Source organism: Thermobia domestica, chromosome 11 (genome assembly GCF_964235325.1).
Source record: "Thermobia domestica chromosome 11, izTheDome1.hap1.1, whole genome shotgun sequence".
NCBI classification, from domain to species: domain Eukaryota; kingdom Metazoa; phylum Arthropoda; class Insecta; order Zygentoma; family Lepismatidae; genus Thermobia; species Thermobia domestica.
This window is the reverse complement of record NC_137464.1, coordinates 30,531,241-31,040,348: the sequence shown is the minus strand read 5'-3', so window position 1 is coordinate 31,040,348 and position 509,108 is coordinate 30,531,241. Positions and strand designations below refer to the sequence as shown.

At 36.0% G+C, this 509,108-nt stretch overlaps 6 protein-coding genes and 1 long non-coding RNA gene across 17 annotated transcripts; 2 read left to right on the top strand and 5 right to left on the bottom strand.

Moving 5' to 3' along the window:
• Window positions 1-10,372: 10,372 nt before the first annotated feature.
• Window positions 10,373-56,808, bottom strand: LOC145664002 (uridine diphosphate glucose pyrophosphatase NUDT14-like). 2 transcript variants are annotated; one of them, XR_014127311.1, is made up of 8 exons: window positions 56,650-56,808; window positions 51,528-51,610; window positions 51,010-51,053; window positions 44,468-44,532; window positions 42,126-42,336; window positions 40,350-40,426; window positions 24,138-24,360; window positions 10,373-15,432 (listed from the first exon to the last, which is right to left on the bottom strand). XR_014127311.1 is itself a non-coding variant. In XM_081730291.1 (7 exons), the coding sequence occupies exons 1-7, from the start codon at window positions 56,657-56,659 to the stop codon at window positions 24,209-24,211; spliced, it is 642 nt and encodes a 213-aa protein (XP_081586417.1). In that variant the 5' UTR covers window positions 56,660-56,808; the 3' UTR covers window positions 10,373-24,208. The 2 variants fall into 2 exon arrangements, 1 of the variants encoding a protein (XP_081586417.1); XM_081730291.1 differs by having other exon boundaries at window positions 10,373-24,360.
• A 735-nt stretch (window positions 56,809-57,543) lies between these two features.
• Window positions 57,544-101,279, top strand: Atg6 (Beclin-1-like Atg6). 2 transcript variants are annotated; one of them, XM_081730289.1, is made up of 9 exons: window positions 57,544-57,685; window positions 62,293-62,449; window positions 71,734-71,888; window positions 77,739-77,890; window positions 82,271-82,328; window positions 88,595-88,782; window positions 93,579-93,852; window positions 97,553-97,767; window positions 100,948-101,279. In XM_081730289.1, exons 2-9 carry the CDS (start codon window positions 62,338-62,340, stop codon window positions 101,072-101,074), a joined length of 1,281 nt encoding a protein of 426 aa, XP_081586415.1. In that variant the 5' UTR covers window positions 57,544-57,685; window positions 62,293-62,337; the 3' UTR covers window positions 101,075-101,279. The 2 variants fall into 2 exon arrangements, with proteins under 2 accessions (XP_081586415.1, XP_081586416.1); XM_081730290.1 differs by lacking the exon at window positions 57,544-57,685 and adding an exon at window positions 57,934-57,957.
• Window positions 101,280-108,972: 7,693 nt separating this feature from the next.
• Window positions 108,973-220,723, bottom strand: LOC145663999 (uncharacterized). Its single transcript, XR_014127310.1, has 2 exons — window positions 220,183-220,723; window positions 108,973-113,002 (listed from the first exon to the last, which is right to left on the bottom strand). It is a non-coding gene; the product is annotated as an uncharacterized LOC145663999 (long non-coding RNA).
• Window positions 196,721-364,502, top strand: LOC145663998 (uncharacterized). 6 transcript variants are annotated; one of them, XM_081730283.1, is made up of 6 exons: window positions 196,721-197,537; window positions 283,599-283,695; window positions 334,425-334,595; window positions 354,161-354,209; window positions 361,705-361,803; window positions 364,147-364,502. In XM_081730283.1, exons 4-6 carry the CDS (start codon window positions 354,183-354,185, stop codon window positions 364,420-364,422), a joined length of 402 nt encoding a protein of 133 aa, XP_081586409.1. In that variant the 5' UTR covers window positions 196,721-197,537; window positions 283,599-283,695; window positions 334,425-334,595; window positions 354,161-354,182; the 3' UTR covers window positions 364,423-364,502. The 6 variants fall into 6 exon arrangements, with proteins under 6 accessions (XP_081586409.1, XP_081586412.1, XP_081586414.1 ...); XM_081730286.1 differs by lacking the exon at window positions 196,721-197,537 and adding an exon at window positions 206,425-206,539; XM_081730288.1 differs by lacking the exon at window positions 196,721-197,537 and adding an exon at window positions 213,996-214,048.
• On the bottom strand, window positions 261,511-351,335 carry LOC145663997 (uncharacterized). Of its 2 annotated transcripts, none has more exons than XM_081730281.1 (3): window positions 351,153-351,335; window positions 285,908-286,762; window positions 261,511-261,770 (listed from the first exon to the last, which is right to left on the bottom strand). In XM_081730281.1, the coding sequence occupies exons 1-2, from the start codon at window positions 351,255-351,257 to the stop codon at window positions 286,451-286,453; spliced, it is 417 nt and encodes a 138-aa protein (XP_081586407.1). In that variant the 5' UTR covers window positions 351,258-351,335; the 3' UTR covers window positions 261,511-261,770; window positions 285,908-286,450. The 2 variants fall into 2 exon arrangements, with proteins under 2 accessions (XP_081586407.1, XP_081586408.1); XM_081730282.1 differs by lacking the exon at window positions 351,153-351,335 and adding an exon at window positions 314,912-315,068.
• A 6,471-nt stretch (window positions 364,503-370,973) lies between the features above and the next one.
• Window positions 370,974-372,374, bottom strand: LOC145665100 (uncharacterized). The gene has a single exon (XM_081732373.1). The coding sequence runs from the start codon at window positions 372,372-372,374 to the stop codon at window positions 370,974-370,976; it is 1,401 nt and encodes a 466-aa protein (XP_081588499.1).
• A 67,652-nt stretch (window positions 372,375-440,026) lies between these two features.
• Window positions 440,027-471,926, bottom strand: LOC145663996 (acylphosphatase-1-like). 3 transcript variants are annotated; one of them, XM_081730279.1, is made up of 4 exons: window positions 471,780-471,926; window positions 448,517-448,533; window positions 443,629-443,738; window positions 440,027-440,682 (listed from the first exon to the last, which is right to left on the bottom strand). In XM_081730279.1, the coding sequence occupies exons 1-4, from the start codon at window positions 471,859-471,861 to the stop codon at window positions 440,568-440,570; spliced, it is 324 nt and encodes a 107-aa protein (XP_081586405.1). In that variant the 5' UTR covers window positions 471,862-471,926; the 3' UTR covers window positions 440,027-440,567. The 3 variants fall into 3 exon arrangements, with proteins under 3 accessions (XP_081586405.1, XP_081586403.1, XP_081586404.1); XM_081730277.1 differs by lacking the exon at window positions 471,780-471,926 and adding an exon at window positions 455,428-455,720; XM_081730278.1 differs by lacking the exon at window positions 471,780-471,926 and adding an exon at window positions 454,802-455,027.
• Between the last annotated feature and the right edge of the window lie 37,182 nt (window positions 471,927-509,108).

Here is a 509,108-nt window from a genome sequence, read left to right as displayed (position 1 = left end):
ACTTTGTGGCATTCTCTTAGGGCATCATCAGTTACATACTCTTGCAAAACACGCAAAGGCTCCAAAGTAACAATACTGTCTTCATACAGCAAACGCTGACTAACAAAGTTAATTATAGAACCCAGGACTTCGTAGCGTACTACAGTAAAATCTCTTTTCCCACTGACACATTTGTTATGTGATTTATTGCGACGTGTGTTACGATGAAGTTGAATACCATGTAATGAGTACTGTATTTCTCGGTTAACGTTCTCTTGCACACGTTCGTTTAAAAAGTTTTTTTTTTTTTCCACCCGCCTAACAGAGGTTTCTCTTTCATACTCTCCAATTGTTATAGTTCTATTTTTATTTGTTATTATGTCCAAAAGAAACATTTCATCACTCTCAAACTTCTGCTGGCAGTTCTTGAAAATATATAGAGCGTGTGTCACAAGACACAGAAGATGAAGGCGATCTACTTCTATCCATTTACGCAGATGACCATTGGCTTCATTACATACATGGCTTTCCGCTTACAAGTAAAGGCAGCTTGGATACCAATTTTTTAGGAGAGTAGTGAGCATACTGAATGAAAATTTTGTCCACCTGACGTCAAAATATTCTGAGTAGTGCAAAACTTCTGTTATTTTCTGAAGCTACCATCGTTAAACTTTTCGTTCGCTGCCCTGAAGAGTGATAGAAAGCACACAGTCCAGATGCTGCTTATATGAGAGATGAAACTTCTTGGACATTCTTGGTGACATCTTTCCATGCTAAATTAATGCGATGGGCAGCACACCAAATTTTCAACAGAGGTAACGTTTCACCTGAAGCAACTCTTTCATCAGTTAACAATTTCCACATTCCTTTGTGTTCTCCTGTATTCATGTTTTCACTATCAGTAACTATCGAAGTCACTCTGGGAAACATTACTCTTTCTACTGATTTTCGTAACGCTGTGCTTCGGCTAAATTTTTGGCGGTTATTGGTGTATGTTATCTCTGGTACTACATATTTCTATAACGGGTTGTAAGGATCGTGTAATTTTTATCTACAAAACAACACATTTCATTATATCGGGAAAGTGTAATGTTCTATTGAAACAACAGATAAACGTGCAGTTAGTTGCATATTTTAAAACTATATAAATGCAACCCGAAAACGTTTGAAAACTAAATATAGTTAAAAAAAAAAAGTTCCTTCACGTCAAAATTGGCAGGTTTTCCCTGCCATCTAGGAGACACCTATACGTATTAACTCTCGCTTAATGTCATATATTGGCAGTTATATGGAATTTAGTACCCCCCCCATTGCATAATGAATGTATTGAATCAGTAAGACTTAGTTTGACACACTAAACACGTTTAAATGCGTAACCCGAGAAAAATAAGGTACTCACATTAATACCACTCCACACTTTAAGAATTATAGTTCCACATTCCTTTTCTACAGTTCCACAAAGTGTGGAGTACTCCACTCAATTTTAGGCCCTGAGCTAAACAGAAGAATTTATTACCATTTACATCAGTTTTCAGAAAGTTCACTATACTCTGAAATGGGAAGAAATCAAACTTGGAAACATTTTACTAGAGAGACTTCGACAGAAAGTGCAACATGTAAATATTGCAAGATTAAAATAAAATAAAGAACAAAGGTAGCACAAACATGTTATGAAAACATTTAAAAGTACAGCAACCTACTACTGTATATCAGTGAATCTGAAAAAAGTTTTAACGAATTTTAGATATTCAATTTTATCATCACAATTTCAGATGTAGGTTTGGATGCGAATCAAGATCTGAGATTCGAATTTCGGATCCAGATCCGAGATCCGGACCCAGTTCCGAGATCCGAATTTCGGATCCGGATCCGAAATTCGGATCTCACTGGATCCGGGATATCCGGATCCGAAAATTTTTGGCCATCCCTATTATAGAGCAACATTTTGACTCCCTTATACAGGGATTACTGCAAAATACCGTCAATGACGCTCTAATAAAGCCAGATCTCGCCCAAAAAATGATTGATAATAGTCAAAATCTACGGGGCTCACTAGTAGCACGCGACCTAGGTCTGTTCTATCAATGTTCAAAGGCTTATCTTATCGCATTTAACTCTCATTGGCAAATTTGGATATCATTATCCAGGTTCCTATTATACATAATAAGGATCATTATATGCTCTATAAAATTTACAAAAATGGATTTTTAACCACCTTGAATTGCCATATCCACCTTAAATTGCCAAGTCACGCTATATGGACTACCGAATGAATCTACGAATTAGATCTCGCTATATGCCAACCTCACCCGATGTACTCTATCTGCAAGACACAGTCTCAAGCCCGTTTTCAGGGAACTGATTGCCTCTACAAGTTAGTAGCCTATTCCGAAATTCGACAGCTAATTGCCACTTGATTCCTACTCTTTCCAAAAGTGAGGAATTCTACTTATAATCACCTATGGGTCTCCATCTGACGACTAGGAAATCTGTAAAAGTTACCAGGCATAGGAACCATATAATCGCTGCACTGCCGTGTCGTGACAAAACGCTGTAACTTTGGCGAAGAAGTTTTGCGAAAATGAGCCTTAAAGTTTTCATCCGAAAATGTGATCTGTATCGTGTAGAACCAGTGTAACTAGGCAATAATGGTCAACCAATCACTTTTCACCAAATTTAATCACACAACATGCATTTACATAACATTACATGTAACCACGTGTTTCCAAAGTCAAGATACACTATTTCTACACGATACAGATCACATTTTCGGATGAAAACTTTAAGGCTCATTTTCGCAAAACTTCTTCGCCAAAGTTACAGCGTTTTGTCACGACACGGCAGTGCAGATGGCGTTAATACATCTTCTACGTACTTCTTTCAATATGAGGATTTCGAAAGAGTACTTACTGACACCCTGAATTTGCCTTCACGTCATACGGCCAATTTTACAATTGAATTTCGGCACCTGCCTGCTCAGAACGATATCAATTTTACCCTGAATCTTCAAAATTTCCAACGAACCATAACATCTATGCATTCCCTCTTACAACATGAAAAGAACTTTCTCCCAGACCATTTCTCGGATTTTCATCTTGCGCCAACTTTCCCCTGGACACTAATTATCATCGCGGCCTTTTTTATTACTGATTGGAATTGGATGTTTTCTTTATTATTTATACAAGCGTGTGGCTACGAATGATCGCTAATCTCACACAACCCTCTTCTTTTGCAGTATGTATCATCTTCTTCCAATCGTTATCACGGCCGCCATAGTTCTTCTATTTTTCGCCTTCCTATATATTCTATACCGCCGCCTCAGGATTCGGCCAGCCCTAACATCCCCCCCTCGCATCGAGATCTCACACCCACTACCGATGGCCTCGTCCCAGTCGGTGCCAGAGACAGTGTTACCATCACTACAATTTGCTACGGCCCTCACTATAAGCGACCTAGTATATATATATATATACTAATTGTAATCACCAGAGCTTCGACAGCCTCTCCTTTGAGGGAGATGACGTACTATACTGATCCTGCTTAGATTAAGAGGACGAACTGTCAGTGCTCCAACTTCAACTTTCATTTTGAACTTTACTTATGTGATAGTGTCTCAAACAGTGATATCAGTGACCAGTGCTTTTCACTTTGATTTTGTGTTTCAGTGTTATAGTGATTTCCAGTGTATACTGTGCCCAATATGCAGATTCCACATGCTGGCACAAACAAAAAATAATAATCCAGTGGCTTATTTTTTTTTACGCCCCGAGGGTGTAAGGACCCCCACGTAGCCGTACCATGCAATAGTCATGCGTACTACACGTGTTGATAATAAACACAACACAAACAAGCAGACGACGATCCCGAAGAGGAGTCGCTCACCATAGCCAACAATCGGAAGGACGAGAATCAACGAAGGAAGCCGACAATACAGGATAAAAGGGAACTGCATTCCCCGATCAACATCAATCTTCCAGGATTGATCGAAACACCTAAAACCCCTCTCACGACGCTCGGTCACCGAGAGGTCCCCATCCTTATACCCACGACGCTTGGTCACCGGGTTCATTTCCTCTTTCTCACGACGCACGGTCACCGAAAGATACCTCATACCAACCCCTCTCACGACGCACGGTCACCGAGAGTACCTCACCTCAAAGCCCACGACGCTTGGTCACCTGGCTCCTATCTTAATCTTACCTAAGTAGATATTAGAGAAATACTTATTATAATTCGTGTATATAAGGAGATTTTTTATAATAAAAAGGCGAAGGGAAAGTCCAAATCCCGAGTACATTTTATTGCTCTACCCAAGATATTTTACGATATTGATCATGAATAAATGACCTGCACGAAGGGAGACTTCCTGGCATACAGGGTTGGCAAAAACCATGGTTTTTATTGAAAAAACCTTTTTGGGGGGTTTAAACCTGTTTTTTTTTTAAATAATTTGCTGTTTTTTAAACCATTTCGCGAAAACTAAAGCCTCTCTCAGACGGGCCTGAAGTAAGGATGCGAATCACAATCTTGAACTCACGACCTTATTTAACGATCGTGTGAGAGGTTACTCGTCCTTACTCCAGGTAGAAATTTTCTGCTATCCTTATTTGGATCCTGACTTCGAAGAAACAGAAACAGTTTCTATTTTCTCCTGGAGTTGCATATAAGTACCAATCAGAAAAGAATAGCGCCTGACAACATTCAACTTTATTTCTCGCTGTCATTTCAAAACATGGCTACCTGGACAAGGAAAGCATCAATCGTATTAATCGAGTCACACGAAAAATAACGTGAAGCACGATCTATACCGGTATTATAAAAAACTGCAAGAATAGAGGTCTTAGAACAGGTATGCAGTGAAGTAAGGAGTGCCCGCCCGAACACTACAGATATGAACAAATGTAATTACATCTTTTAAAAGATTAAAAATAGGTAATTTAAGTAAATTGCGCAATTTGTATACCAAACGATAATGTAATATGTTTAAAAAAGAAATAATGAAAGTTAATTGTCATCAGTGTTGTGTGGCCTTTGTGCAATTTTAGAGAACTGTTCTAGAATGCTTGCACAGCACAAAAAGTCCGGGTGTAGTGCATGAGAGGGGCTCCCGGTACGGCATAAGTTTACTTTATGGGCAGTGGCGTAACTAAAAGCTTGGGGGCTTCCCCGCAGTCAGCGTGGAGTGGGGGCCCTTCTCTACGTCCCACTTCATGATTTGGGGGACACTGATGGCTTGGGGCCTCCCTGCAATGCGGGGTCTGCGGGGCCCTTATTTACGCCCCTGTTTATGAGTATGTAGGTAAAGAGGTGAGCGGATACCCTCAGTACCTAAACTAGAAAATTGCCATTCCTCCTTTATTTTAGCTTTCCGAGCCTGATAACTGCTCTCATTTACATATTTGGTCATTTGATTTTCAGTTCTACGAGTATACTCTGGTTAATGCAAGGATCTACAAACTTTTTTTTCAGTTAATACAGACTCCCTCACGTTCGTATTTTGCTTCCGAATTTTCGGAGTTACTAATACCAGTAGCGTATGGAACTCTGAATAGTCCATTCTGTAGATTATTTTGTAGGAACGAGGATCTTCTGCAAGTAGTTCATATCCACCATTGAAAATACGGTGCTTTACTGTGCATTATTGCAGCGAAGAAAACCACTTTCTGGCCCAGTATCTCTTCTTTTTTTAGGGGGCGGGGGGAGCTTTTGTGCAAACAGAGTAGATATCGTTGCTATGACTATTTCATCTTTCCGGATGAATTCATTGCGAAATAGAAAAACAATAATATTACGATTACGACAGCTGATTGTCCTGTACGTAACACATTCTTCAAGTGTTTTTCGTCTGTTTAAGGCAGCAGCCACGAGAAGCGCTGTTGGTAAAATCTACCTAGTTTTAAGGATCGTCTGGAGTTCAACAGTGACTGTGCTAGTGAGTGCCTCGTGGTGCTCCGTGAGGAAGGAGATTAAGTGGGCCCAGTGATACACCTACACTACACTTTCTGTTGCATTTACACGTACATACATTCCCTTCATTTTTCTACACTTTCTATTTCTCCTTTCTCTTTTCCTTTTATACTTCCCACTTTCCTCTACTTTTTTGCCCTGTTCTCCTTGGCTTTTCGCCCTCTTTCCCTGTCTGAACTCCTTTCCCGACTTTGACTTTTTTCCCGACTTGTGTCCTTTTCCCGATTGTGTCCTATATTTTATTCTATTTTGCTTTTGAATCATAAATCCTCTGTTTGAGGTACACATTTGAACATTTTTGCATTAGTAGCACATATGACTAGTGAACCGGTGCACCTACCTATTTGACCGATAATGGTCTAAGACAAGACAAGACAAGGATCGTCTGAGACCGTCACATCCCCTCAGGATAAAAAGAGATTGCATGGAAGTTTGAGTTAAGCAACACTGTCAAGTTCTAACTTGGATTGAGGTCTCAGTAAGCAAAGTAGGCAAGATAAGACTTTTCTGTAGCTGTATAACGATTACAATAAAGAACGGTGCTGCAAACTGAATATTTCCAATAAGAAAATTCTTTCACATTATTTATTTATTTATTTTTTTTTTTTTTAAATGGTTATCATTCTTGATGCTCTGCAAAAAGGCTCTGCCACCCCTAGGCATGTGATAATCCTAGGGATCCAAAGAAAATTTTACTCTCGAAATCAAACTTAAACCATCACTTTTATTCTATAAGATCGACAAGCACAGACTTTCATACAACACTCTTTTATATAGCAACTTTTTTTTCTTAATGCGCTAAAGAAAAAATTAGTAGTACCTCGAAACCGTTCGCAACGGTTTTAAAATGCTTTAACGTATATTTTCAACGAACTTAAAAAGTTCGTTACTGAATTCTCTGTGTCTGTTATTTGCATTTTTTTTTTTTTCAATTTTGAACCCTGCATTCGATAGAGCATCAAAAACTAAGAGAAAGTGATTAAATTTTTCGCGTCACTCTTACCGTTCCCGAGATATTGCCCAAAAAATGGCCAACTTTCAGAGATTTAAGGAGTCATATCTCGGGAACCATAAGTCAATAGAGAAATCATATTGGTGTTGATCAATATCTAAAAGGATGGTAAATATTTTGGTACCAACTAGTAACCGTTGGCACTGTCCAACGTCACTGGTTTGGCCAATGGCTACCAATTATTATCGGTACCAAAATGTTTATCATACTCTTAGGTATTGATCTCTCTATGACTTACCGTTCCCGTGATATTGGCCAAAAGATAGTTCCGATTTCTGGAAATTTAAGGAGTCAAATCTCAGGAACCGTAAGTCACACAGAAATCATATTGGTGTTTATCACTACCTAAGAGGATGGTGAACATTTTGGTACCAAGTAGTAACCGGTGACCACTGATTGTCTACTGGCCAAGTAGCCACCGGTCCCGATATTGGCCAAAAAGGTTCGAATTTCTAGATATGTAAGCAGATATATCTCGAGAACTGTAAGTCATAGAGATATAATATTGTAAAAGAAAAGGGACATAATGTAAACTGGAAAGAAGTTATTGTGCTGCAACGTGAAAAAAGATTGTGGCCGAGAAAGTGGAAAGAGGCCTGGTGGATAGAAAAGGAAGAGGATGTAAACTTAATGAATTGGACCAAAGGTATCAGCATTAATAAAGAATGGAGAAATATTATTGATAAATACAGAAAAATGTATATGAATTAATGTATTCAATGGTTGCTTGCTCCTTGTTTCTTTCTGGTAGAATGTTATATTGTTCCATTGGTCAGTTCAGATAGATTTCCACGCTTCTGATTGGCTGTTTGAACGGGCCAATGAGAGAGCAGATAGGGAGATGAATTGTGTATATATACTTGAGTAGTTTTTTGTATCACTCAGTGTACGTCTGATGAGGATCTTGGCTAGAAGATCGAAACGTCACGTGTAAATGTGTTTTTTATATTAAATAAGTGCAGTCTTGTTCAGCAGTGTGTTTATTTTTCTGATTTTATTTGCAAGACGTTGACTATGATTGTGTGTCAGACATAATATTTTGCTAATTTTTGCGAGAAAGAGAAGAAGGTGCGGATAAAAAGATTTACTTTTACATCTAGGAACAATGACAGTTATCCTTCCTGCTCCATATCTCCATTCTTTTAATGTTGGTTCTGGTAGTGCTCTTGAAGCATTCTCAACTGGTTTTATTTACTTTTAAAAGATATGTTCCGTCATTTCAGTTAGTACTTACCAGATATCAGGGGCGCATCCAGGACGGACTTCTGGGGGGGGGGGGCGGTGGGTTATAATACTAATACTTAGAGCTACTTGTAAGAGCGTCAAACTCGGGGATGGGTTTTATTTATATATAAAATAAAAAAAGTTTCCTCTTCTGGGGGGGGCGATCGCCCCCCCCTGGATCCGCCCCTGCCAGATATAAGCTTTTATAGAATGGAAAAGAAATATTAATTTCTTCTTTTGTCTTACCTCGAACTGAAACTAAACGAAATAATTAGTGAATCATACAAAATTTAATCCTTTATTTATTTATTTACACAAAATTAAAAATAATACCACTCAATTATTTTGTACAATTATGTATTTTATATACAATATGTGTCTCACACAATATATAAAGAATTCTTAAAAATCAAATATTTATCTATCTATCTATATATATATATATATATATATATATATATATATATATATATATATATATATATATATATATATATAATATCCAGGTTTAAAAACAACGAACATCTTATACTTTTCTGAAAAAGAAACTGGTATACAGAATCTTTGGAGTCTCAATGTCATATCTATTTATTATCAGTGATTACAGAGTTCCTGACTATTACATACAAAAGACTTAACACTCAAATATGTTTATGTAATGAAACTATAAATCAGAGCTTGGACAAAAAAGCTGAAAAATAACCTATATTTAAAGGAAGAAAATCCTTGAGTTTTACGTCCCACGCTTATGCCGGTTAGGCTAAAGGAGACGGTGATGATGAAAGATGAGTGAAATGGTGGAATGAAGAAAGTGGGAGGAAACGGGAGAACCCCGAGAAAACCCACGAGCACGGTGTTTGTCCACCACAAAGTTCACTTGGCGGGGGCTGGGATCGAACCCGGGACCCCAAGCACCAGAGGTGAACGCTCTACCACGGAGCCACCGCGCCCCCCTATTTAAAGGAAGAGAATTGGTATATACAACAACTCAACGTACAAGGCTAGCATAAATAATTAATTCATTTTGAAAATGCTATATTTTCAAAAGTATTACACATGCACACATGAAAGATATATGAAAAGAACCACAAGCTCACAAAGTTTATACACCCTGTACAAATGTTCAATATGTGCCCCTTTGGTAACACGACACATGTCCAGACGATACTCCAGTTCATTATAGTATAGTCTTGTCAATTGTCTGCACTGCAGCACTGATGCGTTCTTTGAGCTCGACTAAGGATTGCGGTTATGGGGATATGTAAACAAGGTTCTTTCGTACCCTTACAGGAAGACGTCGCAGGGCGTTAAATCAGGCGATCTGGGAGGCCACGGCAACAAAGCTAGATCATTCTCACCAATACACCCAATCCAGCGATGCAGAAGTTAATCGTTCACGTAGTCACGAACTAGGATGTGCCAATGAGGTGGTACCAAACTCTACACAATACATATTTGGAAATTTTGTGTTCTTTCCATATATTTTTCATGTGTGTACATGTAATACTTTTGAAAACATAGCCTTTTCAAAACGAATAAATCATTTATGCTAACCCTGTATTATTACATTACCACAATATTAATACAAAATTCACCAAGGAAGACACTATATCCTTTTTCCCTTCATTACACATCGCGTTTTATTAAAATAAGCACTACTAATCAGTTTTAATCATGTAAATGATACATAGCTGCTATTTTCAGAGTCTTTACAATTGTTCAAAAAGCTACCAAAGATACACCCATTTTGTTTTTGCTAGCCAACAGTTAATGTAAACAAAATACAGAGGGTTTACACAATACAAGAAGCAAGTATCTTTTGTAATATAAGCAGACCTGTCTACCACTGTTAGATAAAAGTCATCTAGTTGTTTGATATACAGACTTCCACTATAAAAATTAATGTAACATTCATGTTATACAAGTACTTAAACATATCAAGGGAATATGGTAGCTCAGTGGTAGAGCGCTCAACTTTTGCGCGAAGGGTTCCTGGTTTGATCTCAGATCATATGAGTTTATGGTGGACATAGTTTTCTTTCACAATCTCATTCCCTCTTTAATTAAGCATCCATCTCCTTTAGCATACAGGACATAATTGTGAGACGTAGAACTTAAAAAAAAAAACATCAAGACCCATATAGTTATCAAAATAGTTACTTGTTATCGACATAGGATTCCCATATTGGTTTTGCTCTTTTTTAGGTTTCGATTATTATCTTTAAGCTTTTCTAGAGGAAGTTTTAATGAGTCAGAGTTAAAACGGTGGGAATGTATACATAAAACTGTTACCAATTTAATGTAATGTCTGTAATGTACTATGAATTTTAGAAAAATAATAATGAAATATGAGTACACGTTTAACAAGTGTGACAAAATAGGAGATTAAAGTATTCATTGGTAATCATTTAAGTTTTCTTTCAAAATTGTTTTGATAGATTAATGTTATCTTTCAGAATACACACAACAATCGGTGAAACAATAGTTGAGTTGATTTTAAGTTTAACGTCCCTTTCAGCAGCGAGGCTATATGAGACGGGACCTACTGAGTAACGTGGAATACGAACCACATGAGCTCCCGCCGGGAATCGAACCCGGGTTTCCCACGCCACAGGCGCGTACGCTAATCGCTTAGCCACGAAGGAGCTCTTACTACTAGTTGATTGGTGAAGTACTTCTGTAGAGAGACCTTCAACAACTCTCAAAATGATCCAGAAAGAATGAACGTTAGTAAAAGTGCCGAAAACTAGAAAGTACTCCGAAAGACGTTAACACTTGCTCTTTTACTACACACTGTTCTCTTAAAATGAACAGTGCACGTTACTTCATATTGCCGAGTATTCGTATACATATAAAAAATAGACCTATTTATTGGAATACTTTTTTTTTTAATGTAGGACTAACTTCTAGACAAATGACAAAAATACCGGTCGACTCCTTTCAATTATTGTTGTCCTTGACGTTGTTCTATTGTTGTTGATTTTAGCTTATTTCTTCATTTTAACGATAAATGTAATGTGGCACGTAAATTCAGGAATATTTTTCGGAAGTGAGAGGTATTACTGGAAACTCTATCCGGAAAGAAGCTTTTAAGAAGTCACTTGATTTGTAGCCAATGAAGAGCCGTTGGATTGTATGAATTTTCTGTAGTGATCTTACAGAACATCCTTGTATCCCCATAACAAACGGACTCTCAAACCAACAAAAGTTATTTAGGGGCAATGGCGCTTATATTAGAATAAATACTATATCTATAACGTTCCATGGTTATGGCCTGTAGGTTAAATGAAACGAATACAAATGCAAGTGAATGGTGATAGATGATGATCAATAAAAAATAACGGTACATAAACGAAGATATGTAGATCGGCTGTTCGCGTGCAGATACTCCATATACAAAACAATCATGCAATGATGGTAACCAAGAAATAGAATCAATAATGTTAGTTCAGACTAGTACGTCTTTTTCCCTAATACCCAGGTCCACACAATCTGGGTAGTTATGTAGTTACTCATTTAATTGTTTTAACAAAGAAAAGAAGAAATTGGAAAACTAGACAAAGGCACAAGCTCATATTGACTAAGATCTAGGGATGCGCACGAGTCGAGACATGTCTTGAATTTCCACTCGACTTGAATTAGAGTCGAGACACATTTTATAAAATTCGAAATGAGTTGAGACAAACGTATTTCTCGACTCAAAGAGTCGAGACTGCACGTAAAAATCTCGACTCGACTCGAATGTCTCGAAAATCTTTCTATAATTTTTAATATTATTTTGAAGAAAGTATTCACTCAGAACCAGCCTTGAAACCAATTCCAGCATTTATTACTTTGGAAACCTACAGAACACATTAACTTCGAGATCAAGATTTAATTTTTAGCTATGACGGCCGAGACGTATCGCACACTGGTTGCAGACTACGTAAACCCCTTCATGACGACCTTGTTTCCCAAAGGTAGTGGCATTTTTCGACAAGATAATGCACCATGTCACAAGGCCAGGAGTGTGATGGAGTGGTTCGAGGAACACAGGGGCGAGTTCCAAATGATGTGCTGGCCCCCCAACTCGCCGGATCCGAAGCCAATCGAACACATCTGGGATGTGATTGAACGTGACATCAGACCGCATCGCTCCCCTCCCCGAATTTACGGGAATTAGATGACCTGTGTGTGCACATGTGGTGCCAACTCTCTCCAGCTACCTACCAAGGATCATTGTGTCCATGCCAAGATGCATCGCTGTTGTTATCCGTGCCAAAGGTGGACATAATGACAATTAAGTAGGTAGTCATAATGGTCTGGCTGATGTGTGCATATATTTTATCTCGACTCGAATTTCGACACGTCTCGTCTCGAATTCGAAAAAATGAAATAAATCTTTGAGTTTTACGTCCCACGGTTATGCCGGTTAGGCTAAAGGAGACGGTGATGATGAGTAATGAATGAAATGGTGGAATGAAGAAAGTGGGAGGAAACGGGAGAACCCCGAGGAAACCTACGCACACGTGTTTGTCCACCACAAACTTCACTTGGCCGGTGCTGGGATCGAACCCGGGACCCCAAGCACCAGAGGTGAACGCTCTACCACTGAGCCACCGCGGCCCCCGTCTCGAATTCGAGTCAAGTTGAGACAGAAACTGTCCGAGTCGAGACAGGCTTAAATCTCGACACGACTCGACTCGTGCGCATCCCTACTACGATCGATCAAGAATTCTTTAGCAATCAAGATGAGCAGGCACTCTATCGCTTAACAACCATGCCATTCACTAAAAAAAATATATTTACATTAACGATATTAAAAGCTGCTAAGACAATCCCCTATGCCTTGCGGCCATGTATCACTTCATCAAACATCACGAAAACGGAATGGAAGTGTAGCAAACCACTACACTACTGACATTGTTTTCAGTGTCAGAATGCGCTCGTTTTCATTCGACATTCCCTGAAGGCACAACATGCAACTGCGATAGCATAAACAAGCAAACACCCCACGTGTTACTGCGACAATATTTTATCGCTCCCTCTCTCTGTGCCCTCCGTATTCAATCCGTGCAATTTAATTAGATATTCCTGTATTATGTATCAACCTTTTTCTCTACATACCAAATTTTGTGCCTATATGTCCAGCGACTCTAAAAGAGACTTGCAATAATAGAAAAAAAATCTTTTCACTTCTCTCCTCTTCAGAGATGGATTTCCAAACATTTTTAAAAAATGAAAATATATCCCAAGTTATGAAATACAACCTTAAAAAATAATATTCATTTTATTCCACAAAGTAGTTTTCGGTTAACAATGATTAATAAACTTTAATGTATTAAAAAAAATGTTATTATAATAGATTCTTTTCAACTTTCACTTATTGATTTTTTTGCTTACATGACCCAGGATTCAGATAAAGGAATGCGGTTCAAAATGTTGGTCAATAGGCAGTGAACGTTTATCATACAAATGACAGATAATTTTAGTCTTCTCTCATTTACGTTGTTTAAAAGTGATATCACACACTGACACAAGTGAACATATAAATTTACAAACAAAACTACTGAATTGTATACCGTTTTCGATGTTAACTTCACTTTTAATCAAGCTAATTTCATGTAAATTTATCTTTTGATTCAGTCATAAGAGTTTACCTCTCTGTATGCGAAAATTTTTGTAATAATAATAATAATAATAATAATAATAATAATAATAATAATAATAATAATAATAATAATAATAATAATAATGAAGAATAAGAAGAAAAAGAGGGGTAGCTCCTATATTTACCGGGAGAGATTATGGGATCTGTAAAAAATTGGATGAAGGATAACTACTTTGAGAAGAACACAAAATCCATTGTACTCAGGCCCGTATCCACGGGGGTCTAGGGGAGCCGCCCTCTAAATTTTTACTGGCCCCTTCTAAAATTTTCATGGTAGGCTTGCAAATGAATGGATATGGAATGAATATGGTTGTATCCCGCCCCTAACTTCTACCTCCCCCCTCACACACACACACATTTTTGGACTGGCTACGGGCCTGATTGTACTTTACGGTTGATCTGAAAGTTCAAGCGGCTTAATCCAAAGAATTTTCTCATATTCATTTTACAAACTATCAAATCTTTTCTCCTTTATTTTAATACACTCACTTCTGAATTGACTATAATTCTGACTATACCAAATCACCACTCCTCATGAAAGCTACTCCAAATCCACCAAACTCTTGTTTAAACCAAACTTACTCCTCTCTAAAAACACAATACATCGAATAAAAGGACAGAATAAATTATTAGCACACAGGACACTGTACATACACGATTTTTTTACAGTATATTTTCAATGCTTAGACCAAATGGAATACACAGTAAGCATCCTCAAAAATATATCCTGGTGATCATTTCTATTAAAACATATACGTAACTCAAACAATCGGATTTGTAGAGTGTTTATTGTACTTGTACTAAGTGATTCTTGTATTACTGAACTCCGCTAGAACGATACTGTTTATTTACATGGAAAAGAAACTGCTTAGAACACTACCGGAGAAACAATTATTACCGAGAGAAATGATCAACGTGTGGTGGAAGAGAAAACAAACAGGAAGAAGATGATTATATTGATGTAGAACATTAAATCATTAGAAGATATTTCAACTGCTGTATTGACTAACGTTACGCTGGGAGGTCAAATTCTTCCTCAAGACCTACCAAAACTGTTAAGATATTCCGTGAAACAACAAGGTAATATGACACTCTTTTAAAATCTCACTAGCACCTGAGGCTACAAAAACCAACATTCCTCATTCTTTGACAAATTCTGTGTGGGATCAGATTTGCACTACCATAGCTGTTACACATTACAGGCGATTATTTTTATTTTACGACGAAGACCGTAATATTGGAGGTAGTGTTGGCAGAATACCTTCCATAATATTTTACAAGGATGACACACTATTATTGTAATTATTGTGAGAAAACTTCTAGCACTTCAGATAATTGACCATCTTATACCTTAAGTACTATAAACAACAATCACAAATATCTAACCAAGACAAGTTCCAATAAAACAATATGTTAAAAAAATTGTGGATTTCTTATATAGACTTGCACTCATGAATGCCAGTCCTTCAAATACCTACATACATGTCTGTATATGTATTTCTGCAATAATCTATATATTTGCTCAATGTATACATTAGCATGTAGATCACAGCCATACAATATTTTTTAGAGTGACTCCACCACTAAACAATTCAAAAACCTGAAAGAAAACAGCCACAATTTAATAAAGAAATAAATTTTATCTATCTATCTATCTATATCTATATCTATCTATATATATATATATATATAACGAGCTGAAATAACGTAATACAGAATGCACTCTTTAATCCGGCATTCTACTGTTTGGTATATTCTATAATCCGGTTAGCGTTTCTCTCAGGTAAATTCTGGTATTTGTTGACCATGACCGCCAGGTCGCGTCACTAAACTTCCAGGGTTCTTAGTTTGTTCAATATTTATGATGACTATCTACAAGTAAATAGCACAATGAGAGGAATCACTTCACTTTCTGGAGTGGCACTGAACAAAATATTTAGTAAGGTTCTCTGATGTGAATCTTTTTCTATCGTCTGTCAAAATTCCTATAAATGCCAAAAAACTGCGTAACACAACATGTAACAGATGTATTTGTACTGGCTATTTCCTATGGGTTCTGCAGAACTGTTTTTCCGAACATTGTCTCCACGAAGAACTTGATCCTTTAGATCTAACTGCGCGAAATAAGATGTCCTTATTCACCTCAACCCACAACAAACTACAGAGAAACATGTCACGTAGAGGAAGTCTTGTTATTGTATTGTTGAAAACTTGTTGATTGTCGAAAACGATTGATATTTCGTGCGTTATATATATATATATATATATATATATATATATATATATCAAGGTAATTTAGTTTATTTTAGGTCCTAACCCTCAAATTAGAACATTTTGGGTTCTAGAAAATTATTATATTTTTCTTCATAACAACTTAAAATGTAAAGGAAACAAGAAATTGCGCCATTAACTAAAAATTTCGCCATTCCAGAAATAAAATAGGATCCAACCTACAATCTGAAGCCTACATATTACGTTTGCACAATATTACAACTGTGTTCATATAGTATACTGTACTGTAAAATATTTTCGAAGCCCTCACGAGTATGACTCTCATTATACATCAAAAACTACCTCGACAATTTGATATAATAAATGAAGAAATGTTTGTGAAGAAGAGGGACATTTATATTCTCCACGGTGCCTTCCATTTCAACTCAGGTAATAATAATAATAATAATAATAAAGTATCATCACCATCTCAGATATTGTTGAAACTCTTTTTATAGCAACTAGACATGTTTTTAAGACACCCATATTTTTGTTTTGTCGAAATAAATTTTCCCGCCAAGTAATGGGCCATCAAAGACGGGGAGTACAATTTATGAATTGTAGAAGACATGGAAAATGGTCAACTTCGGAGCCTCACCATTCGGCTATGGAGACAGGTAGAGTTATAATTCTTGTTGTGGTATGTACATAGGAATATAAATAAACTATTTTTTATTATAGTTTGGTTTGCGCATGCGTATCTTTTTGTACATCAATTAACAAATGAACGTCAATTTATCTGAAAAGTCAAAGTTTGCGGATTTTTTCGAGCACTTCCGGTTCGAATTTTAAAATTCTGTTTTCACGGTTGGTAAGACCTAGTTACCCGCTTTCCAAAATTGTATCGCTTCTGTGTGCAACCGTTTTGTCGCAAAAAATTCGAGAAATTTAAAATTTTCAAAAATCGCCATTTTTGGGCGCCATTGTCTCGAAAACACCATTTTTTTAAAATTCTGAAATTTTGTCAGATGGTTCAACTTTACATGAATAATAAACACACCAAATACCTTTCTCGACCAATGCTTCATGAATTAACTGCAGCCTTTTAAAGTTAGCAAAGTTTTGTTAACTTTGATGTCACAGTTAACAACACTGGGAACAATAAAAGTGCAATGATTTGATGATGTTTGTGGTTCACATTCATTAAATGAAGAATAAAAGGTTTTCTTGACTGTTTTATTTATTTATTTATTATTATTATTATTATTATTATTATTATTATTATTATTTATTTTTTTATTTTTTATTTTTTTTTTTATCAAAAAGGCTCTCAGAAATAGTAAAATAAGGCTCCCACTACTACTCCGTTTTCTTAAACCGAAATAATCTGAGGTGGAAATTACGATTACGAAAAACACAGATTTCAAGTTCACTTACTTAAAATGGTCTTCGGAAACAAAATTTCACTGATTTTTTTTTTAATTACATGGACCAATCATTTGCTTGGTTGGTGTCTTCTTCGCTAATGGCATGTAACCGTGCAGGTGCTCCAATAGGTGTTGGTTCACTTACAACTCATCCAGGAGTGGATCTAGGGGGACGATTCCCCCCCTAGAAGAAGAAACTTTCTTATTTTATACATAAATAAAACCCATCCCAGAGTTTGGAGCTCTTAAAAGTAGCTCTAAGTAGCAGTATTACAACCCACCCCCCCAGAAGTCCGTCCTGGATCCACTCCTGCGTAGCACATTGTCGATAGTCACAAAACACTTGTTTTCACTTCTTTCATGCTCTTCTGGAAACCTGTATCTTGCTGAAGGTCCATGTGGAAGCATAAACAACACTTCAAATAATTCGTGATTTATTCATATTTCTGCTACGCACCACTGGTTACCATAGATATATGTATGTAACAAAAGATCCTTTTGCAGATTTCTTAAATCTACACTTTGAATTGCAGAAGTTCGATTTTGGGGGAAGCATGAAGTTAGTTCATGGTGACCCGTTACTGCCATAAAAACTTCGCAATTTTCCGAAAGCCAAAGATGACTTCGTTGAATACCAGTTACCGGTCGCATACTTTCCCTTTTTTTCTTCCGGAAGTCGTCGAATTCAGTTCCAGGCAACAAAACGAGAGTAATACCCGGAGTTTGTACTTGCACTATACTCACGAATTCTTCTGCGGTTTTAGTGGGGACGCGGTGAGTCAGTGGTAGAGCGTTCACTTCCGGTGCTTGGGGTCCCTGGTTCGATCCCAGCTCGCGCCGTGAGTTTTATGGTGGACAAACACCGTGCTCGTAGGTTTTCTCGGGGTTATCCCGTTTCCTCCCACTTTCTGCATTCCACCATTTCATTCATTTCTAATAATCACCGTCTCCTTTATCCTAACCGGCATAAACATGGGACGTAAAACTTAAAGATTTCATTTCATTTTTTCTTCTGCGGTTTTAATACTGTGAATCTGTTTTAGCCTAAGGTTATGCCGCGTTGCCACATTCTTTACACCACCTCCGCCCAATACCGTCGCAGAGACCCTTGCATGGCCGGTTTCACTCCAAAAACACTGCTTTATCGGACCTGTCTGCATCTCGAACATCTGAAAGCGATTTTTAAAGTGGGATGCAGCACCATCAGAAATCACTGACACGGTTTGGGAAATTGTAGACACCTATTTTCACGTATTCAAACCTTTTTCTGTAAAATATATTTTCGCTTTTCTTCGAGTATTTTTAGAATCTTGTCTATGACTATGAGTACATGAGCCGAATCGTGTGTTTTATCGTCGTTTATTACAACAAAACTGTCAGTTGTTTCATATTTCGGTGATAACTCTGAATTTCACTTTGCAGAATAACAGTCCAGTTTTCAACGAAGTCCACATGAAGTAAAATAGAATTTGTATCTTGAAATTTTATACGGTGCTTTTCGGTAGCAATTAATTCTCTTTGGATTTTCTTGATGTAGTCATGAATTACAATTCTTACAGTTAAACCAGCAATGTACGATACGAAAACAGAAAGTGGCACAGTTTTTAACGAGATCATTATTCTCCCATATGGCATACGTAACACTCATCTTCATCAGGATCAATAATTAAAGACTCCACACTTATTCCTTCCACTCCAGAACATTCACCACATTCTTGAAGAAGACAGTAGTCATTTTCTACGGATCATACTACTAAAGGAAATAGGTCACTCATGACAGCTTCAATACAGGCTGCACCTTTGATTTGTAGCAACGCAGTAGCAGCTAACTTAAAATTTGCACAATACACACACACACACACACACTTCCCTCGCAGGCTGCGGACTGACACACTTAGTCGAATATTATAAAATTCCGAGTGACCCTTTCTTACGCTGGGATTATTCTGTTCAAAAAGTCAGTAAATTTCTTTGAAGCGCGTAAGAAAACGTTTCGATTTTTTTAACTTTCGTATTTTTTTTTTTTTTTTTTCAATTACTGTAATGACATCGCACTTAATTGAGACTTTGTCTGGAGCATTCCAAATCATACTGAGGTAATAGTTCAGGTTTTTTATAGATCATCAGAATTTATTGGATGGCCATTTCAAGTAAACTTAAAATTTGTGTGTTTCGTAATCGTAATTTCCACCTCAGATTACTTCGGTTTAAGAAACGGAGGAGTAGTGGGAGGCTCATTTTACTATTTTTGAGAGCCTTTTTGATATAAATAAATAAAACAGTCAAGAAAACCTTTTATTCTTCATTTAATGAATGTGAACCACAAACATCATTAAATCATTGCACTTTTATTGTTCCCAGTGTTGTTAACTGTGACATCAAAGTTAACGAAACTTCGCTAACTTTAAAAGGCTGCAGTTAATTCATGAAGCATTGGTCGAGAAAGGTATTTGGTGTGTTTATTATTCATGTAAAGTTGAACCATCTGACAAAATTTCAGAATTTTAAAAAATGGTGTTTTCGAGAAAATGGCGCCCAAAAATGGCGATTTTTGAAAATTTTAAATTTCTCGAATTTTTTGCGACAAAACGGTTGCACACAGAAGCGATACAATTTTGGAAAGCGGGTAACTAGGTCTTACCAACCGTGAAAACAGAATTTTAAAATTCGAACCGGAAGTGCTCGAAAAAATTCGCAAACTTTGACTTTTCAGATAAATTGACGTTCATTTGTTAATTGATGTACAAAAAGGTACGCATGCGCAAACCAAACTATAATAAAAAATAGTTTATTTATATTCCTATGTACATACCACAACAAGAATTATAACTCTACCTGTCTCCATAGCCGAATGGTGAGGCTCCGAAGTTGACCATTTTCCATGTCTTCTACAATTCATAAATTGTACTCCCCGTCTTTGATGGCCCATTACTTGGCGGGAAAATTTTTTTCGACAAAACAAAAAAATATGGGTCTCTTAAAAACATGTCTAGTTGCTATAAAAAAAAGTTTCAACAATATCTGAGAGGTGATGGTACATGCTCTGCCTGAATTGAAATGGAAGGCACCCTACATATGTTGCAATGAGTGTTCTCTATACATAGACAATGTGTGTAAACATACAAAATAATGTTCTAATCGTTTGCACTTTTACCCAGAGTGATTTATCTTTGGTTTTTCCGTTAAAATTACAGTATATTGACGTTAGATAATCCAGCAAAATTGGTAATCTGACAAGCCTGTGGTGTGGAACTTGCCGGATTAAAGATCGCCTACTGTATAGTTGTGATAACACGTACAATCACTATAAAATTATACATCTGAACTAAATTCTGGGGCATAACAAATTATTTTTTTAAATCCTTTTTTGGAAGGGGTGATATGTGATTATTATTGAGTCCCACATTTCTGTTATTTCTGGGTTTCTAGACCACAGATCGCTACCTCTTAATTTAATTATTCTGTACTTCTCAATCCAAAATTCCTTTTTAAAAAAAACAAAGGATTACAAAACAATACATCTAAAGCACGTATTGAGGAGTATATTTTCAGAACTTACTATAAAACTCTACTAAGAATCAATCAAACAAGACCTCCCTTAGTCTTCCTCACCGGAAGAGTCCACTAGATCTCCAAATATTCTAAAGCTACAGCGGTAGAAAGAAAGAGTGTACACTTAGAACTTAATGAAAGCTTGTCATTCTATTCAGTAAAGAAAAACTTCACATTATATGCAGCGAAAACAAAATGTCTCCATATTTTTGGGCATCAAGTTGAAGGAGGAGGGGGACTTTCTTGCATTCACAAATATACGATAGTTCACTTATTACATCACGGTTTTGAATCAATACCGAAAATCGTACACCAAATTGAGAATCGTATCCAAACGCGCATCATCATGTCTTTTGCTTTTAGTTAACACATAGTTAAGTACGTCCTGTTACAATACGCCTACAGCAACTATTTAGTTTCTTTCATAAGCAACAAAATCATTCTTTGTTTTGAGAATCTAGTAAGATTGTTACTAAATAGTCATCATTCACTGCTTTTTAATTGAGAGTTTTCAGCTGATGGTCCCTTAACTTTTTCTCTGTCCAACTACGCAAATAGTAGGGCACTTAAGTTTCACGTCTCACTGTTATGCCGTTGAATTCTTTATTTTTACGTCCTACAGTTATGCCCTGTAAGCTAAAGTGAACGGTTGATTAATGAATACGAATAATGACTATGAAAGAACCTGTATTAAGTGAATTTGGGAGGAACGGGAAAACACCGAGAAACCACACTGACATCATGTTGTCTGCAACAAAGTCGTACTGCCAGGACTTGAACGACGGACCCTTCGTACCAGGGGGTGAACGCTTTACCACTGAGCCATCGTACCTTCCGCAACTTAGGATTTTATCTTTAGATGCATCTATACTAACTTTACGTATCCCTGCCATTTCCGTAGGCTAATATATAATTTAACTTTCTGTTTTCAACATTTTGTACCTTTTTTTTCCTCTGTAGAGAAACAATATTTGGTTAGTAGCTGTAACTTTATTCAATAACACTCATAATTTATAAGATGTCCAGGATGCCTCATTCCGCTCTATCACATACATGTATAGAAAAAATGCTTCTAAGACAAAGAAAATTGATTTTTTTTAACACAAAGTACAAAAAGCATTCTCGAGGATTCACGATAGGCGGAAGGACAAGTTAAGCGTTTGATGTCATATGACAAGTATAGAATAATAGTGAAGTGACATTTACATATCTGCAGCTGTTAAATGTTATCAACAACGTAACACCCGTTAACACAGTATGCTTGAGTGCAATATTATTAAAGTTGTTTCCTAAATACCGAAATAATAGGGCATCAACCACTAATCATATCTGCTGTACACGGTACCATCTCCTTATAAGGTAGAGGGTTTACTTGGTAAAGACGTTCGGAAGGCTAGAACCACTTTCTGCGAATCGATACACGGAAGCACACGGCGTAACGAGAAGAGCAAGCGTATGACTGAAGACAAGTTCCAGATGTGACTTCGTGCAACATTTCGGGAGCTGCACAAGTACACATTACCTGGTTGATACCCCGAGTACAGCTCTTTGCATCACAACTCCTTCAACTCCTATTATAAGTTTGGCTACTGTTAGTTCACACGTGAATACTAAATACAGGCGATACAGACCAAATTCTGAGCCGACTTCGTTTGTAAAGAATGTTGAATTTTCCATTTGAAACCTAGGGGCCGCGGTGGCTCAGTGGTAGAGGGGTGTTTGGGGTCCCGGGTTCGATCCCAGACCCCGCCAAGTGAACTTTGTGGTGCACAAACACCGTGTGCGTGGGTTTTCTCGGGGTTCTCCCGTTTCCTCCCACTTTCTTCATTCCACCATTTCATTCATTACGGCGTTTAATTAAGTTTGCACCAACCTGATACAAACCGATATATATCATTTCTAGGCTATGTAGACTTTAAGAAGCAAGATATTAAATGACAAAGTGCATAAATTAATGCTCCCAACCTTTTCTCAAAGCATTCATAATCTCATAAACAACAGTCGCCCAAAAACATTCTCTTATTCACAGTATGTGCACAATTCAAAACCTTCTTGTCCCTAAGGGATTTCGGCTTGGATTTCTATTTCCTCATAATCTCCCATACAGCAGTGATAGCAAACCGAAGAAATGGGCATCTTAATTTTTATTTCTATTTATTTTATTTTATTTTTTTTAAATCACGGATCTACGGCACCAACTCACTGGTCACCATGTATGATACTTGCCCCTGATCGAATTGTAAGTACATCAATTTTGTTTCATGTTCACATGACGATAAATAATCAAAATATTACCATTTTCATGAAACTGAAACTCGGCCAAATTTCCCTGTGTATTTGATTTACGGAAAGATCACGTACACAGTGGCGCTGGAACAAGATTCATGGGTACATTGCGCACCTTAACTTCGATGAAGGGGTATTGACTCCTTGATCCTGTCTAAGCTGTCATGATTAATGTATAACTTAGGATTGACTTTTCGTTCAACAACCCTTGCACCTAGACAAACAAAACTAATGACTTCATACTGAATATTTAAAACAATTTCTATGACAGAGTACAACAATTATAAGACAACAATTTTGAAAAAAAAAAATGAAATCTTTGAGTTTTTCGTCCCACGGTTATGCCGGTGAGGCTAAAGGAGACGGTTATGATGAGTAATGAATAAAATGATGTAATGAAGAAAGTGGGAGGAAACGGGAAAACCCCGAGGAAACCCACACACACGGTATTTGTCCACCACAAAGTTCACTTGGCGGGGGTTGAGATCGAACCCGGGACCCCAAGCACCAATTGTGGAAAAGTATATCATCATTAAGAAGAATATGTATAATTGTTTGAACAGACGTCTTATCCTGTATATCATCAGTAATTCTATATATATATATATTTCACTTGTTGTTACAACTGCTTACAGTTCTCTTTGTAGCCCCCCCCCCCCCTTCAATTAGCATTTCTGCGCCTCCGGCTGTGGATGTAAAGGCTAACCATATGAGACGTGATCAACTTCTTTCCAAACTTTATCTCTACCCTTTATTATTATGTCCTGTTTAAAGCAGCACTAGTAGCTGTATCTAATTCATTCTTAGTAATAAATATAATAAACTATACCTCTTATATATATATATATATATATATATATATATATATATATATATATATATATATAAATAAAAGAGTTCTCATGAATTAGCTTTATTTAGGAAAAACCACGACAGGCCAAAGAGAAGGCCTGCTGGGCTGCAAACGTCCTTTTTCTTCAAATAATCCCGCGCATCTTCTAAAGTCCATTCCACAACTTCAATATTCTCGCCTTCTTCAGGGTTTCCACCTCCTGAAATAAACAATATCAATTATATCAAATTGTACAATAAAGCCATGAACATGTTCACAGAGAAACTGTTAACAGTTATGGAAATATTTACTTGTTTTTGAATTTCTATAACTATTTGTTCTTTAAGAGAGTTCTAGTTTATTTTATTCATTTCAATTATATGAAACTATATACCTATATCATTAAGCTATGAATGTACGTACAGATGGAAATTAGGAGCAACATAGGAAACAGTGCACTGAAACCTATCATTTAACGTCTCATGGTTATATTTATTAAGCTAAAGGAGACAAAATGATTAATGGAAGTGAGTGATTACACAGCCGCACACACAAACAATAAAAGTTCTGTGTAGCGTACCCCAGGGTAAGGGTTCGATGTATTTTGTTACACAGAATCCACATTTCGAAGCCCCAGGACGATTGACTGTGTCATCTTTTTTATGGACGAAAAACTAGCGATTTTAGATAGGGAGAATACACGTAACACAACCATACAGAAAAAAGAAGTTCTGTGTAGCGTACCACAGGGTATGGATTCGATGTATTTTGTTACACAGAAACCAAATTTCGAAACCCCAGGGCGACTGAGCGTGTCACTTTTCTTTATAGGCGAAAAACTTGAGCGATTCTGAATAGGGAAAATACACGTAACACAGCCATACAAAAAAAAAAAAAAAAAAAGATCTGTGTAGCGTACTCCAGGGTATAGATTCGATGTATTTTGTTACACAGAATTCACATTTCGAAGCCCCAGGACGATTGATTGTGTCATCTTTTTTATGGGCGAAAAACTAGCGATTTTAGATAGGGAGAATACACGTAACACAACCATACAGAAAAAAAAAGTTCTGTGTAGCGTACCCCAGGGTATGGATTCGATGTATTTTGTTACACAGAATTCACATTTCGAAGCCCCAGGACGATTGATTGTGTCATCTTTTTTATGGGCGAAAAACTAGCGATTTTAGATAGGGAGAATACACGTAACACAACCATACAGAAAAAAAAAAGTTCTGTGTAGCGTACCCCAGGGTATGGATTCGATGTATTTTGTTACACAGAAACCAAATTTCGAAGCCCCAGGACGATTGACCGGGTCAGTTTTCTTTATAGGCGAAAAACTTGAGCGATTTTGAATAGGGAAGATACAGGTAACACAGCCATACAAGAAAAAAGTTCTGTGTAGCGTACCCCAGGGAATAGATTCGATGTATTTTGTTACACAGAATTCACATTTCGAAGCCCCAGGACGATTGATTGTGTCTTAGATAGGGAGAATACACGTAACACAACCATACAGAAAAAAAAAAGTTCTGTGTAGCGTACCCCAGGGTATGGATTCGATGTATTTTGTTACACAGAATTCACATTTCGAAGCCCCAGGACGATCGATCGTGTCAACTTTTTTATGGGCGAAAAACTAGCGATTTTAGATAGGGAGAATACACGTAACACAACCATACAAAAAAAAAAGTTCTGTGTAGCGTATCCCAGGTTATGGATTCGATGTATTTTGTTACACAGAAACCAAATTTCGAAACCCCAGGGCGATTGACCGTGTCACTTTTCTTTATAGGCGAAAAACTTGAGCGATTTTGAATAGGGAAGATACACGTAACACAGCCATACAGAAAAAAAAAGTTCTGTGTAGCGTACCCCAGGGTATAGATACGATGTATTTTGTTACACAGAATTCACATTTCAAAGCCCCAGGACGATTGATTGTTTCATCTTTTTTATGGGCGAAAAACTAGCGATTTTAGATAGGGAGAATACACGTAACACAACCATACAGAAAAAAAAGTTGTGTGTAGCGTACCCCAGGGTATGGATTCGATGTATTTTGTTACACAGAAACCAAATTTCGAAACCCCAGGGCGATTGACCGTGTCACTTTTCTTTATAGGCGAAAAACTTGAGCGATTTTGAATAGGGAAAATACACGTAACACAACCATACAAAAAAAAAAAAAAAAGATCTGTGTAGCGTACTCCAGGGTATAGATTCGATGTATTTTGTTACACAGAATTCACATTTCGAAGCCCCAGGACGATTGATTGTGTCATCTTTTTTATGGGCGAAAAACTAGCGATTTTAGATAGGGAGAATACACGTAACACAACCATACAGAAAAAAAAGTTCTGTGTAGCGTACCCCAGGGTATGGATTCGATGTATTTTGTTACACAGAATTCACATTTCGAAGCCCCAGGACGATTGACTGTGTCATCTTTTTTATGGGCGAAAAACTAGCGATTTTAGATAGGGAGAATACACGTAACACAACCATACAGAAAAAAAAAGTTCTGTGTAGCGTACCCCAGGGTATAGATTCGATGTATTTTGTTACACAGAAACCAAATTTCGAAACCCCAGGGCGATTGACCGTGTCACTCTTCTTTATAGGCGAAAAACTTGAGCGATTTTGAATAGGGAAGATACAGGTAACACAGCCATACAAGAAAAAAGTTGTGTGTAGCGTACCCCAGGGTATGGATTCGATGTATTTTGTTACACAGAAACCAAATTTCGAAACCCCAGGGCGACTGACCGTGTCACTTTTCTTTATAGGCGAAAAACTTCAGCGATTTTGAATAGGGAAAATACACGTAACACAGCCATACAAAAAAAAAAAAAAAAAAAAAAGATCTGTGTAGCGTACTCCAGAGTATAGATTCGATGTATTTTGTTACACAGAATTCACATTTCGAAGCCCCAGGAGGATTGATTGTGTCATCTTTTTTATGGGCGAAAAACTAGCGATTTTAGATAGGGAGAATACACGTAACACAACCATACAGAAAAAAAAAGTTCTGTGTAGCGTACCCCAGGGTATGGATTCGATGTATTTTGTTACACAGAAACCAAATTTCGAAGCCCCAGGGCGATTGACCGGGTCACTTTTCTTTATAGGCGAAAAACTTGAACAATTTTGAATAGGGAAGATACACGTAACACAGCCATACAAGAAAAAAGTTCTGTGTAGCGTACCCCAGGGTATAGATTCGATGTATTTTGTTACACAGAATTCACATTTCGAAGCCCCAGGACGATTGATTGTGTCATCTTTTTTATGCGCGAAAAACTAGCGATTTTAGATAGGGAGAATACACGTAACACAACCATACAGAAAAAAAAAGTTCTGTGTAGCGTACCCCAGGGTATGGATTCGATGTATTTTGTTACACAGAATTCACATTTCGAAGCCCCAGGACGATCGATCGTGTCAAATTTTTTATGGGCGAAAAACTAGCGATTTTAGATAGGGAGAATACACGTAACACGACCATACAAAAAAAAAGTTCTGTGTAGCGTATCCCAGGGTATGGATTCGATGTATTTTGTTACACAGAAACCAAATTTCGAAACCCCAGGGCGATTGACCGTGTCACTTTTCTTTATAGGCGAAAAACTTGAGCGATTTTGAATAGGGAAGATACACGTAACACAGCCATACAGAAAAAAAAAGTTATGTGTAGCGTACCCCAGGGTATAGATTCGATGTATTTTGTTACACAGAATTCACATTTCGAAGCCCCAGGACGATTGATTGTGTCATCTTTTTTACGGGCGAAAAACTAGCGATTTTAGATAGGGAGAATACACGTAACACAACCATACAGAAAAAAAAGTTGTGTGTAGCGTACCCCAGGGTATGGATTCGATGTAATTTGTTACACAGAAACCAAATTTCGAAACCCCAGGGCGACTGACCGTGTCACTTTTCTTTATAGGCGAAAAACTTCAGCGATTTTGAATAGGGAAAATACACGTAACACAGCCATACAAAAAAAAAAAGATCTGTGTAGCGTACTCCAGGGTATAGATTCGATGTATTTTGTTACACAGAATTCACATTTCGAAGCCCCAGGACGATTGATTGTGTGATCTTTTTTATGGGCGAAAAACTAGCGATTTTAGATAGGGAGAATACACGTAACACAACCATACAGAAAAAAAAGTTCTGTGTAGCGTACCCCAGGGTATGGATTCGATGTATTTTGTTACACAGAAACCAAATTTCGAAGCCCCAGGGCGATTGACCGGGTCACTTTTCTTTATAGGCGAAAAACTTGAGCGATTTTGAATAGGGAAGATACACGTACCACAGCCATACAAGAAAAAAGTTCTGTGTAGCGTACCCCAGGCCATGGATTCGATGTATTTTGTTACACAGAATTCACATTTCGAAGCCCCAGGACGATTGATTGTGTCATCTTTTTTATGGGCGAAAAACTAGCGATTTTAGATAGGGAGAATACACGTAACACAACCATACAGAAAAAAAAAGTTCTGTGTAGCGTACCCCAGGGTATGGATTCGATGTATTTTGTTACACAGAAACCAAATTTCGAAACCCCAGGGCGATTGACCGTGTCACTTTTCTTTATAGGCGAAAAACTTGAGCGATTTTGAATAGGGAAGATACAGGTAACACCGCCATACAAGAAAAAAGTTCTGTGTAGCGTACCCCAGGCCATGGATTCGATGTATTTTGTTACACAGAATTCACATTTCGAAGCCCCAGGACGATTGATTGTGTCATCTTTTTTATGCGCGAAAAACTAGCGATTTTAGATAGGGAGAATAGACGCGACACAACCATACAAAAAAAAAAAAAAAAATCTGTGTAGCGTACCCCAGGGTATGGATTCGATGTATTTTGTTACACAGAAACCAAATTTCGAAGCCCCAGGGCGATTGACCGGGTCACTTTTCTTTATAGGCGAAAAACTTGAACAATTTTGAATAGGGAAGATACACGTAACACAGCCATACAAGAAAAAAGTTCTGTGTAGCGTACCCCAGGGTATAGATTCGATGTATTTTGTTACACAGAATTCACATTTCGAAGCCCCAGGACGATTGATTGTGTGATCTTTTTTATGGGCGAAAAACTAGCGATTTTAGATAGGGAGAATACACGTAACACAACCATACAGAAAAAAAAGTTCTGTGTAGCGTACCCCAGGGTATGGATTCGATGTATTTTGTTACACAGAAACCAAATTTCGAAGCCCCAGGGCGATTGACCGGGTCACTTTTCTTTATAGGCGAAAAACTTGAGCGATTTTGAATAGGGAAGATACACGTACCACAGCCATACAAGAAAAAAGTTCTGTGTAGCGTACCCCAGGCCATGGATTCGATGTATTTTGTTACACAGAATTCACATTTCGAAGCCCCAGGACGATTGATTGTGTCATCTTTTTTATGGGCGAAAAACTAGCGATTTTAGATAGGGAGAATACACGTAACACAACCATACAGAAAAAAAAAGTTCTGTGTAGCGTACCCCAGGGTATGGATTCGATGTATTTTGTTACACAGAAACCAAATTTCGAAACCCCAGGGCGATTGACCGTGTCACTTTTCTTTATAGGCGAAAAACTTGAGCGATTTTGAATAGGGAAGATACAGGTAACACCGCCATACAAGAAAAAAGTTCTGTGTAGCGTACCCCAGGCCATGGATTCGATGTATTTTGTTACACAGAATTCACATTTCGAAGCCCCAGGACGATTGATTGTGTCATCTTTTTTATGCGCGAAAAACTAGCGATTTTAGATAGGGAGAATAGACGCGACACAACCATACAAAAAAAAAAAAATCTGTGTAGCGTACCCCAGGGTATGGATTCGATGTATTTTGTTACACAGAAACCAAATTTCGAAACCCCAGGGCGATTGACCGTGTCACTTTTCTTTATAGGTGAAAAACTTGAGCGATTTTGAATAGGGAAGATACAGGTAACACAGCCATACAAGAAAAAAGTTCTGTGTAGCGTACCCCAGGGTATAGATTCGATGTATTTTGTTACACAGAAACCAAATTTCGAAACCCCAGGGCGATTGACCGTGTCACTTTTCTTTATAGGCGAAAAACTTGAGCGATTTTGAATAGGGAAGATACAGGTAACACAGCCATACAAGAAAAAAGTTGTGTGTAGCGTACCCCAGGGTATGGATTCGATGTATTTTGTTACACAGAAACCAAATTTCGAAACCCCAGGGCGACTGACCGTGTCACTTTTCTTTATAGGCGAAAAACTTTAGCGATTTTGAATAGGGAAAATACACGTAACACAGCCATACAAAAAAAAAAAGATCTGTGTAGCGTACTCCAGAGTATAGATTTGATGTATTTTGTTACACAGAATTCACATTTCGAAGCCCCAGGACGATTGATTGTGTCATCTTTTTTATGGGCGAAAAACTAGCGATTTTAGATAGGGAGAATACACGTAACACAACCATACAGAAAAAAAAAGTTCTGTGTAGCGTACCCCAGGGTATGGATTCGATGTATTTTGTTACACAGAAACCAAATTTCGAAGCCCCAGGGCGATTGACCGGGTCACTTTTCTTTATAGGCGAAAAACTTGAGCGATTTTGAATAGGGAAGATACACGTACCACAGCCATACAAGAAAAAAGTTCTGTGTAGCGTACCCCAGGCCATGGATTCGATGTATTTTGTTACACAGAATTCACATTTCGAAGCCCCAGGACGATTGATTGTGTCATCTTTTTTATGGGCGAAAAACTAGCGATTTTATATAGGGAGAATACACGTAACACAACCATACAGAAAAAAAAAGTTCTGTGTAGCGTACCCCAGGGTATGGATTCGATGTATTTTGTTACACAGAAACCAAATTTCGAAACCCCAGGGCGATTGACCGTGTCACTTTTCTTTATAGGCGAAAAACTTGAGCGATTTTGAATAGGGAAGATACAGGTAACACAGCCATACAAGAAAAAAGTTCTGTGTAGCGTACTCCAGGCCATGGATTCGATGTATTTTGTTACACAGAATTCACATTTCGAAGCCCCAGGACGATTGATTGTGTCATCTTTTTTATGCGCGAAAAACTAGCGATTTTAGATAGGGAGAATACACGTAACACAACCATACAGAAAAAAAAAGTTCTGTGTAGCGTACCCCAGGGTATGGATTCGATGTATTTTGTTACACAGAATTCACATTTCGAAGCCCCAGGACGATTGACTGTGTCATCTTTTTTATGGGCGAAAAACTAGCGATTTTAGATAGGGAGAATACACGTAACACAACCATACAGAAAAAAAAAGTTCTGTGTAGCGTACCCCAGGGTATGGATTCGATGTATTTTGTTACACAGAAACCAAATTTCGAAGCCCCAGGGCGATTGAACGGGTCACTTTTCTTTATAGGCGAAAAACTTGAGCGATTTTGAATAGGGAAGATACACGTAACACAGCCATACAAGAAAAAAGTTCTGTGTAGCGTACCCCAGGGTATAGATTCGATGTATTTTGTTACACAGAATTCACATTTCGAAGCCCCAGGACGATTGATTGTGTCATCTTTTTTATGGGCGAAAAACTAGCGATTTTAGACAGGGAGAATACACGTAACACAACCATACAGAAAAAAAAGTTCTGTGTAGCGTACCCCAGGGTATGGATTCGATGTATTTTGTTACACAGAATTCACATTTCGAAGCCCCAGGACGATCGATCGTGTCAATTTTTTTATGGGCGAAAAACTAGCGATTTTAGATAGGGAGAATACACGTAACACGACCATACAAAAAAAAAGTTCTGTGTAGCGTATCCCAGGGTATGGATTCGATGTATTTTGTTACACAGAAACCAAATTTCGAAACCCCAGGGCGATTGACCGTGTCACTTTTCTTTATAGGCGAAAAACTTGAGCGATTTTGAATAGGGAAGATACACGTAACACAGCCATACAGAAAAAAAAAGTTCTGTGTAGCGTACCCCAGGGTATAGATTCGATGTATTTTGCTACACAGAATTCACATTTCGAAGCCCCAGGACGATTGATTGTGTCATCTATTTTATGGGCGAAAAACTAGCGATTTTAGATAGGGAGAATACACGTAACACAACTATACAGAAAAAAAAGTTCTGTGTAGCGTACCCCAGGGTATGGATTCGATGTATTTTGTTACACAGAATTCACATTTCGAAGCCCAAGGACGATTGACTGTGTCATCTTTTTTATGGGCGAAAAACTAGCGATTTTAGATAGGGAGAATACACGTAACACAACCATACAGAAAAAAAAAGTTCTGTGTAGCGTACCCCAGGGTATAGATTCGATGTATTTTGTTACACAGAAACCAAATTTCGAAGCCCCAGGGCGATTGAACGGGTCACTTTTCTTTATAGGCGAAAAACTTGAGCGATTTTGAATAGGGAAGATACACGTAACACAGCCATACAAGAAAAAAGTTCTGTGTAGCGTACTCCAGGGTATAGATTCGATGTATTTTGTTACACAGAATTCACATTTCGAAGCCCCAGGACGATTGATTGTGTCATCTTTTTTATGGGCGAAAAACTAGCGATTTTAGACAGGGAGAATACACGTAACACAACCATACAGAAAAAAAAGTTCTGTGTAGCGTACCCCAGGGTATGGATTCGATGTATTTTGTTACACAGAATTCACATTTCGAAGCCCCAGGACGATCGATCGTGTCAATTTTTTTATGGGCGAAAAACTAGCGATTTTAGATAGGGAGAATACACGTAACACGACCATACAAAAAAAAAGTTCTGTGTAGCGTATCCCAGGGTATGGATTCGATGTATTTTGTTACACAGAAACCAAATTTCGAAACCCCAGGGCGATTGACCGTGTCACTTTTCTTTATAGGCGAAAAACTTGAGCAATTTTGAATAGGGAAGATACACGTAACACAGCCATACAGAAAAAAAAAAGTTCTGTGTAGCGTACCCCAGGGTATAGATTCGATGTATTTTGTTACACAGAATTCACATTTCGAAGCCCCAGGACGATTGATTGTGTCATCTATTTTATGGGCGAAAAACTAGCGATTTTAGATAGGGAGAATACACGTAACACAACCATACAGAAAAAAAAAGTTGTGTGTAGCGTACCCCAGGGTATGGATTCGATGTATTTTGTTACACAGAATTCACATTTCGAAGCCCCAGGACGATTGACTGTGTCATCTTTTTTATGGGCGAAAAACTAGCGATTTTAGATAGGGAGAATACACGTAACACAACCATACAGAAAAAAAAGTTCTGTGTAGCGTACCCCAGGGTATGGATTCGATGTATTTTGTTACACAGAATTCACATTTCGAAGCCCCAGGACGATTGACTGTGTCATCTTTTTTATGGGCGAAAAACTAGCGATTTTAGATAGGGAGAATACACGTAACACAACCATACAGAAAAAAAAAGTTCTGTGTAGCGTACCCCAGGGTATAGATTCGATGTATTTTGTTACACAGAAACCAAATTTCGAAACCCCAGGGCGATTGACCGTGTCACTTTTCTTTATAGGCGAAAAACTTGAGCGATTTTGAATAGGGAAGATACAGGTAACACAGCCATACAAGAAAAAAGTTGTGTGTAGCGTACCCCAGGGTATGGATTCGATGTATTTTGTTACACAGAAACCAAATTTCGAAACCCCAGGGCGACTGACCGTGTCACTTTTCTTTATAGGCGAAAAACTTCAGCGATTTTGAATAGGGAAAATACACGTAACACAGCCATACAAAAAAAAAAAAAAAAGATCTGTGTAGCGTACTCCAGAGTATAGATTCGATGTATTTTGTTACACAGAATTCACATTTCGAAGCCCCAGGAGGATTGATTGTGTCATCTTTTTTATGGGCGAAAAACTAGCGATTTTAGATAGGGAGAATACACGTAACACAACCATACAGAAAAAAAAAGTTCTGTGTAGCGTACCCCAGGGTATGGATTCGATGTATTTTGTTACACAGAAACCAAATTTCGAAGCCCCAGGGCGATTGACCGGGTCACTTTTCTTTATAGGCGAAAAACTTGAACAATTTTGAATAGGGAAGATACACGTAATACAGCCATACAAGAAAAAAGTTCTGTGTAGCGTACCCCAGGGTATAGATTCGATGTATTTTGTTACACAGAATTCACATTTCGAAGCCCCAGGACGATTGATTGTGTCATCTTTTTTATGCGCGAAAAACTAGCGATTTTAGATAGGGAGAATACACGTAACACAACCATACAGAAAAAAAAGTTCTGTGTAGCGTACCCCAGGGTATGGATTCGATGTATTTTGTTACACAGAATTCACATTTCGAAGCCCCAGGACGATCGATCGTGTCAAATTTTTTATGGGCGAAAAACTAGCGATTTTAGATAGGGAGAATACACGTAACACGACCATACAAAAAAAAAAGTTCTGTGTAGCGTATCCCAGGGTATGGATTCGATGTATGTTGTTACACAGAAACCAAATTTCGAAACCCCAGGGCGATTGACCGTGTCACTTTTCTTTATAGGCGAAAAACTTGAGCGATTTTGAATAGGGAAGATACACGTAACACAGCCATACAGAAAAAAAAAAGTTCTGTGTAGCGTACCCCAGGGTATAGATTCGATGTATTTTGTTACACAGAATTCACATTTCGAAGCCCCAGGACGATTGATTGTGTGATCTTTTTTATGGGAGAAAAACTAGCGATTTTATATAGGGAGAATACACGTAACACAACCATACAGAAAAAAAAGTTGTGTGTAGCGTACCCCAGGGTATGGATTCGATGTATTTTGTTACACAGAAACCAAATTTCGAAGCCCCAGGGCGATTGACCGGGTCACTTTTCTTTATAGGCGAAAAACTTGAGCGATTTTGAATAGGGAAGATACACGTACCACAGCCATACAAGAAAAAAGTTCTGTGTAGCGTACCCCAGGCCATGGATTCGATGTATTTTGTTACACAGAATTCACATTTCGAAGCCCCAGGACGATTGATCGTGTCATCTTTTTTATGGGCGAAAAACTAGCGATTTTAGATAGGGAGAATACACGTAACACAACCATACAGAAAAAAAAAGTTCTGTGTAGCGTACCCCAGGGTATGGATTCGATGTATTTTGTTACACAGAAACCAAATTTCGAAACCCCAGGGCGATTGACCGTGTCACTTTTCTTTATAGGCGAAAAACTTGAGCGATTTTGAATAGGGAAGATACAGGTAACACAGCCATACAAGAAAAAAGTTCTGTGTAGCGTACCCCAGGCCATGGATTCGATGTATTTTGTTACACAGAATTCACATTTCGAAGCCCCAGGACGATTGATTGTGTCATCTTTTTTATGGGAGAAAAACTAGCGATTTTAGATAGGGAGAATACACGTAACACAACCATACAGAAAAAAAAGTTGTGTGTAGCGTACCCCAGGGTATGGATTCGAATGTATTTTGTTACACAGAAACCAAATTTCGAAGCCCCAGGGCGATTGACCGGGTCACTTTTCTTTATAGGCGAAAAACTTGAGCGATTTTGAATAGGGAAGATACAGGTAACACAGCCATACAAGAAAAAAGTTCTGTGTAGCGTACCCCAGGCCATGGATTCGATGTATTTTGTTACACAGAATTCACATTTCGAAGCCCCAGGACGATTGATTGTGTCATCTTTTTTATGGGCGAAAAACTAGCGACTTTAGATAGGGAGAATACACGTAACACAACCATACAGAAAAAAAAAGTTCTGTGTAGCGTACCCCAGGGTATGGATTCGATGTATTTTGTTACACAGAAACCAAATTTCGAAACCCCAGGGCGATTGACCGTGTCACTTTTCTTTATAGGCGAAAAACTTGAGCGATTTTGAATAGGGAAGATAGAGGTAACACAGCCATACAAGAAAAAAGTTCTGTGTAGCGTACCCCAGGCCATGGATTCGAGGTATTTTGTTACACAGAATTCACATTTCGAAGCCCCAGGACTATTGATTGTGTCATCTTTTTTATGCGCGAAAAACTAGCGATTTTAGATAGGGAGAATACACGTAACACAACCATACAGAAAAAAAAAGTTCTGTGTAGCGTACCCCAGGGTATGGATTCGATGTATTTTGTTACACAGAATTCACATTTCGAAGCCCCAGGACGATTGACTGTGTCATCTTTTTTATGGGCGAAAAACTAGCGATTTTAGATAGGGAGAATACACGTAACACAACCATACAGAAAAAAAAAGTTCTGTGTAGCGTACCCCAGGGTATGGATTCGATGTATTTTGTTACACAGAAACCAAATTTCGAAGCCCCAGGGCGATTGAACGGGTCACTTTTCTTTATAGGCGAAAAACTTGAGCGATTTTGAATAGGGAAGATACACGTAACACAGCCATACAAGAAAAAAGTTCTGTGTAGCGTACCCCAGGGTATAGATTCGATGTATTTTGTTACACAGAATTCACATTTCGAAGCCCCAGGACGATTGATTGTGTCATCTTTTTTATGGGCGAAAAACTAGCGATTTTAGACAGGGAGAATACACGTAACACAACCATACAGAAAAAAAAGTTCTGTGTAGCGTACCCCAGGGTATGGATTCGATGTATTTTGTTACACAGAATTCACATTTCGAAGCCCCAGGACGATCGATCGTGTCAATTTTTTTATGGGCGAAAAACTAGCGATTTTAGATAGGGAGAATACACGTAACACGACCATACAAAAAAAAAAGTTCTGTGTAGCGTATCCCAGGGTATGGATTCGATGTATTTTGTTACACAGAAACCAAATTTCGAAACCCCAGGGCGATTGACCGTGTCACTTTTCTTTATAGGCGAAAAACTTGAGCGATTTTGAATAGGGAAGATACACGTAACACAGCCATACAGAAAAAAAAAGTTCTGTGTAGCGTACCCCAGGGTATAGATTCGATGCATTTTGTTACACAGAATTCACATTTCGAAGCCCCAGGACGATTGATTGTGTCATCTATTTTATGGGCGAAAAACTAGCGATTTTAGATAGGGAGAATACACGTAACACAACCATACAGAAAAAAAAGTTGTGTGTAGCGTACCCCAGGGTATGGATTCGATGTAATTTGTTACACAGAAACCAAATTTCGAAACCCCAGGGCGACTGACCGTGTCACTTTTCTTTATAGGCGAAAAACTTCAGCGATTTTGAATAGGGAAAATACACGTAACACAGCCATACAAAAAAAAAAGATCTGTGTAGCGTACTCCAGGGTATAGATTCGATGTATTTTGTTACACAGAATTCACATTTCGAAGCCCCAGGACGATTGATTGTGTCATCTTTTTTATGGGCGAAAAACTAGCGATTTTAGATAGGGAGAATACACGTAACAGAACCATACAGAAAAAAAAAGTTCTGTGTAGCGTACCCCAGGCCATGGATTCGATGTATTTTGTTACACAGAATTCACATTTCGAAGCCCCAGGACGATTGACTGTGTCATCTTTTTTATGGGCGAAAAACTAGCGATTTTAGATAGGGAGAATACACGTAACACAACCGTACAGAAAAAAAAGTTCTGTGTAGCGTACCCCAGGCCATGGATTCGATGTATTTTGTTACACAGAATTCACATTTCGAAGCCCCAGGACGATTGATTGTGTCATCTTTTTTATGGGCGAAAAACTAGCGATTTTAGATAGGGAGAATACACGTAACACAACCATACAGAAAAAAAAAGTTCTGTGTAGCGTACCCCAGGGTATGGATTCGATGTATTTTGTTACACAGAAACCAAATTTCGAAACCCCAGGGCGATTGACCGTGTCACTTTTCTTTATAGGCGAAAAACTTGAGCGAATTTGAATAGGGAAGATACAGGTAACACAGCCATACAAGAAAAAAGTTCTGTGTAGCGTACCCCAGGCCATGGATTCGATGTATTTTGTTACACAGAATTCACATTTCGAAGCCCCAGGACGATTGATTGTGTCATCTTTTTTATGGGCGAAAAACTAGCGATTTTAGATAGGGAGAATACACGTAACACAACCATACAGAAAAAAAAAAGTTCTGTGTAGCGTACCCCAGGCCATGGATTCGATGTATTTTGTTACACAGAATTCACATTTCGAAGCCCCAGGACGATTGACTGTGTCATCTTTTTTATGGGCGAAAAACTAGCGATTTTAGATAGGGAGAATACACGTAACACAACCATACAGAAAAAAAAAGTTCTGTGTAGCGTACCCCAGGCCATGGATTCGATGTATTTTGTTACACAGAATTCACATTTCGAAGCCCCAGGACGATTGACTGTGTCATCTTTTTTATGGGCGAAAAACTAGCGATTTTAGATAGGGAGAATACACGTAACACAACCATACAGAAAAAAAAAGTTCTGTGTAGCGTACCCCAGGCCATGGATTCGATGTATTTTGTTACACAGAATTCACATTTCGAAGCCCCAGGACGATTGATTGTGTCATCTTTTTTATGGGCGAAAAATTAGCGATTTTAGATAGGGAGAATACACGTAACACAACAATACAGAAAAAAAAAAGTTCTGTGTAGCGTATCCCAGGGTATGGATTCGATGTATTTTGTTACACAGAAACCAAATTTCGAAACCCCAGGGCGATTGACCGTGTCACTTTTCTTTATAGACGAAAAACTTGAGCGATTTTGAATAGAGAAGATACACGTAACACAGCCATACAGAAAAAAAAAGTTCTGTGTAGCGTACCCCAGGCCATGGATTCGATGTATTTTGTTACACAGAATTCACATTTCGAAGCCCCAGGACGATTGATTGTGTCATCTTTTTTATGGGCGAAAAACTAGTGATTTTAGATAGGGAGAATAGACGCGACACAACCATACAAAAAAAAAAAAAAAAATCTGTGTAGCGTACCCCAGGGTATGGATTTCGATGTATTTTGTTACACAGAAACCAAATTTCAAAACCTCAGGACGATTGACCGTGTCACTTTTCTTTATAGGCGAAAAACTTGAGCGATTTTGAATAGGGAAGATATACGTAACACAGTCATACAAAAAACTTTGCAGAGGACTCTAAGGGTATGTACTCAAATGTATTTTGTTACAAAGAATCCGAATTTCAAACCCTAGGGCGACCGTGTCAATTTTTTATAGCGTAAAACGTGTGTCCTCTCTATTCAGAATCGCTCAAGTTTATTTGTCCATAAAAAAAAAAACTGACATGGTTAATCGTCCGGAGTTTCAAAATTTGGATTCTGTGTAACATAATACATCGAATCCATACTCTGGGATCCACTGCACAGAACTTTATTTTATTTTATTTATTTATTTTTATATGGCTATGTTACGTGTATCTTTCTTATCCAAAATCGGTCAAGTTTTTCGCCCATTAAAAATTGACAGAGTCAATCATTCTGGGCTTCGAAATTTGGATTTTGTGTAACATAATACATCGAATCCATACCCTGGGATCCGATTTACAGAACATTTATTTATTTGTGTATATGTGTGTGTGTGTGGGGGGGGGGGGGCTGTGTTATGAAAAAAATGCTGGGATATTGTGAAAGGAAACGGGAGAAGACTTAGAAAGCCCACGGGCATGATGTTGTCCACCACAAACTCATATGGACTGACATCCAACCAGGAAACCCCTAGTACCCGGGGTGACCGTACTACCATTCAAACACCGTGGCCCCTTTTCCCCAGGAGTGACCTGGAGTACTGAAGTTCTAAGAGTCAAATTTAAAGATAAGGATAAAAAATTTTCATCGTCTGTAAGTAAAAGCTGACCTTTTATTTTCGCCATCTGTAATATCGGAAAATGAAATGAAATGAAATGAAATTTTTAGTTTTACGTCCCACGGTTATGCCGGTTAGGCTAAAGGAGACGGTGATGATGAGTAATGAATGAAATGGTGGAATGAAGAAAGTGGGAGGAAACGGGAGAACCCCGAGAAAACCCACGCACACGGTGTTTGTCCACCACAAAGTTCACTTGGCGGGAGCAGGGTGTAATATCGGAAAGAGGAAAGAATTAACCTATCCTTTTTAAATGGCAGCAAAGTTAAAAAAAAAAAGCCTTGAATTTCTCAGAAAAGATTATGATGACATAGAAGATTTATTTTCTTCTCAAAGAACTGCGAATCTAAAAAAGGTTGGAATCCCTGATATAAACAGACCAATTTAGTTCTCTTGTTCAATGAAAACAAAAATAAAATACCTTTAGTTTTTTTCATGCAATCTTCCACTTCTACATAGTACAAAGTGCTTTTGTGTCCCATGATGCCAACACCTGATCTGAAAGAAAAAAATCAAAGGTTCCAATAAATTTACGGAAAGTCATACTGAGAAAAGGATTAAATTTTTTCTTCGAAAATACGATTCACACGAGACCTTCACAGAAAATACTTTTTGATCCTTCAGGTAAAAGAGCTTCGTCGTCGCCAAATGCCTTTTATTTGGAAACCCCAATTTGATTCTCGGAGCAAATTTACGCAATTCGAATCCAATTAAACAAACCAATTACAAATTAGCCTTTACTTTATAATAATAATAATAATAATAATAATAATAATAATAATAATAATAATAATAATAATAATAATAATAACGGAAGTTAGCAGAACTTTAGATAACGAAGCAATCCCTCAAACAAAACAGAAATTACACTATTCAGATAAAAATTTTACTCTTATATTAAATAGCTCCGATGATTCTGAACAATGAATAGATAATTTTCTGCCAATTAACCAAGATTTAGTACATTACTAGAATATACATTAATACAGAAAAACTTATAGTGCCGCTAATAGCTTAATTATACAGCATCCGTCCAGCGAACTAATAAATTCCCTGCTAATCCAAATATCAAATTTTTCTTATCACTGTATTGCGAGCGGTGATAATTAGAAAAATGTAAATAAAAGGCTAATAGTCACTACAAGAAACAAACCACATCACTAAGAAGTACTTTCGAAGAACATCGTCTTCATCTTCAGGCTGGGCACACTTCGAAAAGGATTTAAACCATAGAAAAGAAAATATGGATAGATAAAAATGGTTAAAAGGAATTTTAAAAATGTGCAAAGCAAAAGTTTTCTTGTCACTAGAAAGAGACATATGTTAATAATGTCGTCAGCCACCATCAGCCTACAACAAACGCCGAGATTGACAAATGGATTGGTGTCCCTCTGGTTCCACGTATTTCGTCAAAAATTAAGAATGCATTGCATAAATATAACATCAAGGTCTCCGAAGTTCCTTCTAAATCTATCAAAAAATATATAAATTTTAAATATTTTTTTACTGATCCCCAACAAAGTAGCGGCGTCTATCGGGTTAAATGTCAATGTGACCAAATATATATATAGGCCAAACAAAAAGGAGTATTTGTACCAGAATCACTGAACACATTCACACATCCAAATCTTGTAGCTTATAACAATTATCTGGATTGGTATCGCATCTCAAAGACAATAACCACAACACTGCTAATTCATGCTTGATCAAAAAAGCAAAAACAGCAACCGAACGGAAAATTAAAGAGCCTTATTACATTCATAAGGAGAAACCGACACTCAATTTAGATAAAGGTGATATAAATGGCATTTGGAGCAGTGATTTTACTACTCATTTCCGCAGTCTGGAAGGAAATGAATGAATGAAAAAAAAAAAAAAAAAAAGAAAAAGAAAGAAAAGAAAAGAAAAAAAGCAGTGAATAGTGACAAGTGAATTAAAACTAACATATGCCTATTTCTAGTAACAAGAACCTTTTTGCTTTGCATATTTTTAAAATTCCTTTTAACCATTTTTACCAATCCTATTTTCTTTTCTATGGTTTAAATCCTTTTCGAAGTGTGCCTAGGGCTGAAGATGAAGACAATGTTCTTCGAAAGTACTTCCTAGTTATTTTTTTTTCAGTGACTATTAGCTTTTTACTTACATTTTATCTATCAATTTCTTCTATTGATAATTCTGCTTGATAGTTTCAGCTTACCGGTAGGAGATTATCTCTTCGAAGTTTTGAATGGGAACATCATATCCACATTCTTCCATTACTTCATCCCTTGCAATTTCGATCCAAGGTTTATCCTTGTCCACAATTCCGGCACACCATTCGAATGTTATTCCATTCTCTGGAGGATACTGTTTTGTGTCTATCTGCTGTCCTTCTACGAGCTTTTCTTGAACGGAGTTCACGAACACAGCTGCAACAGTAAGAAAACTTGAATAAGCAAAGATTTAGTGAAAACTAAAACATATCAGTGTTGCTTTTTTTTTTCACACACACATCCCAAACACCACAAAAGTACCTCAATGACTATGTCTCTCAGTTCAGCATGAATTGAGTTGAGTTGAGTTGATTATGAGTTTAAAGTCCCGTTCAGCAGCGAGACTATATGAGACGTGGACCTACTGATTAACGTGGAATTAGAACCACATGAGCTCCCTCCGGGAATCGAACCCGGGTCTCCAGCATGAATTGAAAGGGATAGCTTGTGCTAAGCGTCACCTCAATATATACGCTCTAAAACAATCTTTTTCTGAAATTGTGAACCGATTCTCCCTTCAAATGGTGCGTAATTTCATAGACATGTGGCCTGACTGTTTGGTACTTTTCTCTTTTTTAACAAAATAAATATTTCTACAGTTATCTGTAACAGAAAATAAGAAATATAGCTAATACTGCCATAAATCTTGTCACACCCATATAGATACTCCAAAACATTTCTAAATGTAGCAATTAATATAATTCTCTTTTAGTACTTTTCTAAACCTACAAATTTATTACAATTTAAAATTATTCGACATTCAACTAAAATAACAACAGGCATAAATGAGGAATGGAACAATAATTGCTAACAGAATAACAGAAAAATATAATAATTTGAATAAAATTGTAACAATTCCATTAAATAAATTTACGAAACAATTAAGAAAAATAAATAAGTACAAAAAATAATTTGAGTACTTATATTCAACTTTACTTTGCAAGTGGAAAAGACTCAATTGCGTCAATAAATAAAATGGACTAGAGACAAAACAAAAACACACAACAATTATCGGTTTGTACAAAGCTGGCTATGATGTACCAACGTTCCTCTGAAAAAGCATGGACTTAACAAACAAAACAAAGAAACAAAAAAACGTCCACAGGACTACTGCAATTCAATTAAGTCAACACAATCCAAGCCAAGGTCTGATACACCACGCACTGTGCGAATTTCATAGACCATTTAAGTCTTCAAGGTCAGAATCTCTCGAAATCCTGTACGAAATAAAAATTCATGACCTAAGAAAGGAAAATATGCCCCAAATCAATGTCATATTCTATTCGTGAATATATGTAAATGCGTGCCTATCACTGTATAACAGGAATTCTTCTAACTTCCCCTTCGAGGCTCACGAGAGAGACAGAGAAAGACAGACAGAATCAAATGCCTTGCTGGTGAGGTACGCTGCGAACCCCATTGTCAGATTCTGTTTACGGACGAAAAGTTATTCTAAATACACGAAACTTACAAGAGCCAAATTCATAGAATTTTTGCGCGAAACTCGAAAGAAGGTTCTGAAGCTGCCATTCGATTCTGAAGGACTTGAAGAGGCCATTATGAGGTTTCAATAGTGGTGCGATAGATAGTAAGTTATGAAAGAGTTACAGATCTTCATTTTTGTAAACAAGGGACAAAAACATCGGCAAATGATACTAGCAAGATGTGTTGCACAGTGTACTGAAACCACTTAACAACACTCTTTAAAAACAAACATTAAGCTTTTCAATGCTCTGTTTCTCTGTACAAGGTGAAAACATCATAAAAGTAACTCGCAAACTGTCTCTCACTTTCCAGCAGCTGTGTGGATTGGTCGGCTGGGAGTCCAAACTTTTGTCCGCTGGACTATAGCTTGTAGCATGAATTGGAGAGGATGGCCTGTGCTAAACGTCACCCCAATGTGTAAGCTCTAAAACAATCTCTTACCAAAAATTGTGAAGCGATTCTCCCTTCAAATGGTGCGTGATTTCATAGACACGTGGGCCGTATCATTATGCCAGTATCATTAATTTTGATATTCATAAATTTACAATGGAATTCTTTTATTCTACTAATAAAATATACGCATCCATAACTTACTTAGATTTACGTCACAGTCTGTGCATTTATCCATTAGATTAATGGGAGTTTGTCAGAAATACAAACAAATTATTATATCTGAGTAAATTGATTGTGAAATAACATGGCAAAAACTGAACAAGAATAGAGAAATCCACGGTTTATACTAAGTTAAACACACACAAATATGCTCCTTACAGTTTTTAAAATAATAAATCGTAGTACTCACCTGGACGGAACTGTTTCACCAGGACCAGTACTTTTCGTGTTTTGTTGTAAATTACGATAGCTACACTAAAAAGAAAGAAGTCATCAGAACTTACGCAAAACAGGTTTATTTCTTTACTGACTATTTAATCTCATATGATTAGTTACAGTCTATAAATAAATACATTAGCATCAAAAGGGTTTCTAAAGAATCACCTTTGTAGAAGACAAAATTTGTTCTTTGCGAAACAATTATATAGACATAAGATATTTTATATTCTGAAATAGTATTTTCAAAACCTTTGAGTTTCGGTTTCAACGGGCTCGAAAGTCCAAAACTTAAGCTTGACTTGAGCTTTGTCCAGCGTTGTTAGCTTGACAACAATAATTACACACTCTAGTTTGTTTTTCTATATTTTCGCTTGTCCGACAAGGAAAACCATCCACCAGTAACAAACGAGAGATGTAGACATTATGAATTATCAAATTGTTGTCATGCGTAACAGTATGCATAGATGACTTACTGGAAGTCAGTCTTCTATCATCATTTTAAAGATATATAAGTTCAATATGTAAAAGTGAATTGAAATATGAGTGCATGAAAAGCAACTGTGACGAATGAATTGCAGAGTTCAAGGATTCGAACAAGGAGTTCCGGCTATTCCAGAAGCGAAGCGAGACATTGACACATAAACCAACACTTGTAGGATATGCAGCAGCTCCTTAGCGTTTGCTTCCTTTAATGGAGAGCAAAACTTTTTTTTTTTTTTTTTTTTTTTTTTTCATTGAAGGGACTGAAACTAGCAGTGCAATTTAGCAGATATAGACTTCCAAAAATGATAGTGTTATACTGGACTATCTAAACGCTCTAATGTGGCATGGCATCGAATATCAGACGTTAAAGACCGAATAGTGTAACTGTGTCCATTTACTATGTGTGCAATTAATTAGTATGAAGATCCTCGCACAGTATGCGAGATATAAAAAACTAAAACATCCCTATGTTCTCAGAACATCTACGCCACACACGGGGAATGAATTGTGTGTACCTATATGCTGCAATCCAACTAAGTGTTATCTGGAAAATTTACAACACTACATACTCACACAATAAATATTTTTAATCAGTGCATCTTTATTGTTATTTTTTAATATATGAGTAGTACTTTAATCTTGAAAGTGAAACTTTTAAGTATAATAAATGGTAAAGCGATTCATCGTACCACAGATAAGTTGAACTATATCAATAACCAAATTGGTACAATAGAGAAGGATACATCTTAAGAAAAGAAATTTCAATTTTCTGTATTATTTAGTCAGACACGAGAGTGATTCATCCACTGGCATTGTGCATGGCAGATTCCTCTTTAACTAATCTCTACTCTGACGAATGTTCAAATAATCCCTGATATTGATACTTCTGGTAATATTTCTTGAATCACACTTGGAACTGGTTTAAAACACCATGAGTTTCTATACTATCCTTAATATCGTTGATTGGTCCTGTTCACTTGAGTCGGCCTCAGTTAAAATAGTTAGAGCACCATTGCATTCTTGCTCACAATTATAACTAACAGTCGTCGAAAAGATAGACAAACTGATGAGAATGAACAAGTAATCTCTTTGTTTGTCAGCCACTCGTTCACATATACTCGCTGATATTGTCACTCCTCGCAAGAGTATAATTTCCGTAATGTTTCACAATGTTTATTTCAGCTGATGTTCGGGTGAATGACGTTGCATATATGTTGCAAAATATGTCGAACATTCGAAATTTAGAATGACGTTTTCAGTAAGAAACTTGTTGAATAAGAGAAGCCTTGTTAACGCGGATTATTTCCATTACATAAGGCTTTCCGATTCAGTACATGTAACAACTGTATGTCACGCGTTACATATATGTTATACATTTTATTACAGATTCTTTTCCACCTTCTTTATAAAATCTATAACTAACTAACTAACTAACTAACTCTATGGCCTATGGAACCCGGAGGTTCATTGCCGCGTTCACAAAAGCTCTCCACTGACTTCTATCCTTAGCTAATTGCATCCAGTTTCTACTTTGTATTCCTATCTCTGCGAGATCCATCTTAATATTATCCTCCCATCTGCGCCTAGGTCTTCCTAATGGTCGTTTTCCTATGGGTCTACCAGTTAAGACTTTGAAAGCGTTTCTACTTTCTTCCATTCTAGCTACATGACCTGCCCACCTAAGCCTCCTAGACTTGACGACCCTAACAATGTTGGGTAAACCGTATAAACTATGTAGTTCCTCGTTATGAAGCTTCCGCCATTCCCCATTCTCGTTCCTCTTGGGTCCGAATATTCTTCTCAGGATCCTGTTCTCAAATACTTTCAGTCTATGTTCTTCCCTCAGAGTAAGCGACCATGTTTCGCAACCATACAGAACAACAGGCATGATTATCGTTTTATATATTTTAAGCTTCAAATTCCTCGACAGAATTCGCGACGACAAGAGATTTTGAACCGAGTAGTAACACGAGTTCCCTGCTTTTAGTCGACATTTAATTTCTTCGTGAATATGATTTTCGTCTGTTAATATTGATCCTAAATATTTGAAAGTATCCACTTTATCAAAAGTATTATTTAATATTTTAACGCCTCCACAATTTGCCGTATTACGGTCCCGACGCACTTCCATGTATTTAGTTTTCTCTGCATTTACTTCTAAACCCATGTCCCTGCAAGCGTTTAATAAGATCTCTGCATTTATTTCTACTGTTCTTCTATCATCCCCTATTAAATTTACATCATCAGCATATGCCATAACCTGGTGAATACCGTTCAACTCTAGGCCCTGGTTGCTATCTTTGATTTTCCTTATGGCGTATTCCAGCACGAAGTTAAATAATAATGGCGACAACGCATCTCCTTGTTTCAGGCCATTTTCGACGTGAAAGCTCGTGGACAAAAATTTTCCTACCCGGACTTTACTTTGGGATTCACTTAAACATATCTTAATTAATCTAATTAACTTACTCGGTATTCCAAGTTCTGTAAGAACGTTGTATAATGTTTCTCTCCTAACCGAGTCGTAAGCCTTTCTAAAATCAATAAATAGTTGATGTACCGGGGTATTGTATTCCCACTTCTTTTCGAGTATTTGGCGAATGGTAAATATTTGGTCGATAGTTGATCGATTTCGTCTAAATCCGCACTGATAATCTCCAATAATTTCATCTGCGTATGGGGTCAATCTTGCTAACAGAATATTTGAAAGGATTTTATAGGATGTTGACAGAAGAGAAATGCCTCGATAATTATTACAGTCAGTTTTGTCACCTTTCTTGTGAATTGGAACAATGATTGACTCTTTCCACTCTTGTGGCAATTCTTCCTTGTTCCAGATAAGGAGAATGAGTTTGTGTATCTTGTTCCACAATTTTTCGCCTCCAGCTAAAATTAACTCAGCCGGAATTTCATCTACACCCGGAGATTTGTGTTTCTTTAATTTCTTTATAGCGGCTTCCACTTCTATTCGATTAGGTTCTGGAATATACGGTTCTGCGGTGTGTATCTCCTTTTCTCCACGCACATTAGTTTTTGGCTGCGTGTTCAGCAAATCGTTAAAGAAATCTTTCCATCTATTTAAGAGGCTATCCGTATCAGTGAGAACTGTTCCGTCAGATTTCTTTAATATATAAGCACGAGGTTGATAGCCTTTCTTAAATTCGCTGATCCCCTTATACATGTCCCGAATATTTTTATTTTTACTATTATCTTCAAGTTCCTTAATTTTAGCTTTCAAAAAATCCCGTTTCTTTGTTCTAAAAGTTTTGGAAGTTTCCCGCCTGATATCTGCGAAATTTTGTGTAGTTATTTCATTCGGATTTTGTAGCCACCGTAATTTTGCCTGTTTTCTCTTCTCTGCTAGTTTAATGCATTCTTGGTCGAACCATGGTTTGTTCCTACGTATTTCCGCGTGTCCCAATTTTTCTATTGCTGAACTTTTAATGCTATCTCTAATTTCAATCCAAGCATCCTCGACACTAGTGCACTCCGAGTCTTCTAAGACCGAGAATCTATTCGAAACCTCAATTTGGTATTCCTCTCTTACCTGGCTCTCTTCTAATTTCTTTAAATTAAATCTCTCCGTTTTCGGACATTGAATATTACCTTTATTCAACGATAATCTCTCCCGTATTATCGCTACTACCAGGTAGTGATCAGTGTCACAATCAGCCCCTCTAAACGACCGGACATCAATTATGCTAGATTGTCTTCTTCTATCTACTAAAACGTGATCAATTTGATTATGTGTTTTTCCGTCTGGTGATGTCCAAGTGTATTTATGAACGTCGCGATGTGGGAATTTTGTACTCTTCACGATTAGGTTTTTGGATGTTGCAAAGTTCACGAGTCTAACACCGTTGTCATTACTTTCCTTATGTAAACTTTCGTTCCCTATAATCGGTTTGAAAATATCCTCTCGTCCTACCTTCGCATTGAAATCCCCTAATAGAATCTTCATATGGTATCGCGGGAGTTGGTCAAATATCCGTTCCACTTCTTCGTAAAAACTATCTTTTATATCGTCACCCTTATCTTCAGTTGGAGCATGTACATTTAAAACAATAATATCACACCACCGTCCCTTAAGAGTAATAAAAGAAAGTCTGTCAGTAACAAATTCAACCCGTTTAATTGCTGGTAATATTCGTTTGTGAACGAAAAACCCTGTTCCTAACTGGTGATTTTTATTTCCTTCCCCGTAAAAGAACGTAAAATTTCCGGAATTCTCAGATCCATTTCCTTCCCACCTAACTTCCTGAACTCCTACTAAGTCCATCCTGTATTTCTCTAACTCACTCGTTACCGATTTTAACGCGCCTGCCCTATAGAGACTTCTAATATTCCATGTTCCAAATCTCATGTCCATTTTCTTTTGCTGATGTCGTGCCAAGTTATCAGTCCTTGTCCGAGGCTTTTGTGAATGTTTCTGAACAAGTACCTTTTTTTACAGGATGAGGGTGTTAGCCTTACCCAAACCCCCAAGCTGGAGGACCACTCCTAGTCGTCTGTCCGCGACTGCATAAAATCTATAACAAAGTAACGAATCAATTGATTTTTCCCAATTCCAATTATTATTGATCTATATCCTACCACAATATGAAAACTGAGAAATAAAATACTAAACTTTTAAATCGAAAATATTTATATAGCTTCACTTTGATATTTAAAAACGAAAACAAAGACAAATTAGCAGGGTTGGCTGGTTTAAACCAAGGTGGTTTAAACCAGCTGTTTAAAAAAAAAAAAAAAAAAGGTTTAAATCAAAAAACAAAAAATGTTCGTAAAAGTGTAGGTGTTTGTAAAATCTCGATGAACACACATTTGTGGGTTATCACGTTTTACTCCCTATATTATTCGTATTATATTCAAACCTAAATTCCTCATTCATTACTCAAAAAGATTATACTACAAAAGCATTTTTTTTTATAAGTTTATAAATGTTTATTTTGTGATTTTTTGTAGTAGTTGTTATTGTTATGTAATTGCAATCGAAGAAAAATTCTAAATATTGTTTCGTTTCAATGTTTACTATTGATAAAATACATCGAAAATGCCGTACTTTTTGTGTGTAGGTTTGTCATACAGACCCCACGAGAGGCATTTAGTGAAATGAGAAGTATCTTTGGTATCTATTTATGTATAAATGAGTCTGAGCCAAAGTGGACTCAAATAATTCGTATCTTTATTCACTTTTCTTATTGATATGCAAATTAAGTCGGAGTATTTCTTTAATTTGGACCAATAAAAGTCATTGTTAACTAACTTGAAATAATTGATTCTTCTGTACTCCGTAGTACTTTGAAATTGTTCATATGTAATTCTGTATAATGGTTTCATTTGTGCAACTGTTTATCTTTTTGTCCTTCTGAAATGACTCTTGACAGTTATATTAAGAAGCATGTAAAGATCAGTATAACGTATTTTTATCAGGAGTCCTTCGTGAGTGAGTCGGCAGACGAATCGCATTTGTGGCCAATTAGTCCTGGTTCCCAGTTTAAATGGAGAACAATTTCTCTCGGATGTTACTCGAGAAGCGGTTTTTATTCCGTTTTAAGCTTATGTGACCCCTTCCAGCATAACCCCGTTGTTGCATAATAACATCAAGGCGAAACAAACTTATTTCTGTCCATATATGATATGAATATATAGAGCAAATTATTTAAACCAAAAAAACCTGGTTTAAACGAACAAAACGGTTTTTTGGTTTTTTCAATAAAAACCATGGTTTTTGCCAACCCTGCAAATTAGTCATTAGGGCAAGACTTTACACTTTATTATTATTATTATTATTATTATTATTATTATTATTATTATTATTATTATTATTATACGATTTTCAGTATAATGGAAATCTAATCTATTGTATAATTTTAGCCATTAATAAATATGTTATTATTACACAAAGGAATGGATAACTGAAACATTGCTTATCTCCAAGGAACTCGAATGCAATTTGCATTAAATTATCAATATTCTGATGAAAAATATATTATTATTCCACGGTCACAAATAAATGTGGACACTTACCTCTGGTGACAATGAAGCAAATCCCATATCCTCTCTCTTCCATTCTGAAATAAGAAGGAATGTCAATAAATTTAATAAGCCACATCTAACAATAATTTCAACAGTGTCAGCATGAGAAATAGTTATATATATAAATCTTCAGATCCATTACTTAAATTAGTTATTTCAAGAATCTTGTCAATTGGGTGGTATAAGTTTTACGTTCCACAATTAAGTCGTGGGAAATAAACTTTGATGGAATGGATAGTAAAGTGACTATAACTCGTCTGATTTACCTGTACGTATGGTGAAGTTACAAATTAATTTACATGTTTACAAGTGACGGTATAGTTTATTAACGCCCTGTTTAATTATGATATGGATTAAAAAAAAAAAAAAAAGTTGATAGAAGTTCACTTTTATTCTTGTACTCCTGCAACACTGCTTTTCATGGACTTCCCTTCTCCAGTAAACTTCAAACAAAGAAAAATTACACATATTTATAGTTTATACAGGTACCTAAAACTCAAATCACATACCTCTTTGTATCTCATACGCCATGGCTTCATATACTGTGACTCCTCTAGCTTCTCTATTCGTACGTCTGCTACATCAAGATGATCTGAAAAAGAAGATAAAAGATAGACTGGTCTTCAAATCTCCCGCATTAAGAATAGATTAACAATGGTTAAACTCAAGCTGGAAATTATTGGTATCACATAAAACATTACACATGTGCCTAACTTCCAAAGTAATAATACCATATGCTTACATGTACAGTCATGTTCAACAAAAAATCTGCAAACCCACCTCACTTTCAACAATTTTACATTTGTCTTCTAGATAATGTTCTAGCAACCAGATGTTTGGAGTGATTTTATAGGGTTCAGATTTTAACGTTAAACTGGAGGTCCACGATTCATATAACCTCGATGCTGAAAGCAAGGTTAAACTCACCCACAAACTAATCAATTTTTTGATGTTCGTTTTCATGTTGATAGGAAATTACTCTTTGGAGTTCAGAGTTCCTTTTCAGCATGAGACGATATTAGACGTGGACCTAAAGTTGAAGGTGGAATCGAATGAGTTCAAATTTTAATGCTCTTCCACCAGGAAGCGAACCTAAGACTACGTGCACCAAAGATACACGCGCTTGGTTCTAGACCAACGAAGAGGGCCGATAGAAAGTTAGTGTTTTGCTCATGTAACTTGGGAGCACTTGTATCGTTATATTTGAAAATGCATAACAATGTTGTATTATTGATAATTTCTAAGCATGAATAAATAAATGTACCTGAGCTACAAAAGCACCAACGTAATTTAGTGACTAAAAACAAAACATCAAGTCAAAAGAAACATGTGCTAATGGTTGTTGAAATGATTGACTCATGAAGTTTAATGGGGTCGTCAGCATTGATGGTATTTGTTTCTATCACGATCAACATGACTGCCATAAATTTAAAAAAAAAATCAAAATATAGCAAAAATATTGCTGAAAAAGAGAAGTAAAACACTAAAACAACAGATAAAATAATAAATATATGAGAATAACAAATATATAACAATAACAAGAAACGGTAAATATATAACAACAATAAATAGTGACCTAGAACAATAGCAATAAATAGTAAAAATAGAACAAAAACAATAAATACTAATAATGGTCACGATAGAGAAATATATTGAAATAACTAGTGAAAAAACAATAAAAAGTCGCAATGAATGATAAAAGTGCAGCAACAATAGATACACGAGAAAGGGTAGAAGAACTCAGAAAACGTGAGAAAACGGACACGCTCAACAATAGCAATATCATTGCCCAATACAGATCAAGTGTGAGTGACAGTCTGTGAGGCTCTCTGATTTTTGAGTATTCAGGACACTCAACAAAAATGAACCGAATACTCAGTAGGACAATACAATCCTCACAACACGGATGGTTCAAACCACGTAACAAATAATTATGCGTCAGATGAGAGTGTGTGATACGTAAACGCATTAGGAGCATATCATCTCGACGACGAGAGCAAGTGGATGTGTGCCATTCTCCAAAGCGTGGCTTACCTGCGTGAAGTCCTGGTCCCAGTCTACCTGCCAATGACAGCGCATCAAGGCATGGAAATTGCTATAGAGATCGGAGCGAGGAAGACTATGCTCGAATTTAACCCCGGCCAAGGTGGCATGCTTAGCAGCTGTGTCAGCACGTATGTTTCTCCTTGTTACATTATACCTTGGTACAATGTATCATAGTCCAAGATCTTTTGGACATCCTATATATTTACATTTTGTTACGAATAGTAGAAATTTTGAAATATGTAGAAATTTATTGTTGTACCGAAGAATTTAATCACTAAATTTTAAATATAAACTAATTATTTGCTCAGCAAAACTATATATTTTCATTAAAATTCAACACGTGTTATAGTTTCGCCAACTAACTCTTTGGCTTCATCAGACACTATGTGATACAGGATAACTGTACAATCGTATATACATACAGCAGCTAAGATATCTTTCTTCTCTATATCAGAAGAAATATATAGTTTTGCTCAGCAAATAATTAGTTTATATTTAATTATAACAAAGCAAAGCTTCTACTTATGGAAAATATCACACTAAATTTTAATTGTCAAAAGAGTAATATTTAAAATGAAATGAAATTTTGAGTTTTACGTCCCACGGTTATGCCGGTTAGGCTAAAGGAGACGGTGATGATGAGTAATGAATGAAATGGTGGAATGAAGAAAGTGGGAGGAAATGGGAGAACCCCGAGAAAACCCACGCACACGGTGTTTGTCCACCACAAAGTTTACTTGGCGGGAGCAGGGTTTAAGAGTAATATTTAAGTAAATACATGTATAAATATTATTTTTTTAGAATTTTGCTTAATTAATCATTAACATTGAATTATTTTGGGTAGTAAGAGTATATTTTTACAGTTTTCAGTGGTTTTTAGTTTAAGGGAATTTTGATGCAGGAAATCTTCTTAAGGAAACTTCAAAATTTTATTTCGTAATTTCTTCGACAATTTTGAATTTAGAAATTCAGCCATAATGTCTTCTCGGCGCGTTCCTTTATTTAGGTGAAAACTGTTTGTTATTGGATCATATAAATCTCAGTTAAGGTGGAGACTTAGCGGTTCTTTTGATCTTAAGAGATTAAAAACTTTCATTCTTTTGTTGTCAGCAATCAGCCAATTAGTCACTTTCTTTTTCTTATCCTTTGTCTTTACCAGAAAATAGTGTCGGGAGCCAGACACAAAATTTCTTTCGTCATAAAATTTGTAAAAGTGGAGAAAATAGTGTGATTTTCAGTAAACTAAAATGAAAAAATAGTGATTAATGGTTTATCCTTTCTGTGAATGAGAAAGTTGAATCTTGCGGTGTGCTGTTTAGCGGACAGAAAAGTTGAGTGCTAAAATCAGCATCTAAAAGCTGTGGACTGAGTTTAGTACCAGCCATCTTAGATAGAGGACGCAAGAATGTCACAATGTTGAAGGAATATGTTTTTGCAAGTGCTTTGAGGGAATTCCTAAATCCCAGCACATACTATCTTCTCAAATTGACGATGAAGAGGAACTACTAAATTCCAAAGTGAATTTCAGGTAAGCGGAGGAATCTATACGGAAAATAAGATAAGTCCATTCTTTCGGATGCATAATTGGATAGTTGACCTTCAAATTAACTTTGATTAGTATAATGGTTTCCTTGTTGGTGTTTAGTGTTACCATGAAGTGCTAAGTCGTTTTAGTTTTCCCAGGAATTGCGTATATATACAGCTGCAATGTGAGTATTGTAAATACTCAGTAGGGGGTGTTTTAGTCATTTCGGTTGTCGTAATAATAACAAACGTATGCACTCCACGTACGTACAGTAGTTTTCCCCCAAAATTTTGAACATTGTTTTCAGGCCATGTAACCTAGTAGAAATTAGTATTGTTTAGGGTAAAAGGTATTGCTCTCTTTCTTTGCTTAAATTCTAAAAACTCGCATTTTGAAGTATACTTTGGAATAGCTAGCAAATGAAATCTACGTGTATTCCCATTGTACAAATTTTCCTACAGCACGGCGCAAGTGAATTTTATATGTGCATTTCAATGTACTGGTAAAATGAGATTCTCGATGATAGTTCGTTTCTCAACCACAGTATTCTGATAACGTCAATCGTATCTTATGGCTGTGGTAATTAAATGATTCCTGATTCATATTAGTAAAATAATTTGGAATGTTTACATAAGATTAATTTTCATACAAGAAAACAGCTTATCTGATCACAGATACGTCTTTGAGAACAGTGTGGTGGTTAGAAATGTCAATTTTTAAAAATAGAAATTTTCAATAAAATGTCCATGTGTGTGTTATTTTATTAGGTTACGTTAGTTTAGTTTAGCTTAGCTGGTTAGAAAATGAAATGAAATGAAATCTTTGAGTTTTACGTCCCACGGTTATGCCGGCTAGGTTAAAGGAGACAGTGATGATGAGAAATGAATGAAATGATGGAATGAAGTAAGTGGGAGGAAACGGAAAACCCCGATGAAACCCAGGCACACGGTGTTTGTCTACTACAAATTCCACTTGGTGGGAGCCGGGATCCTCTGGGAAAACCTTCTTTGGGCTAAATTTAAGTTCCATTTTCCGGGAACAACTGGCCTGGTGAATGGATTAGTGATTGTTAGTGGCTTACCTGCACGGGACCCAATAGGTGTCGCGACCACCAGCCAGTGATACATATGCACAGTCTATAGTCCTAAGGAAAATAAACACCATAGACTAATACAAACATTGATATACACATACCAGTACATTGCATTCAATTTATTTTATTTTTTATTTTATTATTATTATTTTTATTTATTTATTTATTTTTTGTAAAATCCCAATGCCGACATGACCCGGAAGACGACACAACCCTGTTGCTGTAGCTGATAGCATCTCACAAGAATGTCTTGAACGAGTGCGTGCTTACTGAATACTTCTAGACTCATAACTACCCTCCGAGAATCCATGCAAACCAGCACACGACGTAACGAAAGCGTAAGCGAATGGTCGAGGGTAAGTTTAATAGCAGTTAATTCTGCAGTATATATTGAAAACAGGCGATGCAGACTCAATTCTGAGCTGCCCTCAGCGGTGACAAAGGCACAGCCAACAGAATTCCCATCCTTAGAACCGCCTGTATAAAACACATTAAAATCGGAATACTGCTGCAAACTCCTGGGAACTGGTATGCTGTTTCGAATGTAAAGATAAACGTTTGGTGTACAAAGCCGCCATGTGGATACAACACAAAACCGAAGCAACGAGAGAGGGGGTCACACAAATTCGTCGAGTACTAAAAAAAGGCTAGATGTCCAATGAAATAGTCCTTTGTTCCCGTATCTCGGAATACTGTCCTTTGCGTCTCGCCACAGCTGCTCGTATGAGCGCCAGTAACAGTATCTACGAAATTCAGCCTATGATTCACTGAGAAATGCTGAAGCCTCACCTCAGTCGAAAATATTTCAACCTTATAAACTAGACTTCCTGGCAGGATATAAATTTCTATAATAAATATAGTCAACGGAAGAACTACACGCATTTTCGAGAATACACACAGGTCTGAAAGAATAAAATACTTATTCAAGCATAAATGAAATGAAAAAGAAGATTTTATGAATACTAACAGCTCGTCATTTCTATGGATTCTGAAATGCTACAACACTCGTATTTAGTCACTAGAGTCTAATTTCAGTTTCTACACTGCAGTAATTGAAGTCCATTCCATATACCGCAGACGATACTTTTCACGCATTTCAAATCTTCATTTTTCTTCATCAAGATTGCCATGTTTACATGCACAAATTCCACTGAGTCGGAAACTAAAAAAAAAAAAAAATCGTTGGAAACCAAAATTGTCCAAAAGACGTATTTCGTGCAAAATAAGATGAGTTCATTTTGAAAAACCTTGTCTCTTAATGCCTTAAATAGACTTACTCTAATAGTGGTTTTCCAGTTTGCGAGTATGTTTAAACGAAGACATTTGTTTTGAAATCCAATGGGAAGTGTAGGAATCTTAGAGAACATAAGGAAGTGAGTAGCGTAAAGAGTTTGGCCGCCGAAGATGCGAAACAATGCGGTTTAAAATATCTTAATTAAGCATACATAAAATAATGATTTCTGTGTAGTATGTTTAGTGTTTCTCATTCAGATGTTTACATATCATGTTATCAATGTTATATCAATCGTTCGGCACGAAATATATAGTTATACGATATTACTACAATTATACTGTGTTTTCCTTTTGCATTCATGATGGTGCATATTATAAATCTGATTACATTTCAAATATTCTAATTTAGGAACATGAAAGATGAAGTCGATGGGTTTGTCTAAAAATAGCTCGTAAAACTGCGCCCAAGCGTTGTATTTACAGTCATTGTATACTGTCACTCAGATTATTATTCTTCATATAAGAGAATTTCTACTATTCTTGTAAAATTAGTTTTACTTGTAAGGTTTCAACTTTGTGATGGACTCTGCACATTGTCTATTCCGTAGGAAGCTCAAACAAATACACTCTATTTTCTTCTCAATGCCGTTGGGCATTGGTAATAATAGATAAAAGAGTATTATTATCAAATACCTGCTACCATTGATAGAATGTATAGTGTATGACAACTGCCGATCGAAGTGGCGTGTTGAGTGAACGAAATTTACTGGGTAAGTACGTTAAAAAGGAAGGTTTTGCGTAGTTACGTTCAACAAGGATATAATTTGTCATGAAATCAAGCTATATTTTGTTATTATGAGATAAGGATATCATATAAATATTCGATGATCAATTAACCGAAATTTTCTTTTTTAATATAAACTTTGTCAGACATGGATATAATAGTCCAGCAACAGTTGTGCCACTTTTGATAAATTTCGAACCAGAAAAAGAGTAAACAGAAATTTTACCTTGTGTTGTGTAGACATATTTCTTCGTAGTGGTAATTTAAATTTATTATATTAAACTTTCTCTTGGTCATTGGTTTATGACTCTAGATTGAACATATAGGGGCTGCTCTTCCTGTATATTTTGTATGTTCAATATACATCTGCAAAAAGAGTTGAAGCCTTTTAAATGGAATTATCAAAAATAAAGGATAAGTCCTAATTACAGGGACCAGCATTTTTCTTAAAAATTGATACTTTGTATAACTATAGCCTATTTTGGTTAGGTTAGGCTACATTAAACTACTTACTTTCATGGTTTGTATAGAATGGTTTTCAAAAAGGTGTGTACTATATCTTGTTTTACTGGCGTTTCTCCATTGCACACACACTATGTTTCTGTTCCATTTTCTTCAAATATCTTTCATATAATTACGTTTTACTACCAACAACTCATTTCTCCTGTAAAATTTCTGTATATATATATATAATAACTTTTGGACCCTCACAATTAAAATTAACCTATGATAAATAATATATTATGCGTGCAGGTCAAGTTGAAATAATTGTTGAAAAAGTGTAATTTCATCAATTCCTTCATATTGTTCTCTAAAATATTTGTGCTGGGCGACATGACATTACCCCATTTAGCATAAATAAAATTCAACGGGGTCACTTACAATTCTTTTACAATTTTCGTATATACCATATAAAAATGCAGGGATTGAGTATAGCCCGCATCCCCCCAGTGATTTTTAACGAATCATAGTGATTCTAACGATTCATACTAGTTCATAATGAATCGGAATCGCATGTTATAAAGATTTAAGATGTAAATCTTGTGGTAAGGAAGCTTTAGTATAAGTAGTAGTAGTAGCGGTAGTAGTAGTAGCAGCAGCAGCAGTAGTAGTAGCAGTAGTAGTAGGAACGGGTTAGAAGCTCCGCAGGGGTTGGTTGGGTTCTGTTCTCGATATAAATAGTAGTAGTAATAGCAGTAGTAGTAGTAGTTACTCTTCCAGTTCCCGTGACAAAGAACTGGGGGGAGCGGGCTATACACAAGCCAAATGCAGTGCAAAAACAAACCAGTCTGTGCTAGGTGACCACTAACAAGTACGAATGCTATCTAAGGGAGTCAGGGTAGGGCAAAGATGGAATGCCCGCTCGTCAGCGACTGTGGGGTACGCGTATGCGAGGGTAGTGTTAACAAGTGGGTATTGACAATGATACGAGTTTCAATAGCAGTTATCCTTGTTTCATACTACTAACGCTGTACTTGTGAACATAAAATACAGCTTCTGTATACTGTGCAGAAATACACCGCCGGTGGATAGTAGGGTTCTGGTTTACTTTTGGAACAGCAGATTTTGGAAAATTAATGGGTAAAATTCAATACTTTGCATGAAAAGATTTACATATAAGGAATAAGTTTCTGCAGGCTACACAACACAAAGTAATACAGCTTAGGTTTACAAGTGTAGTGTGACTAGTGTAAAATCATTACAAGTCCTTTGCGGCGGGTAAAATAAGTGAGTGCATATGAAAGATGAGTGTATTAGATACTGTTTTCGCGGAGGTTTACTTCTGGCACACCACTCGAAATAATTGTTGAAATATTATAATTTTTCACTAATTTCCGTCTTATTGTCCATTAAAAGATTTGCACCAAAGAAATTTAATGTTGATATAAAGTGTGAGCAATCGAATTCATTTTGAACCAATTTTTGGAGGAATATTATACGAACAATGTTCTACGAGCAATGTACGCCTTTGTTCTATGAGTAAATATTAAAATTGTCCACCAGTGTGGTATAGTTTCCAAGTGAGGAATAAATTCCAGTTACTTTGTATACCAAGTTCCTAAAAAAAAATAAAATAAATAAATAATAATAATAATAATAATAATAAATAAATAAATAAATAAAAACACTGTGATTGAACTTTTTCAATTTGTTTGCAATGCTTTTGTTACGAGGGGTTCCAAATTACAACAGCATATTCCAGTTTGGAGCGTACCACGAATAATACACTTTTATGAGTATTCCAATATTTCTGAAGTCCTTTACACTTTTAAAAGCATGATGAGTAACATTTTCGATGTGATTATTGAACGTTAATTTCGGATTAAATGTAACATGTAGATCTTTAACTGTGTTAGGTCTGGTTATAGAAGTATTACTAAAGTTATATTTTTGTTTCTGCTGAATGATAATACATTACATTTGTTTATGTTCACTTCAAGTTTATTGACTGAACATCAGTTTGCATTACTCTGTACGTCATGTTGTAAATAAAGATAACCATGGACGGATTTTGCCTTAGCGTTCAATGAACAATAATTTTTCACTATTGGGTGTGTGATCCTGAAAATCGCTGATAAATAATAGAAATAGTAGGGGGCCTAGGTTGGAGCTGTGCGGAGCTATTGATAGCTCAAAATACTCGTCTGGTTTAATTTATTTATAGACAGTTGTATGCTTACGTTCACTTAGATATGATGAAAAGAATTTGGAGAGGGGTGAAGAAAAATTACAATGATTTAGTTTGTTTAATATGATAGTGTTCATGACTTACTCTATCAAAGGCTATTTCAATATATATTGTAAAACTCTCTCCCATGTAGAATGTAGGTAGAGCGAGGTAATAAAAAGAGTGTCCGGAATCGACTCCCACTACCGGCTTTTTATTATAAAAATTCCACTAATTAACAGTATTTTACAAAAATACTACAGAGATATTTTCTCTATACTTGTAAAGTTAGAAACTAGTAGTCTTTGACCGAGAGGTCGCAGACAGGATCTCCACAAAGCCCCGTTGCAGTCTAGGCAGAGTGGCGAAGGATTCCCCAAAGCTCCGTAGCAAGCAATGAGGGGGTTAGTGATTACAGACCCCGAAGCAGGCTAAGCCAGGTGAAAGAAAAAGCCTAGAGTCCCGAAGCAGACTAGAGGCTTGGAGTTAGGTTTCTCCTAATGTTCCGTTGGAAACAGTAGGAGGGACACCAGTAAACTGGTACTGATCCGCTGTCGGCCGCCGAATTTATAGATCCCCAGACGGCGGTGGCGCTGCTGCTTCGATGTCGTCGTCTGCTTCGTGGGAGAAGCCAGAAGTCCGTCGTCTGTTGGTTGTAGTGGATTCATGTGGTGTATCGTATCTTTACATAAAACCATGTGGTGGTGTTTATAAACATAAGCGTAAAATGTTGTTTCTACACAATACCACGTGGGATATTACAATATATTACATCATCTTGCCATCTGTCATCTATCAAATTAGCTATTAAGTCGGCGACTGTTGCTGAATTAGTTGTTAATTTACGAGTAAGAAACCCATGTTGGTAGGTTGAAATTACTGGTTTAATATGATTAATAAACCATATTAAACCTTCGGTGAGAGCGGTCCCGGTTTCGATTCCCGGTGCGGGCACTCGGTCGAAAAAGTGTAAAACGCTTTTTCAGGCCAGCCACCTTGAATGAGGTTTTCCTGGGTTTTCTTCATTCACACCAGGCAAATGCCGGAATTGGTACCTAAGTTATAGGTCCCAGGCCGCTTCCTTCCTTCCCCAATCCTTTCTTCTTCCCTTTCCCCGGATAGTGTGCTTGCCGAGGGACGTCATCCCTCAAAACGTGACGGGCTAAATGGCCTTAGATGCCGAGAGCCCAGAAATCTAAAATCCTAGTACGTTTATTCAAGATCTATTCAAATACTTTCGCAAAAGAACATAAAATTGATATAGGTTTAAAATTATTAATTTCATATTTATTGTTAAATTTAAGTATTAGGCAGATTAACGAGGATTTCCGTTTATCAGAAAAGGTGCATGTTTTAATGGAGAGGTTGAAAGTAATCCATAAAGGGTATTTAAATATGTTTATACAGCCTTACAGCTGTTCTGAACTAAGCTTTTTATTGTCATTTCAATTTCGTGTGAATGAATTTCATTAACACACAGCGTTCCTATGATTTCATTCCTATCACTTAAAAATATGTTTATTATAATCACACTCGGATCTGATGAAAAGGACATAAATACGGAGGCGAAATATTGAGCGAAGGAATTAGCTATTTCGTCATTATAATGGAGGTCTCACCCATTAATTTAAATGTGCTCCCAGGGAGATGTTTAGTCCTATTTTTTAAGTAGTTCCAAAATGTTTTAGGAGTATTTTTAATATTTTCTTCCGAATTCTGGATAAATGAATTATATATGCTGTCTTGAGGTGTCTTAATTTTCTTATGCGATTCTCTTTTTTACATATATATGTGCATATATGAAAGTTTATTGAGCTGTAAGTTTATACTTACTATAATAGGTTACTTCGCTCTTGTTTGGATTCCTTTGTACACAACATTGATGTTGAAATCTCTAATTCATTCTTGTAATATCTCTATCACAGGTCTTGTGAGTAACAAGAATTAGCACCTAAACATGTTGTAACAAAATGGCCGATGCAAAGACAAGTGTAAACTTCGTTTGCCAAAGATGTCTTCAGCCATTGAAGTTAGATCCAGGATTTGGAAGTTTGAATGAGTATGCTTTAGCTGAACTGTCCTGTAAGTTGATTTATTTTTATTTACTGTTTTCTGTCTTCTCTCTTTTCGTAGGACTAAACAGTATTTTCAATTTTCAGGTACCATTTGACACTTGAATGAGCTGTATTTTTATTTGTTTATGAATATTGTTATGTAGTATCTGTTAAAAAGTGAAACTATTTTTTCTAAATTTAACATCCCACAGTTATGCCCTTTAGGCTTCGCGCTAGCCACAAGACCAGCAGGAAGGAGTTGGAGTATCTATGGGTATGTTATTTTACAAGAAAGGAGTTTCAGCATGGTTAACAATTCTATAAGCTTGAAATGACTTAATGAACTGATACGATGCGAGTACTCCTCAGTTCCTTTATTTAATTAGAGTGAACGTTGGGAAAATATATTCTTAAAAGCTTTCAGTTCTATTTTGGTAGCAAAACATGGATACAGCAAAAATAACATTCTGCTGTACATAACATTCTACAAAACGACAAATATCGAAGGTTAAAAATAAAACGTGGGTTTCTTTACTGTTGTGACTTGGGATTTCGTACAAACTTCAAAAAATTGCAAACTAAGCAGAGATAAAATTCGTTTTTAAAACTGGAAAAATTTTGATCAGGCTTTAGGGAAGTGCTTAGGGGAGTTCAATCTTTTTAAGATGTATTAGTTTTGAAAATAAACCACTGTATTCACACTTGTTTAAACAAGATTGGAACTTCTAACTTACGGTGTTGATACGTTATTATTTTCCTCGGATATATATTTGTGGTAGACAAAAGAATAGGTGGGGGAAAGAAGGAGGTCGCAGGCGAAAGTTTGTAATCAATCGTAATATAAATATGTTGTAAAAATAACATAGAAATTAAAATGACGTAGATATCTGAATTCATTTTAGTTTAACATATACAATCTGGCTCATTTTGTTAATGAACGTTTATCTATTATGTACCCCAGGAATATGATTCCGGCAACCAATCCTGTTGTCTTTGATAGCTAGACACTTAGAGAAGAATTTGGCTTCTCAAGCATTTCAAATTTTGTAGAAGAAGAAGAAAACCACTAAAGTGAAATGAAATATTTTGAATTGTATGAAAAGTGTATAACGAAGTTACTTTCATATTCGTATGGCTTTCGTATTATTTTTATATTGGTATCACTAATAAATTATTATTTTTAGTGTTCCTGTGAAAAAAAAATGACTAAGGTGGACAAAATATAAAATATTTGTAGAGCCAAAGCTCTTCATTAGTGTCTAGCTTTCAAAGATTTAAGGATTGGTTATGATTAGGATTTCCAGGGCACATAATGAATGATTGTTATTGAATCTTAAATTCGTGCTTCAAACCCATTAGGATACATACACTCGAGCTTCGTTACGTATAGCCACACATTTGCCCGCTTCAAATCTTTCGGAGTTTGAATTCTTGGATAAGAGAGACTTGTTTGAGTTCAGTATCACGGTTTTTCTCTGTTGCCGCGTTTTTTCACTTCTAAAATGGAAGAATCATTATAAAAATTACAACAATTTCGTAGACGCAGTACTGATGGTTTAGTAGGATGAAACTGTGTGTGAGCAGATCGTTTGTGTTCATTGGCATATGCAGTTGAAGTGGTCGGAATAGTTTGATTAAAATGAAGATGAACTGAAGAGCGAAATACTAAATCATGCAGAAGTTCTTGATTTAAAAGGTGTGTATTATACAGTAACTATGCTTTTTTTTTTTTTGTTTTTGTTTTGGTTTGGTTTGTTTTGTTTCGTTTCGTTTCGGAAATGCAGTTAAAACTAATGTTGTACCATCTGATTTTTGCGTTTCAGCGAATAACATCAGCTTTCTTATAATTTTATGTTGCTATAATATATAAGAAATTTTGCATAATAAGTTTCACTTTAATACAAACACGATCTACCACATTTATTAAAGTTATTACGTGCTCTGTAAATCCTAATCTGATTGTTGTATTCCTGGTATTTAGACAACCAATCCTGTTTCCTTCGACTGTCAAGACACTAATCAAGACCTTGGGTTTCACAAATCTGTTTACGTTTTGTTCTAATTAATGCTTTTTCTCACAGACAATACTAAAACTCAGCTATAAGATTTTGAAATACCGATAATTACTACTGATATGCCTTGATGGCACTGTTATGGGGATGTAAGTAGAGCGTAAATACTACAATATTCAGTGCGGTTAAAGACACACGTACTTTATTGGTAATCTTAGTAATCTCGTATTGGTAATCTTAGTCTTTTCATAGAAATTAATTACTTGACACAGTAGTACGTTTTATATTTGAGTTTAATAGTCTTTCATTGAACATGTAGAAAATGTAGAATATTTAATGTAGTGTAATGAATTTGTGTATGCAAGGGAAAAAAATTCTCTCTCACTAACCTGTTGACAATAATGTAGATGGCTTCCGTCTTATAAACTAGGAAACGGCTTGTCCTTGTAGATCGATGAATAGGCACGAAGTCCACTAGACTCACTACTTACTCAGTGCAACAGAGAAATAGGATAGATGGTAATTGAGTATGTTGCGTCTCATAGGATAGAATGAGTTCAGAGTTAACATTGCGGACTCGGCTATTTTTCTCTGAATGGTTAAAAATTTTGCTCTGCCAGTTACGGGTAACTATACTAGAGACCGAATTGAATGAAACTAGGACGTCCTCAGTTCAAATACCACAGAAGAGATAATATTGAAACGTGGAAAAGTAGTACCTGTTGTGTCTCAAATCCCGAAATCTCGACGTGTGCAGAAAAATGTTAGTTTGAGAGAAATATATTCATCAGCATAAGTAACTAGGAAGTTTTTACAGTTTGTTACAATTTGTTGCGTGCACGGGTTTATATGATACGGAAGTTAAATAATGAAGACAAACAACATAATTCACATATGTAGACATAGCGCTATTCTTTTCCGGCTTGTTTGGACAACTTAGCAAGCGGATGGAAAAACAAAATTAAGAAATCCACGTGGGTGAAATAAGATTGCAATAAAATTAAAATGTTGATTTCCATTTTTACATTCTAGCCACACTACTCACAACCTCATACTGATATAAGAACAATCACGTTTCATACAATTAGGTGAAACATTGTAAATTGTATGAAACGTCTGTAAGTAGTAACATTGACATGCGCAAAGCGAGAGGGGGAAGTTCGAGATCTAATACCCAGTTGAGTAAGATATTATGAAAATAAACATTTACTATAGTAAAATATATATACAAAAACCACACTTGTCCTGAAAGAACATGCGATTCAATGCTTGACTCTCCCTTGACGAAATACTGCATACGCCACTGAATAGTAATAACTTCTGTTGTTTTTAAGAAGTTCTCCTTACCAAAACTCCTTTATATATTGGGCCGCGGTGGCTCAGTGGTAGAGCGTTCACCTCTGGTGATTGGGGTCCCGGGTTCGATCCCAGCTCCCGCCATTTTTCTCGGGGTTCTCCCGTTTCCTCCCACTTTCTTCATTCCACCATTTCATTCATTACTCATCATCACCGTCTCCTTTAGCCTCACCGGCATAACAGTGGAACGTAAAAGTCTCAAAGATTTCATTTCATTTTTTCCTTTATATATTTACTCTTTGTCCGGGAGAGACAAAATATGAGGAACTAGTTGATGGATTACCCACCATCAGTCTTGAGCACAATGTAGGGGGGGGGGTTAAAAGTTAGGAATTGAGTTCGCCGATGGGGGTAATTCACCCAGCTTATCTCAAGATATCGAAATCAAAAGTCGGGTCCTCGTGTATTTCTATGGGAGTAATTATACAAGGTGTTTCAAAACAACACCGACATCGTTTGGGAGATTATTCCTCACACCAAGATAAGACAAAGTATAGACCGATCTGGGTGCACAAATTTATTTCGAAGTGTTAGGCTGCCGAAAACATGAAAAAATGAACTTTAAGGGTCCATAGCTCCAATATTACGGGACCTACCGTAGTCGGGTAAAGACTTAGGAACTAGTATGTTCCCTATCCAAATAAATATCCATGTTTCAGAATCCCGTGGTATTTCCACAACAACTTTTTATAGAGGTAGTTGGTGAGTTCTTCAAATTATATGCCCGTAGCCAAACTCCCTCTATAAAAAGTTGTTTCTTGAGTACCTTAGGAAAACTAAATACATGGAAGTGCGTCGCGACCGTAATACGGCAAATTGTGGATGCGTTAAAATATTAAATAATACTTTTGATAAAGTGGATACTTTCAAATATTTAGGATCAATATTAATAGACGAAAATCATATTATCGAAGAAATTAAATCTCGACTAAAAGCAGGGAATTCGTGTTACTATTCGGTTCAAAATCTCTTGTCGCCGCGAATTCTGTCGAAGAATTTGAAGCTTAAAATATATAAAACTATAATTATGCATGTTGTTCTGTATGGTTGCGAAATATGGTCGCTTACTCTGAGGGAAGAACATAGACTGAAAGTATTTGAGAACAGGATCCTGAGAAGAGTATTCGGACCCAAAAGGAACGAGAATGGGGAATGGCGGAAACTTCATAACGAGGAACTACATAGTTTATACGGTTTACCCAACATTGTTAGGGTCGTCAAGTCTAGGAGGCTTAGGTGGGCAGGTCATGTAGCTAGAATGGAAGAAAGTAGAAACGCTTTCAAAGTCTTGACTCGAAGACCCATAGGAAAACGACCATTAGGAAGACCTAGGCGCAGATGGGAGGACAATATTAAGATGTATCTCGCAGAGATAGGAATACAAAGTAGAAACTGAATGCAATTAGCTAAGGATAGAAGTCAGTGGAGAGCTTTTGTGAACGCGGCACTGAACCTCCGGGTTCCATAGGCCATAGAGTTAGTTAGTTAGTTAGTTAGTACTTTAGGATTCAGAAACATGTATTTTTGGATAGCGTACGTATTATTTCCCAAGTGAAGTCTAGACCCGACTACGGTAGGTCCCATAGTTTTGGAGCTATGGACCTTTAAAAATCATGTTTTCGGCAGCCTATAACACCGAAAGGAAGCATTTGTGCACCCGAGTTGGTCTATACTTTTTGTCTTATCTTGGTGTCAGGAATCACCTCCCAAATGTTGTCGGTGTTGTTTTGAAACACCCTGTAGATATCATCCTTGCTTGGTAGACCACCTACAGTACTGTTAAAATTAGCGGGTTAATATAATGCTCAGGATGCAAAAAAAATACTAAATTGAGGTGAGTGTAACTTTCTGCTTGACAAATCTAAAGACTTAGGTATTTTCTGTTTCCGTATATTCAGTCATCTTAAAGTGCACTTCATTTAATTTTAGATAAAATACTATAGGCTTGTTAAAATTTATCTTGTTAAGGAGTTTGGTTCACCAAAGACCAAACCAAACTCCTCCTCGGTATGTACAATGTGATTGTTACTTGTTTATATTGGTACCACTAAATTGTGAGTTAGTATAGATAGTAATCACTATCATTTCAAAAACGTCTTGCTGGCTTTAGTGTTTTTTTCTTTTTTCTTTTGTGTGTGTGTGTGTGTGTGTGTGTGTGTGTGTGTGTGTGAGTGTGAGTGAGAGAGAGAGAGAGAGAGAGAGAGAGAGTGAGTGAGTGAGTGAGTGAGTGAGAGAGTGAGAAAAAGGACTAAGTTGAATAAAGTGTAAACAAGAATGTTAGGAATAATTATAAAAGTGCTTCAAAAGATTGGGATTTTGGCCAATAATTAGTTTTTGGATCAGGGAGCTACAAAATTTTTAAATGGCCCCTAAATCGAGTTTTCGTATTGTTACGGAAGAAGGACATCCCACTGAATTAAGTTATAGTTTGGGTTTGGCTACGCTATATGTAGCTCTCCAGATCTAAGGCCTACAAGAAAATTTTTGCCTGAAATGTATTGGATCCTTTGATCCAAAAAGGGTTTCTAAATCCGAAGCCCTTCATTAGTGTCTGGCACGTGAAGGCAGCAGGATTGGTTGTTGAAATCTAAACAGGAGTTAGGTGTACAAGAGTCCGATTAGGGTTTCCAGATGAATGTTATAATTGCTGATCGATGCTATAGAATACTTAATTAATTCAAAAATGAACAATCTTACCTTGTATTCCGAAATGGTATAATACAATTTTGATGTATACTGACATCTTTGTCGATGACTGTTGAGTATTGCTAAACTGGATTCATAAAAATGTGCAAGTTTTTGCCTTCCTGTAGAACTGATCTGAACCTTTCTAAAATAATTCTACTACTTCGTGATACAAGGGAAGGCTGTGTATATTTTAGGTGAGTGCTAGGTAGTCTGCATGATGCACCTTTTGCAAATATTGTAACACATCCTTAAATGAAACCGTATTCCGTATATGTAATTAACAAATTACAACACTGTAAGTACAAATTATTTGGGTTAGAAATTTCGGTTACTAAACGTGAGCAGGATTTTTTTCTTTTAATTTTTATTTAATATCTGTACTAGTGTAGTTTTTCTTTTCTTTTTATTTAATACACCTGTACTAGCGTAGTTATTTTCTTTAAATTCTTAATTATAATTAACCTCTTTTAAGATGTTCTGATATGTTGTTGGTGTACACAAATATTATTTAGATTCTCTAGTCCAGGGCGCAAAATTTCCGGTCGCCATTGGCGACCAGTGTTCAGTAGGGATGGTTTCTGCCTAAACTCACAGGGCTGCGGAGCTTCTGTTTCGCGCGGAAATAATTGTGACTGAGTGAGAGAAAACACGGAATGTGAAGTCTTCACAACGTTGTAATTCGTCTCTTTTTCCCACCCTTAATCGAAAACTTCATTACGAGATTCCCAAATTTGCTTCCAATTGTCACATTTTGTGCAGTTTTACCTGTGAGTACTGCTTCAAGTGAGAGAGGTTTCAGCGATCTCAACAGAGTTAAGACTGCCTACAGGAATTCACTGAAGACTGACACACTGGATGAATTGCTGACAATTTCCATCAATGGCCTTTCACTTAAGGACTTTAATCCGAAAACTGCAATCTAGAACTGGTACTTCAGTGCAGAGAGAGAGCGCCTTACACAAACGTGAAATCTTGAGGTAAGATATATTTTAACATGTATATGAATTGTCCAATTCAAAATTATCCTAAATCTGTCTGATTTTGAAATTTTATGCCGTGACGTAATCTCTTTCTTTGTCCAACCAAAAGCCGTGTGGGGGAAAGGGAAGGGATCTCTCATAATTTGTACGTGAGAGATACTGGCGACTATCATTTTTGGATTAGCGAGTGCGTCTGACTTTGAAATTTTGCGTCCTGCTCTAGTCATTTATGTATTGTTATGTAATGTACAGTCACCTTCAAAATAAGGAATGCTTATCTTTAAAGTTCCTAGTAGATCTCCTCCTACTACAACATCGCTACATCAGTTAGTTCAAGTACTGCAAATTTTGCAAAATGGTGTATATTTGGTTTTTAATATGTTAATGATGAAAAAATCAATAATAATAATAATAATAATATTTCATGAGTAATCTAAATATCAGTTCATAAAGAATAAAAGTAAATGTCAAAATGGGCATTCTAAAATAAATGTTATTTGGCTTGCGTTTGCCTGTGTATCTAATAATTTCTATGTTACTACTAAGTGTAGAACGTTTTATCGTCGCCAGTTGTACAACATTATTAGCGTTTAACGGGAATAAATGTCCAAAATTGAGACATCTACCGATCGATAGATCTCATCGAGCTAAACAAAATAATATGGATGAGTGTAAATCCTCATGCGTAGTTTTTGAGAAAATTTAGACTTTTTGTATTCATCTTCGTTCTCTTTCTCATCCTCTTTTTTTTTTTTTCTTAAGATATATATTCTTCACTGAATTTATTATATAACTAATTGAAATGCACTTCTCCATAGAAGATTAACGGGAAACATCTGAAACGTATTCAGTCCTGTCTGAGTTCTGGCTTGAGAAACTCATTCTCTCCGAAGTCGCACCTTAACACATTGGTTCACAAGAAGTCCGCTCCTGCGTTCGCCATACTGTATTCGCCTTATTGTGTTTTCACCAGTGAAATCTCTCGCATTCATATTCGTAAACTATATTCAGTATAAATCTAATTGAAAGAACTGCTTGAGAACTCCTCGTGGCAATATGGTTATCGTACAGAAGGCTATTCCGCGTATGTTTGACGAAGCTATATTTTCCCCCGCAGAATGAACTCGCCCGATCTTGGCCAAGCCCGATCTGTCAGTATAGTGTAGTGTTTCACCTTTGTGGGAGATTGTGTTTTCTCGCTAGGCCTAAAATTCCACCCAAACTAAGCAACTTTCAGTGTGTTTTCTCGCTAGGCCTAAAATTCCACCCAAACTGAGCAACTTTCCGAAGGAGTACATTGCATAACTTTTTAAAGTGTTCGTGTTTTTCCGAAGACTAAAAATGAGTCACATTCAGGAGGTTTATGTTGTATATCTTTATGACACAAAATTTAATGTTTTAATGGTTAGGAAGCAGTGTAAGAGCAAGAATTGACATTAGTGTGAGCAACAAATGTAAGGATTCTGTGGCTTCAGTGTTCGGTTTTCCAAAAAAGAGCCCCAAGAACACAACTATCCACATAACCCACTACTAGCATGCAGATGGAGAATCTTCTAAGTGTATCTTTGGAACTGCTGTCCACACTTTACAGTAACAACTGAATCTTGTAAAGTTATTAAAGGTTAGCGGTCATCACTTTACCAATCTCCCCCGACGAGAACACAAATGTAACGCTCGCAAGCTGTACGAGCAGGATCTCTAAGATGGGGCATACCAGTACACTGGATGAGACGTGGTTGTACCTTTTCGACTGCGGCAAATTAAGAGCCATCGTGTAGACCTACAGAGACAAAGGCACGAAGTGGTTCACAAATAGGACCCGAACATGAAAAGAGGATGTCGCGGAAGATAGTTGCCACTGCTGTAACTGAGGTAAACTGAAGTTTGGCAGAGTGAAAAGGAAGTCCAGAATACATAATGTATTTTGGATCTGGCAACAATGACGTAGCATAGACACCATGCTTCTTTCAAACTCAACTCTCGTTCTTCCATTGTGCTCTGCTCGTTCTTCTTAGGTTTTTTTTTATTTTTTTTTTAACGTTACATTCATTTGGTGGTAAGTATTCCTGTTCTCTTACCATATTTCTCTTATCCATTTTTATCCTTGTTACGTTACCACTGAAGACGAAACTAGCTTGTTGTTCCGATACGTCTGGGAATATTTAGTTTTCCCACAGGAGGATATATTGATAAGTAACTAAATTTTTGTTAATGACTGTACTTATTTCTAGAACTTCATAGAAAAAATATATAATTTGTATCTTTTAATTTTGTAGTACCAATTTACCCTGCATCTGAAGTGGACTTAGAAAGCCAAACGAATAGTTTGGACCAATATGTCCCACCGTTTAGATTGACGGATTCTGGAAATGGAGCAAATGGCTTCATGCTTGTTGGTGGGGAAGGAGAAAGTTTGAGTCACCATTTGAGAGTAAGTTCTTTTTTTTTTTTTTTTTTTTTTTAATTATATTTTTGTAATAACAAAATTAACCCTTTCATTTTAAATATTATTTAGTTATATGCAAATTTGAACAGGAGACAGATATTTCAATAAAAGTCGGTTAGTATAACTAGCCAGTAACAATTATTGTAATTTTTCTACTGCAAAATTCGTAGCGAAAGTTCGTTTTAATCCTGCCGAAATAAAATCGAACTTAGCTCTTTCGTGAGAGAGAACCAATTATTTCCTATATATTAGATAGACATGGAGAAGGATATAGGTTAAAGAAGGGATTTTGGAAAGAGATGAACCTTGTGTCATGAAGGAAGTAAGCCCAGTGTTATTTTAAATTGTGTTTTGTGTAATACTATACATTATTAAAACTAGTGCTAGTTTTTAGTTTAACGTTCCACAAATATGCACCGTGACTAAGGAAGACTATGATGATAAGATGGAAGATAATGGTGGAACGGTGAAAGGGGAAAGAAACGGGAGAACCCCGAGAAAACTCTCACATATTGTGTTTGTTCACCACAAAGCTGACTTGACGTCGGCTGGGATCGAACCAGGAAACCCATACACCTGAGGTGAACGCTCTACCACTGAGTCACCGCGACTTCAAACTGGACTAGTGTTGAATAATATTGGTTCATAAGATAACGACATGAGAGATACAAATGAAATTCGCTTTCAGATATATTAATATAATAGTTTAATTATTTTTGTTAAGCCAATTAACTTCATGTTTTTTATTGTTGTGTGTATGTACAGGGTGGCCCAAAAGTAGGTATACACCCCTGAATTCATCAAGTATAACATTCTAGTTTATAGGTATATTTGCTTCGGCTCTTCCGAGATTAAGATGTAAGTAAAAACACATTAAGAAAAAATAATAAAGAAACTAAGTGTACCTGATGGATAACAATAAGAAATGATATAAAATACAATGAGTTGATCAGTACGGTACTGTATACCTACCTTTCGGTCACCCTGTATTTTCATGTTAATTTGTTTGTGGCACCTACAAATGTTCTGAAATTATAAGTGGTTAAATACTACTTATTCTTCTATAATGTCCATAATGCAGGCATGTAGCCAATAGGCCCGCACTTTTGGTACCCCTCCAAAACCAGAAATGAAAAATATTAAGGAAGGACGAAACAAAAAGAAACTAGAAAAAGAAGAATCAGCGTTAAAAATAAAAAGAAAGCTAAAGCAAGCGGTTGGTTACTCTTTCTTATCAGTTGTCATAAATTTTCGTCATAGCTTCTCTGCAGTATCAAACATGTTATTTCAGAAACAGTTTTTTACTGGTCCTTTAATTTGTCATTTGGAACAGATAGTAGTTGATGGAACAATAATAAAAACAAAATAAATAAATAAAAATAAGTGGAAAGAAAGTTCTGTTAACATTTGATTCAATAGAGAAAGAAACGCAGATATTGTAAAATATTTTACAGACATTATTTGATAAGTACTTTTTATAATAGTTGATGTCATAATGAAAATAAAATTGTTATGTTTGAATAAACAGAGGAAGACATGTCGATATTGTAAAATCTTTTTCAGTACTTTTTTATATTCTTTTACTCGAGATTTCTTCATAGGTTGTGATTATAATACTAACATACCCTCATTTTATTGTCCTAACAAACCAGTATATGTTGCCAGTAAAATAGTTTAGAATGATCGAGCCCCTGGTGTGATAATCATAGTATTTCATATCATATCCCCCTTCCCCATTATGAAATCCTGGCTAAACGAACCAATATATGTTGCCAGTAAAATAGTTTAGAATGATCGAGCCCCTGGTGTGATAATCATAGTGTTTCATATCATACCCCCCCCCCCCCATTATGAAATCCTTGCTAAACGAACCAATTTATGTTGCCAGTAAAATAGTTTAGAATGATCGAACTCCTGGTGTGATAAGCATAGTATTTCATGTCACGGACCCCCCTCCCCCATCTCATTCCTAGTTACGTGCCTGCATATTGATTATATTCCAAACATTGTGAATCATATGCAGGGTTTGCCCAAGTGGGCCCAGCCCGAAAAAACCCACCTTAAAACCCACCTGGGTTTTTGAGCTTTTTGTTAATAGATTATTGATACAACCAAGGTGATCACATTTAAAGTATTTTTATGAAATTTTGGACTTTCCTTGGGCGAATTGAATGCTTTCCTGTTAAAGTATACAACATTCAACATAAAACCTTTATAAAGTTCTGAATGCACTGAATGAATAATAATAATAATAATAAACCTTTAATTAGCTTCAGATAATTAAGTAACAAATTAATGTATGGATTATGCTTATAGCCTATTTGAAGGGAAAAAATGCAATTTTATATTTTAGAAAATACTTTCCGTGAATCGTGTGCTCGCCAACTCGGCGACGCCGAGGGACGTTGTCCCTCATACGTTTGACGCGTTTAAAGCCATAGATGCCGGTACTACCAGTAAACATGTAGTGCATTAGTAAAACTATAAGTATTCTTTCTTACCTTTGATGGTAACACAAGTATTCTTCAGTAAAATTTAGTTTTCCAACAACAACAGTTTAGTGCAGTTATTTGTAGGTACTCTTCAAATAAGCATTCTGTAGAATCAACACCAAGAAAAGCGTAAAAATTCGTCAAATTTAAGAAACTCGATGCTCAGAGTTCCGAACTACGTACCGCTTACTATTTCAAGTGCTGGATTCGAACTTTCGTACTAGTGGAAGTTTCGATGTACAGTAAAGGGAGCTGCATTTTCGAGGGAGGAGAAAAAAAAACGCGTCCCAAAAGAAGTTCTCGGGAAATTTCCCCAATTGAACGCACAAAGCATCGGAACTGAATACTTCAACAATAAAACTATTTATTTTATGCTGGAAGATATTTAATTTCATTTAAGACAATCTGAAACATTCTAACTATGTATAAAACTACATGAGCTGACAAATTATTCAGCAGTTCCTGTAGGGCTACAATGATTAAATTTGGCATGATGGTAGCTTTCCGGGACTAACCGACAGAAAAATTGCCAAAAGTGAATATTTTTAATTGTTAGGGGGTCTAAAGAGGCGATGAAAAATCTTCCCATGTTATTTAAATGGGCCTTTTTTGGACCTATAATCTCGTTTTAGGTACTTAGAATTGGAATAAAAACTTGAAATTCGGTATGCTTGTACGTTTTCTTAGCAGTACCTAAGTAAATCAGTAAAAATTTAAAAATCCAACTTTAGAGTGGTTTTATAGGGAACTGGAAAATCATTCCCATGTTATTTATATGGAACACCTTTTACACCCCCAAATTATTGAGCACTTCCTGTAGGGCTACAATGGTTAAATTTCACATCATTGTAGCTTTTCGGGACAAACCCACAGGGAAATTGCCAAAAGTGAATATTTTTAATTTTGAGGGGATCTAAAGATTGGATGAAGAATTTCCCCATGCTATTTAAATGGGCCTTTTTTTTTAACTTATAATCTCATGTTTTAGGTACTTAGAATTGGAATAAAATCTTGAAATTCGGTATGCTTGTACGTTTTCGTAAGCGTTACCTAAGTGAAACATCAGAAATTAAAAATTTCCAACCGTAGAGTGGTTTTATGGAGAGCTGAAAAATCTTTCCCGTATTATTTTATGGGACGTCTTCTACACTGCCCTTCCGGCATGATTAGAATTATGAAATTTGGCATGATTATAGCATTCCAGGACTAACCGACAAGAACATAGCCAAAAGTGAATATTTTTAATATTTTTAGGGGTCTAAAGGTTGATGATGAAATTCCCTTGTTAATTAAATGGGAGCTTTCTTGGGATACAAAATCTTATCTTTTAAATAGTTGAAATAGGAAAAGAAATGATAGAATTGTGGGTTCAAGAAATGCGAGGCCGTAGGCCGAGCAAAGACAGTGCGTGGGGGGCGATGCCCCCGGGTGGGCAGATTCAGGAAATATGAAGAGCAAGTTCACGAAATTCATTGTGGATGCAAAGGGCGATAGATAAGAAATGCGAGGCCGAGCAAACTCGGGGGAATGGGGGCAGAGCCCCCAGCTAGCCAAAAGCTAGTTTATTTTATAAAATATGAATTATATCTTTCTTAATAGTCTTAAATTAATTTTCTGGAAAGATCCCTCTTGCAACAAGTGCTCGGAAAATTCCCGTAATTGAACGCACAAGGTATCGAAAGTGAACTTCAACAATAAAAACCATTTATTTTACACTGTTAAATTAATATATTTGGTGTTCATATTTTGCAAACGTCACTGAGGCTTCTGGGATGAATCAATCTGCATTTGTTCGTTCGTCTGCTTGTACCACACATACTACAGGGAATCACTTCCGGTCTTTTAAGTGTAAATTTTCAGAGTACAAGCAGAGACACACTAAATTTCCTGTATAGATTTTGGCGGCATACCAACGTAAAATTTCAAAATGATGACAATTTATTTTTTTCAAAATAGCGGGTATGCACACTACAAGCGTAATTTTCGGTCTTTTAAGTCGAAATTTTTAGAGTAGAAGCACGAGATACTCTAAATTAGCTGTATATATTTTGGCGATGATCCAGCGTAAAATTTCAAAATGGCGGACATTTTTTCAAAACAGCACTGAATAGAAAATCGTTACAAGTTGTGATAATGATAATCTTGAAATACAAATCACATTTTAACACTTTTACCCCTAAGACATTGAAATATTTTGATAAAACCCAATTAAACCCGAAAAAACCCGAAAATACCCGAAAAAACCCATATGGGCCCAGGTGGGTTGGGCTTTTTCAGAAAAACCCGGGTTTTTTCAAACCCTGATCATATGTTACAAACCTACCAGTATAGTGGACCTTATGACATTTTATGATATACCCTAACTCTTGTTCTCTATGACTCTTAGTTGTTAAAAGAAGATAGATCAATAAAATTATTGATATCAGTTGGAAAATAGCACTGTAATTAAAAACATATTATTGTCATTTATACAATGCGTACATCAGGTAATTTCTGCTTTAAAATCCTGAATCAGGTATTTGCTGTATTATAAACTAAGTATTCATTAATTTGTTTGTTATTGGAACTTATATATGGGAACATATGTCTTGCTAAAAATAAATTTTAGTCCCCATTTAGGTAAACTCCTTATGTGGAATCACGATACTTTCAAAAGAGGTAGGAAAAGAAAAGTTTCTGGCACGAAAAATATGTGATTACATTGTACGTAAGGGCAGACGTTTAAAGGCCTATTTGTGTGACACTAGCGTACGCTAGAAATAGCCAAGTTAGAATACGTGAACAGAAGGTAACATCAAGCATTGTCACTTGCCTCATGTTGCCATCGCTCTCTCATGAATATCAATGAGGGTTGCAAACTCCATATTAAAATAATGAAATTTTTTATTCCCTCTTTCCTCATTCGTATGTAGGAGTTAATGCTCAAAATTTTTAAAAATATTTTTCTTTATATTAATTGTAAAAGCACATGACTTTCTGACTACATTATAGGACTGACGTAAGAAATTTCCGATACGTACTAATTTTGCAACGTTGCCCTTGTAATAAGCTTTACGAAATACAAAGAGTTATATGCCCTATTTACAAAAGCATAGTATGTAATTGAGTTTTCGTATTGAAATATTATTAAATAATGTTTTTCATACGTGTTTACGACAAATCTTAAGATATGGTAAAAATTTGACTTACACAAAGAACCCTGGAACTATCTACTTATGTAATTCGAAGACTTGACTGTACATATTCTGATTTTTTTTTTTTTTTTTTTTTTTTTTTTACCTTTTCAAACTATTTTCTTTTTTTGCTCTTTAAAATTTTTCTAACTTTTTGCCCGTTATTTTAGGTGACAGCAGGATTATTCGATATCCTGTCAAGCAATTCTGAAATTGATCATCCATTATGTGAGGAATGTACCGATGCTCTTCTTGAAATGATGGACCAGCAGTTGAAGCTGACTGAAGATGAGTGCAATGATTACAGTGATTTCCTTAAAAGGTAGCTATTTTCATTTTTTTTTCTTTTTAAACAACTAGTGATTGTGAATTGACTGTGTGTGGTTTTGAGTTACACTTCGTAAATATTTATTTTTCAATTATTTAAATTATTTTATATGCACTAAAAACCAATAAGCACAAAACAACACAAATAAAGTAATATAGAATATTAACCACTGTACTGACGGGGATTCGAATCCGTATCTTTCGCTTGCTGGCAGTTGCTCTAACAACCATCTACCAAAGACACTACCAGTTGTATTGTCGTTAAGATCGACGTATTGGAAATTATGCCAAACGAAATTATGTTTCGTTATCAGTTTTGCTGTCTCTCTCCAAAAGTCAAATACTCTATTTCATTTCCTAATTATCGTCTGTTTATTCTGCTTCCAAAAACATAATTGGATAAATATGTAATTACTTTGTAGCACGTAAAATAATTATACACTTTAGTTTTCAATGTTTTCGCTGTTTTTTTTTTTTTTTTTTTTTTTTTCAATAAAGTGCGAATACTGAGCATTAAAGAAATATAATAATAAAAGAACTTTAAGAGTCGAAGTTACCAGTTAATTCTCAATGCTCTAGATCAGTAGTTCTCAAAGTGGGGTACGCGGACCCCTGGGGGTCCGTGGGACGTAGTCAGGGGGTCCGCGACGCCTAAAAATTGAAATGTGTTATAATAAAATGAAACTCTCAGCTGTTATACAAGAAGTATTTTTTCAGTTACTAAAACGAAAGCAATTAGAAATTATACTTACGTTTCTAAATTTAAATGTTTTCCTACTTTACTAAATTTCTGACCTGTGAGTGTGAAGAGTTGTCTAAAAAGGCATTGCAACATTTGATGTCTTTCCTTACCACTTACTTATGTGAACAGTCCTTTTCTGCTTTTTGTAGTATTAAAACCTGAATGCGAAATAGTCTTAATGTGGAATCGGACTTAAGATTAATGATGACAAAACTTATTCCGGATTTCAGTGCAATTATGGGAAAACAGAAAGGATTTCATTCCTCATATTACTGATCTCACATTTGAGAACATTGTTTACCAAGTGAATTTCCTTTTTAAAAAAGTTCATTAATTTTCAGTCTTGAAAGCTACTGTATTTTGAATTGAAATTTCGTTCACTAGGAAACAATCATGTATCTTTAGAATAAATTACGTACTGTAATATTTTTTCTTGATCTGTTTCTTGTCAGTGGTAATTCTAATCAGTATAGTTTTTAATACCATGTGAAATTTCAGATAGCATTGCAAAGGGGTCCGCGGATCACTCTCCGAATGCACAGGGGGTCCGCGTTATCGGGAAGTTTGAGAACCACTGTTCTAGATAAACGTTAAAGGGAAGTCATAGTCGTCCTCATTGGACATGTATAACGATATCGACGACAGATGCTGCTACTGCGTTCTTCTATAACAGGTGCTTACTGGAACGGATAACTTTGTCGCTGCTAACTCTGAAGCTCAAAATCCTAATTATTGCAATTTCTAATTCATGTTTAGTGTTCGTCGATATTCTTACTGCTACTATACTTATTCATGTATTTCAGAACTTAGTTATTTTCAAAAGAGGACTGTTAATGGACTTTCTGATTAATTATTCGTGTTTTATATGAGGTGTTCCGGGTAGTAAGAGCGAACTCAACAAAGGTTTCCTTCCTGAAATAATCAATCGTCCATTTATTTCGAAACTGTATTTTCTAAAGAAAAGAGGAACGTCTTCCACAAACTATAGGTATACAGGCACGAGAACTGACTGCCATAGAGCAGTTTAATGTTACTACGTGAACATCTTAAATGTAATTTTCAAGAGTTCAGATTGTGCAAAACTTTTGTTCAATTCTTCCTTACTATCCGGAACGCTTCATATAACATACCACAAAGGAATTTAAAGGGATGTAGTCTCTCTCAGATAGATATTACAATTGGATGAATGTAGTTTTCAAGTAATCAGTTTCTATTTCAAAATACATTTTTGTCATTTCTTTTCATACAGACTTAAAAATCCGTTTTACTCTTACGCGAAAAGTTGATAAATATTTTTATGCGTCGGAACATTAGCGCAGGAAGATTTGTAAGTTTATATCGTAAGAATTAATATTATTGCAGGGAAAGTCGTTTCAGCATCGTTGATAATGGCAGAGGTTATCGCCGAAACTGTACGTTTATTTATAAAATATATACGCTTACTAGATAAGTTTTTTATTAGTATTACTACTAAGTATAAATAAGTTATAAAATAATTTGTTACGATTTTCATATTGATTGTACACATTTATACTCTGCTGTGCAAAATATAAGGACGAAATGGATAAGGTAACGTAATATATTGCGCAGTCAGTAGAAATGAATGAAAGCAAGACGCTCAATGGCGTGGGTCAGCGTTAGCATAGCGCCGAATGGATCTGTTCTCCTAACACGAAGCAGTTGATTGAAAGAGATGAGACAATGTGTGTCAGTCAGAGAGCTGTTAAGGTGCATTCTGGTGGTATTACAACACCATGGCCCAGAGACAACATTTGAGTAACTTCAAACGAGGAAAAATGGTTGGGAAACTCGAAGGACAAAGTGTGACGTGTATGGTACAGGAGTTTGGTATTGCCCACTGCATTGTTTCACGTTGGGGGCCGCGGTGGTTCAGTGGTAGAGCGTTCATCTCTGGTGCTAGGGGTCCCGGGTTCGATCCCAGCCCCTGCCAGGTGAACTTTGTGGTGGACAAACACCGTGTGCGTGGGTTTTCTCGGGGTTCTCCCGTTTCCTTCCACTTTCTGCATTCCACCATTTCATTCATTACTCATCATTACCGTCTCCTTTATCCTAACCGGCATAACCGTGGGACGTAAAACTCAAAAGATTTTTTGTTTCACGTTCATGAGAAGTGTTCCGAATCACGAACAATGCTATGCAAAGGAGAGGTGGTGGTTGACCACGATTAATTACAGCAGCGGACGACCGTTACATTGTGCAACAGGCAATGAGGGACCGACGTCAAATAGCGGGTGTAGTTGCAAACACATTTAATAGGGCTGCAAGGCGCCCGATCTCACGCTTTGCACTGGCACTTGTACTGCATAAAGGTGATTTTGCCCGATGGCCATTTCGTTGTGTTCCGTTGATACCCACACATTCAGTGCATTGTTACTCCAAGAACATCAAGTCTGAATCGAGGAGGAAGGGCGTCGCATTCTCTTCTCCGATGAAAGCAGATTCAGTCTGACTCTTGAGTAGTGATTCTAGTGTACACTCATCTTTTGAGAGATGGGAACATATAATGAACCCAGGAACAATGTTGCATGGGCATACCGACTTCCAAATTTTTGGTCAACATTATTGCGACACTGTACTCCTTCCCCGTATGCGTCTTCTTAGAGGTGCAATTAGCCCCAACTTCATTTTTATGGATGATAATGTGCTACTGCATCGAACAGGTCTTGGAACTAGAGAGTATTCGGCGAATGGACTGGCCTGCGCTCCAATTTATATCCCATCGAACATGTGTGCGATGCTATACGTAAACGTCTTCTGATGCTGTTTCAATCTAAGTTCAGCCCTGATCGTTGGGGAGGGGGAGGGTAAACGTAGGAGTGGGGGATAAACATTTAAAAATGATCAAAAATGACTAATATTAGTGTAGAATCCATAGTTCTAGGGGTAGCTGAGATTAATAGTGACATTCTGATGCCGTGTGCAGCAGCATGGAGGAGGGGAGGGGAGCTATATATAATAATGATAATCGAAAATGACCAATATTAATCCATAGTTTTCGGGATCATTCAGATTAACAGTGACATTTCCCATCCGGTTTAAATCCGAAATCAGCCCCGCCACATGAGGGAGGGGGAAAAAGAGAGATATATATATAAAATGATCGAAAATGGCCAGTGTCGAATTTATAGTTTTCTGTTTCACTTAGATGAACAGTGATACTTTCGATCCCGTTTAAATTCAAATTCAACCCCGCAACTTGGGGAAGAAGGAGGTATTTAAAAATGGTCGAAAATGACCGATATTAGTGCTGAATCCACATTTTTTGGGGTGGCTGAGATAATGGTGACACTTCCGATGCCATGGCCCGCAACATGGGGGAGGGGTATATATATCGAAAATGGCCAATATTAGTGTCGAATCCATTGTTTTCGGGGTCGCCGAAATGAGCAATGATCTTTACGATGCTGCTTAAATCAATGCCATTATAAACGAAAGCAGCATATTTCACGGGTACTAAACACATGAGATACAGAGTTATGCATTTAAATTTTCATTTCAACCCAGCGAAGCGGGTAATATATGCTAGTAGTTTTATAAGTCACAGTTGTTTTATACGCACAAAAATAGTTATATTTTGATAGCTCGTAAAAATAATTGTATTTCGAATTTCAGATTGGAAGTGGAAGATGATGAAGAGGATCTTGAAGCTTTGCAAAAGGAACTGGAAGATGTATGTATTATTCAATAATGTAATATTTAAAAATTAATTTCTAAAATAAGTATAAGTAATTTCTTCGTGACAAATATTGAATAATATGAAGTCTTGTACAAGAAATACATTTTCAAATCTACTTTTGTTATTAACCTTTATGGTTGGTTAATTTGAAGTTTAGCATGTCTTTCAGCGCCGAAGCTATATGAGACGTGAATCTACAAGTTAATGACATGGAAACAAAACCACATGAGCTCCCACTCGAGTCTCCGATGCTGAAGGCCACTATTACTAAATTAAGGTTAGAAAGGTTGCCTGATGTAGTACTTCTTGAATAGAGCTTTCTGAAGTTTTGTGAAGCTTTCTTCCCATAACTTTTAACGGAAGTACTGATGTTACTTACCGTAGGTACAGTCCGCAGCAAAAACCTGTAACATGAGCATGTAAGTTTATTGTGAAACGACGAAGTCTTATGCTCTAAAATAAGTGTGCAGGGGAGGACGCCGATGTTTCTTCTGCCGTGATTCGTACCACTTAGACGTTATGTTAGGCGTAGTTTCACAATAAACTTAAATGCTCATGTTGCTTTTTTTTTTTTCTGCGGACTGTACCACTACTGTGAAAACGTTTATTTGCTAATATTTGGCGAGGCAGAAACGTTGCCTCAATTCCGGTAGAAACTAAAGCTTTACAGATATTCCGTATAGTGCCTCTACTGTCGGTAGTAAACATAAATAGTCCAGAGTTAGATTTCTCTATTCTTATAGAGGTATTGTTTTGTAATGTCGTAACAATAACGATATAGGTACGTACGTAGTAGCAGTAAGCAAAACACACTTGATGAAATGCAGCATTCTAGCGTCGCATTCTTTGAAGGATTGGATGTTTTATAGATTCGTAGACTTTCCTGATTTACTAAAAAATCACACCTTTAAGGACACATACTTTCTTACAACTCTGCTTCACAAAGGAAGCATATTTGAATATTTCCGCATCGACATAACAAGCCCAGAATTCAATATAAATAAAGGAAATTTGGATAAAGAATGGGACATCACAATAAGTAACTTTATTAACATAGGTTATAAAACTTCACAATTTTCACTTGCATGCAAATTTTACATCTGTGCCACTTTGTGTATCTGGTTGTATCAACAACGAAAACATATGAAGGCAATGGTTATCTCTTAAGTTTGTATTTGTATTTATCATCCTTATCGGTGTCCTAATCCAGATCACAGTACACTACCGTATAAGTAAGTTTACTATCGAAAGAGTACGTTTCAAATTTCGGAATACATAACAAAAAGATAAGTATAAAATTTTTGAATTACTAAATGCGTTCATATAAATTTAATATTACTTATATTTACTATTTAATATTAAATTCGTACTGTACAGTGTTAAAAAAAATAATATTAGTAGTATGTATTTAGTGATTTTTTTTACATAACAAGATACATGATTGTAGAGCTTATGAGTAGTTAAATTTGTCATCATTCGTGTCTTCAGTGCACTTGGTCTCAGATTCGATTCCCACGAGATACAATTTTCGGTATTGACTCGCTATCGTGAGACAATTGGAGAGTTACTTGAACTGAGATTTAACGGCTTATAGGGTAAGACAACTAGAATTATTCGGCATTGGAAGCCAATGCACTGAGCTCGTATTACTTAATTGAACATGGCATCACATGGAGACTTAATACCGGGTAAATGGATAAAGGGGCACCTATTATACAGTTTGATAGATAAATAAGAATAAAGTTTGATCCACGTAGTATCTGTTGGCAGGTTGAAATGTTCTAAAATTTTGAACATGCTTAATGTAATATTCGAGATTTTTAGGTTTAATTATATTCTATTTACAACTGTTTTGGATGTCTTTTTTTTTTCTGTTATTGTTTTTGTAATATTTACTCGGATTAATTAATTGTTGTAAAGCAACTGGAAGAAGTTTTTGTGGATATTAGTATGGTTTCAGAATTAATCAATTTATGTGTTAGTTATGTGCTAAAATGTTGCAATAAAAATAGCAGTCCATTTCAAATCGTCTAGCCAAAGCAAAATTGATGCTCATCATAGTCTCAGATTTCATTCATTTTTAAATATGGAATCTACATGATATATTACTAGACCCGTATTTTTTCTTTTTGCTATATTTTGCTGAAAAAGAATTTCTCCGATATACAGCCTTCCAAAATGACTGCCCTCCTCTCGGATTGCTCGAAAAACTGAAAAATATATAAAATTAAAAACTTTATTGTAGAGAAACGAGTGTACTTAGTAACATAATCGCAATAGTAGGAAGAATATAAAGTAGTGTGTTTCGGTGGAGGGACGAAATTCGTCTGTTGAACCAATATTCGCAATGTTGCTAACTTTGGTGAAAATTTTGCTAACTTCACATATTTGTTTCTGTACTCACTAGCTGTATCAACCATCTGCTGCTAGCATCGAAATCTACTCGATAAGTTCTCTTGAAAATGTAAAGCAATTAACGTTTTTGATTATTACTTCCCACGTTATACTATGATGAAAAGCTGAAAATTTCATTAAGACGCCATGTTTAGGTGCCATTTTCTCAAAAAACTCCACTATTTAAAAATCTGAATTTTTTACAATTATTAGAGAAGTACTTAAGTATTTAAAATCCGTTAACCGTTCATGCGGCTGCAGCCCCTAACGTTCGCAATTAATTACGGAAATTTCGATTTTTGTACTTGAAATGTAAATATTTTCTATGGGCATTTAGATCCTGTACACAAGGCGATTTGAAAGTCAGTATGAACATTTTGAGAGATGAACCCGACATCAAATCAAGTAAAAAAAGTTCCATAAACATGAGTCGAATTCCGCTTCGCTTTTTAGTTACAGGGCTTCCAAGTCGGGACCCAAAATCGGCTCGCGACAATGGAATATAAAATAAATATTTCGCGTTAAATCAGAAACTGTGCGTTAAAGTTATGATGAAATTCAGAAAGTTGATTTGTATCAATCTGATGATTTTTACGTGGGTAAGGGCGATGCAGTTCGGTTGGCAGCGTTGCCAACCTAGTAGAACTTTTTTTTTCAAATGTCACTACGTGATTTTTTATTTGATATTTGGTATTCATTAATGTAGTTTTCGAAAATTTACATGTATTTCATTGAAAGGTTTTATTTCGTGCGTTATTGATAGTTTGCAACATTGAGTGAGAATTTCACTTGATGTTTACCATCATTAGTAAGACCAAAATCTCAAATTAAATCTACGTCTGTGTAAGTTGTAATAATAATAAGAAGAAGAAGAAGAAGAAGAAGAAGAAGAAGAAAATTTCTTTGGTAGCACCTCTTGTAACTCTAGGAATCAAGTTCGAACTTGTTGAAGAAGCGAAGTGATATCTGCTTAGCAAGTTGAAACGTGTTCGAGAAGTTCTCTCGCAACCATAAATCAGTTTGTTACGTGATTCAGTGTTGTGATCATCATCCTAGTGTTCTGTGGCAGCATAATCACTGGTAACATGACATTGCAGTGCACTAATTACAGTGTTTGTGTGAATAACAACGGAGAAGTTTTATTACAGTAAGGACCGTATTAATTGTGCTTATTATGCTAAGAGACATAAAAGGATTGTGTACTGAAAGAATTCTCGACAAAAATTTTATTTTGCGGTAAAATACGTGGATTGCGTACAGCGTGTCTGCCCGAACGTAGTATTAGGGGAGGATGATCACTTGTGTAAAGGGTGCCTTGAATACTTTACCATGAAGAACGTGAATATGTGTGATATTGATGACTACGGAAGAAAGTGTAAAGAAGATGAAATTATGCACGAACAAGATGAATGAAGATTTGGAAACTCTTAACCAGACAGTTAACGTACTAAACATGAATGCGTTGCCATTAAAATAACCATCATCGGTGAAACTCAGACTATGGCAAAATTGTGCGTTAAGAAAGCGTCACATCACACTCAATGTTGAAACTATCAATAACGCACGAGATAAAACCTTTCAATGAAATACATATGAGCTTTCGAGAACTATGAAGATGTGAAAATTATGCTTCATGCGATGTTTACAATTATTAGTGAATACCCAATATCAAATAAAAATCATGTAGTGACATTTGGAAAGAAACAAAAGTTCTACCAAGTTGGCAACACTGCCAACCGAATTGCATCGCCCTTACCGACGTAAAAAATCATCAGATTGATACAAATCAACTTTCTGAATTTCATCATAACTTTAACGCATAGTTTCTGATTTAACGCGAAATATTTATTTTATATACCATTGTCGCGAGCCGATTTTGGGTCCCGACTTGGAAACCCTGTAACTAAAAAGCAAAGCGGAATTCGACCCATGTTTATGGAACTTTTTTACTTGATTTGATGTCCGGCTCATCTCTCAAAATGTTCATACTGACTTTCAAATCGCCTTGTGTACAGGACCTAAATGTCCATAGGAAATATTTACATTTTAAGTACAAAAATCGAAATTTCCGTAATTAATTGCGAACGTTAGGGGCTGCAGCCGCATGAGCGGTTAACAGATATTAAATACTTAGGTACTTCTCCAATAATTGTAAAAAAATTCAGAATTTTAAATAGTGGAGTTTTTGAGAAAATGGCACCTAAACATGTCGTCTTAATGAAATTTTCAGCTTTTCATCATAGTATAACGTGGGAAGTAATAATCAAAAACGTTAATTCCTTTGCATTTTCAAGAGAACTTATCGAGTAGATTTCGATGCTAGCAGGAGATGGTTGATACAGCTAGTGAGTACAGAAACAAATATGTGAAGTTAGCAAAATTTTCACCAAAGTTAGCAACATTGCGCGATTCCTATTGGTCCAACAGACGAATTTCGTTCCTCCACCGAAACACACTACTTTATATTCTTCCTACTACTGCGATTATGTTACTAAGTACACTCGTTTCTCTACAATAAAGTTTTTAATTTGATACATTTTTCAGTTTTTCGAGCAATCCGAGAGGAGGGCAGCCATTTTGAAAGGCTGTATATCGAAGGAGAATTTTTTTTTCAGCAAAAAGAAAAAAATATGGGTCTAATAATTTTGTATGTAGTTTCTCATTTTAAAAAATGAACTAAATCTGAGACAGTTGTGTGGACCATCCTGGACGATTTGAAATTGAATCACACAGTAGTAGAAATGGTCGATATTACACTTATTAAATTAGTAAACCATCGATTTAACAGACCGAATTTGACTAATGTAGCAAAAATAGTTGGAAGACTGTAGAGGCAAAAGCTACGACTGAATTTAAAAAAAAAAAAAAAAAAAAAAAAAAAAGCAGTTTCATTAAGAAATAACACTCAACTGGAAAACAACCAAATCTTGAAGCTTGTTTTTTTTTTTTTCCATTCCTCTAATACGAAGTTATTAGATTTTTAAAAAGAAATTATCATGAATGATATGAAAGTGTACATGTGTACATTAAATATTTTACCTTTGTTACACGGCATACTTTTAAGTTATATATATATATATATATATATATATATATATATATATATATATATATTGTACATAACAATTCGCAATTCAATGGACATTTGATTTTACGGATACTTTTTAGCTCCATCTATTCCATTAAATCGAAGATTTACTGAGATTGCAAAGATATTTTAATCAAATATGAACCATGAACAGATATAACGGGAAATTACTAAATTCAGGTAGCCTTTACGTTCTACATAATGATATCCAATTATCAAACCAGTATACCAGTATTCCCGATGGGAATTTGGTCGAAAGGCGTAACAGTTTTTGAGGTGTTTCCTGTGTTTTCCTTATTAATACCAGACAAATGCCGGGATGGTACCAAACATAGATGTGTCAGGCCGCTTCTTTCCTTCTCTTTTCCCCAGATATTGTGTTCGTCAGGGAATATCATCTCTCATATGTGACGGGCTTAAGGCCATTGATGCCTGTAATGCCAAAAAATGTGTATAAAAAATAAAGTCAGACCAATATTGTTAAACAAGTTTATTCCGATTAGTATATAGTTAACGCATTAACTAATTAACTCTAAAATTAATACGAGTTTTCACAAAAGCTTATTCCAGGTTGCTTCACAATACATGACTAGCCCGAATAATTATTTATAGGTTATCTAGTAACCACGACTATTACGTTAAGCAGTGTTCGATATTTTAGCCCATTTTAGCCTTCCAGTAAGTATTGGAATTAAATTAGAATGTCACATGTAATTCTAGTTTCAAAATTGATGGAGTGAAATGGTTAGTTAACATAGACGATTGTGTATGTGTGTAGTTACAGCAAGAAGAACAACGCTTACGTGAAGAGTTGGCCACCCTGCGAGAGGCGGAAGAAGATGTACGAAAGGCAGTGCAACGAGAGGAAGAAGACAAAGAGAGGTTGGAACAGGAAGAGGAGCATTATTGGCGCGAATATAGTCGTCATCGAAGGGATTTACTGCTCACTGAAGACGAATACAGAAGGTACTGTTTTTCAATTTTAAGAAATTAGGTGTTTGAAATAAAAATCCGAAATCGGACTAAAATTTTTACATTAGTAACTTGTTTTAGCAATATTTAGTTTCCTTCATCAGACATTGGCAGTAGTACTTACATACAGGGTGTCTCAAAAGTCCCCTGACATAGTGTAACTCTTTTATAAGATTTACAGCAAAATGTGAGAGGGTAAACCATCTCCAAATATCGTGTTTTCAATCTAAAGTGAAGAATTTTTCTAAATCAGATGAGTCGTTTAGGCTGTACACTCTCTATGCGCCCAGTGTTAAATGAAAATGCAACGTTGCCATTTACCTGGGCCCATAACATAAGTGAATGAAGTTACTGTTTGAAATGGGGGCTGGCCATCGACATGTTAACGCAAAAGACTGTATCTTCATTCACTTATGTTGTTGGTCCAGGTAAATGGCAACGTTGCATTTCTAACATTGGGCGCATAAAGAGTGTACAGCCCAAACGGCTCATCCGATTTAAAAAGAAAAATTCTTCACTTTACATTGAAAACATCATATTTAGAGACGGTTTCCCCTCTTACGTTTTGTTGTAACTTTGATAACAGAGTTATCCAATGTCAGGGGACTTTTGAGACACCCTGTATATTGCCGAAACTGAAACACAAGTTATTAACTTCAATATAAGTTACAACCAATCGGTCCTGTTATATAAATTTGTGGATTCAATCGGTTGCGGGCGATATATATATATATATATATATATATATATATATATATATATATTTGATCAGTATTATTAATTAAATCCAAACATTTTAGCATTTCGCCTTATCTCAGTAAACAATTTCCAAACTTGAACAAACGCTTACAAGCCATTGACAGCTATTATCATTTCATCTTGAACATATATAAACTATACAGTGTAATGATCAGCTTAATAGCAACCAGCTTTTCTCTTCTTTTTCTCTATTTTATAGGTTACCGTGTGCTGTTCTTTTACAGAAATATACTGTCCTCATTCTTATTTTGCTTTTCCATCCAATTAATATAAAAGTTTGTGTAATTCTACTTACAAATTCCTGTAATTCCTGAATTTTCTTTAAACTTTCGACTCTTCCCTGGAGTCTTAGTCACGAAGGTTAAAAACCGGGAGAAAAAGAATAGAAACATCAAGGAATAAAAATGGAACGGAATGGAACTGAGTTTGCATCATTATCGTGAGACCACTGACGTACTTGACAACTTGTTCCCGTGCAACACAGCTCTGCCCTTGGTAAATCCGTTCCATTTTTATTCCGTGATGTTTCTATTCTTTTTCTTTCTGTTTTTAACCTTCGTGATCAAGACTCCAGGAAAGAGTCGAAAGCTTGAAAGTTTAAAGAAAATTCAGGAATTACAGGAATCGGTAAGTAGAATGATAGAATTGCTGAACGTGGTTTTGCATTGTGTTAAGGGTTTTCTTTGGTTAGTTTCTGGACTCCTTTGTTAAAGTTATAAATTAGATGGAAAGCTGAACTGAACAAAGTACAAATTTACTTGTAATGTGTTGATCTAATCATTAAATTACAGTGCCTACAAAATTAATTGGTCTGTAAAATTGTATATTCTCAGTTTTATGCCATTACAGAAAAGAAATAACACATAATAATATAATGAAGCAGTAGAGTGTCAACTATTACGCTACGTTAAGTTGTAATTTTCTTGCCTGTCCATGACTACGATTGCAGCAGCAATGAAACTTCGTAGTTTTTTTGATTCTTACTTTCCTCAACATTTTGGGTTGTGAACCTTCTTTACGGCTGAGATGCAGTCACATGCAAATAATAATCGGCTTTGCATCCCAGCTCATAGATCGGCTTACTTTTTCGTTTTGTTCATTGCTTATAGGCCCTTGATCATAATTGTATTGCGTACGAATTTCGATACGGAAGTTAGTCCACCAGCTTCTTTCAAGATATAAATGGATACTGGTTGAGCAGACGTAAAAAGTACATGAAGAATCGCAAATTAAAAAGACGAAACTCGAATTATTTGTAGCTAAAAGCAGTTAACATGTATTTTTAGGAGCATGCATGTAACTCGTTGTTTATAGTAAGAAGATGCAATACGCGTTGTTTAATGAATGAAACAATAAGAAAATTGCATTACTGTTTATGTCAAATCACTATAGTAGTATATAAGAAATTTCCTTAGCTTTTCGTTGATTGTGTTCGATTTGGTTAATTTAGTTCAGTTATTTATGTGTATGGGTGTACAAAGTGAGAGAATATGTTGCGTTTAAATATATTGTATAATTTAGATGTGTATGGGTGTACAAAGTGAGAGAATATGTTGCGTTTAAATATATTGTATAATTTAGATTTTTTTCTAGTATTATTAACTTAATTAAGGAAAAAAATAAGTCGTAGTAGTATCATGCAAAATAAATCACATTAAATAGATAAATATTTCCACAGAACAACTGTAATTTTCGAACCTGCGGAAGATGCATTTTTACCTTTGAAATAGCGAGTGTAATTCCATTTGTAGTGGATTGGCTTGATTAATACAGAACAAATACATTTGTGTAAGCTTTCCAAGATTGTTTTGTCACACTTTATCCTTCCCTCAGCCCCATTACCAACCAAGGTTGAAACTAAGAATAACAAGCGAAACGTACCAGTATCGAAGGAATGAATTGTATATTGTTAACAGAATGGTAACTTTCGTTGTCATGGCAAGGATAGCAACAATACATTTCAACACCGCAATGCAATCAAAGTTATCAACAATGGAAATTGCCAGAAATTCCTATGCACATAATACTAGGATACGATGCACACAATAATAGGATACTCAGCGGTGAGCTTACCACATTTCAGCTACTCAAAATTTCCTTATCACAGACAGATGTGAATCAGTTGCAGCTCGTGGAGTTTCAAACAGGTAGGACACATCTACAATGGATAGTAGTAGAGATCATTTAGCAAAAATTGTTTATATATATATATATATATATATATATATATATATATATATATATATATATAGACTAGTCTTTTATTTTTGACCGTAAGAAATTCCTCTACCACATCCTTAATGAAATACTATCCTTTACTATAGTGGCAACATTGCCAGGGCACTTAGCTCTGTTCGTTGTGAAATTGAAGAACAATAAGCGTAGAGGAGGATAGTTCGGCTTTCTTAGTCCCCAATGAACAATTAACACCCCTCACACGCCATGAGAATGTTCAGAACATATTATCGCTGAAAAACTCTGTAAGGGGCGTTTTATTAGGGGCATAATTTTGTGACTGTACAATAATTCTAATCCAATTTGCAGTTTTGGATCGTTTATTCTCGTGTACATTTTCAATATTGTCTGTAATTCTCAGGAAATTCAAATATTCGTGAAACTTATAAATGAGAAACAGCTTTGACCTATGAGACACACAAATGACCTGAAAACTAAAACCTTTCATTAACGCTCTGATACCTACCTTTAATAATCGAATCACACATATGTTATTACACAACCTCTAGAGCTGCCAACCTATTGCTATTCCTATTTTCATGTTCAATGCAGGGATAAAAGTGGATCTGAAAAGGTCACGCCGTTCCCCCTGCCTATCTTTGCCCATTATATTTTTTTAGGAACTGGGTTGACGTCGTACATATTTTTTCGAGGTGGGGGGACGACGACGTCCCTCCGCGTTCCGCCGCTCTTTTACCCCTGGTTCAATGTATTGTATTTTCAGCAACGGCTTATTTCAAGAAAAAACATTTTCGTACAGTTGGCAACACTATCAACTAGTACCAGCAATGTCCTTGTTTTGAATAGAACCAAACAGGATATAAACATGCATCATATTGTAATAAAACCCAGCCAATCAATAAACTAAGGATCTTGCAATCTTAGCACAAATCCTGTTGCTCCAATACAGTGTTATTTTGATGTCTTCCATCGTATTTCAAATATTTAAGCAAATTATCTTTATGCTCAAAAACAGTATTAACTTTGCAAAGTTGGAAATGTAGAAGAAGTAGCTCATTTTTTAATTCACTCCCTAAAGACTAAAGAAATGAGTTATTTCTTCTCGGGTCAGCAGTCTCTCTATTGGTTTCACGCAGCTTTCGATTGTTATTGAGTCAGACTTTTCATGTCCATGCACCTTTTCTTCCATACGTCTTCTATTGGTTGGCATATTCCAGTCGTGGCCTTCTCTGAGTATATAATTTATTTATTTTCATTCCCTCTGTAGCTAATGGATCACTGTTCCATTTCTCATAATGTGTCAGTCGTCCTCTCTCTTCTTTTCGAAATTTTCAAAATACTCGTTTTCTTTCTACAATTTTCAACGTTCTTCTGCAATCCATGCCTCACATCCATACAAACGTTTTCATAACCTGATCAGAAGTTTGTTTTCTTTGAATTCCTACTTCTCCTGAGTTATGGATTTTACATCTTGTTTTTACATATTCGCTTGTTATCTTGTACGATAACAAGCGTATGTTATCGCTTGTTATTTTGCTTCGTAAGTAGAACTCCTGTACCTCTTCCACCAGGTGATCTCCGATTTTGATCTTCATTGTAGGTGTTTCTTTTCTGGCTAATCTCAGATTTTTTGTTTTGATCTTCATGTTGAATTTGCTTCTAAGCTCATGTTGCATTTAATTTAGGCCTAGTTCTGAATTTTTCTCACTGTCTGCCAACAGCGCGATATCATCCACAAATCTCAGCGTATGTATTTTCTGTTTATATAAAATATTATTTTGTAGTAGTGGTAAAAATATTTCGACTTTGTACAGCTTAAGATTTTCTGATTTCAGCTTGGAATGCCAGTTACACTACGCACAGGCTCAGTTGGACAAACTGAAGAAGACGAACGTGTTTAACGCTACATTCCACATTTGGCACAGTGGACATTTCGGAACTATCAACAACTTTCGACTCGGTCGCCTACCGAGTGCGCCTGTTGACTGGAGTGAAATCAATGCAGCATGGGGCCAAACTGCGTTACTGCTGGCAGCCTTAGCTCGAAAAATGAACCTCACGTTTCAGCGCTTTCGTCTTGTTCCGTATGGAAATCATTCTTACATTGAGGTAAATAATAATATGTTCGTGGTGGTTTGAGGGTAAGTTATAAAGTAATAATAATAAGAAGAAGAAATATAAATAGTTTTGTTATATTGCACGTTGAAAAATTCTTAACGGAGCTAGTCCATTGTGTTATCTTTTTTATAATTGTAATATACAATATAACAACGAAGTTCTATATATTTTATGCCCGTAGTGAAGACTGTGCCGTCTCATCTTGTAGTATATCCAGAATACACAGACTTCAGTGAACCGTTTAGTTCTGCCTCAAAATCTTAGTTTTCGGGGAATAACGCGGTCCACGGCGACCGTATTCTTGCTTTAGTTCGTGAGATGGGAAGAATTAACGTTCTCTTAGGTATTTCATTTTAGAATTTACCTGTAATGTGTTGCTATTATTAATATTTTTGAATTACGTTCGTGTTATATGTTTTGTATTTTGTTGCTCCTAGATTCACGACGTTTGATTTAATTTTTAAGCCCTATCTGTCCATATCTGTGTCCGTTCGGGAAAGGGCCTATCCGATTTGCCGTAAGCACCAGACTGTGTCACGTGATCAGGTCAAAAGTCACGTTGCGTGTTATGTCGAGTGTGGAGATCTCAAATCTAGATGTGAGATATTTTAGGCACGTAACCTCCGCGTGGAGCGTCCTGGGCAATTTGAAGAAAATGCGTATATTTTATCATTATCATTTATTTTACTCAAACAATGACTTTTGATAATGTTTTATTCATATTTACCTTACGTGCTATACATTGCTTTTAAGCTCTTCACTATGTTTTTGCAATAAGCTTTCAATTAGCCATCTCCGTATTATAGTTTTTCAGATATATGGACGACTTCATTTTTTTTCACTGATTTTCCGTTGATTTTTAATGTTCATGTTTCGGTTTTTATTATTATTATTTATTATTATTATTATTATTATTATTATTATTATTATTATTATTATTATTATTATTAGTAGTAGTAGTAGTAGTAGTAGTAGTAGTAGTAGTAGTAGTAGTAGTAGTAGTAGTAGTAGTAGTAGTAGTAGTAGTAGTAGTAGTAGTAGTAGTAGTAGTAGTAGTAGTAGTAGTAGTAGTAGTAGTAGTAGTAGTAGTAGTAGTAGTAGTAGTAGTAGTAGTAGTAGTAGTAGTAGTAGTAGTAGTAGTAGTAGTAGTAGTAGTAGTAGTAGTAGTAGTAGTAGTAGTAGTAGTAGTAGTATTATTATTATTATTATTATTATTATTATTATTATTATTATTATTATTATTATTATTATTATTATTATTATTATTATTATTATTATTATTATTATTATTATGTTCCATCCATTTTAGGACAATTTGTTTTTTGAATATAGAATTTACGTAGTGTCTTCTACATTTGAGCTGCTGTCATCTACCTCAAAGTCTGATCACATCATTGCAACCCACATCATTGCAACCGGATAGACCCTTTCAAGAATTACTTGATAAATCAGCAACAGTTTTGGCCAGAGTGTAGAAAGTCAGAAGTTAGGAATCCGAGTTCGTTGATAAAAGTGTTATTCAAACCAGAAATGGTAGAAATCAACCATTTCCGGGTTTAATGTTAATCACTATAGAGCAAAAACGGTAATACATAGCAAGAATTTCTTTCCTGCAATCGGTTAAATGTCCCAAGAACACATTAAATCTCCATCCTTAACTCTCTACTAAAACCATAAGTGATATAAATCCAGTACAACTTCTTGTTTCAATATTGATCTACATACAGCAAAAACGATAACAGATAGCGAGAAGGCCTTTTTGAAATCGTTTCAGTGTTCTAAGAATAGACACCATCTTTTCTCTTAACCCGCTTGCCAATCAGAAATCAACCACTTCCGGTTTTAATATATATAAGATCGCTATAGAGTAAAAATGAAGCTTTTGCTCGGAAGAATGAAAGAGATGTCAGACATATTTCGGAATAAAATAGAACCACCACACTGATTCTCTCATTGAATTTATTAAATGTATAGTTACAAAAGCCAAGAGCCTTCATCTTCATAACACTAATAACTTGCTTCCGCCATGTCCTTATTTTCAGATACGACAATGTCTGTTTTATTACTTCTCTTTCGTAGAGCAGAGGATTGATTTTTGGTATAGAAATTAAATGGAACACCGTCCTATGACCTATGATGAGGTAACTGAAAGGAAACGCATGGCGGAAGAATATTGATGGCATGCACTAGACGGTCTGTATGGATTTTTTTCAAACAAATTCAATGGCTAAGTTCTTGATTATGAGTCAAGGTACGAAATTAACGTATTCTGTTAAGTAAAAGATGCTTACCTATTGCTTCGTGGTTTTGTTAAGTGCCAAACTGTTTCAGTGAATGCTGTCATCTCTTTCAGTTGTCATACTTTCGTGCAAAAGGCTTCTCACATCGCAGATTCGTATGTCAGTATCCTCATTTCAGTTACGGATTATGCTCATTGATCTCCTGAATGTGTAAAACCTGTTCACCAGAGTTGAAGTTGGGTATACTGTATCCTTCTTTCCAATGCACCAACTAAATATCTCACTTGACTTTAGATTACAATGAATTTTCAGTGAAGTATTGTATAGAAAACAGTGCGAGAAACATGTTTCACATTTCAATTTCCATTCAACTCTAGAGGAATTTCACAAACGCAGTGGTAAGTATTTGCAAATTTCAAGTACTATTTATAATGTACACTCATGTCCAAAATTATTGTCGCATATCTATAATTGTCTTCTTGTAAGAATATAATTTGATAATGATTTTGCTGGGTACTTTTAATACTGATACTATGTGTATAATCGGGAAATGTATATTTGAGGTAAATTTCATAGGAAAAGAATTATAAATACGAAAATTATAATGAATAAAATAAAATGTTGCCAAATGGCCAAGAAAGTTTTATTTTCGTTTTATTCTTATTGACTACTCTTTTGACATGAAATTTGCCACATACATGTCTTTGCCGATTATACACATACTAACATTATAAGAAATACCGGGCGAATTCGTTATCAAATTATATTTCTAGAACAACATATTTATAGACATGCGACAATAATTTTGGACATGAGTGTACATTACGCAAAAATGATGAAAACAACTGGAAGCTTTCGAAATGTGGGTGTGGAGAAGAATGGAAGGAATTAGCTGGGTGGAGCTGAAAACGAATGAGAATGTGTTAGAAATGGTAGGGGAGAAAATAACAATTAGATATTATTAGGAAGAGGAAGAGAAACTCTTTGGGACATTGGGTAAGAAGGAACTATATCATGAGAGTGCTAGAGAGTAGGGTAGAAGGGAAGAGAGAGAGGGGGCGAAGGAGACTACAATTAATGGACGATATCAAAATAGATATATCGTACGTGAAGACGAAGAAGTTAGGGGAGGACTGTGAAACATGGAAGCTTCTCAGTTGCAGGAAGTGACCTGCCAATAATGGCAGAATACCTATGATGATAATGATTTATAACATCACAACTAGAAGACATCAGACACAGAGAGAATTCGAAATTTGTATCCAAATATCTTAATATTTAATAGTCCACGAAAATTTATATCCGTGTATTATTCACAGACATTTATTTTGGACAGTAGTTTCTTATGCATTGTATATATTCGGTTCATATTTATATATTTTAGACAAAAAAGATATATTTGTTCTTGCTCTTTTATTGAAATAATTACATAGTATTGTGTTTGTTTATAGGTGTTGGCAGAGCATAAAGAGCTCCCTCTGTATGGCTCTGGAGGCTTCCGTTATCTGTGGGATACAAAGTTCGATGCTGCTATGATAGCGTTCTTGGATTGCCTTCAGCAGTTTAAAGAAGAAGTCGAGAAAGGAGATTCGGGTTTCTGTTTGCCTTACAAAATGGAGAAAGGCAAAATAGAGGATTCTGCGACCGGAACATCCTACTCTATTAAGTAAGATATATAGTATTACGTACTTATAACATTTTTCTTATCTCTTGTGTTTTGCCATAAAGCTAAATAAAAGGTGCATACTTATTATTAGAAGAAAAAGAACCAGGTTTTCACTACATCTTTTACGTGAAAACAGACGGAAGTAGAATGAAAGAATTCATTAGATCATGCTTCGAATCAGTAAGCCATGAAAGTCCATTTAATTATGGGGAGCTCCTCGTGGCTAAGCGGTTAGCATACGCGCCTTTGGCGTGGGAGACCCGGGTTCGATTCCCGGTGGGAGCTCATGTGGTTCGGATTCCACGTTAATCAGTAGGTCCACGTCTCATATAGCCTCGCTGCTGAACAGGGCGCTAAACTAAAATCAACTCAACTCCATTTAATTATGACTTTGTACTGCCTAATAAATTAGTATGTATTATAGTATAGTGCTGAAATAGTTATGATGTTTAAAGTGGTATAAATAGCAAAAACATGTGAAAAATATAAACAGGAGTTAAATATTTCAAAAGTACATATGCATTGCGTAATTATGACTAAATAGATCTATGTTTTTCAACGTAATTAACAACCATTTTATCTTCAAAACAGAGGTATGTCTCAGACGATAAGCAACGTGCGTGTGTTGTTGAATTTCTCTGTGATTGCTTGCTTCAAACTGTTGATTCTTCAAACGTTCTGGGTATAGGTTTTATTACTTAGCTATTCGCGAAGTAAGAAATCCGCTGGTATCAGATCAAGGAGACGATCGACGTATTCCAATAGTATGCGTCTTTTGAATCTGCGATCTTTAAAAGTCTCATCTGAGCACTCATAAACACAAAGCGCATTAATGGACAGGGAACCTGTGTTTTTGTCACATGTCCTGGATTTGATTTCTTTCTAAATGTTTTTGTGTGTCGTAGGCCGGCCCATTTTTGTAGGAAGTAAGTGTTTCTTACCTTTAGTTTAAGTTGGTAATTTAACGCGTTGCTGAGGCAACAAAAAATTGGGCAAACTAAACCAACTTAAAACAAAAACAAGAATTTTAGGAATGATAAAAAAAAATGCGTCCAAAGATTGCGATCTTGGCCAATAATTAGTTTTTGGATCAGGGGCCACAAATTTTTTGAACATTTTTGTTCGAGTTTTCGTACTTTCTACGGAATAAGTACATCATACTGAGTTGAGTGATAGTTTGGGTTTGGCTACATTATATGTAGTTCTCGAGATATAAGGCGTACAAGAAATTTTTTGATTGAAACATATTGAATCTGATTGTAACAAACTTCAAAAGAAGCACTAAAATGCAGAAAATAAGTAATTACTACCATCTCAATGAAAAAAAAAAAAAAAATCAGTCTGCCAAACCAAACAAATTAATGCCTTATAAAATTACTATTGGAACTATATAATTACATACTGGACATTAATTTGTTTGACTTGGAACAAACTTCAAAAACTTTTTTAGATAGTAATGAGATGCTTTTAGCGCTCTTTTTTTTATTATTATTTTCCTTTTTTTCCCACTGTTCGGCTATTCATATAATGCATTATGGGATGTAAATTTAGATACAGTCTAAAGGCCTACTGATCATCGAAACATTTTGCAGTTGTTTATTATTTTGGTTTATTGAAGCGAGATAAGTTACCATAGATAACGATGAAAATAGAAGGTGAAAGAATATGAAACTAATCATAATATGTTTTATTGCAAATTAATATCTATAGATTGATTCACATTTTGACTTTCTGATTAATACCAGACGAACTAGAAACATAAATGTTTTAAAGTGAGATCTATGGCCTATTTCATAAAGTCACAACTTAACGAAGTCGGGGCTAGAAGCATGGTCCTGTGACCCAGATCTTTTGGAGGGGAGATAATTTGGTGGGGAACGGCAGTGGTTCAGAGTCCACGTTAATAGTAGATTGGTATTGCATAAAAACCTAAAACACTCACACTCTTAAATTTACAAATTACTTTTACAGGTCTCCGTAAATTATCAACCACCACCATCTGGTTTAACACTGAAATTCAATTGTGAATATGAAAATTGTTTTAAAAAATCAATTATATAGCTGCAAAGTTATGTTTTTTTGTCCCGTTCTAAATTAGTTTTATTATTCCGGCCAAGTAAGTTTGTGGTGGACAGCATCGTGCTCGTGGGTTTTCTCGGGGTACTTACGTTTCTTCCCACTTTCTCATTCTACCAGTTCTTCCATCATCATTCACTTGCTTTAATCATCGTCTCTCTTAGCCGAAAGGACTTAATCGTGGGACGTTAAACCGAAAGATATATTAGTATTACAAAATGTTCGTATCACCGTGCTAGCTGGATCGAAAATCTATTCACTCACTATGGAGGTTGAAACAAAACATGCTGCAGTTTGCATTGTCGTAGATGTAAAATGTATGAAGTTATTGGCAATATATAAAGCATGGGACTAACTTGATGGCGTGTTGTGTAAGCGAATGAAACAAAGGCTGTGAGGCGACATTGCCATGTGATGAAGGGGTGTTGCTAAGCAGACGCACTATAGCGCATTTACTAACATCGTTTATAGGTAATTCGGAGTGTCATAAGTGCTGTCCTTTAGCATAAATGTATTCAGTCCTGATCCCTCTTCAGCAGCAGGTGACAGACGGAGCTTCTTTTGTGCATAAACTTACACGTAAATGTGTACACAGACATGGCAACATCGCAGCCCTCTCATTAACTAACACTGTTTAAAGAGAACTTGGACAGCCACCTTCAAATATCATAAACGCAGTCCTTTAGCATAGATGTATTCAATCCTGCTCCCTCTTCAGCAGCAGGTGATATACAGAGCTTCTTCTGTGCATAAACTTACACGTAAATGTGTACACAGACATGGCAACATCGCAGCCCTCTCATTTACTAACAGAATTTAAAGGGAACTTTGAATATTACCACCAAACGCTATCAGGTTTGATTCACGCTTTAATTGTAAACGAAAATTATTTTGTAGTAATTTGTAGCTTTGGATAGTAAATGTGAAAATGCGAATAAATAACACTAGTATTTGGTAATACAAAAGTCAAAAGTCAGAAATAAACTTTGACTTCTATAATGTAGTATTTAGTAATGTCCTGCTTATGTAGTGTATTATGCACTTTATGTATAAAGACAAGAATTAATGCCAAATAGTATTCATGTATTTATATCTGTGTTGCAGGATACAATTCAACTCAGAAGAGCAGTGGACAAAAGCTCTGAAGTTTCTGCTAACAAACTTAAGGTGGGGCTTAGCGTGGGTGTCTTCTCAGTTTACCAAAGATGATGCTGAAACATTATCTCATTAGTCATCCGTCGGATTCCAATGACATTTTTTTCTGTGTGATATGTATATTGTTCATCGATTGTAAGTATTTCAGCGCTTGAATCTATACATATACATATATATATTTTACTACTCGTGAATTTATATATGAAACTTACTGGTCTCGTTTCATTCTTGTCATTATCTGTATAAATGTGTGTAAATAAACATTGTTGTTTTGTTTATAATGTGGTTTTAATATGAAACCTTGAATATGTTTCTGAAACATGTTTTGGTGTTCGCCGCATTCGTACAGATCCGAGGGCAGTTCTAGATAGGCAAGATCTAATTTCAGATTCAAATAATCTGAGACCTAGAGAGTCTGCAACGGATAATTTTTCGACAGTGGTACTCTCTAGAAGAGCCAGAAGTTCTGTTAATAGCTCGTAAACGGCCAAAGATAGAATTTTATTTCAGATTCACGTAACCTACAGAAGTGTAAGCGGTGGAAGGGAAGACTATAGCTCCTTCTGTGATCAAAAATTACCAAAAGTTCACGTTTAAAAGCAAATAGCACGCAAATGGCTGAATTTGTACAACTGAATTCGAACTCAAGTAGCCCGAGATCTAGAAGACTGAAGTTTTTATTTTTCTTCCCTCTCTAAAGCCTCTCCCTTTCCAATAGACCCCACTTTTACGAAGACATTTACATGTGTGGGGAAGATTTCATACTAAGTGAAATTTCAAGCTTTAACAGTGGAACATTGTTACATAAAAACCACTGCCGCAGAATTAGTCGTGTCCTGGATGAAGGCAGAGTTTCTCCATTATCCAAGTTGAGAAAATCATAGTGATTGTTATTCCTAGACACGGTTAGAATGACTTTAACCCTAGATTGACGATCGCCATAGGTGTCCTACTATAACTGACATTATTTGCCACAAATTGAAATTTTTCTACACCATAGTCCGCAGCTAATTTTTTCGTCTTGTATACTTAATCGTCTTCAGATAAATGAAAGATAAGATATATATATATATACAGTGGTCTTTCGCAGGGTAAACTACAGTTCCGAAGGTAAACTGTCTTCCCCGTTCTGACCACCAGAATATCTTGAGAGGCTATTGAACGAACGAATAAAATAGTTGGAGGGAAAGAGAAAATCAAGAGCAAAATAATTAAGATCGGACTGTAATACCATGTTACAGCGAAGAAAATTAGAAAATTCCAAAGAAGAAATGAAGTAAAATAATCTGGATTTGATACGAATTTAGAAGTAAGATGAGAAGATAATGGGAACTAACTTAGCCAAGGTCATACGATGCTTTACTTACGTAATGAGAAAAGTGATCATAATGCTGTGGGAATGATTCTAAACAAGCAACTGAAGAGTAAGTACGTAATGTAGAGTAATAGTAGTGAAACAAAAGTAAACGATGGAGCTGAGGTTGATATGCACTAATAATTTCATATGTCGGTACAACGGACGAGAAAATAGAAAAAAAAGTCTTAGATAGGCACAAAGGAAGCGTATACGTAATTGCAATGGGCAATTGTGATGATATAGTGGGGAACAATAGCGAGGTAATATAGCAAATAAGTATGGTTATGGGGAAAGAAAGGAGAGTGTAACTTGCTACTGATGGGGAACACGTGGTTCAGGCAGCGCAAAAGATGAAATATCTTTAAGTTCCTATTCTATGAACATCGACTGCACGAAACTGAAATTGATGGTATCTCTTCAAGTTTGAATTTTAGATGAGAATATAAGTTAATAAAGTTAACTACTTGCATGTCAAGAAAATCATGAATCGGAACCACAAGTAACTGCAATCAAATACTGTAATAACAATAATAGAATGCCATTACCTAAATAAAGAGGAGAATAAAAATACTTTAAAAAAGAAATAGGGTTATGATTAATATAATTTCGAGTGTCATACTTTAAATAATCTGGTATTTTAAAATACATTTTTGTTAATGTTATGACGGCCAAATTTAAAGTATTTTAATTATATGCGTATATTAATGATATAGGTAGTTTTCGTACTTTTTAGATCAACAAAATCCGGGCCCGTGATTATCATAATAGCTACATCGTTTCCATAATCGAAATTAGGGCCTTACGCAGTCGTTCTGACGCGTGATTAGTGCCATACTAAAGAAAACGACTAACATGTTTCCTGCAGTAGTCAGGTCTTTAATATGACACTAATCATACGTCAAAACTACTCTGCGTAAGTTCCTAGAAGTTTATTCCACTTACCTTGTTTTATTGTGATATTTGGCGACTTTTAGTTGCTTTTTCCAAAATAAGTAACACTGAATAAGATTTACTTTCTAAACAAAGTGAAGTCTAAACTGTTACCATGCAATATAATGTATTGTTACATGGCTTAGTAATATACGCGTTTATTGCAGTATTGCAGTAATTAACATTATATATATTAGGGTATAATGTTGCTTGTTTCATAATAGGGGTAAGATTCCATTAATAGGGTTTAAAAAATAAAGTTTCCATTATTATCAAGTTACTGAACTTATTTTAAAAAAATAAAAACTTAAGTAACTTTTAATTTACAAGGTTCACTGGGAAACACTTCAGCTGTGGCCAATTTCTGGTGGACAACAATGTCCGTGGGTTTTCTTGAGGATCTACCGTTTCCTCCCACACTCTCGTTCCACCCATTTGTCCGCCTTCTTTAGCCTAAAGGGCATAACTGTTAGGTGTAAAACTAGAAATTTGATTTAATTTTATTTACGGCTTCATTGATGGTTGTACATGTTTGATATATATATATATAATGAATACTGTAAAAAATAAATCAGAAACTGTTTTAAATGCTTTCTTAGTGCACTTAGTAAATAAATAAATAAATAAATATTCCAAGTTCATATAGATATACGATCTGGAGTCTGCACCGAATAAAACATGTGAATTGTTTCGCATGTTTAATTATTGTAAACGAAGATTTAAATTTTGTGTTTGCATATAATATTTTGTTTACCTTTTTATATTTGAAGTGAAGTCTGATCTGACATGGGTCACATTTTTTTAGTGTTTCCGAACAAGCATATAATAGTAATACTTGGGCATCTTCAGTGATTATGATATTGCGTAATCATACTGCATTTTACTTATCTGCATGTTAGCAGAAATTTGTTAGAGTCCATAACAATAACGGAGACAGGTAGAAAAAGAAAAGAAAAAAACGAAACTTATTAGAGCAGCGATTAAGAAAAAAATCTTTTTAATGGATATTATAGAAGGCAAAATAAAGAGGAAGAATAATTCAATTGATGGGCGATATTAAAGTGGAGTAATTCTATCTTAAAGCGAAAGAGTTAGTTGAGGACCGGTGTATATGAAAGATGGTTAATTTGAGGTAAGTGGCATGTCATGGTGGACATGGCAAAGCATATTCAAGATGATGGACCTTGAAGCAGTAATGATTCTTATATACAAGAATCATTTTTATAAGTCATAGCAATTGTGTTACAACGAAAAAAATCCAGTAATGGAAATATAATGCACGCGTTTGAAGGCCGTAACAAGATGCTTTTCAATGCCACCAACATGTGGTACCTGTGTATAGTAGCTTTCGGCAAGTGGCAATCGAAAAATGTGTGTGTATGAATTCATTGCTCGATCAGACTTTAGTACAAATGAATATAAGAAAATATAGAGAAAAGTAAAGTACATTTTTAGCAAACTGCAAGAACCACCTGTCACATAGTCCCCCATGGCTTCCATATAAAAGGTTGTCAGATTTCTAAACACAAAAATATGGACACTTTCGATTTTTCTGAAAATTGTTGATTTTTTTAATTCAAGGAAAATTAGCTATTACAGTATATCTATACATAATGAGATTAACAGTTAAATTAAAACTCTACTGTAAAAAATTACTACTGAAAGTTAAACAGCTAGACTATCGATGTTATTTAAACACACATGACCCAGATATCCTTTTTTTCTTTTCTTTTCTTGTGTGAAATTAATGACACTTCATTCATTACCGTACATGGTATGTTTTTAAATGTGTGTTAAGCAATTGATTACTCATGGGAGCTAAAAGGCCTCAAGACTATATCTGTAATTAGGTTTTCAAGACAAGGCTATTCTTTTGGATAATGTATTTCCAGTTTCACCAAGAGACTTTCTCTTTACCTACAATTCTCTGTACCGCTCGTAACTTCACCCTATAGACTGCTGTGGTTCCTTCACAGATCAACCATACAGTTTATTTCCCGAATTGTTACGTACCTTTAAAGTGAAAGAGTACAAAACTCAGCTATTTTACTTGATGATGAGGGCGTAATCAGTAATTGATTAATCTATTTTCGGAGTCCAGATAAAAAAAAAAAAAAGGACATCTTTCACTTTTTAAAAGAGTACAATAGGGACACGGAAACAAATCTTAAAATACAAACTGTCCGTACAAAATATTGACGCGTGACAACCCTAATCTTTCTTCAACGATAGCAAAGGCGTTGACAGGTGATACACATTGACGGAATATACACAGTCTAAATATTCAGTACCTTTCCTGTTTAGCAAATGTGTGTGGACTATTTCAAGGGTATTTGTTACATACATAGTTTTTTCTTATCTGTGTGTGTGTGTCTGTGTCCTTTTGTATACATTTGTGCTACATTTCGTATGAATTCGCACGTATTTTCGTGATGGTATTAAAGAGCATGATTCTATTGTGTATGTGTATAGTTTGTCTAAGTAAGTGCACGGTTGCCATGACTTATCAATTGTCCCCTGCATGTATAATATATGTAAAATGTTAATAGTGGATATATACCAGGTATCTCACAAGTAAACCTTACGTTTGGGTGAATCGAGTTGCTGACTGAGACACAAATGAGAAAGTAGTACTAAATGAGGTCAGTATTTCAGTGAAGTTTTAGGTGCGAAGCTCCAGGGGTTTAGGAGATACAGCTACCAGAACATCACATAGAAGTACAGAATAGTCTTCATACAGTTGGAGGTAAACGCTCTGTAAGACCTCTTGTAACGACAAAAGGTGAATAACAAATATATGGGTACATATTAGGACTAGGGGGAAGTCATATAGTAACGGTATATCTGACGGCGGCCATCTTGAAATCCGCCATTTTGAATTAAAGTTAAGTTTTTAAAATAGGAATAGGGTCATGTGATACATGATTTAAGACGCAAATTTAACCAGAAGAACAATGGTGACGTTAATTTTTATTTACGCGCAATTGGTAAAAAGTTACAGGGAAATTAAATATTGTTGCAGCATATGTATTAGTCCTTTAACCCACCTTGTAAATTTTGTGTTAATTGAGCTGAGCGAAGCGAAGCTCTTATACTCGGGTTAGCCGTTTGGTTGTCCGCGAACTCCTCCTAGACCGTTTGGCCGAACTCAACCAAACTTAGCACGCTGATAGAGTATGTCGTGCTGAGTGACAACATAGGTCGAAATAAAAAATCCGATGTACCATCGAGGAATAATCACCGAAAAACGCTTCCTCCTAGACCGTTTGGCCGATCTCAACCAAACTTAGCACGCTGATAGAGTATGTCGTGCTAAGTGACAACATAGGTCGAAATCAAAAATCCGATGTACCATCGGGGAATAATCACCGAAAAACGCTTGCATAGACTTAACATGGGGAAAAAGTTTTCACGCTATTTTTTTGTCAATAATTAAAAATGGCATTTGTTATTGCATAATGGCCAGGAATGATTACGTAGTTTAAGCTCGCTCAGCTCATTTCATTGCAATCGGATACATCCATTGCATTCCTAGTTATAATAATTAAATAAAAAGCAGGTGGATAAATATTAGGTCTATGGTAAGAGTTGCCTTGATGGCGGCCAAGTACAAATCCGCCACTATGAATCAGACAAAAGTTTTAAACAAAACGCATAACAGTGACACCTTATTAATAGCAAATTTTACCATAAATCCAACGGTATAACCATTTTTGCTTTATCATTAACCAGCATTTGTTACGCTACCATTGTATTTCTGATTAACTTCTAGCCCAAGTCATCTATTGCATTACTCTATTCCCATTTAATTTTGTGCTGGTTAATGATGAAGCAAAAATGGTTATACAGTTGGATTTATGGTAAAATTTGCTATTAATAAGGTGTCACTGTTATGCGTTTTGTTTAAAACTTTTGTCTGATTCAAAATGGCGGATTTGAACATGGCCGCCGTCAAGGCAACTCTTACCATAGATCTAATATTTATCCACCTGCTTTTTATTTAATTATTATAATTAACACAAAATTTACAAGGTGGGGTAAAGGACTAATACATATGCTGCAACAATATTTAATTTCCCTGTAACTTTTTACCAATTGCGCGTAAATAAAAATTAACGTCACCATTGTTCTTCTGGTTAAATTTGCGCCTTAAATCATGTATCACATGACCCTATTCCTATTTTAAAAACTTAACCTTAATTCAAAATGGCGGATTTCAAGATGGCCGCCGTCAGGTATACCCTTACTATATGACTTCCCCCTAGTCCTAATATGTACCCATATATTTGTTATTCACCTTTTGTCGCTACAAGAGGTCTTACAGAGCTTTTACCTCCAACTGTATGAAGACTATTCTGTACTTCCATGTGATTTTCTGGTAGCTGTATCTCCTAAACCCCTGGAGCTTCGCACCTACAACTTCACTGAAATACTGACCACATTTAGTACTACTTTCTCATATGTGTCTCAGTCAGCAACTCGATTCACCCAAACGTAAGGTTTACTTGTCAGACCACCCCTCTGGGTCTGTCACTAAAATTTTAACAGTTAAAACGATTTTTGAAAATGATATTTCAGTACTTTCGTTGTGTTCTGTCGATTCATGCTATTTTCAGCTTCCGGTTTCCACAAAAAGTATTTTCTTTAAACTAGAAGTTGACTTTTTTCAAAAAAAAAAAAAAAAATTCTTATCATCGCGGTTTCGGATTCTATGTGAAAAAGGAAACTTTTGTTTGAAATATTTTGTTTTGTAATGCTTTTTATGATCTCTAAATGATCTTTGAAATGGGCGTGATATTCGTTTGCATAAATAAAGTTCTCTTCGCACGCGTATTAGGTAATTTTATGCTTTGCGGTTGCACATTAGGTTGGTTCCACCACTACCATGAGTAATAGATTAGGTTTGTTCGTACGCATGCGCAATAAGTGGAAACCGGGACTTGAAAACAGCACGATTCGATATAGCACAACAAAATTACTGAAATGCCGTTTTTAAAATTTGTTTTAATGTAAGTGGTAAGATTTCCAGAGAGGTGTACGGATGGTCTGTAACATCCGGTATAAATTGATACCATATATATGAAATGGAGGCAAAGTAGCAAATAAATTTTTGCGAAAGGCTGTGGTGCACACAATCTTTTATTACACACTTTACGTACATAAAAATCTTAATACGTTTTTTCACAAATATTCCTTAACGGTATAGTTACCTGTACGTTATATTCATTATATTTCAACTCAGATATCATAATAGCTCACATACAAGCTATGCTTATTGTATACTTTAATCCATAAGTCAAGATCTTTTATCATGTTTACATATTAATTGTAAGTGCAAAGCTTGTGAATTTGTTACATCTTCAGATTATATACAAAGACACAAGTGCAATAACTACGCAAAACATAGATTATTTGAGAATGAGATTCTTACAGGTCACATAGAAGTGTGAATTGTAAGAACTTCATACTGTTCTCAGAAAAATACACTACTTATAATAATAGTACAGGTATATATATAAAATAAATCATTACTCTGATATGATTTAAATTCTTTAAAAATAATAAAAAATTAACTTCTTTTTGAAAGCTCTATTCGCACACATAGGTAGCATGTTTATGTACAGCGGGGGACACTTCTAAATGGTACACCTTAGCCGTAAATCTCCATATGGCTGTACCATTTAGAAGTGTCCACCGCTGTACATGTATTTATGCGTATAATGAAATCTTCGGAGATATGAAGAGTATATCCATTGCTTGCTGCGGTTCTAGATGGTGCTGCCTTGAAACGTACGTTCATTTAATAAAAACACTTAGCATAAGTTCCAAAGAACGCCAGTATTGTCACCTTTAAAAAGTAAGCTCTGAAAGTCGAAACTATAGTCTTTTTACTTGCTTTCCTCACGTTCAAAACAAAACTAAAATCGAACTTTAAAGTAGTTATCAAATGTTTTCGTAGAGAGAAAGAATTGATTACTCATGTCTATGCTATGGAGAATTTGCTATCCTTAGTAGTCAATACAAAATGAACCCCGACCAGATTCAGTAAGAAAGTTATAAGCTGCGATTGTGAAGAAACTGTAATGAGGGGGAAAAAGAATGTTGAAAAGCAGTAAATCTACCTTCATTCTATGCCTATACACAAGACAGAAAGATGCTTTTCCGCACCAGTAAAAGAGCAGCTATGCTTTTACTCATTCAAAACAAGAAGAATTGTTTTTTGTATTTATCTTATTGTCCTAATATAAACTGAAATCAGACAGGATGACTGTTTTTCTTTTTTTTTACTTTACTTTTTGTCACACTGACTTTTCACCTTTGTTCTATTCTATAAACAACTACAAAAGATGTATTTATGTCGCAGATATAAAGCCATATTGACACCCAACGTTTTGAAATTGAATCTAATTGTACAAAAAAGTTTCAGTGGCTACAGTACAAACTGCAATCAAGATACCACTAACATAAGTTAGACATTGCCCTATCAAATTAGTATGTTCAAACAGTTGAAAAAAAAAAAAAAAAAACTTGAGATTGACGCCGAATTGTTTTACTTAGAAAGGATAGTATCAAAATACAAAATTCTAAAATAAATATGTTTTATAGTAGGAAACTTGTATTAAAGATGAGTGAAAGACTTTGCTGCTTAGTGGTCAGACATCTTTCTCGAATCCGACCCTCAAAGCAATTTGACATCTATCCTTTTATTTCTTTCAATCGTTACACTAATTGTATAACTATATGACTGCAGATATACGTACGCCCAAACAACCTGTATTAAAGTTGTATAAAATTGTTTAAAATGATCTAAATAGTTACACAGCATACTGCAATCAAAATGGCACGGACATGAGTCCGAAATTACCAGTATTGATGTGTTTAAGCTCTTGAATGGTTATAGAAAGATTCTGTTGTTGCTATATTTTATATTTTACTTAAACTACATACTATCGAAAATCGTATCAAAACATAAAACCTTCAAAGTAAATTTGGTTAAAAGTATAAAATTGTATTAAAAGATGAGTATAAAACTCTGCTACTTAGCTGTACTCCATATTCCCATGATCTCTATTACAATTTTACTCTTCCCCTTTTTTCAGAAACTGGACAGTAAAAGATAGAACATTGACTGCAGCGCTTCTCCGCTTTGTTGGACATCATCTTAACTGATGAGTAATTCTTACAGACAACGGTTTGAATACCTGCGCCATTTTTTAAAAAAAGTCCATTGATTTATATAGTGAATTATTTTACTGTTTCCTTGGAAATGAACTGGAATTTTAATGATAGTTTTACTTATTTCTTCAAGTCTAGTGAAATGCCCTTTACTTCCTGAAAATTAGAAATACATATTGTGCATATGTAATGCAAATTTCAAAATTTTAACCGGAAATCTAATCGGAAAAAGACCATTAGGAAGATCTAATTGCCGGTATGAGGACAATATTAAGATGTATCTCGCAGAGATACGAATACAACGTAGAAATTAAATATTCAGTTGGCTAAGGACAGAAGTTAATGGAGATCTTTTGTGAACGCGGCATTGAATCTTCGGGTTCCATAGAGTTAATTTATAATATGCAAATTCATTTTGGAAAATTAAAAAGACATGTAACTTAGACACTTGAAGAAGAAATCAGTTAAATTACATCTTTAAAGTTTAATTTCATTTCAAAGAAAACAAAAACAATTTTCCCTTTTAAACCAATAGGCTAAGTAACGTAGACGACGCATTTATTTAACACCGTTAAGCTCTAAAGAATATATCTTAAGGGTATGGAATAATAATAGTGCAGTGGTTCATTACTCATTTGCGGTATACTGTAAACCACGACAGACTGCAATTCTACCTATGAATACGAATACAGAACTTCTGAAATAGAAGCGAATTACATTCCTTTTTAAAATCGTAACTGTACTTCCACGTGTATTTCTTTTTAAGTGAATATAACTACACATACATTGTCTTTTCACAGATTATCTCATGGATAGAACTGGAGAAGGACATGGATATACTCATCATAGTTTTATTTTTACATATTTATAAAAAGAAAACAAAAATAGTGGGATCTTGAGTAACCAACTATCCCGGATTTAATTTCCAGTTCAGCACAGTCTCTCTTATTAACGTACAATAAGCCTGGGATATAAAGATTAAAAAAAATATTTTCCCAGTTACAACGAGTCACTCAGAGACAGTATAACTTAATCAAAGTAAACATTAATTTCTTTTGAGATAATTTGAAGGAATAATATCTTAATTGAACATATTTTTTTAGAACTCCTTTATCTAAAAGAGATATAATGATGTACTAGTAGGCTAAGATAGTTGTGTCACTTTGGTTCCGAACATTTTCACGAAGATTTAAGTTGATATACATCTTCCCATACCTCAATATTTTTGCATAAATATATACATTATACATATCTTTACTATAGTTTTAAATAATTTACGTAATGGTATGTATATGATACAGATCTAAATGTTCTTGAAGTGGGCATTTACGTACATACAATTATATAAATCATGTTATCAAAGTTCATTTACATTCTAAGCTTCAAGAAAATAAGTTATTCAAAATAAAAAGGAATACCTTTTTCATGAGCATTTTCTTTTAACAAACAACAAAGCCGGGAAATTGACTTAATCCTGGAGTATACATAGGCGAGAATTTGTTCCCTATTTGATCTGCAGGGAGAAAACAATGATTTACATCATATAGCAAAACAAAATAGCTTTAGAGGTGTTTGCATTCCTGTGATGTCCATAGTAAACATATCTATAAAGTATCCCTATAGTCATATGTTTTACGCTTCAGGAAAGTCTATTGTTGTCAAACCTTCTTCAACGTTGTGGAATATCATTAGTAAATACTCATCGAAAAACATTTATACACCTTTGGAAAAAAGCTGCAAATTATTCATAATAGTACACTTTTTAATGGAAGATATATATGCTATTTTAACTGAGTATCTTTTACCATATTTCACGCATATTTTTCGGTTGTTTGAATATTATTAGGAAATATTCTAGGGAAATATGTTGTTCGTTTTTAAATCGTAAACGAGAAAAATATACTGATTTTTCAAGTGGTAGTAATGTTCTTTGGTCAATATTCTAATATTTCCAAAAGGTTATCAGCGTATTCAGTACTTTTTCTATATGGGACTTTTTAATTGGTGGTAATAATTAATAATCCGTTTTCTCCCTTATTTCATGATAAAATACATAGTAATATATACAAGAGCCCACGTGAAAGGAACTGCTATAGAAAACCCCAAAAGGAACATCTTCAATTGGGGCCAATAGCGCCAACGTTGTGGCATGAACATTTGCCGATATCTCCTTTGTTTGCAGTGGCATGGGTGCCCTGCTTCAGTGCAAGGACACATGACTGTGTATTTACCGTGCATCGTGGTTTCGTCGAGACTTCCTGGAGATAAATTCAACACACATTCCGCGGACCCACAATCACTGTGACCTTGTAGATCTGCTCGACACCCATGTCCACACGTTGGAAGAGTTAGCTGGTTGGTGAGCGGCGATTCGGATTCTTTGAAAGTATTGTTCAGCATGTTGCTGCACTTTATGCAAGATTCAACGTGTTTGTAAGTCTTGTGTAATTTGCTGGCGTCAAGTGCTGCTGAGATGGGTCCACCTTCAGAAAGGTGGTCCGTAGTGAGCTGTGAGGCCGTCATGAAGAAAGTGGAAAAGACCTGAAAAGAGAGAAGTTCAGAATCGTTAATAAAATAAGTAAACATATCGGTGAAATTAACAGAAAAATAATAATCGATAAGAGCAAAAAAAAAAAAAAAAAAAATTCAAGATTGTTAATAAAATAAGTAAACATATAGGGAAAATCAATAGAGAAATTATAATCGATAAGAGCGAAATAAAAATCAAGATGGTTAATAAAATAAGTAAACGTATCGGGGAAATTAACAGAAAAAATATAATCGATAAGAGCAAAAAAATCAAGGTTGTTAATAAAGAGTAAATATATCGGGAAAATCAACAGAAAAATTATAATCGATAAGAGCAAAAAAGATTCAAGATTGTTAATAAAATAAGTAAACGTATCGGGGAAAGCAATGGAAACATTATAATCGATGAGAGCAAGACAATGAAGGTGAATAAATGCAACTAGCAACAAGTGTAGAGATAAGAAATGTCCATTGATTTTAACATATCGTTATTATAGGTTCATATTGCATTACTCTGATGCTTAACTTCAAATTAACGCTGAAGGTTCTAACGTTAAAACAAAGAAGAATGTCAAAAATTTAGAAAGTGTGCCTGATGGCATGCAAAATGCTACTACACGAACCAATAATTGTTTGTAAGACCTTGGATATAGTGTATAAATCGTGCCCAACATCATAAATTCTAATAATAAGAAAAGGCTTGGAAATAAGCATTTTCTAGATACTACCTGGCTCACTTGCTCCAATATTTATTTATATTCTTGTCTGCCTTTAAACTATTCATCAAAATTGAAAAAAAAAAAAAAAAGTGGGGAAGAGCTTAGCGCAAAAACTTAGCATGTTTCTTCTATTATTCCACGCTAATTCTTATTCTAAATACCTAATTTCATGGCCTTTTATAATGATTTTTTTCTTCAACAATTTAAGTCTAAATCTCCAACTTTGAAGGCCTATTATTCTGGGACCAAATATTTCACATTCGTACTAATCAAGTCAAAAGGGTCTATACTTCCATACGAGGCCGGACCCTTAGAGATCCTAAAGCCCTTATATATATATATATATATATATATATATATATATATATATATATGTGTGTGTGTGTGTGTGTGTGTGTGTAATTGTGTGTGTGTAATTCAAAATATAAAGAATAATAAATCATAAAATAATATTTTATTTGTCGAATTTAAACAAAAGTTATAGGAAGATGGAAAACTAATGTTTATTTTTGAATACTTCCACTTTATTTATATTTGATGATTTTTCCCACTTTTTTATTTTTAATTGCAGTCTTTGGTCAGATCCTCTATCATTACTGTATTTACTTCCGACAAGGAGATTATGTTTTTAATGGTGTGTGTGTGTGTGTGTGTCTGTATTTTTCCACTCATGTTATACAGAAAGTATACATATTTCACACACTACATAGAATGTTTTCTCTCCTTTTATTTACGTTATGTGGAATATTTCTTCATTTGATTTCATGGCCTTTAAGAGAGATCTCTGAGTGCTTTTATTATATATATATGTATATATAACATTTTCACTTAATATGGGGACCCCTTTTGCGGATTCTAGTATAATGGTATAACTATATCATTTGCAGTATTGCGGCATATAACCCATGGACCATAGTCAATTTGGTTATAGAAAATGTCGTTGCGATTATTTATTTAGAAAAATCAAACGAGTTACATTTATTAGTAGCAGTAAGAGATAAAGAATAAATCTGTATCGAAGGGACAGCGCAACATTCTGTGGAAAATGCTTAGAAACAAACTAGAAAATAATCTCTGGCCAGACGATCACACAAAAATTTTTGTTCGGAGGCGTTCCAATACTACTAGCCACTACGTTTATGTAGCTTTGAGCGAGTATTATTCTGTACCCGTAAAGACAATAAGTAATACTTGCAAAATACTTCCACCTGTATTTCCAGAAAAAAAATTAGAACTAGATTGTTGTTATAAGAGAAAGAGTACAGATGAAGTGTAAGATCAAATTTTCACTTTACATCAATCATTTCCCTGTTAAACAAGTATAGTTTTATTGAAAAAGTGCACAAATATATGTTAAGGTAGGGAGATTTTTTTTGGGGGGTAGGGGCTTGTGGGTGCGCCCTTGCCACACTCTGGTAGACAGTAAAAAGGACTACGTACCAGAAGTTTCAATTTCGTCCTGTAGATGTCAACTGCTGCCATCTAACTGCTATTTCAATAGTAGAAATTTCGATATCGATAACTACCGTTAAAGTCACCGTCACCCACTAAGATGTTTATTAACGAACTCGACTGATTGACTTTGTAAACGAATTCGGCAGAGATATAATCGTTATAGCTGTCTATTGAAAAAAAATAACTTCAAAAATTGCTTTCAGTGCAGAGTAATAGAAAGATGGACTTACTGGCATCATTCTCTTAATGTAAGCCCTACTGTATGATTCTAATAAATGAATTGGAACTGTGACGTTACATTCCATTCGTTTCTACGCTAATTGCATCATGGTAAGTTCTTATAACAGTTGATGAGAAATAAAGGAAGTTAATTTCTTTTCACATTGTAAAGATACGACGGACTTCCATACTATGTGTATCCAATATTGAAACCGGAAATGGAAGGTTATTACTTCCGGCTTCCACAGGAAGATAAGGCCCGAGATCGAACCGGCCGCTGAAAACATATTTTTAAAAATCTCGGTTTCTCTGATCGTTTAAGCTCTATCTAGTTTCTAGTTTCAGCAAAGGTGAAATCCGTTCTTGAGATTGCTGAATCCATATACTTTATACATGGATTGACTAATTTGACAATGCTGTTGTGTATTTGCGCCAGAAACATTGAATCGGTGTCATTATCAGTGTAATGTCTGAACGTTGCACCTGTCGGACTGTCGTGTTGGCGCTACTGAAATGCCGCTGAAAGTAATGTTATTGGGAAGGTTTAGATTATGCCTCTTTTCTAGATACATTTTTCGAACAACCAGATAGTGAAACAATATGAGAAAAAAATGAACTATCCGAGAGACAACAACTCAAGATAACGTGCCCAGGGAAACGTAATTAGAACATATGCAGAAACATTTAACAATAGAAGGAGCCCCTTTGAGACTACCAGCAAAAGTATCGCCTGAGGTGCTTTGCAGAATTCGTCGATTGGCAAACCAGGAGAATCCCCCAACCCAATATGACATGGCCCAGGGATTCCAGCCGGCGCAATTCACTTGCATCGATGTCATTTGTCGCTGTCTTAATCTACAGTACGTATATGAGAGCCGTGTTCACAGAAACCTCAGATGCCACACTGCTGAACGTAAAATTATCTGTCGCAAACTACAGGAAAGGCAATACAGTAAGGCGTCAGGCATAAGACTATTGTCACATTGAATTTGCCTCATGTAGAATTATAACATTCAGATAAATACACAGCAATGGCCATTGCGAGTTTTACCGTCAGAGCAGAGAGTTTCCTGCAGTGAATCACGATTGACGCCGGATAAGGATATTAGGGGAAGCTGGAGGTGCATTTGTGGACGAAACATATAGGTTAATACTGGCTGCTTCCAGTAATCCATCATGACTCGAATCTATTGGCTTCGATTGTACACAGCCAATGAGAGTCAGTGCGAATTCGCACAGACAGAACGTCCACTTATACACTGTGGTTTTATCATGACATGAAGCAAGAAATGGAAATCCGCGTTATTGCATGACATTCGTATCAAAAGCCCTGACACCAACCAAATAGATTTTCTCGCATTTGGACTGTTAAAGCGACGACTACAACATTGCCCTCACTGGCCTATGGAAAATTTGCAGGGAAGAAAAAGATGGAATTCGTTTGTCTGTGCTCCAATGTACTTTGTTACATGGAAAACTGCGATGTCGAGCAATAGTTCATTATACTGGTGATCCGGCTTGCTATAGAGTAAGTACACATTGACAAGGAACAGATATGTCCCGATCCATCTTCTGTATACAAAGAAATACATTTTCCCCCTGAATGTCAGAATTGTAGTGGATTTGAGTCAATTGCTAATTACTGGGAGTTTAGTAAGGTAGGACTTGCGGAACTTATACATGTTTTAGCTTCCTTGTGGGTATATACTTAGCAAGTGCGTCTTTGGCGTGTGTCGATTCCCGGTAGGAATCCATGGAATTCAGATCCCAGATTCAGCTGCATGTCCATGTCTGGGTGCTGAAAATGAACATAAAGGACCTTGTGCAGAGTCGTTCTGACGCGTGATTAAAGCCATACTAAAGAGTCTGACTTATATATGTTTCCTGCGGTAGTCAGGCCTTTAGTATGATGTTAATCATACGTCGAAACGGCTCTGCATAAGGCGGTATATGTTCAAAAGCCAACGAGTAAACTACCCCATGTATTTCCAAAATCCCTTTCTTGGGCAACTGCACAGAAGATCTGATTCCAATCATCAAATGCAATAAACTGATTGGGTAATTATCATGAGTTTTAAGTACTTTTCGACGCTTTTAATTGAAACAAAATCAGTCAGTATCCAGCTGAAGTTAAAATTACTGCTATCTATCGGTGGTAATTTCAAAATTCTCCCATCTCCCCTCTTCGAGAAAAGACTTGATACACGGGGAGTGAAAAGTAGTTTTGTGAAACTACTGGTAATCCACATTAAGCACGGTCCAAGATGTGTGTCTTACAATATTTTCGTTTTCTAAACATACCATGATTATGCACCGAGGCTAAGAGAGACGGTGATGATTATGAGAGATAATAATGGTGGGATAGTGAAAGTGGAAGGAAACTGGAGAATCCCGAGAAAATCCTTGCACACAATGTTTGTCCCCACAAGATCTACTTGGTGCGAGCTGTGATAGAACCGGCAACCCCGCGTGCCAGAGGGTGGAAGTTTTACCTCTGAGCCATCCTGACCCCCTTTCAAATTATACAAGCACTATGTGCTTATAAATATGTGTGTTAGTAGTTATGGAATTGAATGTTTTATATAGGATCGATTGAAAAGTTGAAACGCGAGGAAATAGGCTGAGCAATATCATCCACTAAATCTAGCAGTTTTACTTTTGAAGTAGCGTGAATTCTTCGTACCAGTGGCGGCACCGCGTTCTAGAAGTGGGAAGTTAAATCATCAGTGGCGGCGAAACAGGTTTTGGCCCTCCAGCATTTTTTTTTTAATTTGAATTTATTCTTTTAAATTCTGATACAAGGGTCAAATATTACATGTAAAAAGCTGCAAATTTGCTATTCCATAATCATATATCCAATATTTGTCTTATATACACAATTATTGAATTTAATTTTAATTACTTTGCATAAATAATTCAGACTTTCAAGAAGTAAAACTGTTGTCACTTTCCACAATGTTGCTAATACTGTTCAACCTATTTCTTCAATTTAAATATCTGAATCGATTGTGTAAAACCCATCAGTTTTGTTTCCAATTATTATTATTATTATTATTATTATTATTATTATTATTATTATTATTATTATTATTTATTTATTTATTTATTTATTTATTTATTTATTTTGCGTTCAAGAGACCAGAGTATTGTACATTTGTACATGCGGTATAGAACATGTCAAATTATATTATTGTCTATATAATAAACTACTACTATACTACCTTATACATCACATTAGTCTTACAACATGATACATATATGTACACTTGTGTCCAAAATTGTTGTCGCATGTCTTTAGAAATTACATAAATAGAAATAACTCTCTTTCTTGTGATAGAAAATGTCACATTTCTTCTTGGAAATAAGCAGAAAAACAAAACACATATTTCCAAAAAATATTTCAGTAAAAAATTAAGAAATAAGCAAGTTATAATTAAAAAAAGAAATCTCCGAAACTTTCATCGAAAAATTCTAAGTTCCATTTTCGTAAACGTGGCAAACGCGCAGCGAAATTTACAAAGAGGGAGGGAATTTTATGCTTTGTTAGAAATACAACGTAAATCTGTCATAAGGTTAGTTACTATACATGTGGCACAGCTCTAACAATCATTGCTATTAAGCATTTTACATGTAAACAAAGGACTAAATAGAAATAAGCTTCAAAATGTGCGAAGCGATCAGGCATTTTGTGTTAGTGGTTTCGTTACATGTATCTGCCAAGGTGCAGCCCTTGCCGTGCCTTCGTAGAGTAGTCGGTTAAAGCTTCTTCTTTACATACTTTATTTTTCCACGATCATCACTTCGAATCCCATACCCTATAGTAACTTTTTTTTTTTTTTTTTAAGAAAAGCTTGATTCTGTGAATTCCTTAAGGAACAATGTTTTGTTCTAATAATGCTCCTTAGTGTAGCCAAACCCAAACTATCACATAACTCAGTGTGATGTGCTTATTCCGTCGAAAATACGAACACTTGATTTAGGGACCATTCAAAAATTTTTTGCCCTTGATTCAGAAATTAATTCTTGGCCAAGATCGCAATCCTTTGATTCATTATTTGGATCATTCCTAAAATTCTTTTATTTTTACGTTTCGACGATATAGTCAAGGTTGATTTCACTTACGCAATATACCAGGGGCGGATCCAGGATCGACTTCTGGGAGGGGCGGTGGGTTGTCATACTGTTAATTTTTAGGGCTCCAAACTTTGGGATGGGTTTTATTTATATATATAAAATAGGAAAGTTTCCTCTTCTGGGGGGGGCGATCGCCCCGATCGCCCCCCTCTGGATCCGCCCCTGCAATATACTAGTTGAAATGCCGGTTCTTGTCACGGGAAGATTAGATGTATGGAACCTATTTGAAAGGTATATTTGGGGACTCTCTCCCTTTTAGGATGCCTCTATGAATTAAAGTGAGATGATAAAAACTCAGGTAGACGCAAGTCACAAATTCATTTTAAACGATGTAACCATTTTCACATTTTGGTTATTTTATGAACAGACTATGGGAAAGTAGAAAAATATGGAAATTGATACCCTCATACCCATAAATCGAAGTGTTCGAAAGCGCTGGGACTCATACTAGCTTAGATTTAATAAGGAACTTATATACTGAGTTTCATCTGTTGAACTTGAGTGATTTCCAAGATATATTTTTGGCATACATTTTGAATATCTCTAATCTTTTAGCAAACATATTTTAATGAAGGTAACATGATAATAGCTACGCATAGTTAGCACTGTCTTCCACCTCAATGTTTTATTCATTTATTTATTTATTTATTTATTTTATTTTAATAAGGACGGACACATATACTAAGGAGGGCAACATGATCCAAAGTATACATAAAAATAAAGTATCTTACGAGATCTTTAAGTTAAGAATATGAAAGTCACCGTATATATTCCTAATTTAAAATATATAGGCACTCGTTCTATTATTTTGAACAATTCCGTTTTCACGTAGGGAAGGAGCAATTTCTACCATGACTTTTTTCGCATTCGAATACAATACAGTCTCATCATGATAGGAAAATTTCTTAAGTGTTTAAATTGAAGTTATGAACAGTTAACTCGACATTGCTTTTGTCATGTCAATTTCATTAATATGCTCTAGGGGGATAGTCGGTTTAAAAATTATGCTATATATATATATAGTCGAGCGACGATATATATATATATATATATATATATATATATATATATATATATATATATATATATATATATATATATATATATATATATATATATATATATAGTCCATCGAGTTTTAACTCCTTGTTAAAACTCGATGGACACAAAAGCCAAAGTTTCCGAAAATTTCGCTTTTAGGAGGAAGCGCAATTATTCCTCTGTTTTCTCAATAAACAGTATAAAATTGCATCGATATTATCTGTTTCACCACGAAAAACGACTCAATCATTTGAAATGAATTTGTGCACATAGTAAGCACTTGAGTCGAGCTTAGTTTTCATCGGTTCACTTGAATTCAAATATGCATTCTGAGAGGAGGAAGAAGGTCCAAACAACCTTCAAAATATTTTTCAAATAAAACTACTTTTCCCGTACAATGAACGGACATCTTTGCTATTAAAGAAATAAATGTAGAAATTTTACGTTTTTCTTTGAAGCAATCAGATGCAGGTTAAAACGCAAGCACGAAATGCACCCTTGATAAATAGATTACAGCCTACTATTTCCTAGCGATGGCCAAAATTTTTCGCGATCCGGAATCCAGAAAATTTATTTTCCGGAATAGGTAAGTTTACTTTCCGGATTTCGGAAAAATTTCGATGTCTGAACAATTCCGGAATTTAGAAATATTCCGGACTTCGGAAAAAATACGAAACTTTTCCGACATCGAAATTTTACTGAAATCCGGAATTTTTCCAAATTCCGATTTTTTTCCAAAATCGGAATTTTCCGAAATCTAGAATGTTTCCGATTTTACTTTCCGGATTCCGGGAAGTAAAAATTCTGGAATTGGCCATTGCTATTTCCTATTTCAGTTGTACTTATTTTACCGGTAAGTTGTATACATACATTAAATAGGATTTATTGTTACGAAGAAAATTAAAAATGAATCAAATAGGGTCTATATGTGATTTAAAGTGGTTCAGGTATATATAATTTAAAGAAATGTTGCGTTCACTTACGGCTAAGGAGTATCCTTGTGAACGGAATGGGGGCTCTTTGGATTCGATTCAGGCCGGTAGCCAGCCCAAAAATGTAAAGGGGGTCCGGCTGAAGTTAGGGGAGGCCCGATCCAACCATATTATAGTTCATCACCATATTATAGTTCATTTGCAAGCCTACCGTGAAACTTTTAGTGGGCTGCTAAAATTTAGGGGGGGCGGCCCCCTAGACCCCCTGGATACGGGCCTGATTCGATTATCGGTGAATGTGCATTTGTTCAAATTAAACGCTAGTCTGTAAGTCTACGTCTTATATAACATCGGTGCTGTAAGAAGTATTCTAGATGTCATTGAATGAAACTGAGGGATATATATATATATACTGTTACTAGTTCTGAAGTTAAGTGTGTTTGGTTATTGAAACGCCTAGAGAATACAAGTTACATTATGCACATTCAAAGGTAAAGCTGAAAGAAAACGCCTCTGGCTGTGTTTCGTGTGATACTGTAGGGCTATTAAGTAAGGACTCAATTCACACTACCAAATATCTGATATTGACAACCAATCAAAATTCGATAAAAGGGAGTTCGTGTCTAGTAAATGCCACGTAATACATGGGATTTCTTTTAGATAGACATTCGCTTACATTTGAGTGGTAGGCGTCATGGAGGAAGCAAGAATTCGTTTCATAACGCTTCTTGACGAAGGTTACAGCGCTAAGCAAGCCGCGGAACATGTAGGCATTCACCCTAGAACAGGTCAGCGGTGGGCACACAGATATCATGTTACCGGGGAAACAATTCGTCGTCGTAGTAATGGGAGACGGCGAGTTACTACAAACGAGCAAGACCGTCGTCTGGTTGAACAAGCCAAGGAAACTTCCCATTCAAATTCGCGTCAACTGCGACAAGCCGCTGACTTTCCTGGATCACGTCAAACAGCTATTAGGCGACTCAGGGAGGCTAATCTCTTCGCTCGGCGTGCAGCCATTAAGGAATTTCTTTCTGCGGAACACATCAGACGACGATGTCAATTTGCAAAGGAAAATATGCATCGGAACTGGACAAGTGCCATTTTCAGCGATGAATGTATATTTTCTTCTGCAAATGATGGACCGGTCTGTGTCTTTCGTGAGAGAGGTTCCAGGTTCGATCCTCGATACATATGGCACAAGCGTTCCAGCGGACGCATATCAGTGGCTGTCTGGGGCTGGATCTCTGCAGATGGATTTGGATATCTTCACAGGATTGATGGGCGTCTTACAGGTGCGCAGTATAAGTTCATCTTGGAGAATATTATGCTGCCATCTGTTCGCGAACGTTATCCTGAGGGAGCAATCCACTTTCAACACGATCGGTCACCTGTCCATATGTCACGAGTTGTCCAAGAGTGGCTGGCAGAGCAAAATGATGTAGAGGTAATCAATCCACGCGGAGCCGATCTTAACCCAATAGAAAATGTCTGGGCAGAGGTAAAGAGGTGTTTAAGGGAGAAATAGGCTAATGAAGTTCCTAGAACTTCCAATGAGCTCTGGGATTCGGTCGTTAATGCTTGGGAAGATCTTGCTACCAATGGCACGGGCTATGTCCGTGGAATGATAGAAAGAATGCCTCGTCGAATGTTAGCGGTTGTTGAAGCAGGTGGTCACTGGACATCATATTAAGAACGTGTTTAGTTTCAAACAGCCCTTTTAAGGGCTACATTTCATCCATAAAATGTTATGTGAATATGTGATTAAGCATGCAGAAACAATTGTGATGCAATCATCGAAATATATTTTAAAAAATAAATTTTTCTTTGAGTGGGTTTCGATCTCGCAACCCTCAGTACGTAAAGCCGAAATGCTATCTCTGCTCTAGCCTCTCACTAGCGGTTACGTCTACCAATTCCTTGCACAATTGCTGCCAAGCCGCCAAAATTTCATACGTAACATTCCTTCGTAATTAAAAATTATATACAAGGGAGATACCTAATTACTACAATTGTTTGGCATTATTAAGAAGACGTCTCTTGCATTGAAAACATATGACTTCATTATTGACTGATAAAAAAGAAAATGCAATAGACGAAACTTGTATTTTCTTTGCAAGTGATTTAAAGCAAATTCGTATTCATAACCAAACTTGAAATGAAGTTGGGTTGAGTTGACTTTGAGTTTAACGTCCCGTTCAGCAGCGAGGCTATATTAGACGTGGACCTACTAACTCACGTGAAAAAAATGAAATCTTTGAGTTTTACGTCCCACGGTTACGCCGGTTAGGCTAAAGGAGACGGTGATGATGAGTAATGAATGAAATGGTGGAATGAAGAAAGTGGGAGAACCCCGAGAAAACCCACGCACACGTAACTCACGTGGAATCCGAACCACGTGAGCTCCCACCGGGAATCGAATCCGAGTTCTCTACGCCATTAAAATAAAGTGGATTCGTATCTCTAAATTGGGATAAATTTCTTAAAGTACTTTTGAAATTCTTAACTAGATTTTCGCGTGTTTCCAAAGCAAATTTGATAAACCTTACTGAATTTTGATTATTGTCTTTTTTATACTTCTGAACCATACCTATTATTTGGTATCAAATATACAGAATGTTTCAAAACAACACCGATAACGTTTGGGAGGTGATTCCTGAACCAAGACAAGACAAAAAATATGGACCAACCTGGATTCAGAAATGTTTCCTTTCAGAGTTATAGGCTGCCTTAAACATGACCCAAAAAAAAAAAAAAAAAAAAAATTAAAGGTCCATAGGTCCAAAACTATGGGACCTACCGTAGTCGCGTCAAGACTTCACTTAGAAACTAATATGTGCGTTATCCAAAAATGCGTGTTTCAGAATCTTAAGGTACTCACGCAACAATTTCTATAGAGGGAGTTTGGCTAAAGGCATTTAATTTGAAGTACTCACCAACTACCTCTATAAAAATTGTTGCGGAAGTACCGCAGGATTGTGAAAGTTGGATATTTGGAGAGAGCACATATAGTTCCTAAGTGAAGTCTTGACCCGACCACGGTAGGTGCCATAGGTTTGAACCTATGGACCTTTGAAGTTCATTTTTCATATTTTTGGCATACTATAACTCCGAAAGGGAGCATTTGTGCACCCAGACTGGTCTATACTTTTTGTACTACCTTGTTGTCATTAATCACATCCCAAATATTTTGTCGGTGTTGTTTTGAAACATCCTGTATAAAACCACTAACTAGAGGGATTGCACATGCTAGTATTCAATCTTATCTGAATAACTGAATCTCTGAAATTAGGGAAATTATTTGATTATCAGCATACATACAATATGGTATTCACATTTATTTTAAACGTTCATTTAGAATAAATAATTTATATTTACTGTCTTCATTGAGCTGTATAATGTTTTGTAAGAGTATGTTTTGACTTTACTTTTGTATTCAATGTGGGATCAAATTATGGTGATTGCGTTATGTGTTTTATTTATTTAAAAGATTTTAGATAAAGTTGATAGCCCAAAAGATCCAGGTGCACTGAAACATTAACAAAAAATGAACAGAATATTTATTAATTCAGCCATGGTCTATATATTAAAAATATGTATTCCTGGCTCCGCGTAATGGGATGGAGAATCTCTAGCCAAGAAGGCATATATTTAATTGAAACACGGAGATCCCTGATTTTGAAGCGCCAGTGCTAACTGCACACCTACATTCATTAGTTACCATTCATGTGATAAAGTTTTTCAAACAATTGTTTTTGTAAAATATTTATTATTTTCTGCGAGAGTTAATTTAATTATGTTCCCTCTTCAAAATAGTGTTAAGTAATAAATAATAATTTAACAATAGAACAATGCTTAATCCCACACCCCTTAGCAGTTAATACACTCTAGAGCAGCCTAATCATCAGATAGCTAAGGACTCTCTTCCTATAACTTTTACAGTATAAACTCTCAAGCTGATATAACATCTATAACAAGAGTTACACATCATATTAAATTAGAAATAAGTGTGGTTATAATAATTGCTTCTTACGTCAGAAAGAAGTTTCTTTGATTAATATCATAGGTATTAATCTATGTATTTTCGTGTACAGAAAAGAAATAAAGAATTACGCTAGGAAGCCAATTAACTCGTTAGACAAGAAACTCTGGTATTTTCGTTACTTAGAATATAGACGTCCTCAGATTTCTGAATTAAGAATTACAATTAGGAATCCATCAAAGTATTTTGAATGTGTTTAAAATTGTCTCAATGCTCAACGAATTATTTTTCAATTGAAAGTTTTGAATAAAAATCTAAAGATGACACTGCTTTTTTACTTTCTTGTGCACTCTCCTTACGAACAATTGTTCGGCATACCTTACATAGTACGGCAAAGTACTAGGTATACCCTGTAATCCATAATGTGTACGAAGTATAGATTTGAAGTCATCCTTTGCCTGAACGAAATTCTATTCAGAAATATTTCGCTAAAACGTAAATTATGATTACCACCTCAGCAGATATGTCTACAAGATTAGAAACAAAAATCAGTATTCGGTGAAAGCACTGTTTCTTTCAGAATTTATGTTCCGGTGGGGAGGCAAACTAACAAGGAGAAGGCACACTTTGGTAAGTGAACTTCGGGGCCACTTTTTGCGAGTTGTTAGTGCACATTTAAAGAATTAATATTGCAAACTGGGAGAGCGCAATGTCCAAAAATAACGGAGATAAACCGTCTTAAAGTTTTCTATTCTCGCTGCATATATTGTACGACACACACATTTACCAAGTGTCGGCGTGGCAAAGTGAAAAATTCTTTGACTCATGCGTAAAGGGTTCCGAATTCAATTCCTGTTCGAGTCATACATTTTTTTTTTTTTTTTTTGCTTCAACCAATAAAGTAGCCATTTGTAACTATAAGTAAAATATTACTTCATTATATGTTTATAATGAATACAACAATAGAAATTTTCAAATCACTTGTAAAATCTTTCAATGTTCCATTTTAACTACGGTAGAAACAAAATTTAATCTATTTCGTAAATATTATTGTTACCGCAGTCGTTGCGTAAAAAATGTTCTTGATGCTTCGTGTTTACATCTGTAGACAGTATGCGAATTACAAGGGGAATGAGGAGGAAATCTCCTTTGGTTATAGCAACATCCAGTATTAGCAAAGAGAATTTTCCCCTCAACTCCTTTGTAATTCGTACATTGTCAACAGATGTAGACACGAAGCGTCAAGAACATTTATTACACAACGATTGTCGTAACCAGTGGCGTATTTAAGGGGGCGCTTCCGGGCTTAAGCCCCCTGAAATGTTATTTACTATATTAAAGTAAATTAAATATCTTGAAGAATTTTCACATTTCCAGGACTAAAGTTGGCAAAGCCCCCCTCCTCCCCCCGAAATAAAATCGCAAATACGCCACTGGTCGTAACCATAATATAACTCGTGATATCAGCATATTTACGGAATAGATTAAATTTGGTTTGCCAGTTAACATCGAACATTGAAAGATTTTACAAGTGATTTGAAAATTTATATTGTTTTATTCATTATAAACTTACGATGAATTAATATTTTACTTATAGTTACAAATGCCTACTTTATTGGTTGAAGAAAAAAAAAGATGTGTGACTCGAACAGGAATCGAACCCGGGGCACTTTATACACGAGTTACAGATTTTACTCACTCTGCCACACCGCCAAGTGATAAACTCGTACGTCGCACGATATATGCGGCGAGTAGAAAACTTTAAGGCGGTTTTTCTCTGTTATGTTTGGCCATTGCGCTCTCCCAGTTTGTAATATTAACTCTTTAAATATTCACTACCACCTCCCAAAAAAAATGGCTCCGAAGTTCACTTACCAAACTCTGCCTTCTCCTTGTCAGTATTATGGAGGGGCGGAACTGTCAGAGCTTGTCCGGAAGAAGCACTGGGTGAAAGATAACGTGTTAAGTATGAAGCGTTTAAGATCAATCCTTCAAACACTACTGAAGGGGGATTTCTAACTTAATTTCATACATATACCTTAAAATAAAAGATTTCGACTAAAATTGCCACTTTAAAAACTTCATTTCAGAGAATGACTATGAGAAACAATAAGGTCACTGTAAAATACATTATGAAACACACACACTCAAGACTCTATCTACCTTCAAAATGACATTTCCAAAAGTTCGAACGCAACTAAATAGGTTTTTCAGACCTGAAAATGTTAACCATTCTGAAGTTCATGCAAATATTTAATCTTTCTTTCGAAATAAACTCTTTCAAGTCACCTCCGATTGGAATTTCTCCTTGAAGTGAAAACTGTTCCTTCGTGATTATAAGGTTCACGTACGCCTTTTCGATGCAAAAGATCCAGTTCGGATTCCCGGTGAGAGCGCATGTGTTTCGGAACCCACATTAAGCTGTAGATCTACGTCTCATATAGCCTCAGTGCTCAAAGAGACGACAAACTCAAGATCAGCCATCAAACCGAAAACTTATTTACGTCACCTTTTCACTCTCATCAAAGAGTAGTAAGCGCTTTCTTTTTTTAATATTACATTTACAATCAAAGAAATTAACTTGGAGTGCTATCTTTAAAAATATTTAATTTTAATTTCACATATATATTAGACAACTTCGCATAAAATGATACTTGTAGATCTTCATATTGACCAACACTTTTTTAAATCGCCAATTGATATATATTTTTTATATTATATTAATTATTTCAACTACATTTACATATAACTTGCAGTGCATATGTAGAGTAAACAAAAAAAGCAATCCTATTATGGTCATTTTTATGCAACAAAACATTGAATGATGATTTTAAAATATTCTGCATTGAATTAGAAGAAATTTTCGATAAAATAATTTTGATACTTTCATACTTCTTTATGTAGTAATGTAACGATTTATCACAGCATTGTGTACAAAAGGAATTAACAAATGTAGTTACTTTTTCTAGAATATTTAAATTAATTTGTATTGCAAAATTATACAACAAATATAGTTAGCACTACATGCTGCATAATAAATAGGAAAGTAATGTTTTATTAAAGTTGCGGGTATGTTGACTAAACTTTTATTAAAGTTTCATTTTCAGGTTGTGACAATCAAGTTCCTTCTTTTTATTGAAATCTTGATAATTGTAATATTTTATAAATATAGAAGTTTGAATTATACTTTATACATATATTCAAATTGAATAGCATTAAATTAGTAATATTGAGAAATATTTTTTGGATTAAAAGAGATTGTTGAGTTGAGTTTAACGTCCCGTTCAGCAGCGAGACCATATAAGACGTGGACCTACTGATTAACGTGAAATCCGAACCACATGAGCTCCCAAAGGGAATCGAACGCGGGCCTCCCACGCTGGATTAAAAGAAAGTTGTTTAACAAAATATCACTAACAAAATGTGAACATAATAATAAATAAAAAAAAAACTAGTATGCCGGATTTGAACTGCTGATCATCACCAAACGTGAACATTTAGGGAGAGCACACTAATTGATTGCTCCACGATTGCTAGTTTAGTAAATACATCTCGATAACACATATAAACAAATTATACGAAAAGAAGTGGTTGCTTCATTTTTTAGTTTATTTAAATGGTTTTCTGAACATAATTAGCACTGTCGTCTTGTCAATGTTTTGTTAAAATTTGCATCCTAGGGGGAAAATGGAATTTTAAAATTTAATTTATAAATAAAGTATCTCCAAAGTCCCTCATGTTATATAGATGAAGTTTGATATATAAACTCCTCACTAAAATAAATGGTTCGGTGTAATCGAGTTTTCGCATATTCAGCATCTACAGGAAAATGTATAAAGGTAATTTATATAATACTTTCTCAACATATAAATATGAATCGAAGTTTTCTTTCTCCTGATCACAGGTAAACGCTGAACTATGTAAAACGAATTTTTGAAAATCAGAATCACTTGGCTATAGTTGAGTTGATTTTGAGTTTAAAGTCCCTTTCAACAGCGAGGCTATATGAGACGCGATCTACTGATTAATGTGGAATCCGAACCACATGAGCTCCCTCCGGGAATCGAACCCAGGTCTCCCACGCCAAATCATTTGGCTAGAGTCGTGATTTCTCCACCTCACTGTCGCCAAAATATATATCCTAAAGCGAAAGGAGATTCACAATACATGATAAAATAGTGTATCCTGCAAGTCCGTCATTAGGGACTTGAATCTACTGATATAAATTTGTCAATGAAGTAAGTGAAGACTTATTCCAGCGTTTAGGATAGCTTGGCTTCTAAAAGGAGAAATGGCAATTTGTAAAAATTAAGTTGATGTTGATTGCCTCATTACCACGTACTGGTGATTTCAGGGGGTAGCACAGGGCCACATTTTCTCCTGGGACCAATAAAATTCTTACCACCCTTGTCCAAACTTCCGAAGAAACCAGTACTTTTGCAGTGCTACTTTTACCCTGTGTATTGAAATTCTCCCCCGGGAGAAATAGTTTGTACTCATCACTTTCATCACGGATAATGGCTTCGAAGATAGTCGAATCAGTTTTCTTTTTTATCATATTGCTTTCATTAGAATCGGCATCCTAAGGGAGAAATCGTCTCCAAATTTGTGATAAAAATATAGTATCTTCCGAAACTCTTAAAATAGGCAGATTAAATTTTGTTTATAAACTCCTTTTGAAAAGTAAGATGACACTTGTCCCAATAAAGGAGTATGACCCACATGCGAAATTCTTGGCCATCCTTTGTATAGCCATGGTTTAGCCCCTTCGTGATAAAAAAAACGAAAGTATTGTTTTATTAAAATTAATGATATGTTGATTAAGTTTTATTAAAGTTTCATTTTTGCGTTATGGCAACGAAGCTGCGACTTTTTGTAAAACTCTTGATAATTTTAACACGTTTAAAGGCAAAAATTTTAATTGTTTGCCCATATTTAAATTACTAACATAAGAATAATAATATCAAACGCCTTTTATTAATAGAAGAGAGCTGTATAACGAAATCTCGCGAACAAAATTTTAAAAATACTGTAGGTACGAAGCTGGAACTAATGATCATCGAAAAAAATGGGGGGCACTAAATCATGCTTTAACAAATCACCCTACTACTTGTTGGAAAACACTATAACGCATAGAGAGAACAAGTGTTTCTTTAAAAAAAAAAGAAAGAAAAAAAAAGACTGTAGGGTATGTGATTTGTACTGATGGTTATGGAAAAATAAAGTATAAAGAGCAAGCGCTAAATAACTATTCTACAAAGGTAAGCTAAGAGCGGACTACTTTGCAGACGCATATAAGAAAGCCACTAACACAAAATGCATGATCTTTTCGCATATTCTGTAGCTTATTTCTATTTATTCCTTTGTTTACGTGTAAAATTCTTAATATCATTATTAGAGCTATTCCATATGTATAGTAACTAACATTATTACAGACATACTTTGCATTTTTAACAATTTCTGAACATGAATCTTTGAACCTTATGCGCTCTGAAAGGAGATTCTAGTAGAGATCTTAAAGATAAAACATGTCTAAAATATCAAAAGTGAACTTGACTCCCTCGTGCACTGAGTGTGCCAGTTTTCAGTTAAAGATCAATTCACACAAAGTGTATCATGCCCATGTCATTCCCCTGCCATGATCCGTCCGTGTCACTGTCGTGATCAATCACACATATCATGCCGTTCTGTAGCGTGCCACTATTTCTTTCTACACCCTTTCCCTTGGTTCGGATCAACTTGGTGTCCCTTCGTGTGCTACGAAGAAAACCGAAGGATCGCGGCCGACACAGTTTCTCTTCAAGCTATCGAGTAAGAGTGGTTGAATTATATAATTGTATTTTATTTATTTATTTATTTACTAAACAAATTTTCGATATAGCAAAAATACCATTATTTTTGTAAAATGTTCATTATTTTCATGAAACAGAGAGAATTTTCTACTTGGCTTAAGAACTATCCCTACTAATTTTTAATCGACATCTAATAGTTTACGTTCATTATTTCTGTCTATTACCTGCATATTACTTGCAGAAACTATGCGGAGTAAATGTTTTATTTAATTACTGTTTTATGAAATTTTAGTCATATGTTAATTAAAATTCCACTATTTGTAAGTTTCTCATTTCGGTTATGAAAATGATTATAAATGAAGCTTCCACTTTTTATAAAATTCTTGACAGTTTTAATGTTTTTAAAGACATAATTTTAAATTATTTGGAAATATTCAAATAAACTAGAATGAAGAGAATAATACTAACGAGCATTATTAGAGCAAAACATTGTTCCTTAAGGAATTCACAGAATCAAGCTTTTCTTAAAAAAAAAAAAAAGTTACTATAGGGTATGGGATTCGAAGTGATGATCGTGGAAAAATAAAGTATGTAAAGAAGAAGCTTTAACCGACTACTCTACGAAGGCACGGTAAGGGTTGCACCTTGGCAGATACATGTAACGAAACCACTAACACAAAATGCCTGATCGCTTCGCACATTTTGAAGCTTATTTCTATTTAGTCCTTTGTTTAAATGTAAAATGCTTAATAGCAATGATTGTTAGAGCTGTGCCACATGTATAGTAACTAACCTTATGACAGATTTACGTTGTATTTCTAACAAAGCATAAAATTCCCTCCCTCTTTGTAAATTTCGCTGCGCGTTTGCCACGTTTACGAAAATGGAACTTAGAAATTTTCGATGAAAGTTTCGGAGATTTCTTTTTTTAATTATAACTTGCTTATTTCTTAATTTTTTACTGAAATATTTTTTGGAAATATGTGTTTTGTTTTTCTGCTTATTTCCAAGAAGAAATGTGACATTTTCTATCACAAGAAAGAGAGTTATTTCTATTTATGTAATTTCTAAAGACATGCGACAACAATTTTGGACATAAGTGTACATAGAAATACCATACCTTATCTATTCATCTACCTAATTTTATTCATAGTGCGAGAATCTGTAGTTTTTTCTTTACATTATGCTATCTTCATTTAGTATTTAGGAAACACGTATTCAAGTATTTGATTATAATAATATATAAATAAATATGAATACTCATGTAATAATAAAATAAAATACCTTACTATTGATTCATACAACTACAAGTTTCTAGCTTGAGCATGTTCATAAATTCCGAGACAGTATAAAAGCAGTGCTCTTGTAGGTACTTAGTTAGTCTTTGTTTAAAGAGGTGATCAGATTCTGAGTTTCTTATGTTGATGGGTAAGCTGTTATAAATTTGTATTCCTGTATATTTTGGACCTTTTTGGTAAAGTGCTGTATTATGAATGGGAATTGCAAAATCGCTTTTGTTTCTGGTGTTGTATGTATGAATGTCACTGTTGCATTTAAGAGACGGTTTCAGGTATTTTCTTATAAAGATTGACGTTCGTAATATATAAAGGCAAGGCAGTGGGAGAATTTTAAGCTCATGGAATATTCTTTTGCATGATACTCTTGATTTTGTACCTTTCATTGTTCTCAGTACTCTTTTTTGAATTTTAAAAATTGTCTTACTTTCTGCTGCGTTTCCCCAATGTACTATTCCATACGTAAGTAGACTCTCAAACTGACTATGATAAATTACTTTTAATGCTGACATGTTGAATGATGTCTTTACACTTTTTAAGGCATAGTGCACTTTACAAAGTTTCTTTTGGAGTACAGATACGTGCCTATCCCACGTTAGTGTATCACTTACCCAGAGTCCTAGAAATTTCGTTGCTTTTACGTTATCTATAAATTTATTTTTAATAGATATGATTGGATTATTTATATGTGTATTTCGAGAGTGATGAAAGTTTATTACTGTAGTTTTATCGGTATTTAATTTTAATTTATTATTTTCAAACCATGAGTTTAATTCTTCAATTGTTTGTTCGATACTAACTTTCATTTTACTGTCAGTGTATTCAGTAATGGCTAGACTTGTATCGTCAGCAAACATGGTTGGTTTGGCTGTTTTTATGTAAGCTGGAAGATCATTGATGAAAATTATAAAGAGGGTAGGGCCTAAAATAGAGCCTTGTGGCACCCCGCATTTTATTGGTTTGATGTCAGAGGTATATTTGAAACTTGTACCCCGCTGATCCGTGTAATCAATTTCTACGGCTTGATTTCTATCTTCTAAATAGCTTTGGAACCATTTATTTACAACTCCTCTTACACCGATATTGTTTAGTTTTTCGAGGAGTATTTGATGCGAAACAAGGTTGAATGCCTTAGTTAAGTCAAGAAAAATGCCAGTACATTTTTTCCTGTCGTCTAATGCATCCCGAATGTAATCGAGATAATTAAATATCGCCGTCTCAGTTGACTTTTTGCGTTGGAAACAATTTTGAGCAATGTCTATTATATTATATTTTTCCAAGAAGCTTACTATACGTTTTTGCATAGTTGATTCAATGATTTTTGAGAAGGGCGAAAGTAAGGCAATGGGTCTATAGTTTTCTACCTTATACCTATCATATTTTTTATGAATTGGTTTAATTCGTGCTAATTTTAATTTTTGAAGAAACTGTCCTGATGAAAAGAAAAGATTTATAAGGTATGTCAAAGGTTCCTCTATATAAGCGGAACTTTTCTTCACTATTGTCATTGGAATGTTATCAAAACCTACTGACCATTTGTCTTTTTGCTTTGAAATTATTTGAGCAACTTCGTTAGGTATCACTGGCTGAAGGAACATCGTTTTTTGTAGCCTATCTTCCGGAGATTTTTTTTTCGAATTTAGTACCCGTTACACTTTTATTTCCGATTTCAGTAAAATAGTTGTTCATAATATTAGCAACTAATACTGGGTCAGTTATTTTAGTATCTACATGATTCAATTCAATGTTTCCTATCTCCCTAGAAGATGTATTACTATTTGTTTCACTTTTTACTATTTTCCAAAGTGTTTTTGATTTATTTTTTGAACGCTCAATTTGTTTGTCATATTCCATTCTTTTAGCCATTTTTATTACACGTCTATATATGCGCTTGTAATTTGCGTAATATCTATTTAGCGTATTATTATTATTATTATTATTATTATTATTATTATTATTATTATTATTATTATTATTAGTCTATTATTATTCATACATTAAGGACAAGAATACGTATGATTTGGATACGTCATAAAGTTACTAACAATCTTAATCTCTACAACGTTGCCAAATTTTAAATTAGGTTACTACTTCTTTTTCTTGTTCACCTCAACCATAGGTTGGTGGGGAAATTTTAACTTTTCTCTCACTTGGAAGAACTGTTTTATACTTTGATAAGGCCTCTTCTTCGTAGCTGCATCTACATATTCTATCTTTAGTCTTCTCTTCCTGGTTTTCCTTCTGCCTTTCCCTCTATCAGCACAGTGATCCAATCGGAGCCCCTGGAATAAGAATAAGATGGCCAAGCATGCTGTTTCTTCTTTTTCCTTTCCTATTATCTTCATAATCTGTCGTCCTTCGTCCACGTCTGAGCATATTTTTCCTTCCGTAGAGAGAGATAATAACCTAAAATTTGGCAACTTTAAGTAGTTTAATTCGTTGTTATTGTCACCCAGTGTTCTGCTAAAGATAGAACATATGTCCCAATCAGCTTATTTTCAAGCAATGTTTCAAGCAATCATAGTAATTTTATTAGTATTCAATCCTTGAATATTTTGATGGAATATATTTAAACATATGTCATATTATGACCCTTTGGTCGACTGAAAGTCGAAGGTGACGTTTCGACTGGGAACATCGATCACCGAAGTGACGAGTCGACTATCAATTTCGATTAGCGAAGGCGACTACGTTGCGTAGTGGAAAGTAGAACGCGAGTCCTTTGGAAATAACCCGTTTTGGAACTAACGAGATTATATAGAGTTAAATAATAATAATAATAATAATAATAATAATAATAATAATAATAATAATAATAATAATAATAATAATAATAATAAGTGCGCCTAAATAAATGCTTCAAAGAAGTCTGGTGTAAGTGCGGTAACCGGTAAACATATACCGAAAAATATAGTTTGGTTCATAAAAGTGATTGTTGCTTACATTAAATTATACAAGGGAGAAATTCATAAACACTAAAACAATTTGTGCAGATCGATGACTTGTCGCTGGGAAAAAGAAAGTGATATGATAATGATAATTCTATTAGATAACTTATGGTTATACCCGTCATTGTAAGGTTAAAACATGCATGTAAATAGATTAATGAGATAGATGACCATATATTAATACACTCGCTATGTAGAGATTGTAGAGAAATAATGTAGAGATTGAGATCATCTTGCTGTACATAATGATAGAGTATTGGGGCGGTTGAAAGGGTGGTTCTACTTCAAGGCACTAGGCCTTAAAACATAATAGATTTTACATACAAGGTACGGTTGTATCTATATTGATATATGCTTTGCATGTTTGCTGCCTTCATAAGTTCCTTAAGCATTCCGCGCTGTTGCACAGTCACCACGTTTGCCCTGACCTGAACCGAAATAGAAGTAAATAGGATTATAGTAACCATTTAGCACAGGTTGATACGCGATTCTTGCACTAATTCTCAGGGCCGGCCTAAGGCATGTGCGACATGTGCGGTCCCACACATGCAATTTTGAGATGGACGCCGAAATTATAAAAATATAAAAAATAATATGGTAAAAATTAAAATTTTAATGTAATTTTGAATGCAAATTGAATACCGTATGTTAATAACATATCCGACGAGCACTTTGGGACGTGCACGAGGATGCATCATTTGAAGACAAGGATAGATTGAAGCAAATTCTTTGTCCGAAACAATTGAAGATTTGAGTTTCTGAGTGTCATTGACTGCATGGTATGATGTCCTACTTCGAATATACATTCATTACTAGTAAGATATTGCAATCAAAGATCGCCAACTTACCTCAAGCTGCAGCTATGTTGAAGTCCGTTGCGGACTTTCTCCAAAATGGATTTATTAGTTGTCAGTGAAAGTCAAAGAGTTGACTGAAGATTTACAAGTCGAAGGACAATTCAGAACACCGCGGTTTAGAAGGAAAGAGAATCAATTTGATTACGAGACAAATGATGTACTGTAGCACCGATTGGCCCTCAAGAGGGTTTTAGAATTGATTTTTTATACTATTTGTTGAAACTGTCCAAATTGCTGTGCAAGAGAGGTTCGAACAGCTTAAGACCAAAATGCTAAAAGTTGAGTTTCTTTTTAAACCTGATGAATTGCCCAACAGAGAGCAATTGTTTGTTAAATACAAACACCTAGAAGACCTCCTTTCAGACAAAGATGACAGCGACATCAAAGGAGCTGAGTTATGCGAGGAGCTGATCTCTATTAAGGACCTTATGCCAAATAAAGGTATGTTTTACTTTTATGTTTTAACTATTAAAAATTTATCATGTTGATTTATTATTTGGTCAGTTAATTCACAATTGTTTTAGGCTCCAACAAAATTATTTTTCAAAGTTTTTTTTTTTTTAATTTCAAAGTTAGAAAGCAGTCGTTTAATTACTTTTTGTTTAATTTTAGGCGGGAAAACACCTCGCTGAATTTTCTGTTGGAATCTGGATCTGTAGACGCTTACGTAAATGTGTGGGTTGCTTTGCAAATACTTCTGACAATACCAATGTCGGTATCGTCGGCGGAGCGAAGTTTTTCAAAATTAAAATTAATAAAAACCTACCTAAGATCTACTCTTTCGCAAGAAAGACTCAACAAACCTTGCAATTTTGTCCATTGAAAATATTAAATCGTCATTAGATTACATCATCTGAAATTTACAATGCTTTACAAGAGGTTTGTGGAAATAATGTAGCCCTAGTGGATTGTATCACGGTGGTCAGTTCATTTCTGTGAAGGTTGTGTATGCACTGCGAACAACTCAAGAAGTGGAAGACCATCAACTGCAACAGACGACACCTCTGAGATTATTGTGAATGATATTTTGAGAGAGAATTGACGAAAAACATGTGAGAAAATTGCATATGAGGCCAGAATGTCTGTCACTTCAGTTTACAGAATCATTACTGAAAAGTTGAAGATGAGAAAAATCACTGCCAGATGGGTTCCGCATGATCTGAGTGAAGACCGTATACTGCCCTACAAGTGGGGGAAACACTCGACAAGTATGGATGGGAAATACTTCCCCATCCACCATATAGCCCTGATTTAAGCCCACCAGACTGATTTGTTTCCGAAATTGAAGGAACCCTCCATGGAAAATGTTTCGATACAATTGACGAAGATTCCTGTGAGGTGACCCGAGTGATCACACAGTGAGGTGACCCGAGTGAGATGCCCTATCCAGAATAAAGAATTTACCAAAACGTTGGGAAGCTGTCATAAGCAAAAATGGATATTATATTGAAGGCCTGTAAAAGTATTTTGGGGGTCGTCCACATATTACGTAACGCGGCAAAGGGGTGATGGAGTTCGGTATTGTTACGAAGTGTGACAAGGGGGATGGAGGGAGTTTACGTCTTCTTTACGTAACGCATTTTTTTCTATAATTTTTATTTTTATTCTCAGGATTATATGCTATCTTTTAAACAAACATAGCAGGTTTATATGTTATCTAATTTTATTGTTCTTTTCTTGTTTATGAATAAATATTTCTATTGTTTTGGGAAATTGCGAGTATATCCTATATAGCTTGAATCATGCAGAAGGGATTCGAAGACACTACTAGAAGCCAGCATTGACTGGTGACGAACCCTGCGTGTATTACAGCATAATAAAAGTCCATTTTGGGGCTATCGCAGCATTGCATTTATGGCATACGCTTTTCTGGAGTTAGTTGTTAGTGATCCTAACCACCGCTTGAAAATGCCCTCGCCTTCCCACTCGTACTGCTATTTCTAAGAATATTCTTTAAAACTTTTGATTTGGATCATTATCCACACTATTCTTCTAAGGTGTTTCGCATGACACAGAAGAAACTCTTTTTCGTTAAATAATATATTCTGCGACGGAATGATCCACGATTTTCAGACCAAAATAAGATATTAAAAACCTGATTTGGCGGATGTTCATCTCGTACTGATTTCTTCATTATTATTATTATTATTATTGTATTTGAATATTTCTGGAGAAATCGAGGTTATTTGCATTTTGGCACTGATTTAGGACAAGCAGAATTTGAAAAGGGGCATACTGAAGGCCAAAGTGCAAAGAAGATGCTCGAAAGCTTGTTCAAAAACTAGATGTCCCTACTTCTTGACGTTGCAGCAACTTTGAATCTGTGGTCGACGAGGAAGAGAACTTTTTTTGCATCGTCGACACTGGCAAACTTCAAATACACGGAGCATCCTGGATCCCGGACAAAAAGGTCGGTGTCGGCTCTTTAGATTCTGTTTCACCTGCATCTTCCGGGAGTACTTTCTCCTCCCCACTCATCGGTGTCCTAAAAGGATGGGCGCGATCTCCTTGGGAAAACGACAGTATGCAATTTCGAAGAATTAAGACTGGTTAATTAAAAAACCTTATAGGGTTAAAATATTATTACAGTACTACCATTTTTTAATACTTTGATTTGTTGGCAAAAAAAGCACTACAAATATATTTCGAATACAAACATTTTGTAATAAAAAGTTTTACTATTAAAAGTAATAAGCAAAATTGGCGATAAAACTAAAATCAAAAAGTGTTACGTAACAAAGGAGGACAAGGAGGATGATGTGGACAAGGGGGATGGAGAGGGTAAAAGTTGGTCAAAAATAGCGTTACATAATATGTGGACGGGCCCTTGTAGAATAAATTATTTATTTCCATATCTTTTAGTGCGCAGAACCTTTGAAATGACCCTCGTACGATGCACTAATAAAAACATTTTCGGCTTCTACAACTAGGAAGATCCACAGCTAAGTGCATAATACAGACTATTTTAATAACTTTTCTGTAATATATTTTTTATTGATTTTATATTACTACTATCAATTTATAATTTTATTGATATAGGCCCTAGAAAAGTGAATACCAAAATTTATATCTTTGAACTACTTCGTACTTTTTCTAATATATTGGTGTATCTTTTTTTTTTATTAATATATTCAAACTGAAATGTATTTTTCATGAAAATTAAATAAAATAAAACTTTTGTTGTAGTAAAAAGAAATGTGTCTTATTTTCTACCTGACAAAACAATAAATTCCGTAAAAGAATTTATTAGTAGTTGCTCTCTACACATTACTACAATACGAGTCATTTATTAGATTACTACTTATTAGTTTTAATCTTTAAATTCTCAACTTCAGGTATTAAGTCCTGACAAATTTCAGTAATAGAGCACCCATACATGTTCATTTTCATTGTAAGAGGCGCCAAAACTTATTCTTGCACACACAGGCCGGCCCTACTAATTCTTATGACGTAGTTTTCAGACATATTCGATTCCCGGCGGGAGTTCATGTGGTTCGGATTCCACATTAATCAGTAGATCCATGTCTCATATAGACTTGCTGCTGAACGGACGTTAAAATCAACTCAAACTCCAGACATAGGCTATAATTCCGCACACAACTAACGACATGCATCAAGAAAAGGATTAAGTTCCAGAAAATAGGTCCAGAAATATGAAAAATACATAAAATTTACGAGAAAGAAGTGGTAAATCGGAGATTTTTCGTATAATTCATAGGCTAAACTAATCCAACCTAACACAGGAACATCGAACTCAGTAACAGAAGAAACAAAATTTAACGTTTTTAAACCTTAACATTTTGGACATACTCTGCAACACAAAGGTCCAAGAAAATAAAACTCCAGGAAACATTCGGGTATTAATTACAGCAAAAAAGTTGTGTAAAAATATTTTATCAAGTGATTCCCATTTTCTTCATCTGCACGTACTATAGTTACAGATTTGCTGCTTACATAGTTGTCTTCCCTTTCCTCATTGCCCTTTCTTCAAGAAACGATAGATTATACCCGTAAAATATTCATTTTAATGCTGGGCTGTTCTTAATTTGAATCCTATAGCATTTCCACGAAATGTTTCATATTTGGGAATGTAATAACTGGAAAGTGATATAGGAAGCACGGCAGGTGAATGATACATGGGGACAAATACAGGCTCGTGGCCAGTCCAAAAATGTAGAAGGGGAAGGGGGTAGAAGTTAGGAGGGCCCGATCCAACCATATTATAGATCATTATATTATTGTTCATTTGAAAGCCTACCGTGAAAATTTAGGGGGGGGGGGTCGGCAAATGCTGGATTACTGTACATAATGCCGAAACAGTGGTGATTTAAAAATATTTCCCCTACGGAACTTGCAATACTGGGGCGGGAAAACAGTATTGCGAAAATACTAGGAATCCATGTTGAGCACGATCGGAAATAAAGCCCCGTGGGGCTGGGGATTTCATAGCTTTGGGATTACCCTCGAGCCAATCCTGAAATCAACACTGGAGGGAATACTGCATTTATTTTTACCGTATACTTGTATAACATAGTAATAAAATATGGAAGTTGAAGAAAGAAAAAAAAACTTGCAAATAATGATAGCGGCAAAACAAAGTTTTATTATGACGGACAAAATCAAATTAGATTTTCGACGGACTTACGCTTATTTAAAAACGGAAAATGGTGCTCAATTCATATATGCTTATAACACAGTGGTGCCCCCCCTCATGTCCATGACGCACCCCCCCTCAAATGTCTATCCGTAGGTGTTCTTCCATGAAAAAAAATCTTTTCAATGAATTTTTACACCCCCTCAAACATATTTATATAGATTTTTAACCCCCCCAAATATTTCAATGATGCAGTTTGCGTCATAGCCCCCCCCCTTGTGGGCACCCCTGTATAACAACCTATATACAGTATTTGTTTTCGCTAATAATAGCCTGCTATATTTGTTTTCCCTACAATAATTATAGAGAAATAATTATGTTATCCAATTGATATGCATTCGTTAAATTGTGCCTAATATTTACTTTGAATAACGTCTAACAAGGATATTATATATAATTATATATTTCATTACTAATTAAAATTATTTTAAGAAAATTAAGATTATTTCATATGCCATACCTGAACAATGAATGTGATTGTTACGGTGATTATGTACGGTTACAGTATCTCCACTCTCTTCAAGCTTTACTTGGCAATAGTGTTCACGCCAAGTTTTAAGCGGAAAGAATGGAGAACACAAAGAAGCACAACACAAGATTTAATAATGTCTGTTCACTGGGCTGTAGTTAACATGGGAACAAAATTGACACACACAAGCACCTTACATCAACTCACTTGACTACGACGTTTGTTAAAAGTGAAGGTAAATGAATTAAAAAAAATTCCCTTGTAGAAAGCGAAAGCCAAGATTTTCACTTCCTTCCAGGAAATTCCAACTGCACACGGCGAAGCGTTTTTGAGGATCATCGTACCATATATCTGATCATTTGTAACAAATACATATCGTGCAGTAGAAATGTAATTACCCGTTAAAAAGAACATTGCTGAAAACAATTAAACTATACCTGTGGCCAATCACCTTGCCTTTGTTTTTGTAGTCTTTCATACAGTAATAGCATATCTTCCTAAACATAAAAGATATTTATTATGCTTACTTTTCTGTTTATTTAGGAAGAAAATATACAAAACCGGATGGCCGTAAATATGAATTGGTACTCAATTATTTTTCTGAATAATAACTACTCTTTTATGTAAAAAAAATAAAATAAAATAAAATAAAATAGATCAAGGCCAATGCTGTTCAAACTGTGTTTCGCGAACCCTTCAGTAAATTTCTATAGAATACTAGTGGCATGCCGAGAAGAATAAGATTTAGAGAATTTACAGGAGTTGGAAACGCTCACACTCCATTTTCTCTCTCAGTATCACATTTCATAAAGCTCTTACCATTCTAGGGGTTGGATTTCACAAAATTTCGTCTTACATACAGCTAAGAACAATATTTAAAGAGAACATAATATGGAAACTAAAATCAATTTTACAATGGAATTTTTTTTTTAGAAAATTTTACATCTATGTCCAGCCGCAACAAGAAGATATTGGCCCCAATGCAATTCAATGGATACTTCATTATCTATTATCTTAAAATGTGGATACTTGATCATCAAAGTGCAATGATAGCAACCCTGCTCTCGATCCAATTCTGTGTTTTAAAAAATCAAAAAGTTCGGCCATTTTGTTGTGAAAAGACGTTATCGGTAACATCGAGAAAATTGAGTACATTTGAGATAATAGTCCTGGAGGAAAATGTGTACATCTTCGAGGGAAAAAATGGTAAAGAATTTGTACTATATATATCTTTGGTATTTTCCCCTCGCGCTAGAGGAAAAGAATTACAAGATTGGTCAGTTAATTCTCAATAAGAATGGGACAACATACAGCTTCAAGAAAAGCTGAAGAAATAAGCCAGAAGCGGATTGTGAAGGAAATCACATCGACCGGAACTCGGCATATATGTGTACACTTTCGTAAGAAAATTCGGAGAAATATTTGATATAGACTAAAGATTTAACCTTACTTATCATCTGCACTATTTCTTTTCTGATTAATAATAATAATAATAATAATAATAATAATAATAATAATAATAATAATAATAATAATAATAATAATAATAATTTTATCATTTTCCATGAGAATATAAATGTCAGTACTTAAAAGTTCCTTATCGTTTTTCTCGGCCTTAGAGTAGCATCCGTTTCATACATAAACATAGTGTCCTGTATTATTGAACTACCCAAACCTTGTACCCCTCCCAACAAAAAGTTCTAGGTGTGCCCCTGGCGTGGAACGGTACTTTGATATGAATTCAGTGTCCCAAGAATAGGTTTACTCTCCTCACTTAACTTTTTTAATCAAAGTTAGCGTCCGTGGTTCGATCTCCGGATGTGGTAGAAGTCAATCATTTCTGGTTTCAACTGATCAACATACAGTAGAAACGGTAAGAGATACCTATTTTTTTTTTTTTTCAATGGGTTCATTGTCTTAATACGAGGTTCCATTGCTTACCTCGTGTTTCTACTAAAAACTAGAAGTGGTAGAAATTTACAGTTTTTGGTTTGAATATTTATATCCATCGAGCTAAAACGGCAACAGATACCGAGAAACTTTATTATTATGGATTCAATATTCCAAGAATACGTTCCATCTCCTTACTTTAGTCTCTATTCAAACAAGAAGTACAAATCAATCATTTGTGAACGTGGGTCTAATAGATAGCGAGAAGCGGTTTCTTTTAAAAATGCATCAAGTAGTGATGAGCAAATGCAAGACCAAGACCAAGACCCGGGTGGTCTTGGTCTTGGTCTTGGTCTTGCACATGCGGTCTTGGTCTTGGTCTTGCAGTGGCACCCTCGGTCTTGGTCTTGGTCTTGGTCTTGCACACCTAGTCTTGGTCTTGGTCTTGTTCTTGCACACCCAGTCTTGGTCTTGCTTGCAAGAGTCTTGCGAGTTTTGCTTTTAAGAAATCTATGATTTTCATAAGTAAATTTTACTCTGGATATAAGGGATAATAAATCCTACATTGCGTCAATAGTGAGGGAAATACAATGTATGTTTCTAAATGTAATATAGGACCTATTTTACCTTCGTGTAAGTGTGATGATACTGTACAACATAGGCGATGACCTTTACTTTTTTTTTCAATGGGTGATCACGCTTCACTACTTATAAGATAAATCACAACATTTCGTAATATTTTTATATGTTTTAACAGATCCAATACTCCACTGGTTCCCAAACTGGGGAGGCTATCCCTGACAGTGAGACGCATGAAAGAAAACCAAGACGGCACAGATTACTGAAATACCATAAATTGCAACATTATTTTTACACTCTAAAGGCGTCAGATTTTTTTCTTCCCTACCACGATTAGCTCATCTTTGTATTGAACAATCTCCCAATTAAATATTGAAATTTTGTTTTACTGATTCTAGTATGTACTGTATGGGGCAGAAATAAGAACATACGCAAAAAGGATGAAACAGTTAGACTTTCGAAATGTGGGCATGGAGAAAAAAGGAGAGAATCAGCTGGGTTGAACGGAAAACGAATGCGAAGGTTTTAGAAATAGTAGAAGTAGGGGAGAAAAGAATAATTTTAGATGTAATGAAGAGGAGGACATTGGTTGAGGAGGAACTGTATTATGAGGGACGTGCTAGAGGGAGGGGCGAAGGAGATCGTAGTTGAAGCAAGATATTAAGACAGAAAATTGCTACGTTAAGACGAAGAGACTAGCTGAGGACCACAGTCATCGAAGCTTCTCACCAGCAAGTGACCTGCCAATAATAGCAGAAAAGCTATTATTATGACGATGATGATATGTTTTGCAATACTGACCAAAAAAGAGAGAACAAATTAAAATAATAATTAAACCTCTTAATATTTTAGAATATGAAATGAAATTAAATTTGTGAGTTTTATGTCCTACGATTATGCCGGCTAGGCTAAAGGAGACAGTGATGATGAAAAATGAATGAAAATGGTGGAAAGAAGAAAGTGGGAGGAAACGGGAGAACCACGAGGAAACCCACGCACATGGTGTAGTCCACCACAAAGTTCACTTGGCGGGGGCTGGGATCGAACGCGGGACACCAAACACCAGAGCTGAACGCTCTACCACTGAGCCACCGCGGCCCCAATATTTTAGAATAATTTGAGTGAAAACTGAAAACGACTCAACTGTCTGTCTTTTTTATATATATATACTCAATTTATATAAATACTTTTGACCTACATTAGAAATACATAACAACGGCATCAAACTTCAAGTTATTTGAAATAAGTACGAAATCACTCTCAGTTTTGAATATAGATTATTTATTGTTGTATAATGTTATATCGTTGAATCCTAGATATGCCATATACCTAAGGGGGTTATAAGTTATATAGATAAACAATTATTCAACGTATAAGCATCCACCTATGAAATCAAACTTGCGGTCACATGCGCTAAGTTTTTGTCAATGTCATGAAAATGTTATTTCAATATTAATTTTATAAATACACATTAAAAATTTCCAACGGATGCTTGAACCTCAGAGCCAAGGCCATGTAGTCGGCACCTATGGTGTACGGAATTGCCGATGTTCAATGCTACATTTCCCGTTAGTTTTGGAAGAAGAACACCATTCATATGTTTTCGAAATGAAATTAAATATCTACTTTGACGTCCTACGATTATAACACTGAAGCTAAGGGAAACAGTGATGATGAGAAATGGTGGAATGAAGAAAGTACGAGGAAACGGGAAAACCCACGCACAGGGTGTTTGTTCACCAAAAAAGCTCACATAGCGCAAGCTGCGATCGAACCAGGGCCCCATGTACCAGAGGTGAACGCTCTGCCACTGAGCTACCGTGTCTATAGCAGCCCATACACGTAAACACATGCCTGAAGAAACAGCCCGACTTGTATGAAAAATGATAAAACCACAGGCAAGTTGATCGTGTATGGCCTCGTTCATTCATGTTAAAAGTTTTCAAAATCTTCTGAAAACATGTTTGATGTTTTTGCCGTTCTGCGTGCATGTTTACCGTGTATGGGCTCGTTCATGCAAGGTGGCTGTTTTATATTTAGGTCCGCCAATCACGACAGCGGAAGAAATCACGTGAGTCTCTCCTCCGTCGCATGCCAAGGTCGTGCAGTTGCAGAAAGAAAAAGCACGCGTTTCCCCGTCCTCCACATTTCTCAAACTACTTTCAGTATGTTGGACAGCACGTTGGTACGTGTGTGGGCAAAAAATTCTTTCAAGATGCATGATGAAAGAAACCTTTCATACATGTTGGTAATGCAAGTGCGTGCGTCTATGGCGCGCTTATAACATGCTCTAGTTTATTTTTGCTTATCCACTTCTTATGGACACAACTATTCTTCATATGATTTTCCAAAATCCAATCATGGGCCGTCGTGAATGATCAAATGATGACCAAAGTAAATCAGACTCTCAAGTTATTATAGCTTGTAACAATTCATAGAATTATGCTGTCGGACGTCTCGTGAACAACCGATTCAAAAAACGACATACTGTAGCTATATGTTACAGGAGCAGATCGACTCACATGGATTGCATACACTACTGAGAACACATTCACTCCGGCGGTATTTTTACTGGAGCCAAGAAGTTTACGTGAAAGATGTAATGATTTTTCCCCTTCCTTTTTACATTCTATAAAAAAATTCAAGTAGTGTTGGTACTTGTGCAAGACTCTTGCGCAAGAGTCTTGGTCTTGGTCTTGGTCTTGCAGGTATGGTCTTGGTCTTGGTCTTGGTCTTGCACCCCTTGGTCTTGGTCTTGGTCTTGCATCGGGATTCCTAGTCTTGGTCTTGGTCTTGGTCTTGGTCTTGCATGCAAGACTCTTGCAAAAACTGCAAGACCAAGACTCTTGCGCTCATCACTAGCATCAAGTGTCCAGAGTTGCGACTCTACTAAAACCAAACGTGATATGAACCTGCTATACGACTTCCAATTTCAATATTTATATCCACATAACAAAAACGGTTAGAGGTGGCAAGAAATGACTTTATGATATTGATTCACCGCTTCAAGAATAAGTTATCTTATTCAAACCGGAAGTGATTAAAATGCACAATTTCCATCTTCAAAACCGGTCGTTATCGAGGAAAAATTAACATATATAGATAAACTGGTTTCTGAATCTACAGAACAGGTTATATATTACCTCTTATATATCTCTATTAAGACCGGAAATGGTATAAATTTACTATACTTTGCTAATAATAGGCACGAACCTCATCTATGTTCAAAATTTGATAGAGATCGGTCGGTGCACAAATGCTTCCTTTCGGAATTATAGGCTGCCGAGAAATGAAATAATGAACTTTAAAAGTTTATAGCTCCAAAACTATGGGACCTACTGTAATCAGGTCAATACTTCACATTGAAACTAATATGTGTCCTATCCAAATATCCAATTTTCAGAATTCTAAAGTACTCACGAAGCATTTTTTTATGGAGGGAGTTTCGCTACAGGCATGTAATTTGAAGTAATCTCCAACTACCTCTATAAAAATTGTTGCGGAAGTACCGCAAGACTCTGAAACTTGGATATTTGAGTAGGACACATATTAGTTCCTAAGTGGAGTCTTGACCAGATAGATAGATAGATAGATAGATAGATAGATAGATAGATAGATAGATAGATAGATAGATAGATAGATAGATAGATAGATAGATAGATAGATAGATAGATAGATAGATAGATAGATAGATAGATAGATAGATAGATAGATAGATAGATAGATAGATAGATAGATAGATAGATAGATAGATAGATAGATAGATAGATAGATAGATAGATAGATAGATAGATAGATAGATAGATAGATAGATAGATAGATAGATAGATAGATAGATAGATAGATAGATAGATAGATAGATAGATAGATAGATAGATAGATAGATAGATAGATAGATAGATAGATAGATAGATAGATAGATAGATAGATAGATAGATAGATAGATAGATAGATAGATAGATAGATAGATAGATAGATAGATAGATAGATAGATAGATAGATAGATAGATAGATAGATAGATAGATAGATAGATAGATAGATAGATAGATAGATAGATAGATAGATAGATAGATAGATAGATAGATAGATAGATAGATAGATAGATAGATAGATAGATAGATAGATAGATAGATAGATAGATAGATAGATAGATAGATAGATAGATAGATAGATAGATAGATAGATAGATAGATAGATAGATAGATAGATAGATAGATAGATAGATAGATAGATAGATAGATAGATAGATAGATAGATAGATAGATAGATAGATAGATAGATAGATAGATAGATAGATAGATAGATAGATAGATAGATAGATAGATAGATAGATAGATAGATAGATAGATAGATAGATAGATAGATAGATAGATAGATAGATAGATAGATAGATAGATAGATAGATAGATAGATAGATAGATAGATAGATAGATAGATAGATAGATAGATAGATAGATAGATAGATAGATAGATAGATAGATAGATAGATAGATAGATAGATAGATAGATAGATAGATAGATAGATAGATAGATAGATAGATAGATAGATAGATAGATAGATAGATAGATAGATAGATAGATAGATAGATAGATAGATAGATAGATAGATAGATAGATAGATAGATAGATAGATAGATAGATAGATAGATAGATAGATAGATAGATAGATAGATAGATAGATAGATAGATAGATAGATAGATAGATAGATAGATAGATAGATAGATAGATAGATAGATAGATAGATAGATAGATAGATAGATAGATAGATAGATAGATAGATAGATAGATAGATAGATAGATAGATAGATAGATAGATAGATAGATAGATAGATAGATAGATAGATAGATAGATAGATAGATAGATAGATAGATAGATAGATAGATAGATAGATAGATAGATAGATAGATAGATAGATAGATAGATAGATAGATAGATAGATAGATAGATAGATAGATAGATATAGATATAGATATAGATATAGATATAATATCGCTGAAGTGATTCACTTTCTGACTTATCTTGAAAACCATGATCTCGTATAATCAGCCACTACAGTACTACTAAACACTTGTGATACGAATTGATTCTATGAATCACATAGGTAGCTGGGTAAAATACTAAATAATTTCTACTTTGTTTTCCTCTTCTTGTTATTAATAGACCCGATCAACAAGAAAATAAATATTTACATTAAAAAAAATCATTATTAGAATATATTCCTTGCTTTAATAGCATTCAGCTTCGTTGTTGAAATTTAACCATAAAAATATGTTTCTCTGTTATGATTGGTTTCTCAGGAATTCTTAAAACACACAATACTTCTCTCCCATTAAGTACCACTGCACGTGCTTCCGTTCTCAGTCACGGATGATAAAATATAAGCATATAAAAGAATTTTAATTATAGTTTACTTGCTGTTAAAGTAGGATAATCAACATGCTTGTCTTAAGTATAAGCTCCCTAGTGACTATATACGCACCGGTATAATAAGGACTCTGATCTGGTCATGACTGTTCAAGTTGCAGCGGTGCTTAAAATTATATAGTTACGAGGATTTGTTGTAATTACAACAACCACAAGCTACTGGTGTTAATGTTACAAAAGTTAGGGAAAACCACAATCATTTAAAATCTTCCCCACAAATACGTCAGTTTACACAGTACAGCAATCTCAATCGATGCTTTGTAAATCTCCGGAACGGTTTGAGACATGGCATTGCTGTAAACGGCATTTTTTTCTATCGGAAACTATATAATTCCTTAGGTATATACACTTATCTCGACATTTTATAAATAAAATCTTTCGAAAAAATCGAATTTTCAATACTTTTTAAACATTGTTCCAATTTATTCAAAATTCGCCATATTCTGAAAGTATCATGATTGTAATGTAAAATACAACTTTATGTTGAGTTGGAAACACTATTCATCCGCTGATACTATAGAGCGTCTCAAACGATTTCCCTTGTTGCTATTTACTTTGTACAACATTTCAGTGTTTTATGTAATTTTTTTTATTATTGTTAAGCAGCAGAAATGTCCGTAGTCCGCACGGGAAGCGTAAAGTTTAGGCAAAAATCTTTCAAACAAATGTATGGAACATATAAAGATGAATATATTGTGCCAAAGGTTACGCTTCTATCGATTCTCAGGCCAGCAACCTGGACCACAGGAAAAACGGTTGGGTTGCCTACATCACAAGCAAGATCTGTTGACCCTACTTCCCCCTTTTAAAAACTCGTTAACGAACTTTGGCTTACAGATGATATGGCTCACTATACACATATATACTTAAAATTTTGATCCTCCAGTCCCTACTCAAGTAGAAAATCGAAAAAAGGCTTCTTAGGCAACCCTCTCTCTCTCTCTCAGCCTTTCTTAGTTCATGTTGTTTAACACACTGAGAAAAAATGCTAACATACTATAGTCTATACTTATTTATAGACAATAGATCGATCAGCCTTGGTTCAGTTAGTAGTCTTTTAATGGGGTCAGTATAATTTAGGGGTACCAGATTTTCTTCGAACCACATTTGTATTCATGTCCGAGTAAACCAAAAAATTCAAAAAAAAAAAAAAAAAAAAAAATGATGTCCATGTCGGAAAGGTAGCTTTTCAAGATGGCGGCTTAATTGTTTCATAAAATCGGCAGTTTCTCAGCTCTTAGTTACCCAATCTTAATACTTCTTCTTAAAATGAAACTTATTGATATTTGTAATAAAATTTCCTTATTTTCGATGTATCTTTTAACAGTATGTGAAGAAGATAATAATTTAAAAAATGAATTTCGTAGTCTTTTCAGTTCCAATTAATCTATAATATCCACTGGCGTCTCTGGCATGTAAAATTTTGGGGGAACATCGAAGAAAGTTTATTGGTTATTCTGTCGTTAGTAAATAAATTAAATTAGAATGAAATATTGAATATTATGTACTTCAAAATATTGGGGGGGACGCGGCCCCCTCGTCTCCCCCGCCATAGACGCCTATGATAATATCCGTAAAAAGTACATTTAAAAAAGTGTTAGCTCAATTTTAAGTAAACTGAATGAACGTAGCTAACAGTCACTACGAACCAGTAAGCCTACTAATGAAATCAACACAGGAAATTCTTCTATCACGTTCTTCTCTATCTGTGCCCAACAGCACTCTCTCAACAGAATTCTTCAATTACACAGACATTATACATTTTCCTTACTAAATGTCTTCATAATGTCTATCTTCGTAAGGTCAACCTTAAACATTCACTTCACTTCACTTCACAAAAGACTCACGAAGAATCATATAACACTCAGGTCTCAACCATAGGGTCAAGTAGGCCAAATCACTAAAATTGTTTTATGTAAAAGTTGATTACGAATAGAAATTGATTAAGTATGTGCAGTAAACTGCAAAAGGTTGGCACGGACGAACCGAATTGCCTGATTCCGAATGAATAATTGTAATAATAAAATTGTCTTGTGTACACCCCACAAAGGAGGATTTTTGTAAGAAACGGGTAAAAGAAAAAGTCAAAACCAGGAAAAGGAATGTCAAAGTCGGGATTAGGTCAAAATCGGGAGAGAAGTTCAAACAATGTGAGGGCAGAAGGCCCAGGTAGACGTGGCAAAAGTAAGAGAAAAGTGGGAAGTGTAAAATGGAGGAAAATAAGATGTAAGAGAGAAGGAATGTATGTACGTGTAAAGGTAAAAAGAGTGTTAGTGTAGCGTAGGTGTAGAGAGAGAGGCCCACTAAACTCTCTTCCTCACAGAGCACAACAAAACACGATGTGCTCGCCGTAACGGCCACTGTTGATCTCCCCAGTGTTAGTCTTGTCATGTCAACTTCGTAGCTGCAAATCTCACCTTAAACATTCATATCATGAATATATTCTTTGCAGAATATTTTCACATACTATTTCAACTAACAACGTAACTGACATAAATTCGCAAGCACTTTCTGCCCTAACTCTATATCCTAGAGCAGTGGTTCTCAACTCAATGCCTATTACGACCCCCATTTTATCACATCCTCTTGCCAGCGAACCCTTTACAGTATAAGTTCTGGTTTGTAATAAGTTTGTGTGGGATTTTTAATATACCTATTGCGAAGAACTCACGAAATCCATCTATTTCTACTTATAGCTAAAAGCGAATGGATTAAAACCAAATTTTGTCAGTTCATTAATATTACAAATATCGAACCCAGTTTTTCATACTGTTTCAAAATGGAGGCCGCTTGAAAATTATAAAACTTCATCCTTAATTTTGTCATATGATAAAAAATAAATACATTTCTAATTTTGGTTTTAAAAAACTTGAACAGTTGTTTAAAAAAGTTATTGAGTATTTTAATTTTTGAAAGGTCGCAACTTTGAGTTATCTCATATTGTTGTGAATTTGGTGTATTGTTGTGTATGTGTTCAGTATTACCAAAACTATGAAAAACAACTTATTATATTTAAAATTTAGAAAACAAACAAACTCCTACTTTAAAAATCTACCTTCATTGTGCCCAGCTTGCTGTAAAAGGTACTATTCGTTCACACACATAAATGTGTACAATTTTGCGAAGAACTTCAAAGGATCCTAAACAAAAGGAATCCCTTTTATTGCCGACAGAATAATTTGTCCATTGTTGATTTATCAACCAACGTAACACGGGTATTGCGGATTAGGTGTTTTGGCTCTGTCCTAATTACCTGAACATCACAGCACTAAAAATATAATAAATTCTCACTGGTTTCATATCGTACTTCTTTCATTTAAATTGATTTTTAAACAACTCTGAAGCTGTTGAAAAAATTTAGTAGACCTATTTTTCGTTCTTCTTAACAGTATGTATAAAAATAACAATATGCCTATCAGAAACAAAATTCAAAATAATATTTGAAAATATTTTCTGGTATTATATTCTAATTAAATTCATTTCTTCCGCTTATCTTCGCGACCCCAAGGTTCAGAAATCCTGTCCTAGAGAAAGAAAGAAGCCTTCGAACAAAAATAAAAGAGAATTAATATGCTTTCGTTTGATGCACTTCTGGATATTTTATTTACCCTATAATCAGCTTTCTTTTCCTTTCTTGCAACGTAAAATCTGAAATGTCCGTTACCTTTACTTCATTTTAAACAAAAAGCAAATATTTTTCATCAGAAAAGAATATTATACAAATAGTATACGTAATTGCAAATAGATTCAGAATTATCTTTGCATTGGACTATTTTAAAACTTGATCAACCTAATGATGGAAAAATATGACGAATCACTTACCAAATAAACAATTAGTCTGATTATGTTCCTGCATTAAAGCCAAATAATTGTTTTGTGATACACAATAAAACAAAACCAAAGATTAAAAAAAACATACATAGAGTTAACTAAATTTCAAAACTAGACAACGTTGAAAAGCCTAGTAAACAAACAACTTTCTGTATAAATGCTTGATCATAAAATATTGCACCATAATCACACGGGGAATTTTATATATCGTGTGCAGAAGCTTCAAAGGAAGTTCCGCGTGAGTTGTCTTCTACTGTTATCTATGAATTTGTTCTATCCTATACCACAATGAAAAGGAAGTCCCTTCATAGATATATTCTTCATTGAATTTCAAAGACGGAAGTTTCGTAGTAACGAGGAAGACCAAAACAGTTCAAACTATGCACGTTTTTTTTGTGTGTGAGTAGTGCGTATATGAATTAAGGATGTACCAGTTCTCGCGCTGGTAAGTACTTTTATTTTTTAATGACACAAATACTGAAAGTGTCAGTTACTTTTATCTGAGTACTATAGCTATTAGACTATTGTGCTGCCAAAATGTCTTGAGCCGTGGCAAAAATGCGAACTAAAGCTCACACCCTCACACACCCTTGTGTTGAGCCAATAAGGGTTCGGCTGTTACTAAGCGAGAGAAAGTGAGTGGAGATCCTTCAGCCGATAGCAGCGCTTGAAACGGAAAACTAGGGATCAAGTCAATGTGGTATATGAATAGTTGTTTGGCTAACATTAGAAAAATGATTTTTTTTAGTTTAACATCTCACGATTATGTCTTTTAGGCTAAAGGAAATGCATGAGTAAGGCAAGTGAATGATTATGAAAGAATTGGTGGAATGAGAATGTGGAAGGAAGCGAGAGTACCCTCAGAAAACTCACGGGCATGATGTTGTCCGCCACAAAATTACTTGACCGGAGATCGAAAAAAATGAAATGAAATCTTTCAGTTTTACGTCCCACGGTTATGCCGGTTAGGCTAAAGGAGACGGTGATGATGAGAGATGAGTGAAATGGTGGAATGAAGAAAGTGGGAGGAAACGGGAGAAAACCCACGAGCACGGTGTTTGTTCACCACAAAGATCACTTGGCGGGGCCTGGGATCGAACCCGGGACCCCAAGCACCAGAGGTGAACGCTCTACCACTGAGCCACCGCGCCCCTCGGCCGGAGATCGAACCAGAGACTCTAGCACCAACAGTAAGCGTTTTGTCACTGCCCACCCCCGTTAGAAAAAGTAACCTCTACATGTAGGGATGCGCACGAGACAAGATTTGAGGCTGTTTCGTCTCGAAAATGTGCTGTAAAAGTGATGTCTCGACTCGAAAAACGTATACTTTTCTATTGGAAGAGCTGTGTCTCGACTCGAATTTTCTCAGGAAAATGCTGTCTCGACTCGACTCGTGCGCATCCCTATCTACATGTAAAAATAAGAAGGACATTGAAAGTATATTAGCACTGATTGTTAAAACGGCTACCCATTTGATAATGATATTTTTGAAGAAAGTAGGCCTATGACCTTGCATTGGCTTTTTATTATGCTGTTTCGTTTAAAATGCTACTGTAATCCCGGTGAGGAGGGAAAGGTTCAAAATGTATGCCAAAAGTAGGCTATGTCAGCAATCCCTCAAGTTATTGAGATTAATTCGGCATATATAAATTTCGCTAAGGAGAAAATGTGAATACTTTCTATAATGTTTCAGTTTTCGATTTGGTGTGAAGAAAAACAGTCTAACCGTTCGTAATAACTTTTTGAACATAGTTAACATCTGATTCGGAACGTGTTCCTATAATTTTATTTTGATTGAAATGCGTACCTAAAGAAGACAGAGAGAGAGCAAATTATTTGCCAATAAGAGAGTATTTCAGATGTCCTCAATTTAGGGAGATGACATTCTGCATATAAACTCTTAATTTAAAAATTAAATAATAATTGACCATGTGTCGCAGAATATTCGAAAATTCTGCTTCTAAAGGAAGGATGAAGTCAATTTCTGCAATATTTTAATTTCAAAATTTGTTTTCATAAAATGCGCAATGTAAGAAAACGTGTGAGCCGTATAAAGTGATTCTTTAAACACGTTGTATTGTCGCGGTGGTTTATATTATTTTAACTTGATTTAATAGGCTACATATCCTAATTGTAAGAGTGGAAAGGGGATTCTTAAACTTTATTCTTCCCGTTCGAAGAACGGACATTTCAGTAGCTTCTTCTAAAATAGTATGGCTATTTTTACTAAGTATTACCGTAAATTGGTTTTTCTCTGATATGTTGGAGATGGGCGTAACTTTTACTATTGTTTATTTTACGCTAAGGGAAGGGTCACTTACTAGTGTGGGTTCATTTTAAGCTCTTAATGTCTCAGTCAGATCCGAAACCAGCCACAGAAGTTTGGGGGGGAATGAATATGTCAGGGAGGCCAAGTCATTAAAAATTCTCTTACAAATATCTAAATTGTGTTTTTTGAATTAATAATAGCATTTTGTATTAAGGTCTGGAGGGGCAACGAAAAGTTTTTGGGTGGCAGGCCCCCTAGACCCCTCCTCTGGTTGCGGGCCTGGTCTCAGTTAAAGGGATTACATATTTTTAGTCTTCTTGTAAATAATGTTTGAGAAGCACATATTATTTTCTCCTTCAGACAATCTTTTCGTGTTTTGTTTCTTTCTCATTGTGCCTACAATTCACGCTTCAATTGGCAAATGGGACATAAAACATATTGCTGAAGTGATTTTATATATATATATATATCTGTGTTTGCTGCTTAAAAAGAGTCAAGTCCAAATATCATAAATCGTAGTCATTTGACAAATATTGGGATTCAAACTTTTCTGCTTGTATAAAGTTTAAGAAAAAAAAGTTTATTAAACGTTTTATGAAGTGCTGAGCGAAGTTTTGAGTGTTTTAAATCTCTGCATAAATTTTTCCCCATGAAGTATTATTTTTTAAAAAAAAGTTTTTAAGTTCAAACGTTTAAAACGTTTTGGACTTAACACCTTTTACGCTGCAAACACAGATATTTAGGGTTGCCGGATTTATGGATACAAAAAATACGAACACTTTCAATTTTACTGAAAATATTGACATTATTTAACGTTCAGTGTCAAAGTAATTCGGTTTTATTGTGCAGCAGAATTACTCATTACGGTACATAATAAGTTTAACACTGAAATTAAAACTATAGTGTCATAAAATTAGTATTTTGAAAGTTAAAATAGCTATAATAATTTGTTTATGCTATTTGAACGCTCAAAACACTGATTTCTTAAATAATAATAATAATAATAATAATGATAATAATAATAATAATAATAATAATAATAATAATAATAATAATAATAATAATAATAATAGTAATAATGACAATTGCTTCATTACATGTTATGCTTTTAAATGTGTCTTTGAGAGCTAAGAGATCCCATATGAAACTGTATAGCTAAGAGATATATATGAAACTGTAAATACGTTATTTTGATTCCTGGCAATGAGCCTCGACTTGAAAAGCCAATCGCGCATGTAGAGATCGGATGTTAGGCAAAATGCCTATTCTTTAATATTAACGATGTGATCAAAAACAACGTTTTAAAGTTTATATGGGGAGTTATAGTTTCGATTTAGGCCAATTTTATTTTGCCTGTTTCGACCTTTACTGCCTAAATAATTGCTTTAGTGTCTAATATTGCCTATTCTATGGATTTTCTTCAAAATAAGCCTTCATTGGGAAAATATATTTTATATAACATAATACACACATATTTATGTATGTTATGTTTTTGTAAATACAAGCACGTGGTACGTTACAATATATATACAGGATGAACTTCAAAGATGTACACATACTTCGGGAGGCGATTCGTGACATGAAAAAAAAAAAGACAAAAAGTCCTCTTGAATGTCACGAATCATCTCCTGAAGTATGTGCGCACCTTTATGTCCCGTTCCAATTGTCAGGATTCGATTTTCGATTCCAAGTTGGCACCCTTGTCACTCGAACACGATGCAGAATTCTACAACATGCAACAGAACTTTTTGTCTTCTTTTCATGTCACGAATCACCTCCCGCAGTATGTGCACATCTTTCAGGTTCACCCAGCATAACAAGCTTCGTTTTTGTATAGACAGTAAAAGAAGATATTCTTTAACAAACAAGTATGTTTCTATATTCTTTGAACATTATCTATTACTTGAATCTATTTTTTAATGGTATTGAGTATGTATCTTCATTATTTCGAGTTACATTTTAGTGCCTATTTTACTGCCTATTGTTTTTAAATTTTAAGTGCCTATTTGCCTGCCTATTTTCCAGGTTTTTAGAGCCTAAACATCCGGTCTCTACTTATTATATATATATATATATATATATATATATATATGCTGCGATTGGCTTTTCAAGTCGAGGCTCATTGCCCAGGGATCAAAATAACGTATTTACAGTTCCACTAAAATACTTTTTCTCTTCGCTCACAATTCTCTACACCATATGTAAACTCACCCTACAGGTCACTGCAGTTCCTTCACAGAGACCACCGTCCATTTCCTGATCTTTCATTTCATCTTTAAAACCAAAAAACACAAAAACTCCTTGATGAGTGTGTAGGAAATGGTCGAGTTGTAAAGGAAATAGTAACTAGTTAATCTATTTTACGAGTCCAAAACAAAAGTATGGGCATTTTATAACTTTTTTTAAAGAGTACGATACAGATACAAATCTCTTAAAATCGACAGGCTCTGGTGCAGCAACTTTTGGTCGCATATGAAGCTCTGGGATGTCGCATGTCTGTGAAAATCCACTTTCTGCACTCCCACCTCAACTTCTTTCCAGAAAATCTTGCAGATGTAAGCGACAAAATGAGATAACAGTTTCACAAGGATATAAGAACGATGGAAACTCGATATCAAGGACGTTGGGACCCTGCAATGATGGGTGACTATTGCTGGTCGGTGAAGAGAGAGGACCCAACATTTCATAAAAGAAAAAAATTAAAGCAGATGGTGTTATTTGAAGCTCTAAACATTAGACTTTATAAATTACTCTGTGTATGCAAAAGCTAATAAGCCTATACTAACAGAATATATATAGTTTTTTAGTGCTAATACACAAACAGAATATATAGTTTTTTTTTTAACTGGTTTGATTCAATAAATTAATTTTAAGAATTTTTAAAACTGAATGTCGTTCTTGACCAACTGTCCAAATGAAGTTGATTCCCTTTCGGCACGCAAGCAGCTCATTGGCCGGTACACTTTATGATAACTCATTTTCCCTATTATGGTAAATCTGTTAACTATGTGTTACACAAAAATGCGAGCTAATGTAGTAAAATGGATATCATATTCATATTCAGGGACCTAAAATTAGTCAGAATCAGTGAGTTTTGTTTCTGTAACTTTTCAAAAGTTTAAAAACGTCGGCCTTTATAGTGTGCACAATGTACAACCGTGAGCAAAACTCTATTTGTATTGAGTACTTAGGTTACAAATCCTTAATACCCATTTTCACCTAAATTTATAATCGTCCAGATGACAACTTTATATTTCGCGTAACTAAATGGTTCAAGTTGGGTCTCAAGAACTCAAAAAATATGGTGAAACAATTTGTCATAAGTGGCGTGTCAGTAACAACGGATTATTTAGAAATACATAGATGAAAGTGACTATTTTTGACTTTGCACCTTTTGAACCACCCGACAGATCTCGATGAAATTTTCAACATAGATGAGGTTCAGGCCTGGGATGATTTCACTTTGACGGTACAACGTAGGGAGAAGGATATATATATATATACAGGGTTGAAAAAAAACATGTTTTTTTTTAAAAAGAACATAAAAAACGTTTTTTATGTTTAAAACATGTTTTTTTTGTTTAAAACGTTTTTAACGTTTAAAACAAAGTACTTTGTTTTAAACAAAAAAAAAACATGTTTAAAACGTTTATTTTGTTTAAAACAATAATCTACATAAGCATATATATTACATTTTTACACTCTTACGTACTGCTTGCCATCTATATTCAACCGCTAGATCAAATTTCGGGAACTTCCTTAATCTCGATCCGCCCAAATGTTCAATTCCGGAGAAAAAAATCGGGATTTTCCCGATCTCCGTTCACAGAATATGTAGTTTAGTTTCTTTGTGTTACGTTCTACTGGTCGTCTGCATTCTTCATCTTTAAACTCCCATTGACGCAACTGCTGTGTCAGGGCTTTAAACCTCAATGGCTCAGTCTTAAACCTCAAATTAAGGCTGGAAGATGGTTTTGGTACCAATTTATTCCTGAAAGATGCAACTTTCCTGGTGTGCATTTTATGTATGTGGGAGGAGGGTAAATATCGTGTTTTTTTTTTTTTGTTTTGTTTTTTCAACAGTTTTTTGGGGGCCGTTCCCCCTCTTGGGGGATAGATTCATAAAAATTGTTACATGAAGCAATGAAGTAGGTTACTACATGGTAATATCGTGTATTTGTACCAGGGTTGGCTGGTTTAAACCAAAAAACGAAAAATATTCGTAAAAGTGTGTGTTTGTAAAATCTTGATGAACACACGTTTGTGGGTTATCACGTTTCACTCCCGTATATTATTCGTATTATATTCAGACCTAAATTCCCCATTCATTACTCAAAAAGATTATACTACAAAAGCAACTTTATATATATATGTTTGTTTATAAATGTTTGTTTTGTGATTTTTTTGTAATTATTATTGTTTTTATTTAATTGCAACCAAAGAAAAATTCTAAATATTGTTTCGTTTCAATGTTTACTATTGATAAAATACATCGAAATGCCGTACTTTCTGTATGTGTGTGGGGAGGGGGGGTCAGACCCCAAGAGAGACATTTAGTGAAATAAGAAGTCTCTTTGGTATTTATTTATGTATAAATGAGTCTGAGCCAAAGTGGACTCAAATAATTCGTATCTTTATTCACTTTTCTTACTAATATGCAAATTAAGTCGTTGTATTTCTTTAATTTGGACCAATAAAAGTCGCTATTAACTATCTCGAACTAAATTAGTTCTTCTGTACTCTGTAGTACTTTGAAATTGTCCATATGTAATTCTGTATAATGGTTTAACTTGTGCAACTGTTTATCTTTTTGTCCTTCTGAAATGACTCTTGACAGTTATATTAAGAAGCATGTAAAGATCAGTACAACGTATTTTTATCAGGATTCCATCGTGAGTTATTCGGCAGACGTATTGCATTTGTGGCCAATTAGTCCTGGTTCCGAGTTCAAATGGAGGACAATTTCTCTCGGATGTAACTCGAGAAACGGTTTTTATTCCGCTTTAAGCTTATGTGATCCCTTCCAGCATAACCTGGTAGTTGCATAATAACATCAAGGCGAAACAAACTTATTTCTGTCCATATATGATATGAATATATAGAGCAAATTATTTAAACCAAAAAAAAAAAAAAAACCTGGTTTAAACCAAAAAACCGGTTTTTTGTTTTTTCAATAAAAAACATGTTTTTTGCCAACCCTGATTTGTACTTCTTGCTTATTATGGGGAGCAGAGAGGGGGCAAAGTTAGCCAATTTTTGGAGTTTCAGTTTTTTGACGTAAATTACATTTATTTTTACAACAAACATCAAAAGCTCAGTCTTTAATTAAGCTAGAAAGGTGATTTGGTACCAAAGTATTTTTGAGAGATGAAGCTTTCCGTCAGTTGCATTTTATGTATATACGGGGTTCGTATGTACGGCCGAGAGAGGGAGGATGAAGTTTTTTTTTTTCATCAATTTTTTTTCATCAGGTTTTGGCGGGTATTCCTCCCCTCTGTGTGGTACATCCATAAAAATTGGTATGTGAAGCAATGAAGTAGTCCCCTACATGATAGTACCCTGTATGTGTACTTGTTGTTTATAGAAGAAGAGGGGGTCAAATTTGGTTAATTTACATTTATTTTCGGGACGGTCCCATATAACACAAGGTGTATTTCACTGAAGTGGTCTAGAAGCATAATTCTTGTTCGTATACATGATGTGTGCAGCAAAAATGATTTGCATATGGACATGGTACTACAGTGGGGGAGGGGAGAGAATGTCTAATTCAATGTATGTTTTTCTGCGCATATTTTTTTTTTAATATTTCCTACATAAAACGAATTCATTACGCAGTGGCAGCATTGGTTACCATTTCTTATATTATTGTCACAAGTATGTGGCCTACACATTAGCATCATTTTGTCAGCGCAGGTAACTGCAAGGGATGCCAGGGCCCCGCAAAGTCAATATTTTCATATTTTTAATGATTTTTTATGTCTGTTCTTTTTCTACGAATACGGCGGGATTTTCACGCATATTATCTCGTTGGAATTTGTGGTCTATAAGCTTTCCAATGGTGTATAACTCATGAAATGTTCAAATACTTCAATTTAATTTCTGTTGGTTTAGTTATAAGCACACTGATGTGCAGAATTTCGTTCAGTAATTGCTGTTATAATAAGAATATAACTCTGCTTGTAATTTACTCCATGCACAAACCCTGTGGAAGATGGGTTGTTTGTTAGAAAATTAAATTAGCTTCTTCAATCTGATATTTTTAGTTGTTTTAAACATGTCCAACCAGCATCGAAAAAAAACACGTTTAAAACAATTTGTTTAAAACGTTTAAAACAAACTGAATAAAACAACAGCCCTCGTTTTAAACATGTTTTAAACACTTGTTTTAAACATTTTGTTTTAAACATATCAACCCTGTATATATATATATATATATATATATATATATATATATATATATATATATATATATATATATTATTAACAACAACAATGAGACCAACCTCGATCAAATTTGCTACACAGATGAGGTTCGGGCCAGAGATGTTTTTTTATAATTTCACTTTGACGGTGCAACTTAGGGGATGGGAAGAAAGAGATATATATAAAATAATGACCTAAATTGACCGATATTAGTGTCGAATCCATAGTTTTCGGGGTCACTGAGATAAACGGTGACACTTCCGATGTCGTTTAAATCCAAATGCAGCCTACAATAAAATATTTAATTTTTACTGTCATTTTTACCGAACACGTGACATAAAGAGCTCCTTCGTGGCTAACGGTTAGCATAAGCGCCTTTGGCGTGGGAGATCCGGATTTGATTCCCGGTGGGAGCTTATGTGGTTTGGATTCCACGTTAAATCAGTAGGTCCCGTCTCATATAGCCTCGCTGCTGAAAGGGACGTTAAACTCAAAATCAATAACAACATAAAGAGTTGTGCATTTAAAGTTTTTATATCAATCCAGCGATACGGGTAGTCAACGTTAGTTAATAATAATAATAATAATATTAATAATAATAATAATAATAATAATAATAATAATAATAATAATAATAATAATAATAATAATAATAATAATAATTTTTGTAACTGCTGATTTTTTCTGTTCTTATTTTCGTTAAAATGTTAGAGATCTCGAAAGTGGAATAGAAGTACATGATCATATCAAAACTATTTACTTTCGTCGCGATGTGGTTTGTTCAAAAATAGACTTCCCATTTAAAATGAGACGTAATGACTTTCTGATGTAGCCAGCATTTTGCGTGACTACTAACAAGTCTCAAGGTCAACGTTATAATGAGTACCTTCGTATTCGTTGAAAGAGTCTTGTTATTTAGGGAATCATTTCCGCTTTATCCCCAACAGTGGTGGTCGTGACCACAGTTAGTATCAGAATTGTTACCATTGGTCAGGGTCTATCCTAAGCACAATAATAATGAGTACTTACAAAAAAAAGTGCGTAGTATCATCAGTGATACCAACCTGTGGGAATTTTAAAGAATAATGTTTCGTAAAGGGATAAAGGGAATTTTTCACCGACGAAACGTTCCAAGCGCACAAACATCCAACGAAATTTCTTTCATTGTGTTAATCTCGTGTTTCATGATTCGTTCACATGAAAACACAAGGTTCAAGGAAATGGATCATCAGTAAGCGTGAAGTTATTGATAACTCAATTCATTTCAATTTATTTTCATTAAATATTTTCTTTATTATTGGAAAAGTGCATGCTGATGCAGAAGTAATTGGTGAAATGACTGAATTATGTGTGATTTTCAAAAATCAAGCACGAAGAAAGGTAAATTTTGCTGTGATCAGGAAAAAGAAAGGAACAAAAGGGGGGAAAGAGGGGGGTAAATACCAAGCGAGAAACCGTCGCGTCACCTGAAATATATGAGTAAAGAATAATTAAGTTTTTGAATATCTTTACGTTCAGTAGAAGGTAATATACATTCAAAAAAGTGATAGATATATTTTCGTTTTTCATATGAATTACAAAATTATGTAATTGCGAGAAGGAGTCAAAAAGTTCCCGGAATTCTGTTGTAGCTCTTTATTATCATAGTGTAAGTACATATTTACTACAGCGAAATTAAACTACCGCTAATTTTAGAGTTTTTAGAGTAGACAATACGATTTTCCATGTTATACCGTTATCACAACTCATCTATCTACTTTCGATTTGCAACTGTAGATAGATTTAGCTTTTTTTTTTTTTTTTTTTGTCGGTTCTGCAAATAGCGGCATACCAAAAGCAGATAGATGAATTATGGTAAAGGTATCACATGCAAAATCGTATTGTCTAGTTCACTACGTTTCTGCTTTTTGAATATTTTAATTTGTTTTGAAGATACTATATAAAAACTCTAAAATTAGCGGTAGTTTAATTTCGCTGTAGTGAAGATCCTTAATAGCCTTCAAAAGGCACCTACGGAATACACACACTTCCTCCATTGTTTCTGCCATTGGTATAAACATCGACGAAAGGCTTCTTTCTGCATCTTTCAAAGTTCAGCTGTCGTGTTGATTTTGATCTCTTCTGCGTTGGCAAAACGGAAATGGCCCATTTTTAGTTTTGGGAAGAGCCAAATACCCAGCTAAACTAAACTGTGATGGTGCTAAACTGTTTCTAAGACCTTTAAAGACTCTGAAACAGATTCCCCCCCCCCTCCAATTTGCAAATGATGTATGCGCGTTGCTTGATCTGTGAAACTGCACCAACTGATCACCACACACTCTTTCGTTGAGCTACATTACTCGTACAGACGTGCCAATACTTGTCAAATTCATAATTAAGCAACTTAAAGACTGAACTGTACAAGATTCATTGTGATTGCATCTCAAATGCCAAAATTAGAACGTTCCGGGAAATTTTTGACCGACCCTTATAGTATAGCGTGGGAAATTACAGAGCAAAATGAGAATTTGTACCTTCCAAGATCCGGATACTCGTCGTAACCCGAATTGGGGTGTGGCATCGGCCAATAAGCTCGCAGTGCGCTGGTACTAAACCTTCAGGAAGGAAACTAATACGAACAAAATCAATCATGAATGATTAGATTCCCTCCTAAAAATTTAGTAATAACGTACTGTGAGCTTATTGGCTGATGCCACGCGCCAATTCGGATGATACAGACTATAGATTGGCATCACTGAATATGCAACAGTATTTTAAACATATTTCATTCAAACATTTGCTATTCTAATTGCTACTGCTAAGCCTTCGAAATGTGGGTGTGGAGAAGAATGGAAAGAGTTAGTTGGGTCGAGCGGAAAACGAATGAGAGAATGTTAGAAATGGTGGGTGAGAAAAGAACACTTTTAGATATTATTAGGAAGAGGAAGAGAAACTGGTTGGGACATTGCCTAAGAAGAGATTGTATCATGAGGGACGTCCTAGAGGGTATGGTGGCGGGAAAGAGAGGGAGGGGGCGAAGGAGACTACAATTAATGGATGATATTAAAACAGAAAGATCATACGCGAAGACGAAAAGGTTAGCGGAGGACCGTGGAGCATGGAAGCTTCTCAGCTGCGGCAAGTGACCTGCCAATAAAGGCAGAATACCTATGATGATGATGATGATGATAAATACGTATCCTAATCGTAAGATTGGAAAGGGGATTCTTAAATTTTATTCTTCCAGTTCGAAGAACGGACATTTCAGTAGCTTCTTCTAAAATAGTATGGCTATTTTTACTAAGTATTACCGTAAATTGGTTTTTCTCTGTTATGTTGGAGATGGGCGTAATTTTTACTATTATTTATTTTACGCTAAGGGAAGGGTCACTTACTAGTGTGGGTTCATTTTGAGCTCTTAATGTCTCAGTCAGATCCGAAACCAGCCACAGAAGTTTGGGGGGGGGGGAATGAATATGTCAGGGGGGCCAAGTCATTAAAAATTCTCCTACAAATATCTAAATTGTGTTTTTTGAATTAATAATAGCATTTTGTATTAAGGTCTGGAGGGGCAACGAAAAGTTTTTGGGTGGCAGGCCCCCCTAGACCCCCTCTCTGGTTGCGGGCCTGGTCTCAGTTAAAAGGATTACATATTTTTAGTCTTCTTGTAAATAATGTTTGAGAAGCACATATCATTTTCTCCTTCAGACAATCTTTTCGTGTTTTGTTTCTTTCTCATTGTGCCTACAATTCACGCTTCAATTGGCAAATGGGACATAAAACATATTGCTGAAGTGATTTTATATATATATCTGTGTTTGCTGCTTAAAAGGAGTCAAGTCCAAATATCATAAATCGTAGTCATTTGACAAAGATTCGGATTCAAACTTTTCTGCTTGTATAAAGTTAAAAAAAAAAAAAGTTTATTAAACGTTTTATGAAGTGCTGAGCGAAGTTTTGAGTGTTTTAAATCTCTGCATAAATTTTTCCCCATGAAGTATTATTTAAAAAAAAAAAAGTTTTAAAGTTCAAACGTTTAAAACGTTTTGGACTTAACACCTTTTACGCTGCAAACACAGATATTTAGGGTTGCCGGATTTATGGATACAAAAAATACGGACACTTTCAATTTTACTGAAAATATTGACATTATTTAACATTCAGTGCCAAAGTAATTCGCTTTTATTGTGCAGCAGAATTACTGACTACGCTACATAATAAATTTAACACTGAAATTAAAACTTTACTGTCATAAAATTAGTATTTTGAAAGTTAAAAATAGCTATAATAATCTGTTTATGTTATTTGAACGCTCAAGACACTGATTTCTTAAATAATAATAATAATAATAATAATAATAATAATAATAATAATAATAATAATAATAATGACAATTGCTTCATTACATGTTATGCTTTTAAATGTGCTTATGGGAGCTAAGAGATCCCATGTTATTTTGATCCCTGGGCAATGAGCCTCGACTTGAAAAGCCAATCGCGCATGTAGAGATCGGATGTTAGGCAAAATGCCTATGCTTTAATATTAACGATGTGATCAAAAACAACGTTTTAAAGTTTATATGGGGAGCTATAGTTTCGATTTAAGCCAATTTTATTTTGCCTATTTCGACCTTTACTGCCTAAATAATTGCTTTAGTGCCTAATATTGCCTATTCTATGGATTTTCTTCAAAATAAGCCTTCATTGGGAAAATATATTTTATATAACATAATACACACATATTTATGTATGTTATGTGTTTGTAAACACAAGCACGTGGTACGTTACAATATATATACAGGATGAACTTCAAAGACGTACACATACTTCGGGAGGCGATTCGTGACATGAAAAGAAGACAAAAAGTCCTCTTGAATGTCACGAATCATCTCCTGAAGTATGTGCGCACCTTTATGTCCCGTTCCAATTGTCAGGATTCGATTTTCGATTCCAAGTTGGCACCCTTGTCACTCGAACACGATGCAGAATTCGACAACATGCAACGGAGCTTTTTGTCTTCTTTTCATGTCACGAATGACCGCCTGAAGTATGTGTACATCTTTCAGGTTCACCCAGCATAACAAGCTTCGTTTATGTATATACAGTAAAAGAAGATATTCTTTAACAAACAAGTATGTTTCTATATTCTTTGAACATTATCTATGACTTGAATCTATTTTTTAATGGTATTGAGTATATATCTTAATTATTTCTAGTTAAATTTTAGTGCCTATTTTACTGCCTATTTTTTAAAAATTTTAAGTGCCTATTTGTCTGTCCAGTTTCCAGGTTTTTAGTGCCTAAACATCCGGTCTCTACTTATTATATATATATATATATGCTGCGATTGGCTTTTCAAGTCGAGGCTCATTGCCCAGGGATCAAAATAACGTATTTACAGTTCCAATAAAATACTTTTCCTCTTCGCTCACAATTCTCTACACCAAATGTAAACTCACCCTACAGGTCACTGCAGTTCCTTCACAGAGACCACCGTCCATTTCCTGATCTTTCATCTTTAAAACCAAAAAACGCAAAAACTCCTTGATGAGTGTGTAGGAAATGGTCAAGTTGTAAAGGAAATAGTAACTAATTAATCTATTTTACGAGTCCAAAACAAAAGTATGGGCAGGGCATTTTGTCACTTTTTTTAAGGAGTACGATACATATACAAAATCTTAAAATCGACAGGCTCTGGTGCAGCAACTTCTGGTCGCATATGAAGCTCTGGGATGTCGCATGTCTTTGAAAATCCACTTTCTGCACTCCCACCTCAACTTATTTCCAAAAAAACTTGCAGATGTTTGCGACGAAATGAGATAACAGTTTCAACAGGATATAAGAACGATGGAAACTCGATATCAAGGACGTTGGGACTCTGCAATGATGGGTGACTATTGCTGGTCGGTGAAGAGAGAGGACCCAACATTTCATAAAAGAAAAAAAGTAAAGCAGATGGTGTTATTTGCAGCTCTAAACGTTAGACTTTATAAATTACTCTGTGTATGTAAATGCTAATAGGCCTACACTAACAGAATATATGTAGTTTTTTAGTGCTAATACACAAACAGAATATATAGTTTTTTTTTAACTGGTTTGATTCAATAAATTAATTTTAAGAATTTTTAAAACTGAATGTCGTTCTTGACCAACTGTCCAAATGAAGTTGATTTCCTTTCGGCACGCAAACAGCTCATTGGCCGGTACACTTCATGATAACTCATTTTCCCTATTATAGAAAATCTGTCAACTATGCGTTACACAAAAATGCGAGCTAATGTAGTAAAATGGATATCATATTCATATTCAGGGACCTAAAATTAGTCAGAATCAGTGAGTTTTGTTTCTGTAACTTTTCAAAAGTTTAAAAACGTCGGCCTTTATAGTGTGCACAATGTACAACCGTGAGCAAAACTCTATTTGTATTGAGTACTTAGGTTACAAATCCTTAATACCCATTTTCACCTAAATTTATAATCGTCCAGATGACAACTTTATATTTCGCGTAACTAAATGGTTCAAGTTGGGTCTCAAGAACTCAAAAAATATGGTGAAACAATTTGTCATAAGTGGCGTGTCAGTAACAACGGATTATTTAGAAATACATAGATGAAAGTGACTATTTTTGACTTTGCACCTTTTGAACCACCCGACAGATCTCGATGAAATTTTCAACATAGATGAGGTTCAGGCCTGGGATGATTTCACTTTGACGGTACAACGTAGGGAGAAGGATATATATATATATATATATATATATATATATATATATATATATATATATATATATATATATATATATATTATTAACAACAACAATGAGACCAACCTCGATCAAATTTGCTACACAGATGAGGTTCGGGCCAGAGATGTTTTTTTATAATTTCACTTTGACGGTGCAACTTAGGGGATGGGAAGAAAGAGATATATATAAAATAATGACCTAAATTGACCGATATTAGTGTCGAATCCATAGTTTTCGGGGTCACTGAGATAAACGGTGACACTTCCGATGTCGTTTAAATCCAAATGCAGCCTACAATAAAATATTTAATTTTTACTGTCATTTTTACCGAACACGTGACATAAAGAGCTCCTTCGTGGCTAACGGTTAGCATAAGCGCCTTTGGCGTGGGAGATCCGGATTTGATTCCCGGTGGGAGCTTATGTGGTTTGGATTCCACGTTAAATCAGTAGGTCCCGTCTCATATAGCCTCGCTGCTGAAAGGGACGTTAAACTCAAAATCAATAACAACATAAAGAGTTGTGCATTTAAAGTTTTTATATCAATCCAGCGATACGGGTAATCAACGTTAGTTAATAATAATAATAATAATAATAATAATAATAATAATAATAATAATAATAATAATAATAATAATAATAATTTTTGTAACTGCTGATTTTTTCTGTTCTTATTTTCGTTAAAATGTTAGAGATCTCGAAAGTGGAATAGAAGTACATGATCATATCAAAACTATTTATTTTCGTCGCGATGTGGTTTGTTCAAAAATAGACTTCCCATTTAAAATGAGACGTAATGACTTTCTGATGTAGCCAGCATTTTGCGTGACTACTAACAAGTCTCAAGGTCAACGTTATAATGAGTACCTTCGTATTCGTTGAAAGAGTCTTATTATTTAGGGAATCATTTCCGCTTTATCCCCAACAGTGGTGGTCGTGACCACAGTTAGTATCAGAATTGTTACCATTGGTCAGGGTCTATCCTAAGCACAATAATAATGAGTACTTACAAAAAAAAGTGCGTAGTATCATCAGTGATACCAACCTGTGGGAATTTTAAAGAATAATGTTTCGTAAAGGGATAAAGGGAATTTTTCACCGACGAAACGTTCCAAGCGCACAAACATCCAACGAAATTTCTTTCATTGTGTTAATCTCGTGTTTCATGATTCGTTCACATGAAAACACAAGGTTCAAGGAAATGGATCATCAGTAAGCGTGAAGTTATTGATAACTCAATTCATTTCAATTTATTTTCATTAAATATTTTCTTTATTATTGGAAAAGTGCATGCTGATGCAGAAGTAATTGGTGAAATGACTGAATTATGTGTGATTTTCAAAAATCAAGCACGAAGAAAGGTAAATTTTGCTGTGATCAGGAAAAAGAAAGGAACAAAAGGGGGGAAAGAGGGGGGTAAATACCAAGCGAGAAACCGTCGCGTCACCTGAAATATATGAGTAAAGAATAATTAAGTTTTTGAATATCTTTACGTTCAGTAGAAGGTAATATACATTCAAAAAAGTGATAGATATATTTTCGTTTTTCATATGAATTACAAAATTATGTAATTGCGAGAAGGAGTCAAAAAGTTCCCGGAATTCTGTTGTAGCTCTTTATTATCATAGTGTAAGTACATATTTACTACAGCGAAATTAAACTACCGCTAATTTTAGAGTTTTTAGAGTAGACAATACGATTTTCCATGTTATACCGTTATCACAACTCATCTATCTACTTTCGATTTGCAACTGTAGATAGATTTAGCTTTTTTTTTTTTTTTTTTTTTTTTGTCGGTTCTGCAAATAGCGGCATACCAAAAGCAGATAGATGAATTATGGTAAAGGTATCACATGCAAAATCGTATTGTCTAGTTCACTACGTTTCTGCTTTTCGAATATTTTAATTTGTTTTGAAGATACTATATAAAAACTCTAAAATTAGCGGTAGTTTAATTTCGCTGTAGTGAAGATCCTTAATAGCCTTCAAAAGGCACCTACGGAATACACACACTTCCTCCATTGTTTCTGCCATTGGTATAAACATCGACGAAAGGCTTCTTTCTGCATCTTTCAAAGTTCAGCTGTCGTGTTGATTTTGATCTCTTCTGCGTTGGCAAAACGGAAATGGCCCATTTTTAGTTTTGGGAAGAGCCAAATACCCAGCTAAACTAAACTGTGATGGTGCTAAACTGTTTCTAAGACCTTTAAAGACTCTGAAACAGATTCCCCCCCCCCCTCCAATTTGCAAATGATGTATGCGCGTTGCTTGATCTGTGAAACTGCACCAACTGATCACCACACACTCTTTCGTTGAGCTACATTACTCGTACAGACGTGCCAATACTTGTCAAATTCATAATTAAGCAACTTAAAGACTGAACTGTACAAGATTCATTGTGATTGCATCTCAAATGCCAAAATTAGAACGTTCCGGGAAATTTTTGACCGACCCTTATAGTATAGCGTGGGAAATTACAGAGCAAAATGAGAATTTGTACCTTCCAAGATCCGGATACTCGTCGTAACCCGAATTGGGGTGTGGCATCGGCCAATAAGCTCGCAGTGCGCTGGTACTAAATCTTCAGGAAGGAAACTAATACGAACAAAATCAATCATGAATGATTAGATTCCCTCCTAAAAATTTAGTAATAACGTACTGTGAGCTTATTGGCTGATGCCACGCGCCAATTCGGATGATACAGACTATAGATTGGCATCACTGAATATGCAACAGTATTTTAAACATATTTCATTCAAACATTTGCTATTCTAATTGCTAAACGGCGTGACAAACATCTTGGCATTTGAAGGCGGCGCTCCAAGTTCCCTTTAAATGCTGCTAACAAATGAGAGGCAGCGGTATTGCCACGTTTATTTTGTACACATCCTCGTCTATCCCCTGCCACCTAATCGCGCTGTAGTTTGTCTGCTTAGCCATAGTCACACCCCTTCACCACTTGGCAACGTCGTGCCAGAGCTTGCGTTTTATTCGTTTAGCTGAAATGCCAAGATGTTTGTCACAGGTTTTAGTACTGAATGCATATTTACACTACGGAATTGGTTGCTTTGTATTCGTTGAGAGAATTAATTGTTTAGGGAATCGGTGCTTTATTGATCCAAACTATGATGGCTCGACGTATGATAGGGTCGGATGGAGAGGTTTCATTTCTGCTGCGATGAACCTTTAAGTTCCTTAAAACATCCAGTTAGAAAGTTATATAAATCGTTGTGGAAAATAATAAACCTTTGTGAATGTGAAATATAGCTATATGTTCAAGGGGAACAGTTTTTTTTTTCACGTCATAAAAAAAATTACATAATCTAATCATAGGTTGCGCTTACAACGTAATTTCCACATTGCGACATAACCAGGAACTGTGAATTTCCACTGCCGGTACTTTTATTTTCATTTTATTTATTTATTTTTTACCTTTTGTTATTGTTAGGAAGCTACCAGCCAAAATATACCGGTATTATTTATTCTTTTTTTCTGTTAAATGTCTTCACAGTTATTCATTGGGCTACCCCTAAAAAAAAAAAGACTGTTCTTTCCAGGCAGGTAGCCAGCCCAAAAATGTAGGGGGGGGGCGAACCAACCATATTATAGTTCATTTGCAAGCCTATCGTGAAAATTTTAGGGGAGCCTGGTCCCCCTAGACCCCCGTGGATACGGGCTTGGTTCTTCCTTTTTTTTCGTACTCTTCGTCATTATAAGTTTTTACGTACAACTGGCGGAATTTTTAATTTATATTTTCGATCATTTCAATTGAATATGTATGGAAATGATATTATATATATACAGTGGCGTATTTACGATTTTCTTTCGGGGGGGGGCTTTGCTAACTTTCGGGGAGGGCTTTGCCTGAAAATGTGAAAATTCTGCAAGATATTTCATATACTTTACTATAGTAAGTAAGATTTCGGGGGGGGGGCTTAAGCCCGGAAGCCCCCCCCCTAAATACGCCACTGTATATATATATATATATATATATATATATATATATATACTTAATGTTCTATTTAAGGGCTTATCCACGCAGGAGGTCCACCGGGTCCGGATTCCCCCCCTTCCCCAGAAAAATTCGTAATGCGACATACGCACATTTGTATACTTTGTTAAGGCGGCAGACTACTAAATATTTTTGAAAAGCTAATAATTTTTCTTTTGCCCGTTTTTCGTAAGTGGAAAGAGGTAATAAAATGTAACTTATCACAATAATAGATAATGTTTTTCTACACCCGAAAATACGAATCGGAAGAATTTTCAGTGTTGCCATCCATAGAAATTACAGTGTGACCATAATTTGAATTACTCAAAAATCTAGGTAAAGGCAGCGACTAGAAAAATGAACCCAACGGTAATTGATGACTTATCATGCTATCTAGGTTTCTTGTTTACTACTTTTTAAATAATATTTCTATTTATTTTATAAAATTTACATAAATTATTACAAAATAAATAAGTTATTACAAAATAAATAGAAACATTATTTGAAAAGTAATAAACAAGGAACATAGACAGCATGGTAAGACATCAATTACCGTTGAGTTCATTTTTCTAGTCGCTGCCTTTACCTAGATTTTTGAGTAATTCAAATTCTGGTCACACTGTAATTTCTATGGATGGCAACACTGAAAATTCCTCGATTCGTATTTTTGGGTGTAGAATAACATTATCTATTATTGTGATAAGTTACATTTTAATACCTCTTTCCACTTACGAAAAACGGGCAAAAGAAAAATTATTAGTTTTTCAAAAATATTTAGTAGTCTGCCCCCTTAATAAAACTAAACTTGTTTAGTAGCTGGATCCAATTAGCTAAGGATAGAAGTCAGTGGAGAGCTTTTGTGAACGCGGCATTGAACCTCCGGGTTCCATAGGCCTGTACTCTTTTGCTTCTCATAAAACCAATCTACGCTCACAAAACCAATATATATAGTGAGAATATATATGGCGGTACTTAATAATTACTTATAGTATTTTCAGGTGCGGAATAACACCTTTTCAATACTACAAAAACATAGTGACTTGTAGTGTTGAGCTGCTCCTCCCAACAAAAATTCCTGGGGTTGTTCTTGGTATCACACATTAAATGATAAAAGATTGGTAGGAGAAAAAGGAAGGGGGAATGGTAGATCTCCGCAAAAACAACGGATGCAATGTTATATCATATGTAGAAGTCGGTGCGGATATAAAAAAAAAATCGCATCTGCATCCGTAACATCTCGACCCACATCTGCAGATAATGAGGTATCAGATTTTTAAAATGTTTGTTCTATGACAGCATCCGCAACATGATTCATACCCACAGATTATGAAGTAAATACATCAAATTTTGTTTGTTCCATGACAGCATCCGCAACATCTCCATCCATATGTGCAGATAAAGAGGTAACAAATATATCAAATTTTGTTTGTTGTATGACAGTTACTATTTCAAAAGTAGTTTTTACTATAACAGTTGTAAATACCTCCTTTATAGTTTCGTGGTTCCTATGATACGAGTATAGTATCAATAAATGTAGCTAAATATTCTATACTATCTTTTCCTATTGTAAATCAACTACGCTAAATAAATACGCAAAAAGCTATAATGATGCGAGTACCCGAGGATACATCCGCGGATATCCGCGTCTATGCAGACCTCTATCCAGTGACGACGCTAGAGGGGGCAAATAGGCGGGCGCACCCCAGCAGCATCGTTCACCCCCCAGACATGTTGTATTGTAATGAATGTAAAGTAATATAAAAGTACTACATGCAGTATACAAAAAAAAGCTCTCTCTAAAAAATGTCTACCCCTTCGCTGCTCCTCGCTCCCCGAAAAAATTAAAGCTGTTTTGATCTCTTGTCCGTCAGCAAGAATTTTCCTCGTCTCTCTCTCTTTTTTAAAGACAATTACACTGCTTAGCATGGTTCGTCTTTGGCTTAGCATGAAAAAAAGTAAGGCACAAATCAGGCTGTTTTTCAAGTTAGATAAAATAACTCATAATCGCATATTTTAATTATCGCATGTCCTCATTTTACAGAGCCCGAAGGTAGCCGATTTCAAACCTGATGTGCTTCAGATGTTTTAACTAGCCTCTTCCGTTAAGTTCCTCTCAAGGCCACCTAATGAATATTTAAACAATACAGTTATAGTTCGAGGAACAGAGTATGCAAATTTACGAGTATTATTGTATAATGTGTGGACAAAATATTTTTGCCACGCTATTATAGTAGTTGCGATAAAATTTGTGAATATTTGTAGTTGTAAAATGACTCCCCCCCCCAAAAAAAAAGAAGTTATTTGAAGTTTTAATTCTTCATCAGATCCTACCTCTTTTAGATATAAATCAAGTCAAAATCAGTGATGCCAACTCGTGGGGAAAATCCCATATTGTGGGATTTTTTGACAATGATTTCTCGAAATGGGATAAAGGGAATTTTCCTCAAAATTGGCAGAAATTATGATATTTTTTTTATGTATCCATTCCATTGACGCCAACAGGATTTTCTATGGGCGAGTAAACAATTGAGGTCTTTAATAAATGTGAAATTAATGCTAATTGTCAAATGTTACTAAAAAATGCATGTTTGTGTTAAAAGTGATTTATGCTGTGACTTGTGAATCTCAAAAAAAAAAACAAGCACCAAGGAACGTTAATAGTATTCTGGAATTTAAAAAATGAAGTATAGAATTAAATGAAGAAGGTAAAAACGAGAAACGGCAACTTCCAAAACGTTCCATGTGAAATGATTGAAAAATGAAATTTATTTAGTTTTATTACGTTCAGTGGAAGATCATGGCACGAGAGCGTGATGGAAATATTAAACTAACAACAAAATGTACTTGTTTTAATCATCAATTTCAATCATATCTTTCAAATTAAGGAAAATACGTATTCATAAGATGTTTAATAAACGTTAACGATTGAATTTTTGAACAATTCACTCATATATTGACGAAAATAAGTTATATACACTAATTTCACTGTTCATGTTTTCTAAGTTTGAAAATTTTGTTATTAATATAGAGTGGGAAATTCAAGAGCAAAATGGGAATTTTTGCCTCTCGAGATGGAATTTTGAAACGTTTTAGGTTGTCATCACTCTTTTAGAACCTATAACGTCCTAAATGATTCTTTATAGTTATTTTTAACTTGAAAAATACTTTCAAACACGTAGTCAACCAGTTTTCAACAATGCAATAACAAGGTTTCCTTCACACAGCATGTTTCTTTGTAATTTGCGGCTGCGATTGTGAATAAGCGGGGCAGCAAGTTTATTTTTAGCACTACTATTACTACTACTACTACTACTACTACTACTACTACTAATACTAATACTACTATAGTACGACAGGCCATACATATGTTAAACTATATTTCAGCTATCAAAAAGAAGTCCAAGGTAAGAAGAGTTTTATTATTTTTATTATGCAGAAGACTGGTTAGCATAAAGCTTACTAAATTAAGGTTACCATTTAAGTATGAAATAGCTAACAAAGTGTTTAAAGTGCAGTAATATTCCGTTTTCAGTAATATAACGCTAAAAATCCTAAACGGTGTTTTTAAAAACCTATAAAATCCTAAAATGCACTTTTTAAAATCCTAATTTGAATTTTTTGGGACCTAAAAATCCGAAGCCTTGTAACCGACTAGAGGTCTGGGTCCATGTTCGGGCAGCTATTTATTTGTAACCGTCCTCAGTTCGTGGTCCATTTATTTGTAACCGGCGTGGTTCTGTTCGCTGTCCTTGGCTCGTGGTATTACCAATAAGTATACTCCTGATACTTTAACTTACCTGGACAGGACGACGAAGACCTCTCCAAAGAAGATTACAAACTGTTTCCCAAAAAGCTCGTCGGTCTCAATAATGAGATGAGCATTAGGCGCCGAGAGGTTCGGGTGTCTCGTCTCGAAAACCTCACGGACGATCAGACGGTCATCCAGACCATAACGCACACAGACATCACTCATACACACAACGAAAACACACTGGATTAATTGACACTATACTTATTTATTAGAACACTATTTTGAAAGAAAAAAAAAAATAACGAAGAGAAATGAATACAACACTGGACACTAATAAATTTTGCCGCTGAAATTACGTTTTGCCCTTTACGGGAAATATAGCCCTTTCTATATATATATGATTATAATTCAGGTATCACTAGAAACACTTTGCTCACACCATGAACACACTTGGGGGATTCGCACTGGGGAAAAGTTGTCTGGATCGTCCCACGATGAATCCAGTTGTTACGCTGAACAGTCCTGCAGCGTAAAAGTGAATCTTCAGCAAACACACAAAAGAAGATCTCCACAATGGAATACAGATATTGGAGGGCGCGTATATAACATTTTAAACGCACAAGGTCTGAGGACCTGGGATTTCACTGATTGGGGCTAGCCGTAAGAAATCGTCCTTCACCGGCTAAATAGCTTGTGCCCCTTAACACAACTTATGTTTGAAGTTCAACGCGAGATGCGTGGTTGCATCTTCCAGACCTGGAGTCAAACTCCTCGAGCGTCCAAGCTCAAGCTACGGGTTGCAATGGTCAACAGAAAAGTGTTGGCAGTTCATTTCAAAAATTACTCAGTTACTCACCTGTATGCACATACAAACAGAATACGGAAAACAATTTTTGTTAATTTTAGTCAACTGCCCATAATGCACTAGACACGGCGATAACACTGGCGTGAGAAAGTACAGATAACGGGCTACGAAACAACACAGTTGGTGCCACTTTGGTTACTCAAACATCTGGTCAGCCCGTATTTCTCCAATCTATTATAATGTTTCCATAAGTGATTAAGGAAAACACTTAATTCAGTTCCCATTAACTATAGAATATATACTGTGCATATAATGAGTCAGGGAGAAACACTGAAATGGTTAGTCACTAACTGAAATGTTCTCAGCAAAAGCAACGTTTTAAATATATATATGAAAAAACGATGAAAGACTTCTTTGTCCAATTGTGTGGGAAAGAAGCAATTCCCACCAAAGAAAGAACTTATGTGCGTTGCAGAATAAAGTATAAATCGAAAATAATGATCACAGTCTTTACGAAATATACAGAGTGTCCACAAAAAATCCTTCTATAACCTGGTGGCGGTTATAGATTTGGGGTCCGGAAGGGAACGACCTGTTAAGTGCACACGTAGACAGGTTGAGAACCCTTGGTCGTCTGACGAAGTATGAATAAAATTAGGTCTTTCACCTGAAAATTTAAAATAAGTTAGTTGGCAACACTGTCATATGGTGTGAGACTTACGTGCATAGACGATGAATGGTTTTTCACCTGAAAAGGGCTATTTAAAATAGTTAAAGAACTTGTTCACTCACTACAAAGTGATGAGGTTCCTGCATAAGCAATGTCCAATCCAAGTGTTCCATAAGGTAATAAGATCCTCTTGAACAGTTGGTGCAGTTGGGTTTCCTTATCTTCCGTTTCTTCACATGTTGAAACCATGCTGTCTTCCTGTGTTGAGTATCCTCCGCGATTCTCCAACGATGAGTTGATGAGGGGAGAAGGGGAGTTTTTTTTTTTTTTTTTTTTTTTTAACACTGGTGTGAGAAACGAGATATGGTTATAACACCTGTATGATAACTTTTTTTTTTTTTTTTTTAAGTTCGCAGAAAGCGTTTATAGGGCTATTAAAATTCTTACCTTTTTTTTTTTTTAAATACAAATACTTTTCGTAAAATGTTTAAGTGTTCCGTTTCGATCACTTTATTTGATATAATATGAAGTAAATACGTTATAGGGCTATTTAAATGTTTTTTTTTTTTTTTAAACACTAATAAATTCTTTTCATAAAATGTTTAAGTGTTCCGTTTCGATCACTTTGTTTGATATAATATGAAGTAAATACGTTATAGGGCTATTTAAATGCTTTTTTTTTTTTTAAACAGTAATAAATTCTTTTCATAAAATGTTTAAGTGTTCCGTTTCGATCACTTTATTTTGTGTAATATGCAATAAATATACACACACGATAACTATTCATGAAAACATCGACTTAAAGAATTATCAAATATCTCAATAAAAATTAGTAAATGTACTGATATGTGTATTTAAAATATCAAAATGTGAATGAATAAGCAAATAGCAAAACATGTTAAAGGTACTAAAATATTAAAATTATTGTTAAAGTTTCGATATCACTCTAATATATTTGAAAAATATGAAAATCATTGAAAAAGTAAAATGAATGGAAATGTAAACACATGATAAACTGACAATATGTAAACAAAATAAGATTTTCACCTGTATGTCCTTTTTTTTTTTTTTTTTTAACTGTGCCTCGTGTTGTTTGGCAGAAAAGAACGAAAAATCGTTTTTCAAAAATAAAAAAAATAAACTTAAGTGTCAAAATTGACGTTCATAGTAATTCCAAGAAATAAGCATGATTCTGCATATCAAAGAAAAGATCGTGATTTCGTTGACATGTATGAAGAAAATTTGGCACGCCATAAGATCAAATGCCATCTGCTCGTCGTGAAAATCGAGACTTTAGTTCGATAATGCTCAATACAACAAATGATTTTATTCTGAAACATGTTTATTATTAGCTTAGGCCTAGAATAATGGTTGTTGTACACTTCCAAAAACGTAAACATTGTAGGGTTACCAGAACATATGGGTATTATCTGCAAGAGAACTTATTAATGCAGCGTTGAAAACTATACGGTGTTGATCCAAGTTTCTCAAAGGTCTGAATCAAGGAAGTTGACTCGCTAGTCCAAACATTCCTGAAAATAAATGGTCATTATGCCATGAATTGACCAAAACCATAGGTGGGAAAATGTGTAATACTACACGTACTTACACACACAATATGCCATCGACACCTGCGAGGCAAAAAAAAACTAGAAACGAGGAAGGCCTGCAACCATAGGCATTTACAAAATGTTTCTATACATAACTGAAATATCAACACTAATATTCAGTAAAATACACGTATGTTCCCTGGAACATAACATACGTCTTCCACCTAGAAAAGATGTGTAAACACACAAAATACAAATGCTCTCGTAGCATCGTAAAATATGTCTCTAAAAGACAAAATACATGAGACCTACTAAAAGAAAAACATGGGATACAAACAAAAATATAGTCAACGACATTACAACTTTCTGGTCGGTCTGAAACATCAAGATTAAATTCCCTACAAAACAGCTGTAATAAGCTTCCTTAGGCATCTTCGCTACAAAATATTTAAACTGGTATTATTAACATATTAAAATTCAGTCATCGAGCATACGAAGTAATTGACAAAGTCAATTTTCATAAAACATTATGGCTTCATGCTGTTGGAAAAAAATAAGTTTATTATTCGGGATCTATATCGATATCTCAAAGACGGCTGAAACCTCATAAATAATGGGCCATGTCGATTTTTGAAGAAAATCATCCGTCATTGGCAGTATGGCTGAAACCTAAAGATTTATATTCCAAAACCTTTGGCCATGTTGATTTCTAAAATCCTCCATACTGTTTGTTATGGCTGAAACCTAAAGGTTTATATTCCAAAACCTTTGGCCATGTTGATTTCTGAAGGAAATCCTCCATAACAAAAACAATTTTACTAAAAAAAATTCCAAATAGTTTTGGGACATACTGTGACTAAAATATAACTTTCTCAAAATTAACATGAAAAATAAACATTACAACTCATTAGCATACAAGTACACAATATAGTTACGATTCATAAACGTTAAAATATTCGCTGAAATGTTACTAGACATCAAAATATACTCAAAAAATCTAACCTAAGAATACGCATGCTTAATTACGGGTTACTATCAAAATGAAAACGAAAATCTAAGATTAACACTGAAAAATAAATTTGAGATTGATTATGAATGTAGAATTTCATATTCTACGCATGAGATTACATACTAAGTTTCATTTACAAATACCGAAATATATATCTAACTAACAACTAAAAATTTTCTCATTCTAAGCATCTCGATAATTTTTTTTTTTTTTTATTATTATTCTGAAAAGAAAATCAAACATTAATTGTGAGTCATACGTATGATAACATGTTTAAGGATTTGGAAAGTGGGAAGGGATTCTAAAAATTTTTTTTTTAAAATTTGAAAACAATAAAAATATATATATTATAACGCCAAAATATCTTCCCACTAGCTGGGAATACGGAAATCGCGCCAAGATTTCAAATTGCTTTTAAAATGCAATTCCCCTACGTATGTGATACTTTAATTATTTACTAAAAAATCTAAATTCAAACATCTGAAATAAAACAAGAAAAAATTAATGACATTAAACTAATAGTAAGTCAGTGATAAGGTTTGCAACATTAGTATTCAATTGTGAGGCGCGACACGGAGTAAAGACCAAAAGCGGAAAAGAATCAGCTGTGTGTCGTTCGTCATACGTAACCATAAGCACAGGTGGTCGAGAATGCAGCGACTACCTTATCAAAATAAAGAAAGAAAAACGTGTTATCTGCTCATTGCCGAACAGTTAAAAGCTAGAAGCAAAAATAAGTTTGAGAAAAATGCGTAGTTCTTCTGTTCGTATCCAGGTGTTCTGTCAAAAACTAAAAGCAAAAAGGAAGAAAAATGAATACATGTTTATCGCTTAGAAATGCGTCGCTCTCCTAGGAGAAAAATTTGTATCAACACACAAAGTCTTGGTTACTTTTTTTTTTTTCTATGATTGCTGTTTCTGCTTTGATAATTACGGTTTGTTCGTCTATTTCTACGGTGGTTACCTCTCCGTACAAATCTATGCTTAATGTCACACAAATTGCGGTTCCTGTCTAGTATGTGATAACTCAGGCTACGTGGCCGTGATTTACGACTCCTTCTGTTTCTGTTACTACCTTTTCGAGTGCGGTCTTGGTTCTGATTCCCTTTAAATTTCGTATTGTTTACGCTCCAGTCTGCATATCTTTGCCTATTGCTATCACTGTAACCTCGTTTGCGCTTTTTCACTCTGTGGTTAGTGGTAGTTATTTTTGTGCGCTTACGACCTCTGTCGTCTACAATCATTTGTTCGTGGATTTCACTACTTCTACTACAAGCGACGTCACTAGTACTGCTACTAGGGATGTTATTAAATTCTGAATAGATAAAATCGTTATCAGATTTGTTACGAGGTTGGTTTAGACTACCTGTCTCTGGTTGGAGTTCAGATTCCTGCATTTCCTTTTCATTAGGAGTGTTAGTCTCTAGCTCAGGTTCCAATCCCAATGTTTTGTTTACACTAGGAATATCAGTCGCTAACTGAGGTTCAATTTCCGGTGTTTCGTATCCAGTAGGAACATCTGACTGTAACTCGGGTTCGCATTCCGGTGTTTTGTTTTCAGCATTTTCCGTTTGCTGACTATTTTCCCGAAACACATCCCATAAAGCGTCTACCTTCTGACCTAATCCACTCTTTAGTTCTTTTTCTAATCTATCAATATTCTCTTTATTTCTTTGTTCTAATCCATCTAGGTTTTCTTTATTTTCCTTTTTTAAATCTTCAATATTCTCTTTAAAAAGTAAGCTTATCTTAGTAAACAAATCTGCTTCGTTGTATGCCATCTTCAACATGAATAAAACAAAACGTACAATTAGGATAAAATAAACTATCACTAAAACATATTATTAAAATCACCTGAAAAAGAATATTTTTTCAAATTCCTGGTACTAAGCTGAAAGAGAAATGGTATATTAAAATATTAATCTTATAAGTATTCGAGCACCAACGGTCTCGATTCGGGTCGGTAGTTCGGGCGTCATTTATTTGTAACCAACTAAAGTTCGAGTCCCTGTTCGGGCGCCATTTATTTGTAACCGACTAGAGGTCTGGGTCCATGTTCGGGCAGCTATTTATTTGTAACCGTCCTCAGTTCGTGGTCCATTTATTTGTAACCGGCGTGGTTCTGTTCGCTGTCCTTGGCTCGTGGTATTACCAATAAGTATACTCCTGATACTTTAACTTACCTGGACAGGACGACGAAGACCTCTCCAAAGAAGATTACAAACTGTTTCCCAAAAAGCTCGTCGGTCTCAATAATGAGATGAGCATTAGGCGCCGAGAGGTTCGGGTGTCTCGTCTCGAAAACCTCACGGACGATCAGACGGTCATCCAGACCATAACGCACACAGACATCACTCATACACACAACGAAAACACACTGGATTAATTGACACTATACTTATTTATTAGAACACTATTTTGAAAGAAAAAAAAAAAATAACGAAGAGAAATGAATACAACACTGGACACTAATAAATTTTGCCGCTGAAATTACGTTTTGCCCTTTACGGGAAATATAGCCCTTTCTATATATATATGATTATAATTCAGGTATCACTAGAAACACTTTGCTCACACCATGAACACACTTGGGGGATTCGCACTGGGGAAAAGTTGTCTGGATCGTCCCACGATGAATCCAGTTGTTACGCTGAACAGTCCTGCAGCGTAAAAGTGAATCTTCAGCAAACACACAAAAGAAGATCTCCACAATGGAATACAGATATTGGAGGGCGCGTATATAACATTTTAAACGCACAAGGTCTGAGGACCTGGGATTTCACTGATTGGGGCTAGCCGTAAGAAATCGTCCTTCACCGGCTAAATAGCTTGTGCCCCTTAACACAACTTATGTTTGAAGTTCAACGCGAGATGCGTGGTTGCATCTTCCAGACCTGGAGTCAAACTCCTCGAGCGTCCAAGCTCAAGCTACGGGTTGCAATGGTCAACAGAAAAGTGTTGGCAGTTCATTTCAAAAATTACTCAGTTACTCACCTGTATGCACATACAAACAGAATACGGAAAACAATTTTTGTTAATTTTAGTCAACTGCCCATAATGCACTAGACACGGCGATAACACTGGCGTGAGAAAGTACAGATAACGGGCTACGAAACAACACAGTTGGTGCCACTTTGGTTACTCAAACATCTGGTCAGCCCGTATTTCTCCAATCTATTATAATGTTTCCATAAGTGATTAAGGAAAACACTTAATTCAGTTCCCATTAACTATAGAATATATACTGTGCATATAATGAGTCAGGGAGAAACACTGAAATGGTTAGTCACTAACTGAAATGTTCTCAGCAAAAGCAACGTTTTAAATATATATATGAAAAAACGATGAAAGACTTCTTTGTCCAATTGTGTGGGAAAGAAGCAATTCCCACCAAAGAAAGAACTTATGTGCGTTGCAGAATAAAGTATAAATCGAAAATAATGATCACAGTCTTTACGAAATATACAGAGTGTCCACAAAAAATCCTTCTATAACCTGGTGGCGGTTATAGCCTATTGATCACTATTGACCGAAAACTGTAATATATTAACGAAAAACGGTTTCCTGCAAATGATTAAACATCCCAATAATTAGGGATGCTATATGTCCGTACTTTGTACGGACTGTTTGTATTTTTGGGCCCGTGTCCGTGTCCGTACCATACAAAGCATGAAACAGGAAAATATCCGTATTTGATAGTTTGGACCGAAAATTTCCGAGTCTGAAATTGCTAAAATTTCAGGTGAAAAGAATTGTGTTTTCATCATAGGGCCTATAACTTATATTTTAGTTACTCCCTGTATTAATAAAGTAGGTTAGGTTTTTAAAAAGTGTCTCATTTTTCCATTCCAGGGTTTTTTTGGTTAGATTTAATATAGCTACGTAATGGAATGTCATGATTTATTATATTTGTGTTATTATATTATGAAAAAATTATAAAACATGTTAGTTTCCAGTAGTGTTTTATGTATTACAGTAAACAATTGTGTGATAACCTAAAAAGGTGATTTTTTAGGTAAGAAATTTCAAAATATTTCTTCTCTGGAGACCGTATCTTGATGGGTCGTCATTTTAAGGCTTGTCCGTACTTTGGATCAAAAAATTATGGCAACCCTACCAATAATACATTTTAACTCCATCCTTATCTCGCTACTAAAGCCAGAAGTGATAAAAAAAAATTCGCTACAACTTCCGGTTTCAACATTTATCTACCCAAACCAAAGGCTATAAGATATAGCGAGAAGAGTTTTCTGGCATGAAATTTGCGCTCTATGAATAGGTACCTTCTTTAACTCTTGAAACTGGAAGCGGCGGAAATAAACCACTCCCGGTTTTGATGGCTACAGAATAAAAAAAACGTAACTGAAAGCAAAAGGCAGTTTTCTGTAAAATCAAGTAAGCGTCTCTAGAATACATTCCATGTCCACTCTAATCTCTCTACTAAAACAGGAAGTAGTAAAAATCTACTAACACTTCCGGTTTCGATATTCGAGCGAAATTTCTTCACGTGATGTACACGATACACTGCTACTTGTTTTAAAATGAAATGAAATTTTTGAGTTTTACGTCCCACGATTATGACGACTAGGCTAAGGAGACGGTGATGATGAGAAATGAATGAAATGGTGAAATGAAGAGAGTGGGAGGAAACGGAGGAATCCCGAAGAAATTCATGCACACGGTGTTTGTCCACCACAAAGTCCGCTTGGTCCGAGCTGGAATCGAACCAGGGACCCTACGCACCAGAGGTGAGCGATCTACCACTGAACTACCGCGACCCCCTTGTTTTAAGATGGATGTTAGTAAGTAATGTCCTTTCAGTAGCAAGGCCATATGAGACGTTGACCTACATCTCAACGTGGGATCCAAACAATCTGAGTTCTTTTCGGTAATCAAGCCCGGATCTCTCACGCCAGATTTTAAATATCTGAGTCATTGATTTTAGTTTATTAAGCAATAGAGACCTAAATACTTAAAGCTATCCATTTCAACATAGTATATTTGGTTTGTCTGAGACGGTTATCATGTCGTGCCATTTTTGAACTGGAGAGTCTGTATTCGTATAATAACTATATCGACATTTGAAGATTCTTATATTGTTAAGACCAAAATGTAACACAAGCAAAGTTAGAAAGACACATTCAAAGACTTATGTATCACTATTAGAACATATGTGTCAGAGTTCCTAAAGTTGACAATACGTTAAGAAACTATAGAAATGAGAGCAGAAGTGGTTGTGGGTGTAAACAACTTAATTGTTTTGCAAATGTTAATGAGTCAAAACGTCGTAAATTGATAAAAATCCTTCAATGTGTTGAAAGACAGCAGTTTTCGGAACAAAACTCATTTTATGTGAATTATATTACAGTCATTTTTATTCAACGAAGGCGACCTAGAAAAGCCAAAGAAGAAGGTAGCTTTAATGACTTTTTGTATCAGAACAAGGTAAGAGTAGTTCGTCTGTAGCGAGTACAAAAAAATAAGTGCGCTTCAAGGCTTTCTTGACATTTTTGGTGTCACGAATCGACATTTGCCATAATAGACTAACTATTAAGAAAGCCCTGGTAATCACAGGGAAACTTCCCATTGATAAATGAGGAAATTATAGTAACCGTCTACAAACGATCTTAGAGGAGGCAGAAAATGCTATGATGGCTTTTTTTTTTCGTCTCTGAAGGACAGGGAGGCTCATTAGCCTTCAAGACTCGCAAAGAGTGAGCCTACCTCAACATCTTAATGTTGAATAAAAAAGTTACTGTCTTTATCATTTGAAAGATACAGTCATAGGAAATTTTAGATATTATACGAAGTGTTTCGCCAAACTTTTGTGAGCTACTTTAACATTGCCATTGACTACCCAGAAACTGCGCATTTAATGATGAAATGAATACCCAGAAAAAAAAAGTAGTTTTAAAAAAATGTATTAAAAGTACATCTTCCGTTAATGGAGTTTCATTATTAAACGAATTACAATTTTACGTACAGTGAGTAGAGATGTATTACAGTCATGAACGGGAAATAAAGAAAATCAGTAGGAAAAATGCAAATAGTGTAGGAATTGCCATGGACTTCTCACGAAACTTACAACTGTCTGATATATCAACAAGTGAAGTCTATTTCAGACGCCAATTGTCATTTTATTTGTTTAATGTGCATGTGTTAGCTACTGGAGAATCAAGTGTTCTACATGTATATTCTATCGGAAGGAAAGAAAAGGGCTTATTATCTCAATATATTATCAATCACTACATTGAAAACTATTTAGACGAGTTGGTGCAAAATTTGATTGAGTTTTGGGACTCGTATAGTGACGAATACAAAAACTTCACTGTGCTTAGATATTTTCGTTACATGACGGTTGTTAATAAACTATTCAAGGATGTTATAGTCGTATTTCCAATAAGAGGCCACTCCTATATGAAACCAGATCAGAATATGAGTCTAGTCTCAAGGAGGACATCGCAGCTGAAACTCCTGACGATTTATGTGACATTATGGGCTGTACAAGAGTTAAGCCGCAGTCTTTTGAAGTTGTACATTTTTAAAGGCAAAACTTCAAAAACTGTGGTGCAATTTTCTCTCTGGTAAATACTCCAGAAAGTTCAGTGCTGCGATTCGCACCATTCGGGAAGTTAAGATCTCTCAGTTAAAATCAAGAACAGTCGAACACTGGGAAAACTGCAACAGACCATTCACGTGTTCCGGTATGAGAGCATCTTAGAAACGGAAACACTGCTGAAACCAAAGATGAAAGACTGAGAGCTACAACCGTCGTAGTCAGAGCCGATTCCGCTTCCAAAGGCGAAGTCCGAGGACTTTCATATCCTGAAGAGTTTCTGTAGACCGAAACAGCAGAGTGCAGAGGACGAGAGAAAAATGGCCACAATAATAAACAACTAAATGGCACATTGTCTATAGCTGATCTTGAACTATATAATCAGAGATAACTAATATACCTGCATTATTTTTTAGGTCAGTAACAGAGCTACGATTTCTGAAAACAACAGCTCAATTACTGGTAATAATACTTTCTTGCTTAATTGTATTACTTCAACATTGTGTTAATATAGCAATCTTCTTACATTTCACTATTACTGTCAACAAATAATATGACAATAGTTACATAACCAATGTACGCAACGTAATGAACCTTTGTACAGTACTGTTATATTCAACATTGTTTATTTTCATTGTCACATTAAATTTTCCCTTGAATTGTAAAAATGAAATCTTTCAGTTTTACGTCCCACAATTCTGCCGGCTAGGCTAAAGGAGACGGTAGTGATGAGAAATAAATACAATGGTGGAATGAATAAAGTGGAAGTAAACAGTTTTTTTTTTTAAGTGACAAAGTTAGTTGAAACTATTATTTATATTTTTTGGAAAGTTTATAGTAAGCGTTGCTTCTTATTCTTTATTGGAAACTTTTTGAAACGTTAGATATAGATTCATTATAGTCTTTCTGTTATGCAATGTGTAAAACAATACTTAGGGTTCACAATGTCAACGTCCAATCTAGTTGTAATATCCTTCGGAAGAGAGTTAAGAGCCTGCCTTACTAAAAAAAATTTACAAAATTTACCATTTGTCTTTAGCTTGCTTATTCATAAGTGAGAGGAGATAATAAAATGCAACTTACCACAATCATAGATAATGTTATTCTACAACAGAAAATATGACCCTGAAGGATTTTTAGTGTTGCCATCCATACAAACTACAGTGTTGCCAGAATAACAATTCCCCTAAAAATCTAAGTTAAAACGGCGACTAGAGGAACGAATTCAATTGCATTTGATTACATATCGTGTTGTTTTGGTTTGCTGGGAACTACTTTTTAAATAACATTATTTAATTTTAATAACTATGTTAAAACTATTTTGTTTATTACAAACTAAATACAACTATTATTTAAAAAGTAGTTCACAGCAAACAAACAAAAAAAAAAAACATTATATATAATCAAATGCAGTGGAGTTCGTTCCCCTAGTCGCAGCCTTAACTTAGATTTTAGGGGAATTGTAATTCTGGCAATACTGTAATTTCTATGGATGGCAAGACTGAAAATTTTTCAGGTTCATATTTTCTGTTGTAGAATAACATTAACTACGATTGTGGTAAGTTGCATTTTATTATCTCCTTTCACTTATGAATAAATAAGCAAAAGAAAAATGGGAAATTTTGTATTATTTTTAGTAAGGCAGGCTCTTAAGTTGGAAGTTTCTGCAGGACCCGTGAAAAATTGTAAATTCATAATAGCATACTTGTCATAGTCCGGTTTCTCGCTGCATCCCTCCTCCAGTTTTACCTTTTAGATCCGCCACTGATTTTAGAGATTTTGTGTCTTCGAGATGGATACACAGACAGACAGAGTAAATATATAAAGGACCTTTTGGTAAACCAAACTCTTGAAGTTTAATAAAGCTTTGTGTCTAGGTTATTTTCGGTAGCTGCTAAACCTACCATTAAAAAATGTTTCCGCTGAAATCCAAACTTTAGGGAGATAAGTTTATCGAAATTACTTTTACAATCGTGAAAGACTATTTACAAGGAAACGGTAATTCGGTAAGCTTTTGTTAAACAGTTCTAAAAAGTAAATAGCAGTCAGAAGACTTGTCTTGAAATTCCAAACTGAAATCTGTATATTCCCTCAGTCTGTAGATCAAATCACTGTCGAATTCGGGACAATATTGGTGGTGGTGTATGAAGCCTTCGCTTGACTGACGATTCGTTTCAGTAATAATAATAATAATAATAATAATAATAATAATAATAGTGTACTTCAATAGTATGAAGAAGTTTAGCTGTAAATAAATATAAATTGGTGAGTATTACTATTACTGAAGACTTAACAAATCAATGCTGCATCTGAAATCGCGAAAGAGTTCAGATCAATGATCGGGAAGGAAGGAGGGCGCATGAAATATGTTGAGTTCTCGAAGGGGGCATGGAGTTGAGTTGAGCTGAATTTGAGTTTAACGTCCCTTTCAGCAGCGAGGCCATATGAGACGGAACCTACTGATTCACGTGGAATCCAAACATGAACTCCTGCCGGGAATCAAACCGGGTCTCCCACGCCAAAGGCGCATATGCTAACCGCTTAACCACGGAGGAGCTGGAAGAGGGCATGGAGTATTCAAGGCGAACGAGGGATGGCGCCAAGTAAACAACATTAGGAACCACCGCTTTATGGGTATTTTGGCAACATTATATTGTACCAATTATGATTTTGTTCATGATGTGAATGATAAATTCAGGTATTGCGTTTTGCTCAATGATGCCGGATATTTTTATCGTTAAAATCAAACAATCAGGACGGGCGATAAGGAGAGATGAACAGATAGGTTGTAAAAACAGAGTCTATACCGGTTCCTTAATATTTTCTTAAATTACATATAAAAGGATAGGTAATAAAAAAATATGAGAATCCTTTGATGGTGAATTTCTTTACTAAAATATTTTAGTGATTATTTACTATATTTGGTTGCATCAAATTGGTGGAATACATGTGGAATTAAAATCAATTATTTTTTGACTATGCAGATTCTTTTCAACCGAAGTGTCGCGCATCTGCAGTCCCATTGAGTGTGTCGCAGAATTTTAAAATTAAAAATATGCATGCTTCCAGAAGGCCTAGAAGTACAGATTTAGTAAGACATATTTTATTTTTACCATGAAGTTACACATATACTTGTGTATATAAATTACAAAATTACAATCAGTTTCGAGACAGACTGTCTAACCAGTTAACGCATGAAACTCAGCATCAATCTAACCAGACATAGCCTGTGTCGCGGGAATTCAGCCCAGTCAAAAAATTGATGCTATCCTATTTTACGAAATGATAGATTTGTTAGTTTTAGGGGGGAAAAATACGTAAAGTTCAAAACTGGAAAAGTAACCAAAATACATGATGATTTTACCTGTGACGCGCGTAATAATGTTTTAATATAATCCAAAGTGTATGTTTCAAACATGTAATAGCCCATAAGGAAGCCATGATGCATTGAATTTGCATGTAAATGCAGTAGTGTATTAATGAAATGAAAATGAAATCTTTAAGTTTTACGTCCCACGTTTATGCTGGCTAAGCTAAAGGAGACGGTGATACTGAGAAATAAATGAAATGGTGGAATGAAGAAAGTGGGAGGAAACGGGAGAACCCCGAAGAAACCCACGCACACGGTGTTTGTCCACCACAAAGTTTACTTAGCGAGAACTGGGATCGAACCAGTGACCCGAAGCACCAGAGGTGAACGCTCTAGCACTTTGCCACCGCAGCCCCATGCAGTGTATTGATCGGTAACGATGTTTCCATAGCATATATCTAGAAGCCGAATTTATGTCCATTACGGTTAAGCTCTCCTAAAGTAAATCTGCACCCAGAAATGCAACTCTTTCCATTAAGACACTAGGAGTCGATTTTCTGGAAATCAAGAATTCATGTATGATTCCACAAAATACAATAGCAATCCCCCCCCCAAAAAAAAAGGTTTGCGAAACACTAGATCATCATAATATATCCTCCATGAGATTATGGACAGGTTCTGCACCGTTGGTGTGTACGGGATGCCTATCAGTGTGGCCAATTTGGGGGGAAAATAGCTAAATCTAGGGGATTTGACTTCCAAGATACAGAGACAAAAGATCATTTCTCCGATTGGCGACTTTTTTGGTGATTTTGCAATGAAGATTTGGCGACTTCCTTACACATATACCGACTTCTGTGCTGCGAACAACTTGACCTTGTGTAATCAACCATTATTACGTAATTCTAAGTAATTTTGATGTTTCTTTTCGTTTGTTTTAATCAACGCAAATGACGATGAGTTGGGAGTGAACACTCCTCCATAGTTCCACTTCGTTTCCTGCTGACCTTTGTCCTCTAATAGAGAATAATTCCAACCTTCAAATTCCTTTAATTTACACAGCTTCCGAAGTAATGCAGCAGTTTAGCTATGGAAGAAGCGTAAAGTGAAATAGATAGATTTTTTTCTCTTTGTAGATCTTTAATGTTTGTGCGTTTTGAAATATCCTAAAAACATAAACTCTTTTCTAAAGCAAATACTTTATTTCTAATCTGTGTTACTCTTATTATTACTGTTCTAATATAGTAAAACTTGTTCAAAGCGGAACGTGGTTATGGCGGAAACTTGCCCATTGTGAACAAATTCTAAAGTCCCAGCCATTGGCGTCAGTAGCACATAAACTTTGGAGGGATAGACTACCGGGGGGAACTGGGGTGTATGGAATACATTCTGGTAAAGCAGGAGGTCCTCCCCGGAAAATTAAGTAAACTGCCTTCATACATTTTATAGCATTTTTTTTTTTACTTAAAAAGCAAACAAAAATTTAAAACATTTTGTACTTTATTTTTATCTTTGATAGTATAGTTTTTTGTAAAATATGATACTAAGACAAACAAACAAACAAACAAACAAACATAGATACATACATACATACATACATACATACATACATACATACATACATACATACATACATACATACATACATACATACATAGATTACATACATTACATACATACATACATACATACATACATACATTACATACAAACAAACAAACAAACAAACAAAAGCAAAATAATAATAGGTAGTGTGAAGTGAATACTCCTTAATAATAAAGTTTTGAAAACAGGTTTTTGGCATACAAGCATAGAACCAATGTAAATGAGACTTAACAATGTATAATTAAAAAATTAGTTAAAGATTATATTTTTTCTCTCTTTTTTTTTTTTTTTTTTTTTTTAGCTAAACTAAACTTGTTTTGCTGATTGCTACCTAAACAAAATTACCATGAAAAACACCACCATGTTAGTAACAACATGTGTGATACTTACATGTGCATCTTTACATTCATAGGACAAAAAAACTGCCTGCCTTTTTCCACAATTGGAAACAAACTTTTGTGCTACTTTTTCCATATCCACTTTTTCTTTTGTTTTGTGAACGTAGCAAACTGCTACATAATTGAGCCTCTTTTGGGTCATAATTGATTTAAGATACTTGAAATATTAGGAGGGACGAAAACCGTTTTACAAATATTCTTAGGAACACGTGAGATTGACGCCCGTGGTTCCAGCCAAGAAGATAGGTTATGCAATATTATTATTATGTTTGCATAATACGGAATCTATCCAGTTTGGAAATGGAAAGTAATAATTGAATAATTCACTAGAAACTACGTGTAATAATACGGAAATATCTTCAGAATGATCATGATATATACATTTATTTTTAAGTACATTCCAGTACCTTTGCAGCTTTCATCTTGTTCGCCTGCTCAGCACTACCAGTATTTATTTGACAGGATAGGAATAACGGTGCATCAACAGATAGTGAAGAGTTGAAAAGAATGTCCAAACATATTCCTATTCACTTCGTCTGTGCTAAGTGCGTTTGTGTATAATACTCCAAATCAACAGTTAAAGGGTAAGAGATGAAGGGAATGGGTTTTAATTCTTTGGAGAATATTCCTATTAGGCCTATTATGACTCTACAACACAATCCAGTCACATTTTTACGTCTTAGCGGATCAGTTTGTTACCAAGTATTTAACAATGAACATCATTGCTAAGTCCCATATCTCGTTGTCTCTTAATAATGAACTTAAAGTTGTCAAATCTAAAGAGGAAGATGAACTCTCTGCACGGGAAATAACGCAAATTTATGATGCGCTAAAACGTAAAATAAAATAATGAAAGATCACTTATACAAAGTCAAAGAATATGCGCATATCTGGACCAATGTATACAAAATGAAGCTCTTAAAAAATGTATTACAGTATAGTTTAATGTAGTATAGGAAAGCGTCATGCAGTGAAATCCAGTATGAAATTTAGTACGCACGAGTAATAAGTAGGGGCGTGAAGTTTTCGTTTTATTTTATCCCTGAAATCGGTGTTATTTTTGCCCAAAATCGGTGTTATTTTTCGCGATTTAATACAAGCAAATACGGGTTATTTGCTATATTCTGTAATGGTTTTGAGAAGCAAGTACATTGTAAACATAGAGAAAGTGGTCTGTGAAAGCTAATTAAAATAAAAATATAATTTGAAAATTAAACGAATAGTTTTAAATTTTGACATCTTAAATTTAAAAGAATAAATTATAATTTTGGACTTACCATCTGAGAAAAAAAAATAGCTCCTTGTCCCTCCTAAACTTGGATTTATTAAATGTATGATTTGAATACATATATCGACTAAAAACCACACTGCAGTGTTTCTTAACATTTTCTTTATTTTAAAAAAATCTCAATATACTTATTTAAAACGCAATTCATAGGGGAGGGGTGGACAATGGCGATCACCTAAAAAAAATGGGTTATTACGTAGTTTCATTTGCAAAATATATTGAAACAAATTTGTAAATACGTACTCCAATCCTTCTACAATAAGTGTGTAAAATAAAAAGAGGATCATTCTTTCAGTTCGGGAACACAATGGAAAAAACTCAAGTTGCTACTTTGATCGCCATTCCTATCACATGTTGGTAATGGCGGTCACAGTACAAGCTTAATAAACACACATAGTTTCATAGGCAGTTCAAGTTTTTTTTCCTACACTGCGCCTTCGAAAGACTGAGAAACGTCAACTGAATGTTTTATTGACGTTTTTCAAAAACACGTCACAGATATATCCATGTGGTGAGTACACAACAGTACAATCAGCATGCACCCACGATCCACAAAGGTTACACCGATACCAAAGTTTCGGTGTTTGACTCAAGTAGGCGTATTACCTATGTTGGGTCTAGCCTCTTTTATAATTTTTGGCTGGAGAAGTATCCCAAATGTTTGTTAGGAATGGCGATCACCATGGTGGTAAACCGATCACGTTGATCGGCATTCCCAACCTTGCGCCATTTTGAAAATTGAGCTGGTTATACTGTAAAACGTAGTTTATTTGAAATATAACTATGTGTCGTGCATTAGACGTAAATATAACTTTTTATGAATCTTAGTAACTTCAAGATCTTACAACTTAAAATTGTACATATCGTTAGTTGAAATATGCAGATCCTTATAAGAAAATCAACAAAAACAAGTTTCAGCACGCTGTAGACTTCAGTCTTCTCTGACAACTTCCTTGACAATACACAAGAAACCTTGCTACAAGAGGCAGATGGCAGCACTAGTTTGACTTCTCCTCGGGTCACGCAAAAGGGCAAACTGGGCTGATCGCCATTCCCAACTGATCGGCATTCCCTTCCTCTCCTCTATCATTATCAACACACATTTTCACTTAATGGAGAATTTATAGTTTCTTCAGTGTTTCTTATATTTCAAATGACAAAATTGTCAATATTTCCACATTTTCTTCTTTAAGGTTTTGCCTCCTTACCATAACTACGGAGTTGTATTCTGAAGAATATCTTTCAGAATCAACGTTGGAAGCTGGCAAAGCACAGGCAACAAAATCTCAGGGGCAAACTTTCAGTAACCAACGGGTCTAAAAATAACAGGAGTGATGGTCTTCTGTGAATCACATTTTGTTGCTAAAGAAACTTGTGTTATTTTATTAGTATTACCAACAAACATCTCGATTTCGCGAATCTATCGCTTTATGCAGTGCATTTCGTTGTTATTTTAAAAAAGAACCGAATTCGCGTTATTTCGCGATTTAAAAACACAAAAAACGGCCTTCTATCATATTTAGGTATTATATATATATAACCGTTACTTCTTTATTACATTTTTAGGGGTACATTGGAAGTGGAGAAATTTTAGAAAAAGTAAAGCATCATATTCCATGAATTATACATTCCAATACCACAGAGTTGTATATAGGGGTAGTATATCTTTCAGACGTTTGTTTTAAGGCTAAATGATAATGAAAAAGGAAGGATAACCATTTCTCCAGGCTAAGATGAATCTTTATTGTTTGGACTGTTTTCCTATTGAACACCCAGTGGCGTATTTACGATTTTGTTTCGGGAGGGGCTTTGCTAACTTTCGGGGGAGGCTTTGCCTGGAAATGTGAAAATTCTGCAAGATATTTCATTTACTTTACTATACTAAGTAAGATTTCGGGGGGGAAGCTTAAGCCCGGAAGCCACCCCCCTAAATACGCCACTGTGAACACCATATAAGTTATAACTGATATTATAATTAATTGTGATGTAATGTATTTGCTTATTACATACTGCATGCAAGAAGAAAGAAAACACTGATTATACACGAATTATGAACTCCAACCGGAAGTAGGTTCAATCTTGCAAACAATGCGAGTCATTGAAAAAATAATCAAAAAATTTCCCTTTTATGGTACCCCTTGCCGATTTTTATCAAGACGTCTTTCACTTGTGTCTGTAAAGGGACATGTACAAATGTTGTGAGGTATAAGAACAAGATTCATTTTCATATATGAATGATGCGCTGTGTAGAGAGCGGAGGTTCAGATAGTCTACTAGTAAAATTTGTATATTCGTATTGGTCGTAAATTAGTATAAAATTATTAAGATTTATAGTAATCTCTGTATGTTATTTTGTATAATGCGGAAACTTGTCCAATTTGAAAAAAAAAAAAAATCAGTTTCTTTCGATTCCGCTTTGAGCAAGTTGTACTGTATATTATTTCTATATCACAGACGTTATCTGATGTATTTGCCGAAACTGTAAGACGTATTAGGAATAATAAGTATTTGCTTGGCCACATTTTATTTTTAATTAGTTCCAAACATAGAAAAGAATTTTTTTTTCAAGAAATCGTGAAATGCTAGTTCTTTATAGTGTTAAGCATTTTCTCTGAAATATTATGGCTCTATTTTTTAAGGCGACTTTTCACCCTAAATTAGAGACATTTCATCTCATATTTAGCGACTTTTTTTGTCAGTGTTTCGGCAACACTGTACTGGAGTTAGATTCGCGATGGCAATTGACAATTGATGGTGTTGACTCGTCGTCATGAAGCAATTGTGAAGTCATTTAAATTGCAAGGATTCAAACTCTGGTCTAGGAAGCCAGAAATAATAGTCATGGGAATTGGTGTGCTGACCTTACATCAACCAATGAAAAGCTGCTTGGTTGCAAATAGCACTTTTTCGTCTACAATGGCAAGAACTCTTTTTTTTTTTTAAATAGTGCTATATTGTCGAATATTCATTATAAACTAGGAGAGTCCCTTCGTAGCTGAATATATAACAAGTTTCTGGTTCTATGCTTGATTAGGTTACTTCCCTTAAATATAAACCCGAGTAAACAGTAGATCCTGTCTTAGATAGCCTCGACTCTGGGAACTAATGTAAAATTGCAATAAATTAATGAATCATATGCGAATATTGTAACTCACCTGAATTCTGAACAGGCGAAGATATTCCAACGATAATAAGTCATTAATTTCCTTCTATATGTGAAACCTTAGTCCACATTTCTATTTTGTCTTCGTTTTAAGAAGCAATAAGATATATGTACACGATCACTTTCTATTCCACTGTAAGGTAAAAACACTCCACAAACACTGTACACTTCCAGTAGTTACATCACTTTTTTTTTCTTTTTAACGCGACCTTGGCCAATTCACATACTTAACACGCAATGTATTCATTTATTGGACACTGTCAATTAAAAGTAAATTAGCTGTCAGTAGAAATTGAAAAGAAAGAAAAAAAAACTTGAATCTATCAGCTTGCAAGCCGGTGTGAGGTAGGTAGATAAGCTTAAACGTTAACTAAACGAAAACCACAAAGGAGGAAACGGGGTCGTCTCTCATCTTGGGTCACGTGACATCCTTTCTCCAGTGTAATTTTTATTTTTTTTCAACGCGAGGCGGGCACAATGGAATACAGCGAAAGACTAACTGATCCTCTTGTTTTATTGTCATCTACGTCAACTTTCATAACAACATTTATAAAAGAATTGTTATTATTAATACTGTTTATATTGTTTCAGACTGCTGGAATTTGTCGTCACGACGTTCAATCAAGTGCTTTTAGTAATGTAAATTCAACTGCCACGGATATTCAGCCAAGCGGAGCGAAGGAAGAATGCGATACTTGAAGAAGTGATCAAATGAAGTGCAATGTGATTGACCTGCTACCAGATACATATAAAGTACACTTACAAATTTTACCAGTTTTTTCCCCCAAGTTTATTCCCTGGAAGTCACCAAGGGTGAGTGGCTAACTTTCTCTGCATCTCATCTGTTTTATATAGTGCAAACAGTTTATTACAAGAGATAAGGTCTTGGATAGTGTAAATTATCTTAGTATCTGCTTTTCCTACAGCTTCTCATGACAGATGTAATAGACAACAGCAAACTTTAAATTTTATAAGGTACGGTACACGCCAATTAGAGAATGGAAATACTTATCACGGTATCCGATACAGTTTTATCTTCTTTTACATGAAATATTTAATGTATTAAATTGTCATTTCCAAACATTTCATAAACTAAATGTTTTAGCAAACTTCTAAATGTATACAAACAAGTAACCTTAAAACGTTCACTAATACTTGTACAAATATTTTAACATTTTCTAAGAAAAATTTACGAAATTAAACATTTTGCTCACTATTTAACTAAACGTTTCCTAAATATTTAGCTAATTAAATGTTTATCAAACAAAACTTATAGCAAATTAAATGATTCTCAAAACGATTGCTAATTAAACGATCTAAAATGTTTTGCTATTCGTATTTAAAGATTTTATAAAATATTTAATTGATTATTTCTCAACGTTTTTTTTATCACGTCACTAAACGTTGGGTTAATTACATTTCTCAAAACATTGAGCTAAAAAAAAGTTTCTCAAAACATTTAACTTATTAAAAGTGTCATAAAATGTTTTACTAGTTAAGTTTCATAAAACGTTCTGCCAATTAAAGATTTTGTAAAAGATTTAACTAATTGTTTCTCAAAACGTTTCACTAATTAAACTCTTGTCAAAAATGTTTGCGACGAACAAATATTTAATAGTGGGGGAGTAATGGATAATACCTAGGTACAACGCTCAAAAAAAAAAGCAAGAAAGCAAAATAAAAGATATGAAGAGAAAATAGGAAGAAATTCAATGTGTAATATTTTAACTCCAACGCCTCTTACATTATCAGAAAATAATTTGGATGAACTTTACAATTTCCATTCCAGCTGCGCTTTTATGGGCCGCGGTGGCTCAGTGGTAGAACGTACATGTCTGGTGTACGGGATCCTTGTTCGATCCCAGTTCGCGCCAAGTGAGTTTTGTGATGGACAAACACCTTGTGCATGGGTTTTGTCGGGATTCTCCCGTTTCCTCCCATTTTCTTTATTCCACCTTTTCATTTATTTCTTGCACATGTGTCTCCTTTAGCCTAGCCGGACGTAAAACTTAAATATTTGATTTCACTTTATTTTTCCAGCTCCGCTTTGTGAAGTAGGACCACTTTAAGCAGGGTAGAGAAAAGTAAAGTCGAAAACAACAGAGAGGAAGGAGGATCCCTCTACTCTATTGGAGGAAATTTATTTAAAATGGCTTTTATTCAGATTAAAATTTACAACATTTTGGAGGACTCGTATGCCCTCTACCTTCCCTAAATAACTAACTAACTAACTCTATGGCCTATGGAACCCGGAGGTTCAATGCCGCGTTCACAAAAGCTCTCTGACTTCTATCCTTAGCCAATTGGATCCAGTGTCTACTTTATATTCCTATCTCTGCAAGATCCATCTTAATATTGTCCTCCCATCTGCGCCTAGGTCTTCCTAATGGTCGTTTTCCGATTGGTCTTCCAGTCAAAACTTTGAAAGCGTTTCTACATTCTTTCATTCTAGCTACATGACCCGCCCACCTAAGCCTCCTAGACTTGACGACCCTAACAATGTTGGGTAAACCGTATAAATTATGTAGTTCCTCGTTATGAAGTTTTCGCCATTCCCCATTCCCCATTCCCGTTCCTCTTGGGTCCGAATATTCGTCTCAGGATCTTGTTCTCAAATACTTTCAGTCTATGTTCTTCCCTCAGAGTAGGCGACCACGTTTCGCTACCATACAGAACAACAGGCACAATTATCGTTTTATATATTTTAAGCCTTCCCTAAATAAGGTATTATTTTTTTAACTGTCAGGTTACCTCATCATAGAAATTCTTAAACTGCTAACGCAATGATTCTATTTAAAAAGAAAGAAAACATTTAAATTCCTCAATCATGTCCCTGTAATCTAGTCAATTCCAATTCTATGCTCTGTAACCTCGTAGTTTGCTTCTCCATTCTTTGTAAAAATATACATATATTAGTCATTTTCAACTCCATGCTCTACGACATTATAGTTTGCTTTTCGTGTTCTCTGTAAAATCATTGATCAATCATTTTCAACTCGATGCTCAATGGCGTCATGATTTTGCTTTTCTCTTTTCAGTAAACCAACAGATAAATCATTTTGAACTGGATGATCAAAAGTCTCAAAAAAGAGAGAGAGAGAGAGAGAGAAATAAAATAATAATGATTATAATCAAACCTCTTAATATTTTAGAATAATTTGAGTGAAAACTGAAAACGACTCAACTGTCTGTGTCTTTTGTATAAACTGAATTCATACAGATACTTTGCCCTATATTAGAAATACAAAACAATGATATCAAACTCCAAGCTATTTGAAATAACTGTACAAAATCACCGTCACTTGTAAATGCGAATTATTTATTTGTATAATGTTATTTCGCTCAATCCTCGATGTGCCATATACCTAAAGAGGCTAAAAATCACATTGATAAACAATTATTCAACGTATAAACATCCGCCCATGAAATCAAACTTACGGTCACATGCACTAAGTTTCTGTCAAGGTCATGAAAATGTTATTTCGATATTAATTTTATGAGCACACATTAAAAATTTCCAACGGATGCTTGAGCCTCAGAGCTAAGGCCATACTCATGTAATCGACACCTATGGTGTACGGAATTATCGATGTTCAATACTACATTTATCTTTAGTTTTGGAAGAAGAACACCACTAATATGTTTGGAAATGAAATGAAATATCTAGTTTAACATCCCAGGGTTATGCACCGAGGCTAAGGGAGGCGGTGATGATGAGAAATAAATGAAATGGTGGAATGAAGAAAATAGGAGGAAACGGGAAAACCCCGAGAAAACCCACGCACACAGTGTTTGTCCACCAAAATATATCTCATGGCACAAGATGACACCTGTGTGGCTTGAAAACGAGTAATAACTACAGAAAACTACAGCGAACCGATACAGAAAATGACATACTGTAACTATATGCTACAGGGGCAGATCGACTCCCACGGATTGCGTAAACTACTGGGAACACATTCACCCCAGCGGCATTTTTATTGAAGCCAAGAAATTCAACTGAAAGATGTAATAATTTTTCCCCTTGCTTTTTACACTCTATAAAAACAATTCAAGTAGTACCGGTACTTTTGCAAGACTCTTGCGCAAGACTCTTGGTTTTGGTCTTGATTTTGCAGGTATGGTCTTGGTCTTGCACCTCTTGGTCTTGGTCTTGGTCTTGGTCTTGCATCGGGATTGCTAGTCTTGGTCTTGGTCTTGCATCGGGATTGCTAGTCTTGGTCTTGGTCTTGCATGCAAGACTCTTGCACTTTGTGCGCACCAAGATTCTTGCGCTCAGCACTTGTGCTGATCGTGACCTCTGCACTCATAACTGCTTTGTAACGATGAGCTTGCCTTAACATCCACAACAATGTAGATCCTCTTTCACCCAGTTAGTAATTACTTTCACTCTATAGGTTACTCATGTCCAAATTCGATCAGTGACGGCTCTTGAGGGAGGTCACGTCGGTAAAAAAAATCGAATTTTATCGTACCAAGCGAAGGAAAAAAAGCTTAACACAGCTTCAGAAATCGATATACAAGAATTGGTCCATTAGATAACTTTTGCTTCCTTCGATCGTAACGATAAAATTTAAATTTTTACCGACAAGAGCCACGGTGGATCAGTAGAAGAGTACTTACCTTTGGTGCGTGGAATTCCCGGTTCGATCCCCGGCCAAGTAAGGTTGTGGTGGACAGCATCGTGTCCGTGGGTTTTCTCGAGGTGCTCTCGTTTCCTCTCACAGTATCATTCCACCAATTCCTTCATCATCATTCACTTGCCTTAATCACTCGTCTCCCTTAGCCTAAAGGGCAGAATCGTTGGACGTTAAACTGAAAACTTTCATCTCATTTCAATTAATTCGAAGATCAAGTGCTTACTTCAGTCAGCAGATTTACTTCTTTGAAGATGTAATGTAGATAGCTTAGTATATGAACGCCCTAGCTGCACTGAAATACCACTTCTCGGAAAGTCAAGCTGTTCAGAGTCCAGTCAGAGGAAAGATGGGTGACCGTTCGTAAACACCAATGATACTCGAATTATCAGTGTCCACCCAGAGTAGTGAGGACAGTTGGGGAGCTACTTGATAAGAAGTATAGAACTCCAATCTAGAAAGCCAGCATTAATGGTGAGGGGAGCCAATGTGCTGAGCACGCATCAACACAAAGGCATAAGTCCCACAGAGCAGCTGGTAAGCCCTGGTCCCCATTGACTGTAGGCCAGGAGTTCGTCTATTTTTTTCTTTCTTAAGATAGACTAGTACTGAAGCAGATACAAAGTGTAGATATAAGGTATGACGATATTTATTCTGGGAGAAATATCAATAGCTTTACATGTTGGGTCTTTGTTGGAAGAAATAAATTTAATATATATATATATATATATATATATATATATATATATATATATATATATATATATATATATATATATATATATATATATATATATATATATATATATCAAGAAAATTCAGGCTCTAATCGAGATTGAGATTTTCGAATGTTTCATTTAACGAATACTACCAGAACAGGAAGATATAAGAAAGTTAAAATTGGTTGACATCAAATAATCATAACTGTATATTTTCCTCCCCTCGAACAATATCAAAATAATTTGTAAGTGTTTTTAAAAGTAATTTCACAGCTAGACCCATAAGCCAATCATTTCAAGTTAGCTTTTAAAATCCAAAATCCAGCGAGTTACATAGATGATCTCATATGAATAAACTAACTTCAAAAGAATTTTAAGCTATTGATACATAATATGTAGAATATTTACAGAATATTTCCTGGATATTGTGCCTATGTGATGTTATATATAAACTACTTTGTGAGCCCTGAAGAAAAATAGTAATTCTAGAAACAGAAATTTTTCTTTCATTTCCAAATTTGGGAAGTTGCCATGAGAACTTCTGACATGTTAGAAGTAGGATTTTTTGAAATTTTAACAGCTAGAATTTGAATATTTCAATACTTTCATGAATCAAAATTATTTTTTAAAAATATTTTTGCAAATTCAAAACTTCATAATTCATATTGAATTTCTAAAGATTTTCAGGATATGATTATTGAATGAAGTAGAGCTCCATTATTCCTGGAATATGTAACAAATTAGTTACGCTTCCTCTTTTGAACCGCTTGACATTCTTGACCAAATACTGTATGAATGTCAAGACAGTATTTGGTAGGTTTATAAAGAAAATGACAATAAAATCTGAAAAACGGACGATTAATCACCGAAACACTCTTCTAACATAGAATTAAACGGAATAAAACGAGGTCTAAATATATGCAACCATACATGCATTACATTTGTCAATGTTGCATACTTCGTGGCCCCATAGAGAAGCACAGAAGCCGAGAGAGCGATAGTGAGCAGAGACATGAGAGTAGAACAGAGGGTTAGGCCACCGAAGGTGTATGAGCTGGCGCTATTTCCAGTCACTGTCGGTTGAAATATCTTGGAAGAATGAGTTCCTATATCCGCTAATGTTGCCACTTAGGGCGGGGAGATTTGCTTAGTGGTTTTCAAATCCCCTGGGTTTTCTCATTTAGGTTTTTAAAGTTGGAGAGATTTGGCTTGTGTGTATCAAGAAAACCCGAGGTTTTTGCCTCCTTGGTTTTGGTAAAAAAACACCAGCAAAACACCAGTGGTTTTTCGTCTGGTGAGTTAAATATCTCTGGGTTTTTAAAAATGAAGATATTTGGTCTACAGTGAAAAAACCCCAGGTTTAAATACCTAGCACTTTACTGGAGGAAATTTATCCTACTGGTAGGAGTGTTTTTTCAGATGGAATAATTTCCTGTAATAAACATAGACGAAATAGACCATATCAATTACGTTGGTGATGTTATTGAGAACCATCCACATAAAAGAAATTATACAATATGTGGCAGAGTAGATCCTTTGGCAGTCTACAGTAATGAAGAATTTGGCGGTCGTTTTGGCTATACCAAAGAAACTTTCCGACCATTAATGCATTTGATTGAAGAAGATCTACACAAACCTGTACGTAAGCATGACTGCTCCGCAGATTTACAGGTATTGATTACATTACGCATTCTCCACACAGGCACTTTTCAACGAGTTGGTGGTGATTTGGTAAATGTGCATCTCTCAACTGCAATTTCACAGTGTAGTTGGAATTGTAGCTAGAAGAAGACCCTAGTTCATAAAAATGCCTGCTGGAACAGAAGTGCCTGCAGTGAAACTGAAGTTCTATGAGAACTCACAATTCCCTGGTGCATTTGGAGCAATTGATTGAACGCATATTCCAATTCTATCACCCTCTGGTCCAGCTGCAGAAGAAAGATATAACCGTGCTCACAGGAAAGCTAGAAACGTTCGCTGGGTTCTATTCGATTAGACAGACAGGGAAAATAATACTTTTCAGTCACATGTACAGCAAGTCGGTGGATTTCAAGAAAAACCCTGGGTATTTCACCCCACGGTTGATAATGAGCAAATCTCTTCACTGAAAAACCCCGGGTTTTCGCAAAAATACCTCGGGGGCAAATACCTAGTGTTTTACTAAAAACCAGAGGTTATTTTCCCCACAGCAAATCTCCCCGCCCTTAAAGTATGTTGGAGATTTACATAAGTGTGTATACTGTATGCAGTGCATCCCTTATAGAGACTTACATGGTAGTGAAACTTACAATATAGGAGAAAGTATTGGTGTACGCAAAGTTCGCCAAGGGAAGGGGATCAAGCTCCCAATTTCATGCAATTTTGGATGTTTGTATTACAATTTTAAAAAAATGAATGAGAAACGACCACAAATGGCAAATGGCAATTTCATCCCCCACATGGAGAATGCACCGTCACACCGAGCTAGTGTTGTGACATCATTCTTGGCTGACCACACCCATCCTACTCACCCAATTTTCCCCCGACTGAGTTATGATTGTTGCCAAACCTCACCTATTCGCTTGGTGGACCCTATTTTGCAATAGATCATCCCTAAGAACTTCTATTTTTCATCTGAAACATACCCCAGCTACACAAAATGGACGGAGCAATAGTAACTGTGTATCAATAAAGAGGAAGAGTTTGTTGAGAAATAGATGCAGGTTAGTTCCCTGTATTTCTTTATTCTTGGAAATTAGAACGAAACGGCAAGTACTTTTGGTATAAGACCAAGTATATAAACTTGTCTTGCTTACATTTAATCTCATGAGCTCCAGAGAGTTCAGTTTACAAAACTAACGCTATAAACGGCTAAATCTAGTTATGATGTTAGTTTAACTTATTTACAGAATTCCTCATTTCCTTACTGTAATATAGTGTCAGGATTTTTTTGAAGTAAGAAATTTGTGGATAGAGTTTTAAACGTTCTTTGCTCTGAATTTATGCAACCTCAATAAATGTTAACGAGGTTTTATTTTATTCATAAAATTTAAATAATATTGTTCCACAAAATCTATTACCTTCCAATTATTCGAATATTGGTTATGTCGAATATTTTTTTCTGTTGTCAATCAAATATTCGAATATTCGTTTTCAATATTCGAATAATTGTTCATATAATTGTCCGAACTAATGAATTTTATTTTGAATCTTCGAATAATGAATTATTGAAATTTTAACAGCACTAATCAGAATTATTGAACAGTGACTGTGTTAACTTCAATAAGAGAAAAATAAATAAACCAGATAGTTTCCAAGATTTTAAATATGACGTCACTTTGTAACTAATAAATACTTTTAAACAGCACTTTTTTCTTGCAAAAACACAACATGAAGGAAGTTTCTACAAAAAGCGAAATGACAGACTACACAGGGAAGCACGAAAATGAGCGATTCGTGCATAACGTATAGAGTGCATGTTATACACATTGACAATAGCGATCCAGGATGCAAGTCACAATACTCAATTGCTAGAATGACAAGCGTAAAGAACAGCTTGCAATCTAAGTGGGAAAGACTTCTTTGTCGGCTTGGCTAAATTGTAACAATATCTTTAAAAAGTTTACGTGAATGCAGATGAAGCAAATCTATAAAACGAGTTTCGTAATACAGGGTGGCATATAAATCAGTCCTTTGTTGATTGACGTTCAGCGTCTCTTTTCAGCACTGATACAAGTATGAGATCTATAGTTTGTGAAAATTGAACCATGGTGCATAACATTCGAATTTCAATGTTCCCTCGTCGGAAATCGAACTTGGGACCAAGTGCACCAAAAGGTGCGCTAGCCACTACACAAGCGAGTAGAGCAGTCACATTCATATTACTTGGATAAACTGACTTATGCGTCACCCTGTACTCTGTACTAAATGTTTCATTCCACTAACACGATATAAGCTTCATGACGGTATAATTCTTTAATATGGTCTAGTAAGTTCAGCCTTTTGAAGTTAAATTATTTCAGTTGTTGATACGTGGTACCAGTGATTTCAAGGAGTGGCGAGAGATTAAATCTTCCCCGGAGTCGAAATTCCCTTCTGGAACATATTGTGTTTAAAAAAAGGAAAAAATGGATATGCTAATTTGTTACAAAGTTTTGATGCTTAAGTGTAATTATTTTTTAAAAAATGCCTTAAAAGTGTAATCAAGAAAAACTATTAATATGTTTTTCCTTTTTTATAACAACTTGTCCTAAGGGACAAAGGTGAGATAACCTAATGGGACTTTTAATTGCACAAAAAAAAATCATAAGTTAAGCAACTAATTTCAAATTAATTACTAATAAACTGTACTATAATGGAAATTCAGACTGGAAAGAAAGTGAGTAAAAACGGAGGCAACAGAGACATCGAGAAACATCATTTTAGCTACGTGCGAAAAAGCTAACCTTGGACTTGGATTAAGAGGGTATCATTTACTTATGTAAGTCTAATTTGTTACCATATGTAAAATATGATTAAAAAGACAGTCTGAGCTTTTTAGTTTTGGTCTCCACGCGTAAATAGGTTGTGGCATGTAACTCAGAAAATAAGCACAAAGCATTATCAATATCCTCTTGTATAAGTTAGAATTCTCTTTATGTTAATAAAATTATAATTAATTTCGAAGTAAAACGGTTATTTTACTTAACTACTACAAAAATAAATAAAACCTACCTCTTATGCACAATTCTAACAGCTTGGAATACTGTTTGCCAGTAAAATAATATAATCTAAAAAAACAACTACCATACTACTCTAAATATTTTATTAATCATTTTTATTAATCAATATATCCTATCGGTGTGGAGTTTCCGTATTTTTGTCATATTATTTCTAACCTCTAGTGTATTGAATTTCCCCACCCTAGAAAATCTGAAATCATTCCTGCGTACATCTGATTTTCAATTTTGTTAACTAATTCCGTCACAAGAATGAATATAGAAGTTACATGTGTTTTACGTACCCATCATTGCCAAATGTTTGTCATTTACATCTTACCGTGTTGTGCAAAAATGACAGTTGGCCTAGTGTACAATGGACACGCGGTTCAACAAGTCTGGTGAACAATTTTTTCCCCTCAGGTTATGAATAATATTTCGGGGTACGAACAAACCCACACACTTACACATGCAAGCACACCACACACACAACTGTACCCACACCACAATTCCAGCGGCCAGTAGCCCTTTTGGCACATTTGCTGCAAACATTTTCTGTCAAAGTTATGGCTATATATGTCAGGATTAGTGCGGACCTACCTGCATTTTGTGGGTCAAAATTTCCGTCCACACACATTTTCCGAAATCCCTTAATTTGTCTGCATTTTCTAAACTCAGGTGCATTGTTGGTTTCAAGGATGCTATAAAATACGTATCTTTACGTAAAATACATAAGATACGATCTCCTCATACGTATCTTCATCATATGAACTCAATGAAGCCCCCCCCAAAAAAAAAAACAACAACAACAACCGAGCATCGTCTGAGCCGGCACATCTGATTGGCTACTCTCGTTTCCGCCATGATTCTTGGCTCGAAACATTGCGCGATCTTAGTGGCGCGGAGTGGGCAGAGTAAGTGTGGCGAAGCTGTGACGTATGGCTTCACGATTTTGTTGTATTGGGCAGATCCTCTATTTTATAACATCCTTGGTTAATTTAATGTTACATGTAAAATTGTTTGACTATTAGTATTCATCAAACTTGTAATTAATTCATTAAAAAGAATAACAATTAAATTAATCAATTTAAAATTTAATTAACTTTTAATTTGATCAATTAAAATTTCATGAAGTTAATTTTTAATTGTTAAAAATTCCTAAACGATTCAAACAATTAATTGTTATTCTTTCTGAGAAACACACAGAAAAAACATTTTGTAGAAACATTTTTATGACTCATGTCAAAAACTTCAAAAGTGTCTCCACAACAATAATTGCATAATTCCAGGAACAATAATGGCATATACGAGGGCTGTCCAGAACGTAACAGACGTTTTGAAATAAGAAAAGTAACAGAATGAACAGACCAAATTGTAACTATATACATTTGAAACGTACACTCTTAAGTTATTTTCCCACATAATCGTCATGCAAATTAATTCCCTTATCATACCGTGGCACAAGTTTTTCAATACTGCCGTCTGCTATTTCAACCGGCATCTAGTTTGGCGTCAGTATCAAAGTGTTGTGTAGCAAGCGTTGTCTTCATCGCTGGGTAGAGGTGGTAGTCAATGCCCTCAACTGGAAAAGTGATGGCTACAGTTTTCTGGGATTCGTAAGGGATAGTGATGGTGGATTATCTTCCAAGAGGTCGAAGAATGACTGGGGAGTACTATGCAGGTCTTGTACGACAACTGCGTGATAGTATTCGGCAGAAGCGTCGTCGGAAATTGACAGCAGGTGTGCTTCTCCATCAAGACAAATGCTCTCAGCCACAAGTCAGTCATCGCAATAGTAGCAATTCACGATTGCGGCGACTAATTTGCCTCCTTCTGACATCTCTTTCTCAAGCTCAAAAAGAAGTTGGAAGGTACTCATTTTGACACTGAAGATGACGTCATGCATGCCGTAGATCAAACGTTACACGCCTTTGTCAAATCATTTTTTACCAGCGGCATTAACACACTTGAACATTGTGAGTCAAAATGTGTTGATTTGTCAGGGGACTATGTTGAAAAGTAACACCACCCATAAACTCACAGAAGCTCCGTCCACAGGTAGGCTTAGAACTTCTGTAACAACCCTCGTATAACGAGTTAACCAGATGGTGTGTCCGCAGTTTAGCATTTCAGAATATGGTAAAGCTAGTCAGAGCGCTGAGTTCAATAATCTTTTTGTTCTTGTTTTGCATTTTCTTTTAGCCGTCACACTGTTTTGTTTAATTTAGTATTATTTTATTTGTCTTTAAAATGGATAATTATTATTTTCATTCTAGAATTTTCATCATAGCAAAAAGCAAAGATGTCCCTGTGACTAAAGCGGAATAATTGTACGTATTTACATTAATGCAAATGAGAAAAATAATTTCAATTCGTGAACAGCGTTACGGAACGGATTAAGTTCGTGAAACAAGAGAATTAATACACTGTATATATCAGACATTTCCACTTGGATACTCTGTGAAGTCTCAGTCGGATTCTTACAAGGAACGGACATGAACGTGTCATTCGAACATCCGAATCAAACCTAGTCCATTCCATAAACATAACAAAGATATGTTCACGCTAAAAAAAAAAAAATAGATCACATGGACAATGGAGCAAGTCCCTGAGGCCCATTAACCCTGTTAATATAAAGAAAATCGTAGACTCGTAGTGAAAGAGCTATTGCATCAACACTGTTCATTGGAAAGTCATGGCTTATAGTTCATTCTCTTCAGCATGAAATAAGCTTTCCCAGAAGTGTTATGTTTAGGCCCATAACGTAGTTGAACAGAGAAAATTGGGAAAATCGGGAAAATTCCCTCCAGAAATACCTCCCATCAACTTTGGACCCTTATGGCCCTGGGTAAAAACACACAATGCAAATATATCTCGAAAAATACTATTGGGGATAAGAAATAACTGTACCAAGTTTTGTATTGATAGACGGAATAGATATGAGGGAAAATCTTATATACCAATACGTGCTTTCCTCTCATACCTATTCTGTCTATCATAACAAATCTTGGTACACACATTTCTTATCCCCTATAGTATTTTTCGAGATACAGTTGAATTGTGTGCTTTTATCCAGGGCCACTCCAGAAGGGTCCAAAGTTGATGGGAGGGATTTCTGGAGGGAATTTTCCCGACATTCTCCCAATTTTCCCTGTTTAAGTACATTATGAGGCCCAATACATAGCACCTCTGGAAAGCTTGTTTCATGCTGAAGAGAATGAACTATAAACCTTGACTTTCCAATGAACAGTGTTGATGGAATAGCTATTTCACTGTGAGTGTACGATTTTCTTTATTCTAACAGGATTAATGGGTCCCAGGGACTTAATCCGTTGTCCATGGCAACTAATTTTTTGTGCATGAACATATCTTTGTTATGTGTATCGAATGGACTAGGTTTGATTCGGATGTCCGGATGACACGTTCATGTCCGTTCCTTGTTAGTAACCTCCCCCCCCCCTTACAGACACAGAGCGATCAAAGATAACGTTGACAGTAGACAGTGGTGGCAGACAAACCATGTGTACTCGATGGTTTTGTTTATATACTACTCGTGGATTATGACGGATCAAACATTGCCTACCTTGTTTTATTCCATTCTACTTTTTCCCCCTTTCTCCTTTCTTTGATCTTAAAAGTCAGCTTCTATGTTATAAGTTCGGGAGTTGGAAATTCTGATATATAAACAAAATAAGACCATTGATTTGTGGAATTTAAAACAAACATATACCAAATCATTGTATCAAAAATTTAGTGTGGTGGTTTAAACTTCCAGAAATGAGAGAACCGGGTTCACACCAGATGTTATGTTAAAACAGTTTGTTTTTCTCTTTAATCCATATTTCAATACACGCAAAATATAAGCTTTTGTTTCAATTTGTTCTAAAATGTTTCTTTTGACTCTAAAATGACGTTGAAGATGGAATGAAAAAGTAATCTTTATACATAAAGAGAACATTCTTCCACCTTATCTTAAGTTCAATAAGGTGAATATTGTCAAAATACCAAAAACTATTATAGCAAAACATTGAATGGTATGATAAATCGTCAAGTTTCGGATGTTAATAACAAATGTAAGACAATTTTTTTTAAATGTAATTTTACGGGTTTTGATAGTTATCATATCCTCTGACGTTAAAATGACTCGCTCCATTTCTATATCCTCTCGATGCCATTTGACGGACAAAGTGGATTTTCGGAAAAGTGTTTAAAACAAGAGGTTTTTTTTTTTTTTTTTTTAGTTAAATGTGAATCTAAATCCAATACAGCACATTATATTTTAAAAATTTCACTTTCGATCTAAACAGATGGGTTTGGTTGGGCGAAGTTTTGTCCGTCTACCAAATAGAATACTTCCAGCCTCGTGCGGAAGATGAAAAATTTCCATTTAATAAAGCATTCAGGGTTCAGTACCACTGTTTTGATAATATTCAATTTTCTCCAACTTCAGAGGCGAGAGAAATCTTTAGAGAGAAAAGAAGTTGATTTTCTGACTAGGACCTTCGCAACACTTCTTCACTTTTTTTTCAATTTTTAATTTTAATTTTTTTTTAATAACTTGCACGCAACGAAAGACTTCAAAAATTTTGAAAGTCAGTCAGTTAGTTTCTATAAAATGCTACTACATAAACTAATAATTTAACTGTTTCCAGACCGAATTCTTGTAAGCCAGAAATCCGAGTATGATGTTCATGATGTTATGATTGTTGCGCACTCAAATGTACATGCTTTACGAAAGACCTTCAAAATAATTATTATTTCATATAATAACGCGTTAAAAATATCATCTGGCTCACTTTCTAAGATTTTCATGTTCTTCAATGTCTTTAACTTACGCACTTTTTTTTTCTTTTTTTATTCATAATGGAGAAACTTTAGTGAAGGACTTTACCCATAAAACATATATTTCTCTTCTACCTGAACGTTTTCTTTGGCATTTCTATCGTATTATATTGTATTGTATGTTCATCTTTTTTCATATATTGAGTACAAGAATACGTACTGTACGTATGGTTCGGATACGTCATAAAGTTACATATTATCTTAACCTCTACATAGTGCATATCTACAACATTGCTACAAGTACAAATGATCAACAGTACTTCGTATACTACACAAATTAACAATCTCCTTCACATTACTCGTGTATAGTCAATACATTCTCTAATTGAGATACTCAGTTAGTGTTCGTATTAACGGGGGAAGGAATGGGGGAAATTCCTCTCTTGTCAAAATTTATCCCTGGCTCGTGTCATGAAACTAACATCTCTGCAAGGGATAATAAATTATTTCCCCGTCTCGTGAAGAACATTATCGCAATATTATTTTGTGAAATTTTAAATTAAATTTCGTGACAGTAAAAAAAAAAAAAAAAAAAAAGGAATATTTTTAGTAGTAAGCCTAAACAACACCACCAAACTCCGAGAGATGATTCTTTATATCAAATAAAAGTTAAAAAAAAAAAAAAAAAACTAATAAACATGGGACTAAAAATGCCTTCTTTTACTGACCAAAGCAGTATGGTCAGTTGGAGTTTTATTAGGAATCTTCGATTTCCCAAAGCTGCAATGAATAATTTACAAGCCTTCTTTCAGTTATAAAGCCACGTTTTAGAAAGGACGTTGAGTTGGGGAAACTTTTATTTGAATATGTTGTGTGTAGTTGCATAGAAAAAGTTATATATATATATATATATATATATATATATATATATATATATATATATATATATATATATATATATATATATATATATATATATATATATATGCGTGTGTGTGTGTGTGTGTGTCTGTGTACACAAGAACATTCATCCCCGCTCGTCTAGAAGTTTAATTCGAACACTGTATTCAGTTTCCGAATAAAAACAACTTGAAAACAGGAATTCTTTGATCATTTTTCTAAATTTTCTCATACTTTCTCCTGCTTTTATTTTGGTAGGGAATTTTTTATATACTCAAATTGCCATGTATCTCGAACCTTGCTCATATAAGGAAATATTATGAGGAAGCATATGCAGGCCTTTCTTGCTTCTGGTGTTATATAAATATTCATTTTCGTTTAACTCTGAAATACAGTTCTCTTTGACAAAGATTAAAATGTGGAGCGTTTTCATCTGTCCTTTATAGCCATTAGCTGCGACCAATCTACCAATGCGTCGTAAGGAAGGTCGCTTTTTAATGGTATTTCTACGTTACATGACTTAGACATATTTGGCACCTACATAAAGAAGTTGCTGAAATATTAGGCTACTCATCATTTATAGATTAATATTTTACCTCCAAATTTTTCAAAAATAGTGGACCCAATATTCTTAATCTGCGCCGAATTAAACGACTAACTTTAACACAATTATCAACAGTCTTCACGGTGATATTGATTCCTTCTGACATGGATTTTTTTTTTAACCAAAGGGTCTACATGGAAAAGTAACTCGTGAAATTTGTCTGCAGGACATTGTGCAAGGGGGCGCGGTGGCTCAGTGGTAGAGCGTTCACCTCCGGTGCCTGGGGTCCCTGGTTCGATCCCAACTCGCGCCGTGTGGACTTTTTGGTGGACAAACACCGTACTCGTGGGTTTTCTCGAGGTTCTCCCACTTTCTTTATTCCACCATTTCACTTATCTCTCACCATCACAGTCTCCTTTAGCCTACCCGGCATGGGACGTAAAACTTTAAAAAAAAAGACATTGTGCAATGCCAAGAATAAAAAAATGTCATTAGCTTATACTTTTTTTTTTTAATCATAGAAGAGATTTCCGTAATCACTGTGCTCTGGTCAAAGCTACAAGACAGGATAACCTTGCTATGTTTTCTAGCCTCCTTCCGGTGTTTTGAAATAACATGTTGCAGCAAATGAGAGTATAGCTCTTCGACATATATCCATGATTGTTTGTTAACAAAACGACACGAAATATATATTTTTTAATGCATACTCATCACACAATTCTAAGCAATTTGTCGCAATACATGGGCGCCTGATGAAAACAGGAAACATTGAGCACGAAACGTACGCTGCGTCCGTTCTAACGCATCAATTAAAAAAAAAAAAAAAAAAGTTATAGTGCATTTGGATAACATATTTCTATGTTGTACCATTCACAGCACGATACACGCCCACGCGATTAACGATTTCACACGAGAACCTGTCGAAACTGGTTGACGTAACAGTGCTAACTGATTCGTTGATTCTTGTTTTCAAGTGGTTCGCATTATCAATTTTTAACAAAGTATACAATAAAATTCCACAAGAAAAATCCAATGGTGTGAGGCCAGGATACACACAAAAATACGGGTATGTAAACGCATTTTAACATCTTTTGCTGCAGTATAATGGGTTCTGGTAGCACTGCATATATGTTTGTACTGAATCAACTATTTGAGCTGCCAAACAAAACGTATGTAATTCACACCAGATCAGTTGAGTGCCATCACTCCCATACTACAGCCCCACCAAACCCTATCACTTTTCCTCAAAGATTCTTTATTGAAGTATAATTAATGTAAGACAAGATTATGTTCACGACTATACCGTAGTAATTCTCTCCCCCCCCCCCATTCGATCCATTGGCGGAGCGTGATATTTTAAAAGATTTTGGATAGGGCGCCTTAATTAAATACCATATGCGATTGGAAAAATTCCACCACATTAGATAGAAAAACACCTAATTCTAACTTTTTTCCGCATCTTTACTCATAACGATGTTGGCCTTTGATCCCGAACTTTCGATACACCCAACATTTACATAAAATAATTTCTAAGTGATTGATCAACGCTTAGATCAAATCACTTAAGCTGGAAATGTGAAATTTGCATAGTGCATAGAGTTTGTGACTTAAGTTACCAATAAAGAAGGATTTTTGGAAATTCGACGAGGAAGAGGCTGACGTAGGGGTGACAAGTGTTATATTAAAATAACCATAGCTCTGAATCTCTGAAAGTTATAGACATGAAATTTGATGCATGAATTCATCATTTAAAATAATTAGGCATGTCCAAATTCAGATTTTTTATATTACCTAGAAAAGAAGATTTTGATTTGATTTTAGTTTAGCGTCTCTTTCAGCAGCGAGGCTACATGAGACGTGGACCTACAGGTTAACGTGGGATCCGAACCACATGAACTTCCGCCAGGAATCGAACCAAGATCTTCCACGCCATAAGCACATACGCTAACTGCTTAGCTACGAGGGAGCTCTAGAAGGGAAGAAAAGAGGTGGGGGTAAGATCTCCATATATCATTATCTTAAGATTAGAAACATGAAATTTAGTATTTGGTTTTCTCATTTAAAAATTAGACCCGTGGTTCAGTGATTTTAATGCTTGACCGAGAAGGAAAGAAACGAGGGTTAAAAAGAAGGGGGATTACAATACATACAGATGGTGATCAGAAAAATGGAAACACCTGAACGAAATTGCAACTTAGCAGATTAATATGGTGTCGGGCCACCTTTCCCCTTCAGAACAGCCTTGATGCGACGTGGGATGGAGGCATAGAGGTCGTGAATGGTAGCAAGTGGAATTTTACACCATTCCTCGTGCAGGGCATCAGCCAGTTCTGTGAGAGAGGATGGAGGTGGAAATCGTCGCCGGAGTCGTGTTTCCAAGACGGACCACAGATGTTCAATTATGTTGAGATCTGGGGATTGGGCAGGCCAGGGGAGGTGGTGAACTTCATCCCGATGTTCCTCAAACCACGCTGCAACAAGGCCAGCTGTGTGAATGGATGCATTATCATCCTGGAAGATGGCGTCATTGCCCGGGAACAACATCCGGACCATAGGATGCAAGTGGTCTCCTAAAATTGCGACATAATCGTTGGCAGTGATTCGTCCGCTAAGTGTGACCACAGGACCCAATTAAAACCATGATATGGCGGCCCACAGCATCACCGAGCCGCCGCCATGTTTCACAGTTGGGTGGAGACACTGCAGATCATAAGCTTCTTTAGGCGTTCTCCACACATAAACACGGCCCGTGGTTGGGAATAGGGTGAAGGATGACTCATCCGACCATATCACACGTTTCCAGTCCTCAACGGTCCAAGTTGCATGGTCGCGGCACCATTTGCGGCGTGCGAAAGCGTTATGGTCCCTGATGAGCGGTTTGGCCCGTGCAACACGACTCCGTAAGTTCATGTCATGTAATTCGCGGCGGACTGTGATTGTCGAAACAGGGTGGGGGAGGTGCTGATTGAGTTCCTCCGTCACTTGCTCCGCAGTGGCACGACGGTTCTGCGTGACAATGCGCGCTTTAATACCCGGCGTGACCTGTCACTCATGATTTTTTTCCGCCCACTGTTTCGCTTCCCCGATGTGGTTTTCCCGTGTGTTGTGTAGGCCGTCATCACCTTCGACACTGTCCCACGCGACACACGTAACACAGTAGCCACTGCCGTCACACTCACTCCACATAACCGCGCACCAACAATTTGCCCTCTTTGAAAATCTGAGAGATCTCCCATTTTACAGTACCTCCGTCTGCTCAACCCACTGGACACTGCTGTTCCACTGCGCCTGACGTAGTAGGCCTATGGAGACCGACCTAACACATCACCACCAGCGGTCCGGCGCTGCGGGCGCCACGACACCACTGCCAACCCATACATCTGACGTGTTGCCAACTACAGGTGTTTCCATATTTCTGATCACCATCTGTACATAAGTAGTAGTCCTGATTTACTGACTGAATAATCTACGCCCAGGCCAAACTTCTTAAGCTAGGAATTTGAAATTTGGATAGTACATAGAATTTGTCATATAAGGACTAATCTGCACAATCGCCTTTTTGTCTTCGTATGCTTGAGAAGCAAAATTAGATTGTCGAAGATAAGAAAAATATGTAGTCACATTACCTTTAGCTCCTAATTCTGTCTCCATTTCACAAGCTTCTTGCTTCCACTGCAATAATCAGTAACTACTATTGCATACCTTTCTCCCATACATTGCACAAGATTTAAGTATATCACTTCATTATTAAACAACTGAATATCACAGTAAAACAAATACAAGTCAATTCTACTTATAAATGATTTTCTGACTAGTTTTAGTACAAATTTTCTCCAACGATGGCAAGAGGATTTGACACTTTTTCACAGTTTTTCCGTTAGCTTTCAGCAGAGTAAGCAATACGATGACTTGCTTTCAGACCCACCAGCAGTACCAAAGAATGACGCTAGAAGACAGGCCTATTGCTATTATGCTGCTTTTTAGTGACAGTATGAGGAATTCGCAACAAGTATTCAGTTCTAATGTCATGAAAGAAAGCAAAAGAGGAATTTTGGAAATCTATTGGAATAAAAAAGAAATAATCATGTTATGTGTGGGTTTCATCTTTAGGTATGCGCTGTTTACCTTACATACATGAGATAACCGCCACTGTATAAGTGATTATTATTGGAAGTTTGAGAATGCAATGTTGCATCTGAAATCGCAGAAGAATGAGACAAAAAAAAAAAAAAAAAACTTATGACCAATGAGCGGCAAGGAGGGGGCGTGAAATATGCAGGGTTACGAAAGGGATCGCTAGGTAAACGAGGTTAGGAACCACTGATCTATTGAATGCTTCCAAGCTTTTTCTTATAAACCAGAAATTTAAGTGAGCAGTCTATCATGTAATTGTTGGGCACGCAAATCACTGGCGCAACTAACGGGCCCTCAGTGCCTGTAATGCGGGGGATTCCAGAGCAAAAAGGGGACATTTAAGTTTTGAAGATTAATTTTATATCAGGGTGTTAAGATTATACGAGGGCCACTATTTATATTTTGAGCCTTGGCAACTCTGATTGTAGTTCGACGCTATTTTTTGTTTGAGTCACTTTGTTAACTATTACGTACTTGAAATGATTTGTCAATGGTTTTATTTCGATTGTTTACGTTGACTTCAAGATGGAATTAACTCGTGAAAACTTTCGTGCGATTATTTATTACTATTTTCGACGTGGATTATCAAGACAAGAGTACATCGATCAACTTACTTCCACATTTGGGGATGAAGCCCCATCCTTTGCTACTGTGAAACGCTGGTATAACGATTTTACTCGTGGCCACCATTCGCTCACTGACGAAATTCGTGAAGGTCGTCCAAAATCAGTTGTTATTCAAGAAAACATTGATGCTGTGCAAAACCTAATACTGCAAGATCATCATGTGACATACTGTGAGATTGAGGCAACCCTAGGCATTAGTTCCACCAGCATACATAAAATATTACATGATCATTTAGCTGTGAGAAAGGTTTGTTCTTGTTGGATCCCACATAATTTGACAAAAACTCAAAAACAAGCTCGCGTCGATTGGTGCACACAAATAAATGCTCAATAAATACAATGACGGTGCTTCAAAAGACGTATATAAGATTGTAACAGGCGACGAATCATAGATATATATGCACATGACAGGGGTGCCCACAAGCGGGGGCTATAACGCAAACTGTGTCATTGAAATATTTGGGGGGTTAAAAATCTATATAAATATGTTTGAAGGGGTGTCAAAATTAATCGGAAAGATTTTTTTTTATGAAAGAACATCTACGGATAGACAATTGAGGGGGGTGCGTCATGGACATAAGGGAGGGTGGGCACCACTGCGTATGAGCCGGAGCCTAAACAGTGGTCGACGGTATGGGCGTTTCAAGATGAACCAAATCCAACAAAAGTTGTTCGCGCTCGAAGCACATCGAAACAAATGGTCGCCTGTTTTTATGGGGAAACTGGTCATGTGGTAACTGTGCCTTTAGAGGAACGTAAAACGGTCAAATCTGAATGGTACACAACAATTTGTTCGCCGGAGGTCTTCGGTCAAATACGGAAAACAAACAAACGCCGTTGGATCATTCTTCATCAAGACAACAAGAGCTTCCAGAGTAACAGCTGCTCGAGGCGTGTAGAGTAGGGTGACGACTGGCCAGTGGTGGTTCCATTTGATTTGGAGAACCTTCACATTTTCATCCATAAGCAAGTAGTATGTGTGGAGGGCTTCATGATAGCTCCTAGCTATCGGCAGGTCATTGCTGATCACTTACATCCATTAATATAGGACATACGTATTTCCAGCTGGGAATGGAATTTTTTAGCAGGACAACGCTCCATGTCACAAGGTCAATGTTATCGTGCAGTAGTTCGAGGAGCATAGTGATGAATTTCAATGGTTGCAATGGCACCCAAACTCAACCGACCTTAACCCAATTGAACACATTTGGAGTGTCATTGAACGGAAGTTCCAATTCATCAACTCTCTCTGCGGAATAAACAGTAACTAAGTGACTTGTGTGTGGAGATGTGGTACACAATGCATGCCTCCAGCCACCATGCCTTCCATACCAAACCGCATTGTTGCTGTCCTGTGAGCCATAGGTGGACATTCCAGATATTAAGTAGATAGTCATAATGTTCTGGCTGGTAACTATATATTAGTAGCATAGTGTCACAGATGGTTGAGCTTTTTCTTAATCTTGAGCATTGACAGTCAAGAAAGTCACCATACTACCACTGACTAGATAATCAATGAATTCCTACGCAAGGCAAGTTGTGAGGAGAATCCAGAAGTTTTGATACACCGTATTAGTTGTGAATATTTTGTGTTAATTTATTTAGGAAAAAGCTGTTTCTAATAAGATGTGTTTTTAGTTACATGCAATTGCTTAGTAATAATAAAATATACTTGTATTATGTGCAATTTTCTCGCATAATATGAGCAAGTAGTGATTGACTAGATGTAATATCCACTTAAAAATATATTCTCTATAAATTTTACGTGCCATCATGAAGGTGGAAACAGGGAACCCTTTTGACATTTTTTGCAGTGAGGTTCATGCGTCCTTAGATACGCTACTGATCCAAATTTATACACTATACAGGGGTGCACCCACGGAGGAACCACTGGGCCCACCACCCCAAAACTTCGTAACTCAACATACATTTCTACACTTTATCAATAAAACTATATTTGTTTTACAGGGAAATGATTAATGTAGCATGAAAATTTGATCTTACACTTCATCTCTTACACTGTACTCTTTCTCTTATTAAAATAATCGTTCTATTATTATTATTATTATTATTATTATTATTATTATTATTATTATTATTTGTTTTTGAAAATATAGTTGGAAGTATTTTACAATTAATTACTTATCGTCTTTTCGGGTACAGAATGATACCCGTTCAATACAACATATACCAAGTGGCTTGTAGTGTTAGACCCTCCCCCCAAGTTTGGACCCCTCCCCCTAAAAAATCAGGTATACGCCTGACACTATACGAAAGGTCTTGAAAACAATTATTACCGTATTACATCATGTAGAAGCGTTTTCCAAATGCTTAGAGTACGCATATGAAGTTTACAAGGTTCACAAATATCCCTTTAGAATATTATCTAATAAACCAATGAAACATGTAAAAGAAATTGATTAAATATTTTTAAACTTACCGTAATATTTCGCCATTTTGAGAACCCTTTTTGATTCCAAACGACCAGTAAAAAAGACTGAGCACGGAAACCGATATATTGCGACTTCGCTGCTACAGTACAATAGAAACGTGTTTAAAAACTACTTTTCCTGCCACCTCCTTGCACAGTCAACTACGGTGTAGTGTGTTTATAAAACAGTTTTAAAGCATTTCATTGGAGAGTGGAATAGGCCTAGCTAATCTGTTCCGTTCGATATGAGGCAATGGATCATTTAACAATAATTACATGTATTTTCTTTAAAAGATCTAACTGCAAAGAATACGTTATAATAAAACGGTACGTTTACATAGCTGGCTTCCACAATCAGCTCACACTTTAAGGTTACGCACGTACGTGTAAGATATGTATAAAATGGGAGGGGGGAAAGAAATGAACCTATTTTTGACTCATTAAAAAGTGAGACTTTGAGCAGACACTGATTCATTTACTACATTCTTTTCTTTAAAGTTAAAACTTAATGTTATTTGTTTACCCTATATTGAAAACAATAATAAGTGACTGATTGCAGATATTATGTTTCCACAATCAGTGTTATTTCCATTGAATAAAGTAATCTGCAGTTGCACCTGTGGTGGTAGTTTAAAAAGAAAGAGAAACCACATGCACTGTACGAAAAAAAAAAAAAAAAAAAAAACAGGAAAAAGAAAAGAAAATGAAAACTTGTTACTCGAGCAGTCACAACTCATTCAGAACGTGATAATGGTTGTTAACGGGAAAGGTGATTTCTAGTGACTTTACGTCAATGTTTTTAAATGGAAAACTATATTTTTCCCCTTCACGTAGCATGAAAGTAGAAGTAAGTTTCATGTTTTACGTTGTTAACTAACTTTAAAAAAAGAGTTTGTTTTAATATCTTCTTTTTTTTTTTTACCAATTTTGTAATTTAATAATTTATTTTAAGGTAAGGTAAATTTAAATAGTTTTTTTTTTAAATCGTTACATTATTTTATCAGTTGTGCTATTAAGATTTTAGGTATAACGTAAAGTAATATGCAGGGTATTTCAAAACCACCAACAACGTTTAGGAATTGGTACCTGACACCAAGATAAGATGAAAAGACGATAAGACCAACCTGGGGGCACAAATGCTTCCTTTCGAAATTATAGGCTGCCGAAAAAGCGAAAAAATAAACTTTAAAGGTCCATAGCTCCAAAACTTTGGGAGCTACCGTAGTCGCGTTAAGACTTCACTTAGGAACTAGTATGTGCCCTATCCAACCAAGTTTCAAAATCCTAAGGCACTCACGCAACAATTTTCATAAAGGGAGTTTGGCTATGGGCATATAATTTAAAGTACTTACCAACTACCTCTATAAAAAATGTTCTAGAAGTACCGCAGGATGAAGTGCTTTCTGGACTTAGTGGTCATCACGTTTTATGCACATGATTCCCCAGTTTGCTTCACGACACTAGTCGAGTGCACTGATCGGGAATCAAACCCGGGAAAGTGTTCGCTGAAAGTGCAATAAGTCTTAATATTTCTGAATCTTCGTTCTATTCTGCGAATCCTGACGCTTGTTCCATGAGTCTAGACCAATTGGGGACTGAGCTACGAGCATTTTAAACCAAATATATGAAATATGCATTCTACTAGAAGTTGGCCTTACCTTGCAGAATAGGTTAGTAACCAAAAGGTTAAAGAAAATATTTTCACAAATAAAAGTCAAGTCTCGATTCACACACTTTCTGTTACGCCTGGAGCAGGGTTTCTCAACCTTGGGGTCGCGAAAGGGTTTCATGTGGGTCGCGAGATAAGCGGAAGAGATAAATATAATTAGAATTAATACTAGAAAATATTTTGAATTTTGTTCTGATAGGCACATTTTTATTTTTATACATACTGTTAAGAACAACAAAAAATAGGTGTATTAAACATTTTTAATAGGTGCAGAGTTGTTCAAAAATCAATTTAAATGAAAGAGCTACGATATAAAACTAATGAGAACTGCATATTGAAATACCAGAAAAATACAAATGCAACAAAACCTGCGTATTGAAATACAATTAAAATTGAAAGCTAATGAGATACCTGAGCATGGTGTGATTTCACTAGTACAGCAATGTCCGGTTCAATCTTCGTGACGCATATTATCAAGTGATTTAAAATACTCAGTAACTTTTTAAACAACTATCCTAGTTTATTTTAAACCGAAATTAAAAATCACTTTATTTTTTCTTTTTTTTTATCATATGACCCAACATTAAGGAAGTTATGAAGTTTTAAAATTTTCAAACGGCCTTTATTTTGAAACAGTATGACGGATCGGATTCGATATTTGTTATATGAATAAACTGACCAAATTTGGTTTTAATCCATTCGCTTTTAGGGAAGTTACTGTATCCACTATATACAAGAAGTGGATTCTACTATTATAGAAATAGATGGATATCGTGAGATCTGTGCAATAGGTTATATTTAAAATCCCACACAAACTTATAACAAACCAGAAATTATAAGATGGTCGCTGGTAAGAGGCTGTGATAAAATGGCGGTCGTGATAGCAATCAGGTTGAGAACTACTGGCCTGGAGTATTCGCGGGCCGCCATTTGGCATGACTACTATAAAACGGTATAAGGATATGTGTAAACTAGAGACCTGTTCATATACTACTACTACTACCAATACTACATTGCAAATAATAATAATAATAATAATAATAATAATAATAATAATAATAATAATAATAATAATAATAATAAGAAGAAGAAGAAGAAGAAGAAGAAGACATGAGTTTCGATTCACAGTGTGAAACTATCGTAGACTTCCAAACTTGTGTGAATGCAATTCTCAAACTTGTAATAGTATATTTATAACTATTGGTTGCAACAGATTCATAAGATCAAAGAAAGATTCTGTTCCTCGGACGTAGAATCCATCAGAAAGCCATTACGGGCTATCCCTTACTGTTTTGGCTCTATATATCGTAATGTTAAAACCGGAAATGTTAATTGGTGTCTATCCCTTTCCTGTTGCAATAGAGGCAAAACATCATTTACGGTACTTTGTGGTGGTGGACAAACACCGTGTGCGTGGGTTTTCTCGGAGTTCTCCAGTTTTCCTCCCACTTTCTTCATTCCACCATTTCCTTCATTTCTCATAATCACCGTCTCGTTTAGCCTAACCGGCATAATCGTGGGACGTAAAACTCAAAGATTTCATTTTTTTCATCATTTGCGGCACTGAATCCATATCAACAAACTGCTTGTTGCTATCTATTTTCGATTCATTCATTATGCGATCAGTGTTGTAACAAAAAAAAATCTTACATTTTCACTACTTTCGGTTTCAACAGATAAATATAAGTCTAGACAAAACTCATTCTTGGGACGCTGAGTCTGTCAAAAAATAAAAACTTTTTTTTTTAATACCTTGCCGTTTTTGCTCTATGGAAATTAATATTGAGACCGAAAATACTAGTAACTTTCAACCACTTCTGGTTTCCGTAGAGTGTTGCGGATGGTGATGGTTTGCTCTCTTGAGGCGCTGAATCGATTGAAGAAAACAGCTTGCCACTATCAATTACCGTCTCTGATTTATAGGGATCAACGGTGAAACCGGAAGTGGTTGATTTCTAGCACTTATGGTTTGATTAGAATGCTACCGGAGAATATCGAACCTTCTCTTGGGACACTGAATCGATTGCAAAAAAAAAAAAAAAAAAAAAAAAAAAAAAATCCATATTTGCTTTATGGGAACCGGCGTTGAAACAGGAAAAATACTTAAGTTGTACCACTTCCGGTCTGAACAGAGCGTTAAAGGATAACGTAGAACATATTATTAAGACGCTGAGTCGATTACAATAAAAATCACTTCTCGATACCTATTACCTTAAGACTATCGATATTGAAACCGGGGATACTACAAAATTTCAACCACTTCCGATTTGCGTAGAGTGTTGCGAGTAGCAATGGTATGTTCTCTTGAAACAGTGAATCGATTGCAAGAATCAGGTTGTCGATATCTATTACCGTTTCGGTTCTATAGGAAGCAACGTTGAAACCGGAAGTGATTGATTTCTACCATTTCCGGTTTGAATAGAGAGTTAACGGAGGAAATGGATCTTATTCTTGGGACACTGAAACAATTGCAAGAAACAGCTTCTCGATATTTTTATTTACCGTTTTTTGTCCATGGAAATCAGTGTTGAAACCGCCGGTTTCAGTAGGAAGAGATAGTTAGATGATGTTAATATATTCTCTTGAGCCGCTGAATTGGTTGCAAAAAATACTTGTCGCTATGTATTATCGCTTTTGTTCTATGGTGATAAACATTGAAACAGGAAATTGGTAATTTCAACCACTTCCGGTTAGAACAGGGTTAACGGACGAGATGGAACCTAGTCTTGAGAGACTGAATCGATTGTAAAATACTGCGTCTCGATATTTCTTACACTTGTTGCTGATACCTGTCAACAGACAGACTGACGCATATAGCCAGGGGCGGATTAAGGCTTTTTGGGCCCTGGAGCCGACTATTTCAAGCAGGCACTATGTTACGAATTCCAGCGCATAAATTTTCTTTGCTGCCTTCTACAGCCTCATAGGATTATGGAAACACTGAAAACTTTGCTGTAATATCTTAATGTGCTCCAAGTTTACAATAATTAGTTTAATTACATTCATTATTAACAGTTAAATGCTCATATGCTGCAGTGTAACACACAAATGACAAATATAAGCCAAATGTTCAACAGTCTCCGCAAAAACACTAATAGAGTAAAGGAGATTTGGAAAAGCTCCTAGATTTGTTCTAAGTAATGACAGAGATATTTCAAAGGAATTGTCTCCACAAGCTAATACTTTTTTTTTTTTTTTTTTTTTTTTTAATAGAGGGCCAAAATAGCTCACTTCATCACAAAATAAGTATCGTGAAGACGCTGGTGGAGAAAGACTTAACTCTAATAATACCACGAGCGTAGCGAGCGGAAAAAATTAGCATGGGTCTGAAGTCTATAATATAATAAGTTGATTGCTATATTTTAGTATTAAATAGAGGGATTTTGGGGAGCCCCCTGAGCCTGGGGGCCCCGGAGCCTGGGCTCCGTTGGCTTTGCCCTTAATCCGCTCCTGGATATAGCCGTTCTATAAGATATGCGACACTTGTTGTTTTTGAGTTTAATAACCCGCTCAGCAGTGAGGCTATATGAGATATGGACCAGGACCTACTGATTAACGTGGAATTCTAGCCACATGAGCTCCTCCGGGAATCGAACTAGGGTTTCCCAACGCCAGTGGCGTGTCCGCTAACCGCTTAGCCACGAAGAATCTCATATGCGACACGTATGCTTAGCATAGTTCTCAGTCTAATAACGTTATCCCGAGTCTAGCCTAAATCCCACCTCTAGATTGAGGTCTCCAAGAAATTAAAGTACTAATGTAAAGTGAATAAATAATTTTACTTACTGTGAAAACCACAACTAAATATTATCAAGGTAACACATTTTAATATGAAAGACTCGTTGTTAATTTTTTGTCAGGCAGTTGACGTAATACAATATAAGGAAGGTTAAATTATGTAATTCTGTGAAAAGAAAAGGATTTTGTGAAAACTCGTTGAATTTTTCTTTGCTTAGTGAATCAAGATCTCTTTACATTTGTATTGTACTTGCACAACTTGTATTAAACGCAGTTCCAGTTATCATTCATGACGAAGTAATTAGATAAAAGTTAATAAGTACGGGTCTGGTGTCATCTGTTTCCTACTGTTTAGGTCAAGAACAACGAAGCAGCTAGCTAGCTTGTAAGTATTCATTTCCTTGTATTCATTAATAGTTATTTGACGTTTATAAATTCAATATTTGAACTCAGCCGTGTACACAGAAATGTCGATCAATTGGTTTCTCTTTTTTTCCTGTTAAAATACTTCTTTCAGAGGGACTCGGTGGTACAATGGTAGAGCGCTTATCTTTGGTCCCTGGTTCGATTCTTGACCAAGTAAATTTGTGGTAGGGACATGATGTCCGTGAGTTTTCTTGGGATACTCCCGTTTCCTCCCACATTCTCATGTCACCACTTGTTCCGTCATCATTCGCTTGCTTTCATCATCCGTCTCCCTCACCCTAAAGCGCATAATCGTGAGAAGTTTTTATATCGTACTGTAATATATCGTCGCAACAGAAGAAAAGAAGAAAATAATAAATGAAATGAAATCTTAAGAGTTTTACATCTTACGTACGGGCGATGATGACAAATGAATGAAATGCTGGGATGAAGAAAGTGGGAGGAAAACTGGAGAACTCCGAGAAAACTCACGCACGTGGTGTTTGTCCACCACAAAGCCCACTTGGTGCGAGTTGGGATCGAACTAAGGACCCCACGCTCTAGAGGTGAACGCTCTACCATTGAGCCACCACGGCCCCAAGAACAGTGCCGTAACTTAGATTTTTTTTCTGGGTGGGCAAGCATTAATACGCATATTTGGACTTCCTAGAAAAGTTCTTTTTTCTGATTTTTGGGCCTCTCTTTCCATCTTTCTCTTTATGGGTCCCCCGGAGCCTGTGGGCCCTCCCGCACGGCAAGGTCTGTAGGACCGTTAGTTACGCCTCTGGGCTCGTTCCATACATGACAAATTAATTTAGCGAACAATATTGACAAATCTCAAAGTCATACGAATACATATTCCTAAGGCCCCTAATAGTAGACATTTTCTGCTGAAATGGGCCTACGACTCATTTTTGTTTTATTTACCTTTTGTGTGCTGTTTTGTTTATGTAATGTAGTGAACCTGTTTGATGCTGCATTTATAATTTTGTGTTCGTATTGTATATGAAGTAAGAAAATTTTGTCTTAAAACGGCCCCCCCTAGAAAGGGTAGGGAGATTCCCTGGGGGGCAGTTACTCCCCTGCCCCCTATAAGTTATGGTCCTGCCCAAGAAGAAAATAAAAGGAAATGGAAGATAATTAGCCGGCGGAGAGTTTACTGTATACTCTCACCAAGCTTTCCATTATGACACTATAGCGAGAAGACAGTTCACACTGTGCTTAATGACATAAACACGAAAATTATGATTAATTAATCAACTTTAATTCTTGTTTAATTATAACATTATCCGTTGACAAGACATGTGAATCGATGGATCACAGTGAGTTGAAAATAGGGATGCATTCGAGTCGAGTCGAGTCGAGATTTAAGCCTGTCTCGACTCGTCTCGAGAAAATGTTGTCTCGACTCGTGTCTCGACTCGAAAATATGTTTCTGTCTCGACTCGTGTCTCGACTCGACAGTCTCTGTCTCGACTCGACTCGAATTCGAGTCGAGACAAAATATACGAGTTAAAATATACGCACACATCAGCCAGAATATTATGACTACCTACCTCATTGTCAGTGTGTCCAACTTTGGCACGGATAACAATGGCGACGCGTCTTGGCATGGACGCAATGATCCTTGAAAGGTCACTGGAGAGAGTTGATTGGTAGACATAGGCAAGGGCGCCGATTTTTCTGTAAATGTGGGGGGGCATTCAGATGCAGAAGGCATATGAGGATTTTAAGACAAATTGTATTCAAATTATGCCAAATATTGTATATTCATAAATAGAATGCGGGGGCTCACATGAGCTTTGGGGGTGCCCGGGCCCCCTCGGCAAAACAGGATCGGCGCCCTTGCACACAGATCATCTAATTCCCGTAAATTCCGGGAAGAGGGGCGATGCGCTCTGAAGTCATGTTCAATCACATCCCATTTGTGTTCGATTAGGTTCAGATCAGGCGAGTTGGGCGGCCAGCACATCACTTGGAACTTGTCCCTGTGTTCCTCGAACCACTCCATCACAATCCTGGCCTTGTGATATGGTGCATTATCTTTTCGAAAAATGCCACTACCGTTGGGAAACATGGTCGTAGTCTGCAAGAAGTGTGTGATACGCCTTGGCCGTCATGGTGCCTTGCTCGAGCTTCACTAGACACATAGATGCTCACGTGAATGTTTTCCGGAGCATAATTAAGCCACCGCCAGCTTGTCTCCGTCCCGCAGTACAGGTGTCAAAGAACTGTTCTCTTGAAACACGACGAATTCGCACCCTCCCATCGTCATGATGAAGAAGGTATCGGGATTCATCAGACAATGCAACGCTCTACCACTGTGCCAAGGTTTAATGACGATGGTCATGTGTTCATTTCAGTCGTAGTTGCCGATGTCGTGGTGTTAACATTTGCACATAGATGGGACATGGGCTTCGGAGACCCATCGTTAGGGGTGTTCGGTGCACTGTGTGTTCAAACGCACTTGTACTTTGCCCAGTAATAAAGTATGATGTTAGTTCTGCCACAGTTCGCTGCCTGTCTTGTTTCACCAGTCTGCCCAGCCTATGACGTCCGACATCTGTAATGAGGTGGGGGCGCCCAACCCCTCGACGTTTGGACGTCGTTTTCCCTTGGTTTCGCGACTTGTTGAAGACACTCACCACAGCACTCCTCGAACATCCGACAAGTCCTGCAGTTTCCGAAATTCTCCTGCCGAGTATGCGGGTCATTACAACCTGCCCTCAGTCAAACTCAGATCGCGGGCCTTCCCCATTCTACACACGACCAGCACTCTCACTGATACTACATGCACCGTACGCGTGACTGACTAGCAGGCATTCGTCGGCAGGTGACACAGATATCGCCTGGACGGAAATTATATCGATAGTAGGTTGGTAGTCATAATCTTCTGACTGATCAGTACATACTAAATAAATTTAAAATGTAGGAAATTTTCAACATTCTGATTAACTTGCAGGAAATTTCACAATGAAAAGAAGCAACTGACTTGGACAAGACAACGGTTAGTTGATGGGGCAATCTTTTTTTCTGATCTTTGAGTTGTGAGCTTTGACCATGCCTTGTGAAATTTTGATGTTTGGTGCTCATCAGTCGCGCTTCCATTTTTTTCTAATTGTTCCAGTTCATGATAATTAACAATACATTGCGCAGTTCGAATACATGTTCACGTTTTCATTCAATCCAACTCAAGCCGCTTCAGATACTATAGAGTTGTATTTGTTTACGAAGAATTAATTGCGTATTAGAAATACACCCCAACAAAACATTCTGCATGCTCATCTGCTCAGTATTCAAGGTTTTAATTACAACCTGAATTGTTAAAATGCGAACGTAAGTTGCATTAGATATCTAAGCAGTTCCTAGTCTATGGATAATTCAAGCAATGCTAATTAAGGTCTTTCTAGCAAGCACTTCTGCTGTTCATAAACCTTACGCATTGGAGTAGGAAAAAAAAGAAAAGAAAAGAAAAGAAAGAAAGAAAGAAAGAAAGAAGTAAAATTGGTAATTTTGCAACCGTGACTCACTCGGGCTCATGCTCTCTATCCTCAATGGAGCTCGCGTTCGCTAATCTCAATGAGGATCACACTAGTCAAGTTTCTCACTAATTCGAGCTTGAGCTTGATATTTACTGTGAAATTCTCTTCAGCTTGATCGCGTAATGCCACACGTCCTTTCTTGTTTTTACATTTGTCTCACCATTTTCGATTTATACGGGTGGCCGTGGACTTTTCAATTAAGTTTTTGTTTTCATTTTGACCCGCCGCCATTTTGCACAGGGTTGTCGTAGAGAGTCGAGACTTGCTCCATTTTCCTTCATTTTACAACAGATTTCAAACGATGTGCTACTTAACCCCCCTTGCCATTTGAAACTTTTTAGTTGGATCCCGTCTGGGGCCCTGCGGGGATCCCTGAGGCAAACTTTTTACCCCAAAAAGTGTGGCCTTGAAAATGATGGAATACATGTTCACCGAGTTTTCCATTTACCCAATCGTTTCCGAACAAATGACTCGGTTCAAACTATTCTAGCAGGTAATTTCCTAGCTATGGCTTTTTAAATATCTAGAAATTGGCCATGTTTTTGGCCAATATCACGGGAACGGTAAGCCATAGAGATATGATATTGGTGGTAATCAATCCCTAATAGAATGCTAAACATTTTTGTCCTGATATTAATTGGTGGCCACTGGCCAAACCACTGGCCAGTTGGACAGTGACTACCGGTTACTATTTGGTACCAAAATGTTTACCATCCTTTTAGATATTGATCAACACCAATATGATCTCTCTATGACTTACGGTTCCCGAGATATGGCTGCTTAAATTTCTGTAAATCGGTCATTTTTTGGCCACTATCTTGCGAACGGTTAGATTGACGCGAAAAATTTAATAATTTTGTCTAATAGTTTTTGATGCTCTATCTAATGCAGTGTACAAAATTGAAAAAATCGCAAATAACAGACAGACGGACAGATAGACACACAGAATAGAGAATTCAGTAATGAACTTTTTTAAGTTCGTTGAATATGTTGTAACTCACGATATCCCGCCCGGTGACACGTATAACTTCGGGATTCGTCTAGTTATAACATATCCAATGCGAACACAATTGTCTCGTTCGGATCTCACAAGGGAACCTTCCGAAAATGATAGCTGCAGTGAAAGGTGTGGCCTATGCCAATTGAAAGAGCTGTAACAGAGATGAGCATTCCCAAAAAATTAGCTGCCCATAGCAATAGGCTCAGGAAATATAAGGGGTGGAAGTTCGGGAAACAGCAAGGCTGGACAAGGGGGAAAAGTGCAAATTCCACAAAAAAAAAAGGGGGGCACGGTAAAATACATTGCTGACAAGTGATGTATAGAAAGAGATTTGCCACAATAGGGAACAAATGAAGGCCACCAGTGGGGTTAACAGTGTTGCCAACTGCAATGAAAAGTACATGTTTTGCAAAGAGCACTATATGAAGTGAGTGCAATATTCAGTGTCAACCTGTCATGTAGAACATAAGATATGGCGTGTCTAATCAGTAGTACAATCTAACAAAAGAAAATAGAAAAAACAGAAGTACGAAAAATACGGAAAAAACGGAGTTGGCCATAATGCGCCACATTTGATCAGGGGCTGTACATATTAGAATGAACAAAACAAGAAGCACCGAATATGCAGGAAACCGACGTACCTAGAGTCGAAAAGAAAAACGAGTTCCAAAGTTGGCAAGACCGGCCATGGACATCCAGACAAGTCTAATATAGTTAGGCCACTCGCTTCAGAAAAAGAAAATTCCGGCAACAGGCATCACTCGGAATGCATCAATGTTAGAGTGATTGAGGCAATGTCAAGTCGGGGAACATGAAATAGTTGGGTTGAGCCAACAACCGATAATAGAAGTAGTGAACATTATGTCATGGTTGGGTCGTATGTGGGAATATGCAGGGTGTCCCATCAAACTTTGTGACCTGAAAGATTTGCGAAACGAACAAAAATGTGACGGATCCAGTTGTCCAGAAATGTACCAATGTCAGGGGGTGATAAAAGTCTGTGAGAAGCAAGTGCCCCCAGGATCCCCAACATAGGACCCCAGGAGCCAACTTCAAATTTTCAAATGGAAACAGGGACCGAGTGTTACCTCTCTCGATTGATCATGGAATGTGCAACAACATATATAGGAAACATTTGCTATATGAAGCATGTTTTTCAAAATGGCCGCCACAAATATGTGTTGTCTTAACATGGCATCTAACAATGTGATCTCAAATTGCTGCGAAGCGAAAAGAGATGTTGCAAATCGAATTGCACAGGAATGTACTCATGTCGAGGGCCAAGAGAACTTTGTAAGAAGCAAGTCCCCAAGGGCCCCCATCATAAGGCTCAAGGGGGTCAACCGCAACATTTCAAATGGGAACAGGGGCGGATGATATTTCTCTGGATAGATACAACACCGTGTATAAAAAAAAAAAACATTTGCTATATGAATATGAAACAGATGTCAGGCAAGGACAACTAGCGGTGTTTCCCATATGATCAGACGATGACTTATTTATGGCACGAGCCATAGTAGAAGGCGGCTTAGTTGAAGAAACTACACCCTCTCAGTAACCTAAATTGCACGAAAATTTCCAAAGCAGGTTCATTGACCTGACTACCGCATGTTGCCCACTTTGTCCAAGAGCGGGATGGTTTGTTTCTAACTTTTCTACCGAAAAGCATTTGTCTGGAATGGTGTTTCGGAGACAATAAAATAAAGAAAATATACTAGGCAGAGAGAGAGAGCAGGGAGGAGGGAGTGTACCAATTATTCTTTCCTCTAAACCAGCGTTTCCCAACCTTTTTCAACTTGCAGCACACTATGGGTGTAACATGGATTCTCGCGGCACACTTATAGATATTATTATTTGTAAATATAAAACACACTGGTATTTTTTTTTCTTTGATTACTGATCTCCTTAGCACAGAAAAGAAAGCTCGATCACTGGGTTTTCCTCGTGGTAAATCACTATGCTTATTTTTCATTCTAATTTAAAAGGAGGAAACAACTGCAATGAAATGTTGGACTCAGGTTATTAAAAATACGCTTACTCTTTCGAAAATTGTATCCAACCTTTTACTAAGAATGAAGATCATTAAATAACGAACGAACAAATAAATCTATTTTACTTTTAAAACACAAATGTAAATAATTTATCGAAAGGATTGAATGATATTTTAAATTTTCAAGTTACGAAATAGTCTGTAACGATAAAGAAGCAATAATGGTCATAACAATAACAAATACTTTTTTCAACATTAGAAATGTACACGGCATGAAACTTAAAATTGTAGATTCATAGTAGAGGTTCATAGTAATGTGCAATACATATATTCATTTTTCCCTACGTTTTGCAATTTGATTGCTATAGAATTAATAATGTTGATTTGATATCCTCGCGGTACATCAGTGGCCCATTCACGACACACAAATGTCGCGGTATTTTCACTGCTAGCTTCTCATTTTAGACAGGTATATTTACAACAAAGGGGGGTAGCGTGCACCTTTGCACCCCCTTAAATCTGGCCCTGTCCAGAAGTTATGTAGCCCTATATCGTTCATGGAAATAAAAACACAATAGTTATAACTATGCTAAATTACTATAGACTGCCAATTGCTCATTCAGAGAATTTATGATGTTCACTTTATTGCAATGTTCTTATACAGACTAGATATAGGCTACGGATAATAGTTTTATACAAACTAGATAATCAATTATTATTATTATTATTATTATTATTATTATTATTATTATTATTATTATATTTGAAGTACAATCAAATATCACGACATTAATTACTAGTTTTAATTAACTGAATTGAGCTGAAAATTAGATCTTGATCTCGGAAGATTAACTATTAAATTTATACGTTCTGTACCTTTCTAAAGTAATAAATGCTGGAATCGGTTTCAAGGCTGTTCCTGAGTGAATAATTTCTTCATAATAATATTAAAAGTTTTAGAAAAATTTTCTAGACATTCGAGTCGAGTCGAGATTTTTATGAGCTGTCTCGACTCGACTCGTGTCTCGACTCGAAAATTCGAGTCGAGAAACACGTTTGTCTCGACTCGTCTCGAATTTTACAAAGTGTGTCTCGACTCGAATCTCGACTCGAATTCGAGTCGAGTCGAGTCGAGATTCGAGACATGTCTCGACTCGTGCGCATCCCTAGTTGAAAAGAAAAGGACATATTTGAGGGTAAATTCTCATGCGCAATTTTCGAGATAAATATTTTGTAACGTTAAAAATTATGTCGTTCGTTGCATACGTTAAAAAGTATGTGTTGTATATGACGTATTGATATTTATCACCTAACAGTGACACACCTAGTCCTAACGGTGACACACCTACTCCTAACTGTGACATACCTAGTCCTAACGGTGATACACATATATACTCCTAACGGTGCCACACCTACTCCTAACATTAACACACATACTCCTAACGGTGACTTACCTACCCCTAACGGTTACACGCCTACTTCTAACTGTGGCACACCTAGTCCTAACGGTGATATACCTACTTCTAACAGTGACACACCTACTCCTAACGGTGACACACCTATTACTGACAGTGACACATATACTCCTAACGGTGACACACCTACTCCTAACGGTGATATACCTACTTCTAACAGTGACACACGTACTTCTAACAGTGACACACCTATTTCTAACGGTGACACCCTACTCCCAACGGTGACACCCTACTCCTAACGGTGACACACCTACTTCTAACAATGACACACCTACTTCTAACGGTGACACCCTACTCCTAACAGTGACACCCTACTCCTAACGGTGACACCCTACTCCTAACGGTGACACACATACTTCTAACAATGACACACCTACATCTAACAGTGACACACCAACTCCTAATGGTGATACACCTACTTCTAACAGTGACACACCTACTTCTAACGGTGACACCCTACTCCTAATATTGACACACCTGCTTCTAACAGTGACACACCTACTCCTAACGGTGATACATCTACTTCTGACAGTTACACATGTACTCCTAACGGTGACACACCTACTTCTAACAATGACACACCTACTTCTAACAGTGACACACCTACTTCTAACGGTGACATTCTACTCCTAACGGTTACACACCTACTTTTGTAAGTTAATCAAGAAACTTCTGTCGCTTTTTCACCCACCACCTTCGAACATCGATATGTCACCTAAGACGTACTTGGAACAGGGGTAAAAGTGGATTTGAAATGATAGGGGGAAGCATGACGTCACGCCATTCCCGTGCCTGTCATTCCCATTGTAATTTTTTTTTTAGAAAGTGGGGAAGGCCACAGATAATTTCTGGAAGTGGAGGGACGACTTCCCCCCCGTTCCCCTTTACTTTTACTCCTGCCTAGAAGATCAAAAATAGTCCCCATCAGCGTGGACGACCTCCTGCCAACGTTCTGCAAGGCCATGGATTCCATCGCGGGACAACTTGGTGGGCCGTGAAGCGAAGAAGTTATCAAGTACATTTTGCACCTCTACTAGGGATTTGAACTAGCGTCCTCTAAGGTGACTGTCTAAGGAATGGAACAGGTGGTAATCGGACGCTGCGTTGTCCGGGGAATATGGTGGATGCAATAGTGTTTCCCATCCAAGGCGTAGAATGGTGTCCCGGGTCATCTTAACTACGTGGGGCTTTGCATTGTCCTGTAACAGGAGGATCCCTTTGCGATTCACAAGTGCTGGCTCCAGAGTTTTGAGTTTTTCTTGAACACGACTCAACTGCTGACAGTACCCAGCTGCATTGATGCTGTGACCAGCTGGTAGCAGTTCCCGATGCACGATGCCGCAAGCAGTCCTCCAAATACACAAGAGGACCTTCTTCTGGTGCAGTGCTGATGTCGGCTGTTTTGGAACCGGTTCATGGAATGCTAACCAAAGGTGACGGCGCCGTGGAGCTTTGTACAGGACCCACTTCTCATCACATGTGAACACCCTGTCCAGAAATGACTCTTTCCTCAGACGAGAGAGCAAAAAACACAGATGTGTACTCGCGTTGCCTTTTGGCCAGGAGACAAATCATGTGGGACCCATGGACCCAACTTGCATGCTTTCCAAATAGATGGAGGTGCTGCCGAATGGTTTCTCCACTCACACTGAATTGTAGTCCCAGTTCCTCATATGTCTAGTCACTGTTCGCCTCAATTGCTGCCTGAAAATCTTCGTTTTGTACACGTGTTGGTTTTTCGGCGCGTGGCGGGTCTTTGAGTGTTTCGTCACCGTCCTTAAACTTGTTAAACCACCGCTGCACTGTCTGCGTAGTTCTTACGCAAGTTCATGGTGTAACTGAACTGCCACAACCAGGTAATATGTTAGATGCAGTCACACAAACAATTGACCGCCTTATCTCCATTCGCATTCAACTCACGGTGTGAGGGCCAATGGGACACAGACCTCCACAAAAAAGCGACAGAACTTTCTTGGTTGCCTTCATAATAGTGATATATCTACTCCTAACGATGACACACCTACTTCTAAGAGTGATACACACCCATTCCTAACGGTGACACACCTATTCCTAACAGTGCCACAGCTACTCGTAACCGTGTCCCGTACACACTTAATAATAGGACACATAAAAAGTGACTAACATACTATTTGAAAATTTATGGCGTTAGAAAGACTAGCGTTAGCATAAGATCAAAGAAAAAAAAATCTCGAAGAGAATTCAAAAGCTTGAGTAGGTACTGTTAACTGTACGATACATAGAAGAACGTCAGAAGCAGTTGGTTAAGATGTGAAGAAACGTGTAATTTCCAAATATTAATAATAAACTTATTCATACACTTACCTGTGGTAACGTTCTGTTGTCTTCCAATTCACGGATATTGAAAATTCTAGTTGTGACGTTGAACTGCAACGTAGAAACGTTGAGAGCTTAGAACGCTCTGTGTTTTATAATAGAGAAAAGTTAAAGGCTCCTCACACGTTTTGAACTCTTTACTCTTTGTCGTACGAAAGATAAACTTTTTTTCTTGAATATCTTTTCCTCCTTCATTCGTTTTAACCTTCATGCAGATGCACGAATAAAAGACAAAGACCTACTGTATCTAGAGAATTATAAATCTTTCTTCCAGTAGGAAAAAGAAATAAGAAAATATTTTCCTAATCTTACTTCCCTTTCGTCTCTTGCTAAGAAACACTGAATTTAAGGGGAAAGAGGCGTCCCTTCTGTTCTGACCTCTCCTGACCTTCTTCACTACGATAGCCTGTAACCCTCAGCTGAGAAATAAGGGTGCGAGATCGGAGACAGACTGTTCGTATTTCCCACACGTTATTTCCTTTTGACACGGTTAGAAAAATTAAACATGTGCAATCAGGTTCCATTCTCCAACAACAAACAATATAAGATTTGTACTGATTTCTAAATTCGATTTTTTTTTGGGGGGAGGGGCACGATGACGTAGTGGTAGAGTGCTTACATCTGGTGTAAAGAGTCCGTGATTCGGATCCCAAGCCATACAAGTTTCCATGTCTATTGCATTCAATAATTCGATGGATTTACACTTTTCATAACCCATCGCGCCAAAAAGTGATTTTAAATGTCTGACTGTCCTTTAGTCCATCCCGCTGTATGTACACGCGCCTAATCGTACCTGTACCTTTTAGGGTTGCCCACGTTAAAGAGCTCTTTCAACAAAAACAGATATGCTATATTTTCCGAAACGAGACACAACCACTTTCACACTTTTTTAGACAAGCCTCAACTCTTGGCTCATAGACAACTCTTATACCGTTCAACATACTCAAACCAAATTTTGAACTTCAGTAGATTCTCCAGGAGGAAGAAGGTAAAATTTTCTTCATATCCTCAAAAATAAAAGTAGTTTGCTGGAGGGTGAAAATAAAAAGTATGAATATCCTCAAAAGCTGCTCTAACGATTTTGTTTGTATTTCTTACATCAATACGTCATTGGTAATGAAATTCCACAAGTCGTATTTCAACTATGTCCAGATGGGGTAATTACTCTTAGGGGCTTCCGTTTACTTAATTTTTCAGGCGATTTTGTTATTATTTCACACATCGTTCAGTAATAACTGCAGTATCATGGTGCGACATCCTAACAGTCGAAGGGAGATGGGAAGTGTTAAAAATATATATATAAAAACTTCGCACTGGAATGTTTCGACATAGTTACTATATTTGGATATTCATACTTATTAAACTACGTACAATTAGGAATAATGTTAACCATTTGCTCACCCATTAATTACATATGAAATACATGTTAATTACATATGTATTACTGTAGCTAATTTTGAGAACCGGCTCGTGAGGGAAGTTACAGTGGTAAAGAATTATAGTTGTACTGCTTGAAACTAAGGAAATGAAGGCTATCTAATCAAATAATTCTGTGGCTTGAGTTTAAAGGGGCCAATGTTACTTTTTTTGGCGAAGGAAAGCCAGTGTAATCTTTGGCCTTTTTAAACCACAGATTACTTCACCCTCAGCGAGGGTCTATAACATTATTTAAAAAAAAAAAATATTCTAAAACTATTCCATATTGACATTTGCCTTTCTTACGCAAGAAAATATCCATTTAGAGGCATTAAATTGCTGAAAATCTCATTTTCGCCAAAAAGTAACATTGGCCTTTTTTTAAAGACCCAAGCCACAGAATTGTTCAATACAATTAGTACTGTACATTAAGAAAGTTTTTTTTTCTTTTAGTATCAGCGAAAACAAAACTTAAATTTTCACCGGTGTAACACCTTACGAGCCGCTTCTGAAACTCTGCAAACTTTGACACTAATGTGATTTTATTCACTTTCTTGCAGGGAGTAATCTACACCCCCCCCAACACCCCCCTAACACCCCTCCAAATTTCTTTACACACACCCCTGGATGGAAAAGGAATACTCCCCCAAATTCAGTTGTATCAATGAGTATCATATAGGTTATTTATTACATCAAGTTAAAAAAGGTTTAGCGTTCAGGAAAGAAGACAATATTCTTATTTATTTATTTCACTTCAAAATACGAAGCGACCTCGTTCTCATGTACGGCTTCGAGAACTACATGACCTCATTGTTTCGGGCGGTGTTCGATCTAAACAATTGACAAAACAGACCGCTGATACCTACCCTCCTGGGCTCCGCGGTCGTTTCCGAGAAAAGAGATTGATGGACAGATGCAGATTACTGAAATTAGCAACGTCTTGAGCGGTCATTCACCTACCTACCTCCTCAATAAGGAAAAATGTGACAATATAGTAATAAGCCTATACCAGATTCAGTTCGTAATTGCTGCTCTGGAACAGGCTCGCAACCAGAAGGGGGCTAAGGAGGGCCTGGCACTCCTTAAATTTTTCATGTCCAGCCCAGATCTCAATACAAAATACACAATTTAGATATTTATAAGATAATTTTTAATGATTTGACCCCTCCTAACATATTAATGAACCCCAAAGCTCTGTGGCTGGTTTCGAGCCTGCTCTGCAAATGGTATATCAACGGACGGACGTTACAAGGGTGTAGTCAAGACGTTTTTAGAAATGAAGAGATCGATCGAAGTAAGAATTATATATTTTTTTATACTGAGTCTAGTGTTATGCAGGAACGCATTTGGCGCTAGCTTAATTTTTGTAAAGTATATTTTTATTCACGTAAATTCATTGAGCGGAGTAGGGCTCATAGCGAGTCACTTTTTTTAAACTAAAATTTACTTTTTTTTCAAGTTGATCACTAAAAGTTACTTTTTTTTTTCAAAAGTTACTTTTTTGAGAGGCAAAGTGACTTTTTCGTGCGATTTATGTTTTGCGTTGGCAGTTTTCTAAAGAAAAATATAAAAACAAATGGAAAAAGGCAGAAATTTGTTACTCATTACTCTTCTGAAAGCTTCAGTACTTGCAGCCACTGTGAAATAGTCAGTTTATTCTCACTTCAATTTTTATTCTTTCTAAAGCACAGTGAACGGTTGGTGGATGCTTAAGCTCTCAAGGTGGGGTTGAGAACCCTTCTGTGTCTATTCTTTCTTCTATTATAATAATCTTTTAGTTTTCTCTTGTAATAGTTATCGCTCCGTTCAACGTTGTGTGAGTGTGTTTGTGTGGTTCATCATGTTCGTCTTGTGTTATGCTTCTTGTATGTTCTTCTTAAGAGTAGGTGATGAATTTGAATATTTTACGTTTTTGAGAACTCTTATTGCTAAGTTAAATATAATGTCTGGGATGAAGAAATTCGGAAATAGACCAGAACTGGTTCCAATTACTCAGAAGCTTTTTACATCTGTTAAGTCTGCTTACCGTAACTACAAAGCATACTTTGAAAACCTAAGAAAAGAGGAAGCTCAAAAAGAAATAAAGAAGAAACAACTAAATCAATGAATAATTTTCTTATGAAAGATATTCAGAGCGAAGAACGTAGCCAGGAAGGGGCAGGAACGGAGATTAAGAGATCAAATAATATTAACAACAATTAACGTTAACAACAGGGTTAGAATATTAAATGAAATGAAATTGGAACTATGTACAGTATTAATTGCTAAACGAATGTGATTTCAGCATGGGACGAGGGAATTTTTTCCCAATTAATATTTTTTTTTTTTAAAAAAAATCACCCACTGAAACTTGCTGGGGTGAATAAATTGAAATAATAGAATTTTGCGAAATAATTAGACTACAATAATTCGTATGTAATCAATTCGCATGTAATTACTAGGTAAAATAGTGGAGGTCAATTCCTAATACAGTGAAACCTCTCTTAACGGGCATCTCTCAACAGTGGACATCTTCGTAAGAGGACAAACTTTCTTACTTTTCCATGCCATAAATATGTGTGATGTGGTGTTATGAGAGAGAACCCTTCCTTTTATGGACACCTCTCATTTATGGACAAATAATCGGTTCCACCGACGTCCGTTTTGAGAGGTTTCACTGTATTACTTAGTTTAATAATAATAATAATAAATGCTCAAATGTGTGAACTTACTTTATTGAACCTACCACTGCAAAGAGTTGATATTATTATTATTATTATTATTATTTGTAATAATAATAATAATAATAATAATAATAATAATAATAATAATAATAATAATAATAATAATAATAATATTGCAACAATTGCGTAACAAAATATACTGTTTTCTTGTTTGAGTTTGTTTAAAAATTATATCACTATTCTAAGAGCACCCCCCCTTTAATTTTGAACACCCCCCTAAGTAAAAATTTCTGGCGTACTTACTGCTTTCTTGCAAATTACAGTATTTGTGAGAGAATTCTCCTTCCCTAGGATTTCGCACGTTATGTGCAGCATATGATTTACTGCAGGGAAGTTCAGTGCGGTGGTCTCATACCTTTTACTACTATTGCCATTTTGGTTTCTACAATTTTCATATTTTTTAAGTAAGACTGAACTTCGAGAAAGTTTACTCATGAACTGTACATAAAAATAAATAAAACTTGTTGAATAAACTCGCTCATCTCAATTTACATCTGAAAGGCGATATTATTAAGTTATTTTTGATGCAGTAGTAGTACCAACCATTCGGAAGTGGGTAACGTCTGTAAGAGCTGTTCGACATTCCTCTTGCGATTTCGAAACAATTTTGCAGTATCTCAAATAAAACGGTACTTCATATCTTGCCTCCAAGGTGTGTAAGTTAGTTCCGAATACATTCAGCAGATGGCAGATCATACAACGCATTTCTCTGCCATCTAACGGCTAAACTAGAAATTATTTGAAGAACAACATATCATTCATCTACTGGCGACCGGTCACTATGCTACGTACCGTATGTAAGAACCGAATTTACTTCACAGTCAAGGCGCTCGTGGTACCGTCATTATAGTAACAACCGAAAGATTTCCAACGAAAAATTCGTTACTGAATTCTGTGTGTGTGTGTGTGTTTTTGTTTGTTTGTTTGTTTGTATGTGTGTGTGTTTGTTTGTTTGTTTGTTTGTGTTATTTGCGAATTTTTCCATTTTTGAGCCCTCCATTCGATAAAGCATCAAAAATTATCTCAAACAAGTGATGGAATGTTTCGCGTCAGTCTTACGGTTCCGCGACTAACATATAATTTCTAACATATAATTTTAAATAAATATTTGGGGGAGCCAAGGTTTGGGGAGGCCGGTGCCCCCCCAAGTCCCACCCTTAGCTAGGTCCCTGCTTTTAACCCTTTTAGGATTTCTACTTTTTGAGGTAAATTTTAGACTTTCACTCAAACAGCTACTGCTTCCTAACTATTTATCGTAGGATCATAGTTCATACCTCGTTTTTTTTTTTTTTTTTTTTTTTTTGATAGAGCGTACCACTTGCTTGCCCGTATTGTACACCTGAACCGGAAAATTTGGGAAAAACCAGGCACTTTTTTTTTTTTTGGAAAATCCCGCCAAAAACACTGCCCGTCGGACTCGAGCTTGAGTTCACGTAGGGATCTGAAGTTTGAAAAAATACGTTGTTATGTACATAATATGTGTGCAAAATTTCGATCTTATATCTTGAAAACAAAGGGCGGAATAAATGTTGAAAGTCTGAATTTAGGCCCTTCTATATACTTATACACAAATAAAAATTTACTGCATCATTACTATTTGGCCTAGAGTCATGGTTCAAACGTCATTTTCTTGAGTATAACGAGCCCGTTCCAACGATACCACTCGTATGTCCGTATCATATACCTGAATCAGAAAAATCGGGAAAAACCGGAAATTTTTCTGAAAAAATCACCGCCTCTGAACAATTGCGCTCCCCGGGCCCGGCCCCGGTTCCACGTAGGAATCTCAAAAAAAAAAAAAAAAAAAAAACCCTGAAAAATAACCAAAGGTATTCAATCCGTATGCAGTTTCAATCTGATATCTTGAAAACTAAACGCTTGATTTTAAAAAAATGCCTTAAGAAAAAAGAAAAAAGTCATGCCTCTCCGCCCCCACTTGGCGTCGCCAAGTTGGCCATCCGGTTCCAAAATGCATCTGGGATGTTCTTTGCTCCATCCTTGACTTGACCAATAATAGAAACCCGGCTTAAATACCTGTTATAGAACCTAAATAAGCGGTCAAAGACGATACTGCGCCATGGTAACAAAAGTTACCAAAAATTCTAAAAGGGCTAAGTTGGTTCTGGCAATGCTCTTAGAACATTCTCAACTGGTTTCTACTTAAGTTGTAGCTTTTTAATATCTTACTCTTTAAAAATTTCACCATCCTTGAGCGACCAAAGGAATTCACATATTTTTATTTTTAGTTAATCATTTATTTTTTACAGAAGACTGAAATATGTAAAGGTGCATTGACACCCTTTCTTCTTCTTGAATGGAAATGAGTTCTTTACTAGTTGGTTGGTTCATTGAAGTTTAGTGCCTCTTTTCAGCACTGAGGCTATTTGAGACGTGGAATTGGCGAATATGAATTATCGTATTGTATTCAAATGTCAAGGCTCTCCCCAGAAGTCAAACCCAGGACACTGTGTGCCAAAGGCACGCGCGTGCTAGCTACTAGTTCAGAAATGAGGCCGTGAAGTATTTACTTTCACGTTCTACAGATATATTCTGTAGCTAAAAGGAGAAGCACTCTGAACGGAAGTAGATGGTTATTAAAAAACAAAACTTAGTGCAATGGAAATGTAGGAGAAAACAGTAGAACACCAAGAAAAATAACTTACACAATGTTGTCCACTACAAACTTACATCGTCTGGGATTGAACCAGGATACCCTCGTGGTAAAGATGAAAGTTCTACCACCAACCACCGTTAACTTTATAATAATTCTAAACACTAATCCACCACCTTTACTCAACATTATGAAAATAAATACTTCCTATACAAACCTTATAGAAAAGAAAAGAAAAAAACTTCCAATTCTTATCCTACGTTGGAGAAAGTTTTTAGCCAGTCCAGATAAGGTCATACATAACTTGCCCTTTTGTTATTTCTGAGCTACAAGAAAAGTATGCCAAATAATTATTTCTTTATATTTCTTTTTATTTTTAAGATTCGGTATTTTTTTATTGTTTTGAGTAAAATAGACAAGACTAATGTAACGTGATGTGCTGGGAATGGCACTTCTTTTATATCTAGAAGAATCCAATTTGGTAAGTACAAACTACATCTACACTGACTATATAATAATAATAATAATAATAATAATAATAATAATAATAATAATAATAATAATAATAATAATAATAATAATAATAATAATAATCTATTAGTGTATAATGGAAGGGAAGAGGAAGTTAATGAAAAGTGGGATCACCCAAGATCAATTATATCTACTGCTCACCTATATGGAGCGGGGAAACATCTATCTGGCCACAGTACGTTTCCGTGTTCCCACTGTTCATTCTATGACGAAAGAAGATCTCCTGCATTATCTGAATATCCAAGACTCCGGATGCTCGCATAAATGTCACTCAACTAAAGTTTCTACGTAAGGTAGTCAAGAAGCCATACTTCAAGTATTAACCCTTCATATTGCTACCCGTGTAACACCAAATACACACTTTTTCCCCCCTTCCCGCCGTAGACTGTAGATTATGCAACGGTCATTCTTTCACAAAGCACCAAATTTAAATAATCAGATAACAACTGACGTGGACATTTTTTAAGTTACTCGGCTTTTGACAGTTCCGGCGGGAGCTCATGTGGTTCGGATTCCACGTTAATCAGTACGTCCCGTCTCATATAGCCTCGCTGTTGAAAGGGACGTTAAACTCAAAATCAACTCAACTCAGCTTTTGACAGAATAATTACACAAATTCAAAATAACTAAAATGAATTAAGAAACTTTATCTTTGCTTTGTCTTAATCATTTTTTGTTTTATATTTACAATGGACATTAACATGGTTTACATTACAAGAAATCTTTAATTTCCTGTTGCCCTGTGGTTATATTAGTAAAATTTCATTCCAAATGCTACAGTAATATTTTTTTTAATAATTGGCTTATAGATTACTTACTAATATCATAGAGAGAGGCATTGGAAGTAAATTTTATTTTATTTAATGCTTAAACAAATGGTAACAACGTGACGATGTGGTGAAAATGTCAGGGGTGACAAAGCTTCACTTTGGTTAGGTTTGAGGAAGAAGGAGATTGTGGGGACGCAAACATGTTTTCGCCTAGGGTATAAAATATCCTAGAGCCGCCCCTAGGATCTACGGAAGCTTGTGGCACGATACCAGAAGTGTCTGGATGTTCATTGTAACTATGTCGAAAAATAACCAAGCTATGCACTTGTATATCAATCATCATAAATTTCTTCTATCATTTTCTTTTCTTTCTTTTTTTTAAATATATCGGCCTTTTTCTTTTACATGCTTCTCGTATTATGAAAGAAAACTGTAGTTACGAAGAAATGAAGCAAAACTGTAGTATTTCAAAGGAAATCTTTAGTGTCACGAAGGAGAGCTTTATTATCACGATTGAGAGCTGTGTATTACAAAGGAAAACTATAATATTACAAAGGAATGTGCTGTATTATTACAAAGGAGGCTTTTAGCAACACGAAGGAGAGCTTTAGATTGCGGAAGAGAGCGGTACTGTTTCTTGTATAAAGGTAAAGGTAACATTAGCTTATAGGCCCGGACTTTTGATACACCCAATACCAATTTATACCGATACCGATTATATACACCGGTATGGATTCAGCTTTGTGCAAGTGTATCCCATCCCTGACCCTACCGGTACCTCTTTAGCACAACCGGAAGCAGTAGAAATTATTATAATATGGAAACAGGAAATGGTAGAAATCTATAGCAACTTTCGGTTTCAGCATAGGTTCTCATAGAACAAACTGTTAAAAGGTAGGGAGAAACGGCTTTCATATATGAATTTAGTGTGCCAAGAACAAGTTCCAACTCTGGACTTATTCCCAAGGACAAGTTCCAACTCTGTAACTTATTCCCTCTATTTAAACCGAAAGTTATAGTTATCTCATTTCCGGTTGCAATATTGGATCACCATAATAAAAGTTAACGGTAATTTGCCCATGTTAAACGGTATCCATTTGTTTTCCTCTAGATCAGCGTTTCCCAACCGGTGTGCCGTGAATGAGCCGCTGGTGTGCCGCGAGGAAATCGAAATAAATTATTAGACCTAATTCTATAGCAAGACGTAGGGAAAAAATGAATATTTGTATTTAACATTACTATGGATCTCTCCTACGAATCTACAATTTTAAGTTTCAGACCTTGTTACTTTTCTGTACAATTTTAATGTTGAAAAAAGTATTTGTTATCATTTTATGACCATTATTGCTTCTTTATTGTTGGAGACTATTTCGTAACTTGAAATTTTAAAATATCATTCAATCCTTTCGACAAACCAAACATGCATATAAATTACCTTCATTTGTGTTTTAAAAGAACAAGAGATTTGTTTGTTTGCTCGTTATTTAGTGATCTTCCTTCTTAGTGAAAGGTTGGATACAGTTTTTGAAAAAGAAAGCGTATGTTTAAAAACCTGAGTCCAACATTACATTGCAATTGTTTTCTATTCTTAAATTACAATAAAAGAAATAAGCATAATGATTTACCATGGGGGAAAACCAGTGATCGACCTTTTTCTCCATGAGATCAATAATCACAGAAAAAAATACCACGGTATTTTATAATTACAAATACGTAATAATATCTATGCGTGTGCCACGAGAATTCAAGTTATACCCATAGTGTGCCGCAAGTTGAAAAAGGTTGGGAAACGCTGCTCTAGATCCAGACATCCACGTGTAGGATCTAAAACGCAAGTACATTTCAGCAGGCAACAGAAATATTTTTAGTTTGATAGATGAGTTGATAATTTGCGGAACAGTTCTTTAATTGTAAGTGATAACTGATATCATACAATGTATTCTTTTTTTTTTTCTTTCTTATCAAGCAGTAAATAACAAAAGGATTTGCTGTGTTGATTGCACCGTACTGTAAACAACAGAATGCACTTAGAAGCATAAAAATTACATAACAACAGATTATAGTGTATTCCGTGACTGGACAATAAGATATAACTCAAAGTTGTCAGTGAACCTAACAGATATAGTTATTTACGTCATAATAAGGTGAAAATTGTCACTAAAGATGGTTTCATTATTAACATTTAAATTCATACATCGTCAAATACTACACATTTAGTCTCCTTATAAGAATAGCCCTTTTCAGTAACATTTGTTCCCATTAGTCGTAAGGAGAAGCCAGCAAGCCTAAGGATATTTATTAAAGGGATTCTACCAGACAACAGTAGAAGCTTGCCTTCTCCTCAGCCTAATGTGGGTTCAATTCCCAATGGAAGAATATTGAATGCATTATGGTGGTTCAAATTCCACCTGAAACTGTCATTCCGACTCTAAACTCATATAGCATTTATAACGATAACATTTATAAATATGTATATGTTGATATGGACAACAGTCCGTATCGCATGATATTTTTCTTTACGGCGACCTGAGCATCTAACTTTGTGGCCAGACATTCATAAACATATTTTCCTTCATAGTTCGAATATAATACGTTAAGAAGCCATTAATAGCGCATGTATTTTCAAATATAAAGAAGGCATTTTGTGAAAAATAAAATGTAAATGCAGAAAATATTCGGAAAATACGTCAGTTTAAATATATTTTATCTTGACTGTTATTATTGAAAATTTACGGCCTTATACAGAGTCGTTTTGACGCGTGATTAGTGCCATACTAAAGGATTCGACTAACACGTTTCCTGCAGTAGTCAGACTTTAGTATGACGCTAATCATATGTTAAAACGACTCAGCATAAAGTCTAATCTTATGTTGCTTACAGTAAATTCTACAAGAACTTAGTAGTTTCTTATGGTCCTAAGTATGTTGTGAGACGAAACTTGAAAAATTCTTTATTTCTGAATTACCGAGTTATTAATATTAAAAAATACACTTACCTTACAAATATCAAAACTTATATATGATAACTTTTAGATGATTCACACTAAACAACACAGAATGCTTATGAAAGCATGTGCGCTTTCACTGCTAAAATAAGCTATAATATTATTTATCAGCTGAACGTTGAATAGGCCATAATAGTTGTATATAATTCTGTCGCAAGATTGGGTTATCAGATTCAAGATAGTAGAATGTAACTCTTGATCATAGAATATTATCTTGTCGAACAATTATATACATTTATAGGGTTGGATGGAAATTTAGATGGACACTTCATCCATCTCCTGTAGCAACAGAGGAAAATGTAGGGTGTTGTGTAATAATAATAATAATAATAATAATAATAATAATAATAATAATAATAATAATAATAATAATAATAATAATAGGCGGCTCGTAAGGGAAATCGCACTTGTAAATATTAAAGATGTATCACTTGAAACTAAAGGGAAAAGATTATCTAATATATTGATTGTTTAAAATAACAACGAATTCATTAAGTAATTATTCTCTTAATTTGTAGCGAAGAACTTTAATTTTTACCTATGTGATTTCATTCACGAACCGCCTATAATAATAATAATAATAATAATAATAATAATAATAATAATAATAATAATAATAATAATAATAATAATAATAATAATAATAATAATAATACTTTATACACAGTGGTGCCCACCCCCCTTATGTCCATGACGCACCCCCCCGCAATTGTGTATCCATAGGTGTTCTTCCACAAAAAAAAACTTCTCGATTAATTTTACACCCCCTCGAACATATATAGATTTGTACCCCCCCCAAAATATTTCAATGACGCAGTTTGCGTTATAGCCCCCTCTTGTGGGCACCCCCTGGAAGTAAATGCCTATGACGAACCTGCCTTCTGTTGAAACGCTGGACGGAAAACAATACGATCCTTTGAATGAATACTTACATTATTTAGATAAAAGAGCTGGACCCCTTCTGCTAAACATAGGCCAACATTTGAGTTGAGTTGATTTTAGTTTTGCGTCCCTTTCAGCAGCGAGGCTATATGAGACGTGGACCTACTGATTAACGTGGAATCCGAACCAAATGAGCTCCCGCCGGTAATTAAACCCGGGTCTCCCACGCCAAAGGCGCGTACGCTAACTACTTAGCCACGAAGGAGCTCTAGGCCAACATTTGTTGCACATAGGAACATTAAGTGTAGTGTGGATGTATGAATGATTTTGGAATGTTTTGGGAATAAACAGATGTAATGTATTTTGTGATCTTTGTGTGTCTGAATTGTACTACTTGTGGATCGCGAACCTAGTTGAGATTAGAGCTATGGAATATTATATTGAAATATTTGTAGAGGAAAGTGGGTAAATACCGCGCAGGAGGGTAATACCGCGCATCAAAGTTTCTCTATGATATCGCAGAGCATGATATTTGTAATCGCAAGTGACAGGTAGCGAACATGGAGTGAAACAATACAACATATAACAGTTGACTGTGCGCACTATAATAACTGCGCAGTACATGTTGAAAGACAAAGTGGTAAGGTGCTTATAATTGAGTAGAGACATTAAAACGTGTGTTGGATGTGTTTTGAAGAAGAAAGAAATTATGTTGCTAACATAACGTAAGATACTATGTTCCTTTAAAAAATAAAACAACTACACGACAATATTAGCATATTCTATTTTCAATTTTTGTGTGTGTGTGTGTGAAGGTGCATATGGGGTAATGGCGCGCAATGTATTTCATTAGTGCGTGGTTTTCCCCCTCATTGTTTTTTAGGGGACAAAATATATTCAAAATTTTCTTCCCCTCTTATTTTCGCAGATGCCAAGATAGTACTTAAAGAAAACTAAACGCAAAAGCTGGGCAGAAGAAACATTGTGCAAGTAGACTGGACGATAGTTTGTTAATGTTTGCAGTAGACCCTATTTCAAGTTTTACTTCAAGTATTTCATTTCAAGAATGGTATTTCAAGTTTATTGTCTCTGTTTCCAGTATTTCAAGTTTGTGGTACGGAGTAGATTATTAAATACATAAACGCATGTTTGGTTTCTATGTTACATTGCATTATTTAATAGTAGAAAATTATCTGCGCGCTATTACCATACGGGGTGGTAAATACCGCGCATTTGCCTCACTCACTTTTTCGCTTGTTTATTCATGATGTAATGCAGTAATAGCTCATATACACGTTTAAAGTTAAAGGATGTGATTATATGTTCCTGAGTTCTTAGCCATTTTCATCTCAAAATGTCTGCGTAATTCGCGATTAAACCTTAAGTGCGCGGTATTCACCCACTTTTCTCTATATCTGCTTGATTTACTTTAGTGCGTCTAATAATAAATAAAGAATTGTGTGGGCTAACTTCTTTTTTGATTAGGTTTACGAAGTCCTGTGTGTATTACATGTAGTTATACAATCAAATGTGGATTCTTAATGTCAATTTACCCAAATGATATACGTACGAAAATAATTGTAACACAACTATCAAAATATTTTTCTAACGAATATATTTTATATTAGGTTACTTACGGGGTAAGTTAAGCATCGCAGTATTTCCAGGTGTCCAAAATAGAATTCTGAAAGGGTTCTTCATGTTCTATTTCTGGTATTTACTTTCTTTTTTTTTTTCCACAAGAAGGGTATCGCTACTTCATTAACAGTATCTATAGAAGAACAAGGACCAGAGGTGCTAAGTAACGAATCCATTACCGAAAATGTAATTTCCCTCGATTTGTTTTATTGTCCGCCATTTTAAATAAAACAAAGATGGTCTCTTCCCACTTCGCATATCCCTTAACATTTTATTAAGTGTTATTTATAGACAAAATTCAAATGTCTTTTTAGCATTCGCATTTTACTTAATTATTATTCAGCCGAACGATCTTATCAATGAGCAAATACCCTAGTAACAAGAAAACTTTCGGTCAGTTGGCGCGTGCTTGGCTTTGGCTTTCTACGTTTGAACTTTCAACGCGTGCTTTTATACAATCTGCCTTTTGTTGTATTTGCAAGCAATGCTTTAGATCCTTCGCAGAACGTCATAGCATCACTGGTCGTGCATTGGCAATTGACTTGACTTGTAAAACGCTTGCGTCAAGCTTGAATGAAACACTGAATGAAAGGTTGCCCACATGTGCCTTCGTTGTAGCATGCTTACACGTTTTCCAATCAAGCTAGATGCAAGCTTGACCGATTTGCAATTCAAGCTTACAGCAAGCGGTTTGCAAGTTGTCTCTACTACTAGCGTATGTATATAGAAGACCTTACAGTGTTTCAAACACTGAAATTTCAAACTTCAGCTCCATTCCCTGTTATGTTCAGCTCAGAAGTATATCATGTTAACATGGTCATTACGCTTTAACAGGGTCATGATATTTCTCAACTAAATATAATGTTCAAAACTCTTGTCATTCTTTATTTCATAGTTCTTATTCCGTTCTATGACGCTGTTTTCCAAATTGTAACATAGCATTTTGTATTACAGTTATTTGCTAATTACGTGTGTTTGTTTTTTCTGGATGCGTGGCAGATTGCATCATACATGGGTGTTCCAGGAATCATTAGACTTAATTACGTCCTTGTTTCGTTTTTTCTTCAGACTTATTATATTCGATGCTATATCATACTATGTGCACATGTCTGATTAAGAGGTATTTAGTACGTAGAAAGTGTATATTTTTAAACAAAATGGTAAACCTTTTCTTTGAGATGTCGCAGTGTGTTCTAGACAAATGTCTGTCTGTTGCTGAGGCACAGTGTGTTTAACATACAGTCATGCTGTTAACATACTCATTGTGAGAAACGACTTGGTTGTTCATTCTGGCAAGTAATTAATGTTTATAGTGATTTCTTTTGTATGTGTGTGCTTTCTTGTTTCTCTTAAATAATTTATGTTATAACTATTTGATATAAGCGTATGGGTATATGAAATGATTCATCGTAATTGGCATGTTTATTTTTGCCAGCAAGCCCTTCTCTCTATATATACCACTTATTTATGTATAAGTAAGAAATAATGAAATCAAATCTTTAAGTTTTACGTCTACGTCCCACACGATTATGCCGGCTAGGCTAAAGGAGAAGGTGATGATGCAAAATGAATGAAATGATAGAATGAAGAAAGTGGGAGGAAACGGGAGAATTCAGAGAAAACTCGCACGCGGTGTTTGTCCACTACAAAGATCACTTGGCGCGAGCTGGAATCAAATCAAGAACTCCATGCACCAGAAGTGAGCGCTCTACCACCGAGCTACCGCGACCCCGTATAAGTATATATATATGGAAGCATTGTCAGATTCTCAGATCTACTATATAGGTGGTCTTTTCTTCTTAATAAGATCGTTAGGCGGAAAGAAAGTGAGCTCAAATAATAATTCGCATTTCGCCTAAAATAGGAGATATGGTTTTTATCTATTAATATAAACTATCTGATACGCCCGTTTTTCGCACGGGAAGAATAGTTTTGTGAAAGGATACTTTCCGGTTAGGATACGCTATTTCAGTGAAAGTGTAATGATAAATATCCATGGCAAACATTTTGAACCTCCTGCCCGTTAGAATACGCCTTTAATCAACATAACACGATTAAAACCCAGCTTGAGATAGGTAGTAGGCTCCAAAATTCATTTCAAACGGATCAGGCGTTTTCCCGTGATGCGATCACAAACAACATACAACATAGATTACAAAGTAGCGAAAACAATTATAGAAATTTGTCCCCTTCGCCATTAAAACAGGAATTTGGAAACGCTGGGACACATCTACTTTCTTTCTTTTTAATGAGGAATTTATTTACCTAGTTTCATCGTCCTAATTTAAGGAGTTCGTGAGATACTTTATTTTCTGCTGAAATTTTGATTCCCCACTCCCCTTAGGATACGTCCAGGAATCAAAATGACATTATGAAAACAGTTTGTGGCAGATACTATCATTTCGAACTGTTCCGAGAGCGGTTTTTCCGTAATGTGATCACAAACAGACAACATAACTTTTCAGTTTGGGAAATATATATACAGTGTATTTCAAAACAACACCGACAACGTTTGGGAGGTGGTTCCTGACACCAAGATAGGACGAAAAATATAGACCAACCTTGGTGCACAAATGCTTTCTTTCAGAGTTATAGGCTGTAGAAAACATGAAAAAGTGAACTTTAAATCCATAGCTCCAATGCTATGGGACCTACCGTAGTCGGGTCAAGGCTTCACTTAGGAACTAATATGTGTTCTATACAAATTTCCATGTTTCACAATCCTGCGGTACTTCCGCAACAATTTTTATAAAGGTAGTTGGTGAATACTTCAAATTATATGAACCTAGCCAAACTGCCTCTATAAAATTTGTTGCGTGAGTACCTTAGAATTCTGAAACATGTATTTTTTGATAGCGCACGTATTAGTTCCTAAGTGAGGTCTTGACCTGACTACAGTAGGTCCCATAGTTTTGGAGCTATAGACATTTAAAATTCAGTTTTTCATGCAACCTATAACTCCGAAAGGAAGCATTTGTGCACCCAGGTTGGTCTATACTTTTCGTCTTATCTGGGTGTCAGGAATCACCTCTCAAACGTTGTCAGTGTTGTTTTGAAACACCCTGTCTATACTCAAAGTCGCTTTTCCCAATATGTGAAGAAATAAAATAAAAGAAGCTAAGTGACTTGACAATCTTTTGTTCTGCTTACAAATACTATTCAAACTGTCTCTCACCACAGTTTTGTGCATAAGGTCTGATTTGCAAATAGTATTGTACAACCGAGGATTGGCATCTAATCTATCGAATGATTGTTCGAATAGCTGTTTCAAGTGGTCCAAATCCGGCGATTGCTCGGAAAACACTCATCTTTGACAGTACCCCATATGGAGAAGTTGCATGTTGAGAAGCCACAAATTGGTGCAACAAAATAAAAACTATCAGTTATTATTGGCAAACGAATGATATATATTTTATTTTAGCACCGTAAGAATTAGTTTCTTTTCTTTTCTTTTTTAAACTACATATGAGAACTCACCCTTAAGAGTCTTCATCCTGGCGAAATTAACATACCGCTAATTTTACAGTAATTATGTGATATCTTCAAATAGATAAAAAGATAATTGAAATATGGAACAAGAGCGCCCTAGACAATATTATTTTGCGTGAGGTAGCGTTATCACAAGTCACCTAGTGGCTTTCCGTTTTCAGCTGTTTAGAAACGCGAAAATAAATGCCGAAATTCAAAATGGCTCGAAACCAAAAGCAGATAAGTGAGTCGTGATAACGGTTTCTCATGTAAAATGTTATTATCTAGGGCGCTCTTGTTCCACATTTCGATTATCTTTTATCTATTTGAAGATATCACATAATCACTGTAAAATTAGCGGTATTTTAATTTCGCCGGGATGAAGCCTCTTAAGCACCTAACTTTGTTCTCGTAATCTGTGGATTGATGTTGTGCCTTATATTCGGACAATGTTATAGGTAAACAGAAATTAAAGTGTATCACTTAATAATAATTTTGGGCTGTATTCCATTAACCATTTTGTGTATATTGTCGTTTTACTAGTGCCATAATGTAAAGTCTGATGAAAACATGCTTCAGGATAAGCTTCATCTTAATAGCCGACGTAGTTATCGCATGTCATCAATTTTAATGTTTACAATTTTTTCCTCGATTTTTTGGAAAACTACGACGAGAATTTAGACTCACATATCACTTTCTTCCGTTCGATGAAATCTATCGATTAATATACAGATAGTCATCAAAATAATTGAAAGAACTAAAATTGGGAAAATGTCCAAGTGCCTTGGTTTGCAATTATCAGTGGTGACCGTAGCGGACTGTTTCTGCTACTGTCTTGCGACAAACTCCGTACCGCATGAGGAATAGAACAACGTATCAGGCGAAGAACATAATGAGTGACTTCTCTGTTTTTCAAAGGCAAATTGTTTGCGCTCGATTATGTGATGTAAGCATGAGGAATAAGGCCAAGTATGTTTGGTATGTCGCGAAGGAAAGTGTTCAACATGATGATGTCCTACAAAACTCACGGCAGAACCACTTGGCGAAGAGGAAGAGCAATCGGAAGAAAACATTTAGTGTCAGGTTCGGCCAAGCATTAAACCAGATTGTTGCTCAGAATCGTTCTACAGCTGTAATGGGAGTGACAGAGGAACTCAAAAAGCACCTCCCATACCCTGTGTCGTCAATAATAATAGTCCGCCACAACTTACATATGAACATACAAACATACGAGGAAACCGTTGATAAAGGACGATGACACTTTAGCATGACGTTAATGGTGCCGCGAACATGCAACATGGACCGCTGATTGTTGGAAACGTGTAATATGGTTGAATGAGTGATCATTCTCCTTATTGCAAATCATGGGTCCGTGTGTGTGTGTGTGTGACGGACGCCGAAAGAATAGTCTAATCCGCAATGTCTCCGCCTAACTTTGAAACATTGCGGCAGCTCTGTGATGCTGTGGGCCGCAATAATATGATTTTCAGTGGGTCATATGGCGATGTTTACTGGTTGCGTCACCACTCGTAATTTTGCGCCATTTTAGGGAACCATATGCACGCCATGCTCCAGGCAATGACATCTTATTCCAGGATGAATGGGGCTAATGCCCGCATTCACACAGTTTGAGCAGTGGTTTGAGGAACATTGACATGAAGTTGAGTACCCCCTCTGGCCTGCAGACTCTCCGAACCTAAACATTTTGAACAATTTGGAGACACGAATCCGGCGTCAACATCCACCTCCATCCTGTCTCACGGAACTGCACGGGAGTATAATGTAGTATTTCACTTAGTAACATTCACGACTTCCATGACTCCATTCCGTATTGCATCAGAGCTGTTCGGAGGGTAAAAAGTGTTCAATATAATATTAAACTGGTAAACTTGCACTGTTTCCAGGTATTTATATTATTTTAATACTTATTAAAGCTGAGCCACATATATGGTTAATTCAAGATCTTTTCTCATATCTTAGAACTCCTATTAAATTTCTTCGCTATTAAAAAAGATATTCATAGCACGTATGAGTTCATTTGGCAATATGTAAACATTGACTAAAGTAAAACTAAACTTAATCCGCATTATGCAGAGTCGTTTTAACGTATGATAAGCGTCATACTAAAGGCCTGACTACTGCAGGGAGGAAACATGTTAGTCAATCTCTTTAGTATTGCACTAATCACTCGTCAGAACGACTCTGCATAAGGCCCCTTGATTCTACAACCTGCGGAGGATTATGGATTGATAAATGTCTTGCATTCAACTAAAAATAATTAGTGCATCGGCTACCAGTGTCTGTATGTGTACTTTTATAGATCAGAGAATATTGCCTCTTAATGCAGGTAGTTTTTGTTCAATTGCCGAATGATGTTAGCGCAACGCACAAAAACATAGTGCTCTACTGAGAATTGAACTCGAAACTATGTATAAGAGATGTGGATGTTAACTATCCGACACAATAGCAGCATATTCTTTTCCAGTTCTTAACGTTGTTCATTACAGTTTTTTTTCTTTCTTTTTATAATACTGTCCTTAGCCTATTTTTCTGTTTATCTGTTAGAGTCGAGCCGCCTTATGCAGAGTCGTTTTGACGTATAATTAACGTCATACTAAAGACCTGACTATTGCAGGAAACATGTAAAGTAGAACTCTTTAGTATGGGACTAATCACGCGTCAGAACGACTCTGCATAAGCCTGAGCAGTCTTGCGAAGTAAGTCCCACTGAGTTCCATACTAAATAGAGCTCTGAAATTTTGCACAAGTGCCTAAACTTGGTGATAATACAATATATATATCGTAATTAAATTGGTTCCATTTGAAAGAAAAACTCAAATGTTTTTGTGTATGTCAACAATGGACAACAATGTGAACAATTGAACAATGGACGGAATCAAACACAGAAAAAGTAAATTCACTCATGTTTGCTTTGTGTTCACTAAATGGTGAGCACACTTGTGTTCTCATGCTCACTAATTGGTTATTTCCACAATTGGAAGAAGAAGAAAACAATGACTTTATTTTCCAACAAGATGGAGCATCTCCTCATTGGCATTTACATGTTCGGGAACATATGAATGAGCGGCTTCTAGGAAGATGGATTGGACGTGTCGGAAATGATGATAATGTCAGTGGGAGGTCGCCTGACTTGCCATCTGTGACTTCTTTTTATGGGGTTAACTAAAAGATTGTGTGTATGTAACCCCATTGCCTCAAAACCTGCAAGAAATGCAAGTTCGTATTAGGGCTGCCATTCAGTCTACATCATCAAATATGTTAGAGCGTGTATGGCGTGAATGGGAATATCGTCTTGATATCTGTATCGCCACTCGTGGGGCCCAAATTCAATGTCTATGAGGTATGGTAAAAAAATATTTGAGATTTTCTTTCAAATGTGACCAAATTTATTTAAATACAATTATCCAAAGCGACGTAATACAACTTTAAAAGTATGATAGTATTTTAATGGACACGCTGTATAACGCAAATTCATTTTGAAAAAGCAAGGGATATTTAAATCGATTTAGAGAAATCAGAAAAGTCCCAGTTTATTTTAAAGGAAACTAAAAATAGTTTCCCATATAAATCAATAGGATAAGAGATCAAAGATGAAGCAATTGCTAAACACAGTTAAGTATACATAATGGTATGTATTTAAGTTTCTCTCCTATCGTAATGAATACAGGTATGCACGTATGTTAATTTATGCTCCTATGTAATAAGTATTTTTGGTATTCATATGTAGAGGAAACTGAGGCAAAGTGAAGGAAGGGGCACAATGAAACAAACTCAATATCCATCAGGAAGCAAACGTTTCAAAACTCTGATGGTAACAATACTACATCAGTAGTGAATCACACTACTTGTGATATCACATACTCTTTGCAAATGGACACCGACTATGGTTTCTGTGTTGCATACGATTAATGTGTTGTTTTATGAAAAGTACAACTTTGAGCAGGTTTTGAAGTTGACACTTTGAGTTACTTAAAGTGTAATTTTGTATTATTTAGCATAATTCGTTAATTCAAACATTATTCCTGGTTAGAGATACAAAATGAAACACTTTGCTTTGGAGTTGGATATTGTGCATGCATCTACTAATCTCAATCAAATCAAAATGACTCTTCCCAAACGTACTTCATGGAATGTTGTCAAAATATATTTGGTCTAGGAATTAATTCGTGCGGGTGGACAAGAGATGGCGCAACGAACGGAGCGTCCCACAGTTCCGTGTATCCACACATGTGTTGCAAACCCCTGTCATCGCGTATCGTTCGTAGTATAGGGCAGTGGATTAAAGCGTCAACAACACCAGTTTGTAGTTAAGTGAACATGGCGCAATTTGTGCCTGATAAAGTGTTTTTGCGGGGTGTCCTGCTGCATTACTTTAACATGCAGAAAAGTGCGACTGAAAGTCATCGTATTTTGGTGGAAGTGTATGGTGACTATGCTCTAGCTGAGCGAACGTGTCAGAAGTGGTTTGCACGGTTTAGAAGTGGTGATTTCGGCTTGGCAGACCAAGAGCGAGCTGGACAGCCAAAAAAATTTCAAGACGAAGAATTGACAGCATTGCTCGAGCAGGATTCGTGTCAAACGCAGGAACAACTTACAGCAGCATTAGGCGTTGATCAAACAACAGTCTCCAAACGCTTGAAAGTCATGGGAATGATTCAAAAGATGTCACATTGGGTTCCACATGAATTGAAAGACAGAGACGTTGAAAGACGAAAAACCGTTTGCGAATTGCTGCTTCAACGACAGAGCAGAAAGGGGTTTCTGCATCGAATTATTACGGGTGATGAGAAGTGGATCCATTACGAGAACCCTAAACGAAAAAAGGCCTGGGTGAAACCAGGTGAACCAGGTCCATCACAACCAAAACGAGATATTCACTGTGCAAAGGTTATGCTGTGCATATGGTGGAATATGAAAGGTGTGGTGTACTATGAGCTGCTGCAACCGGGTGAAACTATGAATGGAGAACGTTATCGACGACAATTAATGCGTTTGAAGCAAGCTCTGGCTAGAACACGACCAGAATGGGAGAACAGACATGATAAACTTATTGTTCAACATGATAACGCTCGCCCACATGTCGCAAAACCGGTCAAAACCTATTTAGAAAATGTCGGATGGGAAGTTTTACCCCACCCGCCGTATTCACCAGACGTTGCTCCTTCGGACTACTACTTGTTCGATTGCATGGACAACGATTTGATTGGACAGCGGTTTACTTCTTCAGAAGATATCGAAACATGGGTCTCTGACTGGATCGCTTCCAAGGATGAGGACTTCTTTCGCCACGGAATCCGTACATTGCCTGACAGATGGGCGAAAGTGGTGGCTAGCGATGGACAATATTTTTCTTAAGGTATTTATGTATTTTGTGTTTGTACTACAGCTTCAATGTGTGCGTACCAACCGCACGAATTAATTCCTAGACCAAATACATCAATATTTACTGCTTTAAAAAAAAATGCAAGTCAATTTTTTAAAATATAATACTCATACATATTAATATTTGTATTTCTTCATCTTCATTCCAATGTTAAATTAGAAGTTTCTGCAAAAAGCCTAACTATTAACATTGTACTTCGCTGTTGGGGTACAACGAAACAATACCAAATCTTTTCAAAATCCTTTATTTTAATTTTGTATTTTAAGTTGTATAGGGTGTTCCATAAATAATGCAACTTTTGAAGTGTCCGCCATTTCTGTTCTAGTAAGTTGGCAGCACTGAACGTTACACGATATTTATCGGTTGTCTTTGTGATTAGTAATCACGGAGCGCCGAATAGCACATGATCATCACCTGGTTTCTGTTCGGGTAGGAATAAAACGGTTCACATTTTCACTATGACAACATGCTGTTCCGTCGTGAAGCATTCCTACTCGTACAGAAACCAGGTGATGATCATGCGCTATTCGGCGCTCCGTGATTACTAATCACAAAGATAACCGATAAATATCGTGTAACGTTCAGTGCTGCCAACTTACTAGAACAGAAATGGCGTGGATTTGAAAAATTGCGTTGTTTATGGGACACCCTTTATCAACGATAATCTGCACAGCATACATACAGATTCCTCTTCCAAATCATTCTTTTGGTATGAACACAGTGCTGTAGTCCTAAAATTTTCAGAGGGTATACGCTGTTTTGTGATAATCTATAATTGTCATAAGACAAAGAAGACATTTTTTAATGAACAATGTAAAACGCATGTATTAATTCAATTAATATATAAAGGACACAGGCATTTTTAATGAACTATGTAAAACGCATGTATTAATTCAATTAAAATATAAAGGATAAATTATTGTTTTGGAGTCTAAAAGCATTTTATGCTATTTTCTTGATGACACTCCTTACTTAAATCACGTCATTAATAGCATAAATGGGGGTAGGTATGCAACAAAACCGGTTCCGATAAGAAAAAAAAAAAAAAAAATCGCTCCCAATATGTCAGAATTAAGGGGGCAGACTACTAAATATTTTTCAAAAGCTAACAATTTTTCTTTTGCCTGTTTTTCGTGAATGAAAAGAGATCATGAAATATAACTTACCACAATAATAGAGATAATGTTATTCTACACCCGAAAATACGAATCGGAAGAATAATCAGTGTTGCCATCCATAGAAATTACAGTGTGACCAAAATTTGAATTACCCAAAAATCTAGGTTAAGGCAGCGAGTAGAAAAATGAACTCAACGATAATTGATGACTTATCATGTTGTCTTGGTTTCTTGTTAACTACTTTTTAAATAATATTTGTATTTATTTTCTAATAACTTACATAAGTTTTTACAAAATAAATAAGATATTAGAAAATGAATACAAATATTATTTAAAAAGTAGTTAAAAAGAAACCAAGATAACATGATAAGTCATCAATTACCGTTGAGTTCATTTTTCTAGTCGCTGCCTTAACCTAGATTTTTGGGTAATTCAAATTTTGGTCACACTGTAATTTCTATGGATTGCAACACTGATTATTCTTCCGATTCGTATTTTCGGGGGTAGAATAACATTATCTATTATTGTGGTAAGTTACATTTCATTATCTCTTTTCATTTACGAAAAACAGGCAAAAGAAAAATTGTTAGCTTTTGAAAAACATTTAGTAGTCTGCCCGCTTAAGAACATTATGCCCAAATTTAACTCTATAAAATCATTAAGACGTGACTTTTCTCTTCCATTAATAACTTCTGTATTGCTCAAAGTTACGTATTAAGATTGACATGATATTGAGAATATTCATATCATAGTTTAAAAATATCAAGCAAATTTTGTTTCTTTTTAGTAGAGAACAAAGTTTTAAGGAATTAAAATATCAAAACCATCGACCTTCAAAACACTTAGGTATCCTCTCAGAACAAAAACGAGGCATTTTTGGATCGATCTATCCTCTCATCCTAAAACTAACAATTTTGTTTTGGTTTGTTTCTTCCTGTATAATAACACCCAAATAATAGTAACTAGTAACAACAGTAAAAATAAAAATAGTTTCTTTCTTGTGTGTGATTACAGGATAGTTAGAAAGAACTCCCCCCCCCCGACTCATATTTGAACACAAACTAAGTATAGGAAAAAATGTGATATAATCACTTTATCATTGGAGTCATGGTCCGATTAAATAAATAAATAAATATAAATGAAACGAAAGTAGAAAATACTATATGGTTGGAAGCAGAAGGTACACTCTAATGACTACGATTAAGCAGAGGGTATACGCCTTGTACCGGCATGTACCCTCGACTACAGCGCTGTATGAACATATCGTAAGAAATAAACCAGGTATTGTGAAAGATAAGTTTTTGGGAGGAGCTTCATTGTGCCGCACTTTCCCCTACCCCTTTTCAGAGCGAGTTCAGAGAATATATTATTAATGTTTTAACGGAATACCTACCTTAAAGATGGCGTAAAACAAATGCAGACATATTAAAAAGAAATCATGGAACATATTGGAAGAACATTAGGTTTATATTCTTTTGTATGGGAAGTGCAACTACTACATTTTTTATTAAAAAAGCCTTTTATTAGTAATTCACAATATTAAGAAAAAAAAACAGTACATAACGTATATACATATACACATGGCTGTCATAGGGGTACTATACATTATTTGTTGATAGGTGGCACATTCAATAGAGTTCACTTGTACTTAATTACTGGTCATTCACTTGATTGTCAGAGGAAAGTAGATGCAGGCCCACATAATGAACAGCATTAAGAGAACGTAGAATATAACAGTGCGTTTCTTGTCCCATCTTAATGACATCATTTCTTGTTTCACAATAGAATTACTTCTCTGGCTGGGATTCGGGCTTGAGCCGGGGCTGGGATTGCTGCGTCTCTCTACTTCTTCTGTTATCTATTGGAAGAAAAAAATATAGATTAGCATTAGGACAAGTCCATTGATCTTCAGGTCAAAAAGTCAACACTTTAAAAAGGAGGGGAAAAAGAGGATACATTACTAAACGGCGTGACAAACATCTTGGCATTTGAAGGCGGTGCTCCAAGTTTCCTTTAAATGCTGCTAGCAAATGAGAGGCCAGCGGTATTGCCACGTTTATTTCGTACAGATCTACGTCTATCCTCTGCCACCTGATCGCGCTGTAGTTCGTCTGCTTAGCCATAGCTACACCTCTTAGCACTCGGCAACGTCGCATCAGAGCTTGCGTTTTATTTGTTTAGCTGAAATGCCAAGATGTTTGTCACAGGCTTTACATAGTTTAGTGTTACTACTTATTTCAAGTAGTACAAGATACATATGTATCATTGTTAAAATTAAATTCATCACTGTTAGGAGTTTATATAACTTTATGTGTATGTGTCTTAGGATTACCTGTTTCCCGGTTAGGAGTATATGCGTCATTGTTAAGAGTATGTGGGTCAGTCAATAGTGTGTGTCACTACTAGGAGTATGTGGGCAGTGGCGGCGATTGGACGTTAAAAGTGGGGGAGAGGGAAACATGATCTCATATTTGCATATCAATGTTAGTTTTTCTGGTTGTTTCTAATACTTTGTTTAATGAAATGTTGTATAACTAATAGGATACTATCTTTTCAGTTAAAATACCGTATATCGTATTTCATATTTTATTAAGTAAATTGACAAGAGCAACGCAAGTAGGTACTACCTCTTTGTAAATCTTAAACAACGAAGATCTAAGAAGAGATTTGATTCTTTGCTCATGAATATCTTAAAATCCTGTCTGGAAAATTGTGATCAGATTATTTAATAACAAATTTGCAAAACAAATACATAGAAAGCATAATATTAATCATACCAATGAATAATGAGGCTTGTTCTGCAAAAGTTGCATTGAAACTAAGAATTAATGAACAACTTATATTTCTAATTCCACAGTGCTATTAAATGTATGTTTTTACTCTCAGAAAATAAGACAGTAAATACTATAAGCATATGCTACGACATTTAAAGAAATACTTTCGCAGCTTCCCGAAACATGTTCGTTGCCATTAGGTGCAGTTTTCACTTTTCCACGCTAAAGTTGTACAAAATACTCCTAAAACCTAGAATTATGTTGAATTCACTAAATTTAATTATATATATATATATATATACTCGTACACCCCTAAACACAACACTCCACTCGTATATTACACTATTAGATAATCACATTCTCGACCTATTTTGGAAACCTTGACATAGATTTCCGAAAAGTCTTTAGCATTAAATTTTCGTTATGAAAAGTACTAAAAATGTACTTTTAAAAAGTACTTAAAAAGTACTAGCAACTAAAACGCAATTCCTGTAGCTTTTTTAACTCCACAGGAAGATAAATAACCAATACGTACTCACGCAACGGCATATATTATATGGCACCATTTTTTTCTATGAAGCAGTGATACATACAAAAACTTTGCATTTCCATATGAAACTACATATATATTTGCCCCCTTTTGCCCTCCTTAATCACCGCCCTGTATGTGGGTCAGCGCTCTGAACGTTGCATACGATAAACGCAAGTTTCAGCAATTATTATAATAGAAAGTAATGGATATAAAATGCAAAGCACTATAGTTTTTGTTTCTCAATTTATTTTTCAACTAATATAGATTGTTTTCGATTATTTTTCTGTATCAACACACTACCAATTTCCCATATATATAGAAAGTGCCCCCCCCCCCACGCACCATTGAAAGAGAATTAAAAAAAAAAAAAACGCTCGGACACGTTCTCTTTATTTTTAGTAAAGAGTTAACATACTGAATTTCAGCTCCCTAAGTTGAAAGGCACTTGGATACTCATTTTTCGCAAAAATTCGGACCCCCCACTCCCCTCCTTAAGATATGTAGGCCTGTTATCATGAAAGCGATATGATAACAGTATATCTAACCAAGTGAAAAAAGAACTTCGGACACTTTTGGCTATTGCTATTTTTAATTGTAATAATAGCAATAAAACTTATACTACTACTTGGCTTTCGAGACCTGTGAGTTTTTAGAGGAGCTAACTACTGAAAAAAAATACATTTTTGAATCACTGTAATATATAAATTGTTGAAAAAATTGAATGTAACTGTGTGCGCCTGATCATCACGGTCAAATTGAAAAGTCAAATGAAATTACTTTTGGTATATAGCTAGGCTTTAATCAAAACTGGGATGTTATATTGTTTTCATTATAATGCATAATATCCAAAGGAGGTTGTGAGGATCCGAATTTTTGCGAAAAAAAGATGAATATCTCCCAAGCCGTCAAACTTACGGAGCTGAAATTCAGTGTATTAACTCTTTATTGAAAATAAACAGAATATATCCTACCATTTTTTTAAATTCTCCTTTATGGGGGGGTGGGGGCACTTTTTATATATGGAAAATTGGTAGTGAGTTGGTTTGTAAAAATGATCGAAAACGATCGATGTTATTTAAGAAAAAAAATCAGAAACAAAAAATACAGTGCTTGGCTTCATATACCGGTACCCATTGCTTTCTACTATAATAATTGCTGAAGCTTATATTTATTATATGGAGCGCTTACAGCACAGAGTAATCAACCCATAAAGTTGTGAGAAAAACAGGCATAAAATTTGTACTGTAAGCTTAATTACACGGAAATTTGAAGTTTGGATTGTACGCATAAGTATATGGAAAATTTTACACTTTTTTCCCTTTACGTTGGTCTACTTACCTTGATTTGGAACTTTCAAATTTCATCCCTTTTTCCACTGAAAAGTATCGATAATTCAACAAGGAAATAATTATACGAGTACTATGATAATTTAATTGAAATTCATCGTAATTTGGCACATGGCAAACAGCAGTGTGGTAATTGAAGGGGAAGGAGGGAAATTCCCATTCACCTCTGAACACTTTCCAGGAACCTCGTTCCCTTTCGCTTTCTAGATAGGGGAGGGAACTTGGTAATGGCATCAAACCTTCATGTGTAATTACAAAAATTAAATTTATAAACAAATAAAAAATCATCAGTTTATCAGGCTTTAATTCATAATTTATTCACAAGATTCCCAGCATAGTAGATGTAGTTTCTGTTCTCCATGAGTCGACATTGCCAACTGACATGGTCGATATGGAAAAGATGTTGTATGGTGATAGAGAGATGATACTTCTTGCTGAGTATTTCAAAACTGACCAAGAAAAATCGTTATCAGACTTAAGTCTAACAAGCAGATTGTCGACGAGGAGTTGGAGAAATCGGGTAGAAGTATTAATCAATTTCCACAACAGAGTGCGAACGGGGATTTTCCCTTATGAATTTACAGATGACTGATATTAGAAATAGACCAAGCGCTCAAACATTGTCTAACTTGTTGCTCATCAATGTTAATGGCCCACCGCTAGACAAGCTCAAAGTAGACGAGCTAGGCTGAAGGATGGACACCATTACGCTGCGGATGATTTACCACGAAAAAGTTACCAACAGGAAATAAACTCGATTTCAAATTTGTTTTAAGGTGGAAAATTATGAGTTGTGGAAAATGTATACTTGTATTACTAATGGCTTATATGTGTTATTCAACTTTATTCCTAATTTTTAGTAAGTCTCTTTTTTGCTTTATGTAAACTACTTTGAATAAATATTCATAATAATTGGAATTATGCATATTTGTAACTTAAATTTAATGTGGTGTTTTAGTGATTACACAAATTACAATTATGAGCATACTTTATGGAGATGCTCTCAGATAGGGTAGCCGAGTACGCTTATACACTATGAAAAACTGATTTTTCAAGTCTTTTGTGAGAAAAATACTGTGAACTGAGAAATCATAACCTTTTTCATATTGTACAGGGGTATTTTCCTGAGAATAGAAGTTTCTTTTGGAGTGCGTTCAGAAATTAACACTTGCAAGAATACTCTCTTAGTACAAGTATATTTTAGGCACACGCTAATTTCCCCCCACCTCGAACTGTTTCAATTTTCTCACTGACAAACACTTTACCATTTTATATCGTAAAGGTCAGATCCACCGTTATTGTAACAGAGTGGTGCTTGAGCGATTGTCTGTAGAAATTCAAACTCCGATTAGTGACAATTTCACAGTCAGTACAGAAGAGGCCGTGGATCGTGTTCAGAGTTGATGACGATGGATTTTGGTGAGTCAGAGTAGTTCACAGTGGATGAGAGTTTTTCATTGTGGGTGGTGGGTCAGAGTGGGTCACGGTGGGTGGTGGGTCAGAGTGGATCACGATGAGTGGTGGGTCACAGTGGATGGTGGGTCAGAGTTGGTCACGGTGGGTGGTGGGTCGTGGGTCAGAGTGGGTCATGGTGGTGGTGGGTCACGGTGGGTGGTGGGTCAGTGGTCGTGGATCAATTTTTCATTGACCCACGCCAACTCTGCCCATAACCCACTCCATCTCTGGTTTCTACTTCATACCGATTAACTAAAAAACTGGAAGTGATTTATTTCAGCCACTTCCGGTTTAAACAGATGGTTAAAAGAGAAGGCACTACTTGTTATTCGCTCAACTAGTTCTTGAGAGTTTTTGTCCCCCGGACGGACAGACAGGGTAAATGTAGCCTTTAAAGAAGTTTTTGGCAATCCAAACATCTTAAAATGGAGGAAAATTCTAAAGTATTTAGTAAATTTGCATGTAAAAATGTTATTTTCTTGAGTTGAGAATGAGTCGGAATGTTTTGCTCTGGTCAACATATTAGAAGTGTTTTTTTTTTTTTTTAACATTTAAAATTAGAAATAAGAAAAGTCAGAATCGAAAGATTACTAACATAATGAGTTAGAGGTTTTCCATTCATTCTACCGTACATCCCCCCACCTTCTGTGTTTCTCGTTCATTCCAAAAATAAATGAAGCGTTCAGAAGCCAAACCAATTAACTTCCTTTTTTTTTTTTTTTTAGTTCTATACATTTTTGATTTGGAAAAGATTCATTCTTTTCAGAGGCAAACTCGATTAACTTCATAGTGTAACAATTTGCTACCAGAGTGCGTAAACGTCCTGATCACTCTCATTTAAATACATTCCGCCTTATGCAGAGTCGTTTTGATGTATGATTAGCGACATACTAAAGGCCTGACTACTGCAGGAAACATGTTAGTCGAACTCTTTAGTATGGCACTAATCACGCATCAGAACGACTCTGTATAAGGCCCGTTGTATCCAAGTTACTAAAATGCCCTCTACTTAAAAATCTCGTTTGATGCAGTTAATCGGTTTGGCATCTAAACGGCTCATTAGATGCACAAACTTGTATATTTTGAGCCCAGAGCCCGAAGTATCCTACAACAACGAGCTAGCCCGTTCGCGCTCTCGCTATATAAATAATAGAGCGGAGGTGGGGATGCACTCCTATGTATCACTCTTCCTGAGAGTGCGTACAACAATGCATCAGTTGAAGATTACGGGTATTTCAAAGTGCAATTTCATTCTCATCTGAAGATGGGCGGGCCGCAGAAGGTAACGCTTTCTCTTGGGCCATGAATATTCATTTATTTGTAAAGCCTGTGACAAACATCTTGGCATTTTAGCTAAACGAATAAAACGCAAGCTCTGAAGCGACGTTGCCAAGTGAGAAAGGGGTGTGGCTATGGCTTGGCTAAGCAGAAGAACTACAGCGCAATCAGGTGACAGGGGGTGAGTGTATACAAAATAAACGTGGCAATATCGCAGTCCTCTCATTAGCTAGCAGCATTTAAAGGGAACTTGGAGCGCCGCCTTCAAATGCCAAGATGTTTGTCACGCCGTTTAGTTTCATTTGGAGATCACGATTTAATTATTTATTGATGTATTTGGCTGGGTACAATATAATATTACAAAATACAAAAATACAAAATAAAACAAGAAAAATGCATCTTGTAACAAGCAATGAAGGGCCGAAGTGCTGAAAAGGTTTCTTGACTTCATGGTTATAGTTCAGAGAAGAAATCCACGAGGATGGTGAATTTGCTGAGCAGATCTGAGGTGGCTATCAGCTTTGGCATGTAGGTTCGTAGGGTGTGCACTATGTTGGTCAGATTTAAATCCTTCAGAAATAGAAGAAGTTCTTTAATAGTTTGGATGATCACTTCAGAGGATGAGTTATCGTCAGGGGACGACTTCGGTGTTGAAACCGCGATAGTGCGTGATATTGCAGGCTCAGGTCTTGAAGTGGATGTAGTACTGGAGTCTGAAGAGGTTCTGAACGTGAGATTGTGCTTGCTGGTGTTGTTTTCCTTTTTGTTTGTAGAATTTGTTGTACTCGCGGATACCCGGAATAATTAGCAGAATGATCTTCTTTAAAGTTGACACATTTCGCTGGCATGTCTCTTGTCTCCTTTTCCCATTGGTACGTTCAATGAGATCCGACGCACTTAACGAATCGAAGTAGAGCTTGGCAACTTACTTGCGAATGCCTAAATCTTTAGCGTTTTGAAGCATTGCAAGTAATGTTTCTTTTGTAGTGGTTCTATGCAAACTTTCATGTGTAGCTATAAGTCTTCTTTGAAGATTCTGATAGCTTGTAGTCTTCTTCAATGTAATCAAGAGTAGTGGGAAAGGACTTTCCCGTTTTCACGATTCTGGGTTCGCATTTGTGAAACGGGGAATATTGGATAATCCTTCTCCTTGAGTGCTGTTGTGATGTCTTCAATGCTGGTATCAATTGGAAGGTAACGAATAACTGCTTTGATGGGTCTCAGTTTTCTTCTTGATTTCGGTAGCATAGATATTGTAGTTCGTTGTAGAACAAAAGTTTTACACGACTTCGTAATCTTCCTGAAGCTCGCACTTAATTTTTGTGTATTCTTTCATGAATAGAAAACTGACATTTTTGCTGCAATCTTTAGTTATTAATTGTTGTAATTTATAGCCCGGGGTAGGAGGGCAATCATATATATCCTTCCCAAGTTCAGTGTTCGGAGTAGAAGCTTTTTCTGTCATCGAATTTCTGTCTTGAGAGAAAGTCACAATTTTATAGTTACAGATGGATAAACTGTTGCTATTTTGAATTGAATACTGTATGTACCTACACGTCGAACACAATGTGATTTATCCATATCCATACAGTTATGCGTATCTCCAAGAACCAGACAAATAATTGGTATTCCCATGGATTCATGTAGAAGTGAACTAATGCTAATAGGGACTTCTGGCATCCTGAGATTTTTGGTGTACTTTGGACAGTTATTGACACCATATTTACTTTTTATATAGTACTAGCACTAATTACCAGCTTCGCTGGGTTAAATTTAAAAAAAATATATATTAATATGTTCCGTTAGTCAGTCACTTTTTACTATTACTAAAGCGCTCACTGATATTGGTCATTTTCTTTCATTATTATCTATCTCCCCGTCTCCCAAGTTACGGGGCTAAATTTGGATTTAAACGCCATCGAAAGTGTCACTGTTCATCTCAGCGACTCCGAAAACTATGCATTCGGCACTAATATCGGTCATTGCCAATTATATATATATATATACAGGGCCGGATCCAGGATTTTCTCAGCGGGTGCACCAAATAATTGCCAGTACATTTGAATTAAATTTGAGGTTTTTAAATGTCTTTAGGCATCTGTGGTGTGAATGAGGAATTGCCGTGGAAATGCTGAGTGTATGCTCTCGATGAATCCAGTTCCTTCAACCTTCAGAAAATTGACTGAAACTATTGATTTTGTAAAAGTCACTGCTAGCTTCTCACTTTAGGTAGTGTACATTTACAACGAAGGGGGGTGCACGCGCACCTTTGCACCTCCCCTAAATCCGGCCCTGTATATATATATATATACCTCTCCCCTTCCCTAGGTTGCATTGTGAAAGTGACACGATAAAAGCCATTCCAGGCCCGAACCTCATCTATGTTGAAAATTTGATCGAGATCAGTCGGTTGGTTCAAGAGTTATTAAGTCACAAACGTAGTCACTTCCATATATATATATATATATATATATATATATATATATATATATATATATATATATATATATATATATATATATATATATATATAAGATTATGCAGCCACTTTGAATGTAAAAGTGTATTATGATCACTAATAGACAATGGTTAATATGTAACCCTTTAGTATTTTATTTATTGGACAAAGTTTATCTTTGAATGCAAAGATTATGAAGATTAAAGTTTGAAGACCTGTATGAACTTGAACACTTGAATTGGTACTGTATCACAGACAGCATCTTTGCTCACTTGCTAGGTACGTGATTCATTTAATACAAAGATCTTTAGCTGTAAACAAACGTCCAAGCAGGGAACAATAAGGAAGCGTTAAAACACAAAGTACATAGAAGAAAAAAATAAACGAAACAAAAGGAAAATAAACATCCGTGCCTACAAATATGACTCACAACTTAAGTAGGTGTGGAATGGAATTTCGTTCAACACTTCCTCCGCCAGCTTACAATGGCGGTTACATAGTTATTTTTCTGAAAGATTCATTCACACCTATGTACAACTCACAGATGACGAGAAGAACCCTAAAACAGGGGAGCGGGGAAAGGTCAACGATACGGTCAAGTCCATTTTCGGTTTTTGAGGTGTGGTCTATATTTAGATATCGTCTGCTACTCCGGGTAGTTATCTATGTGCTATTCCGTGGTACCATTTGAAACCCCCGTGCGAAAAGTGGGCGAGGCCATACCTACGTCACACTGCTACTGCTAGGGTCCTTCTCGTCATCTGTGAGCTGTATGTTCACTGCAGAAATCTCCGAGGTTGCTACGTGTAGTTCGGAAAATGAAATGAAATATCTTTGGATTTAACGTCCCACAATTATGGCCTGTAAGGCTAAGGGAAAAAATAAATTTTTAAATCTTTAAGTTTTATGTCCCACGATTATGCCGGTTAGTCTAAAGGAGACGGTGATGATAAGAAATGAATGAAATGGTGGAATGAAGAAAGTGAGGGGAAACGGGAGAACCGCAAGAAAACCCACAAGCATGGTGTTTGTCCACCACAAAGTCCACACGGCGCGAGCTCGGATCGAACCAGGGACCCCAAGCACCGGATGTGAACGCTCTGCCACTGACGGATGATTAAGGCAACTGAATGATGATGAAAAAATTGATGGAATGAGAATGTGGTAGGGAAGGGAGTACCCGATAAAAGCCACGGACACAATGTTGTTCACCACAAACTTACTTGGTCGGGGATCGAACTAGGAACAGTATGCACCAGAGTTAAGCGCTCTACCACTGAACCCCCATGCCCCCCACATTATAGTTCGGAGATCAGTCTTGAAGTACCTTTTGTGAGCGAGTCACACGACTTTTGCTTTACGTCCTTATGCAATTACAACACAAGGGTGTGAAGAATAGGATCTATTTCCAGTGCCGTGCCGTGGAAAATCAACGCCCGGCGCAAGAGTATACGGCGGCGCCCCGTACATATGGGTGAGGTCGACAGACCAGCCGTGAAGCGCCACCATGGTTAGCGCCAAGCGTAAGAAAATTTTCAAAAAAATAAACCATGCTTTTCCTTGATTTTGAGCAGTTTTTATTACTTTATTCCTTCCATTTTATGTATGTTGCAGTTCCTAACATGAGTAACATTATATTACCACTTCTAAAGCAGGAGGAGTTTGTACTGATATGTTGACAAAACTAGTTAAATTAATATCTTTATGTGAGGCCACAAGTAAGTCCATTACTAATGCACTTGTCAAAATTTTTTCCTCTCTTTTTTCTTTCCTTCTTTTCTTTTCCTCCCAAATTTTGCACCCCTTTACTTCGGTGCCCGGGGGCTGCTGCCTCGCTCGCCCCCTTCCATGGCATGATACAGTCTATTTTTCAAGTTTATTCAAAAATGTGTCGAACTTGAATTGCTTCGAAACGAATATACTCTTCCTGATCACTGGTTCACATATTCTGAAGTTATTAACTCGATTATCATGGAATTTGGTTTACCAAAAACTTCTTTATACTTATTTACTCTGTCCCTGGGTTCGTTCAGGAGACATAAAATCTCAGGAACTACATGATGGATCAACAAATGTTAGTCAGGATGTAGGACGTCAGAAGTTAAATATCGATTTCGTTGATGGAAGTGAGCCATCAAGTTGATCTCAGGATGTGAACAATCAAAAATCGATTTACAATATATTCCTATGATACTAATTATGGATATCATCCTTGCTTTATAGTCTACCCGCAGTGTTGCTGGGTTTAGCGGGTTAGTATATTGTAATATCCCATGTGAAGTTGTTTGTAAACAAATACAAGCCTCAAGTGTTTATAAACACCACCACGTGTTTCATTAAGAGAAACTTCCACCAGGAGGACCTGCAATCACCTGCAGACGACGTTTAGTCCCTCCCACGGAGCAGAAGACAAAATCGAAGCAGAAGCGCCACCGCCACCCAAGGGACGCTATAAATTGGGCAGAAGAATCCAGCTCAGTACCAGTTTTCTGGTGACCCTCCTACTGTCTGCTTCGGGACTTTAGGAGTAACCTATCCCAGGGCCTCTAGTCTGCTACGGGACTACGCCTATCCTTTCTCCTGGCTTTGCCTGCTTCGGGGCTCTGTCTGGGAATCCAAATCTCAGCCACTTTGCCTGCTTCGGGGCTCTGTTGGCCATCTAACCTACCCACTGCTTGCTTCGGAGCTTTGGGAACCTAATTCCACTCCACTTTGCCTGCTTCGGGGCTCTGTTGGAGATCCTGTCTGCGACCTTACGGTCAAAGACTACCTTTCACTTACCTTTTTAAAGTAGAGAACAAATTGTATAGTATTTTGTACAAATACTCTTATAGTGGATTTTTATAATAAAAACTGGTAGTGGGAGTCGATTCCGGACACTCTTTTTATTAACTGCTCTACCTCTTCCTTGTATGAGACGAAATTACACAAAGTTTTACAATATTGTTCAGGATGATAGTAATCCATCCATGGGAAACAGCGCTAAAATGAGAGTAAATTACTTATCTAATTCATCTTAAAGTATACCTTTTAAAGTATATGAAGCCTATGCTTAGTTAAAATTAGATTCTTAAGGAGTTTAATTAACCAAAAAACAAACCAAATTCCTTCACGTGTTGCACACTGTGACGCTCCCACTTGTTTTATCTTTTAACTTGGAGTTCTGTTTAACTAGTGAGCATTCATCGTTTGCTGTGATGACCGAACAATATGAAGTGATGGGAATTGGAGACCTTGTTGAATTTGAAAAGTAAACAGGTCTAGAAAACAAGGATTAGTTGAGTTGAGTTGGTTCACATATTCTGAAGTTCTTAACTTGATTATTATGGAATTTGGTTTACCAATAACTTATTTACTCTGTTCCTGTGTTCGCCCAGGAGACATAAAATCCTTCCGTTCAGCAGCGATGCTATATGAGACGTGGGCCTACTGATTAACGTGGAATCCGAACCACATCAGCTCCCGCCGGGAACCGTACCCGGGTCTCCGACGCAAAAGACGCGTACACTAACCGCTTAGCCACGAAGGAGCTCGTAACAAGGATTACAATTAGGAATTAGATTTCTGGGCTTTCGGCATCTATGGCCATGTTAGCCCGTCATCTATAGGGGATGACGTGTCTCGGCGATCACATTAGCCGAGGAAAGGGAAGAAAGGAAACGACCTGAGACATGTACATTTGGTACCATCTCGGAATTTGCTTGGTGTGAATGAGGAAAACACAGGAAAACCTCACTCAGGATGACTGGCCTGGAAAGCTTTTACACTGTTTAGAACGAATGTCCTCACCAGGAATCGAAACCGGAAGCGCTCACACCAAAGACGTGAGAATTTGCAACTACACCTACACGAGGCCACGTAGAAAACAAGAAACAAACGTGTTGGGATTCGATAAGCTAAACACGGATCTCATAATAAATGTACGCAATTTAAGCGGCCATAGCTCTTAATAAAACTATAGAATCATGAAGTTTGTTTAAGTAACTACATAATACTTTTTAAAAAAAATCCTCCTTTAAGAAAACGAAAAAAGAAAGAAATAGTATTACTGTATAAAATAATACACGCGTTTCGCTAAGTATTAGCCATAGGTGAGAAATGTATTACCCATTAATTCTGAAGTCTTATTCTTTCACACTGACATAAATTTCATAGCAAGGTTAATATTGCGTCGTCTACAAAGGCCACAATTTTCATGACCATAAGTTTCGTTAGTTATTTATTACATAACAACTCCCTAACCGCACTGGAATGCAATGAAATGAATTTCCAGTTTTACATTCCACAGTTATGCACTGAAAGCTAAAGGAGACGGATGAGTAATGAAGACGAATGACAATGAAAGACTTGGAGGAATGAGAATGTGGGAGGAAATGAGAGAAATAAGTACGCGACATTTTTCACCAGAAGCTCACGTGCAGTCTGGGATCGAACCGGGGACTCCTAACACCAGAAGTGAGAACTCCACCACTGAGCCGCCGCACTGAAATATGGCTTTTGGAAGATCAGCAAATACAAGAAGTAGCGAATCATATCAGATGAAAGATGGGTACCAGCACTGCGCTCGTATTCGCCAGATTGTGCTGGCATTATGGTGTTGATCAGTGCATTGAAGACAATTGGGGAGCTATCTGAAAGAAAAAAGTAGCGTGCTCTGAACTGGAAACAATGAGGCGAGCTGATGTGCTGACTATACACCACCCTCAATAGGCATGAGTACCACAAGCCAGTGGCGGCGATTGGATGTTAAAAGTGGGGGGTCAAGACATGATCTGAATATTTGTATATCAATGTTAGTTTTCCTGGTTGTCTCTAACACTTTGTTTGACGAAAGGTTGTATAGCTAACAGGATACTATCTTTTTCAATTAAAATACCGTATATCGTATTTCATATTTTATTAAGTAAATTGAAAAGAGCAACGCAAGTAGGTACTAGCTCTTTGTACTCTTAAACAACGAAAGATAAGAAGAGATTTGATTCCTTGCTCAATGAACATCTTAAAATTCTGTCTGGAAAATTGTGTGATCAGATTATTTAATATCAAATTTACAAAACAAACAAATAGAAAGATAATATTAATCATAGTAATGGATAATGAGGATTGTTTTATAGAAGTTATATTGAAACTGGGGATTAATGAACAACTTATATTTTTAATTCCACACATGCCATTAAATGTATGTTATTACTATTAGGAAATGAAAGACAGCAAATTCTACAAGTACTGTATGTGCTACGACCTGTAAAGAAATACGCAATTGCTTATTAATTGCTTTGAATTGCAATTAAAACACAATTCCGGTAGCTTTCTTAACTCCACAGAAAGACAAATAACCAATACGTACTCACGCAACGGCAAATATTATATGGCACCATTATTTTCTATTATGAACCAGTAATACATACAAAAAATATATCAAAATGAAACTATATACTCTAAGGGATCACTTCAAAAAGTGGGGGGCAACTGGCCCCTCTTGCCCCCCTAATCGCCGCCCATGCCACAAGCCCGCTGAAAGGCCATGCCCTCCCCCCCCCAACGGCTGTTACTTTTAAATTAACTTTTTTATAACAAAAATTACAGGATTACTAGTGCCCTCTGGTCTACAAACACTCGTTACCTACAATATATCACTAAAATTCAAAAATAACTTTGGGGGCAGAGCATGGAGCCTCAGTGGTAGAGTGCTTATCTCTGGTGCATAGGGCCCCTGGTTCGATCCCGGCGGACAACATCGTGTCCGCGAGTTTTCTCGGCGTACTCTCGTTTCCACACACTTTCCCATTCCACCAAGTCTTCCATCATTAATTTGCCTTAATAATAGTTTCCCTTAGCCTAAAGTGCATAATCATCGTACGTTAAACTGAAATATTTCATTTCTAAAATAATTTTACGATTTTCTACTTAATGGAACGCAGAAAGTCTTGAGGAAAGAGATATGGTAAAAATAAAAGATGCTTTGGTTCACATGTCCTTGAGTAACACATTTAAGTCTGCACATAAAAGTGGCACGTGTCGTATAGTGGGTTAGCCAAGCATGATATTGTACAGGGTTTCTTTCTCGAAGGTGGCGAAATTGAACTTAGGACGATGCGCTGGGACATAATTTTCTGAAGGATGTTTCCTGCATAAAGAATGACATATAATTCTAGTTTAATTTGTTCGCTTGGAGGAAGGGAGGGTCTGGTCAACTCAGGGAGTCCCCGGGAAGTATGCCTCGAAGAAATACAGGGTGTGTATAAATACTATTGTTCCTATATGAGGGCCAATAACTTTGTGATCCACCAGTCTATAAAGTCGGACTCACTAGCAGTGGCGAATTGGGTACACCTAGTTCATCCCTGCAGATCCGTGACTCACGTAGAGGTCAAGTTATTTAGGTCTCTTAAGAGTCCTCATCCCGGCGAAATTAAAATACCTCTAATTATGCAGTAATTATGCGATATCTTCAAATAGATAAAAGATAATCGAAATGTGGAACAAGAGTGCCCTAGACAATATCATTTTACCTGAGATACCGTTACCACGACTGACTTATCTGCTTTCGATTTCCAGCCATTTTGAAAATCGGCATTTATTTTCGCGTTTCTAAACGGCTGAAAACGGGAAGCTACTAGGTGACTTGTAATAACGGTACCTCACGCAAAATAATATTGTCTAGGGCGCTCTTGTTCCACATTTCGATTACCTTTTATCTAATTGAAGATATCACATAATTACTGTAAAATAAGCGGTATTTTAATTTCGCCGGGATGAGGCCTCTTAAATCCGCAACTTGGATTGGCAAGCGATAACGTATACGAGTTCATGTTTATAAGAGAGCTGATTGAATAAGAAGGTGAGAAGAAACGGTCCAGAACACCCACAGATACAATGTTCTCCACCATGAACTTACAGGTGGGGGTTCGAACCAGGAATCCCTTACATCAGAGGTACCATTCTACCACTCAACTACCTTGTATCTCTTGCCATTGGCTTGGGATTAAAATTAGAAACAAAGGGGTGAATTCACTCTGCCTTGTGCAAACTATTTAACATTTACCCATCTTGAGAAAATAATATATAGAAATTATCAGATTATTATTATACAGTAAAGCATGTGTCTGTTTTCCCCGAAGTTTTCCCATGGAGCCTGTTGCTTCGATTGGCGTCAATTAGAGCAGATCCACTTGAGTGTCCCTCAATTATGCACCAATTGAGGGAAACGGTGATGATGATAATGAATTCAAATGGTGGAATGAAGAAAGTGGGAGGAAATGAGAGAACCCCAAGAAAACCCACTCACATGGTATTTATCCATCAAAAAGTCAGTCCACTTGGTGCGAGTTGGGATCGGACTAGGGACCTCACGCGCAAGAAGTGAACATTGAACATATAAAAGTTGTTTGGATCCCACGTTAAACTATAGGTCCACGTTTCATATAACCTCGGCATTCTAAAAGAGTAAACAAAGTCCAACGCAAATAAAGTAATGACATCTCTGTAAATTCAATTCTATTGGAGTATGCGTGGTCCCCGTAGCTTATTCGTTAACGCTTTCGCTTTTGGTGCGAGCGGACCCTGGTTTGATTCCCGATGGGGCTATTTGGTCTAAAGAATGTAAAAGCTTTTTCAGGCTAGCCAGTCTGAGTGAGGTTTTCCTCAGTCACACCAAGGAAATGCCGGGATGGTACCTGGCATACAAGTACCAGGTCGCTTCCTTCCTTCCCAATCCATTGTTTCTTCCCTTACCTTGGATAGTGTGATCGCCAAAGGACATCATCCCTCATACATAACGGACTAACATGGTCATAGGTGCAAAAGGCCAGAAATCTAAATCCTAATCCTAATCTATTGGAGTATGCAATACTGATAACATGTAAATTTCTTTAAATACTTAAACTAAAACACATAGTCAATATCACTTAAAGAAATATCAGTAAGTTTACCTCCTCTGAAAACACAGACATCTCCATTGTGGACAACGTGAACACAGTTTCAATACACTAATGATAGGTAAAGAACTTGTGAACACTTGATATGCACTCTTTGATTGTTCTTGGGTGACTAAAGACTGAATTACGTCTTTCTATAGGAGCATAAAGGGGCGTTTTACTTACTTCCTGAGGTGTTTTGCACTTTATCGAGTACGACCTCCCAGCTGCATACTTATGGAAAATAAACTAGCATTGTTCTATTCTTATGTTTATTCACCTTCAGGAATGTTAAATACGTTGTGATATAATTTACGTGATATCGAAATATAGAAGATAAGAACAATCGGTAATGTTTGCAATATGTCTGTAATTCTTAATCCGCTAATAATAATGAACATTGTATGATGTCTGTTTGATCGGAGTCTAAAAGCATGTTATAATGACAAAGTTTGATTAAACAGTATCTCTGAACGATAATAATACTAACAAATTATTAGCTGTTTATTCATATTCTTACTACACCAGACTTCTTAGTGCCTAAGTGGTTAGCGTATGTGCCTTAGGCGTGAAAGACTAGGGTTCGATTCCAGGTGGAGCTCATGTGGTTCAATCTTGTTAAGCTGTAGGTCCACATTTCATAGCCTCGCTGCTGAAAGGGACGCTAAACTCGAATCAGAATCTTACTACACCTCCATTTATATGGAGACTGTGCTCTATGTCCCGTGGGTGGGGTAAATGGGGTGGTTGCCCCAGGCCCTGCTGTTCAGGAAGAAAGAGTTAGGCTATTTCAAGAAAATGAAATGTTTAGTGTTTCTAATTAACTCTTGGGATTTCCATTTTGTAAGATACTTTAACAGCTGTATAATTAATGTCATGAAGTGTGAGATAGCCAAGGATGTTATAAAATAGAGGATCTGCCCATATGTATCTTCATCCTATTAAATCAATGAAGCCAAAAAAACAACCGAACATCGGCACGTTTGATTGGCTACTCTCGTTTCCGCCATCGTCTGATTGGTTATTTTCGTTTCCGCCATGATTGTTGGCTCAAAACATTGCGGTCCTATTGGGCGGAGTGGGCAGAGTAGGGGTGGCGAAACTGTGACGTATGGCTTCAAGATTTTGTTGTAAGGGCAGATCCTCTATTTTATAAGATCCTTGGAGATAACACTATCAATGATACTAAATTGGCCCAAAATAATTTATTTATGCTGGATATGGAATGCTCACTTATATCATTGACCCTATAATTTACTTTCGCTCCAGGGCCCGTTCTCCCCATCGACAGGACGATCTTACTTCGTGCATCCCACTAGCTAATGAAAAATGGGTCTCATGTTTGGGGGGAACTATTGCTAGTGATCCAAAAATGAAGATCATTTGAAAGATACCTGGATTAAAAGTATGTAATATCTGAGCAAAGCCAGAGGCATGTACGTGGCTAGAAAGTGCCTTTACACCTGGACTTATTTAATCCATTCACACTTATATGTCCAAAACGTCCGTATGAGCACCCCCATTATCCATGCGCAGCTTGACATGTATCTATGTCCTCTTACTTATTCGCTTTAACAGTTGCGGCGTCACAAGCTGGAAGGCTTCAATTCAAACACACTTGCCCACGTACCACTTCTTTCTAACATGTGATTTGATGATATCCTACAGGGCATTGTCCGGTGTCATAAGGTCCGGACTTCGAAGTAGACAAGGATAACGGGCTGGTGAACTTGGGGACCCAAGTCCTATCCGCCAACCAGGGAACAGTGCGTTCAGGCTTTCACGAACAGTAAATGCGAAGTGTGCGAGAGTTATACCGTGTTGTTGATGCCCATATTCTGCAGTTATCGAAAAAGCCAATCACTTAATATCTCCGGATACGTAACCTGGTCACGGAACCCTCAGAGAAGTACGAACCAAAGATGGCTTGTTCAGTCATTCCCGCTCAAAACATGACGTGCGGAGGATTGTTGATAAAATATGGGTTTTCCTTTGCCCATAGAAAGACGTTCCTATCACGCGAACTCCGATAAATAATGCATTCATCAGAGAAAAGAATGGAGTTCGGAGCAGGAATTGTGGAGAAGGCCTCCAAGAAAATCCTGGATGCTTCCTGCCGGCGGAGTTCATATATGACCATTGGCTGGAATGCGTGCAGGCCTAGACCATTTCTATGTGGAGTTGCATTGTGCTTTTCGTAATTCCAAGTTCTGCAGAATGTTTTCTGGTCGACTTGCAATGTGAAGGCATCACTGACGTACACGTTGCCTTTCGGAACAGAACGAGGGATATCCATAACACTTCCCAGGCGAAAAGCTTTTTTCTTCCACGTGATCAAATTCTGACGACTTGGTGGTTCTTTTTTTACCGAACAGTTCACAAAATCTATCCATCACCTGCAGTATATTTTCGTTATTGTGTTGCCTTCCATTCATGGACTCACGCACTTGCAAATAAGCGCTCCTCCAAAGCGAAGTCACTAGTATCTGCCATTGTTATTCACCAAAGACGAAAAGGCGAGACAATGAACTGGTCAATGTACACAATTAATTCTACTCACTCCGCGGGCAGTCACGTTGCGGTTACGCGGCAAGTCACGTGATGAGCACTGTTGCCATATCAATAATCAGATTGGAGGTTCTAATCTTAAATATCTTAACATCTTACATTGTCACACTCTTTTAGATCGGGCATAAAGCGACTTTCTGGTCATTCTGTACTATCTACAGAAGAGATGTCCAAACAGGCGAGAACGGCTTTCGGGTTCAAATGGTGTCTCAGTGAAAGTGACAAACAGCAACGTTTACAGTTTTGTGTGTTCTTTGTGAATAAAACGATGACTTGCTTCAGCTGCATTACATTTGGGGACGAATCAACCTTTCACATTAGTGGTGTCGAAACAAACATAGCGTGCATATATGGGGAGTGAAAAGCCTCACGAGATTGTGGAGCAGGTTAGGAACTCCCCAAAGGTTAACGTGTTTTGCACTGTATCACCCAAAAAGGTGTATGGACCGTTCTTTTCCCAAGAAGAAACTGTTACTGGAAGAACGTATCTGAACATGTTGCAACTTTGATTGATGCCACAGCTTGAAGAAGATAATGACAATTTCATATTTGTGCAGGATGGAGCCCCGATCTAAAGGGTTACCTTGACGAAGTTCTTTCTAGGCGGTGGATTGGCCATTCAACTGATAAAAACATGGCTATGACTCAATGGCCACCACGAAATCCAGACCTCACACCGTGTGATTACTTTCTGTGGGGTTTCATAAAAGATAAAGTGTATGTTCCCCCTTCCCTGAGAGTCTGATGCAACTGAAAGAACGAATCAGAGATGCTGTTGCATTGGTGGACAGATTTTGATGCGTGTTTGGAAAGAATTGGACTACAGACGAGATGTTTCCCGTGTAACCAAAGGATCACACACAGAACATCTGTAGTTGTACCACAGAAACTTCCAGATGTACCCTACAACTCATGTAAGTTATGTCACCATGTCATTAAAACTCTTCATTTGGGGGATCACTAAAGTTGTCTATTTCTTTTAGGCTAACCCTGTACTTTTGAGAAATGAGACTGAAAACATTCTGCTCTTGTGTTTTTTTTTTTTTTTTTTTAAGTTTATTAAGCGCCTTACATTGTTGGCAAAAATCTGAAGTTTTAAATTATTATGCATCAGTCTTCGCTACTACGTGTTATAAAAAGATTTAAACGTTTTATAGACATTTTTTTAAAAACTTCTTTGATTGGACTTAACATTTTTAAGCAGCAAATACAGAAATCTTACACATATGCGCGCCGATTACGTGGGTGCTCCGGGGCTCCGGCACCCACAAGATTTTTAGTTTGGACCCGGATTTGACCCCGTTTCTCTTGCGTTTAAGTCACCCGTGTTACCGACTGAGCTAGGGTAGACCCAACTTATCCTTATAGTACCGGCATATTTTACTTTGTCATAACACAGCCCTTTATGACAGTGTTCATAAAAGATTTTAACTAAAAATAAATCAATCAAATATCGAGACTTCCCTGTAAACATATAGGTTAACACGTCCCGCCATTGATATGCACCCACATAAAATTTGATAAATCGGCGCCGTTGCTTACACATTTAACAAAGATATACATCCACCTTAAAAGAAATATTGATTGTTATGGGGCTTTTATCAATCTTACCTATTCAACGAAAAAAAAAAAAATGAACTTATTAAATTTTCAGTCTTAAGTTTTAATAATCTTGAGGATTTAGCAAAAATACGTACATCCACTTAAAGGGGCTTCATAATAGGCCTAATACATTAAGCAGAGCGCAACATTTTCGGTCGCCATGTCGCCATTGGCGATTAGAAATTTAGTGCTGGCGACCAGTGTTCAGTAGGAATGGTTTCTGCCTAGGATCACAGGGCTACGCAGTTTCTATTTCACACGAAAATAATTGTCACTGAGTGGAAGAAAACATGGAATGCGAAGTCTGGAAAACGTGTTACACAAACATGAAGTCTTAAGGTATTTTATATTTAACATGATATTTTTTAACATGTAGATCAATAGTCCAATTCTAAATTGATTATCCTGAATCTAATTTCTGGTTTTGAAATTTTATGCCCTGATATAATTTCTTTCTTTGTCAAACCAAAGGGGACCTCTCATAATTTGTATGTGAGAGATACTGGCGACAACCGTTTTTGGATTCGTGAGTGCGTCTGACTTTGAAATTTTGCACCCTGCATTAAGGTTATTAGACGTCCCCGGCTTTTATCCAATTATCATTAATTGCATTTTATGCACTTCGTTAATATGTAGGATTACCATATTCTGAAATTCTAAAATGTGGACACAATTTCTTCTGGCTAACTCATTACATCAACTTAACTTCCAAACACAAGAATAGTGTTCTTTTATTTTCAAGTTTGGTTTTAAAACATATATTGAAAAATATATTGTAAAAATATATTAAAATATGTGAAAAAGAATTGGTTTTAAAACATATATTGAAAAATATATTGTAAAAATATATTAAAATATGTGAAAAAGAATTGAGTCCTCCACACTTCATTATATTGGCTTAGCCTATTCATATTTTTCGGCAGATCTCATTTTTGGTTTTTAACAATGCCTTCTTTGAATACAAATAGCCAAAAACATATCTTTGCATGTGAAATATCTGAATTTGAATTGACAATACACTTGAGCTTACGAAATGTGGACAATCAGGAAGTTTCGTAAAGTGTACGCGAATGGAAATTTTTAACTCTCAAAATCAGTGTTTCTCTCAGAAAAAAAGTTCCTGGAAGCACACTTAGTATTTCGGGGGAACTGCTGGTACTATTCTATTTATTATTATATTATAGACGTATTATTTTGGTCTCCTCTGGGGGGACACTGCCCCCCCAAAAAAAACATGTCTAGAAGAAACACTGCTCAAAATGCGGACATGTCCGCATAAGTGCTGACATTTGGTAACCCTATTAGACTCATATACATTAATGTAGGGTCTCCGGATTCATTGGAAAAAATCTGGTAACCTTACACAAAATAATATAAATTTGGTGACCTTATACTGAATAATGTAAATTTGGTAGCCTTGTACTAAATAATGTAGGCCTAAAACTGGTAACCTTATACTAAATGTAAATCTGGTGATCTTATACTGAATAATGTAAATTTGGTAGCCTGGTACTAAATAATGTAGGCCTAAAACTGGTAACCTTATAATAAATATAAATCTGGTAACCTCATACTAAATAATGTAAATCTGGTAACCTTTAGCAAATCTTGTAACCTTATACTAAATAATGTAAATCTGGTAACCTTACACTAAATAATGTACTAAATCTTGTAACCTTATACTAAATAATGTAAATCTGGTAACCTTACACTTATTTTTTTTCTAATAATGTAGATACGAACTTAATTCGTTCCAGAACCCTGATAGGAGTTTGAAGACAAGATTTCCTCATTAAGATAATTGAGGCTGGATTAATCCGTTCCTGGGTCTCACGAACTTGAATAACTTTAACAGTAAGTACATTGCATTTTAAGGTAAAATATTAATAAATAAAAGTGCAAGGATTAGTCATAAGTCTTGCAATATTCTGGTACACAATATATCTGTATTTGTTACAATACAATGAAGGCAGGTTACTATTGAAAGCATAGCCCCTCGAGTTGGACTAATTGCAGCCACCTCTTTGCCAGTTCCTCGATTCCACGTTTATACTACGTCTTGTCCTTAGAGGCAAAGAACTCAGTCACTGCTGTTTAGATCTCCTGCTTGTTGGTGAAGCATCGTGATTTCAGGGCATGGACCGAAACAAGTAGTAAATCTGGTAAGTTAGGACTATATGACGGGTATGGCATCAGTTCGGTACCGTCAAGTTCCTGAATTTTTTGTTGAACATTTTCGAGCAGAATGTGGTTTTACGTAATCAGAAACAGTTTGATATGCATTTGGTTCACTAATGCAGGTAATTTTTGGCCTAGTGCAGCATACAATCGCTCCAAGTATTCGTAATAAATTGTGCATTAATAGTACTATCATTAGAAACAAACTCGAAGTAAATTACCCCTTCGCAGCTTCGCCACAAATAGAGCATGCCTTTATGCTCGAAACGGTCGTTTAACGTTTTAGTTAGCCCTTGTTTTTGTATATTTGGATTTTGGGGAAAAAACACTTGTATTTCGTTGCATGTATTTCAAAAACTGCGCATCATGTGATTTTGCAGCAGTTGTCGGCACACATTCATTCTTCACTTGGCCAAGGTGACCAGACGTCCCGTTTTAGCCGGGACAGTCCCTTTTTCCAACCGTTGCCCCGTTTTATTCTGATTCTCGAACGGGACGCCTAAATGTCCCGTTTTTAAGTAAAAATGACCTAGGTGTCCCGTAATTATTATTTAAGATATAAATCGTCAATGCAAATTCTCTCTTCCGTACCAACACTCGTTGCCAAGGTTCAGCCGTGAACTTCTGAATTTTCAAATGGGAATTGAGTGTTCGTGGTTCAAGTGAGAATTGAGTGGGAATTCTGAGTGTTCAACTAGTTAAAAGGTAGAACTTGCAATCGAGAACCATTATTTGTCGTGTGGTACACGCAAAGTTACAAACGGTGTGTTATCACTCTTACTTGTGTATTTTGTAAATTGAGAACACTGCTGAGTCCTAAAATGCAATCTGGAAGTCAGATATCCCCCCCGTAGCCGATTCGTATGTGTCCCGTTTTCGCAAGTGAAAATTCTGGTCATCTTGCACTTGGCTTGAGCTGGAATTAACGTATGTAGCACAATGCCGCAGCTCCAAGTGGTTTTCTCGAGTTCGTGAAGGTGACGCACTACCATGGACTGCAACATGCGAGTTGTTTTGTCAATTGTCATGTGCTGGTGAATGGATTCTCCTCAATGGTGTCATATGACCTCAAAATCTGTTACCGTGGGGCGAACCGACCGTGCCTGATCTTGGACATTTTTATAACGTGCACCTGCACGAAATTTCTAGAACTAACGAGTTACTGTGCTATGCTATTCACTGCACCTTTTCCTTTCGCATGACATGTGTTTTAGGTTGCTGCTGCAGCGTTATTCTCGTGTTCGAACCTATTGTATAAAGTAACAGTTAATGTATCAGCCGTTGTTGAGCACTCATTGTCCCTTGCCACCGAAAATTGGCTGAAGGATACTGACGGAGTGGTGGCCTCCGTTTTAAGTAGTCCGCTTGCCACATTACCCCTTGCGCCAGTTTAATCTTGTATTTACAGTCAATCACGGCGTATACACGCACCTGCAGTTTGAGTTGTTGAAATATTGCAAAACTTATGCCTCTTCTTTGTAATACTTGAAAAAAAAATGAATTTTTGAGGACCATGGTGAATACATTACACAAGAAAATACCAAAAGATAATATTAGCACCGAGAATCACAGGAAATGCTTTCACTTCAGCTTCCGACAATGAATTGAAGGGGAAACGTATAAAAAACACACACACCCAAAATACACGCTGGGCGTTCGAATTCCAAAGCGCGTTAGCATTCCCAGGCAAAATTTTCTCGAAATTTTCGTTCGTATTCCAAGTTATCTGAGTAATGATTTATATTAATTTTGCATTCCACAAAGTCAAAATACGACTAACTTAAAATGACCAGTCTACAGGGCTAGCCAAATTTATGAGCTCACTAGTATATAAATAAAAAACTATTGTGTTTATGTTTAAGAAAATTAAGAAGTTAACACTCCTTACCATCATAGTAATGGCCCAGGTGAGTCTTCGATACTATCTCTTAATATTGCAGAAGAGATTACTGTAGAAACACTATACTCATGAGCCTGTCGATAAGAGTGAATGACAGCTGAATTAGCACCTATAACTATAGAGATTTTTAAAGTAATAAAAAGTGTTTGATAACACCTGCATTATTTCTCTCTTACGCACACACACGAAAACACACAATTCACATTACTCAGTGTAAAATATTGCAGAACAGCACTTTTTTCTTGATTATAGATTTATGAGTCTCGATTTCTTATCAGTTATCACTTTATGGATGCAATAAATCCTGTCACGTTTGCACCTCGTGCAATACCAAGCATTACTGTTACAGAAATTTATAAAAATATACGCTTTGTACACAGGTTCAGTTCCACTATATTATCCACAATGAGAATAATCATACAGCAACTGAGTGGACAACAATGTTAGTACAGTTCGTCCACGAAACAGATCTGTTTGTGTTGTTATAGCGGAGCTGTAACAAAAATCATCCATCACACCACTCATGTAACATCAGATAACTTCATACTGGTGCAGAAGAGTAAAAACGAGAATCCAAAGAGCGAGCAGAATCAAGATACCAATAAGAAACATAGATTTAAGTCGATTCCAAGGGCCTTCTGGAACAGCTCGTTTCTGAAGAGATGCTTGGCTACACGACGTTGTTGCTATTCCCTCGGTGCTGTTGACACAACTGCCATTTTTGATTGTTACGCTTGGTATCACCTCTCCCAACTCCACGTTGACATTGTGGTGGTGGTGACCGTTTCTGTGTGAAGACGAGCTATGGATATCCCTTTCAGTTTCAAAGCCATCATTGTCCATCTGCAAGCAAACAAAAAAAGAAAAAAAAATATCAGTAAGACTTCGAAAAATATCTTTTAAACAACAAATGTTCATACAATTATTTCACACTGACAAATTATTTCACAAAACTTTTAATCAATGTACAGCCATATTAAAAAAAAAACTTGGCCACACATATGTCCTTCACAAGTCGTGTACTCTTAACCACAGTTGGAATCAAATCAAACAAATGTGGATTTTATTTAGCCAAAGAAATTGTTATTTAGAGCCCAAGTATTAGTATCTATTACATACGGTTGCCAGAATATGTCCTAAAAAAGTGAATTAAAAAAATAAATAACCCATCATTTCTGGAGCACATGGTGACCGCCGACACAAGTATTTCTATATTTTCCAAAATGTTGCCAAAGAAAAGGTTAAAATTTTACTTATAATTTTTGTTTGTTTGAAATTTAACATCCTTCGTCAGTAATAAAGCTATACATTATTAGACATGAACCTGTAGTTTGAAGTCCTTCATTATGAACCCACACAATTACGTCGTCCCTCTCAAAACAAAGGGGCTTATCTCATTTTTTTCAACTTTTTCCAGGAGTCAAGTTTAAAGACTTTATCATAATTTATTCTATAGTGTTCTGTTAAAATTTCATTTGATTTCGTAAGTTATGTGCCTGAAACGAAACAAATCAAACCAAATTTTAAAAGACGATAGAATAAATTATGATATATTCTTTAAACTTGTTTCCTGGAAAATTTAAGAAAATAAAATACGCTCTTTTGTTTCGAAAGTAACGAACAGTCTTATTTTTTCTAATTTAAGTGAATTACATAAAAACAATGACGAATCAATAATTATTTCCAAGACCTTGCGCATTGCGTAAAAATTTTGAGTGCCTGACTATTAATAACATCTTAATCTGCGCACTCAGAATTTTTGGCCTATAAGATAAAGCACAAAAGCAACTACACCACTATTGGATTATTTAATAATATTAATTAATAAATTTAGATGATTTATGTTTAGTTTTGTAGATACTGTCTGGATCATTTGCTAAATTTTTGGTAAGTTTTATTGCATTTTAAATTAGTCAACAATTTTTCTTTAAAGTGTGGGAAATGTACTGACGAGTGTACCACGTGAGTTCTCATCGGAAAACGATCTCAGTTCTTCCACACTAAAAATGATAAATACTGATAACGCTTATTACTTAGCCATGAGGGAGTTCCTGGACAGTTTTGTTTTAATGACAAAAATACTATGGTGTAAAATAACCAATATTTAGGAGGTATCTCATTGTTGGATAACATGTCTGCAAGTCATTGTGAGAAAACATATTTAGATGTCGTGGTGCTCAAAACGGGCGTTATTGACAAAATGACTTGTTTTGCTAAGTACCACTTTGTAATAAAAAATGTTTTGTAAAATTTTAACTTTAAAAAATATTTGCAAAATTTTGGGTTAAAATATACTACGAAGCGCAATGAATATTTCTCTTGTAAAGAATGGAATTATTTGAAAATGGAGGTGAGCCCGCTAAATTATCTATAGAATAATCATTCTCATCGAATTTACCAAAAATCAAATACTCGATGCAACGCAATTTTTATCTCTGTTTGTAAAACTCAGTACTTTTAACCTTGTAATTAATCTGATTTTCTTAGTAACGTAAAAGAATGCGTTTGTCTGTTAACATACGTCAAAGCCACATATATATGAAAGTAACAAATACGTGAAATAATTAATTATTCCTAATAAATCGTTGAAATAAACAATCATTGATGAATTTTCATTATCAACTCTTGTACTGATAAATTGACACTTTTGCCATTTTGTGCTACTCCGTATGTTTATGTTAATACAGTTAAAATAATCCATACATCTAATTCTGAAACAAAACAAAACAAAAGACAACAAGAATAATAACAAAGAAATGTGTATATTTTTCCAATATGTGATTCATTGAATAGTAAACAAGTATTCGAAACGCGTGTTGTGTTTTACTATCTTTATAATAAGTATGTGTCAGTATTAAAAATGTGTGTCCCCGTTAGAAAAAGACAAATCAACAATAGACACAAGCTACAAGTTAAATGTTCTTTTAACAGACTTAAGTAAATAATAATAAAAACAGACTATTCCAGTAGTATAAAAACCAATTATTATTAGGAACTAGGGATTGCCTTTTTCCAAAAATTTTGTTTTTCAATTTTCGGAAATTTCATTTTTCGATTTATCGTTTTTTGTTTGTTCGAAAAAAAATGTTTTTTCGTTTTTCAAAAAAATTCGTTTTCGGAAAATGCATTTTTCGGAAAGGTATTTTTCCAAAAAAAAAAAAAAAAAAAGGCCATCCCTATTAGAAATAAACGACATAACATTTAGCGCCAAAAAAATCGTTTTTCTCTCAAATTACCCATGAGACTTACGGTTAAGAAGGTCACTTTAGAAAAGTGTACATGAAAATTTTTGATCGAAATATATTGGATCTTGGATCAGGGTCCGCAAAATTTTTGAATGGCCCCTAAAACGAGTTTTCGTATTTTCTACAGAATAAACACATCGTACTGAGTTAAGTGATAATTTGGGTTTGGTTACAATGTACGTAATTCTCCAGATATAAGGCTTACAAGAAAATTTTTGTTGTCCAATCATTAGTTTTTGAATCAGAGGCCACAAAATTTTTAAACGGCCCCTAAATCGAATTTTCGTGTTTTCAACGGAATAAGCACATCATAGTGAGTTAAGAGATAGTTTGGGTTTGGCTACACTATATGTAGTTCTCCAGATATTAAGGCGTACAAGAAAATTTTTGTTGATTGAAATATATTGGATCTTGGATGAGGGGCCACAAAATTTTAAAACGGCCCCTAAATCGAGTTTTCGTATTTTCTACGGAATATGCACATCATACTGTTCAGTGATAGTTTCGGTTTGGCTACACTATATGTAGTTCTCTAGATATAAGGCGTACAAAAAATTTTTGATTGAAATATATTGGATCTTTTGATAAAAAATGAATAAAATTATTTAAAAGCTTATAAAAATAACCCTGAGAATAAAAATATAAATTACAACAAAAACACGCGTTACGTAACGAAGGCGTAAACCTCCTCCTTTCCCCTTGTTACACTGCGTAACGCAAGGCCGAACCCCTCCCCGCCTTGGTGTGTTATGTAATATGTGGACGACCTCTTACCAAAAAATAGTTATTTTCTTGTTGTTGTTGTTTTTTTTTTTTTTCCAAAAGCTGAGTGAGAAGAGGATTTATACTAGCCCATGCGGTATTAAAGCTAATAGCTAATTCATACAAGACGAAAACTCAGGAGCGTACATTATAGAAGCACCTCAATTTGTAGTAATTAACCTGCCCGGAATGACACAAAACTTAACAATGGTGAATACATACAGTGATAACGGTGTACCATACAGTGCATTTTCTGATTTTGTTTCGTCAGATAATAGGTCTAACGTGTGAAACAAAAGACAGACAGAGAAACGAGTAAAGCATCTGATTCCATTATATATAACAGAAATCTAACATCTGCCAACTTCTCAAGGAAAACACAACCTATTTTAACATATTGCACAGACATTATCACTTTAAGGTGTCTTAACATCATTGGTGACAATTTCTTTTTCTTTTTTCTTTAAAAAAAAAAAAACAGTCCGTAAGTCATTATCAAAATATTTTATGTAAAAACAATATCGAAAGTAAAGAAGAATCAACGTAACTTCCTTTATGATCATATTAACATCAGTGAGTGTGCAGAAAGTGAATACGAATTCAAAATGTGCTCTCTATACCAAAGCTCTAAAGATTTTGTACATTAGCTATTAATGACAACATAAAATTAATGACAATAGAAAGAAGTGATTTGTTTTCAATAGGCATGAATGTGGAAAACTTAAATTATTAATGTGATGTAATGGTGTTCGTTATTTTCTTCAAATCAAGGGATTAACTTATTATCTGGTAAGGATACATTTATTTATTTATTTATTTATTTATTTATTTGCAAAGAAACATAATTGATATGAAATCATACCAAGAAATAATCGTAGAAAGGGTGCCTAAAAGTCAGTCACAAGAAAAATAATTTATACAACACTGCATGATTTTTAAAAAATAATATCTTCAGAACTTGCTTAAAGCAACATTTTTTTTACAATTTTGTGGATAATTTAAATGCTTAATATTTTATAGATATGCTTCACTCAAAAATTGCACAAATACAATAATAATAATAATAATAATAATAATAATAATAATAATAATAATAATAATAATAATAATAATAATAATAATAATAATCCTGTTGAACTAAAAAAATACAATGGACTCTTTTTTAAAATCAATTAGGCCTACTAACATCTTTAATATGCATGTAAAATTGTTTCTCTTGTGGCTCTAAAAACACAATTTTTATGTTTTTTTTTTTAAAAACACGACTATGTTATTTCAATTGTTTTTACTGTCTCATTACTGCAATCTTTCGTGGACAGGATTGTTGTTTTTGGAAGCAAATGTCAATTAAACATTTTATTTACAATGACTCGTTGTACCTTTCGCGAAGCCCTTCTAATCGGGTAGATCAATTGTTCAACAAGATGTTTGCGAGTTGAATATTTTTTTAACAAATAACGAGTAGAATAGAATCTTTAGAATGAATGATTGCGATTGGAGGTTTAAGGGCGGTCTGCGAATCAGAAATGGATTCTTCTTTATAAGACAAAGGAAAATTGCGTGATAACTTAGAAACCGTGTGAGAGAACGCATAAGACGATTTTTATAATTGTTTATAAAGATAGGGCTTCGTTTTACACACAGACACACACACACACACACATAAATAAGCATTTTTTTACTTTTGATGCCAATCTATCCCCGCAAAAAACGATAAAAATATCAGTGGAGCCAACTTGCAGTTACATTCACCAAACTGGATGAAAAAATGGAATGCTATAATAAAGTTTTTATTTTTTGTGAAGATGAGAACTTAAATGTCGATAGCAAAGTAAAATGTGTAAATGCAATTATATCACTTAGTAAATACAGAAGCAATTTAATGCAGTAACAATAATGCATCAGAAACTGCGAGGCTGAATTGGAATTTAAACGACATTGGAAATGCCATTACCTCAGCGACCCAGAAAACTGTGGATTCGACACTAATATCGATCATTTTCGATTATATATATATATATATATATATATATATATATATATATATATATATATATATATATATATATATATATATATATATATATATATATATATATATATATTGATTTTTATATATTTCCCCTCCTTACCTTTTCCTATGTTCTTCCGTCAAAGTGAAATGATAAAAACCATTCCAGACCCAAACCTCATCTACTTGGTGAATTTGATCGAGATCGGTCGCGTGGTTCAAGAGTTATGAAATCATAAACATAATCACTTTCATTTTTATATATACAGACTACTTTTCTACGATATGATTGATCAGTTTTTTTTTTATGTTTGTTTATTTTGGATATTTTTGTTGTGTATGTATGTATCTATTACAAGAGTTGTAGAGGTTTCGGTATTGTTTCCTGTGTTTGGATGTGATGCTTAATATGCAGGTTGGTATTTTTAAGGTGTTATTTGCTATTTTAATTTCCAAGGAAAGAAAAGAAAATAGTTCATCGCTGGTCGAGCATGCATAGGTACTTGTTTGGTTAAAATAAAAAAAGACATTTAAAAAAACATGCCTTACCCACTGTCTGATGTTTAAACGCAATATTTGTACAAGTTTCAAATATCCGGTGAAGAGCAAGGAAACATTTAATCTCCTTACCTCTTCCCTTAGTGAACGAATTTGCTAAAATCCAGCTTAGGGTGAATAACATACGATACTTTCAAAACTCTAGAAAATCAACTTTCTGAAAAATCTTACGCCTCAACTTCTTGCCTATTCAAGATTCACCTAATAACCTCAGGCAATGGAATTTACAGGTGTTAACTCAAGAGAAAGTGTAGGCGAACCTTGGATTCAAGATTCGCCTTTCAAGATTTGCCTACTTCTAAATTTAAGAAAAATATATTTAAAAAGTACATATTAAAACATTATAAATAGAATTACAGTATATATCCTAGGACTAGATGTTATATATTTGACATCGAGATACGAAAATGTTACATGAAGTTGCAAAATGTATTACGGAAAATATAAAAAATGATGTACGGTGACATACATAACTGCATAAATCAGAAAATAAAAGCACCAAGAATTAGTATAAAAACAATTACGTTGTGTGAATAGATACAAATCGCTTGACATCGAGCATCGACATTGCAAATGTTAATTTTCAATTAAGAGCAAACTTTTTAGTCCAGTATGTAGGTGTCTGAACCGGGAAAAAATTAATAACTTAATGAAAGTTGCAGGATAGGTTCTTTCTATCAAAAATAGGATTATCCTAAAAGTGTCCAGATATCCGCCTTAAGCTTCACCCAATCCGGCTCCCATATCTAAATTGGGCGCCGCCGTCTATAGAACAATCATAGTTTCCTTGATTTTTTTACTTTATGTTCAATTATACGGTCTTGGAACTTACAACAAAATATTTTGTAAATAAAATTTCCTTTCGTTTGATATATAATACATCTCTGTAGGTTAAGTAGATATAAAGTAACAAATGATAGAGTAGGCTTGTGTCGTTTAATCTTGTATATGTTTCAAGCGTATTTTTTCTGATTTTTAAACTCTTTCATAAAGAAGGCAGATTTCATCAACCAGACAAAATGTTTAAATACATGAAAATACAGGAGCAGGCATGGGTGATGTGATAATGTTCTTACACGATTTTTCAGGAAGTGACACGACTTTGTTCTAGAAAGGGAAGAATACTTGTTAGAAACTACTTGAGAGATAGAAAGCTAATTGCAACAGGTTGTTAGTATAATCAACAAATCTATATTAATTCTGAAGAACTAATACAAGTAGGATAACATTTCCAATTACACTTTTATGGATTGGATGATAGTGACGCACTGGCTTTCTGTCGATATTTCACATACATAAGACATTTCACACCAGTCACTCATCCCTAAGTTTTAACCATAAGAACAAGTGTGAGCAGATAACATGTATTAAGGTGTACTATATGGAGCAAATTTGGCTAGAGCAAGATATTTCAGCAATTAATTGCGAATCGGAGGAGAAAATGAAGAATGCTACCCAATTACTTGTTTGGACATACCAGCACTAAACTCGTTTCTGAAGCTGGTGTATTGTAAATGTAAAACTCTCATGTACTTAGTCCAGCTGTTCATGTTCGAGATTGTTTTACTCAGACATGTACATTAATTGTAGAGAAATCACATTTTGGGAATTTTTTAAGGGATAAAAGTGACATGTTGTCGTTATCTTAATGTTGAACTACCCTCGACTTATACGTTACTTTTATGAATTTTTCGAAGTTCCTTCTTCCTCTTCTTTTTAGTTTTTCAGTGTAACAGGTACCTCTCTTGTTCTTAAAAGAAACAGTTTATTATATATGAAACGTTCTCCTTGAATATAAACGTTCTCCTTAAAATTCGTTGTTTCATTTTTTTTTTTTTTTTTTATTATTTGAAGCAGCAGTGGGTCTGATCGTATCGTTTATGTGCAAACAGTACGCCGTGCCAGGAATGGGTTAATTTTTGTGTCTTCTACGTATTATAAATTATTTCTATGGTTTATAAAAATAAACTAAATTTTGCTTAAATAACGTTTTCTGTACGGACTATTTTGCTAAATAAGTTTACAGAAACTTCCGTATAATGCCCCAGTACTCTCAAATGTAACATATTTTGTATATATATCAATTGTAATTATGGCATGTTGACATATTTTCTTTTATTTTTTACTTATATAAATATTATATAAGGAAAGCAGAAAAATTCGCTTGAACGAAACACACGTAAAATAGTAAGCGACACAAGCTTACTTTATCATCTGTAACTTTATATCTACCTGACCTACAGATGAATTATATATAAGAGAAAGGAAATTTATTTACAAAATATTTTGTTATAAGTTCTAAGACCATATAATTGAACCTAAGGGAAAAAATCAAAGAAAACATGATTGTTTTATAGAAGATGGAAGCCAAATTGGATATGGTAATCATTTTGGATTAAGCTCCAGAGAGGTGTTCGGGGACTTCATTACTATATTTGATGAAAGGCAACTATCCTGCAAGTTTCTTAAGCTACTGACTTCAACTGGTTTCCTCTACATACTGGACTATTTAATAAGAGCGCAAAAGAGTTCCAAGGGGAAATGTGAACTATTCATGAGATGCAGAACTTCCAACGTATGCGATCTAAACTAAGTTTTTAAAACAATTCAACTTTCGCCTAATATGAAGATTAACTCTGTGTTATCGCTTTGATTGACGTTTGCATAGCCAGGAGGTATTAGGCGAATGTTGAATAGGCGAAACTTGAAGCCCCGGACAACGCCAGTTTTATTTTTGGGAAGGGCCAAGGAGAGGCAGAAACATTTTTGGGGGTATCGAAAAGGACTGTTTTATATTACTTGACTTACATTAAAATACATCCTATCTCGGGAAGGTGTAGGATTAGCTTCGGGGAACCTCCGCTCCCTTGCCCCCTTCTCACTGATGTTGATCCATATTTTTCTTTATTTTTGTATGTATGTTGCGTGGTATATATTGTTTGCACTATTGTGTATTCATCCCCTATATACTAAAGTGTTATTGATTGATTGATTGATTTTAGTTTAGCGTCCCTTTCAGCAGCGAGACTATATGAGACGTGGACCTACTGATTAACGTGGAATCCGACCAACATGAGCTCCCGCCGGGAATAGAACCTGGGTCTTCCACGCCTAAGGCGCATACGCTAACCGCTTAGCCACGAAGGAGCTCTATACTAAAGTGTTATATATTCAAAGTATGCCTTATGAAAATGTTAATAATATAAACGGATATACATGCCCGCCACTCTCATTAAAATTACAAACTAAACAAGAATATTTCAAAATAACTTACCAAGAACAAATTATATATCCGAGCTGAAAATCTAAAAAAATAACCAACACAGAATCCTGTTATCAAGGATCACGATACGCACATCAGCTCTGACTTAAACCACAAACAACACAGAAATGAAACAACGCATTTCACAAAGGTTTAACATTTAAGTTAGGCTGAGTAAATTACAAGATTGCTATGTAGAAAGAACGAAATAAAGAAACTATTACGACACAAAAGAATGTCTCTTTTTTTTAAAACCGTATTTTCTAGCAAATGATTAACACAGGAGACTCAGGTCTTGTCCGCTGTATATGCAGTAAAAATTTCGTGTCATGCCACTGAGCACGCGGGAAAATTATTGCTACACGACTTGACAAAAGATATCCAGAATGGCCTTGAGCCTGCATTTTTACAAGCGAATGATGATGAGCATGATAAGGAAAATATATAATAAAATAAGACAGTAATTGTGTAAAAATTGTACTAAGCTTCACACATTATATAAAGCAGGTAATGTGTTTTTGTTATGCTCAAGTTAAAAATAAAAAAACGTGTTTAAAAAATAAATTATAAATGTGAGAAAAACAATAGTTCTACTTGAACTATAGCAATGTAAACGAGATTATAAAGATGAAAAAATGAAGAAGAAGAAGAATTATGTGGTAACAAAACTGTATGCTAGACATTACTCTACTCCATAAATTAAAATAATATAGGCCTGTATTATATTTTATTTTCTTTTGTAGGCTTACTAGTTAGGTAATATTGATTTGGAGTTTAACGCACTTTTCCAGCATCAAGGCGATATGAGAAGTGGACCTACAGCTTATATGTGGGATCGAACCACACGAGCTCCCACCGAGAACCGACTTTCGCTTTCGCACGCACTCAATATAAATTATAGCTGTTCCAGGAAAAGGTGAATTTCCAACTACCAAACCAATGGACATTCAGTGATTGTAAACTTGCGTTAAAAATGAAAATTTTGCATTGTAAACACGTGATGTCTATATAGATGCATCAAACGAAGTTGTTTTGATGCACTAATAATATACATAATTAAGTTAATTCCTTTGTTAAGTTTTCAAATATGGCCACGAGACATAGGCGCAAACTACGTGGGTTCTCCGCGGGGACAAGCACCTATTGGAGATTTTTAATGACTGGTCAGCACCCATTCGACTCTTGCATTGGAATTAATATTGAAATTTGTTCTTCGTGCCATGAAAAAAAAAAAGTTCATCTAATGTGAGCTATAGTATTGCCAACTTTTGGAAATGGAAATACCGGTCACCCTCCTGGAGTATGTATACTATTTAACATTGTGACATCATCCCTCGTCAAAAATATAAGCAACCTGAAAGTGGTTATTTTACATAAAATTGAGTGATTCAGGGTTGAAATTTAATTACTTTAGTTACTTTTGAAGCATTTATTAAACTCACTTGTTCGAATTTTGGTTGAGTCGACACATGTAATTTTTGTAGTCTACAATTAATAATACATTATATTTAAAACAGAAAGGCAAATATAATTGACAATATAATTATGGTATGCACAAAATATTACTTGAAAAATAAGTCTTACCGGCTTGGCTCGGGCGCCTAAATATTTTTACTAGATCTGGATGCATGATTTAATTGGAAGATATAGCTGACACGGGAGGGTCCCCCAAGTTGTCGCTGAAATCTGACTGCCACATAGCACATCTGATACAGCATCATGAGAAATGAACATGAGTAAAATTTAAGGTGCTATGGACCAGAAGGATAGGAGCTACGGGGCTTCAAAATTTGAATAGCCAAAAAATAATGTCATGGAATTATGTACGTTTAAAGTAAATATCTTGAAAAGAATCAAAACAAAAGTTGCACAATATAATGAGAACAAAATGCCCTATCGAAAACCACAACGAGCTCAAAAACTGAACTTAGCAACGCTAGTGAGCTAACATCGTATAGGCCCTACCAATATTATAAACCATATTTACGTAATTTTGTATATTTCTTTCTTTAAATAATGGAATTTGATGACGTTATTTTGTTTTCTTTTTAAAAGTTAAAAAACTTTTATATAAATTGTGTTTATATAAATTAGAAATCAAGTTCAAAATCGCTTCCAGTTTTCATTCAAATTATTGTGAAATATTTTAGAAGTTTGATTGTAATCAATATTATTTTAATATTTTGCTCTTCCTTATCTTTGGCCAATATTGCTAAATACTTGAAATAGACATGCAGAATCTCAATGCTTAGTTTGAGTTTTGTCCAGTACAAACTGTAGGTAATCCTAATACTAATAATACTAACACTACTACTACTACTACTACTACTACTACTACTACTACTACTACTACTACTACTACTACTACTACTACTACTACTACTACTACTAATAATAATAATAATAATAATAATAATAATAATAATAATAATAATAATAAAGCTGACTATAGTTTAAAAACAATTTCACAGTTTATTTTATTTCAATAGCCTATGCTCCATCCATGGTTTTCCCACGTCTATCAAGGGGAAGTTGTAATTATTAAAATAAGATGGCCATATATCGAAATTTCTTACGGTTAAATACATGAAATTTGGTGTTTTGACTTTTCATTTAAAATAATTAAAAGTGTTTTATTTTTAAATTAAGATATTTCCCATATAAAGAAAGAAAAAAAACGGGAACAAAAAAAGGGGGGATATGGTTTGCAATTATTAAAATAAGATGGTCTTATCTCGAAATTCCTTATGGTTAGAGACATGAAATTTGGTTTTGAGGTTTTTTGTTTTAAATAATTGAAGATTTATTTGATAGTTTTCTGATGTTTTTCTTAGAAGGCAAGAAATAAGGTGGGAGGAATAAGAGTTGCAGTTGTTATACAGAGAAACCTCTACTAACGGCCACCTATATAAAGCGGACATCTCCCGTAAAGGATATATTTTGTAATCCCCAAACACTGTAATAGGAAAAAAACATATTGACAAACCTCTCTAAAGCGGACACTCTCTAGTACGGACACGGACAGTCTTTCCTGTCTCTTATAGATATTATTTACCTCCGTATTACGGACACTTTCTCTAGAAACAAGTTGAAAAGTGCAGTAAAAAATACATTTTTAGTAATTCATACATGTGTCATCAAGGAAGCATTGTGACAACATTTTGCCTCCTCAACTGGCTGCTCAGCAACCCAGACGAAGTCTCTGTTTAACAACACTCTCATGTCCTTTGCTTGTATCCCACACCCATTCAAGCTGTTTTAGACACAAAAGTGATTGACATTTACCCGCCGTTTGGAATGACACGTTATGGTACTGTCCCGCTGGAATCTGTAACCAAGCAGAAGACAATTTTGGTATTTTTGGCCTGCGGATACACATATTGTCTCAGAAAAGACACCATTGGACTGCAATTAACTCACAAATTAAAACAACATATCGAAAATGTAGTAAGTAGTAATAAGTTTAAAGAGCAGAGAACTATACCATCTTATTTCCATTTTGTGCCTTGAACATAGAGTATTGCGTGGAGGAAGACAATGCAGCCATTTTTGTAATATTCGTAAATACATGATTCATGCAAAAATATTTTTTCTAATTGCATATAACCTTGTTTACTAATTTACGTCATGAAATATTGAAACCTCTCTAAGGTGGACACCTTTCTATAGCGGACAATTTTTGATTCCCCATGGCTGTCCGCCTTAAAGAGGTTTCACTGTAATAAGATGGACATATCTCGAAAGTCTCTGAAATTATACACCGGTACATGTTAGGAATATAAAAATTGATATATAAACTCCATATTCAAACGAAGTTGGAATGTGTTACAGCATTTCCGGAAATTCATTTTTGAACGAGAGGGGGAAAAAAGGAGGGGAATTTCTATATTTTTTCTCAATATACGGAAATGATTTCAAGGTTATCAGTTTCCTCATCAAGGGAAAACGAGTAAACTACCTGACATGAATTTTTGAACACAGATAGCACTTGGGTTGAGATAGGCTTTTATTATTTCACTTGATCGAAATACGTATTCTGAGAGGAAAAAGGGTTTAAATTTTACGTAAAGAATAATGCCATAAATGTAAATTTGCTGTGCGAAACACGGAAGCAAAGGGTGAAATATGAAGTGCGAGGCCGTAGGCCGAGCAAATTTGGTGGCCTGAGGTCGAAGTTCCCAGCTAGCCGAATGTTAGTATACAATAAGAATCTCAACCTGTTTTCAATTTGAATACTGTATCTACAATGAATACAATATAGTTGGGTGTAAGATCCATATGTTTTTCAACAGTAACTAAATGTTTGTGCCAAAACACTTCCTCTTCCAGTGGTAAAGGGAGATAAAGTTTGTTGTGATATTTATTTGCTGACATTTTAGAAGAAGAATGCTAATAAATACTCACAAATAAAAAAAAATGAATAAATAATGCACTTAACCTTGCATCTCATAGAAATATAATCTAATTTCAAAGTCCATAATAAAATCTCGGCAGATATCCAAATGTATGATAAAGTGGATTATACGTGATATTATTTTCTTCCATATTATATGCTGATAAATTTAACAAAAGGTTTGTAATGCTGCTATTATGTCCGGGTAAAAGTAAACTATTGTTGCTTAAACTTATCATAACACTTCAGGTGTTTCCACTCAACTCAGAATGCAAAAGGTCTTTGGAAACAAAACTGAATTTGCTATCAAGAAAAGGTTGCATTGTATTCGGTATTTTCAGTAGAAAAAGTTAAAATCTCTACTTCATTAAAAAAAATGATCAAAATACATTTACTGATAAAAGAGATGCAGGAGCTCTGTTACTTAGGTAATAAAATAATAAGCGATAATAAGTGGAAAAATAAGATGTAACGTTCAGAATATCTCACGTAAGGAAGCCGTTAGAAGAAACACAAAAGCTTCTGATCGGAAATGTTGACTTAGAACTAAAGAAAAGAAAAGTTTTAAAAAAAATATGTATGAAGTGTTCTCTTGAAGAAGCTAAATGAAATTTTACAAGCGTGTTACTATTCGGTTCAAAATCTCTTATCGTCTGTCGAAGAATTTGAAGCTTAAAATATATAAAACGATAATCGTGCCTGTTGTTCTGTATGGTTGCCAAACATGGTCACTTACTCTGAGGGAAGAACATAGACTGAAAGTATTTGAGAACAAGATCCTGAGACGAATATTCGGACCCAAGAGGAACGGGAATGGAGAATGGCGGAAACTTCATAACGAGAAACTACATAATTTATTTATACGGTTTACCCAACATTGTTAGGGTCACCAAGTCTAGGAGGCTTAGCTGGCAAGTCATGTAGCTAGGATGGAAGAAAGCAGAAACACTTTCAAAGTCTTGACTGGAAGACCAATCGGAAAACGATAATTAGGAAGACCAAGGCGCAGATGTGAGGACAATATTAAGATGGATCTCGCAGACATAGGAATACAAAGTAGAAACTGGATCAAATTGGCTAAGGATAGAAGTCAGTGGAGAGCTTTTGTGAACGCGGCATTGAACCTCAGGGTTCCATAGGCCAAAGAGTTAATTAGTTAGTTATCTAATGCTAACCGTATTCTGAAATGGAAAAATTTGGACACGCCTCCATCTGGTTAACTCATTATGGAAAAATCAACTGCCAATATTTAAAATGTACTGTCCTCCTTTACTTGATGATATGGAAAATATACACATGAAATTAAATGAAATTAAATATTTCAGTTTAACATGCCACCATTATGGCATGTTAGGCTAAGGGAGACGGATGATTAAGACAAGTGAATGATGATGGAAGATTTGACAGAATGAGAATGCGGGAAGAAACGGGAGTACCCCGAGAAAACACACAAACACGATGTTGTCCACCACTAACTTACTTGACCGGGGATGAAACCAGGGACCCAACGCACCAGAGGAAAGCGCTCTGCCACTGAGCCATTGTGTGTCTGTTTTGAAATTCCTGGTGGGAACTCATGTCATTCGGATTCCATGTTAAGCTGCAAGTCCCTGTCTCATATAGCCTTGGTGCTGAAGGGACGCTAAACATCAAATTGACCAATCACTGAAAGGTATTTTCTTCCTAAATGATCTATCTATCTATATATTTATATCTCTCTATCTATCTACCTAAAAGTTCATATGGACCTATGGCGAAAAGTGCATAGTTTCAGAGCTACGGCTAGCCAAAATTGCTAAAAAGTTAAATTTCAACAGGCCCCATTTGGAATTTCAGTGGATGATGGTCCTTATCAGCGTAAAGGAAGCCACACACACACACAATCCAAAAGTACATATTTCATCAATTTTCAAGAAGTGTACAGGGCAGTGGCGTATTTAGGGAGGCTTCCGGGCTTAAGGCCCCCAGAAAACTTACTTACTACAGTAAAGTATATGAAATATCTTGCAGAGTTTTTCATATTTTCAGGCAAACTCCCCGAAAGTTAGCAAAGCCCCCTCGAAACAAAATCGTAAATACGCCATTGGTACAGGGTATTAACTACAGGGTGTAATTTTCAGATATGCTCTCAATGGACATTTCAGATATACCCTGATTTCAAGGAGGCCCAAAGTAGGTACGAGGTAAGACTTGAGAACAATGGACATCCAATGCTTCGGATGCACCCGATGCTTCATTTATAAGCAGGTGAAAGAAAACATTGCAGCATGTGTTTTCCCGAGTACGAGAGACCGTGTTGCTGACGATCCTTGACACTTCCTACATCACACCAAAGGATTCCATGTTCACTGCTATCAAGACTTATCGTTTACCTACTTTGGACCCATAAATTCAGAGTATATCTCAAAATTCGGTTGATGGTAAGTCTGGGAATTTCACCATGCACGGAGTACTCTGTACACCCATTGCACATTAATGCAATGTGCATTTTTGGAATGGGTATGCATGACTATCTTTACGCTGATAAGGACCACCATCCACAGTTTCCCGATTCGAAATAAGGACTCTTGAATTTTACTTTTTCGCGATTTTGGACAGCCCTAGCTCTGAAACTTTGCCCTTTTCCCCACAGGTCCATATGAATTTTTCTCTTATTTTGATGTGAGGAATCATCTCTTACAGTTTGTCGGTATAGTTCATTAACACCCTATATATATATATATATATATATATATATATATATATATATATATATATATATATATATATATATATATATATATATATATATATATATGTATATATATAAAATTCCTTCTATTAACATACATAACGCGTATTGTTATTAGTGTTAGTACTGTATTCGTCTGTTTTCTGCTAATGTTTTCTGTTATCAGATGACAAATTCATGATACAGAAACTGACCAAAAAATATTCTTTTCATGTAAATATGTGTGTATGGAGTACTGAACAAGTTTTAAGTAATCCTTCAAAATAAGTACCTGTACGATTGGTCACGCTAGATTATTATCTGGTGACATTAATTGCTTCCCGGATACAAACAGATCAAACATTAAAAACACGAAGTTTAAAAAAGAACAAATGCAAACAGTTCCGGGAAACAAGTAAAATCCTTTGGTTTTTCTAAGAAATAAGTTCAGCACTCGTGACGGTTGTACGAAGAAAATATCTAAAGAGATAAACAACTAAATGTTTGGCGTGCATCCTCTCAAGAACGTGAAGAGCATTAGTTGTCAAAACAAAATAATAAGAACCATTATTAGACTAAATATGTAAGTAATAACATGTTACTTAATAGAGATAATAATACTTAAAAAGAAATTTCTACACTCGAAGTCTTTGCTGTCCTTGGCTCTATACAACCTTATTTAGTAGCTTGAATCAACCTCGTTTATTTCAGTTTCTTATTATGATCGAATTTCGAGTTTTTGATTGATTATGATTATATTCTCAAGATTCACGGTTGGGATCAAAGTTTAAATTTCATCATTAATTTTGATCACAGTTATCATAATTATCATCACAGGTATTCTGCCAGTATTGGCAGGTCACTTGCCGCAACTGAGAAGCTTCCATGCTCTATTCACATACGATTTTTCTGTTTTGATACCATCGATCAATTTATAGTCTCTTTCGCTCTCTTCCTTTCTTTCCTGCCACCACATCCTCTAGCACGTCCGTCATTTGTAAATTGATTGAAATAAATAACTCTCGATTTCATGACTGAATCTAACATCATGTTTCGTGACTGGGATAACATTTCGGGTTTCTTGGTTAATTTTGATCAAACCTTTTAAAAAAATGAAGTCTTTGAGTTTTACGTCCCGCGGTTATGCCGGTTAGGCTAAAGGAGACGGTGATGATGAGTACTGAATGAAATGAAGAAAGTGGGAGGAAACAGGAGAACCCCGAGAAAACCCACGCACACGGTGTTTGTCCACTACAAAGTTCACTTGGTGAGGGCTGGGATCGAACCCGGGACCCCAAGCACCAGAGGTGAACGCTCTACCACTGAGCCACCGCGGCCCTTTGATCAAATCTTGAGTTTTATGATTGAGATAAACCCTCCAGTTTGATGACTGAAATCCAATCTTCTTTTATTGGCTGGAGTCAAATTCAAAACTTCGAGTTTCTTGATTATTTTTGACCAAACCTCAAGTTTCAAGATTAAAATAAATCTTCGAGTTTCATGACTGGAATCTAACCTCATGTTCCTTGATTGTTATCAAACCTTGAATTTCGTGAACAATTTAGATTAAGGTGACTAGATTCTGACAAGCGAAAAGTAGGACACAATGATATTTTACTGTGTCGGCAATACGCATCTCCTTATTTCATTTAACGTTAACCTCAAGTTAATCATTCGTTTTTGTTAAAAATAAAAGTACTGAGCAAAAGTATTCCAGGAATTCAACGCAACTCCAAATGTTTGATGAATGACAAAGTTTTTTTTTTTTTTATGAATGTAAAGTAAAACTTTGTTAGGCTAAAGGTTTTTTTTTTTTTTTTTTTGCCCATTTTGGGAGCGTGGTATTATTTTAAGGAATGAGAGAAAATTTAGATAGACAGGACGGAACTTCAACTTAACTTGGTTAGTATCACTGTCATAAGTTGAAAATGAAATTTTTCCTACTTTACCGATATTTCAGTAAAAACAATGTATTGTACAGTTAAACAATGGTTTGTTTTGATTATTCTCCATCCCTAATCATTTGAGGAGTGTTAAAAAACACAGCGATTCATCATTCAAGAAAAGAGTTCCTGTGATTCAAAATGTTGTGAATAAAAGAATGAAACATTAAGATATTGGAAATAAGTTAACTCAGAACATTTTAAAAACGAAGGGCATTTCTCGATTTTCTAGGTGTCTTCGAAACACGCAAGACAGCTCTTTGGAAAAAACAGTACTACTGCGAAAATCACTACGTGTGGTCACCCTAATTTAGATTAATCTTCGAGCCTTGTGACTGAAATTTAACACCTAGTTTCTTGACTGGAATTAAATGTTGAGTCTTTTTATTCGTTTTGATCAAACTTTGAGTTTTATGATTGAGACAAATCTGCGGAGTTTAATGATTAACTAAAATAAACCTCCTAGTTTCATGATTGGAGTCCAATGTTGTTTCTTGGCTGGAATCAAAACTTCGAGTTTCTTGATTACTTTTGCCCAAACTTAGAGTTTCTTGATTAAGATAAACCCTCGAGTTTCATGACTGGAAACTAATCTCATGTTTCTGGATTGTTATCAAACCTCGAGTTTCATGAATGATTCAGATAAATTTTCGAGTTACATGACTTAACTTAACCCTCAATTTCTAGATTGGAATCAAATTTTGAGTTTATTGATTCGTTTTGATCGAACCTAGAGTTTCATGATTGACTTAAGATAAGCTCTCGAGTTTCATGATTGGATTCAACTGTAAGTTTCTTGATCCTAATCAATCAATTGTCGAGTTTCGTGATTGAATAGCAAATATTGAATTTCTTAATTGTGAATTAGTAAAAAAGAAGAGTTTGAGAACACAATTATTTGACCAATTCCTTGTTCTTAGTATCCTCGTTTTTGTTAGGTAAAGTTTCTAATGTGTATGATAAAGCGTTGTAACCTAGTAAAATATAGGGAATTCTATATCTTTATTTCCGGGACTTGGGTTCGATTTCTTCTACTAGTATATGTAATGCGGAAGACCATTTTAGTAATTTAAAACATTGACAGAACTGTTTACCATTACTTAAAGCTGCGGGTAAATCCTTATTCACTACGGATCTTTTTACCATCTATAGTAAGTCACCTGTCGAGCATTGGGGTTTCCTTCAGGGTAAGCGAAAGAGTACAAACCACTCCCGCTAACCATTTCGACTTGATTTATTATTGTTTAAAAACCTGGAAGCTCATCTGTCCTTTCTTCTTTTCCTTCCACAACATCGTCTCTGAATTTCTTCTCCAAACAGTGTTCTAACCTGAGGTAGCTATTTTTGCAATCGGTGCTCATTAGGGTTTAGGCTCATTATTCTTATTAATCTCGGTGAGGTTCACAATCACTCAAGGCTGGGATCGCTATCAACAATTAGTCTCTCTTCCAGGATCTGCCCTGCTATCTTCTTATGGAACTGAGAGAGGGCAGGGTGAAGCTGGTGTATCCGCGTGGGGTCCATCCAAGGGAGTAAGAACGTCAGCGACAGGGGTATGCGCATAATATGTAAGATATTCGAAAGGAAGCACTTTACATATTTCTTCTATACATTTTTCAATAAGGTACTGTTGTAAATAAAAAAAAATGAACTGGTTTCGTTGGAGCATTGCTTTCACATAGAACTTTACTTCACCTTTGCTCCCTTATGGCGTAATGCCTGGTTAAAAGGATACTCTTTGCATTACATATTTGCACAATCCCTGTTTTGAAATAACATTAAGTATTTCTCTTCTAAATTTTACAAATCCATGGATCTATAAATTGCATTGGCACCCACTTTTCGTATCAGCGTAGAGTAGGGTAGATTAGGTTAGTGCTTGTATGTTGCATTTACAAGCATTTTAATGTGAGTTAAAAACCCTAGTAATTAAAAACACTATCTACATGAAATAAATTATGTAATGTGAAATACCGATAGCTATTGTTTACTTTTATACATGTAAATACCAATGTAAACATCGTTGGAGGAATAAAATAACTATACAGTTTCCTTCTTGTATTGTAAGTTTCCCTAGTTCTCCAGTAATTCTTTGCTTGTATGAAATCCTTATTAGGCTGCATCGGTATATAATATCTCACATCACAGGTAAGAAATCCATAATAGTCAAATATAAAGCTGTAAGGAATGCCAATCTATTAACAAATATCATAAACGCCAAAAATACTGGGAAAGCCACACAAATAGCATACTGTTCTATTAAATCCCAAACTGGGTATGGTTCCATCTATCTTAAATGTTATATGTAGTACAACTTAAGAAAATATAACTCCAAGACAAATTATCTTCTTTTATCAAAATTCTTTTCCCTATCTAAAGAAAGAATAAAGTTGGGTGAAGATATCACAATTCCCATGTGCTCCCGCTCCCATGAACCAAGATTATAAGATGAATCAAAAATATATTCTTCTTCCTTTGGTTGTATATCTTCGGGTGCAGACCTAGGTCCTAATTACCATCCTTATTTCTTTCGTTGTATATCTTTGGGTGTAGACTGAAGTCCCAATTACCTAATATCACTAAGTAATGTTTAATAATAATTTTGAATCGGAGTAAATTCAATGTCAAAATTGATAAAAAATGATGGGTGATGATCATCAATCACCACATATTACAGTGTTTTTCATTAAGAAGTTAATTCTTAACTACGCCAGAACACTTTTTGCTAGTGAAAAATTTTTGAAAATATTTTACGAAAACAAAGAGTAACAAGAGGAAATATTGACCAAGGGTATAAAACTTGAAAATAAGTTGAAAATGAGTCTAAATTAGGATGATAAGATCGAAGAGATAAATTTCAGTTAAATTGTGTTATTATTGTTAATAATAAGAACAAAAATAATAATATCATTTTGTGCAGATTGAGGATATCCCTGAATGCATATTACGGCTACAAATATTAGCTTCTTCCTAGCAAATATCAGTCGGAGTCGGAGGCAGGCGAGAATGAAATGACATAATGTTTATGCCCTTTACGCTAAGGAAGACAGATGTAAATGAAAATGAATGATTATAGAATAACTGGGAATGAGGCTCCGTTTGGAAACGGAAGCTCTCCGAGGAAATTCACGGACACGATATTGTCCACCACAAACTCGAGTGATGGAAAATCGAACCAGGGGACTATCGCACCAGAGGTGAGCGCTTTAACAAGTGAGAGGCACAGAGAATGATCGCTAGAAGTAGGAGTAAGCACTTTTCAAAATCACTGTCCCTTATAGAATAGATACAAAAAACTAGATTTGCTCGAGAATTTTATGTACTTTGCAATTAATTTATTACAACGAATAATTTAATAAGTTAATTCCCTTTACATTGTACAAGTGCTTTTTTTGTTAATATTTATACATTTACTTATTTGCAGTAAACTTCTGAGTACATATTGACTTTTTGTAAGTACATCTTTCTTCTGAGAAATTAAACTTCAAGATTGCCTGTATTTTCGTCTTCTTGCCATGGTATTCTCAATCCGCACTGACATACACCACTCGTAAATTGTACAAATACGAAAACTTCACCATAGACAGACCAGCGACTCTTGAACTTTATTTTTAAAAAATAAATAAAAATAAAAACTTAAAATTAAATATAATTGCTTAATATGTTCCATATTTTAAAATACAGAAACGATTCGCGAATTATGACATGTATGATATTACGGTAAACTTATTACACGTTGATCATCAAATTACATTAAGCTTTTAAGGTTGTGTCCGCAGTAGCGTAACTAGAATTAATTTTAGGGGGGGCATCAAAAATGAGGAAGTTATTCATGTTAAAGACACTTTTGCAAATAAAGTGATAAATAACTTGATACAAACAGTACACCACACACAACATAAAACATGCTGGTTCAGTTAGTACATCATTAGTTCAGCATTAGAAAGGTCCTAGGTTCGAAACCCGACCATCTTCCTGATTGACGTTTTTCCAGTGTTTTCAGATAAAGTAACAGAGTTCCATTATATATAAGTATAACCATTTTTAAATATAAAATCTGAAACGATCAATGCTTCTATTTCATTTAAAGAAAGAGAAAAATACTTTTGCACAATGATAAAAATATATAAATAAAATAACTTTTTAACGAACGTTTTATAATTATAGTCCAGGTTCATACTTTCTCTTTCTAGTGGTTGATACTTTTGAGATTATCTGTAGTTATGATTACGTTATGAAATAGTTTTTAGTGTTTGATAATACTTACTATTCATTAACCAATCTATCTACGTATTTAATATTTTAGTTAGTAGCAACATGGCCACTAATGAGAAAGGGGCCGAGATGTCGAGAGCTCCCCCAGGTTACCCTATATCAACGTCACTGGGCGTCCACCATTTGAAAATTACTTGTTATCATATATTCAATATTACTCCTGAGGTTATGATGACTGTATCGAAACCTGATTCATCAAATTATATGAAACCGTTTAGTTTCTACACAGTAAAACAAGTCCATTCAACACAATGGCTCTGTGTCAACTGAATTGAAAATGAAGTGAAATGAAATCTTTAAGTTTTACGTCTCACGGTTATGCCGGTTAGGCTAAAGGAGACGGTGATGATGAAAGATGAGTGAAATGGTGGAATGAAGAAAATGAGAGGAAACGGGAGAACCCCGAGAAAACCCATGAGCACGGTGTTTGTTCACCACAAAGTCCACACAGCGCGAGCTGGGATAGAACCAGGGACCCCAAGCACCGGAGGTGAACGCTCTACCAGTGAACCACCGCGCCCTCTCACCTAAATTGTATTAAATTTTGGCCCATGTCTGGTACTATTTCAACTCCAAAGCACTTTTGAGTAAAGTATTAAAATGGTAGTCGTTAAATCAATTATCTGACATGATAAGGAGTCATTTTAGTAGCAGAACAATTGATATTGTTTTATATACAGTTGCCTAACAAGTTGTTAGTAACAACCACTTTTAGAAAAAAATTCTTTTTATTAAATGGACATTATTCTGATGAGGGATAATAAAATGTGACACAAATTATTTATAAGTGGTTACAAGGAACAAATATACTTGGCGAACGTAGTGAATATAAGAACAACAGATGGCAGCACTTCTACTCATGTAAATATCGTCAGAAAATTTATACACTCATAAAACTATTTTCGTAAAAGATTACATTAAATGTAACACATTGTTCATACGTGATTCCTTTGCTGTCATTACTATGAGCAAATGGAAGGTTTCGCCAATCATTGACGAATAATACAGTTATTAATATTAGTATCTCAGGAACTTTGATTCACCATGATAGCTGGGGATTAACTAACAACAGATGGTGTACCTCGGACAATCACCTAAGCGCTGTTTCTATTTCCCCGTTCCTTTGCTCATTCACCTAATTCTGTAACCCCGTCGCCGTGTTATTTAGGGATAGCTCAACACCACTTCTGTGTCAAATCGGTTACATTAGGCCAATGCTAACCGGTACAGTGGTTACCCTTTGTGTTGAAATATCATGCTCAAGTGTTAGTAATGCTGGAAACACCGATCTGTGTTAAAATTTAGTTGCTTTAACAGCATAATTTTCTTCTGTGTAGATTTAATCGCACGTCAGTATACTACTTTGTATTTGAATGCCATGCTAATGTAATCTTAAGTCGTACTAGGAATCAAAGGCCTGTGTTAACCACAACACCGGACCCTTGGTTTTGAAATATCACGCTAAAGTGGCAGCAATGCTGGGAATCTTATTAAAATTGAATTGTTTTTAACACCATAATTTTCTTCTGTGTAGATATAATCGCACATCAGTATACTATTTTGTATTTGCATGCCATGCTAATGTAATCTTAAGCCTACTAGGAATCGAAGGCCTGTGTTAACCGAAACACCGGACCCTTGGTGTTGAAATAACATGCTTAAGTTGTAATAATGATGCGAACAGTAGTCTGTGTTAAAATCGAATTGTTTTAACACGATCATGTGTTACGGGTTATGTGGGAATAAAGGACTTTACAAACATACACACATGTGAAATATTATTCCATTTTACCTTCAGGCAATAGCAATCAATCCTAATTAAAATATAAACCGTATTCCATGTGTTAAACTGGCGTGTAATTGAACAAATGAACTTAAAAAACTTTAACCTATATATAACCCCCTACCTGTAAAACTTTGAAAGTTTTCTGTATTTCGCTTAAAAAATAGTTATGCTCTTGTCTGTGTGAGTTTATAAGTTCAATTTATTTAAAAGCCAAAGAATATCCTTAAAGTAAAGACAAGAGGATCAAGTCCAAGAAAAAAACGTTGTTTGACGAAGAGTTAAAGAACTTTGTCCCTTGAACTGTCGCTGTCTGGTTGTTTTTCAATCATTCTTTTCCCTTTCTTTCTTTTGTTTTTAAAATAAACTTTCACTGAAGGTTTATCAGTCAAAAACTTGCTGCATAGCAAGTTACATGCCTTTTTCTTCTTCTTCTTCTTCTTTTTTATCAAACTGTTGACTTGTACCAACGGATTATTTTGTAAGCTAACATAAAAAATTATTCTATGGTGATGCTTATCTCTCGCATTTGAAGTAGGTTGTTGATAGATAATATCGTCTAGAAGGCAATACACTTTGTTTCCTTCGATATTTGTTCAAAGATTACTTAAATGAACAATGAATGATAAGAGCAATTATATTCACTCACCTGTCAGACAAGGAAAGTAAAAGGAAAAAAAAAAAACATACAAAAGAAAGAACGTTTTTAAAAATTGACGTTTAAAACATCAAAATTTTATATGATTTTTTTTTCATATCCTGATATCAAATCAAAATTCCCGTGATATTTTTATACATAGGTAAATACAGTAGTGTTGATTACCGGTTTTGCTGGGTAGAAATAAAACTACATCGGAAGTGTCACTGTTCGTCTCAACGATCTCGAAAACTATGGATTCTACACTAATATAAGTCATTTTCAATCATGTTTATCACACACACACACATATATTCAATCATGTTTATATATATGATATATATAGGATGTCTCAAAAGTCCCCTGACATAGGGTAACTCTGTTATTATTAGAGTTACAAAAATTTTAGAGGGGAAACCGTCTCCAAATATGATGTTTTCAATCTAAAGTGATGAAACATTTTACATCGGACGAGCAGTTTGGGCTGTACACTCTTTGTACACTCAATGATAAATAAAAATACAACGTAGCCATTTACCTGGACCCACAACATAAATGAATGAAGTTACTATCTTTTTCGCTAACATGTTGATGATCAGTCCCCATTTAAAACAGTAACTTCATTCACCTGTGGAAAACAGCGTCTGCTATCGATCCGAGCCTACGACTGGACAGTCTGCCCATCAATTTTAGCGATCTTTAGTTCTTAGGCAATACGCTACTTGCCCACCGAATTTCGTTCAGATCCAGCCAATTAGTTACTGAGAAATGAAGTACCATATTCAAGATGAGCCGAGCCTGCCCCTAGCCGAGCCCGGTTACCAAAAGTAATTATCTCTATTCCTTAGACGATGAGGTACTTGCTTACCGAATTTCGCTCAGATTCGATGAGTAGTTAGCGAGAAATTAAGTACCACATGCAACGAAAGTCGTGTCGAGCCCACGAAAGGAAGGGTAAGGGGAAAAAACAAGGAATGTCCATGTGCGTGCTTTTCCGGGTGCTTTGTCGTATCTGTTGGTGACTCTTGGTACTATTTGACTGTGTATGCATGTGTAGATGTAGAAATATCCATGTAAAAAGGGGCAAAGAATTTGACTAACCCTAATCTTTTTACGCTGTTTTCAATATTAAAACGCCGTTTTCTCGAAAATGCAAGTGACAGTACTTTTTTCCCTTACCCTTCAAACATACGGTGTAGTATTTTTATTTACTTGGCCACTTATATTAACTTTTACTTACTAGTCCACCAAATTTGGTTCAGATCCGGAGAGCAATTCCCGAGATTAATTTACAAGTATACAAAACTGTATTTACGTTTTATACAAAAAAGATCTAGTTTTTTCTTTAACACTTGCATTTACATGTTAATTTATTTGTATTAGAATTTGAATTACATTGTGTTTTATAAGTTGATTGTGTTTCATGATAAGAATATGCATGTGTTCTTTGTTTAATGAGTTATCTGTTTATGTGTGATGTACTAACACTCACTACAGTGGTAAAATCTCAAGCTAAGTTAAGATTAATGAAAATGATCATATCTATAATTTTCAGGAAATGTATCATAGGACATGTTTTTCTTTTCTTTCTTGTTTTTTAAATGGAAATATTTTCACCCCTTATTGGTGACTAACTCACCTCTAAGCAACAGGGATAATTGAGAAGCCTTAAAGTCATTTTACTCAAATTAGCGTGGAAAATTATCTTGTTTTTATGTATAGTATATGCAGAAACTTAGAAATTAGGAGTGAATCTATCCTCTTTATTTTTGTCCGACTCCAGTCTCAAATAATGGGGATAATTTGGAAGCGTTAAAGAAAATATGCACTATATACGTATAATTAAAATCTGGTAATTTTTACGAGTCATGGAAAATCGTTCTGTTGTTATATTATGCATATATATGCGCCAACTTTCAATGAGCGATAGATTCATTTCCACTTTTTAATTCCCTTATTGTTGATGTATTTCAACTTTACGCTATAGATAGGCTTATTTCCTAAGCATAACAGAAATCAGGCATAGTTTCTTTACAATCACGGCTTGGTCACTGGACGTTTTGCCGTGAAATTTTAGAACTCGGTCGATTCAAAGAATAATAGAATTTCTCTTAAATATATAGTACTTATAAACTACTATTTGAAACCAGGAGCAAAATATATTGGGACAACATAGAGGTAATTATTGAAAAGTTGGCTTTCCATTGTATAGGGTAGCCAAAAATTTGCCTACATGAGCTCTTCAACTTTATCTGGAAATTAGATCCAATATTGCATGAATGTATTAAGGAGCTTTTTCTTATTATTTATATTGTATTTGCTTTTTGTTTTGTTTTTGTTTTTTGTTTTTTGTTTTTTTTAAAAAAAAAAAGAATCTACAAAATAAGGTTCCCAAATATAGGAGTTTTTACCATATATTTGGTATGGGTGCTCCCAGTTTGGATTTCCGGTATTAGTTATGTCCATTCGACTACATGATTAATTCTTTTTCTGCTACGTATTCCAACTAAGTTGCAGGTAATAGACAACTGCTCCCATTAGATTACAGGTTCACTCAAAAAAACTCAAGCAAGAAAGAAAGAAATTTAAATTTTAAAAATCAACTCAGAAACATACATAAACATAATTTCAATTTAAAAAGAACTTACTTGTATTTGTACCTTACAATTTGCTTTGTATTGCACATCTGATGTGGCAAAGTACGTACTAGATCAAACTAAACGCAAGTAAAACCGACATGCTCTGTACACAATGACAGGAAGCATTTACGATTATGGTAATTTATGTGATTCATAGTTTCTGAATGAGATCGATTTGGATGACAAGTTGTCGGAAATACTAATAGAGGCCCTACATTGCAATATTTACAGTACGTGAATAACAACATGTTATGTCAACAAGTATTTTTAAAAGATTCACTTCGAGGAATATGAATCATCCGTATCCTCTTTATTGATAACATTATGCTTTATATACTCTACTTGCTAACTCCCCCATCCTTCCAGGGTGAAGAGCCCCAGAGACATCCAATAGGTCCCTCCCGAGTTAAGCTAAAGTAAGCTGCAATTACAATCACTCTTCTGCAGGTATGTCCTTCACCAAATTTGTTCCCCAGTGCAGCCCTCTTTTGTTTTTGAGCCACCGCAAGAAAGTCTGGTTAATTTAATTTGATTCTTGGAAGCAACTGTGTTTGGAATATTTAACCAAACATATTATTTCAAATCAAACAATCAAGCTTTAAACAAAAGTCAACTTACGCGAACAGTTTGACAACACTTTTTTTTTTTTTTTTTTTTTTAAGTTAAGATATTTTGTATTCCTATGTAGCAAAAACTGAGATTCACGCTAGACTTTTCAATTCAACAGATGAATCACTGAACATAAATCACTGGAACACAAGAAAGGCTACATACCTTGTTGAGGTGGCATTTCGCGTGGTCCTCTCCAGCAGAACCAGAGGACATGTTTTCCACGTTCTATCACCGACTCAAGAAGACTGATTTCTGTTGTGCCTCGTTACCCAACGATAGCACAAGTGACCTTTTGCCACGACGGAGGGACGTTTACGGATGTGATAAGCTATGTCAGAGGGCAACTTTCGATAACGCAGATGCATTCAATTGAGCCAGCAACACTGTATATAAATCTACTCTGGAGAAGATTAGAGGAAGGGTCATATATTCCGTAAACTGTAACTAACTTTTTGTTTGAGGAACTTGCATTTAAAATGCTTTTGAATTAGTGGCGGATCCAGGGGTGGCATTTCCCCCCCCCCTAGAAGAGGAAACTTTCTTATTTTATATATATAAATAAAACCCTTCCCAGAGTTTGAAGCTGTTAAAAGTAGCTCTTAGCAGCAATATGACAACCCACCGTTCCCCCCAGAAGTCGGTCCTGGATCCGCCCCTGTTCTGAATTACATTCCATGATGAAATTCGATGCACGTCATTATCGCTGTAGCTCAGTACAAACGCACCTAAAGACGATGTCATGAGTAATTTTAAGACTCACGTTCTTAAAATTGTAATCGGAATATTAATTAGCTTAAGGAGCTAAATAATTAATAATTATTAATTTTCTGAAGAAATTAAATAATTATTAATTAGCTAAAGAGATTAACTAATTAATAACTATTGAGTAGCTGAAGAAATTAGCTAAATAATAATTATTAAGGGATTTAGGAATTAGATTTCTGGGCTTTCGGCATCTATAGGCATATGGTCATGTTAGCCCAACACGTATGAGGGATGACGCCCTCCGGCGATTACACTATCCGAGGAAAAGAAAGGCAGGAAGCGGCCTGGGACCTATATGTTAGGTACCATCTCGGCATTTGGTTGGTTGTGAATGAAGAAAACTCAGGAAAACCTCACTCGGGATGGCTCGCCTGATAAAGCTTTTACACTCTTTCGACCGAATGTTCCCACTGGGAATCGAACCCAGGACCGCTCGCATAGAAGACGAAAGCGTTAGTGACTACGCTACGCGGGGCCCAGAATTATTGTTAAGTATGTGAAACAAATTAAAGACTTAATTCGAAGTCGATTAAAACCTTTTGTTAATATGAGGCCGGTGATAAGAATACTGTACTAGAAAAGACTAGCATACACAGTTGCACGTAGAGTCAAATTACGGTTTTGCAATTGAGCGCTGACCTGTGGTGTAAGGTGATAGTACGATCTTAGATCCTTTGAATTTATGGTAGACAATGTTGTGTCTGTGGATTTTCTTATGGTTGTCCTCAGTAGCGTCATTTCAGATCTGGCTTGGGGGACGGGAGGCAAGACCCCTTGATATAAGTAAAATTTCGCGTTTTTCACTGACTTACTACTATTCTATTGATAAAATCTATATAAATCTCAAACTCAGGGGGAGAGGGCAAATGTCCCTCCCTGTCCCCCCTAAATGACGCCCCTGGTTGTCCTATTTCTTCCCACATCCTCATTCCACCAATTCTTCCATAAATATCACTTGTATTATTTGTCATCTGCTCCTTTCAATTATATTTTTTAACGTCACACGATTATGCCCTTCAGGCTAGAGGAGACGTATAGTTAGTGAGAATGAGTGATTGTGAAGTTAAATTCTTTGTGCAATCCTACCGGGAATCGAACCACTTGCACTAAACGCACACGCGCTAGTCACTAGACCAGTGGGGAAGACTTTTACAGTTACGACTTCAGGGTTGATCTGGGGGGGTCACTTTCTCGCCTAGTTAAGAGTCTTCATCCCGGCGAAATTAAAATGCCGCTAATTTTACAGTAATTATGTGATATCGTCAAATAGATAAAAGATAATTGAAATATGGAACAAGAGCGCCTTAGACAATATTATTTTGCGTGAGGTACCGTTATCACAAGTCACCTAGTGGCTTTCCGTTTTCAGCTGTTTAGAAACGCGAAAATAAATGCCGATTTTCAAAATGGCTCGAAATCGAAAGCAGATAAGTGAGTCGTGATAACGGTTTCTTATGTAAAATAATATTGTCTAGGACACTCTTGTTCCACATTTTGATTATCTTTTATCTATTTGAAGGTATCACATAATTACTGTAAAATTAGCGGTATTTTAATTTCGCCGGGATGAAGGCTCTTAAGGAATTCTTTTTCCCCGGAGCCATACCAGTGTTTTTACAGTGTTATTTCTCATTCCCGTTTATTGAAAGTGTTACGAGCGGGTGAGATAACCACAACTCACCAATGGTCTCTTTAGTCTCAAGACGCAGTTGGTGAGTCTTGGGGTTCGGTAGGGATGCGCACGAGACGAGTCGAGACAGGATTTTCCTGATAAAATTCGAGTAGAGACACGGTTCTTCCAATAGAGAAACATACATTTTTCGAATCGAGACATCACTTTTACAGCACATTTTCGAGATGAGACAGCCACAAATCTTGTCTCGTGCGCATCCGTAGGGTTTGGACACCACAACCCCGAAATCCCGAATTTTCTGTAAATTTAGTCTAATTTTAGGGCTGATTTTACAAATTTTAACAAAATTTATCCTCAGATATTAAATTTGGATCTCCCCAAAATAAATTCCTACGTACGTGCCTGTCAAGGGCATAGTCTCAGAAGTAAAGATTTCATTTCAAATTACATTACCCGGTTTCAGTGACAGTTATACTCAAATGTAAAGATATTTAAGGCTGGAAAGCACATAGTATGCCATCTATTTTTGAGTCGATTGCTCGGAACAGGTGTCAGACCTCGTTTTAGAAAAATAATACCGTAAAATTATCATAAGTAAATTTATCAAGTTCAACAAAAAATATAAGAAAAACATTACCTTGTATTACTGTTCACAGTCCCATAACAGAGAGAGAATTTCTTTACACTTGAATGCGTATGCGGTTGAATAATACCATATCTTTTCTATATTTTCCCCACTCTTCGGTTAAGTATAAACCACAACGAATGATTATTTTTTCTTTCTTTAATGTCGTACATGATTACAATAGACATCGAAAACTGCTGATGCTTTTGCATTGTTTCAAGAACGCGGATACTACAAAGTTAACAGTTGTGCTATATCCCATTTTAACAACATCAGCATTTCTCATGCTAAGAAAGAACTAAATGATGTGTCGCAAGGCTTATTTTTTTTTTACTGTACGTGACACTGCGGTTGGTTGTAGTTTACCGCTCTTTTTTTTTAGCACCGAGGCTATATGAGACGTGGACCTACAAGAATTCGTGTAAGGTAGAATTCGAACCTCCATAACGTCTTCAAATGTCAATTGAATCCGACCCACCAGGAATCGAATCGAAGACCTGTGCACCGAAGATGCACCAAAGGTGTATAGATTATTGGGGAGGGATTGGTTACTGAGTTCCGTGCGTAATTTAATTTGAAAAGTAACTTTAGTTACTATTCTCTTAAATTTATTTAGCAATTTTCGGTAATTGCCTTGTCCAAGGACTCCCAGAATATTTCTTCCGGGCAGGGAGACAAAAGACTAACATAAACCAAGTCTCGAATACATACATATACATTAATATACGGATGCACATACATGTTTAACAACAATTATTTATGCATTCACCTAACTATATTAACTACACTAAATACCCATAATATTCTGTAGTACTATAATACAAGAATGTACGAAATACAGCATAAATGTATTAAATACTACTAGTTGAACCTGCACTGTTTATTCCGTGCATCGTTCTGATGTGACCATGGTTCTCCTTCTGATGTTCTCGCTATATCTGTGCATGTCAGTTTACATACATAAGTGATGGACAGGACGACTCAGAAGCGGAGGGAATTGCAATAGACAAACATATAAATGCAGCTTTTAATGTAGATGTTGGTTTGAGTTTGTGGCAAACTTGGAGAAGTGACAGATGATGACGTCAAATGGATTTTTTCTCCCTTATAAATCCATATCCGTCCGAGTACGCCTCATAGCGATTCTTGAGACCTTTGAAGTTCCCAGCATGCAATAAGCTCTGCCATTCAGATTTATGCAAAGTGCTTGTAATATCCGTTAACTCGCTCTACGTAGCTCCTCTACTGGTTGCCAAACACAAGGATACGAACCTTACTTTCGGCCTAGCGACAATGTTAATCCTATGGTCTTAAAACGATCCATAAAATGTTGATTACAGCAAAAAGGGCACTTTAAAAAAATCAAATGAAAACTGGCAGGTCTGCACAAAGTCTGAAATAGACCAGTGAAACCAGCGCGTTTCTAGAGCTTGTGGTTTGCGAAGTCTCATTGTGAAAAGGAATTGGCCACAAACCTAGCTATATACAGGGTGTTTCAAAACAACACCGACAACGTTTGGGAGGTGATTCCTGACATCAAGACAAGACAACAAGTATAGACCAACCCGGGTGCACAAATGCTTCCTTTCAGAGTTATAGGCTGCCGAAAATATGAAAAAAATGAACTTTAAAGGTCCATAGTCCAAAACTATGGGACCTACCGTAGTCGGGTCAAGACTTCACTTAGGAATTAGTATGTTCCCTATCCAAATATCCATGCTTCAGAATCCTGCGGTACTTCCGCAACAATTTTTATAGAGGTAGTTCGTTAGTACTTCAAGTTATATGTTCGTAACCAAACTCCCCCTCCAAAAATTGCTTCGTGGGTACCTTAGGATTCTGAAACGCGCATTTTTGAATAGTGCACATATTAGTTTCTAAGTGAAGTCTTGATTCGACTACAGTATGTGTCATAATTTTGGACCTATGGACCTTTAAAGTTCAATTTTTCATGTTTTCGGCAGCCTATAACTCCGAAAGGAAGCATTTATTCACCCAGATTGGTATATACGTTTTGTCTTGTCTTGGTATCAGGATTCACCTCCCAAACGTTGTCGGTGTTGTTTTGAAACACTCTGTATATCCAGAAAGAATACATATAAGCAAGTGAGGTGGTAGTAAAAGTGTATTTGATTTGCTTCCTTTTATCACCACCTAACTTTCTTCCCATCTCTTTTGTTCCCGTATAAGCCAAATATGAGAAAACGTTCAAAAACGTATTTAATTATTTGAAATCAAAGTCCAAATTCCAGATTTTATATCTCTAACCTTAAGAGACTCCGAGATATGCACGGAGACACAGCGGCTCAGTCGTAGGGCGCTTACCTCTGGTGCATAAGGTTCCTGGTTCGATACCCGTACAAATAAGTTTATGGTGGACATCATCGTGTTCGTGGTTTTTCTCGGTGTACTCCCGTTTCCTCCCACATTATCATTTCCACAATTCTTCGATAATAATTCACTTGCTTAAATCATTCACCTCACTTAGCCTAACAGGCATAATCATAGGACTTTAAATTAAAAGATTTCATTTCATTGTTTCTGCGCATCTTATCATAATAACTTCTAAATAGGCCCCGTGGGAGATTATCGACAAAAGAAATAGTTGAAGGAAAATTGAATAGAAGACGATAGACATTTAGCGTCTCTACTTCTATTTCCTTCCTCCACAAAAAAAATGAAATAATCTTCCCTTAGTGGTACATTACTTCACAAGTTACATGTTCTGTCCAAATACCGAACGAAGTAGCTCAAGTGGTAGATTGTTGGCTTCGCATTCGGGAGGTCACGGGTTCGATTCCCGACCATCCTGACTGGGATTTTCCAGGGTTTCCCTCAGTCCTACCAGGCCGATGCAGGGATATTACCTACTAAACAGGCCCTAGCCGATACCTTCCCAAATCCTTTCCATTCTTATTGTTGTTGTTACATATCCAGTATAAAATGGCCTCTGAGCTGTATCTGGTGATTGTTAAATAAATAAATTTCTCAGGTAGTTTGACCTGAGCGTTGATCAATCACACAATCGTCAGGACTTCTTATTTTATATAGAGAAAATTATTTCTTTTTAAAAAATGAAAATTCATATTGAATGGGCAAAAATTACAAAAAATACATTTCAACCATATTTCATTGATTTGTCTTCTATTATTGTTAAAATTATTCGATTTTTTATTAATTTAAAACTGCTCGAATAATTACTGATATCCGACTAATGAACGTTGTTCGAATAAAGTTTTCGAAGAATCCGTTATAAAAATATTTCGATTAATTTAAAGCTGTTCGAATAATTACTGATATCCGACTAATGAACGGTATTCGAATAACGTATTCGAAGAATCCATTATTCAAATATCTGAGTAATGAATTGTTTGGATTTTAAGAACATTAATATTTATCACTGCAATTCTAAGAAAATTAAATATCTTCTGGATAGTTAACTGATTTTTATTTTCATATTTTCGTGGTGTAAACGAACGAATGTATCTTTCTTATTGGATCAAAAGATCTAATATATTTCAATCAAAAATTTTCTGGTAGACTTTATATCTGGAGAACTACATATAGTGTAGCAAAACCTAAACTATCACTTAACTCAGTATGATGTGCTTATTCCGTAAAAAATACGAAAACTCGTTTCAAAAATTTTGTGGCCCCTGATTCAAAATCTAATTATTGGCCAAGATTGCAATAGTTTGATCCATTTTTTGGATCACTGCTCACATTCTTGTTTTATACAGGAAAATTACATTCCTGATACTTTGTTTTCATAATGCGAATAACTTGCTGCAATAAATTAGTTCCGTAAATTATGGTTCAACTGTATATATATATATATATATAGATAGATAGATAGATAGATAGATAGATATAGATAGATAGATATAGATATATAGATATATATAGATATAGATATATATATATATAGACATACACGTAGATAGAAATGAGATTATAATGATGGCGTGCGGCTTAGTGTTTCTTTTAGGTATACTTTCTTCTTTAGCTCCCCGAAGCTAAGATAAAGTAAATTAGGTAGAATAAAGTAAGTAATTTTTGTAGAGCATGTACTTTGGCAAATATTGCTCCACTGCGTCCCCTCACATTCTCATTTCGCCCTCTTCAACGTTAAACAAGTTTTCCGAAAAAAAAAAAAAAAGCCTATTGGCTTATGGTCTTTATATCGAAACCAGTGACATTATGAATTGACAACAGGGCCATCCATGAGAGTTCCGGGGCTTACGGGGTTATGATTTTTTTTCTTTTAGTTTGCTTCATTCAACGTATTTTTTCTTCAATTTTGCAATTACTGACGATGATAAAAAATAATTGTAATTTTTTTGAGATTAAAATAAATAAAAATTAGATATTAAAAATATGATTTAGGCTACCTTCTGCACACCTTTTGGTGACAAGAATGAAGCTTAGTTCATCGATTACACAGGAATTGAGCATCTTTTGACTAATTACTTGGTTATTTTCATTTAAAAAATTGAGTTGACAACATTGCTGATGACTATTGGGGGTAGTAATGACTATTGGGTTCAGGGGGTGCCTCGAGGAAAATTTCTTCTTGAAGCTACGAAATTCTTCCCCGGAGTATATATTCAATCGTGTTTAATTTGGATTAATAGTGATTTCGTGGAATTAATGGGATTAACTTTACCTTCCCCATATATTTAAATTCCGTTGCCCTCAGGGGTGTTATTCTAATTTTTTAACAGCCAGTTCTATACAGGATGATAAAAAACTATTTGAACAAACTTCGGGAGCTGATCTCTGACAGCGAAACCAGCAAAAAAAAAAAAAAAAAAAAAAAAAAAATCCTCTGGAACTTTGGTCAGTGATGGATAGTTTCGGCGGTATAAGGTGCCGAAAGCGTGCGAAAATTAAATTCAGAGGGCTGTAATTCAAAAACAACGCAACGTAGAGAGTGCTGTTTAGAACATGACACTTGAAATCATACCTGCTCGATTGAAAAATGTATGGTTCAAACCTCCGCAAGATGTGTGCGAGGGATTCCAAAAAGGAACGTAGGGATTCCCTATAACCTGGCAGGTAATCCCTATGTTCCTTTGGGGAATCCTTCGTTGCGTTACTTTTGAATTACAGCCCTCTGAAGTTCATTTTCCCACGATTTCGGCACCTTATATTGCCAAAACTATCCCTCACTGACCAAAGTTCCAAGGGACTTTTTTCTTTGTTTCGGTGTCGGGAATCAGCTTCCGAAGTTTGTTCAAACAGTTTCTTACCATCCTGTATATATACTGTATGTATATGTAGAGAGAAAAAGAGACAGAGAGAGCGAGAGCGAGAGAGAGTGAGAGTGAGTAGATGGATAGATAGAAAAAAGCATTTTTTTCCCAAGGTACGACAGGTGACAAGTAGAGATCTACAGAGCATCCTAATACAAGGTGATGTGACGAAATTAGGTAGCAGTGCGAATATCTTGGAAACGAATTATCCACGATAGATGGTTGTCAAAAAGTATTGGAAAGACTCCATCAATGGATCGATAATTGTTGATAATGGTATGTATGTATTTCAGATATAACTAACCCTCACCACTACACTCATGTGATTCAGTTCTCATTGTTAATATTTGAGCATTTGAGATTAAGAAATAAACGCTTATACATTGTTCTGAGAAATCATATATTTAACTTTGTAACTGCAAGAATTTCTAAAAACAAAGATAAATTAAAATTTACTGTTCCTGGGTATAGCTGGGTAAAATTTACTGTTATGTCTGGGTATAACAAACGGTTCTGCGAACTCGAAATATTTTAACAACCGGTTCTAGCGAACCGGCTGAATAACAGCATTACTTGCTCCAGGAAAAATGTTTTGAAATCATTACTGGTTGTTGTGTGGGGCCCTTACAGAAAATTTGTGAGTACAATTGCTAACTGAGAGGTATTTTACCGGTTGACCGATATTTTTGTCACGAACTGTATATTTTACGGTTTAAATTACAATTATTCTTCACCTGTTTACAGAATTAGGAGCGGATGCCGATAATTTTACTTTTTAGAGTTCGCAACCTTAATCTGGGAATCTATGAAATCTGTGAGCGGCTCTGATTGCCAATAAATAAATAAATTAATAAATATTTTTATGTGTATATTACTTACATCTATTGACTGTTGAAATGCAGTTGTAATTAAACACTCTCTGCTGGAAGATAACAAATACACAGGCTCTTCAGGTAACTCAAGATGGGTCGTCGCATTCGACGCCACCGTCTGCGTAGACTTCAGCATTTCGAATTTCGGGTTCAAATTCGAACAAACACGAGGCATTGTTGTGTGCTCTCTTTTAAATTGTAAAATGCTATTGCGCAAATATTATGCGCACAAGATATCAAGAAAATCCTTTCCACTTTTGATATGTTTTCTATTTTTCCTTTATTTTTTCACATGCACAGAAAACACTTCACGGAATACACAATAAAAAATTTCTTTTTTAAAAAAGAAATGAACGCTAAAAGAAATCAAAGTCCATCTTTTGAAGAGGTTTCATAATGTGATCACTGTTACCAATCTCATTGTCTTTCAAATTTTGCCATCAAAAGAGTTTTCAATTATATTTATGAACTATGAGATTGCTTACGTCATCAACTTTTGCACACGGCACTTAATTTCTCGCCGAGTGCAAACATAATATCTTTTTTTTTTTTTTATCTATCTAACTATATCTATAAGTAAAATAAACGCGATAAAAAGCACTTTATACAGCTTTGCAAATTACAAGTATTAGGACAAGTAGACTATATAAAGTCGTTAGTGTAAATTCAAATAATGTTTACACCAAACAAGAACAAATTTGAAATTAATTCGTGTAGATTAATCCACGGTAAAACTTTGGGTTTTCTTTTAAAAGTACTAGTTGATCCCAGGGCTAACCCAAAGGTAATTTACCGGCCCATGTAATGACATCATTTGCCATCCCTACCCCCATTTCTCCAGAAAGAACAAATCTTAAAAGCCACGATTTTAAGTCAGGAGCGTCATTTCAGATTTTGCTTGAGGGGGGGAACCCCTTGATATAAGTACATTTTCGCGTATTTCACTGATTTACTACTATTTTATTGATAAAATCTATAGAAATCTCAAACTCAGAAGGGCAATTGCCCCTCCCTGCCCCCCCTAAATGACGCCCCTGTTTTAAGTATGCTACCTCATCGTGCCTAAGAAGGACGTATCATGAGGGACGTCCTAGAGGGTATGGTGCAGGAGCGGATCCAGGATGGACTTTTGGGGGGGCGGTGGGTTGTAATACTGCTACTTAGAGCTATTTTTAAGAGCTCCAAACTCTGGGATGGGTTTTATTTATATATAAATTTAAAAAAAAAAACGTTCCTCTTCTGGGGAGGGGGCGATCGTACCGATCGCCCCCCTGGATCCGCCACTGGTATGGTGGCGGGAAAGAGAGGGAGGGGGCGAAGGAGACTACAATTAATGGATGATATAAAAACAGAAAGATCATACTTGAAGACGAAGAGGTTAACGGAGGACCATGGAGCATAGAAGCTTCTCAGCTGCTGCAAGTGACCTGCCAGGAAGGGCAGAATACCTATGATGATGATCCCATCATGAACAATGAAGGAGAGGGAAAGTGCACTCGCACTCAGAAAGGCCTAAACACTACAAATACAATCTTGTTGTCTCTGTGTTATCTTTAAATAATAATCTATTATGTTAGTGAAGGATAAAGTAAGGGCTCCTTCATGGCTAAGCGGTTAGCGTACGCGCTTTTGGCGAGGGACACCCGTGATCGATTCCCGGCAGGAGGTCATGTGGTTCGGATTCCACGTTAATCAGTAGGTCCCGTCTCATATAGCCTTGCTGCTGAAAGGGACGTTAAACTCCAAATCAACTCAACTCAAGGATAAAGCAAACACACCTGCACAGGAAAGATAGTAATCCTTTTCATAGAATTCAATGTCGAGCTTCAATCTCAATATATTAGTTTGCAATTATAGTGCAACTAGCTCTTTTATCTTTATTTCTTGATTTTCCTTCTACATCTGGTAAAAAATTGAAAAAAAAAACTTGTTTCCATCTTGAATAAGGAACTTGTTTGTGGCAAAACAACATTAGTTTTCATATCAAAACTATGATAACTAACTAAATGGAACAGGTGTTCGCTACTGTTCGAGAATTGAGTTCTTGTATTTGACAACAATCAAGCAATTCTTGCTGGGTTTTGCTTGACCAATTGCTTTAGCACTGTCCATTTACCTTGAACTAATGCGACCTAAACGTGATTTATGAATGTAGTATTGAAATAGAAGGTCAGTTTAGTAAATTTATCTACTACTATGGCGAAGTCAGTTTCAAATAAGAAATATTTATTTTAAATAATATAGTTATGACAGATTTTGCCGCCCCTCGAAGCTTACCGCCCCGTGCAAATACACGTGTTGCACATATAGTAAGCCGGCCCTGCATCAAACAAGAATAAATTTGAAATTGATTCGAGTACATGAATCCAAAGTGAAATTTTGGTTTTTCCTTTAATAACTACTAGTTGATCCCCTTAAACCTTCGATTGGAATGTACGCTATAGGTTAAAATTTTGATTAATTAGAACTTTCAATTGTTTACATTTAATTTTTTTTCTGTTCTTTTTCTTTCTTTCCTTTTAGTTTGGCCAACTAACTTGCGGTTACACAAATATTAAAACTTAAATCAATCTGGTTACGATCTATCAATGATAGTATGCAACTTGGGTTCTCAATAAAGCTGGTTAAATATTCTAGTTCTAGTTATCTCCCTTTTGGGAGATTTATAAAATCCCAGCCTTATAGCCCAGTGGACTGGTTCACTAAATTTGTTTTAATTGTTTTTGAAAACGTAGATTTGTATAAAATGGCGCGTTCCAACATGGACGAATTCGCCTGTTCTAAGTAGATTTGTTTTCACACAATTTGTAAAATTACTTTGGGGTTAGAAGCTCAGGACATATAAAAAAGATGTAATAATAGGCATATATAAAATTATAAATAAAATCAATTTTGTCAAAATTTAAAATTATGTACAAATTTACAATTGCACAATTGCCGGAGCATGATACTCCAGGTGTAAAGATGTCCGTCGCCATCTTGTTCCCCCTCTGGTTAAATATTACAGTGTTCTTAAGATATACGGTAACAACTGCCTGTAGTTTATATATACTGTGTTCACGCTGCTTAGTTACAAAAATTATTTTGTGCTTGACATGGAATATTTGTTGATTTTATATAAGTAATTAAGATCTTATTTACATTTAATACGGACTTTGTCTTAATAAACAGGAAACTACATTCATGTTCAGCGTAATCCCTATCAAATTTTAAAAGAAGCCACACATTCAGGCAAGCAGCAAACAGGGAGGTACGCAGGAATTTATTTCGGGAGGGGTCCAAAGCTTTTCGGAGGGTCCAAACACAATTTAAGGCTAAATTATATTAAAAATTGTAAAATTGCCCCTAAAGTTAGACTAAATTTACAAAAAGTCCGGATTTTTTTGGAGGGTGGACCCCCAGGACCCACCCCCTGCGTACGTCTCTTGCAGCAGATGTGGTGGAGCGGTGATTCTTAGCTATTAGGAATTAGCGTTCCTCACACACTGAGATGATTTTGTATTATAAGTAGATTTGTACACCAATATTGAACATTTTTAGCTTAAAAATAAAAGATTTACTAAGTGAGACGATGATGATGATACTAATGAATGAAATGGTGGAATTAAGGATGTGAAAGGAAACGGAAGAACCCCGAGAAAAACTACGCAGACGGTATTCGTCCACCATAAGGTCCATTTGGCTCGAGATGGAATCGAACCAGGGACCCCAAGCACAGAGGTGAACATTCGCTCATTTTTATTTTATTTTCATCTTAAGCTTGGTGCATAATGATGGGATGTTAAACTAAAAAATAAGTCGCCGATTGTTCAAAATCATATGTTAGAGGATATGCGGGGTTTATAATGAATTCACGACCTTCATAAAGGCGTTTACCTATTCAAATACTGATAAACGTGTTGCACTCTGTTTTGCAAATATACTTGACAGTAGACAGAAAATTTCAGCTAATTATATATATATATATATATATATATATATATATATATATATATATATATATATATATATATATATATATATATATATATATATATATATATTCAGCAGAAAATTCATCACCACAAAATTACTGCACTGAAGTTAACTGGACTCCCGTCATCTTGAGTAACACAGATCATGAGAACAGTTGTTACTTGTAGTTTCCGCCACATACTATTATCTACTTTGAAATAGTTATTGAACTGAATAGCTTTCACAGAGCTCCCTCGTGGCTATGTGGATAGCGTATCTCGGTTCGATTTCCGGTAGGAGCTCATGTGGTTTGGATTCCACGTTAAGCTGTAGTTTTACGTCTCATATAGTCTCACTGCTCAAAGAAACGCTAAATTCAAATCAAACTAAACCATATCAATTCATGCTGCACATCCGGAAAAATCGAAATTTTTACTGGATACTACTTGTACACCTATTGTATATAATTATTAGAATTTTGTATAACTATTATATACAATTGTGTATATAATTGTGTATAACTATTAGAATTTTGGTGCATATATTATCCTTTCGTAAAAAAATTATTAAAATGAGTTATCTAATTTCGATCCTTGCAGAGGGGCTGTTGCCTTAATACAAACCCCCAAATCCCACTTCCAGCAATAGGTTCCGTATGATATAGCTTCGAAGCTGAAAACTAGCGTTGACCATGAACCAAGAAGAGAGAAAGCTCTTCCAAACCCTACGGAAAATGGACGTTAAACTCCGTTAATTTCAATCATCACCAGTAATAATAACATAAACCTTATTAATTTATTACATTTTATTATTTATTTATTTATTTATTTGAATTGACGCACAGTCGGACTAAGGAAAATAGTCATGGATTTTTTTTTCTTTTAATGAACTAAAAGCTGTCGTGTTATTTCATCCGTGCTATTTTAACATGTCAATCCTGTGACATATGTCATGTCTCGCTTCGGTGAATTTTCTGCAATTTTGTGTGTCGATTCTGCTGTGGTTTAAAAAGAATTACATAATAGAAATTTTTACAAGTGTCAATTTAGAACGATAGTAGCAAGAATATATTAATATATACACAATTGAACACAATTAATAAAGATAGCAGAACTATTTGCGGCCTTCAAATTCAAGTTAGAAACTTCCGTTTCTGAGTATTATAGGCGTATATGAGGTGACCATGGAAAAATTACTAACTTCACAGAACTTGAAATCACAGACTACCGACCTGTATCCTATATTCATCTAAACATTTCAAAGTATTTCTTGCACTAGGCCTATCTTTAAAGTGGTTATAGCAGTAATTTGTATAGAAAATTTCTCTATTGTAGCAGTGTATTTCGTTTACAAGCATACACGAGTGAGTTTGTGACGAAAACCTGTTATTACATCTTCTGCAAAGCACAACAATAATTTTTGCACAAGTAAAATTTTTCTTTAGGTCACGATAAGCTGTTTTAAAAAAATATTGAATCAGTAAAGTGCATTGGTGTTTGGAGGATTGTTAATTTTTCATAGCAGATTGAATATGTAAACCCACAATATGTCGGGGTAAAATTTCTTGAAATATATCTGCTCGAATTAAATTTTGTGTGTCGGAATTGTGGAAAACAGATGTAATATTGTTGGTGTGCGATCGGTAGTTGTTCCATGCACAGCAGAGGCCAACGAAGTTACTTGCTTCCTTTCTTTCTCTTCCTTTCTATCTATTTTTCTTTTTTTTTTAAATTGGTTTGAAGATTTGCCATCTCATCTTTGACCAACTTTTATTTGAACCATTATTTCCTATAAGTAATTCTTAAGTACGAAATGAAATACAAGTTTTATGCAATGACAATATAATGAATATATATAAACGTAAGTCATCCGGAAACATTTTTAAGAATAGGGTTCACTCCTTACCTCTAACTAGAACTACTCTCACCCCAACCCCAAGGAATAGGAAATAATTGTTAACTCCCAAATAAAACAGGCACTGTGTTTCGCGAAAATCAGAGGATATTTACAAAATTTATCTTGGAACATGTTTTTATTTTTAGTACCATAATTTATAGTCGCTAAAAAGAATAAATTGGAAAGAAAGGTAGTGGATAATCGATAAACAGTCCGTTTGATATTAACGCTTTAAAGAGGACTGAGATCCATTCGTCATTTTTCATTATTATCCATCATTTTTCATCTAATTTTACATTGAAACTAGCCTTTGGTTAGCTGGGGGCTCTGCCCCCAGACCACCACGCTTCCTCGGCCTACGGCCTCGTATCAGCCTTTGCATCAACAGTGAATTTTGTGCATTTTCTGTTCAATATTTTCTGAATTTGCCCAGCTGGGGGCTTCGCCCCCACGCCCCCACCTTTGCTAGGCCTATGGCCTCGGACCTCTTAGACTGATAATTCTACAGAATTTCAATTTATTTTTCTATTTCAACTACATAAAAGATAAGATTCTGTATCCAAAGAAAACGCCTATTTAAATACCATGGGAATTTCTTCATCCCCCTTTAGAATCCTTAAAAATTAAAAATATTCACTTTTGGCAATTTTCCTATCGGTTAGTCCCGGTAAACTACAATCACGCCGAATTTCAACTTTCCACGTCAACCAGAAGTACCCCCTTAATTTGTCAGTTCATGGTGGGACCTAGGTGGGATATAGTGGGACCTAGGTCTTCACCTAGAGATATAAAACCCCAATTGATGTTAAGAAAGAAAATAAAGAGATTTCACATTACATTATATTGCATTTCGTGTATCTTTCCTTCATGATTACATTCGTGGTTGATTGGTCAATGGTGTGAAACTGAAGAACAATCTAAATTTGTAGGCACTGGTATCATTTGATACTTTCAAAAGTAATTATTTGTAAACTAGAACTATAAATACAAACGTTGCTGTTCGCAGCCCGATTTTCGGAAGATTCGATTCGGTACTGGTCAAGTTCAGCCACACCACATTTTCCAAAATTTACAGGCAAAATTCAATACTATGCATGGGAAAAGATATTAATTTCTTTATGCTGCAGAATTACATAATAAGAAATATGCCGTACAGTTGTATTTTTATGTTTACAAGTTTAGAATTTCTTGTGTAAAATCATTACAAGTACTTTACAACAGTCAAAATAAGTGAATGCATATCAAAGATGACTATTAGATATTTTCCGCCGGTAGAATATTTCTGCATAGTGTACGAAAGCTGTATTTTATGTTTAGAAGCATAACGTTACTAACCCTTAAATACTACGCATGTTTTTTACAACATTAGTACTAAACGGAGTCTGTCAGACTCCGAACAATAGATTGCGGACAAACTAAAAACACGATGTTAATTTTCGCACACACACTAAATATAACCAAGAAATTAGAGGAAGCGACAATCGGGAGAGGCGGTAGAACGGTATGTTATGGCGGAAAGCGGAATCTGACAGACTTCACGTAGTACTTACGGGCTAATGTGAAACCATTACAAGTGCTATACGAACTCGTATCACTACGAGAACTCACGTGCTTCCACTACATTTGCTTACGAACATACAGTCGTTGACGCGCCTGCTCACTTCGAACCCTTCCTCGCACTACTGCACGGACCCACCAACCGCGCCCGCCCTGACTCGATTAGATAGCATTCGTTCTTTTCAGTAGCCACCTAGCACAGTCTGGTTTGCGTTTTTTGCACTCAAGTATTTACAGCAATATCCGGACATTATATTTATTGGGAAATCCGGAAAAATTGTAATTTCTTAACTGTTACTTAGGGTGGCCCGTTGAATTTCATCTATACTTTAGGCTCGAACGGATGAATACTCACAAGAAGGAAAACATGTGTAATGTTAGCACCCCGGAAACAAACAGTGATGTCTGTTTATCTGCAAGACTGTAAACATCCGCAAGAGCAGGGCAAAGTAGAGTACATGCCACAACTGTAGAGCGTCCATAAAGTCCGACCCAGGGCCATTTTTGCGGAAAAAGATTGGGTGCATGGAAAATTGACAAACACGTATCCCATTATTTTTAGGGAAACACATTTTGAACGAAAAAGTTGTGTCCCAGGGCCTCCCGGAGGGTCCCAGACAGGGTTCAACCAAAAGTTTCAAATGGTAAGAGGTGTCAAGTAGCACATCGTTCGAAAGGTATTATGAAAAAAAAAAAAAAAAAAAGAACAAGACGAAGCAAGTCCCGGGTTTCTATGCTCAGCCTGCACAAAATGGTAGGCAGTCAAAATGTCAGTACAGTTGACATTGAAGTCTGTGACCACCATTTTACATAGGGTGCGCATACAGACTCGGGACTTGTTGCAGCTTGTTTCTTTCACAATTCTTTACAAACGATATACTACTCGAGCCGCCCCCCCCCACCCGATAACTTTTGAAAATTATGATTTGGACCCTGGGGCAAAACTTTTTCATACAAAATATGCACCCCGAAAAATAATGGGATACATGTGTGCCGGTTTTTCCATACACGCAACCGTTTCCGAAAAAATGGCTCGGGGCCAGACTTTATAGACGCTCTGTAGTTATTGCACTTGCTCTACTTTGCCCTATTCTTGCGGACGTTTACAGCATCTTGCAGAAAAACGGACATCACTGTTTGCTTCCGGGGTGCTAACATTACATATGCGTTCGTTTTGTGCGTATCCACCCGTTCGAGCCCAAGTACTTTCCTTGTAAGTAGGATATTCTCATGTCACCCAGTGTAAATCTTTTTGGAGGACAATAAAAAGGAAATTAGTGAAAGAATTATAATTTTTCAACAAGTATTTCGAGTGGTGTGCCTAAACTTGAACTGTACGTTCGATTCTTCGAAGTACATATAAAAACCTATAAGATGTTCTTACTCATCGACTGCAGTAGTAGTTAATAAAGTTGTGCAATGTAAACAATAGCACCAGTCAATAAGTTTAAAGTTTTTGCCTGCCACATGGTCGAAAACAGTTCATCTTAACCAAATCGATCTTCCTCAACACAAAAATGACAATAATTAGTTCGTAATGCTTAAGATTTTCATGTGATAGAAGCGTCTTGGATTGTGGCAAAGATAACAAAATAGTACACTGACTTAGCAAAATTCATGGGATAGCCACCTAATATCTGGTTGGGCCGTTCTGGCCTTGCAGAGCGCAGTGACATGCGTGGAACTGAATCTGCAAGTCCCTGGCACACTTTTGGAGGCAGTTGACACTACGAAGCCTGCAAAGCGTCGGGCAGTTGCGACCTGCTCGTGGGTTGAGGATCAAATGCAGGGAATCTGAGTTTAACGGCATATGAGATATGCTCGATGGGGTTCTTATCATCGCTCCGGGGTGGCCAGTTTAGTCGTTGGACCTTCCCTACATGCTCTTCGAACCATTCATGGACGACATTTGAGTTATGTGGCGGTGCAATGTCGTTAGGATATTGAAGGACCATAAATCGGTGGAGACGATCTCCGATCAGCTGACGATCCATCAGACCAGTCAACGTGTCTTCCAGAACAACCAGAGGCCCATTCTATGCTAGGAAAGTGACTGATATCGCACCGCCATGAACCACGCCGTCCTGACACGTGAGATCCATTGTTTCTTGCGGTCCACGTCATACATATGGTGCCTCCCATCGGCGTGGTACCCTGGCTCGTCGGGCTATATGACGGTACGCCACTGTTGTAGTGTCCATCTACGGTGATGCACGCCGGAGTGTCCGACGCGAGGTTAACAGTGATACCCGTATACGGCTTCGACTCTCATGTCCGAGGGTGAGGGTATACGCATATTCCAACAGATTGTTCACTGGGAGACGTTTCTAGCGCGGCCAGTGTCGAATTGAACTGTGATTTGTTGTACTGTTGATCTCTGTTGATCATTTTTCCCAGGTGTCGCCGGTCTCGTCATTGAGTGCGGCGGGATGCCCAGTATGGTGTCTTGTAATTTGCGACGTCTTCATCCACCCACTCGCAGTACACGCTGTACACGGTTGCAGTGAGAAGCCGAATTCCTGCACTACCTCCGAAATCGAATATCCCATGCATCGGGCGCCGACCCTCATACCCCGTTAAACTGCTGTCAACTAACGAAGACGTTGCAATTCACATGAATCACCCACACAGTCGCTTCTCTGTACGTCTCACACACTATTGCAGAAGTTGCGTAGATCTGCAGGGGCATGGAACGTACGTGGCGAATCTGTGACTTGCTATCTCATGAGATTTGCTCAGTGTATATTTTGTTGACACATAATTTTATCAGAAAATGCAATGATTTACAACTAACGTAACCTAGAATATAATAAACTAATGCTACTTTCGTTAAATTAAATTTTGATTTAAATACTTTGCGATGAAATAGGCCTATATTCATTTTTGACAGTTTTGAAGCTTGATTTAGTTTACTAAACGAAAATTGATATCTTGATCTAAATTAAAATTTAGGACTTAATTTCAATTTTTATTTATCGCATTACATAACGTTTTAAAAGGAAACATAAGAAATATTTTTCATAATTATGAAATTTTCTCAGAATTAATGTTTTGCACTAAAATATGAAACTAATGGACAAAGTATTATGACACTAATGAATATTTCTAAAATTTACAGCTCTTTCCTTCTTTTGTGGTGCGTGCCACTTCCTCTGACTAAAAGCCAGCAATAGTCGTCTACCATATGAGGAACCTGTCTACCTTGATACCGCTGCTCAATTTTCTGAATATTCTGATAGAACTTTTCTCCTTGCTCGTCGCTCGCAGCTCCTAATTTCTCGGAGAAAAGGTAAGTCTTTCACGGTGTAGTGTGGGTTCAATTGCCCTACTGTCCCATACGCAAAGAAAACAACAGTATTTTGTAAATAACTCTACAGACTTAGTAATATCGCAATGATCTTTAAATTCTCATAAATTTGTCATCAGTAATTGTTATCATCAGTCATAACTAATGTCTACGGGATGTATTACTGATATTGATGATTTAGTGTTCCGGTTGTGTAACAATACGTCTTCAAGGCTTAGTTTTGAAGAGTCGATAAACAACCTCCATTTTTTGATGGGTGTGTTGAAAGCCAGTTCCTCCATCAAACCATTTATACCGATAAAAAAAAATACAGGGGGAATTTTCCATAACATAATAACCAGAAAATTGTTCACTACTACTCCTGAAAATTAAAATTCTGATGTTTGAACCCAGCAAATTTTATTGCTTCATTCTTGATCGAAGCAACCGAGCATAATACTTAGTGAGACTTACTAGTCAGATGCTCCATCAAGTCGTTCACTTTGGTTTGATTAATTAGGAAGAGTTTATTTTTAGGTTCTAGGTTATTCATCTATTTGTTCTGCTGGAGATGACTCTTCTAGTTTTGAAGATGGGTTAGGATTGGAAGTTCAGGTTCATGCAACAAGAGTTTTATAGCGGATGGAATATAAAGATACTCACAATTAAATTTAGTTCTTTTCGAATGCTCCTCATTTTTTTTTTTTTTTTTTTTTTTTTTTTTTTTTTTTTTTTTTTTTTTTTTTAGGCAGAAGTAACAGTCTTCTGCATGGTTGATGGTTCACGCCAGACTGTTGGTACTGTCAAGGCCATAGCTTGAATTTCATCCACTTAATAAAATAAGAATAACAAATTGTGCAGGACATATGAGGAGCCCACACTTTGTCTTCATCACCAACACGACATCCGAAATAGTTGTGATAAGCTTGTTTTAACGTTTCTCTTAAAGACCGACGCTGACTTTTCACAGGCCACACACGTAGTAAAAGTTGTTTGGCATTTTGCACAAGCGCGACGAAATCCTGTAGGATTTATCATTGAGGAATAATAACCGAAAAACGGGATGTCCATAAACTTAACCATGGAAAAGCATTTGGCACACGAATTCTCATTGTAAACAATGGAAAATAGAATTTTCTGCATTAGAAATAGGGTGAAGCCCTTTCCGTTTTGTTCTGCGAACACAATTTTTTAAAGCCATTATGCTTTCCATTGATATACCAAATTCAACTATTTGTATATTGTATTCGTTCACAAAAACAATTGATACACTAAAAAATTCTATGAATAATCAATAAGGGTCGATCACTTTGCTCCAAATTTGCAAATATTGCATACCTAGTCTTAAAATTTTACCATTGTATAGATTCACTTTTCTCAAAACTTTATTGTGCCATAACTTCATTACTTATGATCATTGACACCTACAATTTTGAAATGAAAAAATGTAATTTTTGAGTTTTACGTCCCACGCTTATGCCGGTTAGGCTAAAGGAGACGGTGATGATGAGTAATGAATAAAATAGTGGAATGAAGAAAGTGGAAGGAAACGGGAGAACCCCGGGAAAACCCACGCACACGGTGTTTGTCCACCACAAAGTTCACTTGGCGGGAGCAGAGTTTGAACCCGAGACCCCTAGCACCAGAGGTGAACGCTCTACCACTGAGCCACCGCGGCCCCTCCTACAATTTTGGAACACGGTACATCTTCAGAGGGCTATCTCAAATTGCTATCGGATTATGCAAAATCTACTTTACAGTTGGGAGACATTCCTCGTAGATACTAGTACTTCAGGATCTGCCAAGTCTCAGTGTGTAGTTTGTGTACCAAAAAGTGTATTTACAGAGGTAATGTTCTTTTGACAGTTTTACTGCTGATAAGAAAAGTTGGTTTAGTTTGTGATTCAACTATATTTTGTAAGAATTAAAAAGAAGTTCCATTTAATGGTTATCAACATAATCTACAAAAATCTTTTTATGCTAAAATGGTGTTTGCCAAGATTACATTATTTTTAAGCTGATATAATAAATGTATCTATTATCCTAATGTGTTGATGATAAATGTATCCATGTGTGTCAATTATCAGTTATGCAATATTATAAAAATAATTAAAATATTTTTTTAATTTACTATTTCCTTCCCAAGTTTATCGTCGATATAACACACTGGTATTTACAATATTATTTAACGTAAACCACTTACCTTGGTACAAAAAAAGTAATTACTAGTTAGTAATGATAGATAAAAGCAAAAACATATGTTATATGTGTGATCTTAGAGATATTTCAAGAAAGTATTGTTAAAAAAAAAAAAAAAAAAAAAAAAGAGTATTCCCGGACCTTCAATCAAATATGTCTTTTATGATGGACGGATGTATCTTTTTTATCAGTAAAAATGATTCATATCTGTGATTGTTGTAGACAATACTTGTGTCATGTCTGAAAACTCTCGGAGTACGTGCAAATGCATGTTGCTTAGAAGTAAATAAAATTCCCTGCAGTGACATTCATGAAGGTTATGGGCTCTTAACTTTTAACTCTTGTCAATAACGCGTTTTTTGTTCTTTTTTCAAATGTTCAAGAAATAATGACTTGAGAAATAAACTTTTATTAACTTTCCAACGCGTCATTTTCGTGGAATATAATATTGAGACATACGCACTGTACGTACATTGATATTATCTTCTATATTTGTATGATTGCTAAAAGAAGAGTTTTCCCAGAAACTGGAGTGTTTTCCTTTTATCAATTATAGCCTGTCAATTGAATAGTTGGCAACAAACACTAATATGGCAAATATTTTAGACTTTGAAACTGTATTCTAATTTCGCTTTATGTCACACTGTACTATATTCACGAAGAAATTAAATGTCGACTAAAAGTACAAAATTCGTGTTATTAGTTCAAAATCTTCTGTCGCCGGGAATTCTGGCGAGGAATTTGAAGCTTAAAATATATAAAACGATAATCATGCCTGTTGTCCTGTATGGTTGTGAAACATGGTCGCTTACTCTGAGGGAAGAACATAGACTGAAAGTATTTGAGAACAAGATCCTGAGACGAATATTCGGACCCAAGAGGAACGGGAATGCGGAATTGCGGAAACTTATAACGTGGAACTACATAATTTGTACGGTTTAACTAACATTGTTAGGGTCATCAAGTCTAGGAGGCTCAGGTGGGCAGGTCACATAGCTAGAATGAAAGAAAGTAGGAACGCTTTCAAAATTTTAACTGGAAATTCAATCGGAAAATGACCATTAGGAAGACCTAAGCGCAGAAGGGAGGACAATATTAGAATCGGCCTCACAAAATTACGAATACAAAGTAGAAACTATCCAGTTGACTAAGGATAGAAGTGAGTGGAGAGCTTTTGTAAACGCGCCATGGAACCTTCGGGTTCCATAGGCCATAGAGTTAGTTAGCTTTCAGTTACACTATACCTATATATGTATTTTAGTGGAATTTGGAAGCTTTATAGAACGGTCACGTCCATTCTATTATGTTTAGCAAAAATTAGTTGTGTCTCAGGTTTAATCTCAATATTTAAACCGGAAGTAGAAATCTGCTACCACTGTCGATTTCAATATTAATCCAAACGTCAAGAAAATACTTTTAAAATATATACATGAATTTAGTAACCGAGAGATATGTTCAACCTCAGCTCTCTTGCTTGTACTAAAATCGGAAGTAGATCAAATCTGCTAAAAATGGCTTCGTCAAGCATGACGTATTTCCGCCAGTACGTCCGGCACTATTTGTTTCCGGTGTGTTTCAAACATATGGGATACACATGGAAATTATGGGCATTGGCTACTACATAATGAAAGAGAGAATTGCAATTTTTGTTTAAATTTCCCAAAGAAGGAACTTTTTAAAGAGCAAATGGATCAAAGATAAAGTAGGTATAGAAACGTACTTACATGAAAATACAGTGGAATACACATCGGCCTGTGCTTTGTCTACCTAGCAGTCATTATTGTTTGGAACCCTCTACTTACGTTAACAGTAGCGACGCAATTAGACTAGTTTTCGCCCGGGGCAGGAACTCGCCTTAGCGCCCCCGCGCCTGACTAACCAAAGCAAAACGCTCCCCGACTACACTTGATATTGGCATCACACAGTAAATCTATTTTTTCTTCAAGTTATAAAGCTTGATTTCAAAATTGCAGTACATAATTTAATTTTTAGTACAAGATAAAATAACAAACTAATTAGTATTTGTTTGCCAAATAATCTAAAAGTAGTATGCCTGACATATTCTTATAGTCTTGTCTAACAACTGCAAATTACAATGTTTATTTTTATTTATTTATTTATTTTTCAAATATATCGGGATGTGCATAGTTGTAGAATCAGTGTTTGAAGTGAAAAAAAAAGCAGAGGCGATATGTTTTATTACGATTTTAACTCAACATACCGGCTATTTAAATATTGTCTTGATCACAGAAAAACCAGAGACGGTATGTCCTCATTACTGAAAAACCAGAGGTGGTTATGGTATACCACCGCATACCGTCTCACTTCGACCACTGTGTAGAATAAACCAACAGTCTGTTGCTTTATGACAAATAGTCAAGCTGTTGTCTCGAGTAGGACATTTTGCAATTTTTTAAAATCGATGTAAGTTAAATGAAAACACAAAAAGCTGGAACTAAAATTTAACTTTGCGGGCTCTTTTGGCTAAAACGGCTTTTACAATGTCCTCAAAACATAGCTTTGAAACTAACGTATGCTCTTTGGGGTCTAGGAAGATTCGGTGTAAGAAATTTCGGTGTAGGAAGATTCGGTGTAAGAAAACTCGGTGTGGGGAAAGTTCGGTGTAAGGTGGATTCGGTGCAATACATATTGTATTTTATCTCTTACGATAACTTACAAAACTTCATATTGTGCAAACGAAAACGCCATAAAATGCACCAAATAAAATGTTCTTACGTATTTCAAGAAAAGAAAATTTATTTTTTGCATTAGGTCCGATATCTTTTACACGTCTTTTATGGGGGATTACTATAATTTGTTTTCACCCAATCAATCCGACATTTTTGTCAGAAATAAAACAATCATTACCATAAATTCAGAGAATAGTTATAAAAACAGAATTTATCGAAACAACTATAAACACCTTCTATATAGTACACAATAGAGCACATATAAATATGCAAGATGCAAAAATATGTTAATCAAAAAAGGTTTAGTGGGATGAGCAATATGAAGTGGGATGGTTTTATCAGATAATAGTTGTAGCAATAGTATGACCAACGAGCGGGAAGGAAGGGAACTTGAATTATGCTGGGTTTACAAAACGGAGCGCCAGGTGAACGAGATTGGCAATCACTGACCTACAGTAATTCTAATGATATTGGCCAATTTGTGGAAAATCCGATCACTATCTGAAAGAATGCTCTCCTTGACCTTGAGCTAAAGAAATTGCAAAATTTTCGTAGATTTCTTTCAGATACAGAAATCATATTTTGCTTATTCTTACATGTCACATCCTCATCATGTGCATGATAATAGTATCAATAAGTTATATGAGTTAGTATTAATTAGTTTTATAAATGCGTAGGTATCAATAAAAATGAATAAGAACATGCCACTTCTGTTTTGGCAAATACTCATATAGCATTTTCTTGACCTATATTTCTAAAGTGCTGTTAACTAGGTAAGTATGAGGTTTTGATTGATCAAATCAAGTGAAATAGCTATCTCAAAAGTCCCCATTTTGAGAAAATGTCAAAATATGCTTATCAATAAGCCTACTTATAGCCTATCGCGATCTAATGATAATATATTCACCACTAAAACCTGATTTTTTAAAGATTATTATTATCATCTTTGCTAAGTCCTCGATTGTCAAAACAAAACAAAGGTTAAAAGTTGTATGGCGACTAGACATCATTCTCTATATGGCCACTTAAGATATTTTGTAGCCCTCCCTTGGAGACGCTAACGAAATGTGATTCTGGTTGCATACATAGTAAGCAGGATTATAACGCCAAATTTATCTTTATCGGAGCGATTGATGGAAGATAAGAGAAGCAAATCACAATTTAAGCTGTAACGTAAATGAAATTAAATTGTCAATGTTTTAATACTGTGTAGCGAAACAATACATAACAAAAACAGCCATAGCACTGGAGTATGTCTGTGTCAGGGGCGCACCCACAGGGAGATTCCACAGGAACTGGACTCTCCCCCCCAAAAAAATCCTAATTCAACATAACGTTACATTTGTACACTTTCTCAATAAAACAATACTTGTTTAACAGGGAAATAATTGATGTAGCATGAAAATTTGATCTTACACTTCATCTGTATTCTTTCCCTTATAAAAACAATCTAAAAATGAAATGAAATTAAATCTTTGAGTTTTACGTCCCACGATTATGCTGCTGATGAGAAGTGAATGAAATGGAGGAATAAAGAAAGTGGGAGGAAACAGAAGAACCCCGAGGAAACCCACGCACACGGTGTTTGTCCATCACAAAATTCACTTGGCGCGGGTTGGGATCAAATCAGGGACCCCATGCACCAGAGGTGAACGCTCGTACCACTGAGTCACTGCACCTCCCCCCAAAAAAATCTAGTTCTATAATTTTTTCTGCAAATATAGGTTACTTACCATCTTTTCGGGTGCGGAATAATACCCGCTCAATATTACATAGACATAATGACTTGTAGTATTGGGCTTCCCTCCCCCCTAAAAAGCTTGAATTCCTCCCAACAAAAATTTCTGGATACGCGGCTGCTCTGTGTATTAGTTATTTTTGGATCAAAAGATCCAATATGTTTCAGGCAAAATTTTTCTTGTAGCTGCCTTATATTTGCAGAACTACATATAGTATAGCCAAACCCAAAATATCAATTAACTTAGCATGATGAGCTTATTCCGTAAAAAAAAAAAAAAAAAAAAAAAAAAAAAAAAAAAAAAAAAAATACGAAAACTCGATTTAGGGACCGTTCAAAAATTTTGTGATCCGTGATCCAAAAATGCATCAAAAGATGAAATATATCTCAATCAAAAATTTTCTTGTAGACTTTATACCTGGAGAACTACATATATTGTAGCCAAACCCAAACTATCACTTAACTCATTATGATGTGCTTATTCCGTAAAAAATACGAAAACTCGATTTAGGTGCCGTTCAAAAATTTTGTGGCCCCTGATCCAAAAACTAATTCTTGACCAAGATCACAATCTTTTTCAATCCATTTTTTATCATTCCTAAAATTCTTGTTTCACTAAAGAAAACCCTTTCTTCTTTCCAGTAAGTAAAGGGGGTAAATGATTTAAGGAAATTTAAGGAGAATAGACAATTTGCTTAATAGATACGAACGAAATGAAGGCAACTACCCTAGTTAGTTATGTTTCTGTTTAGCTTTGAACAAACATTTAAAAACAACTTTGAACACTTCTGTTGTAAGTTAAAAGTACATTTTTTTAAAAAAATTTTTACTTCATCTTCCCTGAAATGGAAAGCAAATATTTTTTTTTGACTCTGTACCGATGCGGAGCGGCGCGATAATTCGAATTTGGAGCGTAATAATTCGAATTTTTGAATTAAATTATAAACAGCAATAAATCGAGGATCGCAATGTTTGAAGTATTCCTGTAATTTATAGAGCTTTACACATTAGCGTGTCCTGGTGAAACATGTAGGTACAGCTGAGCACAACTCTAATGCAGCGAAATAAGTGATGAAATTCTAATGATGAAACACAGACAACATTAGGCCTATTTGACATATTTGAAGCTTGGTAGATGCCATCACTGGCAGATTGGTAATTGCTAAAATTTAGTCTAATTTTTGAGGTGATTGTACACACTTTAATAAGATAACAGTAATTTATCTTTATTGAGTTTGGACATGCCGTAAAGCTTTACCCCCTCTCCGAAATAAATTTCTGAGTACGTGCCTGATATACGTTTTCAAGAAATCTTAGCTCTAAACGAAGTCTTCGTGAATCCACTATCACAAATTTGTTTGCCTTCACGTGAAGAATTATTTGTCTGTCATTTTAACCCTATGTGAAACAAATGTGACTTATTTCTGATGTTATAAGCAATTAGGAGTGGCGTTCTGTACATTCTAAGCGTAAAAGTGGTGCAACAATCGTAGGGCGACGAAACTCGGCAAAGCGATTACATCATCCTTCTTTACCACAAAACGGAAAGTAGATAGGGCTGTCGTTTATAGTTCAGCTTCGAAAAAGATGTGGCACGTTAATAACCCTCGATGTCTACGAGCGACCTGCAATGTCTACGATACTCAGCAAGCTGCTATTCAACAGAGCCGATGCCAACTTCTTTCACATCCACCCTATTCTCCAGACTTGGTCCAAGTGACATTTTCTTGTTTCAAAAAGTAAAGGAACACTTGCATGGTTCACTTTACAGCGACGATGATGACTTAACATTGATCGTTTGCATTGTCCAAGTCTGGTTTGACGTTTTTTTTTTTTTTTTTCTGATATTCGACGTCTTACTGATCGACGTACTAAGTGCATTGGACCAAAGGAAGTTACGTAGAAATATGAGTAAGTACACTTTCAAACATTCACTTACTCCTAATATGTTAGACTTATATCTTATTGAACGCCCCTGGTGAGTAAATTGGTATCAGAACCATCTTGGAATGTCCTCTACAAATATTCTCGTATTGTCAAAGTAGTAAATGTGTGGTTTGATGGGGAAATATTAATTTTCTCTCTTCATTTTTTAAGCATTCAGTTATGGCGGTCAAGATACTCACCAATGTCATAAACTGTGTTGTTCAAGTGCACTCAGCTCATAATTAAAAACAATAGTTTTCGAAGACAAGAAACACCAATTCTGAATGAGCTCGCGTTGATTGATGTAATTTTACAGAACAAAGGCGTGATAAACAATTCTTTATTCACCGTTATTTATTACATGCATTACAAATTGTGAACAGAATAGCAAATTCGGATCCCCAGCAAACGAGCAATCATTGTTTGCATCATAATTATATGTTGTGAAATGTTCTGAGTTGTAACTTGTCAGGCGTAACCTGATATGCATGAAAAATTGCGTTGTACCTAAACGTTACATATATTATGTGTACGGTTTGTGCTTTACCAATACAGACAGGTGATTTTTCACACCAATTCACATCAGAAAATAACATGACTACAATGGAATTATTTTAAAAAAAAAATCATTTACGCATTTATAAATTCCAACATCATATTTATTTTATGATTTTGCTTTTTTTTTTAATTTACTTATCTATTTCGTTTGAAATGGAAATTTAAAAGAGGCGGTTAGCAGTGATGATTTCATAGATCTAATTTTTCGCCCTAACGTATATTTGGATAAGCAGGGACTTAAGAAGTACTGTAAAAATACTGGTAGCCCAAGTTGTGCACAATCGAAGAAATGTCCCGCGGGAATTTAGTAGGCCTAGGGGGTGGAACTTGGGCTAGCCTCTAAAATCATTAGTGGGAATTATTGAGTTGATTTTGAGCAGCGAGGCTATATGAGATGGGATCTACTGATTAACGTGGAATCCGAACTACATGAGTTCCCGCCGGGAATCGAACCCAGGTCTCTCAGGCCAAGGCGCTTCCGCTAACCGGTTAGCCACGAAGGACCTCCAGTGGGAGTTGTCTTTAACTTTTTTTTTTTAAGTTGAGAATTATCTCACAGAGAAAAACCTGATCGCCTGTCGTAGGGTAGTGGTTGTAACTCTTGCTTCTGAATCGGAGGGTTCCGAGATCAAAGCTCGAGGCCAGTCATTCTGGTTTTGTTTTGCTTTCCTCAGATATTTTCCTCGGTTTCACAAGGCGAATGTCAGAATAGTATCTTTAAAAATATATTCTGGTTCACTTTCTTCCACTTGCTTTTTCGTTGTTGGTGCTCATTAGTGGTCTAGTGGCTAGTGCACATATCTTTGAAGAAGGAGGTTTAATTTGCGGTAGAAGAACATCGAACGCTCTACGGTGCTTTTGATTTTAAGTTTAGCGTCCCTTTTAGCAGCGAGGCTATATGAGACGTGGATCTACAGCTTACCATACGCTAACAGCTTAGCTACAGTGGTTTTGATTCCAGCGTACACTGTGGGTCTCGTTTTATATAACCTTGCTGCTTACAGAAGATATACGAGGGGAGTCAAAAAGAAAATGAACTGAAAGCGCGTGACTGTTCCTAGGCTAGTAGAGAGTTCTTCCGCTAGTAGACCTTCTCAAACCAGTTACCAAAGCGGCGTCTGCGTAGGAGGTTGATTTTTGTATTTTAGTGCTGTGTTTCTCAACTGTTCTCGTATGCCGTCTACAAAATCGTTATGAGAGATTTAAAGGAACAAAAACTATATTAGAAAATTTGCTTCTTGCTTGGAACGGAAGCTTACCAAATGCTTTAACAGGCCTTCAAGAAGGATGCTATGAGCGCACACAAGTTTTCGTGTGGTTTGAGTGTTGTTGAAGATCATGCTCGTTCTGGACGCTCTTCATCATCTCAAAACAACGTAAACATTTTAAAAATCCGCCAAAATATCAAGAAGGATCGTTGTTTCACGATCGACGAAATTTCAGAACAGACAGGAGTGAGTTGGAGCTCGTGTCAGCGGATTTTCAATGAGGATTTGCAAAAGTTACTCATTGCCGTTGTGTCCAAGAAATTAAAGTACTAATGTAAATTGAATAAATAATTTTACTTACTGTCAAAATCACAACTAACAAGTAAGTTTGTTCCTCGGCTGATCACACAGGATCTGGATATTGGGCTCTCACGAGTAAGTTATCGTTACCTATCCTCCGTATTTGACAAGCCTAGCCCCGTGAAACTTTTCTTTTCTATTCCCGAGAATGAAAAAATCTTAAAGGGAGGAGTTTTGATGATGTGGAGGGTGTAAAAAAGAGCTTAGCAGAGGGGCAATGGACGATACCAAAGTTGAAGAGTTCCTCCAGAAATGCTTCAAACAGTGAGAAAGAAGACCTGGAGAATTGCATCGCATCTAATGGAGATTACTTTGAAGGAGACTGAAAGTATTTTGTAGAAATAAATTTTAAAAAATAATAAATTATTTTTTTAGAACAAAAGTCCGTTTTTGAGGGGATCCCTCCTTGTAAATGCAAAACAATCAAAAGAAAGGAAACGAACAACTGCAAGTGGAAAATCTATATATGTAAAATTGAAAATCACTATGTTTGTGACTCTAAATCTCCTGAAGAGCTCGACCGATCTCGATCAAATTTGTACCATGGATGAGGTTCGAGGCTGGGCTGGTTTTAGGCTATTCACTTTGATGGTAGAACTGAGAGGAGGGGGGGGGGTAAAAATAAATAAAACTTAATAACTCCTGGGTTAAGTTTTGACCAATCTTGATCAAATTTTCAACATAGATGAGGTTCAGGCCTGGGATCGTTTTTATGATTAAAATTTGGTGGAGCAACGTGTCGGAGGAGGAGGAGGGGGAGATATATAAAAATAAATTTATATAAGACTGAAAGTGACTATTTTTGTAACTTAATAACTCTTGAACTATTCAATCAAATTTTCAAGATACATCAGATTCGGATCTGGAAACATTTTTGTAATTTCATTTTAACGGTAGATCCTAGGGGAAGGAGAGGGGAGGGGGACGTATAAATAAAAACTAACAAAACCTAATAACTTTTCAACCACCCAACCAATCTCGATCAAATTTTCAACATATATGAGGGTCGGGCCTTGGGTGTTTTTATCTTTTCACTTTGACGAGCCAATCTAGGGGAGGGGAGGGGGGATATATGTAAAAAAAAATACAATTAAAATGACTGCCTTTGTGACTTCATCATTCTTGAACCACCCTACCGATCTCAATCAAATTTTCAGCATACATGAGTTTAAGGAGAGGGATTACTTTAGGCTATTCACTTTGACGATACAACGTAGGGGGAAGGGGAGAGAAATTTAAAAACGATCACAAATGACCGATATTAGTGCTGAATTCATAGTTTTCGGGGTCGATGAGAGAAACAGTGACACTTCTTTTGCTGTTTCAATCCAAATTCAGCCCTGATGGTTGCGGAGGGTACAACGGATAAACATTTAAAAATGATCTAAAATGGCTAATATTAGTGTCGAATCTATAGTGTTAGGAGTGTCTGAGATTAACAGTGACAATTCTGATGCCGTGTACCGCAGCACGGAGGAGGGAGAGGGGGATCTCTCTATATATAATAATAATCGAAAATGACCAACATTAGTGTCCAATCCATAGTTTTCGGTATCATTCAGATGAACAGTGACATTTCCGATCCGGTTTAAATTCAAAATCAGCCCCGCCACTTGGAAGAAAGGGAGAAAGAGATATATAAAAATGATCGAAAGTAGTCACTATCAGTGTCGAATTTATAGTTTTCTGGGTCGCTTAGGTGAACAGTGATACTTTCGATCTCGTTTAAATTCAAATTCAACCCGTAACTTGGGGGAAAGGGAGAAAGGGATATTTAAAAACGATCGAAAATGACCGATATTAGTGCTAAATCGGTCGCTGAGATGAACGGTGCCACTTCCGATGCCATGGCCCGTAACATGGTGAGGGAAATATATGTATATGATCGAAAATGACCAATATTAGTGTCGAATCCATGGTTTTTCGGGGTCGCCGAGATGATCAATGATCTTTCTGATGCCGTTTAAATCGATGCCATTAAAAACGAAAACAGCATATTTGACGGGTACTAAACACATGAGATACGGAGTTGTGCACTTAAATTTTCATATCAACCCAGCGAAGTGGGTAATGTATGCTAGTATTGCTATAAAAAGGGAATCATTGCTGGGAGTACGTAATCGTAAGGTCATTAGAACCAAGAAGTGACATGGGAGACCCAGGTTCGATTCCCGGAGGAAGTTCATGTGGTTCAGATCCCAGATTAAACTGTAAGTCCACGTCTTATATAGCCTTGCTGATGAAAGGGACGCTAAACTAAACATCAAATCAAATCAAAAACCAAGAAGTTAGCTCGTCTCTTTACAATTGTAACAATCTTCTTGAGTTGTTGCGTTTGGTTGTTAATGGTTCCAGTGAGTAATTTATATGCGAGCATGTGAAAGCGAGTGTTTTATGCATGAAGAATGGTTTAGCTTATGTAATAAAAATGTATATTTCAATTTTAATTTCTAGCTTTTTTATTTTTACATGTTTTGATGACTCTTAAAACTTAAACTCGACATGAAAACCAAGTTGAAATAAATCAATAACACTGAACAGAATCGCTTTTACTGAAAATTTTAGTTTTATGTAATTTTACCTATAAAACTTCTCACATGAACCTTGAACTAGATGAAAGCTTATGATAGACTTAACCTCATTAAACTACGGAGCTCGTACTTGGGATTTCTTGATGAGAGAATGTAACAACAAAAGTACAAGGATTTCCCGCGACATATGCCTTGTAACAATTTTTCCTCTTCAATCATGATAAGCTACACGAGATTGATAAAAAAAAGACGTACTAACTTCTAAGTAAACATAGTTTTCTTTTGTCTTTTGATTACACAGGTGGAAATTCAGGTTATAACTGATGCTATGGCATTGTATCAAATGCGTTTTTAAGACTATGGATATGCAATACAGAGTGTTACAGAATATAAGCTATATTTTTCAGAGCTGAAGGTAGTTTCTCATCATTATCACTGACAGGTCACTAGACTCGAATAGAGATGCTCCCATGCAGTGATATGTTCAGGGAATGGCCTAGGGGGGGGGAGGAATTCATCTTCCTGGAGCTACAAAATTTTACTTCCCGGTACTTTCCGCGGCGAAACCGGTTCTAGCCGGCCCTCGGGCAAGACCCAACCTACTGAACCCTTTCATCTGGCCCTCCTGCCCCTATTGAAAATATACTTCTTACATAATCTTAAACTGAATTGAAAATATTGCCTGGCTAGCTGATGTCCACCTTGGAAAATATCATTCGTATTAGAACATACACTGTACCATGGAACATTGAGAAACTAGTTCAGAACATGAAGAGTGAAATTCCCCATTAAAATGATAAATAAATAGATTTGTCTGCTTTTCTTTAGTAAATAATAATTTTCGTTACCATTATAACAGTTTTTGTGTTCCCATGATGTTAGTGTTCTCCATTAAATTTGGCCATTCGATTATTATGAAAATGTTATGCATTGTCTCATACGGCCCTTGACGCCAGTGAGTGCTCTGTGATTGGCCCACCCCCTGTTCCATCTTGCACATAACTGATGTATTAGTTATTAAGGTATGACTCTTTTCCTGTGATAGGCGACAAAGGTTGTTTGGTTGTACAGTGGACAGAAATTGCTTCACTTCTGGATGACGCCCATGACTTCATAAACAGATACTATACTGTATTGTTTATAGTCTTGTAAGGATCTTCTGACTAATAGGATAGACCTTGATGGAGGTGCCTAGTCCAATCATATTATAGTTCATCACCATATTATAGTTAATTTGCTAGCCAACCGTGAAGATTTTAGGGGAGGCAGTAAAAATTTAGGGGAGCCTGCCCCATGCCCCGTAGATACGGACCTGTAGATGACCGTAAGATGACAGTAAGATATATATATATACAGGGTGTTTCAAAACAACACCGACAACGTTTGGGAGGTCATTCCTGACACCAAGATAAGACAAAAAGTATAGACCAACCTGGGTGCACAAATGTTTCCTTTCGGAGTTACAGGCTGCCGAAAACGTAAAAACATTGAACTTTAAAGGTCAATAGATCCAATACTATGGGACCTACCGTAGTCGGGTCAAGACTTCACTTAGGAATTAGTATGTGCCCTATCCAAATATCCATGCTTCAGAATCCTGCGGTACTTCCGTAACAATGTTTATAGAGGTAGTTGGTGAGTACTTCAAGTTATATGCCCTTAGCCGAATTCCCTCTATAAAAATTGCTGCGTGAGTACCTTAGGATTCTGAAACAGGTATTTTTGGATGGGGCACATGGCAGGATTATAATAATAATAATAATAATAATAATAATAATAATAATAATAATAATAATAATAATAATAATAATAATAAATATTATAAAACTGAAATCTATTAGTTTTTATAATGACTATTTAGCACTGAGCATTATTGCTACCGCTGGAGGTGTTGACTGGTACAGCGTCTGGATTTTAACTAATTATTATTAAATTCTTCATGATTTTTAAATTCTAAAATTTCGCGACACACCTTAGGGTACTGCGTGACATACGAGTGTGTCATGACACATCAATTGAGAACCACTGATATAGGACGTTAGTCTTCTGCAAATCAGGCGCATCTGATTCCTACTCATTCCATCCGCGAAGGGTGGTTGTGGAATCGTAAGTTACAAGATATTTACCATAGTAAAGCGTGATTCAATCTCGTCCATATAATCTTAACTTGCTCTCCATCTGAAATTCGCACTCGGTTTTTGGTGGGACGGGTGGCTTAATGGTAGAGCGTTCATCTTTGGTGCATGGGGTCCCTGGCTGGATCCCAGCTTGAGCCAAGTAAACTTTACGATGGACAAATAGCGTGTGCGTGGGTTTTGTCGGGGGTTCTCCCATTTCCTTCCACTTTATTCATTCCACGATTTCATTCATTTCTCGTCATAACCGTCTCCTTTAGCCTAGCCGGCATAACTATGGGACGTAAAATTTACAGCTTAGATTTAACTTCATTTTCCGGTTCTTGGTGCGAATCCAGGTCATTTGAGTTTCTGGTATGCAATATTGTGTTTGTGGGTTCTCCTAATTTCTTCCCACATTGTCATTTCACCATTGTTTCAGACATTTGCCTTCTGCACTGGTTTAGTGAGCAGCATACGTGCTTTTCGTCCATGTGTTCCTGGATTCGATTACCGGTGGAGAGCATTTAATGTGTTACACTTATTCAGATTCCACTTTAAACTGTAGGTCTACGTCTTATATAGCCATGGATGTAAAAACGGTTGTTAAATTTTAAGAAATAAACAATTCATTTAAGTTCTCGCAAAAGAAATAGAAAATAAAAACATACTAAAAGTTACTGAAAAAAAATGAAATAAATAAGCAATAATAAAGCATAATATTTCAATCAATAATTATAATTTTATTCATTTCATGAAATTGCGTTTCTTCTTTCTTTCTTCAAACTTTCCGTCTCAAAGGGGAGTGTTAAAGTCAAACAATAATTAATGTGTTGGTCTTTCGTGTGCACTAAATTGTCGGTTCAGAAAACTAACCTGAATTAGCCCACTGGCATAATCGTGAGGCAATATCATTAAGTTATGTTTTCTTCTAAAATATTTTCATATTTTCTTACACAATTTTCAAATAAGAAATTCCATTTTTAATAATGTAAGATTATATCCAAACCGGATGTCTTTAGAATATTGTACTCAGTAAATTACAAACATTGAAGCAACAATGCAGTAAACTTAATTTCGCACTTGTCGAATTCACATACTGTAACAGTCAATTCCCCAAAACTACCGTACAAGATAAGAGGAAACCTGAATGAACCCAATACTTGAAATTAAGTAAACTACTTCATTATGATAAATATGTAAATGAATATTGTTCTACGGAAAAACAACACTTACGTGGAGACTGTCGTCACTCTCCTCTTCAGATCTATCTTGTGTCCCATATTCTGAAGGTTGCTGGGAGTTACTTGATTGGGCCGTAACGTGTTCTTTCTTGTTCATTGTCCATGGTTTGCCTTTGGGCTGTAGTGAAAGGATTCCCTCTGCACTTTCTCCTGCACTCACTCACTCTCTTATGTTTTAGTCTTTCTCCTTTATCCACTCACTTTTTCACAGTCCAACAGCCTTGCGCTCAACACTAAGACTACGTGATTTTACGAGAATATTTCTCCACTTGTACGTTGGAAAACAATCTGCATATTTTCCCACTTCTGCATACTACAATGTAGTCATAAACAGCAGACGTTTATTCAGTTTTTACTTCATTATTAATTACTTGATGAAAGAAAACGTTGATTTGTTCGTTTGATCGAAGTTTTAACGTTCGTTTTCAGAAAGCTATTTCAGATATTACCTACAGAATTTCTAATGTGGAGACAGTGACGGGTCTAGAAGGTAAAAACAGGGGGGGGCAGCCAGAACCCAGACAGACTATGATAGGTAATCATGAGATTACTATAAACTTTCAAAAATAAATAAATAATAGCTTCAAATAATTATTTTGGTCACTCAAAAACTGGGGACCTAGGACCCCCCGTCCCGGACTATATTCGCCACTGTGTGAAGAAGAAATTACATGTATCTTCACTGATTTGGGTTATTGAAGAACTATTAAAAGAAGCAACAAGATGAGTCGAAGTAGGGATACTATTGGAATGTTTGTTTATGAAATGAAGTGAGACAAATAAAATTTGCAATTTTACGTCCCAGGATTATGCTCTTTACCCTAAGAAGATGGGTGATAAGTGAAAATGAATGATCAAGAAATAAATTGTGGGAGGAAACGGGAGAATCCACTGACACGATGTTGTATATCACAAACGCAACTAGCCAGGGATTCAATCAGGAAACTGTCGTTCCAGAAAAATAACACAAAATCTTTCAGCGTTACCTCTCTCTGTTATGCCAGCGAAGCTAAAGGAGACGGTGATGATGAAAAATGAATTAACTGGTGGAATGAATAGTCTAAAGTGAGAGAAAAAGGGAGAACCCCCTAGAAAACCCACGCATACCGTGTTTGTCCATCACAAAGCTCACTTGGCGCGAGTTGGAATCGAACCAGGGTCCCTACACATCAGAGATAAACGCTCTATCACTGAGTCACCGCGCCCCCACTCTCGCACAAGGGACGAGCGCTCTCCACTAAACGCAATTCTGTTGAGTTAAAGCATATGGCATCTGTATTTGTGGCTGGTTCACCATATTGCTGAAATTCTAAACAACCCTAGTTCCGTTTCTTCCTTATATTGAATAAAAAGAAAACTCATACCTGTTCATTTAATAATAAAGGAGAATAAAACTAGAGTAAATGACCAACCGAGCAACGGTAACAGAAGTACACGCTGTTTTGAGTTTCGACTATTTTGTCAACAGTTATTGCCAGGTAGTGTAGTTGTTCCACCAGCTGTTGTTGTTTACTTGATTCAACAAATCAACAAAATGAATATGTATTAAAAGCAGCGTTCTCAATACGCACCATTAACATCACAAAAGAACACGCCGAGCCGGAAACCATTCTGACAAGCTTGTTATGTCACGCTTTCGCGTGAAAATCCCGTAATAAAAACTGTTCTACCTAAAGGCGTGACAGTAGGTGGGAAGCAATTTATTATTATTATTATTATTATTATTATTATTATTATTATTATTATTATTATTATTATTATTATTATTATTATTATTATTATTACTATTATTATTATTATTATTATTATTATTATTATTATTATTATTATTATTATTATCTGGCTTATTCATGTTTAAGGCTCCTAGTTCGAGTCCAAACCATGTGAGTTCGTGGCAAACATCGGGTCCGTGAGGTTCTCCCGTTTTCTCCACATCCTCGTACCACCAATTCTTTCATAATCATTTAATTTAAATATCCGTCTCCGTTAACCTGTATGTTATAACCATCAAAAAATTAAATTTAATCTTTTGATTTTATGTCCCACTACTATTCCCAGTAAAGCAGACAGTTGATGAATGAAAGTGAATGATCAAATAAATTGCGAACTATTATGGAATAAATACACTAATATTTCTTGTTAGGACATACAAAGATACATGAAATAAAAAAATGGAAAGACGTACGTGCACTGTAATTGGTTTCAGATTTTTCGTGTTATTTTTCATACTTTGTGTTAGAAGCTATGCAGATTTTAAATATAAATAAGCGTAATCGTGTAGCTAGTTATTTCACTTAGGTTGCCTCATAAGACAAGAATTGAGGCTGTTTCGTCTCGAAAAAATGTCATGAAAGTGATGTTTCGTCTCGGAAAGTGCATCTGTTTCTATTCGAAGATCTGTCTCGTCTCGTAATTCATTTAACGAGAAATTGGAGACCATAATTTCCTTTATATAACTCTTGTATGTTTCATTTTTTTCTCCGTAATGTTACTTCATATTTATGGAATAACAAGGCAGGCAAGGGGGAGAGGGGATAAGTTAGGCAAGAAGAAGTCTTTTAATAATTGTAAAACCAAATTGCAAGCAGCAGAAAGTGCTGTGTTGAAATTTTGATTAAGATTTTTTTTTTTTAAGTTAAGAAATAAAAATTATGGTCAAAAACGAATTGTTTTCCGTTAATTTCATTCCTAAAGAGTTTTCAAATTTGTGATAAAGAAAGTCTAACAAATTGAAGTTGTGTACTGTGTTTCCTGGATTTAAGAAAGAGAGAAAAAACTTAGATACAGTCTTAAAACCAATATTAGAATTAAAGTAACCAATAGAACAGTTAAAATTCTTATAAAATCTGAATGCAGACTTTTTATTTGTTTATTTATTACTTCTGATAGTATTGTATTTTAATTATCCTCGGAAAATTGAAAGCAATGAAATCCTTAATTTGTGCATAGCATTTATACTAACACGAATTAATCCTTTCATTTAAATTATTTGTTTTGCAGATTCGAATGTTATCTGACCAAGATGAAACGATTCAAGGAAGCTTTTCAGGTAAATATTGCACTAATATTGCATACTTACTATAAACATTAAGGGAGTAATACTAAATTTCTTAACATAACTCGGCTACAGTGTTTATTAGGTTTAAGCATTAATTATATCATCGTTAACATGAACATGAAAATGATCAACGCGCGTAGCGTAGTTACTAATGCTCTCATTTTTGGTGCGAGTGGTCCCGAGTTCGATTCCCAGTGGAAAGGTTTAATCTTTATGCGCAACGCAGGGATTTGAATGAAATTGTGGACGCTCAGTTTCGGAGCCATGGTGACCCCCTAATTATCACAGAGTAATGAGTGATACATCGTTGAAAAGCTTATGAAACACTGATTCCAACAAGGTAACACTTGTGCCATTCTTGCCCTATTCGTAGAAGAAGAAGAAGAAACAAATTCCTTTAAAATATGCAAATAGAATTTGAAGAGCCCTGGCAACTATTAAAGTCACTCTACACTGACAAAATGAAACTAATATGTAGGAAATATACTTGTGACAATAATATAAAAAATAATGACCATTGCTGCAATACAAAGCGAGATAAAAGTTCAAAGCAATTTTTTTATAAAAACGCCCTGTATATCATTTTCGAAGGGCTGTTGCAGACCTTCATAATGTCGGCCCTGGCGACACCCCCACGAGGGACGTACGCAGGGGGTGGGACCTGGGGGTCCAAACCTCCCCGAAATTTCGACTTTTGTATAAATTTAGCCTAATTTTAGGGGCAATTTTAGGAGTTTTAATATAAAATATCCTCATATTGAGTTTGGACCCCCCGAAATAAATTCCTGCGTACGCTACTGCCCCCCACTACAGTACCATGTTATATGAACACCATTTTTTTCATTATTGTCTGTAGCAAATACAAAGTAAGTATTATACTTCTAGATCAGTTCAGTGAAAAGATGTTTTGTATGGAACCACCCAGAAAATAAACGAAATTTACGTTAAAAAACTGAGACTCAAAAACATGCCCAACTTTGCCCCTCCTCCCATATAAGCAACAAGTAGTTTCGCAGGCTATTAGCGTGTAGTGGATGACTGTACGCTCAAGGGGATAATGGTTCCTCAAAAAGCCTGATGCAAAAAATAAAAAGCACGAACTTTTCCCTCCCCCTCTCCACTGTGGTACCTTACACATACATAAAATGCATATCTGCGGAAGCTTCATCCTTCAGGAAAGATACAAAATTGTCTTCCTAATTAAATTAGGGACTGAGCTATTAAGGTTTAAATCCTTGAGGCAGCAGTTGCATCCTTCGGCGTTTAAAGATTAGAAGTCTTTTTAGGCCAGGCATCCTGAGTGTGAGGTTTTCCTCATTCATACCAGGCAAATGCGGGGATGATACCTAAGATAAAGGTCCAGACCGCTTCCTTCCTTCTCCATTTCTCCGGATGGTGTGATCACCGAGGAACCTCATATATGACGGGGTTAAAAGACTGTAGATAGGTCTACAGTAATGCCCAGAAATATAATTCCTAATTTCTTTTTAAAAATATCAATTAAAAAAAAAAGAATATTCTGAAATACCTTTGAACTGAAAGGGGCAAGGCCCTGAAAGTGGGTATGCAAGCGATCATAAATTCAGATTGTTAATAATAGTATTCCATACATCATCGATTTTTTTTTTTTTCACGTAAATTTCTCGTTTTGGCATGTGCTAACTGAGAGTTTTGCTTCTAACAATCTGGTTGGGTGAATTATTCCTCAATTTACTGCAGGGGCGGATCCAGGGGATTTTTTTCCTTATTTTATATATAAATAAAACCCACCCCTTCTTCTTCTTAAAAGTAGCTCTAAGTATTAGTACTACGACCCACCGCCCTCCCCCAGAAGTCTATCCTGGGTCCGTCCCTGCTTTACAGTTTAGGTTCTCTTGATAATACGGATTACAATCGGGAGATCCTGAGTTCGAATCCGATGGCTGGCCATTCTCATTGAAGTTCTGCAGAACTTTTCCTTATTTCAGTCAAGCGAATGCTGAATACCTTTAAATGAAATGAAATGAAATGAAATCTTTGAGTTTTACATCCCACGTTATGCCGGCTAGACTAAAGGAGACGGTGATAATGAGAAATGAATGAAATGGTGGAATGTAGAAAGTGGGAAGAAACGGGAGAATCCCGAGAAAACTCACGCACACTAGCGTCCACCACAAAGTTCACTTGGCGCGAGCTGGGATCGAACCAGGGACCCCATGCACCAGAGCTGAACGCTCTACCGCCACACTACCGCCTTCGGTAGCCAGCTCCCCCATTTGCTCGGTCTACATCTTCTCACCTCATATTTCACCCGTTGCTTCCGTTCTTTGCACAGCAAGAATACATTTATGCCATCATTCTTTGCGAAAAATTAAAACCCCTTTTATCTTAGAGTACGTATTTGAATCAAAATGAAATTATAAAAAACCTTGTCGACCTAAGTGCTGACTGACTTTGACTGCTGACTTTATTATTTTCCCATGACGATATGGTCATCTTATTACAGTTGTAACTCCCATCCTTTTTCTTCTCACCTATGTTTGTTCCTCATAGGGAAATAATTGACCTAACAATAAAGGCCGATGAAACACGTCTTGACTTATTTTAAATGAAAAGTTTAAATACCAAATTTAATGTCTTTAATCTTAAGATGGGTTGCCACGTTAGAAGAACTTGTAGCTGTCATAAAAAAGTCGTGAAACCCTACCATATTTCACCATGTACACATAGTCTTGAAAGGGTCATAAAACTTTTTTTTTTTCATCTTGCAAAGAGTTGAACAGTGTGCAACATTCTGGGAAGTCTTGCTTGCTACCTGCTATCGCCCTCCCTCTACCATAAAGGAAAAACCAGTTTCGCCGCTTCCGAAACGAGGGATTCTTTTGGACAGGGAGGGGAAGCGCGCCAAAATACACGTTTTTACTGAGGAGGTTCACTGTTTGTGCGCTAAAGTGCAGAGCTGCATGTGTGGAGACACCATTCTTGCTTTCAAGAAGTTGTAACATCTAAATAGTAAATAGAAAGATCGGGTTGCAAGTTTTTTTTTTTTTTAATGACAGCTACAAGATTCATTTAACGTGGCAATGTGGCCTTAAGTAATTTCGAAAAAAAAAACTGAAATGAAATTTTTTTCTTTATGTCCCACGTTTATCCCCATCAGGCTAAAGAGGACGGATGATTGAAAGCGAATGTTTGTAAATTTAACTTTGTTATTTTCTCCCTCCGCGAATCGAACCTGGGACCATATGCACCAAATGCACTAGATCACGAGGAGGACTAAAGGGATTTCAAGATGTAGCCATCATCTTTTAAGAATTGCAACCCTCATTCTTTTTCCTTCGCTCCTTTCTCGGTCCTTTGTAGAGGAAATATTAAACAAAGCGCTGAAACACGTCTTTAATTATTTCGCTATTAATTTCATTAAATTTTGTAGTTTCAAAGGAATAACGCCAAACTCAGTGCTCTTCATGATTTGTTTGACTTTGCGCTGCCCGGGAATTAACAGGGGCAATGCCGAAGGTGTTGCTCTTCGTTATTTATTTCACTCATCTCTTTATTTCCAAAAGGGCAACGGCAAAGAAGTTGTTCTCCTGTATTCATTTCACTTGTTGATGTCCGGAAATTGATATGGGCAACGCCTAGGAGTCGGGACAGCAGCGCCTCTTTGTTATTTGACTTATTCCTTTTCTTTCAGTGAAGAAATGGAGGTGGAATCACTGAAGGCATGTCAGTGTCAGAGTGGGAAGGATTTTTATCCTTACATTTTCATTGAAATGCGTATCTTAAGGAGTTCACATACTTTCCATACACCTATTTTCCCCCTGCAAAGAGGGGACATTTCAGCTAGTTTATATATAACAAGAAAAGAAGAGGAAAAAAGCGAAACAAGGAACATACGGGGCGGTCCAGAAATAAGCGTACCCCACCTTTAGTTTCAACAGTATAGTGTTAGTTATGGTAGAATGTCTGTACACAGTTACCTTGAAGTCTTAATAGTCTTAAGAGTCATAAACATCGGTATGATCACCATCTATGTCGTAACACAGCCGAATTCTGTGCCAAATTCTTGCAAATGTTTTGCGGAGATACTCCGGAGTCACGAGGGTGAAGGCATGTTTCACAACTGCTCGTAATTCCTGCGTTGTGTGATATCGAGTGTTTCTTACTTGTTCCTTTATGAAACCCCAGAGAGTATTGTCTTGTGTCGTCAGATCGGGACTTCTTGGAGGCCAGGCAAAGGGAGCTGGTGAAAATGCACAACCTCTTCCAATCCAGCGGCCAGGAAACGTCTGAATCAGGTAATTGCGCACGTGAATCGCGAAGTGCGCTGGTGCTCCATCCTGCTGTATTACAACAGTGTCTTTGATACCATTTTCTTCCAGTTGAGGCACCAACCACTCATTAACCATCTCCAGGTAAGGATGTCCATTAACATTGGCTTCGAAAAAGTAAGGCCCAAAAATGTGTGTTGCACTCATTCCAGCCCATACCATCACATGTGGTGGGTTTCTCTCCATCTCTTTGTAAAACCGGAGTTTTTCCTTACACCACATTACAACGTTCCGAGAATGCATACTCCGGTAGATAGCACATTCGTCTGTGAAGAGGATTGCACCACAGAATCGTTTGGAAGAGAATGCCTTAAGGAGAGTTCTGCATTCCTCTTTCCGCGCATCCATGTTAGCGTCACTCAGTTCATTCACATGCATTGGATGGTAAACCTTCAATTCTAGATCTTCTTTCATGTGTCTCATCATGGTGGTGTGAGGAATACCAAGCTCCGAAGACTTTTTATGTGTTGATTTTGAAGGCGACTCCTGCACTGATGCTTCCACTTTTTGGCACGTTTTCCTCCGTTTTATCGGTCGACTGCCTCGGGGAAGATCTTTCACACTGCCCGTAGCAAATGCACGGTTTTCCCACCCCAACATTGTTGCTTTTCTTGGTGGATTAATACCAAAGCGGTCTGTAAATTTCGCTTTAACACTTTCCATGGTGTCACCTGTGTAATGCCTTTCGTGAAGCCAAACCGCAAAACTGATCTTTGTTCAATGCTATATGGACTTTGATCACACATTGTTGATTTTTCCAAGTTTACTGCAAATAAGTGTTACCAAGCAGAAAACAGCAGAAAACAAATGAACATGGATAGCAATGTTGCCAGACAATGCCAAGCAATGTTCCCAAACAAATGTGAGTAAAGCCTAAAACGGTCAAAGAACACCTATTAGGGGTACTCCCACTTCCGGACCACGCTCTACAAACAGATCTGAAGAAAAAATCAGTAGAATCAGACCATTAAAACTTCAGTTCATTCCAAAGAAAGGAGATGCAACCCTATATAATTCAGTTGACTAAAAACCAAACTGGCGCAGGTGTTAAAGAAGCTTTTAAACCGAAAACAACGTGTAAACGATTAACAGCTTAAAACAGACATAATGGCCTTATGGAGAGTCGTTTTAACGTATGATTAGCGTCATACTAAAGGCCTGACTACTGCAGGAGACATGTTAGTCAAACTCTTTAGTATGACACTAATCACGCGTCAGAACGACTCTGCATAAGGCCCAATTTGTCCAGAAAGAATTGTGGAATCACAGTTTAAAACTTGTATGTTAGCATTGTCGGTGTATATGTACTACAAATATAAGTAAGTAAAAGTAAGTCTGCTTATTGTTGTATATTGTTACTGTCTAATCGTTGAATTGTTATACAAGATTTGATTGTAAAGAAGTGCATCCATGGTTGTGACTTTTTAAAATTTGTTAACCGATTTCAAAATTCTTTTTGTAAATGATAGCTGCATTTCTCCTCTACGTAATGCACTTGTTTCCCTTGTTCTCAGATGTCATTGGCGTGTTCAAAAGTGAAGAATATGACGACCGAAATGGAGGTGAGGTTGAAGCAGCGAGTCGTCATTCAGTTCCTGACAGCTTAGAGTTTCGAGACTATCAAAATTCTTCGCCGATTAACAGTTCTTTAGCGACACTACCGATGACATTATTACGGTGAGATGGCGGGCCAGGCAGTTGAACCTGGCTACCTATAGTGTGTTTGATAATCCAATAGTGGACGACCCTTCACTGCATCAGATGAGCAGCATTGAAATCGTGTTGACGAAATGACTCGCGGTAACCGTTGAATCAAACAGCAACAGATCACCACAAAACTCAACATTTCCCAAGAAAGAGTGCGCTTTATCGTATCCGAGGTGCTGGGGTACCACAAAGTGTATGCTTGTTGTGTCCTGCGGATGCTGACGCAAGAACTCAGAGTGCAGTGGATCACTTGACCTGCTACAAGCGTTATACTTTTCTCCAGCGCATTCTCACGGTGCATGAACTACGGATGCATAATTTTGATCCAAGAAACAAAAGAAAATCGTTGGAGTGATGCCATAGTACATCTCCACGTCCAAAAAATTTAAGGTGTTCCACTCTACGGGGAAAATCATGCTGACCGTTTTATGGGATTTCCAAGGTGTCGTCCTTATTGACATCTTGAAACAGGTAAAAATGATAAACTCTGAACATTATGTGGAAACGTTGGAGAAACTTTGCGCCCGATTGCGCCGCATCCGAAAGCATGTGATCCTGTTCTCCAGCACGGCAACGCCCGTCCGCACATGAGTCGCGAAATACAAGAGGAGTTGCGACGCATACAGTTTCAGGAGGTTCTACACCTAACACTGTACATCTTCGCCCTTGTACCTTGTGACTTTCACCTCTTCCCAAAGAAGAAAGAGCAACTTAAGGGACATCACTTTCGTTCTGACGTTGAGGTGAAAGCTGCCATCCAATCCTGGTATCGACAAAAGGAACGAGATTTCTTCTGCGACAGGTTTGCCAAGCTCGTCACACGTTCGTGCATGTGTGTGGAAAAGGATTGGGATTACGTTGAGAAGTGAATAGTGTGTTTCGTAGAGGACAAATGTACCTATCAGATACAAAAAGGAGTTTGAAAATCGGTTAACAAATAAAAAAAGAAGTTACAGGTATGAAGGTATTTCTTTTCACTCAACACTCGTCTGTACTTTTACGTACTAATTATATATATGTTGTCTAGTGTCAGTGTAGAGTGCTGCCAAAATTCTGTCTTAAAGTTTTGAAAGCAAATGAATAAATAAATCATAACTTGCATTTGAACTCATTCGTAATAGTCCACGCCCCATGAAGATCGGGATCTGACTAAATGTCTTTTAATTCGGTAGTGTGTACCCAGCACATTACTTCCCATCCTAATTACTTCTGACTCTCTAGACCAGAGTTCTCTACCTCTTAATTATAATGTCTTCCTATCTCTCATTTCTTTCGTTGTTGGCTCAACACCGAAAATTGTGTACTAAAAAGAATGATAATGGTCGAAAGTGAACCAAAGTAACTGTGTTATCTATAATGGAAAAGACAAGGATTAAATGTATTTGTGTTTGGCATATTGAGTGCACGCTTATCAAATTCTGTGTATGGTTCCATGTACGTATTATAATCATCATATTATTCTTTTATAGATAAAGTTACCAACTCTATATCCAGAGGCAGCACCACACGAAGGTTCTCAAGGAAAATCTGTAAAAATTCTTGAAGAAACTGAATCTGAAAGTTTAATGGTAAGTTTTTATATACGAAAGGCAATATGAGTCACGTGAGACATCGTTTCATTCTCTCTCTTAGATTTGGGCTCAAATAACGAAATTTAGAATCTGTTTAGATAGTAGGACCTCAGCAAACGACTTTAAGGTCTTCTTTACATAGATAGTTCAACAAACGATCCCACCTCATATTGAATTGATTCAAGTGAATAAATGTAGCAAGAATACTAAAGTTCATCTCTCTTTATGTCCAACAGTACGAAAGAAACAGATATAGCATATCTACGGATACTTGATTTCTGAGAAACTGCATTAGGTAAAAGCAACATTACATTAGGATCTATTTGCAACAGTTTTTATCTAGAATAAATCTTCTCTAGTTAATATATTTTGCATTTGTCGATCTAATTGCCTTTTATACTAAATATTTAAAAAAAAAATTTCATTGTCAAATTTTGTCAGCTACCAAGTCATCATGGTTGAACTATACTAATATTCAAATTATCTTTTTTCTTCCACTCCTAGCTCCATTTTTTATGTCATTAGTCAATTCCATGGAGACAAAGTGTGATAATAAATAGTGATTTCGTCCAATTGATTTCCACCTTACGCTTATACAGTAGAATGAGAATAAGTTTGCATTTTGTGTACAAAAACTTTGATTTCATTGATTCTAGTGGCGGTGATACCAGATTCTGTATGGAATAGTATCATGACTTTTCCGACATCAAATCTACTTTTAATTTTCTTATTAATTTTTGTTCATATTTGTCACTACTAAGCCGAGTATTTCAATTTTTTAATCTTCTCTTCATTGTTATTGATTATTATAATTCTATTATTATCATATTTTGTTTTGTCTAAAGAGTCTGTTTAATCGATCAATCGAATCTCAGTGGCAGCGAGGTTTATGTCCTGTTCCATTGCGGCAGTGATGTATGCAGAATTTCGGCGTCGTTTTAGTCTTAGAGATTCTCTCTGTGTATGGTTTAGCTAAATGTGAATTTTAAGTCATGCTTGATAGGTGTGTCAATTTAAAGACATTTTTAAGCTTAGCCTTCTATTAAGTATTAGTGACAAGTCTGAAGCAAGCTTGCAATTGAGAAACCAGCAAGTTTGTTTGCAATAGCCTTAGTTAAATCTGCAGTCATGTAAATGCAAGATTCTGGCAAGCCTACAGACTTAACCTTGAAAGACTGAATGAATAACACTGACGCATGTGAACTACTTTTATAATATCCATTATGATTAAAAAAAAAAAAAAAAAGAATGACCCTCAACTCATTAGGAAGGACACCCACTGTTTTTAGTCTTACTCCCAATTCTTCATTTTCATACCACCAAAAAAAAAAAAAAATCGATTTTAATTCGTTTTATTAAAGCATTGTTTTATTTATTTTTTAAAATAGTTATTTTCTTTTTCGGATCAAAAGATCCAATATATTTCAGGCAAAAATTTTCTTATAGACCTTAAAACTGGAGAACTACACATAGTGTAGTCAAACCCAAAACTATCAGTTAACTCAGTGTGATGTGCTTATTACGTAGAGAATACGAAAACTCGATTTAGGGGTCGTTCAAAAATTTTGTGGTCCCTGATTAAAAAAAAAAAAAAAAAAAAAAGATCCATTACATTTCATTCAAAAATTTTCTTGTAAGCCTTATGTCTAGAGAATTACATATAGTATCCTGATCCAAAAACTATTATTGGGCAACAAAAAAATTTTCTTGTAAGCCTTAAATCTGGAGAACTGCGTATAGTGTAACCAAACACAAACTATTAATTTAACTCAGTATGATGTGCTCTTTCCGAAAAAAAAAAAAAAAAACGAAAACAATTTAGGGCCATTCAAAAATTTTGTGACTCTTGATCCAAAAAAATAATTATTGGCTAAGATCGCAATCTTTTGATCCATTTTCTTTAGTTCATTTCTAAAATTCTTTTTTCTGTTTTCAACACAGAAGTCAAATACTTTGATTTGTAGGCTTTTTCTTATGTTTTCCACTGCCTCTCAGCTATGCCACTCTTTGGTAGAGATTTATTTTTTAAAAAATAATAGAATTTTGTTTTTTCGAAACATTAACATTATAGGGGAGAAATTACCAGAAAAGATGTATTAACAAAAGATTAGTAATTTTTGGATAGATCTCAGACTATCCCGAACATGATTTTTAAAAAATCAAAAGAAAAGAATAGAAAAGAAAGAAAGAAACGTTTATGGTGTTTTTAATTATGGTTAACTTGATTTCAGTGTGTAAGAAACGAAATGCTCAAGTTTACTTTTAAAATGAATTTTATACACATCAGTCTAACTTGCAGAAAGGTTTGTTTTAATTTTCTTGTCTTGTATTCATGTATAGAGAACCATACCATCTACAAGTGCCGGAAGGCCACATTGTGCTGGACCCTTGCCTGAAGAGGAGGCTGTTACTAATTTCAGTGAAGTTGGTTCTGTGGGGCGAAGGAGTCGAGACCGACCGTTGACGCCATGTGGGACTTGTGAATCAATTCATGTGATGAGACAGAAAGCACCAGCTGGTCATTCACAAAAAATGAAATATTGCGAAATTCTAATGGTTCTGTTTGTCTTATGGATTATTATATATGTACCTCTCGCCCATTTTAATGTAATCTAATATTAGTATTAAAATAGTTATATAATAATTCTTTCATTATGCTTGTATTGCGTTATTATTTAATAAAGACAATATGTTTGATACAACTTTCAAAGTTAATTACGGGAGAGTAAAATACCTTAAAATGCCTATGGAAGGTGACCGTTACCTTACTTTTCCTCTAATCGTATAGTTTAGCACGTACTTGTTAAGATTTGTCAGCATAAGGTTACGTACAGTCTCAGGGTAAGGGCCTGTTCCACAGAAATATATTATTGGTATAGAGATGATAAAAATCACATTATTTGCAATTTCATGCATCATATTATTATAACCAAGGATGTTATAAATAGAGGATCTACCCATATGTATCTTCATCCTATTAAATCGATGAAGCCAAAAACCAACCGACCATCTGATTGGTTACTCTCGTCTCTGCCATTGTCTGATTGGATACTTTCGTTTCCGCCATGATTGTTGGCTCAAAACATTGCGATCCTATTGAGCGGAATGGGCAGAGTAGGGGTGACGAAACTGTGACGCATGGCTTCAAGATTTTGTTGTAAGGTCAGATCCTCTATTTTATAAGATCCTTGATTATAACGGACCTCATTTTGGTATTCGGCCAAATGCAAGGAGATGCAGATATATACAAGTAGTGTCACAAAATGGTTATTTTCAACTCCTAAAGTAGCATCCTAGGAAGAAAAAGAATTTCGAGAATTATTTATTTATCACCAAAGATGTTTTATATTCTGAAAGGCCATATTGTACCGCGTGCTTATGTACACAAGCTATGCCATGTACTCTTGTTTGTAAACATCACCAGATGGATTTACTACACACCATCTGTAGGGATTAATACAGGGTGCGGCAGGACCAACTAAGCAGTTTTAAGGAGCAATAAAAAGTAAATCTGGATATATAGAGAAAAAATGTTTTTATTTTCTAAATTAGTACAATATACCATTTTACATTAATTTAGTTTTGAAAATAATGTCTTCAAGATGGCGGCCGTTAGCATCAATGTATTGTTGTAGACGATCCCTGAAGTTTCGAGCAGCTCTTGCACACATATCGCGGGGTACGGCATTCACTTCGTCAATAATCTGCTGTGTTAACTCTGGTAGGGTGTGAGGGCGGCTTTTGAAAACTTTTTCCTTCATATATCCCCAAAGAAAGTAGTCACAAATGTTCAAATCTGGTGACCGCGCAGGCCACTCGACATCACCACTCAAAGATGGTTGTGTAGTGATCACAGATCTGTTGTTTTCATAATAAGCGCGTAAGGCAAAACGACGAGGTGCACCGGTCCGGACCATATTAGCTACTGAAATGGGGTCAAGAAAGGTAGACCACGTGCAACTGCCTACTCCCACCACAGCTCTCGCGGTAATCGATAGAAACTGCTTAGTCGGTTCTGCCGCACCCTGTACGAGCAGCAGATAACGGACCACTGGCACTTCCTACGAAGCACATGACGACAGGACAGTAGCAGCGCTGCCGCCGCTCTGGACGCCCATAAATTGGACAGGACCTAGTAGACCAGTACTAGTTCTCTGCTGTCCCTCCTACTGCTTGCCTTGGAGCATTAGGAGTAACCTATCCCGAAAGTTTCTAGTCTGCTTCGAGACTCTCGGCTATTTAGCTTTCCTCCTGACTTGGACTCTGACGGAAATAAATACGGTTCAGCAAAACATAAATCCTGTGTTCAAGTGTTGAAGTTGTTGTTAGTACTTGCTACATCCTGTGTTAATATTACAATGCTCGGTTTGATTTAGGATTCCCAACTGCTAAATTTTCACCAGATAACGTCGTTAACCCTTCAAATCTGAGATTAATTATAGTTACTACTTTATTAAAATGTGCAATATTCAATTAGTTGTAAACATAAATACATACTCGGAAGACACTGATGCTCAAATGTTTGTGTCGATCAGTATCTTAGTTGCTCTATATCCATATTCGCCTGCTTTCATATTGCTGCCATTAAACTTTGATATCTACTTTCCTCTTCCTATCTAAGTTAAATGTCAATTCCATCCCCAACGTCGAAGAGTTGTATGTGAATCTTTTCCACAGTTGAGACCATTGTCTTAAGATGCCTGTAGTAACTACTTAACATACAGTATAACACGGTACTTTGGAGGATCTCAAGCAGAGGATCTAAATCCTCTGAGACGCCCTGAAAAATTTCAAAATAAACAAGTCTACTCGTTGTGACAACTGTTATATGGTTGAATCCTGTCTCCAAGGGATGACCTCGAATTGCGTGGATGGCGACTCAGCCAGGATGTTGCTAAGGGGTGCTGAGACTCTTGGCTGGTACCCTGGTTGTGTTTTAGCCAAGGTATGTGATCACCATAACTGGAGAAAATTTCAGTGAATATCTAGTGACAAATAGGTGAATCAAAATTGTTAGGGAACCCGTTTATGCAATAATGATGCAATCAAAACGTGATAAAATTGAATTGGGTGAAATTGACATCCAAACGAAGTTTGGTTGTAGCTGTGAGCCTGAAAAACCAACAACAAACTGATGATTGAGTGTAGTAATTGTGCACTTCTATTTCATGGTAATTGCCTTAAATTAGAATGTTATGAATGCCTGCCTTCACAAGGAAATCCTTGGTTGTGCGCCGGTTGTCAGACTGTTGCCTGTGAGAATAATGAACCCTGCGAGAATACTGAACGATTTGATGCGGTACCTGCTATGGCCGGAAAATCAAGGACGAAAGAGCAGACAAAATTCAATTGTCCCCGAAATTGAAATTGTTTATGAGGTTATTAACAAAACATATAGACGACAGGTTAATTGACCGGAAAACTATGAAAGAGAAAATGCGACATAACCATGAAGAAATAAAACAGGAGACCTTCGTACAGGCACGTAGCCAGGATTTCGTGAAAGGGGGGGGGGGGGGTCCGTAACATGAAATACTGTGATCATCACACCAGGGGCTAGATCATTCTAAAGTATTTTACTGTAACATATATTCTTTCGTTTAGCCAGGATTTCGTAACAGAGGGGGGGGGGGGCGAGACATGAAGTTCTGAAGGCCCAAAAGCTCCATCAATCTAAACTACTTTACTATTAACAAACATTGGTTAGTTAGGACAATAAAATGAGAATATGTTGGTAAGTATTTTAATAACAAACTATGAAGAAATCTCGAGTAAAATAATAAGAAAACGTATTCAAAAATATTTTACAATATTTACGTCCTTCCTCTCTTTATTCAAATATAACAATTTTCCTTTCATTATGACCTCCACTATTATAAAAAGTACATATACAATCATGTCTTGTAAAATATTTTACAATATCTGCGTTTCTTTCTCTGTTGAATCAACTGTTAACAACTTTTTTCCACATAAACTTTTGTTTTTATTATTCTGTCAACTACTGTCTGTTCCAAATGACAGGTCAAAGGAGCAGTAGAAAATTGCTTTTGAAATAACTTGTTTGATACTGCAAGGATGCGATGACAAAAAATTATGATAAAAAATGTTCACGCTGTTACACAACGGCACTATGCTTTCGGAAGCTTGAAATCTCCCTGACAAGTAGCAGAAATTCTGAGAATTCAGTAACTTTTCTAGAAATTTCAAATTCCCTGACTTTTCCAGGTTATCTCGCTCACCTCCCCACCATGTATTGAAAGTAATACAGATCTCCTCATAAAAAAGAGTAACCATGATCCTTCTTTTTCTCATTTCATTTTGTTTCATCCTTCCTTAAGTTTTTTTCATTTCTAGTCTCGAAGGGGGAGTCCGGACCCCCAGGACCCTCCACTTTGGCTACATGCCTGCCTTCGAGTTTAAGTAATATCTTTGAGTCTACTGAAGGAAAAGAACCAAAACGAAGCAACGGCAGTATCAATGTCCGATTTAATAGATGTGTCTCCTGAAGATGTGAATAAAGAAGATGAGATCGAGATGGGAAATTTAAAGATCAAGGATGAAAATAAGATAGAAGTGAGAATTGTGGAGTATCGTCACGAACGGATGAGGAGAATCAAATGGCGAGTTCGAAGAAAAACAAAATATTACAATAATATCGTCACATGAGAACCAGATGAACGTAACTCCAAAAAAATGCGGTTTTCATTTTCTTCATATTTGGACATAATTTTGAAAGCCTCACTTGGTGTAAATGGAACGGAACGCCATTTGTTCTCCTTGTCGATCATCTGTTGTAATGTAGCTCAATTACCATCTTATTAAAAACATATCTTTCTAAGAAAATAATATTTTTTGTCCTCTCGCCTGTAAACCTACGAAAATGGAGTTACGATCCTCTAGTTCTCATGCGAAGATATTACCATGTGTGTTCTTTGTTAATATTACAATGTTTGAGTAATTGATGTAGGATATCCAGTCGTGGGCGCTCAATAAGGGGCAGGCTCACGAAAATATGTCTGTACGATTATAACAACTTAAATTTCTTAAGATTTTCTTCATACAAATAAAAAATACCAAAGTTAATATAGCAACCAGAGAGATAGCCCCTAGAAAATTTTCTTCGTGCGCCCTTGTCTCCAGTTGCTACGTATCCACACCACATATGTATATACAATACACCACAGAACTACGAGGACCGCAACCAAAGGATCTGCAGGAATGTGTTAGCGACATCCTGGAAAATATTATATTAATCAACTTTACTGGTGGCGTCGAGTCCTGTGTGGTTGGATTCGATATCTGATGGCGGTAGCACTATTACAACTATACACGGCAAATTAGAAATAAGATCACTAGCATTTAAAAGAAAAAAATACTTTAACCACTGTTTTTGTATTTCTGTTTCATTTAAATTCGTACTTCCCTACCACAATGCAGTTAGTACTTCCTATCTCAATGGAACTCGCTCTTGCCTACCTCAGTGGACTCTTCCTCGCCGAACCCGATGGAACTTCGGCTTACTTGCTTGCCTATTTCAATGTAACTTGTCCTCACTTTGCAATTTTTGAGGATCACCCATCGTAAATCGAACCCGAGACCATGGGAAAATCAAACCAATTATTACATGTCAGTAGTTCTGATCTTTACGTTTGTTTGATGCAATGATGGTTTCAGAAGATTTCCTTACCGGGTGTGTTTTCGATAAACGGGGTGAGAAAGTAATACTGCGAAAATATTGGTTAAGCTCGGTAGAAGAAATGCCCCGAGGGTTCCCCTCCCCCGAGTCGTCCTTAAAATCATCTCTGCACGAATAGATGGAGGATTAACAACAAACTAAAATAAATTCGTTTATATAGGTAAAATCAAAAGTCTCTAATTTATCTTGAACCTTAATAACCCATAAATGGTCCGTTATTAGAGGATTTTGACTCATCCAGAACAGTGGACAATTATACGTTTTGCCACATTGTTGGTGAACTTAAGCTGTTTGACGTTTCCTCACGTGTGCGCTCGGAAAGCGGTTCCACGAATTGTACCGAAGTCTTCCGATGTAGTGGAGCTCAAGCAAAATATTTCTATGATTGGTTTAGAGCTCAAGCTTCACGAGTCATCGCAATCACTTCAGTACTTCAGTATTCAAACTACAAGATGGCAACAAAATATCCTCTCCTGCTTTGATAAACTTTGCTTATATTGCTGTTATCTTTCAGGGATAGAATGTAAACTGAGGTAAGCTTGTAGAGTCAGCTACAAGAGTTCTTTCCGATCGGTAAAATTTATTTTGGGAATGATTGTGGTATGGCTGGAAGTACAGACAATTACATTCTTTTTAATTTACTGAGAACTGTACTCAAATTGTCCTTCCATTCTAAAGTTCTTTACGAAACTACTATCCATTTCATAAAGATAGGCCCCTGACTTCGCGGTACTCCCCTGACGTTCACTCAAAACTTATATTGCATTGTCGTACCTCGTTGGAATTGTTGGAATGTTATCTTTTCAACACTTAACGCATAACAATTTTCTTTGTACTGTGTAGCGAGAAAAAAATAGAAATTAATGAAAAAGTGCGTATTTTATAGTACTTTTTTGGTAAACCAATGTTTATAAGACTATATCTCGGAAACGAGATAACGTGAAATAATTTCCTGTGCACGATATGTAGATGCATCCATTAGCTGTAAGTTGTGAAAAGTTCAGTTTTCATCACTTGATACTTTTTGTGTAATTAAAATAAATGTATGACGCTCTGATCTCCTTTATCGAGGTAGGTAGAGAAACGTACTAAAAACAGTTCGAAAATTTGGTACTCCAGTGTTCCAAATATTTGAAGCTTTTAATGAAAAAGGGTTTAGTTGGTAGAGTATTTATTTTTTAAAACAGAATGTTTGTACGAACATATTCTGTGCGTTAAGCGGAGAGCCATGTTGCAACCCAACCTTTAAATTCCCCGCGCTTATATAAAGAAAAAGCATACAGTAATTGGAAATGCGGCAACGCTGTATAGGTCATCTCGTGCTGTGTTGTCGCGTTAAGCAAAATTGCAGCGCGGAGCCTACTTCATAAGAATGTATCTTAAAAATAATAACAATGGATGAACGTATCTCAATTAACATCGAAATAAAACGTTGAAGTAACACATCCAAAAATATATTTATCTACTTACCTCATTCGCTTTCATCACTTGTTGACTCATCGCTGCTGCTGCTGCTGCTATCTTCCTGGACACTTACTAACAATGGCTCCATTTGTATCTCAAGATAGTGAGCTCTATCAGTATACAGTTTTTCCAGCTTACGAACATGTTCTACTGCATTCTTCCAAACATCAGAAGGCACACTCTGCAGAGAATCGATGCACAATTGCAAGACATCAGCTATTTTGAAAGTTTTGTTTTCTGCCGCAACTTTATTCTTGACGAATGCCCAAATAAGTTCAATTGCGTTAAATTCACAATGTGCAACGGGCAACCACAAAAGTTTGATTTCTTTATCAGGTATAGTACGTAATATACTATCCAGAAGTAGTTCCCTCCGTTTAAAGTACGGTCTAGCATATTCAAGTAAACCAGCCTTTGTAAGGTCATCAAATGACGAAGCATTTGGCGGAACGCGAATATCATTATTTTGAAGCCATTCAATGATATCGGCCTTTTTCCAGCTCATGGATGGGTTTCTCGTTTCTGGATTTATCATGGTGTGATATGGAGCTTGGTCAATGATAATGGCTGATTTTGTCGGAAGGCTGTTAACATTTTTTCTAAACCATTCCTCATAATGTTTGGCATTCATTTCTGAATGATAATCTGAACCCCCTTTCTGTCCAATAAAGCATAGCTTTGCATCTTCCAGAAACCCATCTTCGTTTCCAATGTGACACATAATCACTCTTTTCCCAGCTCCGGGTGGTGTTCGAATTCCACCTTTCCACCCATTAACTTGTTGCACTGTCCCCCTATGATAATCGAATGCTTCAGTTGAAGTATCCGGCATTATCTGCTCTTGCCATCCGTACTTTTTCGAATGGTTTGCTCCACACCATGACTCGTCCGTGTAATATATAGTCCATCCATTATTACGCAAAAACGTAATTTCTCGTAAGAAGGAATCCCTCTGCCTGCTACCCTGGAACTCTCCATTAAAACTTGTTTTTTTGTTAAATTTTCTGTATTTAAACCCGATTTTCTTCATATGCCGCCAAAGAAATGTCTCGCTCATATCCGGAAAATCACTCACATCGGTTTTCAATTTTTCCAAAACGCGCCTTACCGTGGGGAATTCTCGAACCGCATAAAAATCATGCACTTTTCGCCTAATTACCCCTTGCATAAACTCATCCAATATATATTTTTCTGGCCTACCGGAACTTTTCCTTGGAGAAGAAACCTCTCCACTTTCGCGGTGTTCTTTTGTAACGCGTTTCACAGTTCGCTCACTCACACCAAGACATTCGGCCGTACGCTTCACTGGTTGAAATACACAATTGTTTAGACCCTGCTCTCTCTCTACATCAAAATAAGCTCGGGCTTTAATAATCATTGCCTTCTCGGAACTTCGCAAATGATGCATGACAATAACATGTAATAAAACAAAACGAATCACTAACACTAATAGATGAATCAAACGATAGACACTTTTTCAGTAACACACCTCTCTCGCACTGCCCAGCTACCACGATTAAAACTCAGAGTTCGAATGTTGTGTATATACGTATTCAACGGGGTTTGCATCACGTTGAGTCTGATCTTTGTATATATGCATGCATATATATGCGACATTTAAAAAATAAAGGGAAAAAGAAATGTAACCTTAGCAACCACGTGTTCACCCCGGTTCTACAATTAATTCCTCTGCCAAATAGAGAAACAAGTGTCTTTTGTTTTCTTTCAACGACGTGTACGTGACGGGGGCTGTTTTTGCGTCTTATCATCTATTGTAAATCATATCGCACTGATTACGTTTTCAACACTCCCTCGGTTCATAGGTGTCTAAAACTTCCATACATCATATATGTTTATTGCAGTGAGACGGGCGAACGAGCGTTTGTATTTTTCCTGAGTAGCCTATTTCTCGTGCTTTTTTATTGAAAAAAAAATATCGAAATTTCTTCTACGGACAGTGGTATTACAGAAAGAGAAAGAATAGTCGTTGAGCCAGGAGGTTTCATGGTTTCATCTCTGTGGACTTGGTGTACTATACGTTTTCTGATTCAACACAATACCAGAATGACTTTTATCCATGATACTGTCAGTTACAGGGTAGCTATTGTCCGCCATATTGGAAAATGGCCGCTAATATTGCAATTTTTGAGACCATTTGTTAACAAGGGGGTTGCATGATTACATCTCTGTGGACTTGGTGTACTATACATTTTTTGATGCTACACAATACCAGAATGGCTTTTATCCATGATACTGTCAGTTACAGGGTAGCTAATGGCCACCATATTGGAAAATGGCCGCTAATATTACAATTTTTGAGACCATTTGTTAACAAGGAAGTTGCATGATTACAGCTCTGTGGACTTGGTGTACTATACATTTTTTGATGCTACACAATACCAGAATGGCTTTTAACCATGATACTGTCAGTTACAGGGTAGCTAATGGCCACCATATTGGAAAATGTCCGCTAATATTGCAATTTTTGAGACCATTTGTTAACAAGGGGGTTGCATGATTACATCTCTGTGGACTTGGTGTACTATACATTTTTTGATGCTACACAATACCAGAATGGCTTTTATCCATGATACTGTCAGTTACAGGGTAGCTAATGGCCACCATATTGGAAAATGGCCGCTAATATTACAATTTTTGAGACCATTTGTTAACAAGGAAGTTGCATGATTACAGCTCTGTGGACTTGGTGTACTATACATTTTTTGATGCTACACAATACCAGAATGGCTTTTAACCATGATACTGTCAGTTACAGAGTAGCTAATGACCGCCATATTGGAAAATGACCGCTAATATTACATTTATTTTACTTTTTCCTTGTTGATAGTTACTCAAATTAACGGAATAAAATTAACAAAAGTTATTGATCTTTAAATGTTCTGAAAATAATATTTAAAAAAAAAAACAAATAAAGACACACAGGGAACAAAAGGTACAACGAAGTTCAGCAAAAGACCTGCAGCAGTTGAAAGATATTATTTAAACTCTGATATGAGAGCAGCATTTCTTCACATGGTTCGTGAAAGAACAAGCTGCAATTCTTCTTCAGGACAATCTGTGCTACATCCAGATCTTTCTTTGCCTAGGATCCAAAAGGATGAACGTGATGTTTCAGCGTTACAAAACCTGATTATACCAATGAATGGATAAATCCGTTTGAAGAAATAGATATGATCAGTTTATCTACTGGAGCTGTGCCAACTCCAGAAATTGTCAAAGACATGGTCACAGCACATGAAGTAGGCCAAAAAGCTTATGAAAAATTCAAGAAATATCATTTGTCTGAAGACTCAAAGCCAGAAGAATTTTTCAAGCCTCTCAAGAAGCAGAAGCTGAAGACGTTCTCTGATTTGAAAAAGAAAGAGAGTGTGAAGAATAATACAGAGTTCGTTTTCAAGGCGGAAAGAAATTTTTTTGCTCAGATGGCAATCATTCCTAGCCGAAGAGAGTTGGACATGAGAAGCGTTTTCTCGTACCCTCTGGGACCTCTTCCATGGTCTTTCGCTACTCCTGATGGTTCGATTCGAAAAACTGCTAAGTCCAAACTGGTGGAAATCCTGACCAAAGACTTTGCAACTGATGGGCAAATTCCCAGTGACGTTGTTAACATCTTTGATGGAATGTGCCTTGTTCAAAAGCTGCCACAGGGACTACAAACATTTGGCGAAGTAGCTGACAAGCTCTTTTCGAGAATATTACAAGAATCCGTATCTTCTCAGACAATTCACGTAGTCTTTCATACGTACAGACAAGTGTCTATAAAAAGTTGCGAACGAAAACATCGAGCTGTCGGTGATTCTATAAAAGTGAAACATATAACTGCTGCCCATTCAGTCCGTAAATGGAAGCAGTTTTTATCTGATGACGAGAACAAAAAAAGAACTTATACGTTTCATTTGTAAAGAGTGGCAGGGCGAGCAGTATCTCAATCAGCTGAATACACGAGATATGCATGTTACTTGTGAAGAAAAGTGCCATAAAATTACAAGCAAACTGGCACAAGAAACTCCTGAGTTGACATGTTTCCAAGAAGAGGCGGATACCCGACTTCTTCTTCACGTACAACATCTCTTCTTTCGGGATTTAGAAAGATAATTATTAACTCCGTTGACACAGATGCTGCTGTTATTACACTATTTGCTATAGAACAACAGTTGAAAAAGTACAAGGGATCAATATTTCTAAAATGTGGATCTAGTGACAGAGTAAAGTACTACAACATGAGTGAGATGAATGCTTTTCTAGGTCAAGAAGTGTGTAAAGCATTGCCCGGACTTCATCCATTTACTGGGTGCGATGCAGTAAGTGCATTTGCAGGCAAGGGGAAATCTGCAGCCTACAAGATAATGACTCAAAATTCTAGACTCAGAACCGCTTTAAGTATTCTTGGAACTCAAGCTGAAATACCAGAGAAAACAAAGAAACAGCTTGAGTTCTTTGTTTGCCAGCTGTACTCTAGACAGCAAAAGTTCACTGACATCAATGAATTGCGTTACAGCATATTTTCTGCTAAAAAGGGGTCTGTTGAACCTCATAGCCTTCCTCCATGTCGGAACACGCTCTATCAACATATAAGAAGAGCAAACTACCAAGCCCTCGTTTGGAAGAAATGTCTACAAGCTGATCCAGAGCTTCCATCCCCCGTGGACCATGGCTGGATTTCTACAACGGACAGTGAGGGAAGATCTTGTCTGGGAGTACAATGGATGGACTGTTCTCGTGCCCCTGAAGGTGTTTTGGAACTGATGTCATGTTCTTGCCCAAGAAAATGTGCCATGCCTTCATATGTGTGCCTTTCCAACAGCCTCAGATCTTCAGACATGTGAAAATATAGACCTGTTCCAACTATGAAAAAGTAACTGATTTCGACGCTGGACCGTCATCTGATGACGACAGCAGTGAAGATGAAGACTAACATGAATAATTTTTGAAGGAACTTATTAGTACAAATATTAAATACTTCAGAAATATGTATCTCGGTAAAATATTTCCAAAGAAAATAACAAATGTTACAATTTAAAACAAGGCCGTTTCTCCTTTAATCGCAAATATCTCCTAATCGATTGGTTCTAGTAAAAAATATTAAAGAATATAATATGTGCAAAATTTTATCCTCTTCAATTTCATTCCTCTTCATTTCCTCGATAAGAGGAACCGTTTATGATATAAATGCGCAAAACCTTGTAAATGTAGAGACATGGCAGCCATTTTTTCAATATGGCGGCTTTAAGCTACCACAAATTTCAGGGTATCATCATTTGATGAACTCCTTGGACCACTGTGAGTACAAAAAGGTACATATCATCAAGTCCTTAGAGATGAAACCAAAAACCTATTTTTTGGATTCTGGCTCAACGACTAGAAGAAGTAAGATTTTGAGCAACAATGAAATTGCAGAACTGATTAATGACTCTGTCTCAGATGGTTATGAGCTATTATTCTCTGTTCAGTGGCGTATCCGGGAATAAACAAGATGGTAACTCTGTTTCAAGTGAACCTGAGTTTGCGCCGGAAAAAAAAAAACGCGTCGTTCCTATTCGAAGGCAGATTCTGATGTAGCTTGGAGCGATAAAATTTAAGTCAATGCAAAACATCTGTTAAATGGTGTCCCGGGAATTGATCAAAATGCTTAGCTATCTACAGAGTATTCCCCCATATAAAGTGTTTCAGCTGTTTTTACCGATAAAGTTTTATAGTTGCAAAAGAAAAGAATCAATACGCAAAATATTAGATTAAGAAAATGAAAAATTACTAAAACAAAAATCTTTGTTTTCTAAGTGAAAGCATATTACTTCAATTGAAAACAAGAATTTTTTTACACTAATTATTCACATGTACCTTGTACGGAAGCCAGCTTTACGCGATTTTTACAAATTAATTACGCAATAGCTATTAATATGTCTGTCAAATGGTGGGAGAAGCTGCTTTTTCTGCTGTTTGACTTATCAGTTGTCAATGCTCATACACTGTACAGGAAGAAAGCAGGAAAACATCACACCTGCTGCACTGAGCAGGCATTGAAGTACAGGGACCATCCCAGTTTTCACCTGGTGGAAGGCTGGTAGCAAGGGACCATTACCCGTACAGAGTTCCCTTAATATCCTCAAATCCTAATAGAGCAGGACAAAGGTGATGTAAAATGTGTAGCATCCGCAAGATAAATGGAAGTTTAAAAAAAAAAAAAATACTAGCGTTTATTGTTTGATATATGAAGTTGGACTTCGCGTGGAAAAGTGCTTCGAAATGTACTGGGACTTCTAGAACTGAAAAGAGATTTTCTAAGAAGTGTAAGCTCAATATTACATGTCAACTAAGACTGTACCATATAATAAGCTTTGTGAGTGTATGTGTTTCTGTGTAAGTGTATTTCGTACTGTGTGCAGTAAGAGAAAAAACTGACGACAAGTAACAAATTTTCGACGACGATCATATGCAATCCAAATAAGATAAGCGGTTCGTTTTTCTAATTTTAAACAATTGGTATGTTTACTGTGTATCCTGTTAATTTCTAAGAAATTGGTTAAAACTCTGTGGAGATATGACATTTTTAAAAAATACCTCTAAAAAGTGCCGGACAGTGTGCTTGACAAGTTTAAATACCCGTCGGGCTGAGAGTAACGCGCCAGGAAAATCTGGCAACGTAGCACTCCGTATAAACTGCGATAGCGAAGGGCGCAAAGCAGAGAAAATCATAATATCATATCTGTCATTATTTATCTTTTAAAATAAATCGAAACAGTTTGGTTGAAAAAGGTACTTTAAGATCTTTCCAAAAGTTTTTTTCAGATTGATGATACACCGCAGCAATTCAGAGATAATGAAGTCTCACTTTTTACTGAATAACAAGAAAATTACAAAGTGTTGAGTAATGAAATTTTCAGAACTTACAGGTAATAGATGTACCTACATATCGTGCACAGGAAATTATTTCACGTTATCTCGTTTCCGAGATATAGTCTTATAAACATTGGTTTACCAAAAAAGTACTATAAAATACGCACTTTTTCATTAATTTCTATTTTTTTCTCGCTACACAGTACAAAGAAAATTGTTATGCTTTAAGTGTTGAAAAGATAACATTCCAACAATTCCAACGAGGTACGACAATGCAATATAAGTTTTGAGTGAACGTCAGGGGAGTACCGCGAAGTCAGGGGCCTATCTTTATGAAATGGATTTTCATCAAACGTAAATAACTTTTGTCGCTGACTGTACCAGTAACTATAATTTAAGGCCAAAAAATATAGGCGTGTGTATTAGATTTGATTTGAAATAATGTGACTTTTGGTTTTCAGAACTGGCGCCTAGGTCAGAAGAAAATATTTACAGTCCTGTTTATATTTCCGGAGATACTGAATCATTGTAAATAAACAAATGTTTTGTTTTTTTTTCTTTTATTTTCTGTTCACTGTCATTACCGTTGTTTAACTGGTTATGAACTATCGTAAAAGATTTTTTTTCACGCCACATTAGTTCGCTTTCATCACTAATGTAGCATGATTGAAGTATTAAATACGATACACTAAAAAAAAAGAAAAAAAAGTTGGAACCTCTGACAAGACTGGAAAAGTTCGTAACGAACCGGTGCGGAAGAAAATGGATCCTTGAAGTAAACCAATGTCTGCCACAAAAACGAAAACTATAATATTTTTACGTTAGTTTGAACTGTTATATTAGCTGTTGATGTACTGTGGCTTGATCATTACGTGTTTTTCAGTAACGTTTCTTGCACGCGGTCGTTGAATCTAACTTTAAAATGTAACGGGTCCTGTGTTAATGACTGGTAGCCTGAGGGTTTGTTTAAAAAAAAAAAATCCGGAATTCTCTTTGCAATAATAATAATAAATAGAGGGAGAATGAACAAAGAGAGAAGTCGGTTACTACAGTTGGCCAAGAGACTGTATATTTGGGATTGTCTCGCCTCTAAATAGTTTTTTTCAAAGTGCTTTATCGTATCAAAACGCATATTTGATCCTATTTAAAGAGCTCTGTATTTTGTTACGAAAATTCTGCCTCATCTGCAGGCCCGTATCCAGGGGGTCTAGGGGGGCCGGGCCCTCCTGAATTTTTGCTGGCCCCCCTAAAATTTCACGGTAGGCTTGCAAATGAACTATAATATGGTTGGATCAGGACCCCCAACTTGAACCGATCCCCCCTACATTTTTGGGCTGGCTGCGGGCTGCTCATCTGGTCTTCGTGGACAACACCATCAGTTATGAACGGTCATTATTAAGATTTCATTACTTTTTTTTCTTCTAGAAAAGAGGAACTCTTTCTATATCCTCTTTGTTATTATCATTTCTCTCTTGTTTGGAAGGAGAGACAGAGAGAAAAGGAAAGAAAGAAAGGAGAAGATAGTCTATACTCTTTATCAAAGAAAGAAAGAAAGGAAAAATGTAGAAAGGGAAGGACAGATCAAGTTTTTTGTTGGCAAAACTGAAAATAATGATTGTTTTAAACAAGATCCTCTCTCATGCTTTCTTTCACATTATTATTATTATTATTATTATTATTATTATTATTATTATTATTATTATTATTATTATTATTATTATATTCTATTATATTATATTATATTAGTTTTTATTAGAGTCTTAGCTGCATCTGTCCATCTTGTTGGGAGAAAGTAAAGTTTAGTTAATTTTAAACAATTTTCCAGACTTGAGTGCACATAAGTGGGGTAATATTCGCCTCTAAAATGATAATTTTACTGCGAAAATGTCTATAGCAAAAATCAAAAACAAACAAAAAAAGTTTCATGAGCTCGAAGTGCACGCGTCAATTTTAATTAAAATTCAATTGATATTTTGATGGTGAAATTATCTAAGAAAAACAAGTACCCTGAGTCTCCCTATCATTAATACAGGTTCCAATAGTTTTTTTTACAGTTAGGATTAACCACTAAGAGTTTTTTAAACTTCAAAGTATTTCAAAGATTTACGAACTTTAAAATAAACCACAGGTTTCCAGACTTTAATGTATTCCAGTGATTTCCAGACTTTAAACTATTCCAAAGATTTCCAAACTTTAAAGTATTCCAAATATTTCCAAACTTTACAATATTTCAAAGATTTCCAAACTTTAAAATATACCAAAGGCTTCCAAACTTTACAATATTTCAAATATTTCCAAACTTTAAAGTATACCAAAGGCTTCCAAACTTTACAATATTTCAAAGATTTCCAAACTTTAAAGTATACCAAAGGCTTCCAAACTTTACAATATTTCAAAGATTTCCAAACTTGAAAGTTTTCTGAAGATTTCCAAACATTAAAATATTTGAAAGATTTGCAAGCTAAAAAATAAATAATGTGCCTTGATAGATTAATTATGCCATGATCTCGTAGACATCTTGAATATGGATGTCTGCATTATGACATTTTATAAAAACTATTCATTATTCTATTACTATCAATAAAATCTAATTCAGTTCCACGTTAAAATCTCTACTTATCTGCCCCAGTTCCCTCCGAAATGTTATTGGTCTCAAAGAAAAGAAAGAAGAAAAACATAAATGGATAATCTGGAAGTATTTCCGGACTATGTCTGACTACCATATTTTACCGAAGGTCCACAACGTGACACACTTACGTATAGGTTTAGAAGAGCATTGTTGCTGCTGTTAAAAGGTGTTTTGTGCAAGTATGCAAAGTGGTATGAAAATTAAAATTGAAATGTAACGTTTCATAAATAGTGAGTGAGACATCCTTCCCAACATATTGTACGTATGAATAGTGCATAGAATGTACTGATACAATCTCTCTCGAATTGATTTTAACTTTCTATTAAAGGCTTTATGTAATGTGTTATCTGAAGTTCAGATCCTTCATTTCCAAGTAAGTGATCCGTGACAACACCATCATTTACTGCTCCTATACTCAGTAAATTATACGAAGAAAACAAGGAGCAGCCAGCTACCTGGGATTGATCAAATACAGTAGTGATGGGCAAACACAAGAACATCTATTGCGGGATCATTGGCCTTGTAGATACACTATTCGTGGATCGGTTATTATACTCATACGCTGCCAAGAATTGTTTGATTCCGCTCATTTACCTCACCATTTCCCCTCATTTTCTTCACCTGTTACCTCTGTGCCTTCTACGACCGTAAAAGTCTGTTCCTACGTCATACATAAACTAATTAGAAATTACTGGTCTAGATTTAAAGACAGTGACGGCGCCAGTGGGGCAAGGGGCGGGTTACATTTGCCCCTCCAAGACATGTATTGTGATGTAGATCAATATAAAATTATTCGTTTCGATATTCACAATAATAGCTGCCCTCCCCCCACAAAAAATCTCTGCCCCTTCACTTACCTCATCCAAGAAATTAAAGTTGTTTATAGGTCTACACCTTCTGGATGACACACAATTTATGTTTAAATTATAAAACTGCCATGGGAGACCCGGGTTCGATTCCCGGTGGGAGCTCATGTGGTTCGGATTCCACGTTAATCAGTAGGTCCCGTCTCATATAGCCTTGCTCGTGAAAGGGACGTTGAACTCAAAATCAACTCAACTTCAGCGACACAGCTCATGAGGCTGAGTGACACAGGTTGAGAAAGCCTGCCATTGATAAAGGAACGTGCTCGCATATAGTCAATTTTAAGTGGAAAATGCCTGTCTCTCTGCATGATGCACCACGTAGCAATCGATTCATAGAATACAACATTACTAAACGGAAGCAGCTTACCCATACGTTGTTGTGTATAACGCACAAACTTTCACTTCTTGTTAACACTGCTGCATCGCATAATCTTCTCAGACTCTTAAGGAAAATTCAGGTTATTGCTCTCCTTGGAAGCACACTTTTATGTAATAATATTCATACGTACGTTGGAAAGGATGACTCACTCACTGTTTATGAAATGGTACCTTTCGATTTCAACTAGCATATGAAACGCAGAAAAACGCATTTGCAGAATAGTTCATTTATCAACGCGGTTTATAGCTTATATATATATATATATATATATATATATATATATATATATATATATATATATATATATATATATATATATATATATATATATAAACTTCCTTTGTTTGAACAATAGCTAAGAATAAAAGTGAAAGGTACGAAATAACGGGATACCACTTGCGGTAATATACTTATAAATATCGCCTTGGCATACTATTCAAATATTAGCTCTACATACCAGCAAATTCAGAATTATTTTAAGACAAGGTAGCAGATCGATGATTCGAGCTGGGTGCGAAGAAAATGAAATGGAATGAAATTCACGCGATTATGTTGTATAGACTAAAGGAAAGGAACGATTAATGGATGAATATGATTGATTGTGAAGTAATTGGCGGAATGAGAATGTGGAAGGAAACGGGAGAACCTATGGATACAATCTTGAGTTGAGTTGATTTTGGGTTTAACGTCCCGTTCAGCAGCGAGGCTATATGAGACGTGGACCTACTGATTAACGTGGAATCCGAACCATATGAGTTCCTGCCGGGATCCGAACCCGGGTCTCCCACGCCAAATGGATACAATGTTGTAGACCACAAATTTACATGGACTGGAATCGAACCAGGGACTATTCGAATCAAACATGAGCACTCTATCACTGAACTATCGCTCATGTTAGGGATTTAGAATATTTCGAAATATCTACCCATCGAAGTTTGCAAACACAGACATACCATTTATGAAAAATAGTGTTGATTGATATATTAGGTTATTGCGATAGAAATGTCCAGTTTTGACTGAAATGTCCAGAACCAATTGATGGATCAAGGTCACAAGTATGACATCAAGAAACTCAGTACATGTTCAGAAAACATACTAGGGTGCCCAGTCAGTCAGGAGGCATTTTGCTGAACACGATCATCAGAAAGTGTATCGTAGAGATCATCAATTGCGAGTGATCTTTTACGAATTCTTTTACGGGACATTCTGCAGAACCAGCCGCGAAAAATGTCAACACTGTATTAGGGTCAGAGGTGGTGAGTAAATGCATCATACGTCATTGGTTTGTGAAATTTCATGCCGATGACATTACATTAAAAATCGAGTACCTCGGACATCGACGAACAGCAAGCTCTGAGGAGTTCCTCTGGAACATCTTGAAAGCAGACTCTCGGGAAAGAATTCATACAATTGCAAACAAGTTAGGCATATACTAGCAGTGGCGGATCCAGGATATGATCAAGGGAAGGGCTAAACCATATTTTGCCGTTTTATCCAGTGTAAAGCAGGATTCAAGCTCATTTTATCCAGTGTATATCTGAGCTTCAAGGGGGGGCTATAGCCCCTGTAGCCCCCCCTTGGATCCGCCCATGTATACTAGTATGTCACTGTTCTTCGGCAGTCCCGGTCAATCGGTAAAGTGAAAAAGTTGGACTAATACATAAGTCGATACCAGCCAACAAGAATTCCCATCTAGATATGTGCAGTTCTCTGAGTATCTTGAATAATCTGGAAGGTTTTCTGCATCGGATTTTGATACTTTTGATTAAAAATGGATCTGCTACAACAGTCGTTACCGTTCAGAACAATGGATCATGATAATCGTGAAGGAAGTTTTCCGAAACCAACTCTCCTTTGCAGATGATGTTGTTAGTGTCATTTTGGGCCATTGGGTGGAGGGACTGATCAATCCGTTAGTGCGAAACCATCACTGCGAATCGTTATACTATTGAATTCAGGAGCGTCATTTCAGACTTTGCTTAAGGGGGGCAAGAGCACTGTCGACATAAGATTTTCATGTTTTGTACTAGTATATTAATAGATAATCGATTACAGTATATGTATTCCTCAAACTCTTGGGGGGGCAATTGCCCCCTCCTGCCCCCCTTAAATGACGCCCCTGATTGAATTCCGTGAAATATATCGCAAACTTGTCCTCAAGCATCCACCAACGATCAACGAACATGGTATCCTGGTTAGACAAATGTCGCTCAAAAGACTCTCTATGAGTGACAGTATTAAACTCTTCCTACCCACCGTATACTTCCGACTACTACCTCTTCCGACATCTTGATCGCTTCTTGACACCGAAGAAGCTTTCTGCTGACAGGGCGGAGCAGGCCTGTAGCCAGCCCAAAAATGTAGGGGGGAGGCGGCTGAAGTTAGGGGGGCCCGATCCAACCATATTACAGTTCATCACCATATTATATTTCATTTGCCAGCCTACCGTGAAAATTTTAGGGGGGCCAGTCAAAATTTAGGGGGGGCTGGATACGGGCCTGGGGCGGAGCAACGTGCGATTAATAACTTTTTCGCATCATAGCCTAAATATTTTATTTTGCCATGAAATCCAGATGTCGTTGAGCGGTGCCGAGAGTGTATGAACAACCAAGAAAAAATACTAGCGTGTGTAAACCATACCTTTATATTTTGCCTGCAGTTTCAGAAAAATACTGGTATGTAAAAGTCACATCTTTAATTTTTTGTCTACAGTTTCAGAAAAGAAAATATGTTGACGTGCTTAATCCGGAAGTAGTCTAGCAAAAATTTGTAAGTCTTCGTTGCGTGAAACACTGCTTTTAGACTTGCATAGATTTTATTTTAGCACAAACGTTCTCCGTAGTAAAGAGATAATAACTACTCCCTCTTAACTGAATGACAGGTACGGTTAACCCCAAAACAATGATACATGCCACAAGCACATACAGGGTGTTAATGGCACATCGTGACACATAAACTTAGAAGATGATTTCTTATATCTAGTAAATAAGGGTCGAAAAACATATCTTTTCAGAGATATAAACCGCCGATAACGTTCTTAAAACACCCTGGCTTGGAAATTATGGAGGCTATCGCAAGCAGTTCAAAGAAAACAGGAACTGGTATGCGCTAAGTATCCACGTTTCACAATCCTCTGGTATCCACGCAACGGGTACTCAACTAAAGTGTGGGACACAGTTGGTGGCGTGCGGACGAGGCGAATGAAACGATGGCTGTGACGCAATGCTGCCGTGTGGTAAAGGGGATGTAGCTAAGAAGACGCACTAGGACTCAAGCAGATGATAGATATGTTTTCTTCTGTAGTAATACCGTAATTCCCTCATTTGCTAACAGCGTTTTAAAGCATACTCGTAGCGCCGCTTTCAAACAACATAAACACTATCCCATGGTATAACACTTAAAATTGTATCTCCGTATCTCAATTTACTTGGGATAGTGGGTATTGTGAGTACCGTGGAATTGTAAAATATTCATACTTACCTAGAGCACAAACTAGCTTCTTTGTAATTCTTTGAACTACTTGCATAATTTTCAAGCCAGGCTGTTTTAAAACGTCATGTTTTCCCATTTACGGCGGTTTATAACTCTAAAAGAAGGGTTTTTCTACCCATGCTTATTGGAACCTTTCTCTTTCGCTTGATATAAGGGATCATCTAAATTTATGACACGGTTATTCATTAACACCTTGTATGTACTTAATAAGTGCTGCTGTGTTGCCAGATGTACGTATTTCTTATTATTCGTCTGTATAAGCAGCACCGCACCCTTAATTTTGTATTTTCTGGAAAACCAGGCTTACAGACTACCTATTAGAACAGGCATGTGCCGGTTGGAACAGAGAATGGTCCAACCACAGAGGACTTATTGCTGTCGAGGGTCGTACCAGGCCATGTACAACATTTTCACAAGAACTGAATAGCCATATTCAACTGAGGAGTTTGATCAAGGATGTTATAAAATAGAGGATCTGTCCATGCAACAGAATCATGAAGCCATACGTGACAGCTTCGTCACACCTACTCTGCCCACTACGCGCCACTAAGATCGCAATGTTTCGAGCCAACAACCGGAAACCAGAGTAACCAATCAGACGTGCCGGCTCAGACGATGCTCGATTGTTTTTCGGCTTCATTGAGTTCACATGATGAAGATACGTATGGGCAGATCCTCTATTTTATAACATCCTTGAGTTTGATGCAATAAGGGCGTAAGTCCGAAACATGTAGTTGGAGAAAAACGATGGTGAAAATTTAAGTAGTGTTTTCTTCTTACATAAAACAATGTAATATGCAGCATTGTATTCCAATATTGAGTTTAAATTTTGACAGGAGGCTAAACAAGCGAGGTAAAAGCTACTTGTGCGTTTGATGTAAAAAGGGTGTAACTTTACTTACGCTCTTATTACATCAAACTCCTCAATTTATAAAATCGTTCGTCGTACACTAATATAACAGGAACATAAAAACTGTTACAACGGTGACCAAAGGGTATTTACTTACTAAAGAAAAAGCAGAAAAATCCTTATTTACCATTTTAGTGAAATACCTGACCAGTCTGCCAATGTTCGGTGGTGTACTCTTCACTGGATGATCCAACGCGGAGGATATTTTCAAGGCGGACACCAGTTATTCAAGAAAAAACTTTCAGCTCATTTAAGAGATTACGTAAGAAATTCATGGTTAATAATGAGTCAGGGAGGCCAGATTAAAGGGTTCAGTGGGCCGGCTGTTGCACATGGCTGCATTACTATAGAATATGATCTTAGAGTAGAAATTCAAAATTTTAATGAGATTGTAATTACAGTGAAACCTATGATCAACAGAATCATACATTACTTTAAAAAAAAATCGACACGAAACCCTAAAAGGGTTCGTTGGAAACAGATTTTAGCTTCATTTAACATGAAAAGGTTCATAATATATTACATTAACTACGGAATAGCAAGTCAAAGGGACACGCTGGAATATGCAATGACAGTTTTTCCTTTCGTGAAATGAAAGAAGAATCTCATTTCGTTTTCATGTTGGATATACGTATTTTATTAATACAGGTTTCATTATATTGAAGTATATAGAAAATTCATGGGGAAATAAAAATGTGGCATAAAGTACAGGTTTCGTTGAAGACAGGTTCAGATAAGGCTCCACTGCATATTGTACACGAATTCAGTATTCAGAATTATTGGGTATGTTATACACACATTCCCCTCGCTCCTAAGGCTAACTACTGTTACTGCGAAATGTTAAGTATGGTTAAGATTTTAATTTAACCTCCAAACAAGTTAGCGTATTGGTTCTTTGACATCTTGTTCAAATTCGCAAGTGCTCGCCAACTCAAAATTCTGCGGATTGTGCGGTGAGGCATCGACAGATTTACTACGGTCACTAAAGGCCAATTGTATTGCCAACGTGACGAGAGTTAGAAAGAACATGGAAAGCTATGCTATTGTCTTTGCTTTGCGGATTTTCATGCTGGCTTCATATGAAATTCCCACAACCTTACAAAAGCAGACTTAGGTTGAGTATTCACGTAATATTATTGGTTGACAAATAAAGAAAAGTTGTATATAAAATGTGATCCTTTATTTGAGGAATTTCTTTTTCTATTTATTTATTTAGTTATACATTCGCTTGTGTTACAGGTAATTATCATAATTATGTCTTCTGTATATTATCTAATAAAGCAATTGAAAGACTACTTACTGGCTATTGACGAGATCTGTGTATCTCGGATAGAGCTCAGATGTGAACAGTGGCGTAGCACACTTTTGCGCCCCCCCCCTGCAAAGTATAGAGAAGGGACCCTAGTTGTAAAGCCCACAGAAGTAAGATGAAGTTCTACTTCTTTAAATCTTTATTCATCGCAAGACTTCGGGGCCCACTATACCTCGGGGCCCCCCGCACTGCGGGGGTTGCGGGGGCAGCTGCTACGGCACTGGATGTGAAGTAGTGGTGGGCACAAAAACTGGTTTATCGGTTTTCGGTTTTTAGAAAAACCGAAACCGGTTTTTGAAAATCTTCAAAAAAACGGTTTCGGTTTTTCACCGAAACCGGTTTCGGTTTTCTTCAAAACCGGTTCGGTTTTTCGCCGAAACCGGTTATCGGTTTTCTCCAAAACCGGTTCGGTTTTTTACCTGGTCAGGTTTCGGTTTTTTTTTTCCAAAATTTGTTCTATTTCTGACCAGAATGGTGTTTCTTTGTTCTCCGGAAACCGAATCCATTTCCACAGAAATAGTTTTGTGTGTTTTCGAAAAGTTTTCACCGAAACCAGTTTCGGTGAAAAACCGAACCGGTTTTGGAGAAAACCGAAATGTCGGTTTTTCGGGTTTCGGTTTTTATAGAAACCTGTTTTCGGTTTTTATAAAAAACGGTTTTGCCCATCCCTAATGTGAAGGTACGCCACTGGATGTCAATACTCTTAACCAACAGTACAAGTATCGTATTAGTTCTTATTTTTATCTAGTATTAGTTTTCAAGATTGCACAATGACCCGTAAACATTTTTTGTATCATATCCTTCTTCTTAATAATCTTCGTGATCCAATTGTTAGTAGATACACGAAAAAGCACGCTCAACAACAATATATCAGTCAACTCTAAAATAATGACGCTGGAACAAATACCATACATCATCCAGTTGAGAGTGTGGCTTTGACTAACCAAAGTCGATTTTAAATTCTTCAATTGTGTCTAATAATAATAATAATAATAATAATAATAATAATAATAATAATAATAATAATAATAATAATAATAATAATAATAAATTTATTGGAATTTCTAGTGCTATACACAGCCAGAAGCCCACTGAGGACATACCATTGAGGAATAATAACCGAAAAACGGGATGCCCATAACCTTAACCTTGGAAAACCATTTGACATGCGAATTCTCATTGTAAACCATGGAAAGTGGAGTTTTCAGCATTAGAAACAGGGCGAAGCCCCCTTTTCGTTTTGTTCTGCGGACATAATTTTTCAAAGCCATTATGGTCTTCGCTGATTGGTCAAATTCGACTATTTGCATGTCGTGTTCGTTCATGAAAACAACAATGAATGCAGTATAAAAATTCTATGAATAATCAATAAAAGTTGATCACTTCGCTCCAAATTTGCAATTATTGCATACCTAGTAGTCTTGTATGAGTACTTTCAGCGGTAATTGTTTATTTTCCTATACATATAAAAGATCTCTTGTTCTTGTTTTGTAAGCTGGAATTCCGAATAATATTTAGTTCAAAATAAGCTCACTGTTTACTTTATTTCCAATTAATTTCTCAATAACATTGCGTTGTTTTATTACCTTCTTCTTGCAAGTTCAAGGTAGTCAGAGAGTCCCTTGCAGTCATGTTAAAGATAATATAATTTGAGATGATGATAATACAATAAACCTTTTCTGTACTCTTTCAATCATTTCTTTGTTTCTTTAGCATATATTAATCCAGGCCCGTATCCAGGGGAAGTCTAGGGGGCCGGGACCTCCTAAATTTTTGCTGACCCCCTAAAATTTTCACAGTAGGCTTGCAAATGAACTATAATATGGTGATGAACTATAATATGGTTGGATAGCCCCCCCCCCTACATTTTTGGGCTGGCTACGGGCCTGTATTAATCCATTATACGCAACCACATTTCAGTTTTGGTCGGATAATAATAATAATCCATAATTTAATACATTCAATTTAGAATGTATTTCAATGTACACTTTTTCAATAAAACTATATTTGTTTAACAAGGAAATGACTGATGTAGCATGAAAATTTGGTCTCACACTTAATCTGTACTCTTTCTATTATAAAAACAACCTAGTCCTATCATTTTCCCCCTGAAAATATAGGTAGAAGTATTTTACAATTACTTACCGTCTTTTCGGGGACAAAATAATACCCGTTCAATAGTACATAGAAATAATGGCCTATAGTATCTGACCCCCGCCCCAAAGAAAGGACCCCTCCCACCGAACATTTTTGGGTGCACCTCTGGTTTGTGATAATACATCCATATAATCTATTAGCATTTATATAATCTTTACCTTATTAAATTATACGTATAACCTATGCCTGTTTAAGATTCTCAATTATACTATGTGATACGCACTTGAATGTTACTTTTCTCTGTCCTTTGTCGACTAAGCTTCAATCTAAGATAACAAGGGTGAACATGGAGGATTACTTCTGATCTGCAGGCTACAGTTTGAGAAACACTACTTTATAGTAAAAATATTTTCTGACTTGACTGAATAATGAATGCCCTCATTCATTAAGAGGCCTTAATTACTGCGAAATTAAAATACCGCTAATTTTACAGTAATTATGTGATATCTTCAAATAGATAAAAGATAGCCAAAATATAAAACAAGAGCGCCCTAGACAATATTATTTTGGATGAGGTACTGTTATCATGAGTCACGTAGTAGCCTTCCGTTTGCAGCCATTTATAAACGCGAAAATAAATGCCTATTTTCTAAATGGCTGAAAATTGAAAACAGATAAGTGAGTCATGATGACGCTATCTCATGTAAAATAATATTGTCTAGCGAGCTCTTGTTTTACTTTTCGATTATCTTTTATCTATTTGAAGATATCACATAATTTCTGTAAAATTAGCGGTATTTTAATTTCGCCATGATGGGGCCTCTTAATGCCAGTTCATTCTAGACAGCCTATGTAGTAAAAGGCTGATTTGAATATGACATCTCTATTTTAAAGTTTTTTTCCCCTCTCTGAAACAAGATTAAGATTTTAGTCCACAAGACTGGCGACATTACTTCCTGAATGACGGTGGTAATTACAACTTTGATTAAATGTCCATGCGCTTGGCCTATAATAAGAGAACGATGTTTACTTGTCACATCAAAAGCAGTGGCGTAGCAGCTGCCCCCGCAACCCCCGCAGTGCGGGGGGGCCCCGAAGTCTTGCGATGAATAAAGATTTAAAGAAGTAGAACCTCAACCTTACTTCTATCGGCTTTACAACTAGGGCCCCTTCTCTATACTTTGCGGGGGGGCCCGCAAAAGTGTGCTACGCCACTGATCAAAAGAATTAACGATCCATCTGTCTTAGATTTAACAGTGAAATCAAAGAAATGTGATGGGTCTTTAAGTGTACGTTGAGCAGTTTTAAAAGCGATACTATATATAAAAAATGTCCAAGTAAACATGGTAAGTGGAACAACAAATAAATTATGCCTTTTTATTTTCTTTCCTAAGTTAGCTACCGGACATCAGATTTTAAAAGTATTTTATGAACGAACTGTAATATTATAAGCTGTTAATCATAGGGTACTTGTTTTGTCGTCAGTGTGTACAAGTATTTTTGTAGATAGAAATCTTTTCTGGATCTAAGAGATGGCGGCTTTCTCTTTAGAAAATATAATGGATTAACGAGAATTACAACTTTCCAAATGATTAAAAATATGTTTTATAGGCTTTGAAAACTCCAGTTTCAAAACAGTGAAATTAATAAAAGATATTCTTTTTAGAAATGAAAGATGTGATTTGATATATCAGCAATATCTTTTGTATATACTATACATATATGATTGTGTTTGTGACTTCCAACAACGGATCATCTTCGCATCAGTTATGAAATGCAAACTATACCTATAATCGTACAATTGGCCATTATGATGCAAACTATGCCTATAATTATGCAATTGGCCATTTAATTATGATCCAAACTATGCCTATAATCATACAATTGGCCATTATGATGCAAACTATATCTATAATCATACAATTGGCCATTTAATTATGATGCAAAGTATGCCTATAATCATAGAATTGGCCATTATGATGCAAACTATACCTACAATTGGCCATTTAATTATGATGCAAACTATACCTACAATCATGCAATTAGCCATTATGATGCAAACTATGCCTATAATTATGCAATTGGCCTTATGATCCGGCCTTATAATTATAGAAATATAAGGTTCTTGAGATAATCTCGAACATACATACATATATACACGTCAAACTGAGAACTTTTTTTTTTTTTTTTTTTTTTTTTTTTTAAAGTCGGTTAAAAATACAGTCTTGAGATATCAATAAGCATACAGTAAGCAACGATGAACGTTTTGAAGGGAAATCAAAGTGAATGTACTTCCATTTAGTACTCAAAACTGAGACTTCTTTGCATCCTGTTATGACAAACACAAATATACTCATGCGTCCATAATATACGTCGCTTTAGAGTTGTGTATGTAATGTAAAAAGGTAAGGTTAAGGTTACAATGTATCAAAATTACTTAAAAAAAAAAAAAAACTCACTTCATTAAAAAGTTGGACTTCCGTGTATATATATTTTTGAAAACAACTTGCGTTATAATCATTGTGTTGACAATATAGCTCCATTGGTTACAGGAACAGAGAATAATACTTGTCCACAGCTCTCATTTTCGACAGAAGAAATGCAGTCTGTTCTTGCGTTAGTATTTTGTAAAATTCTTCTGAAGTCATGTGTTTGAAATTATATTTTACTATAAGGTGGTTTCTCTCATTTTGTCCATTGAGCGTTGACTAGATAAAATACTCTTTCAGCCGCTTCATTACTCCTTGGAATTGCGAAACCAAATTGATGAATTTTAAGATGTTCACTGAACGTTTGAATCATGTTGTTACTTAAAAGTTCTTACCACTGCTTGTCAAAAGGTAAGTTTCGATCTACATCGAGAATGCATTCCATACCAAAGGTTACAGTGTGGCTGAAATCATAACTGTATATTGTACATGCTCAATTATTCACATACGCAAACTGTTGTCGAGTTTCTATCATTGTTTGTAATTTTTTAAAACATAAAAGACAAGATAAATATAAATCTGATTAAATGTCCGATAATTCAAAATTCTTCAATATTATTAGTGTTTAACTTTAAAAAAATTTAAAGATTAGACACATAAATTGATAGATCACATAGAGTTGAACAAAATAAAACATGATTGCGGGTAAAATTCTAATGCGTAGTTTTCGAGAAAATTTAAAAAAAAACGAACTTTTGTGATGCTAAAAAAATGTCATTCGTTGCCAATAATGGCACTTTTTGGATCAAAAGATCCAATATATTTCAATCAAAAATTTTCATGTAAGCCGTATATATAGAGAACTGCATATAGTGTACCCAAACCGAAACTGTCGCTTAACTCAGTATAATGTGTTTATTCCGTTAAAAATAGTAAAACTCGATATAGAGGCCGTTCAAAAATTTTGTGGCCTCTGATCCAAAAACTAATTATTGGCGAAGATCACAATTTTTTGATCCATTTTTGCTTCCCGAAAATTTTTGTTTATTATTATTGTGTGCCCTTTCCGGTGACACTCGTACTATTTTACACTTATACTAATTGCAACTCAAATGCCTGCCAGACATAATGTTAAAAAAAAAAAGCAGAACATGATGGATGGCAAGGTTAATTGAAGGAACATATTGAAATTCAGCATATAAATTGGAGAAAAGAACAAGATAATCCATATTCTTTTACTTGGGTTATATAGTTTTTTTTATTGATACAGATAAATCACAAAAGCTCATTCTTTCACACATTAGCTAAGAATTTCGTATCCTATGTTCAACTAGGAGAAACGTCTCACGGAAAACAAATCATACGAAGTCCGCATTTGCGATTTTACTTAAGAACATTTCTAATACAAGGTCAATGCTGTAACAACGCCACTTACTAGCTGAGAAATAAAATACGACCTTCAAATGATGTGGTGGAAGTAGCAAAGAAGATTATTTTTACCTGAGGTTGTTTACAGCTTAAGCTAGTTGCAGAATATCTGTCACTGCTGAGATATTTCAACACTTGTGTTCTTAGTAATATTCCTTGCATCATCGGTTCTATCATTGAAATCAATACAGCATCTTTCATTCTAACTACGCAGATACTGACGTAATAATAATAATAATAATAATAATAATAATAATAATAATAATAATAATAATAATAATAATAATAATAATAATAATAATAATAATAATATTGTGCATTGCAGAATTGAGCGAAAGATATTATTATTATTATTATTATTATCATTATTATTATTATTATTATTATTATTATTATTATTATTATTATTATTATTATTATTATTGTATTTAGTCAAATTAAGTCCAAACAAAACCAAGATACCTTGGAAAAAAATATAGATATCATAGTGAAATGGTCCGAAGAGAATTCCCTACCCCTGAACTTTAATAAAACACAAGGAATAACATTTTCGAGGAAAGTTAACCCTTCAATCTACAAATATAGAATAGGAAATCAACATATCCAATTTATTAACCATGTTACAGATTTAGGAGTAATATTAGTTGAAAAATTGCTTTTTCAGCAAAATCTTCAGGTTGCAATCTCCAAAGCTAGGAGGAATTTAATAATGCTCAAATGGTTACGTCGAAACTTTACTAATATTAACATCTGCAAAATTCTCTATATGTGCAATGTTAGGCCTCATCTTGAATATTGTAATGTAATTTGCAATAGTGAAGCAAAATATTTTAGTTCTTCGATTGAATCAGTTCAAAATTCATTCCTATACTGGTTAAAATGGAAGTTTAAAGAAATAGGAGAGGCGAGCTTGTCAGACAGACATAAGGATAAATCTTAATCTTACCCTTCTGGCTGACAGTCGTCGGCTCTTTGACTTGAAATTTTTCATGTAATTCTGCATGGAGATTTTGTTGTGGAGAACTTTTTCTTCTTAAAAATTCTTCACAGAAATATTAGGAAATTTGTTCTGTTTATTAGTAAATATTTAATAAGGTCTTCAATATATAAAAGTATAGAAACAGCTAATAATATTTATCCGGTTCTTGATTTGTCTCATAAGAATTTCAAGCAGGTGCGTAAATTACTTTTTTTAATTCATTAAATAAAATATTTCTCAGTATTTTTAGGCTTGCAACTGATAGTCTTAATTTTGTCCTGTATTTTCACTAAATAATATATTGTTTTTTTTTTTTTTTTATCAAATTGTAAGAACTTTCTTAGTTTTGAACAGATACACGTGTTTTTTCTTATTTTTTGGTATTTCTGGAGGTCATTTTTGTAAAGTATTACTTCGTGAGTTTTATTTTTTTATGAGTGTTATGAAACAATCATTTGTCTTTTTATTATTATTATTATTATTATAACCTTCATTTTTATATCCAGTAACTTATTTATATTATTTATATATTGTTATTCTTTGTTTTTTTTTTAATATTTGTGCTTGATTTGTATCTATATTACAATGCATAACCCTATGTATAATCTTATGATGTAATTAATATTGCATACGCTTTTTTGGGCGCATTTGTGGTTGTATGCTGTTTGCTGCCGAATAAACATTTATATATTATTATTAGTTAACTTGTAAGGTGCCATTTGAAACTTCCTTTTATGTTTTGTTAGTTTCTTTTTCTTTTTATTCTCTCGTCTTTTATTTTCCTATCATCTTTTCTCTTCTTCTATGCCTAATTTCTTCTTTTCTATGGATACTCCCTTTTTTATCTTGGTCTTGATTTTTTTTATTTGTCATATGTAATCTTTTATTTTTTGTATGCTTTTTTGATTTTCGTCATTATTACTAGCCTTATGAATCAGTGTATTTTACTTGATGTTTTTAACTTAGAAATATTTATTTTCAATTTGTAATAGCAGCTATATAGTGTCTTTCTGAACTTTTTCTTTCTTTCAATATTTTGTAAACTGTTTCAACTACACGGTAAATAATCTATTTTTGTATTTTATACTGATATATATTCTATATGGCACACCTTTTCTATATATGTATGTTAATTATGCTTATTTTTCACTATTGTAATTTTTATATTTCGCAGTTTGTAATAGATACTGCATGTTTTTATGCTATTTTTTCTGAACTAATATTTTATCCATTTCACCTATTTTTGTATGATCAGTTATGTTGTTAACTCTATTTGCATGCGCCCTATGCTTGCAAAAACACTTTTTTTCCCCTTTAGGGTACTTGTGGCTATAATGTTGTTTGCTTCCAATAAACATATGTCAAATTATTATTATTATTATTATTATTATTATTATTATTATTATTATTATTATTATTATCATTATTATTATTGAATATTTTCATCGCCTTACCGCTCAGAATTTCGATTTCATGTAACTCGAGCCATTCTTTATCCTAAAAGTAAGATTTTTCTTTAAATCAAAGTTTCTTTGGGACACTTTTTTTAAATCAGCAGGAGGCCGGGGTAAATTCACTCCATCACAATTAATTGGTTAAACCTTAAGCAGTAAAGATCGTGGGAAAACCTACACCAAATTGTATCAAAACGGAATAGCTTCTACGAGATTCGACTTAGGCGTTCGTTTGTCCGGATACTCCTCCGAGATCCCTGAATCCCTCTTAAGAGTCTTCATCCCGGCGAAATTAAAATACCGCTAATTTTACAGTAATTATGTGATATCTTCAAATAGATAAAAGATAATTGAAATATGGAAGAAGAGCGCCCTAGACAATATTATTTTGCATGAAGTACTGTTACCATAAGTCACCTAGTAGCTTTCCGTTTTCAGCCGTTTAGAAACGCAAAAATAAATGATGATTTTCAAAATGGTTCGAAATCGAAAGCAGATAAGTGAGTCGTGATAATGGTATCTCATGTAAAATGATATTGTCTAGGGTGCTCTTGTTCCACATTTCGATTATCTTTTATCTATTTGAAGATATCACATAATTACTGTAAAATTAGCGGTATTTTAATTTCGCCGGGATGAGGCCTCTTAAGCAAATTTGCTGACTTTCGGAAGGGGTCGCATGTCCCGCGGAATAATCACCAGAAAACGGGATGCCCATTGACTTAACCTTGGAAAAGCATTTGGCTCGCGAATTCTTATTGTACGAGTAGACAATGGAATATAGAGTTTTCAGCATTAGAAATAGGGCAAAGCGATTTTCGTTTTGATCTACGAACACAATTTTTTCAAAGCCATTATGCTTTTCGCTGATATATCAAATTCAACTACTTTCATGTTGTGTTCGTTCACGAAAATAGTTGATGCACTAAAAAATTCTATGAATAATCAGTAACAGAAATAGCTTCGTTCCAAATTTGCATTTATTGTATACCTAGTATGATTTTTACTCCAAGTCCAAGTAGTAGGATTCTGAGAAAGTTTTGTCAGATCATATACACCAAATTCTATCAAAATCAAATAATTTTCACACAAACTATCGTAAAAGCTATTTTCAAAATGGCAGGAAGACAGGGAGAGAAGAGTAAATTTACTTTCTCATTCTCAACTGATTTTAAACCAAGCAGTGGAGATCACTGATACAATACTTGTTATAGTTCAAAATAATCCTTGTCTTACTGCGTTTTTATATTAAATCTGTTCGTGTGGATGATAAGTTCATACTCCCTCAGTGTACAAAGAAAAATCACTTTACGTTCGACGATTAAGTTCCTTGGAGTCACAACACAATGATGTGTATCCTGTAAAATCTGTATGTCTGCGTGGATGCGAGTAGGGCTATCTTGAGACAAAAAGTAAAACTTCTATCATAACTCCTGTATTAGTAATGTTAGAAAAACAAAGTAAATATCAGAATATAGTGAATTGAGACCTCTATTAGATTCCATCTCTGAATAATAACAACTTTCTACCAGTTCTTTCAGAGAGAAGTTATCGACGGCAGAGTAGTTTTCAGTGACAAAATGAAGTTTCAGCGGCAGAATGAAGACTGTGACACATTGATAAACCTTGCGATGTTAACTGAAATGCTGTCACAATCATAACTCACCTAGCACCCATTCTTTTGAGATAGTTTTGCTTCAATAAAGAGAATTTCAAACACGATACTTTACACACACAAGCATAACCGGGAAGAATAGTATTACATTGCGTCGGTATGTCCCCCTATTGTAGACCAAGTTTCATATATAGGTTGTATTTCTCTTAGAGTACTATAGGGAAGAAAATATTCAAAATTAGAGGAACCGGTCCTTTTTAGGCCCATAATCCTATTTCTGTCGTTCGGCTGTTTTTAGAGCCAAGCCCACAGATACTAAGATACTATTCAAGATGCCGAAGCAGAAGAGACCAGCTAAGAAGAAGGAGGAGCAGAGGAAAAGCGCTGTCACAGAGAAAAAACAGTAGCAGCAAACAAAACCAGTCGAATGTCCACCAGAATCCACAGATGTGCCAGAAATCGGGATGCATCAATTGCTGCCTATAGTACTGCACACCATCAACTATAAATTTGTGACTACAGAGGACATCATTCATAGGCTAGTGATGAAAATAGATGCTTCCGAATTGGAGGTAATCCAACTAAAAAAAAAAGTATATTATTAACTTTCCATCTCAAGTTGTTCGAGAGTTTCTACGCATCTTCGACGACCAAGATTTTGGACACCACTGCTGGATCAACGATATGAAGGAACTGAGCTCTGTAGAAGAAGAAGATGAAAGCCACCAAACTGAACTCACACAGGAGGAAACCTCTCAGGTGAGATATGAAGAAGTACATATACAGAGAAACCAAACACAGGCGAAAAACCAAGAAGAAAACAAACGGAAGGAAAAATTTCATGAGAACCCGACCTACAACAAAAATTATCCCCCGGAAGCACAACGAGAAGAAACCCCTAAACCAGTCAATAACATAAATAGAGAAAGCAGCCATTCTCAGAGTCACAACAGAAGAACAAGAAGAAAATGGAAGCTTTACAGAAGTAAAATCCAGAAGAACATGGAAGAGAGAAGCTCAACCAGAAAGAATTGTTTATCAGCAGAAACAGAAGCCACAGGAAAACCGGCCCTTTTTAGGCCCAGACTCAAAAGAGTAGATAATAAATGGTCCTAACAGCAAATGGAAGGCGAAATCCGAAACATTTGCTTATATAATAAAAGGGTTGCCACTAGAAGAAGAATTAGATCAAATAAAAGACAATTTATGCAAACAGAACATTATATTCTCAATCAACAGATGGACCGTTCCCGCTACTACGTGTCTTCACAACAAATCCAGAACAGGTTCATTTCCTCATAGTGCATGGAATACACATAAACGGAAAACACCACAGAGTGGAAGAATCGAAAGTACAAGCAAGACCGGACCCATGCTGGAATTGCTACCAGTATGGGCACCGGAGACAGCAGTGCGACCAACCAAGAGTTTGTTTCAAGCACATAATGACACGTGCAATAAACCTATTTCAAAGATGTTCTGCGCAACCTGTGTTAGGGAGGGACATAGGATCGGAATCGAAAACTGCTCCAAACGGTCTCACCACGCAGAGTGTCCACAACGAACAAGAACAATCTTCAAACAGCACAGAAAGCCTACATTATGACCAACAGAAGATGACACATACCATCACAAACACAGCAGAAGACAAAACATCAAGCAAAAGAACCTCAACAGCAGATACCAGACTTAGTACCAGATCACGTCAAACACTACGTGGATCAAACCATCTATGCAGCCACTGACAGGATCATTGTGTGTGGGTATCCAACATACTCACGAATGCGACGTATGAAGAAACCAGCAGACAACCAGCCACAACAATTAAATAGCCACATTAAAACTATTGAACGCACACCTTCAATCAATCACCAGCTCGAACGGATTCACGTGTATTCCAGATCCACAATACATAGAACTTAAACCAAAGAGGGAGAGGAAGAAATCAGCTAAGACAAAAACAAACCAGGCGGAAACAAGATAAAGGGGAAGAAGAAGCCAAAATTTCATGCTAAAAAATAGCATTATGTCCACTAATCAAACCTTCCCACCAAAATATAGACATTTTACAAATTAAATTCACATCCAGCTATTTAAGCTAAAGAATTACAGACAGTAGAGTCTAAAAGTATGCTTTATACATGTTATTTTTCCTACCCCTTCTTTGTGTGATTTGCTATGTAAATGACTTGAACATGTTAATGACCGATAAAGGTGGTTTCCCTGGAGTCCATGTGTTTCCGGGTTTTTCCTCCTACTACTCAGCTTAATGGTGAGGTGAAAAACGTCTTCACGCGCATTGCTATCTTCTTTTTTACACTTCTTTCCTTCTCTAATAAACACTGTCTGGTAAATAACTTAGGATAAAAACCGCAACATAACATTCGACATGCTGCTTTAGAGCTCTAATTGCATGTAGGAGGTGCACGTACATATAGGTTGGTGCATCACCCAAGGGAGGAAGCTTTCTTGCTAAAGGGCCCTCTTTATCTCTAATGTATTTATGTATTTTCATATTACATGAATACAGGGTGGCCCAAAAGTAGGTATACACCCCTGCATTGATCAAGTACATTATTCTAGCTTATAGGTTTATTTACTTGGGCTGTTTCGAGCTTAAAATATAAGTAAAAAGACATTAAGAAGAATTAATAAAGAAACTATGGATAACAATAAGAAATTATATAAAATGCATTGAGCTGATCAGTACGGGACTGTATATCTACTTTTGGTCCATCCCTGTGTATACATAAAACGAGATTCCTATAAAAATGAATTTCGAATAATGCCAATTTTAGACAAAGCAAGTGACATGAAAACAATATTTCAGTTTTGCAAGTTTCTTCTCAGAAAACTATTAAATGATTCTAAACTCGATTTTATAACTTAAGATACTTACAATAGCACACAGAAATTTGAACCGCTTTTTTTCAAAATAATAATAATAATAATAATAATAAAGTTGTTTAACGCTCACGATTATGTACCGAGGCTAAGGGAGGTCATGGAAATGAAATGGACGATAATGGTGGATTGATGAAACTGGGAAGAAACAGAACAACCACAAAACCAAAGCACACAATATTTGTCCAACACGAAGCGGGAGCTGGGATCAAACCAGAGACTCCCATGCCACAGGTGAACGCTCTACCGTTAAGCCATCACGACCTCCTGAACGACTCTTTTCTAGTTCACAAACAATATAATTAACATCCAGTAACATACTGAAAATAAAAGCACAGTATTCCAAAGACGGTCTAACTGTTCTTTAATCTTACATGCAAAAGAGGGTGTATTTATTGTGTGCATCGAGTAGGAAGTTTAACAAAAAAAAAAAAAAAAAGTTTCGTGACTTCCTTCTGCAACCGAAGTAGACCATTGGAGTTGCGAATGCGACATTTCATTAGCACAATTCATTATTAACAAGTTGCTAGCAAGCAACAGAATTTGTTTATCACGATCATTCAAGAAAGACGATCAGAACAAGGAAGCTACCGGTATGTCTCAACTTGTAAGATGATCTCTTGAACAACACTGATGCTTCCACGTCTTCTCTAAATCTCTTTTGAGCTGCTAAAAGTATAAAATTTCTTCATTCACTCAAATTTAATAGAATTTACTCCTAAATCCTATAACTATTCATTAAGTACATTGTACTAATTTTCTATACGATTCCGACTAGATTTTTTCTTTCCTTTCTTTTGTAAATAAATCAATAACACCTTAAAACATCCCACTTTTTTCATTCCACCATTTCATTCATTTCTTATCATCACCGTCTCCTTTAGTCGAACGGCATAACCATGGGACGTAAAACTTAAATATTTAATTTCATTCTTTTAAATAATTAATCAACACTTACGAAAATCGAAGATATCTCACATTATTTTTCTTAGTTGAGCATCAAAGACAAATAAAAGCAGTATTTTACATTTTTTTTAAAAAAATATCATGAATATTAACTTATGTTTTGGAGAAAAACAAACACATTTGGAGTCTTGACCAGTTTGAGGACAGTGATGTAAACTGAAACTAGATCTACAGTGAAATGAAATACAAACCATATGAATTCGTTTCGCGAACCGAACGCAAAACCACCTCACCAAAAGTCGCGAATTCTAACCAATTTGATTACGACGAAACTCAATTCGTAAATCGTTGATACATTGACTGACTCCCTTTCAGTCGCGACGCTGTGTAAGACAGAGTCTGCTGTTCTTTAAATAAGATGATAAGCTATGAAAATACTTCACTGCTGGCACTCATGAAGTCAGTGCACAACAACAAATACTTTTCATTTGATTCAATAGCGTAGCTAGGATTTTTGAAAGGGGGGCACTCAAATTTTGAGGCGTCATTTCTAACACGCTTTGAGAAAACATTAAATATAAAGCGGCCGTAGTTTAGTTGGTGTTGAAGTTTCCCCAAGGTTTTCAGGCAAAGTGACAATGTTCCATTATATGTACACAGGGTGTTTCAAAACAACACTGACAATATTTGGGAGGTGATTCCTGACACCAAGATAAGACAAAAAGTATAAATCAATCTGAATGCACAAATGCCTCCTTCGATCCCAGTTCGCGCCATGTGGACTTTGTGGTGGACAAACACCGTACTCGTGGGTTTTCTCGGGGTTCTCCCGTTTCCTCCCACTTTCTTCATTCCACCATTTCACTCATCTCTCATCATCACCGTCTCCTTTAGCATAGCCGGCATAACCGTGGGACGTAAAACTTAAAGATTTAATTTCATTTTTTACAAATGCCTCCTTTGGGAGTTATAGACTGCCGAAAATATGAAAAACTGAACTTCAAAGGTCCATAGCTCCAAAACAATTGGACCTACCGTAGTCGGGTCAAGATTTCACTTAGGACGTAATATGTGCTCCATCCAAAATTACCTGTTTCAGAATCCTAAGGTACTCCGCAACAACAGCCCCTGGCCCCGCTCTGGCTCACGAAAATATATACGTAATATAGCAAACCATGTATATTAAATACCAGAAATACCAGCCGTGATATAGCAACTATGAAGACAGACTCCTCCCTAGAAAATTTTCTTCGGGCGCCTCTGATGGCCACTAGTGAGAAAGGAAGCCACAGGGGGAATAGAGGGGCCTGGCCCCGCTATAGTTCCATCAGTAAGCTGATTACGTAACTCTAGGTGCGTAGAAGGGAAATTCCCATCTAACTGTGAGTAATCGCATAACCAACATAAATAACACTATTTTCAAGGACATAGGCAGGAAATGGGTCCTGGGGTTCCGAACACACCCCAAATTTCGGCTTTTCTCTAAACTTACACTAATTTTAGGGGCGAGTTTACAGTTTTTAATACCTAGGGTTGCCAACTTACCGGAAATATTGCTGCTGTTTTGATTAAAGCCGGTGACCGGTTCGAACTTCTTACCACAATCTTTATGACTGGTTTTTTTTTTTCCAAATTTGTGTCTAGTTCGAAGCAATTTCATCTAGTTCAAAGTATAGGTTTAAAAAGCAACTTTCATTCTGTAAATCCAAAACTGTCACCTTTCACCATCTATCAACGATTAATATAGTTTGTTCATCTATTAAGATAATTTTTCAGAGATGAAAGGGATTGTATCAGGGAAAATTTGAAAGTAGGCCTACTTGTAAGGAATTTCACACATTTATTGAGAGCGGAAAAGGACTTCTTAAAGCAATTTTAAGTAGTTGAAGTATAACTTTAAAGAATAAATTTCATTTTCCAAATCCAAAATTGTCTCATAATGATTAATATACTTTTTTTTTCATCTGTTTCGATAATATTAAAAATGTGACAGTTACTGGTAAATACAATAAAATAATCAATGCTGATTTCAGTTTCAGATTTGTAGCACAATGTATCTACTTAGCTTATTAATGAATGTACTCTAAGAATATGCAAAATGCAGGTGCCAATGCACTTTTGTTCGCAATAATACATTTCCTTCCCATGGATGGAACCGAACAGACATACTTCACACTTAGACTTATATCATAGGGAATTTTGAGGGGGTGCCGGTTTTTTGGTTTTCCAGAGTTGGCAACCCTATTAGTACCTATAAATTCTAATGCTGAATTTGGACCCCTCTTGGAATAAATTCCTGCGTCCTGACCTTAGTGCAAATACGACATTTTGGCTCCTGCAGAAACTATTTGGTAACTTTTAATGAACGGGCAAAACAATTTGTCAGTTGTCGAATAAATCGAATTAATCAAACAATAATAATAAAAGTTATTGCAAAATATAGATTAACTGCAAAAATAGCAAAATAGTATTAACAAACGATTTGTCACACAGTTTTCACATAATATTACAAGGAAATTACTGTTACACATTTACTTTATGACACTTTTCTTTCTTTTATGATGATGTCAGCGCGGAAAAGTGGTCGTAACAGAGGACTTGCATTCCATACATTACAATAAAGAAAACAATTGCGTGAATAATACTTTTTTTTTTTTTTCCTGTTCAGTGCAAGTAATCACTCTTGCATGATAGGTTATTTTCCTCGTCAAAAGAGGAGAAAAAAAAGGGTAATTCGTCTTACCTTGAATTTTGTTCTCAAGAGTCAGTGGTAGCAACACAAATATTTCTGGCTATAGAACACAGAACGGTATTAATACTGATATTTTTTGGCGCTGGCTGCATTTAGTACACTCCGTTACCAAACACTATCTTCCGGATTCGCACGTGCATCAGCTGATAAATACTACTACAACTTCTGTTTGTGCTGTCGTCCGTCTGTCTGTGAAAGCTTTTCGTCCAATGGATGAAGGTAGGAATGTCTGCTACCAGAGAACTAGAAAGTTGGCAACATGGCTTGTGAGAGAGGGATAGGAAACAACATTAACATGTCGGCCTTGACGCTGCTATACTCAATCCAAGTGAGTAGGATGAGATCATGGCAGGGGCAGAGCAGGAAATCGGATGTGATTTGAGTATTGAAGGAGTTCAGTAAATTGTGGGAGCTGTCAATCCTTTATCCCCTTTCTGTAGGAAAGGGAGCACAGTCTGTGTGGGATACTCTATCTCATATCCTTGCAGAACTCGTGTGGTCAAAGTGGTTAAAACCCTTACTCCTGTGGAGATACGTAGCTCAATGGTTGAGCGCTTACCTATGGTATGAGAGGTCCCAAGTTCGATCTTTTCCAGGTCATGCAAGTTTGTGGTGGACAGCATCGTGTCCGTGATTTCTTCGAGGTTCTCATGTTTTCTCCCATATTCTCATTTAATACATTCCTTTCATAACCAATCACTTTCTTTAAAAGCTGGTGCGAACGGTCCCGGATTCGATTCCCGCTGATATTCGGTCCGAAAGTGAGAAAGCCTTTTCAGGCCAGCCATCTTGAATGAAGTTTTTCCTCGATTTTCCTATTTACATAAGGCAAATGCCGGGACGGTATCTGATTAACATAAATGTCCCGGGCCGCTTCCTTCATGAAAAAGCCCATAGATATTAAATACATAGAAATATAGTGTATCATTCATAATTCATTAAAAGCCGGTGTGGTGTAGTCGAGCAGCCTGAGGCGTTAGAACGTCGATCGTGAGAACAAACCCATTGGAGGTTCTAACTGGCGATTTTAACTGTTCTCAAAGTTTCTGCATTCGTGTTCCTGTTGTACTAGCTGAAATAGAAATGAGAAGAAGATTACTGCGAAGACGAGAAATATTCCGATTGGGTGAAATAAAAAAAGCTCTTCCGTTCTTGCTTCGCTATAAAGAGGTCAACTGTTCCAATCCGATTTCCGTTGATTCTAAATTTTCCCAAGGGATTTTCTCAGTTCCGTCAGCCGAATTCCGGGATAGTTCTTTTAAATATAGACCGTAGTCGACTTCTATCTACTTCATTTCCAATTATTCTTGTTGTTGAGGATTTTAGTGATTCATTGTAACTTGCCTCACAGGATATATCTGAAAGTTTAAATAAATAAAACAAAATAGAACAGAAAAAGGGAACATTAAATAGTATACAACCACAATAAAGTTGTTCAGTGAGTACCACTATTTCGGGGTGACATATAATATACGTATATATCCGTGTTATCGGTGAAGGATCTTTCTCCTTCCCCTTTCCCAGACAAACCTGAAATAACGCTGCTGGGTTCATTATACAGACATTTATTTTTTGTATAGTTCAAGGTCTTTGTCATAATTTAGGAATTACAGCACCGTGGATCGTAGGTAGTAACAGAAATTAGCAAAGTTTCACGGATACGGTGGATTAATATAATTCACAAGGGTAGGTTAACCATAAAATTTTCAGCTGAAAACGGGAGAGGTTCAGGCTTTTTAAAAATCATAAGAAATAAGAAACAGATCAGTGTGTAAATTAGTTCCTGTTTATCTTAGCAATACCTAGTGTTGTAAAAAAAAACCGGTTTTTTCTGTGAAGTTTTTTCAATAAAAAACCGTTCTTTTTCATGTTTTTTTCAAGTGTCTGTTTTTTTTCTGGCAAGTATTATTTATTGATTTATGTCACAGATTATTGAAATAATCAACAGAACTTGATTCGAAGCCCTCGTAACTTACAGATCGTTTGTTTCTTTGTACACCTTGTCTCAAAAAGGTTGAGCGCATTCTTTGTTGGTGTTTTGAGGCAAAAATTTTCCAAGTCCAACTTCGGGTACCTTCGGGAAATAGTAAACCAGGTTCGAACCTCAAGCCAGCCTTTGCAATCGGGAAAAAGTTTGCAGATGTGTTTTTCTTCTTTTAAATATAATAAGACTTGTTACCAAGTGTACAAAAAAGCAACATTGATTGAAATATTTAATGATACAATATTTCGAAACTTTGTATTAATGTCAGCTCATGTTTGTCATTTAGCTCTCCATACGTGATGGAACATTTAGATACGTAAACGAATCTTTCCATATGTAAAAGAATGCTCAAAGTTAAGACATAGAATATAATTATCACCTGAATACTAAAATAAAAGTCAAAGTAGAACAAAAACAGCGTTTCTAGTGGGTATGAATGTCATAATTTTCTTGAGAACCGTTATACATCGCTAAAAGTAGCTTAGCAGAAGTCCTTGTGTTAGCTCACTGGTAAGCTGTCGGATTTCAAATCAAATGGTTGTGAGTTCGAATCCCATCTGGGTCAATGCTCTTTTAAAAATTATATTTTCCGCAATGCATGAAAAATTATATAAAATAATGACATTAAATACATCAGTTGTATATATATAACATAATCATTGCAGAGTGTAGTAATTATTATGTTTAAAATATAACATCTGAAATAGGTAGGTGTTCACAGTAGGTCTGTATTATATATATGAGAATGTTAAATACAAGTTAAGAAACTCGTTCAGTAGCAATAAATAAATCATGTAGTGTATTTATTTGCAACTATTTGTCATATAGAGGGTAATTCTCGACATTCATAATACAGCATGTCATTTATGTTCTTGAAAATTTATTCGATGCATAAAGCGAGGGTTTAAACAGAGAATCCAAAGTCGCAACGCTCGCAAGAAATTCATGAACCCCAAAAGTCACGTGAGCAGACTGGAATTGTCCTTATGAAGCACGCCACAGCAGAAAGTCTTTACATAGATTTTCAATTCAATTCCTGATATATGTTTTTGCAATGTGGAAGTGGTGATGCCTTTAGTCGCTCTCTCTCGCTCGCTCGCTCACTCTCTATTTATACAGAATATAAAAGTGGATGTATGTGTGTGTTTCAACATAATTCTGATATATCTAGCGCAATTATAACTATATTTCTTACAATCTGGAAAAGAGTACTGTCGGGATACATATCAAAAATGCTAGAAACGGGTCGATATTAGTATCGAATCCATAGCTTCGTGGTCGCTTAGGTGAATAGTTCTACTTTCAATTCAAGTCCAATTAAGCTCCCATTAGCACCCAGGGTGGTTACGTAGCGACATAAAAATATCGAAATAACCGATATTAGAATCGAATCGTAAGTTTTCAGCGCCGCTAACAGTGCCGCATTTCCCATTAGTCCACATTAGTCCACATTTCACATTAGTCCCATTGCCTAGAGGGCAATATATTTGCAGAGTGCAAAGTTTAAAACTTGAATAATATTTTAATTTTTTCCGTATGAAAAAGTTAAAAATCAAGAGCAAATATACTATTTCATGAACAATCCTCTTTTACTGTTCTAATATGTATAATAATAGCATAAGAAATCTAAAAATAATTCAGAACACGTTTTACATTTGTTATTTTTTTGTTACGTAGTTCTAGCTGTAGCATGTAGTGAGTGGTATTTAAATGTAATAAATTCACTAACTAAGCATATTCGAATTAAGTTTTATTTTTAAGTAAGGGATGAAGGGGCGGAGAAATATGCAGTTATTGGAGGCGTCGAGAGCAAAAGTGCGTAGGGGCGCCGAGCTTTTAAATGCAACACTGGTCGCTAAATTAATTGGTAGAAATTTTAATGTCATTTAAGACCAAATTTAGTCCTAACGGTGGCAGTATCCGTTTGCTCTCCTAAGAGAAATGAAAGATGAAAGGGGCTGACATCAAAATTATATATATATATATATATATATATATATATATATATATATATATATATATATATATATAAAGACCGACATTAGTGTCGAATCCATAATTTTTGAGGTGGATTAGATAAAGAGTGGCACTCCAGGTGCTTAATGATATAGAAAATTAGTTTTTCTTTCTTTTTTTACGTTGGTCTACTTTTCTTTGATTTGAGACTTTCAAATTTCATCCTATTTTCTACTGAAATGTGTCTGTAAGGCAACAAAGAAATAATTATATATGATAAATTTAAATTCATTTTAATTCGGAAGTTGAGAAACACTTTGCCATTATATATCGTAAAGGTCAGATCCACCAGTATTGTAACAGAGAGGTGCTTGAGCCATTGACGGTAGAAATTCAAACTCCGATAACTGATAATTTCACAGTCTTGTTTTATTACAAGTGTAGCCTCTTTAGTAAACGGAGAAGAGGACGTGGATCAAGGGTCAGAGTTGATGCCGATGGGTGTTGGTGGGTCGGAGTTGGTCGCAATGGTTCAGAGTGGTTCATAGTTGGTGGTGGGTCAGAGTGGATCACGATGGATGATGGGTCAGAGTGGGCCAATGGGTCATTTGGGTGGTGGGTGATACTGGATCATGGTGGGTTGTGAATCAAATTTTCATTCACCCACACCATCTCTGGTTAAAATTGTACTAAAGATAAGAGGCACCGAAAATGCATGTCGGCTGTTATGCTCAAATTTTGCACATAGATAGTACCCTACTAGAAAGCAATAAAACTGAAACGGTTCACGGTATCACCTCCTAGAACTCGAGATGTAGGGGTTTGTCTGATTGGCTAAATTAAGACGTCAATGATTTATCCATCAACAAGCAAGCTTTTTATGATCGTTTCCGTGGGGAAATCAGAAGAACACGTGCCTAGTAATCGTAATATTGAAGGTTCGCGTCCACTCCGGGGTATTTGTTTTGTGTTTTTTTGACTCACCTAAATATAAACAAATCACACATATAGGCATTTTAACATATTTTGGGAGAGTAATTTTGTGGTTCGTTGTCGTTTCATCGCGTCTCTGCCGCTGGTAGTAAAGTTTTCAAAATGGAACTGGGGCCACCGCGGATTGTCGCTGCGGGGCCACCAATTTTTGGCGAGAGGTCAATAGTTGACCATCTGTAGTCCACCGACGCTTACAGCTTAGGGTAATGAACGATGTCTTTGCCATGTAGACGGCATGACTACCGACGTCGGCAGTCAACTAGCTTTTAGTATTCCTTTACTAACCATCTATCGTTCATGTTTATACACGGTGTTGTAATAATAATAATAATAATAATAATAATAATAATAATAATAATAATAATAATAATAATAATAGTAATAATAATAATAATAATAATAATAATAATAATAATTATTATTATTATTATTATTATTATTATTATTATTATTATTATTATTATTTGTAGTAATAGTAGTATAATTGATAATAGAATAACTATATTGTCTATGTATTGTCTAAGTAGGACTACACACAGGATTTGGCTCGTTTTAGTTTGACTCGACTCTAATCCGAGTCGAGTTGGAGGATATTTTTCGCGCCGAGTCCTAGAGTAGACCTCAAAGATGTCTGTTTCGAGTCGAGTCGAGTTTCAAAGAAAAGTCGCTCGTGCCCATCCCTACTAATGAGAGCTTAATCGGAGTTAAGCGAAATCGAAAGTCACACTATTTATCTAAGCGACCCCGAAAACTATGAATTCGACACTAATACCGATCATTTTCTAGCAATCTTTTATATGTATCCCCCTCCCATTCACCATAGGTAACCCGACAACACACTTTTTCAGACTATAAGAAATTTGGTTAAAATTACTCTAGGCCACTGGTTCTCAATCTAATTCCTATCACGATCCCCTTTTATCACATCCTCTTGCCATCGACCCTTTTATAATTTGTGTTTTATAATAAGCTTGTGTGAGATTTTTAACATACCGGTACCTATTTCTATAATAGTAGAATCCATTTCTTGTTTATAGTGAACAGTGCCGTGGCATGGAAAATCAGCGCTCGTGGCGAGAGTATACGACGATGTATCCGTACATATGAGTGAGGTCGACAAACTAGCTGCGAAGCGCCACCATGGTTGGCACGAAGCTCAATAAAATTTACAAAAGTAAACCCTGCCTTTCCTTGATTTTGAGCACATTTTATTACGTTTTTCCTTCTATTTTATACATGTGCACATGCACTTTCCTATAGGGATGCACGCGAGACGTCTCGTCTCGTCTCGCATTTGCGAAACGAGACATGAGACGAGAGTGAAAATGTTATGCGAGACGAGACGCTAGACGAGACTCGGTTAAGTCTCGCACGAGAAGTCTCGCGAGACTTCTCGCAGTCTCGCAACATTTATGAATTACATTTAATTGTATATTTAGTAATTTTACATTTATTGAGTTTTCTAAGTTCAGCGTTATTGCCTCCAGGAACAAAAAAGTGTTTGGGGCAATAGACATTTTATGAGATTTATTATTAATCAAGGTTGATTTTCAGAATTAAAGCATTCTTTAGTTTTTAAAAAAGAAAAGCTTTGTAAATGGGAAATTTATTACAGCATAGATTTAGGACTTTTTTGCGACACAAACACACACACGCGGGCGCGCACGAATACATGAACTTCTATTTTTGGTCTGAAAAGCGAATAAGACTCCCTTTTGCTGCGAAATATGATATTTCTGTTGTTTCTGTCTTTTTCACATTACTACTAGCGATTAATGTTGGGGGATGGCGGGGAAATCCCCTCTCGTCAAAGTTTATCCCCGGCCCGGCTCGCAGAAATAACATGATATTTTTACATGGAATAAGTATTTTCTTTCTATATATTTATCAAAACATCCCCCTCTAGTTCGGAAGTTTAATTCAAATACTGGTTTGGCAGGATGTCCCTATAGGTTTCGTGGGAGATGGTAGGAATGGCCCTATATCTGTCAGTAATTTTATTTTCTAGATCTGGCAGTATAAGTTGAAAGCGAAAGTTGATAAAATGCGATAATCCAACATTGCTACAAGCGCGAACGAACGAAAAGAATTGGGTCGTATTGTGTTGTGAGCAGTTCTTTTGTTGTGTACAAGCGCTTTTGGTGGTATAAAAACATCTTTATACTGGAAAATCACCCTTCAAGGAAACGACCAAAACGTGTAAATGTTGATAGTGGCGACGATATTTTAGAAGAGCCAAATATTGCTGGACACCTCTAAGCTGGAAACCAATGTTGGATCCAGCAACAATTTATGCTGGTTTTGCTGTAAATTATGCTATTAATTTGACGAAAATTAATGGTCCAGCGATCAAATTCCAGCACAACTTTTCTTTTAATTTCGAGCGGAGGGGACACAAGTTCGAATACCATGTTGAACTCTAGGTTCCGTCTCCTTAGGATGTTATGAACATTCATCCCATGGAAAGCAATGGCAAACCACCATTCACCTTGCCAAGGGACTTTTAGGTCAAATACCTGCCTTCGGACAGAATATCACATCATCATTCATTAACAGCCATAGAATAACACATTGCAAAATTTTGACCTAGAATATATGCGAGACTGCGAGACCATGCGAGAAAGTCTCGCGCGAGACGCGACATGAGACTCAAAATGTTATGCGAGACGCGAGACGAGACTTCACATTTGCGAGACGAGACCAACGTTTGAGGTTGCGAGACGAGACGAAACTTTTCCATTTCTCGTCTCGTCTTGTCTCGCGTGCATCCCTACTTTCCTAATATGAGTAACACATTTCCTCCGAAATTTGTGCCCCCTTTTTTCGGCGCCCGGCATTGACAGTGGATACAGTAACGGTACTATCTATATTCCCAACGACGAAGGTGCTGGTTCAAGATGGATGTTAAACTCCTTCATTGAAGAGGCCATTAACGTATCTGATCTAAGCCCACAACTTCTTGACCAAATAATAGAATGATCATGCTACAAGTCTTTGCAACTGGTTTTCTGTAACGAAGACTTGGACAAGTTCTGCCTGATGAGGAGAGAAGAATATCCTGGTCTGGTATCTGCTGCTTTAAAAGTAATAATTCCATTTGCTACATCGTACTTGTGCGAAAGTTTTTTTTCATGGTAAACATTAAAACATAGACAAGAAATCGCTTATCAGTTGAAAATGGCTTCATAATGTTCGTCACGAAGATTGAACCGGGCATTGCTGCACTAGTGAAATTACCTAGGTACACCATGCTTAGGTATCTCATTAGGTTTCAATTTTAATTGTATTTCAATGTGCAGGTTTTGTTCCATGTGTATTTTTCTAGTATTTCTATATACAGTTCTCATTAGTATCATATCATACGTTTTTCATTTAAATTCATTTTTAAACAACTCTGCTCCCTTTGGCAATGTTCAGTAGACTTATTTTTTTTTATTGTTCTTTACAGTATGTATAAAAAATAAAAGTATGCCTATCAGAACAAAATTCAAAATAATTTCCGGTATTAGATTCTAACTATATTTATCTCTTCCGCTTATCTTCGCGACCCCCTAGGGGCCACGACTCCCAGGTTGAGAAACCCTACTCTAGGCATACATGAGTTATGTTGGAACATACATACATACACTTTTATATGTATAAATGCATATAAGAGAGAGTTGAGAGAGAGCGATTAAGGTATTACCGCTCTCAATCTCTTCACTTTACTTTTGCGATTCGTGAATTTCTTACGTGACAGTTTGGGGCTAGCTAGTTTTTTGTCTTGAACCACGATCCGATTTTCGATATGCTCTACCTAAATGCTGTAATGCGAATATTGAGAAGTTACCTGCGTATGAAAATAGTTGCAAATAAATACATTACATAACTTATTTATTGCTATTACACGATTTTCTTAATTTGTATTTAATATTCACATATAACATACCGACGTTCTGACAATACCTCAAATGTTATATTTTAAAGATAAGAATTGCTTATGTCGTGAAATGATATGAATATATATATTCAACTGATATATACAGCTGATGAATTGTAATGTAACTATTTTACATAATTTTCATGCATTGAGGAAAGTAGAATATCATAAAAGAATCTCACCTGAACGGGTATCGAACTCACGATTTAAACGCTCGGGGGTGTACCACTGAGCTAACATGACCGCTTTTCGGAAGCTGCTTCTGAAATATAACTGAGCTCATACGTAAATTATTTTTTTTCGTATGGAAATCAAAATGACGAAACGAGAGTGTGAATATATAGTTTCGAAATATTGTATCATTAACTATTTCAATCAACTTTACTTTTTTTCTACACTTAATACCATTTCAACATGTCTTATTATATTTAACAGAAGGAAAAACATATCTGTACATTTTTTCCCGATTGCTAAGGTTGGCTTGCAGGTTCGAACCAGCAGCTTTAGTTTACTGTTTTCAGAAGATACCCGAAGTTGGACTTCGAAAGTGTTCGTCTCAATACAGCTATCATCATATCGCTCAATCTGTTTGGTATATGGTATGTTTTTATACGTGTAAAGTCAGTATAACAATTCATTCTTTAAACAGCTTTTCGTATGTATTAATACTCCTTTATAAAAACTGTTTTTAATATTATTATTACGGCGCACCATTTTCAGATTTCTTTCGCGAGTCGTTGACCAAGTCGTTCCCCACAATAGGCGTGTCGTGCAAGTAACCAACCACACGTCAGGTACTAGCTTTTACCTATTGCTTCCTGCTCACAGCTCAAAACATTGGTAACTATGGATAGATGTACAGCAGTAATTACTTTATGGGAGTTGGAAGGCTATTCTGCAACTGCAGCTAGCAGGCGAGTAGGTGTCTCGGCCTCTGGAAGGCGATGGATTGGGAAATATGGTCCTACACGTCAAACTGGTAATTTACGATCTTCTGGTTGTCCGCATGTGTCAACCGAAGCCGAAGATGCGAGATTAGTAAACGAAGCCTGGTTAGACCCACTAAGGACGTCTAGACAGCTAAGGGAAGCTTCTCTTTTTCCTGGTAGTAAGCATACAGCTCTGCGAAGGCTTCGTCATGCTGGGTTACGTGGTTGTGTTGCTGCCGTGAAGGAAAAACTCTCAGACGACCACAAAATTTACCGTCTCGCGTTTGCACAGGCGAATGTGGGTCGCAATTGGGAAAACGTAGTTTTCTCAGATGAATCCATATTCACAACATCAAATGAGGGACGCCGTTTTGTGTATCGCCCAAGAGGCACCCGATATGACCCTGGATGTGTTGCTGCTTGAAATCGCAGTGGCCATGTATCTATTTCATGTTGGGGTTGGATTTTCAGGCGCGGAGCAGAACAGCTTCACAGAATTGAAGGACACCTGGACAGTGCTCAGTACTTAGATATTATGAGTAATATCATGGTGCCATCTGTACGAGTATTTCCGCCTGATGGTGTAATTCAGTTCCAGCAAGACCAGTCGCCAATACATACTTCCCGTGTGGTTCAGGAATGGTTCGCAGGGCAGCCTGAGATTGATTTAATTGACTGGCCGCCTCGTGGAGCAGACCTCAATCTCATGGAAAATATGTGGGCAGAAGTGAAGCGTACTCTAAGGGATAGTTGGCCTGAGGCAGATCCACCAAGAACCCAGGATGACCTGTGGCATCTTGTTTCCGAAGCATAGCTGAGGTAGGGGAAGGAGATAAATTTGTCACCCATTTAATAGATTCCATGCTCAGAAGAATGGGGCGTGTAATAAATTCAGAAGGGTATTGGACACAGTATTAATGACCCCGTCTTAACTCCCGAAAACAGTCCTTTTCAGGGCTACCTAAACGCTTTTGAAAATATTTCTAGAAGTAAACCACTCCTTGAATCCGATTTCTGTGCAATTCTACTAACAAAAAAAAAAAAAAAAAGATAATTCTCTGCAGGCTTTGAACTCAAGACGACCTCATTAACAAGCCCGTACTCTACCAGTGAGCTAACATGAACACGCAAATCCAACCTGAAGAAACACGACTCTCAATTTCCGGTATTCCATGACACTGATGGTCATATACTTTGCAAATGTTGTATTCAACTTGGGATATTCCGCAACACATAAACAAAGCGAGAGAGAGAGAGAGAGAGAGAGAGAGAGAGAGAGAGAGAGAGAGAGAGAAGAAAGAGAGAGAGAGAGAGAGAGAGAGAGAGAGAGAGAGATATGAATATACAAAAGCATATTCAACGTATTCGAATGAGACTCTAAGTAACGATATTCGGTTCTAAAGAGAATTTGTGTTTCTTCCCGTGACGTTAAGGGGATCGGGAAAAGTTATGTGTCTTGAACCAGGATCCGACTTTGGATACTCTGTTTACACACTTTCTATATCCGTAGGAATATACTGTATTTCACGAATGTAAATGATATGCTGTATTGAGAATATTGAGAAGTTACATCTGTATGACAAATAGCTGCAAATAAATACACTACATGATTTATTTATTGCTACTGAACGAATTTCTTAACTTGTATTTAATATTCTCATATACAGACCTACTGTGGACACCTACCTATTTCAGATGTTATATTTTAAACATAATAATTACTACATTCTGCAATGATTATGTTATATATATACAACTGATGTATTTAATGTCATTATTTTATATAATTTTTCATGCATTGCGGAAAATATAATTTTTAAAAGAGCATTGACCCAGACGGGATTCGAACTCACAACCTTATGATTTGAAACCCGACCGCTTACCAGTGAGCTAACACAAAGGACTTCTGCTAAGGTACTTTTAGCGATGTATAACGGTTCTCAAGAAAATTATGACATTCATACCCACTAGAAACGCTGTTTTTGTTCTACTTTGACTTTTATTTTAGTACTCAGGTGATAATTATATTCTATGTCTTAACTTTGAGCATTCTTTTACATATGGAAAGATTCGTTTACATATCTAAATGTTCCATCACGTATGGAGAGCTAAATGACAAACAAACATGAGCTGACATTAATACAAAGTTTCGAAATATTGTATCATTAAATATTTCAATCAATGTTGCTTTTTTTGTACACTTGGTAACAAGTCTTATTATATTTAAAAGAAGAAAAACACATCTGCAAACTTTTTCCCGATTGCAAAGGCTGGCTTGGAGGTTCGAACCTGGTTTACTATTTCCCGAAGATACCCGAAGTTGGACTTTGAAAATTTTTGCCTCAAAACACCAATAAAGAATGCGCTCAACCTTTTTGAGACAAGGTGTACCTATATACTAGCAAAATTGTGTGATTATTCCTTTCGGACCCAGGTCATTTTTGGCGTTTTCCTACATTTTCAGTTAGTGACTTATTGCTCAAAAACAGTTTATTCGATTGATATGGTTAAGGCCTTGTTTTTTTTTATTTTAGAAAATGGATGTGGCTATTTATTTCCTTAGAGGAAAAAGGGAAATTTTCCAAAATTTTCACCTAAAATCGGGAATTAATTGTTTTGGCTGGAAACACTGCCATCAGACAAACGAAAACTATCTGAAAATAAAGCTTGGTGCCTCAAGAATATATCCTACAAGTATCATGGCGATATCTAACAATGTAAGCATGAAATTAAAAATAATATCTCATTCTACCTCAGAAATTCACCATTATCTTGCCATTTACAGAACATGGTTTATTGTAAACCTCAACTGTACTTTCTCTAATTACTCGAGTGAAACTTTTTATGGTGCGCTGTGTAGGCTAAGGACGAGGCTTTTAGACACTGGTACGTTTGTTCGAATGTAGCCAACAAGAGGGAAATAATAGAGAAAAAGGTAATTTTTCGAAATTTCCACCTAAAATCTGGAATTAAAATTTTCTGTATCTGGCAACACCGCTATAAGACACATACAAACTATCTTAAAATAAGCTTTGGTATCCCCCTAATATATCCTACGAGTATTGAGACGATATCTAATAAAATAAGCATGTCAATAAAAAAATCTCATTCTACCTTAAAAAAAAATTAGTTATCTTTCCACTTAGAGAACAAGGTCTACTGTAAACCTCAACTGTACTTCCCCTAATTATCCTATTAAAACTTTCTATAGTGCGTTGTGTAAGGCAAAGACGAGACTTTCAGATACTGATACGTTTGTTCCGATGTAGCGAACAAGGGAGAAATAATAGAGACATAATTTTCTCAAAATTTCCCCCTAAAATCTGGAATTAAAATTTTGGGTAGCTGGCAACACTGCTACCAGACAGACGACAACTATCTTAAATTAAACATTGGTACACCACTAATATATCCTACAAGTATCATGCCGATATTTAAGGAACAAAGCTTCTAATTACCAAAAATATATTAAGGTAAACAGACAAGTAGGGAAAACTAGGAAAATCAAGAGTTAGAACCTAAATACGAATTTTCCGTGTGCCCCCTAATAACTCCATTGTAACGATCTGTACCCGCGTTTGTTCAGTAAGAACAAATGTTCGACTGGCGTAAGTTGACTTGCACTCGGACGTATAGATACGGATTTATAAACAAAAATTTCGAATTTCTTGTCCAAATTTAGGGAAATTTTAATTTACCTTATTGGCAACACTGCGCGCAGGCCCGTCCAATTGATGTGAACAATTAGGTATCTATCCGAGGTATCTACCTGGCAAGTCTTAAGGAGGTCTCTCTACAATGAAAGAAGATACAGGAAAAAAAGTAAAGGAAATTCGAAAATTCTCGAATTTTTGACTGGGCTGAAATTTGAGAAGGAAATTCGACCTTGAGAAGAAAAAGAAATTAATATGATAAACTATGGTCCAACCATATTTGGCAAAAATAATATCTCGATATCTTAATTAGTGTCCACACAGGAGCGGATTAAAAAAGTGACACACCCGTGTGTGCCACTTCGGCCACCTGGGTCCGAAAGGGTTTTGAGTGTACATTTGATTATATTTTTTTAAACTACTAACTCGTGTTGTTGTTGTAGTTATAGTCTCGACTAATAATAATATCGTTGTTGTAAACAATAACTTTATAAGGAAAATTTTCTCTTCTTTTTACATCTTAGTTCCAATATTGTTGTTGAGAAATGCAGGGTGTTTCAAAATGAATATCGGGATTTTAAGTCTTCGTAGTGCTTATTACATTATAAACAATACATCAAGTAAAAGAGCACATCAAACGGTCTTTGCTACAAGTATTCGATGTGAGCTTCATTTGTCACACGGCACACATCTAGTCGATAGGTGAGAAAGGCCCATAAAATTTCCGCCATATAGCACAAAACACATTCAATATAGGGGAGTCTCGTTTCAATTGTGCCATCTCCTGAGGATTTGCTGACCGCCAGATGCGAACATTATGAGTATTCACATTAGCTCTTAGGTGAAATATCGATTTATCACTGAAGATGACACGATCCACAAAATCTTAATTGTCATGCAGCAATATTCATTTGCGAAATTGGCACGTACACCGTAGTCTGTAGGCTTTAGACCTTTAGCAACTGCAAACGATAAGGACGTAGTTGCAAGCGTCTCCTTAATAATCTTGACACAGACGGTTGCACTATAACTACAGATTCAGTCTTTATTAAAACACAAACAGCTTTCTGCTCTCTAGTCTCCTTCTTTGCTACTAGCTCTTTCTAACGACAGACAGAGAAAACAATGCATGTGTAAGCGTGCGTAGAAAACTGTTTGAGTTTCTCTTTTATTTGATATTTATAACTGTAAGTTATTTGTAATAGATACTACAAGGTTGCAAAACTTTAATATTCATTTTGAAACACCCTGCATTACTTCAAATTGAGTCATCCTATATTCATGTCTTGTATATACATATCATCAGGGCCAGCACTAGGCAATTTGTCGCCCCGTGCAATGGCATAATTTGCCGCCTCCCCCTTTCTCCAGAAAGAACAAATCTTAAAAGTCACGATTTTAAGTATGCTACTCCAGCATGAACAACGAAGGGGAGGGTAAGTGCAGTCCAGTGGCGTAGGGAAGGGGGGGCCCGGAGGGGCCGGGCCCCCCCCAAAGAGGTCCGACAATGTACTTTGGTACTTTGATGTTTGTAATTTTTTATATATTTTTATGTTTATATATTTTTTTGTTTGTAATTTTTCTATATGTACCTATAACAGCACTTGGCCCCCCCCAAACACACATCCTGGTTACGCTACTGGTGCAGTCGCACTCAGAAAGGCTTAAATACTTACTAAAAGTACAATCTCCTTCTGTTTGTTTTTTCCTTTAAATATTAATCTGTAATGTTAGTGAGAGATAAAGGAAACACACATGCAGAGGAAACATGGTAATCCTTTTTACAGAATTCAATATCGAGCTTCAATCTCGATGTATCAGTTTGCATTCCAGTGCAACTAGCTCTTTTCTCTTTATTTCTTGATTTTTCTTCTACATCTGTTAACATTTTTTTAAAAAAACTTGTTTCTATCTTCAACGATAAGGAAGTTGTTTGTGACAAAAACAAGACTAGTTGTCATATCAAAACTGTGATAACTAACTAAATGGAACAGATATTCGCTACTATGAATTGAAAATTGAGTTCTTGCATTTGACAACAATCAAGCAATTTGTGTTCGGATTTATTTGACCATTTGCTTTAGCATTGTCCATGTGACCTTAAACTAATGCGACCTAAACATAATTTATGAATGTAGCATTCAAATGTTAGGTCAGCTTAGTAAATGTAACTATCATCATCATGAAGTATGTTTCCAACAAGAAATATTTAATTTAAATAATATACTTATGACAGATTTTACCGGACCCTCCAAACTTGCCGCTCCATGCAAATGCACGCGCTGCACATATGGATAGATATCATATATATCTAGTCGACAAATTATTTATATATTATATTTAGAAAAATACTAGTAGGCAAACTAGTATTAGCTTTTACCTTTAGACAAGTTATTTGAATTTTATACTGTTCGTGACATTATTTTTATACTTATTAAAGACCTGCTTTCACGAAAAAACAAAATTTCATCTCTATGCTGAAACCCGAATTGTTAGTAGGTATGCTATTCATATAAATTGTAAAATATTTGTAGCGTACCAATATCTAGCGTTTAATTTATGTTACATTTGACGGTAATTACATCTACATAAAAATATTTCATACTTAAATAGACGTAAGATGCATTACATATGACTACCGTATTTGAAAAAAAGAAATTTAGAAAAAAATGAGAGGCAATGTTTTTTTCCTAAAAAAAAAAACGTACATTTCTGAAAACAACACTAGCAATATCTAATAGCAGCGGTAGTACTGCGAACAATAGATCATGTTTAACGTAGAGAATTTCAGTTCAATTCTTATCTCTTTATTATTAATTACTAATACTTTTACAAGGAGTAAAGGTAATGGGTTTGTTATTTACTTCTTTCATTTGCTTAAAACGGGACAAATACTACTTTTTTTTCATCTACTGATGGGATGGCTGGACTGTCCAAGTCAAAACGGGACGTATGGTCTCCCTACACAAGGGACCATTCCGATTTTGTGAATTCAATAGCTGAAAATGATTACTAGCACTGGATTCAGCACCGAAAGAAACAAAGAAAACTAGGGTCTTTAGTGGCAGACCCTATACAGGGTGGGAGATAAATGAGGGCAAAGTGCGAAGATAGAACGTAGAAAATGTCTAGGAATGCCATGTTAATGTTTGAAACGAGTAGAGGGATTGAGGTCAAATGTTGGATATGAGGAATGGATGTAGAGCTCCACAGAATAGGCGTAATGTGAATCATGGGGATATTTGAAAAGCTCACTCTCTTTGTTTCAAGTTGGTAATAATAGATCCAAGTTTCATATCTTGTAAGAATTCTGCCAGAAATCCATCCATTTCAGTCGAGAATTCAAAAATTCCTCAGAGCATTAACACGACTGTCCCTCATTGAGGAGTCAATTGGCATGACACCTATTTCACAGAGACACTTGATTGAATTGCAGAAGATCATAACCAACAGAATATGTTGAACTAACATTAATATTAAAAAAAGGTAGCTACTTCCTTCACAGTAATATGCTTATTTTCCTTCACAAGCTCTTCTACTGCGCCGATTTTCCTGTTTCTCATTACTCGGTGTGCCTGAACCGGTCACAGGACGTCCACCGCAGAAGTTATGCTATTCATTAACTTCCTACATAACTAATATATTTGCTGCATGGACACATAAGGATCATCCTGCTGTGCTTTTATCCAGCAATATGTTTCAATTAAAAAAATGAAATGAAATCTTTGAGTTTTACGTCCCACGATTATGCCGGTTAGGCTAAAGGAGACGGTGATGATGAGTAATGAATGAAATGGTGGAATGAAGAAAGTGGGAGGAAACGGGAGAACCCCGAGAAAATCCATGCACACGGTCTTTGTCCACCACAAAGTTCACTTGGCGGGGGCTGGGATCGAACCCGGGACCCCAAGCACCAGAGGTGAACGCTCTACCACTGAGCCACCGCGGCATCCATCAGAGTTGGCGTGGGTCAATGAAAACTTGACCCACCACCCACCGTGACCCACGACCCACTGACCCACCATGACCCACTCTGACCCACGACCCACCGTGACCCACCACCCACGGTGACCCACTCTGACCCACCACCCACCGTGACCCACCACCCACCATGAACCACTATCATCCACTGTGACCTACTCTGACTCACCAAAAACCAACGTCATCAACTCTGAACACGATCCACGGCCTCTTCTTTACTGACCAAAGAGTTTACACTTGTAATAAAACAAGATTGTGAAATTGTCACTAATCGAAGTTTGAATTTCTGGTCAATCTCTCAAGCACCACTCTGCTACAATAACGGTGAATCTGGCCTTTACGATATAAAATGGTAACGTGTTTGTCAGTGAGGAAATTGGAACAGTTCGAGGTGGGGGGAAATTAGTGAGCCTAAAATATACTTGTACTAAGAGAGTGTTAATTGTTCTTGCAAGTGTTAATTTCTGAACGCATTCCATAAGAAACTTCTATTCGCAGGAAAATACCCCTGTATAATATGGAAAAGGTTATGGTTTCTCAGTTCACAGTATTTTTCTCACAAAAGACTTGAAAAATCAGTTGTTCATAGGGTATAAAGGTGCTCGGATACCCTATGTGAGAGCATCTCCATAAAGTATGCTCATAATTGTAATTTGTGTAATCACTAAAACACCACATTAAATTTAAGTTACAAATATGCATAATTGAAATTATTATGAATATTTATTCAAAGTAGTTTATCTAAAGCAAAGAAGAGAGTTACTAAAAAGTAGGTACAAAGTTAATAACACAAATAAGCCATTAGTAATACAAGTATACATTTTCCGTAACACGTAATTTTCCACCTTAAAACAAATCTGAAATCGGATTTATTTCCTGTTGGTAACTTTTTGGCGGTAAATCATCCGCAGTGGAATGATGTCCATCCTTCAGCCAAGAAATAACTAGCTTGTCTACTTTGAGCTTGTCTAGCGGTGGGCCATTAACATTGATGAGCAAAAAGTTAGACAATGTTTGAGCACTTAATCTATTTCTAATATCAGTTATCTGAAAATTCATAAGGGAAAATCCCCGTTCGCACTCTGTCGTGGAAATTGATAGTACATCTACCCGATTTCTGCAACTTCTCATCGACAATCTACTTGTTAGACTTAGGTCTGATAACGATTTTTCTCGGTCAGTTTTGAAATACTCAGCAAGAAGTATCATCTCTCTATCACCATACATCTTTTCCATATCGACCATGTCAGTTGGCAATGTCGACCCATGTAGAACAGAAACTTCATCTACCACGCCTTTGATAGGGAATCTTGTGAATAAATTATCAATTAAAGCCTGATAAACTGATGATTTCTTATTTGTTTATAAATTTAATTTTTGTAATTACACATGAAGGTTTGATACCATTACCAAGTTCCCTCCCCCGTCTAGAAAGCGAAAGGGAACGAGGTTTCTGGAAAGTATTCAGAGGTGAATGGGAATTTCCCTCCTTCTTCCCCTTCTATTACCACACTGCGGTTTGCCATGTGCCAAATTACGATGAATTTCAATTAAATTATCATAGTATAATTATTTCCTTGTTGAATTATCAATACTTTTCAGTGGAAAAAAGGATGAAATTTCAAAGTTCCAAATCAAAGTAAGTAGACCAACGTAAAGGGAAAAAAAAAAAAAAGGTAAAATTTTCCATACAATTATGCGTACAATCCGAACTTCAAATTTCCGTGTAATTGCTTACAGTACAAATTTTATGCTTATTTTTCTCACAACTTTATGGGTTGATTGCCCTGTGCTGTGAGCGCTCCATATAATAAACATAAGCTTCAGCAATTATTATAGCAGAAAGCAATGGTTGAGTTGAGTTGATTTTGGGTTTAACGTCCCGTTCAGCAGCGAGGCTATATGAGACGTGGACCTACTGATTAACGTGGAATCCGAACCACATGACAGAAAGCAATGGATATATTAAGCCAAGCCCTGTATTTTTTGTTTCTGATTTTTTTTCTGAAATAACATCGATCGTTTTCGATCCTTTTTACAAACCAACTCACTACCAATTTTCCATATATAGAAAGTGCCTCCCCCCACACACATAAAGGAGAATTTTTAAAAATGCTAGGAAACATTCTGTTTATTTGCAATAAAGAGTTAATACACTGAATTTCAGCCCCGTAAGTTTAACGGCTTGCGAGATACTCATTTTTTTTTCGCAAAAATTCAGATCCTCACTACCTCCTTAGGATATTATGCATGATAATAAAAGCAATATAACACCCCAATTTGGATTAAGGCCTAACTATATACCAAAAGTAATTTCATTTGACTTTGCAATTTGACCGTGATGATCAGGTACACATAGTTACATTCATTTTTTTATAAATAATTTATATATTACAGTGATTCAAAAATGTATTTTTTCCAGTAGTAGCTCTAAAAACCCACAGGTCTCGAAAGCCAAGTTGTTGTGTAAGTCCTATTGCTATTATTACTATTAAAAATATCAATATCCAAAAGTGCCCGGTTTTCTTTTCACTTGGTTAGATATACTCACCTCAGGTAAGTAGACAGAAACAAGTGGAAAAGAAAGGGAAAGGAAGGTCTTGAAAGTAAAACGGAGACAAATTTACCAGTCTTCAGAAGATATTCTCTACAATGCAGTGAGCAGAGAGGGTCGGTAGATCATACTGAGTCGGTGGGTCGCAGTGGGTCACGGTGGGTGGGGGTCGCAGTGAGTCATGGTGGGTGGTGGGTCGCAGTGGGTCATGGTGGGTGGGGGGTCACAGTGGGTCATGGTGGGTGGTGGGTCGCAGTGGGTCACATGCTTCTGACCCACGACCCACTCAGAAAACTTGACCCACTTGACCCACCGACCCACTCCAACTATGGCCCCCATGTTTCAATTAATTTAGCACATTCGGTACTTTAAAAAAGAGCATCACAGATCATTGCACATGGTGCATATCGCCAACTGAAGTTTCCTTCTTGTGCTCTTGCATGACACTGCCACTTATAGGCTTCGATCCTGTCCCTCCCCCCTTCCCTGTAAAGTTTGCTTCGGCCTACGTGTGTGTGTTAAAATCATCATTGATGTCTTTAGATATCTGACAAATCTTAATCCGCTCTCCTCAAATACAGAAAACAGTGCCACTGCTGCCACTTGCAGGGCATTCTTCTAATATCAACCATAACTTCTTTCAACTTACAGATCATTCGTACAACTTCTTGGAATTTTAGAGCGCTTTTAAGCTTTTCATTTGAATTTCCCTCGTATAACTTATTACGTCCGGGTTGGTGGTTAGTCTTGTAATCCTACTATCTTGGAGGATAACTAGCATGGTGGGGAACAGCCTTATTCTGAGAGAGTTTATAGTGGTCTGTGGACCCACCAACTGCACCAAACTGAAGCCCAGGTTATGATTTGGAGCAACTTCAGTGTTGCATGAGGACGCGAAACACAAAAATGTTGTTATTACTGTTGAATATGTTCGCAAAGATTTCTCTCATATTTCTGCAAATAGTGTTCCCCTTCATTGTTTGCTGTTCCAAGAAATCAATATTTTTAGCCTTCGTAACGCTTATTTTCCCAACACGATTTTGTCTACTTTCCCGCTGAATTCAATAAAGACTGATCATCAGTGTTTATGAGGTGAACACAACAGCAAGGCACAGAAAACGAAACACGTCTGTGTAGTGGGAGGAGTGACGAGTAGATCGAGCATGTTTGAAGACCAAGACGTCAGGAATGTGATCTTGTCAGCCGTTCAAGCACACATAGTTTCAGTTTTGCATAAGGCAACATGGAAGTGACACGCGAAGAACAGTACAGAAATTCTGTTGACTATCCTGCTAAGATCAACGTTCCGTGTGTTCCATATCCTCCATATAGCCCTGATTTAGCCCCTTGTGATTTCTTTCTGTTTCCAACTTTGAAGAAACACCTCCGGAGATGACGTTTCGCATCTTCAGGGGCAGTGGTGAAAGCTGCGGAGGCGATTTTGAAGGATCTGTCAAAAAAAAAAAAAAAAAAAAAAGGCTTCCAGCATGTCTTTGATGACTGATGAAAACGTTGGGACAAGTGCATTGCATGTAATGGGAACTATTTAGAAAGAGGCCATCAAAATTTGGAGGATTAATACATGTAATTATGTTTTATTCATTAATGATCATTATTTATTGATTGGTCCTCGCATTTTCTATTATTATTAGACCTTTTCCCTCTCCATATTATCCAGTCATAGTTGCCTTCGAATGGACGAAACAACACTCTTGTGAAAGGCAATAGCTTTTCCGTTAAGGTTGGTTTAAAGCAAAGATGTTATAAAATAGAGGATCTGCCCATACGTATCTTCATCATATGAACTCAATGAAAAAAAAAAAAACCTGAGCATCATCTAAACCGGCAATTCTGATTGGCTACTCTCCTTTCCGGCATGATTGTTGGCTCGAAACATTGCGACCTTAGTGGCGCGGAGTGGGCAGAGTAGGTGTGGCGAAGCTGCGACGTAAGGCTTCACGATTTTGTTCTATGGGCAGATCCTCTATTTTATAACATCCTTGGTTTAAAGGGACAAATTTTGCCGATAGATGACATTATGGTCTTCGTATCTCTCTCATGTATTTTTTACCTTTCACGAAAATACACGATTTCTCTTACAAATTTCAACCTACAAACTTCAAATTTTTAGAGAAAGAACTTCATAACCTATTAAAGGAAACAATCCATGCCAATTTTTATTTAAAATTTTCTTCATTGTTGAAATGGCTTCATTGTTGAGATGGATATTCAAACCTTTAACAATGGAACTGTTTCATCAATGACGAAAATTCTAAATGAAAATGGGCACGGATTGTTTCCTTTAATAGGTTATGAAGTTCCTTCTCTAAAAATTTCAAGTCTCCAGGTTGAAATTTGTAAGAGAAATTGTAAATTTTCGTAAAAAGTAAAAAATACATGAGAGAGATATGAAGACCGTAGTGACATCTATCGGCAAAACTTGTCCCTTTACACCAACCTTAAAGGTGTCACATAAAGGTCTCGGATCAGCACTGAATTACTTTCGTTTAGTAATTAAGTGAGTTTAACGACCCACGTTTATGCCTGTTAGGCTAAAGGAGAGCACTGAACTATTCTACAATCTACTGAATTAATGCTTAATTAACTGACGTTGCCTACACATATACGCAATCTAAATAAATTTATATCATCTTAAATTATTTTATAGTACGACGATAAAGTCAATTAAAAATGATGTATTATTATCGAGTTTAGGTGTCTCTACAAAATTTACGTGTCGTGAATTAGTATGGAAATGTGTGAGATACAAGTTGCAAGATTTGACATTAACAAACACAGAAGTAACCTAACGAAACCACTGTAACAACGAAAGGGTTATTATTCACATAATCATGAATATTTGTTTGGAAATCTTAAACGTTATTTGAAAGAAATCAATTGATTGATAAATCCTTTATTCATTTGGTGTTTGGTCACAAAATATTGTAGGGAATATTATTTTATAAATAAATGTATATGGAAACTAAATTATAGTATAAAGAAACAATCAATATTACATTAAATTCGAAATGTAAAATTCTAAAAATTTAACAAGCTGTTGCAAAAATAATGGCCGCTTTGAACAGTCATCTTGAAACATTCACAAGTCAGCTTAAACAAAACTTTATTATTCGAACCCATTAACAATCAACACATTTTGCCGACAGGAAACTAGTTTTTATATATATATATATATATATATATATATATATATATATATATATATATATATATATATATATATATATATATCATAGAAATCCGGAATTCTGGAAGTTTTTTTTTCTTTCTTTTGCATTTTTGTTTTTGAAACATTTCTCGCGCAAGAAGTTTTGAGATACTTGAAAAAGTGGTAATCGATAGGCGAGAGGTACGGCGAGTATGGTGGCACATATATTAAAGTTTTTGCTGTATTACATCGATTCATTGACAGTATTTCGTCCGAGTTATGGTTTCGCCCAAATTCAGAAAGCTATGATGGCTCAGACCGGTCACCAACCACCAAACATTGCCCATTCTCTCTCTTGCCTTTTTTTTTTTTTTGGTGCAACTTTGACTTTGGCAAGTGTCGCGGAGCCTCGCCTTGATCCAACCATTCTGGCGAACGTCGTCGAGAATCCACTTTTCGTTGCACTCCACAATCCGGTCCAAAAACGGGTCTTCTTGTTGCATTAAAGATTTGAATAAATGCGACGATTAAAAAAAAAATACCGTTCAATTCGTGCGGCTCCGTAACTTTTCCGATTTGCTTCAAATGGCGAGTAATCGTAGAATGGTCTACATTGAGTCGTGTGGTTTTGACTGGGTCGGCTTCGATTAACGCCTTTAACTGGTCGTTGTGAACTTCTGATGGTCGACCACGACCTTCTTCACCTTTGAGACTGAGATCACCAGTGTGGAATTTTACAAACCATTTGCGTGTGATACGTTCAGAAGTGGTGTCATCGCCCCATTCTTTGTTGATATTTTAAGTTGCTTCCGCAACATTGTGACGAAGTTTGAACTCGTAAAGTAAAATTATCCGAATTTCTTGTTTTGACAGCATTTTTACAAATGAACTGAAAAAATCAGTAATTGATAAAACAAAAACAAAAATTGCTTAGAATGATCCATGATCCATTTCTATCTAATAATCTACATTTATTAAAATATCAAGACATAATAGGTTACATTAAAACAGCCATTATTTTTTCAACAACCTAATACAAAATGTTATAATTTAAACAGGACATGTGCGTAATAAATAAATAAATAGCACTGTCAGCGTAATCACATAGATTAATGAACTATTTTAACTTTATGGCAAGGGATTATATACCTATTTTGTTTTAAATTTATCTTCGTTCGATATTCACGTTAAAAATATTAACCGAGACACTTATGTATCGGGTGGGGAGAACGTATGGTACAGCAAAATTTAGAGCTATGTCTGTAGAGGTTCACTATCAGAAGAGCCATCTTTACCGAATTGGTCTAAATTGAGTAGGTAAAGAGTTGGAAGAAGGTAGTAGTTCCTCCAATGCGTGTTCGAAGTGACTTTAACGACTGGGATATTGCGGGATGGAAGGCAACGGGAAACCACCACTCTATTTTCTCCTAGTTTAGTGACAACAGCATTAATTTTCAGTCATTTAAAGGTTAGAAAACGTAACAATCTTTTTCCTTTTTCAAGTAATTTACCCCTACCAAGCTGGCTAAGACCTGACACATTTACACATCTTTCAATGTGTTTTTAATTTTTGAAGATATTTGTAAATAAAGCTCAACGACAACTCACTTGCATAATCTTAGCCTGAACAAAATGTTTACTTCTTATTCTGGATAGAGATTGGCTTCTTTTTATATGTATTATTAGACACACATCTCAAACATAAAGGAATAAACAGACAAAAAGCATTTTCAGTTAGGCAAATTTCACTTCTTCTTTGATTGTGCATTAAGAAATGATGTCATGAGAGCATTTCTCTTCTTTTCAACACTTTTATGAAGAGCCTGAATGTCCGTGTGCTCTTCGCATTCCTTTTCTTTAATGTGTGCCTTCTTTAAGTCACTTAGTCGTTCTTTTCAGGAGTCTTTCGAAGTCGATCTGTGCCTTCACCAAGCAGAAAATTTGCAGATTCTTTTGTGTCACAGTACTTCCTCTTCGCTTTTATTTCTTCTATGTTCCTTTTACTACTGCTAGCATTTTCCAACTTCTCATTTTATCAATTTTATTTTCACTTCCCTAATCGTAGCACTTCTTTCCTGTGGTAGACGCTGTTTCTTCAAAAACTGCTGGTAAAGCTTATAAGAATTTTCACCCAAGAAAATCATTTTCTTTGAAATTCGCACGAGATGAGGCATATTGTTATAAAACTTCAAAGCATCTGTTACCATCAGACAATATGTGAAGTGATTTCATTTCCAGCAGGTTCATCCTCAAGGGTGACTCACTAAAACAGAACCTATATGTCGAGAATGCATACAGCTGTCAGTGAATATTCGACGGTTAACATGTCTGTTTGAACTTGACTACGGGATACAGACAGTACCGGCGCGAGGGGGGGTCGAGCCGTACCACCGCCCAGGGCGGCAAAATTTGAAAAAGAAAAGAATACTATCAAAATAAAATTCTTCGTAATAGGCCCATAAATGGAAACATAAAACTATATTCACCTGAGAATTAATTGAACTTACTTCACTCACATTTAGGAAATTACTTACTCAGGAAATTCACAGCATTCCCCTCATTTTCAATTATCGAACTACTAGCCACAGGTATCTCGTTCAATACTTCCCTTGCAGCGGTGAAGATTTTCAGCTAGGGTGGGTAAGATTTTCAAGGTGTCTTTTATATTTTTTCTATTCAGCCATGTTCTGCTCCACTCCAAATATGCAAAAGGTACACTTCCACTTGAGACAGGGCGTTTAGCCTACAGCATCTAGAAACATTTAGGTTCTAGCAGCGAGTTTTTAACTACTTTACAAATTGGTTGAAAACTCGTTGGTTTCGTACCGGTAACAGACACCGCTGGCCTAGGACTGACGGAAGTACTAATAATAAACATCTAAAGGAAATGAACATTCCTATCGAAGACATGAGGGGCCAAGGATATGACAATGGTTCCAATATGAAAGGCAAACATTCAGATATTCAGAAGAGAATTTTAGAAATATATTCCCGAGTCTTCTATGTTCCTTGCAGTAGTCATTCATTAAACCTTGTCGTTAACGATGCAGCAACAGCACTCAGTACGAAGTTTCAGTTCTCGTATAGTTCAACGTTGGGCCATACTAAAGGAACATATTAGCAGTCTCATTTTAAAACCGTTAAGTACCACAAGGAGGGAGAGCTGAATTGATGCTCTGACTCAACTTACGTGTTGGATATCAAATAGGGGAGGTTTATAATGCCTTACTTCAAGTAAGTAACGACAATGGTTCAGATAGAATGGTCACCCACGATGCTGTGTATATAGCAAACCAGCTGCGTGGCTACTTTCCTTTGCTCACTCGTTATCTGGTATGACTTTTTACTCCACATAAACATAGTAAGCAAAAGTCTCCAAAGCATTGATTGTCATGTGCTGGATGCAGTCGGGTTCTTGAAAATGTATTTGAGTACTTTGAGAGGAGAAGAAATGATGCAAAGTTTCAATCTTACATAGTTGATGCATTGGAGATGGCATCAGCATTAGATATGGATGATCCACGGATAGGTAATACACTGCAAGCTTGAAGTCGAAGGAAGAGACAGTTTCAGTACGAGGCAGAGAATGAAGATCCACAAATAAGATCGATTTTTATTACAAAATTATAGACATGATTGTGTTAGCTTTAAGAGAAAGGTTTGAGCAACTTAAACATCACAGCGAGTATTTCGATTTTCTTTACGATATAAGTAATCTTAAAGATATGCCACCTGAACTTTTGTCTGAAAATGTACTGAACTTGCCGGCATTTTAACACACGAAGAATCGAAAGATATTAACCCCAGTGATTTGAAAGACGAACTAAAAGTGTTATCCGCTATAATTAAGCCTGAAAGGTCACCAAAAGAGACTTTAAAATTAATTAAGGAACATGACTTTGCTCCCATGACTTAGGATTCTGTTAACATTACCGGTAACAGTGGCAAGTGGAGAAAGAAGTTTCTCGAAACTTAAGTTTATTAAAAACTATCTACGTTCTTGCACGTCTAAAACACGCTTGTGTGGTCTAGCGACATCAATAGAACATGAATTGGCTGAAACATTGGACAACGCGAATGTGATAATGGAATTTGCTCGTATCAAAGTTAGAAGTTTCTTTCAATTAAAGTATAATCACTTAGTTTTGCCGTAATATCTGATTCACTCTATTATCGTTATGCTCCATACTCTATTGGAAACATCTTTTGATATAAAATAAGTTTAAAAATTAAAATTCTTAGCTGTGACTATAGCATTTTTATTTTATTTCCTGTATGCGCTGCTGTACATTACAGGTACACAGCGAAATCGAGTATACTAAATATTCTGTCATGTATGGAGTATGTAAACAAAATTTTAAAAAAAATCTTTGAGTTTTACGTCCCATGATTATGCCGACTAGGTTAAAGAAGACAGTGATGAAAAATTATGAAAATGGTGGAATGAAGAAAGTGGTAGGAAACGGGAGAACCCCGAGACCCACGCACACGGCGTTTGTCTATCACAAAATTCACTTGGCGCGAGCTGAGATCGAACCACGGACCACATGCACCACAGCTGAACACTTCCACTGAGCCACCGTGTCCCCTCAAATATTACGTAAGCATTCGAGAGAAGTAGTTTAATTTTTTGTTTACTTTTCCATTTCATACATGCTTTTAAACGGGGCATCTTTTTCGTGACACTTGAACATCTATCAAAACAAGGTTTGCGGATTAAAGAGGCGGCATTTGATAGTACCGCCCAGGGCGGCAAAACTGCTAGCGCCGGCCCTGGATACAGAGAAACAAGATGAAAATCTTTTGAGTTTATTGAGAATGTGTTTTATTTTAACAGGATTTTTAAAAGTAGCAGTTAATGTGATTAAAAAAAAAAAAAAAAAAACTTTAACAGGTTTGGTAGTTTAGCCTATTCCAAGAATTTAATCTGGAATACCAAATGGGTATACCACCATAACTCCATTTCATTCAGTTATGATATTATTCCTGTAGACAAGTTCAAAATTATAATTTTACAAATCATCCATCCAATGGTGGAGCTGGAAATTGTTTTGTAAAATTATTGAAGAAGTTATCGCTTGTTACTGCCATCTCCTGTATCAAAACTAACAGGAGAGGGCACGGTGGCTCAGTGGTTGAGCACTCATTTTTGGTACGCGGGGGCTCTGGTTCGTTCCTTAGACAAGTAAGTTTGTGATAGACAACATCGTGTTCGTGCGTTTTCACGGGATACTCCCGTTTCGTCGCACATTCTCATTCAACAATTGTTCCATTATAATTTACTTGCCCTGATCACATGTCTCCCTTTGTCTAAATGGCATAATCATGGGACGTTAAAGTGAGATTTCATTTCATTTAATTAAAATTAAGGATCTAATTTATTTTTCCCGCATGCAAGCTGTAATAACGTACGTCACTGTGCGTTACTCCAAAAATGTTTAAAACATGTGGACAGCATTATTGAAGATTACATTTTCATATTTAGGAAAATTATAAATAAATACACTTTAATAAGTTTTATACTTTAATAAACTCACTTAAAACTGAACTCATGAATGCAACTCAAACGAGCACGAAAGGAAAGAACAAGAGACGGAAATGGCAGAATCGAGTGTACACTTGGGCATTATTTCAGTATAGTAGATGCTATTTTATAGTATTCATCAGATTATTGCGTATGCTGATGATGTAAATTTAATAGGTGATGAGGGGAAAACAATAGAAAGACACGCAAAGATCTTATTAAACGCTTGCAGGGACATGGGTCTAGAAGTAAATGCAGAGAAAACTAAATATTATAGAGAATTCTTGAGAACCGACCCGGCAGACACCTTTCCTTTCCTCCTCGAGTGCTAGTAATGTTGCCAACTCATACGTTAAGAAAGTTATACTGTAGTTGCGAGATAGGCCTATTGCAACATCTATATTTAGTGCCACGATTACATACAGCATTGTTCACATTTTGTTTTGTTACTATTACAAAATAAGTGTTTTGCATAAGGGTAGGCTTTTTGGTTCCCAAATCCCTTTCCCTGAAGGAGACACCACATCTCACATATAATTCTCAGCTGTGTGGGAGGAAGTAATACTTTCAGGTAAATTCTACTGACCCTGTTTGTTTCTCCTTTCTTTGTGCTTCAGATCCAGCGCATTTTTAGCATTCGACGAACAATTAACGGAAAATTAGCAGAATCAATTTGTTCCTTACCAATGGCAACGCTCACACGAAGGCCTGCAACTGGAAGTATCGTTTCAGAACATTATTCCGAACGAAATTCTTGTCACTACAAAGTGTATATTGAATAGTAATCAGCAAGCCTGAGTTCCTGTTAGCCTAGAATTACGAAATAAATATTATCGAATGCAGGACATTCTTTCAAAAAAAGAGTCTAACTTTTCATAGAACAGCAGGACTTTTTTTCTTCTAAATTTTGAAACTGCTTTTTTTCTTCTTTATAATTGTTTTGACGACATTGAAGCTGTCCCGTTTTAAATAAATAAATAAATAAAAAACTTTTTTGAATCGTTGTTCAGGCTTTCTTCAGTTCTGAAACAGATGATGCCGAATGTCAGGTTAGTTTTTAACTAGTGTTGCTCACGAGAAGAGAAATTTCTCGTATTGTCTTGTCTTCGAGATGAGAAGAATTTTAAAATTCGAGACGATGAGAAATATAAGACAATCCCCGTCTCTTTTTTTTAAGAGACAAGAAGCTTCTCGGGACTTGTAGGCAAAACTAGTGCACTAATGTCCTAGACAGCAAACGCTATGATTCACATTATGAAAATATAAATAGATAAAATGATTTACGAACATAATGGAGAGCATTTGTCAACGTTAAAAGACATACAAGTCATTACACAAAATACTTCAATCATAAATATGGTTTAAATGTATTATAACTAGAGCAACCCAAAAGCGTAAAAAGCATAATAGCAATTTACACATATGGTTGGTACCTTAAACATGGTTGTGATTGTCCAAGGGTCCAGAAGAAACTAATTTTAAAAGCATAATAAAGCATAATTTTAGAAAATAAAGCATAAAGCACAATTTAAAATACAGGGTGTCCGAGAATTATCTATACAACTTTACGACGTTATATTGAAAGAAGTTAATGTGATATTTACATGCGGTTTTTTGCATTCAATACAGAAAGTCTTAAAGTTTTTTACCTGTTCAGTACATCTCTATGTGGGCACCATGTGTGATACGAAGCACATCCAGACGAAAATTAATTTCAGCCCATGTGCGCTGCAGCAAATCATCAGTTACTGTCTGAAAAGCAGCAAGGATACGCTGCTTTAGCTGTTCAAGGTTTACTACCTTCGTAGCGAAGACGATGTCCTTAAGGTACCCCCACAGGAAGAAGTCCAGTGGTGTCAGATCCGGCGACCGCGGAGACCATGATATCGGACCGTCGCGACCAATCCACCTATTGGGAAACACCTCATCCAGGTATTCTCGAACTTCTAAAGACCAGTGTGGCGGAGCCGCATCGTGCTGAAACAGAATGGTTGCAGATCCTCCAACTGAGGAATCACATAAAGCTGGAGCAAATCCTGATAGACCTGACCTGTGATTGAATTTTTAGCGAAAAAGAAGGCCAATAATGCGATTATGCATTAACCCACACCCAGGGTGGATTGATTTAAATCAATCTGATTTAAATCAGGATTTAAATCAAGATTTAAATCACTTGATTTTTTTAATAAAAATCGTTGATTTAAATCGAATTCCGAAATAAATTAATTTAAAGTGGAAATAAGTAAAATCCCGTTTCTGTTCTGTTATTTCGATTATGGAAGTTAAAACCATAATACAATGAGACTCAAATGTACAGTATAGAATGAAAACAAGTGTCATGCAGAGGATGATTAGGGAAAATCCCGTTTTGAACAGGTAATGGAGCAATCCTGCTTTATTCTTGTCGTAACATTGGGTTTGGGTTTTAAAATCGTTAACTATTCCAACGGGGAAATCACCATCGATTAAGATAAAAATTCTTTTTTGTGCGTGTCTGTTTGTTCCCAGATAATAGGGTGTATTTATAGGGGTCCTATCCCCTCTCCATTTTTTTTTTTTTTGTGTGTTCATTTTATAACTTTAGGCGAAATTTATGTATTTCATGCTGCAAGCTAGTTCTGAGTTTTTTTAAAAATAGGCCCCTGCCAAATATCAGTAACTTTTGTGAAAAAAGTGTCATTTTGATAAACGTTGCTGTACTTTCTCCTTAATTCTTAACCTTTTAAATTATATCACCTATTTTTAGGGGATAGGGTAGAATCTTCATTATTCGATTAAAAAAGTACCAATAAGGCTTTTTACTCCGTTTTCTTCAAGACTGAAGGCATTTTAGAACATGTTACATATGCTTTCACGCCTTTCTGCGTTGAGGCATAGTGTGTGATGACGTCATAAATTTAAAAAGATATTTTTTGTTATGCGTTATTATTTTCTGGCGGGTTACATTTTGCATTCAGAAGACTGAAATTTTGCACACTCGTTCAGTGCACCCCTTAATAATTTTCAGATGTTTTCAGATCTCTGCGTGTAAACAGCGGGATCCAGAGGGGCAAAAATGTTTTTAAAAAAGGATATTTTTAACAAAAAATTAGCTTTTTTCGTGATTTTCCCGCCTCAGATGGAGACATATGAATGGTACCGTTTGAAAGGCTGTTCTATTCTGAAGAAAATGATGTACGTACTATGCTCCTATGATAAATAGGAATGTCTGAGGAAACTTATCTGAGATCCTGTTTTATACGGGAATCTGGGGAATATTTTTCGCGGGCTTACTTTTGCACCCACACGATCGAAATTTTGCACATTTACTCAGTGCACCCCTCGGTAATTTTTAGATTTGTTTCAGATCTCTGCCTTAAAACGAGGGGACGGGTCCACAGAGGTAAAAATAATAATAATAATAATAATAATAATAATAATAATAAAAAATAAAAAAGATACTTTTAACAGAAAATTCCTTTTTTTCGTGATTTACCCGCCCCAGTTACATGATGGAGACATTTGGAGGGCACCGTTTGAAAATTTGTTTTATTCTGAAGAGAATAATGTACAAATCATGATCCTAGAATAAATAGGGATGTCTGAGGAAATTTTTATATTACATCCGGGTCATCTGCGGCATTGTGGGAATGTTCTTAGCTCATTATTAAATAGTTTACTCACCCTTACTACTCAAGATAGAAGCTTGAAATTTTGTACACACATTTAGTACACCCCTTAGTATTTCCCAGTTGATTTTGAGATATGTGCGTTAACACAGGGGAATCCAGAGGGTATCACAAATTTCCCGCTTCAGAGACATGATAGGAAAATGTGAATGTTACCGTTTCAAAAGCTGTTCTATTTTAAAAAGAGTGATGTATGTACCATGATCCTAAGATAAATAGGGATGATGCTGTAGCTGCTTGACTGAAAGTCTATAATTAACCTTTAAAAAGAGCTTAATTTAAAAGGGTTAAGAAACATTGTTTGGGATAGATATAGGTTAACGATTGTTGATAATTCAAAATTCAACCCCAATACTTTCACTTAAATAGCATAATTAGCATTTAATACTAATACCTAATGCTTTTTCTTCAGTTTGCGACTTGTATTTTACGAGGATAAAGATTTGATTTAAATCAAAAAAATCGATTTAAATCAAAAAAATCAACAAAAATGATTTTTTTTAAAAAAAATCATGATTTTTTTCCACCCTGCCCACACCAGACATTTACCTTAGGGCTATCGCGCTCCATCTCACGTGTTACATGAGGGTTCTCGGATCCTCATATGCGAACACTGTGCCTGTTCAACTTCTCAGACACATGGAATGTTGCTTCGTCACTGAAACAAATCTTTTGCAAGAACTGCTTATCGTGCCCAATGCGGTTCAACATGTAACAAGCAAAGTCAGTACGTCTGGGTTTGTCGGTTGGAAATAAGGCCTGAAGGAGTTGCACCTTGTAGGCGTGCAGCTTCAGCCGTTTATGAAGAACATCTTGAACCGTAGCCCTGGGCATGTTCAATTCTCTCGCCGCTTTGCGAACAGATTTTGTTGGACTACGCACAAAGGCCTGTTTCACTCTTTCTACATCTTCCTGACTGGTACTTGGTCTTCCAGCTCCTTTCTGGTGCAGAACACTTCCCGTTTCCATGAATTGTTTATACCAAGCTTTAATTGTAGCTCTGGTTGGAGGATCACGTGCATATTTGGTCCTTATATTCCGCTGCACCTGAGTCTCCGACTTCGTTTCTATGTACCAGGCAACACACTGTGCTTTTTCTTGTGGTGTCCACATCTTCATTTATTGTTTGCTAACCTGTAAAAGACAAAAGAGGAACCTGTAAGACTTCTGCATTGAATGCACAAAACCGCCTGGAAAAAAAAAAAAAAAAAAAAAAAAAAAAAAAACTTTAAGACTTTCTGCATTGAATGCAACAAACCGCATGTAAATATCACCTTAACTTCTTTAAATATAACGTCGTAAAGTTGTATAGATAATTCTCGGACACGGTGTATATAGCACAATTCTTGAAAAATTCTGTTTAACTGAAAGTTTAACATACTGTATTAATATTTTTAAAAATCAATATTTACAACGCAAAATCATTGAGAACATAACAATGCAACAATGAAAACCTTATTTTTATTCCTGTAAACTTCTTTTCGGTGTAATCCTTTGATGTGGAGAAAAAAGTGAAAGAAGAAGAAAACTTTCCGCCAACAATGAATAGTATACAAGAACTCCACACTGTATTGTTGTGTGTACCTCTTGAACTTGAGCACTTTCTGTACTTTTTGATGGCATCTTTTACTTTCTCTTTCTGTATATACGCACCTCTAAGGTGCACACAAGTGATAAGAAAAAGTGACTCGAGCAGATATCTCTTTATAGTGCATTAAGTAGAAAGTTCGTTAAATATGAAAGAAATTGGTTGCATAAAATATTAATAAATAGATCAAGATATTTAGAATATTTAATATATCGTAAACATTACACATTATACACGATTAATGTAAAACAATGATTGAAATTAACAATAAAGCATAATTTGGAAAAAATAAAGCATAATTAAACAAAAATTAAGCATAATGTGGGTTGCTCTAATTATAACACAGTCTTCGTGGACCCCTCGTGACGTGGGAGGCTTCTTATAACTTCTAGATAGAATTAAGAAAAAAATGAAGGCATAGATTTTTATACATAAATTTACGAAACTGAACTAGCAAATTTCCGACGCGAGACGAGAAAAGCTTTCCGAGAATCGAGACGAGACAACATTTTTTCTCGTCTCGTGGGAAACATTAGTGACCACCACTTGGGTATGCTATTCACGTCACATTGGTTTGTGTGTTCAGTTCTCTCTCGTTTTGCACATAAAAATGAAAGCGAACACACTCTTCATGCTTCGAAGAGTAAGATATCAGCACCGACTGAGCGCAATATTATATGAAAACGAAAAGAATTCATTGATAACAAAAATGGACTATGATTAAGCGCTTCCCAAGAAAAGAGAATCATACAAACACACGCACACTACATTAAAAAGAAAAAAATCGATGTTGAAATATGCAATTGATTCTTTCGTTATACACAGCAAACACAAATTAAAACCTGCTACAGCTTTATTTAAACAATCAAGGTCTCCTTTAATCGAAGAATACTGAACATAGTTTCAGTACACGTGATATCAGGTTCAATCCAGTACGAACACACACCTCTGGAAAGAAGTGAGCAATGGTTCAGGTAGCATTGCAATATTAGATTCTCTACATTTATATTTTCGAAGTTGATTAAACTAGTGATGATTTCAAGGCTCGGGGAGTTGATTCCTGTCCCCAACGAAGCTACGAAATTTTCCTCGATGAATATCTCCGACCGTGCTTAACGGCTGTTATCAGTATTTTCTCAGTACTATTTTCTTCCCCCGATGGAATATGGTATTATAATCTCTGAGTTAGTACTACTGCTGACACAAGGGTGCCTGTGTACTCGCGCAAGCGTAGTGTGCTCCTCACGTGTTGGGTGAGCTGGAAAGAGGATCTAAAGAACCATTCTTACCAATACATGGAAGTGCATCGGGATCGTAATACGACAAATTATGGATGCGTTAAAATAGCAAATAATACTTTTAATAAAGTGGATACTTTCAAACATCTAGGATCAATATTAACAAACGAAAACGATATTCACGAAGAAATAAAATGTCGACTAAAAGCAGGGAATTCGTATTATTATTTAGTTCAAAATCTTTTGTCATTGCGAATTCTGTCGAGGAATTTGAAGCTTAAAATATATAAAACGATAATCATGCTTGTTGTTCTGTATGGTTGCGAAAAATGGTCACTTACTCTGAGGGAAGAACGTAGACTGAAAGTATTTGAGAACAAGATCCTGAGACGAATATTTGGACCTAAGAGGAACGGGAATGGGAATGGCGGAAACTTCAAAACGACGAACTACATAATTTATACGGTTTACCAACATTGTTAGGGTCATCAAGTCTAAGAGACTCAGGTGGGCAGGTCATGTAGCCAGGGTGGAAGAAAGTAGGAACGCTTTCAAAGTCTTATCTGGAAGACCAATCGGAAAACGACCATTAGGAACGCATATGGGTGGACTCATTAAGATCGATCTCGCAGAAATAGGAATACAAAGTAGAAACTGGGTCCAGTTGGCTAAGGATAGAAGTCAGTGGACAGCTTTTGTGAACGCAGCATTGAAACTTCCGCTTCCATAGGCCATTGAGTTAGTTAGATGCTATTTTAAATTATTACAGCTTTTATGATTTTCGGCATCTTAATTTAGTAATACCGGTTCGTACCAGCCCAATTCGACTACTGAAATCACCTTCAGATCCTAAATATGGATAAAACTACAATAAAATAAAATAAAACAATACAAGACTCATATTTTCAACAATTTATTCAAAAAAATTAATACTATATGGTACTTTCGTTTTGTCTCAGTATTACTTGAGGAATAACTTAAACGGAAGCATATCAAAAACAGCCATTTTCAGGAAAGCTGTTGTATCACAATTCTTCGTGGAAAGTTTACTTTCATGATATAATTTTATTTTTAAGAAAAAAAAAATATCACAAATTAACAACTGAATATGACTAGAAAATGGTATTGGTCAACAACCTACTGAAATACTCTTATAAAGAGAGACATATATCAAGTTATGTCGAACATCGTCAGTTGTATGTGCTGTTAGTTTATACTATGCACTGGCTTTTAATTACATTTTAATTTAGTGCATTCTACTGCAAAGAGTTACAGTGTCAAATTTATACCGTAAAGAAAAGTGCATTATTAGGATAGATTATTGCTTTCAATCCAACGTAACGAGAAAAATAAAAGAAAATTACAACTTTTAGGTGACGAATAGCAACAGTCCCAAATATCACGACATAATTTCTCTTATCGTCCAAGAAATGATATTTCAGTGGCGAATGGAGAAGTCTGGAAAACTGAATTTCTCTACTGTCTTTTCATTACGAAATTCTGCTTTCTCAATTCGTGATGATGGACTCCCTGTGTACTGCAACCAACGCTTCCTGGAAAAGCAAAAAAAGAGCTCATTTAATAGATATGTTTAAAAACACTGAGGAGCTGATCGCTCATAAGATATTATATTTAACAGGGTGTCTATTAAAATTCCGAAATAAAATTTCGTGACTTTTTCGTGACCTTTTCTTTACCAAATCATAAAATTTTCTAACATTTTCAAGAGCAAATTTGGGTGCGAATTAGGCCGAATTTTCATCCATGCGATACAAACGTATTTTGCTTGCGATTTGGTAGCGTCTAAAGCCGACCATAGATATTTTTGGTGGGGAATTTTGACGTTTTATAGAACAATCTGTACTTACATCTGCACAGTTAAAAAAATCGTGACCCAAAAGCTAAATTTCGTGACTTTTACGTGACATTTGTGACTTTCGTGACCGATAGACATCCTGTTTAACCAAAAAAGCAAAATGAACTACGGTAAAACTTTGGCTATCTGCGTAGCCTGCCTATTTGCTCATGTTATATACTGTGCAACTTGTCTAAATTGGTCACTGCTTTTGTTGAAAGATGTTCAGACAGTCCAACTCCACGTCCAAGCTCATCCATCATACCACAAACACATAAACCCTCCAGCATTATTCGTTCCATCATCGAACTCTACAGGCTAATAAAATCTTAAGTTTCCGTAGATATCTCTTCATTATAGACCAATATTAGACTTACACACAAACGTTCGGATTAGGCAGAGGAAAACTATTTTATTTCTTTGTATTCAGAATGGTAAAATAATTTCCCCACTTAACTCTTTAAAAATTAATGAATGAAGAAATTAACAAAGTAAAAATACTAATGGGAGATCTTTAATCTTCCTTTTCCTTACTTCCTCCCCTCTTATAAGATGAAGTATTTTAGCGAAAGCCCTTATAGGGCTAGTACAATTTTTTACTGTGCGTGATTACGTGTTGATTAATTCCTGGTTATTCATCCATTTCCTATTGCTGCTTCGGGACTCCATTCTTCCAACTATGCACGTAGTTTAGTCCCAATATTAGAACCACCACCTACCTAATACCTACAAAAATCTCTTCTTGGAATACAGACCGCAACAAGACGTTGTACGAGCGGCTTAACGAAGTTCAGGAAAAATGTTAAGCGGAATCTGAAACAAGGCAAACTGCCGAGAATCTTGGCGCACGTGGTCCCGGGTTTGATTCTCAGTGAATAAACAAAACAAACAAACAAAAAAAAAAAAAAAAAAAATTAGCATTCACTTTCATTAACAATCCATCTTCTTTAATCTAAAGGCCATATCTGTGGGACGTTAAACTAAAACTTTTTTTTTTTTTTTTTTTTTTTTTTAACAGAATGCTGGAGCTATTGTGTGGAGTGCGATGGAGGATTTATTCAATATACATGTCCATCGAGGTGAATTCAAAGACTCTTGATGGAGTAACGTGTGAGGCTGGGGGAAGTATTTCGAATTCTGGTCACGTATTTCCAACCAGCCTGAAGATTATGGACATATGACAGATGTCATTATCATATTGGTAGATTCTATCGCCATCAGAAAAAAACAATACGCACGAGTGTGAGGCGTCAGCAAGCATGAATAGGTACCAAAATTGTTTTAGACGCCTTGTGTAGACATCACGACATCAAGATAGTGCCATGGAAATACTGCCACCAGTAGATTGTGTTTCGCCAATTTGCGTGTCAGGATAGTAACCTTTTGATTCAGAGGATGTCTAGGTTCGGAATCTGCAGGAGTTTTTCTCCATGAACAACGGTGGTGTTATTGAAGCGTCGGCTGCGGAGTTACATACGCAACAAAATCCTCTGAGCTGTTGCCATGGAAATATTCTGGAAGCTCCCTGGTTCATTTGCCTGATGAAGTAATGAACAGTTACACAAAAATCGGCTCTTAATAACCATCAAACGCGCTGTTCACTTCTACCATCAATGACTAATGGTGCAGCAATTTGGTGTTCTGTCAGTCAAAATTTTTCCTGATACACACTTCCCGACGTACGAGAGCATTCCACGAATTTTGCAATTTCAAAAATGCATCGTAAGCTCGATGGTCAATTGTCCCGCTTTGTTTATTATTATTGTTATTATTATTAAAGCTGGTAACACGCGACCTTTCCCCATCACAATTGATATTGATCTGTTTGGTAAACAGCCTACATCGTCCTTATACACGCACAGAATTTCGTCTTGACCATTAACGATGTTTCATTGGCTAATCGTGTCAGAAGCTGCTGGTAGTGTTCATGAAGTTATTCGACTGTTTACGTTTTATACGTTTAAATTACTCTATGCAATATTCGGGACTCCCTTCTAAACTTCTCATCCCTTGACTGATAGACAAGTTATTATTAAAATAAAATAAAAAAAGTCTAATAATCTAATTGCAGGAACTTACATTAGTTTTCATGTTTTAAGGGCGTAATGTTTTACGCAAAATGTAAAAGGAAGCCAGCTTAAATTTTCTTTATTTATGTAATGTCTTTATTTTCGACATGATAAACACCATTAAAAAACAGTACAAGCTATACTCTTGCAATGTTATCAACCATAATAATAATTAAAAATAACTTTGAATAACTAATATCGCTAAGAAAATTCAAAAACAGAAAAATAATTATCCAGGATGCTCTATGTTTATATAATGAAAGCATCACATTTTTTGTTGATTTGATTTGATTTTTAGTTTAGCGTCCCTTTCAGCAGCACTATATGAGACGTAGACTTACAGTTTAACATGGGATCAGAACCACATGAGCTCTCGCCAGGAATCGAACCTGGGTCTCCCGCCCAAGTTTAAAAAAAAAAAAAAAAAAAAAAGAAGGATGCATCTCTCCTACCAAGTTACATTTGGCACTGTTTGAAAGTTCTTATTTAACAGACGCCATTGCAAAAGAACAAAAATCAAATCAACAAAACATAGTAAAAAGAAATCTGTGATTTCTAGCATGATTCATACTTACATTTCATCGACTTTACTTTTTTCTCCTTCCATTTTCCCAAGAACTGTCCCTCGTGAGGTATTCATGCACCATCCTCTAAGTCCCAATTCCTTTCCTTTGCTCTGTGTATACTGAAAAAAGAGAAAGGCAACAATTATAAAATAATCCAAAGCATACCTCTTTGTTCCCAAATTTTTAGAAATCTGTGTATGTTCTTTTGCTTTTATTTCGGAATAAAAGTGATCCCTATTCTCCTAACAATATTAATTTCTTATTTACACACTCCAAGTGTTCTTCCAACGTACATCCTTAAAATATTTATCTTTTTGAAAAATTAAGAAGAAGTACAAGTAATTTATACCTATGTTACATAAATCTATATGAATGTTTGTTCCAGCATAAGTCTAGAACGTCTGTTGCAACTTCTCAAACTTGGTACACACATGACTTACAAACTGCAAACTAATACTGTAAGGTAAGACACCCTATTATCCAGGGGGTGAGAATGGGGTGAAAAAAAAAAAAAAAAAGATAATCGTAAATGACTGATATTATAGTCCGCGTCACTCGAATTGGCGTACGGCGTCAACGAATATGCTCACAGTGCGCTGTTGCCAAATCTTCAGTGAGGTATCGAATCATTCATAAATGATCATAAACAGAACAAAATCAATTACGAAAGATTAAATTCCTCACTATAGGTTTTGAATCAGCGCACTGCGAGCTTATTGGCTGATGCCATACGCCAATTCAAGTGACGCGGACTATAGTGACGAATCCATAGTTTTCAGATTCGCTGAGATGAAAAGTGAGAGTCCCAATGTCGTTTAAGTCTAAATTCAACTGCCATCGGCATCGGGGTGAGAAAAGTTGTATATAAAATAACCAAAATAATAGAGAATAGTGTCGAATCAATAGTTTGAAGAATCGGGAAAATGGGTTTTGGAACATAGTACCCATCTCAAGCTTTTTTTTTTTTTTTTAAATCATTTCACTTTGATTAAAAGGCGTAATCTAGGAGAATGGAGCACGGTGTTTCGAAATGTATGTCCTAAGGGGGAAGTTGATGCAAATATACTTTCCCCGTGCGAATTACGAGCATTTTCAGCTAGCTATATTAACAAACCGTTTGATCTACAGACGAGACACAGTAACTGTGGTAGAATACTTATTTGCAGTGCGAGGTGATCGTGAATCGATTGCAGGTCATTTGAGTTTGTGACAGACAACATTGTGTCAGTGGTTTTCTCCTGAGCTTCTCCGTTTCCTCCCACATTCTCGTTCTATTAATTCTTTCACTTTTATTTATCATCATCTCTTTGGCCTATAAGACATGCATAATCATAAGTAGTATATGCTTATCTAATAGTTCTTTTTTTTAAGTTTAACGTCCGATGACTGTGCTTCGAGGCTAAGGGAGACAGTGATAAGGTGGATAAATTGTAGAGTGAAAAAAGTGTGAGGAAACGAGAGACTCTCGGGAAAACCCAGATACACTGTGTCTGTCCACAACAAAGCCCAATTGGCGTGAGATGGGATCACACCAGGGACCGTACACACCAGAGATGAGAGCTCCATCACTGAGCCACCGCGGCCTTAATAAGTTTCGTACATATAATAGTGCTTTTTAATGCAAGTGATTTGTAAATATTGCTGTGTGCACTGAAGAATAAGCTATACTGATAGATATCATACGTTACATGAACATTCCATTGTTACACACACTAAAGGTATATTCTTAAATCTAAATTAAGTTTTTAAAAAAACGCACGAAGATAGATATTTTATAGATGTACAATGTAAGAAGGAAAAGAGTGCAAATAACCGGGCAGCGTCGCCTCCAAGACGGAAATCGCTTCTACCCTGAAATACAGCAGAAGAAAATACCCAGATTTCTCAAAATTTAGAAACAAAAGTAATCTTAGAATTATAACTGTTCCTTACAGTTATTAAAATTTTAAAATGACTTATCTAAGCACGACTTTATGTGCTACTATGCCTCTATATAAGACCTTGTAACAGATCCAACTGTACGAAAGAAATTGTTTAAGTACACTACAGCTGGACTCCCATATTTTCCTAAATACCAATATGCATGTATTTTGAACCTAACCATCTTTTCTATAGCACACAAACCAAGGACAGTGCTGATCGTTAACAATGCAAGTTGAACACTCATGCGCATGGTCCTGGGTTCGATTCTCACTGGGGATACCCAGCTTCGGATTAGTAGTTTAGATTCCATTTTAAGCAACAGATCCTGTCTTGTACATCCTTCGTGCTAATAGAGGACAATGAACTTCAATCCAACAGCCAATGAGTTGGGGAATTAAAAGACTTTTCACCTTATTTTCCTAGTATCTTATTTATAAGTCAATTTGTTGATTTTTCGGTGTACTAAGTAGCCATCTTCTTCCAAGCCTTAGCTAGGAATGGATTAGGGTTTGGTAAGTTTCAGGTTAGTGGTAAGGAAAAGCTCTGACCATACTCAAACCTCATAAACATTAATCCATACCTAAGTATAAGCTATGAAGAAGGGGACAGCATAGGTCACCGAAAATTCGCAATTCGATTCATAAGCAGAACAATAGGGAAAAAAAGGTAAATAATATTTATAGTAAAAATCGGTTCTTTAAAGATTCAGACCTTAATTTCGAATATCAAGCACATTTTCATATGCGAATTTTCTTTTATATATATAATCAAAGAACGTTACTTCTTGGAGATTAGAATTTACTATGAAAGAAATTGGTAATTTTTTTTTTTAAATATATATACATACTATTTACAGTTGAAAAAATGAAATGAAATCTTTAAGTTTTACGTCCCACGGTTATACCGGTTAGGCTAAAGGAGACGGTGATGATGAGAGATGAATGAAGTGGTGGAATGAAGTAAGTGGGAGGAAACGGGAGAACCCAGAGAAAACCTACGAGCACGGTGTTTGTCCACCACAAAGTTCACTTGGCGGGGGCTGGGATCGAACCCGGGACCCCAAGCACCAGAGGTGAACGCTCTACCACTGAGCCACCGCGCCCCCCTATTTACAGTTGAAAAGTAAACCATGAACAATGACACATTCCTAAGCAACAATTACTGCCGTGTTTAGAATACTGCTTAAATCCTAGTATGCCATGTTTCAAGTAGGCAAACGAATCCTGAAACACAACTGAGCGTACCTAGGTACGCAATTTGTAACTTGTATTCATAACAGTATGAGCCGAACTTGTACTTATTAATAAATTACCTAATTTATTGGATCTTATACACGTAGCTAATGTGAATCTGAATTGTGTATTCCCTGCAATCTCTAAGAGACGTATCTAACGGTTGAAGTGATGCCAATACTTCACCTTCTCCTGTGCTTGATCCCAATCAACATCAGGGCCCTCTCAACATATGAAAGTCGCATGGGGACAAATCACTTGGTAGAATTAAGAGTTTAGGAGTTCCTTTAGTACCTAGACTACATGAGACGTGGACAAAAATTAAGAAATAAAAAATATTTATACTCTGTCTGGGTGATTTATAAAAGAAAATTTAAAAATGGAGTCGTTAAGAATATATTTCTAATGATTTTAATTGTTAAGCATATTAAAGAACACACTTCATGTAATAATAAATTATTGCATTATCTAAATTCGCCGTAAAAAAATTGGTCCATCAGAATCCATGCTTTTCGTGCTTCATTCGCAACAAGCAGCATTCAGAATTCTCCTTCGATTCTAAGTTGAAACGTACGGAGCACATAAACTCACCCAGTCTAAACAAAAATATTGATACAAACTTCACGCTATGGCAAATAACCGGTAAAAGCTACCAAAAGACAACATGTTAGGTATGGATAGTACAGGGTAAGATGATTTGAGATCATAATGTTTGGCTGATCCTATTTGCTTCAGATGAGGTACAAACGAGAATAGGATAACCATTATCATATGAAACCGCAAATGAGATATTGAACTTCCTGCAGTCTCTCGGGAGTGCCCATGTGTTCGTCTTTCGAACCACAGAAAGATACTAGGAAAAATCCATTGCCATACACCGTCCACGTTCGAGTCGTCTATGCACTATAAGGACTCTACAGACTATCACAAATAAGATAATTCATCTGAAACAAAATCCGCGTGAAAGCAAAGTGTCGAGGCGAAAGAAACGAAAGAAACTAACGAAAGAAACGATACGAAAGAAACAAGACTGCATTCACAAAAAATATCCGGATACTGCGTGAAGATCTAGAGGTTCAGGTTTACAAGCGTAGCACAGGATATTTCCTTACTCCGCAGCTATGACCTGACAGGATTATAAGAACGATTCACATTACCACGTCCTGTTTACGAACATATCCCCAAAGATGACTATGCCACATGTTACACAAAATGGATGGAACAATGGCAACTGTGTATCAATAAAGAGGAAGGATTTGTTGAGACATAGACACAGGTTAAGTTCCCTGTATTTCCTTGTCTTTGGAAATTAGAACGAAACGAAACGTACTTTTGGTGTGCATCTCGTATGTGTTGCACCATTGCTTTCAAGTTGTCCAGTTGGCATCAAAAGACAAAACTTTAAAAATCTATTTACGGCGAATGAGACAACGTGAAGTATGAGTCTGGGCGAGGTTAACATTTCAGAATCTTGTGACATTAGTTAACGCTTTCCGATATCTCATACAGAAAACAATATTTGCTGAATATAATTCGAATATGTAATTCACTATACACTGATGAGTATACGTAATGTAACAGTACTACTTCTAATAGTAATATCCCTTGTTGCCAAATGTATTATCTTTTTTGAATTCCGAAAGAGCAGAATATTCCAGATCACTTCTAAACTGTTTATTGTATAGTTACCAAAATAAATTATCCTCTTGTAAGTTGGTGGCTGTGTACTTTAAAATACTAACCTTCCTGAAGAAAACACCTATAAATGAAAAAGAAAAGAAAGTATGTTAGAATTATACTTCACTGACATTAACTTACATAATAATTTGTAAATTTACTCTTATGCACTATTAACTGTACTGTTTCGGTGTTCCCTGACATTTTCCTCACCAGATCGGACAACTCGCTGGCAATTCATCTCACTTATCGGAATTTATTCTTGCACTAATTTTGCTAATATTATAATGGACATTTCTTGCACTAGAATTCTCATCTTTGGAAATTATTATTGCTGTGAAAAGCTCATGCAGTTACTTATAAACACTTGTGTAATTTTGTGCTAGTTTATAGGAATTTTGTTTACTCCTAATAGGCACGTTGTCAAAATGTTATTATAACCTTAAATCTATGAAAATGCTGTAAAATCTTAAATCTATGTTAAAACTTAATCATCCATTAAAGTTCGATGATTGCTAGTGAATTGCTCGACACGCTGAGAAAGGTTCAGGAAGCACCGAAACAGTAAATACGCTTAAAAATTATTAAAATTCATACTATTTAAGTGAATATATATATATATATATATATATATATATATATATATATATATATATATATATATATATATATATACAGGGTGTTAATGAACTATACCGACAAACTGTAGGAGGTGATTCCTTAAATCAAAATAAAAGAAAATGTTCATATGGACCTCTGGGAAAAAGTGCATATTTTCAGAGCAAGGGCTGTCCAAAATCGCGAAAAAGCCAAATTTCAAGAGGCCCTATTTCGAATTTCAGAAACTGTAGATGGTGGTCCTTGTCAGCGTAAAGGAAGTCACGCATACGCAGTCCAAAAATGCATATTTCATTAATGTTCAATGGGAGAAATCCTCAGACATACCATTAACCGAATTTTGAGATATGCTCTGACTTTATGATTGATCCAAAGTAGGCAAACGATAAGCCTTGATAACAGTGAACATGGAATCCTTTGGCGCGATGTCGGACGTGTTACGGATCGTCAGCAGCATGGTCTCTCGTACTCGGGGACGAAATATATCGCATCACACATTATTGCGAACACAAAAAATATGGAGCTGCCGGTTCCTAACACTTCCGACTTCCCTCCGAAGCAATGGATGTCCATTGTTGTCAAGGCTTACTTTCTGCCTACTTTGGACCGTCCTTGAAATCAGGGTATATCTAAAAACCCTATTAAGTGCGTATCTGAGAATTACACCCCGTAGGAAATAGCCTTTACACCTGTTGAAAATTGACGAAATATGCACTTTTGGATTGCATATGAGTGACTTCCTTTACGCTGATAAGGACCACTATCTACAGTTTCTGGAATTCGAAATAGGGCCTCTTGAAATTTAGCTTTCTCGCGATTTTGGACAGCCCTAGCTCTGAAACTATGCACTTTTCGCCATAGGTCCATATGAACTTTTTCTCTTATTTTGATGTGAGGAATCAGCTCTTACAGTTTGTCGGTATAGTTCAATAGCTTCACTGGATTCCCCTGACGACGCCAGTATCTTTGACCTGTGCCTATGCCTAATCCCACTACTTGATGGACTTGCTTCAACACTTTCAGCGTCTTTCTTGGTTGTCTGCCCCTTAAATCTGCTCACTTTACGGGAAAACATCTTTGACAGAGATTTGCTTGTTCGGACGTCAATGTTACCAATGCTCATTTTCCGTGTATTGTTTTCTGGTCCAAAGAAACTTGAATTCTCGTTTTGGAATCTTGAGTGTCCTCTCACAGTTGCAATCTTCGGCGGTTTTACATTTGCAAGACGCAATATCAAAAAGAGACTTTTCCGCGTGTGCAACAAAACCTATACGAAGTGTTGCTTCTTGCCCTTATCGACTGAAAAGTTTTTCCTTGGTGCGACACTTATTATAAAATGTTTTCAGCGTGTCAAAAACTCTCTTTTCTGAAACCACAGGAATGCTTGCTTTACGTCAAATACGTACAACTCTTTGTCCAACTAGTTTACAAATGTCAGTCACTGGTAATTTAGTTACACTTTCGTCACCACTTAAACCACTTCAAAACAAATGATAATATCGCATAACGTCAGCGTACGTGGGTAACTGCACTTCACTTATTTCACTTGGAGTGCCAAATAAGCCTCGTTTCACACTTTTCCGCGTTGGTCTGCTATGAGGCTTTTTCTTCATCTTGCTTTCCACTGCTTCCGAACTTGGAAACCAAAGTATACAAAATGCCTCTGAATCGTATCGCACTAAGAAGACTGTAACTTTAGGTACAATGGACAAACTCTCTGTCTTAACAGAAACAGTAGCGAACTAAAACCGTTAAAGGGGGAAGCTGCAACAAACTGGCCTGTTGGATTGGTTGGCCGAAGTACGCAATATTTATACCACCGCCCAACTTCGAGCGAGAATATTCTAGAAACGTCGGCGTAGGTTCTGGAGCCAACGAGGCGAACGGGAGGTGCGCGAATCTTCTGGTCTGAGCCGGACGTTGCGACGAAGCTCGAAGGGCTTGGCCAAAGTAAGCAACCACGAAGTTGTGTAGCCTGCCGCTAGATGGCATTTGCTGTCGGTGTACATAACAAGCGGAGTTGCCAAAAACAAATCGTGTTATATCAAGAGCTATGCCTATAATCATCGTTAACGTGGCATTCCAAACAAAATATGGACATTAATTCCAACAACTGAGCTAATATGACTGTACTTTGACTCATAAACTTTTAAAAATTATTTACTGGCATTTCTACAAGTTTCTTTTAATAAAATAATTGTATTATAGCCATCAGGTAACTTTAAAAACGACCACAAGTACCTATTCTGTCATTGTTGTGCGTGTTGCCTAACCAAACACTTAAACAGCTTTAAGTCCGTTGGGGCAGGGTAAGGTGTTGTCCAAATAAATATATAAATGAATAAATAAATAAATAAAATAAAAATTCAGTGAGGTCGGTGCCACTAATGGTATCTTTTCCGCACTAGCCGTCATCGAATTTCCAACAAAAGTGCAAAACGCTCCATCCAAATATATATGTATATATAAAAAGAGAGCGAGAGAGAGAGAGAGAAAGAGAGAGACAGGGTGCATCATTTATAGTATTCAACCATGATAACAGAGAAACCAAAAGAGGGAGAAAAATGAAACTTTGCACGAAGAACTATGAGGAGGAAAATATCTTTGCTCGTATTAAACAGAAACACCCAAAAACAGTATTGCCAACCCAATAAAAAATTATTTTTTCAAATGACACTATGCCAGATTATCATATATTTCAAATCAATATGTCAAACGAAAACTTAAAATACCACATTTGCTATTCAGTGTTGCAAACTAAGGATATTATAGTATCACAAACATCCAAAGCTTGGAAGCCTCTACGACACTTATGCACAATTGGAATGAACGATGCAATGCACTTCAATGTGCATTATCCTGTCCCATCTCCGCTGTGTTGCATGTGTGATAGAAGCTTGCAAACTTTGAACATTTGTGATACTATAACATCCTTAGTTTGCAACACTGAATAATAAATGTGATATTTCAAGTTTTCATTTGACATGTTGATTTGAAATATGTAATAAACTGACCTAATGACGTATGAAAAATAATAACTTTATATTGGGTTGGCAACACTAGGTGTTTCTGTTTAACACGCGCGAAGATGTCCCCCTACTTATAGTTGCTTCGTGCAAAGTTTCGTTTTTGTCCTTCTTTTGGTTTCTCCGTTATCACGGTTGGACATTATAACTATGCACCCTGTATATAAAGGGTGAATTTTTTAACTTGAGAATGCAAAATATCTGGAGAATCATAATTTTTTTCTTGAACATACCAAAAACACTCTCCTAAGTTTTTAAAATGAAAATGAGGAATATCAGAGCTACTTATTTGGAAATTTTGAGGTTGATGTTAAGTGGACCCTTTTCAGAAATAACTATCAAATTTTGACATTATGTTTTCCTCTTTGCTTCTCTTTGATGGTGAAATTCAAATGATTAACCCCACCTGGGCAGTTTATGCTACACGTTCTAAGATTGTTTTCGTGAAAACCATTTCCAAATAGCTTCAATATAACCACACAGATCTAAAGGTTTCAATAATTTAAGCTTGGACGGACTTGAACGTTTTTTTCCACAAAACCCCTAAATGTCGAATGGCTCCAGGAGCCCCCTTTGAGGTTAGCTGTAAAATTGTACAGGTGTATGTATTATGTTTTGGTACCACAACATTTTTGGTACCACAACATTTTTACAAATCTAAAACATATGAGCCACATTTCAGATTCAAATTTGGCGGTGGCTCACACTCCCTTCAAAAAGACCAAGAGACCATAACAGTCTTGCTCTTGTTTTGCTCATCACTATTAATGGTGAGAGCAAATCGGTCTTGGTCCTGCAGCCTAGGTCTATTGTATTGCAAGACCAGGATAACGGAATCCTACATGCAAGATCGAAACAGTTGTGGTCTTGTTTTGCTCGTCATTAGTGGATACCACTTTTCGATATTCATTTTCATCCTTAAAAGAACTCAGTTTTCACCAAAACGAATACGAATTATAATAATAACAATAAAAACACATGGGCCCAGGTGGATTGAGTTTCTAAACCTTGACTAAATCCCCTAATAGTCCTCATTTAACATTGTTTCTTGGCAATGGTGACGTCACAAGAATATATGAAAAGCCTTAACTCAGTAACTAAACGGCGTGACAAATATCTTGGCATTTGAAGGGAGCGCTCCAAGTTCCCTTTAAATGCTGCTAGCAAATGAGAGGCTAGCGGTATTGCCACGTTTATTTTGTACACATCCACGTCTGTTCCCTGCCACCTGATCGCGCTGTAGTTTGTCTGCTTAGCCATAGCCACACCCCTTTACTACTCGGCAACGTTACGTCAGAGCGCCAAGATGTTTGTCACATGCTTTGTTTGCAGTATCTAATATTTTACTAGCTTTATTACAAGACGATGGTTTTATTTTAAGTCTATTAATTGGAGATCCCCCACTCCACAACACCCCAATACCCCATCGTGACACTGTTCGATTTTTATATAAAAAAATTTCTGCGACATACAATGACGTCCAATAGCTATATTTTCCAGTTTTTACCTGCTTATACCAAAGATCCACGAGCAAATACGATGCACTGTTTTTCAGCAACGATGACGTCACAAGAACATAAATCGATGTAACTCATTTTTACAACATTAGCATCTAATTTTCATTAAATTAATCTTCTTTATTTGATTTATTAAATGACTACCGTAGGAGGGGTTAAACTGAGTATACTAATGATTGGTTCCTCCATCCCACGACCCCACCAGGACACTTCTTAATTTTTACATAAAACTTAAGAAGTGTTATGTTGAACATACAATGAGATTCAATAATTAGATTTTCCAACATTCACCTTATTATACCGAATCCCCAGGTGTCCAAAATGATGCATACAGTGATGATGTTACAATAATTATGTACCACCTATATCTCAGTAACTGTCTGAACTATTAGCATCGCATCTTCACTGTGTTATCCAACTTTACATACTCTTCATATGAAGTGAAAATTGTTTCATTGGGTGTATTTACGGTAGTTTTCTCCACTCCACGGCACCCTAGAACCTCATCGTGGCGCCCTTTAATTTTTACAAAAAATTGTTTTTGGAAGTAGCTATAATAAGTTCCAATAGTTTAATTTTCCGACTTTCACCTCCTTATACCCAAGACCAAAACCCCCACACCTGCCACAGGAGGAGCTAAATTCCGTAAGACTTCGCCGCGTTTATATAATGGTAAACCGAACCTGTGTTTTACGCAGGTGGGGGTTAACGAAATTCATGGTTCTAGAAGAGAAGAACGTACTATATTCGTCCATGTTTACCTGAAGGGGGTCAGATTTTTTCTTCGAAAAAAAAATTAGTTTTTTTTTTTTTTTTTTTTTTGTTAATATTAGGTTCGGTTCGGCTATGTTATGTTAGGGCTAACTTCTTTGCATTTATTCATACATTACTGCTTTCGTACTTCCTTCCCTGCATTTCCGGTAAGTACACAGTCTCTTTCACTCGTAAATGAGAGACAAATCAGTTGCACTTCCCTTACTTCAATTCATTTCACCTGTAAATCTATTTTTTTTTACTCACTTTTGGCCCCTTTATTACCTATAGCCCAGAAATTAACTTTTTTCATTTTTTTAAGAAAAAGGCTGGCTCCCTTGAACTAAACATTAGTCTTTTAAGGAATACTAATGGCATAGAATAATTTTACTCTATGCTAATAACTGTGATAAAATCACGAAATACACCAAAGTACCTTGCACTTCTCCATGCACCTCAAAATCAACTGAAATTAGCTTTTCAGCCATTCCTTCTTCACAATTATTCAAGTTGCAGGCCTCTTGATTAAGTAAATGAACAGGAGTAGCTGATTCTAACACTAAATACGCAATTATTATCACCAGTCCACTGTACCAATATTTTTGGGCCCAAGTATCCATACACAATTATTAATTTTACAAAATTCCTGAAATCTTCAGCACTACTACCTGAGCCAATCGAACATTTCTTCCCTACACTACAAAATAAAAGTAACCTTCTTTTGTTTAAAATAAATTGTAAATATTTAGTTTTTATGCTTTTACCGTTTCAAGAAGCCAAAATAGATCCTACAGAAACTATAGTTGATTAAAAAAAGAAACAGTGCGTTGGATTACTTATGTTTGTTCTCAAATAAGCAGTGGACTTCCACTAAAAAGTCGTCACGGAGTTAAGTACAAAAAAAAAAAAAAAAAAAAAATCCGAATTGCCGCTATTGGTAATGGCAGATACCTAACATAAATTACAACAAGTGGAATTTGAAGAACAAACAAACTCTCACATTCAAGAGTAAATTAATAGGACTAGAAGTAGTCGTCATGATAATACAGACTATCGTCGTACCTTGCACTTTTCCGTACACCTCAAAATCCAATGCCATCAATTTCCCAGCCATATCTTCTTCGCAATTCTCACTTAAGGTACAAGTTTCTCGATTTAACAAATGAGTAGGGATGGCTGCTTCTAGGACCAAATAAGCAATTATAATTACCAGTCCACTCTTCCAAACTTTTGAAATCCAAGCATCCATACAAAAACTTTTACTGTACGAATTTTTCGAATTCCGTTTTCTGTTTACAATCGATCAAACAACCCTCCTTGGTACAGCAAAACAAAACAAGAACTAAATTTTCTTTTGTCCAAAACGTAAACATACCTATATTTAGTTTTTAATGTGCTGTACAACAAAGAGAACTTATACCGTGGATCGTGGTCTTATACCGTACAGATTTGCGTCGATGCAACATTAAATATACGTACGTTTCAGATTGCGATAATCGATATAACACATAATTTTTAGTTACTGCTTCCCCATTGCGTTGCACCCCTCAAAAATTTGCGAAGGCTCGTATAGAACGACATTGGGAGTCATTCCGTATGTGTTCCCAAAATTCTGAGTACAACGACGCAAGCTATGCTATGGTAAGCTTCACAGATTAAAACACAAATTTTTCGTTGTATTGGCGTCCACAAACTGGTACGGAAAGTGCCTGCTCCTCGTAGAATTCGTAATAGGGTGGTTAAAAAAAATCATTTTTCTATTTCCGGAATGTTATACTGCGCAAAAGTGGTCGTTGGTATAGACAAGCAGTGTGCGAATTGAAAAATTTTCCCAGGGGGGGATGAATTTCACCCATATGTTCACCCAGTCCTCCCACACACACACACACATATATATATATATATATATATATATATATATATATATATATATATATATATACACTAACAAGTACAAAACAGTTGAGATGTGAGATCTTTCATAAATTTTCACTCAAGTAGTATTTAGGTTAGCTACGCAAAGTAAGAATTGTTCCCTTTTTCTATCTTATCTTTATGTCCATTTAAAAATACTCCAGAGGGGGAAAAGTTATCCCTGCCAGGGATAAAATTTTTCTTCTCCAGGGTGGGAAAGATTTTTGTCAGGGGGGGAAATCCCTGGCATCCCCCCGCCAATTCGCACCCTGTAGACAAGAAAAAACCCAAACAGATTTTTTTTATTTATGTATCTTCCAGTCCCACATCGCCATTGCAATTTTAAAAATCCGGTAAAAACCATAAATTTTCAATATATTTTAAAACGACTAAAGAATATAGGACGAGGACCCTATATGGCCTAAAAGTTTCTTCAAATATGTAAAAACAACTTTAAAATAAATAAACTATATTTATATGATATATCTGGTCGCGCATCGCTGTCAAAAATTGCAAACTTTAAGAATTTAGCAAAATCTGAGAGTTTAACATTAAGAAAAGTTCTTAAAACAAGTAAGATAAGGACCCTACTCACCACGAGGGGATGGCTGCACTTGAGTTCCACTACTCAACTAGCTATCCAATGATTAGGGTTTATTATTTACTATTTTATTAACAAGTTTATAATTTTCGTCCCTACAAATTTCCATTTTCTCCTTTATTTTTGTCCATTACTAATGATTTTAAACTCTGATTTATGGATGGCAGCGGAGGCTCAGTGATAAAGCGTTCACTTCTGCTGCTTGGGCTCCTTGGTTCGATCCCAGCTCGCACCAAATGAGCTTTGTGGTGGACAAACACTGTGTGCGTGTGTTTTCTCAGGATTCTCCCGTTTCCTCTCACTTTCTTCATTCATTCATTCATTTCATTTCATTCATTTATGATCATCAATGTCTACTTTAGCCTCGCCGCCTTAACCGTGGAACGTAAAACTTAAAGATTTCATTTTTTATTTTTTTTCTGATTTATGCGAAAATGTAGGCATGGATGATCTTGACAATACTGTAGCTCTGCAGTTATTGAAATTGAACCTATCAATTGTGTGATTCCTATGAAGTAGACAGGCAGATATTCAGCAAAGACCAACTGTGTTTACTGGACATATCAAGAGTCATCCAGTTAGAGCACTGCTCTGAAAACTTTTCAGTTCGTGACCCTGGCCCTTTGTCACATTCAAGATGGCTCACTACAGCTAATAGAGCTCTGCGGCTATACATTAGCGTGGAAAGTCCTTCAGATAATGAGGCAAATTGTCTTCTTTAAGTTAAATATGCCTATGTGGTTCGTCATTAAGTTGAGCAACAATTTGACCGCATGTTTACGAGACCATTCAGAAAACGCGGTATTTTGCCAGAAGAACTGAAATAAGTTGTAGGCCCTGACGGAACATTTACTTTGCTCATCTCGAAAATTTGCTTTTGGAGATAGTTATTGATGACAGACACCACATTCGAGACCGTAGGTAGGAAACAGCGATGATGAGAAATGAATGAAATGGTGGAATGAAAAATGAAATGGTGTCAGAAAAAGGGAGAATCCGGAGAAAAGCCACATACACGGTGCTTTTCCACACAAAACTCACTTGGCGTGAGCTGGGATCGAACCAAGAACCTTATGCACAAGAGGTTAACGCTCTCCACCGTGCCACCACTGCTCCCACAATTATCAAAGTTAAAGTAATTAGTAATGGGCAAAAAAAGGGGGGAGAGAAAATGGAAATTTGTTGGGGAAGAATTATGTGACAATATAAATTTGTAAATACAATAGTAAATAATACACCTGAATCATTGGATGGTTACTTGAGTAGTGGAACTCCAAGTGCAGCCATCCTCTCGTGGTAAGTAGCGTCATTATCTTACTTGTTTTCAGAAAATAAAAAAGATGTTAAAGTTCTCAAATTTTGCTAAATTCGCAAATTTTGCACATTTTTGACTAAGATGCGCGACCAGAAGATACTATATAAATATAGTTTATTTATTTTAAAGTTGTTTTTACATACTTGAAGAAACCTTTAGGCTATATATGACCATCATCCTATATTCTTCAGTCATTTTAGAAAAAAACATTGAAAATTTATTGTTTTTACCGGATTTTTAAAATTTCAACGGCGATGCAGGACCTGAAAATATGTAAATAAAAGTTTTTCTGTTTGGATTTTTTCTTGACTATAACAACGGTAAATTTTGCACACTATAGGCTACCTAGCGTTCCGGAAATAGAAAAATGATTTTGTTCGAACCACCCTAATCTGTATCGCAGAAACCATATCAAAGACCCTCTCACCAAATTAGTGAATCACAAGACGGAAAAAAATTGCAATAAGAAATAACTGCTATAATTTCTGTTTTACTTTGCAAGAATCAACATCATATATCAATTTTCCGATATGACTTCAATGGCGCAAATTTTGCGCTTTGAAATCATATATTCTCTGCATTCGATTTCGACATTGTTGTAAAGAAAATAAAAGGTAAGACGCACTAAATTTTCTCGCTCCAATTCCTTAAAAAAATAATAATCATGTTATGCTGTACTTATTACTATTTATTTAATTAAATATAATTATATATATAGTAAGCTATACATTTGGCCCGAAATATGAAAATAACTCTACAAAGAGTAAATTATAGTGTTATCCACCACGAGAGGAGAATTTCTCTTCTCGTCTTTGTTCGCGTACATTTTAGATTTGTGCATTTTTATTAGTATATTTAAAATTCGATATAAAACGAGAAATTCCTCAAGTATCATTTAAATATCAAACATTATTTTAGTGCTATATGAGTCATTATAAAAATCATTAATTGATAGTGATTGTAATGCCCACACAATGAAGAGGAGTCATCAATGTTTAAAAATTCGCAAGTCATTACACATTAAACTCCAATAACAATGACTTAAATAAATATGATTCCTGTGGACATCTCGTAATGCGGAAGGAGTCTGATAACTTGTAGATGAAAAATAAGAAATAATATCAGGGAATAAATTTTTTACATAAATTCACAAAACAAGCCGAGATTTTTACAAAAATTTGCGAGATGAGTCTAGTACAAGTAATTTATCATTTCTCGTCTCGTCTCGTCTCGTCTCATAACAACTATTTTGTATGTTACAGCTGTTTCGTTTTGCCGTATGTTCTTGTGATTATTGCTTCAGTATGAAAGTTGATTTTATCAACGAGAATTTGAATATATTGTAAGAATCCCCACATCAGGACAAAAGCACATGTCAATACAACACGTGTTATTGATTGTAAACAGTGTAACAGACGAGAATCCGACACGGAAGACACCGAGGAACGCCGAAAGAAGACGGACCCCACGAAAGGACCCGAAGAAGACAGATAAAAGCCCAACCACCGAGGGACTTGGTATCAGTCGACCAACTGATCGTTTAACCATTACCTTCCTATGTCGCAGTGGACTAGGAGCACACCTCTTCCTTTAACCTATGTCGCACTGGACTAGGGATCCCATCTTCAACTGAAAACTTTGCGGGGCCGCCGTGAGCTGAGGGTTTATCCCAGTCTCACCTACAACCTGCTAATGTTCTGGAAAGTGCCATGAGTGGAAGAGGCATCCGGCAAAACACCGATATTCCTTCACTTGGTCACTAAGAAAAAGACACTAAATCAAAGACATTTGTATTTACTTTACTTTGTAATAAAATTTAGTGAAGGGAAAAATCGCCCGGACCATCATCTAGACTCTACCTATAAAATCATTGCAATATAGATACTACTTCGGTAGTTGTTTTTCAGCAAGTCTTCGGTGTGGTGTACGCTGTAGATTAAAAACATACTTAATCGAAAACTCTAAATGACTACATCTAACTTTTTAATTCTTTTAGTTTCCCCATCAACCACTCCAAATCCAAACTTTATAGCATATTGAAACAATCATTCTAAGATTTCGTTATTCATAAAGTTGTGTGTTGATTAAATAATTGAGAAGCAACTGATAGCTTCGGTAACGATATATATTGGCAGGCAAGTGATAACACAAGCAGTGATATGGATTAGCGGGGACTTTCACGATTAGCAATTAGCGTGACATACAGGCTGGCACACTGAGAAGTTTGGCTCTTATAAGTTTGATTAATTTGTAAAATCTCCTGCATTGTTCACAACATTCGACCCCCTCTAAGTAATATAAAGTATATTCAATCAAGACTGCAATTTACTGTATACCTAAACTGCATTATTGGTCCAAAACTCACTATACCTGTCTGACACTGTCCTCCTGGTTCTGTATAATTTCGATATTGAAACGGACTCCCAATTCAAACAATACGCGTAACGTAGTCGCTAATGCTCTCCCCTTTGGTGTGAGAGTTCTTGTGTTCGATTCCCAGTGGGGACACTCGGTCGGAAAGATATTAAAGCCCTTTCAGACCAGTCAACTTGAGTGACTTTTTCCCTAGGTTTTCCTCATTCACACCAGACAAAGGTCAGGACGTTACCTAATATCTAGCGTCCCAGACCGCTTCCTTCCTTCCCTACTTCGCGGGTAATGTAGTAGTCGAGTGACATCACCGCTCATACGTGAAAGGCTAACATGACCATAGATGCCGAAAGCCTGGAAATAAAATTTCTAAACACAAAATATTTTTTAAAAAATACATTGTTACACATATAGATCATACCGGCGATTCCAAAATTTTGCGTCCCAGAGTCCTGAGTGACCGAGAAATTTTAATAGGTACAACATATACCTAATACTTTTAACGTAAAATGTCTGTGAATTTGAAATAATATTTCAGATTTTTATTTTAAATTTAAATCTACTCTGTTAGACAAACCGAGTTCCCTCGTGACTCCATGGTTAGGGTACGCATCTTCAGCATGTGAGACCCGGTGGAAGCTAATGGGATTCTTATCTCATGTTAAGTTGTAGCGCTACCTCTCATATATCTTGTGCTGAAAGAGATGCTAAATTTTAATCAACCAAGAGATAACGTTAGATAGACCAATGTTCTGGTCTATGAATCATTAGAGAATCTGTGTTTTAATTTTACACCTGCTTCATATCAGGGACTTGAGTAATTCCTGGGAGTCCGGATCCCCGTTCCCTTAATTCTGACTTTCCAGTAAATTTAATCTAATTTTAGAGGTGATTTTACACATTTTAACATAGTTTATCCCCATATTGAATTTCGACCCTTCTCGAAATAGATTTCTATGTACACTCATGTCCAAAATGATTGTCGTATATCTATAACTTCTTGTAAGAATATATTTTGATAATGATTTTGCAGGGTACTTTTAATACTGATACTATGTGTATAATCGGGAAATATATGTTTGTGATAAATTTCATAGGAAAATAATTATAAATACGAAAATTAGAATGAGTAAAACAAAATGTTGCTAAATGGACAAGAAAGTTTTATTTTCGTTTTATTGTTCTTATTTACTACTTTTTCGACATTAAATTTGCCATATATATGTCTTTGCCGACTATACACATACTAACATTATAAGAAATACCGGGCAAATTCGTTATCAAATTATATTCCTACAACAACATATCTACAGACACATGACAATAATTCTGGACATGAGTGTACATGGCTGCTTCGTATTCAGAACCTTTTCGGTTTAATCTCAGATAATGTTTATCTTGAGTCAAGATTACTCTAACTTTCTCCTATATAAATAGGTTAATGCCAGACTAGTATTTTTAATATCAGAACCAACTCTTTAGAAACATTTTCTTGTATTAAGTCCTATTAGAAGGCATGGCTGCTAGTTGGCCCCGGCGGTTGACGTGTTGGCCCCGAATTCTCAATCCCCCAATCACCATTATATCAATTGTCCACTGTTTATCCACAAGAAAAGCACACTACTATCTTAGATAGACACATTCTTTAGTAGCCACACCGTACTTATACCATGAAGATCATAATATAGAATGAGAGTACATGTTATGTCACAATATTTATGGGAACCAAACATACAGTAATCATTAGCATTTTTTCCACCTAGCCTTAGGATAGCTGAGATTTGTAATTTGTTGATAAAGAACTACGGATAAATTAATTTAATGTCAGCACTGGCGGTTTCAGTATTCGTGAAAAAGGGATACGATAAGCTGCAAAACAGCGCCCCCTGCAGGTAGCCGGAAATATTTTTCAGCGGGGATATACCCTCCGGAACAAGCAAGACAAAATGTTCTCGTAAGGACAAGAATATCAGTAGGCACCTGTGATCCATGAATTATATCAAGTACCCAGATTGAGTGTATTTATGCAAATCGTGTGGACATGCAAGCCTCATGGTGGTCGTAATGGAATTACCAACTATGGTTGCGACATGATAAAAGATCAGGAAAGAAATTATCAATAGTAAATCTTAATATTGTTACCAGAAATTGATGCAATGAATTTTCGTTTCGATTTAAGTAATTTTATTCCAAATTTATGTGTATATGCCGGATTCAACAGCAGCCACAGTTTCATTTAAAAGAAACACCTACGTACAAAGAATTTACTAATTTTTCACTTATCAATACTGCAGATTCAAGAAGTCCGAATTTATAATCCACTCGTTACAATGACACTAACCTCCATTCCCATGGTAATTTTCGGAACGATACGATGAAGAGATACACAATTTCACAATGTGACTTTGAATAACTGACCGCTTCTCGACTTTTTGGCTGATAAAATTGGCAACTACTGAAAGATGAAAGTAAACACTCAAGAGTGACTCAACAATGCCAAAACCACGGGATCGTGTTACAGAGACGATTGCGCAATACCGTGATATCATAAATCATGAAAGTGATCTTAGATCTCTTTCTGTTGGGATTCAAATTACTTTTTCTAGACCAAGAAATCAAACTTTCAAGAATTGTATCGTCAGGCCACTATATTTTCGACTCCCTTTTATATTCAACGATAGGAATTGTGTTGGATTTCACTATTGTTTTTGCTTGCACCAACATTACTCTAAAGGCATGGCATGGCATGGCCCGTTCTTACTTTAAGGGACGTGAGTTGCAACAAAATTTTAATGAAACACTCAAAGAGCTTGATGCGTACAGATTACCGCCGCGACTGTTCACAAGAATATTAGTTGCACACGTTTTCCACATCTTCTCTCTTCCTTCTGACCTTCTCTCTTTATTAAAATTTTAATTTGGCCCTCTTTTGTTTTGGTCCCTGTGTGGGCGGCAATGCCGCCTAGGAACCTGGGCCAGTCCGGGCCTGTTAGAAGGTAAGTAATATTGTTTAAGCCTCGTTCTCGTACGATTAAAATTAAAAACATAAAAATAAAAACTCATTTAACCCTTTTACGATGTATGCTATATTTTATAGGTATCATACGGGAATACCATGGTAATTTGGGTTACAACTCTCTTATTACACCCTTTTCGTCCTTTTATGTTTTTCAGTCACAGAAACATTGTAAACTATGTTTCATTAGGTTTTAGAGCTTACGCGTGTGATGGATAGGGGCTCTGACGTCATCAATTTGACCTTGAAAAAATAAAGAAAGCCTGTAGCAAGAGCTAGCTAAAAGGTTTTTAGATTGCAACAACACAAATATCAGTGTTACGCGTGACCACCAGATATTGCACTTATTCACTTTCTGTCTCTCTCCTCGCCCCTGAATAATCATTTCTTATCTATGTTTACAAGAGTGAAAGCCAGTGATTTGAAATTAAAATTCTGCCACGTTGACTGGGAAAAACTGTGCCATTGTTAGTTCTGGAGTTCACAACAACAATGAAGTAAATTTAGACAAATCCCTCTTTTTCTTATCACCCCTTTCAACCCCTTTTAAATTTTTTTTTCGTGCTTCCGATTCATTTATGAGCAGTTCTCTGAAAGGATCATGTTGCATGGTGGTATTTGTGTTCAAAAAAGATTTTGTAAACACTATAGCACGGCCAACAAGAGATGGTCTCTGACGTTTTTTATCACATGCGGTGGGACATTGCAGTCCCTACTTTGATACCAGTGTTACCACCCACGATCACTCTGTCTTATACCATTAATTAAATTGCCACTACAGTTGCACCGAAAAAAAACCTTGACACGCGAGTAGTGGCAATGTCACTGCGAGTTGTCAGAGACGTTCTCTTACTGGACGCACTATAGGTTCTGTTGACGATACAGGGCTTCGCAGAGCTTGTAAATGTATGAGTATAGAGTAAGAGAGGTCCGTGGGTCCTCGGTTTGAGTACCATTTCGAGTAGGACGTTTCGAAACTTATGATGGAGTCTCTATCCGAATCTCAAATTCGTGATGCCCTTGAAGGCTTTGACAAAGACGAAGAGAATGTGGAGAATGAGTTTGATTTTTAGGCAGAAAAAAGTGTTGATGAGAGAAGAGGGGGAAGGTTTGGAAGGGGATGATGGTGCGGTTGAGAGGAGGGAAGGCGAGGATGAACCAGATGATGGAAATATAGATGTGCGTTTGTTTGAAGGGGAAAACGGTGAGGAATCTTTTGATGACTCTGCTGCTCAATCTTAGGTCAGTGTCCTAGGAGGCAGCGATCCCTTGGATGAAAGTTGATCAGGGGAGTCAACAAAACATTGTGAATCCCCAGGTTCCACCCTTTACTGGAACGCTAGGGATGGGAAACTTCTTTCAATGACGCAAATGTGCGGCTGATTGACATGTTCTTTCTTCTTTTTGCTACGGAAAGTGTCAAACTGGTGGTGGAACAGACAAACTTGTATGTCTGCCAGTTTTTTAAAACCTGGTAGTCGTGCAAGGTTGCACTATGAGACACCTCTCTCTGTCGAGGATCTGTGTGTCTTCCTCGGTGTATGTCTGACAATGGGTTTATGTAGACTCAGTAAGTAGACAGACTATTGGACTACGAAGGAATATCTATACTCTCCGTGGTACCATCGAGACAAATCTGTCCTCAACATTAGGGGTGACAAGTCAGACCATTCCCATAATCTTTTTTAAGCGATATTCAAAATATTTATGAAGTTGAGAAACAATGCTGTGGAGGATCAGGTAAGCAGAGTTGTCTTGAACATTGGAAGGCGGGCAGATTTAAGACTTATTCTTGGGGGCGGGGAGATGAGGCTCATATTACGGTAGATGAATATGATTTCTGAGGTGAACCAGTTGTATATTATACAGCAATTTCATCTCACTTTCCTTTGTGGCAGTCGGACGCAAATCATCATATTTCTCCCCCAAAAATACATTTCAAATCGGATTATTGGGGGGACAGTACCCTCAGTTCCAAGATTGGAGGGAACATGTCTCCCTCATCCCTCCTGGGATTTGCGCCAGTGCCTGGTACCATGAAACCATGGCAGTGAAGAGATTCTGAGATGATTACACTTTGAGGATAACATGACGAGTTAGGAACGTAATTCCCCAATGTATGACGACGGGTTATGGAAATTCATTTGTTTTTTTGACAAGATAAGTAACCAATTCTTGAAAGAATACCACACAACAAACTGTGTAGCTATATACTGTGTAACAGAGGTTATTATATTGTTCAAAGGAAGGGTAGTATTTAATCAGCATATACCAAAAAATCATAAGCGATTTGGAATAAAGGTTTTCCAAGTCTCTGATTTTACTGGTTATACTCACAAGATGGAAGTCTGTCTTGGGAAATTAGGAGACATAACTCGTAAAGATCAATCTGTCACACATGACCTCGTTCTGAGAGTGACAGAGGAGCTCAAATATGTTAGCCATAACTGCTAGATAGACAACTTTTTTAGTTCACCTGCTCTCTGTGATGAACTTGCGTCATTTCGAATCCGAGCATGTGGCACAGTGAATCCTAAAAGAAACGGAATGCCACCTAATTTTGTCCCCAAGCAATTGTGACTAAAGAAAGGTGACATTCTACCGTTCCAAAGTGATGAACTGACCGCCATGTACTGGAAGGATGAGAGAGAAGTGTAGGCCTAAATGTTGTCCAACTTACATGTTCCAGCAGCCAGTGGGAATTTCTGTGATTAGCATGGCAACTGCCCCAAACCCAATATAGTTTTGGACTATAATAGATGTATGAGATATGTTGACAAATCTGATCAAATTGTCACGACATTTGGTATGAAGAGGAGAACAGTCAAATTGACACCCAAACTCTTCTTCCACTTTCTCGAAGTTGCGACTGTCAACTGCTTTATAATGGGTACTACAAGAAAGAGGGAAGGAGCGTCCCATGATAGGTTTCGGGAAATTCTGCTGGGACAGCTTGTGGAATTTGGGAAGGCTGGAAGTGCTGGTCTGTCACAGTCACATGTTCCGGGGACTTCAAGGAGTAATATCCCTGAAGCTGCCCGGCATGTGTCTGTGTAAACTGCGAAGCAGAGAAATTGCAAGCATATTGCAGAAGAACCAAGACGGACGACGTATATGTGCCAGGTCTACGTCTGTTCGTATCAAGATGGGATGTGCTGGAAAGAGCTAGACATGCTCTTATAAAATAAGTTCAGGCTTCTGTTCTATGTTTGTTATGTCTAAACTTTCGAGGAGGGGATTCTATTCTCAAAAGAATTAGGTATGGGTTAACTGCTGTATCGCCGGACCAATTTTAGGAATTTTACCGGGTCCATTGGAGAATTTATTTACGTAAGTTTGTGAGGAAGAATGAGTGAAAGTCAGGTAAGGGGAATAGTAAAAGTTAAGAAACTGGTTGTATTTGTTCGTTGTTTTCGATGTTGTAAGCGACACTGTATGTAGAGGCGGATTGACTATTTCGCGAAGAGGTACACTTGTTTTACTATACGGATACATAGATTGTAAATATATAGAAAAAATGGGCAAGTCTTTAATTTACCCATTTCATGTCGAGAACAGAACCCAACCAACCCTGCGGGGTTTCTAACCCGTTCCTACTACTACTACTGCTACTTATACTATGGACACGTATAGTAAAACTGAATGTCTAAGAAGTAGTCTAAAGTAACTTAATGTAATCCAACCAAATATAACCGAATGCAGTACATTTTGGTACTTTTTTCCGATTTTCAAATTGGTCCGGCGATACAGCAGTAATGCCTTAGGTATGAACTATGATCCTAGGGTAAATAGTGATTTGTTAGAAAAGTTTTACATTACGTTCCTTGTTTGGGGAACTTTTAGGCTTATTTTTCTGATATGTGTAGTACAGTGGTAAATATTTTCCCCGTCCTTAGTTTTCAAGATATCTGATTGACATTTTGCACAGTCGTCCAGTACACCTTTTAGTATTTTTTCAAGTGATTTTGGGATCTGTACGTTCACACAAGGCCGGTACAGAGGAGTCGAAACTTTTAAATGAGGAAAGGGGACAAGCCCTTAATGACACTCGGAGACTTGCTTCACCATTGGCACTGAAGGAAAATCCCACGGACCATCTAATTTCCAAGACTTCCACCAACCATTTAGAGCACCACTCTATGCAGTTCTGCTAAGTGCGCATGGGCTTCACTCTTCCATCTTATGGTTTCGAGTCCATGCGCGTTCCAAATCACAAATCAAATTATCAGAAACAGGAGAGTTTGGCGTCAGAGAAAGCAGTCCACATTCGAGGCTTATCTTTGTACTTTGTTCGAATTCAGGTTTTAAATGCCGGGTGATCGGTCCGGCACAACCCCCAATTTGGAGGATCAATGGCTGACAGTAGTTTCGAAGAACTGGGCGATGAGGACGACACATCCTGACGCCGGAGTTAAGCACTAAAGCTGCTATTGAGGAGACTAATATTAGATTAGTATAAGTAGAACCGAATTACAGTGAGCTGTCAGACGAATTGCGGTAGGCTCAGGATATAGTAGAGCTAAACTTGGATAACATTGACAACCGAATAAGCAATTATAGGGTCAGTTAACCAAGTTCAAGAGAATATGAGATAAGTCGAGCTTAACCTGAACTTTAGATCGTAAGAGTTGGGGGGACCTGCTACAAGAGACTACAAATCTTTTCATCTATCTACATGTACGATGGATGTATCATGTAGGACAGGAGTGATGAGCGTGTGTGGAATGACAAGAATTCATAGTTAAAGTGGTGCTTCATCAGGGATCGAGTCTTAACATATACCTTTTGGAGTTGTCATGGACGAGCTTACCAAGGATATACAAGAGTTAGCAACTTGGAATATGCTATTTGCGGAAGACATTATTGTGATGAGTAAGACTAAGGTAATATTGCTAGTTAAATTAGTTGGAGAGGAACACTGAAGAACAAAGGGTTTAGAATTAGTCATACATATATATTGCCCATTTAGCAAAAATGTAATAAAAAATACAAGTATACAATTGGACGAAGAAGAGATCATAACAACGAAGAAATTCAAATATTTGGGATCAATACTACAGGAATATGCAGGAATAGAAAAATATGTAAACAGCAGAATTAGCAGCAGTTGGGACAAAATGAAGAGAAGCGGGAGTATTGTGTGGTCGTGGGGTACCAATATGCCTTAAAGAAAAAGTTTTTAAAAAACAATATTGAGACTTACCATATCATACGGAGCTTAATGTTAGACGATGAAGAAGAGAGAGGGAACGAAGTTGCAGAGATGAAGATGTTGCGGTGGATATGTGGAGTGACGCCGAAGGACAAAACTACGAATGAAGTGGTCCGGAGAAAAGGAAAGGTATGACCAATAGTAGAAAAAAACTGCAAGAAAGTAGACTGAAATTGTTTGGACATGTAAGCAGAAGACCATTGGAATACGTAGCTCACCGAGTGGATGCTATATAACTGAATGAGAATTTGAGCCCGAGGCCGGCCAAAAAAGTGGTGAGATTGTGTAACAATTTCTCTTGTGGCTTAATTAACGACATTATTTTATGTAATAACTGTTTTGTGCGTACGTGTGTCCCAGTGAAACTCCCGGGTGAAGGAAACACCAACTTTTATGTAGGTCCTGCTTATTTTTGAAGATCTGAAAATACTTTAGCAACGATCTTAGAGACGGTAGGGCGACCTGTCCGATGCATGTCTGCCACAGTTTGCCGACCTTCGTTGAAGGCTTTTACCCACCGTGCCACTATTCTGTACAATGCTGATTTCCCACACGCCTCTTGAAGCCCTTGATGACACTGTCATGCTGTACAACCTCTGGCACATTCAATCTTGATCCAACTTCGTTGTTCCTGTTTCGAAAGCATAGTGACACCTTTACGTTAGACCGCTCGCTCACAAGTGACTGTGTTTCCCTCGCTTGTGCGCCTGTCGGTGACGTGGGACGGGCGAGTCTATTTGCTTGGAGGTTAGGTAGGTATGTCAACAACGTGCGCTATCAGCGCCACTAGTACATTTCATTGCATAGTGTCTCCACGGCAGTGTTGCCACTATTTAAGTTCCAACCCTCGTATATACAGAAGAATTATTAATAAAATCCATTTTCAGCACTATACACGAATATAAAATGTTCGCATCCACGAATCGAGAGCACATATTCTATAGTAATGTATAGAAAGTATCCACTGCAAATAAACCCCATTTTGTATACCATTATGCATTTTCAGGCGCGAATTGCAATTGCATATAGGATTACCTCACAGTGATACATAACCATGTTAATTTTTTGTAGTATTGATCACACACACAAGTAAAACAAACTAGAAGTATATCTCTAGGAGGAATGCAAGATTGTATGTTCGCTGTGGAGTTCCTTTACACCGAGTACTAGGACAGCTTTGGGGTTCATGGTGTGATTGTTGGTTTCGGCATTTTGTGCATGTTCAGTGATAAGTCACTGCCAAGCAGAAGAAAGGAATAATACAGGAAAGGGACTTCACGTAGTTGAATCATACATGCTCCTTGCTGAAGAAACGAAGAACACTCGTAGGAAGCTTAAAATGTCTGTTTTACCATCGGAAAGCAAAGCAGGGGCGTCATTTCGGACTTCGCTTCGGGGGGGGGGGGCAAGAGCACCACCAACATAAGACTTTCGCGTTTTGTACTAGTATATTAGTAGGCAATCGATTAAAGTATATGTATTCCTCAAACTCTTGGGGGGGGGCAATTGCCCCCTCCTGCCCCCCCTAAATGACGCCCCTGAAGCAAAGATAACTGCGCAAATAAATAAATAAATGTTTATTGAAACTAAACAATATCGTGACTTATTGCTGGCTATTTGAAATTATGCAGAAAAGCAAGTTGAATAAAATAACCAGAAATTAGAGCTTATCACAACTGCCTGAAGAATGGTGAATATGACACAAAATAGAAAGAGGTGAAGGATAACGATCTTAAAAGCCGACTCCAGATAACTGGGGAAAAGGTTTAGAAGAAATGTACACTTCACACAAAGAAAATTTGTATTTGTTGATATTGTTTTGCGTTTATATTATTACTTGTGCCTCTCATAACTCATGCTTTTGTCTATGTAAAACATGAAATAGCACAAATGCGAGGCTCACAAGATGCTACTTTGGATTCGGGATGCTAAAATTTACGAGTTACTTCGGTATATGGCATCGATGAAGTAGAAGCTTAACGTTATAAAAAAAAAAAAAAAATGTGGTATTTGGCTTTCATTGTCCGTAAATATGAATGTAGTAGTTAAAGCAGACACTGATTCCACTTCAGTACAGGCACATTCAACGAAAGTTTAACAGCGTCTTTCCGTCATTTTTTTCTCAGAGAAAATTTAATAAACATCACAATGTCAATTATGCGACAAGATGACTAGAAAAACTGCTTAACAGAGTGTGACCGGTTCTCGCTTACTATGCAGGTGAATTGCATGGTGAAAGAAAACATGAAATTTCGTAACATGCTTTTACTCTTAGGTGCACCGTACAGAACATTACGACTCCGTATGAAGATTTTAAGCTTTTATTAATGAATGTATTTACTATTAATAACCTAGGGCCTAAATGTATTGTGGATAATTATCTACGATAGAGATAGTGAGACTTTGGTTCACCATGAATTAGGGATAAAAGTGATAGGGAAGGCGGGTGGACATCGTTTCTTCAGTTTCAAAAGATAACTATGACGTCCCCCACTTTCTACAAAAAATACAATGGGTAAAGATAGGCACTGGGGACGGCGTAACGTCAAGCATCCCTCTACCTTTTCAGATCCACTGGAGTATGTTAGCAGAAGGGGTCCAGAGGCACGTAAAAAACACAAAATTTACAGGAGAAATGAATGATGGAAGTACTTAGAATTAACATAACTTAACCTAACCTGAACTAACCTAATATTTGTAGAAATAAATGAAATTCTATCATTTTGTGAAAGATTATGCTGGACCCCACACTAACATCATATAACATAAACTAATTTAACATAACCTAAACTAACCTAATGTGAACAGAAATTACCAACATTGTAACATTTTTCAGGAAAAAGAGCTGGACTCCTTGTGCTAAACATAAGCCTCCTTAATACTTGATATAAACATATCAATAAACAGACAAGGATTATATTCATGAAACAATACAATGAACAATTTAAAAATGTAGATAAAAGTAAATAAAATGATAAATAATTACCTTGGACTTTTCCGTAAACTTCAAAATCTACGGAAAACAATTTCTTCCCATCGCCTTTTCCGAAGGACATGCTTTTTCGCATTATTTTGCTGAGTATCGTATTTCCTTAGTTACTTGCTACACGAACAACACGCAAATAAACTTCGTATAAACCACAGACTGCATTCTACTTGTGAGATTATTTTCTAATTGACAATCGAAATTTTCTTTCTTTAACCCAGAAGTAGGGTTTAGATTTTATTTAGGCAGCTTCAAACTGTATTCCCTATTATACTTACTGGTTTACTTGGTATAGTCCAAAATTTAAGTTAAAATTCCTTGTCAGTGCGGTTCCGTATAATCCTTGAAACCAAATTATTAGATCTTCTCTGAAATTGTTGATCTCTGTTGATATACATAAATTAAATTTTTAAAATCTTATCAGACTTGGAATATAAACATTATTATTTTTCCATTTGATTATACGGACTGGTCTGAAAAATAAATTTTAATTATAATCTTCTAATTATGAATTTTCTTTAAATTGCTTTATCAGATTTGTCCGTTTTTATTTATTTATTTTATATTTGAATTTCATTTAGTTGTAGAAATTCTATAATGGTGTAAATGATTTTCCAATTATTTGATGCCAGAAGATTTTGTAAACAGTATGGTCCATATCCAAGATTCCTAAAAATTGTATCCATTATAAATTTCCTTCCCTTTTTCTTCAGAAGCAAAAATTATGTGGTCAATAGATCCAAGATCTTTTTTGCACAACATAGATTAGTTTCATTTTTTTTATTTTCTATAATTTATGGGGTGTTAGTGCTGTATTAAAGAGTAGTCGATAAAACAGGATAACTTGATGTCTTGTCCAGTTGTGTTATTCCAAGGTTTAGATATATTTATATCCATGATCTGCCAGTAGAATTTGCCTGGACCTTGTCGATTAATTGTTTTCCATTCATTTATTGATTGAGATTGTTGAAGACAAACCACTGGTTTAAGATTTAAATTACTTATTTTAATCAGAGCAGGTTGTCCATCATCACATGCGGATTTCGCGGCCAGGTCTGTTTCATCATGATAATTTATGTTTGTATGTGATTTAGTATATAAAAACTTAATTATATACCCATTTCCTTGTAATTGTTTATATAAAATTTTAATATTGAGTAGAAGCCAGGTAGTTTTGATAGTCCAATTAGTCTTTTGTAAAGCATGTAATACACTGAGAGCATCTGAACATATACATGAACAATAAAGTTTTAAAGTTTTAATTTGAATTAGAGCTTGTCTTATTGCAAAAGCCTCTCCTTCAAAAATTGTGAAAGTTTTTGGAAGTTTATATTTTTTAAGAATGTTTAAATTAGGAATTGATATTGCTGCACCAACATTTTTTCCTTTATATTTTGAAGCGTCCGTGAAGAGTAGAGTACAATTAGGAGGAAGTAGATCCAAATGCATATTCCAAATATTTTTATTGATTTTATTTGTTTTTTATATATTATTAGAATTATAATATTTTGGTGTAATAAGATTTATTTGTATTAAATTACTAAAATAATCAATCACATAACAAGGTAAAGAGAGTGTCTTAAATATTATTCCTTCATATATTTTAATATTTATAAAAGCTTGATAAATCCATGGTAAGTTGTTCTTTTATGGTATCCTTCTTCTTCTTCTATTTCCAACTATAAAATGGATCTGGTATAATTTGTGAATGATAATATTTTTTGATTTTGCCATTCTACATAACATAAAATTTTCACCTTGTTTACATATTTGGTACTGAGGAATTGTTACTTGATTACTGACATTTTTTTTTTTTAGAACGGAAAATTTTCTGGAAAAATATAGCGGAAAATTTTCCACCTCACATCACTATTAGTAAAGCGTTCTCTGATATCGGTCATTTTCGATTATTTTTATATTTCTCTCTCCTCCTCCTCCCCAAGTTTCGGGGCTGGATTTGAACTTAAAGCGCATCAGAAGTGTCACTGTTCGTCTCAGAGACTCCAAAAACTAAGGATTCGGCAATAATATCGGTCATTTTAAATAAACGTATATATCTCCTTCACCCCACGTTGCAAGGTACGGCATCGGAAGTGTCATTGTTCATCTCAATGACCTCGAAAACCATGAGTTCGACATTGATAATGGTAATTTTTGATAATTTTATATAGTCTATCTTGTTCCTCCCCCAAGTTGCGGTGCTGAATTGGCATTTAAACGGGATCGTAAGTATCATTGTCCACTTTAGCGACGCCGAAAACTATGAATTCGATACTATTTGGTCATTTTTGATCATTATTACGTATCTCCCTCTCCCCAAGTTACGAAGGTGAATTTGGTCGTAAACGGTATTGGAAGTGTCAGTATTCAACTCAGCGAATTGGAAAACTATGTATTCGACAATAATTTTCGTCATTTTCGATCGTTTTTATATATCTTCTCTTCCCTCCGGCAAGCTATGGGGCTGAACTTGGACTTAAATAGCATCGGAAGTGTCACTGTTTACCTAAAACTATAGACTCTATTTTAATATCGGTCATTTTCGATCATTTTTAAATATCTTTCATTCCCCCTCCCCTAAACTGCACCGTCAAAGTGATATGACAGAAACCACCTCAGGTCCGATCCTCAACTATGTTGAAAATAAGATCGATTTCGGTCGGGTGGTTCAAGAGTTATTACATTTTATTTATTTTTGTACATTTTCCATCCCCACCTCCTACCCTAAGTTCTATCGTCAAAGTAATTTGATAAAAAAAACACCCCAAGTCAGAACCTCATTTATGTTGCAAATATTGAGATCGATTGGCTGGTTCTAGAGTGATGATGCAAAATGATCAATATTATAACAAAATACTTTGGATTGAGTAATAATTACCTGTACCTTGGGCAGAAAGTGCTCATACATGTGCACTATACTTAGTAGAATGTTAATTTCATATTAAAAAAAGAAGAATGTTTTTAAGATATGTAAAATATTATTATGGGATAGTTGTTGCTATGTACATGTTTATGGATACCTAGTCAGCAAGTTTGTGTGCTTGACAGTTTTAAGGAAAAGATATTATAAAGTATATCAACTAATAAACCATTTTTAACGCCGTTCATAGACGTTATCATTCCTATTAAAAGGTGAGATTAATAGTATATAATTATTGAAGCTAATTTATACATGCAAAGAAATACTACCACTCGAAATTTGTATATCTTACTTGGCCGAACCAGGTTAACGACTATCCATGATAAGTCGTTGTAAAAATTTTGGTTTACCTCACCCGGGATATACTGTAAATTCTCATCCCGAAGCATAGTAGGAGTGAATTTACTTTTTTTTTAGTTAATGAATACGAATTTCACCATATTGAGAAGTGGTAGAATAATTGTAAGAAAAATGGACAACGAAACAACGGAGCATGAATCAAATAATAGTGACAACGGTGAAACTAGTGTAGCACCAGGATTGACATCGGAAGACCGAATCTTGTTAGCTTTACAGCGACAATTGATTCAGATGTCTACCGAGATAAAGCAGACCATAGAACAGAAAATAGAACAGAAGTCTGATGAATCTAACAAGCAATACGAAGAATTGAAGCAGACGATAGAACAGAAGATGGAACAGAAGTTCGACGAATCTAACAAGCAATATGAAGAATTAAGTAGACGAATGGAGCAGAAGTTCGACGAATCTAACAAGCAATATGAAGAATTAAGTAGACGGATAGAACAGAAATCAGATGAAACGAAGCAGACAATTGTCCAGGTGGTGAATGACATATCCTCACAGTTCGAAGAAAGGTTAAAAAGAATATCCGAAGATTGTCAGGAGAAGCACAATCACCAAAACCAAGAAATCAGTGCTGTAAAGAAAGATTTAGAAGTAATAGAATCCTCCGTTTAACAGCAAAAGATCCAGGTCATCAACAATTCTAACAACATACGTGTAAATACGCAATTGTTAGCTACTATACAGGAAGAGATTAGAACGCTACAGGCTAAGGACAACACATACCGTAATAACTTGGGTAGTGATCGCTTGGAGTTTCCCCACTCACCAGTGATGAACTCACCTTCGCCGGGGTCTGATGAGGATATTATATTGGACGAAATACATCCGAAGAGTACAGATGGGCGAAACATAGATGGTGTAACAACACATCACGTAATGGATAGGAACTATCATTCAACAAGTACACGGAATGATAAAAGGAAGGTAAAATTAAGTGTTAAGATGAGTGAAATACGAGCTATGAGTAAATTCAGTGGTAAGTGTAACGAGAATGCTACTTCTTTCTTAGAGAAATTCCAGGATGAGTGCAATATTATGTGTATAGATAGATCACAATATATGAAATTAATCCCTCATGTATTACTCCCACCTTGTTCATTATGGTTTAAAGCAGTACGTGATCACATCAGTACATATGAGGAATTCAAAGCGGCACTAATCGCAAATTATGAAAATGACTTTTTGCTTGCGAATAGAGATGCCACCATTAGAAATCAACACTTCAATCCCCGATTGCATAAATCTGTTGTAGAATTTGTTGTCAATACATACAATGAATTAAAGGTTGTTAATCCATTGCAATCGGAATCGAGAATAATAGCATCGATTCGAAATTTGCTTCCATTTAAGTTACAACAGATCTTATTTTCCACACAGTGTATGAGTTTCAACCATTTATTAATGCTTGTCCAATGCTATGAAACTCAATACCATGCTATGAATCAACAAGCAGGAATGGGTAAAAATAAGAATAATTCAGATCATTTTGTGCCTATTCGGAATTTAAATATCCGAAGTGTGAATAATACGGAACATAACCTAAGCCGAGTAAATTCTAGCAATCAAAACGAACAAAATAGGCAAAGTTGTGTAGGGAATCCGCCTAACCTAATTAATCGTAGCAATCAATATGTTAGACCATATAATCAAAATAGGTTTAAAAACAGACGGAATGTATGGCGAAATTCCAGGAATACAGCGAACTACGTGGATAGACGTAATGAAAGGACAAGAGATGGCACTTCGCATCAAGATCCAGGTATTGAAGTAATTTCTGTACAGAACAATAATACGGGACATAATCATGATTGTGCTGTACAGTGTACTTTATTGGAACCATACACGAGTATGAATTTAAACTAATTGCGGCTGATGTGGTAGGGGTTAAACCCATATCAGCTGTAGATTCTCTTGAACATTTATCTAAAAATTTAAGCGATAATTCTTATGAACATTTATCTTCCAATTTACATGTTCATGTCAATGATGAAAATGATCTTTCACATGACGTCTCTGTAAATAATTATTCGGAAATAGCAATTAATAGATGTCAGTACCAATTTATACCTGTTGTAAATCGTTGTTGGTTTGAAGATGATACTGTCAATGATGGTTTTAATATTGAAGAAAATTTTGTATTTTTAAAATCATATAGTACAGCTAAAATACCTATTAAAGTCAATGGGTTAAGTACCGAAGCTTTACTTGATACAGGAGCAAATGCCTCTCTATTATCGTATTCATTGTGGAAAAGGCTAAGAACCTTATTATAGTTGATTTTACCGGTAAACATAAAAAGAGAGTAGCTGGAATTACTCGTGTGACAATATCTATTCAAGATTTTGAAATATCAATTCCTATTCTAGTAATAAAGGAACTTAACGAGAAATTAATTATGGGTTTAGATTTATTATCTCAATTACGTGTCATGCTTGATTTTAAAAACCAAACGTTGACTATATCGGGTATACCTCAGGAAATCGTTCAGAAACTGCTTCCAAAATTAGATAATCTTGCTTGTCAATATAATGATATTTCTCCTGTAGTGAATAATGTTTCTGTTAGTGCAGAAAGTGATAAATTAAATGATCAACGAATGGAATACACACAAAATTTGGTGGATTTAAAGGACGATGTATTGTTTTCTGAGCGTGTTAAGTCACTCGAAAGCAGCCTTGATTTTGCTGATAATACAGTAAAAGCCGACTTTAAGGACATCTTATATAAACATAGAAATGTCTTTTCAGAACGTCCTGGGCGTTGCAAGGATTTTGTTTATTCTTTTAAAGTTAAAACAGACAAACCCATAGTAACCAAGCCCTATATAATTCCATATAGATACAGGGAGAATGTACGTCAGCAAATTACAGATATGTTAAGAGATGGGATCATTAGGCCTTCACGAAGCATCCACCTTAATCCATTACATGTTGTTCCAAAGAAAAATGGTTCTCTACGTGTGGTATTAGATTTGAGACGCACGAATAGTCACATTGATCTGGAACAAGTGAGGTATCCTCCAGTGGAAGAAATACTAGCTTCTTTACAAGGGAACACTGTATTCGGAAATTTAGATCTAGTGATGGCGTATAATCAGGTCGAATTACATGAAGATTCGAAACCGTACACAGCATTTAGTTTTGAAGGTCACTTATACGAATACAATCGTGTAGTTTTTGGGCTTATCAATGGTAGTGCAGCGTTAGCATCCTGCTTGAACAAAGTTCTAGGTCAAGACTTACGTAGCAACGTGATAACTTATGCTGATGACATCTTAATCATGGGGAAAAATCCACATGAATATTTGAAGTACTTAGATATAGTTTTAGACAGATTGGAAAGTTCAGGCCTTACTATCAATCTACAGAAATCTAAATTTCTGCAGAATTCTATAGAATTTCTTGGGTACCAAATTGATGCCTCTGGTTTACAATTCAGTCAATCTAAAGTACAAGCCATAGAAGATCTGCCTGCTCCAGTAAATGTGAAACAGACACGACAAATATTAGGACTCTTCAATTGGTTTCGCAAAGCCATCCCGCGATTCGCTGAGATAGCCCAGCCTTTATTTATGATTATAAAGAAAGGAGTACCATGGCAATGGGGTCCGATTCAAGAACACAGCTTTAATAAGTTGAAGGAGTGCGTAAAACGAAATATCCATTTGAACCACCCCAGATACGACGTTCCTTTCTATGTTCAGTGTGACGGTTCTCAACTTGGAATCTCTGCAGTACTCTGGCAACCTAACCCAACTATTCAGGAACCCGCTGTTATACATTGCGCTAGCCGTACTTTAAAGAAAGCTGAAAAGGGATACACCACGACAGAAATTGAACTTTTGGCTGTACGTTTTGCAATACAAAAATTTGCTCCATATCTTAGCGGATGTCATTTCATAGTACTTACCGACCATAATTCATTGCGATACCTTAACAGCGTACAGGGATATAATAACAGATTACTTCGCTGGTCGTTAGATCTTCAAGCTTATGATTTCAAAGTACAACACATTAAAGGGGTAGATAATGGACCCGTAGATACCTTATCACGTCTATTTCCTGGAGAAGAACAACATATTTTGTCCATTAACGAATTTAAGATCTTACAGGATGAAATAGCTACCATTTCAATAGAAGATTTACGAGAACATCAAATGAAGTATCATGAATATAAACAAATCATGGAACATTTATCTTCATGCGGTGAGGTATGTAATTGTCCCAAACACTGGAATCTCAGATTTAAACTATCTAATGGAATTTTACTTATTAAAGATTTTAAATTCAAATCTAGGAATAAAATTTGCATTCCACCTACGCTGACAGCACGCATCTTAAAGGCTTACCATGACGATTTCGGACATTTTGGGTATGTAAAGGTATGTGCCTTGGTTAATAAATCTTTTTACTGGAAGGGAATGAGAGCTCAAGTCAAAAATTATATCAATGACTGCATTGAGTGCATGCGAATTAAGCATAATTACCAGGCTATACAAAAACCAATGCTCTCAATAACGCCTGAGAGACCACATTCATTTCTGTCGATCGATTTATATGGACCTTTACCAAGAGCAGCTACTGGAGAAATTTATTTGTTAACAACCATGGATATCTTTTCACGATATGTAGTAGCCTATCCCTTGCGTAAAGCAACTTCCGCTGCTATCGTAAATAAAATTCTGAATGTATATATTCCACATTGTGGCCCTATCGAACATATATTATGCGATAACGGTTCACAATTCAAAAGTGATGTGTTTCTCAAAGCCATGAACAAGGCTAACATTAAAATTCATTTTGTAACTCCGTACCATCCTAGTAGCTCTGTGGTAGAAAATGTACATCGCAATTTTGGTATGTTGTTTCGACACTTTTGTAAGGATAAACATGCTGAATGGATTAAGCATGTCAACCAAATTACGTACCTTTTGAATCATTCCATATCAGACACTTTAGGTGTGTCTCCTGCTAATGTGCATAATGGCTCTGATTTGATTTTCCCTGTGGAACAACATTTTGATGTCAAATTAGAAGATTCGACAATTATAGATTCTTCCAGTTTAGTGAATATGGTAAAAATCCGAAGACATAACAAATTTTTGAAACGTAATTCTCAAGTAGAGTCTTTGCACGAAGGAAAATATCGGATCAAGGTCAATGACTTAGTTTTTGTTAAACAACATCCACAAAGTAATATGTTGTTAAAGAAGATTTATAAATTTTGTGACATTTTCTCAGGTCCTTATTTATGTTTTAAGGAAATAAATCCTAAGGTTTTTGAATTGTTGAACGCTAAAACAGGTACGTCAATTGGACTTCGTAATATAGATGAGTTAAAGGTTTGGAAACCTACTCCGTATACAAAGGAAAAATGGATGCATCTAGTGAAAGAGTTAGTAGCGCCTGACATTCTTGCTCAAATAAATAGGAATGAAGAATAATGAGAAAAAAATATATATATATATATAATAACAAAAGGGTGTCTTTTGTTTATGTAAAAATATATTTATTTTCTTCCTTTTGGTTATTCAAACGTAGGTTATGTTTAATTTTTGATTTTTGTTCAATTTTATTTTATTTTCTTTGATTTTCATTAACCAACGATAAGTTTACAATGATTTTAATTCTTTCTTACTAACGTGAAGGATTATAATTTAATTCATGATTAATCAAGCACAAAAATTGTTTTCATTATATTAATTTGTGTTAAAACTTTATTGTTAAAGATAAGTATTGATGAAGTGTAAGATTTGTTAAAAATATATATATGTGAAATATAATGAAGAGATATACGAGGTGCGATCAGAATATAAAGTACATATGTAATTTAAGAACACTATTGTAAACGGACCAGTGGTTCTTGAAGATAAAAGCCAAGCTTACTCATGACTTTTATATTCAGTCCAATTGTCGGGCGACATTTTATATAACAAAATACTTTGGATTGAGTAATAATTACCTGTACCTTGGGCAGAAAGTGCTCATACATGTGCACTATACTTAGTAGAATGTTAATTTCATATTAAAAAAAGAAGAATGTTTTTAAGATATGTAAAATATTATTATGGGATAGTTGTTGCTATGTACATGTTTATGGATACCTAGTCAGCAAGTTTGTGTGCTTGACAGTTTTAAGGAAAAGATATTATAAAGTATATCAACTAATAAACCATTTTTAACGCCGTTCATAGACGTTATCATTCCTATTAAAAGGTGAGATTAATAGTATATAATTATTGAAGCTAATTTATACATGCAAAGAAATACTACCACTCGAAATTTGTATATCTTACTTGGCCGAACCAGGTTAACGACTACCTTTGGTAAGCACGTTCGTTAAAATATTAGTGCGAAACCATAGTTTTCAGGGCAGCTGAGATAAACAGTGACATTTCCGATGCAGTTTAAATCCAAATACAACGGCGAAACTTTAGGGAGGAGGAAGGGGTAACATGTTAGAAAATGATCTAAAATGACTGATATTAGTGTCGAATCCATAGTTTTCGGGGTCGCTGAAATGAACAGTGACACTTCTAATGCCGTTTAAATCCAAATTCAGCGCTATAACCAGGGGGCGGGGCAGAGGGGATATATCTATCTATCTATCTATCTATCTATCTATCTATCTATCTATCTATCTATCTATCTATCTATCTATCTATCTATCTATCTATCTATCTATCTATCTATCTATCTAGATAGATAGATAGATAGATAGATAGATAGATAGATAGATAGATAGATAGATAGATAGATAGATAGATAGATACAAATGATTGAAAATGACCGATATTAGTGTGAAACCCATAGTTTTTGGGGTTGCTGTAATGAACAGTAACACTTCCGATGCTGTTTAAATCCAAATTCAGGCCCGGAACTTGGGTAGGAAGAAATATATAAATGACTGAAAATGGCCGATATTAGTGTCAAATCCATAGTTCTTGGGGTCGCTGAGATGAGCAGTGACATTTCTGATGCCGTTTAAATCCAAATTTATCCCCGCAACTTAGGGGGCGGGGAGATATATAAATATGATCGAAAATGACTGATATTAGTGTAGAATCTATAGTTTTTGTGGTCGCTGAAATGAACAGTAACACTTCCGATGCCGTTTAAATTTAAATTCGTCCTCGTAAGGTGGAGCGGGGATAGGGTATATATGATATAAAATGATAAAAAATTACCGATATTAGCGTCGAATTCATAGTTTTTGGGGTCCCTAAGTTCATTGGTTGACAGTTTTGGTGCCCTTCATACTCATGAAACGTATTCTCTCCTTGAGAAGAACCGATATTCTGTTATTCTTTAATAATAACGAACGGAAGTTTCATTTTGTCGCTGCTCAAATGTATGCACTTGTGCGGTGTATGTGTGTATATGTAAATAAGATCATCTCTCTTTTTGAGTTGTTGGAAAAATAAAGAGGGATTTTTATCAGAAATCAGAAAACTAAAAAGTAAAATTAAAAACTGTTGCTTTAAGTATATTTCCTGCTAGCGAAATACGTTGTATATATGCTGCAGACACGTTACAGCAAATAAGATTAGCATCAGGTTGAGAAATAGTTTTTAAATTATATTTTCTGCGTTTGGCCAATATTTCTGAACAAAATATTTTTTTCTAATGGCTTCAAAATTTCCGGAATTTTTACACAGCACGAGGAAGATACATATCTCCATAAAATATATATTTGATTTTAACATACTGGTATTAATTAAAATGATTCTGGTCCAGTTATTTTAACACTTCCCTGCCATAAAACCGTAACTTATAAGATTACTTAAGATAATTTAAATGCGTCGATATGAATTAATATAAATAGGATTTATTTGATTATCTTTTGTAGCCACCATAACTTTATTCTATAACGGTGCTAACTTTAAAGGAGTAGTGGAAATATATTTGTTGCCCCAAAGTTTCCCTATTCTAAGACAAGAAATACAACTACTCAATGCTCTTAACTGAAAACTAGTAAATATAAAATAGTTTTCATTTTAAAAGCATAATGTAAAATATTCGAAAATTTCAATTTTTCCCAATGTTTCCGTTTTTTCCATGCTCGGGAAAAAACTGTAAAAAACTGTTTTTTTCACCAAAATTTCCGGTTTTCTCCCCAGACCTTTACAACACTAGTCATCATTGGACTTTTTGTTGTGCAATATTTTACTTTTCTTTTTTACTTTAGTCCGTTCATTTCTGTTATCAAACACATTTACTATTCCTCCGTGAAAAATAAATTTGCACATACATAAGTCAAGAAGTTATTTTGAAACAAACTAAATAACTGAAAAAAAAAGAATGTCGTTGTTTTTATACCTGTTGAAGTATTATCTCCAGTTATTGATGAAAGATATCCATTGATATGCGATGATACAACGAAAAGTTCGTAATATTATGGACGTGGAGGAATTTTATAAATGCGCCACAACGAACTTAAGTTTTCATAGACATTGGAAACGAAAGTACTACTGGGATAGAAAAATATAAAATATTTTGGACTTCCTGACGCCTGGAGCGTCCAAAGAATGCAGTATGTATGGTGTTTGTAGCATAATTATATCTTTCTATACAACTGTGACTTCTGTACACTAATACTCACATGTCAGATAGAAACAACAATAAATTGCTTGATCGTTTCAACCATATATGGTCATTCACACACTGATATCGTACCGAACTATTTTTTTCTTTAAAATGTCGCCATCTTGTTTTTTTAAGCCTAATGATTTCTATGGAAATTTATGTCTTTTTTTAATGAACTCATGTTCTAATGATTTGATTTTCTTGATTTTTCTTTAAACCTACATAATTATTTCTTACTTTTTAATTAAATTAAATTTCTGTGGTATAAATACTACTAATATCCACAAATCAAATTTAATTTAGCCCTAATTGGTATCGAATGTATGCATAATGAAAATTTATTTTGAAAAAGCAAAGGAAATTTAACCACATTTGAAAACAGTGCTGGATCTAGCTCAGGGCCGGGGGATCTAGAGACCCCCAGTTTCGTGAGTGACAAAAATAATTTAAACTATTATTTATATATTTTTGAAAGTTTATAGTAAAACATGATATACCTATCATAATCTGGGCTCTGACTGCCCCCACGCCAGTTTTTTCCTTCTAGATCCACCTATGCTTGGAAAAGAACTCTTATCAAATGAAACCATTACAAATTTGAATTTATTTTAAAGAGAAGAAAAGAAGTTTCCCATGTAAACAAATGGGCTAAAAAAAAATGAATAAAAGATAAAAAGAAGTGTAGTTACTCCACACCCTTAATGTATCTAAGGCTTATTTTAATTTTATAATCCCTTTATTTTAAAGCCTTACTACTCTGTTCAGTGTTCTAATTCACACGTATGCGAAACGCAAATGGCTACGTTCCAAGTGCCAGTGTACGCCGTACTCTAAGAGCCCAGACAGCACGACCTTACACAATTTACTCGTTTAGCACATCCTTGAACTGACAAAAATTCTGTTGCTTGAACTCTTTCAGGAGGTAGATCGACTGGATCCTAACAAGACACGCACGTGTATTCAGGTGAATTAGTGAATAATATGGACAGTTGCGTAAGTAGTTTTACTGTGCCCTGGATCGATCGATCATTGATTAACTCATACCCGCCCCCTGCCGCACGCATTTCAGCTGCTGCGTTATACATATACAGGGTGGTCCATTTTGATTTTTCCACGGAAATATATATCTTTTCTCAAAAACGGTTGAACATAAATTAACTGAACAAAAACTCAAATAGGAAATACCATGAGACAAATCGAATGGTGATGTCGCGGTGCAACCCAGGGCCGCTCTTCAAGGGGGCCCGGGGTTCAACTTTAAAATTTTAAATGGAACCATGGGGCGAGTGGCACCTGGTTCGATAGATCTTTAAAAACTAAAAAGCGGTGTGGAAAAAGCTTTTGCATATCGGTCACCGTATTCAAAATGGCCGCGAAGATATGTTACCTGTATCAGATAAACGTCCAATACCACTAATATGAAAACGGTTGGAGATAAATGAAAAGAATACAACTCATATAGGAAATCACAGAGGAAATTTATCATTCCACGCCTCGAGAATAATCCAACGGAGAAAAAGATTATTAAAGTAGGCCTATAAGTGACATAATGCTAAAGAGGAAATCTAATTCTTAGAAAAATTATCTTTCCGATCTCCTTTCGTAATTTGGTGAAGCGGGAATGAACGGTAAAATCTCAAATGAGAACCCCACTTTTACTTGCAATAAGTATGGTTTGTCTCAAACACTTGGGTGTACAAGTGACTGGTACTGTAATGAACCAATATTGTGCAGACGACTTTTGAGCGAAACCAATGTTTGTATACATTGTTCTAAAATTGCATTGTTCGACAAATTGGCTTCGCATTTCAGTTGACTCATTTTTTCACAATTCATTACCTGCAATCAAAACGGAAGGGACCATTTAACTAGAATTTTACCTATTTTTTTTCATTACAGACATCTATCTCTTATAAAAACACATTTCAGATAATTTTGTTGCGTAGATACAATCATTGGCGGCAATTAGGGGAGACAAAGGGGGCAGTTGCCCCCCCCCCACTTTTTTGAAATGACCCATTAATGTATAAAGTTTCATTTGGAAATATAAAGTTTTTGTATGTATTAATGGTTCATAGAATAAAAATTGTGACATAAAATATTTGCCGTCCCGTGAGTACGTATTGGTTGTCTTTCCGTTCAATTAAAAAAGCCACAGGAATTGCGTTTTAATTGCCACGAAAAATGGCCCAAAAATTAACTTATTGGAGCGCCACAATTCGAGTGTACTTTCATTCTTACAAGGGCTCAAAATGTTAGTCAGCCGCTTTGGTACTGAATATTTCGTTAAAAAAAAAAAGTCCTTCATAACTTGTGAATCACAAGTTATTCTTTAATTGCACAAAAATCGAAAGTTCCTAAAATGTCTTTTCATCTTTCTAATGGTAAGGAATATTTTGATTTGATTTTTTTTGAGTTTAACATCCCGTTCAGCAGTGAGGCTATATGAGACGAGGACCTACTGATTAACTTGGAATACGAACCACATGAGCTCCCGCCAGGAATCGAACCCGGGTTTCCCACGTCAATGATGCGGCAATGTTTGCAGTGTGATATACGAGTTTAGGGTGTACATATACAATTTTGTATATACAATTAAATTGAGTGAATTCAACATAATTCTAGGTTTTAGGATTATTTTGTATAACTGGAGTGATTCTAAGTATTGAGTTTTGATGTACGTATTCCAAGAAAGTGAAAACTGTACTTAATGGCAACGAACATGCTTCGGGAAGCTGCAAAAGTACTTCTTTAATGTCGCAGCATATGCTTCTAGTATTTATTATCTTTCTAAGAGTAATAACATACATTTAATAGCATATGTGGAATTAAAAATATAAGTTGTTCATTAATCCCCGGTGTCAATGTAACTTTTGCAAAACAAGCCTCATTTTTCATTACTATTCGATTACTTTTATTTTTTCTGTTTATTTGTTTTGCAAATTTGTTGTTAAATAGGTCCCTAATCTCATCACACAATTTTCAGACAGAATTTTAAGATGTTCTTGGGCTAGGAATCAAATCTCTTCTTACACCTTCGTTGTTTAAGAGTAAAGAGGGCTAGTATCTACTTGCGTTGCTCTTGCCAATTTACTTAATAAAATATGAAACATTATATACGATATTTTAACTGGAAAAAGACAGTATTCTAATAGTTATACAATCTTTCGTCAAACAAGATGTTAGAAGCAACCAGGAAAACTAACATTGATATACAAATATTGAGATCATGTTTTGCCCATCCACTTTTAACGTCCAACCGCCGCCACTGGATACAATTTTCAAAAACTAAGGTTCTCATTTGCAATTTCACCGTTCCTTCCCGTTCCGCTTCACCCACTTACGGAGCACGTTGGAACAACAATTTTCTAGGAAATAGATTTCCTCCTTTGCATTATGGCACTTACTTTAATCATCTTCTCGGCGTGGGAGACCGGGTTCGATTCCCGGCGGGATCTCATGTGGTTTGTATTCCAAGTTAATCATTAGGCCCACGTCTCATATAGCCTCGCTGCTGAAAAGGATGCTAAACTAAAATCAACTTAACTCTAATTATCTCCTCTGTTACAACATTTTCGAGCCGTGGAATGATAAATACCCTCTGTAATTTCCTATAGGAGTTTTATTCTGTTCATCCGTTCTTATCTTCAACCGTTTTCATATTAGTTTTACTGGACGTTTTATCTGATAGAAGCACCATGTCTTGGCGGCCATTTTGAAAACGGTGATTCATATGAACAATCTTTTGCCACAACGCTATTTAGTGTATGAAGATCTATCGAACGAGGTATCACTTGACCCATATTTTCGTTTAAAATTTCTAAGTTGGGCCTGGGCCCCTATGAAAGGCGGCCCTGGGGGGCACCGCGACATCATTCGATTTGCCCCATCGCTTTCCTATTTGAGTTTTTGTTTGGTTCATTTATGTTCAACCGTTTACATATTAGTGGTACTAGACGTTTATCTGATACAGGTTACATATCTTGGCGGCCATTCTAAATACGGTGACCGATATAAAAAATCTTTCGCCACATCGCATTTTAGTTTTTAAAGATCTATCGAATGAGGTGTCACTCGCTCCATGTTTCCATTTAAAATTTTAAAGTTGGGCCCCGGGCCCCTTTCATAGAGCGGCCCTGGGGGCCTGCGCCATAACCATTTGATTTGTCCCACGGTATTTCCTATTTGAGTTTTTGTTCAGTTAATTTATGTTCAACCGTTTTCGAGATATTTCGTGGAAATATTAAAATGGGCCACCCTGTATATACTGTATATATAAACTAACAGTATACAAATTTATTTTTATTAAGAAACCTTAAGTTTTTACTCATCTTTTTCCTAAGTTATCACTATATACTTAATATGAATTGTCCCTAATGAAGCACTTGGTCAAAGGCTGTGGAAAAAGTTTTAAAATTTCTCTCAAAAACAAGATTCCGTGTGCGTTCTCCACTCATTGCAGATAATGTATGTGTTTCCAGTTCATGGTAATCTTAGGTTCTCACGTATTCAACAACATGGCCTTGCACCTCCAGAAGGACGGAGATAAATACATAATATGAAGCACTGCAGTCCATATTTTTAGTTAGCGAATCAAATATCGTAAAATGTCTGAAGTTTACTTTGCAGACCTGCGCCCCCCCCCCCAAAAAAAAATAATCCTGGATCTGCCCCGGTATCGGCTGTTGCTAATTAACTGCTAATAGTCATAGCGTATCTTTTGAAATATTTTCAAATGTTCTTTGCATAAGGAACAGTTTTCCGTATTTTTTTGCGCCCTGGAGCAACTGCTCCACTCGCTTCATTGTAGTGACGCCACTGAACATGGAGAGATCAATGTGCCAAACCTGCCTTTACTTTAATGAAGATTATATCAGCTGATTTAATTCTGTATTTGAACAATTCAATACGCTTGTTTAAGTTTTTATAGTATCTCTTTACAAGCCTTCAGTGTACTCTTTTTGCTTCTCAACAACCGAGTTCCGTCGTCTGGGAAGCTTCAGTTTTCTATCCAATTTTGTTCAGCTTTTGAATGGTTTTGTATTGGCGGCAGAAATACCTTCTTGATATGAAAAACGACTGTCACACGAAGGATATTTTAACTTTGCGAATAGGTTGAAGTCTGGTGGATTCATGTGGGAAGCATGGGGTAGCACCTTCCTACCTTATTCTCGTAGTTTTTTTTTTTTTTTTTTTTTTTTCGTTACGACACACTCGAAGTGTGGGCAAGCATTGTCGTGAAGAATGAGTGATCTAGCTTCGAGCAACTCAGGTCGAATTTTGTGTATTTTTCTGAAGAAATCACAATAATACACTGCTGTGACACTTCTTCCCCATGGAACGCTATTATGAAGATTCCTTGGTGATCATATGTAATAATCATAACTTGTTTGACCTTTGTTTTTATTTATTTATTTATTTGCCTGTTTTGCATATAAATGAGAATATTCTCAAGTACGTACAGTTGTCAAAATTACAATATATATATATATATATGCTATAAAAACTTACAAATAGAATAAGTAATACATACATAACTATGACTTTTATAAGCTTACACATTCATAATATAATTAACAAAAGACATTTATACATTGTCCTCAAAAAACTCATTTACCGCGTAATAACACTTATCTACATGAACTTATGAAGATCAGATTTAAACATAGAATATGATTGTTTTACTTTAGAAGGTCAGGTAACTTATTGAAAATTTTTGTACAGTTAATATATAAGCTTTTTTTGATAAAACGAGAAATTTTGGGAGATGACATGCAAGTTACTAACGAATCAAGTATTGTATTTATGGACGTTACTGTTTTCAATAAATAAGTGTTTGTTACTTACGGTAAACAAGATAATTTTATATAGATACACATAAGGTAATGGTAATATTTTTTTAACCTCGAAAGATGGGCTTGCAAGTACAACGGTATGTTGTATTATTATTTACCTGTACCGATCTTAGAATGGTGATCAGAGGTGCGACAACGGAGCATATTTTGTAAAGAAGAAGAAAAAATTGTATTAAAAAGATTTTTAGTGCTCCTTAGTTACCAAAAGATAGAATAATATAAATAAGTGAGATTGTTGATTATTAGATTGCAGGGTTATCAGGAGAATTGATATTTAAGAAGTTAATCGCTTGTAATAAGTATATTAAACGAAGGTATAAAATAAAATGATATTTACGCTTCAAAGTTCTGTTTTTGATATTGTGGCTCAAGAACTATTTAATTAAGAACCAGTGGCGTTACATAATTAAATGGTGCCTTCATACCGGGAGTTAGTGTATCGTTCTGAAGTACAGTAACAACGGACACAATTGAGCTCAATATTTATGTTACTATATTAAGAAGCGGTAAACGAATAAATCGAGGTATGTCGGAAACAGAAGGTATACAAGACCGACCTATGCAAAGTGGTAGTCAGGCTGCTGATACCGTGACCGACCTTTTAAAACAGATATCATGCCAAATGAACCAACTCCAGCAAAATATGGTTACCCAACAACAATTTGAGGAGTTCCAGCAAAATATGGTTACCAAACAACAATTTGAGGAGTTCCAGAATGTAACCCATCAACAATTGGAGGACTCCCTAAAGCAATTACAACTTAAAATTGAGGAACGACTGGAGGATAAAATGGATCAATTACATCGTAAAATAGAAGGTCAATTGGAGGAACAGATTTCCACGAGATGTAAGCAGTATGACCAAAAGATGGAACGAATATCCCAAAATTACACTGAGATGCAGGATGTAGTCAAAGCCATGGAATCGGTAATTAACGAACACACCTTTCACATCCGAGAACTCCGGGAGGATATGAATTGTTTGCAAGAGTGGTACCATACTACTAAGGAAGAGCACGACGGTGGACATAGACATCAGTCTCACAGTGCACATAGAAATCAGGCTATGTATAATGGATTAGAACCAGTAATCTCTCATGATGGTGGTTATAGAAATCAGTCTCCTTTTAAGGAACCAGAACCAGCAACAGCTCATCGAGTTTTGGAGGATAGTGAGTCTTCGGGATACAGTGAAGGAAGTACCGAAGTTGGAAGAAGAAAGAAATATTCATCCCGTAGGAATTCAAAATGTTACGGTAAATATTCAAAATCTCATAATAATGACAAACCTTTGCGATTTAGCGAGGTAAAGTCATTGACCAAATTTAGCGGTGGACCTGATGATATTCCTGCACGGGTATTTATCGAGAAGTTCGAGGACGAATGCGACTTGATAGGAATCAAAGAATCAAAATTCCTGAAGATACTTCCACACGTCTTACAACCTCCATGTTTAACGTGGTTCAAAGCCATTCGAGAAAATCTCCATGCTTATTCAGATTTTAAAGCGGCCCTACTATCCAATTATGAAAACGACTTTATGCTTGCTAACAGGGATGCTTTATTACGTACCAAAGTTTTCGATCCCCGAAGTCACAAAAATGTTACGGAATTTGTAGTATCGACATACAACGAATTAAAAGCTCTAAATCCTAATCATCCGGAATCACGTATAATTGCTTCAATTCGCATACTATTGCCGTTTAGATTACAACAAATGTTAATGTCTGCACAATGTGTCAATTTCAGTCATATGGTCATGTTAGTGCAGAACTTCGAGAGTCAATATTTGATGCAGAAAAATAATAAAAATCCCAATAGAGGTCAGGGTAATGTTAGCCGTAATCCTATTAATTATGCTCATATTCGCAATATAAGTGTACAGAATGGAAATTGCTCCAACACACAAGGAAATGGCAATCGTCGTTTTAATGAACGAGCGTGTAATCCAAATAATACCGGTAACGCAACTCAACCTAATGGAAGAAATAATAATAGGAATTTCAGAAATAATCACCGAAATTATAATCGAAGTAACAACAATTATCGTAATTATGCACAAAGTCGGTTCATAGGTGGTAGCAATTATAATAACAGAAATCCAAATTCTGTGTATGCATACAATCGATCCGATTCTACTCAAGAATGCGGAATACAATGTTCCTTAATTGCGCCCTTTGAACGAATAACTTGAACCATTAAAAAGGCGTCCGACAGATTTGTTTTAGATCGACTTTGCTTATGTCTATGGTTAATGTGTTCTTTATTCAGTTTATTATTATGGCAGCCTACCGAAAATACTAGAAAGATGTGAATGGACTTAGTTAAAAATGTAGTCCCTCCTGAGATCATAAGTAAAATTAATATAAATTATGTATAATAGAGGGAACTCAATCTCAAAATGAGATAAACGTCGTATTTCATAATTATATAACTTATTTATTGTATTTTTCTTCATGTTATTTTATCTTCAACTATTTTTCTAGTGTAACAATTATTTTCTTCAATGTTAAAGTATGCTATATTGTTTTATTGTGTTCACAACACTATAATTACTCATTAAGCCCTTTATGCGATCTATATGTATATTCACGTAGAATGTTTATTCCGTGTTTACATCTGGATCAATTCTATTAGAGAACATATTTATATTTAATTCAGTGCAATTATATTTAACTTCATGAATAAAACTATGCACATTATAGTAAATATAGTCCAATGAATCAAAAAAAAAATTGTGGACCGTATTATTATTGTTATTTTTCTGTTGAGGTACCTTGATATTTATATTACAATGTAAGGCCAAAGAATATGCTTAATTATGTGATTGATTTTATGATACAGATGTAAAATATAATTTTATGTATATACAAGGGCTGATCAAAATGTGTATACTTGTACGGTCCAGGATTCTTTTCATTTATTGTTAATGAATAAATGAAATCCATGTTCGTGGCGCCAGATACAACGGTATGTTGTATTATTATTTACCTGTACCGATCTTAGAATGGTGATCAGAGGTGCGACAACGGAGCATATTTTGTAAAGAAGAAGAAAAAATTGTATTAAAAAGATTTTTAGTGCTCCTTAGTTACCAAAAGATAGAATAATATAAATAAGTGAGATTGTTGATTATTAGATTGCAGGGTTATCAGGAGAATTGATATTTAAGAAGTTAATCGCTTGTAATAAGTATATTAAACGAAGGTATAAAATAAAATGATATTTACGCTTCAAAGTTCTGTTTTTGATATTGTGGCTCAAGAACTATTTAATTAAGAACCAGTGGCGTTACACAAGAAGACTTTGGTGACAATCCAAACACAACCCTTAAAGTGTTTTCTTTTGTAAGCGAAACGTACTAATACCTTCAGTTGAATAACCCCAGAAAATAATACAACTTATTAAAGAATGGAATTTTGCATAGTACACTGAAACTAAATCCTGTGTTCTGACATTACCTCTTAGTATACGGAGGCCGAAACAAATACTACTTAATTTTTTGTTGAGTTGAGAAATATGTCCATTCCAAGTTAGTTTCGAACTAATGGTGGCACCAAGAAATTTAGTTGAAATATAAAAGTCAACTTTTTTGTTATTTATCATTACATAAGGAATAAATTTATTTTGAAGTGGATAATAGAAATTTAGCAAGGAAATTTTATCATTGTTTAAAAGTAATTTATTTCTACTTAACCAGCTACTTAATCGTGAAAATGCAGGGCCTTATGCAGAATCGTTTTGACGCGTTATTAGTGCCATACTAAAGAGTTCGACTAACATATGTTTCCTGCAGTAGTCTGGCTTTTAGTATGACGCTAATCATACGTCAAAACGACTCTGCATAAGGCCCGCAGTGTTTAGATTATATCCAACGTCATGTTGTGAGTTACCTGTAATAATAACATTGGTGTCATCAGCAAATAAAACACATTTATTAGGCAACATTTCTTATGTTAAATCGTTAATATTATATAAGAAAGAGCAATGAACCAAGCACTGATTCTTGAGGTACAGCAGTTAGTATTGTACCTTTATAACTACCAAACTTATGAATTTTGCCATTATTTTCGTTCCTAATTTGAACTAGCTGATACCTATCCTTCAAGCAAGACTCGATCCATTTATTGACAGTTCCTATTATACCATAAAAGCATATTTTTTTTTTTTAAGTAAGAGATCGTGAATTACAATGTCAAATGCCTTAGTAAGATCAACAAAGAGTCCAATTGCCCATTTTTTAAAATTATTTATCGTGTGCATAAAACTACTAAGAAAATCGAAAATTGCAGAATCAGTAGATTTGCCAGTTAAAAGTCCATGTTGTGATAATGATATTAGATTATTAGATTGTAAGTAATTCTTTATTCTATTTGACATTACCGTCTCAAAAATTTTTGAAAATACAGACAAAACTGAGATAGGGCGATAAATCTTAATATTGTAACGACTGCCTTTCTTAAACAAGGAAATCACTTTAGCCACTTTTAGCCGCTGTGGGAAAATGCCTGATTCTACGGAAAATTCTAGGGAATACCTGATTGAACATATCTGTTCATCGGTTGATTATTTCCACCTTCCTGAAGCCAGAAAGTTTTGTTTTGTTTCATTAATCTCGGCGTCAGTCTCATTGTTATATTTCAATGATCAGAAGAAATATATATTTTAGTTGGTGTTTGCATCTAATCGGGAAACTGCACGGCCTCGGACGGGAAATTTACTGTTACGAAACTGACAACTATGTGTTATGGTTGTTATTAGGGATGGCCAATTCGGACTTTTTACTTTCCGGAATCCGGAAAGTAAAATCGGTAAAAATCCGGAATTCGGGAAATTCCGTATTTCGAAAAAATCCCGAATTGGAAAAATTCCGATTTCGGGAAACTTCCGGAATTCGGAAAGTTCCCGATTTTTTCCAAAATCCGGAAAATGAAATTTCCGATACCGGAAAATTTTGGCCATCCCTAGCTGTTACTAATAGATTATAATTTTGCCTTCTGAGTTTAACGTCCGACATGCACTGAAAGTAAAGAATACGACAACGATGATGACGATTATAATGAACAAAATAGAGGAGTGAAAAAAATGGAGAAAACGAGAGAACTTCGAGGAAACCCACACACGCGGTGTTCGTTCACTACAAAGTCCACTTGGCGTAAGCTGGGATCAAACCAGGGACACCACGTACATGAGATAGGTGATCTACCACTGAGTAGCTGCGACTCCTAGTATCATTGGAATAAATTACAATAATAATCATATTAATACTTGATATTAATACATAATATTAATATAATAATAACAACAACTAGTTGTTTCCCCAAAGCTTTCGGTTCACTGTACTCTAAGGGTAAATGCATGTCGAAGATACCTCGCGATCGGGGTCGAGGTTTAAGTCGCGGTCGCTACCTCGATGTCTAGGTCGCGATGGATGAAGGGCACACATAGCGAGGAGGTGGTAGTGTAGTTTTTAAGCATAGATATGATTAACAGTAGCTTCTTTTATTCTTTAGAAAATCTACAATTTAAGGACTTCAGCCCGAAAGCGCCCTCTCTGTGACCGCCACTGCCTTATATAATAATAAGCTATAGTATAATTCTCAAATAAATAACTTATCTGACATTTCCATTTCAGTTGCTATTTTCTTCCATTCTCTATTTAAAACGTGCCTATTATGATATTATTGTTTATTTTTCTTATTCCATATTGCTGGAACATTCCCCATTAGTTCTATTAATATGTCTTTCCTACTCAAATTTAATAGTGCAGCAAAACCTCTGGAGCATAGACACACACAATCCTCTGCAGACGAAATTCTAAACAAATGAAGACTTAGTTCCGTGCAGCGCTTCAGGGAGAGCCAATGAGAACACAAGCCACAGCGATGCTTCCGCTGAACATCGATGTAAAAACAAACTCGGTTGTTCATCATCGCGACCAATAATTCACCCTCGCGGTTGACCTCTAGGTCGCGATGTAGCGTACATCTTCGACATGCGCTTACTCATTTGAGTCCATGGGTTTGTGCCAGTATCGTGCTACCTTGAGTATCGTGGGTGCGACTGCGACTTAAACCTCGACCTCGATCGCGCGATCTCTTCGGCATGTTCGTACCCTTAAGGTTAAAATTGTGCTTGATTAAAAGTTCTAATTGTTTACGTTTAACTTTTGTTTAACCAACTTCGTTTACCAATTAACTTGCCGTTACAGAAATAATAGGAGTGAAATCTATGTATGGTTACAGCCTGTTAACGGTAGTAAGTTTCATGTGGACTGGCAGTAAAGTTTATCAAATATTGCACTGCCTTGCAGGTAAATGGTAACAATACTGTCTGTAGTTTATATATTTCTTCATGTTGCTTGGTTACTAAATATATTGTGTTCGACATGAAATACATATTTTTATGAGTAATTACAACCTGATTCATGTTTAACACGGCTATTGTTTTAATGACAAACAACAAAGTATGTTTATGTTCAATATCATCACTTATCCGTTTTCAAATAAAGACAGGCCATGAACATAGTGAAGCGATGACTATTAATTAGTGTTAGTCACAGGATAAGATTTTTATAAAAAGAATAATACAATATAGTAATATTAGTATTATTCATACTAACCATAGAACCCATTGTTAAATGATTCGAAGACACCTCTGCATTCTTATCTATTTACATAAACCAAACCGAACCCTTTGGTGTGACAGCTTACTTGTGGCCTTGAGCCGCTCCAGCGCAGTGATGCCAACCTGTGGGAAAATCCCATATCTTGGGAGTTGACCTTATTTTCTCGGAAAGGAATAATAAGCAGTATATGTGGGATTTTTCGAGAAAATCGAAATTTACGGCTTATTCATTTAGATATTGTAAAGAAACCGTTATCACGACTCACTTATCTGCTTTCGATTTCGAGCCATTTTGAAAATTGGCATTTATTTTCGCGTTTCTAAACAGCTGAAAACGGAAAGCCACTAGGTGACTTGTGATAACGGTACCTCACGCAAAATAATATTGTCTAGGGCGCTCTTGTTCCATATTTCAATTATCTTTTATCTATTTGGAGATATCACATAATTACTGTAAAATTAGCGGTATTTTAATTTCGCCGGGATGAAGACTCTTAACGGCCGTCCCATTCTTTTATTCACATGACTCCTCAGTTTGCCTAACGACACTGGGCGAATACCGAAAATTGGGAAACACCGAACGGGAATCGAGAAAAAAAAGGGAGAAATCACACCTCAACTGAAAGTTTTTGATAGGAAATAAACTGGAAACACAACTAGACTGCATCGGAGAAGACAAAAGCTTACTGCAGCACTACTTCACTTGCATTGAATTTACCACTGCTTTTGTGCTTTCATTGCAGATCAAATCTCGATCAGTTTTATCGACTCTAAGATTCAATCCCTTAATGGAATACAATACCAGAGTTATCTTTCACATTGAAGAGCACTCCCTGAAGTGCGTGTTTATCTTTAGTGGGGAGATTAATGAATTTCTAGCATAAACTATTAGCGATAATTCAATTAAGGCACAGGGTGCAATTCCATTCTGATTTATAATTAATACGTAGGCGAAAACTAGCTAAAGCTTTAATACGAAGATTACTAACACTTCAAATGAATATTAATGTCCCTTTCTAATACTGAGCCTATGTGAGACGTCAGCTCCCTCGTGACTATATTGTAAGCGGACACGACTTCGGTGCGGGAAACCCGGGTTCGATTCCCGCCGGAGTTCAAATAGTTCAGATACCACGCTAAACAGTAGGTCCAAAAGTTTCATGTAGACCCTAATATCATTGCTGAACGGCACGCTAAATCCTAAACTCAACCCAACCCTTTATTGGTCAATCCATCTGAAGTGGCCCAAAAATGGTGAAATGGTGAAATGGTTGCTTGACCATCTCCGAAAAATTTTTTAAATTGGAGTGGAATGAACCTCGTGTATGAGGAGGTCAATAACACTATTCACGTTGTCGTATGTATATACAAGTTTTCCTGAATGGCTGAAATCATTGTTGTTGGTGGAGTGCCAATTTTTGCATTCGCAAGCGTTTACAAAAATTACAGTCAGGCCTTTCGTCTTTCTCAAATGTCCCTATCCGATTTGATTCAAATTTGACACATCAACAGCAAGGAGGAAATAAATCGACACGTATTTTTGTTTATGGGGAAAAACATTGTAAGGGTTAAAGGCGCCTCCTGAAATACTATAAAGTACGCTATACTGTTTGTGCTTACTGTTGATCTACCAAATTTGAAGAAATCGGATGGAGACACTTGTGAAAAACGAAAGTCCTTATTTTCCATATACAATTTTTACGCACAATTTCGTTCGGCTCGGTGCAATCCTTCTGCCACCCAACCCCTCGGTCCACCGAACTTTTTTTTTTTTTCAGAAAATACGAAACACGCATTCCCTCATCTTACTTCTACAATGTCTGTGCACAATTTCATTTACTTCGGTCCAATTCCTTTTGGCTTCCGAACGTCAAATTTCAAAATTTTGGGTGCGGCTTTTGCCCCTAAAACCGTTTTTCTACAGAAAATTAAAAAATCGTATTCGTTTATCTTTTGCTTATTGTCCTACATGAAGATCTGTCCCAATTCTTCATGTCCTTTAGGCATTTATGACATACTGTTATTAGCAATTTTGATATTTCTTGATCAAAGATTTGGAGGGGTCCATGTCCCACTGAACCGTTTCTTCCAGGAAAATACGAAACACGTATTCCCTAAGTTTACTTCTACAATATTGTGCACAATTTCGTTCACTTCGGTCCACTTGTTTTCGTCTTTCGGGGTCAACTTCCAAAACATTTGGTGGGGTTTTTGCCCCTAAAACTGTTTTTCCGCAGAAAACAAAAAACATGAATCCGTTTATTTCATATGTAGTATCTACCTGCCAAATTTTATCAAAATCGGAGTGTTACACTTGAGAAGTGTTACTTATTAGTCACGCGTTACGCAAAAGGGGACAAATAGAGCATCCAAGATGTCAATGCGAAGAAATAGGCACACCAGGACATCAAGTATTATGGTGTCCATTACTGGAAGAACGGCTAGAGGGAAGAGATCAAATAGAAAGGAAAGAAATAAGCGAAATTATAGCTAATGAGAAGGACTATAGGATATTAAGCAACATAACAAATAACTAATCAGAAGTAATAAGAGGACAATATACTAGGACAAATGATTAAAATTGTAAACAAAACGGAGAAACACCGAAATAGGAATGATGTTTATAATAGTGTGGCTGAATGAATGGAAGAGTGGCTGTGAATCTTTCTGGGCCGGAGGACTCCTCCAGGAACGTCGGCATTCCGCGTGTCCCAGAAAGAAATTGTATGCTTGCACTCGGTATATCCCCGAGTAAAACCGGATACGAACTCTGGATATATCGAGTGTGTGTGTGTGTGTGTCGGGAATGGTGTCGGAAAGTGTGTTTTGTGTAAATAGTAAATTTATAAATACCCTTAATGAAAAAATGTGTCGGAACGGAAGCACAATCCAGTATCTGTATTGCCGTATTCAAATAACATGCGAATCGTCGTGTCGTCCGGACATCCGAATCAAACCTAGGCCATTGATAAACATGACAAAATATGCTCATGCACTAAAAGCTGGTGCCATGGACAATGGAACAAGCCCCTGGAGCCCATTAATCCTGTTAGCATAAAATAAATTGTAGACTCGCAGTGAGAAAGATATTGCATGAATACTGTTAATTGGAAAGTCATGCTTTATAGTTCATTCTCTTCAGCATGAAACATGTTCTCCAGAGGTGCTATGTATCGGCGCCCATAACATATTTGAAAACGGGAAATTGAAAAAAATTCCATCCAAAAATACCTCCCATCAAATTTGGTCCCCTCTGGAGTGGCCCCAGGTAAAAGCACACAATCCAAATGTATCTTGAAAAATACTACAGGGGTTAAAAATGAGTGTATCAAGTTTCGTTTTGATAGACGGAATAGATATGAAGGGAAAGGTTGTATACCAATACGCTATGTATATTCAAAACCGAACCGATGACTTGACCTATAAAGAGAAAAATGAAATGAAATGAAATCTGAGTTTTACGTCCCACGGTTATGCCGGTTAGGCTAAAGGAGACGGTGATGATGAGAGATGAATGAAATGGTGGAATGAAGAAAGTGGGAGGAAACGGGAGAACCCCGAGAAAACCCACGAGCACGGTGTTTGTCCACCACAATATAAAGAGAACACAATATAAAAAAGTATAAACGCAATACTATTTATTGAGATATCAAGAATAGTACAACGTTTGCTTTGGGAAAGGATGCATTGCGGGCCATGCATGCGCTGTTTTTGTCATAGGTGTCCAAACTAACGAGTTTGGACTCGCGAGCCCACTGCTGCTCAAGTGGGCTCGGGCTCAATAATTGAGTGCGAGCCCGATCCTAAATTATATAAGTGAGCGCGAGTCCGAGTGAGAGTGCGGCCACTCAAGACAAGTAAGTGTGAGCGCGAGCCCAGTTTGGAGAAGTGATTCCGAGCTCGAGTGAGCGCGAGCCCAGTCGAGAGAAGTGAAAGCGAGTTCGAGTGAGCGTGACTCCGAGTGAACGCGAGATCACTTAGTATTAGTGAGCGCAAGCCCGAGTGAGCGCGAACCCACTCGAGAGAATTGAGTGCGAGCTCGTATGAAAGCGAGTCCAGTTTGAGGAAGTGATCGCGAGTTCAGTTGAGAGAAGTAATCGTGAACTCGAGTCCGGTTAAGGGAAATGTGTGCAAGCTCGAGTGAGTGCGAGTCCAATTGAAAGAAGTGTGTTCTAGCGCAAGCGAGCCTACTGCAAAATGCTCATCTATGATTTTTGTCCCCGCTGTATTTGCTTGTGCTATTTTTGTCCTTGCGCTGTTTTTGTCCATGGGCTGTTTTTGTCCTTATATTTATTTAACTAAGAAAAGTGTCTGTCAATTATGCAATCTGAAACACAGTAAAGACATTTGGCTTGTCAAACTTAAGCTGTCTTCTGCTTAATTTTGTTGACTTCTGCTGTAATTGTTCCTGACTCATCTTTCCTAAAGATGTCTATAAAAATTGTAAACAGTCTGTGGAAGTTGACTTGTAAGACAGAGTAAGACTTGTATAGATCATATTTTTTTTTTAAAAGCACCAAAGTATAGTTAATGTCACATCAGCTGTGCTAAAAACAAGTATAACTGAACACTTTCTCACTAGTATAAATGTTCTCATTACAATGCAAAGAAGGGAAAAATATCATATGCAACAACAATTATAGATTATACTTTAATAAATGCAGAATTGAAAAAATGTAACTGGAATCGAGTAATACAGAGTAATTGTGTTAATAGTGCCACTTGGAATTTCATCCAAATGATGAAAAATTGTATAAGTAATTCACGTATTAACAATAAAAATAAAAAAGTAAGTAGTAAATATCTCAAAATAAAACCATGGATAACAAAAGGATTAGTCAACTCTATAAGAGAAAGAGATAGATTAAGTCGTTTAGTAATAAAAAACCAAAACGATTTAGAATTTAAGGAATATTACAGAAGATATAGAAATAAACTTACACAATTAATAGAAGAAGTTGGAAATGACTACTATAGAAAAAAATTATATTATATAATAACAATGATAGTAAATTACGGAAGGTAATAACAGATATTATAGATAAAATGACAAAAATATGTAGAAATAAATGAACTAAACACTAAAAATGGTCTAGTAATGTATGAACGTGATCCAATGTTAATATTAAATAGTTGAAAGTTTTAATGAGCATTTTTCCAGTGTTGGCAAAAAATGGTTAGCAAAGATATTGATGATAAAGTAAATTTTAATTTGAGTTCCCAACTAAATTAGTAAACTCTATATTTTTTACTCCCATCACTGAACAGGAAATTGAACGCTTCATAAATGAATTATCACCAAAGACAACATCTCGTATAGATGGGTTATCAGCAAATGTATTGAAACATACGAAATCAAGTATATTAAAACCTTTGCAGTATATCTTTAACCTAAGTTTAGAAACAGGTGTATTTCCCGATGATTTTAAGACTGCTGTAATAAAGCCTATGCATAAAATAGGCTCAAAAGCTGATCCTAATAACTCTAAACTTATATCAATCCTAAGTAACGGTGCTAAAATGTTAGAAAAATATATAAAGTGAAGATTAGTTAATTTTCTTGAACAAAATAAGTTCTTTTCTTCAAATCAATATGGATTTCAAAAACGTAAAAGTACATCAGATGCAGTGTACAATTTAACAGAGATCGTTTGTAAAAATGTTGATAAAGCTGAAAAATAATTGAAGTTTTCCTAGACCTAGCTAAAGTATTCGACAAAATATTACACAAAATTCTCTTAAATAAACTAGAAAGATATGGAATAAGAGGTATATCGCTATCTTGGTTTGGCAGTTATTTGAAAGACAGAAAACAGGCCGTGCAAATAGGTAATTTTCAAAGCAATTATTCATGTGTAAAACAAGGAGTCGCACAAGGAACTATATTAGGTCCAATATTATTTTTAATTTATATAAATGATTTGTGTAATTTAAAAGCGGACGGTCATATACAATCATTTGCTAATGACACCTCTCTTATATTTACTGGTAAAACATTGACAGATGTATTCAAGAAAACTGAAGCAGAAATGAAGAAAGTGAAACAATGGCTTGATAATCATCAGTTAGTATTACCTAGGTAAATGCTGAAAAACAGGTATATAACTGTTATATAACAGGTATATATTTAATTTTTTGTATCAGGCGCCACAAAATTTTTGAACGCCCCCAAAATCAAGTTTTTATATTTTTTACGGAATAAGCACATCATACTGAGTTAAATGATAGTTTTGATTTGGCTACACTGTAAGTAGTTCTCAAAATATGGGGCGTACAAAAGTTTGATTCAATGAAATATATTGATTTTTTTGGATCAGAGGCCACAAAATTTTTGAATTCTCCCTAAATCAAGTTTTCCTATTTTTTACGAAATAAGCACGTCATACTGAGTAAATTGTTAGTTTTGGTTTGGCTACACTATATGTAGTTCTCAAATTATGGGGCGTACAAGAAAATGTTTGATTCAATGAAATATATTTAATTTTTTGATTCAGGGGTCACAAAATTTTTGAACGGCCCCTAAATCTAGTTTTCGTATTTTTTACTGAATAAGCATATCATACTGTGTTAAATGATAGTTTTGGTTTGGCTAAACTATATATATCTCGAGATCTAAGGCCTAAAGGAAACTTTTGCCTCAAATATATTGGATCTTTTGATCCAAAAAGGGACTTGAAAGTAGACTAGATAGACTCTATGACCAATTTTCAGTGTCAGCACTTTCAAAATTATATTTGCGGAAGATATTAATATATGTTAAAAATGATAGTAACAAATGGGACGTAATAAAACATATGTATATAACCAGAAATGTGACAAAGAAAAATTTTGAAATTAAAGCAACGAGTAAATCTATAACTCAATATCAAACATATTACAGAGCTTCAAAGATCTATAACGAACTCCCACTCCGAACCAAAGGGGAAAGTAACTTCGAAGCATATAAAAGGATAATTTTACAGTGGTTGAAAGAATCAAAATTATTTTTAAAAAAAACTATTGTTAGCTAAAAGTAAGAATTATAAACCTCATGTGTTACGGTAAGAAAATAAATAAATAAAATATGAGAATCAGGCCCACACACAAGCATTTGCTTATTTGAGCCATTTTCTATCTTTTCTTTATTCTTTGCAGTAGGAATACAAAAATTTCGCAATATAGAAATAAGTGCATTTAATTAATCTGCCCAACGCCGGAAGATAGACATGACTTCTGAAAGTCCAAAGTCCTGTCTTCTATAAATACCGGGTACGTTAAACTCTGTTAATAAAGGGAATCTAGGAAGTCCGATTTCCTTTGGAGAAGTAATAGCATTTACAAGTAGGAAATTTTACTTGCTAATTTCAGTAGCAGTTAATTTTTCCTTATACTTTTATTTTATTCCATTAATATTTTGTATATTATTTTTTATAATTTAGTATATTTATGTATTTTTATGTATATTCTTTAATATATTGGATACATCCAATACATACATTTTCTTCTTTCTTTAAATAAATAAAATAAATAAATAAACTAAAAGTGGTTCTCAACCTAATTCCTATCTGGATCCGATCGCGTGAGTGCAAGACCGAGTGACTACGAGTCCAGTTGAGAGAGGTGAGTGCAAGCCCAAGTGACTGCGGGCGTAAGTGATTGCGAGAACAGTCGAGGGAAGTGGTCGGAAGCGCGAGCCCAATTGAGTTAAGTGAGCGCGACCCCAGTTGAAAGAAGTGGGCTCGAGCGCGAGCGAGCCTAGTGTAAAATTTTCATTTATGTTTTTTGTCCATGGGTTGTTTCCGCACATACGGTATTTAAATGCGCTGTTTTTGTCCTTGCGCGGTTTTTATTTATGCGCTGTTTTTGTCCAAGCGGTATTTCCATGCACTATATTTGTCCATGCGGTATTTGCATACGATGATTTTGTATTGCGTGGTTTTTATCCATGCGCTGTTTTTGTCCCTATATCTGTTTCACTGGGAAGAGTCCCTGTCAATTATGCAATGTGAAACACAGTAAAGATATTCAGGTTGTCAAACTTAAGGGACTTCTGCTGTAATTAATTCTGACTCATCTTTCCTAAGAATGTATATCAAAATTGTAAAGAGTCTGTGGCAGTGGTTCTCAACCTAATTCATATCTTGACCATTTCGTATTAGTGGAAGCCCAAGTGACCGCATGCGCGAGTGATTGCGGGAACAGTTGAGGGAAGTGGTCGGAAGCGCGAGCCTAATTGAGGTAAGTGATCGCGAGTCCGAGTGAAAGTTAGCCCAGTAGAAAGAAGTGAGCTCGAGCGCGAGCGAATCTAATGCTAAATGTCCATCTATGGTTTTTGTCCATGGGCTGTTTTGCTCACGCGGTATTTGCATGCGCTGTTTTTGTCCTTGCGCGGTTTTTGTTCATGCGCTGTTTTGTCCACGCGGTATTTGCATGCGCTGTTTTTGTCCTTGCGCGGTTTTTGTTCATGCGCTGTTTTTGTTCACGCGGTATTTGTATGCGCTGCTTTTGTCCTTGTGCGGCTTTTGTTCATGCGCTGTTTTTGTCCAGGCGGTATTTCCATGCGCCGTTTTTGTGGTTGCGCGGTTTTTGTCCATGGGCTGTTTTGACCGAATACGATGTGAACCTTGATTCCATACAGCTTAATGTGAGTAACTTCCGTCGTAGCTATATGGTTAGTGATATGCCCGTGGCGAGGAAGACAGAAGTTCGATTCCCGATGGGAACTCATGTTCGAATCCCAAGTTGAGCTGTAGTTCCCCATCTCATATAGCCTCGATGCTGAACAGAACACTAAATTCCAAATCAACCAACCAACTTAACGTACGTGGGATCTCAATGGAGGTTAGTACAGGAGATATTGAGAATGCAATAAGGAAACTGAAACCGAATAAGGCAATTGGGTCTAATAATATACCACCTTATATTGTGAAGGGTTGTAGTAATATTTTGAAATATCCGCTATATACCTTATTTAACCTCTCAATAAGGACAAATGTTTTGCCGGACAGATGGAAAGAATCAATAATATGCCCAGTCTCGAAATCCGGCAACAAAAATAGCATAGAAAACTATCGTCCAGTAGCTATACCCTACCAACAATTGCAAAGGTATTTCAAAGCGCCATTTATGATCAGGTCAAGCATCATGTTAAATCTTCAATTTCAATATATCAACATGGCTTCCTACAAAAGAGATAATCGATAATCAATCTCACCATCATTTCAGATTTCATAATTTCATCCTTGGATAATAATGGACAGGTAGATGTAATATATACGAATTTTAATAAAGCATTTTGTACTGTAAATCAGGACATATTAATTCAGAAACTTGCTACTTTCAATTTTAGTCTCCCTATTATATATATATATATATATATATATATATATATATATATATATATATATATATATATATATTAATTGTACTTGCGTGAACGTAGACAATTCGTAAAGAATATAAAACTAAAAGCTTTCGTGTAAATTCAAGTGTCCCCCAAGGATCTAATCTTGGACCTCTTTTGTTTTTATTATTTATTAATGATCTGCGATTTTATATCCATAACTCATAAATTGCTCTTTGCAGATGATTTAAAAATATTCGTAAATGTGAAATCTATGGATGACTGTTTACTCTTGCAACAGGATCTAACTAATATACTAAAATGGTGTACTACCAATAGACTTGAAGTAAATATTAATAAGTGTAAAACCATGACATACAGTAGGCGTGAAAAAACGTATGACTTTACCTACTCCAAGAGCATTGCCAGAATGAACTTAAAAAAAAAAATGGAGAGTTGCAGCGGGAAGGATAACTGTCATTGTTCCTAGATGTAAAAGTAAATCTTTTTATTAGCACCTTCTCTTTCCTTTTATCAGCAAAAATTATCAAAATATCATCTCTCTATGACTGCAAAAATTATCAAAATATCATCTCTCTACGAGATATGGCTGCATAAATATCTAGAAATCCGAAATTTTTTGGCCAATATCTGGGGAACGGTGGTCAATTGGGCGTAGACAGTTAATCAGTAGCCACCGGTTACTATTTGGTACCAAAGTTCACCATCCTCTTAGGTATTGATCAACACCAATACGATCTCTGTGTCACTTATAGTTCCCGAGATTTGGCTTCGGAACTATCTTTTGGCCAATATCACGAGAACGGTAAGTCATAGAGAGATGATATTGGTGTTAATCAATCCCTAACAGAATGTTAAACATTTTCGTACCGATATTAATTGATGGCCACTATCAAACTGGCCACTGGCCAAACCAGTGACCAGTTGGACAGTGGCCACGGCTACTGTTTGATTCCAAAATATTTACCATCTTCTTAGGTACTGATCAACATCAATATCATCTCTCTACGACCTACTGTTCCCGTGATATTGGCAAAAAATGGCTAAGTTCTAGATATTTAACAAGCCCATATCTCGGGAACCGTAAGTCATAGAGAGATCATATTGGTGTTGATTAATATCTAAAAAGGAGGGTAAAAATTTTGGTAACAAATAATAACCGGTGGCCACTGTCCAACTGGCCAGTGGTTTGGCCAGTTGGCCAGTGGCCACCAACTAATATCGGTACGAAAATGTTTACCATCCTTTTTAGACATTGATCAACACCAATATGATCTCTCTATGACTTACGGTTCCCGAGATATGGCTTCGTAAATCTCTGGAAGTCGGCCAGTTTTTGGCCAATATCTCGGGAACGGTAAAAGTGACACGAAAAATTTAATCACTTTCTCTGATAGTTTTCGATGCTCTATCGCAGCGTTTTCCAACCTTTCTCAACTTGCGGCACACTATGGGTGTTACCTGGATTCTCGCGGCACACTTATAGATATTATTATTTGTAAATATGAAACACAGTGGCATTTTTCTGTGATTATTGATCTCTTCCCAGAGAAGAAAGCTCTTTCACTGTTTCCCCCCGCTTGGTAAATCATTATGCTTATTTTTCATTCTAATTTAAAAACATAAAACAATTGCAATGAAATATTGGACTCAGGTTTCTAAAAATACGCTTTCTGTTTAAAAACTGTATCCAACCTTTTACTAAGAAGGAAGATCACTAAATAACGAACAAACAAATCTCTTTTACTTTTAAAACACAAATGTAGGTAATTTGTCGAAAGGATTGAATGATATTTTAAATTTTCAAGTTAAGAAATAGTCTGCAACAATAAAGAAGCAATAATGATCATAACAATTATAACAAATATTTTTTGAACATCAGAAATGTACAGAATAGTAACCCGGAAAGAAACTTAAAATTGTAGGTTCATAGTAGAGTTTCACACTAATGTGAAATACAAATATACATTTTCCGCTACGTTTTGCAATTTGATTGCTATAAAATTAATATTTTTCTTCGATTCCTCGCGGCACACCAGCGGCCCATTCACGGCACACCGGTTGGGAAACGCTGCTCTATCGAATGCAGGGTTCAAAATTGAAAAAAAAAATCGCAAATGACAGACAGACAGACACACAGACATAGAGAATTCAGTAACGAACTTTTTAAGTTCGTTGAAAATGGCATCTGAACTGTATCTGTTAAATAAATTAAATAAATAATGGTTGGGTGTTGGTACCCACTGCAGTAATGTTCAAATAAATCTCTTCTGACAAAATTCTATGTAATTTTGAACTGAAGTACAGATTTTCGTGAATTAAACCGCGTTTTAAGACACACACACACACACACACACATATATATATATATATATATATATATATATATATATATATATATATATATATATATATATATATATATATATACATACTGCCGGTCAAAAGTGTCCGGACAGATAAAAAAAACAGGGAAATATTAAGTTAGGCTTGTAATACGATGAAATTTTGGACAAGATACTTGGTAGTTTAGAAACACAGTAATAGTTATAACATCAGAATGATATAATAACGTTATCCAACAACGAAAATTTGCAAATTCTTTAAATGTTCTTGTCAAAGAATCCGCCCTTCGCCGTTATCACTCGATTCACCAATCGGGGCATGCGGCTTCCAAGTTTTTGAAGATTTTCATCCGAATTATTATTCCAGACGTTCTGCAGAATATAAAAAACATCATCAGCAGATGTTGGACAGTCTTTTTGTACACTTCTGCCAAGCTCTTCCTAGAGAAGTTCGATGGGGTAAGGATCTGGAGACTGGGGAGGCCATTCCATGAGACAAATATCTCCTTTGGCTTGTTTCTTCTTAAAATAATTAGAACAAAGTTTTGACGTGTCCTTAGGATCAGTATCGTGCAGAAAAGTGATTCTGCGACCAATCAAATCAAATCCTGAGGGAATAACATGATTCCTTAAAATGGAAATATAACCATTTTTGTCCAGATTTCCTTGTATTCTGTGAATACAACCAACTCCAGAATTTACAAAACACCTCGAAAGTATCACAGAACCTCTTCCATGTTTAATAATCGGGGTTACATAGTTAGGACGCATCTTTTCTGTAACAGATCTTCGAACATAAACTCGGTGTCGTTATCCAAAAACTTGAAATTTTGACTCATCAGTTCATAATACGCGTTTCTACTGCTTTTTTATCCATTTTTTTCTTCAGGGTCGATTAGAGTCTCTGTTACTTGTTTCCACTGAAATATTAACTGTTTCTGCACAGCAACTATTACCCAGAGTGCAGCTACTCTCAAATGTCAATTCACAGTAATAACTGAAATGTTTGTAGAGTGACTATGATTAAATTCTGATTGGAGTTCCGCTGCAGTAAGTTTCAAATTTCTTTTGTTGAACAATACAATAATATGATATTTCGCACGTGACGTACTACGAGACCTTCCAGTTTGATTTTTGTCCACGTTCTTTCGTCTTCGCTGAAAACGCTTGATGGAGTCACCAAAAGTAGATGGAATCTATTACAGTTTGAAAGCTATTTGACTAATAGAAAAGCCCACATTATGACGCGCAATAATTCCAACCTGAGCCTTTTCACTTAAGGGTC

What these genes read in the sequence shown, in the direction of transcription:
- LOC145663998 (XM_081730283.1), top strand. Translation starts at nt 354,183, where the DNA reads ATGAAACGATTCAAGGAAGCTTTTCAG. An exon ending in GATTCAAGGAAGCTTTTCAG is followed by an intron (nt 354,210 to 361,704) that starts GTAAATATTGCA and finishes ATTCTTTTATAG; the next exon opens with ATAAAGTTACCAACTCTATA. An exon ending in CTGAATCTGAAAGTTTAATG is followed by an intron (nt 361,804 to 364,146) that starts GTAAGTTTTTAT and finishes ATTCATGTATAG; the next exon opens with AGAACCATACCATCTACAAG.
- Atg6 (XM_081730289.1), top strand. Translation starts at nt 62,338, where the DNA reads ATGGCCGATGCAAAGACAAGTGTAAACTTCGTTTGCCAAAGATGTCTT. An exon ending in TGCAAAAGGAACTGGAAGAT is followed by an intron (nt 82,329 to 88,594) that starts GTATGTATTATT and finishes GTATGTGTGTAG; the next exon opens with TTACAGCAAGAAGAACAACG. An exon ending in GGAACATCCTACTCTATTAA is followed by an intron (nt 97,768 to 100,947) that starts GTAAGATATATA and finishes TCTGTGTTGCAG; the next exon opens with GATACAATTCAACTCAGAAG.
- LOC145665100 (XM_081732373.1), bottom strand. Translation starts at nt 372,374, where the DNA reads ATGCATCATTTGCGAAGTTCCGAGAAGGCAATGATTATTAAAGCCCGA.
- LOC145663997 (XM_081730281.1), bottom strand. Translation starts at nt 351,257, where the DNA reads ATGAACAAGAAAGAACACGTTACGGCCCAATCAAGTAACTCCCAGCAA. An exon ending in AGAGTGACGACAGTCTCCAC is followed by an intron (nt 286,763 to 351,152) that starts GTAAGTGTTGTT and finishes GTTTGCTTGCAG; the next exon opens with ATGGACAATGATGGCTTTGA.
- LOC145664002 (XM_081730291.1), bottom strand. An exon ending in GGCGTATGAGATACAAAGAG is followed by an intron (nt 51,054 to 51,527) that starts GTATGTGATTTG and finishes TTCTTATTTCAG; the next exon opens with AATGGAAGAGAGAGGATATG. An exon ending in TTGCTTCATTGTCACCAGAG is followed by an intron (nt 44,533 to 51,009) that starts GTAAGTGTCCAC and finishes CTTTCTTTTTAG; the next exon opens with TGTAGCTATCGTAATTTACA.
- LOC145663996 (XM_081730277.1), bottom strand. Translation starts at nt 455,614, where the DNA reads ATGGATGCTTGGATTTCAAAAGTTTGGAAGAGTGGACTGGTAATTATA. An exon ending in AAAAGTAAAGTCGATGAAAT is followed by an intron (nt 440,683 to 443,628) that starts GTAAGTATGAAT and finishes TTGCTTTTCCAG; the next exon opens with GAAGCGTTGGTTGCAGTACA.